Here is a 576,716-nt window from a genome sequence, read left to right on the forward strand (position 1 = left end):
GGATGGAATTGGAGAACATTATGCTAAGTGAAATAAGCCAGGCACAGAAGGACAAATATTCTCACTTATATGTGGAATCTAAAATAATTGAACTTGTAGAAGCAGAGAGTAGAATGGTAGTAGAGGCTGGGGAATGGGGAGGTGATGGTCCCAGTGCAGAAAATCTGTTATGCAGAAAGAATAGTTTTTAAGTTCTATTGCACAGTGTGTGGTGAATATTGTTAATAATAGAGTATTGTGCATTTCAAAATTGCGAAGAGTTGATTTCAAATGTTCTCACCACAGTGTTTACTGTGTGAGGTGATGGATATGTTAACTAGCTTTATTTAATTAATGCAAATTGTATTCATAAATTACAACATGACTTTGTACTCCATAAATGTATACAATTATAAATTGTCAATTGACAATTCAAAAAGAAAAAAGAAAAAACCCTGAGATTCAGAGACGTTTGCTGACTTTCCACAGTCTCTCAAAGCTCCATAGGAAACCATAATTTTGAATTAGTTTCCTTCACTGCAAGCCCAGAGTCTCTGCACAGCCTGAAGCCGTGTGCCGTGACGTGATGTGACGCTATTTCCTGTCACAGAGATGAGCAGAACCTCGCCACAGCAGACGTGCTTCTCCTGGCCTCTGGGCTACTGCTGTCACCTTTCACTTCTATTTATGTTATAAACCCCACAAAACGTTGTTATGTGTTTTAGCTTAAGTAGTCTATTATCCCTTAAAGAGCTTTTAAAAATCAGAAAAAAAGATCTTTTATGTTTACCCAGATATTTATCATTTCTGATGCTCTTCATTCCTTCGTGTAGGTACAGATTTCCATTTCTACTGTGATTCTGCTGGTGATGAATGCTTTGAAAGCTTTTTAATGTCTAAAAAAGTTTTTATTTGCTTTTATTTCTAAAAAATGTTTTCATTAGACATGCAATTCTATGAGGAGTATCTTTTTAAGACGTGGTTTCAATGTTTCTGGCTTGCATATTTCCGACACAACGTCTGCTGCTGTTCCGTGTATCTTGTCCAGGTTCTCAGTAGTTTCGTGTAGGAGGGTCAATCTGGTCCCCGTTATTCGGTCTCAGCAAGAAGCTGAAATCCCTTCCTCACTTTTGAGTCCTTATTAGGAGTGAACTTTGCCATAACCCCAGGCCTCTGTCAGTCCGTTGGTACTTTCGGCTTTTGCATCTTCTCTCACTCGCGTTCCCAGGAGCTTGTGGGTCACTTGTGTGCACCACATAGGTCGTATGTATCCAGGAAACACGCTATGAGCTCACCTGCTTAGACACCTTCTGCTGCCGTGTTCGTTGTGGCCACATGCAAGGTGTCCTCCGGAGATGTGCAGCCTTCTCTGGCCTACTTCCCCGCCAGTGTGTTCACTCCGGCACGCCAGTAGCACCAGTGTGGAGGGTTCCATGTGCCGGAGTATTCAGTCTCCATCATACTCTCCGCCCAGCCGTCATGCTGTCACCTGCACAGACAGCCTAAGTTCCCCAACTTTCCTGGTTCATATGAAGCAGCCAATTCACACCATGAGTGTGTGAGGCTTAGAGAAGGCAACAGGCACCAAAGCACTTGAAAATCTTAAAATACGTTGAAATAGAAGATACTATTTTGCACTTACATTTTATCTGGGTGTATCTAACAGCTTCAGATCATACTTTAGAACGTACAAATAAAAGTTGTGATTAGAATTAGGAGAAGGTAGTGATACTTAGGGCTTCAGACCACGAAATCCCACCTAATTCAGGGATTGGTATACGCCGCCCTTATGCAATTGTACCCCTTACACCCTCTACCTCTAAACACCTCATTCTCCACCCAATGCAGTAAACCACTTCAAATCACCTCTGACCCAGATCTTGGCCAGGGAAGTAAGAAAACCTTAAGTGTGAATCCAGGTATAAAAACTGTGGCCCTTGCAGAAGAATGTGGTCCCCAAGTAAGTACAGTTTGATGAGCACTGTGCTTGAAAAATGTCCGTGCAGTCTTCAGGCAGCGCTGTGTTCTTTAATGACAGTCAGCTTAAGTGCTCCCTTGTCCTTTACACATTGATCTGCCTGACTTCTGAAGACATCTGACCCTGGCCACTTAATCAGAAGCTGCTTTGTGGAGGGAAAGGGAATCTCTTTGCTTTCTATGTAGGCAAGGAAGGAAAGGTGCCTGCTCACATTTTTATTCAAGGGCTGTGGTTTTCATGTTGCCACTTAGTGCTTTGGAGTGTGATGCCTCCTCTCAGCCAGTAAGCACACTCGTAGAACACCGTCTGATTGGAGTGCTCATCTTCTCACTCATTACCTCCTACTCTGCCACTCTGGATTAGGTCTCTCTCCCACCCGACCCCTGCACCTTCCTAACCTCCTGCTGCTTCTTCAAGCGTCTCTCCTTGTGTTGGTCTTAAGTATATTTTGTGTCCTTACCTGATCTTTCATGAGCAAGGGAAATGAATTATAGTCTCACTCCTGATGTGTTTCTGTTTGTTCTCATAATAGCTCCTATGGTTAGTTGCTCTATGAATTTTGACTCTACGTTATTCAGTGCATACATATTTATCACAGTTAGAGCTTATCATGTAGTATACCCTTTATCATTGAAAAGTAACCTTCTTTGTCTCATTTAATATTTCTTTCCAAATTTTATGTATGTGTGAAAACTCTTATGATAAAAATAACCATTAAAACTAGTTGAAGGGTATTTAGGTGTTCATTGTTCTATTCTTTCAAGTTCTCTATTGGCTTGAAAATTTTCAAATTGAAAAGCTGGGATGTGGGAGGATAGTAATGTGAAAGCCACGTGTTCAACAAATGTGAATCCTCGTGGTTTTGGGGGTTTGGGAAAAGTACACCGCTTCAGGCTCAGAAGACTTGCATTCAAATCCTGGGTCTACTACTCACAATAGGTGCCTTCATCTCCCTGAGCCCCAGTTCCTTGCCTTGAAATAGGAGAGAGCAAACCCAGAGGGGTTGCTGCAGTCGTTGAGGCAACCTATGTGAAAATAGTAGGTACAGAGTAAGTGCTCAGTAAAAGGGACTTTTGAATCTTCGGAGGGGCAGTGCTGTAATGAAAGTGCAATCAGGGTTGTTAGATTCAAAAGGCCTGAATTCAGTCCTAGCTCTTGCCACCTGCCCTGTCACCCCTGGCAAACCACCTGACCTCTCGGATCTGCTTCTTCATCTGTAAAATCATATAATATATGCCTGGAAGAATTATGAGGATTAGGTGTAATAATGTCCATGACATGGCTGACTGAAAGTAGGTATTTAATACATAAAGGTTATTAATGTAGCAAGATACCAGTGACATATTTATCGAACACTTAATATAGCACCTACTATGTGCCATGCTCTATTCCGAGCACTTTTCAAATACTAATTCGATTAATTTGCATAACAATCCTATGTGCAGTGCTACAGTGATCCCAATTTTACTCATGAGGAAAATTTTTGACATATATCTTAGTTTTTCCAGAATATTCCATCAGTAACCCTAGCTTCTCTAGTAATTCTTGCAAATGAATAAATAAAATAAATAAACCCAAACCAAACAAAACACAGAAACAGACAACAGCAGCAAAGCCTTCCTGACGATGGAGATCTGCTCGTGGGACAACTGAAATATGTTCTCCTGAAACGCACCATTAGAGGGGAAATTTCAGGCAGTGTGGTCCAAAGCCGCTGACTGCTAAAGAACATCTTTATCTACAGATTCACCCGTTAACACCTTAGGACGGGTCTCTGTGAAGCAGAAGCAGACAAAGTGGACGGGCAATGAGGAGCATCCGGCTAAAGAATCTCCTCGGTGATTCAGCTCCTTTGGGCCCCAGGAACCACCTGGTCAGGTCGGGGACCTATGTGGAAGGCGGTGCCCCGCGTGTGCTCCGGGAAGGAGAAGGGAAGAGACCACATACAAACAGCAGTGCTGCTGCGCGCACACTGACAGACCGCAATGCGTGTTCTGCCCGAAGGATGTACAGGAGAGGGGACTGCCTGGAACAGCATCGCAGTCCTTTCAGGCTGCAGAGCATGAGTCATCTGGGGACACAAACCATTGTCTCACTTCCAGCTAGAGGAGAAAAACTCCTTTGGTTGCTCACAGGACACACTGTAGTTTTAGATGATGACAAACTATTTGACCAGCAAACACCAAAGAAGTATTTTGAGCTTATGGGAAGTTAGTATGAGATCATGCACTGTTAAAATATAAAAGGGCAGCTCAGATAATGCCTTTAGTGACAGGCACACAAATGACCGGTGTCATATATCGCCTGTATTTGCAGACAGGCTTGTCCTTCAGGCTGCTCGGGCTGGTGTCTGATATTAGCACTTGGGATTGGCTTTAGAAAAAGCTGGCCTGGGGAGGAATTTCATTGGTCATAACTACTGAGAAGAAGACAGAAAGATTCAGAATCTGTAATTTTCCCACCCACATTAAGTTACTTGGATTAAACTCCGCTGTCATAACCAGACTGAATTCACTAAAAATAGAGTATGTCTGAGAATATTTCCACAGGTTTTACCACTGGTTCCCTGTGAAATAGAGCAGAGAATACAGCCCAGTATCGGAATGTGTTGGCTTTGGTTGAAATTTATTGCAGGAGATTCTATCGACTCATGAGATAAATATTGACCAAGTCAAAGTCAAGGTTATTACTTATCTCTAGGAATAATAAATCTTGGTATTCTCCATGACACAAAGTCAATATGTACTTTGCTACATAAATTCCAAACGAAGAGTTTCATTGAAACATCTGTAAATCTCTCCATCATTACCACGAGAGTAGCTTTTTAAAATTTGCTATTAAAGAGAGATGGATGTCCAAGCTTGATGGGAACATCTACTGCTCACCCCTGTGAAGCTAACCAGGCACCCCCAGTTTCCATCGTGATGGGATCCCTGATGTGTTCGTTAGAAACCTGGTCTAACAAGGGTTAGTTGGTCTCTATGGTCACTGATTCCAAGTAAGAGAGTCAAGACTTTCTCATCCAAGAAAAAGACAGAATGACCCCACCTACTCCTGATAACTGCTGCATTTCAGGATAACATATAGTTACTTTTTAATATATGTGATCAATAAATTCTAGCAAAGTTTGAAGGGAAAAAAAAGAAAAAGAAAAAGAAAACAGAGTCTTGGTGTCATGTGACAAGTGATCTGTTTTTAGGATTTGGTGCTTCACATTTGCAGTCCCAACCCTTCCACAAGCATCATTGGCCATTTTCCAGAGTACACAGCAGAGTAACAAGTAACTGGAGCGCGCACTCAGCCCTCTGTAAGAATGAGTGGAGGCCGGGAGAGTGGAGAGCCCTCCAAGAAACCCTTCCCCAGGGACCCTTGTGAGCGAGCAGGCTGCAAGGACTCTGTCATGTCAGGACTAGCAATTGCGATCCTGGCCTTAATCTGGGTCCTATAATTTTGGGTCCCCAAGACTTTAGGTGGATACATCTCTGTGGGCTGTGTGTGATTACATTGTGCCTGGCATCTCGGCTATGGAATGGGAGCCCAGCCCCAGGCTGTGGTCACTGCCACCTCTCACCTGCAATACTACACATGCTCCTACATGTCCCCTCCCGTCCATTCTCAGCACAGCAGCCACAGCACCTGCCATGGGTTAAGACGCCTTTCTTCTGTTTAAACCCCTCTGGTGGCTTCCCATCTGTGTTAGTTGCTTAGGGCTCCATGATGAAGTACCACAAACTGGGCAGCTTAAAACAACAGAAATACATTCTTTCACAGTTTCAGAAGCTGGAAGTCCAAAATCAAGGTGTTAGTTGGGCCATGTTCCCTCCAAAGTCTCCAGGGGAGAACCTGCCCCTGCATCTTCCAGCCTCTGTTGGTTGTCGGCAATCTTTGGTGTCCCTTGGCTTAGAGCTGCATCTCTCCAGTCTCTGCTTGTATCTAGTGTGTCCACTTTCTTCTATAAGGACACTAGGCATTGGATATAGGGCCCATCTTATTCCAAAATGACTTCATCTAAACTTGATTATACTTGTAAAGATTCTATCTCCAAATAAGGTCACGTTCACAGGCACTGTAGGTTGGGACTTGAGCATATCTTTTTAGGACACAGTTCAAGCCACCAAACCACCTTCCCCAGTAGGAAATCTGACCTCCAGGCTCTGCCTTCAAGGTCTCACTTCTTACGGCTTCTCAGGCACTGTCCCCATCGACAACTCTTCCTTGTGTTGTTTCTGGTTCTTGAGTGGGCCTGACTCTCTCTCTCGTCTGAGCCTTTCTCTTACCTGTTCCCTCTTCCTGGGATGACTCTCCCTGGTCTTCAAATGGCTGACTTCTTGTCCTTCAGGGCTGTGCGCAGAAAGCCTTCCTTGGCCCCTCTGTCTAAGTGCACCTGCCACTTCATCTGTGTCATATCCGCTCGCTTGCTTCGTAGACTCACCACCACCCAAAATGAATGAACGGTGCGTGTCCTCTACGATGGCCCTGTGGGGCTGCTCTGAATCCATGACAGCTCTACCCTCAGGAGACTGGACTCCAGTCCTCACTGACATTTTCCCTGCTTTTCACGCCTTCCTTCATGCCTCTTACATACCTAGGCCTTGTGGTGACCACATGGAATACATTCTGTCCTTCCGGAGTGCTCTGAATTGGGAATTTTAAGGGAATTTTTGGAGTTCATACACACGCATTTTTGACATTAAATTTGTGTCTTAAATATTGGAGAGAAAATATATTGAGAATTTTTGTCACCTTTCACTTATTGAAAAGCTTTTAAGATTTTATTTCACTTGACACTTCTATGAGTTTAATGCCTTTCTGGAGTTTTGATTTTTCCAGTCATATTACAAAACAACCCAGGATCTGGAAAAACTCATTCAAACCAAAGGACTTTCCTGGACCTCATTTCTTGGGATGCTTCGTATTCACCCAGCAGGCGGGCTTTGCAGAGCTGGCTGCATTTGAGAAAAGTGCCTGCGCTTGCCGGCTCCAGCGCCTTGGGCGTCTGAAGAAGAGTAAAAACAGTTCCCGCTCACTGCGGAGTAGTCCTCGGCACCCAGGACAAAATGCCAAGGCCAAGCGTTCCCACTCGTGCCCGCTCCCCTGGCTCCCTGTAAACAAGCTCCTACACTCCAGGGGTTACCCGGCCAACACTGCCTCTATCCATACCACCGTGCAACAGGCTTTTTCTGCAAAGGGACAGTTAGCAAATATTTTGGGCTGTGCAAGCCGTGCAGTCACACTCAGCAGTGTGGAAGCAGTCTCAGACAAGGTGCAAACAAATAGTTTCAATAAAACTTTACTTAGGGATATGGAAATTTGAATTAGGTATAATTTTCATGTGTCACATAGTATTCTTCATTTGATTTGTTTTCTCAACTGTTTAAAAATGTGACAACCGTCCTTAGTTCATGGTCCTTTGAAAAGAGGGGGTGGAGAGGTGTGGCCAGGCCCCCGCCCTGGGACGAGAAGGCCCATGCTGTGCGCATTGCTGGGCACAGGCTGAGCGGCACCAACACACGAGGCCTGGCCCGCGAGAGCCAGTCAGTGCACGGTGTTCACTGACCCCTGTCGGAGCAGAAAACAGGTGCTTTTCGTGATACGAAGCAGGAGGCCGAAGGCCCACTGCACTTTTCTCGTGGATAATTCTGGGTCTGCGGCTCCGACACCCAAGGCATCAAGCAGTTTCTCCTCAGCCCCTGATTCGCTCTGGCGAGGCAGTGAAGTTTGCACTCCTCTCATGCTTTCCCTCCCTTCATTTTATCTGCTCTCCTGCCCTGTGCTTTATCGTTTCTAGGCTGCTTGCGTTTTGCTTCTGGAACCTGCCACTACTGCGGGGATCCAGGGAACCAGGGATTATGGCGATTCTCTCAGCAAGGCCGATGCAAAGGGGGCTACCTGGAGGGGGCGCACCTGTGCACTGTGGAGCAAGGAACAGGCTTCTCGCCCAAGGCAAGCCTGCTCAGAAGGAAAAATCATATCAGGATATTAACTCTTCCTTTGAATGTGAGATGTAGAGTTAAAGGTTGCAGATTACAGGCTTTGGCACCAAACTGTCTCAGTGCTCATCTCATTTCTTCCTGTGCCAGATCCCTGTGACCATAGATGGTCACTTAACCTCTCGGGTTTGACAGCCTCATCTGTAAAAGTAGGATGATAATCATAATAGAATATTTTCATAATGTTGTGAAGATTTAAAAGGTTAATGTATGCATTGCTCTTAAATCAGTGCCTATAATAACTGCTAGTTGATTTCTTAAATAACATTTTTATTTTGGAGTAATTTTAGATTTTTGGAAAAGTTATAAAGATAATACAGAGACTTCCCATATACCCTTCATGCAGTTTCCTATAATTGTTCACACCTTGCGTAACATAACGTGTGTTTGTTACAACCAGGGAATTAACACTGGTGTACTGTTAATTAAACTCCAGACTTTTTGTTTGTCTCTAATTTTTTGCTCATGTCTTTTTTCTGTTCCACAATCCTACCCAGAGTCCCATGGTGCAACTGGTCTCCATGTCTCCTTAATACCCGCCAATCTGTAGCAGTTTCTGACACTTTCTCTATTCTTCGAGACCATCTCCCTTTGGAGGAGAGCTGATCAGGAATTTTGCATGGTGTCCACCAGCTGGAGTCCGGCCGCTGTTTTCTCATGAATAGAGGGGGGCTCTGTTTTGGGGGCTGAAAAGCACAGAGCTAGGACACCCTTCCCACTGCATCACCTCAGGGGTGCATGATCTCACCATGACTCATCTCTGGTGATGTTAACCTTGGTCCCTTGGTTAGGGTGGTGTCTGCCAGATTACTCCACCGTAAACTTACTATTTTTCTGCTTCCATCCTCTCCTATAGGAAGTGAGTCACTAGGTCCAGTCCGTACTCATGGGGAGCAGAATTAAGCCCACCTCCCGGAGGGGAGGTAGTCACATAGATATCCCCTCTCCTGTTTGGAGTGCTTCTGTAAGGAGGACTTGTCTGTCTCCGCAAGCTACTTACTTATTCGCTCATGTGTCTATTAATATATTGGATTAGACACATGGATTGTTCCCGCTCCTACATCCTTTTAAGATATTCCTATTTTTTTGTTTAAAGCATGTTTTTACTTTGATGCTACAAGATGCTCCAGACTAAGCTGGAATTTCCCCTAATTTAATTATTAATACAATCATAAGATTGTAGGATGATGCATGACACAGGGACTTGAGCTGTTTGGTGTGCCCAAAGCCCCCATTCCCCCCTGAGACGACAGCACACCGCCTCCTGCTAGCCACAGGAGAGGATGCTGAGTGTGCGCCCCAGCCGGGCGGCAGGGCCTTTCTTGAGGTGTCGACACTGACGTTGAGAAGCACAGTTTCTCTTTTCCTGTGCCATTAAACTGGGGGTTCTGCTAGAGACCATCTCCCCCACCTCACGGGAGAACTCGTCTGCACAGGAAGCCAGTACGGGGGAGGCAGAGCTGACCTTGACAGAGAGTGAGCCTGCCAGTGTGGGGGGACCCTTCCTCCAGTTTGCCTGATGCTCTTCAGCTCCCTACCCACCCGAGCCAAGACACTCCCTCTTCATGGTTGCTGTACATGTGGAGTGGCCAGGGCCAGGCCACATCCCTCTGCTAATCCCTCCCCTCCTAGCATCGCACCCCATCTGATTGGCCAGGAACCACGACAGAGTTCTCATACTCCACCTGGACACAACCATTATACTGATAGAATCAAATCAAATTTTTAATGCACTTCAGGAGATTGCTATTTGAAACTTAGTAATTACCCTTGGCTTATGCCTTCTGAAAAAGGATGCAGATTTTTAATAAATTTTTGCACTAATTTAAGTATCAGGACAGACACTCCTCAGCTTATGATGAAATTATGTTCCAATAAACCCATCGTAACCTGAAAATGCTTTTAAGTAAAAAATGCATTTAATGCACCTAACCTAATGAACACAACAGCTTAGCCTAGCCTACCTTAAGTGTGCTCAGAACACTTTACATTAGCCTGCAGTTGGGAAAAATCATCTAGTACACAGCCTGTTTCATAATCAAGTGTCGAGTATTTCACGTAATTTCTTGAATACTGACTGACAGTGGAAACCAGAATGGTTGTATAGGTATGAGAAGTGCGGTTTTTACTGAATGTGTGTCACTTACACACCATCGTGAAGTGAAAAAATCGTAAGTCAAACCAGCACAAATTGGGGGCTGTCTGTATATCCCTTTAATAATTTAAAAACAGTAATACTACCCAATGCTTGTAGAGATATAGTGGAACAGGTACATTCACATATTACAGGTAACAAAGTAAAAGGTTATAGAAATCAGCATCCATAAAGTTATGGATGTTTTGATTCAGTAATCTCACTTGGGGAGATAACTTAAGCAACAAGTCGAAAAAAGATAGTCTTAAGTTTAAAAGTGGTCATTGCTGTCTGATTATTTAATAGAGAAATATGGGAAACAATCTAAATGTTCCACAATAGGGTCTTGTTCAAAAAAAAATAGTGAACCCTTAAGTCTCTTAAATGTTATGTGATTTTTAAAAATTATAAATATATATGAAGATACTTAAACAAGATAAAAATGCTTGTTATGGAGGCTGCATCAGTCAGGGTGGGCTAAGTTATTATGCCTGAGAAGGCGGAGGGCCCCCAGGAGTATGTAGACAGAGGAAAGGGCTGTGAGGACATAGGGAGAAGGCGGCCTTCTGTAAGGCAGGAAGAGAGCCCTCACCAGAAACCAACCCTGTCTGCACCTTGACCTTGCAATTCCAGCCTCCAGAACTGTGAGAAAATAAATTTCTGTTGTTTAAGGCACACACAGTCTGTGATATTCTGTTATTGAAGCCTGACTTGACTAATACAGGGGAAGAGAGGTATGAACCTAGCATATCCCCAGAAGTGAGAAGCACTGGAAATAACTGATGGCCAGCATTGATGTCTAGCAAAGAGGACAAAATACCCAGCTACTCAGGAGGCTGAGGCAGGAGGATCACTTGAGCCCAGGAGTTGGAGGTTACAGTGAGCTGTGATCGCACCACTGTACTCCAGCCTGGGCAACAGAGAGAGACCGTCTTTAAAAAAACAAACAAATAAATAAAGAGAACAAAATAAAAACCAGCAAAGAAACACAATAACATAATACATGTTTGGTGTAATAACCTTATGATAATATACTTTCACTTCTCTCTTCCTAGCCTTTATGTTATTATTTTTCCCCAAATTATTTTATTGAAATATAATTCACATGCTATAAAATTCACCCTTTTAGAGTGTACAAGTCAGATTTGTGTTTTTTTTTTTTTCAGTATATTCACAAGGTTGTGCAACCCATACCACTGTCTAGTTCTACCACATTTTTATCACTCCAAAAGGAGACCCCGTACCCATTAACAGGCGCGCCATGTTCCCCTTCTCCTGGTCCATGGAAACGACTTGTCTGCGTTCAGTCTGGATGGATTTGCCTGTTGCACTTCACGTAGATGGAACCATTCAGCCTCTCGGGTCTGTCTCCTCAGATTACGGCATCTTCTGGCACCTGGATTCCTCCCTCTGTGATGCCACCTGGAAACTCTTTCAAGACTGGGGCAATGTCAGGGCTCTCCTGGTATGTTCCCTGTCTCTTGGTGACCACTGTCCTCCATTAGGTAGTATCCAGTATCTTGAAAACCGATGTCTTAAAAATTTCGTTATTGTTGTTGTTGGTTCAGTCAAGAGGATAAATATGATACCTATTACTCTATGTTGGCCAAAAGTGGAACCCCCTGTATTATACTTGCATGTTTAACGTATTGTGCATTCACATAAGATTTTGTTTGAACAATTTTCCTCCCTACTGAAAGAGAGAGAAAACTGGCGTCTTTGCATAATGGCGCCAATTTGTGAATTAAAAGAGATGTGTATTCTGAAGGGCATTTTTGTCAGGAAAACAACAAAAAGAAGAAAATAAAATCATAAAGAAAACATGAATAAAATACATTTAGATTGTTTCCCATATTTCTCTATTAAATAATCAGACAGCAATGACCACTTTTAAACTTAAGACTATCTTTTTTCGACTTGTTGCTTAAGTTCTGCAGGTGGACAGCAAAGTTTGAAGCCTTCTAATGTAGAGCATTGATCACAGGGAAGAATGGGGCAGGAGAGAGGAGACCTAGAATTTATTGCCTGCCAGCCACATCAGAAAGCTTGGGTGTAATTTATTAAAACTCCAATTTATCTTCCAAATGCTCCCTTTTAGAAATACCTCCTACGTGGAATCTTCCTGCAAGTGCCTGCACTGGCCTCAGATTAATCATTCCGCCTTTGGATCACCATTTCCTTCTATTTCAGTATCTTGTGCATGCATATTTGTTATTGCCTGTGTTATACTTATTTTTCAGCTTCATCTTTCTCTTATCTGATTCCAAGGTCCTTAAGGCTAGGAGAATGTGTTAAGTCTTTGGTCTACAGAGTTACTATAATGCCTGGCTCATGGTAAGTGTTCTATAAATATTTGTTGCACTAAACTGATTGTATACATGTCTTTTTAAATTTTTATTCACGTTTTCTTTATGATTTTATTTTCTTCTTTTTGTTGTTTTCCTGACAAAAATGCCCTTCAGAATACACATCTCTTTTAATTCACAAATTGGCGCCATTATGCAAAGAAGCCAGTTTTCTCTCTCTTTCAGTAGGGAGGAAAAAAATGTGAAAAATATCAAATGTTTCGCCTGAGGTGAATGATCAGGAAATTGGAGAGGAGAAATTCGATCCCAGCCACGACTCTGGGTTTCATGTCTTTCTACTTCATTTGCTTTTCTTGAGCTACACAATACAATAGAACCTTCCGTGATAAGGAAAACGTCCTACATCTGGGCTGTCCAGTATGGCAGCCACTAGCCACATGTGGCTAGTGAGCACTCGGTCAGTGTGATTGAGGACTTTAATATTCAGTTTAAGTCTACTGAAATATTCAAATAGCCGCAGGTGGCCACTGGCTGCCACGCTGGGCAGCACAGCCCCAGACCACTGAACACAGAGCCCTTTTCTCTTCCAGCCCCTGAACCGCGCGTGCCAATCTGTAGATACGAAGTTCTAACCTGAGGTTTTTCGGTTGATTTCTGAACAAAGAAGGAATTCCACAAAAGTTTCCAATCAGTAGTCTTGCTGAAAAAGAAAGAAAACTGTTTAAAATAAAAAACCAAGACCTAAACTAAGAGGAAAAATAGATAAAAGGATCAACTAAAATGAACAAGTGAAAAAGTATTCCCCCAAAAGAAAAAGTTTCCTTAAAAGCAGCCCAGATTTTGAGCTTTGGTGAGGAGTAGTTTGGCCTTGAGGTGCTCTATTCCTACGTGATTTCCATGCTAGGGGTGTGTGTGTACTGATCTCTCTCTATATATGCGTCTATCTATCTATCTATCTATCTATATCTATATCTGTCTATGTTCTTAAAATTGCTTAACTCAACTACCTCGTCAGTCAAGGAGGGAAAAGATACCCCATTCAGGAACCATCCATGCTCAAGGTACGCTATGGCCTCAGTGAAGTGGTCACGTCATTCTCCCCTCCCTCAGTGTCAGGGGCACCAGAGGTCCCTTGGCACTGCCCAGCATGTCTGTCTCTTTCTTCTAGAAGGGTGGCATGTTGATTTCTGAGCTGCTGTGACAAACTACCACACGCTGTGGGACTCAAACAACAGAGACTCACTGTCACGCGGTCCTGAAGGCGAGAAGTCCACCATCAAGGTGTCAGCAGGGTTGGTCCCTGCTGAGGGCTTTGAGAGAGTCTATTTCATGCCTTCCTGTGGCTCCGGGTGGCCTGCTGCGGGCTCCGGTGTTCTTTGGCCGACCTCTGCCATCCGCGTGGTGTGGGGAGGGGAGGACGGTGCGGACGGCCCTCAGCCTTTGGGTATCTGTGCAGTCCGCACGCTTTCCCCTGCATACACTGGGGCTCTGTGTATACAGCGTGCACCCACCTTTCATGCCAACGTGGACTCCCAGGAGAAACTGACGGAATTTATTTGCACTGGGAATTCAGAAACAGAGTGGAGAGAAACTGGTCAGTCTCTGAATGAAGGACCACAAACCTGAGACTTCAGGGAAGGATTTATTTAACCGAAGTGGGCGATGGGTGAGAGCAAAATCCGCTTTTCATCTCCTGCTGTCCATTTCCTGCTTCCACTTCCCTCTGCAGTCTGACCGCGTGTCCTTTCCCTGGGTTTGCAGAGATCATCCAATGTCCTACCAAAAATCCCATTTTTCTTGCTAAAATTCATGTAAGGTAAATTTATCTCTTGCAACTGAAAGTCTGGCCTGAAACTTAGAGGGAGAAAGGGCGGGGAGCACAGGGAGGTTGGGGGGTGAAGTATCTGGGTAGTGACACCTGCTCAGAGCAGGGGTTGCACTAAAGTTGAGAGAATTGCCCCCGACTTCAACACCCCCGAATAAGCAGTGGGACCTTTCCAAAGAACAGGTATTTCTCCATGGTTTCCATGGATTGGCTCCAATGAGTAAGACGACGCTTTGTTTATCATCACTTCCCCACCCAAACCACACTCAAATAAGCAGTGAAAACCTCCAGACCTTAGTCATCAGTCGAGGTAAATTATAAACTTCTAAGAGTGTGGCTTCTCAGAGATACCACATTTTCCTCATATAATGAGCCTGCAGTTTGTGGCAAAGAATGACTTAAGAACAAGTGAACTCACTGTCTAAAAGGAGAATTTTTATCACTATCAATTGCTCTCTGACTGACAGGGCTGTCATTTCTTTGGGTAGCAGAGAGAGCTGAAGTACAGGGAGAAAACCTAGAAATAAACACAGCCTGCACAGTGGCAAGGTTCTGTGTTGCCAAAGTCAAAGAGTGAGTTCCTGGATAGGAGACCTCAGCCACTCCTGCCCCTTCACAGTGAGGTTGTAGCATCCCCATCTGTTAAAACAGCAGCCACAGCACCACTGCAGTCGAGGCTGTGCAGGCTGGTGGGCAGCGGTGGCTGAGACACTGTCCTTGCAGCAGAGAGCTCAGGGTGGGCTGGGAAGACTCCAGTGAGCAAAGCAATGGGCTTCCCCAGGGAAGTCCTCCAGTGGGAGCAGGCACATGCCACTTCATGCACACAAGGACCAAGGAATTCTTCCTGGGAGGGTCACATATGGCTCCCCAGAGGGGAGGACACTTCAAGTAGATGTTGCAGAACACATGTGAATTGCCATGCAGAGGAGAGGAGAATTGCTCTAGTCAGAGACAACGTGGAGGTGGGAGAGGGGACAGTGAGCCCAGGAGTGGCCAATCGCTTGGCCTGGCTGGGATGTGGGGTATGGGAAGGGCTGGTGGCAGGGGAGGCCACAGGGTGGGATGAGACAAGGTCACAGTGCTCTGGTTGGCAAGGCGGGGACAGCAAAGCCTCATCAGGTTTTTAAGTGGTGGTTGGTGTAGCCGCATCTAGGATTTAGAAAATCATCCTGGCAGGAATGTTGAAGATGTATCTGGGGGAGACCAGACGCCAAGAGATCTGGTAGCAAGTCACTGCAGGAGTCCACGTGAGGTGTCTGGACGTGACTGTGAGGGTGGTCTATACTTCTTTCCGGTTTCATAAAGCAAGGGGAAAAGGAGGAAGTTCAACAAGTTTCCATTTTTAAAATGTTTGCCCTACTGTTAATTTTGTATTGTTACTAGTAAAATTCTTAGAGGCAGCAGCAGAAGGCGCATTGCAGATGGCAGAGATATTTTTTCACAGCTTTTATGGTGGATAACAATATACTTGACATTTTTCTCATTAATGTGAGCTTTGCTGTATGATTAAACACGCTAGGCATCTGTGATCTAAAATTACAAATGTGAAGAGCAACAGCTCAAATGTTTCAGTCAATAAATATACCGGAGACAGTCAACATGGAACAACTCCTTCATATGCTCTCTTCCAGGAGGAGCCGAGCCGGCGTTGACAACACTTTTGGCACGAGCTTTGCCACCGTAGTAGGGAGAGTGAGGGAACTGAAGCCCCTGACTGCTAGCTACACCTGGGACTCCAACAGCAGAGAGTGCTTTCAGTTAGGAAATCTCAGGGCCGGGGCTCACAGAGCTGCAGAGGAAGGGAGGTTTTATTGAGGCAGAGAGAGAGAGGGTAGAATTTCACTCGACAGTCTAGACACAATGGAGGAGTGTGTGAGGCCAGTGGACAGTCCAATGACCAGCCGCAGGTTGCGTGTCTTTCTGCCTAGGCAAATGTCCCCAGTGGTGTGTGCACGTGTGTGCATGCGTGTGTAAGTGTGCTCTGCACTCCCAGCTGGAGGAGAAGATGGAGGTTCCTCAGTAGCAGCTCTGATCACAGAAGGTGCGAAGCTTTCACTTTTCTTAACTTCCCTGATCCATTGGCAGGGGCTGCCTGGACAGGCTACTCGGAGCAACTTTCATGCCCAAATCAGCTCAGTGGCCGGGGTTCCAGGCCACTCGGTGGTTGGTGTCTGGAATGGGTGCAGAGTCAGCAGGGGGTCAGGGCTGCCATCGTGCCCGTGCAGACATAGAAGACGGGAAGTGCGGTCCCAACAGGCTGAAGCGGATGCAAACATGAGTGATGGCAGAGCGGGGGCAGCCCTGGATCCGCAGTCAGGGACTAAGGGTGGGTGTTTTCCCACGCAGGGTGCATCTGCATGTTCCAGAGAGGACATGATGTGGTACGTTTCATGTACAGTGATGAGGGGACTGAGGGACTTCCACTCGAGTCACAGTGCTGAGGAGTGTGACATGGAGACCGAAAGGAGGAAACTGGGACTGCCAGAGTTAAACAATGGGACTGAGGCCACAGGGACAAAACTCTAGTAAGGGCACTAACAGCCCCCATCACAGATGCATCCCTCTGTGAAGTCACATTCTATGAGATTTCATCTCTTTTGGCCACTAGAGCCAGGCTGGGGCTTAGAAGCCCAAACTCCCCGTTGTCCAGGTGCCGTGGGCATTTGCCGAGGCTGCCCTAGCAAAGCACCACAGGCTGCGTGGCCTAAACATGGAAACTTACTGTCCCTCGTTCTGGGGGCTGGAAGTCCAAGACCAGGGTGTCGGCAGGGCTGGTTTCCCTGAGGCCTCTCTCCTTGGCTGGCAGACAGCCGTCTTCTTCCTGCGTCCTTACAGGACCATCCCTCTGTGTGTGTCTGTTTCCTCTGCTTATGACACCAGTTGTATTGGATTAGGGCCCACCCTAATGACCTTGTTTCACCATAATTACCTCTTTAGAGACCCCATCTCCAAATACAGTCACAGTCTCAGAACTTCAATGTATGAATTTTGGGGGACACAATTTAGCCCATAACAGGGACCTCGAGACCCTGTGGATGACCTGATGTGACATCTGCCAGTGCTTATCCAGGGGGCTCTGCCCTCATAATCCCCAGTTATCCTCTGACTCTTCCCTGTCTGGGACATCAGAGCCAAGAACCAAGACCCCTGATAAAGTCTCTATTTCTGAAAGCCTTCATTTGGGAATCAGCCTGTAGCTAGACACATGTTGTCCTGCCCGGAGGAGGAGGCTCCCTTCCTCCCCTCACAAGCGCATGGACATTTGCATATCTCGGAGGGAAGGGGCAGGCTCTGCCAGACAGGACGGGAGGTGAAGGTGACACGGGAATGTTCCCCCAACCTGACCTGACTCATTCCCACCCGGCCCCAGGTAATCCAGCCAGAGGTAAGTCTGGCTCCTTCTCATTGCTCTTGCTCGTACCTCCTGAGTAGGAAGAATAGTGGTGCCATCCTGAAGTCCTTCTGAGCGCATCTTTCATGGGTTAAAGTTTTTGCTTACGAGTGTCTCCACCCTTGTCATGTGGTTACCTCCCTGAGGTAGGGCTCAGCCTTTGACCAAGTGGGTGATCTTGGGACTGTATGCGAAGCCCCACTGTGTCCTCTAGTCTAGTGTTCAAGGGAGCCTGGACTTCCATGATCCAGTTAATCATGTGCTATGCTTCGTGTCAGGTCAGGGAGACCCAGGAGGAGAAGAGGGTAAGGGGTAGAATTTGCACACCCAAACCCACCCTGAATCATCACCTGTTCTGTTGTGATGATTTTATAAGTATTTGAGACAATGAAATAAAATAACATACGCCAAATGCCTGGAGTGTGTCTTGGCTGGCAGAAGGTAGATGATGTTCAAACGTTAGTTCCCTCTGTCCGATCCGAGCAGACCTGCCTGTGGTGCTCTAGGGACCCTGCTCACAGCTCTGTTTAGGGGCAGGTATGCCCAGCACCAGGTTCGAGCTGAGAGGAAGCAAAGGGACTTGCTTGGCCTTGAAATCCCAGCTGTGATGACAGGAGACCACCTGGTGGGGGGACTCCATTGTGGGTGCCACTCCCCAGGTGTCCCCAGAAGGCAGGGCAGCAGGAGCCCTCGGGTTGGGCAGCAATGGTGCCCTGACCCCAGCTCACGATCGGACTGTTGTCTACGCGGCATCCGGATGGGCCTGCTCAGATGGTGAGCTGCAGCGAGTCTCCTGCGCACTCAAAGCTCTCCCCGGGTGTCCCCTCACACGGCAGACGGCAAAGGCTTTACAGGGGTCCATGTGTCCCCCCCTTGATCTCACACCCCCGACCGCTCTGCCTCTGCCCCTCCTCCCTCTGCCCACAGCATCGCCAGGCCCCGGCTCTCCCGCACCCCCAACCTCCCCGCAGGGGAGAGCACGGCCGCTGCCTTCCGCCCTGGGCCTTCGCTCAGATGCCTCCTCTCTGCAGCCCTCCGTGCCCCCTTCCTGCCTTACGTTTCCTCACAGCACTTACCAACAGCCAACACACTCTCTACTTAGTTCGTATACCTTTCTCGTTTGGATTTTGTGATCTTTTTTCTGCCCTGATAATAAACTCCATGAGGGTTGGGATTTTTTTACTTTTTTGTCCGTTTTTATTGCTATAGTCCTAGCATTCCCGGCACACAGCCAACAATGAAAAACTGGATGCATTGAATGAATGAATGTGCTGAGGAGGGGCTGTCGCCTCCAGTCTGCCCCAGCCCTCCGACTGCAGGGGATGAGGAACCCAGGTCTGATGGCAGCCGAGGCCGGGAAGGTTACGCAAGCCACACCCGGGCTCAGTTGTCTCTGCTGTAGCAAGGTGCAGGCCCAGGCCACAGTGACAGGAGATATTTACTGGAAAACTCTAATGGTGACCATATTAACAAGGCATCAGGAAAGTGGCAATTCAGCGTGTGCTCAGGGACCAGGCTGGGAATAACGAAGGGAACTCAAGTCTTTCCAGAGCCCCGGAGCACATGTTTAAGGAAAAGAAACCTTGTAAAACTGAACGTGGCGACATCATAGAAGCAAGACCCTAAAATAAAAAAGGACATCACTGCGGACAAGAGATTTTTAGATACCATTTAAAGGAACCATGAAGGCGGAGCTCCTTGGGAGGGGTCCAGCGGGACCAGCACCAAAGCCGGGCCCTCTGCCTCGCCGTCTGTGGCCGGCGGTGGCCCCTCCGACCGGTGTGCATGTGGCGTGGGCAAGACAGCGTGTGAAGGAAATTCTGCGACAAGTTAACCAGCGTGCAGGGATTGCTCGGAGAAGGCAAGGCCTGGTCTGCCTTCCGACTGCTGTCTCCCGTTGTCAGCCCAGAGCCTGGCGTGTCCCAGACGCCCAGTGTCTGCAGAATGAGTTTGCGCTAAAAATCGGCCTTCAGGGCCGCTGCTGCTTTCTTTTTCGAAATCCTTCTCACGGACCTCAGCACGGAGAATCGTTACTGGATTTTATGTGATGTTCTAAGAAGTTGACATTCTAAGTCTGCACGTGCAAGAGTCTGGGGTTAGTTTTAGCGCCGAGAGCCTGATTTCCAGGCGTCCAGCCTGGTCTCTTGGCTGCTTGGCTGCGCCATGCCGCCACCGCTGCCTTTTGTCAGGGGGAGAATCCTGGCACGGGCCGGGCCGGGCCTTGAGCACGCCGGGGCAACAGTGCCCTGGGTCAAATTTCAGATCATGTGGCCTCAGGCAAGTTCCTACATTCCCTGAGCCACAGTTTCCTCACCCATAAAGGGGTGATGATGGTTCTTCTGTCCTAGGACTGAGCGTGGGACTAAGTGAGGCCACCCAGGTAAAGCACTTCGTGGGGAGGTGCTCAATGACGGTCCATCAGGGACTCGGAAGGGTGGAGGGCTGAGAAACTCCTTAACGGCTCAGTGTGCACTGTGCAGTGACGGTCACACTAAAGCCCAGACTTCACCACTATGCAAGATATACATGTAACAAAGCTGCACTGTGCCCCTTAAATTTATACAAATTAAAAAAATTAAAATTAACTTAAAAATTAAAAAAAGGAGTCCATTCTTATTGTGCCCTGTGAAGTACATAAAATGACTCCTTCACCTCTGCGTGGGCAGGACAGGGAGGAGGGAGACAGGGCTTGTCTTGCCAGGTGGAAGCTGGGAGGGGTCAGGCTTGATCTCTTCTGGGAATAGCGAAATGGTGTGAAGTCACTTCCAAAGACACTGGGCCCTGGTGGAATGAGCCATGACTGGGTCTGTCAGAGAGAGCCAGTTCCAAACATGGAAGGGTCTAGGTGATGGAGCTCGGAGTTCAGGGCAAATAAAGACAAGGAGATCCCGGTTTAGGAACAGAAAGGGGGTGGGTGGAGGGGCTGATCCTGAGCTGTTGCCTGAAATGCCGTCACCCACTGGCTCCTCGCGGGTTTGTGCTTGAGTCAGAATCTCTTAAAAGGTCAGGGACAGGGCACACCATGAAAGAAAATGGCAAGGCAGCCCAAGGAACTCTCTGGTGAGCTCAGATTTAAATAGCACATGAATAAATCATGGAAAATGGCATCATTTTCTACAGGGAATAGGAGAGAAGTGTGAGCTTATAACAATAGCATCACGGAGACTAAGGCCTAACGTGTGCTAAGGGTTATAGGAATTCCTGAAGGTAACAAAAATTGCTCAGAGAGGAGAAGAGTGATGAAGTGAGCTGTGGCTTGTGGCCCACAGGGCACTCATGGCAGATGGCAAAAACAGCCCAACAAAAACGGAATGATGACAACAGCAACAAAAGCAGTAAAACAAGCCTTGGGCCCTAAGTCGAGCAGAACACAGCCCCCCCACAGCGCAGGGACCAGTGAAGTCCGGTGGGGACAGGCCAGGGAGAATCTACCTCCCGAGCAGCTGCTCTCAGGACACGTCCCATGGACAGGATTTGCTGGACTTGCACAGAATTACAAATTTAAAGTGGAAACAAATATTTTAAAATCCACATGTTCCTCCTTTAAAACCCACATCTCTGGTGTTTCTTGCAATATTAGAAATATGATTTGGTGACTTTGGACATTTATTCCAAGAGGGCAAAGTCTGCAGGGTGCCCATAACTTTGGAAGGACACCCCCGATTTCTCACCCTCTCCCTCCCGCCTGCTTGGCTCCTGTGGACGTGTGAGTTAGGGACCCGGATATAAGCACTCTAAGTCCGTTCAAGTCTCCTGACTGGGTCCCAGGGGGAGGAGAGACTTTGTTAAATGACAACATTGAACTTCTGTGGGTGATCGGGAAGGGATCCTAGAAAAACTAATTAGTGCTACGAAATGGAAAATAAGCAGTAGCATTGCAATCCTCAAAATAAACAAAAAGAGAAAAAAATCTGTGGACTAGCTGGAGAGATGTACTGAGACAAAATACAATTAGGTGGATTTTCATCAGCAGCAAATGATAACACTCCTGGAGTGAAGTTTCTGGGACTATGGCAAGGGTTCTGTCCTCAAATCTGACCACCTTCTCAACTCTTTCCCCCCAAATTTGGATAAAGATAAGTAAATTACAAATATCAAAAAAGCACACGTAACACAAAGCTTGGAAGAACAGTCAAGCCGTTCAAAGTGAAGTCCTGTTATGAGGCTACAGTCCTTGCTGGGCTGCCCTTGTACAGTTGGGGTGGGTGGGATTCCAGAACGGCACATGTTGTGGAAAGCAAAGTTGGGGTTTAGATCAGAGTAGTCAGTAAGACTTAACGACATGGCTGCTGCAGACCGGCAAATCTGACCTGTAGCTGCTTGATTAAAATCACAGTATCTAGAATGAGGAAAAAAGTCCCAGTCTACTGGGGACATATGCCAACCACGGCACAATAATTCATTTCAGACATTTCCATTCTACTTTTTATCCCATCTTTTTATTATGCAACATTTCAAACATACAGAAAAGTTGAAATTATCCAGTAGTGAACACTTGAATACTCACCACCCAGAATCAACAAGTTTTAATAGGCTGGGCGCAGTGGCCCACGCCTATAATCTTAGCATTCTAGGAGGCTGAGGCAGGAGGACTGCTTGAGCTCAGGAGTTCGAGACCAGCCTGAGCAAGAGTGAGACCCCATCTCTACTAAAAATAGAAAAAATTAGCCGGGTGTGGTAGCATGCACCTGCATTCCCAGCTACTTGGGAGGCTGAGGCAGGAGGATCACTTGAGCCCAGGAGTTTGAGGTTGCTGTGAGCTAGGCTGATGCCACTGCACTCTAGCCGAGGTGACAGAATGATACTCTGTCTCAAAAAAAGAAAAAGAAAAGAAAAAAAATGTTTACAAAATTTGCTTTATTCATTCATATATGTGTATGTAAGACAATATGTCTATCTGCCTATGTGTGTAAGAATATGTACTGTACATGTATGTGTATGTGTGTACATTTTTTTTGAGCAATTTGAAAGTAGGCTGCAGACATCAAGGCACTTCATCTCTGAACACTTTAGCCTGCATTTTCCAAAAACAAGGCTGTCCTCTTCTGTAACCACTGCACTACCACCAACATAAGAAAATGGACCATAGTTCCTCAATATGATCCAACATCCAGTCCATATGAAATTTTCCCAGTTGTCTCTAAAACGTCTTTTGTAGCTCTTTTGGCTGGTTCTTCCATAAGTGAACTAAACCTGCTTTCTGGCTTTTTCTTTCCTACTACTCATTCTGGCGATGAATTGTGTAGGTCATGGCACAGTCCCTGAGAATGGTGACATAGGGTGAGGAGCAAGTGCATCCTACACTGGGGAGGACAACGATGGGTTCTGTCCTGTGAGTTTGGAGTGTAGGTCTGGAGCTTGGTGGAGAGGTCTGGGCTGAAGACACATACTTGGAAGCCATCACACCAGCATCTAGGGACATTGTTGCTGTCATCATCATCATCCTCTTCACCGTTTGTTGAGATATCACAATCTGCCTGGCATTACCCGAAGCACCTTTTATCATTATTTTCTCACCACAATCTTATGCAACAGGTATTATAATCTCCATTTTTCTGAGAAGGAAACAGTCTCAGAGTGCCCAAGTCCTCCCTGCCCCTGCGTTTGGAGCTGGGACTGGCCGGGCCTGTCTAGTGGCTAAGCCTCCCGCCGCGGTGCAGGCCTGGCTGGGAGGTCCCGCACAGACGCTTCCGCGTGGGCCGGAGGAGTTCGCTGAAGGAGCCTGAGAAGAAATGGCCAGAGAGGATCAGAAAGGAATGATGTTAGAGAAACCGAGGAGGAAGAGGTTCCAAGGAAGACACATTCGTTTATTCCCGGATTCGTTCGACAGCTATTTCGGGACCCACAGTTTCCCGGCCGGGTGAGTGGCCCCAGCAGGGGCTGGTGCGTGAGAGGGGCAGTCCCGCAGAGAGGGGGTGACGACTGCCTGTGAAAGCTCGAGGAGGATTTGGGGAGGACCAGCCGATGGGCACGTGGAGGCTGCAGCGACTCCGAGCAGCAGGAGGGCGCGGAGGGCGGCGCGGAGGCGGAGGCAGCCCCCGAAAGGCTGCGCTGGGCCCGCTGAGAGGGCAGGAGAGACGCAGACAAGAGGCAGGTGGGGAATTGGGGCCAAAGTACTGTTTCGTTTGTTTTTTAAAGAATAAGAGAGACTTCGGGGGGCTTCTAGTCAGACAAAAGGAAGTCAGTAGTCGGGAAGAGGTTAAATATAAAGATTAGAAACGAGAAGAAGGACAGGCGGACGTGAGAGAGCTGTTTCTGGGAGGGCCGGCTGCGGTCCTGGGGGCGCGGGGGCAGGCACGCCCGCCCCTCAGCCTGGGTGGGACTCTCTTCGGTGCCGGGGCAGGGCCAGGGTTGGCCCGCCACACCTTTGGTTCCTTGGGAAGCAGGGCGCACTTAGCAAGAGATGGGCAAGGGGATCGGATCGTGGTGAGAACAATGATTATTATGAGATTAATAATAACAGACTGAGCTTTTTGTACATGCGGGTGTTTAATATTTGATCTATAATAATGGTTTCGGGACAGAAAGTTTGGAGGAGGCCAAGTGGCTGTCACAAACTTGTGGTTTCCGTTCCCCGACAGTGACACCTGGGTATTCCTTCTACAAGGCCTGGAACACTGGCCCCCGGCAGCCGCCCCAGGCCTGCCTCCCACCCTCCTGAGCCAACACACCCGCGCTGCCCTCGCGCGGGACCCCAGCTTTCCCGGCTCCCCCAGACCTGGCACTTTAAGGACTCTCTGGGTTCGGACTCTTACTCCGGTTAGCCGGGCATCAAGACAACTTGGCGGAAAAGAGGTGCTCCCGTCGGCCGCAGGGAGGGCGCTGGGTGTGAGGGGTGGTGCAGGAGGTTAGGAGAGAAGGCAAGTGAGGGTTTGGTTGATGAAAGATAAGTAGCCTCTGATGACCTTGAATTTCAACAAAGGGGTGTGGGATTTTTCTGTAGGTGCTGGATCCCTGAAATCTTTGGAGAACCCGAGAACAAGATGAGCCCGTGAGAGCAAACTTCTCTAGGCTGGGGTGTATGGGGAGGATGTGGGAAATGGGGAAGGGAGTAGAAAACAGTGGTGTTGGCCCCAGTTATACGTGCTGGTGGGAAGGAGGCCATGTCCCCATGTGGCAGACACCCCAGGAGTCTCTGCTCTGCCCCTGTGCTGTGGGGGTGCACAGCTCCCCTCTCCAGCCTGGGAGATGATGTATCAGACACCCCACTGCTGCATCCTTTCTGGGCTCCTTTCCCCCAGACTGGCAGTGGCTTCTGCCGGGAGATACCTCTGAGGATGGGAAGGACAGCTTTGCTGCCTCTGTCCCCACTTCTGGCCAAGCTTCTCTAGGACAGCAGTCTTCATGTTTTTGCCCTCAAAATGAATTTTGAAAACTGTGTCTCTTCCTTGAGCATTTTTAAGTTGACATCTAAAATTTTTGATTAATTTAAGCAGTTGCAAAAAAAATCATTTATATTAATACGTGAACATCAACATTTTAAATTAAAATTGTGACATTACTCTTGAAAACTGTAACAATGGAATACAAACACATAAGTGATGTGATACCTATAATTACCTATTTAAAACCAAACAAATATAGCAAATTCTTCTTTAATATTCAGAAAGTTTACAATTGAAATTTAGTTTTAAAAGCTTTCGGTGACCATAAATATTAAAGTTTCTTCTGGATTGATTACTCTTAGTACACAGTTGGTCAAATCAGCAAACATTTCATATGTTGATCATTAGTTATTAAATGCAACGGTAAAGTTTCATCTCAGAGATAGCCCTTGTTTTGGATGCATTGGGGGGATTTTATTGTCTTGCTCAAAGCAGGATTTCTGCCATCAGAGATTTCTGCGTCTTAGCTGGTGTTCTGGAAGAGGCAACACCTTGAAGTCATGCATTTAATACTTCTCCTTTGGTGAGGTGGGGAATTTCAATAGTGAGAGGCTAGAGGGGAAGGAATGTGGGCCAAAGGCTTGGACTTTAGGCCCACTGTCAGGGAGATCAGTGTTAGGATTTGGGAATCCATTGGCTTAAATTGGTCGCCCAAAGGGCCTTGGAAAGTCCTCACATGGCCCCAGGGCGCACTCAGCCAAGAGAAGGGAAAGATCCATTGGGGAGGGAACGGAAACAATGGTTATTTTAAGGTTGGTAAGTGAATACAAAATTACGGCTGGGGGGGAGTAAGTTGTAGTGTTCTATAGCATTCTAGGGTGACTGGTTAACAACAATTTATTGCATATTTTCAAATATGCAATTTTGGATATTCTTGAAACAAAGAAATGATAAATACTTGAGGTGATGCATATGATAATTACCTTGATTTGATCATTACATAATGTATACATGTATCAAAATATCACACTGTACCCTATAAATATGTATAATTACAATGTGTCAATTAATAATAATAATAAAAGCTAAGAAAGGAATTATAGGTGGAGGAGTGGGAATTTGGAAGGAGCCTGGATCTCTGATGATATCACAGAGGTGCTGAAGGAACAATTAAATTCTTTCTTCTTGTTTAAAAAAAATAGACTGAATGTTACTTCCCACATGTGCACATTAGTGTTATTCGATCAGTACCAGTTTAATGGTGAGTACATGTGGTGCTTGTTTTTCCATTCTTGTGATACTTCAGTTAGTAGAATAGACTCCAGCTCTATCCAGGATAATACAAGACGTGCTAGATCACCATTGTTTTTTGTGGCTGAGTAGTACTCCATGGTATACATATACCACATTTTACTAATCCACTCACGTATTGATGGGCACTTGGGTCATTTCCACATCTTTGCAATTGTGAATTGTGCTGCTATAAACATTCGGGTGCAGGTGTCTTTAAATTCATAGGGTGTCAGGCAGGTGTGAGGGCGGAGGAGGAGGAGACGGGTAAATCCACACCTGTCACGAATGCAGGGTGCACTGTCTGGGGGATGGGCACACTTGTCAGGCTGTGCAAAGGCAATTTATATAACCAAAGTGTTTGTACCCCCATAATACTCTGAAATTATAAAAACAAAACAGGCTGAGCTGTTTGAACTTGTTGATGTTTGATGATATTAGATCTATAAAAACTTAATGTAGCTCAATCTAAGACTTCATCAATAGTTACCGTAGTCTTGCTGTGGGCCTAAGAACTTTACAAGTGCCTCAAAACAATGCTAGGAAGTATTTCCTTCCATTTTCTAGGTGAGGAGACAGGGCTTAGAGAAGCTCAGTAATGTGCTCCAAGTGAGCAGCCAGGAGGGCACAGAGCTCTAAATGAGTCTAAAGGGATTGTAGATATGCATCCAAAGGCATTTGTGATGTTAAGTTTCTAGAGAAAGCTCATCCAAATCAGAATATTGGGCCCTCATGCTGTGAATTTGTATTACAGGTAAAAAAAAAAAAAAAAGAAGAAGGAACCAAAAAACTCTTCCTTTTCTCTTTCCTCAGATAAACCAATTTGAAGAGCTTCAACTTGACATGGATTGAGATAATGTAGAGAACAGAGCCATGAAGCAGGCGCTGAAACAACAGCATCAAAGAGACCACACTGCCTGCAGTCACGCGGCGGAAACTGGCAAACCGTGCATGCCGCGTGTCTTGGCCATCCGGGCTGCTGTGACAGAGTAGTGTGGACTGGCTGGCTTAAGCAAGAAACACCTACTTCCTGCACTTTTGGAAGCTGCAAAGTCCAAGACCAAGCTGCTGGCAGATCCTGGGTCTGGGCAGGGCTCTCCTGCTTGTACATGGCCACTTTCTTGCTATGTCTCCTGTGGAGGGTGGGGGTCGTGGGGGCAGAGAGCAGGAGAGAGAGGGTGTGCGTGAGCATGTGCAGTCTGGTCTCTTCATCTTGTAAGATGTGCTGATCCCATAAAGGGGGCTCTACCTTCATGACCCCCTCCGCAGACCCCATCTCCAAATCACATTAAGGGTCCATCCAAAATAGGATGGACACAAACATTCAGTCCACAGCAACACACATTATCTCCTTTGAGCCTCACCAGCCCTGCTGTGCATAGGCCAAGAATGGACAATGTCCCCACTGGGGCTTAGACAAGAAATGACACCACAGAGAAGAAAGCGGGGGAAGAGAAACTGGGTGTATGGGGTGCTCACCTTGTTCCTGACTCTCTGTTGGGGGCTCCCTGGCCTTAGGTTACTAGTGACCACTGCCCACCTCAGCACCTTGGACACATCACTCACCTCTGCACACACAAATTAACCGTGGCCTGGCATTTCAGGAATCTGTGTCCTTGCACACATTCTTCCCTTTGCCTGCAACACTCCTCGCCTGGTTAACACCTTCTGATACTCGAAGACGCAGGCCAGACAGCCCCTCATGCCGAAAGCCCTCCCCCTCCCCAGAGGCTTGGCTCTGCAGGGCCGCTCCTCTGCACAGACACTCACCTGTGCCGGTGGGAGCAGAGCTTGGTGGCACACAAGCGTCCTGCTGCCTGGGAGAGCAGCCCTTGAGAAAGGACAGGGACCTGCAGGAAAGGACAGCCACTCAGTGGCCCCATGCCATCCGGAGTCAATGCTTTTCCTTCTTCCCTGAAGAGGTGATCAGGCCCAATCCCCCAGCCTCCCCTATCCTGTTCACCCCAGCCCCTGCCAGACACAGCCCTGCAGGGTGCCCAGCACCCCAGCCCTGCTCCCGTGTGTATCCTTGTTTCGGGGGGCCCAGGCCTCCTGCTGTGCACCTGGCACTCCAGGTCCAACAGTGATTCCCCCGTCTGCAGCCTCTTCTCTCATGTCTCCTCCTTGTCCTGACACAAACTCGTCTGTCCCCTGATGCCTTTGCCTTCCCTGAAGCCCACGAGTAAGGCCTTTTCTTGTCTTGCACCCAACATATTCCTATGTCTAGAGGTAGGTCTGTGTCCTCCTTGTCCCACGTCTGTCTCCCACCCATTTCTCCCCCTTCTCTTCCCAAATCCCCAGTTCTTTGCAGCCTGTGCACCTCCCACCTCGCTCCTCCTCCTTGTCATCCATCCTCCGTCCTCCTGGCTCTGCTGACTTCAGGGCCAGCTCACTATGCTCCTCTCTTTCCCTAACCCTGTTCCAGTCCTTGGTGATCATGGAATCCATGTGGATGATCCACTTACCACACTTCATACCTCCCAAAATCATGATGTCATTTTACCTCGGCCACCCACTCCCACCTTCAGTAGGTTTGGCTTTGGGGGCCCCTCCTCTCCTGTGTGGTCTGCGGCTGCTGCATGACCCAAGGCCACCATTCTTCTCTGTCCTCGTGGTCTGCCCAGGTGGTCTCCTCGAGTGGCATGGCCATAAATGTCATCTGTGCCAAGGGGTCCTGTCCCTCTTTCTCCAGCCTCGACTGCCCCAGGTCATTCCACATGCTCCTCCTCCTCCTCCCGATCCTTCTGCAACTCCTACTCACCTTTCAAAGCTCAGGCCACATTCTCTGGGAACTTCTGGGGTCCCTATGGAAGATGTATTTCCCCTCTCTCCTGGGCTCCACGGACACCTGTACCTCCCCTAGGTCATTCCTTCATGTGCTGGGTTGTCTTCCCGTGAGCCCCTCAAAGGCAGGAACCATGAGTTATTAATCTTTATACCAGCAAGTATAATGGAGCATCGTGTAATGACAACTGAATGCTGTAGGATGAGTCAGAAGAGGTCATGGGTGATGCAGTGTGCTGGGAATTTGGTTTTAAGGGCCTGTTGGTCAAGGGTGGTCCCTCTCCCACAACAGGGTCTTGAGGAGGAGTAGAGTTTGGTGTGCATGTGAAGCAACTGACCTTTCTATACTGATTCTGGATAACACTTGTCAAAACCTTACACGTGCAGTGCAACGTAGCACACTTCTACCCAAATTTGAAAAAAAGTGCAGCATGGAATAAGGAGGAAAAGAACAAATAAGTGAAAAACTTCACACCTTTATTAATAAATGCTTCCTAAGAAGAATTTAAATTCCCAAGCTTCCTTCTTGGTCATTTTCCTTCATGAATGGCTTCTCTAGTTACACTAATTGTCCCTGAGATCTGAAAGACAGCAGAACACAAGAAGATACCACTTAAGAAATTTTGTCCCTAAAAATCATCTCCAAAAATTCTTATTTGTTCTGTTAAGCAAGTTAAGTCCAATTCAAGAAAAGAAAAGAAAAGAAAAGAAAAGTAAAGAAAAGAAAAGATCAGCGGTGGATGCCTACACCACGCGAGCATATCCTCTTGCCTGTAACTCTTTGAAGGAGGAACAGAAATAGTGAATTAGAGGAACTGTGTTCTCCGACCATCCGGAGAAAAATTATTTGACATCCCTGGGCCTTGGTTTCCTCAAGTGTGAGCCTTCAGAAGTTTATTATAACAATTAATTTACATAACAGCTGCTAAGATTCCTAAGGTCTGGTCTACTGTAAGCTTAGAAAAGTTCATTTTCTATTCTATTTTAGCCAGAGGTTATGCCTAAAATCTGGCTTTGCCTCTTCCAAGCTCTAAGCTACATCTCCTGTTCCTAGAGCAGGCACTTTCCTTACGAAGCTGGGAAATTTCATGGTGGAGTTTTCCTGCCAACTCCTACACGTTCTTCAATGCGTAGGAGTTGTCTGGTAACTACACAGACGCTCCTTGTGAAAACCCGACTAGAGGCTTCCCTTTGAGGAGGGGGATGGAAAACAAAGCAGAAGGCGGTTTAGTCACATGCTTGCCACGTTCTGGTCTTCTGTGTGGCTCCATCTGCCTCCTCCCAGTGCCCCAGCCCCGAGGGAGGTGGCGTGGAAAGTATGACCACAGCGGGGGGATGAGGTCCCCGCCCCTGGACCTCACCCCACGGCTCTGCCACGGGCATGCATTTCACCAGCGCCAACTAATCGACTGACGTTAAAACTAAGCAATTAAAAGTACATAGCGGGGCCGGTCACGGTGGCTCACGCCTGTAATCCTAGCACTCTGGGAGGCCGAGGCGGGTGGATCGCTCGAGGTCAGGAGTTCGAGACCAGCCTGAGCAAGAGCGAGACCCCGTCTCTACTAAAAATAGAAAGAAATTATATGGACAGCTAAAAATATATATAGAAAAAATTAGCTGGGCATGGTGGTGCATGCCTGTAGTCCCAGCTACTCGGGAGGCTGAGGCAGTAGGATCAGCTTAAGCCCAGGAGTCTGAGGTTGCTGTGAGCTAGGCTGACGCCACGGCACTCGCTCTAGCCCGGGCAACACAGCGAGACTCTGTCTCAAAAAAAAAAAAAAAGTACATAGCGGACCATGAAGGTCCGTTCCTCTGTATTTACTGACGGGCACACTCAGCCCTCTCCTGGGTGCTCATGCACAAGGACAAATACAGTGAAATGTCTCCCTCAGAGGAAGGATGGTAGCCGAGGGTGGGTGGAAGTTGCATAAAGAAAGAAATTGCGTGTTGCGGGACCGTGGAGGTTTACCTGAAGTGTGTCGTGGTGTGAAGAGGTCACCTTGGCAGCCGTGTCAGGGAGAGCCTCATGGAGGAGGTCATATTCCAGCTGCGTGTCGTGGGAAACTAGAAGTTTTCCAAGTGGAAAATGGTGGACAGAAGATTCTAGATAGAATTCCTGAAGCCTGAAGATGGGATGACAAAGAAGAAGCATCCGAGGCTAGGAGGGTGAGGCAGCCGGGCTCCCAGGTCAGGAGGATGAGAAAGACAGCACGGGCCCGTGTGTGAGTGTGTGAGTGTGTGAGTGTGAGTGTGTCTGCAGGTCTGTCTCTGTGTACGGGTCTGCGTCTGTGTGTGTCTGTGTCTTTGTGTGTGTGCCTGTGTGTGACTGTGTGTGCCTGTGTGTGACTGTGTGTGTCTGTGTGTGACTGTGTGTGCCTATGTGTCTGTGTGTGACTGTGTGTGTGTCTGTGTGTCTGTGCGTGTGACTGTGTGTGTTATGTGTGTCTGTGAGCCTGTGTGTGACCGTGTGTGTATGTGTGTGTGTGACTGTGTGTGTGACTGTGTGTTTTGTGTGACTGTGTGTGACTGTGTGTGTGACTATGTGTTATGTGTGTGTTATGTGTGTGTGTGACTGTGTGTGTGTTATGTGTGTGTGTGACTGTGTGTGACTGTGTGTGTGTTATGTGTGACTGTGTGTGTGACTGTGTGTGACTGTGTGTGTGACTGTGTGTGTGTATGGGTGTCTGTGTGACTGTGTGTGACTGTGTGTGTTATGTGTGTGTGTGTGACTGTGTGTGACTGTGTGTGTGACTGTATGTGTGTGTGTGTGACTGTGGGGGGCGGGGGGGCCCACTTAACTCCCACCCTTTGGCCCGAGTGGCAGGAGTTCCGGACGGGACGGTGACGGCTCGCTGGGGTCAGGTTGGGAGCCGCACGCAGACTCCGGCTCCCCAGGGCAGCTCTGCCCGGCCCCGTGCCCTGGGCACCCTGTGCACGTGGTTGAGCTGCAGTGTTGCCTAGGACCTGCTGCCCTGGCTGGCTCCAGGTTAGGGCTGGCCAGGGGGAACTTCTGAGAGATTTGAAAGGCAGGAGTGATGTGCGGCCACCACTCTGACAAGGCCATCGCTTGGGCATGGTGACAGACAGACCCGGAATGGCCTCGGTTGCTCTAAGCTCTGCACCCACCCTTCCTCCCGACTGCAGGTGCTGCTGGCCAAGTGTGGCCCTCAGCTCTCCACCAGAAGCAGAGCGGAGTAGCCACCAGAGCCACCAACTTCTCCAGAACGCCTGCACTCCCTGTCTGTGGCCCCACTTGGTTGGGTGGACATGCTGTTGGATTTCCCTGCAAGCTCTGACTTGGCTACTCAACAGTGTCCAAGGCAGGCTGGTTAGTGACCCCCTTAGAACCCGTTCACCCTCCCACTTCTTGCACTGGGTGAGGCCTAATTCCAGCAAGGAATGCCCTGTTCCGTCGTGCGCATGGGGGCTCTGCTTCCCCGAGCGCCCTGGACGGCCACAGCGGCTGGGCAGTCTGGGCTTGCATCTTCCTCTCTGAGTCGAAGGGCCACTCTCCTTCTGCCCAGGGATCCTGGTCCACTGCCATGCCTTCCTGCCACCCTACCGCAAGGCCTTGTGGTATTTAAAAAGCTGCCACATGCTCCTAAGTTTTCCTCTAGAGATACCAAAGGATAGGAGCTGGGTGGGCCGAGGAATCTGAATTTCTTCAACCAGCCACCCTCCCTTGCTCCCGGGTGACTCTGCTGTAGTTGTGCCAGTGTGTTCTAGACTGGCCTGGCGCAGCCCGGGTACCGCACACACCTGCTGGCTCTCACGGCCGCACTGCACCGTGTCTAGTCCTTGTCAGGTCTCCCTTCTGAGTTTACACAGGGGCGGTTCACCTCTGCATCCTCAGAGAACAGTTGCTGCTCTATAGCTGTTGCTCAATAAATGTTTGAGAAAAGAAAAGGGACATAGAGGGACGGAGAGAGTGAAGAAGGAACGAAAGGCTGATCCTGGGATGGGGTCTGGCTTGGTGTGGGCCTCGAGGTAGGGGACGGGAGGACCTGCAAGACTGAGACACGTGTGTCAGCCCAGAGGCAGGTCCAGACAGGGACGTCCGCCCTCTTCGTGCACAGCCCAGGAGGCCTGCCTTGTCGTGGCTGGGGAAGGGGAGGATCTCACGGCTTCTTCTGCCCTGACTGGCCCCAGCAGCTACAGCTGGCCGGACAGCTGACTGGGGACCAGGCGCACCCCACCTGGCCGTGGAGGCAGCGAGGCCTGGGAGGACACGTGCAGGCTCTGGGGCAGACAGATGTGGGTTCAACTTCCGGCTGCCTCTCATTGTAGACGGGCCACAGAACTGGGCTCACTGTGGTTCCTACATCGCCAGGGTATAGTGAGGATTCCCAGGGCTGGCAGAGCCCCAAGCACCACACCTGCACACGGCAGGTGGCCAACAAGTGCCCGTCCTTCCACAGCACACACTCTCCTCTCGGGTCCCTCAGTCATGACAAAATACGCCCGGAGCTGCCCAGCACGGTGGTGAGTCATCTCTTTCTAAAACCTACCGCGTTTTCACCCCGGGAACTTACCCAGCTTGCCACTTCACGTTTCTGAGTCCTGAGCGAAGGGTTGGGAAATGGTTAGCTGCGGCCGGAGGAAGACCCCCGGCCTGAAGGACGATCGTGGAGAACCCGCTGTGCCGGGCTGACGTTACCCGCGTGGAGCAGCGGCCGTGCCGTGTTCCCCAGGCCGACACCCCTCCCTGGCCCTGCCTTTTGTGGTCTGACCCCTGCTGATGATCAGACAGGGCTGGCGATTCTTGGGACGCGTCGGGAAGCCCGGCCGACAGGCGGAAGCTCCTGAGTATCCTGCCTGTGTGGGTGGCTGAGGGACAGCATGAGAAACAGCCCCTCAAAACTGACGAGGCGACCGTGTCTGACGAGACCCGGGTGAGGTCTCCGGGCCTGCCCAGTGGCAGCAACTGGGAGTGGGAATCCATCCGGCGCCAAGGCCAGTGATTCCTGCAGCTGTCGGGCTGTCCTCGGGGCCACTGGGCCTTCTCGCTCTGCCCCACTTGCCCTCCTGTGGCAGTCCCCGCCTCACGCTCAGGACAGCGTTCTCCTTCCTCAGGGCCACGGCCCCAGATGGCCGTGAGCTTCCAGCTCCTGCGAGCACCGGGGGCCGGCCCGAGCCTCCTCCTTCCTGTCTGAGCTCCTCGTGGAGGAAGCGTCTGACCTGACTGCTCGGGCAGCTCGGCCCCACCCCCCGCCCCAGCCGGCAAGGTCTGGTGGCCGCCAGAGCGGGGTTCCCTCCAGAGGCTGCGTGGTTCGAGAGCGCTTGCCAAGCCAGCGACAGCGGGCACCCGCCGCATGTCCCTGGAGGTCTGCGCAGCCTCTCAGAGGGCAGGCTTGCGCTTGGAGGCTGGAGCCAGGACTCCTCGCAGGGAGCTTTCACAGCGTTGGGCTTCTGCTTATGCATGAGCAGCCGTGGCTGGGCGGGGCTGCGCCCATGCGGGGCTGCCCAACTGCAGAGCTGAGGCCCCGCGTTGTCCCACGGATGCAGCTGTGACCCACGGGACCAGGCGTGGTCTGGCCATGAATGCAAATGCAGCCTGATGAGCCAGTGACTTTAGGTCCCCTCTCTGGTTTACGGCAACAAGTCAGGTCTTTTAGAGATCCCTCTCCTGTTGTTTCTCACATCTCTGGGGTGCTTAAAATGCGTTCTAGTTAAACAGAGCTGGCCAGGGAGCTCTGGGCAGGAACAGAGCCAGACTAGGCGACTTGGAGACCCTACTGACCCACAGATGTGCTCGTCTGAATTAGAACTTGGCTCCCACCTCTCCTCTTGCCACCTCTGTTCTCGCCGGTGGCAGTGCTGACGCAGTTGGCTGCTCTGCGTGTGGTTGCCATGGATCCCTGCAGGCTCCGAGGCAGCGAGGGCTCCTCCCGGTGAGAAGCAGGACCATCCTCCTCCTTGGTGCCCCTAGACCCCAGAGCTCCGGTTCCCCCTGCAGGTCGTGCCATCAATGCCACCTGCTCATACCCCGCTGCCACCACAGGTGTCTGAACTCCGGGATGAGTTCCCGGTTCAGGCGCCCACACCCCGAACTCATTTCGGCCATGTAAAAGCATCCCAGAGAGAGCAGAAACAGCTGGGGACCTATTTGTTGCTGTGAAACAGAGAACGGACCCAGGTTCAAGTTGCTATTGCTCGACAGTAAACCACCTCAGACTTAGTGATGTAAAGTAATCACTTCGTTATGCTCACAAATTCATGGGTCAGAAATCAGGGCCCAGGGCAGGCCCTTCCCTGCTCCCTGGTGACTGGGGCCTCAGCTGGGAAGACTGGAATACCTGGGAAGGTGTAGACGGCCGGGACTGGGGCAGGACCCCTTCCCAGGTGGCTTCCTCACTCACAGTCTGCTGCCCGGGCTGGATGGCTGTGGTGGGCTCCTCCCCGCGGCCCCTCCACATAGCTCGGGCTTCTCAGAGCGTGGCGGCCTGGTTCTGAGTGGGAACAGCCAGAGAGGGACACTCCAGAGAGCAAAGATTCCCAGAGAGGCCCTGAAGGTCACACCCATCTCTTCTGCCTCACACTATTGGCTGAAGCAGCAACAAGCACCCCTAGACACAAGGGGCAGGGACACAGACCCACCCTCCCCGAGAGGAGTGCTCAGGTGACAAATGTTGTTATGGCTGTCCTTGGGAAATACAGCCTGCCAAACGCTGGCGCTAACGATTCCTCCTGAGCCTTCCCCTCCCGCGTTCAATGCGAGGGCAGCTGCAGCCAAGGGCGGCTGGTGGGGCCACGTCTCCCCGACTACTGCAGAGACAGGGCACGACGTAGGCTGTCTCCACCCACGCCAAGGACAGCTTAGCTGCTTTCCCATCCTCCAGTTCCAATCCATCCCTATGAATTCCCACAAATCTGCTGTGTCACCTTCCTGCTTAGGGAGACAGAAAAGGGCTAGAGCTTCAAAGGGTAGTTTGTTTGCGGGGGAGGGGTGATGTGTTATTTGAAGTTTTCAAAGATTTTTGAGTAATTTGTCTTGGGATTCAGGTCTCTTATGTCTCTGGCCAGCAGGTGTGTGTGTGGGTGCTGGTGGGGTCTTGAGGAATGGGGGTCACCCTGGAGAGGGCGTGGCAGAGCTGTCCCTTCCTCCTGCAGCAGCTACAGCCATCCCTGGGAGCTCAGGTGCTGGTCAGCTGGGGTGCCCACGAGGCTCAGTGGAGAGACTCTGGGAGCCGGTGTGCGTTTGGACACCTCAGCTTCTGAGGAAGACGAGGAGGTACTGCGTGTAGAGCAGAGGTGATGTCCCCCTTGGGAGATGTCAGTTCTAGGAGGGCAGGAGAGTTTGCTGTTCGCACTGAATTTCTTCCCTTGCCGCCTCCCTAGATCCACGGGCCTGCTTCTCCCCGCTCCGTGCTCCAGCAGGCTGGGCAGGAGGGGCCACATCCACAGACTGTCCTTTCCCTACATGACAATTTGGCTCACACCTGCTAGAGACCAGAGGAGGAAGGAGCGAGAATCAGGGGTTTATTTCCCAGCTTCCTCTCTGTGGCATCATCCTCACCTGGCCCGGGTGGAAGGTGGGCCAGTGCTGCTGGCTGCTGCTGGTGGATGAACAGGGACGACTGCTGCACTGCAGCCCCACCTCGGGTGACTTGGGACAGGATGAAAGAACATCCTCCCGGTGGGTGGAGCCACTGCAGAACTTGGTTATTCACTTCAAATGGCAAGATAAGAGGCCCGAGGTCCAGACATGCGTGGGCTCCTGGGCTTTGGAAAATGAATGAATTAGTTGGACAGGGCCTGGGAAGGGCCTCGACCGGGGGACAGGGATGAGGGAAGCTGGCAGGAGCGGTGAAGCGCACCCCAGGGTCTGGACACACCGCCTGCCTTCTGCACGCTCACGCAGAGGCCGGCCAGAGGAGGCCCACGACAGCAGCGGGACGGGGCGCTTCGTGCTGTGGATGTTGGCCCGTCTCTCTTGGCCTCCTGCTGGCTGCCTTGAGGCTCCCCGTGAATGGGGTTGCCATGACAGTGGCTTAGTAGTTTTGCACGAGCTCAAAAACATGAGCTCTCTCATAAAGGCTCCACCACTACAGCTGAACAGCCAAGCTGCCCGCAGTCAGGGCCAATGTGTGGCCCTCAAATGGCACTGTTCCTTGAGGAGACCTTAGTGAAAGGTTGATGACAGTGGACACTTCCTCCCTGGACGGAGCATCCACGTGTGTTTGCCACACCCAGTGCGAGTCTGGTGCCTTCCCTGTCTCTACCGTCTCTGCCGGCACCACCAGCCGAATCTGACAGTGTCTAATGTTCCACGACCAGAGGTGCAGGCTGAGCTGTGTCCTCCAAAAGACATGCTGAAAGCCTAACCCCTGGCATCTGTGAATGCCACCTTAGTCACATTGGATTAGGGTGGCCCCACTCCGATGTGACTGGAATGTGCATAAGAAGAGAAGATGCACAGACACACACAGCAGGCAGGCAGCTGTGGGAAGACGTGGCTGATCGCAGTGGCAGGTCTACCTGCCAAGAAACACCAAGCATTGCTGGAAACCACCAGAAGGTAGGAGAGAGAGTTTCTCCCTGAGAACCTACACAAGGAACCAACCCTGCTGACACCTGGATTTCAGATTTTTAGCCCCAGAGTTGTAAGAGAATCGATTTTGGTTGTTTTAAACCATCCAGTTTGTGGTAGTTTGTTCCGGCAGCCCCAGGAGATTAGTACAAGTGCTATAGACTGAATATTTCTGTCTGCCCACCCCACAGTCATATGCTGAAACCCTAATCCCAATGTGATGGTTCTGGAAGGTGACTGGGTCATGAGGTGGAGCCTTCCTAAATGAGATCGGCGCATAAAAGATGCCCCCACGAGCTCCCTCGCCTGTCCATGGTTAGGGTTAGGGTTAGCACCCGGAAACAGGCCCTCTCCTGACACTGAATCTGCCAGGGACTTGACCTTGGACTTCCAGCCTCCAGAACTGTGAGAAATAAATTCCTGTTGTTTATAAGCCACCTAGTATGTAGTAGCCTGAATGGACTAAGACAGCACTGAACCCACTGATAGCAAAATAAGTGCAGCAGTAGGCGTGTGACCGTGGGATCCACTGATCCCACCCTCCGCACAGGGGCGGCTGGCCAGACAGAACAGCAGAAGGGCCTGGGAAAAACTGAGCCGGAGGGCAATGCACTGTGTGGACGAGGTGCTTTCCTGCACGATTGGTCGGTGCCTGATACGTGGTGCTCTGACCCTGCAGCTGGAGTGAGCGTGCCTGAGAAGTGAGGGGGCAGGTAGGAGCGATGCTTCATACCACCAGTCCCAGGAGCCCCTCTGGGAGCCTGTGCTGCCTGTCGCCATAGCTCAGGCTCTGCTGGGGTAGGGAGCCTGGCCCCCACGGGGCAAATGTTCCACAAAGGGACAGGGCAAAGTAAGGGCTCCAGGAAAAGGAAAGGTCCACTACCATTTGGCCACAGAGGTCTAGTGAGCTCACCAGGAGCCGAAACCGGCTGTCCTGTGACTGCTGCCGGGAAGGAGGGGCGTGCACGCCACGTGGACAGGGAGGAGCGTGTCTGAAATGGGAACGACCTGATGACGACTTTGCCTAACGGGGACTGATCCTCCTGAGACCATGTGGTTCTGAGAGCCACTGTGAGGACGGCCTGTGGGACTGAGGGGGTGGCTGCCCTGGCACCGAGTAGTGGCCAGTTTGGGGGAGCCTCTCCTGTTTATCCTCCCTATCCCGCCTCACTCCGCCTATTTCCCCCACTTTATCTCCCGGGCTTGTGCTCTCGGATCAAGCATCACCTTGGGAGCATTGGCGTCAGCCTTGGCTCCCAGGGACCCAGGCCGATGCGCTGTGACGTGGGGACGGGGCGTGCCCGCTGGCAGAGGGATGCCAGGTAAGGGTTCAGTGCTGTGCCTGAGGAGGACTCAGCAATGCACACTGACATGGAATCTCGCTTTCTTCACCTCCGTATGGAACTCACATTTCAGGAGAGATGTTTTGAAGGGATATCATGTTCCTACGTCTTCCTCACTCCCCTGTCCCCACCCAGGCTTACAAGATGCTGTTTCCAGCACAAACACCAAGTCCTCATGTATCTGGAAGTTGGAATAATTTTCCTTCCACAAGAGGTGAGCCAGGTATGTCGTATGGCAATTGTTCTACCCTGGGGACGCTGAGGAGGGCAGAGCTGTGGTGCTGCACTAACTGTGCCAGTTGGGGCACAGGAGCCAGGGGTTCACCAGGCAGCACTGCAGACACCTGTCTGGGGCCCACAGGACAGCTGTCAGCCCAAACTGGAGGAGGACAAGTTGTAGGGCCATAAAGCCCCACACAACTGGGTTTGCCTTATGCCGACACTTAGGGTCTTGTCCCTGGAAAGAGCGTGGCTTTCTAGTCTAGCCCTTCTGGATTAGAGTCCAGCATCTGACCTTTATTATCTGTGTGACTCTAGGCAAGTTTCTTAGCCACTGTCATTTAAGCAACCTGCCCAGAGCTGATTTCACCCTCAGTGAGACAATGTATGAAAAGCATCTGGCACCCACAAACAAATTAATAGATATAAATGCCCTCTTCAAATAGGAGAGTGTGACAAGAAATAAAGACGAATCCTTGTACGTTAGACTAGATGATGTCTGCCTCCCAGCACTGTGAGGATGAGCACGTGACTCACAGAGCCCATTGCCTGGTGCTCACTAGCAAGTGCCCATTCGCTCTTAGCCAGTGGCAGCTTCTCTCGCCATGCTGCACAGAAGTGGCTCAGCAGCAAACATAAAAACATGCTCAGCATCTCTAATCATCAGGGAAATGCAAACCAAACCACAGTGAGATATCACCTCACTCCGGTAAGATTGGCCTTTATCAAAAAATCCCAAAACAACAAACGCTGGCGAGGATGTGGAGAGATAGGAACATTCACATACTGCTGGTGGGTCTGCAGATTAGTACAACCCCTGTAGAAAATAATTTGAAGATACCTTAAAGAGCTAGACATAGAAATACCATCTGATCCAGCAATCCCACTACTAGGCATCCCTCCAAAGGAAAAAAAAGACATTCTATAATAAAGACATCTGCACACAAATGTTTATAATAGCACAATTCACAATTGCAAAGATGTGGAAACAACCCAAGTGCCCATCAATACATCAGTGGATTAATAAAATGTAGTATATGTATACCATGGAGTACTACTCAACTACAAGGTGAACTAGTACCCCTTATATTATCTTGGGTAGAGATTGAGCCCATCCTTCAAAGTGAGGTATCACAAGAATGGAAAAACATGCACCACATGTACTCACCATCAAATTGGTACTAACTGGTCAACACTCAGGTGCTCACGTGGTAGTAATACTCACTGGGTGCTGGTCAGGTGGGGGTCGGGGGTAAACCCACAACTAATGGAAGCAGAGTGCACTGTATGGGGGAAGGACACACTTGTAGCCCTGGCTTGGGCGAGGCAAACGCATTACATGTAACCCAAATGTTTGCACCCGCATAATATCCTGAATTAAAAAAAAAAAAAGAAGTGACTCAGAGTGAGCAGGGCAGCCCTGTGGCTTGCTGAGCTGGTGCAGATCACCATGGAAACAGGCCGGAGCTCTCCCCTTCCACCATGGCCATGGTGCGCTGTAAGGAACCATGGAAAAGGGCTTGGGTGACGTCACCTCAGCTCCAGCACAGCCTTGTCGAATGAGGACAGACAGACTGACCCTGTGAAGGAGGAAGTTAGAGTCAGACAGTCTGGGACCCGTCCTGGCGCCACAGATTTTTACTTCAATTTCCTCATCTGTAAAATGCAGTAATTTCTACCTCATGGGTGTTTGTGAGGATTAAATGGAAGCAGCGCACGTAAAGTTCCTGGTAGAGTGGGCGGTCCACGTGGCCTTTCAGCAGGCAGAGGGTGCAGCGCCATTAATGGAGACGGAAATGAGGCTTTGGGAAATCTATTGGAAGGAAATGAAGACCTTTCCCAAATCCCCTCAAAATTTTCAAAATTGATGGTTGGGAGCTTTGGATATCCAAATTTCCTCTCCACGTCCTACTAGACTTAGCTGAAATAATACAGACTCATATCTCATACTTAGCTCCTCAAAATATTTGACGGGATCAGTTTTTCATGACACCACATACTTTTGTATCCACCAAGATGTCCAGAAGCTTTGGGGAGCTCTCTGACCCCCAGCTGTCCTGTGATTCAGGCAGGCCCTGCGCAGGGGTGTGACGCATGGGCCACACCGAGGACACCTGCCTTCTGTGCCGATCCGGCCTCTTTCTTTGCTGTATTTTTGGTGCTCTGACAGCGTGTTGCTGACTCTGGAGGGATGGCCCCTCCCACGGGAGTGACTTCACGCCTTGCATAGGCCACCAGCCGACCCAGAGCCCGTGTCTCCTCACACCCTGCTCCACTGCGCGCCTGTCTCAGCCCCCGGGTCCAGGTGCCACACAGCTGACAGCCCCTATGCCTCAGAATCTGCAGAAACATTTCAAACCGGCCGCTGACCTCGCCTCACCTGTTCCTTCCTGTGGAGACGCAACACAGGCTCCGGCCCATGTCTCTCCCTGCTCCCCGGCCTCCTGCCGCCCCGGTGCTGCCCCAGGTGGCCCTGCATGGTGCGCTGCTCTCCCTGCTTCTGGGGAACTGCGAGTGCAAATGTCCTCCTTCACTGCAGGCATTTCAGTGTCGACAGGTCTTGCCGTACCGGACTAAAACAAATTCTGGGTTCCCTTGTAACACCTTCATTAGCTTCTCTGCCCTTCAGGGACAGAAGGGCACATGTAGAATTAAACTGAAACCAAGAAAATCCTACTTCATGGAATGGCCAGACTTTTCAGCTGCAGTCTGCTTCTAAGGGCCAGACGTCCCAGCCGGGGCCCAGGTCTGCAGAGTCCTGCGTCCTTCAGCACCGCTCATTGTCACACCTACACCCGTGTATGGCCGCGGCATCCTTTGCTGGCTCTCCCACTGGCTTCTTGAGGACGGAGTTCCTACTTTTACTCAACTTCTGCCTTCCTAATGTTGTGCAGAGCCCAACATTGCCGAGGCCCAGGGTACGTGTTTATGGAATGAATGGTTGGATGGCCATGGCCCCGTCGCTCTGGCGCCTTGCCCACTCCAGGCCCAGATGAATGTGTGGTCACAACTCTAGATATGTGTATTAGTCTGCTCGGACCGTGTGGTATAAAAAGAAATATATTTGGTCTCTGTCCCCAGTTCCTGTCACAGAGCTCCTAAATCTTTCAGCATTCTCTGAGCAATAGGAGTGTCTTTTGTTATTCGTAATAAGCTCCTTTGTGTAACACTTGAGTTTATGCTAATGAAGTGACTAGGGGGTCACCATGGAGCCTCAGAGTGGGGCCATCACCACAAAGACCAAGTGATTAGGTAATTAGAGGGTTGGAACTCGCAGCCCCATCCACTAGCACCCAGGAAGTGTGGGGAGCTGGAGGTTAAGCTGTATTAAAAACTCTTGAACAATGAGATTTGATGAGCTTCCAGATTGGCGACTGCATCCATGCATCCTCGTGCCAGGAGGTGCCACATCCCAACTCCTTGGGGACAGGAGCTCCTGTGTGCTCCAGACCCTTCCAGACCTCACCCCTCTGTCCCGCTTCATCGCACTGTTTATCTTTATCCTTTGTAATAACCCAGTGAATGTGGGTGGTGTCTCCCTGAGTTCTATAAGCCATCCTAGTAAATTACTAAACTCAAGGAGGGAGGTCATGGGAACCCCGATTTATAACCAGTTGGTCAGAAGCACAGGTCATAGCCTGGGACTTGCAACTGGTGTCTGAAGCAGGGTGCAGTTTTGTGGGACTGAGCCCTTAACCTGTGGGATCTGACGCTGTCTCCAGATAGTGTCAGAATTGAATTGAATTATAGGGTGCCCATTTGGTTTCCTCTAGAGCTTCGGTCCCCAACCCTTGGGCCTTGGACCACTGCCAGCTCATGGTCCCGTGGCCTGTTAGGGACCAGGCAGCAGAGCTCTGCACCCCTACCACCCTCACCGTGCCCCACCCCCTCCCTGCGAGCAAACGAAGCTTCATCTGTGTTTACTGCCACTACTCATGGCTCACGGCACTGCCTGAGCTGCACCCCCTACCCCCAGTCTGTGGAAAAACTGTCTTCCATGAAACTGGTCCCTGGTGCCAGCAGCAGGTGTCTGGGGACAGCTGCTCTAGAGAAGTGCTTGGTGTGTGTACCACACAGCCCGAGCAGACTGATACCTGCCTCTAGAATCATGGCAAGGCGTCTGTCGGGGCGGGGGGGCTTGGGATGGCACCAGAGCAGTGGAGCCACAGCCATCCAGCCCTGCATTTCATAGACACGTCTGGTCACACAAGTGTTCCGTGTTCTGAGGGTTTAGGAGAAGTGTGCTTTCCTCAGAGGCTGCCGTGATAAAACGCCACAGGGTGGCGAAGCTTGAACGGCAGGCCTTTATTTCTCACAGCCCTGGTAGTCCGGGAAGTCCACGCTCAAGGTGCTGGCAAATTCAGTTCCGCTGGGTGAGGGTCCATTCCTGGCTTGCAGATGCCGCCTCAGTGCTCCTCACGTGGTCCTTCCTCTGTGCTTGTGTAGACAGCAAGTGTGTCTCTGGTGTCTATTCCTTTCCTGACGAGGACAGCAGCTCTGTCGGATTAGGGCCCCACCTTGATGACCTCATTTAATCATAATTTCTTCCCTAAACGCAGTTCCTTCCAAGTATAGCAGCACTGGGGCTTGGGGCTTCCACATCTGAACTGAGGGTGGGGTGTGGATACACTTCAGTCCGTAACAATGGGTTCGAGGAAACCGTTTTTAACCCCAGAGCTGGAATACACTGGTAGCTTGTACTCACTTGTCAGGTGGGTCAAAGCTTGATACCAGTAAGGTACCAAAGTTTGCAGATAAATTACTAAAAACTAGAATGGACTTAAGGTTAGTCCTGTCATTGCAGCCCATCATTTACCTGCATCTTGAGCTGTGGCTGCCGCCTCTGCAATGGTACATAACTTCATATTGCCCAAGGGAGGGTGTCCTAGGAGTAAGTGTCATCAGTCACATGTGTCACGGTGGATAAAATATTGAGAACCATTGGTGCAGGGGCCAGGAGTGCTGCGTGCTTCGTGACTGAGGCAGGTGCAGGCCTGAGGTGGCAGCACGGTGCGTGACTAAGTGTCTGTTTGTGCGTATGTGGAGTCAGCTGCCTGGACGCTGTTAACTTGCAGCAGAGTATTTCTCACCGGATGCTAATTATCATTATTATTCTAGTCAATGTTTTCTTGGCTAAGGAAATAACAAGGAAGTGAATTCTGAAATTGGCCAGAGCATTGGTACAAGCACTGTGCACATTGGCAGGTGCACTGATGGGGCTTTCCAAGAGCTCCTTCTACACACACTCACTTGCCAAGCCAGCCCTTCGAATAGGATGTATCCTGAGGGAACGTTTCCCAGATCCGCTGGGAGCCGCCCTGGTACATTCTGGTATAGAGTCTTCCCTTTAAAACAGTTGTTTTGAATCAGAAATAGCTTAACATGTCAAAATGATACTAATACCTTTGATTTCTCTGTATTTCTGTCACTGTTTTATTTCCAGAAACATAATTCAAATCTTTTACTTGTTTAGCTTTCCATTGCACTCTACTGATACTGTGTGCTGGCCAAATGGCTTTTGGTTTAGCTTTGACAGTGACTAACTTTTTAGCTCTTAAGAGCTTTGCTCCCATTGCAGAATTCTACAGCATGAAGGGCCTGAGCTTCCACAGGGAAACCTGGAGCAGGAATCTTCACTTCTCAAAATCATGCTGACTGCATGTGTGTTGTATAAATAATTATTCATTTTCTCATTCAACTCATACATGTATTTACTCATTCAAGGATTATTCACTGCATCTATAGATAACCCGCTGTCATCCATTGTCTTTGCTACCACTCATTTCTATAAGAGGAATAGCCACTGAGGTTTCCAAATTCTCTGTAATGAAAGATCAGCTTTTATTTTTATTTTTGATCCATTGCAGACTAATAATTTTATAAAGTACTATAGGCAGGAATTACTAAAAAAAGGACATACAAATGATAAATTCCAACTTCTTCTTATTAGATTCAACACTTCAATAAGTATAAGCCCAGTAAATGTAACATACTTGCTCTGAAAGTTTCTGAATACTCTCAGTACTCATCTCAGTCACAGGTTGGCAGCAGCTCCTGGACAGCGGTGGTCCGCAGCCACACTCTGCCCAGCCCTGGCGTAGAGGCCCTTCTGCAGACTTCCCATCAGGGCAAGGGGCACCTCTGTGCTCCAGCTAAAATTCATGGTGCCGTCTTTGGCAAATCTGGCTTTCTCTGTTGGTCCTCAGTTGGACATGGGGGCAGAAATTAGGCATGCTGTCAGTCATTAGTCAAGTCCTGGCCGTTTGGGCTAATGGTTTCACTGGTTGTTGTCTGGCTTCCTTGTCTGGTTGCTGGAGATAGTCGGTTGGCTTTCTGGGCGGTTGCTGCAGGGTGTGGGGTCAGCATTCTATTTTTACATATGATTTGGCCATTGTCTGTATATTTAGTCTCTCAGCAGAAATGAGGGTGGGGGCAGAGCCTACCTTAAACTCTCCCCCAGACCCCAGTTTTTCTCTTTTAAGTTATAGCACACACACCTACATCAGCTTCATATATAATGATAAAGAAAAAACATTATTAGATAGTAGCGTTTGCAGAAACGACACTAAAAACCCTGAACCGTTGTCTTGCTCTGCACTACTGTAACAACATACATGAGACTGGGTGATCTGTAAACAACAGACATTCAGTTTCTCACCATCCTGGGGGCTGCAGGGTGAAGGACCACGGCACTGGCAAGCGCAGCGTCTGGTGAAGGCTGCTTCCAAGATGGCACCTGTTGGCGTGTCACCGGCAGGAGGGACGCTGTGTGCTCACGTGGGGGAGGCAGAAGGGCAAACAAACGCTGTGGGGAGCCTCGCTGAGGAGGCCTTAATCCCATTCAAGGGAGGGAAGAGCCCTCATCACCCAGTCCCCTCTCCCAGGCCCCACCTGTTTATGCCACCACAATGGCGCTTGTGTTTTGACACGTGAGTTTTGGAGAACACCCAGGCGACAACACCACGGTTCACTGTATTTCCTGCTCGCTTCTTCACTTAAAATGAACCAATAAAGCTCAATATAGAGGCAGCACAAAGGAGAGGAGAGTGAATGTGGTGACAGAGACTCCAGGGACAGAGGGTTGGCCCAGGCTCTGTAACTCCTGGTAAGATGAGGCTATTTAGATGAACGTTCTAAGAGGTAAATGTTGAAGGAGCTCAGGAAATTTCACCCAAAATAGGACTCCTTAATAAAAAGAGTATTTTGAATTGAAGGTCCTTAGACATCAACAGGCCTTGGAAGGAGCTTTCCCTCTCTCTTAGTACAAAACCAGGCCCGTCAAAAAGAACAATCCACCTCCCTTCCCCTCTGTTATCTCAATATATTACAGAATGCGACCAGACCTGGCCCAAATCATTTTAAATATAATATGTCTCTCAGGTTCATGTAGTTTGCAAGAAGAATCATTGACAAGTCAATCTTTCCCCCCCATCCATTCATTCTCCCAAGTATCTGTTCATCCTCCCCGGTAACCATTTATTGCCTCTAAACAGAATTAGCTAAATTCCTCAACTCCCCTCTCCTCTAAAGTGAGGGTATATATGTTTCTGGACTCCACGGGGATGCCGGGTAATCTCTCTGTGATTCTCCCGGTGACACGGTGAATAAACCTCTTTGTCATATCAATCTACATTATTGTGAGTTGCTCTTCCAGCACATGTTCCAGGGCAAAGGGGAAGTTCCCCCTCACTCCTGCAGCGTCTATCTCTAAAGCCGTGGCCGAGCCCGAGAGCCACGGCATCTGCCCGTGTGAGGTGGCACGGGGAGGGGGTCCTCAGGGTGCGGTCCCGCGGAGCTGGCACCAGGCCCAGGGCGCAGGCGCAGGCGGCGGGGCTCGCGGGGTCTCCGCCCTGCGGCTCCGTAGCTGCTGCGGGACAGGCGGTCCCGCGGCTGCGCAGTGTGGGTCCACGGCCACTGTCTCCTCCAACGTGGGATTAAAAAGCCCCGTGTTTCCCGGTGGACCCGCATCATCTGGGAAGCAATGACCACCCTGTTGGGAAGTCACCGTGGTTGCCCTGGGCCTCCGTCCCGCTCCCCACACGTGGACGGTACATTTTTGCCGGAATCGACTGATCTGCCATTTCGCAGCCACTGCGGAGGGAGCGGAGGCGAGGCAGCGCGGGACGCCAGCCAGGCGGGGGACAGCCAGGGCGCGGGGGCGCGGGCAGCCTCTTGATGTCAGGGGACAGTAAAACGCCCGATGTGACTGCAGCCTGGAGTCTGGGAGCAGAAACGACCACGACCAAGGTGTCCATCCGGAACGAGACGCAAAATCGCGTCACAAAGGGCGAGAGTGGAAACACTGGGCCGAGCTGCTGGTTTCTCCGGCGCAGGATCTTGCCTTTGTCTGTCTCTGAATTACTAACGTCACTGCCGGTTCCTGGGAGCATTAAAGACACTTGCCACTCAAGTGCCCGGCACCTGCGAGGGCAGCCTCAAGCCCCCAGCATCCTGCCGTTAATCGGCTCACACCTCCGAGCAGGGGCGAAGGAAACGTGAGGCACAAGGAGGTTGCCCTTTTCCATAAAGCAACAGATGGGGCCAAGACAAGCTTTCCATAAAGTCAACTCTGGTCCTTTAAACAAAAAAAGGGGATTTCATTACTCAGCTGGTCAGCTGGCGACAGCCCGGGGCAGAATATGTAACCTATTAAAGAAACAAAAGCCCTTGTAAATACCCTGAAAGCCAACAGTTATGTTTGATTCAAATCAAGTTCTTCATATCTAAAAGGGCTTTGTAAAGACTTTAAGGTTATAATTTAATAAAATAAAGTCTAATCATACTACATGTAGAGAAATGCAATGGAATTTCATTGACGTGATATTTCCCATACTCCAGCCTTTTCTTTCTTTCCATCTTGCCGAGAGCAGGGACTCAGGAATCCTGTTTACCTGGGGCTCCTCCCGGTTCCTGACTTCGGTAGCCGGTCAAGTTAACGGCCTCCTGCAGCCCGGGGTTTCCCCTTCTGGACAAGGAGGACGATAAAGGACCTGTCCCATCGGGCTCTTGTGAGGTCACATGAGGTAATGTGCCTTCTGTGCCCGATGTGCCCCACACATTGGAGCCAGTGTTATTGTCAAGAACAAGCCATGAAGTGGGGTTTGCTCTGTTCTTAAGATTTTTTGATGGCGTCTTAGTTCCGAGGCCAGGTTTTTGTTTCCTTGCTAATATTCCCTTTACCATTTATAAAAGAGGTGTGTCTAAATCTTGCTGCATCATTATGAAAACACGGCTTGCAGCAGAGTCATGTGGGCGGTAGCCAGACACTGTGTCTTTGTTTGGTCATTTAGTGATGCAACCCTTGAAAAATCCTCTCTCAGATAATTCTGTTGGGAACAGTTTTCAAGCCACTAAAATGTTATTCTTCCAAGTCCTCCTGTGTCGGCAACAGGGGAGTGGAGACAAAATGTAGTGTTATCCGGCTTTGCCTAAAATGAATTGAACCCTCCCCTGTAGCGCACGGAGTGTGAAATTGATAATGAATTGCCCGAAATCAAAGCCGTGACTCGCTGATGATGTGTGTCAGGGAAGCAGGTAGAGGGATATCTCCTTAGCATGATTTTCACGGATTTGGGACTGGAGGTAATTGCAACAGGGAGCTAGAGGAGGAGCTTACGCTGCAGGGACGTGGGGGGAAAAATTTTCTAAGCAAATTAGTGACTACTGATATTAATATTTCAGAAGAAACATTTACCTAAGGGAGTGAAGTATTTTGGAGAGATTCATTTACATAGAGGTAATTGGAAATTAATTACAAATAATCCTTATTTATTTTTAAAGCAGTTCTGCTAGGGTGAAAACTTGAAAAAAAATTGTATGAGGTTATTCTATGGACAGAATTGAATTTTAGAGCCAGAAGAACAAATTAATCCATCCTCCTAATTTTGCAGATGGGTGGAGGCAGGAAATAGGAGACATACCTCAGATCATGGCAGTGAGGATGACAGACAGGGACAGCCAATGGGCTTATTCTCTGGCCCTGGCACAGTGGATTGGAAGAGGTTTCATGGACCACTGTGTGAAGGACCCTGATAGGACCATGGATATGATGGCACAAGGGCCACCACAGGGGGCCATTTCTGGACTATTGTCTAGACTACCTGTGTTAACCAATCAGCAGTTATTATACAGTGGCTATGTGCTTTATCTGGGACTTTTTTTCCAACCATGCATACACCCCCTGAAGGCTTGAAATCATGGTCTAGCATAATCATAGCATATCTTCCTACAGCTTCAATTTTATTTGGTGGTGGGTGACTTACAAGATCCATTTTTTTATGGATGGACTAGAAATGGCCTAGAAGGCCAAATTCATATGAAATCCTATAATAAAACATGAGAGTTAAGGACATTTTACGGTTATAGCGCTAGACTCTGCCCCTGGGTTTCCCTGTGTAATATACTCGGAGATATACTGATAACAACATTTGAGAAGTGGGTCCAGATGAAGTAGTTGAGTCAGAGTTTGTCACTGGAGTCAAAGATCCTGGAAGACAATGGGGCTGTGGAGGGTCTGTTCAAATGAGGGATGGTCCTGCCTCCTGAGACAGAGCCAGAGCACAGCAAGAGGGAGTCTTGAATTTAAAATCAAGGGTGCTGGAACAAGATCAGAGGGGGAGGGTGACGTTGTTCTCTGCCTGCTAGGGAGCAGATACAACAGAGATGGAGGGAATTCAACATCGCCAACTTCAAGGGGTCCCTGGACACGGAGCACCCTCTGGGCCACACAGCCTGGCAGCCTCTCCCACAGCCTGCGAAGGTCCTGCAAGTCCCAAGAATACGGGGTTTGTTGTGCTGGTGAATGGAGAAGACAGAAGCAGTGGGTGATGTATAAGTAGAATTTTTAAAATGTCATGTGAGATGTCAAATGCCTGGCTGAACCTAAGACATTCTAAGCATTTCTTTAAATTATTCTACTTTTCACACACATCTTGCCCCTCCCCTTTGACTGGCATGAACAAGGTAGGTGCCGCTGCACTGGGAGACAGCTAGCTAAATTCTCCAGGTCTCTGTGACAACTGGAGGGCAGCCTCAAAACTCCAGACCCCTCTGCTGTGCTGGAGATGTCGGCGGCCACCTCTCACCATGACACGTGACACATCAGGGCAAAGAGTTCAACAAAGAGAATCTATTATTGGCAGAGCTGAGATTCGGGCACCTGATTCCAAGCTCATGCTCTTCCCCAAAACTTATCTATCTCTATAAAGAGGTGTGCGGCGCAGGGAGTGTGCCAGCCGAGATCCTAAGGTCACTCGGGTAAGTAGCCGGAGAGATCGGATGGATACACATGGGAAGGATGTGGGTAGAAGAGATTGTACCAACTGTGAATGTCGATTTATGCAAGTGGTTCTCAGTCTTACCTGGACGTTAAAATTGCCCTGGCAGCTTTGAAAGAACTCACGTGTGGCCAGGGCCCTAGCCCTGGAAATTCTGATTGGAATGGTCCAGGGAGGCGCCTGTCACCAGCATTTTAGAAAAGTTTGAGAGGTGATTTGAATGTGCCGGATGGGTGAAAAACCGCTGATTTAGGGGCTTTGCTTCCACCTAAAGGCAGAAGGAAAGCTACTGAAATGCCACCCTCGCTTCCCAGGCCGAGGAGGTGGTAACTTCGGAAATGCTGGAAACCTTGCCAGACAGACTAGAGGAGGGATGCCCAGCAGGGGGCGTGGGAAGGGGCTTCAGTTACAATCACTCAGTGAACCACTGGTGCATGTGGGGAGGGGAACAACGTGATGTTTCCAAAGCAAAAGAGAAGAAAGACCAGAATTTGTCCAGAATAATTTGACCTGACCTGTCACTTAAGGCTCCACAGGGAAAGAGCCACTAGGATAGATGACAGAGCTAGACAATACAGATGGAGGATGGATAGGTCCTAGATGATGCAAAGTTGATAGATATAGATCAATGATGGACAGGCCACAGATGACTAGAGAGATGGTAGGTAGACTGATGGATTCATTGTGTGGCTTTTGGAATTACTGGGGCTGGTTAGGCAAGTCTGAAATCTTGCAGGGCAGGTCTTCAGGAAGGGTACTTTCTGGAAGGCCTCAGGCAGGGGTGGAAGCTGCAGTCCCCAGACGGAATTTCTTCTTCCTCAGGGGCCCTCAGGTCTGCTCATAAAGCCTTGCAACTGATTAGGTGAGGTCCACCCAGGCTACACACGCTAATCTTTACATAAAGTCCACGGATTGTACCTGCTAATCACATTTTTAAAATACCTGCACAGCAACACCTAGATTAGTGTTTGATTAAATAACTGGGTTCGTGAGCCTGGAGGAGTTGACACATAAAACTGACCCTCACACCTAGTTTAGCAAGAGAGTTCATCAAATCCTCTAAAATAACATTCCTACCCCAAACTTCCCATTCACATCAGTGGCACCACAGAATCCCAGTTTCCTGGACATATTTCTTCTGGTTCCTCAGCAACTACAATTTTCAAGTAGACAACAATTCCTGTGGATCTTTCTGAGAATTGTCACTCAGTTCCATGCTTTCTCCAAACCCACGCCAGCCAGCCAGCCGCACACAGACTCCCAGACCCCCACACCGCCGTCCTGCCCTGTCCTCCTAACTGGAGCCTCTGCCCTCGTCTCGTTAACTTTGTACCCAAAAGTAATGAAACACCTTTCTCCTGTGTTTCTTTCCTGTGTTAAAACAAAATCTGTGCATTCTAAATTGCTTGTTCCAGCATCTCGATTCTCCATTGTTCTCTATGCAGCGCCCCCACGCCCGTGGCAGACTCCTCTCCAGCAACTTCCTAGCTGGCATGTGCCCAGCACTTTGTTTCCGGTCCTGTGTTGAGTCCTGAGGAGTCACCAGCAGTGTACACACCTCACAGTAAAGTAAAATGTTAGCGCAGATGGAATATGCTGCTAACCCTGTGAGGAGCGTCTAATGAGAAGCGAGGAGAGGATGATGGAGTTTCTGTTAGGTTGAACCTTATGAAATTGTTGGGGTTTGGGATCAAAAAACAGCTGGACATCAGCAATTTCCTGTGGCACCCATGAGATTAGCGTTGGGTGCAGTCTCAGTGTCGTATTCTCCTTTGGCTGCCACAGAGGTGCCTCCTCTGAAAGTGTGGGCGAGAACGCGGTGGCTGACGGGGGAGTGGCAGCAAGCTGGCCACTGGACGTCTCTGAGCAGTGCTTCTGGTCCTGGTGCAGAGACAAACAGAAAAGTATCACCTGGATCGTCGGCAGAATTGAATTGGCAGTGTGGAAAAAAGTACCATGAGCATGGATGTTTAATCGTTTTCCTTTGGAGGGGGGCTTTAGATTATTCTATCTACTTGCTTACTTATTCATTTATTGCTATCAATAACAATTTGCAGTAGACATCCTGTTAGCTCAATATTTGTCCATATGTGCAATTATTTCTTTAATATGAAAGCCTAGAGATGGAATTACTTGGTCCAGCCATATGAAACATGCCAGCTGCCCTCCAGAGTGGCCTGGGACATTCACTTTCCCACTAGCCATGAGTGACAGGGCTTGTTTATCAGCCTGTTGCCAATAGTATTAGCATTTTGTCAATGTGATAAGCAAATCATAGTTTATTACTTTTTAAATGATCTTAAGTTACTAATATTGAACTTTTGGACATACATATTTGCTTTCTAATCCTATTTTTCAGTAAAGACAGTTTATTTAATACAAAAATGGGATGCCATTTTTATACTTTTTTGAAACTCTAAATCAGACCAGGTTCAGAAACTGAGATTGCTGCCATAAATATTCTGAGGTTGAATTCATTCGTAATGTTGATACCAGGTAACTTGTTAAATTCTAGGTATTTCCACCATCTCTTTGCACTTTTGTTTTCATTGTATAGAAAGCTTACCAGGACGTTAGGGTTCACCAGCTAATGTCTGAGAAATGCTTTAAAATCCTTATGAAAGTTTACAAGTTTACACAATTTTATCATAGCATAGCTGCTGATAAAATTCTCTATATAAAAATATACAGAGGGAGAGAAGATGAAAGAGACAGAGAAAGAAAGGCGGCGTGAGGAGGGAGGAAGAGAGAGAGAGAGAGAGAGAGAGAGAGAGAGAGAGAAAGAGAGAGATTGAGGCCCTGAGAAACAGAGCATTTCCTTAGACATAGAAAATCAAATCAAATCAATGGGCCCTTTGACAGGTGATGCTTATATAACAGTATTATTGCTACATAGATTCCTGGTTAGGTTTTCAAGGATGAATATTCATTATCCCATGAATTCTTTCCATCTGCACTGGCTTTTAAAGTACATCAAATGGGTCTGTAATGGCCCAGATATGAAAGTGAAAGTACAATAGAGACACTTGAGCTCACTTTACTTAGAGTGTTTTTTCCCCACTAGGGATTTGGTTATGTGAATTCCAATATTCCAGAATATTCAAAAAGAATATTCTGTCTGTTGATCCAAAGTTACAAACAGAGAACATCGACACTGCAACCTGCAGGAAAGGATGAATAGAGTTGACAGAAACTGGGTGAATCCTTTGCCAAATTATAAAAATATTTGCATAAAATCTTCTGAATTCTACACTTTTCTCTAAAGAAATAATGGATCTAGTGCATGATATTAGGCAAGAATAGACCATGAAAAGCCTCTGGGGACCTCCTGCTTATATTTTGGAACCCACAGTGTGAAAGATTTTATCAATTTGAAAGTCGAGGGAATGCTTGCTTCATTTTATTGAAATGTGACATTTTCCTAACCAGAAATTAAGTGATTGAATTGGTCTAGTTAAGAACCGACTTCTTAGTTCCAGAAGTGGAACTTCAGAGGATGGTGCGTCTTACAAAAAACAGAATCACGGGAATGAGCAAAATAGAAGTAAGGATATTACAATGTCTCCTCCCAGCTTCCTGAGAATGAGGAGAATCCCCAGAGAGGAGAATTAAGGGTGGTAGCATTGTTCAGACAGCCTACAGGTCCCTAAGAGGTAGGGGCTATTCCTTGTCTGGTCTGGGGAGGAACAGCCCGTCTATTGGTAATCTCGAGGGGTATTATCTTGTTGCCTCAGGACATCACAGAAAGACAGGATTATCAGACCCTGCCTGCTGTCTAGAATAGCTCGGCATTCCGAGGCCAGGGACATTGGCCTTCCACTTTTCACAGTTATAGAGCTAGTATGTCTGGAAAAGCCAAGGTCAGGGTGGCTGCCTAAACTAATCTTGCCATACATACTCCAAAAACAATATATATCAACAAGAATTTAACATCTCGCATGCTTTTCTCAACATAACAGGAAAACAGAAAACACTACAACTTCCTATCACTTAAATACTAAAGACAAGCACCATTTTCCAGTGGCGCTATTTTCTTGAGTTTGCACCCCAAGACCTTGCAAAGAACACGGTAGGGTCTCAAAAAAGATACACAGAAGACAGAAGAGGGAAATCGAGGCTGAATTAAAGCCATTCCCCCCAAAATGCCTCTTTAGGTATATTAAAAAAACAAAACAAAAACAATTTTTTTAAAAAGCTAAAATGGAGAACTGGTATTTCAGACCACTGACCTCAGAGAAGGGACCCAGAAGGGCATGTGTGACCTAAAGAGACAGTCTTAGAAAGGCAGCACTCCCGTGATAGGAGAGTAAAAAGAAAATGAGAAACGACCTTTGGAAAGTGAGTTTTGAAGGGCAAAAGAAGTAATAGGGAGAAAATTAGGATCCTGCATGACAAATACAATTTTTTAAAAAGTCAAAGGATACACAACCACTTCCACCTTGCTTCCTAAAAAAGTCACCTAGAAAAAGAAATCATACTTTGAGACACTGAGAAAAAAAGTTGTCTTGAGCTAGGACTGTCATAAATACCCTAACCATCAGCCCTGTCCATTGAATGGGAGAGGTGCAAGTAGTCACTGTCTAAACAATGCCACTAGAAGAAGAAGGTGTAAAGGAGAATTAAATACTTAAGCTGATGAATATACACTCCTCCCCAACAATTGGTCTTCAGATAGAAGAAAGTGCATTTCAATACTCCAAAGCAAAGTAAATGTCCCCCCAAAACATTTGATGTATGTGTATTCCTCAAAAATTATATGTCTACATATATTATACACACACACACAGAATCAGAAATTCAAAAGGTAAGAAAACAAATGGAGAGAAAATAGGAAGAAATAAAATGAAAGCTTCAGATGGTAAATGCACTTTAATTATAGATCTAAGCCTAAACCAAAGGTGGGGATGAGTAGATGCATAATATATTAATGTTATATGTTCTGACAAAGTAGAAACACTGCAACTTTAAAAATGGCATGAGAAGGGAGAGCAGAAGAGGAAAGTGTGATAAGCTCATGGATTGTCAAATAGATGAAGTCAAATGATTGATTAAAAACCGATAAACTAGATGGTAAAAGTTTAAGTACAAAGGTACAAATAATTTTCTTAAATAATTAAAAAAATCTAAAAACAAAAATACAAAGACAACATACCACATAAGAAAGAGAAAATAGAAAACACAGTGTAATTATAACAAAAATAGTATGGCAGAGTTGAGACCAAATATAAGTCATGTTAATATGAATGGGCTTAACTGACTTATTAAAAATATTTTAAACTTGGCTCACAAAACAAGACACAGCCCTGGCATAGAAGAAACACATCTTATGCCAAAACAATTAGTGTCTCAGAAAAGCTAAAAATAAAAGGACAGGAAAAGTTTTGCCAGAAAAAATGGAAATAAGAATGCAATCATGATGTCAGCAAAATATAATTCAAGCCAAAAAACATTGCACTTGACTAAAAAAGACACTTTTTATGCTAAAAGGCACAATGCACAAAGAAGATATAATAGTTATGAACATCTATGCACCAACTAATATAGTAACCACCAATATAAACCAGAAGCTACAGGAGATGCAAAGAGACATAAGAACACTCTAATAATGGGAGAATATAACACCCATTCTTAGTTCAAGGCAAACTAAATGTACAAAGTATTAATAAAGCCATTGAAGAGCTCAGTGACACAATCAATAAGGTAGACCTTATATTTATATCCTATAAAAAGAGAACACAGCTTTTCTTGAGCACACATGCAATGCTGACCAAATTTGATGATATGTCAGGTTATAAAGAAAGGATCAGAATTTTCTATAAAGTATAAATATTATAACACTGATCGCAAGGCAATAAAATTAGAAATTAATCAGAAAATAAAGTGTCTTCCCCTGTCCTCCTGGAAATTAAAAATAAAAACTCTCATTAAACACTGGTTGGGTGAAAGAGGAAATATAAACGGAAACCCAATAACTTCTAAAAATTAATGATAATGAAAATACTGCATATTAGAATCTATAGTATACATTTAAGATAGTTATCAGAAGATCCATTGCCTTAAACATGCCAATAAACATGAAAGAATAAAATAAATAAAATTTCAGCTTCAAAAGTAGAAAAAGAGCAACAAAGTAAACTAAATGAGAACAAAATGAAAAAAATGGTAAAAGCATAAATTAAATGAAATAGAGAATGGAAAAGTAGTATATCTAATTAATAAATCAAAATTCTGATTTTTATAATAAAAATGAACAAAATAGACAAAGCATTAGCTAGTTTAAACAAGAAACAGGTGGGAGAAAGGAAAAAATGTACAAAATATAAAATGAAAGGAGGAAATGACATTGAAACAGAAGTTTTTTAAAAACACAAAAGATTATTTGGCTGATCTCTATGAAAAAATGAAAAATGTGGATGAATTTGATAAACCCCCAACTGTAAAACTATGTATTTACGTACAGGACACGGGGAGGAACAGGTAGAAAGGGTGGTGCAGGGGTGCATCGGGCACAGCGTAGAATGGATGGGGCAGTGACACATTCTGAGTCTTCCTTTCTGTTTAATTCAGACTTTTGGAACTATATTAATGTTTCACATACACTGTGAATAAAATAAAATCAACAAAGATGTGGAAAGCAACCCTAAAGGGTGTACAAAGTAAAACAAAAGGACTTATCTATATTTAAGAACCACATTGAAGGAAAAAAAATAAACTAACCTAAGTAATTTTTGAATATAATATTTTGATTATATATGCAGACCAAAGACAAAAATTGTTAATAAAAATTGAACTCTAGGTAGGAAGTTTAGTGTGGGTTAGCAATTCTGAAATTACTTTCTGCATATTCTAGTGTATTCTCGGATTAAGAAGTAAGTGAATAGGTGGTGGGTAATGGAACTAAGTGTCCCACTGTTGGAGAAGACAATTATACATGTGAATGTAAGGAAAGGTGACATGAACCCTGTGTTATTGGAGTGTAATTGGATTTTGGGACAGAACTGGAAGAATCAGTAAACACGCATGGTCTGCATTACTGATCTCTTTACTGTGGTGCATATACTTTCCTAGCTCTGTCCACTAAAGGCTAAAGCAATTACACCACATCAACAATGAGCACATCTCGTGCCAAGATCTTGGTTTCTAAATATACTGTCCATCCAAAAGAAACAGGACTGCTTTAATATTAAAATAAGCTCCTTCCAGGACTGGAACTGGGAAAATACAAGGCAAGTCCAGAACATCTTATTGTTCTAGAAAGTAAGGAATAGTTCAAAGAACTATGGAAACGTTTCAAAAGGCTACATAGCCAGCTATAAGGGACTCTACTGGCAAAATCTGGAACAATTTTAACATCAAAATCAATATTGTTATCCATGGATTATAACGTATTGAAGAAAATAAGATTCTATAAGTCCATACTAATATAAATCAATGAATAAAGGAAGGAATAAATTAGAGAATGGAAAAATATTTATTACAGTAAAATATCAGGCAATAAATGATGATAAAATTAGAAAAATCACCATTTGGCAAAATTGTAGTAATAATTGATTCATTAATTATCAAGAATCATTAGTGACTAAAACTCATGGGTCACCAATATTGGGACAAATTGTGCCTTCTGATATAATGCACTGAGAATAATATAATATCACTTCTATGTTATTCCTGCTAAAAATAGATGATTTGAATTAAATCACAATGAAACATCAGATAAATGGATTCAAGGGACAGTCTACAAAATGATTTATTTAATTTCATTAAAAATGTCAGTGTGATGAAACATAAAGTATGAGAAACTAAGATTAAGGGAGATTAAAGAGACATGGTAACTAAATACAAGGCGTGATAATTCTGGATCGGATCCAGGAACAGAAACATTGTTTTTCTCACTGTAAAGAATATTATTATGACCATTGATGAAATTTGAATAAGATCTGTAGATTAGGTAGTAGTGTAGCATCCATGTAAATTTCCAGATTTTTCATTACACAATTGTACTATGGTTACATAAGGGATTATCCTTGTTTTTTAGAAAAGACACACTGAAATATTTAGAGGTTAAACAAATATGTATTATCAAGTAGTTCTGAAAAAATAGAAAAAGAGCAGATATGATAAAATGTTAACATTTGGAGGATCTAGATAAAGAGTATATGAGAATTCCTTGTACTATTGCAACTTTTCTGTAAATCTGAAATTATTCCCAAATGGAAAAGTTTTTAAAATGTCCAAAAATGATGGAAAAATATCATTAAGATAACACACAGTGGAAGAAGATATTTACAATGTATATAACTAATAAAGGGCTTGTATCTAAAATGTATAAATCTTTCACTTCAATAAGAAAAACAAAAATAATGTAATAGAAAAGTGGGCAAGGGACTTTAAGGCACTTCATAAAAGAGGCTAACCCAATGACATATACACACATATATGAAAGAGAACTCAATCTTATAGGTGATACAAGAAATGCAAATTAAAACCATGGTGAGATGCCACTAGACTTCCACTAAAACAGTCATGATTTGACATGCTGGCAAGCCCAAGTCTTGGTGAGAATGCAGAGCAACAGGAAGTCTCAGACATTGTTGGTGGGAGTGAATACTGATAAAATCACTTCTGAAAAACTGACATTATCTACTAAAGCTGCTTCTGGTCACATACCCTGTAGAAATGTATTAACATACTCAGCAAAAATGTACGATTCTTCAACCAAAGATTGTATATTTTATGATATATATACACAGTATAGTACTATATAGCAATAAAAACCACACAGCAATATGGGTAAATCTCACAAAAATGTGAAGTGAGAAAAGCCAGAAATAGAAGAATATATAGTATATAATTGCATATATATATATACATATATGTATACACGCTATATGATAGACAAAATTAAACTACAGTGATAGAAGTATTAACATTTGCAAACTTTTTGGAGGAAAGAGGAGCCACAAGAAGGTTTCTTGAGTTCTGACGTTGTTCTATTTCTTGAGCTGGTGGTAGTTACACAATTATGTTCACTTTGTGACAATTGAGTTGAAAAATTTTATCATCTGTCCTCTCATCTATATGTGTGACATGCAATAAAAAATTAAGAAACAGAGAAACTAAAGAGACATAACAATAACAAAAAATAGCATCAACAGTTTTCAAAAGTGATTTTGCCACAGAGTTGGGAGAGTGGGTAGTAGCTAAAAGATAGTCACAGTAGCAGTTCTAATATAATAACATCAATGCCTAAATTGAAACTGCAGACATTCTATAAATGAATTCCGTCATCCAGCTTTATAGTTAACTTCTACAGGCTTTAGTTGGAGATAATTTGGGAACCAGGGAAAAATGTCATCTTAATAATGACATTTGCCTGGGGTAGATGGAGTTAAGTCTATGGATTACACAGACCTTTACCAAGATGGGGATTTAGCACCAGCATTTCATATATTCATATGGCTTGGTCATATTTTATTTTTCACATGATGAAATTTGTTTTAGTGATCACCCTTATATTTGGTAACATGCCTCAGTATTAATTTTTCCAGCAGAGTCTAACATTCTGTATGCTGGCTTCATCCTTCTCTGGAACAGAAGCAGTTCCCACCCTCATTGATTATGGTAACTTTTATTTCAATGTTTTAAGCCATAGAATAGTCATTTTTCACAGTCAATGGCTAATTAAATTTAATGATCTGCTTCTGTGCTCACCTCATCCCAGTCTTTTCTTCTGGGCTTCCTTTCTCTTCCCAAAGAGAAGAATGTTCTTAATTTGTTCTTTTAGCAAGCTGTAGGTGGTAAACTCTTAGTCTTTGAACATCAGAGAATGTCTCTATTTAGCACTCTCATTTGAAGAACGATCCTCTTCAAAGTCTGAAGTTAACAATTACTTTTACTTGGCACCTTGAAGATAATTCTCCATTATTGCTCATTAGAAGTCGGCTACCGATCTGTTGTTCCTTTGTGCTAATCTATCTTTTTTATGTGTTAACTTGAAGACGGTCCCTTTATTCTTGATGCTCTGCCATTTCAGAGCCATGGAGTTGGGTGAGGTTTTGTTTTTATTTACCCTGATTAGAACTCAAAGCGACTTGTCAGGTAGAGCATGTAATTTCTACAATTCTAGAAAATTCTCAGCAATTATCTTGTGAAACATTTATTTCCTGTTATTCCCTTCACCCTTTTTCAGTGAGACTCCTAAAAAATATTAAATATATTATAGACTCTAAATCATCTACCTTTTATATCTCTTAACTGTACTTTAATTAAAATAAAATCCTTGTTTCTCTAGTCTGAGTTCTGGGTGTATTCTTCATTGCTAGCTCCCAGCTCTCCAATTCTCTTTTGGCATCCACTTTAGAATTTATTCTATTTTTTTATTTACTGAATTTTTAATGTCTATATTTTTCATTTATAAAAACCTTGAATTTTATATCTACTGTAATTTTTTTCACTGTCTGTGTTTTCCCAGTTTATTGAGGTATAATTTGCATCACTCATTTTAAGTGTATAGTTTGACACACTTTGGGCAATTATAAGTAGTCTTGTAACCACCACTGTGGTCAAGATATTGAGCACCTCTAATACTCCCAAAGTTCCCTCATGACCCTTTGCAGTCAATCCCCTTTCCAGACTCTTTGCTCCAGGCAACAACTATTCTGCTTTTGGTTACTACAGTTTGGGCTTTTGTAGGATTTCAGATAATAGGACTCATGCAGTATATAATCTTTTTCCTTTAACTTCTTTCACTTAGCATAATGTTTTTATAATTAATCCATGTTGTTGCGTGTATCAATGCTTTGTTTCTTTTTATTGCTGAATAGTATTCTACTGTGTGTGTGTATACTGTAGTTTTTTTTTTAATTTACTTTATGTCATAAGGACACAACATGAGATCTACCTTAACAAAATTTTAAGTGTATAACATAATATTGTTGACTATAGGCAAAGGGTTGTACAGCAGATCTCTAGAGCCTGTTCATCTTTCTTGACTGAAACTCTATGCCCGTTGATTAGTAACTTCCCATTTTCCCTTTCCCCAGTCTCTGGTAACCACCATCCCACTCATTGATTCTATAAATTTGACTCTTTTAGTTACCTCATATAAATGGAATCACACAGCATGTGTCTTTCTGTTCCTGGCTTATTTCATGTAGCATTATGTCCTCCAGGTTCATCCATGTTGTCACATATGGCAGGATTTCCTTCTTGTTTAAGACTGAATCATACTCTATTGTGCTTATATACCAAATTGTCTTTATTTGTTAATCTGTTGATGGACATTGAGGATGTTGCTTCATCTTGGCTATTGTGAATAGTGCTCTGATGAGCATGGGAATAATAGTATTTCTTTGAGGTCCTGATTTCAATTATTTTGAATAAATACTCAGAAGTGGGATTGCTGGATCATATGGTAGCTCTATTTTTTAGAGATATCTTCATACTGTTTTCCGTAGTGGTAGCATAATTTTGCATTCCCATCAACAGTGTGCAAGCGTTCTAATTTCTCCACATTCTTGTTGTCATTTTTAATTTTTAGTAATAGCCATACTGATGGTTATGAGGTGATATTTCATTGTGGTTTTTATTTGCATTTCTCTGGTGATTAATAATGTTGAGCATTTTTTTTATATAACTTTGGCCATTTGTGTGTCTTCTTTAGAGAAATGTCTATTCAAATCCTTAGCCCAATTTTAAATCAGGTTATTAGTTTTTTTCTGTTGTTGAGTCATAAGAGTTCCTTAATATTTAGGAGAGTAAACCATTATTACATAAATGGTTTGCAAATATTTTCTCCCTTTATGTACATTGCCTTTTCACTCTGTTGATTTTTTTCCTTTTCTGTGCAGAAGCTCCTTGGTTTGCAGGCAACATATGATATATAGAAAGCCACAAAGATTCCATTAAAAAAACTAATAGAACTATTGAACAAATTCAGTAAAGTTTCACGATACAAAATCAACATACAGAAATCAGTTGAATTTCTACATGCTAACAATAAATTACCTAAAAAGCAAGTTACAAAACAATTTCATTTATAATAGCACCAAAAAGAAAAAAAAATACTTAGGAATAAACTTAACTGAGTAGGTGAAACACTTGTATACTGAACAATAGAAACTGTTGATGAAAGAAATCAAAGAAGACACAAACAAATGGAAAGACATCTCATGTTCATGAGTTGGAAGACTTTTATAATTAGAACGTACATATTATCCCAAGTGATCTCCAGATTCAATGCAATCTTTATCAAAATCTCAATGATATTTTTTATAGAAATAGAAAAAACAAATCTATAACTCCTATGAAACCACAAAAGACTATGAATATCCAGATCAATCTTGAGAAGGAAGAACAAAGCTAGAGTTGAGAAGGAAGAACAAAGCTAGAGGTATCACACTTCTTTATTTCAAAATATATTACAAACTTACAGTAATTGATACAGTGTACAACTGGCATAAAGACAGACATATAGACCAATGGAAGAGAATACAGACACCAGAAATAAATCCATGCACATATGATCAACTAGTCTTTGACAAGAGTTCCAAAAACATAATGGGAAAGGATAGTCTTTTCAGCAAATGTTGGGACACTGAATATCTACATGTAAAAGAGTGAAATTGGACCCTTGTCTTACACTGTACACGTAAGTCAACTAAAAATGGATTAAAGACTTAAACATAAGATCTGACACTGTAAAACTCCTAGAAGAACACATAGGGAAGAGCTTCATGACATTGGTCTTAATTTTATGGATGTGACACCAAAAGCATAGGCAAAAAAAAAAAATTAAACAGGTGTAGTGTATATATTATATATGACATGTACTATAATTTTTTACTTATTAATTTATTGATAGACTCTTGGGTTATTCCCCTTTTTTGGCTACTATGAGTAATGCTACTATAAACATTCATGTACAAATGTTTGTGTGGGCATATTTTCATTTCTCTTGGGTAATTACCTAGAAGTGAAATTGTTGGATGATATGATGAGTGTATGTTTAGCTTTGTAAAACATTGCTAAACTGTTTTCCAAAGTTGATGCATCATTTTACTTTTCAAACAGAAGTGTGAGATTTCTATTAGCTCTATATCCTCATGAACACTTGATATTAGCAGTCTTTTAAATTTTAGTCACTCTAATTCATGTGCAATGATATCTTATTATGGTTTTTATATTTTCCTGATAACTAATTATGTAATATATATTTTAATGTATTTATTGACCATATGTATATGGATATAAATCCTTTGTCAAATATTTGCTTTTCAAATATTTTCCCACATTCTATGCCTTGTCTTTTCATTTTCTTAACTCTCTTTTGAAGCAAAATTTGTAATTTTGATGAAGTTTATTTTATTGGTATTTTGTTTCATGGTTTGACTTTTTGTGTCCTATTTAAATCATCATTGCCTAACCCAAGGTCACAATGATTTTCTCCTATGTATTCTTCCAGAAGTTTTATGGTTTAGCTGTTATATTTAGATTTAAGATCAATATTTGGTTATCTTTTTAATGTGGTATGAGGTAAATGTTAAGGTTAATTTATTTTCATACAGATATCCAGGTGTTTCAGTAATATTTTGTGTAAAGATTATCCTTATGATCAAAACGAATTCGTCATATAAGTGAAGCTCTATTTCTGGGCACTCTCAATTTGGTTCCATTGGTCTATATGCACGCAATACATCAGTGCAACACCATCTTGAATTCTGTATTAGGTCTTGAAATTAGATAACAAAAGTCCTCCACCTTTTCCTTCTTTTTTAAAATTAATAAGCATATGAAAAGATGCTCAATATCATATGTCATTAGGGAATTGCAAATTAAAGCAATAATGGCCAAAATACCAAACACTGACAACAGAAAATGCTGGTAAGGATGTGAAGCAACAAGAACTCTTATTTGTGGGTTGGGATGCAAAAGGGTACAGCCACTTTGGAAGACAGTTTGACAGTTTCTTATGAAACTAAACATATTCTACCATTCCATGCAGCAGTTGTACTTCTTGGTATTTACTCAAGTGAGTTGAAAACTTATGTCCACAAAAATCTGTACATGGATGTTTATAGCAGCTTTATTCATAATTGCCAAAACTTGGAAGCAAACAAGATATATTAGGAGAGTAAATGAACTATGGTACATTCAGAAAATGGAATATTATTTAGTGCTAAAAACAAATGAACTATTGAGCCATGAAAAGACATAGAGGAAACTTAAATGCATATTATTAAGTGAAAGAAGCCAATCAGAAAAGGTCACATACTGTATTATTCCACCTATATGATATCCTGGAAAAGACAAAACTGTGGAGCCAGTAAAGGGATCGGTGGTTGTAAGATGTTGGGGGGGGGGGGGGAAAGGGATAGGTAGGTGGAGCACATAGGGTTTTAGGGCAGTGGAACTATCCTATACGATAACATAATGGTGGATTCATGTCATTATACTCTATCAAAATCATGAAATGTACAACGCCAAGAGTAAACCCTAATATAAACTATGGACTCTGAGTGATAGTGATGTGTCAATGTAGGTCCATCCATTGTTACAAATGTTGCACTGTGGAGGGGGAAGTTGACAACAGGGACAGCTATGTGTGTGATGGCGGGTGGGCAGGTGGTATGTGGGGATTCTTTCTGTTTTCTGCTCAATTTTTCTGTGAATCTAAAACTGCTCTAAAAAATAAAGTATTTTAGAAAGCTGAATATGTTTTTAGAAGAGTTATGGAGTTTGAGCATGTTTTAATGGCTAATATAAGCCCATTAAAAATGCTAAAGCCATTTTCACAGTGTGTAATTTACTACACTATCTGGAGCAGAAACCATTAACAGTGTTCCCATGAATGTAAGGGACAAAGTGTTCACAAAAATTGGAGCCAAGATACGATCCTAGAGACCTCACGCTGTGTTTGTCAGTTATTCCTCCTGTGAGTATGCCGTTTATACCTGCTGATAATCCATATAACTGAATCATTTCCCAAGCCAGTCTATCAAATCTCGTCTACAGAGATATACTTGTTCCAATGTCTTACTGAAATCCAGGTACAGACTGTTTCCCAGTCTAAGAATTGTATCAAAAAGTCATGTGATTTCTCTGCTCTTTCTTAGTGAACCCTTATGGGCACCTAATAATGGCCACTTCATTTCCTACATTCAGGTTAGGTCAGCAAATGTTTATTGGGTGCCTGTGACATGTAAGTCATTGTGATAGTTGCCAAGAAGACAAAATAATACCTATCTTGAAAGGATTTCTGGTCTATTGATTATATAAATAATCCTTGCATAATTAATTTTGGGCTCTTGACAGGATGAACTTTACAATCACCAACCAATATTTGGAGAGTCACCTCTACTCCATTTCTGCTGTTAGAAATGTGTATTCCAGAGCTCCTCATCTGGCACTTTACACCCCGCGTCCTCAGACCACACCAACAGGTGCAAGGATCTCTTGGCTATACCATGGGCCAGATGACTTGCTCAATTTCCTTTCGTCTAATTGGTTTGGATTTCGGCTTATCCATTTCATTTCTACCCAGTTAAAGACTCTAAGTCATTGACTGAGAAGTTGGGCAGGGAAGAGTGGTAGAACACTTTTCTTCTCTATCATTTATTAACATCTTTAAATATAGACCATCAACTTGTCCATCGCTTTCATTTCCTTGTTTTAAAAATATGAAATAACTGAAAAACCCTACTCAGATATGCTAAATATATTTCTGAGCATCAGTTCCTCTTTGACATTAGAATTTCTGATAACATTTTTCTATGTCTTTGTCCTTTCGAGAAGAAAGCACACCAGAACAGAAGTGTGGATTCTGTTTTTGGCTATGCTGTTTATTTGCTGTGTGAATTTGTAAAAATTACTCAATGTTTTAGACCCTCAGCTTCCTTCTCTGTGACATGGGTATCATAATAATTATGTTGGCTACCTGGTGGCATTAGCTTGAGAGTCAAAACCAGGGACTACAAATGTTAAAATGTCCTTTGAAAACCGCAAGGTATTACCAAAAGTTTATGTTATTTTAACAAAATACTTAAATCATATAACAGAAATTGACATTCACAGCAGCATGTCACATAAATGAGTGTGACTCTAATTAAAAGGTAGTTTTCTGCTATCTGGATTCCTCTCCTTCTAAGGTCAGAAAGGCAGGTTTCTCCACCAGCATTCTTGGCTTGGCTTTCAGGGCCATGTTTATGTTACCAAACCTACAAAGAGGTTCAGCCTAAGTCCTCTCACTGGCTGCACAAAGAGCTAATTATTAATACAATGAGGATTGCCAAAGAAGAAAGGAATTTTAATGCGAAAGACATCTGTGGCAAGAATGGGAAAAATAGTCACAAATGTGTCTCCCCGACCAAGGGCAAGGGTGTTTATAGTGGGCTGTGTAAGGCCGGTCAGGTTGTACAGGGGTTGAAGTCAGAGGGTCTTCAGGTGGTTGGATTCAATAGTCAGCTGCTGGCGATGGATGGTGAGTCCTGTGGCGGGGCTGGCTACATCTGGTTGTTAGGCTTGACTGGTAAAGTCTGAAGGAACAAAAAGTAACTTAGGGAGGGGGTCATTTTTCAAGGCCAATTATAATCCCCCCTTCTGTTTATACTTGTTTAGACATTTGTGCACTGTTCCCCAGAGGGAATCTCCATGCAGCTTTCCTCTGGTCATTCATGAAAACAGTTTTAGGGAGCTAGTTAATGGGCAACTTCCAACCTATTATGGACTTAAAAGTGGGTAGTAAGAATTTCTTAGTTTTTTGTGGAAGAGTAGCTTTAGGTCCTCTAAAGACTCACAAGCCCACTGTTTTTCTGGCTTCTGAATTGGCAGGGAGTTTTCTGGTGGTCGGTTTGGCAGGCGTGTGAGGAACCCATGGTTTCAGTCCTGCTGGCCTGACTGAGTGTGTGGTCAGGAGCACCTCAAAAGGCTGATCCACTGCAGCTTTGGTTGATCCTCAGGATGCTGGTTCCACCAAGTTTTGAGCAGCACCTTATCTCCCAGCCTCAAGGGATGGAGGGTACATCTGTCAGAAACCGGAGCCTGTTGAAAACAAACTCAGAGATACTAGTTAGCACGTTACAGGGCTGTTTTACATATGACTGCACCTCCATTTCTGGGACAACAGATCATTGGGTAAACCCTGATTAGGGGCCTTTAGGAAGGGTCTCTCACAAAATTTCAAAGAGGCCAAGTGCCAACTTACTTTCAGGGGGCCACCCAAATTCTCAGCCAGGCAAGAGACAGTACTTTATCCCGGGTTAAGTTGGTTTCTTGGCAGATTCTAGAGTCTTTTTTAGAATTCTATTCATCCACTCAGTTTTTCCCCAAGGATTGGGACCTCCGTGACAAATGCAATTTCCAGTCAATCCCACAAATTCATGACATCTCTTGAGTAACCTTGGCAACAAAAGCAGCTCCATCATTGCTTTGGAGAGTTTGAGGAAGTCCAAACCTGGGAATTATTTCTTTTGAGAGAACTTTAGTGACTTGGAAGGCCCTTTCACTCCTAGTTGGGAGTGAAGTGGCCTTCTAGGACTTCACCCATCCTGAAGGCGTGTCAAAGACCAATAGGTATCAAAAGTTTCCAGGAACTCATGGCATCATGATAAAACCTACCTACCTTCTAAGGCAAGAGGGTCCCTTCTCTAAGGAGGTAACTGTAAACTACCCAAAGATTTGGGGTTGTTTCTCACACATATAGGGCAACTCTGGATTGCAGCTTGAATGGTCCTCTGCACGTTGGACCCAGCAAAATGAGGTTGTATCCAATGTACGGTGGCTTCTCACCCCAAATGGGTGCTCTGATGAGTTTGTTCAGGGGCAGGTCTGATGAGGGCCTCAGGAGGGAGGACTTTATTTATAAGCCATTTGTGGTCATTGTTTTTAGTAAATCCCCATTCTTTAGCTCTTTCAAAATCCATTTCAGAATATTTGGGGTCATGGTTACCCAATTGTAGGAAGGGTATGAAGGACAGTTGGTTAGTCAATTGCCAGGCTGCTCCTTTGGCCATCAAGTCTGCAGTGACATTTCCTTTAGTAATGTGAGCGCCTGTCCTCTGATGTCCCTGGCAGTGCATAATAGCTACCTCCCTGGGAAGCAAGACAGCTTTTGGTAACTCAAGAATTTGTGGCCTGCATTTAATTTCCTTACTTCCAGAGGTAAGGTACCCTTGTTTTTTCCAGATAGCTCCACAACCATGTACCATACTTCAAATTAGTGTAAATATTACTGTGCTTATTATTCCCATGGCATAGGGCTCTAGTGAGTGCAATTAATTCAGCCTTCTGGGAAGACATCTCAGGGGTTAGGGCTTGTGCCTCGGTTACCTGTTCTCTGGTAACCACAGCATATCCAGCTTTGTATACTGTCCCTGCTCCATAAAGCTGCTTCCATCCATAGAGAGGTCCTCATCTGGCTCCCGCAGGGGCTGGTCAGTCAAAGCTGGGTGATGGGAACACGATTGGTCAATGACTTGAATGCAATCACAACTGGGGAATGAGAGTCTACAGGCAGCAGGCTGGCTGGATTTAATGTGGACACAGCCTTTAAAGTTATATTAGGATGATCTAACGAAGCAGCCTGATATTTACGCAGCCAGCCTGCTGTTAGCAAAAAGCCTCACTTTTGTTCTAGTAGGGGTAATACATAATGCATGGTGTAAACAGTCACCATGCCTGAGGGTAAACTTTTCAGCTTCTCATAAAATATCACAAGTGGCAGCCACCGTTCTCAAACAAGTAGGCCATCCTTTTGTCGGTCTTCAGCATGAAAAACCTTATGGGCTACTTCAACCACACAAAATATTGGCAAGGTTGAGCTGCCTTCTAATTTTTGTAATTTTGCTGGGTATCAGGCATGCTTTGACCAATAAAAGTCAAGTTAATCAGCCTCAAGTTTTCAGGGTCCTCCAGGTATACATCTGTATGTTTCTAAAATTCTTCCTAAAAATGCCAATGGATTCTCATTTACCTCTTATTTCTATAAATCCATATTAGTCCAGTAGGCTGTCTGTTTTCATTTAATCCTTTTATGGGAATCTACCTTAAAGGCAATGCCCTGCTGGGAATGGAGGAGGACCCCAGTCAAATTGGGTTCCCTGGTGAGCGTAGGAAGCAGAGACCACGCCCCAGGTATCTCAGGACTGCCCTCAGAGGAGGAGGAGAGCTAAGTCAGAGACTGAATTTAGCCAAAGATGTTAAAAGGATTTGCTATTTTGAATAATGTCATCTCTTTTCTAAGTTCTGTAAATATAGTATTAGTTTTAGAACACATCCCGCATGAAGATGTTAACTAATTAGGTTTTTCTAAAATACCAACATCCCAAAGTAAAATTTACTGACATGACATCACCTGACTGTCATAAGTAAGTACTGAATAAACCTTCAACATCAATCCTTAGCATTTCAAATAATGATCAAGATCAAGCTATTTTAAAAACCATCTAAATGGTCTCAACACATCCAATCAACATAGAATCACAGGTCTTTATAAAATAGCAATCTGTTTAACTAAGAGTAACAAAAGACTTTAGAGGCAATGTAAAAACCTTAACTTTTGAAAGCTCAGTTTTCCCAAGTAATCAAAAACCTCATGAGGATAGCATAGAAATTATCTTGATAAAGGAAAATCTTTATTTCTTAGGCCAGTTATCAAAAGATGAAGAAAAACATTCTGCACTTGAATTAATCAGACATAAGAATGTGTCCAGGATTGTGAGTGAACATTATAAAGGAAAAAAGAAACTATAAAATTAGTACTTTGAACAGGGAAATATGTGACTCTAAACCACTTTATAATTTTTAGGAAAATTTTAATCATTTTCTCATTTGCATTTACCTAAATTATTTCAAAAGTTTGCTTAGATTACTTATGAAAACAAGATATTAGACAAAGCTATCATTTCAAGTTATTTTCCTGTTAACTATTTTTATAGCTTTGATACAGTCAATGTGATTAGTTGTGCCTTTAACAAAATCATTCAATGTCTAAAGAAATTCCATATGTAAACACATCTTCATAAACAAAGTTGGGGAAAAGAATTTCAAAACACAGACGAGGAAACAATCACTAAATATAGGTTTAATTACTATAAATTTAAAACCTACCAAGAAAACAAACATAAGGGTTCAAGTAAGATCAAAACATTTTCCAACTTATGTGTAACAAGACCAAAGGAACAACTGAAGCCTCCCGTTTGATGTAAGCTCTTATAACTATAGCTCCTACTGCAGCCTTAAATCTCCAATAGTATTATTAATATCAGGGGATATAGAGTCAGAAGCAGATTTGGGGTGTACCTTTCCACAGACATTGAAGTCAATGGAAGAAACTGCATCTACAGCTAGGATTAAGAGACTAAACCCAAACTGTCTTCATAAACTTTTGACTATAGCTTTCTGTTTTTGTGTTCTCATTTACTTGAAGTTTTATTTATTCTAATTTACTGACACTTATTTTTGTTTAGGCATGTCTACATTTTTACCTAAGTAAAAACCTTAAACACATGGGTATTTTTCCTGGTTTCAGAATTTCAGAAGATTCAGCTGTTTTAATTTAACCTTGCATCAGATGCCTTAAAACATCTAGTAGAGGAAAACATAAAAATAACCAGGAAGCCCAGGCAAGAATGTACGTTGACAATTTAAGATGTGTTTATTTTTATTATAGATTTTAAATAAAAGTTTATTTGCCAAAGATTACTAGATTCATGTGAACTTAATAAGCCCAAATGCTTTTATACTTAATTTTTTTCCCTAGAAAGTGTAATTATCTTTATTCATAGACAACACGGTTGAATATGTAGAAAATACTAATAAATATATAAAAATGCTAAAATAATTAAGTGAATTTAGCAAGATTATAGGATACAAGGTCAATATATTAAAATCAAATGTATTTATACTAGCAACAAAAAAGAAAGCTAAATATATATTTACTTAATTTATGAGTGCTCTTTTATAAGCCAAATTGGCACCATGTAGACACAATATATACCTTAATGCATATACATGCACAAAACACATCTAGCCATATACACATGCATACGAAGTTTTAATAGCTTTTGTCTCTGAACTCTAGCCATGAGACCCTCTGGAGTTCCATATAAATATGCATACATTATGTTTCCATTCCTCTCTGTCCCTTTCCAACAGTGGGCATCCCCACATCTCCGCCGGGTTGCCTTCCTGGATGGAGATGCCTTTCAACCTCCCAGACCTTGGACTGTGTTTATAATGCCATCAACAGAAAATTTAAAGTAGACAGAAAGAAAATAGAAATAGCTTAATGGATTCCACATTTACATGACAAACACTTAACATAAAGAGAGGTTTCAAACAAATGAACTGCAGTTCCACCCTGGGAGCGCCAAATCAAAACAGGTCAGTTTCCACTCGCACAAATGGTTGGGGGCTTCTCCAACCCAAACAGGAATTCCCAGACTGAGAGGGGCATCCCCAACTGTGCAGTACCTTTAAACAGCACTCACCCATCCAGACACAAAAGCCAAAATTCAAAGACTCGTTCCTCCAAGGCAATGGGGGTGCATACGAAGCTAGCCATGGCCCAGCTGCCGGGAGAAACTGAACCAACCTTCAGCAGAAACCTCGCCCAGTGGCTGCTCCGGAGGCCCTGGGGATTCTCCCCACTCTGCAGTCATTGAGCTGGGAGCTCACAGTCCCCAAGGAGCCCACAACTTGTTACCAAACCCGCAGAGGGATTCAGCCTAGGCCTTGTCACTCACTGCACAAAGAGCCAATTATGGAGACAACGAGGATCGCCAAGGAAGAAAGGAACTTTAGTTTAAAAGACGTCTGTGAAAAGGAGAAACAGTTTGAAATCCGTCTCCCCAGCCGGGGCAAGGGCGCTGATAGCGGCTGTGGAGGGCGGGCCAGGTTGTGTGGGGGTTGAGGTCATAGGGTCTTGTGGTCCGATTCAGGAATCAGCTGCTGGGAAGGACGGTGAGTCCCGCGGAAAGGCTGGTTACATCTGCTTGTGTGGCTTGACAGGAACAAAAAACAGGGTGGAGGGGAGGTCATCGAGCCAGCCCACCGACTGCATTTATGCTGCATTTCACTGGAGACAACCTCAAAGACACAGTATCACAGGAATCAAACTGAGCCACTGGAAACGCGATGTTAGGAGACATACGCAAGCCCATTTCCCGGTTTTATTTGCTCCACTTTTGCCCTTTGACAAAGTGAGTCAGATATTAGTAAGTATAAAGCTCATGTTCAGGCCACATGGCTTATTTAGAAATAGCATACCAAGTGACATCACGGGTCTCTCACGCGTGGCATTTCACAGCGTCGTCTTTGTTTTCTCTGCCAAAGTGAAGGCCGAGGGAAGTGTTTGCTGCTCAGGAGGGTGGCATCCCCAGGGAAGAGCAGCCACGTCCCCAAGCTAAACTGAGACCTAAAACAACACGCTCACTGTCCTTATGCTTTTGTCTCATTCTCCTGGCAAGTTCGGTTCTGAGCAGTCTCAGGCAATTCCTCTGGTGGGTGGATCTTCATTTTACCTGCGACAGGCATCCTTGTCAAGATGCCGCCACAGGCCTCCTGCTAGTTTACTCTTTCTGTTAATTCTCACCTGCATATCACTCCCACTGCATTTCTGGAGACGTGGCTTGTGTATTTGTTTTAATTATGTGTGCAGTAGTCCATCGCCAACAGCAAAAGTAAGTTAGTGAAAACCTGATGGGGAGAGAATTTGCAACTGATGGACTTAAACACCAGAGAAAATAGTTGGAGAGTCCTCATAAATATTAATTATGCTCATTAAAAAGACAGAATGCTGAAAAGAATGACAAATGATGCTTTGCATCTTAAGTGGATAACCAGCAGTTTTGTAAGATAACTTTCTCACCACTTCTCACTTGCTAGAAATGCCGGAAACCCATCCCAGGAATCCCAGAGAGGTGTTTGGACCAATTTTTGCTCTGACGCAGCATTGGCTCCCCGACTCTCTCCTGGCAGGGAAAGTGGAGCCACTCAAGAGTTGCCCCCTTTAAGTCTGGACACCCCTTTGAGCCCCAGAATTCGGGGATCTGGGGATGAGTTTGTATGATTTCTATGGAAGTGAGAATGATACAAGTAAACATTGAAACCTTAGCAAGCAGCAAACACATCAGTGCTCACCGGGCACATCCCCTGCTGCTGAGGAAGAATGATTGACAGAAGGAGAAAGGAAATCACTGGAACATCAGTGCCTGAGTGACAAGGAATCACTTTCTGGAACAACCTGGCAAAACAGATCCTTCTCTGCAGATGCCAGCGAGCTTCAGGATCCTTTCCTGTGGAAGAGAGAGCTGTGGGCCCTGCTGCAGAACACACCAACAAAGCAGCTCCCCCGACCGGTGACAAGTCCAGTGCTGTGTCTGCACCCACATGCGGGGCAGCAAAGACCGTCCAGAGCAGCTGAAGCCACCGCAGGTGATCTAGGGGCTGTGTCCTGCTGACTCAGGGGGGGCCCTCTGCTGCCAGAGCCTGAGCACTTCAGCCCCGATGGCACCCATGTGTCTCTGTGAGTCCCAGGGCCACCAATGCAGGGATGACGTGGGACCCAGTGGCCGTGAACCCAGAGCCAGGCACACTCCATGCTGCCCTGCTTGACAGGCAGGACCAAGAGGAGCCAAATAGTTGATGGCTGGGGTCATGTCTTCATTAGTGAAGAGTAGTCTCAGTCATTTCCAACAGTCTACTTTGTCTTATCATACTCAGAGGGGAAAGAAGCCCTTGACATGTGGCCATGGAGCAGAGCCTGTCCCAGAGGTGCTGAGGGATATTTGGATTGACTCTCCTGGGACCTGTGGGACAAGCAAAGAGCCTGCCCACTGCTGGATGGGGTCCTGCCCAAGCCACCTCTGTGGGTGACATCCTCATGGTGTCCACACCCTGCATGAGCCAATGCCCCCTTCTAGCACCCAGCTTTGAGGACAGGCCGCATATGGCACCCATTCATAAAGGAGATAACGTACCCCTCCATCTCTACCTGGGTACCACCAGGGCTGCTTTCCCAGTCCCCCCAGAAGACTCCCTGAGCCAGTGGGGGTGTTAGTTATGACAATCACAGGTGATGATGTCTGAGCTCTTACATTTGCAAGGCACTGTGTTTGAGCACTTTACACAATTACGCCACTTAATTTTTATTAATACAAGAACGCAATGAGATAAGCGCTGCTGTCATATCATTTTGTGATTTAGTAAACAGAGTCTATGGGGGCACAGGGGTCAGTAAATGGCTCAATGTTCTACAGGCAGTCAGATCAGCAAATATCATCCATCCACTTCAGTAGTTCTTAACCCTGGCTGCACATTCCAATTGGCTCTGGAGATTCTTTTAGAAACCTGTGCCCAAGTTCCTCCAGACTCTTGCAAGCTTGACCTTCGCATGGGGGTGGGCAGAGAGGGGTTGAGCTTCTGCTGTGTGGTATGGGGCGAGAAGCCCTGGCCTACGGGTGCCCTTCTCCTCCCCATGCTGGGCTTCTCTTGGCATTCTTACCTGTTGCTGGTCCCTTTGGCTCTGACCACGGTCAATGCCAAAGCCCCAGAAGAGGGTCACCTGCTTTGCTGACCTTTTCTTCAGATAGCACAGTCTTACCTAAGCTAAGGAAAATCAGCTAGAGGGACATGCAGGCACCCAGTGGGAAGTAAGACAGTTAGTGTTTTTCTAAATCATTTCTCATGCCTATTGCAAATGCTTTTCTGTTTTCTTCAGAAATGGCCTTTCTTCTTCTCTTACTTTATAGGATCACTGGTCCTTTCTCTAATCCAGCTGTGCTATGCCCTTCATTCTACATTCAGTGCTGACTATGCAGCAATTGGCTTGCTGTTTCATTAAACAAAGCACGTCTCATTTTCTATTGGATATTAATAGTGTAATCAAACTGAATCATCAGAGTTTTTAATAATCTCTCTTTCAATCATTAATTCCAATTTTGGGTCATTGATGATATCAGTAAGATGAAATATAAAAGTTACATTGCTGAAGTTCTAGTGTCACAAGAAAATTAGGTTCCACCATGATTTCACATGATTTCCCATGTTTGCTCATGCTATAGGTAAATATATCTGAGTATAAATTTTTGGACAAAATGCTATTATTATTGGAATATATGGAAACCCATCTTTGTAGGCTATCATCAATTACAAGTAGAAGATGTGAAGAGAGATGTCCAATATGGCTGACTATAGACATCGCTTGTCGTACTGTCCTGGCGGGAACACAGGATATTGGGCAGAGGAAACGGGAAAAGAGTTGCAGCTCAGGTGTGGATTATAAAGAGAGAAATCAGAGATGGCTGAGGACCCCATGGAGAAAACTACAAAGCCTAAAAGGAAGAAAATAAAGAGGAGAAGATATTGGTAAGAATCAAAGCCAGAGAGACTCAGAGCTCAGTAAAAGGGCAATTGGGGACCAGCACTCTTCTCCCAGGCATGGTCAGGGATTGATCTTCAGGGACCCAATTACAGGCCTGAAAGCCAGGCCCAGTACCCCAGGACTAGATTGAGAGGCCTGATGAGAAGGAATCAGTGAAAGAACTCGAGAGGTATGAAAAATCAGAATGATAGGTCATGCCCTAATGGAAAAAACAAGTCTTTACCAATGGCTCCCAACTAAAACAAAAACACTGAAATGACAGATAAAGAATTCCAAATTTGGATTATAAGAAAGCTCAACAAAATACAAGAGAAGAAGGAAAACAAACACAAAGAAACCACTAGAACTATATAGGAAATGAATGAAAAGTTGACTAAAGAAATCAAGTTATTTTAAAAAGTTAAATAGAAATTCTGGAGTTGAAAATCACATTCAAGGAAATACAAAACACAGTGAAAGTATTAAGAATAGACTAGACTAGCAGAAGAAACAATCTCAGAGTTTGAAGACAACACCTTTGAATTAAATAAATCAGTCAAAGATAACAGAGAAATAAAAGGAATGAACAAAGTCTACAAGAAATATGGGAGTATGTAAAGAGGCTAAACATAAGAATCATAGGCATCCCTGAGGGAGAAGAAGAAAACACACAAGGGATGGAAAACATGTTTCAAGGAATGATTGAGGAAAACTTCCCTAGTATTGCTAGAAATTTAGATATATAGGTATAAGAAGCTCAATGAACACCTGGGAGATTCATTGCAAAGAGGCAATCACCATGACACATAGTCATCAGACTGTCAGACTGGCCAAAATTAACATAAAGGAAGAACTCCTGCATGCCATAAGTGAATACATCAGGTAACTTACAAAGGAAAACCCATCAGGCTAACTATAGACTTCTCCACGGAGACCTTACAAGGCAGAAGGGATTGGGGGCACATCCTTGGTCTTCTTGAACATAATAATGGCCAGTCGAGAATTTCGTATCCTGAAAAATTAAGTTTCTTATGTGAAGGAGAAATAAAGACTTTTTCAGACAAGCAAACACTGAGGGAATTTGTCAAGACCAGACTGGTCCTGCAGGAAGTACTCAGATCTGCATTATACATCCATCCATAGACACCCACCAGTATAAAATCACCCAAAAGCTATAGCTCAGAGACCATATATAATAAGAGCTCAAGAGGTAAAATGAAGCAATAAGGGTCTACTCAATAGGATGAACAGAAATACATCCACTTATCAATTCTTTCAATAAATGTGAATGACTTAAATTCCCCACTCAAGAGACATAGGCTGGTCAAATGGATTAAAAATACAAGCCAAGTACCTTCTGTTTCAAGAAAACATATTTAAGCCACAAGGACTCATTCAGAATCAAGGTGAAGGGATGGAAAACAACATTCCATGCAAATGGAAATCAAAAGAAAGCAGGTATAGCCACTCTCATATAAGAAAACATAGACTTCAAATCAACAATAATGAAGAAAGACAAAGATGGTCATTATATAATGGTAAAGGGAGCAGTTGAACAAGAAGACAGCAATCCTAAGTATTTATACAACTAATACAGGTGTGCCTACATTCATAAAGCAAACCCTACTAGACCTAAACAAAGTAACAAAAACAGCATCGTAATAGCTGAGAAATTCAACACTGCACTGACAGAACCAGACAGTTCTTCCAAGCAGAAAATAAACAAAGAAACACTGGACTTAAATGGGACTCTAGAACAAGTGGGCCTAACACACTTTTACAGAACATTCTACTCAAAAACTAGTGAATATACATTCTTCTTGTTGGCACATGGAACATTATCTAAGATTGATCACATCTTAGGCCACAAAACATGTCTCAACAAACTCAAACAAATAAAAATTATACCATGTATCTTCTCAGACCATAGTGAAATAAAACTAGAAATCAACTCCAACAGAAACATTCAATCCTTCACAAAGTCATGGAAATTAGACAACCTACTGCTCATCAATTATTGTGTCAAAGAAGAAATTAAGATGGAAATCAAAAGATTCCTCAAACTAAATGACAACTTTAGACAATTTATCAAAATCTATGGGTTTCAGCAAAAGTGGTAATAAGGGGAACATTCATAGTCTTAAATGCTTACATCAAAAAGACAGAAAGATCACAAATCAACAATGTACTGAATTGTCTCAAGGAACTAGAAAAGGAAGAGCAAACCAAACCCAAACCCAGCAGAAGAAAAGAAATAATAAAAGTCAGGGCAGAACTAAATGAAACTGAAAATAAATAAACAACACAGAAGATTAATGAAACAAAAAGTTATTCTTTGAAAAGATGAACTAAATCAATAGACCTTTCATTTAGATTAACCAGAAATAGAAAAGAAAGGACCCAAATAAGCTCAATCAGAAATGAAAAGGGAGATATTACAACTGATACCACAGAAATACAAAATATCATCTGTGAATAACATAAAAATCTCTATGTACATAAGCTCAAAAACATTGAGGAAATAGACTAATTCCTGGAAACACACAACCTCCCTTCTTCAATCAGGAAGAAATAGAATTCCTGAACAGATCAATAATGAGCAACAAAATTGAAGCAGCAATAAAAAAATCTTCCAAGAAAAAAGTACTGAACCAGATAGTTTCATAGCAGAATTTTATCAGACCTACAAAGAAGAATTGGTACTCATACTAGAGAAATTATTTTATAACATTGAGAAGGAAGGGATCTTCCGTAAGTCATTCTACAGAGCCAGTATCACCTTGATACCAAAGCCAGGAAAGAACACAACAATAACAAAAAGAAAACTATACACTAATATCCTCTATTAATATAGATGTAATAATTCTAGCAAACCAAATTGAGCAGCACATCAAAAAAATAATTCACCATGACCAACTGGGCTTCATCCCAGTGGTGCAAGGATGGCTGAAGATTCACAAATCCATAAATGTGATTCCACATAAATAGAAGCAAAACCAAAGACCATATGATCATCTCAATAGATGCAGAAAAAGCATTTGACAAAATTCAACACCTTTTTATGATAAAAGCTCTTAACAAAATAGACATAGATAGAACTTATCTCAAAATTATAAAGCCACATCTGACAAACCCACAGTCAACATCATACTGAATGGAGAAAAGTTGAAGGCATTCCCACTAAGATCTGGAACAAGACAAGGATGCCCACTGTCACCACTTCTATTCAACATAGTGCTGGAAGTTCTAGCTAAAGCAATCAAGCAAGAGACGGAAATTAAGGCTTTTCAAATGGGGAAAGGGGGTCAAACTATTGCTCTTTGCCGCTGATAAGATCTTATATCTAGAAAACCCCAAAGATTCTGCCAAGAGACTCCTGGAATTGATACATAAATTCAGCAATGTATCAGGTTATAAAATCAATGTACATAAATCAGTAACATTCCTATCCACCAACAAGAGACAAGCTGAGAATCAAATCAAAGACTCAATAACTTTCACAATAGCTACAAAGAAAATAAAATACCTAAGAACATACTTAACCAAGAAGGTGAAATATATTTATAAAGAGAACTATGTATCACTGAGGAAGGAAATTACAGATGATGTAAACAAATGAAAAAAAATATCATGCTCATGGATTGGCAGAATCAACATTGTTAGAATGCCCATACTACCCAAAATGATTTATAGATTCAAAGCAATCCCCATCAAAATACCAATGTCATTTTTTTTGCAGCAGATCCAGAAAAAATAATTCTGTGCTTTGTTTGTAACCTGAAAAGAGCCTGAATAGCCAAAGCAACCTTAGGGAAAAGGAACAAATCTGGAAGAATCACTTTACCAGGCTTTATACTACAAGGCTATAACCAAAACACAATGGTCCTAGCACAAAAATAGAGACATAGACCAATGGAATGGAACAGAGAACCCAGATATAAAACCATCTACATATAGCCAACTGATCATTGACAAAGTAGACAACAACATACACTGTGGAAAAGAATCCCTATTCAATAAATGGTGCTGGGAAAATTGAATAGCCACATGTAGAAGGTTGAAACAAGATCCGTATCTCTCACCACTCACAAAAATTAATTCAATTTGGATAAAGGACTTAAATGTAAGGCATGAAGCCATAAGAATTCTAGAAGAAAATGTTGGAAAAACTCTTCTAGATATCGGCCTAGGCAAAGAATATATGAAGAAGACCCCAAAGGCAATCATAGCAACAACAAAAATAAATAAATGGGACTTGATTAAATTAAAAAGCTTCTGCACAGCCAAGGAAACAATCAACAGAGCAAATACACAGTCTACAGAACGGGAGAAAATATTTGCATGCTGTGCATCCTATAAAGTGATAATAACCAGAATCTACAAAAAACTCAAGCAAATGAGCAAGAAAAAAATAACAACCCCATTAAAAAGTGGGCAAAAGACATGAACAGAAGCTTTTCAAAAGTAGATACACTAATGGCCAATAAACATATGAAAAAATGCTCATCACTAATCATCAGAGAAATGCAAATCAAAACCACATTGAGATATCACCTAACCCCAGTGAGAATAGCTTTTATCAAAAAGTCCCAAAACAATAGATCCTGGCATGGATGCAGAAAGAAAGGAGTACTTATCTGCTGTTGGCGGGACTGCAAACTGGCACAACCTCTGTGGAAAACAGTATGGAGATTCCTCAAAGTACTAAAAGTAGACCTACCATTTGACCCAGAAGTCCCACTACTGTGTTTTTACTCAAAGGAAAAGAAGTCATTTTATCAAAAGAACACTTGTGCTTGAATGCTGCTAGCAGCACAATTCACAACTGCAAAGATGTGCAATCAACCCAAGTGCTCATCAATTCATGAGTGGATTAATAAAATGTGGTATTTACCATGGAGCTCTACTTGGCCATAAAAAAATGAATTAATTCCTTTTCTAACAATCTGGATGGAACTGGAGACCACTCTCCTTAGTGAGGTCTCCCAAGAATGGAAACACAAACACCACGTGTACTCACTATTAAATTGGAACTAACCGATCGGCACCCATGTGTACAGATAGAAGTAAAACTCAATGAAAATCAAGTAGGTCAGAGGAGGGAGGAGGGGAAGGGTGAAATCATACCTAATGGGTACAATGTACCTTATCTGGATGATGGACAGACTTATAACTTTGTCTCAAGCAGTCCAAAAACAATTCATGTAAGCAATACATTTGTACCCTTGCATATCCTGAAATTAAAAAAAAATAGAAGACGCGGGCTGTTTCTGCCTTTTGGAAACTAGCAGTCACATACTTATGTCAACCTAGAGTCATTTCCCTTATTAGTAGTACTGGAGTTGAGAAATCCTGAAGTTTTCATAATACAGAGTATGTGACAATAACAGAAAAAAAAATAATAAGAAGAATAATTTTGTGGTAAAATGGTGAAAAGACCCCAAAACTGTCTCTGACAAACCGTGATCCATGAGAAGCTTGTCTAGAAGTTTTAACAGTGACAATAGTTTTAACCCAATCTTGGATTAAAACTTATAATAAGACACTGGATTTATTCAGGTGCTACTTACATTAAAAAAAGAGTTTTGAGTTTTCAGGGGTCAAAGCAGAAGGACTGGATCGTTACAGAAATCTCTGGACAACAAGTAAACCACAACCCACAGATCTTACCAACAAATGACCTCAAATTCCAACTGCCTGGATAGTCCAACAGCCTGACCCAGGAACCTCCGATGGAAAGCTGCCATTTATGTGATGCACAGTGTGGGAATTTGAGATGTTAAAAAAATGTTAAAAATATCATAACTGATGCGATCCAAATAACGAGCACTCTGGTTGCTTCCAGATATTTTCTGTGAATAATACAGTGCCTCCAGCTCCTTCAAAACCAAACTGCTTCTCTGGGGGTACTCAGGGAGGGGATGAGGGAAAAGACAACGTAGCAACTGAATAACAAATTGATGTCACATTTTAAACTTGATGAAACTCACCTGTCAAAGGATAAGGAGACAGAAGAGAAAAATAGAGATAAGACATTTTTTAGCGATAAATCACCATGGATTTGCTATTCATGAATTTGCTCTCTAAATAGATGCCAGCTTTGTAACAGCCTGCCTGCCTTCCTTCTTTCTTTCCTTCCTTCCTTCCTCCCTCCCTCCCTTCCCTTATGGGCATATTCATTGAGTGCCAACTACATTCTGGGCACTCTGCAAGACATTAAAGATAAAATGCTGAATTAGACAAACATGGGGCCTGTCTCATGCCACTCTATTGGAGAGGTGGAGGTAGACCAAAACCAAGAATTGAGGGGAACTGAATTTTATTTTTACTTGTGTCACTACACAGGTAAATGTTTGATTTTAGCTGAGATCCTTAGCTGCCTTAGGCTTAAAATTTGTTATGGGGAAAATAGGAGTAAGGAGTTCCCAGTTTCTCACAGGGAATCACTGCTGGGCCAATACATATAAAACGACTTGGAATGCTATGAGTGAGTGTTGTTCTCTGTGGGTGGAACCTGATTTTGCAAGATTTGCTCACCTCCTGCACGTTACGTGTGGTGGGAGTGATGGGAAGCCAACTTTCATAGAGATCAATTTATCTCAAAGCTTGGAGGAGGGGGGTTATACAATGTAATTGATACCTTTTTTCCCCCCTCATGTATCTGTGGCACTTGGTTGTGATTTTACATGAAACTCTGTGCTTAGTTGAGATTCTTGACAGTTATGGGTAAACCTGCCTTTTAGTGTGGAGAATGGAACTAGTTTTTGGGCTAAATATAAAAAGAAGGTCCTGTCCATTCTTGGGAGAAACCAGATGGCAGTAAGATCACACAAATATCCCACGTCTCGGGCTCTAATAGCCAATTGTTAGGTTTAAATAAACTGTGGACATCTTTTATTGCACCCCTGAGATTGTCTCCCTTCAAACAGTGTTTGCCGAAGTGAGGTGCTGGTTCATCTGAGCATGAGTGACAGTACGGGAAAGGGGGTTTTGTTTTGATGACCATATGCATTAGGAAGAGAGAACCTTGCACACTGGCCCCAAGAACTCAATAACACATTAAGCAGAACAGAGCCGGTGGAACGTGAGTGCGGTAAGGAAACAGCGTGTGACTTACAGCGACTTCCAGGTCATGGGCACACTGCTAGGATGCCTCTTGCCACAAGTCACCAAAAATCCACTTCTAACTGGCTTATCTCATAAAATTTTTTGGCCCATGAAGCTGAAAAGTCTGGTAACAGCACAGGTGGCAGACGCAGGTGGGTCTGCAGGCAGCTTGGCCTGCCAGGGCGGCAGCTGTGCCTTTGGTGGCCTTCCCAGCCCTGCCTTCCTTTGGGCCCAGTTGCCTCAGGCTGATTCCTCAGCCCCACCCAGAGCGAAGACCTTCTTTCTTCACGTCCACTAGATAGAAAACAAACCCTCCCCTCCTGCAACCCCTCTGGCGGGGTACATCTGTCGGCTCCACCCGAGCTGCCAGCACCTCTGTCAAGTGGAGGCGGCACAGCGGGATTTCTTTCCTGGGGGCGGATCCATCGTGACCGCCCTGAAGTTGGGAGTGGGGCAGAGGTGACCGACACTGTGGCTGGGATTTCAGGACTGTGTAAGGTACGAGGAATGGAGAAGCCAGCATGTTCACCACAGTGGAACGGGAAACTGTGAGGTTCTGGCTTGAATGACTCATGTTGGTGAAATATTTCATTAAAACGTGCCCCTCACCCCTTCTAAGTCTGGATTTAGGCTCTTCTAAATTACAGTGTTCTCACAGAGATAGTTGGTGGTGTGCTACTGCAGTGTTGTTTGTTTGTTTGTTTTGTTCCTAAGAGATGAGGAATTTGCCTGGGCAGGATGGCCTGTGTCCTCTTTGTCACGTGGTGGACAGAAGCCCGTGGAGAGGATCTGTGCTGGCCTCGGCTGCCGGAGCACCCTGGGGCGGCACTCTGTGTTGGTGTCCTGCGCATGGCTATCCCGGTTTGGCCTGGACTCCAAAGCACAGGCTGCCTGGCAGTCCCCAGTGCTGGCTAGTAAGCTGAGGTCCCCAGCCTGGCATGAAGCCATTCTGGTCAGGGACTTCGCATTATGTTTTTCTGCCTGTACCACTAGCCGTAAGCAAGTCTCCTTCAAAGTTGCAGCCCAGGCAAGGGTGTGCTATGAGGAGCCAAGGGGAGAGCAGTGCCCCCTTCTTGGGTGCAGAGTAGGAAGCTTTTGTGGCAGCAGCCAGAAAAGGACAGCTGTGTTTGGAGACTCCACGACCTCGTAATAGTCTTTGACAACACAGCGGCAGAGATACTGCTTTCAGAGAGAAGCACAGAGCAGAGGATGTGAGCACCCGTTAAGGGTTGACCCTGCAGAGGGCGGGACTCTTCCCTGCCTGTCTGTGTGTCCCCTTTCCATTGGCCATCCCACTACCTCAGTAGAGTGTAAATCAGTGAGAGTAGGTATCTCTTCACTCTCACTCACCGTTGAATCCACGGTGCCTAGAATTGTGTGTGCACAATAAATATTTGTTGAATAAATGAATAGCAAAGAAAGAAGGGAAGGAGGAAGGAATGATCAATTCCTCTCTTAATATGAAATGAGAATGGCTCAGAAATAGAGGTGTGATGCCCCATCTCATAATCTGAATATAAAAATGAAAGGTGTAATTTTTTTGTAGTCTCGGTATGTGAGGTTTGGGACATAAAGATTAGGTCTATTAAAACACAAATATCATGGAGTGGAATTGGGCATAGCATTGAATTTTTAAGATAGAACTTCAAAGGAATTTCAAGCTATGTCAACCTATGTTGAGTTTGATTTCAGATGATTTCAGGTCCTGGAGGTTGTCATTCAATTTCTATTTTTTGTTTGCTGTTCATTTTTTATCTAGGTTGTGCATGCACATGGTTTAAAGGGTAAAATAGTTCCATGAGGCTTGCTATGAAAAACAATATAATATGCACACTCTCTCTACTGCTACCATTTCCTCCTCCACTGGAGGAACTAACTTCTTTATCAATGCTTTTGATATTTACATCTGCATCTCTAAATAACTGTCCTGTATTGCTAGCTGTTGACTTTTCAGTTTTAGGTGTTATCTATTAATTTCCCACTACAAAAGATGAGGATTTAGTCTTATTCGGGCCTCTACATGCATGCATGATTCTATGCCTCTATCCACCCAACAGTTATGTCATAATTTTGGTTGGATAAATATTTAGTGTTCCCACTGTTAATGATTTTATAAATATTATGGACAGATGTAGTATACTATAATTACTTTTCTGTTCTTTCAAAATCTTGTTTTCCTGGAGTTAATAATTTTCTTGTCTTGTTTGCATTTGGTTGCTCCAATATGGATTGGTTGATAGCTAGATTCTTTGCACAGATTCTGTCTTGGGATTTCCCAATCCCATTATCCTGAGTGTTCTCATTTCCTCTCTCCTGTCCCTCATGCCTTCTTCTTTCTTGACTTACTCCCAGGGTCAGAAAGCTATGGCCTCCTACCTGTTTTTGTAGATAAAGTTTTACTGAGGCACCACCATGCTCGCTTACTTGCATATTGTGTGTGGACGCTCTCAGTCTGCAGTGGTAGAGTTGAGCCACTGAGACAGAGACAGCATGGCCCACAACGTGTAACACATTTACCATCTGGTTGTTAACAGAAAAATTTTGCCATATCCTGATTCACTCTATCATTTTGCCAAGCGCATCTTCCCAAGTTGTCTAGAAAGGTACAGGGGTGAATATATAGAATTTTGAGACATTGCAAACCTCTATCTCTTTTCTACTTGTACCTGTAATTGATGGCTTTGCTGGATAGAGAATTCCAGGTTGGAAAATAATTTCTCTCAAAATCTTTGAATAAACATCTTATTGAAATGTTTATAGTAAAGTACACTGAATAGTAAGTGTAAAGCTTGATTTACCCAACATTCATGCTTGTGTAGCCATGGCCCAAATCAAGATCTAGAATAGTACCAAGACTTCAGAGGCCACCCTACTAATCCCTCAAGCCATTACCTTCCCTTAAAGGTTACCTTTATTCTGACCATATCACCATAATGTTTTACCTCATAGAAATTTTTATTAATAAAATCATGTAGTACAAAATTCTTTGCATCTGTCTTTATTCTCTCAATATAATATTTGTCATATTTGTCTTAGTTCATTTGGGATGCTATAACAAAATACCCTAGACTGGGCAATTTACTAACAATGTAAATTCATTGCTTAGAGTTCTGGAGGCTGGGAAGTCTAAGCTGGAGGCACCAGAGGATCAGTGGCTGGTGAGGGCCTGCTCTCTGCTTCAAAGACAATGCCTTCTTGCTGAATCCTACATGGCAAAGGGGAGAACAAGCTCCCTCGGCCTCTTTTATTAGGACACCAATCCCATTCATGAGGCTGCCACCTCCCCAATCACCTCCCAGAGGCTCCACCTTTTAATACCACCACATTACAAATTAGGTTTCAAATTTTGAATTTTAGATATACACAAACATTCAAATGATAGCAATATTCATCCATGATGTTGTGTTCTATGTATTCTTTTTCTGTGCTGTACAACAAACATTTCATTGCACAAGTATTTCAAACTATATTTATTCATTTTATTTTTTATGGACATTTGGGTTGCTTCCAATTTGGGGCTACAATAAGCAGTGTTGTGATAAGCATTCTTGCACATATATTTCCATGAATTCTAGGCATTTTTATTAGGTATATAGCAAACAGAGGAATTTCTGAGTGATTGGGTTGTAATTTCACAGCTTTAGTAGATGCAGCCAAATGGTTGTCCCAAGTAATTTTTCCAGTTTGTATTTCCATCAGCAATTTATGACCATTCCAGTTGATCTTCATTCTTCTAACACTAGACATAGTCCCAATTTTTAAAATTTTATTCATTCTGATGGTTGTGTTTTATATCTCATTGGTTTTATTTTGCATTTTCTTGCTAATCAATAGTGTATAGTCCCTTAGTATATGGTGGTCATTTGGATATCCTCTTGTGTGAAGGATCTAGGCAAACTTTTTGCCCATTTTTGATCGGGTTATACATCTTTTTGGTTGATTTGTAGTGGTGCATTGCAATGACATGTGGTAAATTAGATGGCCGTTTATGTGTGATCAGTTTCTGCACTCTATCTGTTCCACTGGTATAGTTTTGTATCCTTGCATTAATATCACAATGTTTCATTTAATGTAGCTTTATAAAAGTCTTGCTATCTGGTGGTGCAAGTGCTCCAGCTTTATTTTTCTTCTTCAAGGTTGTCTTTGCTTTTCCCAGCCCTTTACATTCCCATATGAACTTTGGAATCTTATGAATTTCCGCAAGAGTCCACTGGGATACCAGTTGAGATTTCATTGAATATTTGGATCAATTTGAGGATAATTGGCTTTTGTTTAGTCTTTGTGGTAGAGTCAATCCTCACTATTTATGAATTCTTTGTTTCTGAATTCATCTACTTGATAAAATTTATTTGCAACCCCAAAAACCAATACTTGTGGTACTTCTGTGGTAATGGTGAACACACATAGTGTGAAAAATTTGTTACCTGATGGGCATGTTCCCAGCTGAGGTAGAGCCAGGGAACACTCTGCCTTCTCGTTTTAGCTCTTGTGTTCGTTGTAAACAAGTGTTCTTTTCACAGCTTATGCTTTTTTTTCACTTTTGTGCTTTTTTCCATAATTATCCTGTTTAAAATGGCCTCCAAGTGTAGTGCTGAGATGATGTTTAGAACTCCTGAGTGCAAGAAGAGTTTGGTGCCTTATGGAGAAAATACATGTGCTAGATAAGCTTTGTTCAGGTGTGAGTTGTAATGCTCTGAGCTCAGTGTCAATGAATTCACAGAATATATTAACACATCTTTAAGCAGAAATACACATCAAATCAGGTTATATATTGATCAGTTGATAAAAATGCTCTGACCACAGGCTCATGGGAACCTAAGCCTATATTTCCTGTAGGAGCAATGGTCAGTATTGGTTAATTAAGAGTTCATGTTAACTTTATAGAACAACTACTCTGAATAACAAGTATCTACACACACACACACACATGCATACAAACATACAGACAGACAGACAAACAGACACACACACACACACACACACACATCTTATTGGTTCTGTCTGTTTCCCTGGAGAACCATAGTACTATGAATATCCTTGTCTCATTCCTGACGTTAGGGAGAAAGCTTTCAATAGTTCATGATTAAATATGATGTTTACTGTAGGGTTTTCTGTTTGAGTAGGTGTACTTTATCATATTTACAATGTTCTTTTTATTCCTAGTTTGCTGATTTTTTAAAACAGATTATTAATAGGTATTGAATATTAGCAAATACTTTTGTTTGTCATCAATTGTGGTGTCCATATGATTTTTCTCCTCTATTCTGTTAATGTGGTCAATTATGATTGGTTTTCAAATGTGAAACCAAGTTTTTATTCCTGGAAACTTATTCATGATATATTAGTCTTTTAAATATATTGGCAGCTTTGATATTTGCTTCTTCATTTAAGAGAGGGAATAGCCATTATTGTAATGTCCTTATCTGGAATTGCTATCAAGACTGCCCTTGGTCTCAGAAAATGAGTTGTTCTGTATTCACTCCTATTCTCTAGAACAGTTTGTGAAGGTGTTTGTTCATATTTCTTCTTATTTTTTTAACACCTGCAGAATCTTTATTTCAGCATGCCTTTTAAATAGAGATATTAATAATTTGTACTTTCATTTTTTCTTGATTAGTGTTGCTAGGGGGCTATCAATTCCATTAGTCTCTTTTGGGCAAGTATTTAGATTTTATTGATTTTCTCTGTTGGACGCTTCCCATGGCCCACCCCTAGTTTTCTTGCTACCTGCCCTTATTGGCACTGGCTCTTTCTACTTTCCTTGAGTTTAATTTGCACTTCTTTTTCTAGCATCTTCAGATAGAGGTTAGATCATTGATTTTCAATCTGACTTCTTTTTAGCACCTTCCTTTTTTCTTCTTTTAGCCTTTGAGATTTCAACGTCCTTTTAAATTTGCATTAGCAGCATCCCACGAAGTTTGGTACAGGATATTTTTGTTATTATTGGTTCAATATATTTTCTTTTTTTTTTTTTTTTCAGAATATTATGGAGGTAGTAACGTTTGGGTTACATATATTGCCTTTGCACCACCCAAGTCAGAGTTACAAGCACAGACCCCAGGCAGTGTGCACTGTACTCATTAGGCGTGATATACCCATCCCCCCTTCCCCTTTCCCACCTGCCTGACACATGGTGAATGTTATGTCCATATGTGCACATAAAGTTTGATCAATTAGTACCAATTTGATGGTGACTACATGTTGTGTTTGTTTATCCATTCTTGTGATATTTCACTTAGTAGAATGGGCTTCAGCTCCATCCAGGATAATACAAGAGGTGCTAGTTCACTATTGTTTTTGTGGTTGGGTAATACTCCATGGTATACATATACCACATTTTATTAATCCACTCATGTATTGATGGTCACTGGGTAATTTCCACATCTTTGCGATTGTGAATTGTGCTGCTATAAACATCCCAGTGCAGATGTCTTTTTTATACAATATCTTTTTTTTCCTTCGGGTAAATACCCAGTAGTGGAATTGCTGGATGAGATTGTAGCCTACTTTGAATTCCTTGAGATATCTCCATATTAATTTCCATAGAAGTTGTACTAGTTTGCAGTCCCATGAGCAGTGTAAGAGTGTTCCCATCTCTCCTCATCCACACCAACATTTGTTGTTTTGAGACTTTTTGATAAAAGCCATTTTTCACTACAGTTAACTGATATCTCAATGTGGGTTTGATTTGCATTTTTCTGATGATTAGTGATGAGCATTTTTTCATATGTTCCTTGGCCATATGTCTATCTTCTTCTGAAAAGTTTCTGTTCATGTCCTTTGCCCACTTTTTAATGGGGTTGTTTGATTTTTTTCTTACTGATTTTACTGACTAGTTGTTAGCCCTTTGTCAGATATACACCATGCAAATATTTTCTCCCATTCTGTAGGTTGTTTTTTCACTCTAGTGATAGTTTCTTTGGCTTTGCAGAAGCTTTTTAATTTGATCAAGTCCCATTTATTTATTTATTTTTGTTGTTGCTGTAATTGCTTTTGGGGTCTTCTTCACAAATTCTTTGCCTAGGCCAATGTCTATATGAGGTTTTACAACATTTCTTCTGGGATTCTTATGGTTTCATGCCTTAGGTTTAAATTTGTTATCCATCATGGGTTGATTTTTGTGAGAGGTGTGGATCCCATTTCAATCTTCTACATTTGCCTATCCAATTTTCCCAGCACCATTTATTGAATAGGGATTCTTTTCCCCAATGTATGTTTTTGTCTGCTTTGTCAAAGATCAGATGGCCATATGAAGACTGTTTTATGTCTGGGTTCTCAGTCCTGTTCCATTGGTCTATATCTTTATTCTTGTGCCAGTACCATGCTGTTTTGGTTATTATATCAATAGCCTTGTAGTATAGCTTGAAGTCTGGTAAGTTGATGCCTCCCAATTTATTCTTTTTGCTTAATGCTGCTTTGGCTATACGAGGTCTTCCCTGGTTCCATACAAAGGGTAGAATTATTTTTTCTAGATCTGTGAAAAATCATATTAGTATTTTAATAGGGATTGCATTGGATCTGTAGATCACTTTGTGTAGTATAGACATTTTAACAATGTTGATTCTGCCAACCCAGGAGCATGGTATGGTTTTCCAGTTGTTTGCATACTCTGCTGTTTCCTTCTTCAGTGTTTCATAGTTTTCCCTGTAGAAGTCCTTAACCTCCTTGGTTAAATATATTCCTAGGCATTTTGTTTTCTTTGTTGCTATTGTGAAAGGTATTGAGTCTTTGATTTTGTTCTCAGTTTGACTGTTGTTGGTGTATATGAATGCTACTGATTTGTGTACATTGATCTTATAACCTGAGACTTTGCTGGACTTATCAATTCCAGAAGTCTTGTGGCAGTCTTTTGGATTTTCTGTATATAAGATCATATCATCTGCAAAGAGCAAAAGTTTGACCTGTTCTGCCCCCATTTCAATGCTCTTTATTTCCTTCTCTTGTCTAATTGCTCTGGCTAGGACTTCCAGCACTATGTTGAGGAGAAGTGGTGATAGAGGGCAACCTTGTCTCAAACCAGTTCTAAGTGGGAATGCTTTCAATTTTTCCCCATTCAGTATGATGTTGGCTGTGAGTTTGTCATATATGGCTTTTATTATTCTGAGGTAAGTTCCATCTATCCCTATTTTGTTAGTGTTCTTATTATAAAAGGGTGCTGAATTTTGTCAAATACTTTTTCTGTGTCTATTGAGAGGATCCTATTGTCTCTGTTTTTACTTCTATTTATATGGTGAATTACATTTATAGATTTGCATATGTTGAACTATCCCTGCATCTCTGGGATGAAGTCCACTTGGTTGTGATGGATTATGTTTTCGATGAGCAGCTGAATTCGACTTGCTAGGATTTTATTGAGATTTTTTGCATCTATATTCGCAAGGGATATTGGTCTATAGTTTGCCTTTTTTTGTTGAGTCCTTTCCTGGCTTTGGTATCAGGGTGATGTTGGTTTCCTAAAACCTATTGGGGAGGATTCCTTCCTTCTTGATGTTGTGGAATATTTTCTGCAGGATAGGCACCAGTTTTTCCTTGTAAGTCTGGTAGAATTCGAGTGTCAAACCATCTGGTTTGGCACTTGTTTTTAGGTTGGATTTTTATTGCTGCTTCAATTTCAGTACTTGATATTGGTCTGTTCAGAAATTCAATATCTTCTTGATTGAACCTAGGGAGACTGTGTGTTTCTAAGAATTTGTCCATTTCTTCCAAGTTTTCAAGTTCATATGCATAGAGGTTTTATTGTTTTCAGAGATGATATTTTGTATTTCTGTAGTATCAGTTGTAGTTTCTCCTTTTTCATTCCTAATTGAGCTTATTAGAGTCCTTTCATTTCTGCTTCTGGTTAATCTAGCAAGAGGCATGTCAATTTTGTTTATCTTTTCAAAGAACCGTTTTTTTGTTTTATTAATCTTCTGTATAGTTTTTTATGATTGATTTAATTTAGTTCTACTATGATCTTTGTTATTTCTTTTCTTCTGCTGGTTTTGGGATTGGTTTGCTCATCCTTTTCCAGACCTTTGAGATGATTTGTTAGATTGTTGATTTGTGATCTTTCTGTCTTTTGGATGTAGATATTTCTGGCATGAATTTTCCTCTCAGGACTGCTTTAGCTGTTTCCCATAGATTTTGACAACTGGTGTCCCTGTTATCCTTTAGTTCAAAGAATCTTGATTTCTATCTTTATTTCCTCCTTGACCTGACAATCATTCAGCAGTAGGTTGTTTAGTTTCCATGACTTTGTATAGAGATGAGTGTGTCTGTTATAGTTGATTTCTAATTTTGTTCCACTGTGGTATGAGAAGATGCACGGTATAATTTCTATTTTTTAAATTTGTTGAGATATGTTTTGTGGCCTAGGATATGATCAATCTTAGAGAATGCCCCATGAGCTGATGAGAATAATGTATATTTGGTGGGTTTTGGGTAGAATGTTCTGTAAATGTCTGCTAGGCCCAGATGTTCTAGAGTTCTCTTTAAGTCCCTTGTTTCTTTATTTATTTTCTGTTTGGAGGATCTGTCCAGTTCTGACAGTGGGGTGTTGAAGTTCCTAGTATTATGGTGCTGCTCTATCATTTTGTTTAGATCAAGTAGGATTTGCTTTATGAATCTGGGTGCTCCCGTGTTAGGTGCATAAATATTTAAGTTTGTTACATATTCTTGTTGAATTGTTCCCTTTACCATTATGTAATGACCATCTTTGTCTTTCATTACTTTTGTTGATTTGAAGACTAAGTTATCTGACATGAGTACTGCTACACCAGCTTTCTTTTGGTTTCCATTAGCATGGAATATCATTTTCCATTCCTTCACCTTGAGCCTGGATGCATCCTTGTGTGTTAGATGTGTTTCCTGAACACAGCAGATACTTGGCTTGTGTATATTTATTCATTTGGCCAGCCTATGTCTCTTCAGTGGGCAGTTCAAGCCATTCACAGTTATTGAAAGAATTGATTAGTGGAGTGGATTTCAGTTCATCCTGTTGGGTTGAACTTTGTTGCTTTGTTTTATCTCTTGAGCCATTGTGATATCTGGCCTTCAACCTTCAGCTTTTGGGTAAGTTTATATTGGTAAGTGTTTATTGTGCTGACCCATGAATAATGCAGTTCTGAGTACTTGCTGCAGGGCAGATCTTGTCTTGATAAATTCCTTCAGTGTTTGATTGCCTAAGACTTTATTTCTCCCTTATATTTGAAACTTAGTTTTGCAGAATACAATATTCTATGCTGGAGATTATTCTGTTTGAGAAGACTGAGAGTGGGGCCCTAAATTCCTCTGGCTTGTAGGGTCTCAGTTGAGAAGGTTGCAATTAGTCTGATGGGTTTACCTTTGTAAGTTACCTGCTACTTTCATCTTAAAGGTCATAGGAGTGCCTGTTTCATGTTTATTTTGGGTAGTCTGATGACTATGTGTCATGGTGTATTACTCTTTGAGATGAATCTCCCAGAAATTCTATGACCTTTTTGTACCTGGATGTCTAGTTTTCTAAGAAGGCCAGGGAAATTTTCCTCAATTATTTCCTTGAATAAATTATCCAACCCTTGTGTATTTTCTTCTTCACCCTCAGGAATACCTATGTTTCTTATGTTAGGCCTCTTTATGTAATCCGATATTTCTTGTAGGCTTTGCTCATTTTTCTTATTTCTTTGCTCTATGTCTGTAACTGACTTGTTTAATTGAAAGGTGTTGTTTTCAAGCTCTGACATTCTTTCTTCTGCCTGATCTAACTTGTTCTTAAGGCTTTCTACTGTTTTGTAATCCCTTGAATGAATTTTTCATTTCCAGAAGTTCTGTTTGATTTTTATTTAATAATTCAATTTCTTTAGTGAATTTTCCATTCATTTCCTGCATTGTTTTCATGGTTTCTTTGTGTTGGGTTTCTATTTATCTTGTATTTCATTAAGCTTTCTTACAATCCATGTTCAAAATCCTTTATCTGTCATTTCAGTATTCTGCTTTTGGTTCGTATCCATTGCTAGGGAGCTGGTGTTCCCTTTTAGGGGTGAACTTTCACTTTGATTCTTCATACTCCCAGAGTTCTTTCACTGGTTCCTTCTCATCTGGAGCAGATACTGCTTCTTACTTTTGGATTTTCTTCTGTTTAGATAGTGACATGTGCAGTTTAATCTGTGAGTCAGTAGGTGCTGCTTGTGTGTGAGAATCAACCACACCGTCTGTGATTGAGTCAGTAAATGCGGTAATGGGCATGCAAATTGACCTCCCTGTCACTACCCTGGTGTTTGCTGGAGGGAACAAGCTTTACAGTTATTTTTGGATCTTGTGACCAGCTTTAGTTCCTCCAGAGAAACTCTCTAATGCCCCTGGTGGTGAGTGGGGTGCTAGTACTTCCCAGTGATTCCTTTATTCACTACCACAGCACAGCTGGGTGGGGGAATGAGGCTGGGTGGGGTTAGGTTGGGTGAGCCTGCCCTCTAGCTCCGCAAATGCTGGTGAGGGGTATGCAGGGATTAAAGGACCAGTTCCGTGCCTCTGGGCTGAACTGCTGGGAGGAGCTGAAGTCACCCCACTCAACCAGAGAGTCTGCTCTCTAATCCCAGAAAACTGTGCCAGGGGCTGCTCCCACCAGGGGAATAGTGGCAGCTCAAGGAACTCTTGGATCAAGCTGAACTCCCTATTAAAATGAGTGGTGGTGGGCAGAAGCTACTCCAAGTCAGCCTGATGCACCAGAGGCATTTGGTTGCCTTGGGAACCAGTACTAATGCAAATTGAGTCTCCCAGGTTCAGTAATGTCCAATATGGTGTTTCTTGGGCTGAGGAAGAGGTGTACTATGGACCCCATTCTCCTGTGCTCCTCCACACCCTGCTGATGGGCAGGGACTCTCACTCGCTGCCTGGTCCTGAAAACAGAACCTCTCCCACATGCCTCCCTGCCCTGCTGCCTGCGCCATCAGCAGGTGGATGTGCCAAACGCCTGTGGGTGGGAAGGTCACCAATTGAGGTTGCCCTGCTGACTCAGGGTGGAGGCACACCCCCAGTGCCGAAAGGGGGGGTCACTCAGTATGGAGAACTCCAGAAGCTTCTGTGGTGGGTGGAAGAAGGGGCCATGGTCTTCCTGTATTGCTCTGGAGCTGGAGATTAGGAGCACCAGTCTGCCCTCCTCTCTGAGCTGCAGTGGTAGCCACTCTGTACGAGACAGGCTCAGCTGGGAGTGTGCTCCTTTTTCCCCAGGTCAAACTCAGTCACTCTCTGCTTCCCCGTGGCACTACCCTATAGGATGAGAGCCCTATACCCTGTTGTAGGCCTAAGGCCCCCCAGGTGTGGGGGGAGGTGAAAAATTCCTTACCTTTACCCTTTTCCTGGGCTCTGGAACTCCTCTGATTTGGTTTGTGCCAATTTCTCCCTTTTATCCTCCTCTCTCTGGGCTGTTCAGTTCCTGCTGGTGGTGTCCTGGACTCCACTGGTGTCAGACCCTGTGGTCCACTCCCAATCAGCCATCACCCTCCACTCCCCTCAGTCCAAACCTCAACTTATCTACTGGGGAAGTGTGACAAGCCTTGACTGCAGTTGGCCATCTTGAATTCATTGTTTTCCAATTTTCATTTTAATTTCTTTTTTGATCTGTGGCTTATGAAATATTGCTTAATCATAAGTGTTTGGGGATTTTCCTGGTTATCTTTCTATTTTAGATTTCTAGCTTAATTCTACTCTGGTCAGAGAATCTATACTGCATAACTTTAGCCTTCTAAGGCCTGGTATATGGTTTATTTTAGTTAGTGTTCTATGTGCACATGAAAAGAATGTGTATTTTGCAATTTGGGGCTATAGTGCTCCATATACATCAAATAGATCAAGTGTTAAGACCTTCTGTGCCGTTATTGATTATTTGTGTTTTTTTCTATCAATCAGTTACAGAGGAGATGCATAAAAATCTTCAATTATGATTGTGAATTTGTTAATTTATCCTCTTTTAGTTATTTCATTTTATATATTTTGGTGCTATTAAAAGCATGTCATTTTAGGATTATTCTATATTTTTAGTGTACTTTTAAATTTCTTAATATATATGGATGTAACACCTACATTTTATGAAATTAGTATAGGCATACCATCTTTCTTTGGCTTGTGTTTGTACAATATATCTTGTTCATCATTCTACTTTGAACTTTCCTGTGTCCTTATTATTTAAGGTGTGTCTCCTGATACCACCATTAGACATTTAATAATCCAGTCTGACAATATTATTATTAACGAGTAGCATTTGTTCCATTTACACTTAATGTAATTAGTAATATATGTAGTTTTAAACTACCACTTACTATCTTTTTGTCTTATCTGTACTTTCTACCTTTTATTCTTTGCTCTCACCTTCTTTTGGAAATTATATATATTTTATTTATTTTTCTCCTCTCTTTTCTTGAATATTATTATGAATTCTATTACTCTTCTTTTAATTGTTTTCATAGAGATTATATAGAGATTCTTTTCATAGAGATTACAACATGCGTGTTTGATTCTACCTTAAGTTAGTAGTTTTAGCATTTCTTCTACAAATACAAGAATCTTACACTTCAATCCACTTACTCCTTTTACTTTTCTTTGATATTGTCAGATATTTGAATTTTACTTAATATGTTACTAGTATTTCTTAAAAATTCAATATTCACTTATATATACTGGCATAACTACCCTCTCTGCTGGTGGTGTTTTTTTCCTGTATCACCATGCTTCCATGGAGATCGTTTTCCATCTGCATGAAAAATCTCCATTTAGTAATTACTGGAGTGCACATAGTTTCACTAGATTTAGAATTGTTGGTGGGAAGTTTTCTTTCCAACACTTTAAAAAATTTTATTATTTTCTGGTTTTCATAGTTTCTACTAGAAACTTAGCTATAATTTTTTTTTGGTCATTTCTTTGAAGGCAATATATTCATTTTTTCTGGCCGCTTATAAGATTTGTTTTTGTCTTTTTAAGAGTTGTTTTGTCTTTGCAGGTTTTTCTCTTTAATCATGATGTACCTATGTGTGTGCATGTGTGTGTGTTTGTGTGTGTGTGTGTGCGTTTTGCATCTATCATGCTTTATGTTTTTTAAAATTCTCAATTCTGTAGCTTGATGTCCTCTGTCAGTTTTGGAAAATGTGGCCATTGGCTCTTTAACAAGTCTTCTGACCTAATGTTTCACTCCTTTTCTTATGGGATTTCAATTATACATGCATTAGACTTGTCATAATATGGTACAAATCTTGTATGCATTTTTGCCCTTTGTTTTTTCCATCTATGCCCCAATCTGGAATTTTCTATTGACCTATTTTACATTTTAATAATGTTCTCTTTTTTGTCTAGTATGATATTTAAACCTATGGATTGAATTGTTTACTTCATCTTTTGTAGTTTTTAATTTTAGAATTTTCATTTGATTCATTTTCGTTATTTTTCTGTTAAAATTGTCACTGTTCCATCTATTTTTGTAATTATTATCATTGCTATTTTAAATAATATATATGTTAGCTTTAATATTGGGGTTCACCTCAGGTACTTTTCTGCTAATTTTTGATTGAATATTGAACATTGTATACAAAATGTTGCTGAAGCTCTGGAAGCTCTTATCGTTTTCTAAGAACAATTTAAATTTCTCATGGCTGGCAGACAATGTATGAGCAGATCGCTTTGAAATAGGCTGGCCTATGTCCATATTACCCTCATTCCTAAAATGTAGCTCTTCTTGGGTCTTGTTGAAATCCTAGAGTGTTTAACTATGTTCTTTCTCCTAAGCAGGCTCTGAAATCTGGTGTTTTTCTCCCCAGCACTATTAGACCTTCCACTTCTCTGCATAGAATTAGAAGCCATTGTTCTGGTTTCGTCTCTTATCCCTTGAGTGCACAGCTCAGGAGCTGGCAAGTGCCTTTAGAGGAAATTGCATGCAAAATGCCAAACTCATTTTTTAAAAAAATTCCTCTTTGACTAGTAACTTGCCCCTAAAGTCTTGACTCCTTATAAGCCTTCCACTCCAATTTTTTTTCCCCTGTGCAGTGGGTCTGCAACAAGCTCTAAGACAGTTTTTGGCTTAGCCTCTACCTTGAGCTGCGAGGGAAAGGCCTAAATGAGTCTAACCTCAATCTTTTTCTCTTCTTACAAAGATCTTGGCTTTTTAAATGCTGATTCCTTCTGTTATTCTCAGTGCTTTCCACAGCTGATTTTTGTATTTGATAATTGTTCTTGGTGGGACCGTAGTTTTAATTCAGGTCTTATTCATTATAAATAGAGGTACAACTCTAATGAATTTTAAGGAATTTGATATATTAGTCTCTGGTGTTGCTGTTAGGAGGCCAATGTCATTTTGATTCTTTACTTTTTGTTAAAAACATGTTTCAGTTTATAGCATTTTCCATATTTTCTGTATCTTACTGATACTGCGTTTACTGGTTCTATCAATATTTAAGAGTTGAATGGTAAAATCTCCAGCACAACTGTGGATTTGTCTATTTCCCCCTTAAGTTCTGTTATTTTGGGGGTTATATATTTTGGAAGTGTGCTATTAGTGCATATATTTGAGATTTGTATGTGTTCTTGATGAATTGATCCCTCCTCATTATGTGATGTCCCTGTTTGGCTCCTTATACTGTATAGGTCTGCTGAGGAACAAATTCAGGTTTTGTTTATATGCAAAAGTCTTTATTGCACCTTCAATTTTGAAATATATTTTCACTGAGTATAATTTTCTAGATTGATAGATTTTTTTCCTTTAAATATTTTGAAGATGACACTTATCATCCTCTGACTTGCATAGTTTCTGACAAGAAATCTGTAATAATTCTTGTATTTTCTCTGACTATATGTTTCTTTTTTTCCTGGGTGCTTGTAAGGTTTTTATATTAATGGTTTCATCAATTTAATTATTGTATACTTCCTTTTTTTTTTTTGCGAGTGTGTTTTTATCTAGCTTTGAGTTGGTTGAGCTTCTTGGATCTGTGATGTATAGTTTTTATTAAATTTGGGAAATTTGGGCCATTATTTTTTCAGCTATTTTTTATGTTTCTGTTCTTTTCCTTCTCTTCTCTCTGGCAAACCAATGACACAGCTTTTAGACCATTTGCTATTGTTCCTCAGGTCACAGAAGATTTTTTTTCTCCTTCTTCCTTTTCTGTCTTCTTCCTTTTTTTTTCTTTTTTCCTTTTCACTCTTCACTTTAGTTCTAAGTTTCTATTGCCATGCCTTCAAGGTCATTGGTCTTTCTTTTCTTTTCTTTCTTTTTCACTTGTGTAATGTAGTCCATAAAATAGTACTAAATTACACTAAGTTGTCTAGGCCACTGTGGAGAGAATATTTCTTTATTCTCCCAAATAGCCCAAGCTGGTAAAGGTTATTTTAACAACCTCTCCCCCACCAAATTACCTTTTGGTAAATGTTTATTTTTTCAGTGTTTAATTTGCTTTTAATCTCATTTAGTGATTTATTTTACTCCATATTTTATATTATTTTCTCTCTGGATGTTCCATTTCATTCTTTCTTATATCTTCCATTTCTTTGCTAATTATGTTCATGTTTTCCTTTAAGTCTTTGAGCATATTTTTAAAATGTATAATAGCTGTTTTAGGGTTTTTTCTGCTAATCCTATCCTTTTTTTGTAGTCATTTCTTGTTATGTTTCTATTGACAGATCCTAGTATATATGTTTTTGCTACTTCATAAGTCTAGTAACTTTTTAAATTAAATTCTGAACTGTGAATTTTGGCATCACTTTTAAGTCATGAACCTTCCAGAGTGACTACTGAATGTCCATGTATCCATTAAGCCATCTCTAGTTTGGCTGATGGGAACTGAGCACTGTGTGAGTTCTGGGAATTGTTTGGCTTGTAGCACCCCAGTTGTTTCCCTAGTAGTTCTCCTTTGCCTGGCTGTCTGAGATTTCTCCTACGTATACCTGAGTTTTTATTGAGCCGACAAATCAGGAGAATGTCTTAACTCCATATCATTGGACTATTTCTCTGTTTAGCTCCCCTCTTTCTGGTACACTGACCTGCAATTTCCAGCTGTTCTGACTACCCAGAACTTTAATCTTTTTTTCTACTCAGCAAGATTGCCAGGCAGTTTTGGTTCTTCTTTCCTGTTATGCAGTCTGAAAATTCCCTACACACAGAAAAACAGGATTATCATAGAATTTGCCTTCTTTCTTCTTCTTCTCCCAGATACCATGGTTCTGTGCTACTTACTGTCCAATGTCCATAAAATTGTACATACATATTGTCCAGTTTTCTAGTTGTTTATAATGGGAATCTTTCCTGTGATGAAGTGGAAATCATACCACATTTGTACTAATGTTAATCATTGGATACTATTTGGTAACATTATTCAGATTTTGTAAAAAAAGATCTACCATCAATGCATTCTCAATTGACTTAAGAAAGAGAATGTGTTCTAGGCTCATATCCTTCTAGATTTAAATTTGCTGTCAGAGTTAAACTGAGTCTTTAACCCAGGATTTCTGGGAAAAGGTTCTGAGATTGGCTCTGATTATGTAGGCGCAGGTGATGCACTTATCTCTAAAGCCATCGCTGTGGCTACAGGACTGCAATGCTTTGATAGACTCAGGGTTGGCCATGTGCTCCCCTCCCTGTACAAGCTCAGAGTCCTTTCTTGAGTGCAGAGGTGGAAGCAGAGCAGAAGAAGATCATAAAATAAAATTAAAATTGTTGTTATTAGAAGGGGCAGGCATACCAGGGAGGCAAGCAGCAAATATCCACTGGCAGTGATGAAGGGGTAATCTAGGCATCTTGGCCAACTGAATGAGAATGAACACCCTGAGTCCCTTGTCTTCTGTAAGTCTCTGTTTTCTCATCTGCGAAATAATGGGAACAATATGCAGATTTGTGGACTCTCAAACTCTTTCATTTTTTATGGTTAGGATCCTTGTTCAGATCCCTCCTGGGGCTTTCTTTTGTGTTCTTGAGATTAAGACAGGACCCACAAGGACCTCACTATTAAAAACAAAACAAAAACAAAACTCTCTCAACTATTTGTTTCAAAGGCCAGCTTCTCCCTGCTCACTGCTCTTCCATCAGTATGGCTCTCTTGCAGGGTCTTCAGAGGCATGGCAGCCTCCCACTTCAGTGCTGTGGGTTTACTGCTCCTCTGTCCACAACACCCTTCCTCTACCTCTTTATCAGCCTAACAAGGGTTAGGTTTCAGCTTAAGTGTCACGTGTTTAGGAAACCTTTCTTCACACCCCAGTCCTGGCTATGAGACCCCCTTAAGCAGCTATAATGGCCTTCTAACTGTATTCATGTATTAATTTTTGCAGCTGTCACGTTTAACGTGGCATGTTTTCTAGACTGCGAGGTCCATGAGGGCAGGAATCTGTGTGTTTTGTTCACCAGTGTAACCAGGGCCTAGCAGAGTGCACTGTACACACTAGATGCTCAGTGAATGTTTAACTCCTGAATGGATGACCGAAGCAGCAAGCTTGCAGAATAGAATGGTGCAGTGGCTACATGCACGGGCCGCTGGCTCAAATTGCAGCAGCACTATTTAATAGCTGCATAACTTGTGTGAATTACTCAACCCCTCCATGCCTCAGTTTCCTCATCTATAAAAGAGGGAAAATAATGGTATCCAAGTGCTGTGGGTATTACATAGGTGTCTAAAGGTTGAGAACAGTGCCTGCCTCCCAAGTCCTCTAACCAGCTAGGTTAGGCCCTTGTAGGTGGTTGTCCAACATGAACAATGAGAGTAGAAAGAAGCTGGTGGCCTCTAGTGTCTCCCAGCTCTAGCTCTACACTGCACATCAGTGAGGACGCACATCACTGTGTTTCAGCAATGACATGTGGCATGGCCAGGTCCCTTGCTTCAAATGGTGGTCTATGTGGGTCTAAAACTTCAAACCTTGGACTTTTATCCTGCCCTTATGTTCATCTTTTCACGTACCATGTGTCTGACACTGAGCCAGGGCTGCACGCTGCAGTGAGTTAAGGTCTCACCTTCAGGTTGGGGAGGTGGACGGGTCTGAGACACTTCTCCATCCACTCGTGACCGGATTGGGCCAGTGGAGCCTAGTGTCCTCAGGGGTCCCTTGGGCCCTTGGGCCAGTGGCTACTTCACTTTAGCTCTGACAAAAAGCCTTCTCTACTAGTTTTTAAATATTTAAAATACTTGGATTTAGAGCCTTTTCCAATGTGCTCGATGGCAAGGGTATAATTAGACATTTCCTAGCTACACGTAGCTGCTTTAATTTTGACGGAGCCGTCATGCTCTGACACACACTCGATAACCTGAAAAATTCGGGCTTTCTCATCTCCTTTCCTAATTATTAGGGAGCATTATCGTGGTTTAACAGGAGTCTGATTTTATGCATCTTGTCTCTAAGAACTGCCAAAAGTTTCTAGTTCACATTCAATTGCACATTTCAAAGACAGATTTGGGATAATACAGTCATTTCACTGCATTTGCCTTAAGATTTGAGGCACAGCTTATGCCAGGATTTGGTTGTGACTGTTAAAATAAATCCACTCTGCAGATCGACATGAGTACAAATTACAAAATGTCAGGGTGCTGTTTGATTTTGAATGCTTTTTTTTTATTATAAATAATGAAAGATGCTTAAGATGGTTCAGCATCTTTGATTGGATATAATTAAAATCCCAAAGGTTGTGGGTTTTAAAAGCTGCCTCTGCCTGTTGCCTGCTGGGATTTAGAGGTGCCTGGAAGGTTTAAGGCTGTACTTTGTTTTAGTCTCTCCTAATTTGTATTTTGTATCCTGTTGTGTGTTTTAGGATAAAACACAAATCAGTTGTTTTAAAAGATAAGGTAACTTTTATTTAAAAAAAAAACCACATTCCTTTGAGCTTCAGTGTCTACAGAACCGAGCCCCATCGTGGTCCCCCTGGTAGCAATCCCCACCCTGAGCTGCAGCTCATGCTGTGTTCAGCCACGGCCACCACCTCAGCAGCCCCTGCCGGCCGAGGGTGGCCGGGCACGTCGGGATCCCATCGCCTGGAGTGCTCATCCGTTCGTGTCGTAAGAATTAGGTGTTTTAAGGCGTTCGTGCTCATGTGCAATTGAAAATAGTTTCCCCAGCTGCCGGGACCAGCTGCTTTCCCCGCTCGCAGACTTGAAATTCGACTCTGACGGGGACAAGTCGGCCAGTCACCAGCAGCTGTGGAGTGTCACGAAGCCATGTCTGACCCTAGCTGTGGTCAAGCCACGGGAGGCTGGCCCAGAAGCCGGCAAGGAAGAGCTGCCGACCTCGGCTCCCAGAGGGGGCCCTGGGTGCGAAGGCAGAGCTGAAAACGGGTGGAGGCCCAGGAGCACCAGAGGTCTCATAGATGTTGCCCATTCCATAGAATATGTTCCCGAAAAGTTGCACGCAAATCATACCATTATTCAGGAAACGTGTCTAATAATATTTGGTAAATGCGCCGTTTTGAAAGAAAACATTTTTTAAAATCACCCTGCATTTGCCCCTCATCAGTTTAGATGTGCTGTAGGATTTTGTCCCAGGGAACGGGCACCATAAGGATGATTGAGAGGGAGGTGAAGGTCCAGTCTCTGCATCCTTTGGTCCTCGACGTTCGCAGGGGCAGGTGGTTTCCCAGGCTCTGGGACCTCCCTCTCTTCCAGGTGGAAGTGTAGATTCGGCCGGGAGCAGGGCGTGCACAGAGGAAACAGACACAAACCCGGGTGAGGGAGGGGTGGCGGTGGGTGGGGGAGGCCTCATCCGCCCGGGACGCTGAAGGGCACAGCAGGGGCAGGGGCGCTGCAGCCCTCTTGCTCCCAGCGGCTTCCGCTGGGCTCTGTGTTCGGGAATCTTGTGTATGGAAAACCTGCAGATTCCCGCCAGTCCCGCCCGGCTTGCGTCAGGTTTCCTTGGCCGCTTTCCTCTTTTTGTTGTATGGACACTGTGCCTCCAGATGAGTGACTATTTCAGGGATGTCTGCCCCGTTTCTCGACAGAGAGAAGCCTTCAAGGCATTTGCAGCCTTCGAAATAGCAAAGGCACAAAAGCTTCTCCTGTTATTTTATCTTTGGAGTCAAGAATGTGGCCACGTGTTGGGCAGCTGTGAACTCTGGCACATGCTGGGGAGGAAGACGGCTGGAATTACGGGGACTCCAGCTGCCTGTCTTCAAGTAGGGGATGGTGGGGAGGCAGGCACATGGCAGAGCCTTCTGGCTCTGTTGTACCCAGTGTCTTGGGTTCTTATAAATTTCTGGGGCCTTTTGCTTTGACTTTAGTCATGGGTCCTCCACGTCTGTCTTTCTGGACTCAACGTGATGACAGGATCGTGTCAGGCCTTGGGAAGACATTCTGGGCGTCATGCCAGGAGCCCTCCACCTTACCCTCCTCTTCCCTCTCTTCATCGCTGATGCAGAGGCATCATTCTGAGCCTCTGTGGTCAGGAAAGGGGAGAGATGGGATGACCAGTGTGATGGGGGAGAGGCTGAGCCACTGGGGTGTGCCCACATGGCCCTGCTTCTGTAGGACGAAGCTTCCTCTTCAGCCGAGCAAGGCTGTCATGATGCCCAAATGGATCGTAGGCAGCTGCAGACTCTCCACCATGTGACTGGCCAGTGAGGTGCTGACTAGCTGTCGGCTCTGGCGCACGCTTTCATTCAGTAGGTATTACTCTGCGCTTGTTCCGTGTCAGGCACCAGGAAGAACGCAACAGACAAGACAAATTCCTGGCCATTGTGGAGGAAGATGGCTCATAAACAAATGGACCAGTGAAGCATTCCAGGTAGTGACAAGTAACACGACAAACACGGCGCAGGTAGAAAGGGTGAGAGTGGCTGGGGTGGGGTGTGGGGCCACCAGGTACCTTTAGGGAGGGCAGCGGAGAGAGGTCCTGAGAAGAAGTCCTGTCTGTGCTGGCACCGTCCTCATAGGAGGAGGCCAAGAAACTCCAGTACAGCCCCTGGGCTGAGTAGGAAACTGACCACAGAGCCGCAGGCAGAGCTGAGCTCCGGCTTCAGCACACGTCTCAGACCCCGCCCAGTGTGGGGTCCTGTGGGGATCTGGCCTCTGCCCACGCCGGGCCTCCCTCTGGTGTCCCCCCTGGCATGTCACTCTGCCCTTGCCTCCATGCACTTCGATCTGCCACATTTCAGACTCCCGTTCCTAGTTAAGATTTAATCAGACAATGAAAGCAAATTAAAAAGAATTTTAAGATTTAGACATTTGGGATTTAGAACACTTGCCTCCTAAGAATCCTCTGTGAAAGAAAGTTTTGGGGATATAATCCAGAGGAAAAATGTTAAAATTCTAGACTGCTAGCCAGAGTGTGGTCATGGACCGGGGACCGGCCAAGGTGCTCCTGATGGGAATTTGAACCTCCAGGGAGTGATGTGAGGACCCAGAAGCAGTCAAGAGGCTGTGTTTGGAAGAGGCAGCTGCCTGAGCCTCATTCTCCAGCCTTCCCAGATGGCGTGGGAGCCACCGAGAGCTTAGGCTCCAGCCAGAGCTGTACATGTCCATGGCGGGCAACACACGACGCTGGCTGATGAAAAAGTATTAATAAATTATTCTTATGGTGCAAAAAAGCATAATGTAGAAAAACGTGGGGACTAAAATTTTAGACAATTTCAACAAGACACTAGAGCCAAATGGGCAGGAAAAGGGTGATAAGATTCACATGCTGCTTGGAAGGCAGAGGAAATAATCAGCTACCACCAGTTCTCAATGTGGAGCAGAAAGCCTGGTCTTAGCCCGGCTGGTGAAATGTTATATGTAAACACAGAATAAGAGACAATACTCACAAATTGGGTTTGAAAATAATCTAATGATATGCTCTTTATAAGACACATACCAAAATTCCTGCATTTTTCAGGGTTAAAAAGAAACAAAGACAGATACCAAACTAAATAACACAAAAAGATTGAAAAATCAGTCTAGTCAAACATGTAACAGCAAATATTTTTAAAATAAAGCTTAAAAAAGTTATGTAACTATTAAATATAAAAATAGAATTTAAGTGAAAAGCATTACTGTGGATCAAAGAGGTCTTTCTGTTGATGAAAATGACATCCCACCAAATATGTACAACTTTAATCATCTAACACAATGGCATTGAACTCTATGTAACTCAAAAGCTGTTACACACACACAAAAGTAAAAATATAGAATGTAAAATATTATATTTACATCACATTTCAGAACATAATACAACAGAGAAAGAATACACCTATGGCATATTTATAAAAACTTACCATCTCACAAAGAAAAGCTCAATATAAACTCCAAAAAGCAGAAACCAAACATTTAAAAGAATGAAAACAAGTCAGCTAATTATTTAACTAAAGGGGTGGTTCATTTTAAATGAACAATGGAATAAAATCATAAGTATACATGTAATAAAATAGAACCGTAAAAATATAGTAGTCATGATCAAGAAAGCCCTAAGTAGTTTCTTTGAAAAGATCAATAAAATAGAAAACACTTGGCAAGTCTAATAATAAAACTGAAGGAAGGAGCGGAGAGAAAGCGAGGTGGAAAGAGGGAGAGAGACAGAGAGACAGAAAGAGAGAACCACAAATGATGAATATCAGGTGTAAGAAAAGAGTTTTAGGTCAGGGGACAGTAAGCCCTTTCTATAAAGAACCAGGCGGTAATTGTATCTGGCTTTGTGGGCCATACCATATGTGGGCTCTGTCTTAACTACTCAACTCTGCCAGCATAGCTCAAAAACTGCACCAAACAATAGTAAGTGCATGGGCATGACTGTATTCCAATAAAACTTTATTTACAAAAGCAGATGATCTGCTAGATTTGGTGTGTGGGCCACAGTTTGCTGACCCTTTTGGTGAGGAGGGGCATGCAGTCAACATGGCCCAGTAAATATATGCATGCACACAACTCGTTGTGTTCCAAGTACCTGGGAATGATGGAAGAAATATTAAAAGAGAAAACTAAGACATTCAAATTTAAAACAAGAGAAATATTTTCATGAAAAATGGAAAATCAGCAATAGCAAACCCCCAGATAGACCAGGTGGATCTGCGAAGCACCGCAGTGCTGAGCGGGGCTGTGGTGGCTGGCGAGCTGTCCCCTGAGTCTGAGCAGGCAGATGTGGCTGGAAATTCAGAGAATTCTTGTGGGGAGCTGGCTCACTCCCCCAGAGGTGGGCAGTCTAAAGTGAGCGCTCTTCTCGTTAAAGGAGAAAATTGTGAAAACTCTGCTGTGTGCTCGACTGTTGTTGCTTCTCAAAGATGTTGGCACATCCTGGTGGACCTTCTCGAAAATTGGGGCTATTTTTTGTTATGACTGGGGAGCCCTTCCGGTCTTTAAGTAGAGGGGGTAAGTGATACTAGACCTCCTGCCACTCACAAGTCAGCTATGCACCATGAAAAATTGACCTTTTCTGAATGTCCCAACAGACTATATTCATTATGCCTACCAATCAATGGTACATAGAAAAGTTTTTGTAAGATATATACAAAAGGTCCATCAATGTTGGAAAAGATAATTATGGAAAGAGAAGCTTATGTGGAACAAAAATATTGTCAATCTTTTTTTTGCTAAGTGGCTTACAACAATACACAGTTATTTTCTCTTAGTTTCCATGGGTCAAGAGTCCAGGCACCATGGCTGGGTCTTCTGCTCAGGACCTCATAAGAGAGCAATCTAGGTGTTGGTGACAATACATTCCTTTCTGGAGCCTGTGGTCCTCTTCCCAGCTCATGTGGTTGTTGGCAAAATTCAAGTTCAGTTCCATTGCAGTTGTAGAACTGCGGTCCCTGTTTTCTTGCTGGCTCTTAGAACCTTACTCACTCACAACTTACTGGCTCACTGACAGCTTACTTCTTCAACTTCTTCAAGACCAGAAAAGAATCTCTTCATCAATTGCTTTTCAAAAATAAATTTATTCTCTATTTACTTTCACCTCTGGAAGAAAGAGAACGTCTGTGCTCACCTTCATTCCTGTGACACGCCATGTATTCATGTAGAGAACGATTTTGACACTATTCTTATAATAAGGTCTAGCTCATTTGTAAGAATATCATGGTACTTCCTCTCTTTTCACTTCAACCACCTGTATTCTTGATGTGTTCACACTATCTCATCCTGCCCAAATAAATGTGATCTGTTATTATTCATGCAGTCAACTAATTTTATTCTGTGTCTATCATATCTCCACTGTTCTTTTTCTGTACTTCTTATGCAGAAATGGTTTATAGTTTGTCTATTTCTTCTCAAACATTTTTTTCTGCCCATTCTCTTGTTTCTGTCCTTCAGGACTCCAATTACATGCATGTTATAATTTTTTATATTATCCCAGAGGTCCCTAAGGCTGTATTCATTTTATTTTCAATCTTTTTTTCTCTAGTTTTGAGATTAATTTTTTAGTCTACCTAAAAGTTACATGACTCTTTCTTTTGTAACCTCTATTCTGCAATAACGCCCATCCAGTGTTTTTTTAATTTCAAATATTGTATTTTTGGCCGGGCGCGGTGGCTCACGCCTGTAATCCTAGCCCTCTGGGAGGCCGAGGCGGGTGGATCGCTCAAGGTCAGGAGTTCAAGACCAGCCTGAGCGAGACCCCGTCTCTACTAAAAATAGAAATAAACTATCTGGACAACTAAAAATATATATAGAAAAAATTAGCCGGGCATGGTGGCGCATGTCTGTAGTCCCAGCTACTCGGGAGGCTGAGGCAGTAGGATCGCTTAAGCCCAGGAGTTTGAGGTTGCTGTGAGCGAGGCTGATGCCACGGCACTCACTCTAGCCCGGGCAACAAAGTGACACTCTGTCTCAAAAAAAAAAAAAAAAAAAAAAATATTGTATTTTTTTCATTTAAGAATTTCTATTTTAACAAATACTTTCTATTTCCCTGCTGTAATTTCCTATCTGTTTATTAATTACAGTCATATTTTCATCCACTTATTCCAACATCTAGGTCAACTTAAGCTAGTCTCTGTTGATTTTCTTTTCTCTCCTAATTCTTTATGCATTGAGTATTTTTGTACTTTAGCCTGGGCATTGTGAATATTATATTATGAAGACCATGAGTTTTATTATATCCCTCCAGAGACTGTTGATTTTTTGTTTAGAAGGCAAATAACATGGTTAGACTCAACCTGCAAACCATCTCTTGGGAAGCAACTCAAAGCTCAGGTGGGTCTTTCTGCCCTGCAGGGTGTGCTGTAAGGGGCAGCCAGAAACTTGGTCTGAATTTATGTACAGGATTTGTGGCTCCCTTCCTCTGACTTTGTCCTTTCTGGGATACTCTCACTTTCCAAAGGCTGTGGTTGTCCCAAATTTTATCCTCTGGTTATTTATTCAAAAGCTGGTGTGTAGGTTTTCTACTGGAGTTGTGGCTATTCTGTACCAGGTAGACAGGGGCTGCCCTCAGGCTAGAAGTTGTGAAAAAAAGAAATTCTGATTATGAGAGCAAGATGGCCTATTAGAACCTTCTAGCACTCGTCCCCCCACCACAAAGACAGTCAAAACAATGAATAAACTACTACTTGTTGATGAGAACAGCTGAAGGAGAGCACCAGAGTACCTCAGAGCAGTAACAGAAATCCTGGTGAGCACAGAAACTCAGGATAGCCACATACAGAATGGGAGGAAACACCTGGCCTCCACCACTCCAACTCCAGCCAGGTTCCGCTGGGAACCAGGAGGAACCACTGCCTGTGGGGAAAAGGTAAGCAATAGGACCCCAGCAGCTCCCATCAACTCCTCAGACACCATAGTCCTTACCACTGGGACCTCTCCAGTACTCACAGACACTCAGCCTAGCTGTGGGAGCTGCTGAGAGTCCACACAGCTGTGCTCCCCTCATATGAGCCAACACTGTGCCCTATCCCCTGTGGCCTCTGCAGCTACTGTGCTACCCTGTCTTGGAACTGGAATTACTGCTGCAGTATGTCTTGCTGCGCAGGTGAGTGACCATGGCACCCTTCCATCCCTGAGGCTGAGCTGCCACCAAACCACCTCTGCTGGTGGCCTGACATCCCCAAGCCAAGAAGTGAGCAGCTGTTACATCTTTCCCTGTGCAGCCAAGCAGTGGTGGAGCTGCTCTCCCTACCCCTTCCCGTCATGGCTGTGCCTGAAACACTTGGGCTGGAGCTGAAGCTGTGCACTCCCTCCTGGGGAAATGGTGCTTTGGCAGAGCTGCTCTGAAAACCTCTCTCAGTTGCAGCTGTACTCTGCCCCATGGGAGTCAAGCTGAAGCTGCACACAGCCTTCCAGGGAAATGCTGCCTTGGCGCAGCCCCTCCATATACCCCTCCTAGTCACTGCTGTGCCCTGTCCCCTTGTGCTGGAGCTTAAGTAGCACCTGGCATCCTGGGTAAACTGCTTGGCTGCCCAGAGCAGTCATGTCCTGCTGTGCCTCAGTTGAGATGGTGCTCTGCCTCCTGGGAAAACAGTACCTTGCTCCCCACCCCCTTACCAGAGCAGCCACACTTCTGTGACTGTTGTAAATTGAAACAGCCCCTTTCATCTCAGGAAATTGAGTGTTGGCTGCCCAGAGCAGTCACATACCCTAGTACTAAAGCTGAATTGGCACACTGAACCCCCAGAAAATGGGGCCTTGGCAGCCCAGAGGAGATATGCCACCCTGATCCAAGTTGAATTGGTGCATCACCCCCTGGGGAATTGGTGCCATGTCTGAACGGAGTAGCTATGCTTCCCAGAGATGAGCAGACATAGTACCCTGCATTCCAGGGAAACAGAGCAGTGGTTGAGCTGAGACACTCTACCCTACAGGCCAAACAATTCTGGTACCTCCCTTTCCTGGAGCCGGATTAGCCCCCTAGCGTCCAAGCTGCTGAGATACTCCTCTCCCTGGGGAGTGAAGTCATCACTATGATGCTCCCTTCCCCCTAGGACTTAAATGACAGTGGTGTTCTCCCATTTTGGGGTCATTGCTGCCAGTGCACCTGACCTCAAAGAGTGTGAAATACTGCCACATGCCACCATCTCAGGGTCTAGAGTCACCACTATACCTTCATACCCTGGAACTCAAGTTCCCAAATTGCAGCTGTATCCTACTCCCCAGGGTCAAATCTCCAGAGCACCTCTTCTTTCCCAGGGCCAGGCCAGTGCTGTGTCCTGCCCTCCAGGGTCAGAATCATAATAAAAATCCAGCTTCTTGGGCCTGACCTGTTAGGGGGTTCCTCAGAGTCACAGATCCTGGGTGTTCTGCGGGAAATCTACATCGAACTTTTTCATAGAAAGTGAACCTGCAGTCCAAGACCCAGGTGTCACAATAGGTTCACAAAACCTTGAGCATAAGATCCTGATTCCACAGATGCTCTGAGCACCTGCACCTGGAACCCAGCACCACTGCAGCTATGTGTAGGCCAAGTCAGACCTGACACCAAGAGGAGTCCCCTCAGCTAAGTCCCCTCATTGTGGTGAAACAAGAATAGGAGGACAACAAAAGCCCTTGAAATCAAGGGCCTTGATAGCCTATGCCACTGTCACCACTGCCATAAACTTCTACAGCCTAGACCACTAAGGTGCCCACAGTTATTCTTGTTATTAAACACACCAACAAAGCTGCATGGAGACTATACCACTGTAACTACTTGGAAACAGAGTTGCCACACTCTTCCAACCAGCATGCTATATAAGTCACTCTGGAAAGTTTGGGAGAAGTGATTATTTTACCAGATATACCAGCATCAATGTAGGGACAAAAGAAACATGAAATAGAAAAATAAGACACCACCAAAGGGACATAATAATTCTCTAGTAATGGACCCCAATAAAAAGGAAATCAATGAATTTCCAGAAAAGAAATCCAAAATAATGATCTTAAAGAAACTCAATGAAATACAAGAAAATGCAGATAGACAATTCAATGAAATCAAGAATAAAATTCATGATATCAAAGAGAAATTTAACAAAGACATAGAAATCATAAAAAAGAAACAAACAGAAATCCTGCAGCTAAAAAGTTCAATGAATGAAATAAAAAATACAATAGAGAGCTTCAACAGCAAACCTGATAAAGTAGAAGAAAGAATCTTTGAACTTGAAGTAAGGTGATTTGGAATTACTCAGTCAGAAAAAAAACTAAGAATGAAAAAGACTTTAAAAAAGCCTACAAGACTTACAGGACACCATTAGATGAACAAATATTCATATAATGGGAGTTTCAGAAGAAGAGGAGAAGGAAAAAGCCATAGAAAACTTATTTAATAAAATAATAACTGAAAACTTTCCAACTCTTGGGAGAGATGTGGACATTCAGATCCAGAAAGCTCAAAAGTCTCCAATTAGATTAACCCAAAAATGTCCTTCCCAAGGCATGTTAAAGTCAAATTGTCAAAAGTCAAAGACAACAAGAGAATTCTAAAAACAGAAAGGGAAAAGTGTCCAGTCACATAAAAGGGAATATTTATTAAGCAAACAGAAGATTTCTCCACATAAAGCTTACAATTCAGGAGGGAATGGAATAATATATTCAAAGTGCTGAAAGAAAAAAAAATTGCAGCCAAGAATAATATATATCCAGCAAATCTATCCTTCAGAAATGAGAGAGAAATAAAGTCTTTCACAGACATGCAAAAACTGAGGGAATTCATCACCACTAAACTTGCCTCACAAGAAATGCTCAAGGGAGTCCTATATCTGGAAGTGAAAAGATGATAATCACTATCATGAAAATATGTAAAAGTATAAAATTCACTGGTAGAGTAGATTCACAGGAGAAAGAGAAAGAATCAAATCTTATCACTTCAGAAAATCACCAAACCACATATCCTTTGTTTCTTTCTTCCTATCTTATTGTCTTTCATTGTGATATAGACTGGCTGAATGGGAAAAAAAAAAAATCCAAACAACCAAGTATATGCTGCCTACAGGAAACTCACTTTACCTGAAAACACATATAGACTGAAAGTAAAGGGATGGAAAAGAATATTCTACACAATGGAAAGCCAAAAGCAAGCAGGAGCAGCTATACTTATATCAGATAAGATAGTCTTTAATTCAAAAATTACAAAAAGAAAGAAAGAGGGTCATTATATAATGATAAAGGGATCAATTCAGCAAGAGAATAAAACAATTACAAATATATATGCATCCAACACTGAGGCACCCAGATATTTGTTATTTCACCAAATATTATTGGCTCTAAAGGGAAAGATAGACTCCAGTACAATAATAGTTGGGGATTTAAACACCTTACTTGTAGCATCAGACAGATCATCTAGACAGAAAATCAACAAAGAAACATCAGTTTTAAATTGCACTTTCGATCAAATGGACCAGACATTTACAAATATCTCCTCCAACAGCTGCAGAATGCATGTTATTTTCATCAGCACATGGAACATTCTCCAGGATAGACCACATGGTAGGCCACAAAACAAGACTGAACAAATTTAAAAGAATTGAAATCATATCAAGTATCTTCTCTGATCACAATGGAATAAAACTAGAAATAAATAACAAGAGGAACTTTAGAAACTATACAAATACATGTAAATTAAACCACATGCTCTTGATCAACCAATGGGTCAATGTAGAAATTAAGAAGGAAATTAAAAAATTTCTTGTACCAAATGAGAACAGAAACACAATACATCAAAACCTATGAGACGCAGCAAAAGTAAAATTAAGAGGGAAGTTCATAGCAATCAAAAATGTAGAAATATTTCAAATGAACAACCTAACCATTCAAAGAATTAGAAAAGCAAGAACAAACCAAATTCAAAATTAGTGGAAGGAAAGAAATTGTAAATATCTGAGCAGAAATAAACAAAATTGAGACTAAATGAACAAATAGTTTTTTGAAGAGATATAAACAAAATTCAAAAATCATTGGTTAGACTGACCAAGAAAAAAAGAGAAAATACCCAAATAAATAAAATCAGAAATAAAAAAGGAAACATTAAAACTGATACCACAGCAAAATTTACAAAGGATTATTAGAGACCATTATGAACAACTATATGCCAACAAATTGGAAAAGCTAGAGGAATTGAAGATTTCCTAGACACATGCAGCCTACAAAATTGAATCAAGAAGAAATTTTAAAAACCCTGAAAAGACCAATTATGAGTAACCAGATTGAATCTGTAATTAAAAGTCTCCCATCAAAAAAAGAAGCCCAGGACCTGATGGCTTTACTGCTAAATTCTACCAAACACTTAAAGAATAACTAATACAAATTCTTCTCAAACTGTTCCAGAAAATTAAAGGGAGAATTCTTTCAAATTCATTCGATGAAACCATCATTACCCTGATACCAAAACTAGACAAAGATACAACAAAAAAAGAAAACTACAGGCCAATATTCCTGATAAACATATACGCAAAAGTTCTCAACAAAATACTAGCAAACTGAATCCAGAAGCATATTAAATAGATCTTTCACCATAAACAGGTGAGATTTATCCTAGTGATACAAGAATGGTTCAACATGTGTAAATCAATAAACATGATACATCACATCAACAGAATGAAGGACAGAAACCACATGATCATCTCGATACAGAAAAATCATTTGATGAAACATCCCTTCATAATAAAAACTCTCAACAATTAGATATAGAAAGAAGGTACCTTAACAAATAAAAGCCATTGTCTTAGTCCATTTGTGTTGCCATAAAATAATATGTGAGGCTGGATAATTTATAAAGAAAAGAGGTTTATTTGGCGCACAGTTCTGCAGAGTGTATAAGGAGTCAGCATCTGCTTCTGCTGAGGGCTTCAGGTTACTTGTACTCATGGTGGAAGGCAAGGGAAGCTGCTTGTATAGAAATTGCATAGTAAGACAGAAATCAAGAGAAAAAAGAAGAGATGCCATGCTCTTTTCAACAATCAGTTCTTACAAGGACTAAATGAGAACTCATTCACTCCCATGACAATGGCACCAAACCATTCATAAGGGATTCACTCCCATGATCCAGGCACCTCCCATCAGACCCCACCTCCAACACTGGGAATCAAATTTCAACATGAGACTTTGTGGTGCCAAAAAAACCATATCCAAATCATAGCAATCATATATGACAAATTCATAGCCAATATCATACTGAACAGGAAAAAATTGAAAGTTTTCCCCTAAGATCTAGAACAGGACAACATTGTCCACTTTTGCCACTTTTATTCAGCATAGTACTGGAAGTCCTAGCCAGAGCAATTAGGCAAGAGAAAGAAATAAAGGACATCCATATTAGAAAAGAGAAAGTCAAATTACCCCTGTTTGCAGATGACATGATTTTATATATAGAAAACCTTAAAAGCTCCACCAAAAATTCTCAGAAGTGATAAATTAATTCAGTAAAGTTACAGAATACAAAATCAACACACAAAAATCAGTATTGTTTCTATATACCAACAATGAACTAACAAAAATAAATCAAGAAAACAATACCATTTATAATAGCTCCAAAAATTACCTAGATATAAATTTAACCCAAAAGGTAGAAGACCTCTACATGGAAAACTATAAAACACTGATGAAAAATAATTGAAGAGAACACAAATAAATGCAAAGACACCCCATGTTCATGGAGTGGAAGAATTAATATTGTCAAAATGACTATACTACCCAAAGCAATCTATAGATTCAATGAAATACCTTTCAAAATATCAGTAACATTCTTCACAGAAATAGAAAAACAAATCCTAAAATATATATAGAATCACAAAGAAAACAGAATAGACAAAGTAATCCTGAACAAAAAGAACAAAGCTGGGGCATCACACTATCTGACTTCAAAATAAACTACAAAGCTTGAGTAAACAAAATAGCATGGTATAAAAACATAAACATAGCATGGCATAAAAACAGACACATAGACCAAAGAAACAGAATAGAGAATCCAAAAATAAATCCACATATTTATAGCCAACTGATTTTCCACAAAGGTGCCAAGAACATTTATTGAACCATGGACAGCCCTCTTCAATAAATGGTGCTGGGAAAACTGGATATTCACATGGAAAAGAATGAAACTAGACCGCTATCTCTCACCATACACAAAAATCAACTCAATATGGATTAAAGACTTGAATGTAAGCCCAAAAACCATAAAACCATTAGAAGAAAACAGGGGAAACATTTTGGGACGTTAGTCTTGGGCAAAGATTTTTATGAATAAAACTTCAAAAGCACAGGCAACAAAAGCAAAAATATACAAATGGGATTATATCAAACTAAAAACACTTTTGCACAGCAAGAAAGCAATCAGCAGAATGAAGAGACAACCCATAGAATGGGAGAAAATATTTGCAAGCTATTTATCTGATGAGGGATTAATATCTAGAATATACAAGGAACTCAAACAGCTCAATGACAAAAAATAAATAATTTGATTAAAAAATGGGCAAATGAGCTGAATAGACAATTCTCAAAAGAAGACACACAAATGTCCAACAGGTATTTAATATATGAAAAAATGTTCAATATCACTGATCATTAGGGAAATGAAAACCAAAACCACAATGACATACCATCTCACTTCAGTTAGAATGGCTGTCATCAAAAAGACAAAAATTAATAAATACTGGTGAGGATGTGGAGAAAAGGGAACTTTTATACACTGTTGGTGGAAGTATAAATTAGTGCAGCTATTATGGAAGAACAATATAAAGGTTCCTCAAAATATTAAAAATGGAACTACCATATGATCCAGCAGTTCCACTACTGGATAGATATCCAAAGGAATTAAAATCGGTATGTCAAAAAGATATCTGCACTCTCATGTTTATTGCAGCACTATTCACAATAGCCAAGATATGGAATCAACTTAAGTGTTTATCAGTGAAAGAATGGATAAAGAAAATATTTTATATAAACACAATGTAATGCTATTCAGCCATAAAAGAGAATGAAATTCTGGTCATTTGCAGCAACATGGATGGAACTGGAGATTATTATGATAAGTGAAATAAGCCAAGCGCAGAAAGATAATTACTATATGTTCTCACTCATACATGGAAGCTAAAAAATTTGATCTCATAGAAGTAGAGAGTAAAATAATGGTAATTAGAGGCTGGGAAAGGTAGGGATATTGAAGAATTTAAATTTTTCAGTATAATTTATATTATAAATGAAAATGTAATATAAGTTATAGATTTATTATAAAATTCCTTTTATTTTTTATATTATAGCTGTATCATACATATTTTTTAAAATTATATTTATTCATAGATTACATTATTGAGAAATATTTTAAGAAAATAGAATGTCAATTTAAAATAGCTACTTTATAAAAAGGGAGTGGATGCTGTGATGGGGCTGGGCAACACTGACTTGTGAGACTGCATGCTTACCAATGACGAATGGCACAACACACACACACAAACAGCAATAACCAAGCAGCTTATGCCCTGGCTCCTGAACCAGAGATTTCCCCATTATCAATAGCTGCAGAAGCCTCGAACAGTCAGTATGAGGTGTGGCCTTGGACTGGGACCATTGTGGGGCCAGATAAGGGCAATGACACAACTATTAAACAGGGAGAGAGAGAGAGACAGAGAGAGAGAGAGAGACAGAGACAGAGAGAAATAGAAAATCCTTCCAACTCAAAATGTATATAAAAATGCAAATTTAGAAATTCATAAAGAAACTTTATAATAGAAAGCTCTTCTAAGCACATCAACATGGTAAAATAAGTTTAGATGGAATAAAAATAATAGAATAGTCTGACAAAGACTTTAAAGTGAGTTTTTATAATTGTTTAGAGTAATAAATGTAGACCTACGTAATAACCCAAACTATGAATAAACCAGGTAGAAATGATAAAAATACTATTGCACGCAAAAAAGTATTAACTAGACATCTTGTAACTGAAAAATATGGTCACTGGAATGCCTGGGCTGACAAGAGTTACAAGACCTGAAAACATTTTCTGAACTGTTTCTGTAGCTTCTCACCTTTTGACCAAGTTCCACTTGGTAAGGGCAGACAGAGATTAAGAGAGCAAGGGAGAACACCCTCCTCAAAGACTACCCTGCTTAATTTTCCCAGAAAAATCTACTAAAAAGAGACTGTATATGAAACCCTAACCCTCATTATGAATTTATTCTTTCATATGAATATTTAGAATTTCTGGCATAGCAAACAATTTCCCCCAATTAGGAGATTGGTTCTAATGGCAAACAGTCCTTTTCTGCAGGGAGAAAGCTCAGCCTTCTGTGCAGGGGTGTGACTTCCAAACAGCGTCTTTCACAATTAAAAACATAGGCTTTGGAGTTGGACAGACCTGGGTTTGCTTCCAGCTTTGCTTTTCACTCCACGCATGGTTGTGGGCAGCACTTATGCACTCTGTGCTTCTCATCTATAAAATGGGAATGACAGCACCCACCATTTAACATGCAGAGACTGGGAATTACAGAAGCAATGCACACGAGGTATTGTTTCATGCATTTACTCTCAGTCCAGAGAGCAGCCCTCTTATTCAGGGGGTCGAGCTGGGATGACACTGCTACCTGCTTGAGCCTTCTGTGTGGCAAGACTTGAAGCCAGCATTGTTCATTTACCTCTTGTGCTTGCTACTTAATCCAGTCCTGCCAAGGACTCCCAGGTAGACGCAGCCAAACCTCCCTGGGAAGACGCCAGCTGAATAAAGCCCTTACCATTCCCTTCACTGTTTCCTATTGTTTGTACTTTGATAATCCCAAAAGCTCAGCACAGACTTTCACTATTTAAAAAGTGCTCTATTAAGCAATAAGAAGTCACATGCACGTCAGAGGGCTGATTTTCGAGACCGAGAGCTGGCTGTGGGTGTTGGCACTGGCAGTGCAGCCGTGGAGGCAGGTGCTTGCCGGGTGGCAGCAGGGCTGGCCCCGCTCCTCGCCGTGAGGCTTCGTGCGGTTCTGCAGGAAGGGTTGAGGAGTTCTCTGTGATAGGTGCCATCACATTTTAATTACCACCAAGCTTTCTTGGCAACACATCCTTTCTTGGCAGCATGTAAAAAAAAATATTTTTGAGAACTGGAAGGCAGACTGGTGGTTGGATTCTTCTTTGAAAAAGAAATTCTGCAGTGCCCAGAGGGAAATGACATTTCAAGCTTCCCACAGTGCACCATATTGCACAGACAGAGGCATTTCTCCATACTACTCTGTGCTCCACAGAGCACTAAGAACAGAGGGTTTTTTTCAAGTAGAATTAGGAAACTTTTGCAGGGGGAAGTAGTCTGAGGTTACATCCTTGGGCATGAAGGAAAACCTTGAGAAGACCTTCCACTGATTGTCTTTTCCCAGGCTTCTGTGCTGGTAACATGGAGAGGGGTTCTTCCCTCTTCTCCATCTGCCTCTGCCAAGCGCTTCTTGGCCGGACGCTGCCTCCCCACACCACCTGGGGCTGTCTGGACTCCTGGAGTGTGGGAGAGCTTTGCCACTTGCCTCGCAGAGATAACATAAATAAAATGTTTTCCAAAGCAGGCAGACACTTGGGTAATTCTTCGGGAACACTTAGTTCATGATGTTCCAGTAAATTGTTGCATCAGTGGAGAAGAACGACGCAGGGCATGAGTGAAAACTTAAAAAACAAGCAAACAACTGCACAAGAGTGAGTTTAGGCATATCAGCAAATGGCAGAACAGCCACGGCCAGGGGACAGCCTTGGACCAGCGCTGGCTTGCAGAGGGCTCCGCTGTGGGAGGAGGGAAGTGCTCTGTGCGTGTCACTGTCCTGCTGTGCATGCTCCTAGTGCTGCCCACACAGACAGGAGGGCAGCTCTTCTCACCGCATGATGCGTGGAGCGACTGGGAGGCTAGGACGTACACGAGTGGGACACCCAGTTTCTCTAAGGGCTGGAGAAAAGGACTGAGCTAGACGGTCTTTTAAAAATCAGTACTAAGCTGACATTGCTGCCCCTAATCATTGGCACAGGTGTGGGATGGAGCTTAGCGGGCAGTGCGGTGGGGACTTCCTCAGTCCCGTGTGTGCTGCAAGCTGGATGGAACGAACGCCCGGAAGGAGAGAGATGTGACTCTGGTAGGTCAGGAAACTGGGGCCCAGTCGCTTTGCCTTATTTTGCTTTTGCTGTCCCTGCAACAGGGACAGCAACCCCTGAGTGATGACAGAGTCGTCCCCAGACACTTTTTAGTAAGTTTGCTATTGGAGTTAAAGGAGTACTTTGGACTCTTTGAAGACTACCTTAGTGACTTTTTTTACTTTGACATTAGGCAGAAAACTTTGATTTCTTGCTCTCTGAATGGAAAGAAACAGGTGAATAAGGAAAGAACATTTCAATCTCAAAACCTCTGAAGCCTGTCCTGCAAGTACCCACGGTCCACCACAGGCCCATCTGGGGGTGCCACAGGTGGCTTCAGGGAGCAGGGATGCCCCGCGGAGCGGCGAGGGAGCGGTAAGGACAGGGCCGGGTCAGACACTTGGAGCTCCCCACTCCCTGCCTGGGCAACTGGGGGTTGTTACCTGACCCCTCCGAGTCTCCTTTTCCTCGTTTACAAAATGTGAAGTGTAACAATTGTACCTATTTCAAGGGGATACTGGGAGAGTCAACAGTGACGGAGCTGAGTCTAATTCTTGGTCCCTAGCCAGGGCCTGCGTGTGACCTCTATTATTAGTATTGGTAATCATATGAGTATTAATATTTGCATGGCTGGAGATATGTTAGGGCAGCAAATACCCAAGTCTGAGAATACGACCAGCCAGGAGCCCTCTGTGAGGGTCTGTCCAGTGATGGTGGTGGTGGGGAATGTCTGGCCCAGGGACAGGGCAGGATGCAACAAGGGAAGACCAAACGCCCTCACTGTGACCCACACCCAGCTACAGGCAAGCAGGACCTTCTGTGAATCTGCTTCCTACTGTCTGTCACAAGTGCTGTGAGCCCTGCTAAGAAGGCCAGGCAGATGAAGCAGCGTGCTCTGGGCTCTGTCAGCAAACCCGGCGGACAGACATGTGCATGGAGTCCAGGGCGAGCCCCGTCCCCGGCTCCTCTGGCCTGCACCCTGGGCTCCACTTGGGGCTGAGGCTGGAGCAGGGAGAGCTGCAGGGTACTCGAAGAAAAGGTTTCTGTAGGGAAAAGGGAGCAGTAAGCACATGTAGCTAGTGGTGTTCCTCTGTGGCGTATACACTTACATTATGGTTCACGTTTAAGACTGAAGGAAAGATTGCATGGTGTGTAACTCTAAAAGGACAAAAGAAATATTTACCCCGATCTCCACATGACTAAGGGAATTCAATGAAAAGCTGTAGAATGTGAGTAGAAAAAATATACTCTTTACTCTGTGAAAATATAAATGAAAAATTTAAATGCTTTCAACCTGTTGTTGATGAAAGTTGTCCTTTCCATATACACAGTGCTTGAAATGCACACAGCTTGTTAATATCCACACTCTCAGAATTCCGGCATATCCTTCCAAGTGTTCCAAATCCCGCTATTTTGGCAGACTCTGAAGAATGAGCAAAATTCCGACAAAAAATTAAGATATATTCTAACAGTAATCATGCAGAGGAAGAAATGTTTCTTAGCACAGAATAGTGTGAGTATTGGTATCAGCTCAGGTAAAGATTTTCACCACTCAGATGATTGCATGTGGGTTTTCATTCTGAGATTGATTTTCATCCAGAACTTTTATGGGTGTTCACGTGTGAGTGTGTGCGTACCTCTAGATACATACAGATAAATAAAGGCATTGCAGCAACGGCAAGGAATTCAGTAGAAGGTTGGCCAAGGAGAGTCTGCTGCCAGAAGGGGTCCCTTTGTATTGTGACTGGCCCTGACCATGCCTCGCTGTCGGGCATGAGGTCTGACCTTGCAGAAGTGTGTCATCTTGGTGACGATTCTTGGCTGCAAGCCATAGTGACAAACCTCAGGGCAGAAAAGGACCTGGTGCAGGGACACTAGTGGGAGAACCAGGCTCAGAAAGCAGATAGGAATGGAGGGTGTCCTGAGGCCCGAGAACAAGAGCAACCTCTTTCACCAAGGGATAGGACACAGAGGGACAGTGAGGACGTGCTGCTGGTGGCTGCAGGCGTGTGTGGGTGGCAGCTGCAAGGCAGTGGCAGGAAGCTGCTCCCACTGCTGCAAGACGCCCCTCCTCTCGGTACTCTGGGTCCCCAGTCCATTGGGCAGAGGGAGGGAATGTGTCCATCCGGTTGACCCAGGTCAGGCCTCTGTGCCCTGGTGGCGGGAGGTGGAGGACAACGGAAGGACCACTCTGCCTTAGCAGTCAAAGCATAAGACTCTACTGTGTCCATGGGAAAAAAGGAACTTCCCCAGTGAGGAAGATCAGAGGAGATCAGAGGAAAACAAATCAACAAATGGTCACTATATTCAAGGACTCTAGAAGCCACAGAAAAGTAAATGCCCAAGCTCTTTGCTGACAGCACCAGGGCATTGGTGCACCTTGTGGGTCTGTCCTTCTTAGTATTTTTCAACCTTGACTGTGCACAATTCAGCCTTTCTTCCTGACGAGTGAGAGAGAGCAGCACGGCCACTCCTCCCCCATCACGGTCGCACCCAGCATGTGCAGAGCTGAGCAACAGTTATTCCAGAAGTGGTGTTGAACTTTTTGCTTTAGGTAATATGGTAATGATTTTGCCCAGCCCTGTACTTTACAAATAAGAAGATGGAGACTCCGAATTTGCCCAAGGGCTCACGGGGTCAGAACTACCCTCCTCCCTGCTCTCCCAATTCAGGGCATTTTTTTTTTCACCTCAAAGCAGTGAAAAACTTGGTACCTTATAATTGGGTATTTTCGTTCATGCTTAACATGTCTGCAGAACTCACCCTTCGTTCGATGACTCTGACTTATTACTCTGACGGCTTCTGAAGCACTCAGTCTTTGGCTTTCTGCAGGTTCGCTGTGATTTGCCTAGGTATAGACTTTTAGTTTTCCTGCTGGGGACTCACTGGGCTTCCAAAATGGGTGGGTTGCTGTCTATGTTGGGTGGAATGGTGTGTCCCCACCAAAATACATGTCCACCTGGAACTTCAGTATATGACCTTGTTTAGTTAAGATGAGGTCATCTTACGGTGAGCTCTCAATCTTTTACGAAATGTATAACTTGTCTTTTATGAACATGGACATTTATCTGAGGAGATTTCTAAGCAAAGCGTTAAAGCCATGTCCTGGTTTCTCCCTGCTGCTTAGAATAAAATGTGAGAAGAAAGGGATAAATTGAGGAAGAACTGTTAAGCAAAAAGGAATGCCAAGGATCGCCAGAGGCTGTCAGAAGCCAGGAAGAGGCAAGGAAGGCTCTTCCCCAGAGCCTTCTGAGGGGGTAGAGTCCTGCTCACACCTCAGTTTTGGACCTCAGCTTCCAGAAATGTGAATGAATAAATTCTTGTTGTTTTAAGCCACCAAGTTTGTGATAATTTGTTATAAGTGTGTTTATTTTTCCCTAGAAAACTAACAAAATTTATTTCAGTGGTTCAGGAAAAATCTCTTTAAAAAATTTGTTCAGCTTCATCTTCTCTCTCCTTTCCGGTTGGAACTCTAATTAAATGTATGCTAGTTCTTTCATTCTATCTCAATGGTTTCTGCTCTCTCTTCCATATTGGTCATCTGTATAATCTCTTCCTCACTAGATTATAAATTCTATCTTTAGCTGTATCTAATCTGCCATTAAACCTACCCATTGAATTTAAAATTGTGGTTTGTGTTTTTTTATTCTGAAAGGGGCTATACTTCCCTAAGTCCTGGCCCTCTCCTGGCACACCACCACTCTCAGGGCCGACCCTCAGGCACCCCGCTCACTGTGGGGCATCTCCTGTTGGACGTCCTGCCCAGTAAGGGCCTAGGACTCTGATTTCTGTTCCTGTGCTCCACGAGGCCTTCAAAAACAAAAGTTCAAATCCCTGTTCAGTAAATGCCTTCAAGCTAAGAGCAGCACTCTTTAGGTTTGACAATTCTTTACTGTCCACCAGCTCTTCCCTGCTTCTAATAAGATTGACTCTTACATATTTCACCAGTTTAAAAACATTATTATTGCTATAAGCTGTAGGGTTAGTCCAAATAACCTGGGCTGCCACTATTGAGGCAGGACGAAGTAAACAATTCTGTAGAGCTTACTGCCAAGAGTACAAGCTTTGGAGTCAGATCAGCATTGGAATCCCTCCTAAACCTTACTCTCCTCATCTGTAAAATGGGAGGAGCTAACAGTACTAACTCATTACAGGGAAAGTGTTCAGCAGAATTTATGGTATATAGTAGTTACTAAAACTAATCTTTTAGATTTAAAAATAAAAAATGACATAAAATTCATCAAGCTTCGCAGGAGATAATCTGTATCTTCCCTGAAACTCAGAGGAGGAGCACGAGGTGGTAGAACGCCCATTTCTGTAAGCCAGCCTCCTCCATCAGCCGAGCCTGGCTTCTTGCAGACATGAAGACATTATATCAGAAGTCATCCAGGTATATGCAATGTGGCTTCACTCATTTGATACTTTAAAAAATTTCCAATAAGCAGATTATCTTTTAACTAGAACTCAGTCCTGTCAGGAACATGCATTGTTTCCTTTTGCCCCGTTATACATGTGGCTTCCAGAATATAAATTGTCACTCTGCCAAATTCTGCTCCTTCTTCAAGTGCAGTTTTAGTGAGAAAAGTCTCACTTCACAAGAACTCAGAGCACTTTGAAGCTTATCTGACTTTTGTAGCTCATGTGTGAATTTATCCCCCCAATAGGATTACCCTCTAAAACCATCCATCCATCCGTCCATCCACCTTCCATCCGTCTCAGAGCCTGTCCACACATGATTCACTAGGAAGGTCACATTTAGCTAAGAAGTCACGTTTTCAGGAGTGGGCATGTGTTGGATGAACAAGGGTGCATAGGCATTGCTTTATCCGTAGAAGTCTCTTACTATGGAGAGAAATATTTTCTGTTACCATCCTAAAAATAGCAGGTGCCTGAGTTTTGTGCTGGCATAAATTCCAAATTTAATCCTCACTGCATAAGACCATATTAGCACAAATTTAACCAAAACCAGAATCAGTTTGAATGGCCTATCCTATCACCTCATATTTAAAAGTGGCTAAAACCAAGCTAGAAACACTAAAGACGACAGCAGCATAAAGCAGTCAGTACGCAGCCTGGAGCTACGTATCTTCACAACACGTTTGCTCCAGCCGTGACTTCCCAAGCACGGGACACAGACACACAACAGGAGATGCGCTGTGCTTGGAACAGCCATCTCTGCCGCCAGATGAAACGGAAACCGCCTCCCAAGGGGACCCCTGAGTCACTCATCACTCAGGCAGCACCTGCCCCCGCGCTGCGCTCTGAGCCCACCTGGGAGTGAGACGCCGGCTCCTCACGGCTCCTCAGCCTTCAGGATGCTGGGCCACGGGGTATTCAACGGGGGAGCCCCAAGAGATGCAGACAGACATCGACCTTTAGGAAGGGGAGGAATATTCACATTTAATTAGTAAGTTGTGACTTTCCTGTCAGTGTTTTACGGCTGAATTCTTTCTGCAGAAGTGGAAGGCCCGACAGAAGTGATGTTTCCCCAGGTACATGAGCACTGAGCCCACCCTTGCACGCAGAAGCACCTGTCTCTGTGGCCCTGGGACACGGTGCTGGCGTCGGGGGTCTGGCAGGTGGTCTGTGTGCCCGAGGAGTGCCCTGCCCCCCTGGGCCCCCTGGAGGCTGCCCCCGGTGCTGCGTGGCGTGGCAGCCAGGCCATGGGCAGGGTCCGGAGTGACTCAGAAGAATGGCTGCAGAATCCTTCTGGAAGGAGCAGCTACTTCCTCAATCCCCCTCTGATTCCCCACGTACCCAGACATTCAAAGGAATGAGAACTCACAGCATGGGGCCTGTCCCTCTGTGTTTCAGTCACCGTCATCACAACAGCACGGCTACTGTCTCACATTGTCAGAGAGCCGACGTCACAGGCCTGAGCTCACGCCGCCCTGGGGTCCGGCCACAGAGTCCTGCTCCTGCCCCAAGGTTCGGGTCCCTGACAGTGTGTGCTGCACCTGCGGCCACGGCTGGGGGCCGTTCAAGTGCACTCCCAGGGTCTCCCTGCCCTTCCCGTCTGCTGGGCCACACGTGGAGCCCTCGGTATGTCAGGAGGGAGACTTCCTGTCCACTGGCCAGTCGTGAGCTCTACCGGGGCACTGTCTTAGGCCTGGAAAGTAAATGTTGAACAAGAAATGAAACTTCCTGCTTTTCAGGATCCTTGTCATGTGCGCAGGATACACGTGGCAAACAAATGGCCATAAACAGATGAGAGGATCAACAGTGACAAACGGTCTGACGATGGGACACGGGGACGCTGCTTAAGAGCAGGGGGCTGGGGGTTGAGAGGTGCAGGAGCAGAGCCTCTGTCCCGAGGTCATCAGGGAAGGACCCCTCTGTGCACAGGGACCAGGCGCGGGACAGCGGGCCGCTGCTTCCAGCAGAGCGAAGCTCCGGCGAAGGCCTTCAGAGGGCGGCCCGAGTGGCGTGCCCGAGCCAGCTTCTCAGAGCCACCCGCGTTCGTCTGCTCGGGCTGCCGAGGCAAAGGCCCAGACTGGGCTTAGCCAACAGGAGGCTATTCTCTGGCAGCCCTGGGGGTAGAAGCCTGAGACTAAGCTGTGGGCAGGGCTCGTTTCTCTCTCCGTGGCTCCCAGACAGGTGTCTTCTCCCTGTGTCCTCACGTGGCCTTCCCTTTGCGTGTGACTGTGTCCTCATCTCCTCTTCTTATAAGGACACTAGTGCTACCAGATCAGGATCCACCCAATGATACCGTTTAATTATCTCTTTAAAGGCCCTCTCTCAAAATGCCGTCAGCATCTGAATTGGGGGGATGACAGAATTCAGTCCCTAACAGACCCGGCGAGCTTGTTGCAGTTCACGTTGCCGCCCCCCAACCCCCAGCCTCTGGGGCAGTGAGTCTGAGATGGGGTCTGAGAGTCTGCATTTCTGGCAAGGTCCCAGGTGGTGTTCATCTGCTGGGCTGGGGATCCCACTTTGAGAAACATTTTAAAGTTACAGAGAAGGCCACCGAGGCAGCTGCAGAGACAGCCTGGGAGATGGAGGCACGTGGCTTAGAGAACAGGCAGGAGGCAGACGCAGCAAGGCTAAGAAGTCTGGCTGTTTCCTGAGTCGGGCGGGAGGCGGTGGAGGTGACGGATGGGGTGCATGTCACAAAGCTCTGGGCCACACTGCCCTGCAGGGAAGGGACTTCAGGACAAGGAGGCCTAGGTGCGAAGCTGCGACAAGTGGTCTAGCCTGTGAGGCCGGAGGTCACCCAGGTGGTGGAGAGGTGGTGGGAGAAGAGGTCAGAGTTGGGGCACGTTTGGAAGACAGAAGCCCAGGCCTACTGGGTCCCTAACTGGAGGTGGGAGTGATGACAAAGAGAACGAAGGGCACGTGGTAGGTGGGGCTTGGGCGTCCGAGCGAATGGTGATGCTTTTACCTGCAGTGGGAAACACTGGCCCCAGCAGCAGGAGCGGGGACGTGGAGACATCTGGTGGGGGCGCATTCGGTCTGAATGGCCACAAGACGTCCCGGCAGAGACGGCAAATGGGCAGATGATTCTGGAGTCGAGGCTGGAGGTGGCTGGGAGTCCCGGGGAGGGTCTGAGTGAGCGGGAGCACCGAGGCGGAGAGCAAGGGCGAGGTCAGAGGGAGCCCTGGGCATCTGGCCCCTGGGGGTGAGCGGAGGGGCGGAACCAGCCAGAGCAGCAGCCGGTCGGAAGGAGGCAAAGCCAGGAGTGCTGTGTCGACAGTGAAGCCTTTCGAGAAGACCGGGTGGCCCGAGGAGTCCCAGGCCACTCAGGGATGGAGTGGGACCTGACTGGGGCCTGGTCACCTGGGCTGCAGACTAGCAGGTGGTCTGGCTGGTGGCCAGAAGCATGGACTTTGGTATCAGATAGACGTGTGTGTGTGTGTGTGTGTGTGTGTGTGTGTGTGTGTGTGTGTGTGTGTGCACGCGCGCGCGCACTGGCTTCGGTTCCCGCCAGCCACCTGACTTGGGGAAATTACTGAAATGGCCTGCGCCTGGTTTTCAGCACAGGGGACATCACATTCCCTTAGCAGTAAGGTTGCCGGTAGAAGTGCCCCATAAATGTTAGCTTTTATTAGCAGAAGCAGAGATAATCCAAATTCAATGGCAGAGTAAACAACTCTTTCTACTTAGAGCTTTAAAACTAGTGAAATGTGTCAACGGCTGGGACTCTTCTCTAGGGGCTGCACAGCCCTGCAGGAAGAGCCGGGCCTGAGTGGTCTGTCCCGCCCCAGGCCGGCCTCCTTTCTCCCAGAGGGTCCCCACCTCTGCCCTGCATCCTGGCTGTGCTGAGTCACCTCCCCGCAGGCAGGAGGTGCTGGGAGGCGCTGCTCCCTGGGCCCCGGCCAAGCCCAGTTTTAATTGCTTCTCCTCCATTGTTCAGCTCCCGGGCTCCGCACTTCTGGAAGGGTTCCAGCCCTTGCTCCTGGGCTTTGGTCTCTGCAGGGAGCCTCCAGCTGCCGCTTTGTCATCAGGGAAGCCATTCAGCCCTGCTCTTCGCTCCCCTCCCCCTCCTCTTCTCTTTCTCCTCCTCCTCCTCGCTGCCAGGTTTTGAGGACCTCAGATTTTCCTTCTGAAGACAGAGGGGCTGTGCTGACCTCTGAAGGCGGAAGGCACCACACAGGCAGAGGTTTCGCCTCTCTGGGGCCACAGGGCAATTGAGCCCCGAATCATGGGGCTTTCTCAAAACCCTCAATGACTCATCTTTGAGGACCGACTACAGAGGCCACTCAAGGAGGTGGAAGGAATGTGGGCTTGGGGGTCACAGTTCAGACCCCAGCCTGTTCCAGTGGGACCTCTGGCAGGCACCTCCCCAGTCAGCCTCGGTTTCCCCGTCTGTGGAGTGGATGACGTCCACGAGCAGGGCCCAGAGAGCTGCAGGGGACACCCGAAGAGCACGGAGAACAAGGGTTGGCTCTAGTGGGATTCAAAACATGATCACTCCTTCTTAAAACTTTAATGTGCAAATAATGCTGAAGCTACAAAAGTTACAACAGTAAAAATCGTGCAAGGAACATAGGTGTCCCCTTTATGTTCCCCTTATTGTTGACATCGAAACATGCTAACTGCTGTAAATGCGTATTTTTAATGTTTAAGCGATTATGTTGCGAACTTGAAGGTCTGAATTGGGGCATGTCACTTAGTGTCTCTGAGCCTGTCTTTGCTCACCCGTAAAGTGAGAATGACACCGTAGCATTTACACTGCGGTGTCTGAGTGTGACTGGTAGCCATGACAGCACGGCTACCCCAACCCGGGGCCCCCCTGCCGGGATTCCAGGGCAGACCACTGTTTCTGCTCTGAAACTGAAGCATGTACTTAATGCTCCTAAATCAAGAAGTATGACTCAATTGGCTATGGGACAATTGTCTCCCCCGAAAACTCACAAGTACAAGTCCTAGTCGTCAGTGTGAAGGTATCTGGAGACAAGGCCTCTGGGAGGCGGTTCGGGTTAGATGAGGCCGTGAGGGTGGAGCCCTCGCGATGGGATTGGTGCCCTTGTATAACAGGAAGAGGGAGGGACACGAGAGCTTGCCCTCGTCCCCACCATGTGAGGATGTGGGGAGAGAGTGGCCGTCTGCCAGCCGGTAGGACAGCCGGGGCCCTGACCTCAGACTCGCAGCCACCAGGACTGTGAGAAAATAAACGCTTGCTGTTTGAGCCGCGCAGCTGTGTATTCAGCTGGAGCTCACCGACGCACAACCTCACTGCAGGCCACTCTCCCTTTTGCTCTCAAGGTGCCAGCAATACTGGGTGCCGGTCAATTCTAGAACTCACCAAGCTCTCCCTGCCTCTGAGCCTCCTGCTGAGAAGGCCTCCCCCAGTCTTCTCACGCTGCCTCTTTCTCCTCCTAAATGTCACCTAAATGTCACCTCCTCAAAGGGATTCCTTCCCAGACCACCCCGTGAAAATGCCCCGTCTCCTGTCCGTCCCTCATATTTCATTCCAGGCCCTTACTGACATCTGTGGTCCCTTCATTCATTTGCTGTTTTCTCCTGTGTTGGGGCCTCCCCCACAGATTTCTCAGGTATGAGGAGGGACGGGGTGGTGAGGGGCTTCCCAGACCTCACCTTGGGACAAGGAGATGGCTGGGTCGGGGAGCGCTTGGGGCTGGGGCTGGGGGAGAGTGTTGTTTGGGGCCAGATGGTGAAGGGCCTCCTCTCCTGGGAGGCTTGGGTCCAGCGCAGGTGACTCTACGATCCACCTCGTGGTTTCTGCCCCTGCGGTGTGCACGCCCTGGCACGGTTCTCTAGCTGGGCAGGGCGCGCGGACGGCAATGGTTAGGGCAGGAGGTCCCTGGGAGAGGCAAGTCAGGGCTCAGGCTGCGCTGGTGGCGGGCTGTGGTGGGGTGCGGTGGGGTGCAGGAGGCGCCGCGGGGGGTTCCGATGGGCCGTGCCCCTGTGCTGCTGAGCTGGCGCCTTTTCACAGCTCTGCCTCCCGGCTCTCCGCTTGCTGTGGGCACCCCCGCTGCCCCCCGCAGAAACCCACACGAGGAGCCAGCTCCGCAGCGCCCCCGCCCCCCAAGCTCCAGCAGCTTCTCTCAAAGCCGGGCTCAGGTTGTCTTCCGGAAGCCAAAGCTTTCCCAGGTTCTCAGCCTGGGAAAGGGACTGGGAAGTAGCCCTGTGGTTTAATGCAACCTGCCTGTCAGAGGCACAGGGGACATGAAACTGTGACTTTCTCCCCCCTTCCTTCATGTATAGGAAAAAGAACTAAAAGGAAACGCCCCAGATTTATAACATTATCCCTGATCACAGGGTGATGAGGGATTTTTTTTTCTCTATACATTTTGTATTTCCCAAGTTTTCCCCAATGTCCACGTGTACATTTTTTAATCATATCAAAATAAAGATTATTACTGTAGAAGTGCCCTGTAGTGGAAGCTGGTCTGGTAATAATATAAGCAAAGCATCTACACCCGCCTGAATTACGCACTGGTGTTGACCGGAGAAACAGAGCTTTTCGAGCGAGGTTGGCAAGGACGTCTGCGGCAGGAAGGGGCATCGCACACACCACGGGCTGCGACCCAGCGGGAGCCGGGTGCGTGGAGAGGCGCAGGTGGCTGGTGCTTCATTCCCAGGGCGAGGACACCTCTGTGGTTTGATGTGAACAAACCCAAGACGGGGCCTCTGTTGGAGAGTGAATCCCTTAGGATAACACATTTTTGCTTCGAAACATCCCCATGGAGTGTGGATGTCTGCATGGCATAATCCAAAGGGATTTCTCCAGCTATTCATGTCTTTGCATCAGTGAAATTATGGATTTTTTTTCTCGAACAAGGTGCAGCCACGGTGAGCTTGGGGGGATGGCCACAGGCACTGTTCAGCATCTGGGTCTTTTCCACAGTTGCACAAGCCCGGAGGGTGCCAGGAAGGGCTCGGGGCCCTTTCTGTTTCTAACATTCGCCATGACAATTGTTGGCAACTTATGTGACACACGTGTGTAGAAACTCTAACTCAGTCATCAAAGGGGGATGACTTTAGGAAGACAGGATAGAGAAAAAAAATCTTTAAAACTTATAGAAAATTTTCAAAAATTAAAATAGCTTATAGGACGCTTGCATACCTTTGCCTGCATTCCTGCTGTCACATTTATAGTAAACGCAGTACGTGTGAGGGACATGGCATGATGTGTAACGTAATAAATGTAATGCAAATAATAAATGTTCCCACTATCACATTTCCCCCTTTGCTTTGCTCTCTATTTGTTTTCTGAGCCAGCTGAGAGTACGTTACACACATCCTGGCCTCAGACACGTCAGTGTGTATTCCCTAGGAGTCGGGATATTCTCGCACACAGCCACAGTGCGGTCCCAGCTCCATGTGTTCAAGTTGACACAACACTTTTATCCACCCCTGTATTTCATTCCTGCCACTTAGCCCAGTGATGCCTGAGCACTTTCCCTCCAGTAGAGCCTAGGAGCGTTTTCCTATCATGTCTCTTTAGCCTTACCCACTCTGGAACATTCAGGTCTTCCCGCCTCTTCTGTAACTTTGACTTTTGTGAAGGACACGGTTCCCAACCTCTCCTTTCCTTTTGAATAGGATATTCCCCATTTTGGCTCCATCTGATGTTTCCTTGTGATCAGATTCAAATTATGCGTCTCTCCACCCTTACCTGTGGCCCTCAGCATTGTAGCAAGAGCCCTGTCTCCTCTTTCACTAACTATTAGTCAATATATTTATTATTGGAATGGACTCCTCTGCATTCTCATTCCCCCAGTGGTCTATACTTTATTACTTACCTGATTGCTTTGATAATCAAACCCGTGACCCAGATTTGGCCGGCAGGAGCCGCTTCCAGCTGGCTCCCACGTCCTCCGACATGCTTCCCCTTTCACTGGAGCATGTCCTTACTCTCTGGCATAACAAGCTGCTCCAGACTGAACCTACGTTTCCCCGAGCATGTTCCCAAGTAGCCCTGGCTCCCTCAGAGACCAGGATGGGCCCTAGGTGTGCTCAATGCTTCTTGACCTTTTTGTGGGCAGAGCCAGGGCCTCCAATTCCAGTCTGTCACTGGGGACCTCTCCCCATTTCATATTTGGGTGTCCCTTCTTTCTTGCACAGCGAGAACTCCAGCTCCTATCAACCCGGCACACTCGCTCACTTGTTCATGTCTGTTGCACATGTCATGTGGCCTCAGGCGTGGTTTGCCCACACCACTGCCGCAGCCAGCAGGCGCTCACGGTGTGTTTGCAAGGATCCACTCCTCCTCCCTGTCCACGCTGCCCTGCCCAGCCAGACAAGGAGAAGTTTAATAAGAAACCAAATAGTAATAGCAAGAAATAGGAGAAAAGTGAAACATGAACATTGTTCCACAGTTATTTCTAGTTTGATACCAATTTGCAGAGAAAGTAGACAACCAGGCTGGGCAATAGCGGGGCAAGTGGAGGGATGGTCTGATAATGAGTTGTGCCCTCACAGTGACAGACAGGGGCTTACAGTGCAGCTCTGATGGGTGAGCTCCTTAAGGAGACCACCTTGTTCTTTTTCACAAAAATAACTAGGCTTTGCTATGCAGTATAAAATGTGGTGCTCAAATGAAAAATTTGAGTTGATTTTGTCTGGAAACCTGTACAAGTTACAGGTCTCAGCTCTACTAATAAAATTTGCATGGGGACAAGGCCACGTGGAGACCGGTCTTGTGGAGCTTGTGCTGTGACACAGATTGTGTTTCCTTTTTCTCACTACCAGCACACGGTTCCCAAGGCTGTGAGCTGACTTGAGGTTTGCTGTTCTCGCAACGTGTCCCACCTCACTTGCCTCTCTGTGGGTCTATCAGACATGCAACAAAGCTGTTAGGTCCGGTTGTAGCAGCATAATCAGGGGTGCTCCGGGAGTCACTCCGGGTGTCAGCTGTGCAGTCATTTCCTGTAGAGAACAAAGCTCACATTGCACTCGTTCGTGGACCTGCTTTGTCTCAGTCAGGCCTGCTTTCCTTCTTGAGGCCTTGTGTTTCAGCTGAAAGCTGGGCTGTTATCAGCAGGTAAAGAGCAGTAGGATGAAATTTTACATCTAACCTGCAGGAGGGTTTTCAGCAGCATGGCTCGAGCAGTTTTTTCTATCAGAAAGCTTGGAATCCGGCATATTTGCCCCCCTCCCCCATGCATCTCGCCATCTATGTACTCATTCAGGGCACGTCTATTGAGGGTCTGCAAGGCCCGGGCCACATGCGAGGTGCTGAGGGGCAGGGGTTGAGTGTGCTAGGCCTGGAGGCTGGAGGGAAGGGTGGCTAGGAGACTAATGAGCTGCTATAAAGACTCTTGTTCAAATGGGGGCTGGGGGGAGACACGCAGCTGTCACTGGCCCGTAGCAGTTCTGAAATCCAGCTGGGCACAGATTGCCAGTTCCTTCCCTAGAGCCCAGTCCTGCTTCCTGGCAGGGACTCACTGTGGCTCTCGGCTCTGCCCTGGGAGGCATCCCTCCCTTTGGTGCTGTTGGCAGTGGATTAGTCCTTGCAGACAGCCTCCTCACTGTCCTACTCAGGATTCCAAAGCCCTCCTTCTGGTTTGTACTATCTCTGACCCTGTACATTTAAGATGATACAATTTCATCTTCTTTTTCCAGTCATGCCAAAGGAAGACTGCAAAAGCATAAAATGAAAAGTTCTAAGAGTGGGATCTTATCTAGAATCTCAGAGGGTACATGAGGTAAATGGTGAAATAAATAGACTCTCAGAAGGAGAGAAAAGGTATCACTATTAGTTAATTAGATTATATTAAAAATTAGAAAATCTTTTCATTAAAAACATCATGAAAGACTTTTTCAATTTTTTAAAAATAGGGTAAAATAAACGTAAAACATAAAATTTGCCATTTTAAGTATTTATAAGCACACAATGCAGTGGCATTAAGTACATTCATCTTGTTGTACAAACATCACCACCATCCATCTCCAGAACTTTTTCATCTTCCCAAACTGGACCCTCAGACCCATTAAACACCAACTCCTTATTCTCCCCTGCCCAGCCCCAGAAACCATTATACTTTCTGACTTTATGTATTTAACTACTTTAGATACCTCATATGAAGGGACTCATAGAGCACTTTTGACTGGCTTCTTTCACTTAAGGTAATGTCTTCAAGGTTTATCCATGTTGTAGAACGCGTCAGAATTTCCTCCTTTTTTAAGGCTGATTAATATTACATTACATATATACACATACCACATTTTGTTCATCCACTCATCCACAGATGGAAACTTGAATTGCCTCCACTTGTCAGCTCTTGTCAATAATATTGCTGTGAACATGGGTGTACAAATATCTGCTCAAGTTTTTGCTTTTAATTCTTTTGGATAAATACGCAGAAGTGGGGTTGCTGGTAATTCTAATCATCTAGTAATTCTATTTTTAGTTTTTTGAGGAACTATTTTCCATAGTAGCTGCACCATCTTACATTCCTGCTAGCAGTGTGTAAGGATTCCAATTTCTCCACATGAAAGACTTTTTAAAAAATACAAATAATTATCTCCATATCTCTCCAATAATTTTCTCCTATATCCTTTTTCAACAAGAGGCATATAAGGAAACATATATATTCACATTTGTCCTGACTTGCCATCCTAACATACCCATTTCTCTAATATATACAGTCAAAACTAAAAAACCTCAAATGATTCCTTTAGACCATTCTAATAAAAGTTGCGATGAAGCTGACAGTGAAGACAAGTTGTGGGCTGACGGCGTATGGCTGGGCGTTCTGGCTAACGCATCCACAGTGACCATACAGGGAGTACATGAGATGTTACATGTGACGGTACCCAACCCTGGGCTTGACCAGAGGAAACTCTCTAAATGTTACTCCTTCCCTCTCAGAACCTTGAACAAAAGTCAATTTATTAGTAACTCATATCATTTACAACCTTAAGTTATTGATTTTCAAAAATTTTATGAGCTAAAGAATGTTGTTTTTAAAAAATTTAAAATTGAAAATGGATCCCTAACAGAGGAAAGAGAGGCTGCTCTGATTCCCCAAGAGATAAAGTGAGGTAACCCCCTCCCCAACTCCTTCTCTTACCTGAGGAATCTCTTCAGAACATGGTTTCAAAACTAATACCCTAAAGACAGGGTTGCAGGCTGTGGCCCATGAGCCAAACCTGGCCCGCTGCCTGCATTTGGAAATAAAGTCTTGTGGAAGCTCAGCCATGCCCACGTGTTTGCCTATCGTCTGTGGCTTTCTCGGTCCAATGGCAGCATTGAGTCATCACAACAGACCACATGGCTCACAAAGCTGAAATATTTACTACCTGGCCCTTTACAGATAAAAAGTTTGGCAACCTCATTTCTAATAAGTGAGCTCAATGGACAGAGAGATTTATGAATAACCATAATAATCAGTGCTCCAGCTGCAGCCCGTCCAGGGACGTGGTTCTCTCACTGACCAGCGGGGCACTTGCAGTCTCCTGTGGATGGAGCAGGGTATTGGCAGCCCAGCCAGGAGCACCTGAAGACAGGAGGACTGTGGTCTCTTAAAGGAAAAAAGGATGCCATTAGCAGAAAGAAAAGGATATAGGGCAAAGAAGAACAAAATAGGAGCAGCACAATGTCTGCTTTTAAAATGATAGAAAACTAAATGAAAGAATAATCAGACAAATAAAGGACAGAAATGTATTCTTCATAGAGATATATACAATCAATATGACCAAGTCTTTAAAATGGAAGCAAACAGAAGGAACTTGTGTCTTCACGTTGGCAGTAAAAATAAATTTTTACTTATTTATTTTCTTTCTTCCTTTTTGTTTTTTTCGTGTTTTGAAACTTTATAGTAGAAAGAGGATGTACAAAATTCTCAACGATTACTCCAAGAACATATGGTACATAGTTCTAATCAATAAAATTAAAATGTCTTATCATCAGGTTGTTGAAAACAATATATCCTTACTCTTTGTGCTCCACTATAGTACCATTGAAAATTTTTACATAAGGATATTAATTTATCCAAGCTGCAGCATGTTTATTTGTTTATTTTTATATCAATTTGTGGGCTACAAGGTCAATTTTGTGGCATACAGGCCAAGTCAGGGCGTTAGGGTACACATCTCATTATATCCAATAAGTGACTTCTTATCACCCACCTCCCTCCCACCCGCTCACCCTTCTCCGCCTGTGTCCATCATGCCACCCTAGTTTTCAGTTGCCTGAGCTTTCAGACTTGCTGGTTCCATCTGCAATGACACTGCGGTCCCGTGGCGTTCTTTAAGCCTACTCAAAAGCAGGTGGAAAAATCAGAGGACTCTCGTACTTGTGACACTCCTCCAAACCACAGCACACGATGCCAAAATTTGAAGATATCATTACAAATCTGAAGTCCATTTCCATTTTGCCTTGAAATCAATAACATTGATCAGTATATAATTAATATGATTTGCCTAAGATTTCTGTACACTTCCAGTTAAAAAGAAGTAACCAGGGCTTCTCCACCTCCACAACTAGCTTTGTGTTTGCTGATGCTGACAAGACTTTTTTAAGCTTTCTGGCTCCAAACCCTGCTGAGATCAAAGAGCTTTCACAAGGAATCCAGGCACAACAGTGACACTTACGTGCATACTCACCCTCGCGCTTTGCACATGATAATAATCCAGGCACTCTGTGCTTTATTTCAGTGTCCCACAGAGTAATAAACATGCGCTTTGGAGACAAAGAGAAATTTGAAAAGTAATTTATTGTGATATCACTCCTTGATTGTGTTCATATTTTCTTCAGTACTATGTAATTAGTAGTTGCCAAATAGCTATTAGGAGGAGGGGACGTAAATGTTACACAGCTGACAGAATGAATTATTCTTTCCTCCTAGCGTGTATGTATGTTCAAATATTTGTGGGATTTCACCTGCAGTATTGTTATGGTGGTCCAATGCCATCATAAAATATGGCATTCTGTTTAATTACAATGCAGCCAGGTTTTAAAGAAAATTCAGCCAACTTTTGAAATAGATTGCTTTTAATGGGTTGGCTGGTGACTGGAATCTATTCCATGGCGTGGTCAGTAGCGCCAAAATGTTCCATTCCCACGGGCCCCTCCTGGGCCAGGAGTTCTGATGCAGTGCACTGGCCAATCAGTGTCACCAGCGCCCGTGTTCAACCTCCTCATCGTCAGACCTAAAGTGAGGAGCAAGTCAAGGGCGGGAAAGGCTTGGGGGTGGCTGAGTCTGTGTCTGGGCTCCAAGCCTACTTTGTCTCCTGGAGCCTGGAGGGCACAGCCGCAGCGCTTTCCTCACACTGACTTTTAAATGACCAGTGACCACGAAGGAGCTCCCAGCGTCACACACACGCAGATGCTGCCGGCCGAGCGTTGTCAGTGGACGTCCCTGTTCTGTTGAAGACCTAAAACTGTCGCAGAAGTTGTTGCCATCTTTGGTTATTGTTAATTGGTTCAAACAAACTTCCTGAGGAAAACATTTTGCTCAGCTAGATAGACCTGTAACATGATATACAAGGTTTCCTAATCTCCTTTTTCACTTAATACTTTATAATACCTTTCCATTTAAATATACATTTCACCCACACCATTTTCAATGACTATAGTTTTCTTTTGTATAACTAAACCATAATTTGTTTTACCAGTTCCCTGTTACTGAACATTTTCATGTATGTACATCTTCATGCTCTTATGTCTTCACTTGTACTGAATTCTGAAAATAAGAAATACTGAATCAAAGGTATGCCCATTTTAAGGTTGAACCAGATTTTCAAATTGTGTGATGGAAGCCTTGTAAAAATTTATATTTCTACCAGTAGCTACATGAGATAGGGCTTATCTCCTGAAACCCTGAACAGTATAATTTTTTTTTTTGCCTTAAGGAATTTTAAAGGTGACACTATTCCTTCACTGTTGTTTTAATTTGCATTTTCCATAAACACTAGCGAAACCGTTTTGCACTGTTAAAACCTGTAGTCACAGGATTTCCTCAAGCAGCTTGCAAGACCACGCAGGCTTTGACCTGCTTTCCTTCCATTGTCCTGCGCTCCTCATGCTGTGAGACTTTCGCCTCTGGGCAGCTTCAGCTGTCCCGGATTCCTGACTCAACCCCGAGGCCCCCAGTGTCCCCTGGGCATGGCATCGCCTTCATGGCGGTGCACTTGTCATGCCAAGGCTTGCAGGCTTGCCTGCACCTTCTTCCAGCGCCAGGTCCTGTGCCCCTTGCCTGACACCCTGTCCCCCTGACTGCTGCCTGCCCCAGAGGGTGTCCCCGAAAGAACATCATCACATCTCTGTCTTCACAGCTGTGGCTCCCAAACACTTGCTGTAAAGTGGCTCCATCCTTTGCTTGTGGAACAGTGTTACTTTAAGGTCCCACGAGCTCCCACAGTTCTGGAAACTCTCTATGAACTTAAATCCTAAGTTTGCTGAATTCTAAAGATTACATTCCCCTGTTCCAGCCCAGGCACCTGAACTCAGCCTAGACCTTCCGGAGAGTCCTGAGACTTCTCAGCGTCCAGTTCCCATGAGAGAGGGTAGGATCGGGAGTGTAGAAGGTAGGTCCCAATGTGTTCTGCCTCTACTCTTTACTGGCTGAGTCACTTAGCTTTCCATTGCCTCAGTTTCCTCATCTGTAAAAGGCAGGTAATAATGCCCAGTGCTTTGGGTTTTTGTGAGCATCGAATGCTGGAACTGAGTGACCACATCCTGTAGACTGTATAATATTGCCAACAATAGTTAGTAGCAATGTCGCAGTGGTCATCTGTTGCCTTCTTTATCTCCTGTTCTCATGACAAACTTTCCTCCGAACAGTCCTGGGGTGTACTTCCTCCCCAGGGGTAGGGGATGGGCTGAAGTTCTGAATGTGTATTTCCTACCTCCTCTTCCCTCCCCCAAAACTACTACTTGGACCAAGACCCTCTCTGGGGGTCTCTGGAGTTACCAGAGCAACACCCGGAGGACAAAGGCTCTGCCTTACAGAGCCCAAGGGGAGGATGGGGAGCGGGTGCCACATTGAGCCCAGCTCAAAGGACTTGGTCTGTGGTGAGGACAGGGAGCTCCACTTCCACTGCCCAACTCCTTCCCGTCCACCCCAGCTGCATCTGTCGGAACCTGCACTGCACAAGCAGCGGGTACTACGTGGAGACCAGGAAGAGGAAGCCTGCGACTGATGCCCCATGAAGAGATGCTGAATAACACAGACTCCATCTAGTGTCTGTGATGGTTTATTTTAGGTGTCAACTTGACGAGGTCACAGGGTACCCAGATATTTGGCTTGGCATTCTTTTGGAATGTGCCTGTGAGGGTGTTTCTCGGTGAGATCAGCGTGTGCATCTGTAGACTGAGCACAGCAGATTGCCGTCCCCAGTGTGAGGGGGCCCGTCCCATCCACTGAGGGCCTGAACGGAATAAACGGCTGAGGAAGACTCCTCTTTCTCTGCTGTCTTCCAGCTGGGACGTCAGTCTCCTGCCTTTGCACTCAGGCTTGAACTGGAACTCGACCATTGGTTCTCCTGGGTCTGCACTTCTCAGCCAGTATAACCATGTAAGCAATTCCTCATAACGAATCTCTTTATATCTGTGTCTATATCTGTATGCACATGTGTGAGTACATATATATATATACACACATGCACATATCCTATTGGCTCTGCTTCTCAGGAGAACCCCGACTAATACTTATCTCCTTGTAATGGGAATCTAGGGGACCCTGAGAAAATTATTTACCCTCCCTAATCTTCAGTTTCCTCTTCTGCACAATGGAAGTAATAATATTGACCTCATATGTAAAATCATTGAAGGATTAAGGGCCCACTAAACACTTTGCGTTGGGTTCGTGGTAAGGGTTCAGTAAAGCATGGCTTCTGACAGGAGGTTTACAAAGCACATTAGAATGTGCATTGTGTTTTTTAAGACATTACCTCATGGGATCCTTACTACAGCAAACCTGCATCCTTGTTACAAACTGGACAAGAGCTGCTTAGCTAAAGCTCTAACATGCAGATCTTTTCTGCCTTCAAATACTGTTTCTCTTTTTGTTAGATCACTGCTTCTCAAAGTGCTGTCCTCACACACTAGAATTACCTGTAGATTTATATGGAGAACAATATGTGGATTCTTGAAACCCACCCAGACCTTGGCAAGGAGCCAGGGAATTTGCATTTTTAACAAGCTCCCTGGGTGATTCTAATGCAATTAAAGTTTGAGAGCCTCTGCCTTATGCCCTGCTGAGTCCCCTTACTCTACACGGACATAATTAAGCCTCTTAATTACACTTTTTGCCAAGAATTAACAGAGTCTTAATTATCTGACAATAAGAGGCATGAGATGGTTTGGTTTTTATTCAAAATGAAGGCACGATTTGAACATCAGTAGTGGTAGCCATCGCTCTGTGACAATGCCGTGACCGTACTCCGCAGCTCTCTCCATTCCATGGGGGCGTCGGTGCTAGTGAAACAGGGTTCACAATGATGATTCTGCAGACCTCTAAGTGACGTCATAAGCATTAGTCCCAAATGAAAATGGGCAACCCATCCCTGAAATGATATGTATTGGGGTGCCTGTAGATGTAACTCAAGAATTCTGTTATCTTCTCACATTCCTACCCATACGCTAGTCTGACCACTAAATCTGTAAGAACCATCCCCAGGTGAGTAGGGCTAATTTTATAATTGTATTTGTCATTCATATAAAGCTCACAGCCATGGGCAATTGTTATCATCTTCAGGTTACTGGTGTGGAAATGAAGGCACAGAGAGGTAGAGTAGACCCTGGGGCAGTGTCAAGACTGAAATCTAAGTTTTTGGTTCTGACTACAGGGCCAGCTGAGCCTCTTCTCCTCAGTCTCCATTTTTGTCAAGTGTCTATTCATATTCACTCCAGTCTTTGAGGCCTGGCTTAGTAATAGGCCTGAGGCCAAAAGACTGGGCTCCCCGGGGCCTGCTCGGAAAGGTCCTGAGGCAGGGAGCTAGTCCTCTCCAGAAGTGAGATGACTGGGTGCTCTGAAGACTTGCCATTACCCACCAGCCCTATGCGACTACGCCACTATTATCTTCCTGTTGGGAGGCAGCTGCTCTGGACCTCAGGAAGGCAGCTGAGTTTCCTGGGAGGCAGAACACTACAAGCTATTGTGCCCTACAACTTGCTTTGCACGTTTTGGTTCATTATTTTGGTTGAATAAATAAATCACCAAGCAAGCGTCTTTAAGAATGAAACATACACAGATTCACTTAAATGAGAGCTGGGAGAGAGGGGAAGGCACTGAGCTTTCTGAGACATGGTTGTAGGCTGCCCACAGGCTAGAGCCAGGACAAAGTGGAACAGAACAGGATGAGAAAGGAAGCACAAGGGAAGAATGAAGTACATGCTCTAAATCTATTAATAGCTCTTCTGACGTCTGCCACCATTCTCAGTGCTTCTGATTCTCTTTCCCAAGGCTGAACATCTTTGGGGTCATTACGATGGCAGGAGTCACTGAACTTGGAAACTGAAACTTGTGTTTCCTTCCAAGATGAAGGGACTGGATTCATCTTCTTTTCTGAAGTTAACAAAAATGAGGCAAAATATATGAAACATTGGTTTTCAAGACACTGGACATTAGGCAATGAAGGATGGTGGTACCTGAAAGATGAGAAACAAACCAAGCTCCACGATTTCCTCATCTTCCTGCCTTGAGAGAGATTACAGGCTCCAGATTCTCTCTATTTCAGAGGATCTCAGAGCCTGGAACACACCCTGAGGTGAGGAGATGGAGAAGAGAGTGATGCAAGACCAAGAAGGAAAACTACAGGGACAGAGGCTTCCTATGGTCTGCAGAGGGTGCCCGTTGGATATTAAGCTGAGTACTGTGTGTGAGGAAGCTATCTAAGACTGGAGAAATAACCACACAGAAGGATTTGAGGAGCAGTACCCAGCACTCACACAAGTCAAGGAATAACACCCACCGACTAGACTGGAAAATCTCTATATTCATGGTGAAGTAAGTAAAACAAGCAGCATGGTCTTGACTAAGTAGGAAAAAAAAATTATTAGTGCTAGACTGAGAACTTTCAGTTCCATCTAACAAGTTTTAAGTAGCTTCTGTATCTTGTAATGACAATATAAATCCATCAGTGAAAACTTACCCAGAACTGACACAGATGCTTGAATTAGTAGGAAAAGATATTAAGACAGCAATATAACTTTTTCCCTATATGTTTAAGAAGTGAAGTAGAATCATGAAAATCTATTTTAAAAAACAAATTAAAATTATGGAGTTGAAAATTGGAAATGTGAGATGAAAAATACACTAGTTGGGATTAATGGCAGATTAGACATTGCAGAAGAACATTTTAGTGAACTTGAACAATAGAAATTATTCAAAATAAGATACAGAAGGAAATAGAGAGAGTAAAGATAATAAATAAATGTAGCAATAGTGAATTGTGGGACAACATCCGGAAGCATAATATATATGTAATTGGAGTCCTGAGAAATAGGAGAGAGAATAGGCATCTAAAAAACATTTGAAGAAATAATGGCTGAAAGTTTTCTAATTTATGATGAGCACCATAAATCCATAAAGTCAAAAAGTCAAAATACTGAACATGAGAAACTTGAAGAAAACTACCTCAAGCATTATCAAAACTAATGATAAACAGGAAACCTAAAAGTTAGAGAAAAAGGCATTTGTACAGAGGAACAAATATATGGATAACAAGCAGATTTCTCACCAGAAACTATGCAAACAAGAAGATAGTGCACATCAGTATGGAAATAAGAAAAAAAAAAACTGGCAACCTGGACTTCTATACCCATGAAAATGTCTCCAAAAACTAAAATAAAAGAAAGTCTTTTTCAAACATACAAAAGTTGAAAGAACTCATCACCAGGAGACCTGTATTATGAGAAATGTTAAAGTCTTCTAGGCAGAAGGAAGGTAATGTCAGAGGGAAATATAGATCTATTTAACACAAATGAGTGAAAAGTTCTAAATAAGGTTTTTTTCTTCTTACTATCTATCTGGAAAAGAGAATTGATCATTTAAACAAAAATAATAATGTAGTGTAGGGTTTACATCTTATGTATGTAAAATTAAAATGTATATCAAGAATAGGAAAAGAAAGTAAGGGGAAAATAGAAATATACTAATGTAAAATTATACTATATGTATAGTGGTGTAGTATCAATTAACTGTAGATTGCGGTAAGTAAATATATATACTATAGACCCTAAAGTAACCACTAAAACAATAAACTATCAGCAAAGAGCAATAGTTTGACTCTTCTGCCCCCTTTTAGATGCCCTTGATTGCCTTCTCTTGTCTGATTGCTCTGGCTAGGACTTCCAGCACTATACTATGTTGAATAGAAGTGGTGATAGAGGGTAACCTTGTCTGGTTCCAGGTCCAAGTGGGAATGCTTTCAATTTTTCCTCCTCAGTATGATGTTGGCTGTGGGTTTTTCATATATAGCTTTAATAATTTTTTGGTAAGTCCCTTCTATGCCTATTTTGTTAAGTGTTCTTATCATAAAAGAGTGCTGAATTTTGTTGAAGGCTTTTTCTGCATCTATTGAGAGGATCATATGTTCTTTGTTTTCACTTCTATTTATGTGGTGAATTACATTTACAGATTTGCATAAGTTAAACCATCCCTGCATCTCTGGGATGAAGCCCACTTTGTCATGATAGATTATTTTTTTGATAAGCACCTGAATTCAGTTTGCTAGGATTTTGTTGTGAATTTTTGCATCTATATTCATAAGGGTTATTGGTCTGTAGTTTTCCTTTTCTGTTGTGTCCTTTCCTGATTTGGGTATCAGGTTGATGTTGGATTCATAAAACATGTTGGGTAGAATTCCTTCCTTCTCGATGTTGTGGAATAATTTCTGCAGGATAGGCACCAGTTCTTCTTTGTAGGTCTGGTAAAATTCTGGTGTGAAATTATCTGGAGACTGTGTTTCTAAGAATTTGTCCATTTCTTCCACGTTTTCAAGTTTATGTGCATACAGGTTTTTGTAGTATTCATAGATGATATTTTGTATTTCCATGGTATCAATTGTAATTTCTCATTTTTCATTCCTTATTGAGCTTATTAGAGTCCTTTCTTTTCCACTTCTTGTTAATCTAGCAAGAGGCATGTCAATTGTGTTTATTTTTTCAAAGAACAAACTTTTTGTTTTATTAATCTTCTGTATAGTTTTTAATTGTCTATTTCTTTTAGTTCTTCTCTGATCTTTGTTATTTCTTTTCCTCTGCTAGTTTTGCGATTGGTTTGCTCATCCTTTTCCAGTTATTTGAGATGATTCATTAGATTGTTGATTTGTGATCTTTCTGTCTTTTGGATATAGGCATTTATGGATATAAATTTTCCTCTCAGGACTGCTTTAGCTTTGTCCCACAGATTTTGATAACTTGTGTCTCCTTTATCATTTAGTTCAAAGAATCTTTTAATTTCCATCTTAATTTCCTCCTTAACCCAATAATCATTCAGCAGAGGATTGTTTAGTTTCCATGACTTTGTGTAGAGATAAGAGTTTCTGTTGGAGTTGATTTCTAATTTTATCTCACTGTGGTCTAAGAAGATACATGGTATAATTTCTTTTTTTAAAATGTGTTGAGACATGCTTTGTGGCCTAGGATATGGTCAATCTTAGAGAATGTCCTGTGATCTGATGAGAAAAATGTATATTCAGTGGTTTTTGGGTAGAATGTTCTGTAAATGTCAGTCAGGCCATTTGTTCTAGAGTTGTGTTTAAATCCATTGTTTCCCTGTTATTATCTGTCCTGTGCTGTCCTAGGAATGTTGAAGTCTCTGGCCATTATGGTGTTGCTGTTTATCATTTTGTTTAGATCAAGTAGAATTTGCTTTATGAATTTAGGTGTACCTGAGTTAGGTGCATAAATATTTAGAATTATTATGTCTTCTTGTTGAATTGTACCATTCACCATTATAGCGACCATCTTTGTCTTTCATTACTTTTGTTGATTTGAAGACTAAGTTATCTGAAATCAGAACTACTATGCCAACTTTCTTTTGGCTTCCATTTGCATAGGATATTGTTTTACATTCCTTCACCTTGAGTCTGAATGCATCCTTGTGTGTTAGATGTGTTTCCTGAAGACAGTAGATACTTGGCTTGTGTATATTTATCCATTCAGCCAGCCTATGTCTCTTTAGTGGGTAGTTAAAGCCATTAACATTTATTGAAATAATTGATAAGTGGGGCAGATTTCTGTTCATCCTGTTGAGTTGAACTTTATGGCTTTGTTTTCTCTATTGAGCCATTGTGGTAACTGGCTTTTGACCTTCAGCTTTTGCATGATTTTACACTGGTGAGTGTTTATTGTGCTGATCTATGTGTACCACTGTTCTAAGTACTTCCTGGAGGGTAGGTCTTGACTTAATAAATTCCCTCAGTCTCTGCTTGCCTGAAAACCCCAAAGATTCTGCCATGAGACTACTGGAATTGATAAACAAATTCAGCAGAGTCTCGGGTTACAAAATAAATGTACAGAAATCAGTAGTATTCCTATATGCCAACAACAGTCAAACTGAGAACCAAATCAAAGACTCAATACAAATTGGGAGTCATCAATTTACCAGACTTCAAGCTATAGTACAAGGTTATAAAACTAAAACAGCATGATACTGGCACAAGAACAGAGACATAGACCAATGGAACAGAACTGAGAATCCAGATATAAAACCATCCTCATATAACCATCTAATCTTTGACAAAGCAGACAAAAACATACACCGGGGAAAAGAATCCTTACTCAATAAAGGGTGCTGGGAAAATTGGATAGCTACATGCAGAAGACTGTAACAGGATCCACACCTCTCATCTCTCACAAAAATCAACTCACGGTGGATAACAGACTTAAACCTAAGGCATGAAACTATAAGAATTCTAGAAGAAAATGTTGGAAAAACTCTTATGGACATTTGCCTAGGCAAAGAATTTATGAAGAAGACCCCAAAGGGAATCATAGCAACAACAAAAATAAATAAATGAGACTTGATCAAATTCTGCACATCCAAGGAAACTATCATTAGGACAACCTACAGAATAGGAGAAAATATTCACATGTTATACATCCAGTAAAGGGCTGATAACTAGAATCTATATAGAACTTAGGAACATTCACAAGAAGAAATCAAATAACCCCATTAAAAAGTGGGCAAAGGACATGAACAGAAACTTTTCAAAAGAAGATAGACTAATGGCCAACAAATATATGAAAAAATGCTCAACATCTCTAACTATCAGGGAAATTCAAATCAAAACCACAATGAGATATCATTTATCTCCAGTGAGAATGGCCTTTATCAAAAAGTCCCAAAACAATAAATGTTGCCATGGATGCAGAGAGATAAGAACACTCATACACTGCTGGCAGGACTGCAAACTATTACAGCTTCTGTAGAAAACAATACAGAGATACTTCAAAGAGCTAAAAGTATAACTACCATTTGATCCATCAATCCCACTACTGAGCATCTAATCAAAGGAAAAATACATTCTGTAAAAAAGATATCTGCACTAGAATGTTGATAGCAGCACAATTTACAATTGCAAAGGTGTGGAAACAACTCAAGTGTCCATCAATACATGAGTGGATTAATAAAATGAGGTATATGTATACCATGGAGTTCTACTCAGCCACAAAAAACAGTGGTGTTATAGCACCTCTTGTATTATCCTGAATAGAGCTGGAGCCCATTCTACTAAGTAAAGTATCACAAGAATGGCAAAACAAGCATCACATGTACTCACCATCAAATTGGTATTAATTGATCAACACTTAAGTGCACATATAGTAACAACATTCATCAGGTGTTGGGCAGGTGGGAGTACGAGAAAGGGATGGGTATATACACACCTAATGGGTGCAGTGTGCTCTGTATTGGGAATGAACATGCTTGGAGCTCTGACTTGGGTGGGGCAAAGGCAATATATATAACCTAAACATTGGTACCCCTGTAATAATAATAAAGTAAAATAAAAAAAAATACATACAGTTGTCCTTCAGTATTTAAGAGGGATTGCTTCCAGGACACCCTAGTGGACATCAAGTCATCTGTAGATTACTTATAATACCTAGTATAATATAAATCCTATGTAAATAGTTGTTAGACTGTATTGTTTAGGGAATAATGACCAAAATTTGTCTGTACATATTTAGTACAGACACAATCATCCTTTTCTTTCCTCCTGAATATTTTTAATCCATGGTTGGTTGAATCCATGTATATGAAACCCATGAATGTGGAGGGCTATGTTTGTCACTGTTCCCATTCCCTGGCAAAGAGCTCCTAAAACCCTTGGGATTTCCTGAATGAGGAGGTTGATAGAAGTACCTCTGTTCAAAATAAGCCCTTGTTGCCATGCCTGGCTTTATGCTAATGAGGACTATTGGAGGGCCCTTAGGTAGCTGCAGGGTGGGGGCTGTCATCAGAATGTCCCAGCCTTGATTATATAGTTAGAACTTTCGGCCCCACCTCCAACCTCTGGGGAGGGGGCAGGGGCTGAAGGTTGAGTCTATCACCAATGGCCAATGATTTAATCAATCATGCCTACATAATGAAACCTCCCTGAAAACTGTAAACAACAGGGTTCCAGGAGCTTCCAAGTTGGTGAACACATGCACATGCTGAGAGGATGCTCAGCCCAATTCCACAGGGACAAAGATGCCTGTGCTCCAGTCTTGCTCTACAGACCTTCTCACCTGACCATTCATCTGTGTCCTTTACAATAAACTGTAATAGCAAGTATAGCATTTTCCTGAGTTCTGTCAGTCTAGCAAATTATAAAACCTGCCAGGGTGTGGGGTGAGGGGGAGATTGTGGGGACTCCCAAACTTTCAGACAAGTCAGACTGAAGATCAAGTAAGCTAGAGACCTGGTAATTGTGAATGGCATCTGTGGTGAGGGCAATCTTGTGGGACTGAGCCCTTGAGCCTGCGGAGTTTGATGCTAACACTCCAGGTAGTCAGTGTCAGACAGGATTAAACTGTAGGACACCCAGTGGGTGTTGAGGAATCTGAAAATTGGAGAATTGGTGCTGGAAAAGACACAACCTATTTTGTGTCAGAAAGCACTTGAGAGTTGCCTGTAGCAAATCCACTTTAAATATAGATAGGGTAAAAGTCAAAAGATATTATAGAAAAGTTATATGATTCCTATATTAAAAAAAGAAGAAAACTAATCACACAAAAGATTGCAATGGCAATATTGATTTTGTCCAAAGCAGATTTCAGAGCAAAATACATTTGTAGGGATAAATAAAGTTATTTCACAACAATAACGGGGTTAGTTTATCAACAGGACATAACAGTCTTAAAAGTTTACGGAAACCTGATAACAGAGCTTCAAAATACCTGAAGCAAAAACTGATATAGCTACATGGAGAGACAGACAAATCTACAATTATAAAAAGAAACTTCAATATCCCTCTCTTAAAAATTGATAGAGAAAATAGAACATTGAGAAAGAATATAGAATATTTAACAGCACTATCAACTAAATTGGCCTAACTGACATTTGTAGGACATTACACACAACAGCAGCAGAATATACCTTCCTCTCAAATGCACATGGAACATTTACCAAGATAGAAAACAAACCTAAATAAGTTTAAAAGAATTTAAGTTATACAACTTATGTTCACTGACCATAATGGAATTAATTTAGAAATTATTGAAAAAACGTCTCCAAATATTTAAAAATGATGTTACACATTTCGAAGTAAAACCTGGTGCAAGAAGATATAAAAGTGAAATTAGAAAGTATTGTGAACTGAATGCAAATGAACACAAAATAAAATTTGTGAGATGTGTCAAGAGTGAAATTTATTAGTATTAAAAAACTATATTTTATAGTATTAAAAAACTATATTAAAAAGAAGAAAAGTCTCAAATCAATGACCTCAGCTTCCACTTTAGAAAAATAAACCCAAAGTAAAAGGAAGGGAGGAAATAATAAACATGTGAGTGGAAAAAAATACATGAAAAAAATAGAGGAAATCAAAGAACCCAAAGTTGGTTTTTGAGAATATCAATAAAATTGATAAACTTTTAGCCAGCTTGATCAAGAAAAAGAGAAAGAAAACACAAACTACAAATATCAGAAATGAGTATGGTGGCATTACCACAGATTCTACAGATAGGAAAAGAATAATAAGAGAATATCGTGGAACAACCAGATCACAGATTTCACACCAGAAGGATGGTACAATCCCATACAGCCCAATTCTTGGCCGAGAGACGGTGCTCAATAAACATGCACAGAATGAATGAGCGAAGGAAAGCTTTCAGTTGGTCTGTGATTCCTCTCAATAAACAATTTCCACAAATTCATTATCTCTAGTAGCAGAGAATTCATTGTAAGCGTAGATATCCAAACCAGAACAGCTGTATCAGGTACCTCTCATGTGCCCCTTTGCCAGGAGTGTGGGGCACAGAAATGACAATCTTGTCCACAAATAACTTGCCGTCTAAGGAGGAAGGAGACATATTCTTAAATAATGTTCTCAGTCCCGTGTCCTGCCGTCTCCTGCTGCACCCAAGGGAGGCGGGTTTGGGATGGCTCCCTGGTTCTCACCTCCCTGGGGCCACCTGCCCGATGGCGAGCTGAGCTCAGGCTTCCTTCTGCAGCCTCCTCCCTCCCTTCCATGGCCACAAACTGTCCTCAGCATCTTCCCGCAGAGGTTAGCTTCTCCTTTTACCAATAGAGGCCACTTTTTTTCTAGCATTGTTGACAGCCTCTTGGTCGCCTTTTTAAAATCATGAAGCCACAATTTGGGAATGGAAAATGAGACCAACCCAGAAAACATAAACTGATGACTTTGTCCTTGAAGCTCTCTGTGAGGCTGCTTCCAGTGGCATGTTGCTCTTGCTGGAGGAGGAGGGTGGTAAGGGTTCCTGAACAGGGAACAGAGCGTCCCTGGGCTGTCTGAACTCCGGGAGGGCTGGCACTGTGTCTGTCTTCTTCTTTGTTGCAGCAAAGCAAAACAGATGCTCAGTACATGGTTGTTGAGTAAACAGATGACATCATAAAGCATGGGCATTGCTGGGGAGAGCAGCCGTCCTTGGGTTTCAACACTTCTTAAGGTTTCTTCAACATTTTGTAGAATTATGACAGAGGCTTCTTGTCCATTTGCTCCTTTCCAACCTGAATAATAGGTGATGTGTTGTGTATTTTCATTATTACTCTCATGTTTTTATTTAGTGAGGATGAATAAGAGTTGACCATTTTCTATTCCATGGGGTTGATCAATAAGAAGTCTCTCTCCTGATAAGATTTTTATGATTTTTCTTACCAACTTTTCATGAAACAAAAGGATTTTATTGTTTTATTTTCTTTTTTAAAGGTATTTTCTTTATAGTGCACAGTAGGTGATGGGCAGAGAATGATCTTTGTGACAACAAGGCCCATGGCCCAACTAAAGCAGCATTCTCACCTCTAAAAACCAGGACACTCGTTTTATCTACTTAAAAATCTCTTGATTTTCAGCAGCTGCCATCACACTGTGTTTACTTTGTAATGCTGCACAGAAGAGGAAAATTTGCAAAAAAAAAAAAAAAAATCTAATTGTTTCCTTCAATGAGCAAAATGGAATGATGTGATGACAATATTTGAAGCAGATCTTAATTAATGAACAATCATACATTTCCATTATATTATAATTCTATTTCAGGCATTCTACTGATGCTTTCTCAGATTGGCAGTACATGTCATCCGTGAGTAAATTCTTGGTGGCAGTCAAGTGAAATGACATTTTTCATACAGGCAACATTTAGGTAATAAACATGGCCAGCTGTATGTACCCAGATAAATGACAACATAAAAATTCTAGCCACTTCATTAATTTCTACCAAGTATCAACTCTTTAATTTTCATATTCAGGATAAATTATCTGTCATTGTTAGTCTCTTAGTTCAATTATTTTTAGCTGAGGCAAAATATCTATAACTCTATTAAAGAAAGAGGAATTTTTCTCATATTCTTTTATTTGGAATCTATAGAAGTAATTACAGGATTCAAATAACATATATCATACAACATGATAATTTTTGCAAAAAGACCAAGAAAGGAAGTCTCCTGGTGAAATGAACATTTTCTGACATTTGTGAGCACAGGAGTTGTCTCATTTTGGTAGAGAATCTGATATTCAACGTGCTTCCATGAGAATTCAGATATATGCTCTCACTTCTTCTCCTTCTAATCAAATTATAGAGTTTGTAGACAAGGTCATTGATTGTGACTTATGAGCCGTTAGGCATCACTAACGCCTAATCAATGTAATACCTGATACATGATCAAGAGTGTGGGCACATGCATGTGTGCGTGTGTGTGCGTGTGTGTGTGTGTGTTGGGGTGGGAGATGCTAAAGTAAATCCCCACCTGCAGGGAATTTGCAACCTAACAGGAGATAAAATACACACATGTGAAAAGATTAGAAAATGCTTTCAGAGCCAGAGGTGAAAGTGAGGCAGCCCTCAACAAAACCACAGTCTTACGGGGGTGGGAGAATGTCTGAACCTTGTTCTTTTTCACTTTCTTATCTCTTGTGGGTGTCTCCCCCTTGGCTGGACCTAACTTAAGTCAGAGAGCAACGGGATCAGATGATGCTGCCTTCTGAGGTCAGATGTCCCACGTCATGAAAGCAGGGCAAAGAGGGCCCTGGAGGAGCAAGCGGGGAGTGTCTAGCACCCCAGCCACACTGTCTTTCTATTTTAAAGTCACTGGAAAACAGTGACAAACATTCGAGAGCTCAGGGAATATTGCTCCCATAGGCCACTCCTGAGGAATCAACTTGATGAGCTTCGGGTAATCAAGAAATTGTTGAAATATCAACGTAGGTTCTGGTGGAAAGCATTGACTTAACTGTAGGGCTAAGAATAATAGTGACAAAGGTGACAGAACAGTATTTAGATATTGCATGTTCTGATTTGATGGATGTGTCACAGTTAACAAAGATGGATCAAGAAGGGGAGAACTTATGGAAATAGAATAAGCTTTCTGATCACTTCATAGGGACAAACTGGGAATAAAACTCTATCACACACATTCAGTTAGATACTCAGAGGAAGGGAATGGGAAATACATGGATCAATTTAATTTTATTATTGCACATATTCAGGAACCAATAGATAATGTCAAAAGTGGGGAATATAAATGTATTATATAAAAGTATTAATATAAAGTAATCATTAAAATAAAAACAAACTTTGTTAAATACCAAAAATAGATTTTAAAAGAATTAGAAAACAAACCTATGAGAATAATAAAGATAACAACAGCAAGGACTGATGAGGATTTGGAGGAATTGGAACTCTCAAACACTGCTGGTAGGAATGTAAAATGGCATAAGCATTTTGGAACACAGTTTTAAGACAGTGTCTTAAGAAGTTAAATTATGCTTGCCTTATGATCCAGCCATTCTACTCCTGGGTATTAATCCAGGAGAGCTGAAAGTGTATGTCCGTCCAAGGACTTACACACAAATGTTCACAGCAGCTCTAAATGTAATAACCAACAACTGGAAGCAACCCAAATGACCATCAATACATGAAGGAACAAACTCGCTGGTATAACTATATAGTGGAATAGTATTTAGTGATAAAAAATAATGAACTATTTTTACATGCCAGATCACAGATGAATATCAAATTCATTATGCTGAAAGTCTTACATTTAGGCCAATGATCCATTTCAAGATGAGTTTGCAATTTCCAGATTAATTATTCCATGTGACTGAGGCAAGACCCTTTTGCATACTAAACCCAGTGTCCCATGAGATATAAGGTTTTACAGCCCAGCTCTTGGGGACAGGGTACTATTCTCAGCCTTGCACGGGGGTCCAGTAATGAGCTCTCTAATCCTTTAGGATGGTTCTTGTTCTAGCCTCAGATAATTTCCTGATGTGCTCTCACTGACTAGTGCTCATACTGAGCTGAATATTCAAGAGGGGGCTCTGCAGAGCTCTGGAGTTTTCTCTCTGGGCAGCTCTCCTTCCCTGCTGTGAGCACTGTGGCCTTGTTCTCCCTGGACTCTCAGTTCCACCTCCTCTACTCAAGGAGCCCCCAGGCTCTGTCTTGGTTCTTTCTCTTTGCTTCTGGTCCTGGAAACTCTCCCAAATCAAGAAGCTGGGCAACTGCAGGGCTCACTTATTTGTTTTCTCTCTGTCAGGGAATCACTTACGTGCCAGACATGCAGTCTCTAAAAAAACATTGTTTCATGTATTTTTGTCTGGTTTTATTTTGTTGTTGTTGCTTCTTTCATGTACGAGGACAAATCAATTTCCTATAACTCCATGTGAATTAGAAGTGGAACATCATAAATACATACTATTTAAATGTAAAATACATATTGAAATATAACAAATGATACCAAAGATCAAAAATATTGGTTGAATTAATAAATATAAATTGGCTTACCATGCATAATAATAGAAAAAGATTATTGGATGGACTAACAAAGCAAAACCCATCTCTCTGCAGTGTATAAGACACAGCTAAAATAAAGAGATTCAGAAAGTTCAAAATAAAAGTTATGGAAAATGATATGCTAGGTAAATATAAACAGTAAGAAAACATGATTTACCCTATTGATAGCTAGAGCTGACCTGTCAGGGCCCGGTTCACATCTTCTCATTCTTTCTACTTTGCTGCACACCAGCTCAAATTCCACCTCTCACATCTTTGCACAATGGCTTTCTCTGGCATCTAGAGTCTTCTTTGTTCTCCATGTGGCAGATCAGAAGTGCTAGAGAATTAATACCCTCTGGGAGCAGTTTGCTATCACTCAGTGTTGGGAGTTGGTATGTAAATTCTCCAGCTCCCTCTCCCCTTGGAACAAACAACTCTGAGGCATGTGCATTACACTGACAACCGAGGGTCCAGGCAGAGTAAAGCTCCAGTTGTCCGTAGAAACAAATGGCTTCATCATGCACCATTCACTGATTTCCCACCTTTTGCTGACTCACTTTCCCGTGTCCTTATCAGTGTTTTCTCCACTTTCCAAATACATCACTTGCATTCAAATTCTTGTCTCAGGGTCTCCTTCAAGGGAACCCAAATCAAGAGGATAACAGAAAAGGCAAAATTCAGGCCCTCCCAAACAAACCAAAACACAACAAATACAAACATCAATAATGCTAGAGATTAAAATTTGCAAAGAAGATATGTTATGAATGTCTATATATTCAGTGTCAGATCAATCACTTTTATGAAGCAGAAACTAGAGAAGATGTAAGGAGGAGAAATAGATTAAAACACATTCATAATAGAAAACTTCTCAATCTAAGACAGATCAAGTAGATAAAGCATTTAATAAAGATATAAAATACTTAAGCAACAAATTCAGTAGGTAAAGTTTTATAGATATACATGGGACCCTGAATCCAGGCTATGAAGAATATCTTCTTTCACGTACAAATGGAACTTTCTTAAAAATGGACCAGGTTTTAGGACATATGCAAAAAATCTTAAGTAGCATTAAAAAATAAAATAACATTTATAGCATTTATGATAATAATATGATAAAATAAAAAATACTAACAACTTTTAAAGGCCCTTCAACAATTTAACAACAAGCTTAAAGCAGTAAAACTCTCTCAAAACAGTAAGCCAGGACAATTGTAGAAATCACCTTATTTATTTTCTTTCTGCCAGGGATCATTTCATTAAGCACCTATTGGCTATTAAAGAATTCTAGGCTCAAAGGGGAAATACGAAACTAAATTTTAGAACATCTAGGCGTGATTGTGTCTCCCCTGCTCCTAAGAACCCTCGGTAGCCCTGGAGCATCCCTTGTTGCACTGAAACCTGCAGGTGAGAAAATTATACACAGGAGAACGGTGTACCAGCGCTGAGCAATGAAGACAGCTGACCAGAGACACCAGCTGCCAGAGTGCTCAGTAAGAAGAAGTTTTAGATGAAAGACAAACAAACAAACAAACGATCAAACATACAGCAGGTGTAACTCTGAGGGAAGAGTGCCAGAACCTACAAGATCCTCCGCAGAAAGAAGGGAAGAAGTTGCAGAGCAGGACAAGAAGGAGCAAAATACTGGTGGAGATCAATCCCCAAGAGACTTGGAGTCCAACAAAAAGGGGAGGTGGAGCAGTTTGTTTCTCCCTCCCTCATGTCTCTGAGAGTTGGAAGATTCCTGAGCTGCTGGAGAGACTTTATACCCTCATGAGCCCAAAAGCTGCTGCCACCAGTGAGCTGGGAGCTTCTTGTAGACAAAGCACGAGGCTCCCAGCCCCCGTGGGATGCTTCCCATCACCACAGACCCAAGCAGTGATGGCAGGCACCATATTGCTTTTCTTCCCACTATGCACCTTTGTCCTCCCATGGAGGCTTCAGCTCCTCATGTTTAGTCTTACTTGTTCCCACACAAACATTTCCCAACTCTGGCCTAGACTGCAGGAGACACAGGGGTCCAATAGGTCCTGGGTGATCTGTGTAACTGCAGAGCATGGACATTCTGGGTGGGCTGCCTCCCAGAGAGAGGGACAGAGACAACCAGAGTGCTAGCTTTCCTCCATCCAGACTCTTTTCCTCCCCTTCCCATCCCCCACCCATGGCTGCCAAGAGAAACAATTGAGCCACCACACCAAGGCTTCCACAGAGAGTGGGGCTCAAATCTTTCTCTTAAGGTCATGCAGAGGACTGAGGGGTGCATGGACTATGAGCTCCCAGATCACCAGCCCTCCCTGGTGCTGCTTGCCTGGTGGCTCCATCAGAGCAGGACACACCCTAAAGCAGAGGGACATCAAACCTGCTTGAACACCCCATAGGCAACTTGGAACCAGCATGCTTCTCCCTGGCATGGTTAGGGATTGATTTTTGGGGAACTGGGGACAGACCTACAGGCCAGATCCCATTCCCACAGGTCTCGATCATGGTGGTTGCAGGCACAGAGGGGAGATTTCTGAACTAGTCTCAGGGGGCAAGGAAGCCTACATGGGTAGATCTGAGAAGAGAGTGCAGTGTGGGCCCTAGCTGAAGCATACTCACAAGGCACCCTACCCCCACAGGAAGGTCTCACTCTCATCTCAGGCTGGAATCTTGGATGGGGAACCTCCCAGTCCACAGCACAATCATGGGGGAGCTCAACTAACTTGAGCTCTTGCCTGCTGGCAGATGCTGCAGAAATACCATGGAGCAGGAGGGCGGGGAGAAGAGCAAAACCTACTCCAGACAACCAGATTGTGAATCTCAGATGGCCCCACCTCCACAAGCAGACTTTCTGGTTGGGTGGGACAACTTCGGCCATTCCTTGGTGGCTTTACCCAGAAGCGGGGAGCAGACCTTTGACCCAAGCTGAAACAGCTACTTTACCAGGTATGTGGAGCCTGAGGGCAAGCTCACTGAACCCAGCCCGCCCAGCCTCACTCCCCAACCTGCCTCTGCTGTGGTGGAGAATAAGGACTCACCAGGAAGTTCCAGGGCCCCACTCAGCATCTGGGGCATTCAAGTATTTCTCCTGAGGGACTAGAGCTGGTAACAGGACCCAAAAACAACATTGCAGCTTGTTCCTTCTGACAAGTGCCACCTACTGACAGGGAGGTAAATTTGCATGTCCTTTATAGGATTTACTGACTCATCATACATGGTGTGGTTGATTCTCACCCACAAGCACCACCTACTGCCTCAGAGATTAAACTGGAGATACCATTACAATTCATGCTGTGAAGAAGACTACAGGGCTGGGGGAAGAGAAAGGATCTCAAAGACCGCCATCCTCCTTCATCAAAGAGAGACGAGGAATCTGTCCACTCCCATAGCTCACCACTGATATAGCCTACAAACAACTAGGAACTGACAAAACCACTACACTAAAGATATCCAAACCAAGGCATCCATCCAGAACAAAGATTGCAATCAAAGCACCCACAAGCAAAGCCAAAAGTTCTTACCCAACATGTGATACAAACACATGTACAAGTGTGGGAGGGGAAAACACCCTATCTAAACAACAGAAAATCCAAAAATAAAAAGCAGCAGCTTGTTCCAGATGAGAAGGAATCAGCAAAAGGACTCCAGAAGTATGAAAAATCAGAGTGAAAGGACACCCCCAAAAGGGAACACCAGCTCTCTAGCAATGGATACATACCAACCAAAATGAAAACGTTTAAATGACAGATAAAGAATTCCAAATATGGATTGTAAGGAAGCTCAATGAAATCCAAGAGAAAGTGGAAAACCAACTCAAAGAAATCAGGAAAACAATTCAGGAAATGAATAAAAAATTCAGTAAGGGGTTGCCATATTAAGAAAAACAAATAGAACTTCTGGAATGAAAAACTCGTTTAAGGAAATACAAAATGCAGTGGAAAGATTTAAGAATAGACTAGAGCAGGCAGAAGAAAAAATATCAGAGCTTGAAGACAACTGTTCTGAATTAACTCCATCAGTAAATAATAAAGAACAGATAATTAAAAGAAATGAACAAATCCTATAAGAAATGTGGGATTATGTAAAACAGCCAAATATAAGAATCATAGGTATCCCTGTGGGTGAGAAGAAAACACACAAGGGCTGGAAAACCTATGCGAGGGAATAATTGAAGAAAACTTCCCTGGTCTTGCCTCAGACCTTTTACCTTTAGACATCTAGGTACAAGAAGCTCAATGAACACCTGGGAGATTCATTGCAAAGAAGTAATCACCATGACACATAATCATCAGACTGGCCAAAGTCAACATGAAGGAGGAACTCCTGTGAGCCATAAGGTGAAAATCAAGTAACTTAGAAAGGAAAACCCCTCAGGCTAACTGCAGTCTTCTCAACTGAGACCTTACAAGCCAGAAGGGATTGGGGTCCAAACTTCAGTCTTCTTAAAGAGAACAACTGCTAGTCTAGAATTCTGTATCCTGTAAAACTAAGTTTCATATATGAAGGAGAAATACTTTCCCAGACAAGCACTCACTGAGGGGATTTGTCAAGACCAGACCTGCTCCACAGCAAATACTCAGAAAGAATTATATTAATACATGGATCACCACAATAGTCAGCCACCAGAGTAAAACCACACAAAAGCTAAAGCTCAGAGCTCATATAAAACAATAGTACAAGAGATAAAACAAAGAAATAAGGTACTACCCAAAAGGATGAACACAACAGCATCCCACATATCAATTCTATCAATCAACATGAATGGTTTGAATTTGCCACTCAAGAGACATAGGCAGGCCGAGTGGATAAAAAAATACAAGCCAAGTATCTGCTGTCTCCAGGAAACAATCTAACCCACAAGGACTCATACAGAATCAAGGCGAAGGGATGGAAAAAAATATTTCATGCAAATGGAAACAAACAAACAAACAAAAAGCAGTTGTAGCCATTCTCATATCAGATAAAGTTGACTTTAAATCAACAATGGTAAAGAAAGACAGAGATGGTCATTATATAATGGTCAAGGGACCAGTTCATAAAGAAGGCATAACAATCCTAAATATTTCTGCACCAAGCACAGGTGTGCCCAGATTCATGAAGCAAACCCTACTAGATCTAAGCAAAGAAATAAACAGCAACACTGTATTTTCCAGGGACTTCAACACCCTACTGACAGAATTGGACAGATCATCCAAGCAGAAAACAAGTAAAGAAACACTGGATTTAAATGGGACTCTAGAACAAATTGGCTTAACAGACATTTACAGAAAATTTTACGCCAAAACTACTGATTATACATTTTTCTCCTCAGCACAGGGAACATTCTCCAAGATTAATCATAATTTAGGCCACAAAACATGGCTCAACAAATTAAAAAAAACAGAAATCAAACCATGTACCTTCTCAGACCACAGTGGAATGAAAATAGAAATCAATTCCAAGAGAAATACTTGGATATTCGATTCTACACAAAGTCATGGAAATTAACCTGCTGCTTAATGATTATTGGATCAATAATGAAATTAAGATGGAAAGTAAAAGATTCCTCAAACTGAATGACAATGACAATATCAAAATCTATGGGATTGAGCAAAAGCATTCCTAAGGGGAAAATTCTTAGCCTTAAATGCCTACATCAAAAAGACAGAAAGATCACAAATTAACAATTTAATGACATGTCTTAAGGACCTAGAAAAGGAAGAGCAAACCAAACCCAAGCCAGTAGAAGGAAAGAAATAATCAAGGTCAGAGCAGAACTAAATGAAATTGAAAATAAGAAAGTTATGCAGAAGATCAACAAAATGAAAAGATGGTTCTTTGAAAAGATAAACAAAATTGGTAGACCTCCTGCTAGATTAGCCAGGAATAGAAGAGAAGGGATCCAAATAAGGTCCATCAGAAATAAAAAAGGAGATGTTACGACTGATACCACAGAAATACAAAATATCATCTGTGAATATTATGAAAACCTCTATGCACATAAACTCGAACACATAGAGGAAATAGACAAATTACTGGAATCACAAAACCTCCCAAGACTCAATCACGAAGAAATAGAACTCCTGAAAAGACCAATAACGAGCAAAAAGATTGAAACAACAATGAAAAACCTTCCAATAAAATAAAGCCCTGAACCAGATGGTTTGATAGCCAAATTTTACCAGACCAGAAAGAGGAGTTGGTACCCATTCTGCAGAAATTATTCCATAACAGTGGTCCCCAATCATTTTGGTACCAGGGACCTGTTTTACGGAAGACAATTTTTCCACATTCAGGAGTGGGTGGGGAGGCAGGGGCAGGAGGCGGAGCTCAGGCAGTGAGATGAACAATGGGGAGCAGCTATAAATACAGATGAAGCTTCACTCACCTGCCGCTCACCTCCTGCTGTGTGCCCCTCACCATTACTAAGTTCCATGAAAGACAATTTTTCCATGGGGAGGGTGGAGGGCAGCAGAAGAGCTCTGTAACCTGGTCCCTAACAGGCCACAGACTTGTACCAGTCCACAGACTAGGGGTTGGGGACCACAGTTCCACAACATTGAGAAGGAGGGAATCCTCCCCAACTCATTTTATGAAGCCAGTATTACCTTGATACCAAAGCCAAGAAAGGACACAGCAACAACAAAAAAAACACTCCAGACCAATATCCCTTATGAATACAGATGCAAAAATACTCAGTAGAATACTAGCAATTTGAATTCAACAACACATCAAACGACTAATCCACCATGACCAAGGGGGCTTCATCCTAGGGATGCAAGGATGGTTCAACATACGTAAATCCATAAATGTGACTCACCACATAAACAGAAGCAAAAACAAAGATCATGTCATCATCTTAATAGATGCAGGAAAAGCATTCAACAAAAAAATTCAGCACCCTGTCATGACAAAAATCCTCAACAAAATAGGCATAGGCCAGGTGCGGTGGCTCACGCCTATAATCCTAGCACTCTGGGAGGCCGAGGTGGGTGGATCGCTCGAGGTCAGGAGTTCGAGACCAGCCTGAGCAAGAGTGAGACCCCGTTTCTACTAAAAATAGAAAGAAATTATCTGGCCAACTAAAATATATATAGAAAAAATTAGCCAGGCATGGTGGCGCATGCCTGTAGTCCCAGCTACTTGGGAGGCTGAGGCAGTAGGATCACTTAAGCCCAGGAGTTTGAGGTTGCTGTGAGCTAGGCTGATGCCACAGCACTCACTCTAGCCAGGGCAACAAAATGACACTCTGTCTCAAAGAAAAAAAAAACAAAAAAAAAAACAAAATAGGCATGGAAGGAACATATCTCAAAATTATAAAAACCATATATGACAAACCCACAGCCAACATCATACTGAATGGAGAAAAGTTGAAAGCATTTCCACTAAGATCTGGAACAAGACAAGGATGCCCACTGTCACCACTTCTAGTCAACACAGTGATGGAAGTACTAGCCAGAGCAATCAAACAAGAGAAAGAAATTACGGGTTTTCCACTTGGGAAAGTGCAGGCCAAAGTATTGCTTTTTGCTAACAATGTGGTCTTATATCTAGAAAACCACAAAGATTCTGCCAAGAGACTCCTGGAATTGATAAATATATTCAGCAAAGTCTCAGGTTACAAAATCAATGTATACAAATCAGTAGCATTCCTATATACCAATAACAGTCAAGCTAAGAGTCAAATCAAAAACTCAATACACTCACAATTGCTACAAAGAAAATAAAATACCTAGGAATATACTTATCCAAGGAGGTGAAAGATCTTTACAAAGAGAACTACAACATCTCTTTGGTTCTCCTGGAGAGAGGTGGAACCCATTATATTAAGTGAAGTATCGAAAGAATGGAAAAACAAGCATCACATGTACTCACCAGAAAATTGGTTTCCCTGATCATCACCTAAATGCACATCGGGGAAGGATACCAATTGGATATCAGACTGAGACGAGGGGTGGGGGGAGGGGATGGATGTATGCCTACATGATGAGTGCGTTGCGCACCATCTGGGGAATGGTCATGCTTGAAGGTGCTGACTCAGGGAGATGGGGGGGAGGGGATGGAGGTATGACTACATGGTGAATGCCAGGCGCACTGTCTGGAGAATGGACACGCTTGAGGCTCTGACTCAGGGGGATGGGCGGGACATGGACAATGTGTAACCTGAGCTTTTGTACCCCCATGAAGAGCTGAAATAAAAAAAAAAAAGAGAGAGAACTACGAAATACTGAGGAAAGAAATTGCAGATGATACAAACAAGTGGAAAAACATATCATGCTTATAGATGGGTAGAATCAGCATTGTGAAAACATTCATACAAACCAAAGTGATTTACAGATTCAATGCCATCCCTGTCAAAATACCAATGTCATATTTTATGGATTTAGAAAAAAAAAAAAACTCTGTGCTTTGTGTGGAACCAGAAAAGGGCCCAAATACCCAAAGCAATCTTAAGCAAAAGGACCAAATCAGAAGGCATCACATTATGAGATTTCAAACTTTATTACAAGGCTATAGTAACCAAAACAGCATGGTATTGGCACAAAAATAGAGACATACACCAGTGGGACAGAATAGAGAACCCATTAAAACTATCCACATGTTGCCAACTGATCTTCGACAAAGCAGACAACAATATACACTGGGGAAAAGAAGCCATATTTGATAAATGTTGCTGGGAAAATTGGATAGCCACATGCAGAAGGTTGAAATAAGATCCATATCTCTCACCACTTGCAAAAATTAATTCAAGATGGATAAAGAACTTAAATATAAGGCATGAAACCATAAGAACTCTAGAAGAAAATGTTGGAAAAACTCTTCTAGATATCAGCCTAGGCAAAGAATTTATGAAGAAGATCTCAGTGGCAATCACAGAAATAACAAAAATAAATAAATGGGTCTTGATTAAATTAAAAAGCTTCTGCACAGCCAAGGAAATAATCAACAGAGCAAATAGGAAACCTACAGAATGGAAGAAAATATTATCAAGCTATATATATGATAAAGAACTAATAACCAGAATCTACAAAGAATTCAAGCAAATCAGCAAGAAAAAAGTTAAACAACCCCATTAAAATGTGGGTAAAAGGCATAAACGGAAGCTTCTCAAAAGAAGAGAGACAAATATCCAATAAACATATGAAAAAATGCTCTATGTCACTATTCATCTGGGAAATGCAAATTAAAACCACAGTGTTTTATCACCTTATCCCAGTCAGAATGGCTTTTATTAAAAAGTCCCAAAACAATAGATGCTGGCATGGATGCAGAGAGGAAGGAACACTTATATACTGTTGGTGGGACTACAAGTTCATACAACCTCTATGGAAAATAGCATGGAGATTCCTCAAAGAACTAAAAGTAGACCTACCATTTAATCCAGCAATCTCACTACTGGGTATTTACCCAAAGAAAAAGGAGTCATTTTATCAAAAAGACACCTGCAATAGAACGTTTATTGCAGCACAATTCACCATTTCAAAGATGAGGAATCAATCCAAAGGCTCACTAATTCATGAGTGGATTAACAAATGTGGTAGATTTCTATCATGGAATACTACTCAGCCATGAAGAAAGATGAATTAATGTCTTTTGCAACAATTTGGGTGGAAGTGGAGACCAGTATCCTAAGTGAAGTATCTAAAGAATGGAAAACAAACACCACATGTACTCATTATTAAATTGGAAATAACTGATGAGCACACATATGTAGAGGGAAGTAAATCTCAATGGAAATCAAGCTGGGGAGAGGGGAGAGGAGGAGATAGGTGAATACCCACCTAACAGGTACAGTGAACACTATCTAGAAGACAGGCACCCTTTTAACCCTGACTCAAGCATTACCAAAGTGATCCATGTAAACAAAAACATTTGTATCCCCATAATACTTTGAAATTAAAAAAACATTTAGAACATTTAGAAAATAGCAACAATGGAAACACTATATATCAAAATCTAAAATTCATAGCAGAAAATACTTATTACAATAAAAATGAAAATATGTGAATACTTGGCTAAGTCAAAAAGTTAGAAAAAAGACCAACATAGTAAACAGAAAAGAAAAAAAATCAATCACAATAAAATCAGATTTAAATGTAAAGAAAAAAACCCACAGCATAAATAATAAGAAAATATAAAGCTTGTTTTTAGAAAACAACAGCAACAAGGCTATTACTCAGATTAATAAAATAAATGAATGAGAGAAAGTGCAAGTACACAAAATAAGAGATAACAAGAAAATAACCTTCAAAAGAGAAGAAATAAAAAAGTTACATATTTAGCAGAATGTTCTGCAAATAAATTTGACAACATAAATATAATGGGTAATGTTTTAGGAAAATATAATTAACCAAAGCTGACTCCAATAGAGATAGAAAGTTTAATCAGGACCAATTCCCATAAAAGAAATAGAGAAAGCTATAAAAATGTTTCTTTGCAAATAAGCACCATGACCAGCTAATTTCATAGAAAAGTTTTATCAAATTATTAAAAATCAGAAAATTGCATTCTACTTAAAATATTTTAGAGCTTTAAAAAGGAACCACATTAAGTAAGTGTGATATGAATACTAAAACTTGGCAAATGTAATACAAAAATATTAATAACTATAGATCAATCTCATGTATTAGTATCAATACAAAAATATTAAATGAAATGGTGGTAAATAGAATCCTACATCTCATTTAAATATGAATTCATTTGACCACATGGTGTCAATTTCAGAAATGGAAAGGTGATTCAATACTGGAAATCTATTAATATAGTTTAGAATATTAAAAGTCTAAGGAGACAAATCTATTATCTTCTCAATAGATGTCAAAAAAGCATTTAAGAAATGTAACACTCATTCACAATTTTTAATAAAGCTTAATGAAATAGAATGGATAGATTCTTTCTTTAGAAAAATCATATAATTCATATCAAAAGCCCATTTCTTATAATGGGGAAAACTTAGAGGCAGTTCTAGGAAAAAACAAAAAAAAAGAGACTATTTAACATTGTATTCAAGGCATTAAAGCAATGCAATTAGATGCATACGAATTAGAAAGGAAGAATAAAACTATCTCTATTTATAAATGACAGCATTATATATCTGCAAAACCAAAAGAATAGATGGGAAATACTATTACAAACAATAGAATGATTTATAAGATAATAGTAATAATCTTTAAATACACAAACAAAACTCTTAGCAGATATATGGGAATCACAAATATGTATAATTACAACAGCAAATATTTAATACAATAAAATAACTAAGAATAAACCTAGCAAAATACTGTCCATATTGTCCAAGAAAATAGACTTGGACAAATGGATATCCATATACATACATATCTACATGTATATATATATCATGTGTATTTTCTCCAATTTAATTTATAATTTAGTGCTGTATCAATAAAAATACCATTTTTTAATGAAGTTAAGCAAGTCTATTTAAAAATTAATCTAGATTAGCCAGGAAATTCTGAAAATGAAGAGCTCTTTTGGTGGCTAGCCCTTCCATATATTAAAACGTAACAATAATTAGTAAGTATCTATAAATGAAATGGTGTGTTATTTATGTGTAGATGGACAGATGATAAAACGGAAGTGGAAACCCAGAAGTAAATATAATTGCACATGGACATGTAGAGAGTTGGCAGTTGAGGAGGAGAAAAATGGACAAATTGAAGTTATTCTTGGTTTTTATGAACAAAATGGAGCATTTTTGTGATGGATCGGCTGTGGGGACAGGAGGAAGGTATCAAGAGTGCCCCTTAGGTGCCTGTCTCGTGTCACAGGTGGTGTGGCAAGAGATGACACAGGCAGATGCACTACCTTGTGTCTGTTCCTAGTTATCTTTAGAGTATTGGGAACGCAGGAAAGCTCTCTCATAGTTACAAAAAAGAAAACACACGCCATCTACAATTACGTGAACTGTGTTGATTTCATAGGGACAAGCCAACTCTGCATGTCCACGTGCAATTGTATTTATTTCTGGGTTTCCACTTCCATTTTATCATCTGTCCATCTACACATAAATAACACACCATTTCATTTATAGATACTTTCTAATTATTATTATGTTTGAATATATGGAAGGGCTAGCCACCCAAAGAGCTCTTCATTTTCAGGATTTCCTGGCTAATCTAGATTAATTTTTAAATAGACTTGCTTAACTTCATTAAAAATGGTATTTTTATTGATACAGCACTAAATTATAAATTAAATTGGAGAAAATACACATAAGTGTTGACTTCATGATGGGAAGTCTTGTGGCTTCTTGGTTTATTAAGCTTTATCCACCTCATCTGTGGTCACTGACATTTGGTTTCTTTCTTTGTATGGGATATCTTGGTGACCTTGTGCCTATTTTGAGCTTCTAGCACTTTCCAGGAAGCTACTGCAAGAGCTGGGTCTTGTAGGTAGCAGTGAAAGCCCTCTCACCTTCACCCTAGACAAATTGCAACTTGGATTGAGAGTTTTCACTTCCTCGGTGGTTTCCTTTCCCAACTCTCGCTCCTCGGATCCATCACACATTTTGCAGAGTGATATTTCTAAATTAATCTGGTTATGCCTTCCTTGAAGACTTCAGTGATTCCCTGTGGCCTTCAGGATGAAGTCCAAGCTTGAGGCTTAGGAAGCCCCAAAGCATTCAACTGCCTTCTCTGAAGGCTCATTTGCTGACATTTTCTGCCTTGCCCTATTTTGCTCTGGCTTTGCTGAGCATTCTCTGCCTATAATGACAGAGCTTAACCCCAGCTTAACCCCTTTTCATTCTTTGGTTATCAACATAGATGTCACCTTCTCCAGAAGCTTTCTTGACACCCTAGCTGGGGTCTGGGACCTATACTCTGGTGTCACTAGCACTCTTTGCACTTACCATAACATCGCTTTCCACTCTTCTTCCCTCCCCGCAGGACTGAGCTCCTGAGGAGGGTGGTGCTCGGGCATGTCTGCTGCCCAGCAAGCAGCCTGTGCCTGGCACACAGTGGCCTCCAGGGTTGTTGAGTGTGTGGAGGAGGAAGGGTACGGCCCTGTTTATATCCCATTCCTGTCTGACCTTGCTTAAGACTTGTTCTCTTCTCCCTTCATTCTCAAAAATCTCCTAAGAGTTCCCAAGCTGATTTATTTGTCCCATGGCCATGAAATTACTAATTGGAAGTTGCTGGTGCCCAATTCATACTGCTGGCATCTTCCCGCCTGTCCCATTTCAGTCCCTGGAAATGCCACATTACTAGTGAACCACTACCCTTTGCAATAAATCTGCAATTCATCAATATTGTCTAAGTTTTTAATCATTTCCTTTTTTTGTTGGTGTTGGGTCATTTCAGGTCCTCCAGAGACAAGAACAAAGTAGCTTGCTGAAACAAAAGGATTAAAATATGAGACTCTGCCTTTTATCTTCACATGCAGACAAGCTTGCTAACTGCGAGGCAAAGGTGGGGCAGCCTTACTTCTTGGCCACATGCGGTATTTAGGCAGGGAAATGAGTGAAGGCTTATTTTAACTTTCGGTAAATGAGAGAAGTGGAGGCACATTTCCTCTGTTGTAATAAAGTGAGAGGAAAAAGGAAACTGCAAACCTCCAATTGGTATAAGGAAAGATTAAACCTGTTTTAATTGGAAGAATTACAAACTCAAATTGAACTCAGATATTCACTGATGTGAATTCAAAGTCATCCTTTCCATCTTAAAACACCGCTGCTGTGATGACATATTGAGATTTCATTTTCTCTGCCTTCTCTCATTAGGCACTGAGAAGAATATTCCATTAGACCTTCCAGAACTTCTTTCTATCTTCCCCACCTTGCTCTCTGCCCCAGGAGGCTGAGCACGCTGGGCCCCAGCACGTGCCCTGCCCTCGGAGCTCTGGTGGGGCTGGATCCGGGCAGCGCTGGAGGAGACGGGAGGCAGGAGAAGGGGGCGGTGGGGGTTGTCATCAGCCTGCCGTGGTGCTGGCTGTTCCCTCCCACAGGCTCATGCCCTGTCCAGCAGCCTCCTGTGCGGTAGAGCCATTGCCAGCCTGGCGACCGTGCCTTCCCGTGCCCTTCAGACGAGGAGTGGTGAAGACCCTCCTGGTTGCCAGCCCTGGCTGGTTTCCTTGGACCCTGCCCCCACCTTGGTAAGTAACCTTGGCGTGAAATTTTCCCGAAATCAGCATGTGACTGGCCGTTTGTTTCCTGGGACTGTGGCTGACATTTGTATCCAGGATCTTTCTGCCTGAAAAATACGATTCCAGAACACCGGGTGTTTAGAGATCCCTTCCTTCAAGTTCCTCACTTGACAACAAAAGTGGCTGAAGCTCCCAGAGAAGGGCGACCTCCCGATGCCACACAGCCATTTACAGCACAGCTCCTGTCTCTTCAGACCAGCGCTCTCACCCTGGGGCCAAACGGCATGAGTCAAATAACCGCACTTCCGTGTTAATGACAACCGTCCCCCTGCTGTAGCAGTGAGCTCTGGCAGAGGGAGTGCCAGTGGCAGGCGCTGTGCTCCGTGCGCCCCTGCATCATCTCCGTCCTCCCCGCCGAGTGGTGTGGCTGCTGCCCTTGGGCTGGCGTGGTGGACGGGAACTCAGCTGCAGCAACGTGTGACACAGCAGTGGTCCCACCTGGCTGTTTCCGACGAGAGTCAGGTGCAGACCCCTGCAGTGTGCCTTTGGCCAAGACCGATCATGTGGGCTGGGTCTGACACCAAATAATGACTAAGAGGCCACAGTAAGTGTCCAGTGAGACTGAAGCCAAGAGAGCCGCTGTGAGGAAGGAAAGGGCGTGGGATCGCTCAGTCAGTGGGCGGCTGTCCAGTTGTTCCCACCCTTGCTCGCCAGTGGACACGGCCATTCCGATGCCACGGATCATGCCAGGAAGCTCGCCCTTCTGAGGCAGGAGCCCAAAGCAGCAGGCGCCCAGGGCTGACGGGCCCAGCCACTCTCGGGAAGTCCCTGGGAGGTGCTCAGGGGTGGCCCAGGGTTGGGAGCCAGACACAGCCCAGAGTGAGAACCAGGAAACTGTCACAGTTGTGGGGACCTGGGATCTGGGAAGCAAGGAGCACTCGGACACGATTCCACCAACAGCCACCTCTCTCACCCACGGAGCTTAAGGAAATATACAGCAAAATGCATGGCTGTTTTTCACATGATAAATCAATACTTGCTTAATAAAGAAAGTCTGGTAGAAACAAGGAAGTGAAGAAAAGAAAATAAACTTTTCCAGCTTGGGAATGTCACATGTTTGCCACAAGAGCCTGTGGTCTAGGACATACATGTACTGTGGGATCCAGCAGAGAAGCCTCAGGGGTGCACTGCTGTGTCTCTGAGAACCCCAGAAGCGTCAGGGGACGGGTACCAGCCCCATGGCCGGCACACCTGGCTCTCAGGACCCTTGCCAGCCATGCCGTCTCCGGTGAGCCACGTCATTTTCTGAGCTTCCTTTTCCTTCTAAGGTTAGCTTTGCCTGAGCAGGTGTGGCCATCTCACCACGCCCATCTTACCGCTCACTTTCTGCTTGGGAACAAAGCTCAGCAAGGCTGTGACCAGAGTGGCACCGTGTTCGGGTCCCCTGTCACTGCTCTTCAGGCCTCCCTCTCATCTCATCCGCACCCCATGGAGTTTCCAATCAGAGAGGACTCTGGTGGCAGCTGCTTGGGCTTCAGATGACTCAGAGTCACAAGTTCTAGGGCTGGCACAGCCAGACTTCCCCTGGCCAGGAAACCCCGTGCCCCCTTGGGAAGCCACAGCCCCAAGAGGCCCTGTGGGGCTCCGGAGCTCCCGGGGCCACCTTCCCAAGTCAGACTCTGACGCTGCCTTCCTCGTGAGGCTTCTTGGTGCTGGTTCTCGGTGCCAGGGAATGTTTGGATTAGGCCATGGGATTGCTCACCAGGAAACCGCAGCTATCTCTGCTGGTTCTCTAGGCTGTATTTCCTACAAGTGAGGCCCTTAGTGCTCGGCTGCCCCAAAGACGCAGGAATGACAAGATCACTCACAGGCCCAGCAGTCCTCACTGGATGCTGACATGGTCCCAGGAGGTCCCGGGACAGGCTGCAGCTGTGGTCCTCAAGTGAAGAACTGAAGCCCCAGAGAGAGCCCTGGTCCTAGAGTTCCAGCAGCAAAGACTCCATTCCCCCCACCCAGACATGCCACTGACACACAGGCTCACTTTGGGTCCATAAAGACAATGCCAGGGGTGCCTTTACGGTCATGGGAACCCCTTGCAGCTGCCGATCCAGTGAGTGAGTCCAGAGGGAGCTGGACATTTCCTTTCTCCTGCAACATTAAAAATGCTTCATGCCTCAGTCTTCTGAGACAGGAACACTTTCTGGGTAGTTGTGAGGACAGAGTCAGATTTGGGGGTGAACCCCACTGTGTGATCATGGGCAAGTCAGTACCTGTCTTTGAGCCTCCATGGCTCAGCTGTAAAATGGGGAGAGCAGATATCATGAGCCCACGTGTCTGAGCACTCAGACCAGTGTCTTGGCATTTGAGAGGGCTCGGGAAATGCTCAGGAGCTCTACTAGGCTGTACCATCTAAACTTTTAGCGAGCCCCAAGTTACTTGGTCTATTGAGGTTAACTACTCATGTGGCTCTGGTTTGTAAGGAAGAAGGGAAAAATGGCAAAGCAAACTAGTGAAAGGAGGGGCCTGTGCCCTTGTATGGACAAGGATGCCACGTGGGCCTGGTAGACCCTCGGGGCAGGAAGGAGCCTTAAAAGCCCACCACTCTCATCACTTTGGAAAAATGAGCATGCAGTGAGTCTGCCTTTCGCCCTGCATTGCTCTAACATCCATGCTCTGACCCAGCTGCAGGGAGATCTTGGGTGGTAAATGTTGTGATACCCACATCCCGGTGTGGGGACAGGAGCTCTTGGAGGTGGGCTCATTGGCTGTAGGTCACACACTATTTTGGATGAAAACTCCAATCTGGTTTCCAGGTCAGAGCCTTTTTCACTCACCTGTGACTCTCCACTGTGCTTTGCAGGCAGAGGCCCAGTAGCCTCACTGTCCACGTGGCCTTATCTTGAGCTGCTGTCTGCCGCCTCGCCCCTCCCCACCTCTGAGCCCCACCTTGGCTGCTCCTGATCCTCTCTGACTGCCTTCAGCCTCCTTCCCAGGCCTGGGGTTTGGCCTGCTGTGCCCTGGCACTGGAAGCCTGACAGCAGCTCCATTCTCCCTCCCTCCACCCCCTGCACTGCAGTCTGGAGTCTTGCCAGGCCCTTCCTCTGAGATGCCTTGTAGGACAGCTCTGCTCCTCCCCACAATTGGGCATGTGCTCATTAATCTGGGGCTAAGCAGGGCCTTTGGCGTTCTCTCCCCAGGGGGTGATCCATTTCACCGCCTCAGGCCTTAGCAGGGCAGACCTAGAGTGCTCTGCCTGGACTTCAGTCGGTGCGGGGGAGCCTGCCTCCTGGGCACACGGCTGGTCCTGAGGTCCCACGTAGAGGCACGGGGCACAGCCGCGTGGGTACCCAGCCTCCTAGAGCAGACTTCGTAGTATTTAGGGTGCAGCTCCAGAGTAAGCATAGTCTGGGGCCACAGGGAGAACCAGCCCTGGCCTCTCAGCGATGATGCCACCAGAGGGGCGGAGTGAGCCTTGTTCCCAAAGCCCACCAGGGGGCTCTGGGACACAACTGGATCAGGACCACTGCCTTGGAGCCCTTCTCATAGATCCTCTGGGGACCCTTCTCTGCCTGCTGGAAGCCTAGGTATCAAGCTCTTGGCATTGTGGTTCTTCTAGTGAGTTCTGGCAGCCCAGGGCCATCTTTTCCCTGCTTCCCCTCAAGTCTGGTGCCGCAGATCCCTCCCCTCAGCTGAGCCTGGAACTCTCTGCCTTCTGCTCTGCCAGAATTTGCCTTGGGTCACACAGAATTCAACAGACGCCTATGGAATCAGTACTGCCTGCTCAGGCCTAAAAGTCCTGTGTGAGCAAGAAAGACATGGCCCCAGAGTTCCCAGTCACAGAAGCCCATGGACCCCAATGCGAAGTAGCCCCAGCAGCGGAAGCCCCTTCCATAGGGCTGCAGAGTGGTCATGGAGGGTTTCCCCTGGGATATGGCTGGGTTTTGGAAGATGAATAGGAGTTCTAAAGCAAAGCATGGAAGAGTGAGCCCACATGGTATGTTTGTGGAAATATGAGCAGTTCAGAGTTTTTGGAGTTGAGAGGAGAGGCCACCAATTGAGCCATGGTTTTGCCACATGTGCTGTGTGCCTTGGCCAGGCCCTCTGTTTTGCTGGGGGGTCCCTCCATCAGGACCAGCCCCATCCTGTGGTCTGTGGTGTGGGGCGCCCAGACGTCAGGGAAGAATTACAGGGACTCTGCGTGTGAGGATGGGATGGGGCAAGCCCAGGCTCAGGACATGGTGGGAGGGTGACGTGTGGACGTCAGTGGGCTGAAAACGCCACGTTCCTGGCTTGCCTCAGGCTCCTTAAAGTCTCTTCCTCTGCTTGCGGGTCTGGGATGTGAGTCCGGCAACTCCATCACATTTGTTTTTCCATTTGCAAAAAGAGTGGGCTCCAGTCAGGTCTGGGTGAGCTACTGCCACCTGCACTTCCTTAACTGGTGCCCAGTTGGGAACTTGGCCAAACCACTCATGAGCAGGTGGCACAATCGCTTCTTGTTCCTTCAGCTTTGGACACATTTGCATTTTTAGTCCAACACATGGACTAGAAGGTGGCAGTGTTGATCCCGGGACTCAGTGGAAATAACCCAGCGTAGAATCAGCCCCTGTCTCCCCAAGAGCACACCCAAACAGGCCCTGGCACGTGTGCCTGGTTCTGACCTCTCCACGTGCTGCCCCTGCTGCGCCGCTGGCTGTCCCTGCCCCTTCACCCTGCTGAGCGTGATGGGCCTTTCACATGCACCTCAGGGGCCTAGGCCACAGCCCTTCCCTTGGAAGAATTCACTCCTCTCCCCTGGGATGCCCGCCACACTCATTGAGATTGGCCATTTCCATGTGTTTCCTCTGAAGGCAGGGACCATACGGAATTCACACTGTTCCCCCAGCGCCTGTCACAGGGTCTGGCTTTGAGAAGGTATCTCAGTGACTGTTGGGAGAAAAGAAAAAAGGAAAGAAGGAAGGCAGGAAGGAGGGAAGGAGGGAAGGAAGGAAGGAGGGAAGGCAGGAAGGAGGGAAGGAGGGAAGGAAGGAAGGAAGGAGGGAAGGAGGGAAGGAAGGAAAGGGAGAAGGAGGGAAGGAGGGAAGGCGGGAAGGCGGGAAGGAGGGAAGGAGGGAAGGAGGGAAGGAGGGAAGGAGGGAAGGCGGGAAGGAGGGAAGGAGGGAAGGAAGGAAGGAAGGAGGGAAGGAGGGAAGGAGGGAAGGAAGGAAGGGGAGAAGGAGGGAAGGAGGGAAGGAGGGAAGGAGGGAAGGCAGGAAGGAGGGAAGGACGGAAGGAAGGAAGGAAGGAAGGAAGGAAGGAAGGAAGGAGGGAAAGAAGGACGGAAGGCCAGCCTTTGAGGAGTACAGAGAGGCAAGGCTGCTTCAGTCACTAGAGCACTTTACTCCGAGGCTGCAGGTGGCCCTTCCCTGGGACGTTCCCAAGGTCCACATCTCCTGCCTGGATGCTGCTGGCTCCTGGCAGGAGCTGACAGGCCAGGGCCCAGTTACTGCCTCTGGGTGCTGGACTCTAGAGAAGGGGGCGGTGACGTTGGCACTGGCCCCTGTTGTAGGACCTGGCGTCACAGACGTCGTCTGGAGAGCTCCATGGCACCTGCTGGGAGAGGGGCCTCCAGGGGGCTTTGCTATGTTGACTCTCAGCCCCTTGGGAGCTTTCCTGGGGTGGGTGCGCAAGAGGACACAGATGCAGGTCTCCCCCGCTTCTCTCTGAGGAACCCACATGCCCGTGGGAGTGCTGGTGGCGGGGGGGGGGTCTGCCTGAGGACAACACACCAAAGACACCCAAACTGAAGCTGCAGCCCCAGTCCCCGTCAGCGACAGCAGCGCACAGCCTGGTGCCCTGGGCTGCCGGAAACCTCCTTACCTGTCCTCCCTCCTTCCTTCCCAGTCAAGTGGGCACCGAGTCCTGCCAGGCCCAGGCACGGTTCAGCTTCCTCTCATCTCCAGTACTGCCGCTGCCTGAATCAGGTGTCACTATCCCAACTCTTTCCTCCTGCCTTCCGGCGTCCGGTCCAGTCCCCTCTCTGGTGACAGTATGTTTCTTTGTGGTAACAAAAAATTAAATTCTCAAGAATAAGAAAAGCATTCAGGGATCTCCACTCTCACGAAGCTCCTTAGGGCCAGTGCTGAGAGCAGGCAGCTCAGGATCCAGGTCTGCAGGAGCACACGCCCGTGCCCAGTGCCACGCCCCCACGACAGCACCAGCCACAAGCCAAATGAGGAACACCACGGTGGCCACCAAACTGCTCAGGCGTTTTGCCCCTGGACAGTTCCCTTAAATGGCACAGCAGTCAGGAAGATTGCAGGAGTCGAGCAGAGGAAGGGAGCCCTTCCCGACACCCTCTTTCCTCCCTGTCCTTGCCCTGCCCACCCTGGCCGAGCAGGGAGGCTCCTGATTTGTGGGATTTCAGAGCCCGCCTGGGCCACATCTTGCACTAGGCGATGTAGCTGTGCACCAAATGGCCCCTCTCTCTTTCTTGTTAGGAGGGAGCTGCTGTGGCCTGCCAGGCCTGGGTGTCTGGTCACTCTGTCTCCTTCCTTCGTCACCACGTGGGTGAGGTAAGAAGGGGAAACAGCCATTGCCTTCCGAACCTGGAGGAGGGCCCTGCCGGGCACTGGGGGCTGGAGGTGGCACTTGTCTTTCTCTTTGCCCTTGTTTTCTTTCTTGCTTTTTTGATGGATGACTGCACACCTTTTTGTTCTTTCAAGTTCCAAACCAGTTGGGAAACACAACAGAGCAGTCAGGATGATGACCTGTTTACAACATGGTAGCACGTGGGCTAAGCTTCCTCCCACTGAAGCGAACTTTCCACCCAGGCACAGTGAGCTGCCCTCACAGAGCTCATGGTCCATGAAAGTGCCTGTTGTGGGTTAACTTCGGGGTCAGTATAAGGAAGATGTTAATAGGTAAGAGGCTCAACTTTTACTTTTTAGACAAGTTTTCACTCTGTTGCCCAGACTGCAGACTCTAACACCTGGGCTCATGTGATCCTCCCACCTCAGCCTCCCAAGCATCTGTGACTACAGGCATGCACCACTATGCCTGGCTAATTCAATTTCTTGTTTTTTGGTAGGGATAGGGTCTTGCTATGTTGTCCAGGCTGGTCTCAAACTCCTGGCCTCATGTGGTCCTCCTGTCTTGGCCTCCCAAACTGTTGGGATTACAGGCATGAGCCACCATGTCCTATGAGGGTAAACTTTTAAGTTCTAACTTTCAAGGAGCTGGTATAATGTAAAGGTAATGAGAGATGCCATGGAAGTAGAAGCAACAGGTTTAAACACCTGATGGCTGTGGGAGGTGACAAAAAATAAGAATTTGGAGTTGGAGGAGTTTCAGTTGTCTTCCTCACTGGAGGACCACAGAGGTGGGCTGCCTCAGAAGGTGTGGGCAACAGGGGGGTCACGGCTGGATGCGGCAAGTTGGCAAGTGAGGGATTTTGCAGGTAACTAAAATTTCTGACCAGCTTAGGTGACACGCCACGCAGGGATCAATGTGGGTGCTGTCGGCACAGAAGGGGCAGTCTGAGACTATATGGAGATGCCCAGAGTGGGCCATTATGGTGCCAACATTGAAGAGGCCAGTGACATTTTCAGGCAGATTGCAAAGGGACCTGCCCTGTTTAGACTGAGGAGGGAGAGCCGGACGGGGTCCTGTGTTAGGGCCATAAGCAGGTCTCAGAAGCCAGAGTCCTCAGGGAAGGTTCTCGACGGCTTTCACTGGAAACCACCCCGGCAGGAGCCCTGACAAGACCCGCAGGGGCTCCTACTGGGTGCAACGTATGATACAGAGGCAGAGAGAAAACACGAGAAGCCCCAGGCTAGGCGCAAGGGAGCCCCTGCTCCAGCCACTGTCCTTGCTCCCGAGGGCGCCGTCCTTTTGCTGGAGCCACCTCGTCTGGACCAGGCAGTAAGGGACACCTCGGAACTCACCACCTGGGCCGCCCCCGGGGAGTGGGAGAGGATGGTCGTCATAGCGACGCTGGGCTAACGGGTGGGACCCTAGACCTGGGAAGTTCCGTCAGACCTGCTCCCGCCCCAGGCTCCTGTGAGCCCAGAGGGAAGTGCGCGGGGACAGAGGCGGGTGTGCGGGTGCGCGTGGAGGGAGGGCGGGGGTCGGGGCTGGACTGCGCAGGGCGCACACGCGGGCCGCGACTTGAGGACAGGGCTGGGTCCTGGTGGGGCTGGCATTTCAGGCAGGGCAAATGCCCGAGTGTGAGGGGCACACAGGAGCCCTCGGGTGCATTCGGCGAGGCTCAGGTAGGGGCGGCCCGGGTCCAGGCCCGAGGTGGGTGGGGGCGGGCGCGGGGGCACACGTAGGCCCCTTGGGGTCTTGCGAGCCGGGGGCTTCAGGTCGCCGCCACTGAATGCTCGGTGTCCTCGGCCTTCAGTTTGCTCATCTGGAAGACGGTGCCTCAGTACTACTTGGGTTTGCTGAGAAGAGAAACCGAGAATAATCACGAAAGACCTCTGCAAAAAGGCTAAAGCATAATCCAGGAGGCTGTGATTACCCCATATTCCCCATCTCAAAGCCTAGCTCTTTTGCACAGCTTTAGATGCAGAATGTAACACAATTTCAACCAAGAACAAATTCATCCTAAAGTCGGTCCCTTCCCTAGGAGCAAAATGAGCTAGGGGGAGTGGGGAGGGGGCACCCTGTCCCCCTGAGGCCCACTTAAGGGCCCTTCCTGTCTGCCACCCTCTTGGTCTGGCTAGGAGCAAGGCTGCTCTGAGAAGGGGGCCACCACGCCATCTGCGAAGACCAGGGGCGAAGCCAGGGGAAATGTCCTCTGCACGATCTCCCATTCTTCCACCACAGCCTCCTTCTTGTTCCTCCAACAAGCCAGGCAAAACTCTGCCCCAGGGCCTTTGCACTTGCTCTGCTCTGTGCCAGTGACGCATCCACCTAAGGTGTGCGCCCTCCCTCCCTGTGGGGTTTCAGTCAAATGTCACCTCATGGAAGCCTTTCCTCCTCACCCTGTTTGACTCTTCCGTGTCCTTTTCCTGATGAGTTTTCTCCTTTGCACTTAGCAGCATCTAAATATTCTCAACGTTTTGCTTACATGTCTTGTTTATGGTCTGTCTCCTCTGGGTAACGTAAATGCTGTGAGGGTGGAGATTCTGCTGTTTTGTTTTCTGTCGTGTGTGACCCGGTGAGGGAGTGTAGCAGGCAGCCCACGTGAGAGGTGGGGCATCCAAACAACTTGCAGTACGAAATTCACACAACAGCTAGGATTTGATTTCCTTTTATTTGTGGCACGAAGAGACAAATAACAGACCACTGTGATTAGGAGCGATTGGCTGGTAGCTCTTGCCTCACTGAGGGGGTTTAGCAACGTCTGTCAGAGAGCAGAACGGACTGTCCAGTCCACCGATGCCCGGATCCGAGACAGCTGTCACGGAAGATGATCCCGCTGTCTTTGGTTTACACTAAGAGATTTTACTCCACGAACTCCTCTTGATTTGTATTACTCTCTTCAAGAGTTTTTTCAATATAACAAAATGTTTTAGAGATATATATGAAAAATTAATGCCGTAGTTAAACTTCATCATAAATATTGGTGGCGGAGCACCACGTGCCGGGAGAGGGCAGGCTGATGAACTGTTGAGCAAAAGCGTCGCAACTGAACCGAACTGAACCGTTCGGCACAGCTTTGAGCGGAGCTCTGTGGTGTGTTGGGGCCCACAGCCCTGCTCCCGGGCCCCTGCGGGTGGCAGGAGGTTCCCAGAGATGTCAGCGGGCTCCGCACGCAGGTCCCTCGGGGAGGCCTGCCCTACTTCACAGCCCGCGGGGGAACAGCTGTCCAGGTGTCACCAGCGGCCACCAGCGTCATGCTGATCTCAGCCACCTGCCACCTTTGGAGGACTTAGAAATGCCCTGGCCACACAATTAGGTATGATTGTTTTATAGGTGGCAATAGTTGATTTTCAAATGCTTAGTTGGTCAGATCATGGTCCGCAACCTTCTGTGAGGTGTTAGCCCCAAATATTTAAGGAAGAAGAATCTAGTAGTTTTATTACCTGACAAAGTCACCTTTGAAAAGCCCCCGACTCTTTATCTTACTACCAAAACACATAGCATCATGTAGCATATAACATTCAGATTGTTTCAGTTGATTTATATATATTTTTTCTAGAATTCAAAGATTCTAAACCAGCAAATGGTTTTAACCATCTCTATGTGGTAAAAGTCTCAAAGGCCCCAGATCAGTCTAAGGCATGATTCTCTTTTCACTTTGCCCATAAATATAATTAAGTGCGAGTGCTGGGCTCCAGCATTTATTTTCCCATTAACCTGCCAACAATAATTTATTGGCAACCTAAAATATTCAGAGGCAAAACACATTTCCTTGGCACAGGAGCCGCGCAGCCAAGCAGCCTTTCCCCTCCCTTTGAACCATCGTACGTGAACATGCTGAAGATCAACTGCACGTGTTTTGGCCTGTAGACAAGAAACACCACATGTGATGTTCCTGGCCACGTGGGATCCTCGAGTGATGCTTGCGGGCGTCTCACAGGTGGGTTTCTGCCGACTCACACGAGCAAGGGCACCTGCGCGGAGAGAGACTCACAGTTACTCGGATCTGTGGACGAGCCAAGGGTGCGACCTCCAGGCACTAAGGAGCTCTGTGCACAGCCACCCTCGTAATAGTATTCCAGAAACACACAGACTTTTACACCGACACCCATCGCACTATAGCTCCAAGGAGTAATCTTTCTGAAACACAAATATGCTTAAAAGCTTTCAGTGACTTGTTACTGCATTAAGGAAAAAAAGTATGAACAATCGGAGCATCTACAGATACACCGGCAGGTCCCGCCACTCTCCCAGAGCCGTCCCGCCCTCCGGCTACCCTGGCTTGTGGCAGCGTCCCACAGGCTCGGCTCGCGCAGCTCAGTGGGGGTCCTCGAGGCAGGTATCCCGGGGGACTCACCACCACGTCCGGCACACAGAGCCTCCCGGACGCCGAGTGCGTGTGGCGGGAAGGGACAGTGCCAACTCCCAGTTCCTACTCTGTCGGGTGAGGAAGCGCGAGCCTCTACTGTTAGTTCAGACTTGCATCCTCCTCTGATAAACGGATTGTGGGATTTGGAAGGAAATATTCCGGTGCCTCTAAAGGCAAAAGTCAAACCACCTTTTTAAGAAAAGGGATAGATTCATGTGAAACGATGTAAAAAGAATGCTGGATTTCTCGCTGGTGTTTCGTTGAGTTCAACACATTCTAAATCGAGCTGTGCTGGGACTTGGGCATTGTGTCCACTTTTTCAGTGTGTGACCGAAGCCAATATCCATGGACACAAACAGATTTCTATGTGGACAGTACCCAGAATACTGCCTGCGTGCTCACCACGTGCCAGATGCCATCGCAAGCACGACACGAGTCTTAGCTCTTGAAACAGCAGCTCAACTGAGTAAGTGATGTATTATGGGTCTGCCTCTAATGTAAAGATGAAGAAACTGAGATTCAGGGAGGGTAACTTGCCCCAAACCAAATGCTAGTAAGTCTCAATCCCATGGGCCCACCCGAGCCTACAGCAGGGCCGCAGACCACGCGTCCAACATGCCTTCTGTGTTGACGAGGACCCCGGGCCCCCACCCCCCACCCCCAGCTCCCTCCATCTCCTTTTGATCCCAGGGGCCTCCGCATCTTGCTAGTCCTCCCTCCCTGGCAGCCTTTACAGTGACGCTTGAGAATGAGAGTCATGGTGACAGCCCTCATCACAGCTACGTCTCTGCGGCACTGTCTCTGTGCCGGGCAGTGCACACTGTCTCTCCGTGATCCCTGACAACAGTCCCGCAGGCAAGGGCATGAAGCCCCAAGCCCAGAGCAACGGGGAGGGGCCCGGCGCCCTTGGCCCTTTCTCCGATGCTGCCTGGGGGCCCCTCCCTCCGGGCTCCCCTCGTCCTGGGCTCCCCCGCCAGGGCCGCAGGACCACCGTGCAGACGCGGAGGCTCCGCTCTTGCTCGGTCCACTCAGCCGGTGTTCCCTTCAGGACCTGCTTTAACTTGCGGAGTGCTGTGGTCGGAATGTTTGTGTGCTCCCCAAACCCTGACGCTGAAACCCTAACCTGGTGTTAGGAGGTGGGGCCTTGGGAGGTGACTAGGTCATGAGGGCTCCGCCCCTGAGACGGGGTTAGTGCCCTATCGATGTGGCCCGGGGAGCTTGTCTGCCCTTCGGCCATGTGAGGACGCAGCGAGAAGATGCCGTCTACAGGGAGGCAGCCCTCACAGACACCGAGTCTGCCTGGTGACCGAGAAAGGCTCGGTCCCGGACTTCAGCCCCCAGGACTGTGAGAGGTGAGTGCTGTTTCTAAGCCCCAGTGGGATTCTGTTACAGCAGCCCGAGCGGGCCGGGGCCGGGGCCGGGGCCGGGGCCACCAGCTTGGCCTGCAGCCCAGCGCTTCCTCTCCTGCAGGCCCATCAGTTCGTGCGGAGGGACAGACTTCAGGGCTGGGGCACAGGACTCCGAATGAAGGCCAGGCGTGGTCCCTGCCCTCCTGAGTGGCACTGCAATGGGAGACGCGTGCAAGTCAGGAAGCCCGTGGGGACGGGGGCCATGGCCAGGCAGGCAGAGGCTGTGAGGGACGCTCAGTGGAGCCGATGTCCCACACTCGGGTTGGGAGAGCACTTCCTGGAGGAACGACACTTACTAGGGGGCCTGGGAGACAGACAAATGTGCACTGAGCTGGGAGCATTGCTGGCGAAAGAGAAAACGTGCAAAGGCCTGAGATGCAGAAGAATGGGGACATTTTGATCGAAAGATTGAGAATTCGCAGAACGTGCAACTTCGAGGAGGGGCAGGGTCGGAGAGGCAGAGGAGATCTGGCTGTGCCGGCCTCGCAGACCCTGCTGGGGAACCTGCACTCTGTTCTGGGGCCAGAGAGCCACTGGAGGTAGGGGAGGGGCTGGCCACGTTTGGCAGTGGCTGAGTGGGGACGTGGGGACAAGACGGGGCAGGGGCTCCCGCTGGGGAGCTGTGGCAGCAGCCCAGGCTGGGGGTGAATCGGCAGCACCAGTGGGAGCGGAGCAGACCAGGGGAGGGAGGTTTGGGGGCACCGTGACCAGCACTGACCCTGTGCCAGCAGAAGGAGGTGCTCGATGGGTGTGTGGCCCGAGGGAGGAGGACAGCAGTGGCCGTTACAGAGAAGTTAAGCACAGGTGAGAAGTGGGGCTTGAGGGGTTGAGGGAGACGCCTTTGCTCGGCATCCACCAAGCTCGAGCCTGTGGAGCTCCCATGACTGCTGGGCAGGCTGAAGACCTGCATCTGAAGCACAGGATGACGCGGGCAGAGGTGTGGCGCTTGGGGCCATAGGCATCTGGGTGGTGACAGAGCCACAGAGGAAGATGGGTCTGCCGGGAGAGGAGAGGCCACAGGACTAACCACAGAGGACCCAGCGAGGGGACAGGTGAGAGTCAGCGACCCAAAGGAGTGTGGGGACCTGGCCCCTCGGGGAGGCGGGGGGAGGCTCGTGCTCACCGGGAAGGCAGGGGGTGCAGGTCAGCGAGGCTGAGACCAAGGAGTGTCCCAAAAGTTGGGAAACAAATTTATCTCTAAGGAGTATGTTAGTTATATTTTCAAGTCAGTTTCCTCTAACTTCAAAACAATGGTTTTAATTGTTAATCCAACAAAAGCACAAAAAATTCATTAAAGAATGTCTAAAACATCAAGAAATAGGGAAAATCATGTATCTGTAGGTTGAACAAAAACACATTGTGCCTATCATTTGAAAATGCCACTAGCATACTACCAAAAATAAGTTTATCCTGTGTGTCCTGATATTTGAAAACCTGTAGAATAAAGGCTAAGAGGCCCAAGGAGGGTGTGGCCTGTGGGTGTGGGAGGAAGCAGCGGGCGGGGGACGTGGGGACAGCACGTGGGCACTGCAGCCGGAGGCTGATACCGTGGAGAGCGCAGTGCGGGTAGTTGTGGGCTTGGGGTATCCAGGAGGAGGGAGGGATTGCAAAAGAGTTAGAGCCACTGCTGTTGTTTTCAGTGTAGTTGACATATGATAAACTGTACATATGGTGTAAAATTTGATGTTTTTATATCTGTACACAGCCATGAAACCACCACCACCACCACAACCACGCTAATGAACATCTTATCACTCCCACGAGATTCTTCATCACGCTTTATAATCCCACCTTCCTCCTCCTCCAGTCCCCAGACAACCACTGATTATCTATCACTAGAGATCAGTTTGCATTTTCTAGAATTTTATATAAATGAACAATACAGTATATACTCTTGTTGGTCTGGCCTTTTTCACTCAGCATAATTATTTTAAAATTCATCTATGCTGTTGCACATATAAACATTCTTTTCCTTGTACGGGTATACTGCAATTTGTGTGTTCATTCTTCTGGTGATGAGCTTATGGTTGTTTTCAATTCAGGGGCAATTACAAATAAAACTGCTATGAACGTTGTATGTGAATACAAGTCTTTGCGTGGACATACAATTTCATTTCTCTTGGGTAAATACCAAAGACTGGAATGGCTGGATCACATGATGGTTGTAGTTCTAACTTTTTAGGAATCTGTTGAACTGTTTTCCAAAATGGTTGTGCCATTCTACATTCCCAGTTTAGGAGAGTTCCAGTTGCTCCAGATCCTTGTCAACACTCTGCATTGTCATTTTTAATACAACTTTAGCCATGTTAGTAGCTATGTAGTGATAGCTCATTGTGGCTTTAATTTCCTTTTCCACAGCGACTACAGATGTTGAGCATCTTCTCCTGTGCTTATTTGCATCTGTTTGTCTTCTTGGATGAAGTGTCTATGTGAATCTTTTTGCCTACTGTGTTGGGTTGTTTGTTTGCTTATTATGGAGTTTTGAGCGTTCTTTATGAATGGTGAATACAGGCCTTTTATCAGATATATGCTTTGTCAATATGTAGTTGTAGTGCTGATTTGAATAAACTCCGGTTTATTAACTTGTCTTTTTATGGATTGTGCTTTTGGTATTAAATCTAAGAAATTTTTGCCAGAGCCAAGGTCACAAGGATTTTCTCCTTTTCCTATTTTTTTCTTCTAGAAATTTTACAGTTTTAGGTTCTACATTTAGATCTATGATTAATTTTGGGCTATGTGGTATGACATATGGATCAAAGTTAATTATTGTTCATATGGATATACAATAGTTGTGGTGCCATTTATTGAAAAAAACTGACTCTCTTCTACTGAATTGCCTCTGTCCCTTTGTCAAAAGTCAGTTACCTGTATATGTGGGTCTATTTCTGGACTCTCTAACTTCTTCCACTGGTATATTTATCTGGCTTGATGTTAATACTACATTGTCTTAATTACCATAGTGTTATCATAAGTAATAAAATCAGGAAGCAATAGTTCACCAACTTAGCTCTTCTTTTTCAAAGTAGTTTCAGCTATCCTAGGCCCCTTGCATCGCTATATGAATTTTAGAAACAACTTGTCAATTTCTACAAAAAAGCCAGCTGCTATATTGATTGGGATTACACTGAGTTCATAGTTCAATTTGGGGAAAATAGACATCTTAACAATATCAAGTTTTTAAAACAAGTTGTATGGAGATATATATATATATATATCTCCATTTATTTAGGTCTTTTAAGAAATTATCTCAGCAATGCTTTGTGGTCTTGCATATCTTTGGTCAAATTTATTCTTAAGTAATTAATATTTTGATGCCCTTTAAAATTATATTAAAAATTAATTTGATTGTTTACTACTAGTAATTAGAAATACAACTGTATTTGTAATGCTGCTATATCCTGCAACCTTGCCAAAATCACTTATTAAATTTGGAATCTGTTTTGTAGATTGCAATGGGTTTTCCTCATGCACAAAATCATTATGGTCTGTAAATAGTTTTATTTAGTCTTTTTATCCAATCTGGATGCCCACCTACCTTCCCTCCCTCCCTCCCTCCTTCCTTCCTTCTTTTCCTCCCTCCCTCCCTTCCTTCCTTTTTTTTTTTTTGTTTGTTTTTTGACTGGTTGCAATGGCTAGAATTTACTGTACAGTGTTGAATAAAAGCAGTGACAACAGATATTCTTGCTTCATTTTTGATCTGGGGGAAAGTATTCACTTTTCCACACTAGTGATGATGTTAGCTGTCTGTTTTTCATTGATGCTTTTTATTGGTTTGAAGAAGTTTCTTTCTTTTCCTGCTTTACAGAGATTTTTTTGATCAGAGATGGATATTGGATATTGTCAAACATCTTTAATACGTCTATTGGGATGACCGTATGTTTTTTCTTTCTTAGTTTGTTAATATGGGGAATTAATTACTTTTAAATATTAACCCAACCTTGCATTGTTGGGATAAACCCCTCCTGGTCATATGTATTACCCTTTTCATATACTATTAGATTCAATTCACTAAATTTCTATTTCTATTTCCATATCTATGTTCATGAGGAATATCGGTTTATAGTTTTCTTTCCAGTAATGTCTTTGGCTTGAGTATCAGGGTCATGATGGCCCTGTGGAATGAGCTGGGAAGTCCTCTCCACTCCTCAATTCTCTGGGTGAGTTTAAGCAGCTGCTTGGTGAATATGACACATTTGGTAGGCTCCTCCTCAGTGACCCCACCAGGGTCTGGTCAAAGAAGAAGCTGTTGGGTTAATTGGTTTTTCCTTTTTTATTTCATTGATTTCTGCTCTCACATTTATTGTTTTCTCCTGTTTACTACAGATTTTATTTTTGCTCTTCTTATTTTAGTTTCTTAAGGTGGAAGTGAGGTAATTCATTTGAGACCTTTCTTCTTTTCTATGTGGTTCTACAGGGTTCTCCCCTAGGTATTGCTTTGGTGGTATCACACACATTTTATGTTGTATTAAAATATATATTCAGTTCAAAATGTTTTCTAATTTCCGTCTGATTTTTTCTTTGACCCATGTGTTATTTTGAACTATATCATTTCACTTTCCAATACTTGGGGATTTTTCCAGAGATCATTTTTTTACTGATTTCTAATTTGATCTAGTTGTGGTCATAGAATATACTTTGTATTATATGGATCCCTTAAATGTTATATTAATTGTTTTGATATCCTCAACTGGCAAGTTTAACATCTCTGTCCATTGTGGGGCAGTTTTGATTGATTTATTTTTAACCTATAATGTTTCATATTGTCCTCCCTCTTTGCTTCCTGATAATTTGATTGGATGTCAGATATTGTCAATTTTACCTTGTTGGGTGCTGGATATTTCTGTATTCCTATGCATATTCTCGAGCTTTGCCCTGGGATGCAGTTCTGTGGAAACAGTTTGATCCTTTCCGGTGCTGCTTTTAAGATGTGTTGGGCAGCCTGAGAGCCTTGTGTTAACCGAGACTACCTGTCGTCCACTGCTAAGGCCAGACCTGTCTGAATACTCTACCCAGTGCCCAGAAGGTAGGATGTTTTCTAGTCTGGCTGTGGAACAGCCACTGCTCTTGGCTTGTGTGAGCCCTAGCTGCTTCTCCACCCAACCCTACTGGGTGGTTCTATTCCCAGCCTGCCTGCCATGTGCTAGTCAGGACTCCACTGAATACTCCAGAGGATTCTCTTCAGTCTCTGGCATCCTGTCCCTGAGCTCCAACGTCTGCTCTGCAGACTTCAGCTGTCTTGGTCCCCCAGACTGTCTGCTCTGCTCCTCAGCCCAGGAGAGCTGCGGGCTCGGGGTTCCCTCTGCCTGCACCACGGCCTGGCAACGCTTCTGCCTGACCCTTTGCTTCCTCTCTCAGGGATCATTTTGGCCAGAAGCATAAGTTCACAGGGATTCTTTTTAAGCAGGTGAAAAGTGAACATATTTAAAAAGCTTTGATTTGTTCCTTCTTTTCCTTTTGCACTGTCAGTGGTGTCAATCGGTCCGTGTCCACTGCTCAGGGCTAGCGGAGTTTCTCCTAACTCTCCCTCTCTCCCCAGACTCTCCCTTCTCCAACCACCCCACCCGCAGCAGGGCCAGATAGTGCAGGCAGCCACAGATCAGCCCAGCACATGTGTGTGTACATACATGTATGTGTATGTACACATACCCCTATATCCTGAGGATTGGAAATTCTATATAATTATTTCTGTTTCCATTTTATTTTCCCCTAATACTTGTCCAAGAGCAAACTCAAGCTCATTGGGGGTGAGGCTTGTTAAAATGGGTTCTGAACTCATCAAATGGTATCTTTGGGATATATGAATCTCACTATATATAAATTTATCTCAAAAGCAACTATAAAAATTTTAAACTCTAGCAATATGTACACTAAATTGTTTAGGAGTGAAGTGCACCAGTGTCTGCAATTACTCCAAATGCGTAAGAAACAAAGCTGTGTGTGGGCGGGCAGATGTGTGGGCAGTCGGACGGACGTGCGATCAAACCCATGGAGCAGACGTTATTATACACTCTCGCTGCCTACCCTTTTCAATAACTTTGAAATTTTCCTAACAAAATGATGGAAAAAAAGTCCTTCATTAAACAATGACAAAATGGGTTTTATTGTTAAACTGAATTCATCCAAGTCAGAGCGAGAGAGGGCTGTGAGGCCCAGCTGGGCTTCCTAGCAAGCCCTTCCTCTGGCTTTGGATTTCTGACAAAAGGAACCACAAATCTCCCCGGATTTCAAACAAGGACGTGCAGAGCAGTTACGAGCACACGCTGTGGCATGTGGATCTGCCTCCTGGCTGGGTGGATCGTGGAGAGCTGCTTCCCCTCCCCCTACTTCCTTCTCTGGGAAATGGGCACAGCAGTGACCACACTGTTTCCAAGGGTGCAGCTGGGGACACCTCTGGGCGGGCTCAGCAGGGAGGGGGTGCGTGCAGGGCACCTCCCCACATGCCACGCGGTTTCACTGGGCTCAGCCAGTGGCTGGGCTTGACGACTGTGTGGGGCTATGACAGAGGCGTGGGGACGAAGGTTTGGGGACGGGCATCCCTAGCTCCCCGAAGGCTGCTATGCACGGCTGGGGCAAAGCCCTCGGGGCACTCGGGGATCAGCGGGAGTGTGGGCTGGCGGGGAGGTCAAAGGCTAGATGGCGAATAAGGGAGGGGCGGAGCATTCTCTGCCCTCACAGCAGTGACCCTGCTGAGGACTGGCCTGGCAACCGGGGGTCCCCCGTGCTGCCGCACATCTGGGTCAGCGCCTGTGCTGAACACCTGGAAGGCACGCTCACCACCACTAACACCCATGGGACGGCTGCATCCAGGTTGGGAAAGGTCTCGGTAAATTAAGAAAGAGGGGAAAGGAACACTCCTGAAATTGGGTATAAAAAAGGAAATTGCAAAAGGATAGCACTGGAAAGATCCGGCCAGGCAATGACTCAACAAAAAGAGCCTGGTGATATTGCCACTGCAGCACACTCCGATCCTGACAACCGGTGATGTCAAGCCCAGCTGAAGCCACACTGGGAATGCCTGATGTCTAGCCTGAGGAAAGGGACAGTCTGCTGCAAGTGCCTGCCTCCGTGACCGGTAGACCAGGACAGGTGTGACCCAGCAGGTTTTGCAAGGAGGAGGGAGGGTGGGTACCTGTCCACGGAGGACATGCTGCAGGACACAGCTCGGAAGGGCAGCATGAGGCTCCCTGGCATCCCAAAGGTTTCAGGCTTCCTAAAAGATCCTCTTTTTGTTTTGGTTGGACAAAAAGAAAAAGCAAAGAAGGAACAAGGCTTGCAGTTTAAGGCCAACACAGAAAGCTGTAAAAATGTTCAAGTTTTATTTTGCTTCCTTGCCTGCCAAGAAAAATAATCTTTATATGGATAAAGGTAAAATGTGCAGTGGTGATAGGGAAATGGTGTTGGGGGAAGTAAAGAAATTGTATGAAAGCAGCAGGATTCTCTATTTAAGTTCCCGTCTTCCAGCCTGGACGGATTTGATCCCCGGCACTGACGAACTCACAGGAGCCAGCTCGGCAGAATGGGCACAGGGCCCGTGGGGGAAGCCTGGAGAGCTACAGAATCCATCTTATTTTCCAAAAGGAAAACGGGGTGGGTTTTTCCCACGTGAAGTGGATTCCTGGCAAGATTTTATAACGACTGTGAAATAGATGCGGCACGTGCACGTGGACCCTGAGGCACCAAGGTGCGCCAGGCGGGCGGGGCGTGGGGCGCACAGGGCAGGGGTTTGCAGGCGCCCTGGCTCTTCCCCCATCTCTCTTCTTCCAATAAACAGCCACCGAGTGCCCACTCTGTGCCAGGAGCTACGTAAGGTGCTGGCGATGTGACGGGCAAGACCCGCGACCTTGAGGTGCGGCAGGGAGGCAGGCACGGAGCAAGGCCGCACCCCGCGCCGGAGGGATCAGAGCTGCAGTCTGCATGACCAAGGGAAAACTGCGTGACGCTGGAACAAGGGAAGCTAGTCTGGTGTGGGGACTGAGGGAGGCTTTCTGAGGACATGAGGCTAATACAGGAACGCGAAGGACACTGGGAACCAGCGGGTCAAATGTGGGCAGAGTGTCTGTGAAGGCCCTGGAGTGGTCATGGCAGTAGGTGGCCTGTCATGACAGGCTTCCCCGTCCCACTTGCAGAAAAGATAGGTGGCTTGGGAGGGCTGTAAGGGGCAGAACGGTCCCATGCCGAGAGTGAGGAAAGGCAGACGGACCCTGTGCCTGGAGACTGTTCCGGTTTACTCAGAGCACACCAAAGGGCTGTGCGTGAGCAACTGGAACCCGACTGATGCGATGGGACCTGTGACTAGTCCACAGCTGGGGACACTCGGCTTAGAAGGAAGGAGCTCTGTCGTGTCATTTCCTTTCCTGGCTTGGGGCATCCGCACACCATCATGTGTCTGACCTTTCCCAAGGCCGTGTGCCATGATGCCCACTGTCAGCACAGGTAACGCCCGGAAGGGCCCAGACGGGGCTGGAACTCGGCTTGATGGGTGGCCGGGGCAGTGGCAGTGCCTGGCAAGGGCGGGACAAGTCATGTATGATGTCTGTGCCCCACTTTCCCTCCAAGTGGGAGCTACAGCCTTTCCTCCCAGGATGCCGCTGGAGCAGACGCCTGCTCCGTTGCCCCCCTGGGAGAGAGCGACCTCACAGGGGGAAAGGGTCTCGGGGGTCATCACGGCCCTAACTTCTGGAAAGTTCCTGAGCTCAACAGCAAACTCTGTACTCTCCCCCGCCCCAGCCCTCTGGCCGAGAGCTCCTGAGGGCACAGAGGGGCTTCGTTCGTCCTTCTGTTGTGAGCAGCTCCTAAGCGCCGGACCGGGCCAGTTCTCTGGAAGTGCCGGTGGGAGGAAGCCCTGGGGATGGGAACGTCTTAAATGCAGACACAGATGAAGAGGGTGTTTGGTGCACATCCCAGGCCTTTCAAATCATGCATTTAAAGCAGATCAAGCAAGGCCGTCAGTGCACACAGCTCCACCTGCAATGTGACTGCAGGACGGAGGGGCAGGAAGAGCTGAGTGGGGCGTGAGTCTGATCACTGCCTCCAGGGAGAGCGGCGTTCACTGAAGCAGGGGGGGCGGACACAGCAGAGCTGCAAACGCTCTTTTGGAGATGAGGGAAAACACACAGAGCTAGAAGTTTCTCTGACAGCCACAAACACAGAGGCAGAGATGCTATTTGATTCACACTGTGAAGGTAAATGTAATTTGAATTGCCTTGAAAAATGGCAAAGTTGCTGTTAAGGTAATTATTCTTTCTACATCAAATGCACCCTTTTGTATTTCATCACAGGCAGCGTCACTGACAAGGTGACATGTGTGTGTCACAGGCCCCGGTCTGCCTGCGACTGTCCTGCTTGTCATCACTGGAACCCTACATCCTGGAAAACCTTCCCAGAATGGCTGGGCTGCTCAGGGAGGGGCGGCCTGCAGACCCCCGGCCGCAGCCCCCACGGCGCCCCCAGGACGTGTCCCCAGCTGTGTTTGCTCCTGGCCCTGCTACCACCAGAGAGACCAGGGAAACTTCACCTGCTGAGCGTCTGCACAGAATCCAGCCCGCACTGTGTGGATCCCGGAGCCCCTACATCTACCGCATTTTCCTCGAGGTTAGCATAGCTTTAAAAGTCCAAAAGGGGAAAGGAAGATAAAGAAATAATAAGAGGCAAAGTTCAAATAGATTGATGTTCAAATGCTATAAAATATGCCCACGTTTATTTGCCACAAAGACAACATAAACCTCCACGGTCCATGCATAGCAGAAAAGTGCCATCTAACTGTGCTGGTTAGAGAAATTATAATGTATTGCCTGAATTGCAAAGGTGTCCCCTGATGCCACAGGCACTGCTCAACCCAAATGAGCAGACCGGGAAAGCCACTAGGAAATGCCATCGGGTCAACACCTCCAAGAGAATGACTCGTCGGTCCCAGGTGAGGCCGCACTGGCCCAGCTGCACCTGGGCGTCCCTGAGAGGCTGCACAGAGGCTGCGTGGGCTCGGTGGACCATCGACCCCTGGCCTCCTGGTCTCGCCTCTCCAGTGGGTTTCACGTGCTCTGTGGCAAAGCACGCAGGCTGAGGAGAGGCTCCGGGGCCACCCGCCACAGCAGCAGTGAGGGTTACGGGAATGTCGGGCTCACCCTTGTAACTCGGGGCCCAGACTTTGGCCGAGGACCATCCTGTTAATGGTTTGGGGCACCAAACCCTCAGAAAGGCCACACAAATACTAGCTGCCTAGACCTTTCCAGGGTGGACAAGGCAGGTCACGATACTTACACTAATCCAAAAACCATCGAAACTTGGGCTTTTGAATGCCATTTGAAGTGGCTGGCAGAAAGCTGAGACTGTTAGAAACGAGCCCGGGCTCCTGCCCCAGCCGGCACCGTGTGGCCGTGGTGACCTTCGCTCCAAGCACGTGCAGGTCTCGGGCACGTCCTTCGCCGTCAGCACCGCGTGTGCTGCCCCGCCGGGCCCGGGCCCGTCTCCCTGCTACCCTGCACCTCTCTCCCCCTCCTTCCCCACAGCACAGCTTCCCCCCCCCCCCGGACCCTTCCCAGACGGATTTATTCCCTCCGGAAGGCAGAGGACGGCATTCCCAGAGGAAGCCTCAGTCTGAAGCGCGTAGCCACCACTTGCAGCTGCGTGGCCTGGAGCAGGCCCTCAGCCCCGCGAGGCGAAGCGGGGAGAAGACAAAGATCCACGAGATGACAAACATAAAGCAACGCGGACGGCGTGGGCGCAGCCTTCACGTGGCTGCACTCCGAGTCCGAAACACAGCAGCAGCTCAGCGAGAGGTAAGTATCTCAGACCCGCACGGGAAGCCGGTGAACATTTGAAAACCGCAGATGTGTAGGCCCAGACCCTGCAAACTCTGCGTCAGGACGTCCATGTCCCGGGAGAGTTTCAGAGACTCGGAAATGTGTGCCGGGGAGCCGCGCCGGAGCGTCCCCGCTGACCCCAGCCGCGCCGCCTCGGCTGCTCCAGGAAGGCTTCGGGCCAGCAGCCCTTGAAGCCCGCGGCTGCCCTGTGTGTGCGCGGAGGGGACGCCGGCTCTGGGCTCACACGTCCCTGCGCTCACTTCAGGACCCTTCGTCAGCCATGCACCCCGATTTCCCCATTCCCCTCACTCTGCCTCAGGACATACATTCATCAACACTTAAATTCCATATCAATAAAAAAGCATAAAGAAAGCCCAAAAGGCCTCAATGAATTTTAACTGTCTGCCCCCCTGGAGACAGCATGAAACTCGCAGCTTTCCCCTCCCCATGGTTAAGGACGGGCATTTCCCCATCGAGGCAGGGCTGGCACCCTCACCAGGTGACGTCCCAGGTCCCTGCTCAGGGCCACAAGTACACCGCTGTGCACACTTTTGCCCCACACCAAGACAAGTTCTGGGGGCTGACCCGAGAGCTGTCACAAATGGCCCTGGGGGAGCTTGGGAAGCCACCGAGTCAGTGGGCATTTGGGCTGTTCTCACACAGGGTAACGAACCTGGGACCCCTGGCTGCCCCAGGGACCCACTCACCGAGGGGCCGCCTTTCACAGCCGCTCTGCTGTGGGCGTGGGGCCGCCTCCCTCCCACAGGGGCCAGCAGCCCACATGACAGTGGCCCGGCACCACCTCCCGGGTTCCCCGCTCTCCACACAGCACGGGCTCACTAGCTGGCAATGGGTATTCCCTGTGCCCAAACTGAGTCCTGACCGTGTGTGACCAAAGCCAAGCGACTCAGCTCCTCAGAGCCTTGTTCGCTTTATGTATGACATGAGGATAATCGTTAGTACTGACCTCTTAGGTACAGGTGAAAACATACACTAGGATCCGGAAACAATCTCTCAGAAAACACAACTTATGCCCAGTCTCCCCGTTATTAGCACAAGTCCCCAAACCCACCAGGAACGTGCAGAGATAGAGGGTCAGTCACTCCACGGAGTCGCGCTGAGTTGACACAGGTCTCAGAAGCCACCTGGCCCCGGCATCCCTTCAATCTGGGGATCCCCCTGCAGGAGCCACAGAGCCCACACCTTCAGGGACCAGGTGGGCAACGTCGTGCAGACCCGCGGAGCACCACGCAGAGAGAAAGACCAGAGAGCCAGAAAGTGCCTGCTCTGTCCAAAGGACTCGAGGTTCAGTGTCGAACACCGTGCTGGTGTGCACGCTCGCACGCGTGGGCCATGCGTGAAAAAGAAACACGCAAGCCGCAGCTCCGTGCGGGCTGAGGGCCTTGAGTTTCCCGCGATGGACGGCTCCTCCACGCTGGCCCTGGGTTAGCCCACCGTGGGTTAGGGTGGGAATGCCCTGGGGGTCAGAAGTGCAGTGCACACTCTCCCTCTGTGACTCAGGAGCTGAGGACCGGGGAAGGCACCCACTGCGCAGGAGGCTGTCACCTGTGGACGGGAGCTTGCGCCTGCCCCTGTCCTCAGTACGTGGGAGGGACACAGTGACGTCAGCTCTCCCCCGACATCTGCCAGTGCCCTGCTCCTGCCCACAGGCGGGCGTGTTCCTGGATCTGAGCTCCGCAGTCTGGGGCACCCACACCCACCGGCACCCACCCAGACGCGCTCACGCAGTCCCCGTCACCTTTCTCAATCTCGCGGCCCCTGTGCCAGAGCGGATGGCATCCATCAAGGCTTGCCTCGCGTCCACCGGGTCGCCGAGGGTGCCCGTGCTGAGCCTGGAAGCCGTCCTTGGCGTGGAGAGAGCCTGGGAGGCCGGAGGGGGTGGGGGCGGCACGGCCGGTGGGGGCGGAAGGCCAAGGTCTTGCTGCTGAGGCCCTTCCGAGCCCCGTGCAGACAGCGTGGCATCTCGGAAACTCTGCAGCTCCTCAGAGGCAAAGGACGACACCTGGCAATGAGAGGATCAAGTGGCTGCCATAGTGTGAACACGCCCATCTCCCAAAACTCACCTCTGAAATCCTGACGCCCAAGGTGGTGGCATTAGGAGATGACCTCGGCAGGTGATTAGGTCATGAGGGTGGAGCCCTCGTGAGTGGGATTAGTGCCCTTACAAAAAATAAAATAAAATAAAGGCCCCAGAGAGCTCCCTTGTCCCGTCCACCATGTGAGGACACAGAGAGAAGGTACCGTCTATGAACCGGAATTGGGCTTTCATGAGATACCAGATCTGCTGGTGCCTTGATCTGCTTCCAGCCTCCAGAACGGTTAGGAATAAATCTATGTTCTTTATAAGCCACCCAGTGGATAGGATTCTGTCACAGCAGCCCAAAAGACTAAGACGGTGACAATGTCCCCAAAGGTTCTCTCTGCCAAGGCAGCACACAGCCCATTATCTTACCCTTGGACAGGAAACTGTTCTTTTGCAACAAGCCGGGGAAGTTAGTCTGCTCCGTGGCTGAGAGATCTGCCCCTGCACTCTGTCGGCAGCCAAGCCCCGATCACGGGGACCAGAATTTGGCAGCCCCGCCTTACTGAGAAACTCTCTGATCTTGTAACTTTTCTAGGCATGTGAAGATAGAAATAGAACCTGGACGCACAAATTTGACCAACTGCTGAGGAACGTACAAGCCATGTTCCTCCATTTCTGTGCATGGAAGCTACAGATGACACCATTCTGCCTCTAAGCTCAGTCCATGTTGGCTCCTGGGGTTGTGCGGAAACCAGGACGGCACCCCGGCAGGAACTTTACTCCAGGAAGTGTGCAGTGGCTAACGTCCCCTCGCCGGCCACCCGAGCCTGGAACCGCGCTGGTGTCTGAGGGAATCTGGAGGGGCTCTCAGTTCCAGGTGCAGGAAGGAGTGACACCTTCCGCACAGCACGGAAGAGGGACTGGCACTCTCACTTCTCCCTGGCAGGGGCTGCCCCAGCCTCTCGGAGTGAGGCACCTGCCCCGCAGTGCCAACGTTCCGGGCGGGTTGGACGGCCACGCCGAAGACGGTTCACCATCCACTCAGAGTAACAGAACTACCCACCCAGGTCCCCGGGGAGAAGAGGCTGGGGACTGACCGCCTGGTGCCATGGGGGAATTCCTCTTCTTACCTTCTTCAGGCTGCAGGCCCCACTGTGGCCGCGGATGGCCGCGAGCAGCGCGGATCGCTCACTCTCTGCCTCCGTGTGGGACGGTGTCCGCGGCCCTCCCTCCACGGCCTGGTCTGCAGTCTAGAATAGGAGTAGCGCCAAGACATTCCACTCAGAGGACGGAAGGGCTAACTGTAAGGCAGCTCAGAAGAAAAGCAGCTCGTGCCAGTCGAGGCCTACAGGATCAGCTTTACAGTCCCTGCCCAGGGTCAGAGGTGTGCGTGAGACCCAAGGCGCGTGTGGGGTAGTGTCAGACAACTGCCTCTCAGTGCCGGACCTTTCCTACTATTCGTCTTCGCTACCCAGGGCTGACATGTGCACTTAAGTCTTTCACACTTGGACGGGAATCTGGGGTCCCCATTAACTAGTGTGTGACCTTGGACAAAGTTGCTTAGCCTCCTGTGCCTCAGTTTCCCCACCTGCAAAATGGAGGATCTGCTCATTATCAGCATTGGTGTAGCAATTTAAATGAGATAATGTTTATGATGTGTTAAATGGGCAAGAAGTTGTCATAAAATTGTTCTTGTGTTACTGAGGAATGACAGGATACTGCTGCCACGAATGCTCACACCTAGGGGAGTGGCCCTGCCTGTACTTTTCACTTGCCCACCCTTTCTCCGGGACCAGCTCACGGGCGGGCCCACACCCTGGCCTCTCCACTCCTCCGGCCCAGTGGATGGGCGGTATTGGCTGACATCTTTCCCACGGGGCTGTCAGGGGCCTGAGTTCAGCGTGGATAACCCTAAAACCCATCACATTTTGTCTCTTTAGTGATTCTAGTCAAATATTCTGGAGGGAGAGAGACAGAAGTTCTAGGTAAAATGAGACCTGTGTTAAACCTTGTTATCCTGCCCTGTCTCTCTGCAGCAATCCTGTTCTGAGACCAGAGCGCCGGAGTGGACGAGTGTGCAAGGTCTGATCAGACCCCCTGTAACCGTGCCCTAAAGGCACGGTACTCACCTTGCGAAGCTTGCCCTTCCCTCCCGCGGAGTGGATGGCTTCCATCAGCGCGCTGTGCAGGGACGTGTCCTTTGGGACTGGCCTCTGGACAACAGGTCTGAATTTTTTCTTTGGCCCAAAAATGCTGGATGGCAAAGCACTATCTGTTTCATGCACATCTGTAGAGGACAAACTGGGCTTTTCCTCTCTCTCTAGGATAATGAAGCTGCTAGTGCCGGGCCCTCCGGGAGCACGCGGAGGCTTGCCGCTGGCCGGGGCCCACGCGGAGCCATTCACCAGCGCCCCGCCAGGGCTCCGAGCATCTGCTAAGTGCGAGGGGGGCGGGTCTGTCCTGTCCAGGGTGCATCTGGGGTCAGAGGCTGAGCTGGGCTCCTGGTTCCTCGCGCTGTGCTTTCCACGGAAACCACAGCTCTGTCCCACAGAAACATGATCCCGCTGGGAAGCCTGGACTAGTGGGAAACTGGAGCTTTTGTGGACACCAGCGGGACAGTCCTGAGTAGAGAGCTTTCCACACGGGCCACCGACCTCCCCTCTAGGACGGGCGCCCACTGCCGACTCTTCCCCATGGTTGCTGGGAAGGGTGACGTGGGGCCGCTGAGCTCCGTCTGCATGTCTGCGCGTCTCCGAGCGTAGGCTGGGGGTCGCGCCACCTTCCCCAGGGAGAGGCTGTCCGGTCGGCGCTGGCGTTCTGCCCGTATAACCCTTCCCAGCATGACCGTGCTGCCCCGCCGCGGTGGCGTGGACTTTTGGGGGTCCTATCCTCTTGGCAATGGCAGAGGCCACATACTGGCTGGACGTCCTTCTATGAGGCTTGAGAAATGAGACTTCTGTGGCGAGCGCTGCGGGCGCTTTCACGGGACCAGTGACAGCCGCGGGCGGCCGGCTTCTCCCCTCTTCTGGGAGACTCCCGTCCTCTTGGCGGGCAGGCTGCCGCGGGGGCGACATTGGTCTGGGGTCTGCATGGGGTCTGCTCTCTGGACGCTGTGCCTTGGCTGGCGCGGCCGCGGCGGCCCTGCTGGCTGGGTGTCTTCCCACAGAGTTGCATCTCCAGAACTCTTTGACTTTTCCGATGGGCTGAGTTTCTCCCTCCAGAAGGGACGGCTGCAGGGCTATGGTCCTGCTGCTGCCGGCATGGGGACTCACCAGGTTCCCCAGCTCGTCAATCTTGATGGCGCCCATGGAGAGGGACACGTTCCTGTCGTAACACCTCATCTCTGACTTTGGAGGAACAATTTTGTATGTCGTGAGGCCGTACTTAAGGCCGTAACTGCCCCCTGGGTTCTGGCCTCGCTGATGCCATGACGGTGGTGCCGCGACAGCACTTCTGTCCCTGTCCCCCTTCTCACTCACTGGCCCGGCACCGGCCTTCTCCACGGCCCGCGTCTTCTCCCTGTAAGCACAGCCGCCACAGGTCTCGTCTTCCTCCTTGGCACGTGGGTCATCGGCGCGAAGACTCGAAGCAAAAGAAGTCACCTTGGGCCCCACTTCAATTGAGTCCCCAACTTTCTGGGAGTTGGATGAGGCCGAATGGATTCCTCTCCCGGCGTCCCGGGCAGGAGGGTGCCGGGTGGGCACTTCCTCCCTCACCGTCCCGCGGCGCTCGCTGTGCGCAGCCTGAAGTGGCGCCAGGAAGGCTGTCTTGCCGGCAGCGTCCTCCATGTCAAAGGAGCCAGCATTGTTGTTTCTGTTGGAAAACGACCCCAAATCCACAGGATCGTCTGAAACCTCCCCTATGAACGTCACCGGGATGGCGTCCGCATCGCTTGGGGGGAGCACGGCGTCCGGCGGGCAGCGGCTGGATGAGCCAGGCGTGGAGCTGGTGAGAGAGCTGGTGTCTGTGTCGTAGCTCTCGTCCATGCCTGCAAGAAGGACAAACGCGAGTCACAGACTGGCACCGCTTGTGCGGCTCTCACGCCAGTTACTCAGAGCAATCGCAGCCATGGCTTGGATTTCCCTGAGGGCGCTCTGGAGTAAGTGATTTACAGACATTCTGGAATGCTGTTTTGGTTTGTAATCTACACAGCATGCCTGGGGCCAGGATCTCAACTGCCATTACTCGGCACAAGAACTCTCTGCAGATCCGTGATGTGGCAAGGTAAAGCATTCAGTTATGACATTTTGCCAACGTCTTCCACTTATGAAATGGATTTCTGGATCCTGGCCTCTGGAAAACTGTCTCCACACAGGAACACGACAGTGAATGTTGGGGTCTGACCTGGGGATTGTTGTGTCCACCAGAAGCACAACAAAACACGCAGCACCCCTTCCCTAGCTCTGACACCTGTGGGGACACACGGCGGAGTCTGGAGCAGCTCGGAACTGCCGGGGCCCTGCCAGCCCGACTGCGGGACGGGCCTGTGCTCAGGGCTGGGGGACGCAGGACGGCTGAGCCAGATTTCTCAGGTCTGTCAACTGCGTACTCTGAGGACAGGAAACTGAGAAGTGGTCAGATAAAACCATCGATCACTTTTGTAGTCTGTTTGCCTCTTCTTTTTGTTTTGTTTTAGGCCATGACAAATATCTAATTTCTAGTTTACTTTTAATATGTGCCTTGGAGAAAATAACATAGCTCCTTTGTTTGAAACATTCCCTGGTTTACTGAAACTTTTTGCACGTGCTTTGGCCTTATAGTACTATTTCCTCGGCATGTATCAACAGACTAGCAGTGCCGCCAGGTGCTCCACTACACGTGAGCTCACTGTGGTTACAGCTGTGTATTTCCCACGGAGAGAGAGGCCACATGTTAGCAAGTGGAGTGAACAGTCTCAGCAAGGGAACCTGTTTCTCTTTGTGCCATCCTTTCTCTTTCTTTAATGAGTATGGAGTGCTTTGTAATGTGCAAACTTAGGGTCACTCAGAGCACACGGTCAGCAGCCATTTGCGTGTTTCCAGACGAAAAGCCGCAGGGAACAGTGCTCACCTGGGCGCTCGGCCCGCAAATCCAGGCCTCCAAACCGAGCTGCGTTTCCCTCTGAGACCGTTCCTCACGTGCTCACACACACACGGACGCTTCGGCATCTACCGTCAGGCAGCACAACCACCAAGCAGTGGATCGGGTGGTCCTTACCTCCCAGGTCTTCATCCAGTCCTGCCAGGGTTTCATGGAACTGTCCAGCAATGACCAGGTCTTCGTCATCCTTTGGGACTGTGGAAGTCTTTTCAGTTCTAGGGAAAACCAAAGAGAAAGGAAGAACACTCATTTCTCTTATCATTGATTTAATGCTCTCACTTCCAGAAACATCTGAGGGTGGGAAGGCTCATATTCGAATTCAAGCCGTCACACACTCACCGGACTACTGCTGTCCTCAGAACTACTGAGACAGCGTGTGTGTGTGTGTGTGTGTCCACGTGTGTGCATGTATGTGGGGGTATGTATGTGTGGTATGTGCATGCATATAGTGTGTGTGGCCCCAAAGTGTTAGTAACACCCAACCACACAGCTCTCATTCACTCTGAAGATCGAAGTTTTAATTCCACTGTACAAAGACAAGTTTATGAGAAAACAGGAGCTGCTTGCAAGTCTGTGCCGCACTACAGCAGTCACCTGTACCGGCACCTGGCAAGAAGGAGCGAGGCCACGCAGAGGCCAAGCCCACAGGCGTGCACGCGGCCAGAGCCTGGCGCACCCCACCCCAGACAGTGCACAGCCAGCTGCTCCTGAGCACGTGGGGCGTTGTCATGCAGGCATGCAGGGCTGCCTGGGGGAGTGTCCCCAGAAGTTTTGCCAGCTTTATAAGCTCAGGCTTCCTTCTGTGCCCACCCTAGTGGCGACCCACCCTGCTAGATTCAGGAAAGGAGAGACATTTCACTCTCCTACAAAAAGGGCTTTTATAGATTCTCTAATATGTCCCTTTTCTATACCCTTACTTTGGCTTAATTCCTTCCCTAGGTGGGTGATGGAGGGGACAGGGCCTTGGGGGCCTGGTCGTGCCACCTGCAGAGCTGTGCTCCTGGGCTCCTTAACTGGGAACATAAAGACAGTGGGGATGGTGATGGCAAATGCTACGGCGACAGTGGCAGCGGTAACCGCCCCCATCTTAGCCTGCACACCGTGCCCAAGGCCACCTCTCGGACCCCACAGGAGGAAGCTCCTAGCAGCAGGGGCTCGCATGCCTTCCTGCCAGGCTCTGAACAGAGCTCTTTTGCACAAATGATCTTAATGTAACCCTCACAAGCAGTTTATCAGGTGGGTCGTGTTGCTATGGCCCTGTACAGAGAGGGAGCTGTGCACAGAGAGACTAACAGCTGCCTGGGGCGCACTGGCATCTGAACTCAGGTCTGCCGCTCCCAACCCAGGAAGGACCCACCACATCCGGGCCGAGGGGCACACGTGGCCCTTGAGCACAGGGCGTCCAGGAAGATGCCGACCCGCCTGGCCGGGAGAGCCGGATCTTGCCTAATTTGAGTCACAGGAACAATGGCATCTGTGAGACAACTGCTGCCAAAACAATTTGAAAATTGTCTTTGCAAGGGCTCTTGCCTCTATTTTCCTATTATGCAGAAAACACAGAGACATGTCTATGGCAATTGTCTATCTTCAGTGAAAGCTGAAGGTTTGTTTTCCACTGATTGTTAAAATTGAGGACCAATCTTCATCATTGCTAATCAGGCCCAGATAATGATGCATGAAATAAGCTTTGTACAATCCTCACGTAGCAAAGTTTTTATTCTGATAAATGAGTCTTTCTTACTTGGTGACTATGTCCATTTGGGAGCCAGGAAGTGGATTCCCGATTAGTGCCAGCTAATGTCCTCTGACAAGCCAGACAAAGGGGGCTGGCTGGAGATGTGTGTGCATGTGGACCAGTTAATAAGGACCACAAGAGGTGCACGACTGTCTTCTCTACTGCTTTTGCCACGGACTTTAATTATCTGAATGCACTTTGCTAAAGCTGTGCTTTCTCTTTCATGGAATGTGATGGTTTAAATAAATTTAAATTTAAATATTTAATAAAACAAATGGCAGAGAAAAAATGGAAGCTGCTATATAAAGTAACAATTTGAATTGGGAAACAGAGCACCCTTTAAATGCTTGCTCTTGTTTAGGGTGCTTAAAGCCCAAAGAAAATTACAAGCATACTTTTACTTCAAAGTATTTGCCTTTACTTCAAAGTACGCATGATCACATCACTCTATGAGACACTGAACAGAGCATCAATAAAAATTGAAAAAAAATTTAAGAGAAAATTTCCACTGATCCTACCATTTTGTAAATGTTAAAATAGCAAACAAGTAATTGCCCCAAGTTGATGAAGAGGAAATGAATTTGTGAATTTCCTGCTGGTTTTACCTGTAAAACAATGTGGAAACGTACATCAAGAAACAAACAAATAAAAGCCATTTTACTTTTGTAAGAGCTTTGGTCCATTAATCTCTCTTTTAATAATTTTCGTTTAGGAAATAGTCCAAAGGAAGGAAAAATATAAACACAACCATATGTTCATTATATTCATGGAAGGACTCTACAATGTCCAGAAGTAGGCAGAGTTACCTAAATTACCACATATAAATGTCAAAGAGCATTAAAATCAGTAAATATGATGCTCATGAAGTCTATGCAGAAACACAGATCGACGTTTAAGCCAGTGGGTTAGGTGAAGAAATCAACACACACACAGGGTGGCTATGGTGACATAAAAACAGCATGTGCCTGTGGACAAGGGAGCCAGAAATCCAAATAGGACGGTATGACTTACTGAGAAGAGTGAATCAGGGTGAATATTTTATCCTTTTTCTTTAGAATTGTGCTTGTTTTAGCATAAAACATCCTGGATAATAAAGTACCTTTTTAATGAGCACAATTTAAAAGAATATTTTTGTCATCTAGTTAGTAAGAATTCTTTTTTACAAAGGAGTTTGCATTTGTTTTACCCTGAGCACAGTATATGCTTCATGTTGTTACTGAGCGCCCCGTGCTCCGGTGTGTGGCCGTCAGCCAGGGAAACACAACCCAGAGCCCTTCACCACCTTCCTCCCACCCAAGCTGGGACCTCAGCTGCCCTGTGAAAGACTGCAGAGCCCAGCTCGCTTCGCCCTGCCCTCCAGCCCAAGCCGTCTTTCTGAGGTCTGGGACCCCACGTGTGGTCCCAGTCCCTCACACCTGTGTCCTCTTCTGTCCCCCAACCTCCGTTCCAGGCTCTGCTGGAACATCCCTTTCCCACATCTGCCCTGGCTTTGCTCCTGGCACTGCAGAGTGGGGCTGACTCCTTGGGGCTCTGCTTGCCCAGGAGGAAAGAGTGGACACGAGCTAGGAGCCCCCAGCCTTGGGCACACTGAGGAGTGACGGAGGGTCGGACCGTGGCAGCCCAGGTCCCTGTTTGGCATGGTGCATGAGGCCGCCAAGCCAAGCAGGCATCTCTGAGGGCAGGAAGAGGTGGGGCCTGTCAACCACTTCTGCAGCTTGTTCTTCTTTGATGGAACACGGGGGCTATTGTGTTCTGGGTCCTGAACGCCTGCATGAATGGATTATCTAGCAAAAGCCAAAGCCCATGGCAATGCATCGATTTTACTTTGCAATGTAAGCTACCAGCCAGGAGAGGGTTAGCGATACTTGCTTTCTTCCTCCCTAGCTTCCACCTGCTTCCCTCCAAAGGGTTGCTAATGGGTTATAGACATTCCTCTTTCTTTGCAAAACCACCAGATTTATGCACTTAGTCACTGGGCTGGGAGGACAGCTCCTTGTGGGCTTAGCAGGAGAGCCCTAGGTATGCGTCCCAGAAGAGTCAGCCGTGGGTAAGAAGCATCTGGCTCTGTGGGTTTAAAGTAAACGTGCACAGATGTCTTCCTGCAGGGCTTCGTTCCCCACGTTCCCCAACATATACCCCCATCTTTAGACGTGTTTTTTATTGACAACTGACAGTTTGTTTGGGCCTAAGATCAAGAAAATGAAAAGCAGACAAACGCAGGGCAGACATTGTATCTCAGGCTGCAGGAGGTGCTTCCCAGGGTCCAGCCTGGCACCCCTTGTTGGGGTTGGGGGCGGCAGGGGAGTGCGCACCCTGCTGAGTGTGCACAGTGTGCGGGGCTTCACTCCCACTCCCCAGCTTCTAGCAAAAACAAGAACTGGGAGCAGGCAAGTCCAAGGGGCACCAGAAGAAACAAGGCTTTTTGATTGTTGTTTTTGTTTCCTATGAGAAAGAAAGGGCTGATTCTGACCCATCTGAAATTTACAAGATGAGTTCATTGCATATTAGGTCATTTTTTCGTTTTGATGAAGCTAGAAGAGTTTCTTTAAGTAATTTGTACAATGGCAGAATAAATGAAAAAAAGTCTGGGAGGAAAAAAATGTTGCTTTTAGGTAGCAATTCAATGCTAATAACAACCTAATTGGCCCCTGCAACTTCAAAATGATTACTTGATAAACTAAAGCTAGTAGCCTGGGAAAATATGTAGTTGATGACAGTCATACATGCTCAGCCTCCCATTTGATTTGTAAATGTTACTGTACTAGCGAAGATTCAGAGTTCTAGAACAATGGTGCCCAATGTAATATGAGACACACATATAATTTAAAATCTTCTTATAGTCACACTAAAAAAGTAAAGAGAAATGGGGAAAATTAATATAAATTAAATAATTTTGTTCAACTTTAGCTATTTCCATGTATAATTGATATAAAAATTATTTCTTTATGTACCAGATTTGGTGCATATTTTACACTGAAAACACGTCTCATTTTGGACCAGCCACTTGCCAAGTGCTCAGTAACCAAACATGTACTGGATGACATGGCTCTCCAAGGTCTTATATGTGTCTTCAATGCTCCTTTGTAAATGTAGTTACAAAGTTTTAGAACTCTAGAAGGAGCCTAGAGCATATAACATGTTTCTAGATGCTCCTGCAGCCACACAGTGCTTACGCAGTCGTCTCCTGGTGACTGAGGGAGGAGGATGGGTTCCAGGACTCCACAGGGATACCAAATCCATGGATGCTCAAGTTCTCTCTGTAAGTGGTGTATTATTTGCACATAACCTAGGCATGTGCTCCCATGTGCGGTCATGCGCTAAATAATGACGTTTCGGCCAAAAAGGACCACATACACAGCACTGGTCCCAGAAGAGCAACAGGTGTGTAGCCGGCTACGACTTCTAGGTTTGTGTAAGTACACGCTGCTTGCACAACAAAATTACCTGACTCATTTCTCAGAATGTATTCCTGTCGTTAAGTGAGGCATGACTATAATTTAAGTCATCTCAAGATTACTTATACCCAATACTATGTAAATAGCTGTTACATTATATTTTTATTTGTATTATTTTTATTATTGTATTGTTATTTTTCATACAGTTTTTTTCAAATATTTTCAATCCATAATTGGTTGAATCTGTAGACACAGAATCAGTGGATGTAGAACCTGCGTGTAAAGAGGCCCCTCTGTAGTTGTAAAGTTTCAGGGTTCTAGACAGTGCTAAATGTTTCCAAATGTTCCTGTGAGCACGAAGTTCCTGTAGTTACAAGGGCCCCAGAGATTGGCTGCTGTGATGTGAGTTTCTTCTGAGCCTCTCTGCTGAAGCCCTCAGTTCCATCAGCAACCTGAGACCACGAGCCTGCAGGTGACAGCACAGCCTCTTGCAGAGCACTTCCATGGCCACACTTCCCACCACTCACTGACAAGCGGGGGCTGAGAAGGAACTTTACGGGTTGCCAGGCAGAGGGTTGGGGCAGCGGGGACTTCAGGACAGCTCCCTTTGCCTGGAGAAGCTACCTCTGGTGGCTCTGCATGCGAGTTCAGTTTGGTCCTATTGTCAAAAAGGAAAAACAAAGCCTGAAACCCACTTATTCAATCTCTCTCATTTACTCCTTACAGCAGTAGTCCCCAGCATGTTTGGCATCAGGGACCAGTCTCACGGAAGACAATTTTTCCATGGGGGATGGGGAGGAGGCAGAGCTCAGGCAGCGATGCCAGCGGTGGGGTGTGGCTGTAAGCACAGATGAAGCTTCACTAGCTCGCATGCTGCTCACTGCCTGCTGCGTGGCCCAGTTCCTAAGTTTCATGGAAGACAAGTTTTCCATGGAACGGGGGTGAACTCAAGTGGTGATGCTGGCCCAGTTCCTGACAGGCCACACACAGGTACCGGGCTGTGGCCCAGGGGCTGGGGACCGCAGCCTTACAATATTCCTGCAGAACTGATGTTCCCAAAAGAAACTTCAGAACTCAGAGTTCCACAGTATTTATGCACAGATAGATAAATGGCCTGATTACAGCGCAACTGCTTTCAGAATTCAAGGGTTTAGAAACAGTGCTAGTTCCACTATTATTTCCCCAAGTAGGAGGCAGCAGTTCTTCTGCCTCCTCCCATCCATCCATCCATCCATCCACCCGTCCATCAACCATCTATCATTTCTTTTCAAATAAAGATGTTATAAAAAAGAGGAATATTATCAGAGATAGATAGATTATAAAGAATACCCAGCAAATCAAATTTCTTCCTTTTCTCAGTCAGTTGTAAATAACAACATCAATAACAATAATAATTCCAGTTACCTTTTTAAAGTGTGGTGGTGTGCCAGCACTATTCTAAGGGGGAAGTATTGCATATCTCAATTTTACCTACAAGGAAATTGAATGAGAGGTGAAGTCACTGGGCACACTGTTGCCAGCATGGGTAATTCTGACCCTAGGTGATTTTCACATTCAGTTGTTCTTTATTAGGAATGTTTGCCAGGGTCAAACACAGAGAAGATGCCTCTGGAAAGAAATCTGTGAGTCAGTGCAGGCACAGTGGGAACCTGCCCAGGGCAGAGCTGTGCCTGAGGCACGCGGGACGCTCCATGAGGCCCACCTGGGTGTTCCTAGAATGAGGGGCAATCATCACATGCAATTTCTGCTGTTCCTGTTTGGCCCCTGGGCTGAATTCCTCCTTAAAGAGTTTATTTACTGGCTGTACTAAGTTTAGAGGAGGACTCTGGGAGTTTAATGCTCCACTTACAAGGTCAAGTTTGAATTGAAGGCACAGACATACTTTGCAGTGAAAAATTATAATTGGATCCCGTCGAATGGCTTGCTGGACAACGTATCCTTTTCAAATTACAGCACACACAATAGATTTCAATTACTACTAACCACTCATACTTGCTCTTTTTAGAAGATTGCTATGTATTCTTGGGACTCTCCAACTTAAAGCCTCGTCTCTAAGGGAATGGGATGGAGCCACCAATGCTGCCCTTGGTGAAGCAGGGGCCGCCGCAGCAGTGGCCAAGCTCCTACGTACAACTGTTTAAAACCAGAGCAGTGAACTTCCACTTGGCCGGATAGTACAGGGCAGGTTTTGGCTGAGACCAACCCAACACAGTGCTCCTTGGACAGGTGGCAGAGCTCTTGAGGAAAGGGCAGTACCTCCAATTTGTCAGTGTGTGAACCCAGGCCATCCTAGCCAAGAAGCCTAGATGGCTTTGACCTTCGTAGGGTACAGAGAAAGGAGAAATAGCTAAGAAAACCAGAACTTAACTCTGTAGGCCTCACACACTTGGGTCTTCTCAGGTGACGGAGGGTCTTAACGCTGTTCCCAGTGGTGTCCACTGAGTACTCAAGCAACAGGGGTGGCAGCAGAACGCACCACTCGGCAACGTGGAAAACCATGAGCAATCCTTACGTTAGTGGTGAGTGGCTCCCTCGTGGAGACTTTCTGCAAGCTGAGGGTGTCTGTGACTGCTGGGACAGCTCCACCACCTGTCAGGATCCACTCCCAGCCTGGAGGCTTGGCCTTGCCAGTCACGGCGAAGGGAGACTTCTGCTGTGTCTGAGGCCCTGAGGTCTGGCATTCAAAGGGGATGAACGGGGCACACCTCACAGCCCCGCCCTGGATCACCACGGTCTGCCACCCAGGATGAACACTGGTTCTGGGAGCACAACTGGCTACCTCAGGATGAGCTGCAGGAACTAGGTACCGGAATTATTCAGGGTGGAGCCAGGGGGCTAGACTCAGGGACCAGGCATTGGGTACCAGGAACAACAGCAATGCCCTGTCGTGTGGGCCACTTTACCAAGGTGCTACAGGGGCACACGTCTCAGGAGCACAGGGGAGCTCTAGGTGCTGAGTGAGGACACGCTGCGGCCTTTGTTCACACTGGCCGTCCTCCCTGGGCGTGTGGGTTGTCAGAAACCTCCTCTTTTCCACTGGTTCTCTCGATCACTGGTCTCTGAACATGGGTGCTACTGTTAGTGTTCTGATACAGCTTTTCTGCATGGGTGGCCCAGGTTAAGCCACGCTCCTGTGAACAGCAGTGGGTTCTTGGCTGTCAGGGCCCTGGCACAGGTTCTTATCCCACCGAGCATGGCCACCCGAGGGGCTGGACATCGGCAGTGGGTCAAACCCAAGTTCTGCTGCCTGGCGGCCCCTGCAGTCCATCTAAACCCCAGTCCTGCCGCGTCCAGCCCGCACTGCCCTCATGCTGCTCAGGCTCGACCTGACTCACTGCAGACATGCACACAGAGCTTGGCCCTGGAATGCTCCGTGATCATCAAAAGAGGCAGATTCTCACTATGTCCATGTAACAGATGTGTGTATCTGTACATGCTCTGAGTGTGCCAAGGCGATGACACACGATAATATTTCCCGAGGAGTGCTGACAGGAGCTCATTCTGGAGAACATGAAGAGGCATCTCACAGAAGAAAAATTTAAACCAGTTTCTCTGCTGCAGAATTTTAAGGGCCTTTATGATCTCACTGAGCCTAAGAGGAGCCTGTGATGGCCTCCCGAGTGTACAAGCGAATAGCTCCTTTTCTGGCAATGAAGCACAGCGACTACCTGAGTAGCTGCAACTGTATTCCACAGGGGGGAAATAGGCAAGTGGGGCAACATTGTTTTCTCTGAAGCAGAAGCGGAATGAGGCACGTATCCTTCAATCCTCGGAACTGGACGTCTGGGAACGGCCACACTCAGTGTGCATCTGTGTTTAGTTTCACCTCGAATGCTTTAACTGGTTGCCAACATTTAAAATTTGGGAGACTTCACATAAAAATTTAGATTTCTGGCTTCTTTTCAAAAACTGGCCTACACTGGGTCTGTAATCCACATGGCACTGGACGGAGGCGCAGGGCTGCTCTCTTTAGAGAAAGCAGGAGCTTCCACCACCTGGTGGCCTCTCACCTGCAGCCCCCCTCAGGCCTGCCTGGCCACTGAGCATCCAAGTTGCCAGCCCCTCCTTTGCACTGTAGGCATTGCTTTTAAGTAATCCTGAAATTTACTAAAAATTATGTATTTGGAAATAGATATGTGATATATCTTGCTGAAATCTAAGTGTGCCTAATTTGTCAGTTGAGATAATTCCTGTAAAAAAAAAAAATCCCCCCAAAACTATTCATTCCATGAAAACGAAAAAAAAAAAAAAGAAAATAAAAAAAATACTGTAGTCACTACGTGAAAGGGTAGAGTTGATCCCCACTCTTGGGCAAGCAAGTGAGTGTGCAGACAGAGCTGAGGGCTCAGGGGCATCTTCACTCTCGTTGGACTGACAGACTGGCCCAAGCCCAGGAAAGGAAAGTGATCTGCCATGGGAATTAATCGCCCCCGGTCCCAAACTAGCATCTCTGACAATGGATACTACACAACAGACCTGAAACATGTCCACATCCTCCTGTGCTGGGCATTTCGTAGACTCATGACAGCTCGGATAGGTAGGTGGCATTACCTGTACTGTGCATAATCAAAATGCAAAGGTTGGCAAAATTAAATGGATTCTCAAAGGCCAAACGACTAGCTAGTGGAGGTAGGATTCCGCTGTAGGTCTGCCAGGTTCCAACACTTCCTGCCTCCCCACCAGACTACTCTCAAATTCAGTGGCACCCCAGAGATGAGGGCAGAAAAACATGCCCTGTTCCTTGTTTGGATAAAGCATCAGGTTCCAAAGACTCAATAATTATCCTGGCTGTGGCCACAGTCAACATTAGCTCCCATATTTGGACAGAAATCAGCAAGATTTTATATCAAGGGTCAGCACCAGCAAAGCAAACTACGAGTCTCGTGTGCAGCATCCCCAGGGACAGAGTTAAATGTGCCTGATTAGTTTCAGATGTGGAGCTCGAACGTGTGCGATCCCCGTGCAAACTAGCAGAACAGAACTGGAGATTACAGTAGAAAGCTATTTTTCTTTATGTTAAATGATAACAAGGAACTGCCATAATTTTTCTCTGCTCTCACAGATGCAAACAGCACAGGCCAACCCCAGCTAAACGCATCTTATGTGGGGTGGAGGCACAAAGGGACCAATTGCTGCCTTCTAATTTCCTTTCTGATTAAATATAAACTTGGCCTTGGAGTTGTCCTTAGAATTGAAGAGCTATACTTTAAAATTATTAGGGAGTATACATACAACATGGGGAAGTGCTCAGGATAACATGTTAGATACAAAGAAATCTAAATAAAATATTCTTGACAATGCATTCACCAGATAAAGAGTTGTATATTCATACGGACAGGGTTGGAACAAAACATGAAAAATATAAAAGTATTCATTTTAGTGACTGACCTGTGAATTAATTCTTTAATCATTTTACCGTATTTCGATTAATATTTCCATAATGTCATTTGATTAGTTCTTAGAGTTATCTAAAAGGTACAAATAGTTAATGGCTAAAGAGAACGAACACGCCTTTCCATGTAAGAGTGAATGACAGGAATCACGACAGTGTGGCCTGGACTGAGACGGACGAGTAACCAGCGCTCTGGAAAGAACGCTTAAACGGACCAGCGCACATAAAGAAACTGGATATATGACCACAGGGGAAGTAGGAATCAGTGGGAAAAAAATAGATTCCTTCTTCACACAACACCCAAAATAAACCCCAGGTAGAGCAGAGTCCAAATGTGAGAAAGCAACACTAAAAGTTGCACGGGACATTCAGACTATCTTTAGTCCCTTAGAGTATGGGAAGGATCTCTTAAATATGCATCATATACACTTAGGAGAAAAAGGACACATTCAATGATATTAAATTAAAAGACAATCATTGTACAATAAAAGAAAACAAAGTTAAATTCAAGCCACAGACTAAGAGACTCTCTATACGCAAATGACAGCAAAGGCTATGAAGAGGCAATGCATAAAAGAGAAGATACAAGTTGCTGATAAACATAAGACAAGATGCTCATCCTTATTATCAGAGGACTGTAAATTAAAGCCATGGGAGATGCCATTTGATGCCTACAAACTGGCAAAGCTTAAGAGGCCTACTAATCTTCAACACGGGCACAGACGTGGAACGAAAGGACGTTGCAGACGCCAGCCAGGGGGCCTGTCAACTGGACAAGCATTTTGTGGAGCAATTTGTCAATATTCCACAAAGTTGAAGATGCATCTTTCTGACGTCTAATAATTTCTCTTCTAGAAAGCTCTCTACATGTAAATAGAGACATGTACAACCTGCTCATCGTTTCTAGTCCCAAAAAACTGGAACAGCTTAAGTGTCCATTAAGAGGAAAATGGATAAATAAATGAATGAACAACACATGTGTCGTCATGGATCAACCTTAGAAACGTAATGTTGAGTAGAAAAGGATACTAAGAGTATGGCACCATTCATATAAAGTGTCAAAACAAGTAAGACGCTATTACTCGTACATAGTTTCTATAAGTCCCCGCCCATCTGAAAACAGTGTGCAGACAGGACTGTGGATGACAACCCCCCCAGCAGAGTGTGGTGACGTCTGTGGGGGCTCGTGGTGCACAGGGGACCCTGAGAGACGGGTGTGGCTGCGAGTGACTTCCCTAACCCCCAGCCCCACGACTCACCTCAGATGCGAGTTCCCGCAGCCATTCCTCTCCCAGGAAGGGCTCTTTTGGGGACCCAGTTCTGGGGTTCCAGCAAGGTCCTGGTCACTGCAGTCCTCCTGGTCGGTGGCCCACTTGTCTTTGGACTTCACGCTGTCATGCTGCGAATCCAGAGAGACGATGTCGGAGGGCGAGCTCATCACCCCCGAGTCCTCGGTTGTGTCTTCTGACGCGAAGCAGCTGCCGACAGACACTGTCTCCTCCGCCTCGGACAGCACCTGGGGGGCTGCGTCCGCGCTGCGGGGACTGCCGGGCCCCAGGGGCAGGCTCACTGGACAAAACACGGCAAGGACAGGTCAGCCCAGACCACTCGGTTCCACGCTGGCCAACAAGCGCAACATTGGTGCGTCTGACTCCTCTGAAACTTGGGGTTCAGGGTGACCCTCGTTCGAACACAGCTGCTTCCTCCCGGGACCTTGTCACCCAGAAGGAGCTGTAAGTGTCTGTGTGACTGGGAGCGAAACTTTCCCTCAATCATTGGTGTTTGATTCTTTGGCCTTTAAAAGTTGCATCCTCTCTATCCATGACTATGGGCAAACACATTTGAAAATTCAGACTAATGATAAATGTACGTGTTTTAGTCTGACTTTTGGTTTAATTGAACTTGTTTTAAAATGAGATCTTTTAAAAAAACATTAAGAACAGAGTTTTTAGACAAATAAATAAACTTAGAAATAAATAATCCTGGTTTGGAAAACTCTGACAAAACTTTTGGTTCCATTTGAAATCAAAGCTTCCTCTTCAGCTTCTGACTCCCCTTAACTTCCACCCGGGAGAAGAGAGCCCTGGCTGGGGTCATCGGGCTGCTGAGCACTGAACACGGGTTGCTGCAGCAGGACAGTGAGGTGCCCGGAGCCGCGACTCACCGTCAAAGCCAACTCTGCCAAACATCAGCACCCATGCCGGGGAAGGCTGCAGCCACCCTGCTCGTCCCGGGCTACCGGGAGGTGTGTTGAGTAAGTAGTGTGCAGCCATAGGTATTTTTTTACTGAGCTTCCAGGTTCTAAAATTACAGAAAGCTCTATGCATAGAGCTGGAGTTTAAAGGACAAAAATACACAACTCTAGACCAGATGTACACCAGAGTTGTTGTTTTTTAATGTAGAAATAGATTTTAAACTTCAAGACACTTGAAGACATATGATCTATGCACTGTTTATGACAGCCTAGAAAGCAAGGACTGTGTTTTGTTGTCGTTCCAGTGTATTTTGTTTTAGAGTCACTCCTCTGCGGAGTAGTCATTGGATGCCTAAAGTAAATAAAGGCCCATAGACATCTCCATGTGCACACTCCACATAATCACGCCCTGATTGTGAAGTGACATCATAACTGCACTCAACATCACCAAAATTCTAACTGGACAGCAGACTAACAATAAACAGTTAACAAAACCAAAAGAAAATCCCTTCTTTCTTCAGTTTTGGTTTAGTTGAGATCCTGAACAATAAAACAAACAAAAGAACAAAAGTTTTAAAGAATGCACGTTTCACAAGAGAGCTCACAGTAAAGAACAGAAGGAAAAGAGGAGTTGTTTAGACAAGCACAGATGCACAGGTGACATACTGAATGCAGCGACTCTCGTCAACAGTAGCCTCTTTCTCCCTAGTTTTTGCTGGGAGACTCTAATTAACGGACAAATACGGAGAAGAAACACTGCCTATACAGCCCGATCCTTCTGCCAAGGGTTTGCTGATAAGCTGTCACACGCGGGATGGCCGCCGACTGCTCTCACTCTGCAGCCTGCACATCGCTGTGCCATCTCCCGCAGCCAGGCCCACCGCAGACAGCCGCTCACGCACGGCCGCTACTGCGGCAGCCTCAGGCCACTCCCTGCTCCTGCCGTTCCTCTCTCGCCTTCCCTTGTGCCACCATCACTGAACAATAAAACCAACATCTATTTTTGTCTGTGTTGTAGATAAACAGCATGACGCAGTGAAAAAGAGCACACAGTGTTCAGGTCACAGAGACCTGGATCTGAAGCCCGGCACGGTGCTCTATTGGCTGTGCCCTGGCAGGTGGTGGAACGTGCCACCCACAGGCGGTGTGTGTCCGGATGGAAAGGGCCCAGCACTGGACCTGGGGACACAGACTTCCAATCCAAGTGTGTGGGCCCTAAGGTGACTCACAGTTTTTGAGGTGACAAACATGTACACAAAGAATGACAGTGGCTTACAGCACTGCCAACTCTAGGTGTGCTGCCAGAGGTAGAGTGGGGCAGGTGATCCGAGGGAGGTGTTGGCACAGGTACCAAATATATGCTTGGTCCAGCCTGGCTCTCGAGCTCACCTCTCTGGTAGGCATTACTCAAGTGTGAGGCAGCCTTAAGAACTCTGGCCCCAGCCATCCTCTCACCCGCCCCGTAAAGGCCTTGGGACCACCGGGCCAGGACGCTAGCCTGGCACAACCCCCTGGAGGCACGGAGTGCATCAGTGATGTGGGGACTCCAACCCCACCTCTATGCCTTTTCTATCCAGTTGTAAGATTGGGGATGCTTATCTCGGCTTTTTAAATATCCCTCAGAAGTTTTGAGGCAGAAAAAGGTTGAGAGCTAGTGGTCTAAATTAAGGCAACTACAAAACCTTAAATCGACATGGTGCAAGAAGTCATATATTCAGCACATACGTTGCACCATCTAAAAAACGCCTAATGGCGAGTGCTGTTAGCAGAGCTCCCACCCTGCCCAGGCGAGCCCCCAGTTCTTGTGGGTAACCTTCCCAGGGGTCTGTGTGGCCTGGGCACGGCCCATGACCCCATCTGCGCCTGCACTGGGAGCTGAGCAGATAGGTGAGGGGTTGAGGCAGGGGAGTCACCCAGGAATGGAAAGGGCAAGCGCATAAATGCCGCAGCAGAGAGGGAACATGGGTGCAAGGCCATCCTGCAACAGGGGTGGGACCTGAACAGGGAAGACAGGGCAGACCTTTTGCAAGTGATGCCTGAACCAAGCTCAGAATACAGGGTGGGGGATGCTGCAGCCGACCAGAGACAGCCCAGGGGTGCAGGGCTGGGTGAGCAGCTTTCTGGAGAGGGTCTGGGTGAGCTGTCAAAGACAGCGCAGATTTGAAGAGAGGAACAGATATCTAAGGGGCCCCAACCTGGGTTAGCCTCAGATTTCTGGCGATTTCTGGTAACTCCTTGCTGCAGTCAGCTCTGTCTGAGCATCTTTTGTTTGGAATCAGACACGCCCGTCTAATTCATCCTGCCCCCACCCCAAGCCTGTTCTTCTGGTGGTCCCAGTGACTAACCCCATGACCTGTTACATGTTTTGACAATTTCTGAATGAGATAATGGTGCAGAAGATGTTTTTTCCTCATCAATTCTAAATAGAAACCCAGAACATGAAAGAAAAACTTGGAGCTGCTTTGCTGCGACAAGGGTGGGGGCCCAGGTCCTGTCCCATTTCCCACCTTCTACACAGCCCCTCGGTGGCTCCACGGAGCAGCCTGACACCCAGCAGGAGGACTGAATGAGGGCCCCAGTCCCACCTCTGAACTCGGACCAGTGCTCTCCCCTTTCTGCAAAGTGAGCGAGTTGGTTCCAGTAAGCTCTAAAACCCCTTCTTAAGAATCCTAGGAGAAAATGTAGGGAAGACTCTTTCAGACATTGGCCTAGGAAAAGAATTTATGAAGAAGATCCCTGAAGCAATCACAGAAGCTACAAAAATAAATAAATGGGACCTGATCAAATTAAAAAGCTTTAGTACAGCCATGGAAACTATCATTAGAGCAAATAGACAACCTACAGAATGGGAGAAAATATTTGCCCTCTCCACATCAGATAAAGGGTTTATAACAAGAATGTATCTAGAACTCAAAAAAATCAACAAGAAAAAAATCAAACAACCCCATCAATAAATGGGCAAAGGAGATGAACAGGAACTTTTCAAAAGAAGACAGAATAATGGCCAGCAAACATACCAAAAAAAGTTCAACATCTCTAATCATTAGAGAAATGCAAATCAAAACCACCATGAGATATTACCTAACTCCAGTAAGATTGGCCTTTATCAAAAAATCCCAAAGCAACAAATGCTGGCGAGGATGTGGAGAGATAGGAACACTCTTACACTGCTGGTGGGACTGCAGATTGGTGCAACCTCTGTGGAAAAGAATCTGGAGACACCTCAAAGAGCTACCATTTGATCCAGCAATAGCACTGTTAGGCATCTGCCCAAAGGGAAAAAAACGTCATTCTATAACAAAGACATCTGCACTTGAATGTTTATGGCAGCACAATTCACTATAGCAAGGATGTGGAAACAACCCAAGTGCTGGTAAATCCATGAGTGGATTAATAAAATATGGTATATGTATACAATGGAATACTACTGAATTATAAAAAATGATGCTGATCTAGCACCTCTGATATTATCCATGATAGAGCTTGAGCCCATCCTCGGAAGAATGGAAGAATAGGCTCCACATGTACTCGCCATCAAACTGGCACTGACTGATCAACACTAAGGTGCTCACACAGTAGTAATATTCTTTGAGGGTAGGGGGCTTGGGGATGGGTAAACTCACAACTAATGGATGCAGTGAGCATTGTAGGGGGGAAGGGCACATCTCAATTCATGGTTGGGATGTGGCAAAGTCATAACATGTAACCAAAATGTTTGTACCTCCATAATTTCCTGAAATTAAAACAAAACAAAAAAATCCCTTCTAGACCTAGGACCATATCAGCCTTTGAAATTCCAAATAAAAATGTAGGATATAAACACTTTGTTTGACAGCTGCCTGGTGACTAATTAGGAATCTTAAAAGGAATACATTGCCTTTATCCTTCCTGCTATTTTGTCTTCCCTAAGAGTGTAAGTCATTATTTTTGAGTTAATTGATGCACTGGCAACTTTGCTATTCTTTTAAGGCATGAACAATATTTTCAACTAAAAATTGTTGCAGAATTTTTGCAAATGTGAAAAAACACACTTACGCTATCTTCAGCAGAAGCCTAGTATAAATTCATGATTAAACGCTCTTACAAATGAACAGCCACAGAACCTAAGCATAGAATATTAACCCTTCCATTGACCTCCACCTAAATTATATAATCCCATGGTCCAAATGCCATTATGTTCATCTAAATGAGAGCTTTGGAAAATTCTCCAGCCCAAGTATAAAGGAGAAAATGCTAACTTAGGGCTACTAGTTTCTCAAGTTGAACACAACCATTCTCAGTTTGGTGTAAGTTTGTTGGAATTTTACTCTTACAAAGTCAGCAAAGAAAATTTCATCACTAAAAATAAATATTTTCCAAGTACTTTTGTAATGGATTCATTTTTATTGTTGTTTTACTAAATATAAATTAAGATCTTGTATCCTATAATATTGCTTTTCTGTGGTTAAGAAAGGAGATTTGTCGAAAGTCAGTTTCACCAAGTGTATATGGCCTAGAGAAAATGTTTCACAGGAAGACAAAACATCTCCCCACCCCACCCTGATCCTGCGGTTTCCAAACACTGCTCACGGCCAACAAGCAACGTTCATCCTTCATTGTGAACCTGCATTGATTTAGTTCTCTATGTTCCAAGGCCCTTGGAACAAAGGGAAAAATAAGGTAAAGTGATTTTGAACTAGTGACACAAACTGACATGATGCATTTCACTAAATTTTTTATATAAACCCTCAGATAACTTCGAACAACCATGCACCTCCTGCCCTTTTAACTGACATCTGAAAATTTTCATCACAAGTTCAGCTGGTTGCAACAGATTTAAATTTTAGTTGTTTTGCTGTCTTGTAACTATTAACATTTTAAAAATAAATGTTTCATTATCTTAAAAATATAAGCAAAGTAACACGGATATAATAGTATTTCCATGTCCCACACCCTCCATGTAAGAAGGGGTGAACGAGTTCTTCCTTTAACAGGCAGCGTCCAGATCTCATCTCTTCTTCCTTGAACTTACTCCCACTCTACTACTCAACACAATCTCATCCTAATGGAAAGTACTTTATGTTTGAGATATTTTTTTTTTATTGATCAAGCCTCTTTGTAAAATCTGTATATAAATTAAAATTTAATTTTTATTTCTTCTCACCATAAGGCAGTCATGATAAATTCTTTTTTTATACTCTTATCATTGTGATAATTAATAGGAAACAGCCAACAAAAACTTAATAAATATTCTAGAAACTCTGACATTTGTTAAACAAAAAGTCAAAATGTCATTGGAAATGCATTTCATAATGAGATAATTGAGGCTTTTTCAATTATTATAGTAATTCCTTAAAAATGACTAGATTACTTATTGCTAGAATGAGGCAGGGTTTGGCAGAAATTCAATTCATATTTTTCATTCTAATAGATATAAGCACTAGAAAATTTTGTTCACATAAGTAAAAAGAGGCAAATTAAGGGAATTTTGTTATAGTTACATTATTCCATTTGGTTTTAAAAACTTTTCCTCTGATTTATGTCAAAAATCACTTAATTGATCTGTCACAAAAGTTATGCTTAATGGTCTATAATCTGACAACTCAATTAGGTCCTTTGTCACTTGGTTGGAAAGAAGCATTGGAAAACCACCGATGTTCAAAAGAATTTGCTACCAAGTCAGTACAGTTATTTACTGCTCAACCTATACCAATATTTCCATTTATCCTTTTGTTTGATACTGAGAATAAGGTTTGTCCACCTCAGGAAACTGCACCCGACTCAGGTGCCTGATGGGTAAGGGGCATGTCCATCGTTGTGAGGGAGGAGAAGGGTGTCTGTAAGACTGGTGCTGGGGAAGCAGACCTGGAATGACGCTGGCGGGCCTGCCCGGACACTGGCACAGCAGTCTAGGCAAGCACACACGCAGAGGCAGAACATCTGGAAACAGATTCCCTTGCAAAGTCCCAGTGTTCTCCCAGGGGAATGCATGCTCAGTTTAGTCCCACTGACGCACACAATTGATGTCGGTCAGTTGAAGAGTTGAGGTGGTGGGGGATGTGGAGGATGCCACAGGAATACAGAAGCAGGGCCACTCATTCTAATTAGAGGAGACAGGAAGGTCACCATTGAATCAAGTCTTAAAACAAGCATGACTTTGGCAGATAGAGGAGGACATCTGGATAGAAAATGGGCAAAAGAACAGAAACACAAGGCTGCACGAGAAATGCCAAACCCTGCTGAGTGGCTGGAATGCCTAGCATCCCTTGTTGTGTCTGTGGTGGTGTCTCCGTGCGTGCGTACGGATGCAATGTGTGTGCAGGGCGGATGTTCCGGAGGTAGGGGTTAGGATTAGCTTCGAGAGATCCTTTGCCACCAGCATTATATGGATTCTGTCCCAACTAGCGGCCCCAAACTTTGCTTCCCTCTTTTTCTCTACTTAGTTTCTTAGGCATAGTTTCCTCAAAGTTCATTCCTCTTCAAAATCGTAGCCTCTTTAGTTTGATGGGCCTTATTTAACCATTTATATTAATGTGCTTGTCGAAAACCTCCATAGACCTGGGCCCCTCAAAGACATTGCATGATGTAGGTAACAGTACTGCTAGCTAACTCTAGAGATCTACTAGACACATATATACATACAACTTTTCAACAAGGCAAGATAAGGAAGATCTGAAAAGCATTTATGGATCTAAAAACAGACCTGCATTCTCTTAAGAGTCAAGTAATATATTCTTGGTATCAATCAACCCCCATTTCTTTGCAGCCTGAATCATAACTCTAGTCCTAGAATCCTTATGTGTCCATTAGAGTCTCTGGGCAGAGAAAAATCTCAATTTATTCCATTGTTAAGACAGAGCTGTGTTTCAATTGCTGTTCTTTTAAAAACATATAGGAAATAGCGGCCAGCACTTTTGCCTGGCCAGCACTTTCTCTCCCCGTTTGTGGTAAATGAATTCTGCCCTTTTGTAGGTAATGCCTATTTCTCATTATCTGGGTGAGTCTATGTGCTCCTAACAATCCCAGGCCACAGGGACAGGCCTAAGGTGAAACCAAATCTGGCCAATTGGAGCCCATGGGCACGAAGATATGTCCAAAGGTGAGCACGTGTCTTAAAGTGGACCAACCAAAGCCCTTCTCAAGACCTTTCGCCAGAGCTGTTGGAGAAGATGGTCTTACTGGGCTGGAATAAATGGATTGGGTGGTTTTGGATAAATAGCAGCCATTTGAACCAGCACATGGAAGAGCTTATCCACTGGTTGGAGAGGAACGCGGCTACAAGACAATGTTTCTGCTCCTGGACCCAACCATGCCCATGATGAAGATTCATCTCTTGGAATTGCTAGTTATGTGAGCTTAAAAAATCCACAAAAACCCATTTTTGCCTAACTGGATCAAGCAATATTTCTGTTTCTTGGAACTAAAGAAGCTTGTCTAATAAATGTCTAAATTTCCCTGATTTTTCACATATATTTTACATTATGGTGTTTCTATTACAGGAACCTCTATTTTAAAACTGTATTAAATTCAAAAACTACTCGTTCTATGTCTTTCCCTTCCTTAGACTTATTTTCCATTATTTGGATTACACTCTTGAGTATAATTGAATTTAAGATGGTATATTCTTAAAGCTCCTCTGTGTCTGAAGGTTGGTTCCATATAATCTTCATCCTTGACTATCAGTATGAATAAATCAGAGTAAGATTCAGATGAAAATCCTCCTTCCTCAAGACTGTATTCTTGGCTCCTCTGTTTTCTAGCATGTTGCCCCATAGATAAGAACCTGTATGTTAGCATGAGTTGTTTCCAACTATATGCAACCTACCTCTAGATGCTAGTAAGATTTTCTTCTTAATTTGTGTATATCAAAAATTCTACATATGTCTAAGTGTGTATGTTTCTAAGGATATGCATTTAATTTCCAAGAACATTTTGATATGTTTATTTTTCAATAATAGTCTACTCTTGTTTTATGTATGTGATAATCTATTGAAATTTTCTGAAGCAATGACTAAAAACATTTATTTTAAAGTTCTGTGCTCTTTCCTAAGTTAACCCTACTTCCTTTGTAGTAAAATCTTCCGATTAATTTGTTGTCTCTCTTTCATGCATTAAAAAAAATTGTCCAATGATTCTTGGGCTTTTTTCCAAGCATTTAAACAAGAGCGCCAGCAATGGTAGTGAGTAGATTTCCTTGGCACACATGAACATCATCATTTTCTTGCCATGGAACAGAAAGGGAAATGACAGCAGCCCTGGGTGCAGCACACACACCAGGACTGGGCTAAGCAGAGAGCCATGGGGATGAAGATGGAAGTTTGCCTTCTGGGGCTGGGACTCCATTTGCATCGGGAAGCTAGTTTTTTTCAGTAGCGACAATGCTGACTTTGGTTGATGCTGCTTAGATTCAGTTTAGCCACCTTAAAATTTTGTTTTTAATGCGCCTTTTTTAGCAAATAGGTAACTAGGAATCTTCCCCTACATGTCATAAATTTAGGAGTAGTCTAAATATTATATTAGATACTGGCTAATTACTATCAGAGAGTACATTATTTAAAAACCACAAAATGGTAGTTGGGTTTTGAATTCTGCAGTGTTAAAATGGATAATATTTACCTATCTCTTTATTTAATCCACATGTCCCCTGCAGTATAGATATCATTATTCCTATTTTGCATATTATAGAAGAAGCCCCAGCCAACACATTATCTCACCTATCCCTGAGGGTGTGTGCTGCAGAAACATACCCTGCCAGGCTCATAAAAGGGACAAGTCCATTCAAAATCACAAAAAATCACGTGTTAGGCAAGAGTCAAATTAAGGTTCTTTAACTAAAAAAATGCTATATAAATCTTACTGAGACTATCTGCATTGAGACTTTTCTAAGCCAAAAGATTTTCTTCTGTGTTCTACGGAACAAATCTTGGTTCCATTTGTTTGGACATTTCAACATATTTGAAACTACTTCTTGAGAAAATATCTTTAGTCCTTTCTTACACATTTCAGGGACTTCACCTTTGAAAGGAGCAGGAAGTGTGGGGGATGCTGGATGACAGCCCCTCTGGCAAGAACAAAGCTGAAGTGTTGGTTTTTATCATCAAAATAGAGATCCTGTCTCCAGGTTGCCCAGTACATTAGAGCACAAGAATTGTATTTAATCAACACCTCAGAAGATCTGACATTTAGGGGCTTGCCAAAGGACTCAATCTCAAATTGACGATGCTGTGGGCCTGGCGTGAGGCAGGAGTGAGTCATATGCCATGTGAGACAGCAATCTAAGAAAAACAGTGCCCATTTCCTCTGCTGGCTTCTTACAAGTTCCATTCTTTTATCATCAGAACTCTAGAGCAGCAGTCCCCAATCTTTTTGGCACCAGGGACCAGTTCCCTGGAAGACAATTTTTCCATGGACTGGGGTGGGGTGGGGCAGAGCTCAGGAGGTGATGTGAGCGATGGGGAGTGGCTGTAAACACAGATGAAACTTCGCTTGCCCACCGCTCACCTTCTGCTGTGCAGCCCAGCTCCTAAGTTTCACGGAAGGGAAGACAGTTCTTCCACGGACCGGGCATGGCGGCTGCGTGGGGAGGCAGGGGGGTGGCAGAGCTCTGTGGCCCAGTTCCTAACAGGCCATGGACTGATACCAGTCTGTGCCTGGGTTGGGGACTGCAGCTCTAGAGAACAAAGTATGTGGCCTACTTTTACTTATCTTCCTATAATGTACTATTCAGCCATTACTCTTGATCAAAATTTGATATAAAATGACCAGGCTTATTGAATAAATGAGGCCCTCTGATCCAGTGTGCTCCGACCTCTTTTTGCCTTGGTTCCCAAGGTCAGGATCAAGTTGTGTCTTTATTTCTACTTTTGCATGGACCTCCCCTCCACCTTCTTCCCCCTTTCCATCACATATATATCTGAGCTCTCCTAGTGTTCATTCTTAACCATTTAAGGAAAATGTGGGTTTTTAAAATAGCATTCATCAATATACTTTTATTTCCCATCACTTAAAATAAAAATTATCCCCTTTTCTAGATTTTTCTAGTTTGAATAATACCAATACTCACAAAAGCTGCCTGGCATCTCTTTTGAAACTCACTGTGATTTAAATTAGAACTAAAATGGATCTTTTATGGATTATAAGAAAGAAAAAGGGGTTAGGCCATGCTCTCGCCCAACCCTTGGCAGACAGCATGCACCAGGCGAGTCTGGGCCCCTCCCCCATGACCACACGGGTGTCTGGGGTCCAGGACACCCAGTCAGGGAGGCCTCCTCAAGCAGGTACACTATGTGAGCTTACGTTCTTGACAAAATCATCAACATTTTTAGTGTTCAATAACAGAAAAGAGCATTCTTTGACAAAATCTATGAACCTAGGCATCAGAGTCTCACCTCTGTCTTCATGCAGACAGACAACATTACAGATCTGTTTCTGTATCTCAGAGAAGACAAGTGACCTGTGACGCCACTCTGTCATGCAAGACATCCCAGGTGCCTATCCCTGCGCCACGCCCACCCCAATTCCTCCACCCCACCCAGACAACCTCAGCGTCTCATCTTCGTCTCTGCCCCTCCAAACCTTGCTCCAAACAGTGGAAGCCAGTGGTGGCAAATTGTCATTGTTCTTGTGCAATACGACATTTTATTCGGTGTTTTTAAGAAATATTAAAACGATAAAAAATAAATTTTTGCTTTTTGTTTTAACATAGATTACAAAGTTTTTTCTTGGCCCATTCTGCGCTTTTACTGCCTTACTGATAGCTTAGGTTTCCCATCCAGAAAGCTACCGAGCATGTGCAGTTGATTAGCCCAGGGTTGCCGTCCTGGCACTCACGCGTGTGTCCTTCCCACAGGGGTGTCTGGACTCGTCAACACGCCGCAGTGCTTCAGCTGAACTGAGGCTGAACTTTTCTCTCTTATGAACGACGGGCCCGGAGATGTGTGACTGTCTGATTATTTTCCCCCATGGCGCCTCCCTGCGTCGGGGGCTGCTGCTTCCCGAGAGTTCTGTGCACCCTGCCACAGTGGCGAGCCCGGTGCTTGGCCTGCCACCCCCGACACAGGCCCTGCAGACACACCAGCCCCACTCTCCTCAGAAGCCCCAGGGTATCAGCTCTCCCTCACGCTTCCATTTCATGATTTCCTCCTTATTTTCTGTGCATCACAATTTCATTTACTCTCTTGTAAGCTCAGCTATGCATTTAAAATTATGTCCATTATATAAAATCCAGAATTTCTAGATGCTTGGTAGCAAAAGGGGTTTCATGGCATATAGCCAATAATTTGGCTGTACATATAAGGAAAGGGACCTTACTTTTAACTTACAGCATCTGTTTCCCTTCCACAGCCTTCCCCGTTCAACTGTGGAAGAAGGGGGTCTCGGGCTATCCAAGCTCAAAACCTTCCCTCCCTTAAGTGCTCATCTTCCTGCGGGGGCAGCAGGAGCCCTCCCTCTGCCTGCTGAGGCCCCTCCTGCCAGCGGCCTGGTCGCACCCCGCCCGGACTCACGATGCCCACACCGGCCTTCTGCCACCCTGTCCTCTGCCTTCCAGCTCAGCACGAAGCCCTTGGGGCCGAGTGAACACACACCTGTTAACCCCTCAGCCATAAAACTGGATTCCTCTCTCCCAGGTCTCAGTGAAGATTAAATGAGATGGCCCTTGTGGAGGAGCTAGCAGGGCACAGGGTTGACATCAGTAATAGTAACTATAATATCTCTGTTAGGCACAGGGCCTGGCTGGTTAGCTGGCCATAAGCATCCTAAGTTCTCTGAGAATCATGGTTCTTGCACTTGCCTGCATCGGAATCCCCCGGAGGGCTTGATAAATAGACATTGTCCAGCCCCCCCAGCCCCCCCAGGTTTCTGGTGCTGTGGGCTGGGTGGGGCCCCGGTGACGCTGGTGCCCCCACTCTGGACCACACCAGGAGGGCGTCCTTCAGCACCTCCCCGGGGGCCCTGGCTGGCTGGCTCTTTCTCTCCTCGCCCAGAGTCATCTCCACCTAAGCTCTGCATCCTCATGTGGTTTTCTTTCTTCATCTTACTAAACCTGCTTCCCGCCATATTCCAAAGCCAGTGATGTCTCCAACAACAGGCGCCGGAGGTAACGAACAGACCAGTTTTAAACTCTCATCCAGTTCCGGCTCTCAAAAAGCAGGGGTATTTTCCTCTTTTTTAAATGATCAGATTCCATTTCCCATCTCAATGCTTTTCACATGTCTCTCATTTCATGGGAAGTTGCCTCAAAATGCCCTCAAAGTTAAAAGTGACATTTTCCTTCAGATAAAAGTAGAGCTGAAGTAATTACTTGCAGAAACTACCATAGAAATTGTTTCAAAAGACAGAATGAGGAAATGACTTATAAAAATAAAACACATTCCAAATGGGTGTAAAATATGCCAAAAACAAGAAGAAAAAAAAATAATACGGGGGGCAGGAAAAGCTGGGGGAAGGAGAGCCGAGCAGGGCAGGGGCCCGGGGGTCTGGGTGGCGGCAGGAGGTAGCACATCTGTAGAGTGGACGCAAGACCGATCCCAAGATGCTGCAGAAAATGGGTGAGAGACAGCAAAGAGACTCCAAAGTCCCAGTGTCAAAAAGGCCATCTAAAGCCATGGACAGATGCTTCTACAGTCACCTGGGGAAATGAGCCCTCGTCAATGAATGAGTTTGAGTCTCCAAGAATGATCCGTCTCAGATTTCTGCATTAGTGACTCCACCTGCAACCTCAGCCCTGTCAGTTTAGGTGGCCAATTTGATTATTTTTGCCTTATTAATTACTTGTATTAATTGCCTGAAGTTTGGGACAGATTGAATAGCACAGATTGTGAAGATGACTTATTCAAGCTGTCACCTGGTTTAGGACTAATGAATAAAACATATATTTTTTTTTAATATTGAAAAGATTCTCTAATAGGTTCTTGTTTCAAGATAAGTTCCCTTCCAAATAATGTTAGAAATCACAAAATGGTAACATACCATAAAGCGACTGGAGAGAAGTTTAGTGACTCATCACTGTGCCTGTGTATTGCGCTCTCCTGAGACACACACAGCAGAATCGTCACAGTGGTCCCCTTCATCCCAGGTCGTGCCCTCCTCTGCTACCCATTACCAATCACAGGCTGAAAACATCAACTGGAGAACTCCAGAAATAACAATTCATCAGTTTTAAACTGTGCACCCTTCTGAGTAGTCTGATGAACCCGTGTGCCATCCTGCTAGGGACAGGCATCCGCCCTTTGTCAGCAGATCCAAGCTGTCTACACTCTCACCTGCGAGTCACTCGGCAGCAGTCTTGGTTGCCAGACCGACCGTGGCAGCACCACAGTGCCTGTGTTCCAGTCACCCTCCCTGTGCTCAATAATGTCCCCACAGGGCGTGAGCAACGATGCCGGCACGTTGTTACCCTTATTCTATCTTATTACTGGTGTTGTTAATCTCTTACTGTACCTAATTCATAAATTAAATTTCAACATAGGCATGTGTATATAGGCAAACACATAGTATATACAGGTTCCAGGCATCCCCTGGGTGTCCTGGAGTGTATCCCCCCTGAATAAGGGGGCTACTATATCTAGAAGTTACTCAAATACTGCAGAATGGTTAGCATAAAAACAACGAAAAGCAATACCCTGGGTTTTCCCTAGAGCCTTCTTTGCCGAAGTCCAGCCTGCCCTGGTAATGTGCATCTGCCTGTGACAATGACAAGATCAGCATCAGGGCCCATCATTTTGAGAAACTTGTATGGAATTGTCTCTAGCCTCATCCAAAGTCAACAGACTACACAGCCAGTAAATTAAATGTTTCACACACAAACCACCTGTTAACTCACAATTATGGTGGCCCAAAATAACTTGGCTTTGTTGGCCAGAAAACACTCACCTCAGCAAAACCCACCAATCCCCAAAATAACCTGCGTGAGATGCCGAGGCCCAGCCTCGGGTTCTCAGCGTCAGTCCCGGGGCTGCGGGGGTGGGCACTGCCCCCCGGGGAGTGAGAATCGTTTTCCCCTCTGCCTCCTGGAAGGACAGACAGCCACGCCCACCTGTCAGCGCCACTTGGGTTACAGACGCCCTCACTGCCACCACTCCGTACCAGGGCTTCCTATTAGGGTTATTTTGGATTTTAAAATAAAGTTCATTTTCTTTTCCTTTAGTATAGAAAGTCAGGGAAACACAAACAATCGGAATGAAAATAATCACTCATCTTCAAGATAACCATGGTTTACATTTGGTTGCTTTTTTGGGTAGTCTTTCTTTTTTTAGGAGCTTTTAGGAGAAATGTATAACAAAATTTCTTAAATGTGTGAAGAATTTCAGATATGTCACCCCACTATGTTTATGTACTCACTTTATACTCAACAGATTCAAGGCACAATTTTTCATCTTTTGTGTCAATTTAAATAATTACGTAACACTGTGCTGAATCAGCTGTGGCCTCCAGCAAACAGCGTCTGCAGGTCAGACTTCCTCGTCTGTGAAACAGGGACAAGAACAAGGCGCTGGCTCGTTCAGGGCGCTGCCCCGCGCCTGCCCTGAGAGCGGCACTGGGGCAGACGGAGACCAGTGAGTGTGGGCCGCCTCGGGGACTTTGCCTATCACTACTGTCCCCTGCCAGCAGAGCACAGGCAAACCAGCAGGTCCTCGGATAAGGCTGTTGAGTTCAGCGCCATTTCCCTGTGACACTGATGAGGAAACACAACTGGCCCTGGGCAGGACAGTGCACGTTCCTGAGAAGCCAGGTCCCCCCGGAGCCCCGCTTCCTCCCACAGCCCAGAGCTGTGCACATGAGGTTCGCGGAGTCTGGACTGTGCCGGTGTGTGTGTGAGGGAGTGTGCCCGCGACGCGACGGTGCCCTGGGCAGGGCTGGCTCCCCGGGCCGTACTGGGACAGGCTCCAGCCACCCTCGACCCTGGACCAGAGTCACTGGGCAAAGCATTATCTGGTTCTAGTGATCTTTCTTAAATGTATGTATAGCTCACATTTATTCCCATGTTTATTACTAAAAATGTTTTGGTCTTTATTTAGAAGTTGGGGATGTCTTTGTGACCAGAAATCTGCCATAGGAACTTAGCTCTTGTTCATACCGATTAGCCTGTGGTCAGATCGGTTTCAATAGCTGTCGTTTTGCTTAAAGTTAACAGTTTCCAAGAACCCATCAAGGACATTAACTGAGGACTTACTGTATAATTATGAGTGGTCATGATCTTTTGAAAATCTGGAAATTGAAGAACGAACGTGATTACGTGGGGGCTGTAGAAACTGCAATCTTAAGGCTTTGGGGAACCTTCCCCAAGGAAGGTGTATCTCTGTGCTGCGAGAGTCCAAGAGTGGGGAGGCCAGGGGAGGAGGAGTGAGGCCTGGGGACTGCAGGGGGTGGGGGGTAATCTGTGGATACAACGAGCCTGGCGGGCAGGGTGGGGCGAGGCTGGCCTGGCTCCCCGCCCAGTGTGCAAGCGAGTCCCAGCCAGGCCCCAAGGCCTGGTGACAGGGCTGCTCTGTTCTGTGTGTGCTTTGTCCCTCTCCCAGCTACCTGGCCACCTGTTCTCTCCCCTCATTGTTAGCACCAACTCCATCTAGAAATACAGCCCAAGATTATTGTCTTCTACTGCTGAATTTTTCCTAGTGCCTGTGAGATCTGGAATTTTTCTACTGCTTCTTTGCATTACCCACCGTGGCCCGTTCTTGGCTCACTGCTCACGCGTGCATTTCGCCCCTCATCAGGGAGGTCACTGGGTCCTGGCGCCCGTGCAGGACTGCAGCAGAGCCGCTTTCTCCCAGGCTGTCCTGTGCAGAGCCCCGCAGGCCCTCACCTGTGTGCTGGAGCCCACCCTGAGCTCTGCTGGACGCCGCCACGAGCCGGCCTGATCTTGCCTTCAGTGCACACGTTCCCTCCAGCCTGCCCGACAGCCAGCGCTGCCCGGGGGGTGCTCCAAGGCCCCCACCACTGGACACACAAACACCAGCCCAGTGCTCACAGTCAAATGTCTTAATAGGCCACGTTTTCTGCACGGTTATCAAAACCCAGGCTCCCATCTGCAGAAAACTAGTTCATGGGAAGATAAGGTTGCCACTTGCTTTTTCATTCCCAAATATGTATACACACACACACACAGTATACATATATACATGTATGTGCTTCTGCCAAAGCTACCATCCGTGGACTTGCAGAATGCCTTATCCACTGACGTGGTATCCCACCCAGCATTGCTTCTGATCAAGGAACTCAGTTTACAGCCAAAGATGTGTGGCAACGGGCCTGTGCTCGTGCAACTCACAGGCCTCGCCGTGTTCCCTGGCATCTGAGGCAGCTGGCTACCAGAATGGTGAAACGGCCCCTTGAAGACTCAGTTACAGAGCCAGCTGGGTGGCAGCACCTCATGGGGCCAGGCCAGGTTCCCCACAAGGCTGTACATACTGAGTCCACTTCCAGCCTACAGACGGTCTGCTCCTCTGACGGCAGACTCACAGGTCCAGGAATCAAGGGATGGAAACAGCAGTGGCACCACCATTATCCCCAGCAACCCACTAGCAACACGTTTGCTTCCTGTTCTCATGATGTTTATGTTCTGCTGCCTGGAGGTCTTAGTTCCAGAGAAACAAATGACACCACCAGGAGACAATGATTCCACCGGCCTGGAGGTTAAGAATGCCATGGCCATTTTGGGCTCCTCATGCCTCAGCATCCACAGGCTAAGAAGGGAGTCACTGTGGGGCTGGGGACACTGATCCTGAACCCCCAGGGGACACCGGATCCCTTAGGGGGGTAACATTGCCATGCCCTGTGATGAAGGTCAACGGAAAGCCACAGCAACCCCATCCAGGCAAGACCAAGAATGGGCCAGACCCTTCAGGAAGGAAGGTCTGGCTCACCCCGACAGGTGAAGAACTGTGACCAGCTGCGGTGCTGGCTGGAGGCAAAGGGAACACCGGATGGCAGCAAACGAGATGCCATAAACACCTGCCGTGATGGTGCGATTAGTCACAGAAACGAGAGCTGTAACTGTCATGGACATTTCCTCCTCATTTTGTTAAGAATAAGTTCAGGTGTGTATACACATATACTAAGTAAATATTTTTCCTTCTCTTATCCCTTAACATATAACATAATTCACTTTATATCTGTATTTAATTGTAAACATCATAGCATTTTAAATCACAGGATATCAGGAGAAAACATACATCACTGACAGACTTCACATTCTCTTGCGGGGAAGGGATTCGTGCATTTTCAATTGTATACAGGATAGTTGTATCATTTTAGTTAGAATTATGACTTTGTTTTTGTTTTCATTTGTGGATTAGGTATGATTTAAAGACATGCAAGCAGGTAGCAAATTGATTTCATGTGTTACTTTGGGCTAAGTAAGGGCTGCCCACAGAGGAGGCTAAACATTTCTGTGTGTCTGTGAGCTGTTCACAGGGGAGCCCAGCATGTGAGTCGGTGGCCTGAGTACAGAAGACCCCTCCCCAGTGTGTAGGCACCACCCGGTCTGCTCAGGGTCTCAACAGGACAAAAAGGCAGAGGAAGGGTGACTTTGTTCTCTGTCTGAGCTGGAACATCCATCTTCTCCTGCCGTTGGACATTGGAGTTCCTGATTCTTGAGCCTCCTGACTTGGACACTCGGACTGAATCACATCACCAGCTTGTCTGGGTCTCCAGCTCGCGGACGGCAGATGGTCAGACTTCTTGGTTTCTGTAATCATGTGAGCCAATCCCTACGATAAATCTCTCCCCCTCGCTCTCTCTCCACACACACACACACACACACACACACACACACACACACACACACACACACACACAACCTCTTGGTTCTGTTTCCAATAATAGATTTTGGTACATATATTCCATTAGGACTAATCAGTAGAGAGGACTAACTAAAATAGTCCTAATTTTAAGAAGACCTGCATTGCCTTTCTCATGCTTTGAGACTGTTCAGAAAATAAAATATATTTATCAATGGTCTAATTTTCATTACTTTACATCTACAAAATTAGCTTCCCCAGTACGCAGCCCTGACGGCAGACCGAGTGTGGATGCTTGGTGCAGCACAACACCGCGGTTCACTTCTCTCTCCTTCTTCCACTTCGATTTGTGCCTCTGAGAGGTGGCAGGAGACACAGCCAAGGAAACGTGCTTGAAGGTGCAGCTGCTGCTCTGAAGCCTCCATAATCCTGGGCTCTGGGTCAGACCTGAGTCGCGGCACAACTGCAGGGCAAAGGCTTAAGGCAGGGCCTTGGTGTCCCAGCTAGTGGCCGGTCCACTGAGACTCGGAGAGAGGCTTCCAGTTAGCGCTGGTGGTTTCTCTGAAGTGGCCAACGCGCGGCTGCTCCAAGTGTCTCGACACAACTGGACCAGTTGAAGACCAGCCACGCCGGCCGAAGCATTCCCAGACAACACCACGGCTTATTTACTTCTGTGTTTCATCACCACATGGGAACGTGGGCACCTGCTGATCTGCAGGGGCTGGAGGAGAAAATGATCCTTCCCTTGTCAGCCAGGGACATGGCTCTACGTGTCATCTGAGGCAGCTCTGCGGCCGCCCGTCACAGGAGTCCTGCCTGGCCGGCACCAGGGACTGCACCCTGAGGGGACGGTGGAGGGCTCTGGGGCACCCACAGAAGTGACCACGGTGAAGTTCTGACTCCTAGACCTGCATGTGCTGAGGAGCTGCCACCCAGCAGCCACCAAAACAGCAAGAGGACACATCACTGTCAGAGAACCCCGAGCAGGGAAGGCGCTCCAAATTGGAGGTCACTCCATTTTATAAGCTGTGCTAGGGCACATTTCTCAAAGCCAATATGAACAGTTATTTAATATCCTAAGAAAAGGGAGAAGACAGAAATAGCTCTGCATCACTTGTGTGAGTATCTGAAGTAGAAAATTGAGTGTTTTATTTAAGGCTTATTTGACAACAGAATCTTAACTTTTTTCTGACTTTTTAAAAATGAAGGTGTGAGTTACTTTCTCTCTCCAGTTTGACTTAATCAGGGATCCCAAGGTGACACATCTACAGAGGTCTGGGGACATTAGCAAGAGAGAGGCTGAGGACCAGGCGTGGCCCAACAGGGGTCCAGAGGGACCCGGTGTGCCCAGGCCTGTCTACAAGCAGCAGCTCCTACTGCACCCCACACTTCCTTTTTTCCAGAAAAACTAATGTTGCCATATTTCTCCAACATTTTTGAAAAAGCATAAATCAATATTTTAATGCACAATCTCCTGCATTTTAAATTTTTGCCATTTTTATAATAATTAAGATTTGTTGAGTGCCAATCATTGTTCTAAATGCTTTATATGTATTTGCACGTGTAACTCTCAAAACCACTTTTCCTTTCAATGTAAAGAAATTCAGGCACAGAGAGGTTAAGCAAGGTTGCTGAAATCACCCAGCAACAGAGCCAAGTCCTGAGTCCAAGCAGCCTGGCTCCAGCCCTTGCTACACACTTCCTCAGCATCCTTTCTGGCCCCTCCCATTCATTCGTGGAGCAGCTGGTTGTCTGGGAGACGGACCTTGATCATTCACTCCAACGTGGTAATCCCGTCCTCCCTGCTGACAACTGGTCCGGGCACTCTGGACTAAGCCAACAGGTGTGTGGCACTCCCTCAGCCACGGTGATTGGTTCAGGAGCTCACATGTACATGTGACTGATTTTGGGTAAGGGAGCCAGACCAGCCTCTAGAGTTGCAGTTACAGAAGCCTATACATGTCCTTGTGAATTAACTCAGCTTGAGGTGCCTTTGTTTTTAAAAAATTTTTGCAGGTAAAGACATATTAACTGATTCACTGGCAATACAACTTCTACCTATATATCTCCAAAGAGAGAGAGATACCTTCTGAGAAGGATCTCAAAGAGATGTTTGCACACTCGTGTTCACTGCATCATTATTCACAACAGCCAAGAGGTAGGAACAACTTAAATGTCCCTGGAGAGATGAATGGGTAGAAGAAGTGTGATATATACACATAACAGAATGTTACCCAGCCTTGACAAGGAGAGGAATTGTCATATGTTACAATATGGCTGAATCTTGAGGAATTATGCTAAGGGAAATAAGCCAGTCACGAAAAGACAAGCAGGGGGAGAGGGCAGCGGGAGGTGTGTGATGAGCACAGAGTCAGACTTTCAGGATGATGAAGTCCTGGAGATCTTTTGCACTACAGTGTGAATATACTTTACTGAACTGTACATTTGAAAATGGTTAGAATGGTACACTTTATGTTATTTTTAAAAAGTCACAATTTTTAAAAAGCATACTAACTGATAAAGCAACTTATTCAAACAATTTAAAAAGTCTAACACGGGTTGAGCAAAATGAGTCTAAGCAAAACACAGAGGCTGCCAGGCCATGGAGCAGAGTCTCCTGGGCCCTTCTGCCTGGAAAGTATGCAACACGATCTGCGGTTAATGGTTAATCTTTGGTCTCAGTTTCCTCAGAAGCCCTATTAGCAGGGAGAAAGCAGTGACAACATGGCAAGCTTTAAGATAGATAGAACTCATTATATTAGAACGGCATGAATAACTGATTTCAGGAGAAACATTTAGAAAAAAAAAAAAAACAAGGGTTTATTAGGGAAAAAAAAAAAGCTTATTATGAATTATCTCCAAAGCCCCAACATTTCAGAGGTAGCTAAGACACAAGACAGGCTTCATTCATGTGTGTGTGCGTGTGTGCGTGTGTATAAGCACGCACATGCAGGCATAAATGCTTAAAAGATCTAAGTGAAGGCTGAGAGGTACCTGGGGAAATGGGGTTGGGGAAGAGAAATGGGAACACCGGATTTCAGGACTAAAACTGCAGTGTGGCCGGGCGTGGTGGCTCACGCCTGTAATCCTAGCACTCTTGGAGGCTGAGGAGGGAGGATCGTTTGAGCTCAGGAGTTCGAGACCAGCCTGAGCAAAAGCGAGACCCTGTCTCTACCAAAAAAAAAAAAAAAAAGAAAGAAATTAGCTGGACAATTTCAAATATCTATATAAAAATTAGCCTGGCATGGTGGCGCATGCCTGTAGTCTCAGCTACTTGGGAGGCTGAGGCAGGAGGATCGCTTGAGCCCAGGAGTTTGAGGTTGCTGTGAGCTAGGCTGACGCCACAGCACTCTAGCCTGGGCAACAAAGAAGTGAGACTCTGTCTCAAAAAAACAAAAAACAAAAAAACAAAAAAACAAACTGCAGTGTGAGAAACCGCAGCCCTTGTTCGTCCACAGTGGAAGCGCATCTCACAGGGATTCTCAGCTTGGCCCTGCTTCGGAGGCAAGCCCGGAAATTTTGTCAAAGCTGTAGCGGTTCCATAAATTGTGGGGGCAAAATGAAATTCAAAGTCAGGCAGACAGAACCCACGCAGGAAAGGTGGTCACACGCGGTGTTGGGGGAGCATGGGCCACAGCCAGCTCTGGGCAAAGCCAGCACGGCTGGCCAGAGAGCTGGCAGGGCCTGGGCCCCCAGCAGGCACGGGGCCCGGCGTCAGGGCCTGGGCGCCACCCTGTGCTTCTACTCTGGCCTGGCAGAAACTCTCCGGCTGTTGTCCCACCAGCAGACTGGGGCAGTGCACACCAGTTGCTGTGGGCAGAACTGTGTTCCCTGAAATCCATACAAGGAAGCCTGAACCTCCAGTACTTCAGAATCTAATGCTGTTTGGATGAGGTCTGTAAAGGGGTTACTAACTTAAAACGAGATTGTTAGGGTAGAGGCACGTCCATTCTGACCGGTGTCCTTAGGAGATGAGGAGCTGGGGACACAGGAGAAGACAGCCGTCCGCAAGCCAAGGAGAGGGGCCTCGGGGGAAACCAGCCCTGCGACACAACACCTGAGCCTGGCGTCCAGCCTCCAGCACTGTGAGAGAATAAATTCCAGGTGTTTGAACCCCCCGTCTGTGGTGCTTTGTCAGGGCAGCCTTAGCAAGCATCAGTGCATCGTGTTGCTGGGAGGAAAAGAAAAGTAATGCAAGCCTGGTACAGCCTCTGAGGCTGGAGAGGCAGTGACACACGGTGACTGTCCGAGTCTGCCTTTGGGGTTCTCTGGGCCCCCTTCTCCTGGAGTTGAGCCCTTCCTTCCTGGCATTCTTGTGCCGCCCACACTTGCTGCCGGCTGTGGACACACAGGGGGGCTTCCACACAGGAGGAGATTGCCCCCAAAGTTGGAACAGGACCCCCTGCTGTCCTCCCCTTCGCCCCTCTGTGGACACAAGGATGGCTGCCTGGGAGGTGGAGGCAGGGCTGGGCGCACCTTGCGGCACCCACCCGCAGGCTGAGCAGCACACGGGAAAGCAGGGGGCGGACTGGGAGTCCCACGCGCGCTTGGGACCAGGCTGGCAAGGCTAAGTCCTGGCTTAGGTGTTAACTTGCTTTTGGTCTCAGATGTTTCTTAACGTCCCTCTGCTGCTGGATTCTTATTTGTACAATGAGGATGATAACAACAGCAGTGACCTCACAGGCCGCTCCATAGCAAGTGTGTGGGGTGCACCTTTGGCCATTATCGCCTCCTGCTCCCACCCCGCCCCGCCAGGGTGAGTCCGTGAAGACTCAGGCCTGTGCCCCTCTCTGGGCCGGGGCTTCCTGTGACGCCACTGTGCAGCCGGCGCCTGCGGCAGAGGCTGGTGGCTCTGTGGCAAGCTGCTTCCTGGCTAATCAACAGCGGGTGGATGCAGACCCAAGTGCAAGGCAAAGACAAAAATGAAGCTGGAGTTTACAAATGTGGTTGATTGGATTCCACCCTACCTAACGGTGGACAACCATCCATTTCGACGATTAACTGACCACATTCTCCATCGCTAAATCTCTTCCCAGTTGCAAATCAGGCACCCAGGAAGGGGCCCGACAATGATTCCTGAGAGGGCAAAGTGGACAAGTTCACAGTCTGTGCAAAGCCTGACATCGACCAAGCACCAGGCTCAGGAATATACATTGTGTGGGGGAAGGAACTGGCAGCAACAAACTGGTATCATCACATGCTGAGCTGACTTTACACCTTCACACGTGTGCACACACAGTGTACATGTTATGCATGTATATATGCAGTGTGTACACATGCATGTATGCCGATGTGTATGCATGCACGAGTATGTCTACACAACACACATGTGCACACATATATGTGCTTGTGTATATATGTACAGTTCATGCACACATGTGTATGTGCATATACATGTTTACAGGCATGCTAGGTGTGCACATGTATGTGTGTACTCATGCATGTACTGCACACATGCATATAGATATGCGGGCACTGTGGGTATACACACATGCATGTGTAGGTGTATGTATATATGTACACACATCCCTTTCTAGACCCACTAGTCACACCAGCAACAGTGAGTGGGGAGTCTGCCATCTGAGCACAGACCTACGTAGCTGTGTGATCTTAGGCAAGTCACCAGACTCTTCCTGACTCACTTTCCTCTATTTGTAAACAGGGCTTACCCCTGTAATTGTTGTCACTGAAGCCTGCTCTTTTTGTGTGACTTGCTGCAACATAATACTAGCATAATTGCAATGCTTTGAGGTTTATTTTTTGTATCTTTGTTTCTGTTCCCCTCAACTCTGTCATCAGTGGGATAATCTGGGTTCCCCCTGGTGGCTAAAATGGGCTTGGGTAAGCCACTTCTTACCCCAGACGTTCCCACCTCTTAAATAAGCAGCCCCTCTGTGGCCTGCTCACCTAGCAGAGGGGTAAGGGCCAGTGAGCGCCGCACTGCTGCTGCCCTGCTGGCCCCAGTGGGTGGCTGGGCTCCCGGTCAGCCGTGCTGGGCCTCCGCTCCCCTTACTCACTCACAGCAAACTCGCTAATGAAGAGAGCCTTCGGTAGGAGAAAGTTCTGCAGTGGAGAACAAGCTTTTGTTTCTTCATGAAAACTTGGACAGAGGAGAAATGGTTCCATGGTTTGTGTGTGTACTCACATACCCACGTTTTCATTTCAAAAATAATTCATTCAGATTGCTGCTCTGAGTATAAAAATGCTGTGACCAGCTTTCCTTCTCCTCAGATCAATACGCAACTTTATTGCTAAAGTCATCAATTTTAACACTTAATGTTCTCCGTCTAATTTCTTGATTAGCTATAATGAAGCTTTACTTCTCAATTTACAATTTGTTATTAAAAACTACATCTTGCTAACTTCTCCCATTAGATTTACAGTACTGCCGTAAGGTGACATATGCAATTGTGCAAGTATTTTATTGCCTGTGTACACACACACACACACACACACACACACACAGATTAAATACAATTGGGAGGGATGTGAGGAGAGCTGAAGGTGATGGATGTGCTTCCCGTCTCGATCATGGGCGATGAGTTTATGGTGCATACAATTGTCAAAATGGTCATGCTATGTACTCTCTGTGTATGTATGCAGTATTTTGGTGTGTGAGTTATACTTCTGTAAAGCTGTTACAGATAAAACATAAGGTAAAACCCGCTAATTCTCATCGATGTTCTTCCTACACTTCACCTTGTAATACTAAATGGAGACTTATAATTCCCCTAATAGAGACTAAACATCTCAATTTAAAACCATTTACTATTATTTTATATTCCTTGAACTTAATTAACTCACTCTTCACACATAATGTTTTTGTCCTGGAGCCCGAAGACTCCAACTGTCGGCCGTTAGTGCAGCGAGTGACAGCTCCGGCCCGTGACAGCTCCGGCCCTCGGCGCGACACACGGTCCTCACTCGCAGACTGCTGCGGCGTGCGGGGCGGAGCAGGGCAGCAGACGCCAGAGCGACCTGCCTTCCAGGGCGTGCCCAGCCGTGGTGCGGATGGGGCTCTGTCTGTGCGAGGGAGGCCGGGGAGGGAGAGAGCAGGGACCGGGCGTGCCAGGTGACCGCTGCGGGGAGCAGGCACAAACAGGCCAGAAGCACAACTGTTCCTCACTCCCGCCACCAACTCTACCTTCTCCCGCAGAAACCGAAGCTCTGAAGGTTTGCGCACCATTTGCCTCTGTTGTCGCGACTCGCAGTCACGAGCCTGACCATAACACACAGTCACTTTCCCTCTAATTCTCTTATTGGAAAAAAACAAACCCAGGAATAATGGGTCCCCAGCGGGAGTGGAGGACGTGGGACGGGTGGGCTCCACGGTGTGCGGCGAGCGCCAGTCTGTGCCAGGGAGCCCCTGCTGCCAGCTGCACTCAGGCCTTCCTTGAAGGAAACCGAGCCCACACAGAAGCTGCTTCCACGTTCCAGAGGGAGCAGAATTCCACGTCAAATCTGACTTTTAATATTGGCAAGAGGACACGTGTGTGGGCCAGATATGGCAATCTGCCTCCCGCTTCGTCCTTTGGGTGAGGGTTTGTGCGATTCAGGAAGTCTTCCTCCTCATCACCACCTGTCATCTGCACAAAACACACGAAGGGAAGATGCCTTTGCTCTTTAACCCTTGGCCCTTCCACACCCAAGAAAAAAGGACGACAGATAGTGGCCATTCCATTTGCAGTCAGGTGGTATGTTCTGGATATTTTTTCTCCTCGCTTTCTTTCCTTAAGCCCTATAGCAGATTTATCAGCCTGGAATCAATATGTCCAATCTAATCTCAGTATCTCTAATGTCCTTTTAAGGTTTGTTTCTTTTCCTTTTATTTTTTCTTTACTGAATGGGCAGATACAAGCTTCTGACTTTTAGAAAGCTTCATCTGTAGTAATAAAAATTTATTATTTTCTTAAGAAGAAGGGGAAAGAAGGGTTATATAACATTTAAGAGTAGAATAAAGGAAGAAGTAGTGATAAATTTAAACCGTGTAACTTCCACGAAAAGAGTTATTCAGTATAAGGGTTACCAATTACACGTTGCTATTGGTGACAAAGAAAACACAGGAACCAAAAATACACAGATAACTCCAAGCTTCCTTTTATTTAATACTTGAACCTTCATCTTCACCAAAGTGTTTGAAGTTTGCTTGTTGTTGTTTTACCATGGTGACTAGTAAGGTGCAAAACTATTTTGAGTTTTTCTCCTACTCTACATTCCTTGGGTACGAATGATGAAACAGTTAAATCACTCACACACACACCCACATACACACCCACTCACATACACGCTCACACTCACACACACACACTCACACAGAGTTCAGAGGGGAAAGAGGAAGCAAGTGCTCTGTAAGTATATCAGTTCCTGGACTTGGACTATTTGTAATTGGTTATGATGATTCCTGACATTTCAATACCTGTTCGGAAGGCCCTCACTTCTCTTGTAATTTTTGGAAGATACAATCTTATCCCTACAGCAAAAAAGTTTGTTTTGTTATGGGAAATGTTGTCTGCATGTGGAAATATTTTGAATCAGATTATACGAGCTATGAAAGTTGTGAACAAATTGTATCATATTATGGATCCAAATGAACATGAAAACTGTGAAAATTAGCAGTTGATAAGCATCCCAAACACAGATGCAATGTGTGATTGACTATAATGGGTGCTAAAATAAAATATCAGTGAGTAAACAGTTTTGAGATTTTTCCAAATTGTTTCATCTATAGAACTAAGAACATTTACTTACAATGAAAATTAGAATCTTCAGATGAAAGGGTCAAAGTATTGGTGAAGTGAGATGGCAATCATTTTCATACAAACTGAATTGCAGTTTAGAAATCACAGTGTGTCCCATTGTCCACTGCTGACATGGTATCTAGGGTGAATCTCTAAGAATTTAAGCCAATTATAGTTGAAAAATAATACACAGTTAATTTTTCTTTTACCTTAGCATTTGCTATACAATTGGTATTCCCCAAGGGACTCTTCACTCTATGAACTTGCATGGCTACGGGCCAGCCGTTAGGTTTGTTTGATCCGTGCATCTAGTCAGAGAACATGAACTGCCATCTTCTGTGGACAGCATGGGTTACATTACAGAGGAAAGAAACAGACATGGCTTATTGGGAGAAGAAAAGAACCATAAGGAGGGATGGATTCTGAGCTGAGTCAGAAATGAGAACCTTTCTGAAATGCAAGAGCTTTGGGAAAAAATGTTTCTCTTAATTAATTTGTCTGATTCCTAGAAGACTCTAATGCCTGTTAGTTCAGTGTCAAGTCATATGCAAATCTGTAAAACTTGCTCATCAAATTGCCCTGAATTTTACCTAACCTTGCATCAGGTCATCTTAGGATCTGTCACAGAATTCACTAAGGTATCGTGTCAAAGATCGGCCACCCATGTTTTTGGCTAACTTTCTGATCAAGTAAATTGGGATGCCATGCTCAAATTCTATTTGCCATGTAAACTACTGAATTTGTTTTTCCCCCACCATATAACTACATCCTCTATTATTTAATAGAGTTTGACAGATTTTTTTGCATATTTTCTGCCTCTCTAACCAATAATCCTATGCACAGTGTCGCTTTTCCCTGTTCTGCTTAGGTTTTGCCTAGAGATTTTCTGCGGCCATCTTGCTTTAGCATAATAGCTACTTCTCACACAAATGCTTATTGCTGTAATTACAGACAATCTTCTACAATCTTTAATGTCTGGGTCATAAATCCTGATGCTTTCCCCAGCATTTAGGTAATCAGTACCTTTTCTTGTTTAGACCTTCCCCACTTAATGATTTGAGGTCGAATGACTGCTACTTATCAGACAAAAGTCCTTTATTTCAACGCAAAAAAAGAAAAAAGAGGCACTTTCTAACTTATTCTGTGTTTCATTATGAGTGATTTCTGGTGACTTTCTGTTTTTCTCACCAACACATGGCACTAAATTGGCTATATGTGGCTTTGGCTTATAGTTCTTTATCATTAATACTAATATAAGCTGTGATAATTCCCTCATCGGTCATAGCTAACATTTTCATTGTGACCAATCAGAAAACCATGCTACATGTCAGAAATACTAATTCTTTTTTCTTACTTTGAGCAGTAACATTTAAAAAACTCTTTTGGAGAGAAACATGATAAGCCTATCCAGTTCAAATGTATCTGCACAATAATAAAAGTTAATCAAAGCAAGAGCTCGTCTTTTTATCTAAACCCTGAATCTTAACATATGACTTTCTGCCTTCTGTCTGTCTTGGGACAGACACTGCTAAGGTGACTAGTTCTCAGGAACAGGATGAGTTTCCTCAAGATTGCAGAGGGATCTTACCCTCAAGGAGGAGCTGGCAGCACCCCCAGACACAGCTGCTACACCGTGGGCATCTGACCACTTGCACAGCCCTCCAGACTAGGACTTCTCAGATGGAACCATCGTCACTTTTCATGTGCATGGGAGCCATGAGTGAGAAAAACCCAAGGGCAGAAGGCACGTGTTTGTTGTTTACTCTTACAGTCCCAAAAGTTGGCACCATGCCGAGCACCAAGGAAGTACTCAATCAATGTTTGGTGAATAAATGCATGAATAATGGCTGAATGAAGTGAGACACATCCTTCTTCTCCCTCTTTTTTCTTTCTATAAATGATCTAGATGGCAGAGTACACAGGAAAACCTTAAAAACACAAAACAGTTGTGTTCTATGTATCCCTCAATGGATGGTATATACTGTAAGTTGTGAGTTCCCAGACTGTATTTATAGTTCATGTGTTTAGCCACTTCGTTTTACCAGATAGACAGAATGTTTCAGTTCTATCCAAATTGATTACACTGCTCAAGTTACGGACACAATCTAATTTTAAGGAAAATAGAGAATAAATTCTGGAATAGAATGTCCAATAAGAAAAATGTGAATTAATAATGAATTAAAATAAAGCAAGGGTCTTCACAGGAACATATCCATGTATCATTGAATTTCAGACAGGTCAATATTACCAACCTGGAATTTGCATATAAAAGTCTTTACCTCCTACAAAAAAAATATAAACCCCAGTCAAACAAATCTCTGTTATTTATGATTTATATGTAAATTCTAAAGAAAGTAAATTGTGGGTGTACAAATGAACCCTTTTATCCCAAAAGGAGGAAGAGCAACAGGAAAAGCAGAGCGAGTACAGAAGAGACACCAGGACAGGTCAGAGGTCAGGAAGAGGTCCGTCCATCAGAAGCGCTTGGCCTGGGCAGGGAACGACGCACAGCAGTACACTGTGGGGAATAAACGGGGAAATATGAACGCAGACTCACGGAGAAATAAACGCCCACCATCACCATTCATCTTCAAGCCCCTGGAGATTTAACACTGCACAGCAAGTGATATATCGGCCAAATCATATGACTATTGTTTCTTCCATCTCCTTTTAGTCTTTTCCTAGGCCAGTTGTTATAAGGGTCTATTGATCCAACAGATATAATTCTGTCTCCTGCAAGAACTATATCATAAGCATCACTTCACTCACTGCTGGTCCTTCGGGTTGTCCAATAGTAACTTGGATTTCATATAAAACTTTAAAGTCCTTACAAGCAGACACACTAAGCAGCTAGTAGGGAAAAGCCATTCCTTACTCTTTTTCAAAAAATGTCTTAAGTCACTTGTAGAACTCCAGGGAAAAACAGATACTATTGCTCTGTGATGCCCTCAATTTCAGATCAGTCCATGCTGCCCTGATAATGGCGACACTGGGCAGGGATCACGCATAAACTCAGAAAACACGGATTGATTTACTGAGTTGGAGACAGACATCGACTGCCAGAGCACGTGGAGAAGCACCGGTTTTAAGGAGCAAACGCCTCCTGGGTCCTCTGATCTCTCTAGTGAGAGACTGACCCGTGGCCTGATGGGCCATTACATGAGAGTGGCTTGAAGTCCCTGAAGGCCCTGGGGGATGGGGATTAAAACAAGGAGGGGCTGTGCCTGAATTCACAGAATCACATGAAAACCCTGAAAGCAAACAGTTTACAAGACTATTGACAGTAAGGGAATGCTTGGTTCATAATTCCTATTTACGTTTTTTTATGAATTTACTTATTTATTTTTAGGTTTTTTTCCGTTACAGTAGTCCCCTCAACTGAGGTTTCAGTCATCCGTAGGTCAGCCAAGGTCTGAAGTAGGTGAGTACAGTACAATAAGATATTTAGAGAGAGAGAGAGAGGGACCACATTCACATAACTTTTATTTATAGAATATTGTTATAATTGTTCTATTTTATTATTAGGGTTTTTTTGGCTTTTTAAAAATTGATTTTACAAGTGGCATTTTTTTCTTTCTTTTACTTTTTAATGGGTAAAACATAGTAATAATATTTAATGAAAATTTTGAACCATTCTTGAAAAATCAAGATGGCAATGCTTTATTTCTGGGAAAAACTTAAATTTACATGAACCCAGAAAGAAGTTCTTAAAAATGGTTTTTATGCCTAACCTGACTTCATGTTGCAAATTAAAGCTTCAAGAGACATAGATACCAGTTTTGATTATTTGTGCTTAGTGCTTGAGCACTGACTTATGAAAATCAAAGAAATTGGTCCTTAGTTTTCTTAATTAAATCATTTTATTTCTTTTTAGTATTCCTATTTACATCTGTTACTCCTTTACAGTGTTATGCTGGTAAATGGTTAGTAACTAGCTCTCTGGAGAGAAAAGGTATAAAGGAAGGGTGGCACAAAATTTATAAGTAATAATAAAATATACAATACTATTTTTTGTAAATCCTATGTAACCAATTGATTCTCACAGAATTTTTTCATTAATTTTGCCAGATTCTTTCATCCATAGCCAGCCTATTATTACTACTGATAAATAAGCACAGTTTCAACATGAATATAGATTGATATTTTTATGTTAAACAGTAAGATGAAAATGAAACCAGGAAGATGTATGCTGGAATTTTACTCATTTGTCAATTGCATGAATGGCTTTGCTGAATGGTTAATGGCTTCTGAAAAATGCAGGAACAACTCAAAATTTTTTTGCTATTCGCAATGCACTGGCTACAGATATGACATGTCTTGATATTTAGTCTGCATTAGTAACCTTCCTCAATCACTGTCTTATATCTAGACATTTGATAAATCAAGACCTGGTTTGTAACCTTTGCCAGTTTCCATGGTGTAAATACTTCCTCCATGGTTGATTTCCTGCTATGGGCAACTGTCACTGAACATGGCGCTATGAAGGGATGTGTAGCAGCACACTATTATACAGCACTTTTGCTATTCTATAGCATTGAATCACACAGATCCAATGTACGTAAATAATTTCAAGAATGAAGGAAATAGTAAAATGTGGCAAAATAACTAGAAAATGGGGAGGTTTTGGTATTTTTTACCTTTGTTTTTAATATACATTTATTTAATTGTAAGCTTATATAATACACTTTTTAATAATGGTTTTGTTTAGCAATTGCTTTGCAAAATTCCTGAAATTTTAAAAATCTGCTTTTATGAGCTGGCATAGTGCAGTCTTGCTTCCCTGAATTGTCACTAAGTTATTTGATTCTTTCTCAAGTCAGAGACATAGTACCTTGTAAATAAAGGGCTAAGAAGTAATTAGCAAGAAGAAATAAGTTCCTAAGGATTTTTAAAAATGCTATATGTAGACAGATTGTGATTCTCACTGCTTTACTTCTAAGTAGCATCCAACTTTTAGTCCATATTGGGTGGATTTAATGGTTTTCAAGGTAAAATAATAATACGCTAAGAGTTCAGTTCCATTTTTTTCTAATGTACTTTTGCATAGGGATAGACTCTGCTCCCACAGTCAACAATTTCCTTCCATTTATGCAAAGGCCCATCTGCTCAGGATCCACTTCCTGTTTTCCTGGATCCTGTGCCTTTTCCTGTGGCAGCAGGAGCAGCTGTGTGGCTGGCTCTCTGGCCAGGGAAGTGAAGTGGCAAATAAACATCAGCTTAGGGCAAGAATGCTTCCCTGGGCTTGCTCTGAGTGCCACACACCTGCAGGGTTTCAGGGGTGCTTCCCATGACAAATAGGACTCATAGGATTGTGTGTGTGTCACAAGCTTTAGAGTTAACTGCTTTGCTTTGAAACAGGGAAAGTGTTTAGTTTGGGTTCAAATTTTAGAGCAAGGCATTAGGTGACTCTACAGACAACTGGTCCCACCCTAAGGGGCTTGAGCCAAATTCCTGTGCTATTCTCTCTAGTTCTGGGCTCTCTGTTCAGGCAGCACACGGCTGTTCACTGAGCCAGTAGCCCTTAGTGAATATATCTGGTCCCTGAAGGTAGGGACTGGATTACAGACCCAAATATTTCGAGCTGCTCCCCTAATGTTGCTAGATTCTCAGTTCCTCTGCTGGGTCACTTGCCTAAAATGTAAATTATTGTTATTAATTTTGCATTGATCAAACTCAAATTACTAACTTCTAATTCAAAATTAGTTCATTTCTCCCATTTTATTTCTTTATTTTAGAATTTCCTTAAAGTTTTTTAGAAGGGGACACTTGTTCACAAATTTAATAATAAAATCAATCAGCTAGAAATAAAATGATAGTTGTTACCAATGGTGCTTAGAACAGGATAAAATGACCTATCTTCCCTTTATGCCTTTACAATCCTTTGTCAATTATTCTACAAGTGTATACCCACGAAAAGATTTATTTGCTCAAACCTGGTGCAGGAAAATGTATAAGAAAATGACAGTCATTGGATATTTTCATTTCACAAATTTAAAGCAAATTGAGGATCCATACTGTGAGCTCTATATGCATTGATATTTAAATTTCCAGGGTCTTCTAATTGGAATAAGTAATTAATAACTTGTTAATTGCCTAATTAGAAACAGTATGGCAAATCTTGTAAATAAACAATTCAAACAACTAATGGGATAGGCTCTGTTATTGCAATTCATAACGAAGGTTCAGCTGAAATCAGAATGTCAGTGGAAACAAGCTGATTAGAAAGTTATGGAAAGTTACAGGGAAAATGCGTATGACACAAATATATTGGTTTAGACATGCACATAACACATCTATGGACATGATTAGATATCTAAGATTAATAGGAAAGCTTATTAATAAGAATCAAAATGTTTAAAGAACATAAACCAGAGAGCCATCATTCCATTGTTTTTACAACTGTGCTAGGAAACCTCCAACACATGCCAAAGCCCCACTGGCAATGACTGTTGTGACATCAGGCTTTGAGAAGTCACGCAGTTTAATCACTCTTCTCTCACACACATCATAACTATTCATCAACTCAGACTCTGCAAGCTGACCTGACTCTGACAGACAGGAGGAAGCTGACAGCGTGTATCAGGCAATAGGAATCTCAGTTCTACTCAAGGTGATGGCAGAGAGCTCCTTGTTCTCTGGCCACACACAGCTTCGCACGGGCTCTAGGCTGGGTTTAAAAATGCTGCATTTTGATGGTGAGTACATGTGGTGCTTATTTTTCCATTCTTGGGATACTTCAGTTAGTAGAATGGGTTCCAGCTCTATCCAGGAAAATACAAGGGGTGCTATATCACCATTATTTCTTATAGCTGAGTAATACTCCATGGTATACATATACCACATTTTATTAATCCACTCATGTGTTGATGGGCATTTGGGTTGTTTCCACATCTTTGCAATTGTGAATTGTGCTGCTATAAACATTTGAGTGCAGATGTCTTTATTATACAATGTACTCACCATCAAATTGGTTTCACTGATCATCATGTAAGAAAACATTTAGGAATAACATTAATCAGGTGTCTGGCAGATGTGGGGGGGAGGGATGGGTGTATACATACATAATGAGTGCGATGCGCACCGTCTAGGGGATGGACACGCTTGAAGCTCTGATTGGGGGAGGGGCAAGGGCAATATACATAACCTAAACTTTTGTACCCCCATAATATGCTGAAATAAAAAAAAAAACGCTGCATTTTGTCTACTGTAAACTCATGCTTTCTACAGAGGAAGTAATTTTAAGTGAGATCCACGATGCTTAAGATTCATAAGGTGAACATACAGCTTCACACCAACACTATTCTGTTTCCCTCTTACTACTAACATTATCAAGAAACCAGACCCTTTGGTGTCTGGATACTAAATGGGCATATTCCAATCCTAGGAGCATTTTTAATAGCTCCCCCGGTCTGTAGAAGCAGAAAAGGAGAAGTATAGGTTGGGGTCAGGCCTGAAATTGTCCCTCAAGGAGAACAGTTTCTGACTTTCAGATGCTTGGCTGTACTGTCTTTGAGCCGAACCAGCCACTGGATCTTCACCGGCAGCACACCATCCCCTCCCCACACCTACTCATGACACGTCTTACGTCCTCCAGACTACCACCAAGCTGAGGGCTGCAACTCGGTGCAGTGGACCCTGCCAGCTCCTCATGCAGCAGGCACTGCCCACACCCCCCAACTGACAGAACCCCAGCACTGGCCAGGAGTCAGAGATGTGCATGTACCTCAGGGCATTCTGGCCCCATCCCCATCGCCATTCCCATTCCAGTCTGTTGGACAGGCCTGGGTCATCTCAGGTGATCCCTCTTGCCAGAGATCGGGCCAGGATATTGCTCAACTGTCATCAATGAAACATAGAGAAACTCTTCAGTGGGGCTTTCTGGGAAAAGTTCCCTTTCTCCTACAAAACTATTAGAAGAGATGGTCTCTCTTCCTCTGCTGAAAGTTCCACGACAGACTTCTTGCTACCAGCCTGAGGAGGAGGCCAAGCCCAAAGAAAGATGATACAGAGAAAAGGTGGAAAGAACCAAGACCCTTGATGACAACTTTAGGCTTCAGATTCAACTAACACTGAAGTTCACGCCACTCTGAGATTCTTGTTCCTTGAGATAAGACATTCCCTAACTGTTGAAGTAGGCTTGAGATGGGTTTCTCTTACTCGCAACTTGTATAAGTTATCTCTTGCAGGAGAATAAATTACCCCAAAACTTAGAGGCTTAAAACAATAAGCTTTTAATATCCCACAATTTCTGTGGGTGTACAATCTAGGCACGGCTTAGCTGGGCGCCTCTGACTCAAGCCCTCTCACAAGGCTGTGCTCAAGGTGTTGACCAGGGCTGGGGTCTCATCTGAAGGCTCCACTGGGGGAGGAAGGGCTTCCCGCCTCAGTCAAGTGGCTGAGGGCAGAACTCCACACACGGGGTCAGTGGATTAAGGGCCTCAGTTCCTCACTGGCTGTTGGCTGGAGGACCTCACAGTGCCTGGCCTTGCGGGTCTACAAAGAGCAGCTCAGGGCAGTGCAGCTGGCTGACTTTGGCATGAAAAGAGAGAGACGGTGCCCATGATGGAAGCTACAGTGTTTTTTCTACCCTAATCTTGGAAGTGAGAAGTGACATTCCACTACTTCTGCCATATTTTATTCATTAGATATGAGTTGCTAAGTCTAGTCCACGTTCAAGGGGAGAGGGGTACACCAGGGGGTGAACTTGGGAGACGGGGATCACTGGGACACGTCAGAGGTGCCCCCTACACAAACCGGCACATCCCACCCTACAGGCCAGACTAGGAAACCACTCAGGAAGAAGTAGGAAGCAAAGGTTGGGATGCTGAATCCCAATGAGAACTTCACATCTTTCTCAAGTATAACTGCAACAGGTCTTTGATGCAATATCAGCTCTTTCAAGAGTATCCTACAGACAGACTTAAAGCGCTGGTACTAGATATTCTTTAGCTTAGAAAACATCTCAGTTTGATGAAGCTGAGTGGAATGGCATAGTCCACCGTAATTTGGTACTTACAATTCACAGTGAGACATATTCTGGTATATTTCTTTAATGAATACATTTGAGATGTCAGGCACCAATTTGAAGGATGGATATTAATATGAATGAGAATGTTAAGGCCTCTGAGTAAACTAGTGGAGGATGGTACAGGTGCATGCAATGCAGTGTGGTGAGTACAGGAAAGGACGAATGCCTAGAGTACAATGGGGGAAGTCACACTGCAGGGAGGGGTGTTGGGCTTGCCAGGGACGGGCTCCGAGACAGCTGCAGGGTATGCACAGGGAGCTTCCTGCTTGGCTGTGGCTGAGCATGCAGAGAGCTCCCAAGCTGGGCCCACGCAGGGCCATCCAGAGAACGGGCTGTGTACAGGGGACCCCTTAGAGCCACACACACATGAGTGGATGCTAACTCTACTCTTGGGAACTCCTGGCTACTGTAAATTTGTTCAAAAAGTGTCCACAAGTCCCAGACATACGTGGCACTGAACACATGAACACACAATCTTTTCCATTTTGCCTTTGTTTCAGGTAAATGTGGTCTTCATGACCATGATCGAGCACTGATGACAGTTTCAGCATTAAGATGGGAGTGAGGGCTTGTCCTTGGGCTAAGTTCTCAGGCTGGCAGCCTCAAAGGGGAATGCCAGAGAAGCCGTCAGGACTGGGGCTGGTCAGGGTCCTACAGAGGCTGGGGGGGACAGGGGAATGCCGGGGACAGAGACCCAGAGTGGGAACGATCAAAGTCAAGGCTGGAGTTGCATAGGACCGATTTATGCCTTCTCATCACGTCTCACACTTGCGTGCAAATTTGTTATCTCTTAGCTTTTTGAATCTTATCTTCCGAAGGTTAGCTGCGCTTACTCGTTTTCAAGAAAGCGTATTTTCTCCTTTTTAGCAACCTAAGTGGAACATACCATCTGCCGTATGGATCACAGTGATGTGTGAAAGCCGCAGGTGTCCCCGGGAGGCTTCTGCGTGGCTGGAGAGAAGTGCAGGGTGACAAATGGAGCCAAGATCCCATCCGCAGGAACCCCGCTGCGCTGCCGTGGCGGGAAGGCCTCTGGCTCGTTTTCCCCACGGTGATGGCGCCTGCCCCACAGAGCTGTGGTGCGGGCAGCACGAGACCTCCCGTGAGATGCCTGGGGCTCTGCCCGGCCCTGGTAGGTGCTCAGGCGAAGTTCCCACCATAAACACAGCATTTCTTGTACAAGGAACACAGTTTTAAAACTGGACTCAGGAGGAGATATGCAAGAACTATACTGGGCAGAAAAATGTGCCTCCTGAACTTCCACACAGCCAATAATAGCCAGAAGTTTGACTGGGAGTGCAGGGGAGAAGTGTGCACCAGGGGGACACACACTGCCACCCAACACTGATGCGCCAGCAACCTATGCCTCCCCGGAGGAAGGTGAAAGGAGCACCGGGATTTCAACAATATGTAAAAATGTGACATGAATGAAAACAAGAGATTCATTTTCCTTAACATTTTTTAAGTCCTGAAGGCAAGTTGCATGCTGCATCCTAGTTTTTCCAGCCACAAACAACAGGCAGGCCAGTTCTGCTGAGCAGGACGCATGAGTGTGGCAGAGGCAGTGGGAGAGGGGCTGGAGGCAGAGGGGCCGCAGCATCTGCTGAGCTCTGGGACCCGCAAGGCGCTCGGCTGCTTCTGAGAGAGGGAGGCTGAAATCAGGCCATCTGACACCTCCCAGGGTCCCCTCTGCCCCTGTCCTGCTTCACTCTATTGCTGGCATCTCTGCAGGTGGGAGAGGGACGGAGGAGTGGCAAGGTGAACCACACTGCTGAGGGCAGAGGAAGTCCCAGGCGACGGCAGAGAGAGTTAGTTGGCAGAAGGCACAAGGGACAATGGAGCCACAGGCAGGAAGAAAGCGAGTCTGGTCTTCAGCCTGTGGCTTCACCCGCTCTCTGCTCAGTCTTGTGGGGAGCCTGTGGCAGCACGGGACACGTCTTCCCAGCGCCGCAGAGACAGCAGGAGGCACGAGCTCTCCACCTGACACAGGCCTTGGTGAGCGCCCCTCCCAACGTCTCATGCGGCAGTCGCCCCCCCGGCCAACGCTGCGCCTGGGCAGTGAGGGCCCCAAACACAAGGAGGCCAGGGACGCGAGGGCCTGGGAGTCTGCATGAAGTCGGGTGTGGGAAAGTGCATGGGGCCTTTCGCCTGGCTCTTCCACCCCATGTAGGCTGCCACAGAGCCACTGGTAGGGTGTCCATTGTCCCCCGATTGCCGATGGCCTGTGTGCAGCTTCACCCTTTCCGTCCAGCGATTCCTCCCTCCCCTCTTCCCTGGGGGGCAGGTTCTGTGGGCAATGACAACAGCCACAGGAGTGGTCGCCGAAGCTAATGGCCTTGGTGTGTGGGGCTTAAAACGCACCCCCTTCAGCGATGACTTGGCTCCACAACCATCCACGCCACAGCCAGCACCTTTCTGACTGGTAACGCTAACCCTTAATTTTTGAACACCCCCTAGAAATTCATTTGCATTCAGAGGCATGTCTAATGTCAAGATGATCAAATGTATTTTAAGGGTGGAAAAGAAGTATTTGTGAAGACAGATAAAATAAATTGGGTTTAGCTTGTCTAGAGAAAGTCAGTAAGTCATCCAACAATTAACTAACTTTATCCAGAAACTGGCAGGCAGCTTGTCATCATCCCAAAGAAGACAGAAAAAGATAAGGTGGCCCAGTGGCAGGAAGTCTGCATTTCCTAACCAGCGGGCACCGCAGGGCACTGGCTGAACAGAGTGGACTACACTGCCACGCACACGCAGCCCAGGCGGGGCTCGCTTTATTGGGAGGTGTCACTGCACAGCACAGACCTACGGAGGGGGTCGAGCACAGGCCTGGCACGCACACGATGCCATCTGAATACACAGAGTTAAATACATGGAACTAGTACCCGTCCAGAGGAGGGCATGTTATGTATAGTGCTCACTATAGTCCAAAGAAATCCCGGGGAACAGCAAGGGAAGCCCCATCTCAGACCGCACGTGCTGAGAAACGGAAGCAAAGCAGGACTTCAGTTCTGGCTGTCGCTCCCCTCCAGCCAAGCTGAGCCCCCTCAAGTGCTTCGGTTTCTCTTTCCGCAGAGCAGCAGGACCAACGCGTGGCCACTGGCGACACGGCTCGCAGACTCACTTACACATGGAGTCTCCCCGGCTTTGGACACAGCCCGCAGGGCGCGTTCGCGGCCCGCCTGAGCGAGCGGCAGCGGCCGGCTGCTCGCACCTTAGTTCCAATGTGAGGAACACCAGCTCCTCGCTGACTGTCTCCGCCCCCTAGGGACAACTTCAGCTGAAGTCTGACCACAGATAGGAGTGCTGAACTGGGTAAATCACTCAGAGTGCGCTCTGTGACATCGGACACGCTGCATTCAGCATTGAGGAAGAAAGCCGAGAAGGAGAAGCACGAACACCGAAAGGCAAGAACGGACAGTCTGGAAACCCAGCGCTGACACCGGCAGACCAGAGAGAGGGGCGGGCAGCACGCAGCTGCAACGGGACGAGAGGCACGTACGTCTGGGTCTCGGGTCTGGGGCCCTGGAACCAGCGCCTTCCCCAGGAAAGCCGAGGGGCTCCGCCTCGCCCGGGCCTGTGTCGGGAGGCGGGTAGGGCGGGGGCGGGGGCAGCACCAACTGGGGCGGGCCCCGGGCGGCGCCTCTGGGGGGCTTCTGCGGCACCTGCCGTCCGCCACCTACATGGGACAACAGGGGTTACTTCAGACGGTGAGGCCCGCAGGCTTCCTGCCCTCCCCCCGAGGACACGCCGCCCTCTCTCCCCAGGCTCCACATCAGCCACACCCAGGCCACATCCGACCTTCTCGGGCACCCAACCCAACCCGGCCTCGCCTGGCGGCAGCGCTGCCCGTGCACGTGCCCTGCGGGCGGCCGGTTTGCCAACGCCGGGCGGGCTGCGCGCGTTCCTGGCAGGCACCGCTGCACACGCTCTGGGCTGGACTGTTCTTAAAAGCCCCTGAACAGCTTTGTCAAGTTACAGGAGCTCTTTTTATTCACGTCAGTCTTTCTCGGGTTCACAGATTTGTTTTTTAGCTTCCTCCTGTTGCTCTTCTGTATCCACTGACCTACTGTGGACAGACGGAGGACTGACTGAGCTTATCTCTTGGCAGCCCATTTATACTTGCAGCCTCTTTGCCTGTTTAGCATAATAGTTTTCAAAGGTTTCTCCGAGGAGAGTCCTGAGCTGCAGGAAGAGGCAGGGTGGCGTGCCCGGCTGCCGCGCCCGTCTCAGGCAGGCAGGGAGCCCTGGCTCTGCACGTCACCTCCTCCCTCGGAGGGCGAATGAGCCAGAATCGTCTGGGCTGTGCTGTTGGCCTGGAGGTGCTGTCACCTGGGGAGCCCGAGGGCGCAGGCACGCAGGAAGGACAGACCCCACTCCAGGACATTTAGGTCAGGACCCAAATCCAACTACCTATGATACTATTTAGAGCAAGTTATAAAATAAACTTTTCTTTTTACATTTAATAGCTAAATACAAAAGTCACTCAACATTTTTTTGTGAGTAGGGGCTACTTTTGTTTTTTTCCAACCTAAAGGCTAAACTTCAGTTAAAAGTTATGTTGTGGTGCTATTTGTGTACTTTTAATTCATGGGGATTCCTGACAGATGGCAGTCTGACACGAAATTGCCACCAAGGCCTCTCCACCATCACCTGGCCCCCAAAATATTCAAATGAGTAGGAAGGGAGCTCCTGGACTTCTCACCGCTCACAAACACTTATCTATGGATGAGAGAGAAACCTTTGTAGTGAATTATTATTATTCATACTCTTCTAATGTTTCCTGGCAAGGGAATTGTTCCTATGGTTTTCAGTTTTAAAACATCCACCCCCATTTCCACTGCCACCTGTGGGCACCAGCTGACCCCACATGCCCAGCTGGGTTCTCCAAGCACCCCAGACACGAGGACAGTCCTCCAGGGCTGAATCGGGGAGTCCTGCCCTGGGCTGAAATGGGTTGTCCGGCCTGAAGGGTGGCAAGACTCAACGACGTCCATACGGCCACTTAAGTTGGTGCTTAGAATGTCAAACAAGGGTTTCTGCCCCTTTACAAAGTTGGGGGAGAGAGCTTGGAAGGGAGAATGGGGGTCTCTTCATGAAATAGGAGAAAACTGGGTTTATTTTAATGATTCACTGGTAATGTTTCCTTTAAATCCGATAGTATTTTCCTTTGGGAAAGAGGATGAACTGGCAGCAATACAGGCTATTGCTCCTCAGCGTAACTGATCACAGGCTGTGAAACGCTGCGGCATTGGAAGTGAAGTACTGCCTGGGGGAAGTGCTGAGCAACAGCCGCATAGCTCTCACTACAGTTTAGATCCTGACAGTGCAGCCGCTCATCCTCGGAGTCCTCTCCCTCCTGGGGCTGCAGGCATTAGGCCAAAGGCAGAATGTGGGGGCGCTGGGTGGACTGAAGGCACCGTCCGTGGCCGTCTGGGGGCTTCAGCAGGAGCCCTGACGCACGGTGTTTGGGGGCGTCAGGCTTAGGAGGTGTGAATCCCAGACGGCCATTCTCCAAAGCCTTCTCTGCGGGAGCCATTTCTCTTCCGATTCAAGTGAAGTAACAGATGCTGAATGATTTTAAAATAGCCGTAACCACCCCCAGCTCGTGGGCCCGGAGACCTCCACCGTCTAGCCTCTGCCCACCGCGCCTATCGCACGGGGGCTGGGTCTGACCGGCTAACAGGTCTCTTTCTGTCCACAGACACTATGATTCCGTCCTCTGTCCTCTGGGTTCTCTTTTTCTCAAAGAATATCAGGGGCTTTGCTAAATACATGCCAGGTCTATAAGGGGAGAGCAACTGCAAACAGGATGGTCAAAAGTGAACTGATGTCAACTCATCACACATCGCACGGGGCCTGCGCTGCCATTCCAGTGCCAGATGTCCTTCAAAGCAGCTTCCCCTGATGGCATCCCGAGAACGACTCTTTCTGCCATCAGAGATGCATGTCGCACCCTCACATGCACTCGCTCACGCTCACACTCACAGGCTCTCCCCAGCTTCAGCCATTCCCCCACCATCCCGCCTTCTCAATGCTAACAGGATTTCCACCAGATATTGCCAGTAGGATAGGAAGCGACTCACAGCTGTTTATTTCCACACTGTCTTTCTTTAGCATTAATAGTTTCTGGGTTAATGCCATCACAGACAGGGCCACTGCAAGCGTTAACAGCAGGGCTGACATTCCAGGCCCAGGCAAGCATCCCAGCGCCGCCGCGCCCCACTCACCCACTGTGCTCTTCCTGTTCTCCTCCTTGTCCTCCGTGCGGGTGGGGACCAGGGGACTTGGCGGAGGTGGCTGTGGCGGAGGAGGAGCTGGCGCCCGTCGCTTCTTCTTCTGTAAATCTACCTGTGACCCCAGAGATACCTGTGAAGCGCAAAGGAAAGAGGCAGCATCAGGGGCGCTGTGCTGGGGTGACGGGCACGTGGGTAGCGAGCTTGGCGGGAGGCGGTGCTGTAAGAGGGTGGCCGGCTCCCTCCCTGAGGCAGGCAGGGGAAGCGGTGAAGTGGGGGCCGCGGTGTTTCCCAACAGTGGCTCACAGACAACACCAGGAGCCCGTGGGCAAGGGAGCTCATGCTTCCCTAGGACTCCAGGCAAGTCTGGCGAGCTGCGGAACTTCCCTGTGCCACAAACGAGGGCGGCATCCCTTGCCCTTAACTAAACGCAGGACAACTATTCCTCTGCAACAGCGTGGGGTGCCATGATTTGTGATCACGCCAAAGAAGAACGGCTGGAGCAGCTCGGACCTCACCCTCGCTTCCCTGCCTCCGCGCGAGGCGAGGACTGCTAATCGCTGCAGGCCGACCACCTGAACCCAGAACCGCAACTACGTTCCTCAGTGTACAGGACGTGGGATCAGTACACGGGACATGGGTCTCCCACCTAGAGCAGAAATCCAGCTTCTGCTCAAAGACTTTAATGGTGAAAAATTCATAGCTTCTAAAGTCCACACCTTGTCAGTACTGGGCAGTTCTAAGTGCTGAAGATGACATTTGTTTTGCTTGTAAAATTGAATCCATTGATTCCAGTCCTTTATCTCTGAAGAACTGCACAATTCTCTTCTTTTATTCATTACACCAAAGTTTTTATTTGTTCACTCTCATTGATTAAAATTCATTTAAAGAGTGCTGAATTACATGCAGAGTAGTGCAGAGTATGTTCAAAGGATGGAAATGATGGCTGTTCCCTGTTCCTGCCTTTACGGAGCTCACGGCCAAGTCTTGCACCCCAGTCCAAAGACTCCCTGATCTCTCAAGGGCCCGCCATGGGGAGGGTGCCCACCAACACCAGCACCCACCTCCTCACTTCTGCCCTTGGTACTAGGTGATCTATTAACTCATACTTGCACCATGTATGCCAGAACTGAACATACAGCTCCACCACCCAAGGAGGGCAACTTCCTTTTCTGGGCTGGACTTGGTATTTCATACACACATGCGTACGGGGGGGGTGTATGTGTCTGGTCTCTTTTTAATTTTTATCAGTAATTGCCATGGCACTCAGGGCAATAGAGTGAGATTCTGTCTCAAAAAAGTAATTTTTATCAGTAATATATATTTATTGCAAAATAGTTTAAAATATACAAGAAAAAGGAAGAAAATAATCATTTTTTAACACTCAGAGTAAACTAACAGTTGGCATATACTGTATTTTTCCAGTCTTTATTTTTTCTTTTAAAAGCGATTTTTTTTCTTTCCTTCTACTACAGTATATTATAACCACCTCCTATACCTTTAAAATTCTATAATATATTTTATGTAAAACATAGACATAAAGTCAAACAGTCCTACAAAGCTCACCGTCAAAACCAGCAAATCCCTGTCTACCACCCACCCCAGCAACAACCACTTCAAACTTTTTTTCTTTTGGCATCTACTCTATTTTTCTAAATAATAAGTTTATTCTGCTATTGCTTCATTTTTCCATGTTAGATATGGGCTTTCTGCTCCAGAAGATGAGGATTTAGTTCTTTGAGATACACACATAGATACAGATACACACACACTTTTCTTCTTCACTTTCCCAAAAATTATAGCACAAGATTTAGTTAAATTAATATCTGCTGTTTAGTTATACGCATGTAGTTATTATAATAGGTATTGTACTTATGAAAAACAGAAGTATTCCTCAGCAGAAACTTTCTCCTTCTGAGACGCACAATGCGTATGATAATTACGCTTTCTCTTTAGCTTACCTTTGTGTTTTCCCTGAACTTGGTAACTTATTTGATTTCTAACTTTTTTCTTCACTGAATTTCCTGGAAATTCCCTTTTCCTCCACTCAGTTCTGGTCCCTTGTTTCCTAGATCCTCGGCCTTTTTTAACATTCACTCCTTCATTTCAGTGGTAGACAGTCTCCAGCAGCTTTCTGAGACAAGATGTGTACGAGGGAGATTTTTGAGACCTTGAAACTCTAAACATTTTTTTCTGTTACGCTGAACAGTCGGTATGGATGCATATGGAAACCTAGCATGGAAGCAGTTGTCTCTCAAAGCGCTGAGCCGCCTCCTGGCTTGCAAAGGTGCAGGAGGACACCCAGCACCACAGGGATGCTGCTCTTCCCCGTGGGGTCTGCTTGCCCTCTGCAGGCCTGGAGGCTCCTCCCTTCCTCCTTCCTGCCCTGAAATGTCATGATGGCGAGCCCTGGGGCGGGGCACTTTTCATCCACTGTCTGGGGGATTCACTGGCCCCTGCAATCTGCATGTGCTTTAATTCTGCAGAATTTTCTAGTGTTTTTCCTTTCAGCTTTTGCTTTCCTCTGTTTTCTCTTGTTTTCTTTCTCTGGGATTTCAATTAGTTGTGTTTGGGCATTCTAAACCAACTATCTCATGTTTCTTGAATACTTGCCTAATTTTGTTCCCTCTTTCTTGGAAACTTTCTTTACTTTACTGTAAAACTCCTATGAATTTTAAAATTTCTATTACTGTTCTTTTAATTTGTAAGAGCCCTTTTATACATGTTTTAAATAGCTCATGGTCTTGTTTCCCAGATACAATATCTTTTCTTTCCTCATTGAAGCTATTATTAATATTTAAATCTTTAAAAAATATTTTTATATTCACTTTCTTCAGCTTTATGCATTGTATTTTCCTCCAAGATTCCCCCCACCGCCCCTCTCTGTCTTGGCCTCTGTCTAGCAACTGGGACTTTCCTTCAAGTTTCCGGCAATCCCTGGCTGACAGTTTATGACCTGTGTTTTGGGGGAGAGGTTCTGTTCACATGCTAGTGGGATCCCGCCAGGTGTCCGGGCAGAAACCTGGTCAGCTCACGGGGGTTCCCCAGGTATCCGTGTCTGCAGGGCTCCCTCCAAAGTCGGCACCTTACACACGGGGAATCCTCAGCCTCCTGCCTGAAGGCGGAAGCTGGTCTTTCAGAGTCTAGGGAGCAGGTGCTGAGGCTCTCGTGTAACATGTGAATTTTCGCTTATCCCTATGTTGGTACAGACTCGGCTGTGTCTGACATGCTGGAGTCCGAGACCGTGGTTCTACCACACCTGGGGCTGGGAGTGTGGACCCCTGGCTGTGGCGGGCAGGGGGATCTGGTGGTCTCGCTGCTTCAGATGCAGAAGTTCAGCCATCCTCTGTCATCAGCTCCTCCTACACTCTGGTGTGCAGAGGAACGCGTACCCCAGATTCCTGAGCACTATGAGGGCTGATCTGATGGCCTCTCCCACCCAGCAGTCAGGTTTCAGCCGCTTCTGCATTGCTAGGTATTTACCACAATGAAAACACGTGCCAGCCCCCACAGTGTCTACCGACAACAGTTGTCACCTGCCATTACTGCTTCTCTTCTCTCGGTCACAGTGGACTAATATTTTTATTTATTTTAGTGAGGTTTCAGAGGAGAAACATAAATTTGTTTTACTAGCTGTATTTTCCTATGTTTCTTTCAGCTTTACTGAGGAATAATTGATAAGTAAACATTGTGTGCATATATAAAAATTTATTATATGTGGTGTATAATCGATGATGTGATACAAATACACTGTGAAATAATCACTCCAATCAAGCTAATTAACGTATCTATCACTTTACATAATTACCATCTTCTTTTCTTTTTCCCTCCATTTTTTTTTCTTTCTTTGGATTTGGCGAGAACAATTAAATCCTACCCTCTTAGCAAAATTTCAAATAATTTTGTAATGGTTGCCTAGTGCTCCATTGCACCGAGAAGCCATAATTACATAAATTAACCCTGTTTGCATTTAGCAAAATATTAAGGTTATTTGGCTTTAGCTTTTATAAATTAAACTTCTTAAAACTCTCTGCAACTTTATCTTTTCTCCACATTTCTTTTTTTCTCCTTCATTTATTTTTTCTATTTGAGTTGTCAATAAATCCATTTGCTGTAACTCCTCAGGTAAAGAGCATGTACAATCCAGAGTGAAGATGCCAGATTCTAAACTTGTTATCTGCATTTTAAGAATCCTTGTCATGAAGGAGTGATACCAGCAAGATAGCAGAATAGGAAGCCCTAGACTTCGTTTCCCTACGAAGATGTTAACTTAACAACAATCTATAGTTTAAAAAGCTTTTACGAGGATGCTAGAAACAAGTCAAGAAGTTACAGAACCCCAGGCAAGCTTAAAGCCAAGAACAGCTGCATTGAAATGGACAAGAAAAGTCATTTCACGTCAGCGATGGCCGCCCTTCCCCTGAGCTGGTACAGCTCAGCATGATCAGGAACAAAAGCCTGATGCGTGGCTTCTCCCTGGGGAAGGAAAGAACAGTTGAATGTATATCCAGTATTCCAGATTTTCAGGGGGGCTGCCTGAAGGACTGGATTCTGTTTTGACTGACTGGGAGCACTGGTGGGGAACTAGCACACTTTGAATGCCCTGGGGCCACAGAGAAAAAATGATCTCAGAAGCCAGTGGCAACACAATAGATCTGGCAGTGCCACAGACAGAGGCCAGCACAGCTTGGTGCAGTCAGAAGAAAGCACACCAGCACAGCTCCGTGCAGTCAGGAGAACAGACATACCTCGGATGTCTGGGGACTGTGGAGAACAAAAAAGAGCCCAGAGGCTGGCCGCAGTGCCAAAAACCTGCAGACCCATAGACAGACACAAAAGAGAGGAAGTATTTATAAGCTCCTGAATAAGGAATCAGGAAACCTTTCAAACTGGAAATTATACCAACAAGCTCACAGAAGACGCATTTCCAGAAAAGGTTTGGGAGGCCCCAAGAATCTGTAGCTGGGCTGACTAGTGGTTGATAATTGTGGTCTTACACTTTAAGAAGCCAGTCTGTAAAGGCCGGGAGAGGTAGCTGTTTTTACAAATGCACAAGTTATAGTAAAAAATGACAAGGTACACAAAGAAACAGGGAAATATGGCCCAACTAGAGGAACAAAATAAATCTCTAGAAGGTAATCCAAAGAAATGCAAGTCTGTGACCAGAAAAAAGTTAAAAATAATTGTCTCAAAGAAGTATGATACACTACATGAGAATACACAGTTAGACAACTAAACAAAATCAGAGAAACTAGGCATGAACAGAATGATAATAAAGAGAAATATATAAAAATAAGTCAAACGGAAATTCTGGAGCTCGAGAAAAAAATAACTGAATTGCAAAATTCACTAGAGGGGTTCACTGGCAGACTTGGTCAATCAGAAGAAAAGATCAGCTAATTCAATAACAGATCACTTGAAATTATAGAGTCAAGGAATTTTTTAAAAATAATGAGAAAAGGTGAACAGAGCCTAAGGGACTTATGGGACAATGCCACAGAGATCAAAATATGCATTATGGGAATGTGAGAAGTAGAAGAGAGAGAGGGTGGAGGGCAGAGAACTGATATGAAGAAATAATGGCTGACAACTCCCCAAACTGGAAGAAGAAAATAAACACGCAAAGTCAAGAAGCTTACACCCAACTAGAATGAACCCAAAGGGAACCATACCAACACTCATTATAATCAAACTGTCAAAAGTCAAGGAGAGAAATTTAAAAGCAGCAAGAGAAAACTGATGCATTGGGTACAAAGTAATCTTATAATATTATTGGCAAATTTCTCAGCAGAAACTTTGCAGGTCAGAAGTGGGTGGGATGATATATTCAAACGGATAAAAGAAAAAAAAAAGCCTGTCAACCAAGAATACTATTATAATATCTAGCAAAACTATCCTTCAAAAGTAAAAGGACCTTATCCAAGAAATCACTGCCCAGGCCAATGTCATGAAGCATTTCTGCTATGTTTTCTTCTAGTAGATTTATAGTTTCAGGTCTTACATTTAAGTTGTTTATCCATCGTGAGTAGATTTTTATATATGGCATGAGATAAGCCTCCAATTTCATTCTTCTGCATGTGAGTATCCACCTTTCCCAACACCATTTATTGAAGAGACTCTCCTTTCCCCACTGTGTGTTCTTGGCACCACTGTTGAAAATCAATTGAATATAAATACCTAAACTTATTTCTAGGCTTTCTATTCTGTTCCATTGGTTAATGTGTCTGTTTTTATAACAATACCATGCTGTTTTGACTACAATAGCTTTATATTTTGAAAGCATGGAGTGTGATGCCTTCAGATTTGTTCTTTTTGCTCAAGATTGCTTTGGCTATTTTGAGTCTTTTCTGGTTCCTCAGGAATTTAAGGATTGTTTTTTTCTATTTCTGTGAAAAATGACACTCAAAATTTAATAATAATTGCACTAAATCTGTAGATAACTTTGGGTAGTATGGACGTATTAAAAACATGAATTCTTCCAATCCATGAACATGGAATATCTTTCCAATTTTTTGTGCCTTCTTTGATTTCTTTCATCAATGTTTTATAGTTTTCAGTGCACAGATCTTTCACCTTCTTAGGTTAAATTTGTTAAAGAAAAAATGCACAAATAGGATTGTATCAAACTAAATAGCTTCTGTACAGCAAAGAAAACAATTGAGTAAAGAGACAATTCATGGATTTGCAGAAAACACTGGCAAACCATATATCTGATAAGGGGCTAATATTGAAAATATATAAGAAACACAAACAGTTCAATAGCAGGAAAACAAATAACTTGATTAAAAAATAAGCAAATGGACAGGCATGTCACAAAAGAAAAGATACAAATGGCCAAAAGATTTATGAAAAAATGCTCAATATCTCTAATTGTCTTGGAAATGCAAATTAAAACCACAATGAGATGTCCCTTCACACTTGTTACTATGGCTACTATCAAACAGATGAAGGATAACAAGTGTTGGTGAGAATATGGAGAAAAGGATGGAGAAAATGTTGGTGGAAATGGATATTAGTATAGCCATTTTGGAAAATAGCATGGATGTCTCTGAACAAACTGAATATATAATTACCATACGATCCAGCCATCCCACTTCTGTGTTTTACACAAAAGAACTGAAATCAGTATGTCAAAGAGATATCTGCACTCCCATGTTCATTTCACCGTTATTCGCAATAGCCAAGATATGGAATTACCCTAAGTGTCAATCAACTATAAATAGGTAAACAAAATGTGCTATGTATATACAATAGAATACTATACAGCCTTTAAGAAAGGAAATTCTGTCATGTGTGACAACATGGATGGAACTGCAGGACATTATGCTAAGTGAAATAAGTTAGGTACAAAAAGACAAATGCTTTATGATCTCACTTATATGTGAAATCTATTAGATTGGTGCAAAATTAATTGCAGTTTCAGACCATGAATTTTAAATCATTATATAACTAAGCTCGAATACATCTTTATTAATCAAAATAGGAACCATTAGAATCAACACATTTTTGCCAATGAAAAATGTTTGTTTATTCCTGTGGTGTGTAAAAATCTGTGCTTTGGGGTTCCATTAACTCTTAGAAAGCATTTTCTGCATCCTGCTGGTTGTAGAAGCATTTTCCCTGCAAAAAGTTGTCGAGATGTTCGGTTGCCGAGAGGTCAGAAGAATGTGGCAGATAAGGCAAAACTTCATAGCCCAATTTGTTCAACTTTTGAAGTATTGGTTGTGAGATGTGAGATCGGACATTGTCATGAAGAATAATTGGACCCTTTCTGTTGACTTATGCTGGCTGCAGTCATTGCAGTTTTTGATGCATCTCATTGATTTGCTGAGCAGACTTCTCAGATGTAACAGTTTCAGAAGGATTCAGAAAGCTGTAGTGGATCAGATGGGCAGCAGACCACCAAACAGTGACCATGACCCTTTTTTTGGTACAAGTTTGGCTCTAGGAAGTGCGTTAGAGCTTATTCTCAGTCCAACCACTGAGTTGGTCATCACCTGTTGTCATTTAAATCCACTTTTTATCTCAAATCACAATCTGATTGAGAAATGGCTCATTGTTATTATGTACAGTAAGAGAAGATGACACTTCAAAATGACAATTTTTTTGATTTTCAGTCAGCTCATGAGGCATCCACTGATCGAGCTTTTTCACCTTTCCAGATTGCTTCAAATACTGAACAACTAAGGAATGGTCAATAATGAGTTCTTTGGCAACTTCTCGTGTGGTTGTGAGAGGATCAGCTTCAATGAGTGCTCTCAATTTGTAGTTGTCAACTTTCTGTGGGCGGCCACTGTGCTCCTCATCCTCAAGGCTCTCGTCTCCTTTGCAAAACTTCTTGCACCACCACTGAAGTGTACATTCATTAGCAGTTCTTGGGCCAAATGCATGGTTGATGTTGCGAGTTGTCTCCCGCTGCTTCATGGCCCATTTTGAACTTGAATAAGAAAATCGCTGGAATTTGCTTTTTGTCTAACAATATTTCCATAGTCTAAAATAAATATAAAATAAACAGCATGTAGTAAGTTCTTAGCAAAAAAATACAAAGTGAGAAATGGACATTAAAATGATGTGTAACATAACCACGTTTATTTAAAAACATATTCCAATATCAAATGGCAAATTTCAACAATGCTAAAACCGCAATTACTATTGCACCAACCTAAATAAAACAGTTGATCTCGCAGGAGTAGAAAGTAGATTACCAGAAGCTAAGGGTGCAGGAGGGGGGACAGGGAAAGGGGAGATGTTGACCAAAGGCCGCCAAGTTTCAGTCAGACTGGAGGAATAAATCTTACTGCACAGCATGATGACCACAGTTGATGAAATTATTAATACAGTGTTGCACAGTATTATATATTCCAAAATTGCTAAAAGAATATATTTTTAACATTCTTACCACAAAAAATGATACGAAGGTGAGGTGACAGATATGTTAATTAGCTTGACTGAATATTTCCACAATGTATGCATAGATCAAAACATTACATTGTACCCCATAAATATATGATTCCTATTTATAAATTAATAAATAATTTTTAAATGAATATGAAATAAAGACCGTGAAGATAAAAAAAATTAATCATTACTAGACTTGTATTACACAAACTGGTAAAGAGGAGTCTTCCAAGTTGAAATGAAAGGATACTAGTTAGCAACACGAAAACATGTAAATATAGAAAGATCTCTGGTGTAGTAACTATATAGACAAATACAGAATCCTCTAATGCTGTAATCATAGTGTGTAAATCACTTTTAATACTGTATAGAATTTGAAAGACTATAGCATAAAAATTACTATAAATACAAAATTATGTTAATGAATACAAAATATAAAAAGATATAATTTGTAATATCAATAATATAAAGTGTGGGGGTGAGATGCAAACGAATAGAGCATTTATATGCTATTGAAGTTAAATTTTTATCAATTTAAAATAGATTGTTATAAGATATTTTATGTAAGCCCCATGATAAGCACAAAGAAAGTACCTAGAGAAGACACATAAAAGAAAGTGGGAGAAGAATCAAAGTGTGTAATTGCGAAAGTCAGCGAAGTACAAATAGGACAGCAAGAGAAGAAAAGAACAAAACTATAAGACATACAGAAAACATAACAAAATAGCAACAGTGAGTCCTTTTCTATTAATAATTACTTAATTGTAAATGGATTAAACTCTTCAATCAAAAGATAGAGAGAGGCTTAAATGGATAAAAAAAAAAACCGACAACAAGATGCAACTATACACTGTCTGCAAGACACTCACTTCTGATACAAGGATATGAACACGCTGAAAGTGAAAGGACAGAAAAAGATAATTCATGAAAATAGTAACCAAAAGAGAGTGGATATGGCTACAATTGTATCAGATAAAATAGACTTTAAGTCAAAATCTGTCATGAGACAAAGAAGGACATTATATGATAAAAGGTCAATTCACCAGGAAGGTATCAATTAGTATATAGACCTATCAGCAGAGTACTCAAATATATGAAGCAAATATATGAAGCAAACATTGATAAAATTGAAAGTAGAAATAGGCAGAAACACAATTAAAGTAGGATATATCAATACTCCACTTTCAATAGCAGATAGATTAAGCAGAGAGATCAATAAGTACCAGAGGACTTGATCACCACTATGGGACCCAACAGATGTCTATACACATATCCATCTCTATCTCTCTATACGTGTTTGTTACACATCATGTTTTCCAGGATAGAACACGTTTTAGGTCACAAAAGAAATCTTAACAAAATTAAAAAGACTGAAATCATACCAAGTATCTTTTCTGACTATAACAGGATGAAACTAGAAATTAATAGTAAAAGGAAAACTAGAAAAGTCACAAATATGTGGACATTAAATAATATATTCATGAACAACCAATGGTTCACAGAAGAAATCACAAGGGATGTCAGAAAATATCCTCAGACAAATGAAAATGAAAACCTAACACACCAAAACTTATGGGATATAGCAAAAGCAATTCTAAGAGGATAGTTTATAATAATAAATGCCTACATTAAAAGTGAAGAAAGATCTTATCAACAACCTAACTTTACACCTCAAGGAACTAAAAGAAGAACAAACTAAACCAAAATTTAGTAGAAAGAAAGATTAGAACAAAAATAAACAAAATAGAAAAATAGAAAATTAAGAAAGCCAAAAGTTTTTTTAAAAGATTAACAAAATTGACAAACCCTTAGCTAGACTAAGAAAAAATGAGAGAAGACTCAAATAACAAAAATCAAAAATGAAAGCAGGAGACATTACAACTGATGACATAGAAACTAAAAGAATCAAAGGCAAGTATTATAAACCATTATGCATCAACAAATTGTATAACCTATAAGAAATGGATAAATTTCCATAAATATACATCCTATAAAACTGAATCATAAAGAAATTAAAAATGTGAAAAGACCTATATAATCTGTAAGGAAACTGCATCAGTGATCAAAAACCTCCCAACAAAGTAAAGCCCACTAGATGGCTGCAATGGAGAATTCTACCAAACATTTAGAGAAGAACTAATACAAATTCTTCTCAAACTCTTCCAAAAACTGATGAGAAAGGAAGACTTCCCAACTCATTTTATGATGCCAGAAATACCCTAATAACAAAATAAGACAAACATACTACAAGAAAATTACAGACCAACATCCCTGATGAACATTGACATAACAATCGTCAACCACATACTAGCAAACAGAATTCAGCAACACAATAAAAGGATTATAGACCAAGACTAAGCAGGATTTATTCCTGGAATGTAAGGATGCTTCAATGTACAAAAATCAATCAGTGCAATATACCACAGTGAAGGGTAAAAACCACATGATCATCTCAGTTGATGCAGAAAAAGCATCTGACAAAATTAAACACCGTTTTATGACTAAAAACACTCAATAAACTAGGAATAGAAGAAAATTGTGTCAACAAAATAAAATCCACATATAAAAAAAATCCCATAGCTAACATCATACTCAATAGTGAAAAACTGAAACCTTTCCCTCTAAGATGAGGAACAAGATAAGGATATCTCTCATCACTTCTATTCAAGATAGTACTGGAAGTCCTAGCCATAACAATCAGGCAAGAAAAAAATATATAAGGCATCTACATTGAAAACGAAGAAATGGAATAATTTCTTTTGCATACGATATGATCCTAAAGATTCCACACAAATACATAATACTGTTAGAACTAATACATAAATTCAGCAAAGTTTCAGGGTAAAAAATTAATACCAAGAGATCAGTAATGTTCCTATACACTAAACAATGAATTATCTAAAAAGGAAATTAAGAAAATAATCTCATTTACAATAGCATCAAAAATAATAAAATACTTAGAAATAAACTTAACCAAGGAGATGAAATATTTGCACACCAAAAACTATAAAATGTTGCTGAAAGAAATTTAAAAAGGTACAGTAAATGAAAAGATATCCCATTTTCATGATTACAAGATTTAATATTGTTAAAATGGACATACTATCTGAAGCAATCTACAGATTCAATGCAGCCCCTTATCAAAATCCCAATGGTAGGTTTTTTTTTCTCAGAAACAGAAAAAAAAAATCTAAATTTCCTATGGAATCTCAAAGCACTCTAAATAGCCAAAGCAATCTTGAGGATTTTGAAGAGGTATGTGCACACCCACGTTCCCTGCAGCATTGCTCCCCAAAGCCAAGAGGTGGAAGCAACATAAAAGTCCACTGATAAATGAACGAATAAAGAAAATGTGGTATATACATACAATGGAATATTATTCAGCCTTAAAGTAGAAGGAAATTCTGAAACATGCTATAACTTGGGTGAGCTTTGAAAGATTATGCTAGGTGAAACAAGCCAGTCACAAAAAAACAAATAAAGCATGATTCAGTTCACATGTGCTATCTAAAGTAGTCAAACTCTAAGAAACAGAAAGTAGATGGTGGCTGCCAGGAGCTTGGGGGAGGGGAAAAGAGGAATTATTGTTCAATGGGTACAGAGTTTCAGTTATGCAACATGAGAAAGTTCTAGAGATCTCTTGTGAAACAAGGTGCATATATAAAATACTACTGTACTCTACAATTAAAAGTGGTTAAGATTGTAAATTTTATGCTATGTGGGATTTTTACCACAATAATAATAAGAGTCCTTGTCATGTGGTTAACTCACCAAGTTTGTGATAAAATCACTAGGATTCTTTCAAATAAAATCGATATCAAATTTTTCAATTTTTTCTGTTAATGCCTACTTATCAGCTTGGTTCATACTTATCACTTTCGTTCTAACTTATAAGACTTTTCTGGGCCTAGGTGTGGGTGTGGTATGGTGACGGGGACACTCAGGAGCCTTCACGCAGCCTTTTACCTATCAGAGTGTTCTTAGGTAAGAGATGGGATGCTTGGCCTTGCCATTACCTGCATCGTGACAAGCCTGCCTCCACTTTCCATTCTAGTTGTTGATGAAACATTGAAAGCTATCACACCTTGGGTCTGGTTCCTGGATTTCTTTTAGGGCTGACATCAATCTATTAATTAATTCTGGTTATTCAAGTGCTATGTGTTTGCCTACTTTCATTAATTTCTAGTCCACATTTCTTAATCTCTTCATAAGATTTTAAGAGACTTTCTTAAATGTCATTATGTCACTTATTCTTTCAATTAACCAGCAAGCAGTTCTGTGACACAAACTGCAATAGAATCAAAAATGTGTGGTGCTCTTGACCTTCAGTTGTTCACAGTCTAATGGAGGCAGATAATTCCATAACACCTGCACAATCTTCTAGGCTGGAAACAGTGCCCCAAATTGTAATTTTCAGCTTATTTGGGGACCTGGTTTGTTCTATGAATCCACACTGGTTAATTGAAGCCATCTGAGCTCATTTCTCTCTGTACAATAACAACATACTCCAGAATTCTGTTGAGTGTCCACATTAAGTTGGAGATAATTAGGGAACATGGAAGTAGTTCTGGTTTAGTCGATTTGAAAAAGCAATTTCACCTGTTGAAAGACAGTTCTGGCTCACTCCTTGTTACAAGATTTGGAGAAGAATTAAACTCCTTGAGCCTTTGCCAACATGGCCCAGCTTTGCCACTGGTAGTTCTTTTCCCAGAGTTAATAACATCCATTTGACAAACATTGATTGAACACCATGTATCTTCCAGTCATGGTGCCACTCCTGATAAATTAATTAAGATAACTCGCTTGAAAAGTGTTTGGCAAATTATGAGGCCCTCTGCTACAGATAAGATCTAATGGGAGCTTGTTTTGGTTTAAGGTGCTTAAACAAAGGAGTTCTAGTAGATGCATTTACAGACGTTGAGAAAATATTATTAACATTGGAAGCAACAAAGATTTCGAAAACATTTACTGAGGGTGCCAATCATATCTCATGAGACTATCTCAAACTCCCCAAAAGAAAGGTAATTTTACTATTTCTATTTTATGAAGGAAGAATCTGAAGATTATGAAAGATAACTTGTCCCAGGTCATACGGCTAACAAGTGAGCAGAGTTAGGATTAACCCTAGTTTGCCTCCAGCCCACTCTCCTTGTACTGCCTTCCAGCCTCAAGCCAATAGGTCAGGAAGAAATACCCTTTGCACTTGTGATACTGCAAGTGATTAAAGTCCATGGAGTTCCATTGTCCCTCGTGGTAAAACATTCACCTGCTGGAATGTTTTACCGGTTTGTGCTTGGAAGTATTGCTTTAGAAAACATTTTTTAAATCAGCACAATTCTTTGAGGAATACTTAAAATCTAGTTCTGCTTGCTTCAGAGAACTATTTCCCATTTCCCTCACCTCTCAGCCCCTGGCAAACACCATTCTGCTCTTTGATTCTGTGAATTGATTATTTTAGAAAGAAATCTACCCAGTTTTCTTTAGCTCACTTGTATGTGCCCATTGCCTTGTATGGAGCTTGGCACCGAGTACACCTGTGTTTGAATGAATGAATGAGTGAATGAATGAATGAACACATAAGTGGACACAGCGTGCTGAACCCTGCTCATCTTCACAACACGTGCTGATGGAGGCACTATTGCTGTCCTTCTGCTTCAGCCGAATGCACGAGACCGTGAACATATCTACTTCCCTAAGAGTAATGTGAACATGATGTGTGTGTACAGATAAAAAGTGTAAAGGGATGTGGAAGATAAACACACTCACGGTCATTAGGCACTTTTTATTAAGTCCCCACAAAATGCCACACCCAGAGTAGCTATGGGGTCAAAGAGGGACCCAGGAACGTGGGCTGCATGTCTCGTAGTGAGAATCATATCTGTCCTCTTTAAATTAGACTGACTTCCCAATTAAACACTTTCTGACCTCAAGTCTGGTGTTACACATAATTGGCACAATGAGATTAAGAGACCAAAGAGGTCAAAGTGGAATGAATGTTTTCAAAAAAGAGTGAGAAATCTACTGCTCTGTCTCTGCTACTGGGGAAAGCTTCCTTGCTACGACACACCAGATGGAGAGGGTTGTAAGATCAGCCCTGACCAACCCAAGAGGTATCCTAGTCAGCTTGGGCTGCTATAGCAACTACAACACAGACTGGGTGGCTTGAAGCACAAACATTTATCTCTCACAGTCCTGGGGACTGAGAAGTCCAAGATCAAGGTGCCAGCAGATTTGGTGACTGATGAGGTTTTCAGGCAACTGTCTTTTTGTTGTGTCCTCACATGGCAGACAGAGAGCTAGAGAGCTTTGGGATGGGGGGTTCCTTTTACAAGGGCACTTAATTCCATTCACAAGGGCTCCACCCTCATAAGTGAATCACCTCCCAAGGCCCTACCTTCTAACACCATCACCTTGTAGGTTAGGCTTTCAACATCTGAGTTTTAGGGGACAAAAACATTTGATCCATAACAAGAAGGCACTCCATTTCCTGGTTCTAGGGTGGAAAAAATGATAGGAACAAGCTCTCTGAAGCAAGCAGGACTAGATTTTAAGTATTCCTCAAAGAATTGTGCTAACTGATTTAAAAAATGTTTTCTAGGGCTGGGTGCGGTGGCTCATGCCTGTAATTCTAGCACTCTGGAAGGCTGAGGCGGGAGTATCGCTCGAGGTCAGGAGTTCGAGACCAGCCTGAGCAAGAGCAAGACCCCATCTCTACTAAAAATAGAAAGAAATGATCTGGACAGCTAAAAATATATATAGAAAAAAATTAGCTGGACATGGTGGCATGTGCCTGTAGTCCCAGCTGCTCGGGAGGCTGAGGAAGAAGGATTGCTTGAGCTCAGGAGTTTGAGGTTGCTGTGAGCTAGGCTGATGCCACGGCACTATAGCCCAGGCAACAGTGTAAGACTCTGTCTCAAAAAAAAAAAAAATGTTTTCTAAAGAAACACAATAAAATAAAATTTTAAAAAATGTGACCCATGTTGTCAACAGGATTTCAGAATGGTTGAATTTAAGCCCCTCATCAACAGCCTCTTCCCCTCAATCAACAAGAGTGTCAATAACCATTCTTGTTTTTTATCAAAGTGAAAAGTGTTCTAAATACTTTTAAAAGGTACGTTTTTGAGTATTAGGGTTAGCAATTTTAATGATTATTATGTGTGTGAGTGAGACAGAAAGAAAGAATTGGTTGTTCACGTCCATTAAAGCTTTTTTTTCCTACTGTGGTGTTGATCTGTCTTAGCAATATCCTATAAATTACATGTATATTGTCAATATTTTCCCTAGTTTGTCATGGCCTTTAATTTTCTGCATTTTACTTTTTTAGAAGGTAAAATTTTATGTAATTCAATCTGTCATGGTTTTCTCTCACTTTTTTGGTGTCTAACCCTGTGGCATACTAAGAAAAGACCTCTTGATTCAAAATTTAAAAATTTATATTGTTTCAAAATAACTTTATTGTTTAATTTTTTTTACATTTTTACTTTAAATCAATTTGGACTTAATTTTGTTATGTGCCTTGCATTTCCTCTAAATGTTTAGTTTACAAGGAAGATGACATTTACTTTATAAATCTGCAGGTATCTATGTAAGCACAAAATATAATATTATGAACAGAATGAGGTGTGAAAAACTGGTGTTATAACTGATGTTTCCTTTACTAACTAAAATATAAAGTTGCATCTCATCCACAGAGAATCTAGCTTGCTGGAAATCCTGCCTGTTCAGAACACAGACCCAAAGCACGGGGAGCCGGACTACCTGAACTCATGTCAGAGTGGCCTCCTGCAAGATGCACCTGTCCCAGCCCCCGCCCTGCATCCTGGCAGCCCTTAGCGGCTCCTGTCACCACAGTTATCTGATTCTGTCTCCACTAATTAATAAACCCAGAATTTCCTGGGAAGAATCAGGGTCAAGTCTGAAAATCAGAAAAGTTCATGATTCATTCTATAAAGGGAAACTTAAATAATTTCTTTTAAAAAAAAGGTTCATGCTTAAAGGGATAAATCCTCAGTCATCTAACATAGTTATTTCTCTGTTGTGTTCTCACTCTCCAGGATCACCAGGGGCCAATAGTCTAGTATAATGAGGCTGCTCTGGATTAAACTTTACATTTTAACCTATTAATCTTTTACATGATGATTATTACATGCAATTTCCTTTAAATACACTTGTATTATTAAGGTTATGACCACAAAGATCATAAGCCAGAACAGCCTAGAAAAGCATATCAAGAAATAAGAACGCAGTGTTGGTAACACTTGGATCAGATGAGTTGCTTGTCCTCTCTGTGCCTCAATTTCCCCATGTGTAAAACAGGGACAGAAATAGTACTTGCTGCTTTTTTAGTTACTATGAGTAGTATCATGAGAAGTAAAGAGACCAGTACCCTTACTGGTGGACAGGTTATTCTTACCATCATCCCATTCACTCCCCTAACCAATAATAGACAGCCTAACAGGAACCTGCATACCCAGACGTCAGCCCCAGAATCAGAACTGTACTGACATAAATCTTGGTTTCAACTCTTATAGAGAACAGCATGGTCCTCAGGGAATTTAGCCAATCTTTGCCTCTCTCATTAGATTTCCAAGGTTAAATACATTCATAATATCACTCTGCCGAAAAATGAGGCAGCACAGATTCTGAACCAGCCTGCTAGCCCTGGTCCCTACCAGCTGCACAAACTTGCTCAAATACTTAACCTCTCTGTGCCTGGGTTTCCTCGTTTCAAATGGGAGAATGATAGCACCTACCTACTGGCACAAGAACAAAGACATAGAACAATGGATCAGAACTGAGAACCCAGATACAAAACCACCCTCATATAGCCATCTGATCTTTGACAAAGGAGACAAAAACATACAATGGGGAAAAGAATCCCTATTCAATAAAAGGTGCTGGGAAAATTAGATAGCCACGTGTAGAAGACTGAAACAGGATCCGCACCTCTCACCACTCACAAAAATTAATTCACAATGGATAACAGACTTAAACCTAAGGCATGAAACTATAAGAATTCTGGAGAGAAGTTTGGAAAAACTGTTATAGATATTGGCCTAGGCAAAGAATTTGTGAAGAAAAGCCCAAAGGTAATCATAGCAACAACAAAAATAAATGGGACCTGATTAAACTTAAAAGCTTCTGCACAGCCAAGGAAACAATCAATAGAGTGAATTGACAACATACAGAATGGGAGAAAATCTTCGGATGCTATATATCCAGTAAAGGGCTAATAACCAAAATCTACAAAGAATTCAAACAAATCAGCAAGAAAACATCAAACATCAAACAACCCCACTAAAACCTGGGCAAAAGACATGAACAGAAGCTTTTCAAAATATGAAAAAATGCTCAATGTCTCTAATCATCAGGGAAATGCAAATCAAAACCACAATGAGATATCACCTAATTCCAGTGAGAATGGCTTCTATCAACAACTCCCACAACAACAGATGTTGGCACGGATGCAGAGAGAAAAGAACATTTATATCCTGTTGGTGGGACTGCAAACTAGGACAACCTCTATGGAAAGCAGTATGGAGATACCTTGAAGAATTAAGTAGAACTACCACTCAATCCAGCAATCCTACTAGTGGGTATTTACCCAAAGGAAAAAAAGACATTTTATAAAAAAGACACTTGCATTCAAATGTTTATAGCAGCACAATTCACAATTGCAAAGATGTGGAAACAACCCAAGTCCCCATCAATACATGAGAGGATTAATAAAATCTGGTATATGTATACCATGGAGCACTACTCAGCCATAAAAAAATGGTGACTTAATATCTTTCATAACAACCTGGATGGAACTGGAGACCATCCTTCTAGGTGAAGTATTGCAAGAATGGAAAAACAAACATCACATGTACTCACTATTAAATTGGAACTAATTGATCAACACTCATGTGCACATATGGTAGTAAAATTCAATGGAATTCAAGCAGGTGGGAGGGGGAAGGAAAGGATGGGTAATGTTTGTACCCGCATAATATTCTGAAATGAAAAAATAAAAGAATAGTAATAGTTACTTAAAAAATGATAGCACCTACCTCACAGAGTTCATGTAAGAATTAAATGAGTGCTGAGAAATGTCCCCAGCTGCCAACCAATATTGTTTAAAAATGTTATATATGTGTTATAAGTAAATAGAAAACAAGCTCAATGACATAAAAGAGACACAACTTCTTAAAGCCAGAATTCCAACTCCTTTATTTTGTAGATGAGAAAACAAAAGGCCAGGAGTTAAATGACATTTTTAAGACCAACTCTACATTACCCACCTTCACTGACAGGAGAGAGAATAATAATGGCCACGCTACTGTTTGGTGACATTTGTCACATGCTAAGGGTAAGATCTGTGCCAAGGGGTTCATGGGCATCATTACGGTCTTGTTTGCTTGTTTCTGTTCCTTCATTCAGGTTGGGTTTCTCAGGAGGCTTCCCTCCCGATGCGCCCTTCGCCCTTCGGGACACAGCCCTCAGCTGCAGCCTGCAGCTGACCCACCTCTGTGCTCTAGGGATTCCTGCCCAGGTTAAAGCGACAGGCTGCATGGAAATAAGGCTCAAGTACTAACATGAAAGAACGACTTTAATCCCTGGGAATTTAAGGAGGGGTCGAAGGGGATGGTAACATCTTATCCTGATCTTAGAGGAACGATTTGGGAGCACCCAGCACCTTGCAGGGTTCCCTAAATCACACCACAAAGAACATATCCAACCACCAGTGAAATATAAAATGTGGAGGCTCTGAATCTTTGATTTCCCTGTGTAGTCTTAATTTCAAAAGTGAATCTTGCTGTCAGAGGATATGCCACCATCTTATTGTAGTCACTATAAATAAAGTAGTATTGATCCATGTGCACAAATGCCATACTTTATGACAGCAGAATCCCGGCTGATGTCATGCAGGCAGAGGACGGGTAAATTCTAACTTAACTGACACTTGCCATTTCAATCCAAAATACCCCCCCCCACGAGTCCTCCCAGGAACTGCACCAACCACGCATCATAGACCTACACCCAAGATGCGGGAAATTTTTATCACTATTTGCTACTGTTAGATAAGTACAAAATCACCACATTTTCTGCCACAAATTCTATTTTACTATTTAGACTCCTAAGAAAGGTTGAAAAGACTCCCATCAAATGCCTAAGGTCAAACTAAATGATGCCCTCTGGTTGTTTATATTTCATTTGCTAAAATTCAAGCCCTCTTCACAGGTGGGCACAGGCACGCTGGCAGGGAACATAATTTCTGTCATCGTAATCCTTGTTAATTACAGAAAGAAAAACACTGGGCATGCTTCATAGAAAGTTAGGAGAAAACACAAAAGTTACTGCTTAAGCACTTTCTACCTGACTTATAAGAAAATGCCTTAAACAGAATACTAATGTATGAATATAATGTGGAATAATTAAGCCAAGCTAATTAACATATCCATCACCTCAAATACTTGGCATATTTTGTGGCCCTAATTTTTAACAGAGCTTTTAACAGAGAAGACTCATCTGATTTCCCTCATATTCCTCGATGCTTGTTATTTCAGCAAAAATTTGTTAAGGGTTAATTTTTCGGTTTAAATTGTTTTAGCTATAAACATATGTAGACATTTACAATCTTTTTACATGTCAAAATAATGGGGGGAAATCCTTCTTCTTTTCAAGTTTTACACCGATGCACATAGAAAAGATGCCTGTTGCTGGTGCTGATGCTCGGTGGGCAGACCCCCCACCTGCGGATGCCGGCTGAGCCCAGGCTTGGAGGGGTCAGAGCCCCAGAAGGCCCTTAGAGGCGAGACAGGATTCCATCTCATCCCCCACACACACAATGTGGGAGAAGCCTAAGATTTAAAAAGCAGCCCCCTGGAATGGAGGATGCAGAAGCAGCAATAATAAACAGAAGTGGTGGTATGTAAACTGAGCCAGGATATTTAATAGCATCCCCCGGTTCTGAGAGAATGGACTTCCTGCTAGGAGACAGTGAAGCATCTCTCCGTCCTCCTGCAGAGTCCTGCCTGCCAGGCCCACGATTCCACTGTGCCCCCTGCCCCCAGCGGAAAGCTGGAGGACACCTTCATAGGAGCAGTGAGAATCCTCCCTTGCCGGTGCCTCTAATCAGATCAGTCTCACCTGAGCCCCTGTGCCTCCAGCCTCAGGCACTCCTGGCTTTGTTCTCCTCCTTTCCTGGCCCAGTGGCCAATCACTGCAAGGATCCTCTGGCCAGCATCCTAATTCCCCACTGTCGACTGAGAGCAACCACTCTCCCAGTGGCAAGAGCTCAGAGTCGTTTTGTCTGTTTTTGTGCTACATATAATGATGTCTGGCTTCCTCTGCTCTGCGAGCTGCATCTGTTGCTGGGCATAGCTGCAGACAGCTCACCCTCCCTGCAGTGCAGCAGCTGCGTGAAGAAACCACCCTTTATCTGCCCATTCGTGGAGAGGTCTTTGGTTGGTGTCCAGTTTGGGGGTGGTGTGAACAGCGCTGCCGTGCACACCCGCGTGCATGGTTTGGCGCCTTGCTGGGGGTGCCCGGGTCATGGGGTACGTGCATGGCCTGCTGTAGTAGCCTCGGGCAAACAGTTTTCCAAAGTGACTGGAAATCCTCGCTCTCATTCCTCTGTTTGCTTTCCCCACCTGTGGCCCCCTCGGTCACCCTGACTTCGCTCCCTTCCCTGTGAGCAATCTGATCTTACCCGCATCCCAGAAAAAGCAGTGGTCCCCACGTAGGAGCCGGCTCCCCAAACATGGAGTCTGCTCTCTGAATGAAAGCTGCTTCCCCAAGTTCACCCTTCCCGGGGGTGCGGCCAGCCTCGGGGAGCCCCCCTAGCTCCTGTGTGGATGGATCTCCAGCACCTTTTTATCCACAGACGCCCCTTCCCCCCCTCCCATCGCGGAGCCAGCTCTCTCTCACACCCTCGCCTTGAGTCTACTGGGGGAACGGTTTCCCCCAGCCTTCCCTCTCCCCGCCCGTCACCCCGCCCTCCCCAGCGCGGGATGCCCCAGGGCAGACGCCTCTGACAAGGCCTTTGAGTCCCCACTGGCGGCCTCCTGCCTGCAGATTCTCCCTCTGCTCTCAGTCTGCTCCTCACGGCAGCCTCTTTCCTCCTCTCTGTTTCTCACACGCTCGTGTGTCCCGGCTACTGCCGTGTGCAGTAATTCTCACCCAGTGCACGTGGCCAACCCACGAGCTCCAGGCACAAGGGCCAGCGTCTTCTTCGCCCACTCTTCCTGCACACGTCTCAGCCCCACGGGGCTCACATCCTAATCTGCACCTATGGGGCCCTTTTGCATATTCTTTACATCTGTGGTCCCCGATCCCCGGGCCGCAGACTGGTACTGCTCTGTGGCCTATTAGGAACCGGGCTGCACAATGGGAGGTGAGCAGTGGGCGAGCAAACAAAGCTTCATCTGTGTTTACAGCTGCTCCCCATCACTCACATCACCGTCTGAGCTCCGCCTCCTGCCACATCAGTGGCATTAGATTCTCACAGGAGCGTGAACCCTACTGTAAACTGTACATGGAGGGATGTAGGTTGTGGCTCCTTACGAGAATCTAATGCCTGATGACCTGAGGTGCAGCTGAGGCGGTGATGCCAGCCCTGGGGATTGGCTGCAAATACAGATTGTCATTAGCAGAGAGGTTTGACTGCTCAATAAATATAATGCACTTGAATCATCCTGAAACCATCCCTCCAGCCCCCATCCATGGAAAAATTGTCTTGCATGAAACCAGTTCCTGGTGCCAAAAGGTTGGGGACCACTGCTTTAAATGCTGGATTCTTTGTAGCTGCCACCAGGCCTTGCCCCTCTGTTCTTACCATGAAAGTCTCAAAACCACATCTCCCCTCTGGCCCCTCAACTACTCCCGCCTTTGTTCCAGCCCTCGCATTTCCTGCCCGAGTCACTTTGGATGCCTCTCACCTCACTGTCTTGCTCAGTCTCCTTCTCTGAGTCAGTTTCCCCCATGCTACTAGGTCTGAGCACTCATTTGTTTATTGAGAACCGTACTAAATGCCAACCATATGCCAGGCACTGCTCTCCACAAGGAGGGAGGCCTCAGAAAGAGAGCAAGCTCCTTCCCCTGCTCAGAGAGCTTGCATCTCGGCAAGGAAGACAGAGATAAACAACTGCATAATGTTAGGTAGTGCCACGTTCTGTTAGACATGAAACAAGGTAGTGACATGTTCCCGTGGGGCTGAGGACAGCGATGATGGGTGACGGAAACAGCAGGGTCACGAAAGGCCCCTGAGCAGGGGACAGTGGATTTGAATGGTGCCAAGGAAGCACCGGGGTGAAAGTACAGGGAGGCTCTTCCAGGAGAGAACGAGAAGGGGGGGACTGCTTGGGCTTTTCTTTTTTTATTAAACTGATATAGAATAATTGTACATATTTATGGGGAATAGAGCGATACTTTGACGCACATGTACAATGTGTAATGATCAAATGAAGGTAACTGGGACACCCATCACCCGAAACATTTATCATTTCTTTGTACTGGAAATATCTCAAATCTCTTCTAATTATTTTGAAATATATCATTAATATTGTTTACTATAGTCACCCTACTGTGCTGTCAAACAAAGAACTTATTCCCTCTAACTGGATGTACTTTTCCCCACTGTTCTGCGCTCCACCACCGTCAGATCAAACATTCTAGCTCCCACATATGAGTGAGAACATAGAAAATTTTCTGTGTCTAGCTTATTTCATGTAACATAATGGCCCCCAGTTCCATCCATGTTGTTGCAAATGACTGGATTTCATTCTTTTTATGGCTAAATAGTATTCCACTGTGTGTATGTACCACATTTTCTCCCCCATTTAGATAATAGTCATGCACTGATGCACACTTAGGTTGATTCCATATCTTGGCTATTGTGAATAGTGCGGCAATGAATGAGGGAGTGCGGATATTTCTTCCACCTACTGACTTCAATTCCTTTGGGCATATAGTCAGCAACGGGATTACTGGATGGTACAATATTTCTGCTTTTGTAGTTTTTTGAGAAACCTCCACAATGTTTTCCACAATGGCTATCCTAATATACATTCCCATCAATAGTGTACAGGGTTCCCTTTCTCCACATCCCCACCAGCATTTATTATTTTTTTTCATTTTGATAACAGCCATTCTAAGTTGTCCTTTTACATTCCATAGGAGGAACAGGTGCTAAGGCCAGTATGGTATTTTTGAGGCTGGAAAGGAGCTGAGTTTTTAATCAGTCACTCCCTGTTTATAACTGCAAGCACGATCAAACCCAAACGCTGTGTGCAGCATGGCATCCCACCCCTCCACGCAGCTGTGGCTCTCCTGCCAGCCTCACACACCTCGGCCTCGACACACAGTGTCCCCTCTCGCTAAGCTGTCCTGTCCTCATGCTCAGCAAGCTCTGACCCATTCCCCAATACGTGGTATCAATATCACATCTCACAGAAAACAAACGGCCCCCCTCCCTGCTCCTGGGCACCTGGAGCCCTGCTCACGGGCGTCATGGTAACACGGGTGCACCTCTCTGATGCCGGGCCTCCTCTACACCAGGGGAACACGTTGCTTAGCACCAAGCGCGGCACCCGCCAGGGCACACGGCGGGCCCCAGCAAGTGCTCGCAAGCTGGAAATTCAGCGAGTGCACTTCTGAGTGGCAAGACCAGGCAGAAACCGCCTGCCTGCGAAACGTGATTTATTTATGTTACTCTCCAATGCGTGTTTCACAGGGATATAGAGTAAAGTGTATTCCTAGGAAGATGTGAAGACTGGGTAATATTCCCAGCAAAACAATCAAAGAAATCAGTTCATTTGCACAGGGAACACTGAGCTGTCAGGCGATCAGTCTGGATCCCACACAGATTCTCAGATGGGGGTCTACTTCCATTTTTACTGAAAACTGCGGCGCACCTAACATTCAGCTGCACAGGGCTTGGGAACAACGTAACGACTGCGAAAGCATGGGGAGGAAAAGAAAAAGATTACAAGGTGGATTCTGTCGGTGGAATAATTAATTGTCCTTGCTATGCATGAGTTTTCCTACTATAGCTTGTCACTGATGGAAACTGGACTGCTTTCCTCAGTGTTCTCTGGATCATTTTTTTGTTTTGTCACTAAAACAAGTTGGAAGCAAAGACTACAAAGAATTTCTAAGATATGGACCATTTAAATATATACAGTTTGTTATTAACATGTAACTTGAAAACTACTTATTAATGTGGGATTATCTCCAGAGGCAAGCAGAACTTCACACTCAGTGAGCACGGTTTCCTCCCCAAACTAACTATTAATCCTGGGGTCTCCCTTGGGACATATAAATTACAGTATTCATTTCTGCACACAGAACTTCCAGAGAGTTTCCATGTGTTGCTGCCCTGAGCAGCAGAGTTTGACAAAGGGCCGAAATCCCTCCCTAGCTTAGTCCTTGCATAGGGACTGCTTTCCTTTGCACCTGTAGGTGTCACGTGACATAAAACTATTCAGGCGTTGGTTTGCAGCCCACATGGAACGGGGCTTGGAGCCTTGCATAAGAACGTCTGTGCCCAGGGCTTAGGCAAACACCACAGGCATTAAGGCACGTTCAGGCTTGTCCTGAACAAGTTCCTCATTGGCTTCAGTTGCCCTTCTCCAGATCTGTTTTGCACATAATAATAGAGCATGCAGTCTCAATGCCAAGAGCTTCAGACACTCCCAGACAAGCACCCCCAGCATTACATTCCTCACATATGCAGCGACCACAATCAAAATATAAAAACTCCTGTAAGTCAAAAATTAGTTTATTACTGTTACAGCTCTTCCATGAGATGTGGGAGATGCAGGCATCTTAAACTGCTCCTGGAAATGATGACGCTCCTTTGGCACGGGTCTAGGGTGTGAAATGCATTCGCTCTGCACAGTAATTGCCCCCAGGGAGGTGTGGGTTCCCACGCATCCAGGGACTAGACTCCCACTGAGGATGGCAGCTTCTTTGGAGCCCTATGCTTCATCACAAGTTTATTAATTTTAGGGACTCGATTCTAGCAATATTCTTAAGAGAATGACAAAAGCAGATGTGTCATGTGAAACTATCACTCAGAATAGATGAAGAAAATAAAACACAAGCCACAGAAATAATGAAGACTTAATCAAGCTTATTATTCTACCAACTAGTACAACTATGTAATGAAAAGTAAAGGCTTTTATGAGCTACCATTGCTATTGTTTATAAAGTTTCCATTAAGAAATCAGACTCTTAATTTTGTCTAGTCTCTCTCCAATAATCTTCAGTCCTCTCTTACAAAACATTCTTTGTTAAGAAATTTTTTAGTTACTGCAAGCTTTTACTGTCACCCAATGCCATGGATTAAAATTACTAAATTGGTTCCTTAACATTTTGTTCTTTGGCAAATACAGAAGGCTAAACAGAAAAACACAAAGAATATTGTGCTTTTGTTATATCTACCAAAACAATAGATTTTGAAAAAAATTTCTATGGTTGAATGAGTACTTTAAAAGAAATTAGTCCTTTTTCAATATTATTTGGAAGCAATTTCTCTTCCATATCAGAAATGTGTTATTTGCTGTTCTCAGCACTTAATGTTTTACAGTTTGCTAGAAAAATGAAACAAACTTGAATTTGATGGAATTAACTGCGGTTCTCTTCACATAAGATTTGCTATTTTATGTTCATTGTCTAAAACTAATCAAGGGCTCAGGATTGGGCTGAAAGTTCCGCCTGACCAGATGCACACACACAAATCACCCTGTGGCTTCTGTAGCTGCAGCCAGACGAGAGGCAAAGGGCGGCCTCGGCAAACGTGTGTGTCTTCTAGGTTATTCCCGCTCATCCTCCCAGTGCTGCCAATTGATACTTTTAAAATGTGGCCAACACTCTACCTATTGTGAAAGATCCCAGACCTGGACTCTGGGTCTGCATAAGGGATGTCCACCTTCCCACCTACAGGGAGCTCGCTGGAACGCAGTCTGACACAGGCGTGCATTTGCCACGAGGCTGGAACCAGGGCTGGCCTGTCAAAGCAGCCAGGGGAGGGTGACCCCTTATGCAACAGCAAAACCTGCCAGGCCGGCTCCTCTTGGCTCTACTCACCAAAGGCCGGTCAGTGTGAGCAGGCCCGGCGCCCTGTCCTGCTGCCCCTTCCTCTCCGCTATATGCGGATCTTACGTATTCCACATTCAGAGATATAAAATGCTTTGAATTGAGTATTTAACACCAGGAACATTTTCCAAAACAAAAAATCTCACACTTTGAAGGAAACTTCAAATAATCAAAGAAATCACAGTTAGCCAGAGCCCCACGCTGATACCGTTTCTGGAAGATGGTGAATCCAGAGAGGTTTGGACAAGGCAGGTGCTGAGAAAGGACCCATACGCCGTCTGCACTGACACGGGGCCCTCACGTTCAGACGTTCTTCTGCAGGGACCGAGAACATACTCCACAAGGCTTCAGTCAAGTTTTAATGAATTTTCCAATTTGAGGACATACACATTGCAGAGAGGGCAATGGGCCAGTTCATAAAGTGCCCTATCCCCTAAAGAACAATTTCCATAACCTAGTGTACAGCAGTGGCATCTACAACCATTAAAGATTGACAGATGATATTTCAAGGCAGTTCTCTTGCTACAGAAGCAGCGTGTGAAGTTCATTTTTATTAGAGATGTCGAAGAAAAGAATGCCAATAAAGTACAAACAGGATCACCTTGGTTTGTGTCTTTCATCTAACACATGAAAAAAAATTAGACTAATGAGAAGACTTAACTGAAGATGTTCATACAAATGATATATCCACTGTCTTCCATCCTGGATCGCCAGTTTGTCCTGACTTCAAGCCTTGGCAATAGGGGTCCCTTTGCTTGGAAGTTCTTCCCCCAGATTGTCACATGGTGAGTTCCTTCTAAGCATTTAGTTCTTGGCACAAAGAGGAGTTCCTCAACCTCAGAATCTAAACTAGTCACCCTGTTACATCACCCTTAATCATGTCCCCAATTTATTTTTCCTCATTATACTGACTTTTTTCTGAAAATATTCTCTGTATTTGTTTACTTGTTTATTTTCTATATTCCAACACCAGCACCACTGGAGCTTTTAACTGTCTCCTGTAGTACACAGCACTTAAATTATTTGGCTGAATGAATGAATGCATATACTAATGACAAATATTCACTGCAATTGCCATCAACACAATTCAGATTTTTTTTCAGTTTGTGTCAGTTTTGGTAAGTTGTATTTTTCAAGGACTTTGTCCATTCCATTTAAGTGTTTAAAATTGTTGGTATGAAGTTCACAACATTTTCTTATTATATCAATGTCTACAGACTCATATTAATAAACCATCTTTTATTCTTGATATTTGTAATTTATGTTCTCTCTCTTTTTTCCCTAGGTCAGTCTAGATATAAATTGATCATTTGGTTGATCATTTCAAAGACAGAGCTTTGGTTTTACTGATTTTCTCTATTTTCTTTCTCCTTTTGGTTTCATTGATTTCTGCTCTTTATTATGTCTCTCCTTTGGATTTACTTTGTTCTAATTTTTTTTTAGCATCTTAAGGTGGAAACTTAAGTCTTTGATTCTTAACCTTTATTCTTTTCTAATATGGAATTTAAAGTTATAAATTTCCTTGTAAGCATTGCTGTAGCTGGATCCTACAAATTTTGATATGTTGTATTTTCATTTTCTTTTTTTTCTTTCTATTTTTGAGACTAAGTCCCATTCTGTCACCGAGGCTGGAGTAAAGTGACCTGATCATTGCTCACTGTAACCTCTTGGGCTCAAGTGATCCTTCTACTTCAGCCTTCTGAGTAGCCCAGCTAATTTTTTTTCCTCTTTTTTTTTTTTGTGGTAGAGATGGGGTCTTGATATGTTGCCCAGGCTAGTCTTGAACTCCTGGTTTCAAGTGATCCTCATGCCTCAGCTTCCCAAAGTGTTGGGATTACAGGCTTTGTGGATTTGTCTATCTCCCTCTAATTCTGTCAATACTTGCTTCGCGTATTTTGAAGCTCTGTTATTAGGTACATACACAAATAACATTATTTAATCTTTCTGATGTATTGATACCTTTATCATTATGAAATGTTCATCTGTAATTCTGGTGATACTTAAGTGTATTTTATCTGCTACCAATATAGCCATTCCAGTTTTCTTATGCTTACTGTTTACATGGTATCTTTTCTATCCATTCACTTTTAATCAATTTATGTCTTTTTATTTGAAACAGGTTCTCGTAGACAGCATTTTTATCCATTCCGCCAATCTCTACCTTTTAACAGGAGTGTTTAGTCCATTAACATTTAATGTAATTATCAATATGACTGAACTTAGGTATATCAGTTTATTTATTTATTTGTTTTGTCTGTCCCTTGTATTTTGTGTTCCTTTGTTTCTACTTTACTTTGGATTTTCAAAATTTATCCACTGGTTTTTTAGCTGTATTTCTTGGGTTATTTGGTTTAATGGCTGCTCTAAGGATTATAATATGTATGCTTAACTTTTACAGTAATTTAGATTAAGTATTATAAAATTTCACATAAAATGTGGATACCTTACGATCACGTAGGTCCATTTACCCTGTCCCTCCAACCTTTATGCAACAGTTGTCATATGTATCACATTTACATGTGATAAACCCCCAAAACATTTTCATTTTTATTTTAAACAATCACATATATTTGAAAGACATTAAGAGAATAGCTAGTCTTTTATATTTATCTATGTTTATGCCATTCCTGATGCTCTTCATTCCTTTCCAAGAATCCAGGTTTCCATCTTGTATCACTTATGTTCAGTCTGAAGAATTTCCTTCAGTGTTTCTTTCGTGGTGGTCTAATGGCAACAGATTCTTTATCTTTTCTATGAAAATGTCTTTATTTGCCTTATCCCTGAAGGACATTTTTGCTGGATATAGAATTCTGAATTGACAGTTTGTCTTTATCAGCACTTTAAAGATGTTCTTCCAATATTACCTGGCTTCCACTGTTTCTGATGACAAAGTCATTCATATTCAAAATGTTGTTGCCCTGCATAAAATATGGTATTTTTCTCTAGTTGTTTATAATATTTTCTCCATAAATCTGTTTTTAAGTAATTTCACTAGAATGTGCCTATGCATAGTTTTCTTTCTTTTTTTTTTTATTTCAGCTTATTATGGGGGTACAAAAGTTCAGGTTATATATATTGCCCATTCCCCTTCATCCCCCCAAGTCTGAGCTTCAAGTGTGTCCACTCCCCAGACAGTGCGCATTGCACTCATCATGTAGGTATATACCCATCCCCTCCTCCTACCCCCCACCTCTGTCTGATACCTAATTGGTGTTATTTGCAAATGTGCACTTAGGTGATGATCAGGGAAACCAATTTGCTGGGAAGTACATGTGGTGCTTATTTTTCCATTCTTGGGATACTTCACTTAATAGAATGGGTTCTAACTCTCTCCAGGAGAACAAAAGAGATGCCATATCACCGTTATTTCTTATAGCTGAGTAATACTCCATGGCATACATATACCACATTTTACTAATCCATTCATGAATTGATGGGCATTTGGGTTGTTTCCACATCTTTGCAATTGTGAATTGTGCTGCTATAAACATTCGGGTCCAGGAGTCTTTTTTATAGAATGACTTTTGTTCTTCTGGGTAGACGCCCAATAATGGGATTGCTGGATCTAATGGTAGGTCTACTTGAATCTGTTTAAGGTATCTCCATATTGCTTTCCACAGGGGTTGCACTAGTTTACAGTCCCACCAGCAGTGTATGAGTGTTCCTGTGTCTCCGCATCTACGCCAACATGTATTGTTTTGGGACTTTTTGATAAAGGCCATTCTCACTGGAGTTAAGTGATATCTCATTGTGGTTTTGATTTGCATTTCCCTGATGATTAGGGATGTTGAGCATTTATGATAAGAATGCTTAACAAAATAGGCATAGACAGGACCTACCTAAAAATGATACAAGCCATATATGACAAACCCACAGCCAACATCATAAAGAATGGGGAAAAATTCAAAGCATTCCCACTTAGAACTGGAACCAGACAAGGCTGCCCACTGTCCCCATTACTTTTCAACATAGTACTGGAAGTCCTTGCGAGAGCTATCAGGCAGGAGAGCAGAATCAAGGGAGTCCAAATAGGGAAAGAAGAGATCAAACTCTCACTCTTTGCTGATGATATGATGTTATATCTGGAAAACCCCAAGGATTCAACCAAGAGACTCCTGGAATTGATCAATGAATTCAGTAAAGTCTCAGGTTACAAAATCAATACACACAAATTAGAGGCATTCATATATGCCAATAACAGTCAAACAGAGAACCAAATTAAGGACTCAATACCCTTCAAAATAGCAACAAAGAAAATAAAATATTTAGGAATATATTTAACTGAAGAGGTAAAGGACCTCTATAGGGAGAACTACGAAACACTGAGGAAGGAAATCGCAGAACATGTAAATAGGTGGAAAACCATACCATGCTCGTGGATCAGAAGAATCAACATTGTTAAAATGTCTATACTGCCCAAAGTGATCTACAGATTCAATGCAATCCTTATTAAATTACCAACATCATTTTTCACAGATATAGAAAAAATAATTTTACGCTTTGTATGGAACCAGAGAAGACCCCGTGTAGCAAAAGCAATTTTAAGTAATAAAAACAAAATGGGAGGTATTAATTTTCCAGACTTCAAACTATACTACAAGGCTGTGGTTCTTAAAACTGCTTGGTATTGGCACAAGTGCAGGGACACAGACCAGTGGAACAGAAGAGAAAATCCAAATATAAAACCATCCTCATATAGCCACCTAATCTTTGACACAGCATAGTTTTCTTTTTATTCATTTGGATCTAGATTAATTGAGCTCTTTGAGTTTATAAATATATATCTTTCATAAAATTTGAGATGTTTGGTCCTTTTTTTTTCAAATTTTTTTTCTCTTTTCTTCTGGGACTCTGGTGCCAAATACATCAGACCTTTGGGTATTGTTCCATAAGTTTTTAGGGATCTTTTTTATTTTTCAACATTTTTCTCTCTCTTCTTGAAACTGCATATTTTCAATTGACCTATTTGCAAGTTCATTTCCTTTTTCTTTTGGTACCTCCAGCCTATTGTTAAGCCCATCCAGTGAAATTTTTATATCAGCTACGGTGTGCCTCCATTTTAGAATGTATACTTGGTCCTGTTATATAGTTCTTATTAATATTATGAGAATTTTTTCATTTTATTCACTCATTATAAGCATATTTCCCATTCTGTCATTAAGCATAGTTACAAGTAGCAGTAAAATTCTGGACTAATTTCCAACATCTAGGTCATGTAAAGATTGGTTTCTGTTGGCTTTTTCCTTGAGAATAGGCCACATTTTCCTATTCTTTATATGTTAAATAATGTTGGCTTATGTCCTTGCCATTGTGAACTTATGCTTAGGAGATTCTGGATTCTCTCATATTTCTCCAGAGAGTGTTAATTCTTGTTTTAGCAGGCAATAAGCTGACTGCACTGACACTTAAAATCCTGTTTCTTGGGCAGCAATCAAGTCTTAGTTCAGTTCTTTAATTTGTAGCTAGGCCACTTGGTGCCTGTCTCTTTCATGCGTGGTTCAGGGTGACTAGAGGCTTGGGCAGAATTTATCCACAGGATTTACGGCTACCGCCTTTGGCTTCTGCCTTCCTGGTTTCTTCCCTCACCTTCAGAGGCTGTGGCTGTCCTGAATTCTGGGTCTGGTGTTTCAGGCCAGAATGACTGGGGACCACAGATTACTTTCTTCAGTTTACATATAATCTATTGAGTACTATATTAATTTTCTATTGCTGCATATCAAATTACCATCACTTGGTAGTTTAAACACACACGCATTTGTTATCTTATAGCTTCCATGGGTCGGGAGTCCAGGCCCAGCTTAGCTGAGTCCTCTGCTCAGGGTCCCAAGACTGCAATCAGGGTGTTGGCCAGGCTGTGCTCCTATCTGAAGGTGCAACTGGGAAGGCTCAGTGAGGTTGCTGGGAGAGTTCCTTTCCTGGCAGGTGTATGACTGAGGGGCCTGGCCTCTTACTGTGTCGAGGCCATCCTCAGATCCTAGAGGCCACCCCTATCTCCCTGTCACATGGTATTCTTCAAAGTAGAGCTGCAGCACAACTGCTTGCTTTTTTGCGGTCAGCAAAAGGAGACTCTATAGTCTGCTAAGACAGACTCATAATCTTTTATAACCAAGGGAGTGACATCACCTCACCCTGGCCATATTCTACAGGTCAGAAGTCACAAGTCCCAATTCACTTAAGGAGAGGGGCTCATGTGAGGATATGAATCACTGGGAGTCACATTAGGGCATATGGCCACAGAGACCACAGTCCTCTGCTCTGAGGCCTTGGAGGTTCAATGGCTTCCCCAGGGCTGTGCAGGTTAGTGTTGGCGGAGCTGGGACTCAAACCAAGGCGAAGCCTGTGTCTTCCTAGCATCCCTCCTACATCCAACAAGCGCACTGTGCTCTACACTGTTGGAGCAGGCTTGATTCAGCTACAAAGAGGTACACAACATCTGCAAATTGACGCTGCCCAACCTTGCTGTACCATGTGGGATGTCAGACTGATGTCTGCAGCTCAGAATAACCAAATATAAAATTAGTTTCCTGAGTTCTAGAGTTGCTTGAAAACATCTTATTTCCTAATATATAATTAAAGTCACCAGAGATTACATCACATAGGAAAGTTCTACAAATGACACAGTTGAATTCAGAGAAATAAAAATATTAAAGTATACCTACCAAAGTTACAGGGACATTATCTGGCAAATAAAGATTCTCTCATTTGATTATAAATTAAGTTTCCCTGGTGATTTTATTATCTCTTTTAAGTTGCCATAGTACTCAGGCTACACAATCTAGGATCTAATCACCACATATATCCTAGCAGTAAATATAGTGACAATTTTTAATAGTTTATATCAAGAAGCAGTTCAATACTAAGGGAAATGTTAGTTTCATAAATAACAGTTGTAAAAGCATCATTGTAAGAACCAAGAGAACCAGCTTCTTTTCAAGAAACTGCAACTCACAGCTGGCTTATGGGGGAAGTCCATTTACCTTGGGCCCTTGTTTTGTCAAGTAAGAGAAGGAGAGAGCTAAACCACGGTCTTAATCTCCAAGGTCCTTTTTCCTCTAAAATTAGAAACTGCACAGTAAGCCTCTATCATATGAAAACTTGGAAGTAAAGAAAGTTTCTAAGGGGAAAAAAGATTTCGTATCACAAATATAGGTCTACTGCCTGCCGTCCTCAAGTCTCTGCAGCACGCCAGTGAGGCCCTCTAGGTTGACAGCGGAATGGGCACGGTCAGGGAATACTTAGATGTTCACCAAATTATTCCCAGGATAAGATCACTCACTTAAAAAGAATATTCATCTACATATATTTGCCTTTTTGTGACAAGCTTAGCTTGCGATTTCACTTAGCATAATGTCCTCAAGGTTCATCCATGTTGATGCATGTGTTAAAATATCCTCCCTTTTTAAGGCTGAATAATATTCCATTGTACGTATAGACCACATTTTCTTTATCCATTCATCTATCAACGGGCATTTGTGTTGCTTCCATGTTTCAGCTACTGTGAATAATGAACATGGATATACAAATATTTCTTTGACTCTTTTCTTTCAATCTTTTGAGTATATACCCAGAAGTAAAATTGCTGGATCATATGGTAATTCTATTTTTTCAATTTTTTGAAGAACTGTCATACTGTTTTCCATAGCAGCTGCACCATTTTATATTCCCACCAACAGTGCATAAAGGTTCCCGTATCTCCACATCCTTGCCAACTTTCTTTTTCTTTTCCTCTCTTTTCTTTTTCTTGATAGTAGCCACCCAAATAGGTATGAAATGATAGCTCACTGTGGTTTTGATTTACACTTCCCTTATGATTAGGGATATTGAGCATATTTTCACGTGCTCATTGACCCTTTATTTTCTTTGGAAAAATGTCTGTTCAAATCTTCTGTCCATTTTTTAATTGGGTTGTTTATTTTTTGTTGCTAAGTTGTAGGAGTTCTCCAAATATTCTGGATATTAACCGCTTATCAGATGTATGATTTGCAAATATCTTCTTCCATTCTGTAGGTTGCCTCTTCAATCTGCTGACTGTGTCCTTTGATGTACAGAAGTAAAAGCGTCAGAGAAACTAAAAAAATGTGTGAACTTGGTTGAAGAGCAAACCAAATGTCTCTAAAAATGAAAGTCATTTAGCCACACCACCCCAGAGCACTCACGGCAGAGTCCAGATGGACATTCAACATGCGATCGCCCCTCATAAGCTCTGCACTTGCCTGAACGTGTCTCAAAGGAAGGAATTGGGATCTCTAACACTGTACGTTTAAGATACTGATTTGTACCCTAAAATCTACTTTTCTGATTGTTGATTATCAAAGTGGCTGGACAAAATCATGAAAATACTGGAATATAAAGAAGCAAAATGCAAAGGTAAATTTCATCAATTTCTCTTTATAAAGAGAAACATACAAACTGTTGATGTGATTGATAGGCAAAACCAAAGTGACAAAAATGACAAAGTACGGGGATAACAACAACATATTTAAAGGGCGAATATTTAAACTCCGTAACACAAAGTCCAGCTTACCATTTCCTCTGTGTCATTAAAATGTCAACATGCAGGGAAGAGGCAAGCTCACCTTTCATTTTGCTTTTATCAAAGAGAGCCTCCAGAAAATGCCACACTCTAATGACAGCTAAAAATACATAAGAATCTAATCTCCTCCAAACAACACTTTGCTTCTTTAGCCACAGTGTCAGAGAGGAAACGTCCATAAACAAAAGGTAGATGTTAAGCAACTGAAATAGCTCCCGTTTCCCTGCTCTGCCCACTGTCCTTGTGAGCGGCCCGCTGTTTGCAAAGGAAGTTCCTGCGCAGCGCGGCTGCTTTCCAGGTTCTGCAGTGGGAGAGGCCACACATTCCCATGGCTGTTTGTGCTGGAGAGGAACCCAGCTTCCTCTGCGCCTCCTAACACAATGCCGGCCTCTTCCTCACCACCTCCAGGCCAGGAGGAAACGTCCGGAACACCAGAGACGACCCCCTCAGCACCTCCACCCCATGGTGTTTGTGAAAAGACTTCTCTGTGCTGTCATAAATGCTGTGTTCTCAAACACGCTGTAGAATATAAACAAAACCTATCGCCGGCTGTTTATCACAAGAGGAATTAGCACAAATCCAGCTCCTTAGCTTTGCGCTAGTTTTGTTTACTTACTAAAAAGGCAGATATTCTTTATATCTGGAACATTTAAAGTTTAAATGACACAATTGTTTTTATAAAATGTAGATTCAAAGACAATTTTTGTTAGGTCCAAAAGAACCCTATTTGTTTGAGTCTTCATTCCCACTGAGACTTTGAAAGTCTCATAACATACTGTTGAGCAGATGAACAGACTTTTGGATATTAAGTAGAAACAAAAAATAAAGGAAGATCTCAAAAAATAGGCAGACACCCACGTGAGCTGCATTGATAGATATATTTACGATGGATTTGGCTATGCCTACAGTGATGGTGTGGTACTTCATGCCTTTTAATATGAATTCAATATGGCTCTAGACTTCTCAAGTTTATATACCTTTGGACCTGGCAAGCCAAATGGAATCAACTCCATCTCCAGAGTAGCTCCATCAATCAAAGAGTGTCATACAAAACAGGAGCCTAGGATCCCTTGTCATTATCTCACCAGTTTTGCTTAATTTTTTTGACAAAAGCCCACATATGGAGGTGAACCACTTCTATCCCGATTCTGGCAGATGTTTCACCCACAGTGTTGCTTCTAGGAAAAGAATAGGCTGTTGGGAAAGGGCTCCATGAACAGGCTTCATGGAGAAACAGCTCCCGTGAAAAACCCAAGGATGCTGTGAATGACAGAGCATAGATACATGCTGCCTCCCAGATCTGCAGAACTGTCTTTCATCTTTGAGTTTTGATTCTCAAGCAGCGAATACACTGATGAGTAAATAAGTGAGCTCTTCCATTTCAGAGTCTTGATGTCAAACAAGATCACAGAGAAGTTACTCACTGCCGCTGCCTCTGCGTCACCCCTGCTGGATTCACCCCTGCACGCCTCCCCCTGTGCCGACCGAGGGCCACACATCTCTCTGACGGAAGCAGCGTCAATGCAGGATGACTCCAAGCAGCAAAGACATCAGGCCCGTACTCTGTTGCTTACTAGTAGTAGTAGTAGCCTGTGACCTCACTTCCCCTGTGTAAACCTCAGTGTTCTTGCTGGTAAAATGAAGATAATAACAGCACCCACTGTATAAGGATGTCGGAAAGATCAAGTTACATGAGATGATGTACGTAAAGGTCCTGGCGCAGTATCTGGAACACGACCTGAACTGCCGCTGGGTCACTCCAATTGTCATTGTGCTGCCTTCCTGCCCGGCAGCCTGGAAATGTCTTCTGCATTCTACACGGATTCGGCTGGCACGACAGCCTTTCACTGACTCAGCTTCTCCAACTGATCCAGCAGGTAGAATATGACCAGCCAAGATGAATAACCTTTCTCTGCTAGGACTTTTTCATGAGTTGCATGCTACCTACTGGAGGTGACACCTTTACCCAGTGTCTCTCTGGCCCCTGACTGGATCAAAGATGGCCTTTCCAATACTGATGGTTTCCCTGGCGTGGGGTTAGGGTGGAATCATAAAAACTAATGTTGCAAGGGAGAATTTCCCAGGCAGTTGGCTGCTGCCACTGCACTGAGTCCACATGCCACAGTCCACCTAGGAGAGGGCCATTCTCTGTATTTTGGGGGTATAAATTGCTCCAACTAAATATTGAGAGTTTTTAAAGGATCAAGCCTTATACATCCTGGAATTCCTCATGACCAGGAAAACTGCTTTGTATATAGACAGAAACCCGGTTTCTCTTGCTTATGGTCTGAATTCGTGTCCTCCCCTGCAAAATTCTCATGTTGAAGCCCTAACCCCTAATGTGACTGTATTTGGAGATAGGGCCTTTATAGAAGTAATTAAGTTAAAATGAGGTCATTAAGGTCGCTCTAATCCAGTATGACCGTCCGTGTAAGAAGAGGAAGAGACACCAGGGATGCACATGCACCAAAAAGGCCCTGTGAGGACACAGGAGAAGACAGCCGTCTGCAAGCCAAGGAGAGAGGCCTCAGGAGAAACCAGCCCTGCAGACACCTTAGCCCTGGACTTCCCGCCTCCAGAACTGTGAGAAATAAATTTCAATTGTTTAAACGGCCCTGTCTGTGCTACTTTGTCAATGGCAAACTTATACAGCCGTTAACTTAGATGACAAAGCAGTTAACTATGTTTGGTAAAAAGTCGGACTATGAAGGATCCTACAGAGGTTTTCCTTGAGACTGTCTGAGCCTTGCTCTTTAGTTTTGCTAAGAGTCGTGGCCTTGGGCACTTCGCTTAGCCTCTCCCTGCCCTCTGGCCTGTAAAATGGAGATGACAGCCTCTATCTTGGGAAGAATTAAACAAGACCATGTAAGTAAACACTGCGTAGAACTGCCACATGCTCTTTTCCCACATACTCATAGCTCTCTCACCCCAATTCTGCCTGACCGAAAATTCTTTCCTATATTCAGTTAAAACAAGTGTTTTCATAATGTCCACACACTGTTCAAGTTCTGTCCTCCGGGACAATGTGATGTTGCCCCAGTGTCTCAGAATTTAAACATCTGAATGTAACTATCATGTCCCAGTGAATCTTTTTTCAGCTAAAATATTCTAATTTCTGCTATTTTAAAAAAATAAATGATGGCAAATTCCAGACTCTTCAACTCCAAGAATGTTTTCTTCTGGGTACTGTTTAGTTTTTTCTTTTAAAATATGATGTTCAGATACCTCCTCACTCCATGCACAAACTTAACTGCCCCCCGCCCCCCAGTCCTGAGCATCACACTTCTGCTGGGACAGGCTGAGGCCACTGGACCCCTTCCACGGCAGTAACCGGCTGCTGGCACCACCAAAGTGCCTGGGCCTCTTTCTTCAGTGTGGCCCTTGCACTGGGCATCCCTAACCTTGCATTTGAAATCCAAGGGACCCCAGGGTCAGCCTTGGACTGAGGTGCATTGAGGAGCCTGGGGATGGAGTTACTCTTGTCCAGGGTTTACAGCACACTGAGCAGAGGAGTGACTGACCCGGAAGCCACTAGAGACCCTAAATCACCCACCCCCACCAAATTTCCTCTCACTGAGGATCTGCCCAGGGTATGAACCACTCTGGTCCCGACTCTGCCCATCTGTTTGGCCTCCAGCCACCTGTGCCTGAGGTTGGCACGTCCTGCCAGTCACTCGTTAACACAGGGTGCTCCCTCCCTGGAAGTGGCACCAGACACCTCTGTCCAGAAAGACAAGGGTGCATTCATCACGACTGCAGATACGGTTTTAGCCTCCCGTGCGTCTCCTGAGCTGTCTCTGCATCGAGCCCGCGTTCATCTGGTCACCACGTGCTGCTGCGTCCCGCTGTGCGCCAGGCACGTGCTTGCAGCTGGGACATGATGGGGAACAAGTCACGGTCTGAGTCAGAGAGTCAGCCAAGCTGATGGCAGTTACAGGCTGTGTGCTCGAGCCTGTGCACGGGGATGGGTCACGAACCTGTCCGAACTCTGTCTCAAGTGGCCCTGCTACATACTGGTGTATCACTGCCTCTGCTAAGCAGTCCTCCGAGACAAGCTAACAACATGAGCAGTTGCGACAAAGACACCGAAATGGAAAATCACAAATGCTGGAAAATACAGAGTCAGGAATTCTTGCAATAGCTCACCATGCCAACAGGGAGGGACAGGGGCCATGCAGGGGATGTGGGTTCCAGCCCAAGCTCACTGGGCTGCTGTCCACAACTGAAAAGCAGAGGGTGACCTGTGCCTAAGAGAATAATTCTGTTTTTATCTTGAGGGGACCCAAAGTAACAGGGAGCGAATCAAGAACAGCGTGTCCTCTGCTGAAGGGGCAGCTGCGGCTGGGGAGAGTACATCTTCTTTCAACGGGGGGTCACCTGCTGCACCTTGCTTTGGACCGAAGAGCAGGAGGGGGAGGGGCAAGGCTGCGGGGAGAGGTGCTTGGCGACCTTGTGTTCCCAAAGAAAGAAACATTCACAACAGGCCCCAAAGGCACAGAAACAAACATACAAAAGAAGCCAAAAGGTCTGCGGGGCAAGATGCTTGACAGGAAAGCACCGGTCCTGTCTAAAGGTGGGTTGGTGAAGGCTGGGTAGGTTTTACTTCATTCCAACCTGGGAGAGCAAAGGGCTGATCTCGCCACTGGGCGCTGCCAGGGACAGCACGGTGTGCTGTTGAGTTCCTCCTCTGGCAAAAGACGAAACGCCAACCCCCTGCATGGCTCCTGACCCCCCAGGGCACGGCGCTGTGACACAGGGGTGGGGGGGGAATGGCAGTGCCCACATCCCCCTGCTGCGGAGTCTCTGACAGGCAGCTCAGCCAGGTCTGAGCCTCAGTTTCCTCAAGTCAACTGATGAAGGGACACCTTGGTTAGCAAACGTGCCAGGATGGCCAGGAGGGTTCAATGGAACAAGGCATCAAGCATTTTACAAATGGCAGAATGAGTGGGATACGCGCGCGCGCTGCGCGCGCGCGCGCGCGCGCGCGTGTGTGTGTGTGTGTGTGTGTGTGTGTGTGTGTGTGTGTGTGTGGTTATTTTGGAAAAACATGGTTAGGAGACATTGGAAGACCAAACTGAGTGAAGGTAATTTAACAGGATGTCCAGATAGCTGAAGAAAACATCTCAGTTGCAGAAAAGCACCACACATGTAGAGAGGAGAGAGGAACTGGGAGAGAGAAGAGCAAATAGAGAGAGAGACAGGGAGAGGAGGAGCATGGCAGGGAGAGGAGGACACGGCAGGGGGAGAAGGACACGGCAGGGAGAGGAGGAGGACACGGCAGGGGGAGGAGGACACGGCGGGGGAGGAGGACACGGCAGGGGGAGGAGGACACGGCAGGGGGAGGAGGAGGACGGCAGGGGGAGGAGGAGGACGGCAGGGGGAGGAGGACACGGCAGGGGGAGGAGGACACGGCAGGGAGAGGAGGAGGACACGGCAGGGGGAGGAGGACACGGCAGGGAGAGGAGGAGGACACGGCAGGGGGAGGAGGAGGACACGGCAGGGGGAGGAGGACACGGCAGGGAGAGGAGGAGGACACGGCAGGGGGAGGAGGACACGGCGGGGGAGGAGGACACGGCAGGGGGAGGAGGAGGACGGCAGGGGGAGGAGGACACGGCAGGGGGAGGAGGACACGGCAGGGGGAGGAGGAGGACGGCAGGGGGAGGAGGACACGGCAGGGGGAGGAGGAGGACACGGCAGGGGGAGGAGGACACGGCGGGGGAGGAGGACACGGCAGGGGGAGGAGGAGGACACGGCAGGGAGAGAGGAACAGAGCTTACACTTCACTCGTGCTTCCGTGAGGATCTTCCCATCTCACCTGCACACAGGGTGGGCCGGCTGCGCCCGTTCTACAGATGCGAGAGCGGGAGCTTGCTCTGCACTGTGCTACACGGTGGCAGTGTCCACCTTCAGCCCACACAGGCTGCTCCTCCCTCTATCCCTCTGCTGTCGGGCCTGCGCCCCTCCCGGGGCTGGAGAAGACAGCGAGCCTGTGACGCCTGGCCGTCCCTCTCCTGCCTCCCTAAGGGACAGTGAAGTAGTGACATTCGCTCGGCATCATCGGAGGCTGCTGCTCCCCGGGAGCCTGTCTTGGCCACAGCAGGTCTAGTCTGTGCGGCGTGCAATGCGCCCCGCCATCCCCGCGCACGCTGTCCCCGCGCAGACTGTCCCCGCGCACGCTGTCCCCGCGCAGACTGTCCCCGCGCACACTGTTCCCGCGCAGACTGTCCCCGCGCACACATTCCCCACGCACACTGTCCCCGCGCACGCTGTCCCCGCGCACACATTCCCCGCGCAGGCTGTCCCCGCGCACGCTGTCCCCCGCGCACACATTCCCCGCGCAGGCTGTCCCCGCGCACGCTGTCCCCCGCACACACATTCCCCGCGCACGCTGTCCCCGCGCACACATTCCCCGCGCAGGCTGTCCCTGCGCACGCTGTCCCCGCACACACATTCCCCGCAAACACTGTCCCCGCGCAGGCTGTCCCCGCGCACACTGTCCCGCGCAGGCTGTCCCCGCCCGCCTCCCGTCCAGGCCGGTGAGGTCATTCTCTAGTTCTGGCACCTGCCCTTTTTGTGGCTCGTTTTCAGCTTTTTCCTTAGTAAGGAGTAAATATTCCACGTGCTGGCCAAAGTTACAGCCATTTATTCCTTAATTACTAAGTTGGCTCCTTCAACAAAGTGATTTCTTAGTTATTTGCATATACTTCTGAAATTAATTGTTTTTTACTTGGAAATTGTCTTAGTCTGTTTGGGCTGCTATAACAAAATACTGTGGACGGAGTGGCTTATAAACGACAGAAATTTCTCTCTCACACTTCTGGAGGCTGGAAGTCTCCGATCAGGGGCCTGTGGACTCAGTGTCCGCTGAGAGCCTGCTCCTGGTTCACAGATGGCGCCTTATCACTGTGGCCTCACCTGGCGGGAGGGGGAGCTGGCTCTCTGGGGTCTCTTTTGTAAGAGAACTGCTAATCTCATGTGTGAAGGCTCTGCCTGCGTGACCTAATTACCTCCCAAAGGCCCCACTTCCAAATGCTAGCACCTTTAGGGGTAGGGTTTCAACACTAACTTGGGGGCAGGGACACAAACATTCAGACCGCAGTAGAAATGGTCCGTAAATATACGCTTGAGAGCCAGGTACAGTGGCACGTGCCTACAGTCTCTGCTACCGGGGAGGCTGAGGCAGGAGGGTCACGTGAGCACAGGAGTTGGAGGCCAGTCTGAGCAACATAGCAAGACTCCATCTCTTTTTTTTTTTTTTTTTTGAGACAGAGTCTTACTCTGTTGCCCAGGCTGGAGTGAGTGCCGTGGCGTCAGCCTTGCTCACAGCAACCTCAGACTCCTAGGCTCAGGCAATCCTCCTGCCTCAGCCTCCCAAGTAGCTGGGACTACAGGCATGCACCACCATGCCTGGCTAATTTTTCTATATATATTTTTAGCTGTTCGTATAATTTCTTTCTATGTTTAGTAGAGACGGGGTCTCGCTCTTGCTCAGGCTGGTCTCAAACTCCTGAGCTCAAATGATCCGCCCGCCTCAGCCTCCCAGAGTGCTAGGATTACAGGCGTGAGCCACCGCGCCCGGCCAAGACTCCATCTCTTAAGAAATTTTTTAAAAATATTGCTTGATAAATAAATCAAGGATATATAAAGTAAATTAATATAAATATTTACTGATTTAATACATTGACTGCCACACTAGGAAAAAAAATTTTTCCTTGGGGCCATGGGGTTTTATTAGGAAAATGGAATAAAAACTTCAAAAACAAAATGGTCATTTCTAATTTAATGAAAAATTCAATGAAAAACAAAATTTATTGACTTCTATTCATTTAATCCATGTTTTTAGAATTAATTTGTCAATGTTAATTATAACAATAAGAACATCAACAAGTAAGATTTTCACGAACCAACTGCAGGGTTTTGGGCAGGTTTTGCTTCACATGCCCCAGACTTAAAACGAGCATGAGTTAAATACAACTCACAGTGCAGTTAATGTGCTCGTGTGCACAGTGTTCGACACTGGAGGTACGTCAGTGAACAGAGAGACAAAACTCCCTGGCTCCTGAGCGTGGCCTGCTGGGGCTAGAAGAAACGCAAAACCAGGGAAGGGCCAGAGAGGGGCCAGAGGGTGGAGGTGGTCAGCAAGACCTTGCTGATGCAGGGACCTCCAAGTAGGGTCTGAGTGCAGTGAGGGCCGCGAACAGGGCCACAGGGCGAAGGCAGGTTAAAGGCTCTGCCAGGCCAGGCAATGGGGCGCGGGGACAGGGGTCCGGGGACGGGGGAGAAGAAGGAAGATCAGAGATGCAGCCGGGCCCATAGCATGCAGGCCTCGGGGGCTCGGGTAAGAGCTCGGGTTGTACACAAGTGCGGCGTGAAGCCCGGGAGTGATGTGGTGCCACACAACCCCGTGTCTGCTTGCGTGCGTAGCAGATTCTGCTGGGGAGGGGAGCAAGAACAGACGCAGGGACCGTCAGGAGCCCTACACCAGGAGTCGCCCCAGTGGGACTCGGGCGTGTGGGTGGGGCAGCGGGACAAGCTGGATTCTGGATATGCTTCCCAGGGAAACGGGAGTCCCGACAGGTGGAACGTGGCGCCAGAGTGGCCAGAGTGGGCCGATGCCCTCATCACCCCCTGCTCTGGGTGGGCCCAGCTGGTCCCCTCCTGAGTCTGGGGCTCGGCGGGCCGCTCTTTCCTGCTGAGCCCCAGCCTACCTCGGAGTCCTCCCTTCTCAACAAAGCACTCCAGGAGGCCAGCTGCCCAGCAGTGGTCATGACATACAACTGACAAAGACGAGAGATCTCTAATTAGTAGGAAAAGTAATTTTCAAAAAGCTTCCAAGCATCATCCACTTCATCAGACACAAATTAGCCGCCCCCAGAAGGCATATGACAAGAAACACAAAGCAGGCTCGGCTCCGGGAGGACACGCAGAATGACTGCAAAGACGAGAAGCACGTTGACCTCAACACCCTGCTCAGAGGGATGAGGAAATGTTCGTGTTCATTTTAATAAACAAAACACATCAGTCCTAAAAGGAGAGAGGACACTTCACTCTGGACTCCTACTGACCAAGTGGTCCATGGTCTGGCTCAGGGACCACACAGGCCCCCAGCCCGGGGGCCGCCAAGCCTGTCTCCTCAAGTGTCCTCTGCCGAGCATGGTCAAGAACACACCAGAATGACCAGATACGGCGTGTTCAGAAACTTTAAGTTTGACGACGATCAAGAGGACATTTCACTTCTTGATGGAACATATATTTGGGAATCTGGTCAGCACAGTTTTATGACTTCCTATAAGATTCTAGTTACCAGACCCAGGAAATGGAACTTCAAGTGGCAATGCTTTGCATTACATTTCTAACAAACACAGATCATCCTAAGTCTTCACACAGCATGAAGTACTGTATTTTTATGTATACTCTGTTCTGAGCTATTAGAGCAATGAATATCAATTCATGCTTGCAAGTACAGGGCCCTGTGCATAGCAGCTATTCAACAAATATTTATTGAATATATAAGCACATCTTTCATAGAAAAATCTATTTTGGGTTATACTAATAACTGATCATAACACAGCCTCCACCATCTCTCATTTTGAAAGCCAACATCACTAGTGATTCCAGTCCCGGTGCAATAAACTTGAGAGAACACAGAAATGTACTTGTCATGTTGGAATTTTATGGTGTTGAACATAATGAATGCAATAATTCACATAATACAGAATAAAGCAAAGCTTGAATAACTTTAAAATATTTTTGAATTACTTTTTAATTACAAGAAAAATGGATTTATAGTTGGTATCAGCACAAAAGTAGGTATATAATAACTGTATATTGACGGAATAAATAGCTGTTTATTATATGTTTGTGGGTAATGATAACTAAAATTAGACAACACAGTTTTGTCTGGTAAACTTCCACAATTTACTAATGTTTAGTCTCTTGATAGACATAAAAAAGTGAAAAAAGCTGCTCTGTCACATGCAACGTGCTGTACAAAGACAGATGTCAGCATGGATGATTCAGAGTACTGTTTCAATCTTTAACAGGTAAACTGAGTCGCCTAAGTAAGGATGACTTGATGGTATCCTACTCTCCTTCTTAAACAGAGGATCTCAGGATTTAAAGGAATGAAGAATTATCTTCTTCTCTGAAGGTGTGGAACAGTGAGTGGGGTGTTCATGGTTTGTGGCCACGAAGGGAAAATGCCACCAAGAGAAGAGAGGGTGCTGGTATTGTTGAACAGAATGAGCCTGTTCCTGGGGCTTAGTGATTTTTTTATGGCACATTTGGTGTTTGCAGCAATAGTGAATTAGATTTTTAAATGTAATCTGCTACTTGGTTAATGCAGGACCCTGGCCAGATCCATAGGGCCTCAGCCCTCCTACCCAGCACCCCCTGCATCAACGCACACTGGCTACCCCAAGCCCCCACTGCACTGTGGCCGACTCTGCCTCCCCCCTCGTGCAGGGCACACACCCAAGGACACAAAGCACAGGAGGATGAGCTCATCTCCAGTAAGGGCGGAGCTGGGATCTGAGCCCAGGAAAGCACTGCCAGGCCCACCCTCTGACCACTACAACATGCACCTGCCAGTGCGGTTGCTACTGCTCCCATTCTGCAGAGGAGGAAACTAAGCCCGGGGCATGAGTGGAGGGATGCACAGCCGGGGTCTACTCCCTGGCCCCACCTGTAATCTCAGTGCTGCTCCAAGACCCAACAGGAGGGGCTCTGACCTCAATGCCACAGCAGCAAGGACAAAGGGAGAGGTCATCTCTGCACAGGGCAAGGTGGGGAAAGGAAAATCCTGTCCTGACTGACAATTCCTTTGTGCCTCCACATGAGTATTCCCTGGGTCCCAGGTAGAAGAAGGGAGGGCAATTTGCCAGTTTTAACAGATAACTTTAGGCCTCAGCTAACTTTATGGGAAACTGTATATAATTATTATTCCACAGCATAGATTCATTCATTTTTAGGTAATCTTTCAGCAGATCTGTTACATGTGAGTCTCCAAAATTCCGAGTGGGCAGCTGAGGGAGGCGGTGTGCCACAGAGCGGTGGTTCTCCAAGTGGGGTCTGCTTGAGCAGCAGAGGCTGCTGAAATGCAAATTCTCAGGTCCTACCCCAGCCCTGCTGTATCAGAACCCTGGGGTGGGACCCAGCAAAAAGTGTTTTAACAAGCCCTTTTGGGTAACTCTGAGACCTGCTCAAATTTGAGAAATACTGACTCAGTTTATGGTGCCTTTACATATGTAATGTATCACTCCTGCCCGAACGTTCTCCATGATAAAAATTACATTCATGGTGCTTCACAAAGAATGATGGAGGGTGGAAGGCAGAGTCCTGTCACCCTCCTGAAAGATGGCATGTCCCTCTACCCATCTTCCCCACTGCTTTGCTGGCACAAGGGCAACAGTCATTTATTTCCCAGGCTTTAATATCTTTGGGAAAATCTCTTTGAAAAATACTTTTGGGAATAAGAAACAGAAATGATCGAATTATGAGTACAAAATCAGGTAACAAATACTGATGTAACGATTATATTGTTTTTAAAAAGTTTCAGATAAACTGGAAGATGGCTAAAATTTTCCCACCTTTAAGACCTGAAGAAGTAAATATTGAATTTTTTAAATTAGTTGATATGAAAAAAATATCTTTTAAAATATGAAAACCTAAGCATTCTCATTTTCTTATAAACTAGTCATATCCTTGAAAATAAACCTTTCCCCTTTATTCAGGATATTGGTGTTAATAACAGTTGCATCTAAATCAGGTTTCCCAAACAACATCTTATCTTCATATGGAAGGAAATTCATGAAGAAGGAACTGACGTTCTTCCCCAACAACGATGACAATACATTTTTGGGTTCCTTTCCCAGAAATTAGTAAATAACAAAATACCTTTCATTGTACAAAAAAGCATGTTCATAGCAAATGCTTAAATCTAATCCATATGCCACTCATATGCTTAAAAAAGGAGATGGTTTCCATGAGCCAATTTCTCCACTCATTCTGTGCCAAAAAAAACAGATTTCAGCAAAAAGCTTTTACTGCCTCCGAGGGAACTCTGTTCATTCTATAGGGTATAAAGTACTATTTATTTTTCATTCAGAATTCCCAATTCTCTACTTACTGTACATTTTCCCACTCAAGCGGGCTTTATCCACTGTGGGTAAGCACAGTAAAGGCAGAAAAATACAGTATCTCTGGCTGGAAGAAATTTTTAAAATGCTGGTGCAATTCAGCATCTACATTCTATTGTATTAAGAAAATGCAATTCTTATTGAACAAAAAAAGCTTACATAATATTAAGCCTAGAATTCATACTTTTCACTGCTAAAGAAATACCTACCCTGACCAAAAGCAAAAAGACATCCCCAGGGACATGTACTTGAAAATTTATGGTCTACATGTTATGAAAAGGTTCAGAATCTACAGCCAAGCAAATTAAAGAGATACTCTGTAGACAATCACAGGAAATAGCTTCACGCTCCATTTGCATCATTTAATCATGCAAGTATATGACAAAATGACCTACCATTTGTGCCAAAATTTCTTTTTATCAAAACACAGCTAAAATATCATGGAGAACTCAAAAAATAAGTGAGTGGCACTAGAAAATACTTGAGAGATAAAAAACATTTTCTTCTGAAATGTGGTGCATTGCAGACTTTTCAGACAGATTGCTATGGATACGAACGGAAAGGCCTATCGAGGCGGACATGGTGGCCTCTGCGATCAAGGGACAAGGAACGCCCCTTAAGGAACAGAGGCGGATGACCAGAGGACCACCTTGCAGACACAGGGACAGGCAGACAGACAAACAGGCTGATGAGAAAATTAAGTGAGATTTTTTTAGCCACAGAGATCCACTACTGTAACTTCTAATCAAGATCCAGAGGCCACGCCTCAGATCCGGGAGGTACAGACTTAGTTTCTACAATATTTTAAGGAAAAGCCACTTCATGAATGAGCAAAAAAAGGTTTGAACCTGCAGACTAGTAGAGATGTGATGCTCTCAGACATTATGCAACTGGGACAGGTCACGTGGCACCAAGGAGCAGCAAGACTCAGGGAATGAAGTCCTGGGAGAGAACGAAGGGGCCCTGAACCTGCTTTATGTAATCGATCATCAGCGGGGTCTCCCCAGGGAGCCGGGATGCAGGTCAGTCGGACACATCTCAGCCTGGGGAAGGATAAGCATCCTTACCCTATACCGGCAAGGTGGGCCTGACACCTCAGGGAGTGGGAGGAGCAGCACCCTGGCCTGCCTTTCCTGACTGTCGCGGGGAGCTCGGCCTCTCGCAGTCCAAAGCATGAGCCCATCCTGGCAGCCCAGCCCTGTCCCTGCCACGCCCCCTGCCTCAGGTGGGGATAGGTTTAGAAAAATAAAAACTTCACAAAGAAGTTGCTGAAAAGAGGAGTTACTGTCAAAAAGTGCCCTAACCCTGGAAAGGGAGGATTTGATATTCCAAATAATGTAGCAAAGGATCAGCAGGTAGCTGAAGGGAAGAGGCCCAAATAAAAAACACCAAGGAAGCAACTCAGCTGCTAAGGACAAAAGTCTCTTCCTAGTGAACACCTACGATTTGGTCACTTTCAAAGGCATTAAGTTGCTCTGAAGATGACAATAAAAAAGGAGGCTTCTGAAATGCAGGGCCTCATGAAATAAATGTTTTAACCTATTGAAAGCAAGTTAATACGCAAAATTATTGTCAGCTGTCCTGTGAAACTGGGTTATTTCAAGCATCTGTATTATATGTTAAGTGCCACTCCTCCCATCCTACGAATTTCCAGATCTCTGAAGGCACCTTTACCACTGCACATTTCTCATTAAGTAATCACAATGATGCCCAGAATTTCAGTGCTAAAATAAAACACATGTTAATCAACAAGCATTGGTCTTTAAATACTAAAAGTCCAAAAATAGTTCCCTTCTTCAGTAATTGAAGCAGAATGGCATCTCACCTTTACTTCTAAATAAATCTTAAATAATAGTCACCCTAAACACTCTGGTTGCTAAAGTACCAGCATGAAGGATTCTAGTGTTCCCAGAGTTTCTGAAGAGTCAACTGGGTCATGTAAAAGCTGCTCAGGACAGTGGCCTGATGCCCTACCTTTTCCGATGCCTTGTCTTGCACAGGTGGCCCTGGGCTTGGAGGAGGAGGGGCTCGGCGTTTCTTCATGTCCGACTTCACAGACACCCCAGAGATGCTGCCCAGCGACAGGGATGGACCCAGCGTAATGGAACGGGAGTGCAGGGACGGGGAGTTGGGTGTTGTTAAGCAGCCCTGCTGGGGAAGAGACAGACAGGAAATCCCATCAATATGACACGAACGCTCAAACGTGTAGACAAAGCGCCAACTCCTCCGTCCAAACTTTTAATGGCATCTATTTCTGCTGACAGGCTTGAATTATCCGAGCAAAACCTCTACTTCTACTTTCCTGGGAAAGCTATGCAAGACATCACCTGGCAGACTCATGCTGTAAGGCTCATTTTCTTAATCATGAAGGAAAGGACAGACGTTTTCAGCCTCAAAGAAGAACACTTAGCAGTTAGAATCATTCGATATTCTTTACCAACCTGCAGGTATGAATTAGCCTCCGTAAAACTTTAACCTGTCATCAGAGTGAGCTCTTAGACACTGAAGAGAAGAAGGAACAGATCAGGAGATGTGTTTTTATGGGCAGGAGACACACTGTGCCGTCTTGAGGAGCATGTCACCTGTTGCCAGGAAGGGGCTTAAGTTTCTTTTAATTTTCAGAAGTTATGAACAAATGACTGTGCAGTATAAGCAATATATGTGAAGACTCTGTGATCACTCGTGTAGCATTTAGTAATAAATATCTAATTAGCTGAAAGAAATGCAACCCAACATACTAATTAATTGCTCCCAAGGAGCAATTTCTATACCAGGGGGACAGACTAAAGGACACAAACTTTTTTCAATCTTTTCCCCCTTAGGGTCTGCTTAATAGAATCACGTGTGTGTTACTGCAGAAAGAGCATTTAGGGAACCAGCACTCTAATTTCAGACTGAAGACCAGATGGCACCAGGCTCAGTCCCGGGCTTGGTCTCTCCTCGCTCTGGCAGGTCATCTAACAGAGCAGGCGCTACCCCGGACACGTCCTCACCACGCTGAGGGCCAGTGTGGTGAAGAGTTCAGCCCACAGACCTAAAGACACTGCCTGGTTTGATTCCTGCCTTTGTCCCTTATGAGCTGCATGACCTTGGGCAAGTTTTTAACTTTTCTCTGCCTCAGTTCATCTCCTATAAAACCAGCATAAGTAACACCTGCCTCACAACATCACTACGTGAATTACATGGGTGGCTACCTGTGGAGGAGCTTTAAAGAGCTCTTGGCACAAAGCAAGCACCCAGCAGGCGTGAGCTATCACGGTCACTGTGTATTTGCTCACTGATATCTTTGTCCACCGTTACAATGTGAGCTCCACGGGACAGAGGTTATCGCCCATTTTCACCCACAGCTGTGATCCCAGTTCCCGTGCGTGGTGGCCAAGAGTCTACACGTGTGGGGATGGGAGGACGGGGGGTGGCCGGGGGACACTCTGCTTTCATGTTTCACATAATGGGCAACTGGTTTTCCATATTTAAAATAAATATACTTTTAAAAACCTATCATATTAAGCAACAATCCAGTATTATTCTTGCTCAGATACAAGTTCTATTATGTTCTGCCAGTGAATACTGACATTTGGTTTCCCGAGAAAATTTTCAAGACACAGATTTTCTTGGGCTTAATTATTAAAGCCAAAGGACAAAACACTCCACGAAGGCTGCTTTTTATGCCAGTTCCTCCTTCCTCGTGAGATGCTAACCTCCAAAGACATCAAATACAGAGTTCCCATAAGAAACAGGTGGGGGATGGTATAGGAGATGGCTTGACACCCAAGAAACTTGTCAATGCCTATTTAGGCCCACAGAAAAATGTAAATCACTCCTCCAGTCCTTGAGTTCTGCAGCCACTACACTCACTGCTGCACAAATCAGCCAATGCAAAATAAACCGTTGCGTATTTTCCTCTGCCTTCCATCCACCTCCATGGCAACCGTGAGGGCTCATAGAGACAGAACTCAGATTTACTTAACGATGCAGGGTCTAGATGACTAAGTACTTGAAGCAAACCAGAAAAGAGGCTTTATTAATCCAAGGACCAGAGCTGAGAAGGCGTTTCCTGGATGGCTGCTTTGTTCAAATACCCCCAGATTCAGGAGGAATGCAAACCCCATCTTTCCTCATCAGCAGGGCCAGAAGCATAGACACTGGGGTCTTCCGAGTTGCCCAAATTCCTTATCCATAACATCTGCTGACAGTGATTGTATACACACACACACACACACACACTCGTGCACACACACATCATAGAGGCTGATTAAAGGTGTGGCGTTCAGTGGAGAACTATACAGCTATACCCATGCCGCAGTTATCTCTGAAGCAAACACAACGTTCATGACATTCCACAACCCTGCACCCAATTGCTTCTCATCACTCCACCCTGTCTAGACACGGAACCTCCAGTTCCTCTTGCCCTCAGCCCTCACCACAACTATGCATGTCTGGCTGATCGCTCTTGACACTGCTGTGAGTTCACCTCTGTCCTTTTAATGCCCTGATCTTTCACGAAGCTGTGCAGAATACTCCCTTAAAAGTACTGTATGGACCCCTCCCCATTAAATATTGATTTTACGTTTTAATTCTGTAATTTTTTTTGCCCTCATAAGCTTCCTGACATCTTGGATTATCTACTCCTTAAGGTAAGGGATGGGTACAGATCTTATAGGAGGGACATCCTCATCTTTAAAATGGGGAAAATTCCATTTACTTCAAAGTTGTTACAAGCACTAAATGAGGAAACATAGATAAAGCTAGATAAAGCACCTAGCATATTTCTGTCACATTAGCAATGTCCAACATGTGCTTTCCTTCTTCCCTGACAAGGATTTTTGGTAAGAATGACCTCTTCAAGGCCACAACGAGATGACCTTGGACAGCGGGAAGCCAGAAACCCGAAGCACACCCCATCGCATGCCCCCTGCCAGTTCTGGCATCCCTCATCTCCAGACAGTGGGCTTCTCACAGTCCCAGCATCCGTGTCTCTGGACCTTGACTGAGTTTTGACACATGGGTGTTGTTCACCCATAATCTGTTAAACAAAGTCAGCAAACATCCATTCCCACCTCACCCCACACTCCCGAGGACACCAACGGGTTCAGTAGACGTGGCCCACCAAACCCTCTTCGTGATTCCGCTGCTCAACCTTCAACCCATGGGCAGCCAAAAAAGTTCTGCTGCCCAGAGAATATTTGTGGCTTAACTCTTATATTCCTTCTTTCCTTACTTTTGGAATTTGTGCACAGAATTAGAAAACAATCCACAGAATAATGTGGGAGGGAAATAACACTGGTTAAGTATTGGGTCCTTTAAAATACTGACTCACGTCAATATTAAAATGGAAAACCAAAAGCTTACTCCATATGGTCTGGAGTAAAAAAGGCTTGGCCCCTGTCCTATCGTTCCAGTTTCCTTGACTGTCTCGTGCCACAGAGCGGCACAGTTCACATGTAACAGGTCGCTGCTTGCCTGCGAGAGGGGTTTGCTCTCCTGTTCCTTGACCAAACGTGTCAATCTCTCTCTTTTATTTTAAATATCAAGTCCTTTTCTTGTAGGGAAGTGAGTCATACTGTTCTCCAAAGGTTGGCACCAAAATTCACAGATTTTGGCTATTAGAATCTCACCAGATTTGCTCAGGAGTTAGGAGGACACCCACATAAATCACTAAGAAAAAACAAAGGATAACAGAAAAGGGAACAAAGCATCCGAACCTTCCCTCTCAGCTCCATGGGCTGTTGGTCAGTGGAGTGCAAACTTCCACCAGGGAAGCCGCGGCCGGCTGGACAGAAAGTCCAATGAGATGCCACTCACCAGAGACAATACAAAACTCTGTGTCCAGGCTACCACACCCTTCAGAGCCAATTAATTCTTTTATTGTATCCAATAAGAACATTATTGATTTGGGCCAGGCACAGTAGCTCATGCCTGCAGCCCCAGCTACTCAGAAGGCTGGGGAAGGAGGATCACTTGAGCCCAGGATTTTGAGGTTACAGTGAGCTACGATGATACAACTGAACTTCAGCCTGGGTAACAGAGAGAGACCCTGTCTCTAAGAAAAAAAAAAAGAAAAAAAGAAAAAAAAAATCACTGGTTTGATCCTATCATACACACATGTGGGGAGAGGGGACAGGAAGAAGAGGAAACTAACAATATCCAGGTCTGAGCATTAGCTCAAAATGAAATCAACATCATCTGCAACAACTGTTTTTGCCACAGGTTCTAATTTATGTATCTGAGCTCCCAGCTGGCTGGGGGATAGACTTCCACAGGCTTGGCCTGCAGAATCAGGCTCCGCCCCTAAACCGCGGAACCTTCCGCAGGCACAAGCTTGGGCAGAGCCAGCACCCAGCAGCAGGGGCGTTGCTCTGACAGCTCAAGTGCCCCAGAAAACTTGATGTGGCACTAGGAGTGCTGGGTATAATCAGGATAATTTGGGGATTCACAGGTACTGCAGGGAACAGGTTTTCTCCCCCATTCACTGACTTGTAATTGATAGAGATCAGTACGGGACAGAGAGCTGTGTCCAAGGTAAACCTTACTATTTTACAGTCAGCATAACTGCGATGCTTCAGTCCCCTTTGCCTGAATGCTCCGCCTGCATCTTCACAGAGCTGCTCCCCACGCACACCCCATCACACGTGCGAGGGTGGACCCGCCCGGCCATGCCACCAGCAAGGGGCTCGGTAGGCTCGACTGTGACACGCTGCTGGAGACGAAGGGAAGATGCTGTACTGGAAACCTTTCTGTTTAAGATAAACTGATTTTTATAATAGGATGAATAGCTATTTCATTTTCATTTCTCAAAACTGACCATTCTGACAAATAAAACTGTACCTTGTGAGAACAAATCATTAAACTAAGTCTAGCCAAAGTCTAGCAGAGGCTTGGACAGGGCCGTTGACGAATTCAGATACAGAATTTTGTTTAAAGGTTATGGGAAATATTTTGGTTGCAATAAATACATTCTGAACAAGCCTTCAACAATCCTACCAGTATAGAATCTTCTCGGTTAGATCAGATACTTTAAGGATGGCATGATGTTTAGAGTTTTAATAGTGAGAAAAACTGAGGCCCAAGGGGACTGACGTAGCTGCTTAGGATGGCTCAGCTCCCTGGTGATGGAACAAACCAGAAACATGCTCCTGGGCCTGGCTGCTGCAGCCCTCCTCTCCTAACACAATGCTGCCCCCTTTCGAAAGACTTTACAACTTTTTTTTTTTTTTTTTTTTTTAATTCTTTGTCAGAGCCCAGTGGGAGAGAAGATGGAGTTCAGAGCCTATTTTCCCATCGCCCTTTCTTCGGACGCAGGTTTTGGCAGGACCCAAGGCAGGACCACGTGACACCACTGTCCTTGCCGCCCTCCCCGGGAACTGCTGGGCAGAGCAGGCCGTATCTGCCACAGCTCCTGACACTGGTGAGAGGGGAGCACTGCCTCTCCTCCAGGTTGCCAGCAGGGTCTTGGGCTGGGGTCGGGCAAAGTTTCCTTCCCCCGCGCGTGTTCTCTGTCTCCGTAGGCATTTCTTTACCTCGGAGCACAGCCTTCCTGACAGACACGCCCTGGGCTGCTTCCCTCAGCCCAGTCCCTTGCTGTCTTCTGGTACCCCAAACCCTCATCAATTCAGAGTAAACGGCAAACCAAGAGGCACAACGCACTCGAGCTTCACTAGATCCACTAGTCACCGTGGATGTGCAGGAAGTGGGACTGCCGGCTGTCGTTTCTGTTAAGTGAGGTGGGTGGGGAACGGTGCTGCTCTTTTGGCCAGGTTCTCTGCGGAACTCCCGAGGGTGACATCTTAAGTCTTTAGACGACGAAAAGTTGCAGAAGCTATTTGGTCTGGATATATATTGCAGCCAACGAAACACTGTCACATAAACTCTTGATGGTTATAAGCATCAGAATAGCTTTGGATCAGTTTCTCTACTGGCAGGATCTTTTCTTAAAATGAGCAAAGAGTACCCAACGGGTATTTGATTTTTTTCTCACAAAACTCAGTGAGTTGTAACACTGTATTCAAGGCTTATGAAGTAGGACCATCTGAAAGGCAAGGCCTGTCGGCAGGCAAATGAATGTCTAGAATGCTTAACAATGACAATTTTAGGAAGCCAAAAATTTCTGAAAAGCTTGTGAGTTAAAAAGAAACACGTTCCCGGGTGATTCAAAGATGTGTGACACGCGATGCCTGTCCCTAGGCGGGCAGGATCCTGCCAGAGGGCCACGGGCCACAGGGAGTCACCGCCAGCCCAGCAGGCCTGGGGACAGAGCGGACACAGTCCATGGTGCAGAGCTGATGGGGGGACAGAGGAGGAAAACAGGAGGGAGGGCACTAACGGGGAAGCTGAGGTAAGAGTGAGTTACGAAAGGCTAAGTGGCAACGTGCAGTGCAGCCAGGCACGGGGAGGAGAGCGCGGAGGAAGGGCTGGGGCTGGGGCGCGCACAGGCGGCAGCAGCAGGGAAGAGCGTGAGCAAGAGCACGCATGTGGGAAACCCTCCATCGCGTGCGCATGTGTGCGTGACTGCACACGTGTGTGGAATGGCTTGTGGCTGGAGGTGAGATTCCAGCTGAGGCAAACTCCATTAGGTACAATTTTGAGGAAAAACGTTCTAGTTTATATAAATAATAAAGCCCTAATAACAAAGAAAGTGAAGATTTCCCCCTTTCAAATGTAGGTGTCAAATTTCCTGTCATTTACATGGTGACATGTTTCGAATAATTGACAGGTAAATTTAGTTTCTATAACTCATAAGAAGAGAGGTTTCACACGGGGCCTTCCTGAACGGAAACAGGTTTCTCCAAACGAGACTGGGCATCTCGTGCCGAGAGGTTCGTGAGCACCGTCCGTGCGACCAGCCCGGGAAGCGGGGAGGGCGCTCGCCGTGCACCCGCGCCGGGCAGGCCCCGTGCCGACCGAAAGACAACCTGCATCAGCGGTCCCCGACCTTTCTGGCACCAGGGACCGGTTTCATGGAAGACAATTTTTCCACGGTTGGGGCGGGAGGTCGTAGTTGCGGGGAGGCAGAGCTCAGGCCGTGATGCAAGGCCCGGTTCCTAGCAGGCCACAGCCCAGGGGTTGGGGACCACAGCTGTACATGACACAGAAACAACGAAAATGGGAACACAGGCCTCTAATACTTGTATCAAATCGGGAAGGGCTCTCTCTAATTCCAGGTAACTGAGTCATTAGGTGGAGAAAATAAGCTGATTAGATTGCTGCCTTTTGAAAATTTATTTTCAAGAAAAGTAGGATGGGTTTTTTTTAAAGAAGCAGGAAAAGGAGTGTGGTTCAAGAGTTTCTTTTGGTTGAGTAGACAAATTCTCCAAAGCATTATTCAAAATGTTTCTCTCTTACCTGCTAAGACATTTATCGTTCATCACTATCTACATGACTAGTGCTACAGAAGAGGGTGAGAGAGTAACCACATAATTTGTTGTCCAAAATGGGACTATTTTCCAAATGCCCACGCCCCCCAAAAAAAAAGCCAAATTGGAAAGAACACAGTGACAATGGCATTTTGAGGACTGTCCTGGCAAACAGAGACGTGTGGTCTCCTAACCTGGCAAGTGCAAACAGAACAAATACTAACCAGGTTAAGGAGAAAATCTAAACTCCAGGCTTAGAAAATAATAATGCACTCATGTGGAGGCATATGGCTTACACATCTTAACCCATTTGACCCTTGTAACAACTCTATGACATGACCCCATTTCACAGCTAAGGAAACCGAGGCACAGAGAGTTAGTGGCTTGCTTGAGGCCACATACCAGGAAGTGGCAGCGCCTAGAGGTTCTCCCAGCGCGGCTGCACACCAGAACTCCCGGAGCTTTTAAAGATGGGCACATCCAGGCTGCGCCCTAAGCCAAGCACATCAGAAACCCTGAAGTGGGACCAGGCATTGGCTGGTTTCTTTTTCGTAAATTACAGTTGCAAAATACATGTAAAATAAAACTTACCATTTTAGTTATTTTAAGGCATTAAGTACACTTACGTTCTTGTCCAGCCATCACCACCATCTAGCTCCAGAACTTTCTCCTCATCCCAGAAGGAAACCTGGCGCCCATTAAGCAGCCACTTCCCCCTCCCCCTTCCTCATCCCGGCCCTGACAGCCACCAACTTGCTTTCTGACTCTAGAGATTTACCTATTCTAGATATTTCACGTGAACGAGATCAAAAAACATATGGTCTTTTGTGTCTGGCTCTTTTGCATAGCATAATGTTTTCAAGGTTGGCTGCGTGGCCGCGCCTCCCCTCTGTTCCTGCCGGATGGTACCTTCGCACGGACCCACCACGCTCCTATCTGCTCATCTGCTGCGGGCTTCTGGGTGGTTTCCACCTTTTGGCTATTGTGAACAGAGCTGCTAGAACATTTCTGTACAAGTTTTTACTTGAACACCTGTTTTCAGTTCTTTTGGGCACATATTTAGGAGTGGAATTGTGGGTCACATGACATTTCTATGTTTAACTTACTGAGGAACAGCCAAAATGCTTTCCATGGCAGCTGCAGCATTTTAGGGTCCCACCAGCAATGAAAAAGGCTTCCAGTTTCTCCATATCTTCACCAAGATTTATTTTCCAATTTTTTTAAAAATTGTAGCCATCTTTAGTGGGTGTGGAGTGGCATCCCACTGTGGTTTGCCTTGCACTTCCCTGGTTATCAACGGCGGTGAGCATCCTCACACAGGGTGGCCGTCCCCTAGGCATCCGCTGTGGAAAGTCAAGGCTGAGAACCACTGCCCTACCTGCTGTCACCTTTGCCCCCAGCCACCACGCCACATTGCCCAGGTGGGAGGGCTCATCGTTCGTGCTCTCTGTAGGGACAGTGCCTGCAGCAGTAGCTGCCCGCGTTAGTCTGGCTCCCACCTGCACGATGTCACGTGCAAGGCACCACCTCCAGGAGCAGTGCGGTGCACCAGCTGCAACCCCACCGCTCAGTCTTCCCCTCTGAAAAGCCTATCAGGGAAGCACTGATGACATTTTTCCAGAGGAAACTGTGAACAGCTTCCATCTGTTTAAGTAAATCATTCACAAACTTGGGTACTTTACTACTAATTACAAATTACAAGTGACCCCACCACGACCCCTCCTTTTGGATCTGCTGCAAAGCACACGCAGCTGGTCTGTGTAGGTCCCACGGCTGCAGGCAGAGGCTGCCAGGCACACACATCTCAAGGTCACCCACGAAGTTCACCTTCAAGGCACCTGACAGATTTTTTAGGTTCTCCTGATAGTCTTGACATTTAGCGCAGCTCTTTCCTGTTTTCTAGCCTGACCTGTTGGGCTCAGATTCTATAGTTCTTCTGAACGCATCCTCCATTCTCCCAGTAAGATGTTATCTCTTGTTGGAAATAAAGAGGGGGCAGAGGAAATGCCTGCAGTGTGGCTGAGGGCCCAGCCCGGGGGTGGGATGGCCCAGGGGGCCGGGAGCCGAGAGAGCTAGAAAGCAGGCCCTGGGAACGAGACCTGGACTTGCTCACTGCAGCAGGTAAGACAGAGGGAAATCGAGGCAGATAAACGGTATTCCCTTAAATCTGTCCAGTTCAGTGTGAACAAGTGAGAGCAATCAGGAAGAAAACCAGTCACAGAAGTTACCGAATATGGGAAGCAGACAGTTCTGCTGTGAGTCTGCAAGCCCAGGAGGGAGCCTGCGCGACACACTGGCAGGACGCACTCGTCCAGGCCGGGTCCCTGCACAGCACGGGCAGCAGCGGTGCTTCAGCCGGGAGGAGGAAGGCCTTGCCACCACTCAAGAGTCTAGTCACGACTCGCCAGCCTCAGGGCAGCTGCAGGCCTCTGGCTGTGTCAGCCCCAGTGCGGGCAGACAGCGCCGGCTTCCCCACCCGGACTGGACCCTCCCCAGGGGCTGCCAAGTGGCCATCCCCAAGCCCTTCCTTGTCCTGCCTCAGAAGAAAGTCCCTCACCCTCACTGACATGGGCCATTTGGGCAAAGGCCGGGCGGGAGGGCGGCTGGAGTGATGGGGGAGCAGAAGGGAGGGAGAGTCCCTTTTCTCTCTTCTCTGCTTCCTGCTCTGGCTCTCGCAGGACATAAGCCCCACTTCAGCTCCTGTTAGAATCAGATTCTCTCTTATTTGGATTCTAAGGTGCAACTCCACTAGCTTTTAAGCCGAAATGTAGGTGCTTTAGGATGCCCCACACTCACCAGGGTGGGGATACGGCCTGAGCTGCCCACAGGGCCCGTCCCCTTCATCTTCCCTCTGGCGCAGCTGCCCCCAAGGCCTGGGTCCAGGGACGCTGCCAACATATCTGAGCTTTTGTTCTGGCCTTTCTCCTGTTTGGCCAACACAAATGCCCTCTGGCTTTCCATGACTCCCTCTCCAGTCTCCTCAGACCCCAGCCCTGGGAACCTTGCCAACTGGAGATTCTTATCCCTCTGTAACCGCTGCTCACATTTTCCTGGCCCAACCTGTCTGGGACCCAGTCCCCCCTCGGACCCAGGCCCAGGTGTGTGAAGGGAGGCAGGGGCAGGTGGGCCCATGAGGAAGCACTGGAGAACAATGTCCCCAAGCCCCTTATTCACGTACTCTGCATGTGCACGTGTAAACATGCATATATGCACACACGATAATCTGCTTCTGCCACAGAAAGATCTCTTATTATTGTAAATACTTAAGTCTCCAAGTCCCTGAGACAAACCTCACATTCCCTATGCCAAGGTCTGCTATAAACATGAAGCCTGAGTGGAGTTTATCTTTCCCCAAATGGCTCCTTGCAGTCCCGTTATTCTGCTGTCGGGCTTGATTTTGTCCCCCGTTTTCTGAGAGACAATGTGAAATACGCGGTCTGCCAGTCCCCATGAATACGGTCATCACTTGACGATTGCCGGAGAGGCCACAGATAGCCGCGTGCTGAATACCACGGAGGCCCGTGGATTCTCCAGGAAGAGCGGAACGGGCAGCTGCAAGGTGCCTTCTCCACCTGCGGTCACAGAAAGGCCTGCCTGGGCTCTGGGCTTCCTCCCAAATCACACTTTCTTCAAGACCATGTGTTCCTGCATGAATCTCTACATCACAAGCAAGACACCATTCCCACTCGGGCTACGATTTTCTCTCTCACTTTCTGAGCATTTTTTTTTATTCTTTATTTCAGCTCTTCATGGGGGTACAAAAGCTCAGGTTATATACATTGTCCATGTCCCGCCCATCCCCCTGAGTCAGAGCCTCAGGCGTGTCCATTTTCCAGACAGTGTGCCTGGCACTCACCATGCAGTCATACCTCCATCCCCTCCCCCTGCTTTCTGAGCATTTTTTAAACTGGCTGATATACTTGCAGAAAAGAACAAACAAACTGCTTTTCTTGTTGCTTCTAGAATGTTTGGTGGACTTGCTATTACATGGATCTGAGTCACTGCCAAATTTATTATTTCACTATTTTCCTAAGAATGTCTAGGATAGGGATACAAAAATGATCACTTCCTTTAGAACTGCTCACATTTTCTTTACCTGCATTAAAACCCTGGCAGCTGGCATCCTCTAGGGAGACACTTCTATGCATGTGTGCACATTCTCACACAGAAAACAAAGCACGTAGCACTTCCATACAAACCACAGGCGCTGGCTGAGGGACACGGGGGAGCCAAGCCCTGCAGGGCGGAACGACAGGCATGCCTTGGGCTGCCATCGGTCAATGGCCCGTGCACCCCTGAAGCATCTCAGCCGAGTAGCCCACCCTTCTGGTCAACCACAAACAGCTGACGTGCCAGGTCTGCTTTCACTCAGCAGGCCCGCAGCCTGGACAGCTTTCTACGTTTCTAGTAAAGAGTGCAGTGGAACGCAGGCATTAGGGAAAGAAAGGAAGGTACGCAGCATGTCTCTCATGCTCATCCCACACCGAGACAGGCATCACCAGTCAACCCCAGAAGCCTTCTCCAGTCAGTGTTCCCAGAAGCTACGTCAACACATGGAGCTGCCACAGATTATCACAATTAATTTAAAATGGTCACATTCCTCTTGCTATATTTTGATGGACCTCAGCACAAACGTTAACATTTCCCTTGGTTTCCTAGACAGACTGCAGTAGACAGGGGATTTTCCATCCTCCAGGAGAAAGCAGAAACTCTAACTGGCCTTCTTTCCACTGGACAATGGGGTGACGGTGACAGAGCCATGCGGCTACTTCCAGATGACTCTGGTTGGTTTCACTGTCCAGAGGAAGACCACCTATGGCTACTCCAGACTGGACACAAACTCAAGCTCCACAACTCAAGGTTGAAGTGTCCACTCCTGTCCAAGGGGCACTGGCTTTTGGGGAGAGTGTTCTACTTTTCCCAGCACAAAATGACAGGGTCTTGAGGCTGGGATGTCACGTTCTCACCAGATACGAGCCCATCTGTAAATGCCTTTCAGATGCTCAGTCGGTTCTTTCTGGTGGCAAAGGAAGCCCCTTCCTCAGGGACAAGAGTCATCGCCTCCCCCCGCAGTCAGCACTGGTGACCCCTCTCAGGGGGGACGTGCCCACGGCTCACCTCGGGGTGAAACAGCATGAGACCAGTCAGGCCCCCGTGCTTACACCGAGCAGACGAAACACGCGGACGTCTCAGATGTTGATCTTTCAGCCCACCGAAATCCCTGGCTGCCTCCACACAAACTATTGTAAAATCTGGTCTCCTCTCAGCTGCTGTGCATACGTAAGCTTTTTCAACCTTCATGCGTTGGTTTCTGTCCAAGTCCTCGGCCTTGCAGTACGGACAGCTAACATCCATATAGTTTGGTGTCAGCTGGTATCCCACCCAGTTCTGTGTTCCCCACAGTCTGCGGCCGCAAGAGTGTCAGGTGTCTGCACCCCGAGACGCGCACGACTCCTCTCCTCCAGGCTCCAACAGACCAGAAGAAAACAAGTGCCGCCAGGAGAAGCCCGTCGCCCCCTGGGGTTGCTCCTGCCCCTCTCAGTCTCCACAGGATCCTGGTAAGCGGATCGTAAGTGTAGGAAGTGGTGGGAGAATAAATGTTCTCATTTTTTCAAGAGATTTAAGCCTTGTTAACAGCTCAGAGTGTATCCTCCATGTTATGGCATGCTTCATGAAACCATACAGAGAGGGCAAGAGTAAACATTCAGTGTAAGCTATGGCTGACCTGCAGCAAAGTCCAGCCAGTCCCATAATCTCTCAGTCAAGAGGAAGCTACAAGGGTTAAGACAAACTGAACAATTATACCAGCAAAAAACTAAAGGGAAGATTTCCTGGCTGACTTGGTCAGGACAGGACGCTGAATCATTTCTTCAAGAGCAGAAGGGGCCTGAGGGCCAGGCTTAGGCTGGACGTAGTCTCACACCAGGAGACCCCGGTGGACATGCCCGGGGTCCCTTCCTGCTCACCAATGGCCAGCACTTTCAGTGGCCTGTGGCTGTTCCTTAACTCCGATTATTAGCAAAATATTTCTTTAATGTCTGAGGTTGGTTTAATAGCTATCCCCTACTCACATAACATATGATCTCAGGACAAGCTATATTCTTATCAAAAAAGTCATACTTTTTAACACACACACTCTGCAACAATGCCTTAAAGATTTAAATACCGGAGTATTAAAGGAAACTGCTAAGATATAAGACTCCAAGGCTAGAAGATGAAACTCCAAGGGCTGGCCAGGCACAAGACAAATGAGTGGACATGACAAGTGCTCTAGAGATAGCTGTTATCTTCTGATTTAAGGTAAGACAAAATTTAAAAGGTAAGACAAAATTTTAACTATAAGTAAAAAAAAAATCAATTACTTTGCAATACAAGGAAAAGTCCTTGTATCTGTAGCTTGTTTATTGGCTACCCTGACTCCCAGCCCTCAGGTTATCAGGTATGTAATGCCACTCAAATGTAGTTGGTGCCACAGGTCACTTTTCTCCCATTCCTCTGGCCTCAGGAATCTCCTGGTCTACCTACTCCAAAATTTATGTTTGCAGGGATGACTGATTTTTATAGAAACCATCTCTGCCCAGCATCTCTTGTTAGTATATCTGCCAGACCAAAAGCAAAAATAAATAAATAAATTAATTAAATAAAATAAATTTGGCAATAAACCACTAATTAATATTTTCAAGGTTTCCCAGGTAGTCCTCTTCTTTAGTTAAAGCCGTTGCTGGTAGCTTTCTCACGGGACTCTCCTTTGCTTCCTATGGCCCTAACTATGTTTTCTGTTGTTAAGGAGGACTTGGCAAAGGCACAAAATAATTCTGCAATTGAAGGTGGTTTTATATACAAACTAACTGACAGTACAAATAGGCTTGGGGCAGCATCTTTTCTTATCCTTGTCATGTGATCTGCCTGATGGATTCAGGGGCACCATAGGGCCAGAGGCTGGTGACGGTCTTAGGGACATTTCTACTTCTCGTGGTTTCAGCCCAGGCGTTCTCTAAGCCAGATGTTTCATCCTATGGCCGGAGCTCAAGAATCCTTGGAAGGGGCAACCAACAAACCAAACTCAAACCTCAATCCTTCTCTGTTACGGAGACTTTTGTTTTCATACATGGCTAAGAATTACTTATCACTAGCCTAATATTTTGTATTCATAAGATTAAATTCAAACATCGTTAGAGTTTACTCTGGATTCTAACTTTGCCCTCTTCTATGGCTCTTGGCTGCCACAGAGGGCTGTAAAGATCTTATCAAACATGTGCCCACTCTGGTGAGATGCTTCCCAAGCACAAAGAAATGATGCTTGTTATTAGCACATCACTGACCTCATACACAAGTTGGCCGAGGCTTTGAAGTGCTGTGACTCCTATTTCTTGATAATATATTACTATTAATTTTGCTTTATTGCTACTAATTATTATTGCTAATAATTAAAGATGTCTAATATGTTTAGCAAATAATTTTAAAATTACTAGAATAAAGTAAAAATAAGATGAAATCATCCATACTCTTATGCTAAAGCAACCATAAACATAATCTGTAAATTTACTTGTATAATAATATTTCATTACTGACATGGTACCTGCAAATATATGTTATTTAAATAAAATTGCTAAGATTTTCTTGTTGCTGTTGCTTTTGGTTAACAGCATGCTCAGTTACCTGAAATCTCACAGATAAGCCCATATTCTCTTACAAAGTAAGGAGCAACAAGACTTCAAACAGGCAGTGAACGCACAGTGCCGCCCTGGGTCCTCCCCTTCCCTGTCATCAAGGAGAGGAGGATAAAGTGGAAACAGCAGTCGTGAGAAGGCCACAGGGTTTCTGCCCTCACTTAAGGGGCAATGTTGGGAATGCCACCCAGTCTCTCTTTGATTCCAGCATCAGTGCTGTGGCACAGTGGCCAGGTGAATGCTTTTATTTCCCGGGCTCTTCTGCAGCTATATGTAGCCACGTCCTTAAGTTCTCGCCAATAGAACAGGAGAGGTAACATGCATGCACCTTCCACACTGGCCTGAAGAAACCTCACGGTCGTGTCCTTCTGTGGACCTCCCCTCCAGCCAGTAGAGAGGCAGATGGCCATGGTCGCCTCGGGAGCTTGGGCTGCTGAAAGGCGAGAGCCTCTATCCCTGATGGCTGCAAACTCGCAAGTTCTCTGAGTGGAATCAAGAGCTTCTGATACAAGCCTCTGACTTTGAAGGATTCCTTGTTATCGCACCGTAGCCCACCCTTACTAATACGGCAGCCCAGTCAAAGGAGCTTGAGTTCCATGTATATTAGCCCCAAGTAGGAAGAAAGCTGGAGGAGGAACAGCAACGACGGCGTTAGGACGTCTGAGAGGCTGGTTGCTGGATTTGACAAGAGCAGGAACAGACCAACGCACTGTGAACCCAAACTGGCACAGACCACCTGGGTAGCAGCAGGGAGAGCCTCAGAGGAAAAGTGCCACACAGCTGACGTTGCTCACAGTTCCAGGGGAGAAGGTGGTACCTAAAGTAGGCAGGAAAACCTGATTCGAGGGATGACTGAATTTGAAGAAAACAACATCACTGTGACTCAATAAAAGCATTAAAATGAAGCTTCTCCCTCATCTGCCTCTGCCCCAACAACTTTCAGTGGGCCGTGGAACACTCCTGCTCCTGTCACAGTGAGTGTCCTCATCATGAAGCCTGTCCTTACAGGCTGGGGTCACTGGCACATGCGCAGGTTGTCCTAATCCCAAGCCACAGGTGTGGACCCAGCAGCTCAAGGAGGTGAATATGCACTGACAATTTTCCTAAAACACTCAATGGAACTGAGTATACTACTCTCTCCTTTCTAATGAGGGAATGAGTCATCATTCAAAATCTCTATATCAAAATTTAGTCATACATGGCTTGTGGGACTGCAAACTAGTGCAACCTCTGTGAAAAGCAATATGGAGATACCTTAAACAGATACAAGTAGACCTACCATTTGATCCAGCAATCCCATTACTGGGCATCTACTCAAAAGAACAAAAGACATTCTATTAAAAAAGACATCTGCACTCGAATGTTTATAGCAGCACAATTCACAACTGCAAAGATGTGGAAACAACCCAAGTGCCCATCAATACATGAGTGGATTAATGAAATGTGGTATATGTATACCATGGAGTTCTACTCAGCTATAAAAAACAATGGTGATCTAGCACCTCTTGTATTTTCCTGGATAGAGCTGGAACCCATTCTACTAAGTGAAGTATCCCAAGAATGGAAAAATAAGCACCACATGTACTCAACATCAAATTGGTGTCACTGATCAACACCTAAGAGTACATATAGGAATAACATTAATTGGGTGTCGGGCAGATGGTGGGGGAGGGGATGGGTGTATACATACATAATGAGTGCGATGCACACTCTCTGGGGGATGGACACACTTGAAGCTCTGACTCGGGAGGGGAGGGGGGTCAAGGGCAATATACGTAACCTAAAATTTTGTACCCCTGTAATAAGGAAAAAATAAAATAAAACAATAAATAAATAAAAACAAAATAAAAATGGAAAAAATATTTAGAGTGTTGAGCAACTGAGCTATATGCTTCAGCGTTAATCGATCTTTTTTTTTCTCTGTGTACCCTTACTTTGCTTATACTACAGGGAACTGTCTGTCTTTGGTATGGGATATAAAGTATTAAAATATTGAACCAGAAATCAATTCTCATCGGCTGTTCTGAACACAGCAAGCATGCATCCTCATAAGGCAAGGAATACTTACAAGCTCCCTACTCTCATTTCCAGGTACTGTACTAGTTGATACAATTAGGAATAATAATGATAATATTAGTAAATGGCTCTGCCCTCATGAAGCTTAATGCCATTTCCCCTCTCTGCTACCAATTAACTCCAATGTTTCAACAAAACCAGGCTGCAAATGGTGTTGAGATCAGAAAATAACCTCTAAAAGAAGTGGCAGAGGTGGTTTTTGACACAGCCAAAACAATTTAGATGCCGGGAAAGAGTGTTAGAAACCACTCTTTGCCAGTGTCATACGCTACACAACATTTAGAAAAATAACAAGTTTTATTTGGTAATAAAAAAAAAAAGTCTGCACAGTGCATAGTATGTAGGTCATGTACCCTTTGCTTTATTTCACACATTTCAACCCCGCTCACCATAAATTAAGGACAACTCAGAAGCTGGATACCTATGGGGTAGTATATATCAAACAGAGTTGGATCCAAATCAGTAAACCTTTGGCTTAATGGAATCTAAATTGAGGAACATTATCTTCTTAGTAATATTTAAGTCATACTATCTGAATTGTTTAGAATTGACCTGAAGCATCTATTCTAGGTCTCATTATAATGATTTCTATGGACGAGAGCCTCCATCCTCAGTAATGAAAATGCCAACATTCACTGCTGCCAATCTCCATGAAAACAGATTCACAGCACACCAAGAGAGAGATCAAGGAAATTCAAATGCAAATTAAATCATTTTTTTCTGTAAACGATTGTATTTTCAAAGAAATAAGCTTCACAACCATCTGCATTTATAATTTGCTTTTTTTTACTATAAGCTAGAAAATCATTTAGATACTATAGATTATAAATCTATTGTGCTAAAAGAAAATAAATATCAAACACAATCCACTTAGGAAATATCACTAAAGAGGTACTTCTGTAATTCAACCATATATATATATATACACACACACACACACACACACACACACACCACATAAATATTATTTTAAAGCCAGGAAGGCAAAATAATTCCTTTCTTACCCTTTGATTTTTCTTGGTTTTTCTTCCTTTTTTATTTTCCCATAATGTACAGGCAGTAGTTACTGTCCAAGTTTATCAAATTTTCTCAATCTGAAGCTCAGTGCCAACACTTCTGAAATGTCCCTTCCTGAAAGCTCACCTGAGTTTCACCTCCAGGATGAGACATCAGATTCCCGGGAGGAGGGGGTCACCCAGCAGGAAATGTCACCCAGAAGTATTTGGCTTTATTGGAGGCTGTGGTTTAAAGGAATTACACTCACTGTGTAATTACAGATCCAGAATATATCATCTGGGGCAGCAAACATTCCTAGCCAAGCAAATAAAAGAATTCTCCGATCCTTCTCACCCCAGATTGAGGGTCAAATATTGGGAAGTAGTAAGTCATTTGTTTGGTCTGTTTGTAGATAGACATGGTTCCAGTGTAGATCCATAAAAACTGCCCTGCACACACACGCACACACACATGTGCACACACACCACAGACAATAGTTAAAGGTGCACTTGGAAATCACAAAATAGGGCTGCTGAAGAACTGGAGCTTTTAATTCTTAACCCTTCTCCTCCCTCTCCTCTTTAAATTATTTTGTAATTAAATGAGAAGCACAGACACCCCTCCAGCCAGAGTCCCTCTCAGAGAGAGACCCACCAGTGTCTGACTCTTACCTGAGGCTTAACCTTCCCTGCAGAGACTTTCCTCATCCTTTATCACAAGGACAGTCACCCGCTCCTCTGACTCAGGTCTCACCTGCCCTGGATCCCCTGAGTCAGGATTTTCACAAGGCCCCTGGCAATGCCTGTGCACTTGGGGCTGAGCAGCTGGGCAAGGGGCTCCTTGGTATGTGTCTCTCCTGAGGGCAGGAGCTTGGCCTGGCTCCTCTGTGTCCCCAGGGTCATCCCCTACAGAACAGACTCACTTTACCCAGTGAGGTGCACAGGGTTGGGGCAGGGGGCAGGAAGGGGAGGAGGGAGTCACTGTGTGACTCCTTATTTTAGAGGAGACACTCTGCTCTTTTCTTTCTTTTCTTCTTTTTCCTTCTTCCCTCTTTTTTTCCTTGTCTACTTATTTCCTTCAACATTAACTATTCTTATTCTATGATTCAAGATTCAGGCCTTATAAAATAAATCATCATTTCATGAGATCTATTTATTGTACAACACGGTGACTATTGTTAATAACAATGGAAATTGCTAAGACAGTAGATTCTAAATGTTGTTGCCACAAAAAAATAAGTGAGCAAATGGATGTGTTAATTAGCTTGATTTACCCATTTCACAATGTGTATCACATCATGCTGTATACCATAAATATATAGAATATTTTCCAATTAAATAAAATAAACCATTACATACATTGTAAAAACATACAAAAATAATGTGTATTGTTTGTAGACATACACCCTTTCACTATATTTCTTAAAATATAAAACCTTTGAAAGAGTTGCTACTCCTGAGGAAGGAAGGAAAGAATGGGTTACATTGGGTTAGAGATGCAGCATCACCTGTGCTTGCTATGTTTCTTAGGAAATTAACAAAAATATATGAAAGCAAATTTGGCTAAACATTAACATTTGTTACTTGCAGGTAACTGATAGGTGACTTTATTTTATTCTGCAATGTACTAGGAATTGCAACTATGCAAAAATTTTGAAAAGGAGAAGGGACCCTCCTTTTTGAAATAGGTGCAGTCTGTGTGCAGCTCGTGGCTGGGGGGGAGGGGTGGTGAGCCAGGGTAGAGACCAGCAGCCCCCTCGCTCATGCAGAGCCCAGCCTGTGACCACTGCTGGACAGGAAGGAAAAGGAAGAACTACAGTTCTACGTGGGACATATTTAAGATGGAGAAATCAAGAAAGTTTGAATTGGGCTGGGAAAAGGGGGCAAAGGCCATGTGTGCAAGGAGACAATAAGGGAGCACCAGAGGCTTCAGGAGGGTTCCAGTCCCCAGGGTGGGGCCAGGCTGGGCACGGGCCACTGTGAGTCCCAGGCCCAGGGCCCAGAGAGCACTACATTCAAGCCCAGCCCCAGACGCATCCCCCGGCCCTACCCTGCCCCACGAGGCCAGGAGAAACTGGAAAAACAAGCCAGCATAAGAGCCAAAAGGCGGAAAAAGCTCATTCTAAATGAAATGTGTTATTTTTTATCTGTTACCATGGAGAGATCACTGGAACATCAGGGATGCAGATGGTGGCCTCATGCGTGTGTCTCTGGACATCCTGGGGGTAGGATGTGGAAATGGGGCCAGAGGCTGGCACAAGGCAGCCAGGGGCTTGGGCGATCGGCGAATGTGGCGAGACAGTGTGGAGCGAGGATGCCATAAAAACGTGAAAGGACGCATCCAGGGGACAGCCACAGTGCAGGGACGCCCCGCCTCACCATCCATTTCCTTTTTTAACAATCTGGACCAAGACACAAGAAAGCCTGTCTAGAAGTACGGAGGAGGCCGCACGGGGAGAGGTAGGGTCGCAGGGGCCGCCCCCTGGAGCTGTCGCAGCGCACACGGAGCCAGGCGGCCACACGAGCGGGGCGCCAGCTCGGGCACAGGACGCGGCTCCTGCCAGCCCCACCCGCGGCCAAGGGAACCGGCAGGACCAGAGCAGATCCGGAGGCTGCTGCAGATGCATCCCCAAGGTGGCGGACGCTATGTGATGAGTGCGGATGGAGTGGGAGGGAGCCGACCCCTGGGTCTCAGCCTCTGCAGCTGGCCGCAGAGCTGCCGTTTCTCAGACAGGAAAGACGCCAGGAGCCGAGAGCTCTGTTTCTTGTCCCCCCACTATGCCCTCTGCCTCTGCAACAACTTAGAACAATCCACGTGCAGGCAAGTGGAAGTTTAGTTTCATACTTGCCTGTCAAAGGGCAGGGAGAAGGCCATGGAGGAAATTTAGACATTAGCAATAACAGATACTCATGTTTTAAATGAAAATCAAAAAATCAGTATTTGAAAGAAGCATATTCTACTCCCAATATCCCTACAAACATCACATTTTCAGGCAAGAGATTAAAAATCTGTATTTCTTATTTTCAGTCTGAGAACTAGTATTGGCACTAGGCACTGCTGATCAACTTGTCAGGCTCTACTTATATTATTTCCATTATAAGAATCAAGTGCTTTGGGGAAAAAAAATCACCAAAGCTTTAAAAACAAAACCCTCCTCTGATATTTTCCAGGTTTGCATTATAGAGCATATGCTATGAATATTTTAAAAACTACTTTTAATGACCAAACATGTATGCAAGGAAACTTAGGATAATTTTTCTAAATTACATATTAAATTCAACTTACTTTCCACTATATGATAGGAGTTTTATATACAAGGCACTGGATCAGAAATGGAAAATGGAGTGGCCACAACAAGGTGCTGTTGTTTGTTGCTTCCTGGCAGTTACTCGGGGAAACGGTGTGGTAATGCCATAAAACTGTCACACCTTTTGATTCACTAATACCTTTTCAGGTCTCTTTCATAAAGAAAAACCTCCCAAATGATAATAGGCTTTTGGGATAAAGGTAATCCTCACATCATTGGTATCAGAAAAAAGAAGCAACATGTAATAGGGCAGAGATACAACCCTTACCAAGTGCTGTGAGCCTCTCCCTGTGCCTGGCACTCATCCCATTTCACTGCACCCCCACGAGAACCCTGGCCGGGTGATAACAAGCCCCCTGTACACACAGGGGGGACAAGGCTCTAGGAAGTCACAGAACTGTACAGGATTAGGTCAGAATCCAAATTCGAGCAAACAAAAACAAGGCCACACTTTCCCCTTTTCATGGAAAATCATGCAGTCTTTAAAAGAACTATGAAGAGACCAAGGCAAATTGTAAATGACATGATGCTAAATAAAAAAGAAAGAAAGAAAGAAAGAAAAACACGCAAAACTCTCTGCTTATCTCAGCTGTCATTCTGTAAAGTGCGGATGCACATACTGATAAAGGCTCAAGAGCACATGCAAAGTGACAAGAAACACCATTAGCCTGTAAGTATTCTAGGTGATTCTCCTCTACTCTTTAAACTTGCCATATGCTATTTATTTTATAATTTCAAATATAAAACACTTATAAGTCTCTACAAAATTGATTTATAACAAAAATTAGTTCTACATCACAAGCGCGTGGCTTAGCCCTTGGGATATATTTTCCTGTTCTCCATTTGTGAACATTCCAAAAAGAACGGATTTGAGCTTGTCCAGGCCAGGACGATCAAGGCACAGTTGGGATTCACTGTGCTTGTGACAACACTGACACCCTGTGGTGGAGCCAGCGCCACACACACTTCTCCACAGCATTTTCTCATTCTTTGTGTCTCCCAGAGACCTGTGCCAGCTCAGTAGAAATGCCAGCTCTGCTTTTCTGGTAAGCATGGGGCCCTGTGCAGCTAAAATTATGGAATTTCCTTTACAGTGTAGTGTTTAATAACTTTTTATGAAAGTGTCATTATACTGGTGAGCTTTCCTGTAAGTTTCTGGGCTCCTGAATGCCTGACCCCAGGACTGCAGCAGCCTTCCCCAGAGCCCGATACCCTGTGGGGAACACTTCAGCCTGGATTCCAGAAATTTTATTAGGGTTTTTGATATGGAAATCAGTTCAAAACACAGTGAGGGACTCCTTCCATCCCTGAGAAGCCCATACTATGGTGACAAACTATTTCCCTCACTGCCTGAACAGGGCAGATGGACAAAATGTCTCCAGACAATTTTTTGGTTTTTTTTTTTGAGGCGGTTATTTAAAAAAAAAAAAAAATTCACCAAAAGACTTTAATTTTATGGTAGCAGGCAATGCAATGGTATCTGATAAAGCACATATTAATAAACTTTAGATTGATCAAACATACAGAATTTGCCTTTTTTCTTTTTGTAACTGACGGTTAGGGCCCATAAAAAGTTAGTTTGAGCAGTTCATTCTACAGAGAAAGGCGTACTATGACTTGCCCAAAGTTCCACAGTGAATAACAGAACCAGGATTAGAACTTGGGTCACGTCATGGATACATCAGAACATTCTACTTTATCAGACTGATACATACATATTTTTGGTTGGTTGGTTGGTTTTTTGCATCTTTGGGTGCTGAATGACAAATTAACTCTGATACCTCATTGCATCAATGTGCACACCTTATAACTCCTGTTCCTGTGACTGAGGAGACAGACACTAATCAAGCAGCCCTGACAGACCACACGACCTCCGAGTCTCTGGGTCCAGACGTGTGGGATGAGGCGACTGTAGTGTCATCTGCTCCACGCTGTGACAGTCCACAAGCTGAGTCTGAGGAACACAAACACTGACCATGGGCTCCACTAAGCCAGAGCCCCAGAGGATGGCCAAGGCAGCCCAGCTCACAACCCCGAGGCACACTGCCCTTCATGGATAAATAAATAAGAGTTTTCTGGAAAATGTAATTCTAAGAAAACTACTTGAAATTATTTGAAAGGTAAGTATATACACAATGATTCAAGCATCTTTTGATTAAGAAAATGAAGACATATCTCGGAATAGAGTCAACTTCAGTTTCCATGAAATTAACTCCCCTAGGATAGGTCAAATTATGTTGACCAGCTACATTAGGAAACATTTTTTAAAAATATAAATCTATGCTCACAGACTCTTTAGGTTATAGACATGGTGAACCACTTAAATTTTCTCAAGAAAAAATAATAATATCTGCAAACATCCTTGCAAAGTTCTGGCCAAGTTTGCTCAGTTTCAGAACGCTTGCTCTGGGCGCAAGGTGAGCTATGTCATTGTAACCCTTACAATGCACCGACCAGGTGGACCCTGTTCAGATGAGGAAAGTGCAGACAGGTTCCACGTGCTGGGTGGGAGCGGGAAGCTCGGCCTTCACACCGCAGCGGCTCAGACCTGTGCCCGGCCTCCCCGGGCTCACACTCCTGCCTCTGCGCTCCTAGAGATTCCACCGGCTCGGCCCGGAGGCACAGACGCGGCCGGCAGGGGGAGCGCCAGGGCGGCACACACTCGTCCTCGCAGCTGTTTCCTTGTAAAGCAACACCCAGCACTAAGGGACCTAAGGAAGAAATTCCCAAGGAGACTGAGCTGGGTTACATGTTATCACTGGATGTGCCACACAAAAGGAGTGCCCTCGCAGCCCGCCCAGTGCGGCCACGGCAGGGAATACCCGCCAACTCCCTCAAAGTAGAGGACATTCAAAGCAACAGGAGGACAGCGTGACTCAGGCCTGCTAAAGCGTTCCCATCGACCTTCTGGTACGATTAAGGAAGCACAGGCATCAAAACGTGCAGACCAGAAGTCAAAGGCTTGCAGAAATATTTAAAAACAGTGTCAGAGTGCTCTTAAGAAACATTGTGTCACCAACACGGCTTGATGGAAGAGAGGATCGTATCAAATATAAATAAACGGACATCAACAAATGTGATCTAGCAATTGACCTCTGGAGGTTGGAAATTTTCTATGTCTATATAAGGAAGATAACATGAGAGCACATAACTCAGCACAGTGCCTGGAACGGACAGGACCGGAGCAGCAGCCATCATTATTTTACTAAGCCCCGCCCCGCCTAGGGCTGGAAACCCAGTCGTCCTTATTTCTAAGCCAGTTATAAACCTATCATATTGAAGTTTCATTTATTGGCTTTGGTTTATAGGAAAAGTCACTATTAATTTTTAAAAATGGAAAAAAATACATCCTAGCAAACACTCCATAACAGTATATAACAAACTTCTTCCTTCCCTTTCACAGCCTTACAGCATTCAATCATGTGGATGTACCATAGTTTAATCTGTCAGTCTCCTACTGATGGGTATGTGGGTTGCTTTCATTGCTTGCTGTTACAAATAATGCTGCAATAAATCAGTTTTATTGCACATGAATCATTTTATATTTTTGCCAGTGAGACTTTGGCACAGACTTCTAAAAGTAAGATTTCTGGGTCAAAGAGCAAATTCATGTATAATTTGGGTAGATATTGTCAGATGCCCCACCATAAATGTAGCATTTTGCATTTTGCTTAGCAACACAAAGGGCACCACAGCTTAGTGAACAGGGTGTACTGACAAACTTTTGGGTTTTTGCCAATCTAACAGATGCTAAATAGAAGCTTATTATAGGTTTAACTTACATTTCTCATTATGAGTAAGTTCTTTCTTTCCTTCCTTTCAAGACGGATTTTTATTTTTCCTAAAGTAAAATTTTTCACTGTTTTCCCTAAAGTCAATTTATCAATGTTCCCTTATCGTATGTGGATTCTGAGTCACAGGAAAGTATCCCCACTCTCAGTTTATAGATGAATTCATTCCTATTTTCCACTAGTACTTGCATGGTTTCAATTTGTGCCTTTAGATTTCTGATCCATGTTATTGTTTTCCTACTGTACACTGTGAAAATATACACAATTTTATCTTTTTCTTTAGGGCTATTCAGTGACTCCAACTCCACTTACAAGTTTATTTCCCTCCACTGGTTGGACATGTTGACTATACTGTATACCATATTTCCATATGCAATTAGCTCTAGATGTTCTATTCTCCTTGATTAAGCTACCTATTTGTTTTAATTATACAGGTGTTAAAATCTATTTTAAAAACTAGCAATGCTTACCCATCCCTCATGCTTATCAGAGTTTTCCTGGCTAGTCTTGCTTATTTTTCCAAGTAAATTTTATAATCAACTTACTTAACCCTAAAACAAAACGTGATTGACATTGTGGTATATATACACAACAGAATATTATTCAGCCTTTAAAAGAGAAAGAAATCCTGTCATTTGTGACAACATGGATGAACCTGGAGGGCATGACCTTCAGTGAAATAAGCAAGACATAGACAAATACTGCATGATCTCATATGTGAAATCTAAAAAAGCTGACCTCACAAAAGTAAAGAGTAGAAGAGCAGTTACCAGAGGCTGGGAGTGGGAAGAGGCTGGTCAATGGGTACAACGTTACAGATAGATAGAAGGAAAAGATCTGCTGTTCATTGCACAGTAGGGTGCCCATAGCTAACAATAATGTGTTGTACATTTCAGCATAGCTAGAAGAGAGAATTCTAAATGTTTTCACTACAAAGAAATGACAATGTTTGAGGTGATGGATTTTCTAATTACCCTGATTTGGGTATATGTATATATGTATTCAAACATCACATTGTACCCCATAAATATATACAATTAAGTATTAATTAAAAACAAAACTTGAACTTTTTAAAAAAGTCATTGCCAAATCCCCTACAAGCAAAAGAGTAACATTAATAATTGTCATTTGATAAATCTTAATACAGCATTTATTTCTTATACCTCCCAGAAGTCAATAACCTCAATGTGACTAAGTAACAAATCATTTGCGGTCAGATGGCTCCCAAATTTTGGCCACTGACAAATCTGAAAGATAATCTAATTAGGTCAGATCCTTTATCTGTATAAAAGATCATTCAAAATAATTTTTGATGATAGATCACTGTGATTTTTGACATGTTATCCTGAAAAACTACAAATAATTTTCCATCCTCATATACTATTCATGTAAAATATTTCCTGGAAGCTTACTTTAATAACAATGGCAATAGGCAGAGAGTGAATGTCAAAGATTTTCTGGTTTTATTAATGTGTCATGTTCATCAATGAATAGATGGAATAAATGAAAAAAATTGCCTTTCATCTTATTAAAAATGTCTTTTCAACAAAAATTTATTTTTCATATTTAACAATTATATGTCAACAGTTGTAATATATTTATACTGTTTTGATTTATTTTGCAACTGTTATGACAATTCAGCCTGGAAGAATATTTTCCTACTCACAGCTTTATAATCACATGAAATTAAAAAATGTAATTTGGAGAGATTTTTATTTTATATCATATTTTATTTCAAGTCTTTATTAAAGACTTTCAAACATAAAATATATATTGAATTGAATAAAATTTTACATGGGGACTGGCATGGAAATGTGAGATCGAGAAAAAGAGTGATAATGCAAAACTTCTTACTGATATCAAAGAGTTTGCCTGTCTAATTTTCAAAAAGTGATGGTAAATATTCAACATTAGATACATTTAAAATGTCAATATTTATAAGACGTCATGAATTACATGCTTTTCAGTATTTAAAACTATAGAGAAACTATACATGCCCACTGTGAAATGTAAGAGCATAGGTCATTTACTAGTAAAGAGAAAAGTATTAATAGAAACTAACGTATTCCACATATTGCAGAATTAGTATGGTCATCTGAAAGAGAAGCTATATGCAGCTTTTGAATCTATCTGGACTACAACAAACTAAACTAATCTGTAATTTCATGACGCGGAAGGTCGTACAAAGCAGAGAGAAGTTCCAGTCAGTTAGCAGAAGCACCTGCTGGGGTGTTAGTACTCACGTTCAAACCCCTTCCTGACACCGACTCTGAAGTGTCCTCATCGCTGTCTGCACCCGACAGCCCAAGCTGCTCAGCCTGGAACACAAGCACGCAAGCCACTATCAACTCCAGGTGAAAGCATGCTCAAACAGAAAAAGTTGTCCTTAGCAATCATTAACGCAAAAAAAATGCCAATGTGGTCATATTTCAGGGCAGCAAACTCTTCACTAAGTAGTAATCCATGCCCCTCCCCGAGCTTATGAACAGCCCCTAACTAAAGTGATCTCTGATTTAAAAATCACAATTTTGAAATCCATTCTCAAGGGAATGAGGTTTCTCTGGTTTTTCTTTTTCCCAAAAGCATCTCTTTAGCTTAGAAAGTTTGCAATTTTAAAACAGTAGTAGGCCTGTAATCCCAGAGAGGCAGGAGGATCCCCTGAGCCCAAGAGTTTGAGGTAACAGTGAGCTATGATTGTAGCACTATACTCCAGCCTGGGTGACACAGCAAGACCCTGTCTCTATAAAAAATAAATAAATAAAAACCCAAATAGTAGTGGCCTGAACTGATGGAGTTAGGTCAGCAAACCAACTGATTAACCAGGTTTTAAGGATTTCTAAGTTTTAATCACTGCATAGCTAAGTGATTGGGTGTACACAGAACTAATTCACCAAATATCTCACTGCCTACCCATAAAAGAAAAACAGTAACATACTGCTAGACACAGGATCACCTGGGTGTAATTCGCAAATTCAATTTTTGGGCCCCAATGTGGCCTCCCAAATGAGAATCTTTGGGGACATGACCCAAGAATCCCATTTTTAAGCTAAGCCTTAAGGTGATTCTTAGGTACTTTTGTTAGAAGAATAAACAATGCCAAGATGATACAAAACTATAATGAAGGCTTTAAAAGCATTAAAACACAAAAGCTTTAAAACAAAGAAATTTTCTGCCATTTACTTCAGCTTAAATTATATCCCTTTAAGTATATTCTTTATTGAGATTTTGTATACACATATTCACACATACTTTTTTTACCTTTAAAGTGATACAGTCAACAGTCACTTTAGTTTTATATGCCTCAATAATTTTCCATTCTTAGTGTCTATTCACTGAGGTATTTGAAGACTATCTGGCATCAAAGGATTTAAGAAATCATTTTAAAAATTATCTGCTCCATTGATCTGCTCTTATTGATGAAGAAACTGAAACCCACACTTGTTAATCATTGTACAGCGTAAATCAGTGATTAACAGCAAGGACACTGCAAAGATAGGCCAGGGTTTGAATTCTGGTGTTTGAATTCTGACATTTACTTGCACTGTGATTAGCTCAGAGTTGCTTTGCCTTAGTTTCTTCATCTGTAAAACAGAGTTGATAATACCTCTCTCACCAGATTTCTAGATAGATTAAATGAGGTTGCCTTTAGCACAATATCTCAATCAAAAATGGAGAGAAAAAAGGAGTTAATAAGTTAATACAAAAACAACAAATCCAATAAAGTGTGAACTTAAAATCTTAACTTCCCCTACCACTCCATGCCCCATAGACCACTTCTTGGCCCAGGGGATTTCAGAAAAACCTTAACACTGAGTTTCTGGCCAAGAAGGGAAGGGAGGTAGAACACACCTTGGACAGTAAGATACTAAATTATTAACAGAACATAGGGCCATGCATAAGGCCATTCAAAGGTTAAATCACCTGCAGGCCATCAATTTGCTTAACAGATCACCTGAGTCTGTATATCATGACTTGTTTCTGATCAACAGACTTCTTTATCTTAATTGAAAACATTACAAGCCCTTTTTTTTTCTTTTTTTTTGAGACAGAGTCTAGCTCTGTTGCCAGGGCTAGAGTGCCATGGTGTCAGCCTAGCTCAAAAACCTCAAACTCCTGGGCTCAAGCAATCCTGCCTCGGCCTCCCAGAGTGCTAGGATTACAGGTGTGAGCCACCACAACTGGCCCATTCCAAGCCTTTAGACAAAGCTTTATTTCTTTATCCAATTACAAATCAAAAAATCTATAAACCCACCTATGACTTGTAAATCCCTGCTCCTAGACATCCCACCTTTTGGGGCCAAGCCAATATACAACCATCATGTATCTGTAACAGAGGGAAACAGCCTAGAGAGGGGTAACAATGTTTTATGAGCTGTCTCTTTAAAACCTCCCCCACTCTTTTTGGGATTTGAAACCTATATTCCTGCCCAAGGGCAGTAATTAGAGGGGTAGGGGGTGTCCTTTTGTTCTTTGTACCACAGGAGAGGGCTCAAGGAAATTGTCCAGGCAGAAGTCATGAGATTGTCTTCGCTGGAGATGGAATGCATCAGAACCATCAACTATAGTTGAACAGCAGTCACCTGAAGCTGAAAACTCCCCTTTTAAAAGCTCTGTATTTCTGCTTGTAGATGGGAAAATGGTACTTAAGATGCCAGTCTGCCATTCTCATTTGCCGGCAAATTAACAAACTCCCCTTTCCTTCTCCTCAAACCACTTGTCCTCATTCATGCGGCCATGGGGACAAGTGCTGAACTTTCAGTAACATATTGATGTATGATTTTTACCTGCAATTCCTTTCTCTCTAAAATGTATAAAAACAAACTGTAACCTGACCACCTTAAGACCACTTGCTCAAGACTTCTTGGGCGTGGCTCTCCTGGCCATGGTAACACTTGTTGGGCTCAGAATAAATCTCTTTTAATTGTTTTACAGAGTTCTGGGTTTTTTTTTCCCATTAACAAAAGATAAGACTGAAAAAGAGATGTCTAGAGAGAAATACAACAAAATAAATGAGAAGAAAAGTTATACATGAAAAATGAGGTATACAGGAAATGAAGAATAATTCTAGCAAATATAAGACAGTGAGAAAGAAACTTTTAATCTAAGGAATGCAAACTCACTTTAATTATCAAACCCAGAGAGGTACTGAAAATAGCAGCAGTCACATATCACTCCCTTTTGAGCCAATTACCTCTTAAAGACACTTGCTGTGTGGGTTCTAGGCTAACTAATGCCACATAGCTATAAAGCGCCATACACCCTAGAGTTCAGTGTATAGCTAATCACTGATCAATGTTATTTCTGTAATCCAGTGAGAATTCCTGCCAAACAATTTTGTATCAGTCCACTACTTGTCCCTTTTTGCCCTTAAAACCTTTCCAGTAATAAAGAGCAAACAGAGCACTCCCCAAGGCAACCTGGAAATTTGTTCTGGGCTGTAGTCCTCAACCCTAGCCCAAATAAACTCTATAAATTAATTTTGCCTCAGTTTTGTAAACTAAAATAAAATCTTAAGTCTCCCAGCTGACTGACCAGACCCCCTCTTTGCTGTGAGGACCCTAGAAATACCCTAAAGCTGCATTGCTGGCCTTGAGAAGGGAGGTCAGAAATGCCTTATCAAGTCCCCCTGCCTTCTTGGAGGTGTCCTTTGTAACTCATTAACAGGCCTGAGGCTGTGCAAGACAAAGCTTCAACCACACCTGCAGGTCATCAGTTTACCTAAAAGATTCACTTGAGTCCGGGTATATGTCTGATATCTGTTGGGTGGCTTGTCTCTGATTAATAGACTTTTTTTATCTTAACTTAAAACATTCCAAGCCTTTAGACAAAGCTTCATGTCTTTAACCAATTACAAATCAAAGAATCTTTAAACCCACCTATAACCTGTAATGCCCCACTTTGAGATGTCCTGCCTCTTTGGGCCAAACAATATATGCCTTAAATGTGTTGATTTATGACTTTATGTGTAATTCATGTCTCCTTGAAGTGTATAAAACCAAACTGTAACCCAACCACGGCAAGACCACCAGCTCAAGGCTTCCTGGGCATGGCTCTCTGGGCCATGGTCGCACCTATTCGGCTCAGAATAAATCTTTTTAAATTATTTTACAGAGTTTGGGTTCTTTTCCATTGACAGTTTCTTTCTTTAGGTTGACACGTGCTGTGAGTCAGCAGGATTCAGAGTGACTCAGGACCACCCAGCGTCTTCTCTCACACCCAGCTCTAGATAACAGCACTGACCCGCTGGGTTCCTCTAACACAGGAGATCACCAGGTGCAAAGGGTGCGATGTCTTGATCTGTACCCACTCTTTCCTTTTGAGTGAGGTCTAAACTTTATTGGCCTGTTCTTTCCAACCTTCCCTTTCTTGAACGGAGGTTTTGTCTTTGCCTTGCAGGCCAGAGATTGGAGTTTCAGGGGAAAGGATGGAAAACTGCCTTTTCCGCCTGAGCCTCTTGGCAGAGGGCGCAGATCCAGGTTCTGGCAGTTTGGCAGCGGAGGTTTCACTTTGTGTGGCATGTTTCTAAAGCTGCAGCTGCTTTCTACTGTTTGTAATTCAGACATTTTTAAATTTGTGAACAATTCCTGTTACTTTTAAAATTGAAAGATGAATGAGGGTGAGTTTTCTAGCTCTGAAGTTGAGAAATTTGAATTTTTTTAATAGAGAGAGCTCTCCTTTAACCCCCTAGAGAAACCCTTGAAGTGCCCAAACTGCCTGCAGGCCTTTCTCAGTGCCATGGAGATGTAAATCTTACCACATCTTTGAAATGTTAACAAGGAAAAATTAGCTAAGCAGCATTCCAGCTGAGATCAGATTTGAAAGACAATTAGGTTTCTTTAGACACAACACAAAATTCCTTTCCTCAACGGATACCTTTAGCTCAGGAGAGAAACATTTATAAGAAATTAATCTGAATTATTTGTTTTGAGCTTTTGGGGTACCCATCTGTAATCCTTTCTACTAAAGAAAACCAAAATATTCCTCTCCATAGTACTGGGGATTGTCACACTGAAGGTTAGCATTCTGGGGACAATCTGCCACTCCCCCTGCTGGTCTGATGGCAGGACGGCTACTTGCAAAGACGGTTTCCTGCCTGCCTGTCCCACCTAAGCACAGGCCCCTTTACAAAGCTCCCATCTGCGCAGAGACAGCAGTGCCAGGGAATCTAGGAGCAGATTTCACTCTTCCCATAAATCTACTTTCCCACATTTTCCTGCCTTTTGGCCCTACCCCCCTGGGCAGCTTTTGTTTTTCTGTTTTACCGTCTCTCTAAATCTTCTCTTTGGACTGTGTGTGGATGGTCAGCTGAGAAGCTGAGACCCCAGAGAGCACGGCCGGACAGCGGGTCACAGTCCATTCAGGGCTAGCAAAGCTTGCTTTTAGCTGCCTGTGACATGCTTCCGGATCTTGTCAGGACTATGTGGCATCTCTCTGGAGATGGCTAGTGAGTCCTTGGTAGGTCGTAACCTGGGTTAAGGCTTATTGGCTTTAGTGAGTCACTTGGAAAGTGACTTTGGTTTAAAAGAGGAAAAAATAAAAAGTATAAAAGCAGGAATATTGGCTGTGTGTCCTGGCTGAAATCTGACAAGAGATCTGAAAAGATTTTTTTAAAGAGCCCTACAGTCAAACACAGTTGAAACACAGTTAACTTTCTTTAGACACACCAAAAAATTCCCTCCCTCAATGGATACCTAATTAAAAGCTGATATTTAGGATATATATGTACACATATGTATGTTTTTCGAGGCCTCTGTTCTCTATAAAATCTTCTCAGTTAACTGAATTCCTCTCTTCTTAAACCCTTGCTAACTATATACATTCCCTTGGTCTGCTTCTCTTTTGATGACATGATTTTTGTCAAGGATAATGTAAAACTTCAATGGCCTTTTGGAAAGCTTAAACCCTCTCCACTTTGAAATGTAAATTTGCTACCTTTTCCCCTAAAACTCAGTAAGGTCTTTGGCATGTGAGACAGATAAATTTTAACTTGTTCTACTTAAAAAGGCACAGTTTGAATCCAAATGTCCTTTTGAACTATTGAAATTTATCTGATTCATGGCTAAAATTTTAAAATTAAAGCTATAAAATCTTTATGCTTGTCTGTATTTTTATGTATAGATGTGCACGTCTGTGTTTGTATATTGTCTACATGGTACCAAATTGACTTATAATTAAATGTACACTCATAAATTAAGTAAATAAATACAAATGCTTTTCAAGTTCACATGACTTTAGCAATCTTTGGTAAATAAAGCTAGTTTTAAAATTGTTGGTGAAATAAAAATGCTTTTCAGAATTTAATTCGTACATTTTTGCCTGGGTCTACTAGTCAGATAGCTTTAGGCTATCTCTGTTAGACGTGTAAAGGTCACAAAACTGTTGTTTCTGTGACATTTTTGATACTTGCTTGTCTGTGAGCTCATGTCCTAGGTTTCAAGCCATTAGATGCTGGGGTCTAGACACATGGCCACAGTAAGGCCTGGGGACACGTGTGTGCACAGCACCTGGCCCAACAGCTACAGGGGAGAGCCAAGCCCGTGTGCCTCCCTGGCCCAGCTGCAACTCCTGGCCTTGCTGGGAAGGACCCAGCCCTCCAGGTATTGTATTCACAGCTCTACCCTTTGTCCTGGGCTCCGCATCTGGGATGTGACAATTAAAATTGCTTATGTCCTACAATTTTCACTAAATATCAGGGTTACTAAGAGTTTACATTGTATTTAATATATTGAATTAAACCCACTAGATAGAAGAGAAACAATTCTGTATGCAAAGTGTATAAGAAAAGTATGATGTGTTTTTGGTTAAAAAAAGATTGTAAAAGACATAAAAATGTGGATTTTTGTTAAAGGGAAAGTAACGCTGCCAAGTTTAAAGGTTATTTAAAGGTTGTTTTAAATGGAAGGAATCAAACAAATGATAGATAAAACTAAATCGGTAGAGAAAGCTAGAAAAAAATGTGTAAAAGGTTATAAAAGGCTTATAGGAATCTTATCTTCTGCAGTCAAAGCTTAGATTGGATGGATCTGTTTATAAGGTTTTATTAAAATTAGGTTTAATATTAATAATACACATACAAGGGAAAAATTTGGTTTTCTCTTTTGAACAAAATTTTCAGATAGTATTAAGAAGAGAAAGTAAAGGTTTTCATTTACCCTTTGAGTAAACAAAAGGAAAAAAAGGGGAAAGATAAAGAGACAGACTCCTCTCAAACAGAGTAAAAGCTTCTGCTTTTTGAAATCTTTGGATTATTACTTTTGCTAAATGAATATTATTTTACAGTGACCTATGATCCTATTTTGAAATCAAATGTTTTAAACTTTTCATATTTGACAAAATTCCCAAAACTAAATTTCAAATTCTAAATTAAATCTTTTTTATCTTGAACTAACTTTTGGACATTAGGGCCCAGGAAATCAAAATAGAGCCCTTGGAAGTTCAAGAGAAGCATATTAGGCTTATCTGGTATGTTAAAATCATACAGGAAGCACTGTCAAATAAGAAATGGTGTTTAACTTTCTTTGGGTTATATTTGCATGGATATGTTAGTAGTATGTGTTCCAAAATTGTATGAGATTCCTAAAAATCTGGTATGTATTGGTATCAGCAATAAATTGCTGTATTCTGATGCTTTTTTTCCTAAAAGCTCTCTGTAAATCCTGAAGTGTTGTGTCTTTAAGGAAATTCATGGAGAAGACCATGACAAGTATTCTTGAATACAGGTTTTTGATAATTTTGGAGATCCTACCATTGGATGAGGTAAAAACTTCCAGAACTCTAATACAAAGCTGATGGGTTCATGAACATTGCTAACCCAACCTCAAGGATTAGTAGAAGAAAAGTTAATTACAAGGCAATGAACTGACAGAGAGGACCGAAATAAATTTTTAGAACTTCTTTTTGTTTCAAACATTGCTGATTTGTTTTCTTTTGTTTTCTAAAACATAAAAGTTTTCAGAGTCAAGAAAACTTTTTTTTATCTTTTGAGCTATTTGTAGCTTGCAGCAATTGGGTAAAGTATACTTTTGTAAGCAAATTGAGACTTTACTTTATCTCTGATTTCTCCACAATTCAGAAACTATTCATTAAGTATTCTCATTTTATGGCAATACAGTTACTGTATTCTTTTTGTAACAGGACACACCGGAAACACATTATTTTACCAAGGCTTTGACTGGAATAGCATATTCTCACATATGACCAGACTGCTTTGAGGGACTGCAGTTGACTTTATAATGCCAAGAAAATTGGGAAAAAAATTGCCTGGTACTTTGTCTATATGGAACCCTACAAGGTTCCTGACTTATGTTAAGTAAAATGTCCCTTTTCGACAGGCCCAGGAACTTCAAGATATTTTGGGGCCTTGAGAAGAGAGAAATTCACTCCGTTGAGACAGATATTGCAGGTATAGTCTGATAGTCTATCTTGGACTTGGCTTCCTAGCCTTGAGAGGATTTTAAAGCTCTAATCTGAAATTTCTTATGGAAAAGTTTCAGCAAAGCCACTACTTTTACGGCCACAACTCTTGCTGCAATTTATGTGAATAACCAGGACAAGTACAGGAAGTCTAAAACTCATTTTACAAATAAATCAGTTCTACTATGATGTAACTTTGGCAAAATTGGATGGACTGGAGAGAGAAAAAGTCTGTTTCAATAGCACACCTGTTACTAGATTCTAGCCCTCACCACTGTTTTTTAGTTTTTATTATTTACCTACAGTTTGGACTGAATCCTGAATTATTTCCTGGCTACAAGTCTCTAAAGAAGAACCAGGATGAAATTTTCTTCATGATGTTCTTACTTGGCTCCATGATGTTCTGGCATGCAAATTCCCTTTGTGATCATAATCATTGTGTGCATTGTATTTCAACTATTTGAATTATTGAGGATATTGATGTCTATTGTTTTGCTTCTTCCATGAAAAATAACATCATGGTATTCTGAGGACTAGAGATGATTAAACAAGCAACAGCAGCTAAGTAAATAAATCAGTGACTTGACTCAGGTCTCATTTGGTGCCACTCTGTGGTGCCATCCCGACTCAGCTTTTAGGCACTCTTAAAATCCCTCACTGAGGCACCTTCTCCTTCCCCCAGACACGGGACAGGGCTATCCAGGAATGAGCCTTCCCAGTGACGAGGGACAGCTCCACAACACTCAGGCTTTGAACATCAATGCCTTCAAGAGAAAAGATTTCTTGCAGGCTGGGCACGGTGGCCCATGCCTGCAATCCCATCACTTTGGGAGGCCAAAGTGGGAGGATCACTTGAGCTCAGGAGTTTCAGGCTGCAGTGAGCTATGATTGTGCCACTGCACTCCAGCCTGGGTGACAGAGTGAGACACTGTCTCAAAAAGAAAGGAAAGAAGTAAAAAAGACAGACAGACAAGAGAAAATATTTTTGATCAGAAGGGGGAAATGAAAAAGAAAATAAACATTTTATCTGAGGACTGCAAACCCCCTTTTATTATCAGGCCCAGAGAGGCACTGAAACGCAACAGCAGTCAGATCTCACTCTCCCTTGAGTTAAATAATTACCGCTTGAAGCTACTTGCTATGTGTGCTCTAGACTAACTAGGCTAAATAGCTATAAAACGCCATGCACTAGACACCGTAACCCATACCCTAGAGTCCAGGGATCCCTACCCTATGGTGCTTATATAATTATTTAATTATATATTACAATGTAATAATAATAGAAATAAGATGCCAATAAATGTAATGCATTTGAATCATCCTGAAGCCATACCCTCCTTCCCCAGTCCATGGAAAAATTGTCTTCCATGAAAATGGTCCCTGGTGCCAAAAAGGCTGGGGACTGCTGCTAGACTTCAACAAAGTACCGCCAATCACTAACCGGTGTTGTTTCTGTAAACCTGGGAGAAGTCCCAGCAAACAACTTCGTGCCAGCCCATTCCTTGTCCCACGCCCTCAAAACCCACGTGGCAAAGGCCACGCAGAGCACTCCCCCGGCAGCTGTCCTCAGCCTCGGCCCAGATAAACTTTCTGTGTTAATTCTGCCTCAGTTTCTTTCCTTAGGTTGACAACAGTGGAGAGACAGGAAGAGAAGTCCCTCATAATCCGCAGCGAGACGCGGGGCCTGGCTGCGTTTTCACTGTGCCACGGGTGTGCGGTGTCTGCCTGCCCTCCGAACCGCGGGAGCCAAGTAAGAGCCCCTGCAAATCCCAGCTCTGCGGCCTGTCTCGTTTTGCTTAAAAGAAAAGCACTGCTAGATGTTTTGCTTGTTTTGCCGGCAGTTTCAGCCTCAGAAGGAAGAAGACACAAGAACGGCTACGTGAGGTCTCAGCGTGAGGCAGGAGGAACGGCGCCTGCGGAGCAAGGGGGACAGAGGTGAACACGGTCCCGGCAGACTCATCTCAACACCTCCAGGACAGCAACGACAACGTTCACAGAGGGGTGGAAAATCCAGACACAACATTCTGACCCTGTGATCTCAAGTAATCCTGACAGGAAAGGAAAAGAAAGGACAGGAGGTCAGGAGAGGAGGGGAAGGGAGGGAAAGGTCGGAGCCCAGAAGGTCTTTCACAGGGACGTGTGTCGAGGGCAGACCTTTGACAGGACACGCACGTGCACGGGGAAAGCACACACGGTCAGTAAGAAACGTAAGAGAACCACAAAACCACTATCAAGGTAAAGAAACAATGAGCTGAGATTCGTGCAGAACCCTGACAGGCAGGACGTCTGTGCCAGGTCCCCCTGCTGAGCCCCACCGCACGGCACCTCCCAACCCTCGGGCCCTGCTGCCGCCCTGTCCCCTTCCCGGCGGTGTCAGACACACCTGGGTCTAAGCCTGGGACCGGGCGGGTTTCTGTGTCTCTCTTGAGCTCTGGTATCCTCATCAGCAAGCCTGGGGCGAACCACTTCCAGCAGCACAGCCCCCACCACAGGCTCCCGCAGCTCGGGAAATGGGACGTCCGGCCTTGGGCACAGACGCGTGGAGTAGGCAGTGGTGCCAGAAGGTTCCTGAACAAACGGGAGTTCCCGTTCCTCACGCCTCTTCTGAGACTACACAGATGGAGAACACTTCCCAATCTAATGGTATTAAAGCCTAACATTTATTGGAATAATTTTGTCTTTTTTTAGTGTCATTTATTAGGAGGGAAAAAATACTATATATTAGTAAAACATACTTGTTAAACAAATATATTAGGGATACAGAGCATTGTACTTTCTTGGTAGTTAGAAGGCACTTGTGGTTTTGATAATCTCATGACTAATTATAAAAATCATCATTTTTATTCTGTGTACTGTGACTTTAAATTACTCTGCAACATTGTATCCAAAACATGACTTTGAGATATGTTTAATAAAGACCAAAATGATCAATAAAATTAATTTACTACGTGGTATATTCCCTGGTCATAGTGGAAGGACCAAAGAACATCTAAAAATTACTAGTAAATGGGCCAGTTTGCCAACTTATCCCCTCAAAGCAGCCTTATGTCTACCTCCTCAAGGCTTGATATGTTTAGTAAGTTTTGCAACTGCAGTTCATTTATAGTGAGACTGGCTGTTTTATTCAAACTTTAACGTGCATTCCTGCTTCCATCCATCCAAATGACACATGCTGAGTGTCAGTCACGTGCGCAGTTCTGGGTAAGCACCAGGCAGAAGGGCTCACAGCCCTGCCTGCCAGGAGCCCACGGGCTTTGTGTTCTGCAGGTCAGCCAAACACTGTCACACCCTGCCCGTGAATAACTGATTCGGGGGTCAGGCACACGGAAGCACAGCCAGTCACTGAGGGATGCTGAGAAGCTCCCTTTTGAACTGAAGGAATCAATATTCCTGAATATAATTATTTAGAAAAATTCCAAGAGAGGTTGAATACAAATATCTCATGAAATTATTTTTACATGATACCAAAACATATGTGTATTTAATCCATTACCTTACTGGTGCTTCTTTTATTCACTTTGAAAAATCCCAGAAATTTTTTCTTCTCTTTATCTGTCTCGTCATTGCCAAGTGATGATTTTCTGAAGGTTTCTGGGGAATAAAAGTATTAAGTTATTTTTCAGCATTTGAAACAAGAGATTAAGTACTTTACTTTAAAAATCTTAGTAAAAGAATCTTCTGCTCTTAAACTTCTAGTTCTTATGAGAGAGGAAAACCATCAACTATTTCTTTTAAAGCTTTTGAGCCACCTGAAACCCCTCAGACCCATCTGGGAAGTCACTGCAGTTCTCACACGGACTTTCAGTGACGATGGCGGCATTTTCTCTGGGTGTGGCTGTGCCCTTTTGGGAAATGAAAAAACAAATAAGTCAGTTAAAGTGTCAGAGCATCACTGTGCAATAGAAAGTTAGAGAGAATCGCAGATGCAACTGTACATTCTCTAGCAGTGGCATTAGAAAGAACCAAGTGAAATTAATTTTAATGATAATTTCATTTAATCCAATATATCTAAAATGTTATTGTATCATGTAATCAACATGAAAGCTATTGAGGAGATGTTCTACGCTGGTTTTGGTGCTAAGCCTTCAAATCCAGCAAATCCAGCGTTCACCTTTTAGGCTCACAGCACATCTCGGCTTGGACTGGCCACATGTGCCCCGTGGCTGCTGGATCGGACAGCACAGCTCTGAGGCCTGTGACATCAGGGCAAAACAGCTCCATTAAGACTAATGAGTAATGTGCAAACACTAACTAAACAACATGAATCAGCAGCCTTCCTGCTCATTTCCAGAGCACAGAATGACAGTGATGACTGACTACCCAGCGGAATCTGGAATAATCAAATCCCATCTCCCAGGAACAACATTCCAGATTGTCACTCCTCTACTGCACCCAGACTGCTTTCCTTTTTAATTACATCTCTAGTGGGGCACGTTTTCTTTTCTTTTTCTTTATTTTTTTTCTAAATCCTCAACCTCCCTTTTTGGTGTTTCCTTCTTCAGGATTTTAGAGCCAAGATGGGCCCTCTCAGGCTGGAACAAGGACACTGAACCCAGACTGGTCCGGCAGATGGCAAGGCAGCCAGGGCAGTGGCTCCCAAACCTCGGCGGGCGTCAGCATCACTGAACTTGAGAGATGCGGATCCTTGGGCCCCTCCAACCAGAAGCCCTAGAGGCAGGCCCCGCGCTGTGCGGGCTTACAAGCCCCCAGGGATGCCCAGGCTGAGGGTCTGGCGAATGTACTCGGGAAGCGGTGGTGGGCGGTCACGAGCACACGTGTGTGGGGCATCCCTGGGCAAGTGCTTGGCCTCGCTGAGCCTCAGTACCTTCACTGCAGACCGAGTGACTGTGCCAGCACCAGGGACAGTGCTCGGAGCCCGTGCACACGGCTGCAGCACAGCTACTATGTCATGCATTTACTGGCTCTCGAAGGCCTCCCCAGGCCTTTACCAGTAATTCACTCAATTCTTCTCTTCCAAGGCAGACGGATATGACAAAAGGGAGAAAATATGAGTGTTCCCGGAGGATAGAAAAATGAATTTTCCCATGTCACTGCCAACTGCTAGAGAGCCAGGCCTCCATTCAATTGGTGGGAAACTCCCAGGCTGGGATTTTACAAACTGTGCCATCAGAATATCAACCCAAACGAGGTGAGCATCCATTAACTTCTTTATCTGCTGATATCATTTCATATTTGAGTTATAGAACAGACATAAAAGTCAGTCATTGGTAACATGTGCATGAACACTAATAGTGTCCATCCAGCAAAGCAAAAACCCAGCACACATGTTCCCAAACCATTCTGCAGGGCAAAGGCTCGTGTTGCAGTCACAGGGCCCGGCTCCCAATTACATGCAAGAGGCTCCAGCCAAGGAGGTCAGAGAGCCCCACCTCACACGACATCCAAACCAGAGGACACACCTCAAAATGATGCAGCTACAGACACATGTGCACATGCATTTCAAAGTTAGTCGGATCAAAACCCTCTATTAGGTATGGAGCTATAAAGAGAAAAATATGCCATACCACAGAATAAAATTTTAAACTATAGTACACAGTCATATGTACACTTACAACCTATAATGTTTTTAGAATTGAGTGGCATGTGACATGGCTATAACAAGAGACAGAGCATATTTATTGGTACACAAGCTATATTACATTGACCACAAAAAGGATAAACTGAGACTCTTATTCCGGTCGCCACCTCTACAGGACTGAGGCTGGCCCCAGCAATGAAGCCCTGGCACCAGAACGGACCCCCAACAGCAGGAGAGACATTTCCCACGCAGCTACAGCCTGCAGGTGTCTGCAGACGGCAGGGGCCCACAACACACAGCTCTGAGCTGGGGACTAAACAGAAGGCCTATTTTTAGACATAAGCCTTTGCCACTGACTGATAGAGGCCCCTGAGGTTTGGCAGAAGAATTGGTTTGAGAACAAAGTATTAATAAGGTGACAATGTTGGCATCAGCCAAAACCTCCCCAGGACACCTGGCTATGCAGTCAGAGCAGCAATAAGCAACTGCCACACAGCCAGGCCTGCAGGACACGGGCAGCTGAGATCTAGAATCTGCAGTTCCGGGTGTATGGTGGGGGCTGAGCATGACATTTATGTTGTTTGAATTTACTCTGATTTGCAAGAAGTCAAACATCAATAAAACTTGGGGGTTCATACTCCATTAGTAAGGGAGCACTGTTTCGAAGCAGGATAAAGGTGAACCGAGGGGGTGCGCAGGGTGCAGAAGGATGGGGGACCCTTACAGGTCCACTAGTTCAAACTCATTTGCCCAGAAGAGGAAACTGAAAACAAGAGCAATTCAGCGACCAGAACAAGGTCACCAAGCAAGGAAACGGAAGAAGAGGACCAGGTCAGTGCTTGCAAATGCACGACGGAGACATTCTCACGATAGGCAGGTTTTTAAGTTCCAGTCCCATCACGAGACTGCAAGAGCACAGGGGCATAACAGAATGACTCTAGTTCACCTTCTCCGCCATTCTCAGCCACACCCCAAATAAAATCATCCAGAACTGACAAAGCCTTCATTTATGTGTGTTTTCTGCTCAAAATGACTACCGTTCCACGCTGTTTCTCAAAAGAGAATGCTTATCTTTTCACTGCTTGTCCGCACTGTGGGACGGGGCAGATCAACAGCAGACAAGGACAACTGAGGGTGGCCCAGGTCACGGCACTCCCAGAAACCCCACCCGCAGACTGTCCAGACCAATGCTGAGGTTTCTTTCACTAAATATTTTTTTCTGGAAATAAAATCTATTGTTAAATATTTAACAAACATGGACAAAACTTTCTGAAGTCTAAAACCAATCCCAGTGAGTCTAAAGTACATAGACTCATAGGGATTTTAATGAACCTTTTAAGTATATATTTATTTCTGTGTGTGTATATGTATGTATGTAATGCACGTGTGTATGTATAAGTATATATGTATATGTGTCTTACATGTCTATAAATATACACATATAGAGATATTGAGAGAGAGAAAACTTCTAAGAAATAGATGTCAGACATTTGCATACTTATCTATGACACAAAAAGTTAAATTTCAAAATCCATACTGCCCAAAATTCTGCAGCATGCAGGATGACCTCAGACAGGTAAGTACAGGTAAGTAAGTACAGGTAAGTAAATACAGGCAAACAGAGGTAGCAAGGAAATGGTATCTTTTCTGCATGTACCACTTTCAGCCTGTTGTGAAATTCTGGGCAACAGAATTTGTTTTCTATAACAGTCTCCCTCATTTTTTACCAATTAAAATCACACAGCAAATTCTCACACAAGCAGCATTCTCTGAACCAACCAAGCAGGAACCAGGAGACCAAACCATAGCCTCTGTCATCCCGGCAAGCCCCCCGGGCTCCAAGCCACACTAGCATTCCCTCAGGTCTGGCACACGGACGCCAGCTCCACGCAGCTCCCAGCCCAGAGCCATGCGAAGGGCAGCCCCCCAGGGGAGCGAGAAGCCCTGGACACACGGTACCTTGACAGCTCAGGGAAGGCTCGGACTGAGTTTTGGTCAGAAGAACTGGAAAAGGCAGGCAATGAGAGCATGAGGACACGCGTGGAGATCTGCAGAGCCCCTGACCCAGGCCTAGGCCCCTCACAAGCCTCAGATGGGATGCTGGCATGCCAGAAGGCCTCCTGCAGAGCAGGCCTGCATCTCGGCTTGCCCTCGCAGGGCCTCAGTTGCACAGCCTGCTAAGTGCCACCCTGGACGTAGGTGGCAGCAAAGCCTTGGGTTTGTCAGGCTACCGCAGCAGCCAGGGATCCCAGAGGAAGGTGGGCCCCTGCCTAGCGATGCCTCTCCCCTGCCAGCCGTCCCCTGCTCTCCAGCAGCTTCAGGGCTCAGGAGGGGCTGCCTTTTCCTTCCGAGTATAAACCAAGAAAGCAAACGAAGGGGCTCCTTCTGCAGCACCCAGCAGGCCTGCCCAGGTCAGCTGCGGAGAGGAAGCATCCTCAGGGATGCACTCTGGACGAGCCTCCTTGCTTCTCCCACGTCTGACGGAGAGTAGGATGGGATGAAGGCATCTGGCGGGGATGTGAGCAAACATGTCATGCCTGGCACTGCACAGGCGTGGTCCAGATGAAAGGGGTGCTGGCCATGGGGCTGGAGCAGACCCCCATAGCAGGAAGACGCGTAGGGTCTGGGGGTGGGGAGGTGAGGGCCAGGATGCCCAAGGCAGTGGAGAGGGGGACTGTGGGGCTTGGGAGCAGCTAGTTTCCACCAAGGGCAGAAGTGCTGCAAATCTGAAAGGCCAAGCTGGCCACAGCAGTGTGTCTGGGGGCTCCGTCCTGCTGTGGGTCAGAAGAGGTGCACTGGCCCAGGACCCCACTGAACACTCCACTCCTGTGTTCCAGACAACCACGGGCTTGCCTGGGGCCTTTCCTTAACAGAGACCAGGTTTTACGTGACTTCTCCCAGGTAGCAGGTTCAATCTACCTTTGAAGATGTATCCAAGGGTTGGCATATAACAGAAACACTTGTTTGTGTAAGCTTTTTTCTTTTAGATACCTAAATGTGGGACAGTTTTTTTTCTTTTTCTTTCTTTCTTTTTCTTATCTTACCAAATGAAAGCTGTTTCCAAAAAGTACCATAAACCAAATGTAAATAGGGCCGATACACCCAGGCAGACACACCCACAGCAACCCAGCCTGCTGTCTGCGGTGATGCTCAGAATATTTTTGTCTGTGTCTCACAAGGATACTGGATAAAACACAAGATGCTTTATTCTCAAATGTCAGTGTACCTTTTTTTTGAAGGGACAAATAGTCCACGTATCTGAAAGTCAATGGAGCTAAACCCTCTCTTGAATGTCAAATCAGATCTAGGGCCCAGACTGCCAGGAGGAAATGGGCTGACGAGGGGAGAGGGGCAGACTGCACAGTGATTCCACTGTGGTCATGGATTCATGATAAATTTGGGACAAAAGAATACATTTTTTATTGGAAGAAGTTAGAAAAAAAGCTATAGAAAAACACGAAAAACTTGAGTATGTATACATTTTAAAAGCCCAACCTATTTAATATTTGTGGAATAAATAAAACAGAGACAAGATATCAACTGGGGCTCATTAGAATAGAAATGCTTATGAAGTCCGTTTTAATAATTGTAAGTTCAAGGAACATAAAATTTTCTTTTGCCGGACAATCATTTAAATATACAGTCAGCCCTTTGTATCAGTCAGAAGAATCTGCTGACACAACATGTCAGTCTCTGTAGCAACACGGCCTCTGGGGCCACCACTCTCACCAGTGACTCTAACTGTGACCTCAAGCCAAGCCCCAGATTCACAGCATGGGCAAGCTGTCCCTAGCAGCAATGGTCAGGAAGCCCAAGGTGGTGCTAAAGTTGTCTTCAGGGCTCGATTTCATGGAGTGCAGTTGTTCGGTTGTAGGGGGCAGCTAAATGCCCCTTGCCACTGGGTTTGGTTATAAGCAATGTCTAAAACCTAGAGCAGCTAATGGCAACAAAAAAGGAAAGTCAATGGAATATTACACATGGTTTTTCAGTAGTTATTTTAGAGCATCAATTCTAATCTCTCCTTAATTCATCCCCTTCCTCCTTTCACTTATCTCATGACAGTGTACAGGGAGACAAAGAGGGAAGGACATATTCAGGACCTGGACAAAGAGGCAGAATGACAATTGAGAGGAAAGAAAATGAATTTCTTTTTTGCTTATGTCAACACTGGTTCGGACAAAATTGGAGTTACCTGGAAATTCATGTACCCATCTCTCCCCAGTGCTAACCAGGGCTGCAAGGACAACTACCAGGTCACCCGTGCGTGCTGCGTGTGTGTGCACACGCGTGTGTGCAGGGAAGAGTGTGTAAGACACAGCAGGCCTCACCTCTCCTGTTGTCCCAGGCGTAGAGCTCCTTGATCCCGAGCTCGCTCAGGGACTTGGACAGCTCCAGCTCCTCCCCGGCAACGTTGTCCCGCAGGAGAACCACGTGCTCTGGGCTGACCTCACACTTGGCGCAAATGACCGGGAGAATGTTCTGGAGAGGCACATCAGGGCTCACGCGCACAACAGCTTTTTGTGTCCGCAGGTAATTCACTACCAAACGCACAGATTTCTAGAACAATGCAGATAAAGAAAATTCTATAAGCATATCTTCCCACAATGGCTTCAACTTCTGTGTTAATTCTAGAACTAAGTGTGGCAGGATTTTGTGTAGCCTGAATCTTTCTGAAACAAATTTAGTGAGTCAGGAGGGAAAATGGCATAATGAATAGTGAAAATAAATGTCTGGAACGATAAATTTATCTTAGACCCCCGTACTAATGAACAAGCTGCTAACAACGTAGGGAAATGAGCATCAGTGAGGGCTCTAAATTTAAAATCCAGTACACATACCATCTTCCAAGGATTCTGGCCAGACATGAACACAAGGCACTTACATACATTTTCTAAAGGAAAATAGCTTGGAAGTAGTATGAATAATTTGATTTAAAGAAAAAGCCTCAAAAAACATGATATCAAATGTTTGTTTAAGCTGTTAAAATAGCCACATAAATCTATGAATATCTATATACATATGTGTCTATATATACTTGTGTATGTACTATATATACACATTTATATATAAGCACCTGCAGTGTGTACACAAACTTACACGTATTTATATATACACACTATACAAAACATATTTTATGCTAGAAATATATTTTATTTTTTTAAAAAATACCAGACATATAATAATGAGAAAGAAAAACAATCAGTGTGACTAATGGTGATTCTAAATGACTACAGATAAAGCAGCCCATCAAAACTTTACCATGTGAAGTTTCAACAGCCGACTTTTATCCAGCCTTTATTGATCACCTGAATTGTGCAAGACGCTGCTCGTTGGTCACAGCAAACCCAGACTGAACAAAAGCACAGCCGAGAAAGGCCGCGTGCTCCCTCCCAGCCTGAGTGCCAGGGCTTGGTGGCCGTGATAATGATGCATTATAGGAGGAAAGAGGGAAGCTACGGCTCCTTTACCTGCCTCTCCAGGTGGAATCATGAATACACCTGGGCTCACCTGCCACTGGGCACCCGGAAGTCAAGAGAAGCCACAGGGTGTACACAGGGTTCCTTGTCCTTGAACATTGATTACACTTGAAGAATAAGGGAAAATCTCCTCTGGACATTGCATAGACGGGCAACAAATAGAATTTATTAACCAGCTAAACCTAGCAATTCACAGGAGATGGACAGTTGGTCAGATTACCATTTTTAAACAGAAAAATTTATTGGATCTTTAGGAATCCAAAGGAATGAAGTAGCGGCACTGCTTTTAATTGGAGCTGAAAGATCCAACCAACGCCTTACTAAAAAGTACAAAAAACTACTGGAATTAATTTTAGTCAATAATCAAAAGCCTGCAATAAAGCCATGTCTGTAAGATATTCTCCAAATGCAATGAGTAAATATTTCTGATATCAATTTTTCAAAAGGAAAATTCCTCCTCCTCTCTCTCTCTCTCTCTCTCTCTCTCTCTCTCTCTCTCTCTCTCTCTCTCTCTCGATGTCCAAATCCTCTATAGATCCTCACTGCCTCCTCGGGTAGGAAGAACTCTGTAACTGCACTGTCCAGTAGGGTAGCCACTAGCTACTTGCAGCTATTTAAATTTAAATTAATTAAAATTGAATAAAACCAAAATCTCCATTTCTCAATCACACTAGCCACATTTTATGTGTTCAAAAGCCACATGTGTCAATTAAAAATAAAGATTAAAAAAGAGCTGGGTTTGGTGGCATGAGACTATAGTTCTGGCTGAGCCGGGAGGCTGAGGCAGGGGGATCACCGGAGCACAGGAGTTCAAGTCCAGCCAGGACAACACAAGGAGACCCCATCTCAAAAAAAAAAAAAAAAAGAGAGAGAAGAAAAGAAAAACCAGCCTGGTGTAGTGGCTCACGCCTGTAATCCTGGTTCTCTGGAAGGCCGAGGCAGGAGGATTGCTTGAGCTAAGGAGTTGGAGAGCAGCCTGAGCAAGAGTGAGACCCTCTCTCTACTAAAAAAATAGAAAAATTAGCCAGGCATCGTGGTGTGCACCTGTAGTCCCAGCTCCTCGGGAGGCTGAGGCAGGAGGATCGTTTGAGCCCAGGAGTTTGAGGTTGCTGTGAGCTATGATGACATCACAGCACTCTACTCAGGGGAACAGAGTAAGACTCTGCCCCCCCCCCAAAAAAAAAGAAAAGAAAAGAAAAACCAAAATTAATTTAAATATTTAAGTTACAATAAATAGCCAAAAAAGCTACATGTGGCCAGAGACTATCATATTGGAAAGTACAGAATTATAGACAATGTCCACCTCTGAAGAAAGTTTTAATGGGTAGCTCTGCTCTAGAGCAATTCCCATTCTCTAATATATTATATAAAGGAACAATGTTACAACAATAAATATCATTAAATTGTCTCCTAAAATAAACTCAGTTAGTGCCTAGCTTTGCCTAGCATAGCAGTAGCAACCTCAGCCCCAGCTCTCTGTGCGTGGTACTTATTAACAGTGAAGAAGAGCACCCCTGTCCGCTACTCAGTATCTCCCACACGCACAGACACAGGCACCTACGGACCTCAGGCATCTTAGGTGGGCCGGGCTTAACCTTCTCTTCAGGAACTTTTTCTTTCAGAAACACAGTGTGCACATTCAGTGTCCCAACCAAGGTATTTGGCTTAAAACTCAAAGGCTGTTGGGTTTCCGAAGATCGGATCTCAAGGGCATGGTGAGATGGATTCAGGTGATTCTGAAGGCAAAGATCAACAAGTAGGTCCATCATTGCATGGCTGGAAAAAAGAAAACAAATCACCATTATTAGGAAGGTCTGCGCTCTCCCTTCTGCCTCGCTGAACAAATGGAAGAATGAGCACATTAGATGTGCTTATGAAGAAAGACAACAGCAGCTCATTAATTCCTTATGCATGATTGTATAGCAATATGTTAACATTCTCCACACTAATAAACAATACTACTGAAAGAGCAAAATCATAACAGCTGATCAAAATCATAATAGCTTGGGAAATAGTTGTATTTCTAGTTAAATCCATGAGAATGTTCAATCATCTAAGGTTTGTTAGCACAAATGATATTTCTTATGGGTGTAAGACACTAAATTTTCAGTTATTCACTGAAATTTATGTTAAATACTAAGTTTTCAGTTGAAGAAGTCAACAGCTTTCTTTTAGAAAAAAAAAAAAAAAGCCTCATTTTCCAAGACAAAAAAATACAAGATAATTATATTTTTCAAATGTCAAAAATTTTCATAACATCCCCCATCACACATAATTATTGTTGCTATGGGAGGGGAGTGACAATTCAGATTATCCCAAAGAACAGAAAATTTCATTTCCATCTGCTATATTTTCATGGCAGAAAGTTTTTATATTTAAAGCTGACCTTTCTTTTTCCTACAAATTTCCCAAGAAGTTAAGCACAGGTTTTTTTCCCCATCATCTATTTCTTAATAAGCAACTTGCATGGAAATTATTACAGAACATAATTATGGTTTCTAGGTGTCACCAAATGTATATCTAAAGATCGGGAACTTACAGGCATGTGTAAACACACAAATGCGAGTGACATCAACAAGATGGTAGAATAGAAGTCTCCAGCTCAACCATCCCCACAGAAAAAAATGATTTGTCAGTGATCCATGAACAAAAGTGCCTTTGTAGGAGCTTTAGGATCCAAATAGAAGGTGGTCAAACCCAGGAGCTCGAATGAGGAGGGATGCCTTGAGAAGTCAGGCCCATATCCTGGTGGCAGGCTCATAGACTTTGGTCCCAGCTGTGGACTGAAAGCAGCCCCATAGTCCTGTGGACCCAGCTCAGCATGGCATAGCTCTCTTCCTGCCAACAGTCCCATCTGCCATTTCCTGAGAGGAGTTACACCCACCTGTGCCCCCAGTAACACGCCTGCTGACCTGAGCCCAACTGTGGATACTGAAGTAGCCATGTGACCTGGCTCCAGTCTCCTCTACTGTGGCCTGGAGTCAGTATTGCCTGTCCAGGGACCTGGTAGGAGACATATCTCTCCATGATCCTGGTGGTAGATCCCCCAAGCTCAGTCCCAACTGTGGATCCTTAAGCAGCCATGTTACTTGGCTTTCACTCCACTCGACTGAGATCCCAGAGGCAATAACATCAGTCTAGAGACCTGTCAGGAGTAGACTGTAATGACTGGAAGAGATGTTTGCCCCTTCAAATGCACAGATACCAACACAAGGCTATATGGATCACAAAGAATAAGACAAACATGACACCACCAAAAGAAACTAATAAAACTCTAGTAACCAACCCCAAAGAAGTGGAGAGTCATAAATTTCTTTAAAAAGCATCCAAAATAGTGATCTTTAAAAAAGCTAAATGAGCTTCAAGGGAACACAGATTAAAAAACTAAACAAAATCATGAAAACAATGCATAAAGAAAATGAGAAATTTAATAAAGAAATATAAGCAATAAGAAAGAACCAAATAGAAATCCTGGAGCTGAAGGATATAATGACTGAACTAAAAATTTCAAATAGAGAGCTTGAAGCAGCATGAGTGAACTCAAAGACCAATCCATTTGCAATTAACCAGTTAGAAAACAAGAATGAAAAAGAGTGAAAACTTATGGAACACCATCAAACAAAGGGGCAGAAAGCCTATTTAAACAAATAATGGCAAAAATCTTCCCAAATCAACAGAAAGAAACAAATATGGAGCCTCAAATATATTAAACCCAAAGAGGGCTACATCAAGACACATGATAGTTTCTCTCAAACATTAGAGTTTGTCAGAAGGAACAGACTAAGAGAGAATTTAGAAAGTCGGAAGAGAAAGGCAACTTGTCACATACAAGGGAACCTTCATAAGACCATGCATGGATTTATCAGCAGAAACACTTGCAGGCTGGGAGAAAATGGGATGATATAGTCAAAGTACTGGACAAAAAATGCCAACCCATAATACTTTATCCAGAAAAACTATAGTTTAAAGATGGAGAGATAAAAGTCTTTCCCAGGCAAAAACTAGGAAGTCTTTCACACTAGACCTGCTTTACAAGAAATGTTAAAGTAAGTCAGGTTGAAATGAAAAGACATTAAAAAAACATAATGAAAGCATATGAAAGCATAAATCTCATTGCTAAAGCTAAACAGAGAATATTGTAATACTGTAATGGTGCACACAAATCACTTTAAACACTAATATATAAGTCATAAAACAAAAGTAGTCAGAATAAATATAGCTACAGGACTTTGCTAATGTAAATACAATATAGAAAAGTGAAATCTGACATCAGTTACATAAAGTGTACGTGGGGAAAGAAATGTGTAGAGTATCTGCATGTGATTGAAGTTAAGTTATCAGCTTCAAATAGACTGCTATAACTCTAAAATATCCTATATGAACTCCATGATAACCCCCCATGCAAAAAATGTACAGTAGATACCAAAAAGACAAAGAAAAAAGAATCAAAGCACACCCCTAAAATCATCAAACCACAAAGGAAGATAAGAGAAGAAATGACCGAACACGAGAACTATAATAAAGACAGAAAACAGTTAACAAAATGGCAAGCACAAGTCCTTAACTATCTATAATTACTTGAAATTTAAATGGACTAAACTTTCCAATAAAGAGACACACAGTTAATGCATAAATAAGAAAACAATAATCAACTATATGCTGTCTACAAAAGACTCACTTTAGATTTAAGGACATAATGGCCAGGCGTGGTGGCTCACGCCTGTAATCCTAGCACTCTGGGAGGCCGAGGCGGGAGGATCGCTCTAGGTCAGGTCAGGAGTTCAAGATTTACGGACATATATAAGCTGAAAATAAAGGGATGAAGAAGGATATTCCATCCAAATGTTAAAGAAAAGAGAGCAGGAGTAGCTATATTTATGTCAGAAAAAATAGACTCTAAGTAAAAAACTGTCACAAGAGACAAAAAAGGTCATTATAATATGATAAAAGGGTTAATTCAACAGGAAGATCCAACAGTTATAAATACATATACACCCAAGACAAAACCACCTAAGTATATAAAGCAGACATTGATAAATCTGAAGGGAGAAATAGACAGCAATACAATAACAGGTGGGAGCTTCCATACTCTATTCCGTATAATGAACATATCATCTAGACAGAAAATCAATAGGGAAACAGAAGAACTGAGCAATGCTATAGATCAAATGAACTTAACAGATATGTAATATATCCAGAACTTCGCACCCAACATCAGAAAAATACACATTCTTCTCAAAAGCGATGGAATGTTCTTCAGGATATATGACATATTAGTTGTTTAAAAAGTCTTAAAAATTTTAATAAGATTAAAATCATTCCAAGTATCTTTTCCAAACACAATGGAATGACACTAGCAATCAATAACAGTAACAAAATGAAAACAATTACAAATACAGAATTTGCCTTTCATAGTATCAGGTACCCACGGTTAGAAAATATTAAATGGAAATTTTCAGAAATGACTGATTCATAAATTTAAGCAGCATGATGAAATCTCGTGCTGTCCCGCCTCATCCTGCCTGGGACATGAATCATCCCTTTATGCTGTATACTCTACACGCCCATTAGTCACTTAGTAGCCATCACAGTTATCGTACTGACTGTCATGGCATTGCACTCCTTATGTTCAAGTCACCTTTATTTTACTTGATAATCACCCCACAGTGCAAGAGTAGTGATGTTGGTGATTCAGATATGCCAAAAAGAAGCCACAAAGTGCATCCTTTAAGTGCAAAGGTAAAAAGTTCTTGACTTAATAAGAAACAAGAGAAATTGCATGCTCAGATTACTAACATCTACAGAAAATTGAAACTTCTACCCATAAAATTGTGAAAGAAAAAGAAATTCATATTAGTTTTGCTGTTGCACCTCAAACTTCAAAAGTTACAGCCACAGTATGAGATAACTTTTATTATAATATATTGTTATAATTATTCTATTTTGTTATTAGTCATCGATGTTCATCTTTTACTATGCTTAATTTATAAATTAAATTTTATCATAGCTATGTATGCATAGGGGAAAAAACATAGTTTATATAGAGTTTGGTACTGCCTGTGGCTTAAGGCATCCACTAGGGGTCTTAAAACATATCCCCCTTAGATAAAGCAGGACTACTGTACATGGAAACTAAACAATACATTCTTGAATAAACACTGAGTCAAAAAGGAAACCAAAAAGGAATTTAAATAATATCTTGAGACAAATGAAAATGAAAATACAACTTACCAAAACTGATGGGATGCAGCAAAACTAATACTCTGAGGGAACTTTGTAGCAATAAGTTCCTACATTAAAAAAGAAGAAATATCTCAAACAACCTAACTTTATACTTCAAGGAGCTAGATTAACTGAGCCCAAAATTAGTATAAGGAAGGAAATAATAAAGATTATTGTAAGAAAAATAGCTGAAATAGAGAATAGATAAATAAAATCAGCAATCTCTTGCCTAGACTAAGAAAAAAGAAAGAAGACAAATAAAATAAAAAATGAAAGAGGAGACATTATGATAGATATCTCAGAAATAAAAAGGATCACTAAGCAGTATAATAAACAATAATAACAATAATACACAAATTGGATAATCTATAAAAAAATGAATAAATTCCTAGACACATATAACTTACCAAAACTGAATCAAGGAAAAACTGAAATACTGAACAGACAAATAACAAATAAGAAGAGTGAATTGGTAACTAAACCTCACCACAAACGAAAGCTCAGGACCAAATGGATTCATGAAAAATTCTACCAAATAGTCAAGGAATAATTAATTCCTTGCTCCTTGATTCTAAGAAGCAGTAATTCAATGCTTCTTAAACTCTTCCAAAATACAGAAAAAGAAGGAATACTTCCAAACTAATTTTATGAGGCTAGCGTTGCTTTGACACCAAAGTCAGACAAAGATCCCAAAAGAAAAGAATAGTACAGGCCAATATCCCTGATGACATGGATGCAAAAATTCTCAATAAAATACTAGCAAACAAAATTCAACAGCACATTAAAAGGATTTTACACCATGGCCAAGTGGAATCTATGCCCCCAATGGCCCAAAAGAAGTAAATAAATCAATGTGATACAACTCATTAACAGAATGAATCATAAAAATCATATAATCATCTCAACTGATGCAGAAAAAGCACTTGACAAAATTCAAAATACATACATGATAAAACTCTCAACAAAATAGGTAGAGAAGGAACTTACCTCAACACAATAAAAACCACACATGAAAAGCTCACAAATAACATTATAATCAATAAAAAAAAAATACTGAAAGCTTTTCCTTTAAGATCCATACAAGGCAAAGATGTCCAGTCTCGCCACTTGTATTCAATATAGTACTGAAAGTAAGTCCTAGCCAGAGGAATTAGACAAGAAAAATAAATAAAAGGCATGTGAATCAGAAAAGAAGAAGTAAAATAATCTCTGTTTGCAGCTGACATGATCATACACATAGAAACCCCTGAAGACTCAATGACAACAAAAAACTTAGAAGTAATAAATACTTTCAGTAAAGTTGCTGGATATAAAATCAATATGAACAATCAGTGGCATTTCTATACACAAACAATGACCTATCTAAAAAGAAAATTAAGAAAATTATCCCATTTACAATAGCAACAAAAGGAATACTTAGTAATAAACTTAACCAAACTGGTGAAAGACTGGTACACTGAATATTATAATACATTGATGAAAAAAATCAAAGAAGACACAGATAATGGAAAGACATCTAAAGACATCTTGTGTTCAAGGACTGGAAGAATTAGTATTGTTTAAATGTACATACCACACGAATAGACCTACAGAGTCAATATAATCCCTATCAAAATCCCAATGACATTCTTTACAGAAACAGAAAAGAAACAATCCTAAAATTAATACAGAACAATAAAAAAAATTGGAATACTCAAAGCAATGTTAAAAACAAAGTTGGAGAGGTATCACACATCCTCATTTAAAAATATTTTACAAAGCTACATTGATCAAAGCAGTATGGCACCTGAATAAAACCAGGCACACAGACCAATGGAACAAAACAGAGTGCCCAAAAATAAATCTACGCATTTACAGTCAACTGATCTTTACCTAGGATGCCAAGAACACAATGAGGAAAGCAGCTCTTCAATAAATGGTGCTGCAAAAACTGGATATCCACATGCAGAAAAATGAAATTGGACCCTATCTCACTCCATATACAAAAATCATCTAGAAATAAATTAAAAGACTTAAATTTAAGACCTGAAACCATAAACCTATGAGAAGAAAACATAGGGAAAGAGCTTCATGACATTGGTCTGGGCAATGACTTTTTGAGAATGACACCAAAAGCTTGGGGAATGAAAGCACGAGTGAACTACTGGGGCTGCATCAGACTGAAAAGCTTCTGTGCAGCAATGAGAACAATCAATAGAGAGGAAAGGCAACCTACAGAATGGGAGAAAATATCTGCAAACCATGTATGTGATAAGCGGTTAATATCCAAAGTAGATAAGGAACTCAAACAACTCAAGAGTAAATGACCAAATTCAAAAATGGGCTAAAGACCTGAACAGATATTTCTCAAAATATGACATACAACTGGCCAAGAGGTGTATGAAAAAGAGTTCAACATCACTATCAGGAAAATACAACTCAACACCATGATATCACCTCACGGCTGTTAGAATGGCAATTATAAAAGAGACAAACAAGGGGGTGAAAAATGGCAGAGTAGACGTGACCTCCTGGCTCGCTGCTCCCAGAAAAAGAGGTGAAGAACTTGGTCTGCTATGCACAAGTAGATTGCTCCGCTGCAAGAACAGTGTTGTGAAACTGCAGAGAAGCAGTGTGGGACACACAATCCAGGAAAAAAAAAAGGTGAATGGGAGATGCGATCGTAAAGTCTGGAGTGTGCAAGATAAACAATAGAGAATAGAGCATGGGATGGCTGTGCTTGCCCGGCCAGCGAGTACAGTGGGATCTGATCCACAGGAGGATGGCCTGCCTCCCCAATGACCTCCACACCTACTCAGACAGGGACATGCCTGAAGTCGGTGCAAAAATCACAGCAGGAGACTGCGGGCTCTGTGGAGAGGGGACAATAGCGGGAAACATCTTAAACTCCCCGATGCTCTGTGCTAGGACTATACTGGGTGGGAGAGGGACTGGTCTGAGCCACTGCTCAAGGGAGTTAGGAGCCAGGCATCTCGCCTCTGGTGGTCAGCAGGTCCAGAACACTGAAAAGAGAGCTCTACCCTGGAAACCACTGACTAATAGACTGTCTCTGGGCAAGTCAGAAAGAGCAAGACCTCTTGCCAGACAGGCACAAGATTGTAGGAGGGTGACACATAAGGAATGCCCCTTGGGAGCTTGAAGTTAAAAGCACAAACTAGTCCTAGCACTCCCAGTTCTCATTCAAGTACCCTGATAAGAAAAGACCAGAGAAAGAACATAGGGAATATGAAAGAGCAGAGAGAAAAGTCACCCCCAAAAGAAATCATAAGACCCCCAAAATCAGATACTAATTTAAATGAAATGATTAAATTGAAGGAGGAAGAATTCCGAATATGGATTATAAGGAAACTCAATGGAATTAAAGGGAAAATAGAAACCCAACACAAAGAAGCCACAAGAACAATACAGGAAATGAATGAAAAATTCTCTAAAGAAATTGAAGTATTATAAAAGAAGCAAACAGAAATACTGGAAATGAAAGAGGTATTCAAGGAACTCCAAAACACCGTGGAAAGCCTTAAGAATAGGTTGGATCACACAGAGGAAAGAATCTCAGGGCTTGAAGATAGTGCCTATGTGCTAAACAAATCAGATGAAGAAAAAGAACACAGAAGCAAGAGACAAGAACAGAACATACAAGAAATGTGGGATTATGTAAAGAAACCAAATATAAGAATTACAGACATCCGAGAGAGGAAGAAGAAAATACACAAGGGCTGGAAAATCTATTTCTTGGAAGACTGGAGGAAAATATGCCTGGTCAGGCCAGAAACCTAGATATCCAGATACAAGAAGCACACAGAACTCCTGGGAGACTCAACATGAAGAGGCAATCACCACATCACATACTTATCAGAAGGGTCAAAGTAAACACGAAAGAGGCAATCCTTCAAGCAGTAAGACAAAAACAACAGACAACCTACAAAGGAAAACCTATCAGACTAACTGTAGACTTCTCAACTGAAACCCTACAAGCCAGAATGGACTGGGGACCCATCCTCAATCTTCTAAAACAGAATAATTGCCAACCTAGAATTCTTTACCCAGGAAAACTAAGGTTCATCTACGAGGGCGAAATAAAGACTGTCCCAGACAAGCAATCACTAATGGAATTTGCAAAGACTGGACCTGCTCTGCAGGACATACTCAGACCTGCGTTATACACTGAACAGCGCAATAGACACCCCAAATTAAAATCATTCAAGAGTTAAAGTCCAAAACTCGGATTCCACAATGGCTTGAGAGGTAAAATAAAATAATATAAATATACTTAACAATATGAACAGAAGTCTACCCCAAATATGAATCCTCTCAATAAATGTGAATGGCTTGAATTGTCCTTTGAAGAAACACAGACAGGCTGAGTGGATAAAAAATTATAAGCCAAGTATCTGCTGTCTCCAGGAAGCACATATAACCCACAAAGACGCTTTCAGACTCAAGATCAAGGGTTGGAAAACAAACTTTCAGGCAAATGGAAACCAAAAGAGAGCGGGGGTAGCGATTTTGCTTTCAGACAGCATAAATTGTAAAACAGTAAAAGTAAAGAAAAGCAAAGAAAGCAAAAGTAAAGAAAGTCACTATATAATGGTGAAAGGAAATTCCAACAAGAAGATATAACAATTCTTAATATTTATGCACCCCACACAGGAGCACCCAGATATATAAAGCAAACCCTGTTTGATCAAAATAGCATGATAAACAGTAATGCCATAGTATCAGGGGATTTGAATACCCCACTGTCTGAATTGGACAGATCCTCCAAACAAAAAATAAGCAAAGAAATAATGGACTTAAACAGAGCTCTAGAACAAATGGGTCAAATAGACATCTACAGAACATTTCACCCAAATGAAGCCAAATATACATTCTTCTCATCGGCTCATGGAACTTTCTCCAAAATCGGCCACATCCTAGGCCACAAATCAGACCTCAACAAATTTAAAAAATAGAAATTGTACCATGTATCTTCTCAAACCATAGTGGTATAAAACTAGAGATCAATTCCAACAGAAGTGCTCACCACAATGTCATGGAAATTAAACAATCTATTGCTGAATGACTATTAGGTCAAGGAGGAAATACAGAGGGAAGTCAAAGGACTCTTAAACTAAATGATAACAGGAACACAAGTTATCAAAATCTGTGGGATACAGCAAAAGCATTCCTGAGAGGAAAACTAATAGCATTAAATATTCACATCCAAAAGATAGAAAGCTCACAAATCAACAAACCAATAAACCATCTCAAGGAACTGAAAAAGGAAGAGCAAATTAGTTCTAAACCTAGCAGAAGAAAGGAAATAACTAAGATCAGAGCAGAATTAAATGAAATTGAGAATAAAAGAACTATACAGAAGACCAATAAAACCAAAAGCTGGTTTTTCAAAAAGATAAACAAAATGGATAGCCCTCTTGCTAGATTGACAGGAACTAGCAAGGAAAGGACTTTAACAACCTCAGTCAAAAATAAAGAAGGAGAGGCCACTACAGACATCATGGAAATACAAAACATCATCTTTGAATACTATTAAAATCTATATGACCAAAAACTAAAAAATGTGGAGGAAATGACAAATTCTTGGAAATACACAACCTGCCTAAGCTCAATCAGGAGGAAATAGAATTCTTGAACAGACCAATATCAAGCACAGAAAGTGGAGCACCAATAAAAAATCTTCCAAAAAAAAAAAAAGTCCCGGACCAGATGGTTTCTCACCTGAATTTTACCAAACCTATAAAGAACTCATACCTATACCACAGAAATTATTCCAAAACATTGAGAAGGGTGGTATCCTCCCTAACTCATTCTACGAACCCAATATCACCTTGATACCAAAGCCAGGAAAGGTTATAACAAAAAAAGAAAACTACAGACCAATTTCCCTCATGAATATAGATGCAAAAATCTTCAACAAAACCTTAGCAAACCGAATCCAACAGCACATCAAAAAAATAATTCATTAGAACCAAGTAGGCTTTCTCCCAGAGACACAAGGCTGGTTCAACAAACACAAATCTATAAATGTAATTCACCACATAAATAAAAGCAAGAACAAAGACCATATGATTCTCTCAATAGACACAGAAAAAGCATTTCATAAAATCCAGCACACTTTTATGATAAAAACCCTTAATAAAATAGGCATAGATGGGACATTCCTTAAAATTATTAAGGCCATATATGATAAACCCACAGCCAATATCATATTGAATGGGGAAAAATTGAAAGCATTCCCACTTAGAACTGCAATCAGACAAGGTTGCCCACTATCTCCACTTCTATTCCACATAGTGCTGGAAGTCTTTGCCAGAGTAATCAGAGGAGCAGGGAATTAAGGGTACCTGAAGGAGGGAAGAATAGGTCAAACTCTCTTTGTTGATAATTTGCTATTATATCTAGAAAATCCCAAGGATTCAACTAAGAGACTCCTGGAATTGATAAACGAATTCAATAAAGTCTCAGGATACAAAATTAATGCACAAAAATCAGTGGCATTCATATATGCAACAACAGTCAAGCCAAAAATCAAATCAAAGACACAACATCTTTCACAATAGCATCAAAGAAAATTAAATATTTAGGAATATATTTAACGTAGGAGAGGAGAGATATTTATAAGGAGAAGTATGAAACATCGAGAAAAGAAATTGTAAAAGATGTAAACAGATGGAAATTCCTACCATGTTCATGGATTGGTAGAATCAATATTGTTAAAATGTCCATTCTACCTCAAGTGATCTACAGAATTAATGCAACCCCTATCAAAATCCCACCATCATTCTTTACAGATTTAGAAAAAATAATTCTACGCTTCATATAGAACCAGAGAAGACCTCATATAGCCAAAGCAATCTAAAGCAAAAAGAACAAATTGGGAGGCATCAGTCTGCCAGACTTGAAACTTTACTACAAAGCTATAGTAACCAAAACAACATGGTACTGACACAAGAACAGAGATATAAACCTTTGGAATAGGACGGAGATCCCAGATATAAAACCATCCTCATATTGTCATCTAATCAAAACTACAATGAGATATCAGCTAACTCCAGTGAGAATGGCCTTTATCAAAAAGTCCCAAAATAACAAATGCTGATGTGGATGTGGAGAGATTGGAACACTCTTACACTGCTGGTGGGACTGCAAATTAGCACAACCCCTGCAGAAAATAATTTGGAGATACCTCAAAGAGCTAAAAATAGAAATATCATTTTATACAGCAATCCCAGTACTAGGCATCTATCCAAAGGAAAAAAAGACATTCTATAAAAAAGACATATGCACTAGAATGTTATTAGCAGCACAATTCACAACTGCAAAGATGTGGAAACAACCCAAGTGCCCATCAATACATGAGTGGATTAATAAAATGTGGTATATGTATACCATGGAGTTCTACTCAGCCACAAAAAACAATGGTGATCTAGCACCTCTTGTATTATCCTGGATAGAAATGGAGCCCATTCTTTGAAATGAGGTATCACAAGGGTGGAAAAACATGCACCACATGTACTTGCCATCAAATTGGTACCAACTGATCAACACTAAGGTGCTCACATGGTAGTAGTATTCACTGGGTGCTGGTCAGGTTGGGGGGTGGGGGGTGGGGGTGGAGAGGGTGCGGGGGTAAGCCCACAGCTAATGGAAACAGGGCACAGTGTATGGGGGCACGCTTGTAGCCCTGGCTTGGGCGAGGCAAACACATTTCATATAACCAAAATGTTTGTACCCTCATAATATCCTGAATTTAAAAAAAATAATAAAATAAAAAAGACAATAACAAGCGTCGGTGAGGATGTGGAGAAAATAAAAACCTTGCACACTGTTAGTAGGACTATCAATCGGTACAGCCATTATGGAAAACAGTATGGAGGTTCTTCAAAAAATTAAAAATAGAATTACCATATGATCCAGTAATCCTACTTCTGGGTATATTATGTCCAAAGAAAATGAAATCAGAATCCTTAAAAGATACCTGCATTCCCATATTTACTGCAGTATTATTCACAATAGCCGGGGCATGGAAGTAACCTAAATGTGCATTAATAGGTGAATGGATAAAGAAACCATGGTATGCACAGACAATGGAGTACTACTCAACCTTATAAAAGAAGGGGACCCTGGCTGGGTGCAGTGGCTCATGCCTGTAATCCCAGCACTTTGGGAGGCTCAGGCAGGAAGCTCACTTGAGCCCAGGAGTTCCTGACTGCAGTGAGCTATGATGATGCCACTGCACTCTAACCTGGGCAACAGAGTGAGACCTTGACTCAAAAAAACAAAAAACAACAAAAAAGAAGGAAATCCTACCACATGCAACAATATGGATGAACCTGGAGGATGTTATGCTAAGTGAAACAAGCCAGACAGAAAGACAAACTCTGCATGATCTCACTCATATGTGGAATCTAAAATAGTTGAACTCATGTAAGCAGAGAGTAGAACGGTGGTTTCCAGGTTGGGGGATGGGGAGGTGGTCAAAGCACAAGGTTTCCCTTTCGCAGGATGAGCAAGTTCTGGGGACTAACGCACAGCGTGGAGACTACAGTGGCAACACCTGCTGTGTACCTGACACGTGCTGAGAGGGTGGATCATCGGAGTTCCCACCACACACGGTATCTGTGAGGTGACGGGGATGTTAACTACTTTGATCGTGGTGACCATTTCACAAATATATATGTATATCAACATCAAGTTGTACACCTTAAATATATACAATTTCTATTTGTCCATTACACCCCCAATAAAGCTGAAAAAAAGAAGAAAGAAAAAGAAAATCACTTTTCCCAATAGGCACTTGGTACAGCGGATATTCATTTTTTTGGTTAATGAAATGGAAGGAAAATGGCACAAAAGTACGTATTTAATTCAACAAATGATAACACATTGCCTCCTGGGTGTAGCGCATTACCGGGTCATCTAGAATGCTCTAAACTAAATAAAACCTTGTCTCCGAACTCAAACCAAGCAAAGCCCTAGGTGCTGGCCCTGCTTCGGCCACTCATTCACTCCTCTCTGACCCTGAGCATGAGTTGCTGCCGGAGCCCTAACACTGACCCATAAACCCACAGGCAAACTCAACCCTCAAAGACTACCTGAAATGTCCTATTTCTCATTCCACTGCTGCAAGAAAAGAGTATCAATAATGTTCTGACTGATACAATGTTCGAAGCTATCTCCATGACGATGTCCAGGAAATGACTATGGAGCAGCATGTGCCAACCAGGGGACATGGGGACGCCCCGGGAAGCAGAGGCCCTACGCCACTGGTAAGGCCACGCACCACAGCTGGCGCACTGGCCAGGAGCTGCTTCTTCCAGCTCCTGGTTAGAAATCTTTATCTCAAAGAGGCTAATGAAACAAAACGGAGCAATATCACCACACACTCGAAGACACAATATTCCACTGAAAAGCCTCAGCACAGAAATCAGACTTCTTAAAAATGCCAAAATGACACCATACGATTGATTCCCATTTACTGTCTGCCTGCGACAGGCCCAGGGCCACGTGGAGCCCTTCTCGTTACCCCCTCTAGCCAGTGTGACATCTGTGGAGGGGGGGGGGGTCCTTGGGTTCCCACCCCGTCCGTCTGATGCCCTCCTGCCCTCCCTCGCTCATCCTTGCCCAGTCTGTGTCCAGCCAATTGGCAGATAAAAATCAAAGTCAAAGAACACAAAAAAGTACACAAAGGCTACCAATGCTCTCTTCTGTTCTTTTAGTGCAGTCATCTGTCTAATTAGAGAGATGCGTGTTGGGAACGGTGGCAGCGGGCCCTGCGGCTCCATTGCTTCTCCCCATGACAGAGAAGGAACCGGCCGCCACAGCGGAAGCCAGCACTGGTCACTCGGCGCGCTGCAGAGTCTGCGACGCGGACCTTCCCGCGCGGCCCCGACACGGGACGCAGCTGTTCCAGGGAGTGTGCCGTGTGCCGCAGCCACGGTCCCGTCTCAAATCCACCCCCGGGTGGCTGGAGCACAGTGCCCGGTATGTGTTTGCTAAATCAATGATGCATTTGTTCCTATCTTTTCTGTTTGGGATTCCATGCAGAATTAGCCCAGCGCAGGGTGAAAGTAATAGTTTATCAACAACCCACATGCTCAAACTTACTACTCAATTTGGAGGAGGGGAGAGAAGGAGGCAAAAATCCCTCACCCCACGACACCATAGGATCATGATGATAAACCCAGTCAACCATACATGCTTACAGTACTTGAGGAGCACAGAACCCATCGCCCTCCCACCCTGGAGGAGCACGTCGGACACCGTCCCTCCCTGGGTGGCACCTGCCCCCAGGACGGGGGCTTCACTGCGCCAGGCGGCGTGGGGCCGGGGCTCGGGCTGCGACCGTGGTGCTGCTCTCCCACAGGCTGTCCCTGCCGCCAGTGCCAGGTGGACGCAGCTTTCTAACGCAGACCTGACCTGGCCACCCTGCAGGACCCAGATACGCACAGGTTGGAACACTGGGGACACGGGTCCAAAAGCATGAGCTCATCGTAGTGTTTCCTGCAGCGTCTGACACTTCGTGTGACCCTTCCCAGGCTCATTTAAAGTACGACTTGATTTACTGCTTTTCCACTGCACTTTCCTGGAACGTGTCCTTGCGCGGCGAGGCGAGGGGGCAGCATTTCTGCACTCTGCACCGCACCCTTGAAGCTGCTACTGGCTGATATTTTCAAACGCCAAACTCCAGCTGGCCAGCCGCTGTTGCAGGCTCCTTTGATGCTACTGGAGAAATTCACCCAGAGAGAGAGAGAGGCCCCCCCTGGTGCAGTGGCAGCACCTGACAATGGACAGAGCAGTGCTGAGCTGCTGCCTACTCCCTGTGGGCTCCCTTTACACATTCATTAGATCCCAGCCTGCCTCCATCTCCTGTGCACAAAGGATTAATGATTCTCTAGCTGGCTACGTGTACATCCTCCACAGGATCTCAGTAGGTCACTAAGAGGCACCACCTCCTGGACTGGCCTCCCCTCCTCGCCTCCCACCCACCCTCTGAGGGAGCAGCCCCACCCTGATCTGCAGCTCTGCACACACTGGCCCTTTGGTTAAGGGCCGGGCGTCTTCTCCCACAGCAGCGTGTGAATCAGGGCAGGCGGTGGGATGGGATCCTGGTGCCACGGCTCACTGCTCTGCCGCCCTGGGCGGGTGACCACACTCCCTGTGCCCGGTTTCCTCACCAGCGAGGGCAGAATGACTGTGCCCACCTCCCAGGGTGGCTGGCGCACAGTGCCTGGCATGTGCTTGCCAAATCAAGGATTAACTTGTTCCTACCTTTTCTATTTTTGTATTTTATGTAGAATTAGCCTAGCTTAGGGCAGAGGATTCGCCTGTCTATATGTGGCTGAACGCCACCCGGCTCTCAGCAAATATCAGGATATTAGATGCTTTTAAAACAACATCCCTCAGGCATAGCAAAATAAAGTTTTCCCAGTCTTACAAAGAATGAAACTAAGACATTAGAGGCTGTCAGAATGCCAAATGAAGGTAGGTGTGCTAAGGAAGGTGACGAGGGCTAGGGATCCCCCAGCCTCAGAGATGATCCCACATGAACACTATTTTCAGTGACCTCAAGGGCATGTCAGCCTCAGTCTCTCCCTCTCTCATCACCGATCTATACTCGGGTTCATCCCAGGTCCACTGGAAGAACCGAAGACAGTGGCACGGGGACTGACTGCCACACCGGTGGGCTTCCCAGCCTGCTCTCCCATTCCTCCTCCACGGCCTTTTGCTTCCAACTTCTTTAACCCTCTGTCCCCCAGATGTTTTTTAAGTGCTCATAATATAGAGGTAAAATTTATTTGTTTGTATTTGTTATAGTCTTCATTTTTAAATTTAAAAAGTGTAGAATATTTATACTTCTTTCTTTCAAAATATTATTTTCCAATTGCGTATGGACTTCAAACAATTTTTGCAGGAGTCAGTGGCTTCAATAAGAGAAGAACTGGTCTTCTTTCACACATGTTCTTTTTAAACCCTAGCAGAGCAGCAGACCAAGAAATGAGCGGTCTGTGGCAATGACGCCCGTCCCCATGAAGAGGGGCCACTGAGACGCCAGATGGCGGCTGCAGGCTCTTTGGGGAGCACACGTTTGGGGCGTGAAAGTCAGAGAGGCCAAGGCCTATTTCCATCAAGCTGGGGCCAGTTAATAAAGTGCCCTCCTCTAACTGAGGGGACTTCTACCTAAATCACAGGTGGCTGTCCTGCCAGATCATGAGAACCGCCTCAGTGTGGAAATGCTCTGACAAATGCTCCGGTTTGTGATGAGAAGGCTGCTGAGGATCGTTCTTCAGCCACCTGCACCCCTCTTTCCTACAGCCCCTGTTCATGCCGTCACATCAGTGAGACCCTGAGCTCTTTCTCTGACCACGTGCTCATCCAGGTACCCCTGACATGTAGCACAGCCAGTGACGTGCACCACAGCAGGGCACCTCCAGTGTAACAAGCCCGAACTGCTAGGGCTCGTTGAAACCAGATCGCCGGGCCCTGCCTCCGGGTTTCTTATCTAGCAGGTCTGGGAATCTGCATTTCTGACACGTTCCCAAGTGATGCCAAAGCTGCTGGTCCAACGACCCCAAGTGGAGGGGGTCTACTTACTAGATGCTAAGTACTCAAAACATATACCATATGTATTGTCCGAGTAAGTGGGTCACTCAGTTTCAAGTTTACAAATTAAGGTAGTTACTTCCTGACACAATGTTAAAGCAAACAATTTGCATGAACTGTCAAATCTTAAACTGGTTCAACATGGCCTCATTTCTTGTACGGGGCCAAGGCCAGCATGTGGCCCTAAGCTCTAGTGAGGCAAACTCTAGCGTAACAGAGTCAGAGCAAGTCCTGGGAGAAAGTGCAGTCTGGCCGCTTGACATGGCATCAGCGAGGCCCAGCAAGATGTGGGCAGGGCCCTCCACAGGCAGTTCATACTGTCAAGGTCCCACACAAAGGGCAGAACAAATAAAGGTCAGTGGAGAGTCAGGTGACCCAAAGGAGCCCAGAGCCAGGGGAGCCTGCTGGTCAGAGGCAGGGCTCCAGGTACAGGGCTGGGGGCTCCAGCAAGAGGCCTGGGCCTGGGGCTTGTGGGCTGAGGCACGAGGAGACAGGGCAGCAGCTAAATGGCCTCACAGGTAGAAGGCAGAAGCCCAGTCACAGAAGCGGGACCCACAGCCAGCGCCAGAGCCACGGTTGGGAAGATGGTGTCGGACCTGAGTGTCAGCCAGACCCTCGCCAAACCCAGCTGCCTCTGGGGCCAGGGAGCTGCCGCAGCCTGGAAAGGGTCTGAAGGTGTGGATTTAGGGAGCTGGGGGTTGTGGCTAACTGGACAGGGTGCACCTTCTCTAAAGGCATTCAAACTGTAAAACTGTTTAAAGGGCAATGCTAGTTAGAGTCCCCTGACCTGGGGAGAGGAGATGTATGGAGGCTGGGAACCCAGGAGAACCCGAGTCATCCTGCCCAGAAGGGATGCCACAAGATGGGCTACTGGACAAGTGTGAGCAGGTGATCTCACACACGCGGTGTATTTTGGTTGGGTTCAGCCCTAAAGGTTTCCCTTTGCTGACCACAGTAACTTGTGCTTTCTTAACTCTGGCCTCTCCATCCTTTGACCTGTATCTTGGCAGTCACCTAACTTCAGAATCTAAATCCTTCTGTGTCCAGGTTGTAAGCAAGCTGGGTGTTTTTCATGTGATTCTCACTTGGTGGATGATTCAAAAAGAACCCTTGGGAAACCTGGACACAGCCCAATGACCCTTAAAGTCCCCTGTTAGTGTTTGTCTTAAAAAGTTCATGTTTTGTATGCTACTTCAGCTTTTTGAGACAGGGTCCTGCTCTGTCCCCTAGGCTAGAGTGTAGTGGCATTATCATAGCTCACTGCAACCTCAAACTCCTGGGCTCAAGCCATCCTTCTGCCTCAGCCTCCCAGGTAGCTGGGACTACAGGCACACGCCACTACACCCAGCTAATTTTTCTATGTTTTTGTAGAGATGGGGTCTTACTAGGTTGCCCAAGCTGGTCTCAAACACCTGGCCTCAAGTGATCCTCTCCTGCCTCGGCCTCCCAAAGTGCTGGGATTACAGGCGTGAGCCACTGCACAGGACTTGCATGCTACTTTTAATATAAAACTATTTCCCCTATGTTTGAAGAAAATTAATGCTCTCAATGCACCAGTTTTCTCATGACTTGCCTGGCTCTAGAACAGAGCCTCGCGTCCCCAGTGGCACTGCAGTCTCTCTGGGATCTGACCACCCAGGGGTCCAGGCCTACAACCACCCTCCTTCTCAGTCTAGGTTCAAGCAATATTCAACTACCTGCTTCTTACACAAACCAGTCATTCTGTAAATGCTGTTTATTTCCTCTGCTTGCTTTTCCCAGTGCCTCATATAGTAATTCAATATATATTTTGAACCATGAATAAATATTTTCATGTTTTCATCCATCAAGATTTCACAGTATGAGACCTCCCCTATTTATGATTGGTATAATATCAGTATCAAAACCAACAGCACCTTCTGTGAAGTATTAAACAGGAGACTTAATAAGAACATCCCCACTTTACTGAGGACAAAGAGTTTATAATTTATAGCTGACCCTTAGCCTTGTCACTCCTCATAAGAAAGACCTCGTGAAGGAAATATCAGTCATTGGATGCTGATGATCCCATTCTGCAAATCAGTAGGTTTTTTGTTCGCTATTGTTTTGTTTTTACCTTCTCTTGCATGGAGCCCAAACAAAGCCTTAAGGAAGCAGCAACATCGCTGGGAGGCGTGGGGAGCCCACTGGGAATGGCCAGGACGACCAAACACACCACACGCTGACATGCAAGTTGCTCAGTGAGAGTCGCCTCTGGCTCCGATTACCAAGACAGGCTCTGTGCCCCAGGAATTTATGCTATTTAAAGGGTATTCTTCAAACAGAAACATAACTACACCTGACTGTTAACTCTGTTACTTAGAGAACAGCCTTGCTCTGAGCCTACAGGCCAGCACATGGCATCGCAGATGCCTGTTCTAACTCCCTCCCTGCAGCCCCCTGGGCAGGAGCTCGCTGTGGGAGCAAGGCTGAGGCCACAAGCCCTTCAGGAACTGCCAGCAGATAACACACATGCTCCATCAACACCCTGAGGGACGGACCAGGGCTGGGGCCCCTCCTAGCCTCCCTCCCCCAACGTGGGGGCAGGTGAGCTTGCAACAGGAGCGTGGAGCCCAATGCCTGACGCTGTGAGAGTCCTGTGCTGTCATACAAGGCCTGAGACCTGAAACTCCCTGCACAGAAGTAAGTCTGTCTGCTGCAAAGGGGGTGCAGTGGCCCAGAGAGGTAGAATCCCAGGACTGAATATCGAGGGCGATTTCCTCTGTTCTGCAGAGGACAGGCATCCCTTCTCCTGCCCCAGTCCCTTGGCTGTGTGCCAACAAGGCCGTGACGGAGGGGCCACAGCAAAATGACATAGCCCCAACACTCTACATGCCTGCCTTCTGCCTTCTGTCCAGTTGCTGTCTGGCTCAGGGCATTGTCTCTTCAAAGATCTTCCCTTTACTTGTGCCCCAGTTGATGCCCCAAGTGACGGGACGGCGGCCTCTACCCGGCAGCTGTGAGGGCGCTGGTAGCTCTGTCCTTAAGGTGGCCAGAACGAGTTCCTTAAGAGCAGCCCAGAGCACCGGTTCTCAAGTCTTAACCTGTAAGAAAAGTCTTGGAGTATTATTTATCTTTCTAAATTCAAGGGAAGCTAAAAAGAAAAAGTCACTGTGACTTGCAGAAGTGGATCTTCAGCACATAATTACTGATGTGTCCTCGTCATGAGAATCTTTCACGTCAGGAAATAACACAGGTAAGGGCTGGCGATAAATTATAAACTCCTTGTTTATCCTACAGAGAGAGAAACCACACTGACAACAAAATGAATAGATCTATTTTAAGCAAGTGTTAGGAATTTAGCTTCAGCCCACTCTTACATTATTAAAGAGCACACCCCATAAAACCAATTCCCAAAGAAAGACGGCTGCATCTGCAACAGTTCCCACCCCAGAGGCCCACTTGAGGCAGCTCACAGGCTGCTGCTCTGACGCACTAATCCTTTCACTACTTAGAAAAGATAAAGTTATTTTAATCCTCAATCTCTAAGGTTGTACCTATTCTTAGTAACTACACTGCAAAACTGCATGGTGGTAACTTCTACTTTATAAGGAAAAAAAAAACCCTATAGATACATTAGAAGAATGTGTTCTATTTGAAGGCAAATTTCAAAATAATATTTTTACTTTTCATCATTTGTAAAACTGGACCCAGGCATTACAGTCTTAATACATGATCCACAATGCCATTCTATTAAAAAAAAAAAAAGTACCTAGAAATTGGGCCAAAATATAAGCATAGTGAGTAAACCATGATACATTCGCTGATAAAATTTCATGCATATTCTAAAATTGTTTTTAAAACCATAATAATATAACATACTTCTTAAGTTATAAAGTTCCACAGGAAGAATATACTTTGGCCAACAACTACCCTGTAGAACAGAGAAGCATGCAGAAACTCTTCCAACTCCACTGTTGTAGGCGTGCACCCTGGAGGAGGCCCAGGGAGCTGCCACAGGGGACAGTGGCTTCCGTGGCCAAGGCTTCCAGCCTGGGCACCTCCCACACTGAGCCAGTGTGGACAACTGATTGCTGAGCCCTCCTGCTGCGACAGGAGGACCCCACTGAGGAGCAGCCCTGAGGCCTGGTGGCACCACACTGGACAGCAGTTTGTCCCCTTGGACAGTAGAGAGTGTTGTCTCCCAGGACTCAACAGTCCCCGTCCCACACAGTAATTTTCAAAGCTTATGTACCCCTTTGCCCATTAAACTATCACCTAGAATGTTCATTATAAATTAATTAATAATAATTAATAAAATAGTTACAAAGGATTAGGTGGATTTCAGGTATAATTTAAGTGCTGGTATTTTAATAAAACTCTTGCATTACTTTTTAAAATGTATCCGTGAGGATAAAAGTACCCAGAGTGATGTGATTTCTACCACTATCCATTTTAAAATTAGTCAGGCAAACTCCTTTATGAGAGTTAAAAGAGGTAAGTATTTTATATCATTTCTTATGCTCCTTGTTTTCTTATAAATGCTATTTCCATTCACTACTGCATCAGAATTATACGAATATATGTTTACACATAATTTTATAATTGAGCATTCTATCATACTTCTCTACAGTAAAAACATGTATAAACATTTACATTTAATTTTTCTTCCTGAGACTTCTTTGAAACTTTCTATTATAGATTGAGTTATCAGTAAAAACATCAGTAATAGTAGCATAAAACCGATCAAACAACATAATAGTGATATATTTAGATCAGTATCAAACATATTTGAAGCTGTACGGGTAACAAAACTCACAGTACTGTGATTGACGGAGGCACTGCCCACGTTGTGGTTGTACCTTTCGTGAGAGACGTGGCCGTGACACGGGCCCGAGGCCTGCACAGGCAGCAGCCCCAAGAACAGTGGGTGTGGGAAGGAAGGGTCTGGAAGTTGATTCCCTTAAATTAGAAATCCATGCATTGAATTTTATTCTTTAATCTAAACTTAAATTGTTTTCACTTGAAAAAGTTGATTGCCAATCATATCTACCCCTCTACAGGGCAGCTTGCAAGTGGACGGCGGGCAGTTGATTCCAGAGACTGCCCTCCTGGCTGTTCCAGCCCTGGGGCCGCTGGTCACCTCCGCACCTGCCCTTCTTTCTGAGAATCCCTCTACCAGCAGTGAGCCATGCGGCCCTGGCCCTCCTAAGCCCCAAGGAGAGCCATGGCTGGGCCGCTGGCATAAACTCATTCCAGGTGAGAGTTCAAGCTGTCCTCAGTTGCCACCTAGGCCTGGATCTACGTCTGTGAGGCCCTGGGGTCAGACCTGGCGTGGGGAAGGTGCAATACCTCTACATCCACCCCCGACTCTGCTCCGCATCACTGCACGCGGGGGCACAGGGACCCTCCCGGAGCCCAGCTCTCACCTCCCGTTGAGCACACTCCTCTTCTCCAGCCCACTGGGCAGGACCACAGTGACGTCCACGGTGCTGTCCCTCAGCGCTTCCTTCGTGTGGATCAGGTTCCGCTGCAGGCCGAGGGCCATATCCCGGGGAGGCTTCTGCTCACTGTCCCCGCCTGGAGTGGCAGGCTTGCCAGGGGGCGGGGGAGCACGGGCCTTCATCCTCCTCCTTAAAAAATGACAACACAGAAGCACAGAATGAAGTGGCAGTTTTCATACTTCCCTCATAATACGCACTCTTATATGCCTTTATGTCCATCTTCAGAAATGCTTTCAGAGTTGCACGGCCTTTTTAAAATCAGTGTGTCGGCACTCTTCAATGCTAAGGGAGGCAATATCCTCCCGAAACAAGTAAAAACTAAACAAGTTAAAAATGACAGAGGGCGCGTTTCTGAAAGGAAGCACCGGGAAGAAACGCGCCAAAAACGCGTTCGCCATCTGAGGGCAGCACAGCCTGTTCCTCCCAGGTCCCCAGCAAGGCGACGGAGGGTGCAGCACAGTTTGCGTGGCCCGGTCGAGTGGAGGATACGTCACAACGCGTCAGTCAAGTCACAGTGAACCAGGGGACTCCACTGAGGGTCTGACCCGCTCTGGTTTCAATCCCGCCCCGGCTCTGAGGACCTGGATGCCACGCGTCCTTGATCTCAACGAAGTGCTGTCACCAAGTGCACCAGGCCAACACCCACCCACACAGCCACTGTGACGGATGCGGCTGTTTGGCAGGGAAAGGACACAGTGATGGCAAAGGGTAACGCACGACCCTTTTACCTTTGTTTGCACGTTATTTCAGACTGGCTTGGAATGTCCAATTCACCTTGTGGGAGACTTCTAAATACCTGACAATGAGTTGCCTACTCTGACGGACATGTTTACATTCTTGTTTCCTCCAGATCCGTCCAGGAACACAACTTTATATAGCTATTTTATTTTATATGTAGGATATATATGCATGCATGTATATATGTACTTATTTACTTAGAAGGACCTTATTTTATACAGGCCCTGGGTGTTTTATTATAATGACAGTATTTACTCAGCACTTGACACTCACTAGGACCTACGCTAATAATAACCTTATCAAGTTTTCTTCATCCAGTAGTCAAAATATTTTGCAGCTGAGAAACTGAGTCTCAGAGCTCTGCAGCTCACCCAAAGGCATACAATTATTCAGTGTCTGGGCGGAGATGCAAACCAGACCCGCTGAGTCCGGAGGGCTTGCTCCTGTCCCCCTGCCTCCCTGACCTACAACCACACTCCAGTCAGAGGATCCAAAAAGAGGCAACGTGAGCCCTCAACGCACTTTAAACTCTGCTGCAGAGCAATCTTCTTGGAGGCATTTTGGCATGAGGTATCTGAGACACAGGAACTCTATCTCTAGAATTTTATCCTGAAGAAATAATCCCACAAGACTGCATTGTGAGAGGTTCAAAGACACTCATCGCAACATAATTTCTCATGGAAAATAAACAAATAAATAACCTAACTATACATCAATAAAGACAGTGTCAATAAATTATGGTACAAGTTATATGGGCACTAGTTAAATATGCTTTAAAAACATATAATTTTATGTGCAAAAATGCTCAATACAGACTTTTTTAAAAAACAAACTTCAAAACATTATTTGTTTAGGAAAATTCCATTTTAAAAAGAGGTCTACATTATAGAAATAGATCATAAAACGGTCTAGAGAGATACAGGAAAGAATTAACAACAGTGACCTCCTGGTGATAAGTGGCATGACATATGTTTTGCTATTTTTATTTCTACACATTTCATAATTTTTCTGTAATATCACCTATATGTGTATTACTTAAAAAATGAAAAAGGTCATTTAAAAATGGAAAAAAAAAAGAACAAATGTCATTCAGATGGGGCTGTAAACCTACTGATGTTCATGTCACTGGTTAATACAAGACCTGGGAATAACATTCAGGTCCTATCCTCTACTATGGCAAGTAGGTATAAATTCTTGGCTGTTAAAAGCTTTATATTTATATGATAATAATTTTATGCTATATTCTTATCCATTATATACTTCCTTCCTTTCAATTTATAGAATTAAAAAATAGTCAACATACATGGCACTATTTTAAGGACTAGTAATCCATTTATTCCTCGCTATACCTCTCTGAGGGGTACTATTATTATTCCTGTGTCACAGAGAAGGAATGTGGGCACCCCTTCCAATATTACAGACAGGAAGAGCCAACATAGAACTCAGGACAACTTGGTTCCAGAGCCTGAAAAAATTAAAAGAACCACATTATTCAGCCTCTTTAGGAAGAACAGGTGTCACCCCATTTTAGAGATGGAAAAACCAAGACAGAGAGAAACAGGCTACGGAGTTTTTTTATTAACCGACCTTTGGTCTAGGGCTAAAAGCTTAGTCTCTGAGCAGCCCACGTGCTATTAGCATTACCTCCCAAAGGTGCTTTCAAAATAAAACAAAATGTTTATTTTACAAGTTTTTAGAAAATAAACACATTTTCCAACCGAGCTGGCTTGAACTCCTCCAGAACACACGAGTCCAACAGGACGCAGCTACTGATACATTTACTTGCTCAGCCAGCCCACGACAGGAGCAAGAGGCTGGAGAGGGGCAGAAGGGGTTCCGACTGCCCCTACCTTATCCCGAATAAACCACCTGTCCCCAATGACCAGAGCCATCTTTGTGATATCATTTCATCCAACCTTCTCTCCCCATGTCACTGTCACTACCCTGGTCCAAACCCTCATCGCCATGGTAGACACAAACAGAGCCACATAACAATGCTCTGTTCCCACCAGCTAGCACCATCTCCATCACTTATGTTGCCTACTTGGATTCCTTCTCCCGCAGTGTTGCTGAGAGGGGCCTGGGAGGGTGTTCAGCGGCTCATAGGCCTGGCAGAGCCCGCTGGCTGTGGCCTTAGCTGCAACCCAGCAGGCTGAAGGGCACCAGGGAAGTTTGTTTGCCCAGCACAGTGCTGTGTGCACGTGTGCATATGTGTGTGTTAACTCAGGCAACGTTTAAAACACTGGAATATGTTGCACTAAGAAAAGAAATTTTTAACTCATTTTGGAAAAAAAAAAAAGATTTGATAAGGCCCTGACCACCTTCACAGGGAAAAATAGCTGTGTACTTCCCTCTGGATTCATTGACCACTGGACCTGTTGGCTCAACGACATCACATGTCTGTCCCCTGTGGGGCTGTAATTGACATCCAAACCTCAAAAGAGCATGAAAGTCTCCCCTGACCCTTGGTCTTGAAGTACTCTTCAATCTCCTCCCTCCTCTGGCTACGGATGATAGTTCCTGTTTCTGGAGAACCTACGCACCCCCACCCGCTTGCCTCATGGCACTCTCTGGCTTACGTGCTTAGCTCTGGAAGACACAGCTCAAAACAATGTCTTCTGAGAGCCCATCTCTGGGGGCTCCGGTCCTGAGCACACGTGTGGCCAAGATCAGTGCCATCTACAGCGGCTGCACCGCGTCAGGAAGCCCGTGGGGGCTTAAAAAATGCCCATGTCCCACCACAGACCAGTTAAATCTGAATATTTGAGAGTCACTTTATGTTAATAGATTGTAACATTTCATTAAAACAAAAACCCCTTTTAAACATTAAAAGAGTCTAGGACTGTAGATATAATTTTGTATCATTTGATGAAAGCAATTGATATATTATCTAAACATATATTTAATATACGTTGATAAATTTGAGTCTGTGTTTTTGCCTCACAGAATGACAACTGTATATCTGGGGAAATGCACATGACATATTTTCATGCCAAAACAACGCCTGAGGCAGTGGATTCCAGCACCCTCTTTGGTAGCTCTGTGTCCGTCTGTGAGCGCAGGGATTCCAGGTTGAGCACACCGCCCATCACCACGCTCTGGACACTGGACACGTGCCCACCTCAACCTCCCATTATTATTAAGCTCTTTATGTGGCAAGGTAGGTGCCTCACTTCCTCAAATGCTATTTACCATCTCCGGAAGGCAGCAAATACTATATTACAGCTGTGTGTTCTCAAGTATGTAGCACCATGCAGTTCATGTTAATAGGTCAGTCATCCACAGCATTAACGATGTTTCAGTCAAGGATAGACCACATACATGACAGTGGTCTGCTCAGATCAAAATGCCATATTTTTACTGTACCTTTTCTATGTTTAGATATGTTCAGAGACACAAATACTTACATTGTGTCACAGTTGCCAACAGTACTCACTCAGTACAGTCACGCGTGTGCAGGTGTGTAGCCTGGGAGCAATAGGCTGCACCACACAGCCTAGGTGTGCAGTAGGCTCTACCACCTAGGTTTGTGTAAGTGCACTCTGTGATGTTCACACAACCACAAAATCACCTAATCATGCCTTTCTTAGAAATATCCGCATCATTAAGCGATGCATGACTACTTACAAATGCTGATTGATGATGGTATTGACACAGTTGAAAATTACACACATTTTCTGCCTACAAGATACACTGTGGACTTATAAAAGCTTGAGACAGGAATGAAAGAGAGACAGCAGAATAAAAATGTGTCAAATGAGCAAAACTTTCAGAGGGAGAAGAAATATGAGTAGACCTCAGGGGCAGGGCGTCCACGCCAGGAGGTGGCCTTGAGCAGTCTAAAGAATGAGCAGAAATCAAGATATTAGAGAAAGAAACAAAGGGATGGGAGGAAGGAGGAGAAGCCCCAGATGGAAAAAAGCAAAACATGTTGTAACATACACCACGGGAGCAGAGGCTAAAACAGCATGCGTGAGCTGAGCACCCCTGCCGGACACAAACCCGGTGCTGGGGGTTTCCCAAACACACTGCCTCCTTTGAACCTCGAAACCTAGCGGAGAGGAACGCCTACTTTCATTTCACAGGTGAGGGAACTGTGCTCGGGTGGGTTCTAAATAAATGGGTATCTCGCAAATATTTGGAAAGTGATTTTTCACCAAGGTCACCGAGGAAGGGGTGGGGCTGGGTGGGCCCAGCCACTGGGGCAGCGTGGCCGTTGCGGGGACGTGAGGCCAGGCGGGGCAATGCCCGGCCAAGGAATCACCACATCCTACAGCCAACAGGGCCCCTCGATGACTCGTGAGAACGAGCGCAAGAATAATGTGACGGGAGCAGCACCTAGGGACGTTCCAGGGTGGCGAGAGAAGGCGGGGCAGCGAGAGGCAGGGGAAACAGCGCAGGCTCCGCCCAGCCCCACGGTCTGGGTTAAAGGTGTGGGGGGTGTGCCGGGGTGTAGAAGGACGTGAAGACAGAGAGACGTCGTAAAGAACCAACACAGCTCAGGATGGGGGGGCCTGGGGAACAGGGAAAGGGCCTCCTGGTGGCACTGTGGTTTTCTGTCTCTGAGTCTAGCACAAGGCTCAAAACAGGCAGCGGACCTGTTCCAGGAGAAAATGACCAGCTGGCTCCAGATGGGTTGAGTCTCAGATGATGGGGATACCTTCAAGCGGAGGTGAGCGTGGGCAGGAGGAAATGAGACTGCAAAGCATCTCCTCTCAGAATACCCTGAGCTCTCCCCCTCAGAGCAGACCCAGCCACTGACGAGCCCCGGACGTGGTCCTACTGTGTGGACTCTGCATGGAGCCCTACGGTTCTGCAGGGGTGAGGATCAGTGCCCCAGGTCGCGGTCCTACTGCATGGGGTCCTACGGTTCTGCGGGGGTGAGGATCAGTGCCCCAGGTCGCGGTCCTACTGCATGGAGCCCTACGGTTCTGCAGGGGTGAGGATCAGTTCCCCTGGTCGTGGTCCTACTGCATGGGGTCCTACGGTTCTGCAGGGGTGAGGATCAGTGCTCCTGGTCACGGTCCTACTGCATGGGGTCCTACGGTTCTGCAGGGGTGAGGATCAGTGCCCCAGGTCGCGGTCCTACTGCATGGGGTCCTACGGTTCTGCGGGGGTGAGGATCAGTGCCCCAGGTCGCGGTCCTACTGCATGGAGCCCTACGGTTCTGCAGGGGTGAGGATCAGTTCCCCTGGTCGTGGTCCTACTGCATGGGGTCCTACGGTTCTGCAGGGGTGAGGATCAGTGCTCCTGGTCACGGTCCTACTGCATGGGGTCCTACGGTTCTGCAGGGGTGAGGATCAGTGCCCCAGGTCGCGGTCCTACTGCATGGGGTCCTACGGTTCTGCGGGGGTGAGGATCAGTGCCCCAGGTCGCGGTCCTACTGCATGGAGCCCTACGGTTCTGCAGGGGTGAGGATCAGTTCCCCTGGTCGTGGTCCTACTGCATGGGGTCCTACGGTTCTGCAGGGGTGAGGATCAGTGCTCCTGGTCACGGTCCTACTGCATGGGGTCCTACGGTTCTGCAGGGGTGAGGATCAGTGCCCCAGGTCACGGTCCTACTGCATGGGGTCCTACGGTTCTGCGGGGGTGAGGATCAGTGCCCCAGGTCACGGTCCTACTGCATGGAGCCCTACGGGTCTGCAGGGGTGAGGATCAGTGCCCCAGGTCGCTGTCCTGCCCTCAGTGTGGCTTCTGACTAGTCTCAGGTTGGCAAGCTGATCTTGTCCCTCAATTCCATCTCTGTCCATATGACTGGCCATTACATCTGGATCATGGTGTTAACATGAGCTCGGAGGCCACATCGGGACTCAGCAGACAGGAACATCCCCTGTGTCACCTTCATGGTTTCAGGTGAGTTTCTTCTTTCTGGGTCTCAGTTTCCACATCAATGAGATCAGGGGCTGGACTGCAGGGTCCTTAAGTCTCTTCTAGCTCTAATATTCTAAATCACAGAAATATGTAAGACCAAAACCACCACCATCATATTAAGGCAAAGTGTAGTTAACATTAGGATGGCCACTATCCACAACAACAAAAGAACATAACAAGTGCTGGCGAGCACGTGGGGAAGTTATAACCGGTGTACACTGTTGGTGGGAATATAAAATGGTACCACTGCTATGGAAAATACTATCGCAGTTCCTAAAAAAATTAAAAATATAACTATCGCATGATCTAGCATCGACTTCTGTGTATATACCCAAAAGCCATGAAAGCAGGGGCTTGAAAAGATACCTGTGCACTATGCTCACAGCAGCCCTATTCACAACAGCCAAAGGTAGAAATGACCAAAGTGTCCATCAGTGGCTGAATGGATAAACAAAATGTGGTAAATACGAAACATGGAACATCATTCAGCCTTAAAAAGGAAGGAAGTTCTGACATATGCTACAACAGAATGAACCTTGAGGACATCATGCTAACTGAAACAAGCCAGTCGGGAACCGTGTGATTCCACATATACAAGGTGCTTGAGTTGCCAAGTTCATAGGGACAGAAAGTAGAGAAGCTGTTGCCAGGGGCTCTTGGGGAGGAGTTGTTCGGTGGGGACAGCATTTCGGTTTGAAAGGCAAGAGAGTTCTGGAAATCACTTGCACACCAATGTGAATGTACTTAACATTACTGAACTGTATGCTTGAAAATGATCAACATGGTAAATTTTATGGGTATTTCACCACAATTTTTAAAAATCTTACTAGGATTATTACATTGTCATCCTAACAACTCCATCGGCTGCCATGCGCATGTACGTCTGATCGTCAGGTGTGGCCCACGCCTCGGCAGTCCCCTTCTCAGGGCACCCCAGCCTCTGCCTCCCCTGCCCCCACACCCAGGTGAGGCTGAAGATGCTCAGCCCCAGGAGGGGGAGGCAGAGATGCTGCGGAGCTGCCCCTCACAGGAGAGGGAGTGCGAGTGGGCCCACCAGGAGAGGGAGCCCCGCCAGTGCCAGCAGGGGCAGGTGGCGCTCAGTGGCTGAGAGTGTGGCTGTGGTGAGCGGAGTGTGATGGAGCCTCTCCCTGGCTCCACCTTGAACCCTCCTCCTTGCAAGGGGACCCACCCATACCGCTGAAGCCAGACTATTTGCCGAGGAGACACACCAGTAACGCAGCAGAGGCTGCGTGTGGCTGGGCCTCACGGGCGGAGACCAGGCTGGGTCCTCCTTCCCTGTTTCGTGTCTGCAGGTATCACTTCTATGAGCCTCACCACTATCCTCCACGTAACACGGTCACAGTGAGAAACCGGAAATTCCCAGCTTCCTCTACCGTGAGTGGCTCAGTCTGGGAAAGAACTGCTGTCATTCACGTGGGGACCCCAAGCATCTTCCTCAGCTGTGAAAGTCCTCAGTGTTGCCAGGCAGCTGATGCCTTCCTTGAAGATGTGTGTAGGTGCTGTGCAGCTGAATCTAACCGAGACTCAGAGGCGTGTGGGAGGTTTGAAAAGAGCAGGACTCCTGCACGAGTCTAAGGAAGCCACTGGAGCTGGGACCTCACCTGGCTCCTGGCAGGTGCTCCAGCTGGTGGCACGCAGGCCGGGTGATTGGCTTTCCTTCCTCTCACCCCCTCCAGCAGGAAACAGACAGGTTCTTAGAGCTCAGCAGGGTATGAATCACCATGCACACAACTCAAATTCCCTTTGCTCCCTCCAGGTTAAAAAAGCTGGGTGTGTCCTGGCAAGAACTATTTATAAAATGAAAAATACATATCAAAACATTTCTGACATTTCAAAGGTCACTAGTCATAGCTCCAAATGGTTTTAGCTTAAAACCATCACACATTTTCTATGGTTCAGGGTGATGCTTGCTAATTCCCCCGTCAACTAGGAAGCTCCTAGCTGGGCTATTATTCTGAGAGCTCTTCAACACGCAGCAAAATGCTCAGAATCTGCTCTCTGAAAGTCAGAGGATCTGAGATGACAGGGACTGCCCAGCATAGTGAAAGCAAATCTCAGGTTCAGGGTCTGGGCAGCTGAATCCGAACCTAACTGCACAGGTGATGGCAGGTGCCCAGCCAGGCTGGACAGGCCTGGGGCAGATGGGTCCTGCAGACCAAAAAGGGAAAATCCACACGCCCCTGTATTTTCCCAGACCCAGCGTCCAAGAGCACCCTGCTGTGTGTTTCTTCTGTCTCTGAGTGTGCACCCTTCATCTGTGGACATGAGGGTACAATGTTTCCTTACTGTCCAAGAACAGTGGATTCCGAAGTCCATGGTTGTGCTGAGGCCAGCTCACCCGAAGGCCATGCCTACGTGGGCTGTATCCACTTACTGTGTGGGTATCCTGGCCGGCTGCAGCCAACAACATCTGCTGAAAGGTAATTTCAGGGAGAAGCCAGGCACACCAGAGTCTCTTGGTTACAGATCCAACCATGAAGCTAAGTGGGTCTGTTTACGCTCCAGGCAGAAGGGAGTTGCCGTTCCCTCCCCGTGAGATTCCCCGGCAGCAGGACGTGTGCTTGGCCCCAGAAGGGAGTCAGTCTGCAAGCTGTAAATAAGCTGCCTGTGGTACTTGTCTGGCTATTTATTACCAGTCGCAGCTCTAGACAAATCCCAAAGAACAGGAACCGGGACTTTCTTGCTCAGCACTGGGTGAAGTGCTCAGGGAAGGCGACACGGTAACCACCTACATGAATGAGCGAGTGAGTCAGTGAATCCACTGGCTCCGACTCAGCTGTCATGTCGGGGCTCAACTTTCTTAGCAACGAAATGACAGGAGGACAACCAGAAACCCAAACACCCAGAAGACCGCCAGCCGCTACCAAGGCAAGCAGGGCTAGTTGGCAAAGAGGCTGAAGAGGCAGCCTCACATCCTGCACCAAGTCCCACATCTCTGAGCCCAACATTAAGCCGGTTTATTTTTTAGCTCTCACTCTCTAAACACCTCTGAGCCAGCTGCTATGCCACATTGTATATGTTCAATTCTAAGCACAACTTCATATGATAAGTTTACTATCCCCATTTTACAGACGGGATGACCAAGGATCCAGCAGGTTAAGTTAACTTTCTCAGGATGACACAGCTGGAAAGACGAGAGTTCCAGCCGAGGTCTTTCTGAGCCTAGGACGCCACCTTAGCCAATATGCACTGAACGAAAGCCCCAAGTACCTGGCAAACTGACACGGAATGGGCAGACCAGGTGCTGCACGCTGAATGCTGGCACCCTGCAGGGCAGCTGGGGTGGGGGGGCACCCTCTGCCCAGACATGGGGTCTGGACAAGCCTTGTTCATAAACAAAGTTGGGCCCCTGTGAACTTTACTCAGTGCTCAAGGTTCCACGTGGCTCAGTGGGATGATGGGGAGTGTGTTCAACTGCCGCAGAGAACAGGGGAAGGAGTGGAGTCACAGGGGCACAGAAGGACGTGCCCAGGGCTGCTGTCAGGCCAGTGGCTCAGATGGGACAGGCCCCAGGTCAGTCTTGAGGGTCCCTAAATACCTTCAGGGTCAGGGACTCCTTGAGCATCTGATGAGGGCTATGGATCTTCTTTTCAGGCAAGATGTACCAAGGCTCCTCCACGCACACAAGATTTCTGCAAACCCCTGTGAGTGGCCGGGGGCCCCAGGGAAGGACCCCTGCAGTACATTCTCTCAGAGCCCAGCGCCTCCCAAGCTCATGGCAATGTGCCTTCTAAGACAAGAATTCCTTCTCATAGAGGAGAAAAGAAATCAGGGAAGTCCTGTCAAAGCTTTCCCTACTATCTTTGCCCCATAAGAACAAAACATAAAACTAGAGAAATAGTCAACAAAACATCCAAATAAGTAAGGGCTGAAATATTATCTACGAAACAAACTAAGAAGCCATATTCACACTGCAGCTGTGTCATAAAGACATTCAACAATATACTGGTCCAATAAACCAGGGAGGAATGGCTTCACCCACAGAACACTGCATTCAGGCCACACAGAGGCACTGTCTTTTGGAAGTCTGCCCAGGACACCTTCCCATGGCTGCAAACCAACCACTAGGCCCTGGTCACATGCTCCAGAGGCAGAAGGAGGTGAGGTCAAACCCAGCTAAGGGATGGCCATGTGTGTATCCTCCAACACATGACTGCATTTGGCTAAGCTGCTGTAATTCGCAAGCCTCAGTTTCCCCAAGAGCTGAAGAGAAAGGGATCTCAGCATTTATCAGGCTTACGTGAGGATTAGATGAGATGACTCCTGTAAACTTTCTAGGGTGGTGCTGGGACACAGGCCGCATGCAATGACTGGTAGCTAATTACATTCATTCTGCTGTTACTGGCATTGTTATTGCTCTTGGGGATTAAAAACAGCTCCCTGTGTCCACAAGAGTAGAACAAAAGCTAGCTCTTGAAGGTGCCCAGTAAAAGCTCATTTATGCAGCAAATGCATTCAAAATTGACTAAGAAATCCTACTCACAATAGAATTTCACAGTTTTGACCTGGGGGTGGGGGAAGCTTTCAGTAACTCAACATAAAGAGATTAGTTTTCAAGATAGGATTCTCTAAGACATAATAACAAAAGATATCCATAACACTCACCAAACTCCAAACTCTGGGGCCTGTATATATGGGAACGCTGATATCTCACAATACATCAAGTAAATATTCAAAGAGGAACATTTGAGAGCTGAGTCCCACAGCCATTACCCAAGTCCCAGTACGTTAAGAAAGCCTCCTGGTGTGGATCACTTAACTATCGGCACACACTCCATGCTTGAGCAGAGCAGAGCAGCCCCTGCTCCAAATATCAGATAAAAACAAGAGTTACTGCATTGTTGAATATTACAGAAAAAGGATAGCTCCCTCCAAAAAATAAGCAGTGGTAGTTTACTGAGGTTTGAACATTCTTAACAAATGAAATGGAATAGATCAGAGGAGAAAACTTACTGATTGCCAAACGACCAGGCAATGTTTGCATACAACCCCAGCTGTCCCCTGCCCTCGCCCGGAGCAGGCTGGCTTTGCCCCCAAAAGGAGAGCAAGGGGGCTTTCTCCTGCACAGCCAACACCGCCCTAGGAGCTAAGGACAGAGCCCGCTCCTGTGCTTACCTGGGTGAGGAGCTCAGAGGCGAAGCAGGGCCCTGAAAACCAGCAGAGGCATCTGATCCAGCCCAGCTAGTGACTTATTCATAAAGATGCCACCTGATGCAGCGCCTCCCCAGCAAGCCCGCAGCGCCGGCCCCTGCACTCCCAACAAAGGCAACCTGAAGTCATTTTGCATAAGGAAAGTGAACTGTCTTGGTTCACTTGTTCAAACTCACAAACCCTCCAAACCTACAAAATGAGAATAAGAACTCCAGAGTTATGAGGAAGGGCAGAACTTGTCTTTAAGGACGACGCCTGGCAGCAACCCTGCTTCCTTCTCCCAAGGGACATGCATGCACCACCTTCTTGGATTTTGCCAGAGTGGGCAGTGCAGTTTGTTCCCTTGGGGAGAAAGTCCAATTATTCCTGGAGAGACAAGTCAGCTCTTTACCTTAGCTAACCAACTGTGCGCCGAAGCATTTGTAGAATTTGTAAAAAGCAATTCTTTTTGCTACCTCACAGCCATGATTTAGCACTTTCTGTTCCTGAAGGAGTTTTGATTTTTTTTTCTTTCCTTCCCCTCAAAAACTATGCACAACCAGAGCTCACTGTTTTCTTGCAGCCAGTCTCTATGTGGCAGTGGAGTGTTCCAAGCTTGAAAGCTGTATTTGCTTTCTACCAAACAGCACTGTCCCAGGCTACAAAAGACACTGCCAAACCAATCAGTGCATGCAGACAGACGTGCCCATGAGCCTGACATGCCCTCAGCTCTCGTCCCAAGAAGGGCCCAGGGGTCCCAGTGAGGGCAGGGCACAAGAGGTTTGGGGATAGAGGGATCTGGCCACTCCCCAACCCCCACAACTTTGCTCCTGCAGTTTCCTCTGTGTGGGCTGCAGTGTCACCTGGATTTAACCACACCCCTGGCTGGCAGTCCCCAGCGTTCTGGTCAACCTCCCTTTCCCACTGGAGGAAGCAAAGCGTGTGCCCTGAGATGTCCCCCATGGACACATGCCTCACGGCAAGCTTCTTTACTGCACGAGACCACAACCACACCACGCTACCACCTTGCTCCCACCACCTCAGGGGACTGCACAAGTCTGCTGGTTCCTAGGCCCTAACAATACTCAAGCGAAGAGCTCTTCTGTGCAACACGCTGCTCCTGCCTCTCCACTCCAGCCAACAACTTCGCATTCGCAGAGGTCTCTACCCCACTGTCCCCTCCCTCTCTTCCTCCTCCCCGGAGCCCAGAGGCTGCCGGGGTGGATTCCCACTCTGCAAGGCTCAGACCCCTCTCCTCTCCCTTTCCGCTGCTCTGATGCTGCTCCACTGCTGTCTCTTCCCTCCCAAACTCCAAAGAATCTCTTCCACCACCTCCCTCGCCCTCTCGAGCCCCATCTCCACAGGCTGAAGACAGATGTTCCTCCAGGACACCTCCGCCCCGCCACCATTCTCCCTGGTGCGAATCCCCACTGGGTCAGGCCCACACTCCTCCACCCGACGGACCTCAGATCCCACCGCTGTTTCCCCACGTCCACATCCCCACACCATGTCCCTGGAGCCCCGGTGTTCTGCACACAGGGTGTCTCCTGCCCTTCTGTCGCACCTGTCACCCCTCTCTAGCCTTCAGTGAGTGAATGAAGGAGTGAAGTCATGGGCGAGAAAGCCATGTGACTCTTGTGGAAGTGTCCCATGGGAGGTAGGAGTCAAGGGGAACTGGGCGAGAGGACCCTAGGGAGGAACCGGGAGAGAGGTCAACGCTGCCTGGTTCACATCCCAGCATCACCACCAGCTGGCCCGTGACCCAGCACGATGCATTTAACTTCCTCTGACCCCAGTTCCTCATCTGTGCCCTGGGGGCAATAACCACACCTTCCCCACAGGGTGAGGTACAGACGAAGTGACTTCATTCTGTCAAACCCAGCCACAGTGTCCGGGACCCAAGCCTTCGGTTAGCGTAACTGTTAATACACAGTGTGGAATCAGACATTCGGTCCCTGCACACGTGCTGAGGCCTCAGGGCTGGCCAGGATCCTGTCGCCTAGACGCTAAAGGTAGCCCTGCAGGCACTGGTGCAGAGGAGACCCCGATCTGCCGCCCAGCCTCTCTCTAGTGGAGGTCAGCAAGGACAGGAGGCGCCTCCATGGCCGGCACGTCTATGTGGTAAGGACATCACAGGGCTTCTCTACACCCTCCCCCAAATTAGGGGCCCCCAGAGGACCAAGCCACGCAGGGCTGGGGTGTGTGGAGGCTACAGCCCGGGAGCAGCGTGGCCAAGCCTGGGGTTGGGGAAGTGCGGGCGCTGTAACTGACGCCCAGGCAGCACTGGGAGTGGCTGGCCGGGGCTGCCGCGGCAGCAGGTGGCAGAAGGTAGCACCCTGGGCGAGTGGATGCTGCACGGCTCAGAGGACTCTAGAGGCCTTTGCAGGGACCTGGACGAGAGGGCCGTGTGCAGGGCGGGGCTGAGAGGCTGCAGGGGCACGTGACAGGGGTGGAGGCGGGCAGGAGCCCCACAGCACAGACAAACCCCACAGGAACGGCGGGCACCTGCAGCACCAGGAGGCAGGCTGACCAGCAGCAAGAAGACCACAGAGACCCCCAGCAAAGGACAGTCCCCACCCCTCATCCCCACCCAGGCCATGGAGGCAGCGTCCCAAGGAGAGAGAAACCCACATGAGCAGCTGGACAGCGGCTCCCCGGCATGGGCTCCTGCACGTGGTCAGGCCAGCGTGGGTGACCCGCACTTGAAAGGGAGAGCTTGACTGGACATGGGGTGGAAGCTGTGATTTAGACTGGGCTGGACTTCTTGACATCTGAGCAACGGGACCGTTCTGGTAGATGATACAGAACTGAAGGCCCTGGGGCCTTCTGAGACCTCTTGCAGGATAAGAGAATTGGGAGAGACGTGACTGTGCCCCTCTGCGTCCAGCCATTCCCTAAATGGGCTGACATCATGGCTTTCGTCTTCACCATCATTTTCTTAGCCAAAAATGGAAGCCCCTCCCCCGCCCCCAAGAAAGAGAGGAAGAAGAGAACAGTAAACAAAGTAAAGAACCGTTATCCAAGGTCTAGCTTCTCCCCTCTTGCCTCTGCTGGGGGACGACCAGGGAGGGCAGAGTTGAGACTTCCCAGGACCCCCTGGCTGTGGGCTCTGCGAGGGGTCGGAACGGGCCTCAGCGAGGACGGCAGAGCCGGGGAGCAGCCTGCCCCGCTGCACCCCTGCACTGAGATCCGGGCAGCACGGGCCATTCTTACTTCCTTAAGACACAGCAACCAGATGCTGTGACTTTCTCATGAATGTCTATCTGGTTCCTCCCTGGGCTGTCTGGCCATTAGTAGCCACGTCCCATGAAAGTACCAGAGAACTTGTGAGTTCACTGACTGAGGCGTTAAATAATAGATAATTACGGAAGTGACCAGGAGTAAATTACGCAACACATAACCATGGAAATGACAAATAGTCCATGAGACGTATGAGAGAAAATAAATATAAACAACAATTAAGTTCTTGAATGTGACAGAATGAAATTCTACAAGCATTAATGAAAAGGAAATTCTTTAATGGTTTCATCACATTTTGGGCATGTAACAGGCATCTATTTATAGTGATGGCAAGCACTTCGGTTTGGCGTCAGCACCCGAGGAGGCAGGCTGGCTGAAGGAGCACTGATTTCAGCTCACAGGACCTGTGGCAAAACCTCTGGTTTTCCTCTGGATTCACTATCAGAACTGCCAAGGGGCAAGAAAAGTCAATAGAACAAAAATGCCAAACCAGGCAAGAAAATATTAAGCAAAGTGATTTGCTTTCAACAAGCCACATGATATGTTTCCCGCCCCCCTCAGTGGGAAGAAAAGGAGCGGAGCTATATTAAGTTCCTCCAGCAAAGTGTGAAAAGAGACTCAAACTGAGTGGGAATCCTAAGATAAAAAGGGCAGAGCACGGAGTTAGATAGGGACGCCATGCACTCTGAAATGCATCGCCTGGCTCGCTGATAAGCCTGTTCTATTTCTATTTGCTTTTGTAAATAACTGAAAAGCAGTGAAATCTGACTAGCCAGCTTTCCACACCGCGAGTAACTGATTGGAACACAACAGAGCTCTGAGAATTTCCCAGGAAAATGAACCCAACTCCCTTCACTGGGGGCAATGGCTCACAGGACCACGGTTCAGAGAAAAGCCCGCGCACTCATTGCCCTGCAGCAGAGCTTACAGAGAACGCCGGTTTCCAGCTGCATTCTGACTGCCCGGCTGCAAGCCTGCTAGCACACGCATGCACACCTGCTGTGAAAACAACTACGCCTCACGTTTAATCATGCACAATCTTATTTCTGCCTCTGTTAATAATCAGAAGTTTCACTGCCTAAAATAAATGGAAATGGCACTTTATTTAGGATGACATTATCCTATAATCAAAGATACCTTCAGCAAAAATAGTGGAGAGGAGTGGGGACATGAAAGTGGACAGACACGCGGCCCAGAGCCAGCCTGTTTGGATGTGGCCATTTTCTGGGCTGAGAGCTGAGTGTTGGGTGCCTTTAATTCGCCCCTGAAAATATGACACTTGATAACCTCATCATGAACTGTTTCTCAAAATAGAGACTGGGCCTCCCAGAGGATCCCTGGACTGGCGAAACCTGAGCCACGCGGCAGGGACAGGCCCTGCTGGAGCAGCCGGCGGCCCCCCCAGCCCTTCCCGTCCACTCAGACCTGCCACCGCCCAGCCACAGGGCACAGCCAGGCCAGGGACCTGGGCTCAGCCCACTGCCAGACACCACATTCAGAGTTCTAATGGAGAACAGGCTGGAGGGCCACTGGGAGACACCATGCTGATTAGACCAAGGGCACGTCACCTGGATGTGCTGATCCATCCCACGGGCACTGGACATGGGGCTTTGTGAGGGACAATGGGCCTCCAGGCCTCAGCTACCTGTGGAAGCGAAGGGGGAGCAAGGGGAAAAGAGACAAAGAAAACCTGACCTTATCTCCAAGGCTGTTCCCCTCTGAAACCTCTGTACCCTCCCCAGCCCATCTCTGGCAGTCCCAAGGGACTGTTCACAGACCTCAGGAAGTCCCTGACTATTCCCACGGATGTCTCCAACCTCAGCATGGCATTTGTCTCCTCCTCTGACCTGCATTTCCAATCTTCATCATTCTCTTAAGTCAATTAGTCCAATCCATTTACAAGCCACCAAGAAACATACCAGCTAACACTGCATTTATGTGTCCTTAAGCTACATTTCTCTAAGTTAATTCCTCCAAGTTTCACATCCTGGCCCCCAGCATTAGTGGACTGTTCCTGGTCGTATCTGTGCTAGTCCTGATGTGACTGAGGCAATCCGGTGTCAGATTGGCCATTCTTCTGCAGATGACAGGGCAGGATCTGAAGAAAGCGCTGTATGATGCCACTAAATAAGTCCAGCAGCCTCGAGTCCCTTCCTGCCTCCAAGGGCCTCTACCCTCAGCCCTTCCTTTAGCCCCACCGACCTGCCTCAAATAACCATATATAAATGCCGTGGTGGGAGTTTTTATTGCAGACCTTTTACACCCAGAACTTTTATTGCAAGCCTGGGATTTCCAAGGAGCAATCACATCACCTCGACCTAAAGCCAAACACTTGAAACAGAGCCTTTGACAACGCTGACCTTGAGAAGCCTTCCCTTCACCACTGGCTGCACCAAACCAACTACCCCCAGGAGCAGATTCTTCTTTGGAGGGGCTGGAAGTTTATATAGTCTGGGGGGCCTCTTTAAGAGGAAGAACACAAAAGCACAATACATTAGAAGTCCAGCCACAGACTTGGCCCAACATGGGAGGCCCTGGCTTTTTAACCTTGGCAAAGGCATGTACCACCTTGCCCACACAGCTGCCTCTACTTCCCCCTTGCATTCTTCCTGGCCCACAGCAGCCCCCACCCAGCCTCATATTCTACCTCGTACTGCCCCAAAGGCAGGGCACTTCAGTTTGGGCAAACAATAAAGCCATTTAGTTCCTATGCCTCACAAGAAAAACTTAGCAGAAACTCTGACATTCCCTTTAAAAGGAAATATAATAACGTTTCCAAATAAACTCCTCCCCTCTTGTGTACGCACAGGCCTAACTTCACTCCGCGTGCCCTCCATCGGCAAGGAAACTCACGCTTAACGAGACTCAAACATGACAACGCACCAGGCCTTTGACAGCAACCCAGCCAGGAACTGTCATCCCACTTCACGGATGAGAAAACTGAGGCTCAGAGCCCTCACGATGAGTGGTGGAAAGATCTAAAAATCTGAAAACCCAGTTCCTGTTTGCAAATGACTTACAAAGCGACATGGGGGAATCAGAGGTAGAGAAATTATGGGGTAACAGGTGTCAGGCAGAGAAATGAGAGCTCTTAAGAGACACGCAAAGGAAGAGCCAATTCTTCCAGTGGTGGCACAGGAAAGCCACCCAGAAGGAGGCCCTAGGAGTGGCTGGGGTCAGCAGCCATGGAAGGGGGACAGCCCCCAGGGAGGGACGGGGGTCGTGTCCTGGTGCTCGGCAGGGGGTGTTCCTCTTCCCTCCTGGAATGAGGTTTGAAAGAACTTAGGGATTTGTCCCCTTAAGAAGGAAACAGCTCATGAGGAGCAGCTCACCCGTCCTATTGCTTAGCGTTCACACAGGCCAGAGCCAACACGGAGTCCTTGACTTGAGCTTAAATTCAGGGGGGTGCCTTGGGAAAGAGCGTGGAGGTGAAAGGGGGTGACTTGGGCTGAGATCCTGGGCCTGCCACTTACCAGCTGTGCCCTACAGCTCAGATCCTCACCTGTAAAGGGGAATCAGAACACCTACTGCCCAGGTGCGGAGCGCAGTATACACAATGACGCGGCCACGGCATCTGGCACACGGATGCTCGCAGGAAACAAGGCGCGTCTGCGGTGAATGCAGCAGCAGTCAGCTCCCCCAAACCTCTCCCCTGTCTCCGTCCTCCCTCTCCGCACCCCCTCTCTCAGGGACTCAGGGTGGCAAGGGTCTCGCCCGTCAAGGCTGAGCTTGCTAGGACCCTGCTGGGAACCGCCTGCCTTGGTCCTGGGAGCTCAGCCTGTGCCCGGCTGGTCCAAGCAAAGCCCAGGGAGTTCTCCCTTCCTGGAAGTTTCTTTCTGACAGTCCCTCGATGGGTGTGGGCTCCGCGGAGCTCCCCTGGCCCCGGGACTCCAGATCTGCCGTCCCATCCCTGGTGGCCTCATTTGCTTTGAGCACTCAGCAAAGAAACTTGTAACTCTTTAACAACTCTTAAAAGTTAAAACTTAATTTTTTATAGCTAAATTCTAACAAGAAAAACAAAGATTTTAAGCAAATAAAGCAGTATACTTCTCTACATCCTCATAATTTGTCCACAGACAGTATTTTTGCTTCGTATGTTCAACAGAAAGTTATTCTGGAACAAAAATCATTTTAAAATACAAATGGCAATAATGTTGAAAAATAAATTCAACTAAGATGTAACAGCTGAACTTACTTTTAGGTTTTGCTGATCTTAATACATGTAAACCCTACTGACGTCAATTAAGTCCCCTGAACCAACATTTTAAAAAAACTTACAAAACAGGAGAGGCTTATATACAGTAATAAATTATGCCACATTTATACAATTTTGTCACTAGCTTTTGAAATCAATGTAGTATTACTTAAAAATATAGAATTATTATTGTATTTTCTCCATTCTAGGATTCCTCAGACCATATGATCTATACTTATTGAAAAAGGAAAATAAAAACTTCCAAGAAAGGTATTCTAAGAGCCATCTCTGTTTCAGAAACATGACCATGTTAATAAGGAAAACAAAAGACATGTCAGAATAGAGCGACACGACAGCCGTATTTACATGGTATTTTACATACGGTGACCGGTCCCCACAAAGGCATCACAGGGTTTCCGCTCCCGAAGCCTGGGGCTCACCTCTCTGGAGGCTGGGACTGTCCACTGACCCCTCCAAGCCCAGCCAGTAGGTGACGGCTGATGTCACAGGTGGCTTTGTTGACATCCTTACATCCTGTCAGGCCCATACCCCTCCGTGGCCTTCCCTTCGAGTACCAAGGGGGAATAAGGAAGGAAATGCCACCCCGCCCCGCCTGCCAGGGCCGGCCACCATGCTGACAGCCCACAGTGACCCGTGGAGGAGCGCCGGACCATGCGGCTTTGAGGGTCTCTCTTGGCCGCCTCCAAGCCCTCCACGGTAATGGTTGGGTCTTACATGGTGGATTTGGTCATCTCACATTGATGTATCTTAAAACAAGGAAGCTACGTGACTTTCACAACTGGGCACATTAGTAGGGGACTGAGGGCCAAGGTCGCTGGGCCTGAGTAGGGTCCTTTACCTCCAGCTCCCTCCACGTGCTGGTCCCGGGAGGCCCAGCCCCCTGCGCTGGACGGCGCTTTCCATGGGAGCCCTCAGCAGACGACAGCAGGGGTTAGAGTGCTCGTTTTCCCTGTGAAATCCCTTTTCAGAGTTTCCAGGCAGTCTCCAGGGCAGGAGAGCTGTCCCCTGCACTGGGGTGTTCTGACCCGTCTGCCAGCTCTGACAAAAGCACCTCCATCCAACTCAGCTTTCCGGGAGCCTTTCTTATCCTGGAAAAAATGATTTTCTTTTTCTTCTAATTTTCAGGAGAGTAGGCTATGCCCAAACGCTGGCGCCCAGCTGCCAGGCCTGGGCGCAGATGTGGATCCTCAGGTGGCCTCTGTCTCCGCGGCCCCGGGTATCGCCGGGGCAGGGGACAGGGGGCACCCACCCCGCGTCCTCGTGCTCACACAGCACACGTTCAGAAAATGGCAGTGTGCTATCTTTTCTTAAGTTAAAAAAGCAAAGGAAAAAAAATATGTTGGTTTTGAATAGCCACAGCCTTTTCTGCATTTTTTATTCAAGCTTTGGTTTAGGATGTACCCAGCCTCCCTGGCCGTGTGGCAATGCTCCGGGCCAGGGAACTGTGCTACCCTTGCTCACCACCACCCTGAGACCCGCTCTCTCCTCTGCAGAAGCCTCACCTGGAATTTCCCTGGCAGCTCTGCCTCACCCCTAAAGACGCGGGTTGGGAGACCCTTCTCCCAAGGCCCCTCCAGGCCTGCCCTCCAGCCTGGTGCCCACCACGGGGGCCCTGAGACTATCTCATACTGGCTTCTGAGAGACAACTGTTAAGCTTTCTGGAATGTTAGTAGCATAATCATTATTAAAAATTATATCAATTTATGATTAAATAAACTATTTCAAAAACAACGGTAGTAAATACTCAGCACTTATCACTTTCTAGTTGTTTGCTGGGATCAATGCCCTTGGGCTTTCACGCCGATCCCACCCGTGGGGCGGGAATCCCACACCATGGGCGCTGCAGCCTCCTCCCAGCTCCGCATCCGCGCTCACTCCAGTGGCTACATAGCAGTCACGGCATCCTCACCGTGGAAATGAGCAATGCTCATTTCAGGGCACCCTTTACTGTCTTATTGATCGTATAGATCAGAGATCAGCAAACATTTTCCATAAATGCCTAGAAGGAAATATTTTAGGCTTTGTGGGCCATACGGTCTCTGTCGTAATTACTCAAGCTAGCCGTCGTGGCACAAAAGCAACACACACGTGAGTGAACTTGGTTGTGTTCCAATACAATTTCATTTACAGACACTGAACTTTGAACTTCATGTAATTTTTATGTCACAAAATACTGTTCTTTTTTATTTAAAAAAATACCTTTAAAAATGTAAACACCCTTCTTAGATCGCAGGCTGTACCAAAACGGGACCGGTCTACAATTAAAGTGATGAGGAAATCTTCACAATGCAAATCAAACTTACGAGCTGTCATGGCTGGAGCCACCACACTGGGAATAGCATAAAAATGTAAAGAAACGCTGTGCCAGTGTCCCTCACTGATGAAAAGATGATGCTCCAACACTGTTTCACTTTTGCTTTACTCGACATGAATGAAAACTTCCACCGAGGCAGCTGTCGGACGCACTTGCTCATCAGTGCACCCAGTGGGCCGTGGGCTCGAGGGTGCAGCTCGAACTCACAAGAGCATCTGTGACCATCAACTGGCCCTATGAAATTTGCATCAGAGAGCACTGAATATTTTATTGTGATTTTAAAGGCTATATACACATCCTTAATGTAAGTAAAATTTATATTAAAACTGCCGCTTCTTCAGAGAGTTGGTTTTGGACATTTACCAGCCCCCTGCCCTGCCCTGGGGAGGGGTGGAGATGCTGGCCCGTGAAAATAAGTGGGCCTCGGGGCTCCCCGGCTTCCAGGCAGCGAGCTCCTCACAGGCAGGGCTGCATCTCGCCTCTCACCCCCAGAACAGGACCTGGGAACCCCCTGCCGCTGTTCAGGCGGACCGATGAGCAAACGCGGGAGCAAAGCGCCCCGTCCTCCACCACCTCCTGTCTTCTAGGGATTACTGCAGAGAACTAAACCCAGTCTGGAACACGCACTGAAAACACCGCATTGAATTCTCAACGCATCCCTTCAATAACGGAAGAAGAAGATTAAATGTAAACTTTTAAACATCATTCTATTGGTACTTAGCATATATTTATTTGCAGCCTAATAATATCTTGTACTCATCGTGCAGGACAGCAATTCCATGTCTAACTCATTTTAGAACAGAAATGAACTCCAGGTGGAGTCAGCGCCCCCAGAAGCCCCAGGAGCCCCCCCGGTGGGCGCAGATCCCATAGGAAACGCACGCCCCTCGCGGCACCCGCAGTCACCGCGGCACGTCCGTGTGGGTGAACGGCTCCTGCTCAGGAGGCAGAGAAATAAGCTAATCTTCTAAAAACAATAAAAGTCACTGTGATTAGAAGAGCAGTTCTATGAAACGGAAGTCTGTATATTTAACAAACTAGAACATATGGCAAGGAGAGAAAGAGGTTCAATACCCTCACAGCAAGGTGTCCTCAGGCCACACATTTTTCTAAAGGTAACAGAGTACTCTGAAGACTGGCTGTCCTCACTCCTCAGGTTCTCACAAGATCCACCCTGTAAATAAGTCCCTTGGGTTCTTCAGAGACTATTTTATTGCTGTCCCCTGCTGGACTCATCTCCAAGCTGAATATTGTAAAAAAGGCACCAGGAAGTTCCAGAGTGACCCTATGATCTCTGAGGTCACCTGCTTGATGCTATTTAATGTTGCATCTTCAGAGTCATAAGATCCACAAACAAAAAGTGTTAACTTGGGGTTTGAACACAGCTGGGAACCCCTTCCAGGAACGCTTATAGGTGTGGTGACTGGATTTCATGCCACTGTGCCCTGGGCTGACATCCCCGGCACCTGCTCTGTCCTCAGAGCCAGGCCCCCTTGGCAGCGCAGGGGACAGAGCTGCACCTTGACCCTGGGCCCAGAGCAGTGTCTTCTACTGTGGCGTTGGCAGGTGCTTCCTACCGAGAAGTCCTTGCCGGATGCCGACACTAACACCTCCACGGCATCAGCACAGAGGAAAGCCCTGGGTCACCACCACCAAGGGAGGTCCAGGCCCAAAGCAGCAGGGTCGCGTGCTCCCTGGGGGGCTGCCCCGGTTCACCAGGCACCTGGGGGGAAAGGCCCCATATGGAAGGACACAGGCCTGGGCTGGATCAACCTTCCACGCTTGGCAAGGTATCCCGAGTGGCACTGCTGGGATGAGGGCACTGTCCCCACTGGCCTCACTCAGGGCGGATGGGAAGAACACAGCATGGACTGACAACAAAGGCCAAGAGAGAAGGGTCAAAACAATGGCAGAGACAGGGGAGCTACTCTGGCCGCTGCTCTGCGAAGCTGAAAGGGTTGGGTGGCTTTGTGCTTTGCTGCACTGACTCTGAGAGGCAGCGGTGGGACACAAGCGGGATGCGACCCTGTCCCCCCACTGTGCATGTCCCTCACTTCTCTGTGCCTCGGGTTCCAGGGCTGAGTGGGGTGACAGTGACGACACCTCCCACCCGGGTGCTGAGCAATACAGATGCCAACACCGCAGAGCACTCAGCGTGATCACCAGCTGCCACTGTGGGATCCACCGGAAATTTAAAATTATATGATTACATGCCCACCATACAGACGTAAACAACACAGAAGTGAATAAAGCAAAAAAAAAAAAAAAAATGATGTCGCCAATCCATTTCTTCAGAAATAACCAGTTGTGGGGAGCGCGGACGCCATTACAAGATGGCGCCGATTTCCGGTGGCTTGGCTGAGGTAAACAAGTGTGGCGCATGCGTAGTACATCTGTAGGTCTGTTACATAAGTATGCATATGAGGTTTTCTGACTCGGCCTATTGGTGACCGCTTGTGATTGACTTTGACCTATCTCTGTTACTTCCTGTTTCCCTGAGGGTATATTACTGTGTGAAAGCTTGTGCTCAGGGTCTTCCGCATCTTGAAGCTTAGAGGGATCCCCAATAAAGCACTGTAGAAGAACTCCTGTTGCCGCGTCTTCCTTGCTGGCGAGGCGGGCGCGACAACCAGTGTTGTTTGTTATCCCTGCAGACTCTGCCCTGCCATTATGCAAGTATGCGTGCGTGCATGTCTGTGTTCCTTCATGCAGTGCAGCGTGCAATAAAACATGCCAAACGGGAGGCTGTGAGCACAGGGCTGGGCACAGACGGTCAGCAAAGGAGAGGAGGTGCCAGGGAGGGACGCTCACTGGACCCCCCACACCTCTCCCCAGCCTCCTGCCCGGGAGAAGCTGGGCGCTTGGCCGCTAGAGAAGCCCAAAGACACTATGTTTTTTGTGAGAATGTGATTCACTAGCTTTGTCCAGAAGCAAAATGCAGTTTTCACAGTTAGTGTTTTCTGGTTTCCCAACAGGAAAGCTGGTTTCTTGGGGCATCATCTCATCCCTGCACAGCAACAAAGGGCCGACCCTCTCTCCGCTGCAACGGCCGGCCCAGCTCGCTGCCTGCGGGACCCCGTGCCCCAGTCCCGTGCCACCTTCTCCGCCCTCCCGTGTCCTGACGAAGGCACAGCCATGCCCGACGCACACCCAGGCCCTGGAGGACGAGTTCCTGTCTGCGCCAGTGCGGCCTGGCTTCGGCTCCCCTCGTCCTGGCGGTCCTGGGCCTCGGGCCCCACACTCCAGGCGCAGAGAACTGGGTAGGTCAGCACGATGTCCTCAAAACCAGGGAAGGCAGACTTTTCTTCAAATCACACTCCCCACATACGAGCATATCACCAACACCGAGTGAAAGAAGACGCCACCATTGTTCCCGATGTCTTGGATTGATAATACCAATTGCATATTTGATGAAAAGAGTAAAATGCAACTCATTTTTACAAAATTTACAAGAAAGCTGAAGAAGTTATGTACCACACGTGAACCTATTTGCTAAGTAAACTGGAAAAAAAAAATAAAGTCACTTGGGCTTTGACACAGTCTGTAGCCCAGTATAAAGGCCGTCCTCCTATGGAGCAGGGGACCATGCTGTCACATGTCATAACCCACACTCAAAGGCGTGGAGCCGGCAGACCCTCACCGATTCTATTTCCTTCCCATTCTTTCATTATATTTCCTGGATGGACTAGGACGCAAACAGTAACACTGACTTGTTCAAACGCGTCATGCTTTCTTGACCCGTTCAAATCACGTGGCCTTCTTCGCCAAGTTGCTGCAAGACCCATGGCCATGGCCACTCACATGTCCCAGACCTTCACTTGCAAGTCTGCATTCTGGCTACAGACTGCCGTGTGTGACAGTGTCCCCAGAACTCACTCCTCCCACCCCTGACGTTTGACGACATGGAGGTGCTTCCTCCCTTTCACACCCAGTTGATCAGGCTCCTAAAGCCACCGGCCTCCACCGCCGTGTGGTCAAGTCCTACACTCTGGGTCCCTCTGCTCTCTCCTGGCCGCAGGCTGGAGGAAACTGGCTCCCCAGAGTCAGGCGTGCTGACCCCAGCAGGGCCCCCAGGTGCTCCTGCTCATCGCTGCCACCCCTACCACATGGGTCACTGCAGCCCTTCCAGGTCCTGACAGAGCTCCTGACACGCTGCTGTCCTGAGCTCTCACGTCCCCGTCCTACCCACAGAGCCCGAGGAATCCACACAAGAGAACGTGGCCCCTGGAAAAGGACAAGCTCACATCTCCGCAGGGGCTTTGCCAGTTTCCTCTCTTCTCTCCTACCTTCCGTGCCCCCCGCCTCCCTGGCTGGGACTGCTCCTTCCTGTCCTCTTCCACAGCTCCACCAAAGGGGAAACTTTGCCAGAGGACAGCCCTACACTCGCTGCCCCAGTTTCCTGGTAACTTCCCAAAACCACGGCCTTCAAATCCAGGCTGCCCCTCCCTGCCCTAGCTGACCCCATCGGCGGCCCCTGTTTTTGCCCACTGGGGTCTTGTGAAGCTGCTCCTCTGCCGTCGCGGTCCCACACAACACCAGCTCCTCCTACACACCACCCGGACCGTCTCGCCCTCACTCTCCTGACCCCAACCCACTCCTGTCAAAATCAGAAGTATTTTCTGCAGCCTCCAAATTACGATTCCAATCCTGTGGTTCTAAACTGTCTCCACAGCTCTCTCCCTCGGAGTAGAAGGTTTTGTCCTCCCACCAAGCGCGTTAGCCACCAGAGTAGCCAACACAGCATGCTGAAAACGTGAGCTCAATACGTGTATGTCACATGAGTGAATGACACTCACAGAAGAAATGACATACAAAGAAAATAAAAGTCCAATTACAACTTCATGCATTCTGTGAACATGTATCAGGACCTTACAAATTACAGGGTATTTCGGAAGGAGTCTATGACATAAATGATCCTACTATGTACGGTCCCAGATCTCACGAAGCTAAGTCCCTCAGAGGTGATAAGATATACATTTAACTATTTACACTAAAAGAAAGCATGTTACTAAGGTGAAATATGGAAAAGGCACCTTGCAAACCATAAGCCACTATTAGAAAATGTGAATAGATTTAAACTGTTATTATTGGCCTTATTAAGTTATCCAAAACGAAGTTAGGTAAGAGACTAATCCTGCCTGGAGAGTAACTTGCAATTTTGTGAGGAAATAATTTTACCAAAAATAATATATTATCCAAAGACTTCATTTTCAACATGGCAAAGATCTCTGCAAATATAAAATATTATAAGATATCTATGAATTATACCATGTGGTATGTATGTGTCCATTTATTTTTAAGCAGAAAGGACTAAAAATATCTAGTAGCATTTAGAAAATATTTCACACATCTTCTAATCACTCCATGAATTTTAAACTAAAATAAATAAATAATTAAATATCCTAGCCTTAATGCAGAAAAGCAAGTTAAGTACCTGAATTCCCTACTTGAAATAAAGAAGCCTGTACTGAGAAGGCAGCATTTTACCATGTAACTGGGACCAGGGGACAAATGGCTGCAGTACCTCTGTCCAGGCAGCAGCCCCGCCAGCAGGCGCCTGCTCTGTCCCTGACACCCCGGGAACACCTGCAGAGGCTGCCTGCTGCCGACAGGGCACACGCACCACAGTTCCCTCCCCAGGCCTGCTCGTCTCTCCTCCCCCTCCCAGCAGGGCTCACTCCCCAAAGCTCCACAGGTGACACTGCCCCGGCACGCAGCCCAGCATGCCCTCCCCACCCAAGCCTGGGCCCGGCGTCCCTGCTGCCCCCGCTCTCAGCCTCGGTGCGGCTGCACACTGCAAGGTGTGGCATTAGAGCAGGGCCATATGACCTCAATCTCATCCCAATAAAATGCAGTGAATGCTGATTAATGAAGCATTAAAATGCTTATGAAGGAAGAGTTACTGTGGCTGCCATTCTGTGATGTCCCTGACTTGATTATAGATCCTATCGCCTACACACAGAGTGTCATCTTGCAGACATCTTCCAAAGTTAGGCAACAACAAATGGGCTTTTTTGCGCAAATGACTCATTTACATTCTTAATTATTTTTAAACTACATGAAGAAATAAATGACTACATTGGTAAATTGTTAAAAGAAAAAATTGGGTGTGCTCCCTAAAGAGCCCAGAGAGGACCCTCTCAACTGAGTCCCAAACATCCGGGCCCCGTGTGCCCCAGTAACTGATCACAGCCAGCTCAGATGCAGCCCCTGCAAACAGGGCCTTACGGGACCAGTGGAAGAGATGGTGGCTACTTTTTTTTCTTTTAAGGAAAGTGTACAAAGGTGGACAACTGGCCAGGGAGAGGCGAGGTGGCCACGGAAGCATCCAGAATCATCGCACAGATGAAGCCACTCCTGTCTCCTATCACCTGAAGGCATTCCTGGGTGTGTGTGTCTTTCTCCTCCACCTATTCAAGGCGGATCTCCAGATGGTCTGTGTCATTCCAGAAAATAACCTCCAAGTTGGTTCTTGCCGTACTTGACCTTACTGAAATTATTCTAAGGCAGATTGGTCTTGAATTACTTTCAAGACCAACTGAATTATTTCAAGACCCACAAGGATTATTTTACTTAGTTTTTTTTTTTTAAAGAAAGAAAGAAAAAAAAGCTTCGCACACAGAATTTTAACTGTCTTCCTACTGTGCACTCTTGATTATGAAATGTCTTGTGTCTCAAAACTTCCTTGTAAAGCAACGTTGCTCTGCGCCCTTGATTTAGAACGTGAAGCACGGGATGTGGCCGTACGGGAGGAACTACACTTGATCAGAAGGGAACGTAGGAACAACGGCGCACTGTGACCGTGGGCTCTGCCATTCCTCAAGGAGACACCAGCAAGCACGTCAGGAGACCTAGCTGGGCACAGCCACCCTCAGACGCACTGCCAGTCTGCCATGCTGGCTCACTGCCACCCTCACGTCCATCTGGATGGCACAAGATGGAGGGCAGGGCTCTGAAAATGTGTGTTTAGAATGTACATAATTACACACACGGTAAACTGCTCTCCATGTTACAAATGGGAAACAAGTGATTCTTTGAAGATTATTTTCTTTTTCTTTCTTTCTTCTTTCTTTCTTTCTTTCTTTCTTTCTTTCTTTCTTTCTTTCTTTCTTTCTTTCTTTCTTTCCTTCCTTCCTTCCTTCCTTCCTTCCTTCCTTCCTTCCTTCCTTCCTTCCTTCCCTCCCTCCCTCCCTCCCTTCCTTCCTTTCTTTCTTTCTTTCTTTCTTTTTTGAGACAGGATCTCACTCTGCTGCCCAGGCTAGGGCAGTGGTGTCCTCATAGCTCACTGCAGCCTCAAACTCTTGGGCTCCAGTGATCCTCCTGCCTCAGCCTCCCAAGCAGCTAGGACTGTAGGCACACGCCACCACGCCCAGCTTGTTTTATTATTTTTTGTAAAGATGAGGTCTAACTATGTTACCCAGGCTGGTCTTGAACTAACTCCTGGCCTTAAGCGATCCTCCTGCCTTGGCCTCCCAAATGTTGGATTATGGGTGCCACACCTGGCCTTAAGATTATTTTCTAATGACACAAAATGTCTTCAGTTTATGTCGCTTTTAATACTTCTTAACTTACCTAGTCTGTGTAAATATCTAAATATCAGTAGTTTAAACTTAGAAGAGCTAGGAAAAATATCTTTAATGACAAAAAATATTTTAAGACAAATAAAAGAAGCCCCAGACAGAATAACTGCTACAGACACAGAAACACTGACTAGTGATTAGACTAGATTTTTAAGGAGAAAATTATTCAGTCATCTCCAAAGCTACAGAAATACCTCAAATATAAGTTTAATTAGGGGGAGAACTTTACAACCTTTATCTCCTGGACAGTAATTTACTTTTTCCAAGCCCATTGTGGTAATATCCCTGTGACCTAATTTAAGATATACTGGAATAAACTGGGTCAAGGCTCATTCTGAACATATCCTTTGCTAAAATAGATACAGGATAATTTATCCATGTCTGCTTTTATAACTATCCAGTAAGTTTAAGTGTTAGAACTTTTGAACCCGTTGTGCATCTCTTATCTCTGAGGACTGCTGAGTATCAAGTCCAGGCACACGGTGCTCAAGGTAAGGCTGTCTGTGAGCCCTGGTGCATGAGGGAGGCCCGGCCAGGGAGCCACCCAGGGAGCCCCCAGGACATGCAACACCAAAACCGAATCCGTGAAAGGCAAGGAAAGGAGGCAAACACAACACACACACACACACACACACACACACACACACACACACACACAGAAATATGCAGCTTCTCCTTGAACACAAGGCTTCCTGGAAATTCTCTCCCATCCTCCTCCCACGGGACGTACGACTGGGGAGATGCGCGTGAGCCCGCTGCCACACAGTGAATCCCCTTCCCACGGAGGACAGAGTGAGGAATCTGGAAATCAGTGTTTCTTAATTCCTGCAACGATAGATCCTCTGAATTCCGTAAGAAAAGATTCCAATGCCACTCCCTCTAATTACGTTTTTATGAATGTAATAAGTTTTGTACTTTTTCTCCAAGCAGAGCACACCCACATTCCTTTGTAACCTCTTCTGTTCCCTTTGACACTTTCTTTTTATTTTACTTTTGCTCTTCAATAAATGCTTCATTTTTCCACTTTCACCTCCTACAATGCTTTCATACATGAGAGTGACCATGAGGTTCCCAGACAGTGCTGCCAGGAGCCTCCGGGCCTGAACAGGAGAAGAGGCTCCCACTCCGGCCCCTACAGGGTTGGCTCTATGAAGACTTCCTCAAGGGCGAACTTGGAGACGAAAACCAAATCCACCACATGAAATGCAGAGTAGACGCTCCCGTGACAAAGCCCGCTGACGGGCCCGCCTGTCCAGCACAGCTCTTGCCTGTCTGCGGGCAGCGGCCTGTGCTCGGCCCACGCTCAGCGGCCCTGCAGCCAGAAGGTGACTGGGACACACTCAGGGAACTTCTCCCACAAGTTGGCATTTACGGATTCCCAAAGCAAAGCAGTTTTTGCTAGCAAATTTATCACTGCCCGTTGCCCATGCTACTGTAATTATATGATTTAATTAAATATTAAATATTACGTGAACAATGAAATTTAAGTGTGCCAACAAAAATAGTTGATGGTTTGAAAACTTTGTAAGCTGCTGTGGACAAATTTTATAAAGGTTATTATTTTTATTAAAAAATATATTCTTTAATTGGTTGTGGGCAAGAAAACTATAAATGACAGAATGGGAGGAATTGTAAAATGTACAGCCACTTACTGCTCAGACTTTTGTGCAAGTATCTTTTATTGTCCCTGTAATTTAAAGAAACTGAAACTTCTAGTTCATATATTAATGAAATGGTTTACAAAGTTGCTCTTGAAGCTTAAACAGTGGACCCATGTGGCCAGGCCACACACGCCCGGGAGTAAGCTGCCAAAAGCACGACACATGGCTTGTGAGCAGGGACAGGCTGGACTGCGGCCCCCACGCTCCCCCCCTCGTGCTGGGAACTCACCCACAGTTCTGCCCACTCGCAAAGAAGGGGCTTTACCCCTACGTCAAAGAATTGGCCAATAAACGTACTCTACACATTTTCATTAAAATAAAGTAATTAAAGTATGTATGTATCATATTTTATTATTTCCTGCTTTAAATTTTTAAAATATCTGACCATCTACTACAAAAACCCTACTTGCAATGATTTTTATACTGCTGTTAAATCTACTTAATGATAGTCACATTCTAATAACAGATTGTGAGGCCGGGCGCGGTGGCTCACGCCTGTAATCCTAGCACTCTGGGAGGCCGAGGCGGGTGGATCGTTTGAGCTCAGGAGTTCGAGACCAGCCTGAGCAAGAGCGAGACCCCATCTCTACTAAAAATAGAAAAGAAATTATATGGACAACTAAAAATATATATAGAAAAAATTAGCCAGGCATGGTGGCGCCTGCCTGTAGTCCCAGCTACTCGGGAGGCTGAGGCGGTAGGATTGCTTGAGCCCAGGAGTTTGAGGTTGCTGTGAGCTAGGCTGACGCCACGGCACTCACTCTAGCCCGGACAACAGAGTGAGACTCTGTCTCAAAGAAAAAAAAAATAGATTGTAGTATACATTCTAAATTTTAAATGACCCATAACATCTTCAGCAGTGACTGGTAAAGGTCACCTGAGTGGCGGAACACCAGGGTCACACCCGCAAATTATGACACATAAAATACACTAAGGGGAGGACACCAGGAGAATGTACATGATCAGGTATCTTGTTTCCCGTAAACGACATAGCTACTAACTCCAGAAGTTCAGAGAACAAAATGTATCCAACACCATGTTAGCTCATAATATCCATGGGTGAAGGCTGAATGTTAACAACTTTGTGTTACTCACAGGACACCCTGGTGACGGGATTGTGTGCACTCCTTTCAGGATGCCGCCAGCTACATAAAGGTGTGCTGACTTAACCCAAGTTTGATCATTAGCAAATGACCTACACCAAAGGATTCAAGCCAAGCTACTACTGCCTTATTAGTTTAGATTCACTTAGAATTTGTTTTTGCTAGTTATCAAGATTTAGATATATCTATAATATATCAAGATCCTTGAAGGTAGGAATTGTATCTCTAAATGATGTTGAATTCTCCATACTTCATAAGGTATTGCATGGCATGGCTATCACTAACTGTACTTCCCTCACTACATACCCAGATCACAGTACGAGACACACGGTAAGTACCTCTCAAATATCTGTTGGATTGAATAGAAAGAGTGATACAAAGCAGTTGAAATTTTCAAGCCTACAAAAATGTTGAAAGATTACTATAATGAATTATCCTCAAACTACCCTAAGATTCGTTTTCTTGATCCGTGTGTATGTGTGTGTCTATGTGCATGCACACACCCATACTGTTGTTTTCTGAATCATCTGAAAGTAAGTTGCTGAGAAAATGATATTGTGCCCTGAAGTACTTCAGTAAGTATCCACTAAGATAAGGACAGTCTCCTACATAACCTCAATGCCTTTGTCACACTGAAAAAAAATGTGACTTAACATCTAACATAACTTCAAATTTCCTCAGTTGTCCCTAAATTATCTTTTATAGCTTGTTCTTTACTCCAGGATACAATCACGGTTCATGCATAGCATTTCATTATTATTTCCCTTTAGAACACTCTCCCCTGTATTTTCATTCTGTTTTGTTTTCATGACATTGACTTTTTACAAACAGCTTTACTCAGATATAATATACGTATATACAATTTGCCCATTTACATTGTACAATTCAATGATTTTTCATATATTCACAGTTTGGGGTCCATAACCACAATCAGTGTCATAATATTTTTATTGTTCCAAAAAGAAACCCCAAACCTGTTAGTAGTCACTCCGCTTTTTCTCTCCAATCTCCTCAGTCCTGGGCAACCACTGACCTGTTTTCCATCTCCATGGATTTTCTCATTCTGGACATTGCATATAAACGGATTCACACAGTATGTGGTGTTCTGCAACTCACTTCCTTCACTCGGTATGATATTTGGAAGGTCCATCCACGCTGTAGCATGTGTCCGTGCCTCACCCCCTTATCACTATAGAATCTATTCAATTGTATGAATGTACCACACACTGCAACTAGTATTTGTGCAGAAGTTTCTGTGTGGACACGTTTTCACGTGTTTTCAGCTAGGAGTGAAACTGCTGGGCCACCCGGTCAAACACGTGTAACAGCTCGAGGAGCTGCCAAAGTGTTTTTCTAAGTGACTGCACCATTTTACAGTTCCATGAGCAATGTTGAGTGTTTAAATTTCTCCACATCTTTGCTAGCACTTGTTACTGTCTTTCTTTTTTATCAGGGCTGTTCTCGTGGATTCGAAGTGGTATCTCACCGTGGTTTTGACTTGGATTTCCCTAATGATACTGAACATCTTTTCAGGTGCTTAACTGGCTATCTGGCTATCTTCTTTGTTGAAATGCCTGCAGAAATCTCTTGGCCATTTTCCAACTGTGTTTTTTTTTTTTTTTAAGTTGAGTTACAAGAATTCTTTATATATTCTGGATATAAGCCTTCATCAGATATTCAATTGGAAAATATTTTACCCCAATATGTAGGTTGTCTTCACTTTCCTAATGCTGTTCTTTGAAGCATGAAAATTTTTAATTTTATCTGTATCCATGTTTTCTTTTATCCCACGTTTTTGGTATCATTTCTTGAAAGGCCTTGCCTAACCCAAGATCACAAGGATTTATTCATATATTTTCTTTTAATAGTTCTATAATTTCAGCTTTTATGTTTTGGTCTATGACCCATTTAAAGTTACTATTTGTGCATGATACAAATAAGGGGTCCAATGTTATTCTTTTGCACATGGATGTCCAGTTGTCCCAGCACCATTTGTTAAAATGGCTATACTTTCCCCATTGAACGGACTTGGCACCCTTGATGAAAATCAACTGACCACACATGTAAGGGCTACTTCTAGACTCCCAATTCCGTTCCACTGTCCCTAATTACTTGTACCACACGTTCCTAATTACTGTAGCTTTGTAGTAAGTTCTGAAATCAGGAAGCATGATTCCTCCAACTTTGTTCTTTTTCAAGATTGTTTTAGTTTTAGTTATTCCAGGTCTCTTGTATTTCCACATGACTTCTAGGATCATGAAACTGAGTTTTGTGGTGACTTCAATGTGGTTGTTTTAAGGAACATTCTCAATTTGTTCAATTGTTTCTTCATCATTCAATTCAGATTAAAAGTTTTTCCTGGCAAAAAATACCACCAAGTAGTATAGATGATTGCTCATAGCATTACACAAAGAGGCACACATCATCGAGCTGTTTCAAAGCGAGAGGGGATGAGTTAAGAAGCTGTCCTGAAGACTGCTACACTGGAATGTTACGTTTTTTTCCTTCTGTAAGTATTACAATCTCTGGGATGATCCTTGAGAAAGCATAAGTACTCATTCTCCGACAACCTTTCACCCAGTGATTTTAGCATCCAAACATGCTTCTTGCCTAGGTTAAGGTTGCAAAATGGTGATTTTTAAGATTCATTATTTCTTCTGAATTTATTAAGCTGACATCCCCACTTTCTCTCTCCTCTTTATCTATTTGAGAACACTACACACTCCTAAATCTTTTAATACATTATAATTTATGACTATGATTCTTCTTGCCAGTGGGAGGCCCTTCAAGCCAAACCCCTAGGTCTTTTTCACATGCTCCACAGGTCTTTCAATGCTTGCTTACTTTCTGGAACAACATGCCCAGGCACACCGTCCTCAAGACCTGGAATCTGCCATTTCTCCAAGGGTCCACGTGGGAACTATATTAGTAGCTAGAAAGGTGTCATTGCTCTGTGTGTGGGGGGGGGAGAGAGAGAATTCACACCGCTTGCAGCCCATCTTCCACAGTTAAACCTTCACTTCCCAATAACATCAACATATTTTACTCCTTTGTACTATCCTACAATACTCGAAAAATAATTTAACAATTACAACACCAACACCACTATTAACTGTAATTGTACCAGGTAAACCTCAACAGTTTTTTGCCATTTCTTTTGTTTTTAAAATATGCTCCGCTATTTAGATGTTAAATGTGTTAAAATGTGTTTCACTAAAGATGTTTGTGATCAGAATTAACAGAATTAAGTCTTTATTCAGGGTGGTTATGTTACCACCTTTAGGCAGTTAGAGTTATTTGTTTCTATTTGATATCAACTTTATGATTTCTTTTTTTCAATTTTGATACTATTTTGTTTTCTGAATATGTAAAACAATGAGTGGTTCAAAATCAAAATTATATGACAAGGCATATTCAAAGAAGTCTCACTCCTGTTTTTACATTAGACACCTTATTCCCATACCCCCATCCTTGTAGTTTTGTTTTTATTTTTGTTTTTGCAAAAGAAAGCAAATATGTGTTTACTCTTATTTTCTCTTATTTCTTACAGAAAAGGTAACACACCACAAAGGACTTCCAAGTGCTTTTCATGTGACAATGATTACTAGAAATCACACCATGTGGGCTCATAATGATTGTTCCCTTTCACTTTTATGGCTGATGCCAAGTAATATTAGTAGATGAGGCGAGACTGTGACCAAATTTTTTTTGAAGAAAAAGAAAGCATGGGAGGCGTATGACTTCCGGTGCTTACACTGGAGTTCGTCCAGTGCACAATTAGGTACTATCTGTGCTAAACTGGGTATGACAAGCAAACTTGTATATGAGGGAAAATACATTATTCACTTGCAACAAAAAACCAAAAAATACCTTCAACATCTAATCTTGAACTTTAACTAAACCAAGCTTCCAATGACATGGTTGTATCACCGACACCCCCCTCCACCCCCACATCTACCTTTCATCCTCTCTCTGTTCCCCATGTCGCCCCCTTGTTTGAAGTATTCGTGTGGCCTCCCCAGCCCTCGCCACCACTCCCCTAGATCTGAGTCTAGGATTGCTCACTGTTAGGAATTCTCTAGAATGTGGCCTATTGGGTGGGTCCTTGTGAGTCCGTCAGCCAAAATGGTGTGACCTCTGTGACCCCTTCCTGAAACCCCATGGCCACCACCCGGCCTTCCAGAGGGGACTGCACACGGTGAAAGAGCCAGCCCTCGGGAGGCTGAGCTCAACTTGCTTTATGGTCCTCATGATCCTCCTCAGACCTCAGTACAGGGCTCCACAAATGTGCTGGATTTACTGGGTTCTCAGTCCTTGGGTAATATTAATATTTAAAAGCACTGACAGTATTTAAAAAGTTACCTCCTATACCACACTCCAATCTCTGGTTCTCCCTCCCCACTGAAGTAAACAGTACTCTGCGGCTAGTTCAAGCCGTTCGCCAAACAGACCCTCCCGAACACCACTGAGAATTAAATCACAGGACCAGTGGGAAGCTGAATCAATCTGAATGTTTGATTCTGTTTTTGACTCTGCTATTTGGACTATGCCAGATTCCTTTGCCTAAAAGCAAACATTTAAAATACATAATGTAATTAAAAGAGGGATAATTCTAGCTACCTCACTCAGCTGTTATGAGGAAAAATGAGAAAACATTGCGGGCACACTGCTGGCTGTACTGTAACATTCAGCTAATCTGGGTGGACTTTCTCATACCGTTCGTGCTCTGGGAAGAGTCAACAGCCACCGTGCGGCCTTTGCTGTACCTCCCCTTTACAAAATCATCAGTGACCAGGCTAAAGAAATCGTACGAAGTAACACGTCCAGGGTCTTCGTCAATTGCTGGGAGACCACCGCCTTTCACTCTCAGGGCGTGTCTACGCACACGGAGCGACGTCTTCTCTTCTGCGAGGCTGGAGTACCACGGCCAGGAGTCTGGCCGGACAGGGGGTCGCCCGTGGAAGAGAACAAACAAGACTGAGCGTGTGCTAAGGATGACCATGGCTTGACCAGGGAGATCCTCCCGCCAAGATCTACTTCCTCCTGGCAAGGACAGGGGTGCACAGGCCTGCTGGTGGAGAGAAGGACTCGCATGGATCACAGCCCGCTGTGCACCAGGCTAGCTGCGAGTCACCTCTGACGTCCTGAAGACCCCACATCAAGGCGGGCAGAATTATCCCCGTGCGGGTATGGGAGCAATGAGGGCCCTGGGGTTGCCTCCTCTGGCCACGGTCACTCAGCTGACCAGCCATGATGCCAGCCCTGCAGAGTGCAGGAAGCCCACCTCGTGAGCATGTGGCTGCATCTCCACGCCCAGCGGCCTGGCTCAGGGCCAGCACACAGCCGTCTCTCCACCAAAGGTCTGGTGGCTATTTTTACTCCTTGCTCGGGAGACCCCGGGATCTCATGTCGCACTGTCATGGCAGCTGCACAGCCAGTCCCAAGCACAAAGACGGGTTGTTCCCAGGCACGCCCAAAACTCCAGTCCTTTAAATTGGCTCCGTGTCATATTGCCCTGGGTACTTTATCTGACAAAGAACAAACTAGCCTTCTCAATCTATATATACTTTAGAGCACTAAATAAAGGGCTGAAGTCAAGGCACAAAAGCTCTGGCCACAAAACTCCCTGCAGGAGCCCCACTCCAGCCATTCTGTTCTCAGGATCTTTTGAAAGCTCACTCTCAGGGCCACAAGCGGGTCTTTGTGTGTCAGAAAAGCCCACTGTTGGGGCCTTTCCATATACACAATAACTCACAGGCAGTGTCCAACCTCAGAACGCAGAGGACAGGCAATGACCACACCAGCGTGGGTCTGTGCTTTTACTCAGAAGTTAGGATCTCGTGGAAAGGCTCCGTGGACGACGGCTGTGAGCAGCACCACTGCTGGGGTCAGCATCATGACTCACAGGGCGACACCTCCCGTGTGCACCACTCCCAGCCTCAGGGGGCTGCGTCTCCTCACTCACAGCGCTCCCAGGAGGAGGCGGGGCCAGGTCGCCATCACCATCATCTAGAGGGATGGAAGCCTGGAGCGGCGAGGAGACCTGGTGGAGACCACCAGCTGGTTAAATGACAGCTGCTCTAACGAGCAGTATTATTACCTTGCTACACTGTTTAACTCAAGAGTATTTCCCACCTGACATGTGGTTTTACATGCAGCACCAGAGCAGAGTCAAAGTTTCCTTTACTAATTTTACTTATTCATTCATTACATTGTAGATAATACAGACAAGATTTTAACAGGGAGTGAGGAAGGCCAGAAGAGCAGAAACTAAACCAGTCCAGGATAAGTGCATGATGCCGAATAGTCGTCGGCTCTCCAGAGTCGCAAGACAAGACTCTGAGCTTCCTAGCAGTCCTGCCAAAGATGAGAAGCAGTGCCAGATTCAAAGGTCAGGTGTCCCAAGATAAAAGAAGTCAGTGCCCTGGAGGACCAGCGTCCGACAGGCCCTCATGATAAGGACATGGTGTGAAATAGCGGATTATGTCCCTAAGCACATGCTGAAAAAAAAATTACTATAACAGTTTTCCAACAGCTGCTTCTCCCCTCAGTAAAACTGATACTACATCAAGGGTCAACTCAGTAGAAGCTAGTACATACAGAGACCGAACAATGCAGGCAAATATGCAGCTCTCCTCTGGTTTAGTTTGATTGAGGATGAAAGATAGAATATCTACAGAAAATGGAGAAATATGACACGGTACATGCATTGAACTGTACAAAGCACCACCACAATTTTATAAATTATGGAATTAACTTGATATGTGCAGAATACCAAATATTGTTAAGCAATACACAAAGGTTCATTCTTCATAGGGAAGGTAGACTTACAAGCCTAATGTTTAAGTTGAATATGCTATAATTTGAGAACAAGTTATTTATTGGGGATATTATAGATAAATCTATAAAATATACACATACCTACAAGATGTATAGATAAAATACACTTCAGTTGAGATTATGTTTTTAAAAAACATTGCTAATATTTGGCATTAATCACACAAAATATGTAAGAAAAGAAACTAAAGCCATTTTAATGTTTAGTAAAATAATCTGATCTAAAGAAAAAGAGATACATTACCAAAAGCACTAAAAATTCACTCAGATTTTATGAAATCTCCCCTCTCTATTCCTATAAGGAAAGATCTACAATGAGGTATCTATACTCAGCGACAAAATGTTCTGACTGATGAAATTAAATTTTAAGGCTAAGCTTTCAGGACACCACATTTGTCATAACAAAGGGCATACCTTATTTATATACCTGTAATATAATGTACTTATTTGCTAATTTAAAATTAATTTTCTGGAAATATTAATAAGATGGCTCTTTCTGAAATATATTTTTATAACTAGAAGTAACACTTTACTTAATGAAGATAGTTATAATTTACTACCCTAAATAAATTAATAAACATATTATTTAAAAGCATACACTTCTTCAACTAACATTTAAAACTATATAGTATTTTTAAGCACCTGAAAAAATTATGAAATGGATCTTGCATATCTTATTTATAGAACTATATTATACTATAATTTGCACTGAAAAGGCAGAAAGACTACACGACTTTTACTCATTCATTCAATCACTCAAAGAGACATTTACTGCTTATCTTCTGTAGGTTGGTCTCTGGGACAGGGGCTGAATACCACAAATGCGCATGGCTTTCCTGGGGCAAGTCCATGCTGGCAGGAAACACAGACAGGGTAAGAGGATGGAGGGGCAGCTCGGAGGACAACTGAGAGCCCAGTTGGACACTTCAATTGCCAGCTCCTACCTCTACCATCGTCAGGCCCCTGTGCAGAGAAAGCACCCCAGGAACCAACCGCCCTATGCACTATGCCAAGTTCACTAAGTCGCTCTGCCGTCTGGGCTCCAAAACAGGGAGGCAGAGTTGGTCTCCAAGGGCCCTGCAAATGCAGGCTTGGGTTGTGGTCTGCTCAAGGCCCAGGGCTGCTGCAGCACCCACAGGCCACAGTGGAGCCCGGCCCCCCACGAGGGAGGATCTCCAACTAGCCACAGTCAAGACTCCTGCATGACCACAGTCTAATTGGAGGTTGACGGATTAAGGCCAAAAGGGCCAATGACAGAGACATGCTGAGAAAATATGTTCACGATGGCATTTACAACTTCTTCATGGGCAAGACAAAAGATCTATCTGTTTTTTCATGCAGTAGGTGGAGGTCCCCACTTTGGTGGTAAATTGTGGAGCCCACACCTCAGTGCTTTTGGCTGAAACTTCAGTACCTGTAAGGATAGGGAGCTCCCGGGAGTGGCTGCCTGGCCCACTGGTCTCAGCACCAGCCAGCCTGCCTGCAAGTTCAAGGGCTGCCCAACAAGGTCTGGGAGAGAAAACCGGCCAGACTGGTTTTGTTGGGTGGTATTGCTGATGGTGACACAATCCTAATGTCACTGAACACCTTCCTGGCAACTATCAAACATCTTGTTATGATTCCTGTACACAAGCAGTTGACAAGGGAGTATTATCCTCATTTCAAATGAGGAGAGGAGGTGACCAATATTGATGGAACGCTAGCTATGAGCTGGCACTGCGGTAGGCACTTGAACACAGTGTCTCAACCAGTTTTTGTGGCAGCCCACAAGGGAGGTGCCATTACCCCACTTCCACAGAAGATGAAACTAACTTAGATTAAGTAACTGTTCAAAGACACCATAACTGGGAGGGGAGGAGCCTGGACTCCAGCCTGGGTCTGAGCCTGAGCCCCTCCTATGGCCAAATCACAGCCCCCAGACTCAGAATCACTGATCAAAACTGCAGGTGCGTGCAGGAGGCCACGCGCCGGCGGCCTGCTCCTCCCAGCAGCAGAGCGGCTGCAACCGGAATGCCCATCGCGGGCACCAGGACGCACCGCACAGCGGACGGGGGAGTGAGGGGGCACCGTGTCGGCGTTAGATGCTCCACGTAATTGCAAAACAGAATACAGCATAATAAAAATAGCAGTCCTTAACATTTGAAGCAAAATGAACCAAATGTTTTTAACTGTGCATTAAGTTGGTGACACGGAAACACAGCAGTTGGGTGGGGGCGAGGGGAGCGCAGGCCGGAACGCAGCGCGCTGTGCGGAGGGTGCGCGAGCGCTCACAGCGCCGCCTCTCACACAGGTGTGCGAGGGCCTGAATTTCATGCCCATATGAAAGGCTCCATGAATAGGTGCTATTTTTTAATTGTGGGACTTGAAGAGGTCTCAGATGTCAAGCCTCAGCTCCCACTCCCAGAACGTCCAGAAGGCACTCTTGGTCCCTCAGCCGGCCGGTCACAACGGTGTTTCCAATTTGAAGTCCCCCTGAAGAAGCATGTGGCAGTGGCCCACGCCTGACAACCCGCAGCAGCACTTCGGGTGCCCCACTGGAGAAAATCCACACAGCAGAACCTCGGGGGCATTGCCTCTCTTTTTCCTTTAACAGCCAGGTGCCCACCATTCCAGCTCCATGGCAGTTGCCCAAGGCTAGTGTGGCATTTGTAGCCCCACACCTACCTGCCCCAGAGACCTGGGAAAGAAGGGTCGGGGTCAAGCCCAGCAAACGGCGGGGAGAACCAGAAGAACAGGGTCCCAGAGAAGCCCAAAGGAGGGACAGGTGCCCAGAGGGACAGGTGCCCAGCTGCTGCCAGCACACCAGGCAAACCACCAAGGTGGTTTAGGGCAGAAGCCTCCCCTGTTGGGGGCTGGATGGCGACAGGCCTCTTTGCTCCAGGAAGGACACAGGTGGACATGAGGCAGGTTACTTGCAGCCTTGGGAACGGAACTTACCTCAGTCCAAAGATCCAAAGCACAGGCGCGCAGAGAGCGAAAGGGAGAGAACGCAACTCAGCCAGAGCCACCTCGGACCCCCAATGGCGATGGTGGCTTAGAGAGCCTGGTAGGGATGGATGCCTGACGTGCCCAGAGGGCGGAAGGGGAGGGCAGGCCCCGCCTCCCCCACGGGGCTGTGCCAGGGTGGTTTGTGTACATTTCTTCTGCGGCCCTCCCTCCTGCCCTGGCTCCCGTGGACTTCCAAACAGGTTCAAAGTCCATGTGGATCAACTATCTATGTGGAATGGCAGATTTTTTTACCATATAAGAAAGTGTACACCCAGTAATAGCTTAAAGAAACAGCCAATGTGAGATTTCATCACACCTCTGAACTTATAACAAAAGCGAGGGCCGGAAGCAATTCAGTGGACCAGGGTATCCCTCGCTGGACTTTGTTTTGTTTTGTTTTTGACTCACCATTCCAGTCACAGTAATATATAACCTTATAAGCTCTCTGGGGTTAATGTAAGATTTAATAACATTCATCAGAAAGAAAGACAAATTTTGACATTTTTAAGTAATAGTCACACATGTTGATAAAATATTTTAACTTTGTGAGAAACAATTTTCCATGTGGTCAAATTAATTACAAAATGATAAATTATTTCATTATCTGTATGGAAACTAAATGTATAGTAAAATATACATGGAAATTTAACAATGTATTATAGGCAAAAGCTTCTTTTATGAACTGAATTTTTTACTTTTTTTTTTTTTTTCCTTTAAAGATCAATTGGCTCTTATTTTAAATGAGAACTGGCTTTTCCGGCTGCCACTTGCAAGTACTTCTGAATAAATAACAGGGGACAGTAAGGACAGGCTCTGATCCCCAGAAATGGAAAGAAGGAAAAGACTTTAGGACATAAGCATTCATGCAGAGGTAATGTTTTTACTTGGTTTTTGAGTGCTATGGACACCTAAGACCAAGAAACGTAATATTTTTTTATTCAGATAAGACAGCTTAGTTGCCTCAGGAAGAACACTGGAAGGCAAATTTGCAAAATGAGTCCCATTTTTATATTCCCTATTAGCTTACATTTCAATATCAATGCCCCTCCTTCTTCCTAATTTCAATCAGTGGTTTATTATGGAGCTAAATTGAATACTATATGATTACAAATGAAAAGCCTATAAAATCATATCATGGTCAAGAATTCCAGAGGGGTTTGCAATGAGCCAAAAGGTGTCAAAGGCACCCTCTCAACTTTTGGAAATCTCCAATCTTCTTCCACATGAATATGGAGGCCACACACGGGCCAATGTTAGAAGAGAAACCTCTAACAAAAATAATACTTTAAGTTTGATTTTTCAGTACATAAAAATTTGAAAACATTGTTGTCTCCACTTTTTAAATGACGTCAATCCTCACACACTTTTGCAACCCCCTGTTCTAAAATGCTGCGTGAAAGATTTCCACCTACCCCCGAGGGGCCAGGCCCTCTTGGGCACAGACAGGTGGGAGACCAGACCACCACGTGGCCAAGTCTAACGACGATGGCCTTGCATGCCGGTGAGTGGCACTTCTGCAGCAAGGCCCCATCCGGACAGACTTTAGGCTTCTACCTCCATTTTTGTGTATTTATTTATAAACTATATATACATTACTAGTATACTGGGAACGTTACAGAAACTACACAGAAATGGAATTTTGCAAAGAATACGATAAAAATAAATATTCTCTGCTCAAACCGGCTGGATCACGAGGCACACGCACAGGGCCCACGCCTCCACTCTGGAGACCCCTGTGCTAACAAAGTAGCCGTGAAAACTCCCTGCTCTGGTATTGCGGGTGGAAGGACGAGGATGGACGGCCTTGCCCCCTCCCCTGCGGGCAGGTGCCCCCTGCTGGTCCTCGGCTCCCTGTCGTCTGGGGCATCATTCCTGCCCACGCTCGACGAAGAGACTTTTTCCTCATCACTCCAGGAGGGCAAGTGATATGTGACCAGGAACCTTACTCTGAACGAGTGTTGCAGAGCCAGGGCTAGAAGAAAGCAGCAGCAACATCCCTAGTCATTTTTCTAAAAGAAAAATACAGAAAACATAGGAAAATATACTCTATGGTGTGATAACCGTCCACCACTGGGAAGTCGCCCCTGCTCTGCCCTCTGAACCCGCAAGCTCCTGTACCCTCTGTCCCACTGTCAACCCAGAAGGGCAGAGAGCACAGGACACTTCACTGCTCCTCAGAAGGCCTTTCCCACCTTCGCACGACGAGGAACACTGATCAGAGGGGCCCACGTTATTAAGTGTTTGCTTATGCAAGATGGTGTCATATATGTTAAATCGTTTGATCTTCACAGCTCTACCTACAAAGCAAGTGGATTATAATTCCCTTTCACAGACGAGGAACTAAGAATGCAGGTGTCCTCATCAGGTTCCGCAGGAAACAGAGCTGCAGTGAGGACTGGCCCCAGCGGCAGGGAGAGCACCCGGGAAGCGAGATGCAGCGGAGGGAGGGCAGACAGAAGGAGTCCCGGTGGCTGCCGAAGGCTCCGTGGAGCTGCTATAGCTCCAAGCATCACTGAAGCAGGTTCACATCACAGCAGTTGTGTCCTAAGTCACATCGCCCATCAGTGGCCCCAGGAAAGGAGGAGAGAAATGGGGGCCGGCGCCTCTCACGTTGTGCTGCTCCTAGTGGCACAGCCATCACTCGGGGTCCCCTTGCCCATGCAGTCAGGCCAGAATGCAGGTCTGGGGGCACCTCAGCAGGCCATGGTGGGGCGGGCTGTCACCCAGGAGCGCTGGCTCCACGCCACAGCCTGCCAGCTCCACTCGCTGCTCCCTCCCCACGGCTGTTTCTGGGTAAACACACAGACTCCACGGCTTAACCCAGGGAGCACAAACGCCACTGCGGGGTCCTGCCAGGAAGATCCTTTGCGAAGGCAGAGTCAGGAAAGGGAGAGGGCTTTTCTGTATTTCTTTTTAATTAAAGTGTTTACTAAAACTGACAAGCAGGCAAAATAAATGCAAATGAAGTAGCAAATCTATAGAAATGGCCTGAGAATCGCCATGTCCACACGGACTGACTGATAGGAGGCCCCGAATGTTAAGTAACAGGTCCCCGCAGGTCAGGGAGGCCACCGGTCCAGACGTGGGGGTCACCACACTCAGTGTGCAATTTCTGCTTCATTCCTGCCTAAATTGCAGATTTCCAGCAGAACCTTTTGGCCTCCCTCTGTCATTAAGAAAGACAGGAGAACAGTGAGGGAGAGAGAAAAATAAAAATGAATGTATAGAGTGAACAGTTGTTGTATCCTTGCTCTATTCCATTTCTAGCTTCTTCCTTCTCTCTCTCTCTCATGTTTCTAAGGGGCTCACAGAGGACCCCGGGAAAGGCAGGGTACCGTGGGACTGACTGCCCAGGTCTCGTCTCTCTCCTTTTTCAGAGACCCTAGAGCCAGGATGATGGCAGGCGGTGCTATATAAACAGAGTCTGCCTTCTCTTCTCTGTAGGTTCTGTATAGACCCTTTCTATCGGTTTGCTTAGAGTTTCAATCAGAAGCTAATGTTCACAGTTACACCAGCACTCCCCATCCAAGAAGCTTTGGTCGAGAGACAGTGCGAGCTCTGTCTCCCTGATGGAAGAGGTGGCAGGAAAAGCACCCAGGAAAACGCTGAGCTGGCCGGCAGTGGCACCTCCACAGGGCCGGTGCCCCCTGACGTGCGGCTTCTCTTCCCTCTGGCTGAACGTAGTCACGCCAGCAAATTAAGAAAATAGAGGCTCCCACAACTGTCCAACAGATGTGTTTGCATCTGAAGGCTGTTCACACACCCTCTGAAAGGGACTCCGGTCGCACGGCACCTGTGCTGTCGCGCATTTTTGCCAGGCACGACCTGTGATAGTAGCTGAATCTGGGCACCTGTCTGAGCACACAGAGCTTGGCTGGAGCAAAACAAAAAGCATCCTTTTAAGAGAGGAACAGAAGAGGTGTGCTCTAGAAAGGGTTCTTTATGTAGCCCAAATATAACCAAACTCAAAGCCAGGACTTGCTCTGAGGTGGGAAACAGCAGTAGCTCCTTCCGTTCAAGAAAGAATTCAAAACAAGATCGTCTTCAAAGACGCGCATTCTTGGTTAGAGTCCTGGACTTCCTCAATATGCTCATTCATTCACAGATTTGTTACGTGCCTACTGTGTGCCAGGCACTGTTCTCAGGAGTCTGGCGAGGAAGAGAGGGTGAGGAACACAGGGTGAATTTTGGCAGAAGACAGAAACATCTGGCTTTCTTACACGTCAATCATTTTTAAAAGAGACAATGCTTTTCACTGGGTAGAGATAATCCAAATACAAATACTCCCACAAGAGACAACATACTAGCATCATTTAATAACCACTGTCAGATCCTATCTTGAGACTGGAGTTTAACAGGAGACTATTTCCAGAGAAAACACAGGTACCAAAAGGAGAACGAACAAATACAGAGACTGAAGTTATACAAAAAGAGGCCTGAGGCACCTGAAGGTCTTTCTCCTCAATAATGACTTGGTGGCAATTTACTCAATAATTACTATGTGCCCAAAACACATTTTGTTACTCAAATTAATCAAAAAAACCAAGAATATAAGATTTTAGAAATCGGCAAATATGTATGTTTGTTCCCAATACATGACACTGAATGAAATCTTATTTTAGTTTGTTTTTGTTCATTTTTTTTAAGAGACAGGGTCTTGCTCTGTTGCCCAGGCTAGAGTGCAGCAGTGTGATCACAGCTCACTACAGCCATCAACTCCTAGGCACAAGTAATCCTCCTGCCTCAGCCCCCAAGTAGCTGGGACTACAGGTGTGCACCACCACATACTCATGGCTAATTTTTTTTTTAATTTTATAGAGAAGGGGTCTTGCTATGTTGCCCAGGCTGGTCTCAAGTACCTGGCTTCAAGCAATCCTCCCACCTCAGCATCCCAAAGTACTGAGATTACAAGCATGAGCCACCATGCCCAGCTGATTTAATTATTTTTATAGAGACAGTATGGGGCTCATTAACGAAGGAATATGGACAGGCCAATTTTCCTCCTCACTATCAGTCTAAACCCTACTCATCCTGTAGGGTCCTTGCAGGTCCAGGAATCCTTATTAGGGGCACTCAGATCTGATTCGTCTCCATAAGTGTTAGTGCACTGGTTCACGAGCTTTGGTGCACTTTATTTTGCACTTAGAAAGCTTCTCATAAATGAAGATTCCCTCCTATATTCTGATTCCTGAACATTTAAAAAAGCATCCTGGGTGATGCTGAGCATTGGTTTGAGACAACAGGAAACAGGTGCCAAGAACAGCTCTTTATTATAGGTCTGGTCTACTTAATGAACTTCAACCTTTCTGTACTACTTAAATCCAGGTACTTAAAAGGACTGGAATAGACATTTCTCCAAGGAACACATACAAATGCCCAGGACGTACATGAATAAATGCTCAACATCAGCAATCATCAGGGAAATGCAAATCAAAACCACAAGTTATCACCCCACACCTGTTGGGATGGCTACTTGCACTCCCATTTTCACTGCCGCATTATTCGTGACAGCCAAGAGGTAGAAATAACTTAATGATCATCAGGGGATAAATAAATAAACAATACGTGGCACAGTCACGCGTCACCTACTGCCGGGATCCATTCCGTGCGATGCACTGTGTGTAACACAATGGTGAGTATTTGTGTCTCTGAACCTATCTAAACATAGAAAAGGTACACTAAAAATACAGTATTAAAATCTTATGGGACCCCTGTCACGTATGTGGTCTGCCCTTGACCGAAATGCTGTTGTGGGGAGCATGACTGTACACACACAATAAAATATTATTCAGCCTCTAAAAAGAAGGAAATCCTGTCATATGTGACAACATACAGGAAGCTGGAGGACATTATACTAAGTGAAATAAGCCATTCATAGAAGGACAAATTACTGCATGGTTCCATTTATATGAGGTATCTGAACAGTCAAACTTGTAGAAGCAGAGAGTAAAACGGTGGCGGCCAGCAGCTGGGGAAGGTGTCACCAGCGCGTGGCTCAGACAGGCACGGGGCTTCAGTCACACAGGACGGGGGGGTTGCAGAGACCTGCTGGGCAGCCGCGTGCCCACAGTCAACAATCCTGCACTATACGCTCAAAAGGTAAGAGCACAGATCTCATTTTAAGTGTTCTCACCACAGTAAAACTAAAAGGATGAACTGACATTAAGATGTCAAAGAATACATTCACTAACCCTAGGTGGATGTGACTTTGAGTTCCTGACTCAATGGCACGCTCTGGAAGGCAGGGACACGTCTGTCACAGGCGCTGCCAAATTCCTGCCCGGTATGTTTCTGTACGTCCAAGCTAAGACTGTTTTTCACGATTTTAAAATGGTTGGCAGAGGGAAGGGAAGAAGAAGAACATTTAACTACATGTGAAATTTCATGAAGTCCATAAAAAAGCCTCATTCACTCAGGTGCTGCCCAGGGCTGATTTCTGCGAACAACGGCGGCGCTGAGGAGGCAGCAGGCCTGTGGCCGGCAGAGCCGAAAGCTCCTGTGACCCAGCCCTTCCACAGAGTCTGCCGACGGCCCACCTGCAGGGCAGGGCACAGGAGCCTTGAGGGATCTGCACGGTGCCGTCCCCCCTCGGTGCACCCCTTCATCCACACCTGGCGCAGTTCTGTCTAACACGCTGCCCGGTCCTGGGAGCCCGAAGGCCACTCGCTAGTAGGCCAGACCCCTCTGTCCCCACCAGTTTGGGGATATCCTCAATAGGATGCAACTCCATGGTCCCCAAACTGCTTATGCCATTAGTGCTTAACTGCTTTGATCCCGACAGGTCAATAAAATTTTACAGAAGGTAACGGGTATAAAGAGAAGCACAGTATTAATCTCATGATACCTAAGTTAAATGTTTTAGAAAAACAAAGGTGAGTTGCTAAAAATAAATAAATATATCAATAAAAGTTTACTTAGGTGGTGGAGAGACAATTGAAAAAGACTGAGGAGGAAAAAAACTGTCACTACCAGACGGATTTTGCACTCAGATTTCATCAAAATTGTTTGTTAAGTTCTTAGCTAACTTTAAAGAAAATAAATCTAGAAACCACAATGAATTCTGGGTGTGGCTCTCTGTCAAAAGATTGGCAAAGACATGTAGATGCATATCTTTTAAGCATTTAAAATTTTGAACTAACTGATTTAATTAAGTGGGCCATCATTATAATGTCCAGGGTTCCTACGATCACGAGCTCCCAGTTGTTTTGTGTGTGATGCCCCCTCAAGCCAGGGCATTTCCAGCAGGGGCACTTCATCCTCACCACACCCGTGGTGGACTGAGCCCGGGTTGAAGAAGCCCGGCCAGGCCTCACAGCTTGTCCCAGGCTACGCAATGCTGGGGCAGCATTTTCATCCTCAACTACTGTTACTCTCACCCCAGAGAAGCCAGAACTATGAAATATTTTAAATTATAAGAATTATAAATATTTTTGCCTATTTCTCTATCATGGGCTATAGAAGAAAAAAATCATTTAAATTTGGAACTTTAAAAAAGGAAAAATCAGATTATTGGGAATAAACACACTCAGGAAAAGAGACTAACCCAAGGATCCCCGAGCTCCATTCCAGATTCAAAAACGTCAGTGTGCAGACATCCAAAATGCTCAGACACACAAAGGGCTGCGATACTGGACAAACAGGGCCTGAGGCATCTACTCAAATGATGCTTTTCTGACATTTTCACACCAGAGCTTGTACTTTGGGAGTCTCCACGTGTCTGAATTAAAGCCCAAGACAAGCTGTGGGCCAGGACCTGTCATTCACAACGCTAGGGTCACTATTCTGCCTCTCTCTGCAGGTGCAGAGGAAGAAACCTGACAACTTAATAGTGCAGAGATCCAGTCAGTCACCTCTCCCCCTCTTTATGTCTGTGTTTTTATCTATGGAAGATGACACAAACAATGACATTTTTTAGGAATGAACGTCAAATAATAAGCAATTGAAAAGTCACCTCAAAATACAAAGCTGTATGCTTCGTGAATTTTTAATATATATTCTAGCTTGTTACCAAGGTATTTAGGGCAATACAACAGGCCCCACGATCTAAAATTCCCCATTTACTGAAGTATGACACCCCCACCTGCAGTGGCACTCCTGAGGACGTTCTCACAGACATCAGGCACGGAGAGACTGAAGCTGACTTACCTTCCGACGCTTGCTTGTGCTTTCGGACCGAAAATCACCCCCCAGGAGTCAGCACTCGCCTATCTGAGTGACAGGGCGGCCACGTCTGCAACACATTTATACTGTCTAGATCTATCTGGCGCTTACAAATCAACACTCTAAAAATGAGTATGTCTCATCAGACAGACAAACTAATTTTACCTATTTGAAAATGCTTAACTTGCCTAAATAGTTTAATAGTCAAATACAATTCCCAAAATACATCAACACTTCAGTGGTTTTGGAATGCCAACACCTCATCAAACCTATTTTAGGTATTTATTTTTAAAAGTGTCACTGACCCGTCCCAATTCATGCATCCAGTACTGTTTGCTCCGATGCTGCCACCCGGATGCAGCTGGGCCTCCACCGCTGCTAAGCGCAGTCTGCCTCCGTCCTGCCTCCTGGTCTCCAGCCTTCGCCAACTTGTGAGCCTCCCCCATACCACACGGCATGATGCTGTGGCCTCAGACACCGCCTCCTTCACAGTCACCCCCAGTCTGTGCCTAGAGCGGGGCGCCGCCCGCCCATGGAAGGAGCCCCACTGCTCCCCTACAGCCACCGGGCTGCCTCCCTCCCTTCCTGCCCCCCCCAACACCAGGACTTCAAACTCACACCCAACCTCACTGCACACCCTGCCCCCATCTCCCAGGCAAAGAACACCACTCACTGTCCCTTCTCGTCCCCACATCCAAAAGCCCGTCAAGGCCTGCCAACTGCACCCGCTGCAGGGAGCTCAGTGTGCCCTTCCTGCCCGTGGTTCCTGCCGCCACTCTGGTGAGTTGCTCTTCATAGACAGCCTCACTGTCACAGTGGGCTCCAAACTGGGTTCCACCTTTTAGTTTTTTGCTTTCAAACAAAGCAGCCAAGTCCGGGCCATTAATTACCTATGAAAGAAGAAACGAATTGCACCACACAGAGTGGATGTCTGGTGTTGGGCAGGGAAGACAACTTTTACATACGTGCAGTGACTTTACTCTGGAAAGCTCAACCTCGGCAGCTCAGTTGAAATACTGCTGCCCATGATTAAGCACACTTCTGTGCAGAGAGGCTCAAAACGTTCTTTCACATTTGCACAGTAGAGAACTTTCATAAAGCAAATGACTTTGATATAAAAACTCCAAGTTCATGGATGCCATGTCTTCTACAGCAGACTTATTCTAGAAAGCATGAGTATGTAAGTCTTAATTTGTGCAAACCAGTCATGTTTTAGAATACAAGACAGAAAATCAGCATTTTAAGGGACTTCTGAGATACTTTCTGTTAAAGAAAATTCTTCTCTGATGCAAATCATTTAACTTGATGTTTAGGTCTGCATTTTTATGCAAGTGATTTTGTCTGACGTGGGAAAACTGATATTAACAAATCAAAATGTGAATATCCTGGCTGTGCACATAAACTCTTGCTGCCTGAATCCCGGCTTCCTGAGGGCAGAGGGGTGAGGAGCGGTGCAGGCGGCTGACAGTAAGGGGACAGCATCCTGGACAGCAGGTGAGGCAAGGGACGTTCACAGGAGAGCACAGTGCCACTGCAGACTGGGGAGGAGCCGAGGGTGGTGGAGGAGGGCAGGGCTCTGGGACACTAGAGAGAAACAAGGACCTGGCCAAATTTGTAACCAAATTTTGAGGTGCAAATCACCCTGAACCTCCTGTGCTTTTTCCCTCTCTGCCAGTAATGCTGTGCAAAGCTGAGGAAAGGTCTCAGTGTCAAGATTCAGAATTCCCTTTTTACAATTAGAATTTTCTTCTTCTGATTATCAGGGAACCTGGCTGCTCCGGTGTCCTGGCCGCAGCCCAGGTGCCTGGTGCCGGAGCCCGAGCACAGCAGATCTGGGGTGCAAAAGTGAGAGGCCGCCTCAGAATGGAACAGAGTAGCACCCCTCCTCCCATAGACATGGACGGGAAATACTGACAGTGGGGAATATGTAACAGAGGGAATGGCCTGAAAAAATGGCAAAAATATATTCTGTCTCTTTAAAATATCTTCCACTTATTTTTGACAATTAAAGCCTGCATCCCTGCCTCAGACCAGCAGTGGGGAGAGGTAGGGGAATGTCTTTCCTTCTTTGTGCTCAGCCCTGACCTGGAGGAGGGAGGTCCTGGATGGAGGTCACGGGATTGTCTTCAGAGGAGACAGGACAGAGATGGGACGATCAGGATCAACTGTAGCTGGACAGCAATTGCCTGAAGCTGAGAACCCTCCCTTTAAAAGCTCTGTATTTCTGCTTATTATGAGGACGATGGCATTCCAGACAGGAGTCTCCATCCACCTCATTTACTGACAAACTAATAAAATTCCTCTTTCCTTCTCAAACCACTTGTCCCTGTTCTTCTTGCAGCCTCGGGGACAAGCGCTGAGCTTACGGTAACAGCGAGGCAGAGGCGGGTGTGCCCACCCCGCAGGAGTAGACGGGCCTGGGGGACCCCATGGCTCAGACTCAGACGTCCGCGACCACCGGCTGCCCAGCAGGGCCTCTCGGGAAACACGGAGACAGTACAGACCCCATCAGCGTCCAGTGTCGAGAGCCCAGGGCTCCCTGGAGGTGCCCTCCGGCCGCAGGGCAGCCCCGTCCAGCCCGCGGGGGACATGGACACGGGCATGGGCTCCACCCACCTCTGTCCCCAGAAAGGAGAAAACACAGATTCCTCCAGAAGGCTGGCGATTCCAGCTTGCTCCTCACAGTGGGAAATAAAAAGCACTCGTCTCCACGCGCTCCGCTGAGAATGGTTTCAAAGCCTTGTTCCTTGTAGGCCCCTCCCTCCCCTCCTCCTGTTTTCTTTTTCTCTGATCTGCTCGGCTAGGGTTTGTGCAGTTGTCTGTTTTAATTTTTAAAAAGCCCTTATCTTCCTTTTATTTACTCTTCGATGGAAATGAACCCCATTCTTTTTCCTATGAACGAACATCCTCTGGGTTCTCCAAATAAAAGACGCTGCGATAAATGCAGGGGAAGAGCTCTATGAAGAAACAACTATGAAGCAACATCATGAAGCTCATAAATGAAGATGTGCACTGAGGCTCCGAAGCCATGCATCCTTTCGGTTGCAATAAAGCAGGAATTCTAAGGAATCCATTCTAATTAGTGCCCATGGATCTGGGCTGGGTGACCAGCACTCACACACATACATGTGCAACTGTGCTAAGACGTCCCTTTACTCCACTGAAAGTGATTGCTACGGAGAGGCTGGGGTCTCCCGTGGCAGTGAGAGGCAGTAGCACCGGAGCCCTGGTGTCACTTCCTGGGAGCCTCCTGCCCCGGGGCTCATTCTGGGAAAGGGGAGCGTGGTCCGAGCATCCGGGAAAGGAGTCACCTGTGGAGGCCTCTTCAGGGAGGGGCGGCCCACCCCCAGTGATGCCACACAGGTGGCTGCAGGTGGAGAGAGCCTCTGGCCCTGCCCCCAGGCCCTATCCACTCTGCGCTTTCTTGCTTTTTAGGCTTTTTCTCTCCTCTTACCAACGCCAGCCTCCTCACTTGTTCACTCAGAACCGCAGCATCAACGAATGCCTCCAGCATGCCAGGGACTGCACAGGGTGGAGGGGACGAGTAGAGAGGACACGCAAGCCTCTCCCGCAGCGCCCACTGGCCAGGGGGAGGTGGCATGCCCTGGGGGCTCCGGCTGTGGGGGGAGGAGGTGGGGTGTGACTGGGCTGTGCAGAGCAAGCAGGTGGGCAGGAAGGAAGACACGCCAGGAAACAGGAGGAAACCCAAATGCACTTTGTAATGCTGGACACGGTGTCGGCCAGGCAGGGACGGGGTTCCCAGTCCAGAAAGGGTCTGGCCTTCACAAGTGAAAGAGTAAGACTCACCAGATAAGAGTTGTAAAATGTAGCAAAGGGCTCCAAAGTCAAGGAATCCGTCTGGAAGCAAGACCACCCCAGACGGACACTCGGACAGCGAGGGCCCGAGCAGAAAATGCACGGGGCCCTCCCACCATCGACCTCCGTGAAGGCAGCAGCTGGGGCTGGAGCACTGGCCGAGCAGCCTGCCCAGAGCCAGGCCGGGATGCCCACTGCCAAGGCCCGGGATGAGGCCTTCTCTGCTCCCATAATGGCCCCACACGCTCTGAGATCCAAGCCAACATCAGACTGAGGCAAAGAGTGTTCTGCGCTTACGATGGGATGGGTCAGTTACACGCCCAGAGGTGCCCCTTGACACCTGCCCTCGGTCTGAAGGATGCAGCCTGCTTTAAGTGAACAGCGCTGAGCCTGGACTCCAAGCGTCCCAGACAGGGAGCAGCTGCACACCTGCCCCCGCCCAGGCAGCAGCACCACACAGCCAGCCCAGCCCCTTCACCACCGATCCCCCGCCAGGGGAAGTCTCCAGTGAGACCCCTGGGAGAAGGTGGATGAAACTCTCCCCACCCCTAAGCACGCTGATACAGGAGGGAAGTTGACCAGTAACTGCGCTGATAATGATGTGCCTCTAGCCTGAAGTTACTTGGATGCTTTTTGCATCTTAAAATTCAGGAAATAAATAGTGGGTTGTATGGTATGGGAAATACATATCAACAAAACAGTTCATTTATTTGTAATTATGGAAACAGAAGGTTTATTTCAACATAAATTTTTCCACCTACTAAGAACTCTAAAGTTCCAACATGAATTTCTAAAATCTCTGGAACCTTCATTTGTCGGTGCAATCTTCATTGTTCCAGTGGGAAGATAGACCTTTCTTTAAAAGGTACTATTCCCTCCCTTGCTTTTCTTTTCTGTAAAAGCATTGATCTAGGAGGCCAGGGAGGCGCTGGCCTGGCTGAGGGCTGGCTACCTACATGGGCCTGGGCAGCAAATAAACATCGAGGATGTGGCGGGTCGGGCCTCCCCATGACAGGGGACGGGTTACAAACACGGACACTGGGAGTGGCCGGGCAGGGATGAAGCACTGATGCCAGACTGGGAGAGAGAGCTGTGCCCGCTGAGCATGCACAAGTGAGTGTGAATACATGCACGTGACAAGGCGGGAAAGAATGACAGAGCGCATGTACATGTTAACAACTGGGGTACCTGCATGAAGACTAGATGGGAACCTTTCGTATTAATCTTTTAAATTTCTGAAAATGTGACATTATTTCAAAATAAAAAGTTGAAAAATATTTTTTAAAAAATAAAGACATAGTCCTCTGTTGATCCACATAACAATAATGGGGGTGATTTCTGCCTGGGACTTCAACCCACACACCACAGGAGCCTGCACCCCCCACCCCAACCCACCTCCCTTCTGTGAGCCCCTCCCCGCCTGTGGGCCTCTGGCTGTTCTGTCTCTGACTGTGGCTGTTCTTCCTCCTTCCACAGACCGACCCTCTTTCCTTCTTCCTTTCTGTTCGCCGGCCCTCTCTGCACCTACGCAACACAGAATTCAATTTCCAAATGAAGCTGGAGTGTATCTACAATTAGTTATTTAGGATGTATAAGCTACAAACAACTAAGAAGAATTTGAGAACTTTTATTTGAAATTTACTTATTTCCAAATAAAAGTTATAGCCACATTTTTCAGTTTTAGAAATATGAGTTTTCATTTTTCTCTCTGGATAAAATAATACTTATTATTCCATTATTTTGTATGTGTCCTTTTTTTGTCCTGTGGGTCAGTTGTCCTTAACTAAAAAAAAAGAAGGGCCGGGCACGGTGGCTCACGCCTGTAATCCTAGCCCTCTGGGAGGCCGAGGCGGGTGGATCGTTTGAGCTCAGGAGTTCGAGACCAGCCTGAGCAAGAGTGAGACCCTGTCTCTACTAAGAATAGAAAGAAATTATCTGGGCAACTAAAAGTATATAGAAAATATTAGCCGGGCATGGTGGCGCATGCCTGTAGTCCCAGCTACTCGGGAGGCTGAGGCAGGAGGATGGCTTGAGCCCAGGAGTTTGAGGTTGCTGTGAGCTAGGCTGACGCCACGGCACTCACTCTAGCCCAGCAACAGAGCAAGACTCTGTCACAAAAAAAAAAAAAAAAAGAAGAAGAAGAAGAAGAAGATTCTGTGGCCCTGGCTAATGCACCTCAGTGACCCCTGTGTATGTAACCACTAACACTCCAGGACGGATGGTGGCCGGATGGAGGGATGGGCAGGCCGTGGTAGACACGTTCTCCGTCACAGTTTCTGCACCGTCAAATGGAGGGTAAGCACCCCACCCTCACAGGGCTGCCACAGGCTTCAGCAGAGTGAGGCCTGGTGGGAGCCCACCTGGTAAGAGCACTCAGTGAATGACGGCAGATGGGTGGACAAGTAACATCACTGGCTGAGGCTCTCAAAACACTTTTTGAACGCCCAGCAATACCAACGCTGCCTCTGAGGAACTTAGGAAGTGGGAGAGGATGTTTTTGTCAACATCACAGGGCAGATCCATTTCACATTATTTACCTATCTCTGTGCCTCCACGAGTTGCAACAGAGACAATCACGTAAGCAGCTGGCCCCTGGGGACTTCTCCACGACAATCCTATCTCTGTACTAAAAACATCGTGGCCAACCTTGAGTGCCAGCGCCACCAGTCCTAGAACGTAATACCCCTATCAAATGATAAATAAATTTAGAAGCTCCACATTCACAGATACTCCCACACACACTCGCACCAAACAGGGCGAATCCGATCCGGAGATTAAGCGCACGGAGCAGCCGGCTGCGCCCCGGCGGGCGCGCTCGTCCAGCCCGGGAGCCCCGGCGCCGGCTCCAGCCCGCGCCGCCTCCGTGCGCCACTCCTCCAAAAGCAACAGCAACAACAAACATGTTCACAATACGAAAACGACAGCTATAATTCAGACAACAGGGAAACAAAATCCCTCAACGTGCGCGGTCTGCTTTTCTAGATGATTTCAATTTGGAGGTGATTGGCAATTACCGCGACAGCAGAACTGGCGCGCCGGGTGACTAAGCACAGAGGCCCTGCGCAGGCGGCGGGAAAGGCTCTCCTGGAGACACTTGGTCCTGCAGGGAAAGATACAGCTGTCGTCATTCTCGAATTACCCGCAGGCCCCGCCCCGTGTGCCAGCCCGGCAGGAGAGGTGAAGAATCCTACAGAGCCAAGCTTTTTAAAAGCCCAATGACATACCGAGAGGCCATGACAAATGTATGCGAAAGGCGATGTACACATTTCAAATTCCTCGCAGTTTCAGCATCTTGAAAATTATCTACTAAATCCCTGATAATTCTAGTAAAAGATATAGCCCCGAAAATGTATGGAAGAAGCCCATTAAGAGCCATGTCCTAACTACTAAAGGGTGAAGGAAATGGGTGGCATTTGCATGTACTTAGTGCATTATACTCTGATAATTTTATTTCCTTTCTGCTTTTAAATAAATCGTCTGAAATTTTCAACTACATTCACCAGGCCCTCCAGTTATTTTAATGGGAAATCTTTAGCATTTGCTTTTTTCTGTTTTTCCAGACAGGGTCTCCCTCTGTTGTGCCAGCTTAAAGTGCAGTGACATCACAGCCCACTGCGACCTCAAACTCCTGGGCTCAAGTGACCCTCCTGCCTCAGCCTCCTGAGTAGGTGGGACTACAGGCACACACCACCATGCCTGGCTGATTTTTCTAGAGACAGCGTCTGCCTCTGTTGCCCAAACTGGTCTTGAACTCTTTGCCTCAGATGATCCTTCTGCCTCAGCCTCCCAAAGTGCTGGAATTACAGGCATGAGCCACCGCCCACAGCCAACATGCATGTTTTTTTAATACACTTTTTTTTTTTTTAGCACTTTTAGGTTCGCAGCAAAGTTAAGAGGGAGGTACAGAGACTTATCCTTACCCCCTGACCTTACACATGCGGAGACTCCCCAGGATCTACACCCCCACCAGAGTGGCACATCTGTCACACCTGATGAACGTGCACTAACACATTATCACTCAGTGTCCACAGTTTCGTTAGGGTTTACTCTGGGTCTTGTGCATCCTGTGGGTTTGCACAAATGTGTAACAGCACATATCTACCATTACCATATCATACAGAGTATTGTCACTTCCCTAAAAATTTCCATGCTCTGGCTATTCAGCTCTCTCTCTCTCCTAACCCCTGGAAACGACAAACACGGATCTTTTACTTTTTTTTTTTTTTTTTTTTGCCTTTTCCAGAATGTCATATAGCTGGAATCATACATCATGTAGCCTTTTCAGATTGTTTTATTTCACACCATAATATACATTTAAGGTTCCTCCATGTTTTTTCATGGCTTAATAGCTCATTTCTTTTTAGGGCTGAATAATATTCCTTTGTCTCAATATATGAGGTACATGCATTTTAAAAGGAAAACAGTTCAGATGGAGTAAACAAAGCCTGCCCTGCCTCTCCTACACAGAACAGCTGTAAACTGGCCAGAGTGGATGGAGCTGCTATCCGAGGGCTCTGAGAAGCACACAGTAGCCAGTGATTTGGAAATGCAGACCAGCCTGAGCAAGAATACAAAATATACAAATAGTGTAAAAATCAGCCGGGCATGGTGGCGCATGCCTGTAGTTCCAGCTACTTGGGAGGCTGAGGCAGGAGGATCACTGGAGCCCAGGAGTTTGAGGCTTCAGTGAGCTATGATAAGGCCACTACACTCTACCCAGGTTGACAGAGTAGGACCCTCTCTCAAAAAAAAAAAAAAAAAACTCAAAATGTCTAGAAAACAATTAGAATTTACTTATCATATGAAGAACCAGGAAAATCTCAATTCACATGGGAAAGACAACCAACTGATGCCATGACAAGATGACCCACATATTGGAATTGTCTGAGAAAGGGTTTAAAGCAACTGTTATAAATATGCTCTAAGAAGTAAGAGCATGAGCTCTTGAAATGAATGAAAGCACAACATATCTCAGCAAACAAACAGAAGCTATAAAGAAGAACCAAAAGGAAATCTTTAGATTTGAAAATCTAAAAACTTAAATAAAAAACGGGATGGGCTCAGCAGCAGACTCCCCAAACCGGAATACCGTCAACAGAAATTATGCAATCTGAACATAAGAAAAATGACTGAAAAAAATGAACAGGCTCTAGGGACCCAGGGGCAACACTAAGAGGTCTAGTTTTCATATCCTACAAAGAAAAGAATAAAGAACGCAGTAGATAAAAATATTTCAAGAAGGGCCGGGCACAGTGGCTCACGCCTGTAATCCTAGCCCTCTGGGAGGCCGAGGCGGGTGGATCGCTCGAGGTCAGGAGTTTGAGACCAGCCTGAGCAAGAGCGAGACCCCGTCTCTACTAGAAATAGAAATAAATTATCTGGACAACTAAAAATATATACAGAAAAAATTAGCCGGGCATGATGGCGCATGCCTGTAGTCCCAGCTACTGGGGAGGCTGAGGCAGGAGGATCGCTTCAGTCCTGGAGTCTGAGGTTGCTGTGAGCTAGGCTGACGCCACAGCACTCTAGCCCGGGCAACAGAGCGAGACTCTGTCTCAAAAAAAATAAAATAAAATAAAATAAAAATTTCAAGAATTAATGACAGGAAACTCCCCAAATTTGATAAAATTTCACAAGTGAAATAAACCTGCAGCTTCAAGGAGTTCAGTAAACCCCATACAGGATGAATACAAAAAAAGCCACACTCTCATAAATCATAATCAAAGTGCTTAAAACTAAAGCCAAGGAAAAAAATCTTGAAAGCAACCAGGGAAAAACCATATTTCTTACATGGAAACAATTTGAATAACTACAGAAACTACAGCGGCTAGAATGAAGTGCAAATATTTTTAAAGTACTGAAAGAAAAACTCAAAAACGCAGATTTCTATATCCAGTAAATATACCCTTCATGTATAAAGGTGAAACAAAGACATTCTCAAATGAAGGCAAAGAGAATTCATTGCCAGTGGGACTGTTCCAAGAGAATTGCTAAGGTAAGTTCTTCAGGTAGAAGAGAAACGATCTGGAAAGAAAACTTCGAACCCAAGGAGGAACTGACATGGTAAAAGCATCCAGGCCAACAGACTATTCTCTTCTTGAGGTCTTTAAAACGTAGATGCAACACAAACGCCCATCTCCTAGATCATAAAACAAACCTTACCAAATATAAAAAGAATTGAAGACATACAAGTATGTTTTCTAACCATACTGGAATTAAACTAGAAATCGATAACAGAAACATAATCATAAAATTTGAAAGCACTTAGAAGTTAAACAATATACTTCTATATAATCCATGGGAAAAAGGAAATTCTGAAGGATTCGAACGTGAATTTTTAAACAATCATAATTGGTGGGATTATAATAAACAAGTGCTTAAGAGGAAATGCATGGCATCAAATGCTTACATTACAAAAGAAAGCTCTCAAACCAATAGTTTAAGCCTCCACTTAATCAAATTTGAAAAAGTAGAGCAAAACCAACCCAAATCATGCAGAAAGCAGCCACAATAAAGGTGACAGCAGAAATTAATGAAATAGAAAACATAAAAAGCAATAGAGAAAACCATGACTACAAAAATTGTTTTTTTATAATAAAATTGATAAACCTATGAGAAGAATGAGAGACACCAATTACTAAATAAAGAAGATATCGGCTGGGCGCAGTGGCTCAGGCCTATAATCCTAGCACTCTGGGAGGCCGAGGCAGGTGGATCACTCAAGGTCAGGAGTTCAAGACCAGCCTGAGCAAGAGTGAGACCCCGTCTCTACTAAAAATAGAAAGAAATTATCTGGCCAACTAAAAATATATATATATAGAAAAAATTATCGGGGCATGGTGGCGCATGCCTGTAGTCCCAGCTACTCGGGAGGCTGAGGCAGAAGGATCGCTGGAGCCCAGGAGTTTGAGGTTGCTGTGAGCTAGGCTGATGCCACGGCACTCACTCTAGCCCGGGCAACAGAGCAAGACTCTGTCTCAAAAAAAAAAAAAAAAGAAGATATCACTACAGAGACCACAGACAATAAAAGAATAAAAAGGGAATGCTATGAACATATCAATGTATATAAATTTAATAAATTACATGAAATGGACAAATTTCTCAAAAATCGCTAACTACCAAAACTCACTGAAGATGAAATAGATAACCCAAATATATCTATTTAAAAATTTGAATTTGTAGTTGAGAACATTATGAAAAAAGAATCTTCAGGCCCATGTGGTTTTACTGGCAAATTTCACTAAGCATTGAAGATTTAAAACAAACAAATAAAAAAAACCCACCACCAATTCTACACAATCTCTTCTAGAAAACAGAAGAGGAAGGAATACTTCTCAAATCATTATATGAGGCCAATATTATCCTGATGCCAAAACCAGACAAATACATCATGAGAAAACTATATGCCAATATCCCTCATGAGCACAGGGATAAACATCCTCAAAAAAATTAGGAAATAGAATCTAGCAATATATAAAAGAATAGTACCAAGTTGGTTAATCTCAGGAATGCAAAGCTGGTTCAATATTTGAAAATAAATTAATGCAATTCACCGTACCGATAGTCTAAAGAAGAAAAACCACATGAGCATATCAACTGAAGCAAATAAAAGCATTTAACATAATTCTATATTAACAACTCTCAGAAAATTAGGAATAAAAGAAAACTTCCTCAACCTCTTAAAAGGCCTGTACATAAAACCTATAGCCAATATCAAACTTAATAGTGAAACTCTGAATGTTTTCCCCCTAACACTGGGAACAAGGCAAGAATGTATATCCTCACTACTCCTATTGAACTTCTTATGGAAGTCTGTACTGTACAATAAGAAGAGAAAAAGAAATAAAAGGCATAAAGTTTTGACAGAGAGAAACAAAACCATACCTGTTTTCTAGACATACACAGAAAATTCCAAATGATCTGCAAACAAAACAAAACAAAGCAAAAATCCTCACAGAATTAATGACTTTAGCAAGGACATAGGATACAAGGTGAACAAACAAAAATCAATTATATTTCTACACTAACAATCAACAATTGGAAATGAAAATTTTATAGTACCACTCACAAATGTCTACCAAAAAAGTAAGATATTTAGGCATAAATCTGGTTGACTTGGATAGAATTTGTATCCTGAAAACAACAAAACTGGTGAATGAAATCAAAGATGATATAGATAAATGAACAGACATATATTTACAGGTTGGAAGGCTCAAATTGATTTACAGATTTAATAAAAATCTCAAATTCCCAGCATGATATTTTTTTGTAGGTATAAACAAATTATTTCAAAATGTATATGGAAAGGCAAAGAAACAAAAATAGCCAAAACAATTTTGAAAAATAAGAATGTTGGAGGAATTACACTACACTGCTTTACTTACTATAAACTACAATAATCAAGACAGAATGGTACTGCTGAAGCAACAGTTACAAAATCAATGGACAGTCAAGAAATACTAATATATCCACTCAAATATGACCAAGTGATTTTTGATGAACATGCAAAGGGAATTAAATAGATAAATGATAGTCTTTTCAACAAATGGTATTAGAACAATTGGATGCCTGTGCCAAAAATAAAAAAAAGAAGAGGAAGAGGAACAAGAAAACTTTGACTTCACTTGAACACCTAGACAAAATTAACTTAAAATGTACCATAGATCTAAGTGGAAAAGTAAAGCTGTAAACCCTTTAGCAGAAAATACTGAGGAAAATCTTCAAGGCCTGGGTTAGGCAATAGTTCCTAGACATGGAACTCTTGTCTAAAGCACGAAGTTCAAAACAAAAACTGAAATTCCTCACAATTAAAAACTTCTCTTTTAAAGACACTGCTAATGAACAGAAACACAAGCTACAGACTGGGAAAAATATTTAAAAATTACATATATGACTTAGGAGTTGTACCCACATTATATTATATAAAGAATCTTCAAGACACAATAGAAGAAAATAAATAATCCAATTAAAAAGTAGGCAACAGACTTAAACAGAGATTTCATGAGAAAATAAATATAAATGGCAAATAAACACATAAAAAATGTTCACCATCGTTAGACATTAGGCAAATGCAAGTTAAAACCATAATGTAATGATACCACACACTTGTAAGAATGGCTAAAATAAAAAATCTTAAAAATACCAAGTGCTGGTGAGGATATAAAGCAATTGGAAATTTCATGCATTGCCAGTGGGAATACAAAATGGAACAGCACTTTGGAAAACAGTTGGGCATTTTCCTATAAAGTTAAACTCTCATTTACCATCTGACCCAACAATCCTACTCCTGGGTATTTACCCCAAAGAAATGAAACTTTGAAGTTCACACAAACGCCTGTACAGGAATGTTTATGGCAGCTTCAGCCACACTCACAAAACACTGGAAACCACCCAGATGTCCTTCAGTGGGTGGATGGGTGAACAAACTGTGCTGGCCCCACAGGACGGAGGAGTTCTCAGCAACAGAAATGAACACACTCCCAATACATGCAAGGAGTTGAACGGCAAAGGCAGTATGCTGAGTGAGTGAAGTTAGGCTGCAAAGGAGACACACTGTATGATTCCATTCACGTGGCATTCTCAAAAAGAATTACAGTGATGAAGAACAAATCAGTGGTTGCCAGGAAGACTACTGACAGGGAGCATGAGGAGCCTTGGGGACCCATTCTGAATGCTGACTGTGGTGGTGGTGACACAGAACCATACACCTATTAAAATTTACAGACCATACACAGAAGAGGTCAACTAGACTCCATGTTGGCTTAAAAAACAAAATTTAAAAACTGCAAACAGACAATAAGAACTGGATTCAAGAACCAGTCTTCAAGATGGGTGTCTGTGAAAAACTCTTCCCGGCTTCATTGTACGCAACTATCCATTTACTCAACCTGTCCTGGCTAAATAAGAACAATACAAAGTAGTCAAGGGGGATGAGGGTCAAAACGCACTGTTTCCGCGTGTGCACGATGCTGGCGTACAGACCCAGCACCTGCAGAGACCCGTGCGTGGTCTGGGAAACCGCCCTCCTCCCAGCGCGTCCACCGCGTGGGCTTCCGGGTCTGCCGAGCAATGGAGAGCAGCCGGTTGGCTCACGACGGCAGTCTGTCTTTTTATTATGCTGTCCCAAATAAAGAAAGAGTATATCATTTGACATTTCTGTAAACTATCCTGCTCTGCTTTCTGCATGCCTCTCCGTCCCCTCCTTACCTGCTCTCCTAAACCACCTTCCCCGTGATTCCGGCTCCCTGAAGTCACAGACCTCACAGTCCCTCCTGTGGCACCTCCTCTTGGCGCTGCCTGGACCGGATGTCCCTGCACTCTCTGGTGCGCCCCTTGCACAGGTGCCAGAGCCAGTCTTCTAAAACAGGAGCTAATGGTCTTCCCGGCTCCTCTGCTGCCTTCGGCCGGCTGGGGCTCCCAAGGGCAGCAGGGCCCTGAGGATTTTCAGGGGCCCACTCTACCGATCCGTTCTCTCTCCCCTCCTGCCTCCTTTCCTGGACTGCCAACTCCTTCCAGAAACAAGACTCATTCTCACACACCTCTGGCCTTGCTCCTGCTGTCCCTTCCATGGAAGCGCTGGTCACTCATTCCCAGCCCCAGCCACTCCCAGCCTCTCCCAGGCAGGCAGACCCGGCTCTCACCTGGAAGCCCAGCCTGCACTCTGTGTCCATGGGAACCCACTACTACTCCCCGGCTGCTCAGGCCCCACTCCACACACAGTAGGTGCGCTGACAACACCTGCAAATTATACATGAGCACTTGCATCAAGCCACAGAACACACACGAGCAGCAGTGACTGGAACAAACAACTGCAAATAATTACCTTTTAGTGCCAGGAAAAATGATGCCTCCTTTGAGGAACTGGAACTTGCCCTACTTTCAATAATGAGAACTATGGAAATTATTGTTTCCCTCCTGCCCAGCTTGTCAGAAACATAAAGACAGAACCAGTGCTCAGTCACAGCACACAGATTTGCTTTCATAGCTAATCTCTCTCCTCCCTCTGTCTTTTTGCAGCCTGGTTTCTTATTTCTATTTTTATTTATCTTCCTGCATACAGGCCCTATACCAACATCTTGGGAAAACAGATGCAGAGAAAAACGGCAGCGCAGGAACGTGGACAGAGATACCCCTAAGAAGGTTCTGGGAAATCAATGCTCCATGTGAGCAGCAGCACCCATTGGGCGCTCAAATTTCCAACCTGAGATGAAGGCAACGATGGTTCAATTTTGACAGACACCTGTGCTTGGGAAAACACAATCAGACGTGGGCACCCATCATGGAGACACGGCAGAAAGGCCAGGTCACGGGCCAGTAGCACCAATTATGTGCTATTGGTCACCAGAGGACAATACGTGCCACCAGCACATCTAATTTACCTTACTTCGAAAGCTGATTGTTAATCACTGGGGAACGTGGGTTCTGAAGGGACAGGCAAACTAGAAGGTCTGGCCCGGCGATCACTGGGGTTCTTCCCAGCAGAGACAATGTGAAACCCGAAATGTCATAGCTCAGGTCACCGGCTTGGGAGAAGTTTGTTGATGTTGTAAAATGATTTGTGCTCAGCCTTCCTTTAAATCTTGTTCTGTTGTACATGTAAGTTAGTTTACCCCTCAAATAAACACAGATACAAAGACAAAGGACTCAAGAAGGCGTGCACTATGTTTCTAAACTCAAATTAAATCCCGTCCCCGCCCTGTTTGGACCCTCCTGGGGCTTCCCACTGCCCTGACCACCTCCCCAGCTTCCTCCCACACAACCTCAGCCTCCTCGCCTCTTTGTAGGCTTTAGGAAGACTAAATTGCTAATATGATAACCCTAAATATGAATATGCTAAATTGCACTTCCCCCAGACACCTGGGCCCACTCCTTTCTGCCCTCACATGCCCCTCCCCCACCCCAGCACGAGCACCCTGATGGCAGGTGGGAGCCTGGCAGGCACCTGTCCTCCAGCAGGGCCTCCCTAGGGCTGTGTGTGCCCATCCCCCCAGGCTGTGTCTACCGCAGCCACTTCACACGGCTCTGCGTGGCATCACCTCTCTGCCCCATCTCTCCTCCCACGGGACAGCGGCCACATCTTTAGGTCTCCAGCACCTAGCACAGCGTCTGCCTCCTGCCAGGGGCTCAGTAACAGTTGGGGCACAAAGAAGTGACAGATGAGTGACCAGCTGCACAGAGTGGTAGAGGCCCCAGAGTAACATGAGACGCATCACACACAGGCACCTCCCAGTGAGGGCAGCACTGGGGGTGGACAGGGTAAAACAGGCATCTCGGGGGCCCCCAGCAAGGCCGAGACATGCTGTACACACGGGCAGGTGTGAGTGAGGAGAGCACACAGACAGAAGCAGGAGGACACATTCAGAGTAACCAGAAAGGCAATCGCTGAGGCCAATCTCTGTCTTTCATAGTCCCAGCCTGAAGTTCCAGCAGAAGGATCATATTACATGTTACCTTTAACACAATCTGGGAAATCTAACTATGGACAAGGACTTAAATACCATTAAGGAATTACTGTCAGGCAGCATGAGGAGGTGATGGCCATAAAAAAGACAATCCTTATCAGCCAGCTGCACTCAGAAGGACTCAGGAACGAAACCACAGCACATGAGGCTTCGCATCAAAATGCTCAAACCAGAAAACGAACAAACAACAACAACAAAAAAAAAAAATGTGGGAGCATACAGGAAACAAAATTGGCAAAATGTGAAAAATTGTCAGAGCTCAGTAATGGGTGCGTGGGGTTCTGTTACCATGTTCTCTATTATGTACATTTGAAATTTTCTGTGATCCATTTTGCCATTTAAAGGCACTCACTGAATAGAATTAAATGAATCTTCATATCAATGGCTGTTTGTTATCAGATTTGGGGAAGTCCCCTAAAAAGTGATTTATTCAAACATTATTATTTTTAAGACTCTGATCATTTAGAATGAGTACTATTTAAACATGAGTGATAATAATGTAAAAAAAATTGCTAAAGCAGAAGCTGGAAAAATATAATTCTGCCAACCTAACCCAATCGTATTCTCTAGATGGTCTTTTTACTTCCTTAAGCCAGGAATTACAAAGTACAACACTGTATCTGCTGCAGCAAACAGCGTTCTCACATGTTTCCAGGTAGCTGTTTTCCAGGCCACCTGCCGCCAGCCCTGACAGAGATCTAGCCCAGCCTCGCCCTGTGGGGTGGGACCCTTCAGGCCTGGGACCTCCTCTGTCGCTCCTCCTTCCACACTCCAGAGCATGCACAGGGAAGCTCCTCCTGGGCTCACGGCTTGCTTCAAGGCCAACTCTTACAACCCCTGCAGGCCCCGAGTAAAGGGGACCTGGAGCCTCCAGGAACACCCACACATCCCAGGCCTGGGCACACAGGTGCGATACACCCCACAGCTAAGGCTGCTGCCCTGGGTGCTGGGATTCCACTTCCTCTTGTGTAAGACAATGACGGATTGAAGGAGTAAGTTACCAAACATTTGTGATGCCCCAGATCACAAAGCTTACACTTACATTTCAATAAACTTCACACACACTAGAATGGCAAAAATTAAAGACTGATCCAGCAACTGTCATTCTTATCCACTGCTAGTGGAATGAGAAACAGTACAACCACTTTGGAAAACAGTCTGGCGGTTTCTTAAAACATTAAACATACACTGACCATGTGACTCAGTCATTTCACTACTCAGCATTTATTCAGAAGAAAGGGAATATATGTCCATACGAAGACTAAAAGTGAATATTCATATTATAGTAGGTTTTTCTATAATAGCCAAAAACGTAGAAACAACCCAAATGTCCATCCATGGGTGAACGAACAAACTGTTGTAAATTAATGAGTGGAACACTGCTCATCAATAAAGGAGTGAACGGTAGAAACATCACAATATGAGTGAATGTCAAAATCATCAAGCTGAGTGAAAGGACTAGACCCCAAAAAATAGTACTACTGCATAGTCCCACTTAAATTTAAAAAAAAAAAAAACAAGATTAATGGTCTGTGCAGCAAAAGAGAAACTTCTGTATCTGAATTCTGGTGATAGTTTCAAGGGTGCAAACATATGTCAAAACTCATCAAACTGTATGCTTTAAATATGTGCAGTTTATTGTATATAAATATACCTCAATAAAGAAGCTTTAAAAATTCAGTATACTTTCTCAATCACAGAGGGAAAAAATGAAGAAATTCATTTTTTAAATTTTTTTTTTAGTGTTTTAGTTTTTTTTGTTTTTGTTTTTTGTTTGTTTGCTTTTTAGAGACAGAGTCTCACTCTGTAGCTCAGGCTGAAATGCAGTGGCACAATCATAGCTCACTGCAGCCTCGAATACTCCTGCCCCAGCCTCCTGAGTATCTAGGACTACAGGCACATGCCACGAAGTCTGGATAATTTTTTTTCTTTTTGGGGGTAGAGATGGAGTTTAGCTATTTTGCCCAGGTTAGTCTCAAACACCTGGCCTCAAGGGATCCTCCTACCTCAGCCTCCCAAAGTGCTGGGATTACAGGCATGAACCACCACACTCAGCCAGAAGAAATTCCTTTAAAAAAAGTAATCTTCAAAATACAAGGATAGCATGAGCAAGATAGTGCATAAGTAAGAACCAACAGAAACTCTGGCTAGTTATTCCATGCCCAGTAAGAGGTGCTGGATCACACACAGTGTTCTCAGCACATAAACTATAATTTCTCAGTCTATACCAATCTGCCTAAGTTTTTTATCAGTCAGGAACTACTTTAGTCCTAACTATCTAAATAAAGGTTAATATTTTTCTGTATTTGATCTTACTAGCTTCTAACTAAATACTGACATCCTTGGGGTCCAGGAATATATGCATATCTTTATACCCCCTGTAGATCTGGTATTATCCCTGCACATGGTCTATACTCGATCTCTGTAGAATTAAAAAAATTATCACTATCAACCCAGGTTGGAGCGCAGTGGCATCATCACTCAGTGCAACTTCCAATTCCTGGGCTCAAGCGATCCTCCTGCCTCAGCCTTCAGAGTAGCTGGGACTACAGGTGCAGCCACCCCACCATGCCAGGCTAATTTTTCTATTTTTAGTAGAGATGCGTTCTCCCTCTTGCTTAGGCTGGTCTCAAACTCCTGACCGCAAGTGATCCTCCTGCCTTGGCCTCCCAAAGTGCTAGGATTACAGGCATGAGCCACTGCACCCAGTCATTTTTTTTTAACACAACATTTTTAAATTAAATGGAACTAAAGAAATAACCCTGTGAATGCCTAGACATGCATCCAGTCAGTGGTGAGAACTGTCCTTTCAGACTGTCACTGACGGGAACTACTTTGCAAGGGTCAGGACCCACCCAGCAAAGCAAACAGGGCATCCTGGGGACAAGATATGACACCCTCCTGGGGCCATCAGCTCACATTCTCTGTTAAGTGTCCTGTGCCTCTAGCCTTCTTTGGGTGCCTATACAGGATGGATCCAAGAACTGCCACCCAAATCTGAGTACTTGTTGGCAACCTAATCTCAACTTTCTTGTTAACCTTTCTGAAAAGCTTCCAATCCTGTCAATCTAACAGGTGTCTGCACTTCTCCACACCTTTTTACTCTCCTAATTGATCAAATTTGTTTAAATCCCTATTGAATAAACCCCCATGTGTCTAATTACATGAGCTAACTTTGGTGGGATATTTACAGCTCCTCTGGCCTGGCTGTGGCTGGGTCTGGAAGAAGTCTTATATTTAAGAACTGCTTCAGTGAAATCATTTTCTGAGAAGGCATTTCATAAAAATAAACCTGACTTAGCCCCACCCTATGAAAAGAACTAATTGCTCCTTGTTTTCTGGGTGTTCCTGAGGTGCTTTGTACATATCTCTATGATTATTCTTGCAATAATTACGTGTTTAGAGATCCATCCTCCTTCTATACAAGGTATTGTGTGGGCTCGGGCAGGGCAGACACCCAAGATACCAGCATATAGATGAATTTTAATTAATGTTTTTTTTAAAACTCATGAGCCAATTAAATAAATTTTAAAATGGTCCTACATCAGTAAAAATGGATTTCATTTTGAACCTCCATAATAAATAGGGAAACATGACAAAAACTTAACACAGAGACAACCATACATATTTAATTTAAAGTTTATCCTAGATGGAAGATATATTTGATTAAATGAAGGCAACAAAAATTTTTTTAAAAAATTAAGCTTGGACTCACTTTCTTTCTTTGTCTTTTTTTTTTTTTTTTTGGTTTGGTTTTGGTTTTACTTTTTAACCAAAGCATTATTTTATGCAATTTAAAGATTTCATGTCTTTTATGATCAGAAACTTAGAATAACTTTTTTTTCAGACAAACAATTCTGCAGGAAAACAATTAGATAAATGACCCCGAAAGTATTTTACAGAATAGTTTTGTTTCACGGTAGAGGTTTGCTTGAGAGGATTTATAGCCGTTCTAATGTTGCTGATTACTCATAGTGAGGTGCTAAGTATAGCACAAGAGCTTGCTCGCAATCTGGACTTGACAGCCTTTTCCCAAAGCAACTTGGTTAAACCATGTGAAGTGTATTAAAAACCTACATTTTTTGGAGAGAAAATTTTTGCGCAGAGAACAACTGGACTCTACGTATACAGGTTTTTCAGATTAAACAGAACTCCCACCTGAGAGCTGGAACAACATCTTGATCAATTTAGGTGGCTGAATGATGGAAGAATGAATGGATAAATCTTTAGCCAGGACTGGATGTTTGAATCATCAGGAACTCCTTCGAACACTCCGCTGGGTCCCACCCCAGCTGGCTCAGTCAGGACCTCCCAGAGAGGAGCTCAGGCTGCCTTTACCCCAAAGCTGCCAGGCGATTCGGACACACACCCCAGGTCAACAATCACCAGGACAGAATCAAGTCTTCTTGTTTATTGAGGCACGCTCAGTATTCAGGCAGAGTGATCACCACATTTACAGTCCAAGCAGGGAACCAGGTGCTGACATGGGCATTATTAGGAATTATACCAGGATAAGGTGTAAATAGGACTGTCTCAAACTGAGACATGTGGTCACTTTTCAGTACCTGACGTTTATTTGAAAAAGTGGCAAAAGTTTTCATTATTTTAGGAATGTTTATGTAAACAAGCATACATACTTGTGTAAAGAAAATTGCCATGTGCAGCCCTTGGTACATGAAAAACCCAACCATTAGAAAGGTTTGTACCAGTCCCACCTCCAGTGGAACAGTCTCCTCTTCGGAGGCCCCAGTGTGTGTTTTATGTGCCGTCCCCAGGGGTTTAACCAAGTTGCTTGGGGAAAGGACGTCAAGCCCCGGTTGCCCAAAATATGACCACAGATGTTTTATACTGATCTCTTCACATGGCGGGCCCTAATTTTCCTCCCCTGAGCATGGGCTGGACTTAGTGACTTGCTCCGGACAAGTAGATTATGAAGCCAATGACAATGTGTGACTTCTAAGGCGAGGTCACAAAAGGCCTTGCAACTTGCTCCTTGGGCTCCCTCCTGAAACACTTGCTCTGCAGGAAGTCGGCCACCATGCTGTGAGGATACTCAAGCAGACATAGGAAGAGGTCCACATGGCAACGCACTAAAGCATCCTGACAAAACTTGGCAAAAACTAAGCAGCTTCCAACTATTTTATATAACTCTGAACACAGCTGTGAGGCCTCAACCTCATGTCAGAACCACCCAGCAAAGCCACTCCCACTGTAAACTGCTAAGTTTTAGGGTGATTTGTTATGTAGCCACAGATAACTACTCTACTTACAGTCTTCAACCCGGTGACCTGTGACCAGGCCATACTTTAATGAGATCACCTGCTACTTGGGACTAACTGTGCAACCTGTTGCCTGTGCATGCTTCTGTAAAAATATTCTCCATCACTTCTGAGCTCTGACCACCTACACACATGGACTCTGGCCACACAGGGTCCCCTGGAAGTGCCATGGGACCCAACACCAAAGCTGATGTGAGCAGCTGGACCACTTCACTGCTCTCCTTTCACATGGACCATTCTCCATCCAGAAGGCGGGGAAAGAAATACATGCCCTGCAGTGAATATGCACACGCTGGGACTCTGTGTAAATGACCATTAAGCAGACCCTGTCTCTTCACATGCTGTGTGCAGGCTGAGCCTATTCTAGTAGGCAATGGCAACAACCGCACCAGCAATGAGGAGGGACCACGTTCTGCGCAGCAAGCACGACATTGCAACATCCAAAACTGCCAGCAAGCCTGCAGTGGCCTTGGTTGAGGACAGACAACACCGAGACCCTGGGATCAAATCCATTTGTCCTGGCAGGTAACTCCTTTCTCTCATCTCAGCTCTGCTCTCCCGCCCACCCTCCCCCCTCAACAGTCCACATTAGTGAAGTCAAGGAAGCACCATCTGAACAGCATTCCCTAATCTAAAAGTGGCCTGAGCCAGGGAAGCCAAGGGCAGGTGTGGCACCTCGCATCCTTCCACCCCGCCCTGAGGCCAGGCAGGTTGCACAGCCAACGGCCCAAAGAGGAGCCGGCAGGACCTTCCACAGAGCGCACGTGCGCAAGGCGCATGCGCATGCTCCTCAGGGCCGGGCACGCTTACAACCTGGAGGAACGCAGTGAGGCTGCAAGCAAAGCCACGCGCAGCCTCGTCTGCTGCCCGGGAGGTGAGGAGCTGGCTGCTAAGAAAGTATTATATTCCAGAGAACTTGTGCAAATCCTTTGCTTCCACACTGCTGTGGAACAGAAAAGAAGTTAAATCAGTGGCGACGCTAGAAATCCAGACCTTGCTTATCTTCTGTTGTTTTTCCTCTCTCTTTCTAAAGTCACGAGTTTCAAACAAGCTGCAGGATTAATAATCCCCAGTGTGTCAGCCCAAGTTTCAGGGGACTCTGAACTTCCTCGGATCTAGTCGGGGTGTTCTAATGAGGGTGGGTGTGGCAGCCCTGGGCCCAGCTTCTGCTCAGAGGAGGACAGAACATTTAAGAACTGAAATGGTGCCCAGGGAGGGGGCATCGCATGGCTTCGTGGCCACAGGTGTGGGCTCTGTGACCCTGAGCAACCTGCTTCACCTCTCTGAGATTCAGTGTCCTCATCTCCAAGACAGCGACGACAGCGGTGCCTGTGCACAGGTGGCCATGGACACCCGTTCAGGGAGCATGTTCCTGACTGTGCACTCGGACAGATGTCGCAACAACTTCAAATGCTACGGAAGTGTCTGGAAGCTCACTCTCAACCACCTGCCCACAGGTGCACGGACCGCACCGGGGCTAGCACTGGCCTTCAGCACTGCTGCCAACACGGGCCCCGCGTCTCTGCCTCCAAAGCCGTGCTGGCCTTGCTCCTTTCCTGCTTTATCATTACACATGTTCAAGCCTTAGATTCCAGACTCAAAATTAAGATCATTAAAGTACGGAGGGCTCTCTCACCTGGCCAGGGTCGCTGACAATTCTTACTGAGCGTGTCACATGCTGTGGTAGAAGAGCAGTGTGCACCCACAGGCCCGGGTCTGCGTCCTGGCAGCACCGCCTGTGGGACACAGGAATGCTGTCTGAGGCTCACTGTCCTGTGGGTAAAACAGGTGATGCCTGCTCACGGCGAGCTCTGGAAACGAACTGATGAACTGCGACCCCAGCCCACTGAGTACCTGAGCCCCACCCACAGCTCACACTCACTTTTCTCTCACGACACCCACATCTTTGCAAGGACCTTGCTTTTTGCTCTTGCTGCTCATATTTCCTAGAAAACACTCACCTCCCAACACAGTTTAGACTCAGAACTTTCATCAGGGACCCAGGATCCTCCCCATAAATACTGGAGTAGCACATGGCCGGGTTAAGAGCCTGTGCCGAGTCGTGTGACTACGGGGTCCAGGTCCCGGGTTAACCACTGCACCAGCTGCCTCTGGTCACACTGGTTAACCTCTCTGTGTCCCACATGCCTCACTTTTAAAATGGGAGGAAGGCAGCCCCGACTCCATGGGTCACTGTCAGGAGTGAAGGAGGTGACATCTCCTGGCAACACTGGCTGCTGCTGCCAAGTGGGACCTGGGCAAAGGGCAGGAGAGTGAGCCGACACCGCTGTGTCCTCCAGAGAAGGCCTCCCCTCCTCTCGCCTGCCCTGCCCCGCACCACTCTCCCCTCCTCTGCACTTCCCTGGCCAAGCCCATCTCCTCCAGGGACGGAAGCATCTGGAGGACAGCGTCCGTTTGGTTCATCTTTTACCCTCTTCTCCACATGCATCACACTCAATATTCAAGGAAACAAATAAAGGAAGAAATTTCTTCAAACTCCCACCTCCCCTCCACGCAAGCCCCCACCTTCCTATCTGGCCAGGGTGCCAACCCCGCCGTCACCCAGGCCAGGCGCATGGGCCACACTCTCTGCTCCTGGCTGGGCACCCTGTGACTCAGGGCAAGCTTCACGATGTAGCAGCTGCCCCTTCCTTCCCACCTTGCTGCTGGCAGTGAGGCCAAGCCCTTGGCCCTGAGGCCTGAGCCAGTCATGCCAGCTCTCCCAGCAGGTCCCCACTCTCTCTTCTTCCCTCCCAGGCTTCTCCACAGCCTGGCATCAGTCTAATAGTCTAAGAACTACCTTTGTCTACAAGCCTGGTGCTCTCCCGCTCAAAAACCTGACTGATCCGCCAGTTCTCTAAGAGAAAATCCAAACCCCCCCACTGCCGGCCCACTGCAACATGGTCCAGGCCCCCTGCCATCCTGAGTGCCCCTCTGGCAGACCACAGGTCTGTCCGCCCCACTGGTGGCTCGGCAGCCGGAACAGCCTGTGCGAGCTCTGCCCTCGGGCTTCCGTGCGTGGCGGTCATCCACTCCTGCCTCTCCACCTTACCATGTTTTACCCAACTTTCAACCCCCAGCCCAAAACCTGACAAGCTTCTCTCATCGCCCAGTTTCAAAGTGGCTCCACTCCGCCAGTCAGAGCCAGAAGCCTTTCCTCCCTGTTGGTGTTGACTGGTCTTCAGTGCCATGGCCTCCCTGGCCTCCTCCCCAGGGCAGACACCCACTGTCCCCGGGCTGCACGTCTCGCCCTTCCTAGGAGGTGCTAGGCGATCACTGAGTACTGCGGCCCCAGCATGACGCATTTGGAGGGATCGCACAAATAAAGCATCGATGGCATCTTTCCTAGCAGCTACGTCTGATAAGAAATTCTAATCCAAGACATTCTACTGCTAAAGTAAATTGGTAAGACCATTAATTTTCTTTCTAAAGAGTCACAATTATGGTAATAAATATGCTTTCCAAATATCGGAACTCAACTTGAGTTTATTTTCACTCTTTGATAATAAGCTACTGCAGCTTTCAAAGACGACCTTACACAGGGCACAAGGCAGAGTTATCAGAGAGTGTTAGAGGCATCATTCCCCCCACCCCCAACCAACGGTCCTGGTGACTCACTTTTTGGCATGTGCTAAATCACTGGCTCAATCTTCCCAATGCAATACTGAAACTATGACAACAAGGCACCGCTCACAGGGCTGCATTCTTATACACAAGCTACTGTTTTTATCGCTGCAATATAAACTTGCACTTCACAAATCAGAATGTTTTAAAATACAACAATACATGACGTTTTCCCAAGCTTCACAATAAAGTTAATACAACAGACCATAATTTCAGGTTTAAGATTTTACATTCATATGCAGAGTGCAGAGACATATATAAATGTTTTGTGCCCTTAAAACCTGGGGCTGCAAAACCTAGTGGAACTTGGAATGGAAATTCCGTCACCCCAGACCAGCCACCTGTCACCGTGCGCATCTGACTTGAGTGTGCGTGCTGAGGCGGCACTGCCGGGGGTGAGCAGGGGTGAGGTGGCATCCCCGAAGCCCCCAGACAGGGGGAAGCAAACAAACAGAGGCAGCTTCAGCCTCTTACTTGCCATTAACTTTCCTTTAGCAAAAATGACTCATTCCAGAGGAAGTTGCCAAAGCAACAGATATTCACTGAGCACCTACGTACACGCAGTTAGTGTCCTTGGTGTGGGGATCTTACCAAGCTCTGGGATGTTACATGTGACAAACACGGACACACTTACCCAGCTTTAGCTTATCTACCCATCCAACTCCAAACACAGCACATACCAGTGTCCTCTGATCCACCCTGTTTGGATCCTTCCCTTACGCTTCTCCCAGGGGGTCTACAGACTTGCTCAGTGTTTTATCTAATATTCAAACATCATTAACATCATTGTTTAAGGCAATCATCCTGTGTCATTATTCCTCTCAGTCATCTGCAGAGCTGCTGACAGAACATGTGGGACAGACTGCAGACTGAGCTCACGCCAACGCCGAACTCAGACATTTATTTTCATGCTCCTTTTAGTGGATAAAGGAAATCATGCAATGATGCTGGGGACAGCCTGGATGGAATTCAGAGGGAAGTCCCCAGACACTGGCCCACTGGTCAGGGGACTGGAATCCAGTCCCAGGTTGTCACCAACGCCAAGTCAGCTGGGAAAGTGACTTGGTAAGAGGGGCAGGCACACCTGCCTCATGGAGGGATGGTGTTCTCACCCGCACAGCATCCAAGAACTGCCAGGAGAGCAAACACAAGGCGCACACCATGATGTCTGTTAGAAGCAGTGAGGCAGAGGTCATCGGGATGGGGTAGGGGTCCTGGGCTGAGGTGAGGTGCCACCTGCACCCAGCTTTCTAGCCAAGCTCCTCAAGAGGGCACAGGGTCCCCATCAGTTCTCCTGGTAGCCCCCAATCCTCCCTGCCCAACCTGTTACATCCTCGTTCCTGTGACCCGCCTGGTCCTGGTACAAGCTTGTGTTTACAACACCTCAAATGTGACTTATGAATACAAGCTGAGTCTTATTTTATTTGTTTTAAACTAACAGATTCCTTCTGTAATTACAATTGTTAATTTCCTATCAAGGCAGCACTGGCTGCATTGCTACCATAAGAAAACATAATGGTAACAGTAGTATTTCCAGCTGGAAATGCAGTGCAAGTTTCCACAAAAGCGGGTCTCAGGAGAGTGTTTCCTGTCTATTATATGTTCTTTGTCGAGATTGACGGATTATTAATAGAAAAACAATAATAGAAAAATAAGAGGAACTACTACTGTGTGGCAGGCAACCCAATAGGTCCTTTTACTCCTCTGCCTCACAAAAACCGGTAATCCAGGTATCTCCATCTCTAAACAATCCCTCTACGTTAGGAAGCTCCCTGTGGCAGAGAAGGGAGGTGAAGGTCTTTGCATCCCACTGTTCTGAAGACTAAAACCCTCCGCACAGCAGTGGGGAGAGAGCTGCAAACGGTCACGCCCCTGGGAGAACATTCTCACCCCTCTTGTGACAAAACCAAGGGGGATGCAAGCAGAGCCTGTGGAAAATCTTTCTCCACTTTCACTTGTGTAAAATACATGCAAACACATTGATACTTTCATGTCAAAGAATATTTAGCATTATATTAATAAAAGCATTGTCTACCTACCTAAAAATGTTATGCAAATGAAGTGCACACCCCTGGGGCACAGTGTCACCAAAGCCAGCTCAGTTTACAAAGGGGCCAGCTGGTCCTTCCCAGTAGACTCCTTGGCTGGTCTTAGCAGGAGTATAAGGATACTGTATAATTTTGAATTCAGAAAATGAAAAGTAAACATCAGGAAAACATTTCAAACATATAATTTTCCTCTGAGGTTGCTGTTCAGAGGCCTTGTCTAAAAATCAGTGTTTTCCACAGATCAATAGTTAAAGAGACAAAAGGTATATTCTTCCAACTTTGCACGTCATTTATGACAATAAGTTATAACCAACAGGAGAGGATTCTGCACTGGTGAGTAAAACATAAGAGGAGTAAATTATTTTTGTAATAGTGATTAAAACCAATTTTTTTAAAAAAAATAAAATAGATTGAGTGATGTTCCACTTGCATAAGCCCTGGGAGAGCTAAGAACACATGTGGGACATTCGCAACACTCAACAGCCCACAAACTGGTGGGTGCTTAATACACTGAATACATCGTACTTGATGCATGGACACAGCGCTGCCTCCACCACGCGTAACACTGACAAGGGGCCCTAGGAACACAGCAACACCAGGCACATGAACCTCGGGGCAGCTCTCAAGGGCCATACACCTTCTCCCCGTGCTCAGCTCGTCCCTGCTATGGACAAGCGCCTGTGATAGCCCATGAATGAGAGTGCCCAGCACATCCCAGCCAGCAGAGCCCACTAGCCTGCAGGGAAGAGGCAGTTAAAGAATCCCCCAGCTCATTAGACAGGCTCTCACAGCTGCGAGCAGGGCTGCCTAAGGTTACCAGGAGAAAACACAATTAGCAAATCTGTAGGTCTGGATTCCTTGTAGCTCCTACTTTGAAGGAAGCTAATTTATTGGCCAAAGCAGAGCTCTGTACTTTCATTAAATTTATCAGCCAAAGACACAGTGAGCTGAGTCAACATGCAATACAAAAGGAAGCCTTAATTTAAACATTTATGAATTCATAAGCCAGTGTCAAGGCAGAACATCTTGCTTTGGGGAGGGAAGAATCTGGATTTGACTCCTTATATTAATTCATAAATGCTTTAACTATGCTCAACAACAGCTGAGTTTGGTCTTCTCCTATCACACACCATGTATTTCTTTCAAAAAATAAAATCCCCCCTGAGAGTCTCAGGAGGTATGCATCCTGGCAATGCATGAGTACTGCTGCAATGAAACAGGTAACTTAAGGAGCATCCAATATGAGGATTAAGTTGTGCAGATGTTTGCAAGTGGACTATTTTTTAGCAAAATTCTGATGAGACATTCAGGCCGTTTAGAAATCCAGTGGAGCAACATCATCCACCACCCTGCAAGAAGCCAGAAAGGTGGCTTGGCAAAGGAGGCTTTGGAAGCTGAGCTCCACACTTCCACGTGGTATAGCAGGACGACCACAGCATGAGGAGCTGGACGCTGGACAAGAGGCCTTCATGTGACAATCTCACCTATGAAATGGGGAGGACAGTTGCTGTCCTGCCAACTTCAGGGGGCCTCGATGGGAGTTCAAACCTCCTAATGTGCAACAGGCAGCTAGAAAATGGCATCAGACAAGTGACTAAAATGCTGAAGTAAGGCACGTCCTTGTGGAGAACAATTGTGTTCCTTCTTTTTAGAAAAATTTATAACCAAAAAAATCATCATCCCCAAAATGTGAAACATTATGGTAAGTAAAAAGTTTACAAGTAATAAGGAAATATTCCAAATTAAAACATTTTTTCAGGTTTTTTTTTCAATTTCAATTAGTCTAATTTCCAAACTAGTTTTCATTACTTTCCTGAATGCTGTGAAATTCACACACTAACCTCATTCAGGACAGTCTTTGACTGTGCCTTGCTCCATTAAAACCAATCAAATATATCTGAGCAGTGGTAAACGCTAGCAATTTAAGGTGTTTTTAAACCATGAGAAACACTCAGACTTCAGCACCCCAAATAACATTTTTAAATCCACTTGGGTGATTTGGCTCTTGTAGGAGATCCACAATTCACTCCTCCCATGTGTGATATTGTTGAAACACTGTTAGCCATTATGATCCAATAAGTGGTTTGGGAGCAGAGTAGGAGGGAGAAAGTTTTCAATTCCACCCAAAACCAATTCTCCGTGGTAACTGTAGACAGCAGGATGGATGGGCTGGCAGAGGTATGGGGAATCCCAGGAGGGGCTGCCCTGAGTGGCCAGTGTTGAGACCCTGGCGGCAGTCAGTCAGTCTCCCCTCTAATGGTTTGTGCATTGAATATTAGTGGGTTTTGCTCTTAATTAAGGGGTTATAGCTAACGAAACTGTATTTAGACTAAAAAATTAGCCACATGAACAAAAGTATACATATCGGCTGTATTATCACTCTCACCCAAGACTATTTTTATATACAACTGCCAAGGCATTAAGTTTGTAAAAGAAAAAACCAGCCAGAACTGATTTGGGGATGTGCAGCTTCGCCAGGTGTTGGAAGATAGCTTTAACTTCATGCCCACTCCCACATGCATGCACACACTATCCACTCACGCACAGCGGGTTTTCCCTTCATGTTCCTTAGCCTTAATTTGCTACTTAGGTGTAACTACTCAGGCTATTTGCACGTGATTGTAAAGTCAATACATTGGGTATTTCTCCTCTTCCAGGTCTCTGACTCCTCAGGCCACACAGAGCCCTTAAGATGAGGCTTCCTCATCATCCTAAGCAAGCTCCCTCCCACCCACCCACTCCCCCCAGCCAGCAGGAAGGGAGGGAGCTCCGGCATTCCCAGGGGCTACTCTGAGGGCCTGGGCCAGGGATCCCCCTCCCACCTCTGCAGGAGGGCGCCTGCTATGAATAAGCTGAAGTGGCCACCCCACCGTGGGCAAGGAGAACAGACACAGTGAAAGCAAAGAACACGGCACCCTGTTTGTAACAGCGTGTTACAAACAAAGCCCTGGTTATGGCCTGCCTTTGGGATTACAGTTGACATGTTGCTTCCTCCCCTTGGATTTCGGAACGCTGGCTCTGGAGGTCAGAGCTCTCCTGGACACACACAGGCCTCTGGGGCCTGCCCCTTTCTCCGTGCCCAGGACTGCCCGGAGACTGCGCTCTGCAACCCGGCCTCCAGACCCGCCCGCACCACGTCCACCCACGGCCACTCTGTGGAACCTCAGACAACTGTCTGTGAGTTATGCTCAGAAGCAAACTCAGGACATGTTTTCCAGAGATCCAGGAACTGCCAGGGACAGCCCTTCCCAGGACCCTGGTGGTAGAGAGGGGAGCCACGTGCCCATCTTCCCGTCTGCCCACTTATGCCGACGCCCCACCTGGCCCTCCCCAGTCAGAAATGCAATCATGTTGGGGAAGGTCTCTGTCCCTCTGCCTCCATGCCACTCTTAATGGTCATGTGATCGTGGCTGGGCCGAGGGGACACGAGCAAGGGATCTGTGTGTCCGTGGGTCGGGCCTCAGGCAGGGCTGGAGCAGACGGAGGCCACACGCCTGCCACGGCAGAGCTACAGACAGAAAGAAGCTGGTCCCTGATAACGTGGCGCCTCGGTGCCAGCCCTAAATACCAGCGTGGACTTTTAGCTACGAGAGAGAGACAACTATCTCCTCTTTAAGCCACTAACACTTTATGTTCCTCAAAATAATACCACTTAACACTTCCCAAATCTGCAAAGAACTGGGCTGCAAGGCTGGCAAGCCAAGTCAAAGCATATCAGTTCCAAATATTTTAGTGCCAGTTGATCTGTCTGTTCTCATAGAGTCTGGCAAAAACAAGATCAAACAGCAATTTAAGAAACAGTTGATTTTTTTGAAGGAAGGATCTATAATATTGTGGGAATACTTTGAATCATATGATGTTTGAGCTCACAAGTCTTAGGATCATCTTATCCAACTCCCTGCACTAACCAACCAGAAGCAGAGGTTGTTCTAACTGTAGCACAGGCCACAAACCTATGACACAGAAACCTACAAAGTAACATCCCTATCTCCAAGGAGCTCAGAATTCAGTGGGTCAGAAGGACAAGCAAATGGAAAATCCTAATCCTGTGTGAGGATTTCTTACAGGGGAAAGCGCAGGGCCACCAGGGAGCTAGTCCCAGAAGGCAGCCTTGGAGGGGAAGCCCCACCACAGCTGGAAGAACGGGCAGGCGTCCTTCTGGGAGAGGAGGAGAAAAGCCTGCCAGGCCAAGGTGAGAGAGAAGGCCTGAGACCTGGGCGAGGTCAAACGGAGAGGGACAAAGCCAGAGACTGGAGCCTCCCATCCACTGCCACCAGCCACACACAGGTATTTAAATTTAAGTGGATGAAAATTAAATAAAATGAAAGATTCAGTTCCTCCTTTAACCAGTCACCTGTCTCCTGCTGGGGCAGCACTGACAGAGAACGCTGTGCCCTGCAGAGGGTGTTACCACACAGCCCCGGCTGGGTGAACATGGAGGGCCCTGTCGGGATGGGCCTGCAGATGCTGAGAAGCGTAAAGTTAATCTTGCACAACTGGCCCCGGGGCCCAAATCTTCTTATCCCTGAGCCAATGTTCTTTCCACTAACTCTCCCTGTCTGCCTTTGATAGGAGAAAGTCAAATAGGATTAACAAAGGAGCAGAAGGCATTCTGAACCAGGGAAAGATACCCTGCTGGGCCCAGAAGGCCACTTACCCTCATCTGCACCCAGGGGTGGGTGTGGGCAGGTCCACATGCATCCACAGAGGAAGGACAGCGGGTGCCCTGGCGGCCCCTGTGGGGGGGGGGGAGTGAGAGCGTCCCTCGGGCAAGGGCTCCTCATGGGGGCTCTTGGGCAGTGAACACTGGATGGCGCCCAGGAGAGAAAAGGGGGCGGGGGGAGGTGGGAATTTGTGTCATTTTCTTGAGGGAAAAGGACTTCAAAATTTCTTGAAATCAATCGGTGTCTTCTTAAATGGCTTGGTTTGGTGGAGGTGGGAATCTACAAAAGTATTTGTGCAAAAGCATTTGGGAATCTGTCTAATCAAATGTATCTAAGTAAAATATATTCTGACAGTTGCTTAAAAAGCTTTTTCTCTTTTTTTCTTTTTTAATAGAAATGCTTTTAGCTGGGGGATTATTCTAACTGGACTTGGCCTGTAGAAAACATGACCCTGGCAAGCAGCGGCTCTCCACCTGCTGAGGGAGACCACGTTAAAACCTGAAAGGCCACGGAGATCGCCTGGCTGGGAAGAGCCACCTTTCTCTAGAGGCACTTGCTCAGAAGCACAGGGACAAGTCCCTGAGACAGGCAGTAGGGACTGCATGTGATCCAACTGGAGACCACACCAGGGCCCACCGCAAACTCTAGAATAAATAGCACTACGTCTTGAAAGCAATTACCATCATTAGCTTTGCTAGCAACTGAAATCATATCAGGTACACATAAGAAAAAAAGTGTAATACTACTCCAGCAAGAGACAGGTGAAAAAGAATTATGGAAACATGAAGGAAAAGTGATATATGCTACCCATCAATTCAGGTACAAAAAGCCAAATACGATGTTTCAATATAGAAACACTCAACAGATGAGGAGGAATTGAGAAAGCAAATGTATTAAATGGGGATGTGTGGGAACTAAAATTTACAACTCAATACATGAAAATCATAAAACCACAAAAAGGTATATTATCAATATTTCAATACTGGCTGGGCGTGGCGGCTCATACCTGTAATCCTAGCACTCTGGGAGGCCAAGGTGGGAGGATCACTCAAGGTCAGGAGTTCAAGACCAGCCTGAGCAAGAGCGACACCCCTGTCTCTACTAAAAATAGAAAGAAATTATATGGACAACTAAAAATATATATAGAAAAATTAGCTGGGCATGGTGGCACATGCCTGTAGTCCCAGCTACTTGGGAGGCTGAAGCAGGAGGATCGCTTGAGCCCAGGAGTTTGAGGTTGCTGTGAGCTAGGCTGACGCCATGGCACTCTAGCCCAGGTGACAGAGCAAGACTCTGTCTCAAAATATATATCAATACATATCAATAATATAAATTGATATTAAATATTGTATTTTAAGTAGAAAAAAGTACAAAGATAAAGATATGTAAAAGCCTTCAGGGGGTCATGAAATATCAACTATATGATTCTGCTACAGTATATGGTAACTGGAAAAAAAGATATAACTAAAATTAACCAACAAATAAAATCCACAGACTTCATAACTGTGGATGGGGAGAGAATGAAGGGATGCAGGGAAACACTACGTAATAAATGGACTCTCTGTTAAATGTTTTTAACTGAGCTCAAGCCTAAATCAGAACCAAGTGTTACTATATTTCAGATCTGCATGTCTTTGACCTAAACATTACTTTCGTATCAAATATTTCTGCTCACTTTTTTAAAACTGTTGATCAACTGCAACATTAAATTTAATCATGAATTTAATAACAAAGCACAAAAAGGCCTAGAAACCTAAACTGCTTATTATGGCGTATATCCTATAATCATTGTTTTCTCAATAATTATGGGAGCACTCTTGGATATGCACAAATTATGACTTCATTTCCCAGGTTCCAAATTACAAAGAGTTCATAGAATTCAGGCCTGCATATACGTGGGGCCTGTCACTCATTGCCTGGGTCACAGTCCTGCCCAGTAATGATCCTCTCTACCTGTGCAATGGAGATCATGAGAGAACACAGGAGGGACTGCAGGCTGGAGTCCGGGAGGTAGGGGAGACTCAATATTTACAAAAACCTTTAAACCAGATTGTAATCATACTTCAGTTCCATCATCCTCACACAAGCACTGAGAAATAATAAAAATGCTTTGAGATTATGTGATATTGTGACAAAGAAATATACAACTCCTCTAATTTATTAGTAAAAATTATAATTACAAGAGAATAAAATTCCTAGGTCTACTCTCCACTTTACACTGACCCCTAACTTTGACATTCTTAAATGAATTGCCAAGATAAAGAGTGCTGAGAGGTAACATCTTTTAAAAATATTGCTCAAATTAAATGAAGAAACTTTTATGTAACAGATAATTATACGTGCTCTCACTTGAAAGAATGTAAACACATTCTCTAACACATTAGCCAAAAGCAAAAAGCCCTAAAAACCTAAGCTTCTTATTATGGTGTACTGTTGTTAATAGTTCCTTAATATTTGTATGTGTATGAGGGTTTAATACAGAATGTCACTGCAGCCGGCCCATGTTACTACCAAGGGTAGCAGCCTTCTATACTTAACATTACGTTGGGTGTTGACAGGACTAGAGTAGCTCAAGTTACCCACCTCGATTAATTTTTTAAAATTTCTTCTTATTCTAGTACCTTGACTAAATAAATACAAATTTGTACAGAGAAATGAATAACAGCTACGGCTACAGGAAGTCTACTTTTTGATGAAACTAATCAGCAAACTTCCACTGAGTTTTACATAAGCAAACTGCTTGAATGCAGCCATTGATCAAATCTACCAGCTGTTTTGACATTTCATGTCATTGGAGATTACTCTATTCCACAGAAATATGTCTTTCCTCCATAGGAAAAAAAAATTAGGCACTATCCGGCTGAATACCCAGCCTTCTGTCCCTTATCGATATAAAGTCCAACAGAAATTAAGTCCTGTAGTCCGTAACAACCGACTACTGGGATGGATCCCACAAATGTTCAAACAAACGAAAAATAAACATGTCAAGTATGGCCTTAAATACATTTTAAAACTTCACCAAAAGGCAATTTGCCACTGTGTTCTAGAATATTTTGTCAATTATTACACTTCAATTGAGCTCTAAAACTCCCTAAAAGTCACATCAAGTCTGACTCGTTATTTTTTGCACACAACCTCTTTCCTAAAAGAATACTTTTCCCAGACAGTTAAGTTAGTCATAAATGTTTTAATGAAACTAATAAAAACATATCATTTCAACCCAAGCAAAAATGTATATCTGTGTTTTAACAAAGATAACTAATAACTATCAATAATTTAGTCAAATATACCATTAGTGAACATACATTCACCAGCCTACCTTTCCCTTCGGTAATCCTCAGTAAGGGTGTCGGTAGGCCGTATTTTATAATGTGAAACGTCCTTAATTAATTGTACCCAGTCTAACCTGTTTCTACACAAGAAGGAGCTGTAGTTTCAGTCAACAACAACAACAACAAATTCGTCACACCAATTGTTCATTACTAAGTGGGGAAATGATAGCCCACTGAAAATTTGATTTTATAACCAACCGGTGTAGTATCAGATAAAAAACATACTTCCCTCAAGCACGGTGCAAACACAGCCTTATTCTCACACAACAGAGGAGACGGTATGGAGAAGAAATGGTAATTTCAGTGAAGAGCCAACAAAATCCGGTGCCGCCAATAAGGTACTAAAGCCAGAACTTTCACAGTGATATCTATCCTTTATGATGGGCAAGCAATACAGGGAAATTATATAAAACATTCAAAATCCTGATGCCATTTCTTTCCTCAGATTTTAACGCAAAATAGCTTACTAACATGTAATTCTTGTCTGAAAAATATAAACATACTGATATTTTCTCGATGCCTCTTCACTAAAATCATTAACAAACAGCAAATGATAAAATAATTGAGAATAATAGAAGTTAAAAATAATATGCCTACATGTCTTGGACAAGGAAGTCCAAGCAACTCAGATGCTGTAGATACGAAAGAATAAAACACATCAGCAGTAACAATTTCATGATTACTTGTCATGCCCACAGCAAAAGTGCTCAGTTTTCGACTGCAGCTCAAATGTGCAGGCCCCTCAGAGCTCTAGCGTGCATTAAGAAGGCACCCCTGCCTTATCTCCTGCTACTTAGTATGGGGCTGGAAAGAGTGCCCCACTCTCAGGATTCCTCTCTCCACTTCTATAATCAGACTCTCTTGAAGGATTTTACGGAGGCCGGTTTTGCCGGCCTTTTAAATGTTCTTTTCTTCGTATTTACTTACAAGGTGACGGTGACGAAATAATTCAGTCTCCTTAAACAGGTTCGTTTAATAGGCTAGGAAAGCCACAGATTTAAAGGTACTTCTGTTTCACATTCTCCTATGTTATTTTGGGACACCCATTACCATGAAAAAGGATTTCCCACATTTATTTTCTTTTTGGGGGATTTGTTTGTTCAAAGGGAATTATATAACCACCACTAAGTGCACTGCAAAAAAAGTTCTTTTTAACATTCCTCGGCTCCAGGATTATTTGATTTGCTAACCTGTCTCACTTTTTCCTGGCATTAAAGTGAGGGTTCCAAAAAAAAAAAAAAAACAGCCAGTTTGAAAAGCTTTCACACACTTGGGCAGCGCAACTGCCTATGGCACATGGGCAGGGTGAGTCAGTGGGACACAACTGTTGTCCCCAAAGCTGCCTCTTTCAAGTCCAGTTGCTATAGCGGAAAGTGGGCCCCGTTCGGTCAGCAGGTGCAGGGCCCACCCCAACCGCTCATTCCATTCGCAAGACTCATAACACATTTCTCCAGGCGAGAAAGGTCGAAGGTCTGCGGTGCGGGGCGCTGAAACCTCCAATGTCCACTGGGCCGCGCGACCCCGCCATGCAGCGGACGCGAGCGGGTGGGATGGGCACGATTCAACCCGGCTCAGGATGCGGTAACGGGCGGGACTCTTTGTCCTGTATTAGGGAAATTACTCTTTCTGCAAGTGAAATCCTGAATGTGACATGTAGTCCCTACACGCAAGGTGTGAGCATGGCAAACAGAAACGGGAAAGGTTTGGGCAGAAGCAGGACAGGGAGCCAAGGACGGCAGCTCTGACGTGCGGCTCGCGGCGGGGTCCCACCCCCGTGCCCTCACACTGCGGGAAACCGGGAACAAAGGCAGGGAGGGGGCAGCTGTCAGGAAAACCTCCGGGCAAGCCCTCTCCACGCACCGCGAGAGCGCGGGGCCCAGGCCACTTCGAAGTCCGGAGCCCCCCGCTTCGTGCTGCGGGACGAGCGGACTCGGGCGGCTGCGTGGCCGCGGGGGGAGACCTGACTAGGACCCCCGCCAGAGCCAAGCCCGTGACACGCCCGAGCCAGAGGCCCAGTGTCCCCCAGCCTTCCCCCGACCCTGGGGCAGACACTCGCAGGGGACAGAAGACAGCTCGGAGCCGGGCGGGGGCTCTGCCGGCAGGGACCGCAAAAGAGCTCGCGACACAAACACACCCTGCGCGAAAGTGCGCTCCGGCCTGGGCCCGACACGTTACCTGGGCAACGACCCCGGCGCCCAAAGCACAAGACACTCCCCGCCGCCGCCACCCCCCGGGCTGGGCCGGCGAGCCGCAGAGGGGCGCCCTGTCCCGGGCGCTCGGTGCGGGCGCGGCCGTCCCCGCCGAGCGCAGCCCGGCCCCAGCCCCGCGCGCCCGCTTACCCGGTCGGGGGCTTGGCCGCCGAGGCGCGCGGCGCGTCCATGCTGCGGCGGGCCGGGGCGCGGGCGGTGCTCGGGCCGGGCCGAGTCAGGCGCTGGCTGCGGCCGCCGCCGCTGCCGCCCTCATTCACTTTTTCCGCGCTGACCCATCGTCCTCCCACGCGGGCCGGCGGAGGACAGCGGCGGAGCGGAGCGGACGGAAGGGGCCGGAACCGTCCCGGGCGGGCGGGGGCGCGAGCCGCGCGGGGAGGGGCCGGCGGCGGCGCGGGGCGGGGGCGCCGGGAGCAAGGTGCGCCGCGCCCCGCCCGGTGGCTCCGCCGCGCCCGCCCCGCGCCGCCCCGCCCGCCCGCTCCGAGCCCCCGCCACCGCCGCGCGGTCCCGGGAGGGGGTCGGCGGCGCCTGGGCCCGGCGGACGCTCGCAGCCGCGGCGGAGGGCTTCTTCCCGGGCTCCTCCACCCCGGGACGGACTGCGCCCCTCTCGGGGCGGGCCGGGGGGCCCGGAAGCCGCCGCTCCGGGGCGGGGAGGCGCCGGGGGAGGGGAACCACCTGGCGGCTGGAGGCCGAGCGAGGGCGAGGTGGGCGGACCGGTGGGGGAGGATGAGAAGTGAGTGTCCGGTGCGGCTCTCTGCCCTTGATTTGTGCGGCAGATGTCTAGTGCGTGGGCCTCAAAGTGCGGTTCTTGACCCGCAGCTTTGGCAGCACCTGGGAACTTGTTAGAAATGCAGATTTGGGGGCCTCACCAGTCCTACGGAATCGGAAACAATGGGGGCTGGAGCGCGGCATGGCAGTGCTGACAAGAACTCCACTCCGGTTGGACGCACGCTCAAGTTTGCCTCCTGTTCTACCGGTCGCTGCCTTGGCACAACCTGCGACTCCAGGGCGGACTGGAGGGCAGGAGCGCCCGCCGAGCCCGTCCGCGCTGGGGCCCAGACCAAGTCCGCCCGAAGTCCCTGATCTGCCCGAAATTCACCTCCCCTGTCTTCCTAAGTCACCCCAAAGCAAGAAAGGCAAGATCCTGGTTGGTATGAAAGTCTGACCTATAAAAACGGCAAATTCCATAGGGTTCCAACGACTACTATAAAAGGCCAATAAGACGTAACACCCAGCGCGCCTGCAGAGTTATCAGCCTTGGGGTGGTGCTCCCCTTAGATAGGTATCCCCAGGAGGCCTGAGCCATTCTCCCTCTGACCCCCAGCTTTCTCTCTAACAAAACAGGGAGGGAGACCAGTCCAGATAGAAAGTGTAAGTCCTTGCAATGGCTCTGAGGCCTGGGGTGCTCCGGGCCTGGCCCCCAGGCAGAACCTTCCCACGTCTCCACCTGGCCTTGAAGCTCACCAGCTGCAGCCCAGTGTCCCACCTCCTCCTCCAGGCCTCCAGCTGGGATGCTCCTCCAGGTGCTCGCCTCCCCCTGCGTCTCACGCTGTGGTCTCTGCTCAGACACCAGCTCCCCAGTCCCGACCCCTCTGTATAAAAGCAGCCTCACTCCAGCCCCTGCCTGCTCCCCTGGGCCTGCCTTATTTCTTCTGACAATTTATCACTGTATGTGTGTATAAATATATATATATATATGTTGTTCATCTGTAATTAAATGTAAGTTTATTTGTATTATATTTGTAAAGAAATGTTTACATGTACAATGTTTCTATGTATAACTGAACAGTATGTTATGTGTATGTATACATTTTATTGATATTTGTGTAAATATGTAAGTAAAGATGAATGTACACATTAGATGTAGATGGAATAGAAAGACATAAATACATATCATATTCGATACACATTTTGTTCATGTGTTTGTCATCGGTGTCCCCCCTGGATGTGCTCTTAGCAGCGTTGGTTGGACCTTTGCTTGATTCTTCACTCCCGGCATCCAGGACAGCACCTGGGAGGGTGGAGTCAGTGCACTGCGTGAATGCATCTCTACAACGCTCTCCACCCTGGGTGTGGGCATCAGAGAGTCCCTCCCCGATCTGCTGAGCCTTTGCCTGCTCTGGACATGGCTGTGGGAAGGGCAGCCTGGGAGGGGCCAGAGCTGAGAACTAGACCAGGCAGAGTGGGCTGGACCCAGCTGAGGTCCCCAAGAAGAAGCCCAGCTCACAGGTGACACGTAAGCCAAAGGCCTGGCAAAGGCAGCAGGAGGAAGTCTTGTGGGGACATGGGCAAAAGAAGCACAGGATGACCCGCGTCTCCAATGGTGAGCAGACACCATCGGGAAGGCAGAGGCAGGTGAAGAGTTTCTCAGACAGATAGTCAATGTCTCAGAAAAAAGACTGGAAAGGGGTGATGTTCCACCTCTAGGCTGAGGTTCAACTTGCTGTCATAGGAGGAAGGCCCAAGGGGCATCAGGCCTGGATGACCTCAGATTCTAGGAAAGCCACCAAACATCTCAGACTCAGAAACCCACAGGGACAGTTTCCAGAAATGAAGTGGAGGGTTAACACTGAGAAGAATTGTCACAATGCATGGGTATGGGTCAGACTTGCCACCAGACGGAGGGGCTGAGTCCTGGTGGCCTGAGGCCTGGAGTCTAGATGGGCTAGGGCTCCCAACAACTTGAGTCAGCTGTGGGGGAGGGGCACAGCCTGAGAGGCAGGTGGGGTGGGGGACCCAGCTTCTCTGTATTTTGCAACCCAAACTTCCCTGACTGAAAGTTCCCAAGAGACCCACCTGTGTAGAGTTGTTTTCCAAAACTGTGTAGTTAACAAATATTTCGGAGCATCTACTATATGTCAGCCATTGTGTGCAGTGTGGAGACGGCCACCTAATAGGTGGGGCTAGACAAGGAAATCAGAAATAGCAGGCAGGGGCTTATGAAAAACAAAGGGCTGAGGGGAGCCATCTAAAATGTTGATCACCAAGATTGACCTGACCTTTGTGGTCACTGAGCAAGACGTCCTTTGTGTGCTTACTGACTTTTAGTAGAGTAAATGGCACAAGTCCATGTAAGGGCATTAATTCAAGGGGTAAAGTGTTCTTTACTGACTCTTCCCTACACACACTTTTAAATGTCCTGGATAAAGCCAGCAAATTTTCAGATATTAACCATCACTAAATGATCTGTCTTATGGTGTTGCAAGCACCCAGGGATGTGCTGATAAGCATTTAGAAATAGCTCTTTAAAAGGGGTGGGGGAGGGGGAAGGTGGGAGTGGTGGCTCACGCCTGTAATCCTAACGCTTTGCAAGACCAAGGCAGAAGGATCACTTAAGGCCAGGAGTTCGAGACCAGCCTGAGCAAGAGTGAGACCCTATCTCTACAAAAAAAAAAAAAAAAAATAGACAAATTAGCTGGGCGTGGTGGTGAGTACCTATAGTTCCAGCTACTCGGGAGACTGAGGCAGGAGGATCACTCGAGACCAGGAGTTTGAGGTTGCTGTGAGCTATGATGACACCACTGCATTCTAGCCCTGGTGACAGAGCTAGACTCTGTCAAAAGAAAGAAAGGAAGGAAGGAAAGAAGAAAAACAAAGGAAGGAAGGAAGCAAAGAAAGAAACAAAGAAAAAAGAAAGAAAGAAAAAAAAAAGAAAAGAAAGCCTCAATTTGTAGTGTTTGCCAATTTTCATAGTGTAAATACTATACCTTGGTGAATTTCAAGCTGGCATTGTGAAGTCACTGAACAGGGAGTTACAAAGGATGCACCTGGCTGCAGTTCTCGATCTCCAGGACTCACTTTCCTACAGGTTGCATGAAAGTAGCACCTTTGCCCCATTCAGCCACGGAGCATGGCTGAGCACTGCTCTGGCTCCACGGCACCATGCCTGTATCCTTGTACCTGCTGTCCCTGGGTACAGATCTGGGCTGCAATCATCAGCTCTCGACCCAAGGAGCAGGAGCTGTCACTGGTGCTGAGGACCAGAGTATGAGGCCACTTGAGGGACATTCTGTCCTTGCTCTAACCTCATCTCCCACCTTTGCTCCTACCTGTCCTCCCAGGCCTCACCTTTCCTCTAGGCGAACACACTCAGCCCTCCATGCAACGGGTCAGGGTGGCTTCAATGGCCCTAGAGTCACTCCAGCTGCCCTTTTGGGACAGAAACTGAAAGAAAATATGCATATCAATGTCACAGGTGGAAGCAGCTAGCTTAGAGCAGCGCTTCCTAAACTCGGTCTGCACCAGATACTACTTGGGGTCTTATTAAAATGCAGTGAGTCTGGGGTATGACCTGAGAGTGTACGTTTTTAACAAGCGTCCAGGTGTGCAGAGGCTGCTGGTGCAGGGACCACACGTGGAATAGCGAGGGTGTAGGGTCAAACGCACTGGCTTCTTCAGGCCTGATCCTCCACTTACGGTTGTATTGCCAAGAGCACATTACCTCGCTCTAAGCTTTAGTTTCCTTCTCTCTAAAGTGAGGATAACTGGGGTGGATTCATGTTCTGTAGGGCCTGAATCTTATACATTTGTAAGGACCTTTTAAATGAATAAATAAAGAAAGCATATCATATGATTAATACAAATTTAGTTACCAAAGTGGGTCTTTATTTTGAACGTGTTATAGACTGAATTCATAGGTTGAAGCCCTAACCCCTAATGTGACTATATTTGGCGATAGAGACGCTGGGGAGAGACTTAAAGCTAAATGAGGTCATGGGGGCCCTAATCCCATAGGGCTGATGTTGTTATCTGGAGAAGAAAAGACGCCAGAGCTTTCTCTCTAGCCCGAGTGCCCAGAGGAGAACCCACGCGAGGACTCGGTGGGAAGGCAGCTGCGTGCACCCCAGGGAGAGAGCCCTCACCAGACACCAACGCCAGGCACCTTGATGCCCGGCTTCTAGCCTCCAGAACTGTGAGGAAATGAATTTCTGTGGTTTAAGTCGCCTAGTCTGTGGTATTTTGTTATGTCAGCTCGAGCAGACTAACAAAGATTTAGAAAGTAAATCATTACAGGTTATAATTGTCAAAGCCGACATACCAGGACAAGCGAGCAAGTAAGCGGCCCAACAATAATTGTGCCTCCCGGCGTAAGAACAGTACCTACTCACCAGCCCCAGCCTGAGAATTCGGGGAGCAGGTGCTCACCTGCCTGGGGTGCTGCCTGGCACTTGCAGGCAATCAGTCCATTTCAGCTCTCACTATGCAGACTTTATTTCACTTGCTTCTGGTGCACAGTTCCCTTGGTCACCATGTGGCTAGAGCCCTGGCTCCTTGGGAAGTCCTCAAACCAGAAACAAAAGCCAAACACCCACAACTGTGCTCTGGCAGGTGTACGTGTCCCCTGAGCTGGGGCACAGCCAGGGGTTCCTGGGAGTGGGAGACCCGTCAGCACACAGGATGCCTTTGTCCATGTGTCAGTGAAGGGACAGAAGCGGTCATGTGTCAAGGCCACCTTCCCAGGCCAGGGAGCCGCAGTGCTCTGCTTCAGAGCCCTTCCCTCGGCACGGAGGCTCTGCGTTCCTGCAGCTCCTGAGCAAATGTGAATCCTCCAGCCCAGGCCCCTGCTGGGCACGTCCTGGAGCCCTTGGCTGCGGCAGGTGCATGGGGGTGGGGGGGACCTGCAGTGAGCAGTGGCTGAACTTAGGCCCAGGAGACTCTTGAGAAAGGCCCTGGGGACCCACACATCCTGCCTTCTGCTCCCTCCGTCTCATTCTCACATTTGAGATAAGCCAAGGATTGAGTTGCTTTCTCTTTAGGACGGTAGGTTATTTAAACAGGACGTATTTTATGTGGGGTCATTAACTAACAATAGTAACTCAAAGAAATATTTATGTCAAGTGACTTATTTGTATCAAGATATAATTCACATAACATCAAATTTACCTCTTTGGAGTGCACAATTCAGTGGTTTTTAGTATAGACACAGAGCTATGCGACCATCACTGGTGTCTGATTTCAGAACATTTTCATCACCCCAAAAATAAAACCTGTATTGGTTAGCATTCACTCGGCATTCCTCTCGCCCCACGCCCTGGAAACCGCTGATCTACTCCATGTCTCTCCGGATTCACCTATTCTGGACATTTCATGTAAATGGAATCACACAATACGTGGCCTTTTTGACTGGCTTCCTTTACTTAGAATAATGTGTTCAAGGTTCATCCATATTGTAGCATGTGTCAGTACGTCATCCCTTTTAATAGCCGAATCGTGCTTCATCGCATGGGTAGATCACATTGTGTTTATCCATTCATCATCGGCTGATGAACATTTAGGTGGTTTCCACTTTTTGGCTGTTATGAAGAATACTGCAATGAACATTCATACACAAGTTTTTGTGTGCACATATGTTTTTGTTTGTTTTTCCAAAGTGGCTGCACCATTTTACCCCACTAGCAATGTATGAGGATTCCAGTTTCTCCACGTCAGTGACACCACCTTTTATTGCCTGTCTTTGATTACGGCCGTCCTAATGGGTACGAGGTGGTATCTCACTGTGGTTTTGATTTGCATTTCCCTAACAACTAATGATATTAAGCATCTTTTCATGTGCTTATGGGCCATTAATAACCATTTTTCTTCTTTGGAGAAATATTATTCAAGTCCTTTACCCATTTTTAAAATTAGGTTATTTGTCTTTTGATTTTTGAGTTGTAAGAATTCTTTATATACTGTGCATACGAGTCCCTTATTTGTGTACAATTCGCAACATCGCATTTGGTGGATCATCTTTTTACGCTCTCGGCGTCCTTTGAAGCATAAAAATTTTTACTTTTGATAAAGTTCAATTAGTCTGTTCTTCCTTTTGTTGCTTACATTTTTGGCGTCACATCTAAAATACCATTGCCCAATCAAAGGTCTGTTACATAGAATATTACAGAGTATTAATCCTCTTTCTAAAAATTACAGTATATTTTATCCAAAGTGGTAATTTATGGGTAGGACCACGCGCAGGGAAGTTTGGAAAGCAGGGGCAGCTCATCTCAGAGACTCTGTTCTCTCATTCTTCACTCTGCTCTTGGATTCTTTTTTTTTTTCCTTTTTGAGGCAGAGTCTCACTCTGTTGCCCTGGCTACAGTGCCGTGGCGTCATCATAGCTCACTGCTACCTCCAACTCCTGGGCTCAGGGAATTCTCCTGCCTCAGCCTCCCAAGTAGCTGGGACTACAGGCACACACCATGATACCCGGCTACTTTTTCTTTTAGCAGAGATGGGGTTTCACTCTTGCTCAGGCTGATCTCAAATTCCTGAGCTCAAGTGATCCTCCCACCTCAGCCTCCCAGAGTGCTAGGCTTACAGATGTGAGCCACCACGCCTGGCCAGGAACTCTTCAAAATAACTGGTTGTAGGTTAATCTGTTGCCCCTTGTCACGGCTAATTGCATTTGAATAGCCATCCCACATTGATCCAAAGGATGGACTCCACAAGGCAGTGTCAAGTATTAGCAACTGAGGAGGAAATGCAAGGGAGAGGTTCTGATTTCCAGAAATCCTGAAACCTGTGTCAGGGACTGGAGGAGTTTTGGAGCCACACTGCTTCTAAGCCGTAGGGTTCCTCAATGGAATTGGAACTGAGAGAGATCAGCCAGGATGATGATAGAGTTAGGTGGAGGTGGTTGGTTCTGGGCTTTTCCTAGTCGAGGCTCCTGAGAGGAGTTCGTACATGCTGGGTCCCAAACTCCCCAGTCTGTAAACCGAATCAGCACCCATTTCTCAGTTTCCTCCCCCTTCCCCTGCCATCATGTAGGTAGCAGTGGACATATATGCACCTTGTTGTCTCTCCCTCTCTTTTAATAATAATTATAATGACCAACTTAGTGTAGCTAATAGGCAATAAGTATATGTTGGCTAAATTATTAACTATATTAATAGTTAACATTTAAGGACAGTTACTAGCTGTCAAACACTATGCTAAACTCATTAATAACTTTAATCATTTCATATTTAAAGTGACCCAAAAGATAGGTACTATTTTTGTCCCTATTTTACAAATGAAAAAAAGCAAGAGTTAGGGAACTTAATGAAGTCCCCCATAGTTACACAGAGCAAGGATTTGTGCCTGGGCCACCTTACCCAAGGTCTTATATTCTGTGCCATTATGCAAACACGTCACTTTAATGTGTGCCCATCACTCAACTCTCCTATGAACGGTTCAATGCAGAAGCAGTCCCAGCACTTGGTGTTTGTCAGCAAGTGTGTGCTGCACTCACTGCCAAGTGGCAAACAGGGAGAATGTGTAGGTTTGGCTATCCTGCCACTTTGTCATGAAGCCTTTATTTAGCCACCAGCTGTCACAGTCCTCCTGGTGCACGCACAAGAGAGCTGTGCTTCCCTCCTGCGCTGGCAGGGGAGGCGTCTCTTCATCCCTTTGCAGGAATGCACAGTCCGGGATCTTATGTAACGTCGCACCTACACCCTCTACCCACGCAAGGGTTATGCAATTGAGTGTAGGATTCCTTGCCGTGTTTTCTGGAAACATGAGCTTCTTCAGAAAATTCGAAATAGGATTTTCTGACCGGAGCCGATGTTTGCCCTCTTTATATATGATTTTGCCTTGGTGAACTTGCCTGGTTCTAAGTCGACTGAAGGTTAAGGGCATATTACTCTACAAATAAGAGACTATACCCTTCGTGTTTATTCCGTCTTATTCAATTCTGATGTCATTCTGCAATCCAAAGCTAGATTTAGCAGCATGCCATAGTCTCTTTCACACTGTCCTATATATTACAAACTCTGTTTTCTAACATGGTTTAAAAGTGGAGGGATTGGCTGATGGAATATAACCACAGTTCTAAATTTTTAATTTATGCTTTTAAATATGGTACCTTTTTGTGCCAACCCATGGCTCCTTCCCAGAGTGATAATTGGATCTTTTTAGTGATTCTAAGGGTGGCGTTTACCAAAGAGAAGAAAGAGGAGAAAATAGGTTCTGTATTCCTGCCTTCCCAAATATGTAGTATTTAGGAGGGCTCCCAGCTGCCCCCTACACTATGTTTACGGCACCAGCTGACCCAGGCATGCCAGGTGGACGGAGGAGGAAGGCCGCCAGGACCCGCACCTCATGAGGTGTGTGGAGCCTGCTAGAAGGAGCCGCTCCTGGGGGTTGAAGGCGGAGATGCACAGAAGCTCGAGGACCCGCGGGTCTGTCAGCAGCAGGGGTGGGGACGTGAAGCCTCGCATAGCGTCATGCAGACTGTGACCTGCTCCAGAACTCCAGGGATGCTTGTGGCTCTGGCAAGTCCAAGGAAGAGCAGCCTGTGAGCCACATCGCCCTGGGGCACCGTCATGCAGAGAGGCCTGGCGGCACAGTGGCCAGAGCAGTGTCAGCCGGTGGCAACGGGGACAGAGGCTGAATCAGACGGATCTAGAGATGCCTCAGGTGTGACGGGCACTGATCCGTGCAGCACAGAAAGAACGTCCTGGGGAGTCCCAGAGCCATCGCTGGCTTGGAGTTCCTTAAGGACGGTGGGACAGAGGCAGAAACATTCTCACTGGCTACTAAAGTTGGACACTGTTTTCACCTCCAGGCTACTGTAGCCTAGGAAACCTCATTTATGTAACAAATATATTCCCCAGGAATGTTTTCTGAGACCTTCAAGAATCTGCAGATTGATAATGGTGGAAATGCTAGTCCAGGCTTCCCGTCCAGGCTTGCTCTAGAACCGTATTTCGGGAGAGAAACCTCTGCTACCGCGCGAGCCTCTGCCATGAAGGCCCACTGTCTGTTGAGCTGGTAAACCTTCACACACAAACAACAGACACTAGCACAACCTCTTCTTACTCCTAAAAGCAACTGCCTACTTACTGCCTGAGCCAGAAACACCACGGCTGAGTGGAGACGGGCCTGCCCGGACGGGACAGGTGTTCTTCTCGGCCAGGGGCTTCCCCCCTTGTGCCTCTCGCCTGTGCTCCTTGAAGCACACCTTCCCCTTTGACGAGGTCTTCTGGGATACTTTTGAAATAAAAAAGCAGAACAACATATCACATCAGTGAATGCCACAGGGCTACTGTGTTCAATTTTCTAATCCCATTTTTCTTTTGTTTTACTCATTGAAATAAAATCAAGGATGGGGAGGGTCTCAGAGAGTACACGCCAACTAAGCAGGAATGCTGGAACCATGCAGAAACAGCACCTTCCCACACTCCCAGTTTAAAAATTCACCTGAGGGAACAGCTCTCTCAAATGCAGGCACCTCTGGAATGTTTATTCCTCTGTAGGTGTTGCTTTTGCTTTTGCAATTAATCACTTGAGCATCACATGCCTTTTGGCAGAAGTCAACTCTCTCCATCTTGAGCCCCCACCCTGTTGAATGACCCAAGAATCCCCCAGTAAACGGGATGGGTGGTCAGACCTTGCCCAGCACCGGCCTCAGAGGGAGCTGGAGCCCATGAACGCTGTGACGATGGCTGCCTGAGGCAGGCTGATCCCACTGGCCACTGGGCTCTCTGAGGATGAGGATGCTTGCATTTACACTTCCCAGGTTACAGCTTTTTAAAGTAACCTGCAGGACCTATTCCCAGGGCACATACCAGACCCCAGGGCACCAGAGGACAGGGGCGGGTGTGGGAGGGACAAGGTGGATTCTTGGATTCTAGAGGAGAGGGGCCCAAGACCTCCTCTCACCCCATCTCCAGCTCCACTCCAACCAGGGCAAAGCAGTAGATTTGAGGCACACAGAGCACAGCCATTCTTGTTGTGGTCACCTCTCCAGGGCTAAAGCCACCTGCCTGTCCCCCATGTGTACAAGTCATGAAAGCACTGGAGTAGTTCTGGAAAGAATGGGGCGAATCCCATTGCCGGTGACTCCGTGTCTCTGCCAGAACCTTGCTGCAGCCATCCCCTTCTCTAAGGAAAAGGGAATAGCAAACATGCTCACCGGCAGAGGGTGGGAGCAGGACTGAACCACTCTCACCTGAGGGTGGGAGCAGGGCAGGGCTGGGGGTCATGGTCAGGACCCCTGCAGCTGCAGCATAAGGCGTGGGAAGGAAGCCAGGCCGCTGGGCTCCAGAGCCTGAGAAGGAGAGGAGGTGGTAGTCAGAGTTTGTGAACTTAGTCTATTTGTACCTTTGTTTCCAGTCGGTGATGAGCAGTAACACACTCTCTAAAAGGAGCCTTCCTGTGTCATGTCCTCAGTTCCTCAATGTCCACCGGAGGTCATGGTCCAACTCACAGGAAGCCCATGGCAGCCATCCCTGAAATCCAGCAGGGGGAGGGGAGACTGCATTCAAGGTTCTAAAATATATAGCTTTTTCCTTTTTTCTATGATTTCTATCTCAACTTGTCATCGTGTTTTTTACTTGCTACTTACTGTCATTCTATGCAAAGAAAAATTATAATTTTAAATCATTAGCATGAATTTTACCATTCATATTTTTATTGTGTAATGCCAGTTTTAAAAGCAAATAGAAAAGAATTTAACTCATTTGTGGAATCACAGAATGACACAATTTGCATTTGGTAGCTCATACATGTTTGTGTATTTCGTTCATACCAGAACAGTGGAAACTCACAAAACCAACCCAACTGTTTCTATTTCACTTACTGACACGCACACATTCTACCAACGCAGGACGAGTGCGGTGAGCAAGGAGAGCCTGGGTGGAGGAACTCTGGGTTGGCCTGTTTTCCCCTTTCCTTCTATGTTGTTATTTTCAGTGTTAAGTGGCTGGCTAATACGTAACTACCTTGACAGTGTAAATCAGTAGATGTTTCAAAAGAAGATAAAGCTAATGGCTTCTACACTTGTCAGTGGGGAGTGGGTCTTGTGGGTCAGCCCAGTTACTTAACTAGCAAGGGATTGTGTGTGTGTGTGTGTGTGTGTGTGTGTGTTGGTCCCATAAAAGCAGGTACTTGGAAGGGGGAGTGATTTGAGTGGATGTTGGTTAAGGTCAGTTTGATAAAAAGAGCACAGTGACACTAAAGTTCAGCACAGGTCTGTTAGTCGGGGATGTGACTATAAACATTGTTTATAATCAATCTATCTAGAGTTACACCTGGTAGGGGTGTGTGTGTGTGTGTGTGTGTGTGTGTTGCACAATAGTGCGAAGAATTGAGTAGAGAGGCGAGTGAGAGATGGATTGCCTTTTGCAAAATACAGTCTCCATGTAGCATTTGAACAGACCACAGAGAAAGCTGGCCAGGCGGTGTCCTGGTTGCTGGACCTAGGGGAATGGAAGCTCACTTGCCAGGTGCAGACGCAGCTTCTCTGCACTGTAGGCAGTGAGTGCTACCCCCTGGCTGGGAACTAAACAAAGTATCTGTGGACTGTACTGACCATGGAGACTATAAAATGACTGGTCTCAGACTCACAACCAATACACACACAAAGGCTGGTATGTTCAAACGTTTATCATCTCAAACTACAGGATGTCCCAAAAGTCTCCATAAAAAGAAAATTTTTTTGTAAAATTTTGTAATGAATAATTTGTAAATAAAGGTCCAGTTAGCTACAATTTCCCACTTCCCTATGTATAGCAACTTTTAGGACACCCTGTATTTTGAAATGTGCTAAAGAAGTATACTGGCGTATTTCACTGTGGTTACTGTATACAGGAAAGAGAACAGATAATCAGGAAGTTTGCACTCCCAAGCAGGGAGTGATCAGTTCTGGACACCTTTCCCGCAGGGCCACATTCTTGCTTGGTCCCATGAATTAAAAACGTAGTGTTAAGTGTAGTAAGCTCCAAAGTGTGGACTCGAATATTTATTCCCTCTGCATTGTTCTGCTCATTTGGCAGCTGCAATTGGTGAGAGTAAACAGAAGAATGATGTTTTTAGACTCAAGAAAAAAACCCAGAGGCCACTTGAATCAACCTTGCTTAACCTGACTTACCTGCCTCATACCTGAGAAGCCCCTGGAACAATGACTCTGTGGCCACAGAACAAAGCATTCTCTCCTGTTCCTTGAGCCAGGCCAAAAGGGAGCCAGCGACTTCCTGACGTTCAGACCAATACCGTGGGCACTCCGCATGTGGGCACTCCGCATTTCTCAAGTGGATGGCAGCAGCAGCCTCTGATGGCCTCTCTGCCCCTGTGTCCCCACCCCCACTGCCGCAGCGCACACTTACTGAACACGAGTCCACCCTCAAGTTACCAACCAGCATCACTCTCCTCATACACTTAGGATTCTTCAGTGGTTCCCACTGCCTGAAAAAGTCAAGTGTGTAACATCCTAGGCCCTTTATACACTTGGCTTTCACTTTACCCCTCTGTTTTTCAGTAGGATTGCATAGCACAGACAGGGGTTCCAGCTAACTTGGTCATTCAGGGTTGGGGTTTATTTGGGTCTCGAGAGCTAGAATTTTGGCCACTCCAATTTTTACATATTGGAATTATGTTGATATTTTAAATGTCAATGAGAACTAAACCAAACCTATCTGCAGGTCAAATGTACAGAGGCTGCCAGTTTTCAACTTGCAACTGAAGAGGAGAACGCTGAAGACTAAAATTTCCTTGTTAAGAGTTTATTGTTCTTCTAAACACAAGTCAAAGAGCATTTTATCCCCCAAATAGCAGGATGCATGTTCTCAAGTGGGCATACAACTTTTATCAAGATAGGAAATATTATGGGACATAAAAGAAGTCTCAAAAAACATACAAAGACTCAGGTCATACGAAGTATGTTCTCTGGCCACAGTATAATTAAATTAGAAATAATAACAAAATCAATGTCTGGAAAATCCCAAATATTTAGAAACAGAATATCACACATCTAAATGACCCAAGGATGAAATAAGCAGTAAAAAGGGAAATGGGAAGCTATTTTAGATCGAATGAGAATGGAAACACACTCTGTACACTCTGTGGGATGCTGTTAAGGCAGTGTTTGAGGGAAACACATAGCACTAAAGACCTCTATTAGAAAAGAAGTAACATCTCAAACCAATGACCTCAGTTTCCACCTTAAGGAACTAGAAAAAGGAAAGGCAAATTCAATCCAAATCAAGCAGATAAGATAATAAAGATCAGAGAAGAAATTTAAAAAATAGAAAATAGGCAAAGCTTTAGAAAAAACTCAGTGAAACCGTTGTTTTTCTATTTTGAGAAGATCAATGAAATTAGCAAACCTCTAGACAGACTAACTAGGCAAAAAAATAAAAAGAAAGATACAAATTGCCAATATTAGGAATAAGAGTTATCACATCACTACAGATTCTACAGATATTGAGATAAAAAATAAACATTATGAATAACATTCTTCTAATAGTGTTGACAACTTAGAAAAAGTAGACAAATTTCATGAAAGACATGAACTGTCAAAGCACAGTCTGGAAGAAATAACTCCTTAAATAGATTAAAGACATCAATATGAAGCTAAAATCCTTGCCACAAGGAAAATTGCAGGACCAGATTGTTTTACTGGTGAATTCCATAAAACCCTTTAAGGAAGAAATAATATCAGTTCTCCAAAAACTCTTCTGGAAAGATGAAGAGGAAGGAATAGCTTGTAACTTATTCAATGAAGTGAGCATTACACTGATACCAAAACCAAAGAAAGATATTACAAAAGGGAAAGAGAAACTACCATCAGTGCCCTAAGTGAACATAAATGTAAAAAGTCTATGTTAGTCAGGGTTCTCCAGAGAGAGAGAATCAGTAGGATATACAGAGATTTATAGAAAGAGCTTTATAATGAGGAATTGGTTCACACTCTAATGGAGGCTGAGAAGTCCCAACTCTGCCATCTGTCCATCTCCTAGCTAGAGGCCCTGGACAGCCAGTGGTGTCATTTTAGTATAAGCCCAAAAAGCCTGAGACCCAGAGGAGCCAATATTTTAAGTCCTAGTCTGAGTCCGAAGGCCTGAGAGCAGGAGCATCTGTGTACAAGGGCAGAAGATGCTGTCCCAGCTTAAACAGAGAGAGGAATTCGCCCTTCCTCCTTTTTGGCTGTTGTTGTTCTATCCAGGCCCCAAATGGATGGGGCGCTCCCCATTCACACTGGTGAGAGCAATCTTGATTATCCTGGACATGCTGCCCCGTCAGGGGCTGCACATCAGCTGCTGGCAGACTGTGCACTCAGAAGTGGCCACAGCCAGGCTGGCCTTGGTGAGGGGAGCCCACACTGCTGAGCCGTGCATGGCTCCCATTCCTGCCAACACAGCCACTGTTTTGTGACCCCACTGGGAGATGATGTGGGAATCTGGGAAGCAGGCTGAGTTATCCACAGAGTAGGTCATCCTTTCTAGATGGTTATAGAAATTGTCCTTAGCTGAGATAACCCTTGGGTGAGCATTCATGTGGGACACAAATATCTTCATGTTCTTCCTATAAAGGGAGGTCCATCCATTATATATCTTCTCCAGACGTTCTTGCCACCAATTTTCCAATCATGTTCCTTCCAAGTCCCTGACCATCCAGCCAAACCACTGGCTACTGCCTATGGATTGGTATATAATCCCATGTCTGTCCATTCTCCTTCCAAATAAAGTAAACAACCAGGTGTACTGCCCAAAATTCTTCTGCCTGGGGGGATTTCCCCTCACCACTGTCCTTTAGGCTGATCCAGGAGGTCAGGTGGTGCCTGCACACTGCACAGACCCATTTGTAAACCAGGCCTGAGTCGTCCCTTCCTTTGTCAGTGGATTGCAGGGCCCTGCCCATGGGGCCATAGGAGCAGGCTGGGTGAGAGCAGGCAGTGTAGCAGGAGTGGGGACACAGGCATTCGGGTCACTTCTTCCTGTAACTTACATGTGCCTTCAGGGCCTGATCGTGTGCACCACTTCCATTTGATGACACAGTGCTGCTTGGCATGCTCAACTTTATGGCTTCATGGGTCAGATAACACCCAGTTCATGATGGGCAGCTCAAGTTGCATGATAACTTGGTGGTCCACAGTCAAGCATTCAGTTTCTAAGAATGCCCAGTAACAGGGCAAGTACTGTCTTTCAAAAGGAGAGTAGTTACCTGTAGACAATGGCAGGGCCTTGCTCCAAAATCCTAAGGGCCTGTGCTACAGTTCACCTGCTGGCACCTGCCAAAGGTTCCAAACAGTATCCCTACCTGCCACTGAGACCTCGAGCACCGTTGGATCTGATGGGTCTTATGGCCCTAGGGACAGAGCAGCTGCACAGCAGCATGAACTTGTTGCAGAGCCTTTTCCTGTTATGGGCCCCACTCAAACCCAGCAGTTTTTCAGGTCACTCTGTACACAGACCAGAGTAACACACCCTAATGAGCAATGTGTTGCCTTCAAAATCGAAAGAGGCCCACTAGGCATTGTGCTTCTTTCTTGGTTATAGGATGGGCCAGATGCAACAATATATTTTTCACTTTAGAAAAAATATCTTGGCCTGCTTCATACTGCTGGACCCCAAGGAATTTCACTGAGATAGAAAGCCCCTGAATTTTGGTCGGATTTATCTCCCATCCTCTGACATGTAAATGTCTTACCAATAAGTCTAGACTTGCTACTTCTTGCTCCTTAGGTCCAAACAGCATAGTGTCATCAAGGTACCGAACTTGTTACATTTTGTGGAAGAGAAAAGCAAAGTTACCTATGACATAGAGAGCTGCCATAGAACAGGGCTGAGAAGCAGCTGCTTCTGGCACTCTGCAGTACCAGGTGATGAGAAAAAGCATCTGCCAGATCAGTAGCCCATACCAGGACCAGGGGATGTGGCAATTCGCTTGAGCATTGAAACCACATCTGGTACGGCAGCTGTGATTGGAGTCACCACCTGGTTAAGCTTATGATTAATCCACTGTCATTCTACAGGTTCCATCTGCCTTCTGCACAAGCCAAATGGAAGAGTGGAATGGGCATATGGTGGGAATCACCACCGCTGCATCTTTCAAGTCCTTGATGGTGGCACTAATCTCTGCAATCCTTGCAGGAATGTGTTTTTGTTTCTGATTTACTATTTTCCTAGGATGAGGCAGTTCTAGTGGATTCCTGTTGGCCTTTCTGACCATAAGAGCCCTTGCTCCAAAGGTCTTAAGACCAATGCAGGAATTGTGCCAGCTGCCCAGTATGTCTATTTCAATTATGCATTTTGGACCTAGGAGAATGACCATGGGATGAGTGTGAGAACCCACTGAGCCCACTGTGAGATGGAACTGAGCTATTAATAAAACTCACGGATCACCTGACCTCCGTAAGCTCTTACTCTGCCAGGTGGGCCACGGTGACATTTTGGGTCTCCTGACATTAATGTCAGCTCAGAGCCAGTGTCCAGCAGTCCCTGAATTCTCTATTTCCTTTTCCCCAATGTATAACTACTTTCGTAAAAGATCGTAGGTCCCTTTGGGTAAGACTGAGAGAAAGATTAACGATATAAATTTTCAGTAGTGTACCAGAGTTCTTCCTCAAGGGGATGTGGCCCCCTTCATTCAGGGAGTTCTGAGTCTATAAGTTGGATTTGTTGCTGGCTTTGCAACAAAATTGGATCAAGTCTAGCAATTGACAGAAGGGAACCAGATTTATCCTATGAATGAAATGAAATGAAAATGAAAGGTTGATTTAACACTCAATAATTAATACATTTCACTATATAATAAAAACTTTAAAAAATTATGATAAATAATAAATAATAAAATTTTCAAAAACCATCTCAATGCAGAAAAAACGTGATAAAATTCAAACATCCATTTATAATTAAAAAAAACACTCATAAAATCAGGAATAGAAGCCAACTTACTCAAGTTGATAAAGGACATCTATGAAAAACCTTCAGCTAACACCATACTTTATGTTGAAAGAATAAATACTTTCTCCCTAGAATTATGAACAAAGCAAGGACATTTGCTATAACACCTTCTACTTAACAAAGTAGTGGAGGTTATAGCCACTCCAATAAGGTAGTAAGAAGACAAAGATTTCTTAGATATGATGACAAAAATCCCATACATAGAAGAAAAAAGTTATACATTGGACTTTACCAAAATTTTAAAAATCTGCTCATTGAAAGACCCTGGCGGATGAAAAGACAAGCCACAGACTGGGAGAAAATATTGGCAATGGATATATCTGATCCCAAAACTCTTTAATAAGAGAAAAGGCAACCCAGTGAAAACGTAGGCAGAAGATTTGAAAAGATAGTTCAAAAAAGAAGATATATGGATTGACAATAAGCAATGAAAAGATGTTCAAAATCTTTGTTAGTCATTAGGGTAATACAAATTAGAGACACAATAAAATGCTATGACACACCTCTTAGAACAGCAAAAAATAGAGAGGATAACCACAGTAAGTGTTGGAGAGGATGTGGAGAAATAGAACTCTCGTTCACTTCTTATGGGAATGTCAAATGATGCTACTTGGAAGTTTGGAAAACAGTTTGGAAGGAATATTAAATATATACCTATAATACAATACAGCCATTCCACTTTCAGGTATTTATTCATGAGAAATGAAAGTATATATTTGTACAAAAACTTTTAGACCAATGTTCAAAGCAGTCTTATTTGTCATAATTCCAAACTGGAAACAACTCAAATGTCCAATAGGTAAATGGAAAACTAACTGTAGTATGTCCATACAATGAAATACTACTTATCAATAAAAAAGTAGCTATTTGTACATGCAACAACGTGGAAGAATCTGCAAATACTTGCACCGAGTGAAGGTAACCAGACAAAAGAGAGTACACGCTGGATGATTCCACATATGGAATCTAGAATCTCTAGAAAATGCCGATTCCTCTCCAGGGGCAGAAAGCAGATGAGTGGTGGCCTGGACTTGGAGATGGGGGCAGGGAGGGGAGCAATTAAAAGGGGGCAATGGACTGGATCATGATCTTGATTGCAGCAGTGGTTTCATGGGTGTGTGCGTATGTATATATATCTCAAAACTTATCAAAGTGTACAATTGAAATATGTGCAGTTTATTGCATGTCAATTATGCTAAGGAAAAGCTGTTTAAAAAATACTCTGGACTAAACTAAATGTACCTGTGAGCTAAATAGATCCTAAGCTGCCAGTTTTCAATCTCTGGAGACAAAGACGTCCCACTTTAGCAGTTATTGTTCCTCTAAGTCACATCATGTCACCCCCAAGTGAAAGCACACGCGGGAGGCTGACTCCCAACGCATGACTCTAACCCATTTCTCTGACTTCTGTCATATGCTTGGACTTACTTCAACAATTATTTCCTATAAAGGGCTGATAGCCCAGATAACTATAAATATTAGGTTTTTGCTACTAAAAAATCTACTGTTTACTGAGGAAAGAGAAGGAAGGTTCTTACCAATGTCCAGGTAGCCCTCTGTGATTTTACGCTGCCTGTGAGCTCAGAGACCTCCATGCCTTATCTCTTAGTTGGCACCACGTTCACCCTTGATTTTTCATGTATGCTTTGCTTGCTATTTATCACATTATTCTTTTCATGCTATTTGCTGAGGACAGGCAGGTCTGGGACTAGATCCAGGTGAGCTCCTTAGTGGCCCTGAGCTACAGCCTCCTCAGTGTGAGACGAGGACAAGGATACTCGAGCTACCACAAAAATGCAAGGTGCAAGGCAGAGAGCTCCAGGCAGGGCACAGGCATTCTTTAGTATTATTTGGACAAGTAGAACGCCTGCTGATTTTTGAATTCTGCTATGTTTAAAATTTTCATATGAATTTAAGAAAAAATGAGAATCAAGTTCATGCATCTTAAATGACATGGAAGAAAACAACTCAGTGGTTTTGCATTAGCGAAGCCCTAGGTGAGGCTCACACTACATCCTGGCCCACATTTCTTACCTGTGTTGTCAGGGCTTCACCCCTTAGAGGGTCTAGTCTGTACAGGCAGGCCACAGTGCCCCATACCTCAGGGTTCCCGTGCTCTGCCTGGATGGGGCCCGGGTTCGTTTCACGAGGATGTGCAGCCAGCCATTCCCCGCAGGCTGCCCGGGGCCCAGCACACAGCGTGCACTTGAAAACCACTTGCCACTTGAGCCAGCGAGAGGGTTAGCTGCTGGTGCCACCCTGGGCACTCCATGGCCCCCTTAGTGACCTCTTCCAAGCACACACCCCAGTGTGTGGCTCCATCACGAGGAGGTGGACAGCAGCAGTTCACATGTTCTCAGAGGCAAGCCTATTTAGGTTTTTCTTTGTAAGGGTTTGTAAGACATGTCCGTTTGTATAGTTTCACAAGGGTGTTTCTGCTGGTGACACCCACGGCTGAAACGCCCATCTGAGATCTCCTTCCATGCTCTTATGACTGGCACACAGCCTTGGCTTGACATCAGTGCCGTGCTCACTAGAGGGAGATGTCAGAGCCCTTCCCTCTTCCTTAACGTTCAGATGAGGGGGCTCTGTTAGCACAGGCCCCGAGGGAAGGCTGCTGTACACATCTGCTTAGAATCCGGGCACCCCAGGACTCTCCCTCTGGAGGGACCAACAGGCCTTGCAGAAGATGGGTGAAGACACATTGGAGGGGGTCAGGTCTAGAGATACCAGGATTAAGGTCCTAGTTACAAGGACCAAGGGATCACCTCTGGCTTCTTTTTTTTTTTTTTTTTTTTGAGACAGAGTCTCGTTCTGTTGCCCGGGCTAGAGTGAGTGCCGTGGCGTCAGCCTAGCTCACAGCAACCTCAAACTCCTGGGCTTAAATGATCCTACTGCCTCAGCCTCCCGAGTAGCTGGGACTACAGGCGTGTGCCACCATGCCCGGCTAATTTTTTATATATATATATTTTTAGTTGGCTAGATAATTTTCCTATTTTTTTTTTAGTAGAGATGGGGTCTCGCTCTTGCTCACGCTCGTCTCGAACTCCTGAGCTCAAGCAATCCACCCGCCTCGGCCTCCCAGAGTGCTAGGATTACAGGCGTGAGCCACCGCGCCCGGCCACCTCTGGCTTCTTGATGGCTTCCCACATGAAGGAGAGCGGAGTGTGTGCTTTTGTGGGGGACAGCTGCTGTTGCCTCTGAGAATTCACCCCGAGTGGCTCTAGGGAGTAGGGTGTAAGAAACTGTCAAGGGAGAGCAGCTTCGAGGCACGTCCTTGGGTCATTGTGGCTTGAGTCTGATGTTGCAGCCCACATCAGTGTCTCCACACGGTGACTTTGGGAGCAACAAACAGAAGCAAATGCCGAGAACAAAGAAAACTTGCGTGGTTGCCCATGAGAACACACGCCGTTAGAACACTGCCAAGGGAGCTTGCGGTCTCGGGGATGACTCTGGGTGGCATGGTGAAACCAGTGGTCATTTTCTCTGCCCTGTGATTGTCCTATGCAAGCCTGACGGGACCTGGTGGAGGAAGAGTACACCCTGGGGGACAGCGTGTCCATGACGCTCCGTCAGCCTTTCCCACTGCCTCTCTCTGCAGTCCCCTGACGCAGTGTCTGTGCTGCTGGTCCTCTTTCTCACCTCCTTGGCAGATGCGTCAGGTTTCCTCCTGGACGGGGCTGCTGGAGGTATCCCCTGTCCACCTCTCCCCCGTTTGTCAAAGCCAGCAACCTGGGTTTCCTGGCCATTTGCTCAATGTCGCCTTGTTGAACTCTGTTCCAGCAGCTTCTCTGTTCTTTCAGCAAAAATATACTCAAAATGCCTGTCATCGGTCAGGGAATATAGTAAGGAAGGGAGACAAGGAACTGGAAATTACCTGTGCCCTACACTAGCGAAGCTGGTTTCTGAAGGGAGCAAGGCCCAAGTCATGTCACCTGCTTTGAGCATGGAGTTGTGAAGCCACGGTTAGCTGAGAAGTAGAATAACCCAATCCACTGGGGGTCTGACTAGAACAGAAAAGCAGTGGAGGAAAATCGATTCTCTGTCTGAGCTGGGATACCCAGCTTCTCCTGTCCGTGGACATCAGAGCTTCTGGTTCTCGGGGGCTTCAGACCCCACCTGTGACTTACACCAGGGCGCCTCCCCTCGCCTTTCTCAAGCGTTTGGGCTTGGTCTGCATTACATCGCCCACTTTCCTGGGTCTCAGCTTGCAGACAGCAGATCATGGGACTTCTCTGCCTCCTGACCACATGAACCAGTTCCCATAGTAAATTAATCTCTCCCTTTCAATCTCTCCCTGTCTCTCTGTATGTGTATCTCTCTATCTCCTATAGGTTCTGTTTCTCTGAAGACCTCTAACTAATACAGCTGGTGATGACCTTGGTCATCATTTCATGAGGAAACATAAACAATTAGAAAAACCTTTTTCCTCACCCCTCCCAGTCCCTCAATGGAGCTGCCTCTGCATCTGCGAATCTGCCTTCCATCTTGTTAGAAAGGATGATGGGTTTCTGCTCCTAAGGCCCCTCTCTTCCCACCCAGGGCTTTGCTCTGCCCTATTTCCGCCCCCACCATCACATTTCCTCTTTGCACCGGATCCCGCCCATCTACAGACCAACACGCCAGGATAGGCACCCATCCTCCACTTCTCCTGCGCCCTCCGCCCTCCCCTCTGGCAAAGCAGGTGGTGGCCCAGCACTTGGTCCTGTCCTCCCCACGGCCCTTTCTAAACTGCATGTGTTTAAAATGATATGAACGTAAAACAAGGCGTCAAGGACAATGAGAAGTAATACACTACACTCTACAAATGCAGATTAAAAAAAACTAAATAGAACTTAAAGATTTTCTTTTACATTAAAAAAACATTTTGACATGTTTTCAAATTATTTTAGGCTTACAGAGAAGTTGCAAAAATAGCACAGAGAGTTCTTGTGTGGCCCACACCCAACCGTCTCTCATGTTAATATCCTACATAACAATGGCACCGCTATCAAAACCCAGAAATTGACGTGGTTACAACCACCAGTAATGAAACTACAGAACTTATTTAAAAGTCACTGGTGTTCCCACTGGTGTTCTTTTTCTGTTCCGAGATCCAATCCAGGGTCCCATACTGCACCCCCACATGTCACCATCGCCTCTTCTAATCTGTTATAGCTGTCCAGGTTTGGGGTTTTTTTTTGGTAGAATGTCCATCAATTCAGGTTTATCTGATGTTTTCTCATAATTAGATGAAAGCATTTTTGGCAAAAACATCAAAGACTTGTAGAATTTTTTAAGCTGACTTTACTACGTGACAAACAATATTCTGTGTTTTAAAAAATATATTGACTTATTTAACCCCCTAAAAATTGTTACACAAAGTCATGATTCCCCCCACCTGCATTTTACAGATGAAGAAACTGGGAAGTTCAATAACTGTCCAAGTTCACAGTTAGTAAGGGCACAGTCAGGACGTGAGCCCAGCCCACCTCCTCGGCAGCTCACGTATGTATTCCAAGTGGCAGGAACGGGTGTGCCAGGGACCTCAGGGAGGCAGCTCTCGGTGAAGGAAGGAAAATTGATGAAGCTCTTCCAAGAGGGGCCAGAGTATCTCTAGAGTTTATGAATTCCCCAGCAGGGGGTCTTTAAGAATGCATGAAATAACCACTTGGCAGATCTCGTCCCACTGTGCAAGCTGACTAAAGTAAAAATAAACTCTAGATGATATTGTTTAGGCTACATTCATCCTTAGGACCTAACTTTTCATTTAACCTTGAGTTTCATTTGTATCTAGATTTATTTTAAAGTAGGAGTTTTAACAAAAAAAAATGCTGTTGAATCAGAAATGTTTGAATTATGAGCAGCTAGATAGAAAGTAATATCAAATATGAAAAACTAGCTTACAGAAAAGTGAGAAGAGTCCACTAGTGAAAGCCATCAAGTCCACACCACCCTTGCGAGTTAATCGTACTGTGCATGTCACAAATATTCTGTTAATAAGCCTTGGGCCTTGTTAATAAGTGGAGAGTAAAGACTGCGTTATTCAACACTGCTCACTGATGCAACAATTAATTGCTTTATTTTCTTTTACCTGCAAGGCACATTGAGTCCTCATAATCCTTTTTTATAGGTAGCAAATGACAGCAATTCATTAAATATTGGTCCATAATTATAACTGTGCTTATATCTCGGTTGTGAAACACCTTTGAACAAGTAATTATTTCCAGATAGATCCATTAAGTTTTCAGGGGAAAAATGCATTGCAAGCATTACAGTGCACCTGGCCGGAGGTCTGTGCCGAGAGTAGCTATCTAGGGATCTATGATACCTAGAGTACGAGAACAGGTGTTGTTCAGTGGTTGGGCTGGGGCCCAGTATTGTTTAACAGCTTTATCAATGACCTGGGTGAGAGGGAATGGAAAGCATGCCTTGTGCATGTGCAGCTGACGCAGAGCCAGGCGGGGACAGATAGGGCTCTAGGGTAGGGATAATTCAAACTGACCTTGGCAAACGTGGCCTCCACCATTCAGCAACGTGCATTGCTAGACTCTTAGGTAGAGAACAGTCTTATGGGAAAGAGAGAATTATAAAGAAACTAGAAAACATTTCCTGTTCTTTAGCAGTTTGCCAACAGGGTAGGAATATAGGCAGATAGCCCAGGAGAGCAAGCGATGTCTGTATGAGCAGAGCCGACAGTGCTGGTGACCCACAGCTTTGTAGGGGCGGGGATTCCACAGAGGGAGGTGGGGCAAGGCCTGGGTAGTTGGCAGTGGAAATGGAGCATCTCAGGGTTAGTCTGGGAGGAGTGATGGTCATGCAGCAGAGGGGTCCTCAACAAAGGGGCATGATCTTGTCAATAGCATGGAAAATAAATCAATTCTTTAAGGTCATGTTAAGTAAATGCCAATATATTAATAGATAAAAAGTAAAATTATAAATATCAGAAATGCTGAGCTAAGAGTGAGTAAGAAAAAGCTATCGACAGGAGTTATGACACGTAGGAGAATCCGAAGTTCTGCACTCAGAGATGGAAGAGAGGTGAAAGCCTCGTCATTGCTGTGAGACCATCTTTATTTTACATGCATTGTATGTCCTTTGAAAACTAAACAAACAGGAAGATGATGTAGATAAATACATAATACATAAATAGGGTGTATGCGTAGAGTGAGATCCCCTTCCATACTTTTTAAATTGAAATATGATTCACATATTTTAAAAGACCTTCTTAGCCTATGTATGAGGTAGCGGAAAACCACCAGAAATAATTAACGCACTAGATTTGCTTAGCTTGGAGAACAGAAAAGCTTTCACCCAAAACATGGTGGAGAGTGTCAATTTCCAGAGTGGAACAATGGATTTCCTGACTGTAAAGGCTGCTAAAAGAGGTGGAGACATTTACCCCCATAAAGACCTTTGAAATGATCAATTCTGACCTTTCTGATAAGGTGTAAATGTAGTGCTATATGGCAGTAAGACTATACCGTAAGATCTTAGGCCTCTGTGCATGTGTCATGTGGTTCTGGTGTTCGTCAGTTCTCTGATGGTGTTATGTTGAAACTTGTAAACTCAGAGAGAGGAACAATCTAGGAGCAGGAAAACAAATAATCATTATCCATTTGTGCCAGTGTGAAATGTAAATATTTTCTCAGATTTCAACAAAATAGCCAAATAGGCAGCTGTGTATCTTTCCCTATTTTTTTTATCATTGAACAGCAATGCTCCACGTCTGAGTTTTTAATCAGTTGTCATCATTAAAGCAGATGGCATAAATGGTGCAAGGCTAAGCATCAGTTCTCCTGCCAACAGGGTGAGAAGTGAGCTGCTGTCAATCTCAGGTAAACCAGATGGATAAAAGAAACTTCGTGATGATCTCCTGCACCTGCTGTGATGGGCTTGTGATCCTGGTGACCCTCCTGCCATGTCTAACTATGAAGATGCTGCCTTCTCACCTTGAAAAGAAAGACCTTTTGCTTACTTATATGATAACCATCTGAGCATTCCCTTTTCTCCCACTTTTCATGGGGGGAACAAAATAGGATGTGGACAGCAGCTGCGAGGAGCATTTCACAGATGGTGCCAACCGGCCCACAAAAGCCCTTTGTTTCCAGGTGCTCTGCCATCTGACAGGTGTTCATGGTCCAATGGACTCGATGGTCTGCTGGTTGCCATCCTCTGTGTGGTTACGAGAAGGATATTGCACTGTCTCAAGGGAGAAGACTGCTCATTTGAGGGCAGTGGGGCTCCAACCAGGGGGATTGAGCAGCTCCTCAGTGCGATCGCCACCTCAGGTGATCAGAGTGCACAGTTCCCTTTATCTGTCTCATATGTCAGGTGAATCCCAAATTCTATCTATTTAGATGGATCATACAAAAATGTCCCACCATGCATTAGGCCAACATGGGAGCCTTGCAGAATTTGCAACTCTCTCGCTACATTTGCAATCATCAACCTTTCAGTCGCCCTCTCCCAACATTGCTCTGTGCACCCACTGAGTTGAAAGAATGCAAGCACTCACCTAGCAAAAACATACCAAATTTCCTCTCCAGTGCAGATGCCACCGAAATCAGCTAAAATGAATACAAATAAAAACAATTCTTCTTCTATCCCTCAAAAAGGAGAGAACAACTGGAAAAAGGGGTGAGGAGGCAATGCTATAGGATTTAGGCTGCACTCACTTCTGAAAGAAAGCTGTCTGCAAAATATCGGCACTGAGCTTTGGGGCCTGGTGCAGACCTTTCATCTACAGCTAAAGTGCGAGTATTTTTAACACATTAATACTGGTCAATTATATCGACATTTCCAAGGAGTATTAAGTTCTTCCTCCTCAGGTTAACATCTATACTTTGATACACCATTATATACATAATATAATATTTATGTGTATATATATATATAATATTATTATATTATGTACATAATATAATATTTAAACAACTTCTACAAATAACCAAACAACCGCAATTGGGAATGAGTATATTATAGGGATATTTTCAAATGATCAATTGTGGAAACAGGCATGGTTCATTTATTCACCCAAACTCCCGTTGTCTAGAAGTCCATTCGCCTGGTCATTTGGACGGTGTACCGCTGCGTGTTGGAAAATGTGACTGTAGCTGGGGATACTCAGTCAATTACACAGAATCCCCAAATTCATTGTTTTCTTTCAAAACACTAATCTTAAAATGATTTCACGGCGGGCATACCGGCCTAGGCTGGCGTGATCACCCAGTGAACCAGCCCTCGGTGCAGGCGGCGAGCTCCATGGCAAAGGCCCCCGTTGGAGCACAGTCCCCGTCTATGAAAGAGGTTAATATAAACATTGGTCTCGTGGATCCACAATCGGAGAACAATTCGTGGGTTGCATGAATTGTTCATATTGGCGAGTGTGTTGGTATATGAAAGAATCAGCAATTAAAAATGCAAAAAATAAAAAAATTCTGTTTTATGCTAAGTATACCTCAGACAGGTACTGTGGCTTACTTCTCACAGCCTGTCAAGCAGAGGCAAAGACTCTGAATGGCCACGCTATTTTGAAAAATAAAATTATAATAACAACTTAGATGTAATATGTTCTATTTATATTCCTTTATGTGAATTAGCTTGTCATGTAAATAAAACATTTGCCTGAGAATGTTAACAAATGAAAAAGTAGGCAAATCTTTTTACTTTGAAAACAAAAGGAAAAAAGAAAAAAAAATTCCTGCAAATGATCGTCTTTGAGCTTGGTCTCTTTTCTGCAGCTGCTGTCCTTAGCTCCTCACGTTAGACGAGAAGGCTTTCCCATCCCAGACCTCACTAATCTGAGGCCAGTCCTGATTCAGGGAATAATCTCCTGTTATGTGGCAAAAAGTTGCATGCTGGTATTGTTGCCTATGGGGTGCTTTGCTCGCCAGTTCTTTTCAAATGCAGAACCTTAAGGAAACCTTCTGATATTACACCACTGGTGGTCATATCACTATAAAATATTCTCCATTGTCAATTATTAAATCCAGTTTTTATTTTACATGTGTATTTGTAAATGGGCACATGTTACACATTCTCTCTGTTCCTTTTAGTGGAAGGAACTGGAGAAGATAACAGAGCATAGATAACTCTGGCTTCTCTGGTCCAAGATACAGTAATTAAACTCCATTCCTCTTTCTCATGTGCAATCTAGGCACATTTCCAAATAAAAGAGAAATAAATTTGATTGGATGGAAGCAGTTAGTAATTAACCAATCAGTTTACATTGATGATATGTAAAAAAGAGAAAAACATTCACTGTCATGTGTCTTGCTTCAGCCATACCTGCCGGGTAATACTCCGGTTTAGCTCTTCTCTGCCCACAAGTGTGCCACCCTCAGACCAGTGGTCTCCAAGTCAGAGATTTGCTGTTTGGCCTCCCAGAATATGGAGCACATAAGCATTGCGAGCGTCTCGGAGCCGGTGCTCCCATGACACACAATACAGTCTGTCCAGGAGCAGGGCTGCTCGCGTTTCAAGCCTGAGCTATGATAGCGCCTTCCAAATAAGGCGAGGACCAGCGAGCTGTGCCTTGTGAAGGCAGGAGTTGAGTTTCAGTCCATGAGGAGGGACGTATGGGATCCCTAGTGTCAAGTTTGCCTTGGCACCCTTCCCTTCCGGGAACTCCAGATCCTCAGGGCCTGGGCAGCAGCTCCTCGTTCTGTGAGCAAATTTCCCCACCACAGAGCAGCGCCACTGCCGGTTACCTGTGTGGGATGGACACTGAGCTCTGTTTTACATGCTTTTGTGCTTAAATCTTGCCAGCTGTATATGCTGGCCATACTGATTTGAAGCAGAGTGTTACTCATTCAAATTGGGCTGCAGTTGCCCATAAATTGTGAAAAGCCAAATTGAACTGAAGGGCATGCACTTTGTTTACTGCCAAAAACAATGGATTTGAAGTCAGAATTCTCCTGGTTTGACACACAGCTTGTAATTATCAGGGATAGAAACTAGGGCACATCATTAAAACTTCTGATGTGTCTTTTTTATCTATAAAATAGGGGTAAATAATAATGAGTATCTTATTTAATTATTACGAAGCAGGAAAGTTTTGCAGACTATAAATTGCCAAAGTAATCTAAGAACCATCCTATGACAAGACGTGTATCTCCCCACGTGCAATGGTATGACTGACTGCTAACGACTGTCTGAGCAGAAGACTCAGGGACTTGTTCCGAGAAGGGGCTCAGCCACAATTCTAGCAGCCTCTGTGCAAATCCCAGCTCTACTGTTTGTGAATGTCAGAGCTTTAGGCTCATTTACCCTGGAAATCACTGATCTCAGGTTGGAAGTAATCTTGAGAAGGGATTTTGTCTAAGTCCTTCCCTGTATGCTGAAATTTTATAGATTCCATAGCTTGGGTCCCAAGAGGCGAATTGACTGCCCAATGTCACAGAGCCAGTTAGTGTCATTATAGCTGAAATTGTGGGCACCCCATTGTGAGGTACCCCTAGGAACTTGCAAGTTATGTCCTGATAGTTCAGCAAGTAAAATCAGCACATAATGGATGGGACTGAGTGTCTACAGAAATTGCCCTAAAGGACGGACATGTCTGAGTGTACAAAACTCTGGGGCCCTTAAGTTCTGTCTATAAAAGGGATGCCATGGGGTTGGACTTGGACACATTTCTCCAGCGCTGTGCAGAAGACCCAGTGTCCCCACCAGCACCCTCTGGATCTCCACGTCACTGCCATGGCCTTTGCCTTCAGACTGATCAACTGCCTGTGATTCCGTTTTTCTGGTTACAATTTGCTTTCCATGTAGACTGTGCAGCAAGAGCAAAGACACCTCTTGATGGATATGATTAATATCTCTTCTTGATATTGATACATCACATCATAATTTAAGGAGTTGATATCTGCTTTTCACATTGGTCTCTTGTGAACTTGATAAATAGGAATCATTTTCCTTAAACAAATCAGTGTTGGGCACGCGTGCACATGCACGGAAACTTCCACTTGAAGGCTGCTGCTAAGGTCCTGAACTAAGAGGACTCTGCAATGGCAAAGGAACCTTGAGAGGCCACACACCACTGGCCATCCACCTCCTCTGCTGGTGCTCCTGCCCCACTCCTCTCTCCCATTTCTCTTGCAGGCAGGGCTAACGTGTCACGTGCTACTTTCCCACTGGGCCTGGATGAGGCCGACTTTGGGGACGCTGCCAAGGGGAGGTGCTGAGAGCCATTTGGCAGCCCTGTTTCCCTGCTGTATGAGACCATGTCCCCGACATCCCTGAGCTGATTGTGGAGGGGGTTGCTGGGTTTCTGCAGCTCCAGTGCTGGAGCCTGAGAAGCTAGAATGCCAAACAAAGATGAAATGCAGAAGTGGCTTTTGCGTATGACCGTGCAATGGTTCCGTTCACGAAGCTGCATTTCATAGCCTCTCGGTGACATTGCGCCGTTAGTTGAGGTGCTGTTTCTCCAAGCAGCAGCGTGTGGGAAACTTCCTGTGTGTTTCATTCCACCTGTCCTGTGTTAAATAACCATTTTCTGTAACAGACTAAAACTGGCAAATTGGGAGGATTTGCCATCCAAGTTTCTACACTTTTCCTGCTAGGCAGGTTTCACCAAGTTGCAGCTTGACAAAGACGGCCTTTCTCCATCACAGACAGTAGTTTCAGTTTACTGTTGTTCATTTTGGTATTGCCAATTTTTGGCAAAAACCCAGGATTTTCTAATTGAATTAAAACTAGTGTGCAAGTTTTCCCAAATGTATCAGATTTGTGCAAATTGAAACAAATTGTATTTGAGGCACAAATATTAGCCTCAATTCCATCACAAACGATAGTCATTAAACAAAATAAAGAAATACCTAAAAAGAGAGAGGGAGAGAGAGAGCACACCAGAAAGAACCCCACCAAAGTTCTATTTTGCTGTTGTTTCTACAATTGGCTTACACAAATGTCTTCATCTCAGAATGCTGCTCCTTTGAGATATTCCTTTAGATCAGCTTTGGTTTATTAATCCTGCTTATTAATTACCAACACACTTATTGACTGCTTAGCATGTTCCAAAGCTCTTCTAGGCACAGGGACCGCTGCCTTAGATTAAAAATAGCATCTGCCAGGAAGGGCTCCTGATCTAGCTGGAAGATTCCATGGTTCATTTCTTTGGAGTTCTGTTACTCTCTTTTGAAAGAAAACAGGCCTCTGTCATCTAATAAAATCTTTGTTTCACTCTACAACTTCCACTTATCTAATTAAGTCTTTTTCTTTTAGTTTTTGTTATATTTTATATATATTAAAGTGAACAGTTCTTGTAGGTATATAGTTTCCTGAATCTTAGGAATGCATATACTTGTGCTATCACACAGTAGGTCTAGACACAAACCAGAGAATGTTTCCAGGGCTCTGCAAGCCTCCTGCCACCCCTTCCCCATCTCTGTGTTCTTTGTGCATGGCTGCTTCTTGCTGTGAGATTCCTCCATGTGGTTGCTGGTTGTGGTTGTTTGTTTTTTGTATTGGTCCACAGTGTTCCACTGTGCAAATACATCATGATTCATCTAGTCTATTCTTGCTGCTATGCCCATTTTAGTATTTGTGCTTTGATGGGCATGAATGTTTGTTTCTTTTAGTGTTGTATGAGAACTGATTCAACTGCTGAATCATAGAGTAGGCACGCATTTTGCTTTAGAAGTTGATGAGAGTTTTCCAACATGGATGTGCCAATTTACATTCCCACCAGCAGAGTATGAGATCAAATTGATCCACATTCTTGCCAGCACTTGGTATTGTCAGTCTTTTAAATTTTAACCATTTTGATGTGTTTATAGAGGAATTTCACTGTAGCTTTAATTGCACTTTCCTGATGACTCATGTTATCCTAATTGAATAAATGGATATTGTGGTTTCTACATCTGGTTCTTGTGAATATAGTTAATGTGAATCATTGCCTGTGATCAAATCAGTGCCATGTTTACAGAACAAGTTGAATTTCTACTTGAAAAGCTGAGGATAAGACCCTGAACTGAGATGATGCTACAATGGTAAGGTAACCTCAAGAGGCCACACACAAATGACCATGCACTTCCATTGCAGATATAATTTTCTATCCTTCCCAGAACTACACTTAATCAATTGGATATCTGTCTTTTCAGTCTCTTCCTTTTGTTTCACAACTTCTTCAATAGGTGGTCTCTAGATACTGACTCATATTTCTGTGTATCTGTCTCTTCTCAAAGCCCTACACACAGGCCCCTCTATTCTACTGCAAGGACTTCAGGTATGAAAACTTGAATGCAACGAGGCCCAGTGGCCTCTTGTTTAAATCCTCAGTGTCCTTCATTTGTCTGTAAACTGGTCACCGCGGACACTCTGCTCACTGAACTGTGCCCCTGCATCTCCTTCTATGACACTGGGTTCTGCTCATCTTCCCACCCTCTGACCCCTTCTTTATTTCCTGTATTTGATTCACTACTGGTTCTTTACCACGGAACTCCCATCAGCGTCCTCAGCCCTGTTTGTACCCCGTCTGCATGGACTTACATGCGAGTGAAGCCCTGAGTCCAGTTCTCACCTTTAGGATTATGATCCCTAAATCTGTATCTCCAACATAGTCCAGGCACGTTCTGAAATACCCCACCTAGTTACACAGAATTTCACTTCTTTTCAAAAGCAAGAATGCGATGTATTTCACGTGCAGTGTGCCCCATGCGGGACATTCCCCCTGGGGAGAGGGCTACGCTGGGTGTGGCTCCATCAAGGCTGTAGGGTTTTAATTGGGTCTGGATTTGGAGGTGGGCCGCGGAGAGGCTGGTAAGAGGGCAGGGCCCAAGGCTGGGGAGCAGCAGAGCCAGCTGCAGGGTGAGCGGGCACCGGGTGCTGAGACAGCCTCGCCCACCGTCTGCGGAGAGCACCTTCTTCCCGGGGCTTGGAGGTGGCACTGCTGCCCCTGCCGCACAGCCCTTGGTGGTCTCCAGCACCTCCCTGCAGTGCAGGCAGAGCTTCCAGCTCTCCTGTCACAGGTCTTTCCGGATCACACCTGTCCCCCACAGTGGCTGGATTCTCTATTCAGTTCCTCCTTTCTGTTTGTAGACCCGGCCTGCCACACACGCTTGGAGGTGTCACTCCGTCCCGGGCCTGTCCCTTCCACGTCCCCCCACCCCGACTCTCCGGCCTCTGCCATCACTCCCCCTTCTGTTTTCATCCCACCCCTTGGCCTTGGCCCCTGCGGAACCGTGCAGAGATTCATGTCCCCTCTTGCAGCCCCAGATGGCTGAGGCAGCCATCCTCCTGGGTCAGCCCAGCCTCGGGTCGCCTTGCTCTGGCTCTGTCCCCATAGATGGCTTTCCATTAGCGCAGCCGTGGCTAGGTAAGTAGGACAGCCGCCTGGGGGACCGTGGAGTGGCCGACCACACCGCCAGAAGCTGGCCTGTGATGGAGCCGGGACCTCCTAGGGAGGGTGGGAACAGGTCCAAGCAAGGGAGTGAGGTGACAGAGACCATGTTTCGAGGTCAATCACGAAGCACAGGATGGATAGCGCCAGGGCAGTCCTCACGCTGCCACGTGGGATTAGAAGGACAGGGTCAGTGGGAAGTGCAAGGATTGGAGACACGGGAAAGAAGAGCGAGCCGCCCGTTTATAACCTTCGTGACTGGTACAGAGACAGAAATGAGGAGCCCAGATAGAATTCCTGGCCGTGCTTTTAGGTGCAAATTTGTGCCTGTGTTGGCAGAGCCTGGGCTGTGGAGCAGGTTTGCAATCTGTCTCCTTGCGGAAATGAAATGCTTCCTTAATCCCAGGTTCTGAGCTTTGGATTATGAAATAATGTTCGTTTTTCAAAATTAGACTTGATTTTCAAAAATTACCTTGGACATTAAACAGATTTGGGTTTTAGCCAAAACATACATTTTGTGGCCAAGGGAAGAAACAAGTTTGCAAGCCGGAGCCCTGGTGACGGCCCCGAAGCGGCTTCCTGAACACTAGGGTCGGGCCCCTCCCTGCGTCGGGGCAGACAGCAGCACCTTTGTGCATGAAGACATTGGGGTTCCAGGTAAGATTTCACTTGAAAACGTACATTTCTACTTCTAAAAAAAGTTTAAAACAAATTGGCTAGTTTGTTATTACATATATTAAGTTTTAAACTCTAGAATAGTGATCAAACACTTTTCAGCTTCCCCGGATTTGTTGTGTATTCTCTGCCATAGGTACCGTATCACTACTTTGAAAATGTTTTACCTCGTTCGCTGCAATCTGTTCCTCTTTCTGTACAGAGAAAAAATATTCAAGCACACACTGAAGAGTTTCTTTTTTCTGGAGCACAAGGAAGTGTCAGTCGTTTTGATTCTGCCAGTAAAAAGCAAGCCAACAAATACAGTTTTTGTCTTATACTCTTGCTGGGACCTTTCAAGTATTTGAAATAAACAAAGTTAATTTTACCAATAGAGCTTCTGCTTTCTGCACCTCTTATCGTTGTGTCAGCACAGGCATTGTGTCCCGAGCTCACAGCCACGTGCAGACAGAATGCTGCATTGCACGGTTCTCTTCCTGCTCGTGAAGGTTACTGAGAGAAGGGTGTTGGTGTCTGGGCAGGCTCTGAGCTGGCGTTTGCCCTTTCTCCCTCGTTACAAAAGTACATGAGGGTGTGGTGGTCCTGAGGCCTCGGCGGGACATGTTGATGGTTACAGAGACAGGTGAGCAGGGCTGAGGGGGCTGCTACTCACAGCTGGAGGGCAGCGGCCCAGGTGCAGAGTGGCCAGGCTGTGGGAGAGTCTCCATTCTCAGGAAGTTGTCTTGTACAAGTCAATCTCATCCTTCCCTCCCCACCAATGCAGAAGGATCACACTGCGGTTATGAGGCTTCTCCCTCAGTGCCTGCTTTCCCAGCTCAGGGTTAACCTGCCTGTTAACATGTCACTCTAGGTTACTCATTCCCTGCATGTCAGCGGGCAACTCTTTGGAAACATGTTCCCTGTCCTCCATGCCACACATTTTCTCTAGCAAACTGTAGCCAGGCAAAGAGAGGACCAAAGGGAGTCCAGGGCCCTTAGGAACGCTGTGGCCTTGCTCTGCCTTGTCTCAAGGACAAAAGGGCCACCCTTTACTGTGTTCCCTTAGTATTTGCTGATATGCACATTTACTCACGTGGAAATGAGAAGGTGTATTTTACTTACCATTTGGGCAAACACAGTAAGTAAATAGTGGTCTTGATGGAAGTAAAGAACGACCTTTTCACTCATTTTGAACAGGTCAGCTTTCAAATCTCCTATGTGTAGTGGCCTGACATAAACGTTCGTTCCTGTGGTCGGGGACGCCTGCCCCACCCCTAATGGTAAGTAACATTCGGAGTTAGAGTGTCTGCCTCTTTAGCATGATATTCTCCGTTATTTTATCAGACTTGCTTTAATCCCTCTTTTGAGACTGTTAAATAGGAGAAAATGAATTAATGTTTATTGCCCTCTAGTGATTAATGATTGCAGACACTTAACCACCACAGCTTTTATTGATATTCAATTGTGTTAAAACTCCTATTGGTTTCTTCTGCTCATTAAAGTAATGTATACTTGTGTTAGAAATATAGAACTTGTCTGGACCTCTCTTCTGAAATTCGGATGCATTTGTCCAAATGTCTACCCTGCAAGTCCTCGAGTCTCCATGAGGCATCTGAAGCGTCCAATTGCCCCACGAACCTGCTACAGCTGTACCGCCCCACCGTCCCCTCCTGTTAATGGCTCAAGCCAAAGTCCCTGATGTCATCTTCGAGTCCTCCCTGCCTCTCACGCCCTCCCAACTATGCCAGCATTGCTACTTTCAAATAAACCTACTAGAATATGGGCTCTTGTCAACAGCACAGATTCTATACTGTTGATCCGCACACTGTCATCTCTCACTGGAATTCTGCCCACAGCCTCGTTGCTGGGCATCCTGTTCCAGCCGTATGTACCACAAGCCTGTGGCCACACGACTGCCAGGGAGCCATTTAAAACATAAGTCCAGCAGTGTCTCCTTCCTCCTCAAAGCTTTCCAAGGACTCTTCCTCCCACTCAGAATAAAAGCTAATGTCCTTGCAATGGATGTTGAGAGACAGAGAGAGAGAGAATGCAAGTCTGCCGGGTTCCTGCTGAGTGAATGAGTGTGCTTCCTCTCTGAACAAGTCTAGCTTTTCAGCAGAACAAGAATGGAGACCATGAAAGGTGTTTGTGAAATTGTGGACGGGCCGGAGGAGTGGGCTCCAGGCACAGGGAGCACCCCACGCAGTCCTGCAGAGCTGGACCACGACCTGGGCCCACACGAGGGCATCGCATTGACGTGGCCTGAGTCCACCATGAAATCCCACTGCAGGGCAGGCCGAGGGCATCGCATTGACACGGCCTGAGTCCACCATGAAATCCCACTGCAGGGCAGGCCGAGGGCATCGCATTGACGCGGCCTGAGTCCATCATGAAATCCCACTGCAGGGCAGGCCAGGAAGTGTAGCTTTTCGCCATTCCAGCCTCTTTAGTACAGAAAGGTGTTGCTATGGTCTGAATGTTTGTCCACCCCAAATTCATATGTTGAAACCTAATCCTCAATGTGAGGATATTGGAGGTGTGATCTTTGAGAGGTGACTAAGTTATGAGGGTGGAGCCTTCAAGAATGGGAGTAGTGCCCTTATAAAACAGACCCCAGAGAAACCCTCATCCCTTCAACCACGTGAGGACACAGTGAGAAGCTATCTATGAACCAGGAAGCAGGCTTTCATTAGACATTGCCGGCACCTTGATCTTGGACTTCTCAGCCTCCAGAACTGTGAGAGAGAGAGAAATTTCTCTTGGTGATAAGCTTCCCCATATATGGTGTTTTGTTACAGCAGCCCAAACAGACTAAGACAGAGATGTTGGGGGACTTGGGGATGTGTACTAACCAGGGATAAGGTCAGGGTCTGGGGCAAAGGCTTCAACAAACTCTTAGCTACATGTTCACTTCACCTTGTACAGAGTTGTGCTTATGACGAAGGATGTCTCACCTTATCAGGATTATTACAACCTCAAGTTTGTGCTCACTGGCTGAGACTGGCTGGTTCAGTTCCCCAATTCTCGCACCATCTTTTTAGTATGCATGCATTTACTTAGGAAGCGCCTCCAGCCTTCCTTATGTCTGCAGCACTGATGAGCATAGGAGAGTCCCTCTGGGCGTGCCCTGCATGACATTAGTCTGTCCTGGTGCTCTGGCCACACTCTGCCAGGGCCATCTCCAGCATTTGACTAACCAGCAACTCTGCAACCTCCTGGACCAAGGGCCCAGAGTCCACTTGGACTTCATCCTGACCTGACACCTCATGTGCCCCTTTCTCATGATATCCTAGAGTTGCCTGGATTTAATCTCCTTTCCACAATAACTGTCTTAAATACCAACCTCCTTAAAAGTGAGAGAATAATTGCCAGGCCCCAGGACATCCCGGAGCATTTTGACAGCTGATCAATGAACGAACGCCGTCTGTGCCTTTTGCAGTGAGGAGTGACCCTGCAGCCCAGAGGAGCACACTGCCGTCTGGGTAGGGGCCTCCCCTGCTGTGCTTATTTCTTGGGGTCTCCATCACGGTAGAAGTCTGTTAACCTACCTTATTGGGAATAGGAATTGTTCATCAGCAGAGGCCGATAACACACTGAGAGGCTGCTCTGACCCAAGTCCAGGGAATCTGCAGCAAACCCTGAAACTCAGTGCACAACAGGGCAGGTAAAAGCTCTTTTTGAAACTTTGTGGCAGGCAACCATGTTGTCTGGGTGACATCCTTTCCCGGAAGTCTTTCTACCCAACACTGGGAAATGCTGTGTCCGTCAGTCCCATTGCAGCTGAGCGCAGTGGTTTCCGTGGGCACCAAACCCTCTCCGCTGGAGCTGTCTGAGGGTGCCTTTGGGGCGAGGCAGCCAGAGGGCCCTGCTATGCGAGGTGGGCAGTGCGCCGTGAGTCTGCTCGGAGGCCTGTGCCACAGAGTAGCACCCGGCTCACCTGATCACGGCGCTGAATCTTCTCCACGGGGCTTTCCACTGCTCCGTGGGGGAGTATGTTCTTGGCTCATGCTTCCATTTGCGACATGTGTGTTCTGGGTGAGGATGGCTGGGGGGCCATGGGATTGTTGCATCTGCTCAAGTGCCCCTAGGTTTCATCCCTGGTCTCTGCCTTTGTCATGGACCCTACAGCAAGAGGGTGCCCTTCAACAGCGGTTCGGCCTGTTGTCTCCCCAGCACCCCCCGGTCATTGCATGCTCGGACAACAACGTTACCTTCACGTGCAGGCACCACAGCCTAGAACATGGACCGCCTCCTTGGGATGTTTGAGCGTTGGATGTGATTATCGCTCCTGCTGAGGGCTGGCCTGGGCTTGGTGGGGAGGGGCAATAAGGTTTTATCCAGGCTCCCAGCCTGACTTGTGGATTCCTCACTTTGGTCTCTGTGCGTTACTCTTACCTCAACGGATTTCTGAAAATACAAACACCTTTTCTAGAAGAAATGAGGCTTATTAAACCAAATCCTGTTGAACACAACATGAATGTGATGTTAAGAGTGTCCATGTTTTGGGGAGGTCTTGTCCCCCCTCCGGGAGTGCGGGCTGCCTGGGAGGCTGCCAGGGCGAATGTCTCCATGGGTGCCGGCGCTCACCGAAGCCCGCACTCTCCTGAGAGAGTCGGAGACTGTTGAGTGATACAGTTTCCAGCACAGCAAACGTTTCGTAGCCCACCTGTGTGGCCCTCAGCAAGTCTCCTCGTCTTCAAGAATGGTGATGGGGCTTTCCGAAAGTCTGTTGGCTTGTCGACCACACCCCGAGCGTGGGCAGAATGTCACATGGAGCATGTCCACTGGCGTTTGGAAAGCACCCGCGGCTCTATCCTGCTTCTCACAGTGACACCATCAGAACGCCTCACCCAGCAGCCCACCTTCTTGTTTCACTAGTCGTAACACTAGTGGTGACGGCTTATTCCATAGCAACGACAGCTTCAACAGCCCTGTCACTTTTCTGTGTCTCCTGATCTTCACCGGATCTTGCTCTGATGAATGAGCTCACAGGAGCTCACAGGACACTCACCGGGCAGGGAACGGTTCAAAAGTGAGTTACTGTGAGGTTTAAGTGACTGAGATAGTTAAAGCACTTAAAACAGTTCCTGATACATGGTAACTGCTCAGTAGGTATCAACACCAACTCCACCACCACCACCGTCATCGTCACCTCCACCACCACCACTGTCATTGTCACCTCCACCACCACCACTGTCATCATCACCTCCACCACCTCCACCACCACTGCCATCACTGTCACCTCCACCTCCACCACCACCACCGTCATTGTCACCTCCACCACCGCCACCGTCATCATCACCTCCGCCATCACCACCACTGTCATCGTCACCTCCACCACCACCACCACTATCACCACCACTGTCATCATCACCTCCATCACCACCACCACTGTCACCACCATCACCATCATAACTGCCACCATCATCACCACCATCATCATTCTAGTTAGCCTTAAGCCACAGGACAACTCCTTTCTTTGGGAGTCGGCGCGGGTATCTACCTAGCACTTGCTGGAGGCAGAAGCTGAAGGACCATTCCCCCAGGTCCTTCAGAGTTGTAGGCCACCAACTCTGCAATCTTTTATTTGCAGTTACTTCCCTTTACAAAAATCTACCTGCCTTTTGCTCTTCTATGCTTTATCTGACCTACTGAGCTTGTATAATCTAATCAGGCTTCAGTGGCCTGCCCTGATCACACTTGGAGTGTATATATAAATACATTAACACAATTACAGTCTTAATTTTTAATATTTAAGAATTAAGAAAAAGTAGTGCTCCATCTGATAGCTAATAGTCTTTAATGGCTATTAATGTCCTAGAAGGAAAGGCGATCAGGCACGATGGACCTCTGCATGGAAACGCAGAAAACCATCCATGTATTTTTACCAAAATACTCTGACTCAGATTAGGCTTCAGATCCAATAACTGAGTCACAGAAAACACAAGGCCAGAGGATCCTGTTTGATGCACGGCAGATATGTGCTCCCAGCAATGTGCAGAAACTCAGAAACTGCAGGGGAAATGACCCCATTCCTTCGACAAATCCATTCTCAGGAAGACAAGAGTGATGGGAGGGAAATTTGCACATTAAAAGAGACCTTGAGGAACCATATCAACCAGCTGTCATGTGTAGACATTTTTTGGAGATTATTCAAAAAAGAAGCTAAGAAAAAAAGAAACATTCAGAGACATTTGAACACTGCCTGGATATGGGCTGGTATTAAGAAACAATTTTTAATCCTGAGTTTTTCTTAAAGAGCACTTATCTTTTAGGAAGATGTGCTAAAACTAGTATATTTACAGATGAGATGACTGATGTGGGGGAATGGCTTCAGCACAGTCTGGAGCAAGATGGGCAGGGGTGGGAAAGACTCTACTTGCAGTGAGTTGCTGAAGTTGGATGGCAGCACATGGAAGTTCATTTTACAATTTTCTCTCTTTTTCTGTTCAAAAATGCCCATATTAAAAGTAAACAAGCAAAAAAGAAAGAAAGAGGGGCTAGATAAAGAGTACAGCCCCAGCCTGTAATCTTGGAACAGGGACTGTTACTTGAGGACTAAACACAAATCAAAATAAATAAGAGAAGAGTTTAGATAAAAATCAAAACAATGACATGTGACATCAATGTCATTTATGCCCAATGGTACTGCCATAACTTTTACATTGACAAATAATAGGGTTTATAAGATTATAAGCTTGGGAGCAAGAGAAGGAAGCAGCAACACTCCCCAGGTCTCAGCTGCCCAGGGTGTCCCGCGAGGCAGAAGCACTTGGCGGTGTCCCACCCCTGGTCAATTAAAACGAGCTAATGTCCTAGCAGGAGGCGCTGAGAATGGGACCTTCCACTAGGCTTTCCTGGTGGAGGGATGCTTGCCTGTGTTTCAAGATGAAGGTATTATTAGGAGCATATTTTATAAAAGTAGCATTTTCTAAGAGGCAATTAAATGGATTTCAGATCATGGACACATGGAAAAAGGACTGTTCTTCTGGGGTTGAGCAGAAGTGGCCTAGGTCTAGGGATGACCAGGTGCTGTGGTGTCATGCCAAGTCCCGGGCATCGAGGGGCCCGCAGGGGCCTGGCGTGCCCGCAGGCAGAGCGGAGAGCAAACGTGGGGAGCAACTGCTCACGTCCGCTGTGGGCGCAGGAGCTGCCCCTGCTTCCAACTGATGAGAAATTTTTCTACAGATGCGCTGGAGTGGCGTTTTCAGGAGTGGACAGAATAGGAGAGGAATGGGTGGTGTGTGAGAGGGTGTGAGAGCGGGAGTTCGAGGCCACGAGTCAGAATCTCGCCCCGCCTTACTGATTGCCGGGGGTGGGCGCAGCCGCCCCAGGGTGCCCTTCCCTCCCCGAGCTGCGCGGGGGTGGAGGGGGAGCCAGGCCCGGGACAGGGCGCTTGGTCAAGCCAGAGCGCGGGGATGATGGAAAGTCTGGGGGGAGGATTCGCGAGGCGGGAAGGCACCTTGGCAGCCAGGAGGGGGAGTTGGCGGCGGGAGGCTGGAGGGGGAGGTAAAAAAGGCCCCGCAGCAAGCCTGAAGCTGCGGCAGCGGGCAGGGCCCGCGTGGGAGGAGGGTCTTTGCAGACAAGTCTTGCCTGCATCGGCTTAGGCGGCCCTTGTCCCGGGGCCCTACTGCAGCCAGGCGCGGGTCCCGAGCGCTGCCAGGCAGTTGCTGCCCGCAAAGGGCGATGCCAGCCAGCCAGCGCCGGAGGGTTTGGGCGCCGGCAGGACGCACCGGGCCGGGCGCGTTCACCGCCGCGCTCTGCTCGGCCCGCGCTTAGCGTCGCAGGGCCGGTGCCGCCGGCCGGAAGGCAGCAGGGCAGCTGTTCTGCAAGAATGCAGGTACGCGGACAGGCACATTCCCCGCCGCGCCCCTGCCCGGGCACCCGCGGGTCGCGCTGTTAATAAAGCGCTCGCTTCCCAAGGCCCGGGAGTACATCCGCGGACGCCACCGCCACCTAGCGGTCGCCGCGTGCAATGCAGGCTGTCGTAAAGAGGACCCGACCGGGCCCCGCAGGTCTTAAATGTCCTCCTGACCCACGGCCTTGGCCCCCGAGCAAAGTCACCTGCCATCTTCAGCATGAAAAACCTTAAGGGCAATGCGGATTCTGGGGCTTCCTGACTGGAAAGAGGAGTGGGCGCTTTCTGGACCGAACGGGAGGCTTTGTGTAATGTTTCCCCAGGATCATGAAGCCGCAGTAATTACGGCGAGATCGACAGATAAGCAACAGACAAATAACTGCACAAGCCTGAGTGGACTTAGCTATTTTGGGTTGAGCAATAAATGGATCATAAATAAAACAATCAAATCTATTTAGTAATATGACTGTTTGTCTTAGCTGCTTGTCCTGTCACGATCCTGCAAACATAAACTTCCCATGTTTGTTTGGTCAGGAGGATGTTTGAGTAATTTTATTAATTAACTTATTCACTGCGGTATTGAGCAGGGCGAAGTCCCACGTGCAGCGGCACAATTTCTCCCCGCCCCGCCCGGTCTCACCCGCGCACGGCGAACCCCGCCACGGCGCAGGGAGTCCCCGCTTGCCTTTGCCTCTTCTCCCAAGACCGTCCATTCTTTGCCATTGCTTTTCTGCTTTTCTTAGCTTTTTAATTTTCTTATTGCCAAACAACATACACACACAGTAACTATCAGGGAGTCACTGAATCCTGGAAGCTACAGAGACTTCTGGGGACATCTGGGTCCCTACTCTTAACACAACAATAAATCACATTTGCAAATTCAGCCCAAGAGAGCTGAACTGGACAAGGGGTTTTAATTACTATAACATTATTTTATATAGACACAATTTATCCTGGACTGTCCATCTCCTGGATCTCGCGTGTATGTGAAATGTCTTCTCCTGCTCAGCTCTTCCTTGCCATTCAAGTGTCAGGGTGGTGAAGCCTTCCTTGACTGATTGATATAAAATTAGGAGAATTCCTCTAGTCACTCCCAACTACAATTCCCTGTTTCTGTCCTATTTCATTGTAGCACTTAGCTATGCCCCAAAACTTAATTTAGTTTTGAAGAACCAAAACTTCATTAACTCTCTAACCCAATACCCAAAAGTCAAAATTTTTTTTCTATCTTATTCTGTTCCTGCATATAACAAAATGTATGTTGATTATACAGGCTATGACAAAATGCCTTGGCCTGGGTAATTTATAAACATAGAACTTCATCTCTCACAGTTCTGGAGGCTGGGATATCCCAGATCAAGGCACCAGCAGGTTTGGTGTCTGGTGAGAGCACAATCTCTCTGCTCCACAGATGGGGCCTTTTTGCTGTGTATCGCAGAGGGACCACTGCTGTGTCCTCACGTGGGTGGTGGGAGGGACAGAGCGCAAGTAAGGTCTCCAGAGTCTCTTTTATGAGGACACCATCCCATTCACATGGGCAGAGCCCACCTGGCTTGATCGCCTCCTGAAGGGCCCACAGTCTGATACCGTCATCTCAGGGATTAGGTTTCTGGATCAGAGTTTTGCAGGGACACATATATTCAGACCCTAGCACCTTCTTCCAAATGAAATTTCTTTAAAAATCTGAAAAATGGTCACAAGGAAGCTCTACATATCTTATTCTATATTTTAAATAGCTGATGTTTCTTCTGTGCCTCTTTATAACGTGCCCCTTCATGCACACTTGCATAGGACTGATACAGACCTCTGCTGCAGCGTGGTAGAAAGGAAGTTTACAGTATTCACTGGCATGTTCTTTTCCACAGTGTGGTGGACAATTTTACCTCCCGTGGAATGTCCACGGGCTGCCCCACGTTCCCCAGCTTCCCTGCAGGCAGGCACGGTTATGTGGCTAGTTCTGGCCAGTGGGCTGTTATTAGACTTAATGTTTCTTTTTCCAGGTCCAATCCTTAGGAGTCGGTCCCTTAAACTCGAGATCTGTCTTCCTCTGTGTTGGTGACTTCGGAGGCTGTGTGTTGAGATAAATCAGTAGTGGTGTGCTGGTAAATGTTTAAAAACCCGCAGCTCTCTGGGGGAAAAAAATCAATAGGATTTGTGGTATTTGCCAATTTCATGGTGTAAAGACCAAGGCCAATATCAAGCTACCCATGTGTTGTCACTGAATGTGGAGTTGGGAGCAGACGCTGACACATGGCTATTGCAGGCTGGTGGAAGCTGCCACTAGAGGTGGTGGAGTCACGGAATGAAAGGTGCCTGGATACTGAGTCACTGCACGGAGCAACCAGGACAGTTGTCTTACTAACAGCAGACAGTGCATGGATGAAAGAAACTTTCCTGTATTAAGCCACCAAAACTGTGCTTGTTACTGAAGAACAAACTGAGCCCACTGATCAGTATGTCAGCGCTGGGTGACATATTCTCAGCCTCCAGTTTCCCAGAAGTTGGTGAACCAGAGAGTGTATGCATCAATTTTTTTGTTCTTCAAGTGAAATGTTATGGTCCAGTATAAAGCAAAAGATTAAACAAACAACCAACCCCAAAAACTTCTTGAATAAGATATCCCTCCAACCCCTGATATTAACCATGGTATTAAAACTACTCTTTTGATGGGAGAAGACAGGAAACTTGACGAGGAAGGGAAAGGACTTTACCTCCTACTCACACAGGCATTTGTTTCCCGAAAGGAAGCCTGGTGTGCCTGGGCACAGTGGGCCTGCGGCAGCGCTCTGGATCACAGGTGGCCTCAGACGAGGGTCACCGTTTTCACACACGTGACCCTCAGAGCAGCGATTCAGGGACACCGTGGAGAGGCCGTGTGGGTAGCATGCCTGGGGGCCCAGGGACACAAGGGCTCCCCCGTGATGTCAGCATGGAGGGGCCGACACAGCCAGGTCCACGGGGACCCCTCCTCTGCCTGTCCCCACCTCTGATGCTACCTAAGTCCCTGGGAATTAGCTCGTACTCTGGAGGAAAACTGGGGAATCTAGAGTGTCTGAGTTTTAATTTGAAAATGAGAGAACCCATAAATTAATCATTTTCTTTATCAGGTGAAATGTGCTTGGAATAGAGGTTATTAAAGATGCACTTTGCCACCTGAGTTTTGTGGCGTGAAAATATTGTTCCCCCCATAATGACACCATACTGCTCACCTCTTGTGTTAGTTTCCTGTTGCCATGCAACACATTATTATAATTTGGTAGCTTAAACAGCAGGCATACATTTATTATCTCATAGTTTCTGTGGGCCAGAAATCTAAGAATGGCTTAGCTATGTCCTCAGCTCAGGGTCTCACAAGGCTGCAACTGAGGTGTTGGCTAGGGCTGGGGGTCTCAGCAAGGCCTGCATCATTGTTGACAGAATTCATTTCCTTGCTAATCTGTTAGTGTAAAATGTAAGTGAACGATGCAAAGGTGTCCCTGGGGGTTATTGGTTGGGATAGGAAAGGGGTGGAAAGTAGATAGAAATTTGAACAATAATTTGAATTAAAATTTGTCCTGGAATCTTTGAATCCCAATGGAGAGATGAGAGATCAGAAAAGTAACCTGCAACTTCAAAATTTTATGTAGTTCTTCATGTCGCAAAAATGAGAAATTAAATCCCCAATTCATTCCTTTGAAAATTACCATATTCATTTACTTGTTTGTTCATTCACTGATTCATTGTTATATAATATTTGTTGAGTGACTGCTGTATGCAGGGCACTGCTCTAGGTATGTGAATTTAAGATAGCTGGGATGCCTCATCTCATGGACCTTCCAGGGGAGGAGAATGAAAATTAGCAAGTAAATTAACAAAGAAGACACTGCCAAGTGCTAAAAGGAAATGAAACAGGAAACTGCTGTGGCAGGTGGTTGGCAGGTGTCTGAGATCAAAGAGGGAGTGTGCGAAGAGCCAGGGGAGGGAGGAGGGAGGCACTGAGCTGCTGGCCTGGCATCTGTCTCACAGCGGGAAGGTGCCCGGCTCTCCCGAGGTTAGAAGAAAGGCCTGTCGGGCTGGGGCTGTCGGGCTGGGGCTCAATGAACGAGGATAGTGAGGTGGGAAATGGGCCAGAGGAGTCTCAGAGATTGGATTATGAGGGCTTTAGAGATACAGGTAAGGCACTTGGATTAAAAACCAAATTTCAAGGACACTATGCAAAGTTCCATGTGTGATCGGAACCGTTGGCAGGTTTGAGCCAAGGAAGTGACAAGTTTGTGTGGCTCCACGGGTTGGAGGGGGTCAGACGGTGCAGTCAGGCTGACCCTTGACATATCAATAGCTCAAATGAATAAGGTGATATAAGTAGCACAGGTGTGCAGTACAGGATAAAGACTTGGAAACTCAATACCTCAACAGAGTGCAGGAGAGGAATGGGGTATTTGGGGCCTGTGTGTGGGGTGGGCTGGTCGGTGGGGGTGGGAGTTGGGCTGAGCAGGGAGGGGAAGGAGCCGTCAGTCGCACAGCCGTGTGTGGTAGCTCTGGAGGTTTAAAGTGGGCTTGAGCCCATCAGCCCCTCATTTTCTGCACTCCTAAGTTGTAGAGTAGTCTGCTATGACCAGGTGTGCTTTTTTGTTATTCAGCGGTTTGTTTTTGTTATTGTTCCTGCTGCCGCTAAGTCTTCAGTGTGAGTTCAGGAAGCTGTGCATCTGCTACGGAAAGAGCAGCTACACTTCCACAGAAAAAGAAACCAAAGACTTTTTTAAGGCTGGGGCAAAGGTGGACAACTACGTATGGATGCCTTTATTCAGCAACTTTTGTCCCAAGAGAAATTCATAGAAATTCACCGCCACCCGCAGAAATAAAACCAGAACTGCTCTTTCTGAGATCAGTCTTCTACTCTCTGGTGTGTGTTCTTACCCGCTGTGGAGAGAAAGGCAATATCCCATCAAGGCTGCCTTTAGGATTAGGTGCTATGGCCTCATATACAATGTCTGATTCTACACATTCAGATCCATTCATGGACTGGATGTCGGTAGGTCCAGAAGGCAGAACAGCAGACTACAGGGAATGAGCAGGAAGGGCCAGAGGTTATGGCACACACGGTTGGTTGTGGAGAGGGTGCTGTCAATGGCAATACCAAGTACAGCACGCCTGGGATCAAGTGACTGTGGTGGTGGAGGACAAGCTTACAGAAGAGGAGGTCTCAGAGTTGAGAGACAAGGGCACTAAAAGACCATTTATGTGGATGTTGAAATCACCAAGAACTTTCCCAGCAAGCATCACGATGAGCTGGGAACTAAATCAACATGCTGAGATGCTCCTTGATGAGCTAAGATTCTGAGCTACAGATGTGGTGGGAAAGCAGCTTAGAAGGAGTGGAGAATCCAGTCACTGGATTGGTTTTTTCCTTATAATCATCTGCCTCTTTCAAACCTTGTGTCATTTGCCCATATTGTCTATTCAAAAATACTATACAAGCAATGAAAGACATTAATAAATCATTGAGGAATGGAACAAAACAACCACCCCTGCAGTTATGGGTTATACAGGAAAACATTAATAAAATTATGTTTTGTCTTACTTACCTTTCTTCTTGGAATATACTTGTCCTTATTTACCTTTGACTTGTTTTCTATCTCTTATGGAGAATTAAATATTTTCTAACTTTAAAAAAATTTTAATTGTAAAATACCCATAACATAGAACTTAACATCTGTGGTGTCCATTTTAATGGGTCAACTTGATTGGGCTACAAGGTGCCCAGATGTTTGGTCAAACATCATTCTGTGTGTTTCTGTGAGGTTTTTAGATGAGATTAATATTTAAATCAGTAGACTGAGTGAAGCAGATTGCCTCCCTAATGTGTGTGGGCCTCATCTAATGCATCGAAGGCCTGAATAGAACAAAAAAGATGACCTCCCCAGGGCAGGAGAGAATTCCTCCTGCCTGACTGCCCTCAAATTGAAACATTGGCTTTTCCTGAGTGTGGAGCCTGCTGGCCTTTGGACTGAACTTACAGCATCAGCTGTCCTGGTTTTTAGGCCGTTGGACAGCACCGCTCTCCGGGGTCTCCAGCTTGCTGACTCCAGATCTCAGGACTTGTCAATGTTTATAATCACATGAGCCAATTTCTTATTTTATAAATCTATCTCTATCTCTATCTTTATATCTATAGATACATCTCTTTCTCCCCTATTGGTTCCATTTTTCTGGAGAGTTCCGACTAACATACATCTTCTCAGTGTTTAGGTGTGTAGCTCAGTGGCACATTAACTGCATTCATGTGGTTGTGCAACTGTCACCATCATCCATCGCTGTATCTCTTTTCATCTTACAAAGCTGAACCTCTGTCCCCATTAACACGAACTCTCCATTCCTCCCTCCCCCCAGCCTCTTGAAACCACCATTTTACTTTCTATCTCTACCAATGTGACTATTCTAGGCATCTTATATACATGGAAATTGTGCAGTATTTGTCTCTTTGTGACTGGCTTTTTCATTTAGCATAGTGTCCTCAAGGTTATCCATGTTGTAGCACATGTCAGAATTTCTTTCCCTTTTAAGGTTGAATAATATTCCAGTAGATGGATGCACCGTGTCTTGTTTATCCACCATCTGTTGATGGACACTTGGATTGTTTCCACCTTTTGGCTCTTGTGAATAATGTTGCTATGAATGTGAGTACACATGCATCTTTCCAAGTCATCACTTTCAATTCTTTGGGGTGTATACCCAGAAGTAGGATTGCTGGATCATACAGTAATTTTATTTTTAATTTTTGAGGGACTGCCATACTGTTTTTAATAGTGGCTACACCATTTTATATTCTCACCGATAGTACACAAGGGTTCCAATGTCTCCACATCCTCACCTAATGCATCTGTTAATTAATTAATTGCTTAATTTCATAGTGGCCATCCTAAGTGATGTGAGGTGATGGAGGCATCAAATATTTAACTTACAAATAAACTTTCGCAGGAATTTTGTGATGAATCTTTTCATTCTGTTGAAGCCCCAGGTATCTCAATTATCTAATTTTGTCACAAAGGATGTGATGAAATCCTTGGTTTAGGTCTTTAAAAAAGTTTTAAAATGAGAAGCGTGTGAGACTTCTCAGCGTGCTGCTCTCCCACCGTGGCAGCGTCATTCTTCCACGAAGTGACACTACCTTTCTTTGCAGGTTCTGGTCTCGTGGAGGTGCCAGCCAGCTCGTTGGTCGAAGGATCCTCTGGAACATGGATATCGTGTCTGGCACTGCAGTAAAGAGGATCCCATGGTCTCTGACTCTGTGGCCTTTACTGTCCAAGGGAAGGCGGATGTTCAACATGTTTCCTGGATGGCAGTGTGGGGTCACTGGCGTTTCCCATCCATCTGCAGCCAGGCCTGGCTGCACTCAGTGCCACCTGCTTCCCACTGCAGCTGCTTCTCTCCCTGATAGGCTGGACCAGGTGAGAGCATAATCCCTTACCTTCATTCCCTTAAACATCATCGCACAGGCATTTTTGTGACTCTACTGGAGGCTTGTGCAGTTGGGAAGGGAGGTTTTCATCCGGCACCCAGTGACAAGGAACTTGGTCTTTAATGTTCTCTCCTCCTGCCTCCACTGCTGGGAATTTCTGGCAGGCTGACTTCTCTCTCCTCCAGTCCTCCCCACAACCCTTAACTCCCAAACTCCTTCCTTCTCCCACTGCCAACCACTGCCTTTCCTGTCACTCCGTGAAATCCGCACTTACTTTTATGCATGTCATCTTAGCTTTCTCACTATTTCCAAACCATGTGTTAAGGAATTATCTTTGTGTACCCTCAAAAATCTGTAAAGACACCATTTCCTTAAAAAAAAGTCCATCTTTCTAAATCCTGAAAGTAATCATTCAGAGTCAAAGAAGCTGCAGTCAATTGTGATTTTAAATAGAAATTTTTAATGCTGTAAATAAGTATTTACAAATGTGAGAGCTATTTTGTAGAAGTATAGGGTTTCCAAAGAATGTATAACTTAACTTGCGGTTCCATCAGGGAATGCCTCCCCCGGGAGGGGATGTGAAAGCGAAGCCCTAAGAGCACTGCTGGGAGTGAGCCAAGCAAGGCGGATGGGGATGAGCCTTTCTGCTCCCCCACGAGCTGCTGCAGGGGCTCTGGGGCCCGGAGACGCGTGCACGGGCGGGGCGGCGCCCAGGGAAGCTGAGCACCACCAGGATGGAGAGGCCGGTGCTGGGGGAGGCCCAGGTGATTCGGAAGTCACCGAAGCTGGTGTAACCTTGTCCTGTGGGCAGGGGGTTATTTCCTATGTCTGTCCTCCCCGAGGGCAAACCGCCCCCTCTTTGGCAGGAGCAGGGAGCCATCAGTGTGGTTGGGGCGGCGCACTGCTAAAACTGCAGCACCTCACGCCAGCTGCCAGAATCACCAGGAAAGGCGCTCTGTGTCCCCGAGGGTAGAGCAGGGGCGGGCAGAGGGAGTCACACCTCCTTAGTTTGCGCGTGGACCACGCCCTACCTGGGGTGAGACGGGAGCACAGGCCCCGTACCCAAGGCGGCCGCAGCCAGCCGAGTCCTTTCCTGCAGTCCCATACTTTGTCCCCAACACAGACTCTTCTCAAACCCCAAGGTGGAAACAGCGAGAAAAGTTGTCACTTTCCCCCAGTTACTCTTAACGTCATCCACACAGCACTTCTGTCCTCGTACAGTATCACTGACAGGGAGAGCGGGCCGCCGGGCGGGCCTTCCCCCGACCTCGGGCACGGGCTGAGCCCTGAGACTCTCGCTTTGTGGTCGGGACAAGGCAGCCTCTTCCTCGTGACCTCATGCGTTTTCCTCCTGCCTCTCTGCGCCCTTTTTGGTCCCCAGAAATGTCGGAGTGAACACATTTTGTTTTCTACTAACTGAACATGAAACATCAAATATTCTCAAACTCACTTAACCACTTTCAGAACCGGTTAAATGACACATTCACTGTACATGTTATTTAACCTAATGGGTTATTTGCATTTCATTGCAATGAATGTCTCTCTGATTAGTATAACGCATTGGCAGTGGGAAATCATTAAAAGCATTTAGGCAAGGAAACAGGTCTGTGTCACACAGAGCCCTCTCTGGCCACAGTGTGGAGGATGGGTTGGAGGGAGGGTGTCAGGGTGGGTGTGAGAGGCTGGTCAGATGGCTAAGGTGGAGGATTACGGTGACATATAGTGGTATCCCTGGGACAGAAGGGAACACTATTTAGGAGGCAGACTTCCCAGGGCCTGGTTCTGGAGTGGAGACGGTGGTGAGGGTTAAGGAGATGCTTCTGGCACCCAAGGCAGTATCTGCCTTCACCTGGTGCTCCTGGGTCCCTGTGCGCAGAGCTCTGGCCCTCCCCTGTGTGTGCTGCCCCCACCGCGGGGCCAGGGGTGCACAGGAGCCACAGGGGTGTGCACGTTTGGAACCCACATTCTCCTTCTATACCACACTCTGTGCGTCTAGGACCCATCTTTCCCTCCCCAAATGTCTGAGTGCCTCTCCAGGGCCCGTGGAGGTCCGTGCAGGTCCTCTGTCCTGGTGTGTTCTGTTGAGGGCAGATCGTGTCACCTGTGTGAGGATCCCCGGGCCTCAGGGTTGTCCAAAGAATGGTTGATTTCAGGGGCTGTAGAAAGAGCTTGGACTTCCAAACCATAGCGTCCACACACAGGTACTCGAGGCCCCTCACGGTACGGGATGGAGCCAGGGGTGGGAAGAGATGGGAGATGGTCCAGCCAAAGGCCAAGGCATCTGATAAGCCCCAGCACCTTCCAGGTTATTATGAAGGTGCGTCTATCAAAGTCAGAGAATAGAACATACATTTTATGCAACAATTGTTTAGCCTGATCTACAACCATCAATATTTTAGACATATGGTATGTGGGCCTCCCTGTGTACACTTGCTTGGCGCCCTGCAGCTGTTAGGTTTTCTGATCTAGGCATTTGAATGATGTCAGTGACTGGGTTGGAGCTGTCTACCAAGATAAGGAAAGGAAGAGGAGAAGGGGCAGGTTGGTTCCAAGCTTTTTTGGCTGTATTTGGACACCCTGCCATTGGTGGCATTGCTGTGACATAAGATTTATGGTGGGCTGGGGTTGTGGGGGCTGACAGGAATCAGTTTCTTGCTGCAGCATATTGGGCATTAGTGTCTGGAGGGTGCCAGTGTAGAGAAATGCCCTCCTCCTGGCATGCACTGGCTTCTTGTCTTCAGGCAGACTCCTATTCATCCTCCAAGACCCAGCCAGTTTTACCATTTCCTCACCAACCTTCCCCTAATTATCCAGACAAAGTTAATTACTTTTCTATGTAATCTCCAAACACATTTTTCAAACTGTGTCATAGTACTTCTTAGTCCATGTGGTTTTACTTCTACCTTAGATTGGAAGCTTTTTAAAAGCAAACACACTATTATTTAAAACCTTGTACTTGCAACATCTAAAGTAGATCCTGGCATATATTAAGAAGCAATAGATATTTTCCCACAGAATAAATCATTAAGATTGTTTTTACTAGAATGCCAACACAGCAGGATAACGTAGATTCCCAGGAAGACATGCATTACCAACACTGATATGAGAAGAATTAGAAATTCTGAATATACTTCTGGTAAGTAAAGAGATTAAATTAGTAAAGACTCTCTCTCTCTCATACACACACACACACACACACACACACACACACAGCACAGGCACACACAGATGGCTTCATTGGTGAATTCTATCAAACATTTAAAGAATAATTTATATCAATCATTCACAAACCCTTCCAAAACACAAAAGAGGAGCAAACACTTCCCAACCCATCATGTGGGGCAGTAGTACTCTGATGTCAAAACCAGGCAACTACATCACAAGAAAGGAAAATTACAGAGCAATGTCCCTTATGAATACAGACACAAAAATCTTCAACAAATTATTAGCTAATCCAGCAATATATGACAAAAAGAGATCAAGCATGCTAAGTGAGATTTATGCCAGGGTGCTAGGCGAGTTCAGCGTGTGAAAATCAATGTTATATGCCACATTTATGGGGTACATGATAAAACACATGGTCACCTCAATAGATGAAGAAAGAGCATCTGACACCCCACAGCACCTTTTCCTGACAAAAATACTCAAGAGACTAAGACTAGAAGGGAATGTCCTCAAACTGATAAAGGATATTTGTGAAAAACCTTCAGCTAACATTACACAAAGTGGAAGAAAACTGAATTTCCTCTCCCTAAGAGCAGGAGGGTAGCAAGGGTCTCCACACTCATCATTTCTGTTTAACATTGTACTTGAGGGTCTAGCCAGGCCAATTAGGCAAGAAAAATAAATGGAAAGAGTCCAAAATGGGAAGAAACAAGTAAAACAATTTTTATTTGCAGATGATATCTTCAAATTTTTATTTATATATAGAAAAATCCTATGGGAATGAAATCAAAATAATCAAAACAATAAACAGGTTAGGCAAGGTGGCAGGATACAAGGTCAAGATAAAAAAATCAATAATATTTCTATATGTTAGCAATGAACAATCTGAAAATGAAATTAATATAAGAATTGTACACTAAAAGCTACAAAACACTGTTTAAAGAAATTAAAGATCTGAATTAATGAGGAATATCCCATGTTCGTGAATCAGAAGAATTAATATTTTTAAAATGACAGTGCTCCCCAAATTGATCTATAGATTCAAAGTGATCCATATCAAAATTCCAGCTGGGTTTTCTGTAGAAATTGATGAGCTGACCCCAAAATTCACATGAAAATGCAAGGGACCAAAAATATCTGAAGCAATCTTGAAAGATAGAAGTAAAACTCTCAGGCATCTCCATTTCAAAGCTTACTGTAAAACTACAGTAATCAAAGCTGTGTGGTACTGACAGAAGGCTAGGAATATAGACCAATAGAATAGAACCAAGAGTCCAGAAATAAACCTTTGCATTTATGGTCAACTGATTTTTATCATGGTGCAAAGAGAATTCATCAGGGGAAAGGATGTTTGGTTTAACAAATGGGGTTATGACAACTGATATCCACATGCAAAAGAATGAAATTCAACTCTCTCCTTATACCATATGCCAACATTAACTCTAAATGGATCATATACCAAAATGTGAGAGCTTTTCTTTTTACATTTAAAACTCCTAAAAGAAATTTGGGAATAAATCTTTGTGCTGGGGTTAGACAATGGTTTCTTAGATACTACATAAAAAGCACAGCAACAAAAGAAAAATAGAGAAATTGGACTTCTTCATAAAAATAAAAGATTTTTGTGCTTCAAAGAATGCCATTAAGAATGTGAAAAGACAACCCACAGATGATGAGAAAATATTTGTAAATTATACATCTGATAAAGCACCTGTGTCAAGAATATATAAAGAATCTTTATAACTCAATAATAAAATGGCAAGTAACCCACTTAAAAATTGGGCAAAGGATTTGAATAGACATTTTTCCAGAGAAAAAATTCAAATGAACAATAAGCACATGAAAAGGTGATTAACATCATTAGTTGTTGGGGAAATGCAAATCAGAACTGCAACAAGATATCATCACACACACTAGGATGGCTAAAAATACAAAGGACAATAACAAGGGTGGACAAAGAATGTGGAGAAATTGGAACCCTGTGGCATTGCTGGTGGGAAATGTTAGCTGGTGCAACAGCTCTGGAAAGTAGTTTGGCAGTTCCTCAAAAGGTGAGAGTTACAGCGTGAGCCAGCAATTCTACTCCTAGGTATATACTAGAGAGAAATGAAAACATTTATGCCCACATAAAAACTTGAGGACTTTTTCATCTCACAGTCCTGGAGGATAGAAGTCCATGATCAAGATGTCTGAAGGATGGTTCCTTTTGAGGGCTTGAGGAAGCAGCATCTCTGTGCTTCTCCCAAGTGGTTTGCTGGCACTCCCTGGGGTTCATGGGCTTGTGGAAGCATCACCTGGATCCCGGGTCTCATCTTCACGCGGTGTCCTCCTTGTGTGTGCCTGTGTCCAAATTTCCTCCTTGCACAAGGACACCAGTCATGTTGGACTGGGGCCCACCTTAGTGACCTCATCTTAACTAATTATGACTACAAAGACCCTATTTCCAAATAAGATCACATTCCAAAGTACTGGGGGTTAGGACTTCCACATATACACTTGTGGAGGACTCAATTCAATCATAACAGGGAGTGAATGCTAATGGGTTTGGGAACCTCATTTTGGGGGTGAATGAAATGTTCTAAAATTAGATTGTGGTGATGGCTGTACAACTTTGAATATATTGAAGACCACTGAACTGTCTGCTTTAAGTGGGGAAGTTAATGGTACATGAATTATATAGCAATAAAGCAGTCCCTAATTATTTTCATTAATGCCTCTTGGAGCATTTACTTCTTTTGTGTGATAAACTTAGGTATGTAGGTTTTTTAAAATTTATTTTTCAATTGACAAATAAAAATTGTATATATTTATGTTGTACAGCATTCTGTTTTGAAATATGCATACATTGTGGAATAGCTAAACCAAGCTAATTACGATATGCATTAACTCACATATATATATATTGTGGTAAGAGCACTTAAAATGTACTCATAGTACATTTAGAAAATCTTAGTGATTTTCTAGTATACATTTTTATTAACTGTAGTCATCAAGTTCTACAATAGATCTCTTGAAGTGATTCCTCTTGTCTAACTGCAATGTTGAATCCTTTGACCAACATCTCTCCAATACTCCCTCAACTCCTTTAGCACCTAGTAACCACCATTCTACTCTCTGCTTCTGTAAGTGTGGCTTCTTAGATTCCACATATAAATGAAATCATGCAGCATTTGTCTTTCTGTGCCTGGCCCATTTCACTTAACACAGTGTCCCCCAGGTTCATCCATGTTGTCACAAATGACAGGCTTTCATTTTGTAAGGCTGAATAGTATTCCATTATGTATATATACACATTTTCTTTGTCTATTAATCAGCTAGTGGACAGGTGGGTTGATTCCATACACTGGTCATTGTGAATAATGCTGCAATGAACATGTTAGTGCAGATATCTGTCCAACATACTGATTTCATTTCCTTTGGATCTTCAGTAGTGGGATTGCTGGTCATATGGTAGTTCTACTTTTAGTTTTTTACTTCTATTCAATATAGTACTGAAAGACTGAGCAATTAGGCAAGGAAAAAAAGGCATCAAAATTAGAGAGGAAGAAGTTCAATTGTCTCTATTTGCAGATGACATGATTTTACATATATATATATATATATATATATACATATATATATATATATATAAAACCCTAAAATTCTACCGAAAATTATTAAAACTAATAAACTAATTTAGTAAAGTTGCAGAATACACAATCAACATGTAAAAATTACTAGTGTTTCTATACACTAGCAACAAACTATCCAAAAAAGAAATCAAGGAAATTACATTCATGATAGCTACAAAAATATGTAGAAATAAATTTAAGGCGGTAAAAGACCTGTACACTAATAATTTCTATAAAACATTGAGGAAAGAAATTAAAGAGAACACAAGTAAGTAGAAAGATATCCTGTGTTCATGGATTGAAAAAATTAACAGATTCAATGCAATCCCTATCAAAATCCCAATGATATTTTTCACAGAAATAGGGAAAAAAAAAAACACTCTAAAATCTGTGTGGAATCACAAAAGACCTTGTATAGCCAGAGCAATGTTGAGTAAGAAGAACAAAGCTGGAGGCATCACATTTCCTGATGTCAAGATATGCTACAAATCCATAGTAATCAAAACAGCATGGCACTGACATAAAAACAGACACATTGACCAATGAAACAGACTAGAGAGCCCAGAAATAAATCCATACATTTATGGTCAATTGATTTTTGACAAAGATACCAAGAATGCACATCAGGAAAATGACAATCTCTTCAATAAATAGTGTTCAGAAAACTGGATATCCACAGGCAGAAGAATGAACTTGTACCCTTTTCTCATACCATATACAAAAATCAAGTCAAAATGGATTGAAGGCTTGAACATAAGACTTGAAGCTATAAAACTACTGGAAGAAAATATAGGAAAAAATCTCTGTGACATTGGTCTGGGAAATAAGTTTTTGGATATGACCCCTAAAACGTGGGCAACACAAGCAAAAATAGACAAGTGGAATTATCTCAAACTAAAAATGTATCTGCAAAACAAAGAAAACAATCAACAAAATTTAAGAGATAACCTGTGGAATGTGAGGAAATATTTGCAAATCATACAACTGATAAGGGATTCATATCCAAAATATATAAGGAGCTCAACACAATAGCAAGAAAAAAATAAACTGATTAAAAATGGGCAAAGGATCTGAATTGAAATTTCTAAAAAGAAGACACACAGATGGCTAATAGTATGTGAGAAAATGCTCAACATTACTAATCATTAGGGAACTGCAAATCAAAACCACAATGAGATGTCACCTCATACCTGTTAGAATGGCCATTACCAAAAAGGAGAAAAATATGTGTTGGCGAGGATGTGGAGAAAGGAGAAGCCTTGCACACTGTTGGCAGGAATGTAGGTTAGCACAGCCATTGCGGAAAACAGTATGGGGGTTCCTCAAAAAATTGGAAGTGTTTTAAAAATTATCAAGTTCTCCTTCAGTAAAGAGTATTGACATTTATAGGAAATTTACACAATTTTATTCATAATAAAACACTCCTATATGTCAAATTTGGAGATTTGATAAACAGGAAACTTGGACCTTAGAAGCAGTCATTTCTCCTTCCAGAATTGGCTTTTAGAAAAGAAACTAAGAATTCACAATGCTGTCTTAACTCCAAGAGTGTACTATGAGCCGGAACAAGATATCAAGGCTGTCCATTCAGTCAGTGGTTTAAACATGGGGCTATAGCTCTGTCTAAGGAACACAACTTACAAATCCTGAATTGAAATGATAATATCGTTAACTTTAGACCATTTATACAAGAAGATAATGTTTATTAAAAATATATTTATTGCAAGAGGTTGAAAATAAGCTCCCTCCTGGGCTCTGAGGTTCATAGCTGAGCTATGTGCTGTTTTTGAAACGCTCATTTAACCTCTCCTATCTGTGAATTCCACCGTCTGCTGACATGCGGGTTTACAGACACTGTCCAGGGTTTTAGGAGCTGGGTGGTGTGCAGGGCGGCCCAGAGCAAGGAGGATTAGAGAGGGGAGGTCTGCCAGGAATTTGCCTGGTCTGTGAGAAACTTTGCTCCTCAGGGGTCCTTTCACTCTCCACTTTGGCTGACTCAACTGGTCACACCAGAAGCTGCTTACTGTGGGTGATTCCTGCCTTCCTGTGAGTTCAGCAAATATTTACTGCGCACTCATGGCAGTGAAATTTGTGTGGGGTATAGAGACGCAAATGGGACGAATGAGCGGGAAATTAAGTTTGATACACTTGCCCTCTCTGTGCATTGTGCTTGTTTTCTCATTTAAGCCTCATACGTATTCCCGTATCTTTCTCAGTCTGCAGGTGGGGAAGCAGAGGCTTGGAGAATTTAAGTAACTTGCTTGAGGTTAAACATATCCTAGTGGACTCAGGACTCGAACCTTGTATGTTTGGAATCAAAGCTGGAACTGATGGAGAAGGGAGAGAAGGGAGCAGGGAGGAAGAGGACGAAGAGCCAGTGAAGTCTGAAAAGTCTCCCGCATTTCAGGGGAGGGTTGGTCAGCACTGTCCATTGTCTGACGAGCTGGACAGGCCAAGGAGGGTCAGAATTTGGGATGCTCTTGGCTCACTGAAAACCTTTGAAAGTGCTGTTGTGGGGTTTCTATCGGGGGAGGATGGGAGTCAGACAGCGAAGGGTTAAGGAAGGAATGTATGGAAGCAAGCATTGTAGAGGTTCCTTTCCAACAAATCTCTCACTGTAGCAACGGAGAAAACGGGTCAGAAACTTGGGAGAAAAATGAGGATCCAGAGCAGATATTTTCCACTTAGGATGAAAAAGGTGCTGATAAGTGTGTATGGCGTAAGAAAAGAGCCAATGTGGAGGGGAAGGAGAAGGAAGATACAGAGGCTGGTCTGCTACTCAGGGTCTGCCAGTGGGCGGAATCACCCCTGCCTGGGGGTCCTTGCCTCAAAGTTCTGCTGCATGGCGGGGTGGGGGGCTGGCAGTGCAGCCCCGGAGAGAGAGGGGAGGGCTGGGTGGGCACAGCCACTCTTCACGGCCAAGTCCTGAGGGGACACAGCATTCTGCTCCTGGACAACCGGGCACAGGGCCCCCTGACCGCCACCAAGGTGCAAGGGCATGCGGAATGCGGGATGGCCACGTGTCCAGGAACAGGGGTCGGGCTTGGTGGCCCCCTGCCACGGCGGAGCTGCACAGAGGCCCGGAGAGGGGAGCAGAAGAACAGAGACAACGGGGTGACGGGGCCAGCGGTGCGGCAGAGGCCGAAATTCCGGAAGCGGGGCCGGGGCGAGGCGCGGAGCGCGGGCTCTGGCTGATGAGGCCGCTTCTGGGGCTGAAGAGAGTAGAGCGTGGCTGCAGTTATCCAGAAACCTCGAGCAGGAAGGAAGGGAGCTGGGCATTTATGACAAATGACTAATGAGATCGGTTCACCACAGCGTTAGCAGTAGAATGTTTTGTACATAAGAAATGAGACATAAAAAGGAGGAGGTGGAGATGTACATTTACAGATGCCGAGAACCTGGTGGAAATGTGAGTTGGGATCTGAAGCCAAGCCTGTGTTCCGGTCTCAGCACTTCCCTGACTGTGATTTCAGGAGCCTCGTTTTCCTTCTAAGCCTGTATTTTCTTACCTGAGAAGAGGGGGAGAGAGGATGACGTATGTCACACACCTGTGCCATGGCTGTCATAGGCGGCTGGCAGGCTGAGCAGCCCTGGGAGAGTCACCAGCCTTCTGAGGGGGCACATCCTCACCCGCACCCCCCTCCCTGGTAAGCTGGGTCGTGGGGGTGGCATTGGATCAAGTGACACCTTGCAGTGTGAATGAGCCCTCAGCTCATGTCACATCCCCTGCCTAGGAGAGGACGGTAAATCTAGTCAACTTTTCTGAGCAATGATCACTGTGCTGCCATGGGAATCATGGTGAGAGTATTTTCCACAATATTTTACTTTAGCCAAAGTAAACACACACTCGCACTCTCACAAAGATTTCTGATCTAAACCTGATAAATTGGTTTGTCTACCCTCCAGTCGTGTTGTTCACTGTCTTTATGAATGAACCGCCTGAGCTGAAAGTGTTTGATGAATGCAAATGGGTCCTTTAAGTGCTCTCTGTTCATTTAAATTATTATTTAAGGACTTGACATATGTTTAATCACAGAGACTTTTTAATATGTGCTCCTTGTTCAGCCTAAGGAACTAAAGTAGTTTTAACATTATGGAATATGCTAAGGTAAGTGTAACTCTTGGTGCAAATGATTAATACTTTTATACATCAGTGAAAGAGGACTCTTGTGCTGAGATGTACAGCATATTACCCAAGGCACACTGGTACAACTGCTGATGAATAACATAATTCTTTTTTTTTTTTCTTCAAAGAAACAGTCTTATTATGATGCCCAGGCTGGTCTCCAACTCCTGAGCTCAAAAGATCTTCCAGCCTCAGTGTCCTAAGTAGCTGGGACTACAGGCATGTGGCACCATACCTAGCCTTGGATGACATAATTTCAGTGCACTTCAGTTTCAGTGGGTTCACGATGGGTTCATCGCTAAAGAGAGCCTGGGCGGGAGATGGCTCCCATATATAATACTTCATCATGTGATGGATTTTGTAAGTAGAAAAAAAAATCTTGTGGTTTTTCAAAAAAAGAGTGAAGAAATCAATAATAAGTGAATTGATTTAAAATAGAAACTGATGAGAATAGTCCTAGGTTATAATTATGTTTTATTTCTTAAAATATGGACCACGTATTTTTGAAAACTAATTGAAGAGAGCTCATTTAATTCAGTATTTCTTCAATTTTCTGTCATTCATATATTCCCTTCATGTTTCTGCCATATTTGAAAGTCACTTATGTTACTTTTCATTAATTTTTTAAATTGATTCATACTTTTTTACTTAAATACATTTGTTTGATAAGAAAAAATTTTAGCACTACTGTGAATATAAATCTGTCCTCACTTGACAGAAATATAGACACTCTGTGAACCTACATGCTTTAGAAACCACGTGTTGCTTATGCGTTGACCTAGGCATGGTTGCTGCCCTGGGGAGAGGGAAGGCTTCTCCCAGCCAGGGCTTTCTCCTTGGCACCATCGAAGTCTGACACAGAAGAGCCAGGGGCCTTGTGGGTCCCACCGAGGGAAAGCCACCAGGGCTGGCTGTGCTCACCCGGGGTGATTCACGGTGCTGCTACAAGGAGCACCCTGCAGGCACAGCTACAAGGTCTCCCCCTGGGGAAGCTGGGGGTGCTTAGCTCCTGTGGGTGCTTTAGGTGGGGAAATGCTTAGGTAGGTTGAGAGGTGGGGAATGCATTAACAGCACGAAATGTTCCCTTTGTAATTGCAAAGAATCTTTCTCTTGGGCTGTGGGTGGCAACTGTGGTATAAGAATCAAGATCTCACAACTGTCAACTGGTTTCTCAGAATTAAATGTGTTACCATGTGTTATTGTTATTTAAAGCATATCTAAGCACTTCCTAGTATCATCTCTTTTTCTGCCTAAATCGTGGTGTATTCCACAGTGGTATAAGCCCCACAGTTTTCCAAGCCCTGATCTGTCCTAACCATGAATTTTCCTCCTTAACGCCCCCTACGTGTGGTTGTTTGCCTTGCCCTGAGGTTCTCAGTGGGAGGGAACCTGGCGCTGACACAGAGGCGCACGGTGCCACCGCTGAGTGTCTCTAAGCATCGGAGGCTGTTTTACAGCCAGGCTTCGCCTCCTGCAGACGGTTCATTCTTGTTCTTCTAGTTCTTTCCTCTGCAGTCATGTAGTGGGTTCCTAACACAAGCTTTTCTCAGCCCCCAGGACATCAAAAACTTTATTAAAAAGTATTAATAGTAGTGAGTAGCAGGTTGTCCCTTAGGACCTTCCCCTACCTTCTCTGACTGCTTTGAAGGTTCTTCAGGGTTTGTGGACCCTGCTGTTCCTGACCTGCCAGTCCAGATGCAGTTTTCCACCCCTTTCCCATTCTTCTGTGAATTCAGTCAGAGTCTGAGAGACAGGATGGACACGTGGTGAGCAAGCCACCATCTCACGGTTAGTTTTGAAGTTTAGGGAGAGTCTTTTCTTTCAACCGTGTTAAACATCACCAACGTCTGGGAACTGGTTCTGCAGTCGGCGCAGTGTCACCAGCCCGCAGACGTGTCACTGTGCATATCTGCTGCCCTGGCTGCAGCCAACCAAAGAGACACAGAACAAGTAACTGGAGTCGCTCGTGTATCGGTCGGCCCCCTTGGTGGATTTCTCCACTATCCAATTAATTTCCCTGTTTGGAAATTCTATTCCTAAATCTAAGCAGGCTTGATGATTGTTTGTGTATTTGTTTCTAATGCAAGTGTAGCTTTGTGAGTATGGAATAGACGGCTAATACAGATGCCCCTCGACTTGCCCTGGGCTTACATCTGATAAATTCACCTTACACTGAGAATATTGTGATTTGAAAATGTGTTTTTGAGTTACAATATTTTCAACTCAAGGTGGGTTTATCCAGATGTATTTCCATCCTAAGTCGAGGGGCGTGCTGTGCAGAATGTGTATGCTTTCCCACCATCCTAAAGTTGAAAAATGTTAAGTTGAACCATCATAAGCTGGGAACAGCCTGCAATGATAAAGCTGGTGGATCCCAGAAGGCGTCCGGCACCACGATGGGCTCTTAGTGCATCTGCTGGTAGAACTTTCCATAGTCGATGCAAAACTGATGACTGGTTGATGGTGACATTCTCAATCTCAAGCGGGGTGTGGATTGAACATGGGAATGCATTTGTCATCTTATAGACACAACACTTCTTAGAAACCAAGGTACAACCAGTAACGAAGTATGCACCTATTGGGGGTGCATTTGTTTGGTTCTAGATTTGATTGACTTGTTGATTAATACACAAGAATCTCCTTGAAGTGAGATCTCCAGGGAGGTGGTGTAGTTTCTGGGTTTTTCTGGGTCAGATTTAGTGGGAGCAAAACTAATGTATGACAAAAGGAATCAAAAGAGCCATTGCATCTTAAATGTGGGTCAGGAATTTAGTAGAAGGGGTCATGAGAGAAATTTCTGGGGGTTACAGTCATGTCTGTATCATAACAGGGGCTTGGGTTGTAGCACTTACCACAACCGTCTAATAGCTTACTTAAGATTTGTACATTTCTTTGTATGTGAACCTCAAAAATAAAAAAAGAATTATAAACAAATATTGGACTCTAGTTAGTGACATGAAATGAACTGATGTCTGCATCTTTGAAATGTATCAGACAGTATAAATGCAACAGTTGATGACTGGGTATCAGAATGATAGCTGGAAAGGCAAGTGACAAAGTAAATACAGGGAAATCTTAAATGTAGACTTGACATTGTGGACATATGAATGTTCACTGGGAAATGCTTTCAACTTTTCTACATGTTTGAAACATTTTGTAATAAAATGTCAGAAAACAAATAATTTCATATTAAATGCTAGGCACTTTGACCTTGCTTACATCATTAGTTTTTAGCAATCATTCCTTGAGGTAAGTAGTATTATTGTTTTAAAATATGTTAGGGAACTGGGTTTCAGATTGTTTAAGGAGGTTGGTTGAACTTACACAGTTATTAGGAAATAGAACTAACATTGACAACCATTTTTTCTAGGTCTAAGTTTAATGGTGTTTCCATTGCAAGGCCTTGCTTTTTACCAATTAAAAAACAAAGCATCTTTTGAGAGTTAAGGAGAGGTGTGGGGGCACAGATACGTCCTGCTCATGGAAAAGCAGCTTTAAGTTTCTGACTGAGTCAGGAGTGAGATCTGCCTTTAGAAAGAGCAGTTTATCATTGAACAAGGTTCCAGCATCTGGAAATTTCCAGAACATCTCTAGATTTGCCCTATATCCACAGCGTCCATCCTCATTTTAGTATGGGAACAAACCATCCCTATCACTTGATTTTATCTCCTACTTGTTTCGACACATTAATACATATGGAACTACATTGATTCTCAAAGTTAAGAATTTTAGTGTTAGTTTAAAATCCTATAGAGATCAGAAGCATACTCTTACTTGTTTCCATACATTTCTCTATACTTCCTCAAAATGTATCACCAGGTATTTTGATGTCATGGAAAAAAATGATGTCCTGGGGGTAAGTGCCCACATTTCTGTGCAAGCTACGGAAGCATTGGCTGAAGTTGTGTGTGTGCCGTGCAATCTGTCCTTGGTTTTGGTTGCACCTGCAAAGTAAAGAGGTGACTTGGTGATCTTCGAGGTCTGGTCCAGCATGAGCAACCTGTCACCTGTCTGATTTGCCCTCCAGTTCGCAAGCATCCTTCCGTGGGGGCCCATGCTCACTGGATCCAGCTGGAGTAGTTGTCCTGGGATAGGCCTCTCTGTAGCACTGGTATCTCTCTCTCCTCTGTTACCAACGCTCTGGTATCGGAAAGACCCTGGGATAGGCCAACAAAGTGGTGGCGTTGGGACAGAATGTCCCTGCACCACCCGCACACACTCCCATCATCCCGCACCAGCACCTTCCTTTTCAGTCTTTCCCAACACCTGGGTTCCCAAGATTCTTTTTCCTGCAGCTTCCTTCACTAATGCAGGGAGATGGAGAGGTTTCTGTACCTGCAGGTGCCTCCAGCCACTGGGTGTCACTGCTGGACCACAGAAATCTTGGAAAGGTGGCAGGCAGAACACATCATTGTTATGTTTTCAAAAGTGTTTTGCTTGGAAATACTTAATCACTTGTTCAACAAAAATATCTTTCCCTAAACCACAAGGATTGAGAGTCTGACTGTATGAAGATGCTCTAGTGGACGCGTGTGTTCCACCAGAGCAGGGCTGGCAGCTCACATGGGCTGTGGGTCTTCACAAGGAGGTCACTAATCTGACGTGACTTTAACAAAGGATTAGTATGGGCTTTTTTTTTTTTTTTTTTGAGTGGGTAAATGCAATGAGAATTAAAGTGATTTTTCACCCTTAGTGAGCACTGTGCTGAATCTACTTAACTCTGAAGGCTAAAAAATTAATGGATTTGAGCAATGAAGAATAAAATAAAATTATTCTAAATGATAAATACTAACAATCCTTAAATAAAAAAATACTTAAATTATTCATTATCTGTCTCCTGTAACCTGCAGTGAGCAATACCACCCCACTCCAGGCATCGATAGTGCATATATTTTACAAACCTTGGGCGCCCAAAGGAAGTGACAGAAGGAATTTGAGAGAGAGGGTCACATGATGTTTTGGAAATGGCAGCATTCTGAAAGAATCCACTTTAAAAAAGATCAAAATGTGCACAGATTCAAATTGAGTATTCAGATTCTTAGACACATATTTTATTTCATTGGTTCCATTATTTTCTCTTTATAATGTATTTTACTGAAATGATGTATGAGAAAAATGCATGAATTAAAAATAAAAGAATATCTTGCTTATACAGAATAAATCCTGAAACCTTCTAATCAAAAGCCCATACATTTGCTCTCTAGATTGAATGTGGACAATCTTAGCAGAAGTACAAAAAGAACACTTAACCTGGAAAAAAAAACATGGCCCAGGAAGTACATGTCAAAAAATGCACTTTCGGGTTAAAGCCTTTCATCACGTAAAGGAGCTGCGGAGGCTCACGCGGAGATGGCGGCAAGGAAATCCGCTTGTTTTATTAGTCCCGGTTCATTACTTTCAGACAAGAAAATGAAAGCCTGTAAATCAACCAACCTGTAATGAATACGTGATAACAGGCAGGAATCGTCGTCATTTTGCACAGTGTCCTCTCACCAGGCCCCAAGAAGAAACTCTCCCAGGCCTACGTGTCAGCATCAGGCCTGCTGCTCCTCCCGGGGACCCTGAAACGCTGTGGCTGTGTCCCTCCTCCCCGCAAAGGAGAACCACCCGCTGTGTGCGGCGAGATGCGAACAAGTATCTGCCGCCCACCTACCTACCGCAGCAGTAGCAGCTAAAGCACTAAATTCTATTGTCCTCCTCTGTTTGCTTCAATCCTACTTTTCACACCTAATTTTTAATCTATTTTATCTTGCTTATTAAAGAAATCATTGCAAACTGTGCCAAGTAACAACTGTATATGTCTGTAATTCCTTTCTGAACTAAGGCGAGGTACAGGAGTAAAAACAACAAGAGTAAAGGTGCCCACTGGTCCGCGGTCAGCGGGGGTCCCGCAGTCGCAGTCTCAGGCCCAGAGCGGGCGGCGGCTCTGCGAGGTGGGCGCGGCCGTTTCCTCTGTGGCCCGGGAGGAAGCGCGTGGACTGGAGCGAACAGAGCAGAGCTGTGTGTGGTGGGGACAGCGTCCCCTCTGACTGGGAGATGTCACTTGGCACCCTGCAGGGAGGGGGGGGATGAGAATCTGCACGGCGTCCGCACCAGGAGATGCAGCTGGCGAGGGTGGCAGGTGACTTCATTTGCCCCCTGCCCCGCTCAGGCGACCACACAGGGGCACTTTTGTAGCGCTTCGAGCTTTCCCGAGGAAGCACGCAGCTAGTTGTGATGACACCGCTCGTTTACACAGCGTGGCACACAGAGTCCTCAGCGCTCTTTCTTCCCAGAGTGCCAGAGAGGTCAAGAAGCTCGTGTGTCGCCTGTGGTCAGCCAGCGACGCGGTGCAGGAGCCAGCTCAGGAGGGAGGAGGCGGCCTTCCCGCTCTGTGCCCTTTGTCCCCATGCCAGACGCCGCTGGAAGGGACAACACTGTGCGCGGGGGGCGGGAAGGAGCCCGGCCGCCAAGCCGAGCCCGGCGGAGGAGGACGGGCACATTCTCCGCGGCTTGAGGGCCCCGATCCGCTGCGGAGCACCCGGCTGAGCGTGGGCGCAGTCCAGTCCCCCTGAACACGCTCCTTCTGGCCGGCCTCGCCGTGGCGCTGGGGACGCGGGAAGAACGAGACGCCGTCGCTGCCCTGGGAACGCAGGCAGAGTGGGTAACAGAAGAGAAAACAGAGAACGCAGCCGACCGGGTCCCAGATATCTGGAGATGATTATTATGCAATCACAGGAGCAAACCCTTGTTAAGTCAGGAATAGATACTAAGTAAATTCAGGAGGGTTTTGTAAACCCGTTGCAAGACATGCTAAAAAGAAAAAGAAAGAAACTCTAAGTATTCCAAAGGGCGCTCCTGGGTTCACGTGTGTGGAGAAGACTGCAAAGTATCGCTCCCGCCGGGCGGCGGCGGGCGAGGACTGGCGAGTGACCTCCCGGACGCTCTCCCCGGTGCCCGGCCCTTGGCCTAAGTGCTGGTGGGACGCGCGAAGTCCGACGTAAGCGGTCTGTGAAAAGGGCGGCTCTCGAGGTATAAGAAGGTGTTAAGAAGCCCTGAAGAGGCAGAGACTGATTTCTCTGAGTGTCAAGAGGGTGGCGAGGTCCAGAGGCCTCACCCAAACAGCCGGGATGGAACAGACCTGGAAGGAAACTGCGGTGTTGCAGGTGACAACGGGGAAGTCGCGTGAGACCTGCAGTTCTCAGACCTGGGCCTGGAGCCTCAGCATGTTGCGAGGACTTGTTCCAAGACTTCTGGGCCTGGCCAGGGCTTCTGATTCAGGAGGGCGTGTTGGGACCCAAGAATTTGCATTTCCAACAAGTTTCCTGGTGGTGGGATGCCGATGTTGAGAAGCAGAGTTTTAGATGCAGGGGTGGGGGCGGGGGCTCTGCACTGAGGACTTTATCCCTCACAGTTTTCCCAGTGCCCCACTGGTGTGCACCTTCCCCCTGGGGGATCCACAGTGCACGTGCGTGGGGCAGCCCAGCCAGGCATGGCCCACGGAGGCGGCTGAGCTTTTAGGCCTTGTATCTAGGACAACAGTGCTTCACAGCCAGGTGGGCAGGTGGGGTGGCCCGGCAGGGGGCTGGCTAATTGCTGAGCCGGCTCACTGCAGGGTCCCTGCTGACTGGCGCAATGGACTCAAGCCAGGCTGTGAGAGAACAGAGACCTGTGCTATGCCCTGGCAGCTGCAGAACATAGCAGGGGTGTGGATAGAATCCCTAACCTTGGCAAAGGGGCTGACTGCGTTGATTATATATCAAATTGGGACCAAGGATCAGAGTAGCAGAAGTAATTCCATCACATCTTATCTCTGGGCTGCAGGGGCACGCTGCTGAAACTGCTGGAAATTGCAAAGCTCAGGAGCCTGGAGAGCGCAGCAGTGAGGCCTGCCTAACGCCCGGATGGCTCCGCGGAGCGGGCAGAGGACCCGCCATTTATGGAGGTCCTGGTGGTCCTGACCTTGGGCTGGGGCCTTTGCACACATTATCTCATTAAATTTTCACAGTGTTCTCTGCCTGCAATGTGTGTTAATATTCCCACCCTGCCGATGGGGAAAGAGCCTGAGAGCGAATCTAACTTTCCACAACCACAGGCAGCAGAAACATCTTGAGCAGTCGGAATATTCCTGAGGATAACTTGGCTTTGAAAGTTGTAGCAACCTCCTGTCACTGGCTCTCTCCACCCTCAACTGAGTCAGTTGAGATTTATTAGGGCTCAAGGTCATCCTTTATGTTATGTGTGGAAAATGCACAGCCCGATGCCCGGCATATCACTGGTATTCAGTAAATATTTGATTCTATAAAAATGCCCATGTGCTCATACATACACAAGGCATTGAACAAAAACATCTGGGGTCCTCACACTCTCTGCAGCTCTTCGGTAGAGCCCCCCATAGGTCTGTGTGCTGTAGGGTATACACTCAGGATTTAAATGGCTATACCTGTAATGACAGGGTCACTGTGGGATTTTTCCTTTTCTTTCTTTTTCTTCTTCTCCTATTTTTTGTTTGTTTTGTAGTACTTGAATTCAGTTTTTGAACAGTGGTGAGTCAGTCTCAACTGTAGATAATGAAAGTGAAGACAGCTAGAGACCTGCCCCCAGGCCCCAGCCCAGGATTGCTGTGTACTTATGTTTGGCTCCGTGGACGGAACTCATGAAAGATACAGAGGAAATAAATATAATTCTCTGAACACAGAGAATATAGTACAGGGGAGTTCTGGATGAAATCAACTCTAATCACCCCAAATTCCTTAAAATAGCCCTCTCACACCCTCATGAAAGTGTGTCATTAGCAGACTCCTGAGGGTTTCATGTGGAATCAAGGTTTATTGTGACTCACGTTGAGAGTTGTCCATTTTAGTGACTTGGAACTTGCACTCTGAAAGGGAGGCAGCCCCAGACACAGTATGAGTCTGAGTCTGGCCCGACTGCAAGCTCCCTCCTCCCGCAGTCTCCCCTGCAGTCCTCTCTCCGGCCTCCTGGTTCTCAGGGTGGTGCGATTTTGCTGATCAGCGCAGAGAATGCCCCAAGTGGGGCAGGAAGGGGCGGAGGTATTACTGCTCCCAGAGCTTGCCAGGGGCCTTCTGAGGTTAGACCGACAGAAGCACGAAGGGAGCCTGCACTTAAAATGGCCTTGAGGAAGGCTGGACTCTCCAGGCAGCATGATGTAAATTAAAGTCAGCAGCCGGCACAGTCCAAAGGTTGCAGCTTGCGTTTGCGAAGGGAGAGATACCTTCTTTTTGACAGCCTTCGCTGGAGCAGACTGAAGTCACAGGCAATTTCTGCAGGTGGGACCAGCTACCTAATTTGTGAGGTCCAGCACAAAATGCAAATATGGGGCCTCCATTGAAAGGGAAGGGAGAAAGTGCTGTTAAAGATTGTGACATCATATGAAATATACATTTGGTCTCTGCTCCCGGTTGCTGACACAGAGCTTCTGAAACCCTTGGAATTCCCTGAGTGATAGGGGCTAGAGGAATGTCTTCTTTAAACTCATAATAAGCCCCTTCCAACCATCCCTGATCTTATGCTAATGAGGTGACTCCTGGAGGATGGGGTGCTTGCTGGGGGAACCATCCCTGTGATTAGAGACTTGGAACTTCCAGCCCCATCCCCCAACCTCCAGGGAGGAGAGAAGGGCTAGAGACTGAGTTCAATGACTGATGGTCAGTGCTTTGTCTACATAATGGAACGTCCATAAAAACCCTGAGCAGGGGCTCATAGTTGTTCACCTGGCTGGTGAACAACACATCAAGGTGCTGGGAGGGTGGCACATCTAGAGGGGGCATGGAAGCCCCCTCAGAGGTGGGTGGAGCCACACCTGGTGGGCCATTGGCAGAACTGGACCTCAGAGGGTGGTCTATTCTGAGTGCAAGCTGAACAGATGAGAGTCTGTGACTGCTGTCCTCTGCTTGGCAACAGGAAGCAGAACATTCTTGTAGGTTGGGTTGCCATGGTACCATCTAGCTGTAGACACTCTTGCTTCCTGTTGGAGTTCCATACCTTTTGCATTTCTGTAGTTGAAGCATCATGAGTGTGGTGTAGAGTTTGTAGTGCACCGCTGTGCTGGAGATAGCTTGGCCCTAGCTACAGGGGGCCTACCTAAAGCCACAGGGAAAGGAAGCATATTTATTCTGAATGACAGAGGTGCCTTGTTAGGATGGTTCTTTCACCCTCAACAGCAGGGGGCAGAGCCAACCGAGGAAACTGTGACACTGATGGGAATCCAGGTGATGCGACAGGTGTAAACAGCCCAGCCTTGCCGTGGGGCCGATGACTGGGACTCGCCAGTTCTATCTCTGTTCAAGTTCGTCCCAGAGCCAAACAGGCCACGTGAGAGTGAGCCAACATCTCCCTTCCCCAGCATATGATTCTTAGAACAAAACTGCTGCCACCACCACCAAGAATCAGAGACTGTTAGAGTCGGAGAATTGATCTAACCCAGAGTTTGCAAACTAGAGCCTATGAGATCCGGCCTCTAGACATGTTTGGTTTGGCCCACATGGTGAACTGAAAAAGAACTGATATAGTTGACAGCATTTAAAAAGAGATTACACATAATAATCCTAACATCCTGCTTCTCCTGAAAAATCAGCAGATCTGACCCCACCCGGATCTGAGGGTGTAGGTTCATTTCATGGCGAGGAGCCCGGATGGCAGAGATGCAGCTCGCCTAGCGTCACTCTGGCTGTCGTAGCCTGGGACCAGGACCCGGGTGCTGCTGCCTCCTGGCAGAGAGGTCTTTCTGTCTCCTGTCATCACGGTGCCTCTGTTCATACAGCCCAGGGTCCTGTCTCCTGGCTTCCTGCCGAATAAGGTGTCAATGAAAATAATTGCTTTTTAAATTGGGAACCTAATTCTTTCAAACATATCACAACCAATTTTTCATGATGGCGTTTGAATATCACTTCAGGAAAATTCTTAGATGTGGATGAGAACTGTGATTGATAAGAAAATAAAAGTACTTTAAATATAAATAATTACCTTGGTAGAAAGATAACATAAATGTTCTTTATAGAGGGCTACTGAAAGGTTGGCTCCAAACTGAAGAACCGTTTCATTTTCTTTTTGTTTTTCATTTGAAATCCCATGGTAGCAGACATTTATGTCTAGCAGAAGCTGTGTTGCTGAGGAATTATATGACCTTGAACAATACCAACACTTTTGCATTATGCCTTCACCATCTGAAAAACAGACTTTAAACATCCACTCCTGCCTTATTATACTGATAAATTAGACCATGTGTGTAAACGCTTTAAGCTTCTGGGAAGAGAGACAGGGTACACATTTGTGATCTTGATATTATGAATAGGAGCATGAACTGAAATGTTATTTATTCTGAAAATCTCAGGTTATTATTCCCTTGCAATTGAATGCCCCTTTTAACCAAATCCATCTTTTTTTTTTACGAGGCAAGGAAAGAATGAAATGACTTCCTTTCATTTGGTACAAATGCAAATATTTCAATGTTTGTAATGCTTGGCAATCTTAATGCCCTCATCACTTTGAATAGTCCTGGTCGGAAGGTAGCAGGACTGACTTGTTGTCTTCTGTTGCAAAAAATTTGAAAAAGGAAAAGGAATGCCACGTAAGTGGGTGGCTAGTAAGACAGAAAGAAGATTAGGTTGTCTTTTGAAATGTCAAATATTTGCTGTTCTTGTTTTCTTTCTCTCTATTTTCTCTGCTGGCACCTATTTGAAATGTGTCCAGAGATAGTTTACATTCACTGCCGTGGATTTGAATGTGCTTTTTGTTTCTTTAGAGTAAAAACGCCTGTGAGATCACGGAGAGGCACAAGCCTTGTTCTCCCTCTTCCACACAGGCCAGTGGGTCCGGGCTGCAGGCTCCTCCTCCAGTGGCTTCTGCCATTTGCTCTGTTGCTTCACGCCCCCTTTACCCCCCTGCCATCATGTGTACGCCCTCACTGCATGGCCTCACTCCTCATTTTGCTGAGGAAATATAAGTGATTGGGAGAGGCCGTCTTCATTTCTGCACCATCCTGCCACTGACTCATTTCTGCGTTCCCTCTGGTTAGCAAAAGTTGCTCCCCGTTTAATGCCAACCGTTCCCTTATGCTCTGGATCCCAAATTCTTTACCTAATAGTGAATTTAACTGTGCTAATGTCCCTCTTTCACCCCAGCATTAACAATTTCTGCCCTTTCACAGAGGCATACAAAGAAGCTGCAATCCTCCACCCCCCACTTTTTTTGGCCTCCCCTTAGTTTCTATAATTCCCAGAAAAAGCTTTTCTGTATTTCCTTTCTTAACTCCATTTCTCTCTTGAATACACTCCACTATTGCTTTGTCCCCATCACATTATTGCCAAGGGCACCAACAAACTCTGTCATCCAAATTACCACCAGGATAGATAAATAGTAGAAAGGAGAGCTTTATTGGCAATTCAGTTTGCAAACCGGGAAGATTGTCTCTGTTGTCGACTGGAGGTGCTCTCTTTTTGCAGAGGGGAGGGGCAGGCTGGGTTTTTTGCCTCAAGGGTCTGTATTACACAGTAGAGTCATATGCAAATTCATCAAGCTTTGGGAAAAATCTATACACATTTATGAGGGCAGTCGAGTGCATGCACAATGGGTAAGCATATATGTAACATACATCCATGTCCACATTGGGGTGGGATTTTAACAATAAAATGAAGTGGAATTTGGCTTTTTAGATCACAAGGTGAAATACAGAAACAGACAGTATGTGCACAGCCTCTATAAGCTGGATAAGACTGGCTTAATGTCTGCAGTTGCTTTTCCCAAAAGAATGTTTGTAAGGCTAGTCCTCTGTCCAATCAGAGTTGCAGTGGCCCGGGCTGTAAATCAGCCTGATAGCTCCTACTGTTAGGGAGTTTAGCAAGGGTGTGGTTTTTCTTGTAGTCATAGGTATTTAGAAAATTGCTATGTCTGCCAGGTAAGCCCTGAACCCTTCCTTGATACCTAAGTAAATTTTGTTTCTGTAGCTTAGGGTCTGTCTTAGTTGATAAAAGGGTGTCTGTTTTGGTCTCTCAGATCACAACTCCATGAGCCCCAATCCAAGGATCCATTCACAGTTACCCTCAGCCACTCAGTGTAGTTCACTTTCTTGCTTCTGGTTAGCGTTCTTCCTGCTTCTCTGAGCACTCAGTCTCTGCCTCCGTGACTGGTCCCTTATATTCCAGTCCCTCTTTAAATACAGAGAAAGTTGAATGTCTCAGGGCCCATTTCTCAGTTCTCTTCTTAATATTCAATCACTCTTATGTGCTCTTATGCAATCCCCATCCCATCTTTCACTGGCAGCCTCCAAGTTTTACCTCTATCCCAGACTCCTATCCGACCCCATATCTATAAACTCCACCTTTCCTCTTGGGTGTCCGCCAGGCCTATGGGGTTCAGGACATGCTATCCCCAAACATGCTACCTTGGCATATTGAGTATTTTAAGCTGAAGGAATTTGAAAAACAGTAGAGGCAGGAAGGTCATCCTTACCTTCCCCCACCCTTCTCCCCTGAAGAGGTAATAAAACCTAGGGAGGGTTCTCTGACCTCCCCCTGAAGCAGGTCACAAGACCCTGACCCAAGAGGTGCCCTCCTTATACACGGAGCAAAGGAACATGCTTATCTGTGAAGACACAGGGAAGAATCTGAACAAACAGGACTCGCAAACCCTCCTTCTCTCCGGTTTATTACTATTAGCTCATACTTTTCAATCCAATCATACTCCTTCAGGACTATCTACTTCTTCCTCAGACTTAGCAGAAGAAATACACAGGTTCATCTGTTTCTTTGGGTCTTCATTTATGAAGGCTCCATGCCATGTAAAGCTTATATTAAATCCATGGGTATGCTCTTCTCTTGTTACTGTCTTCTGGTAGAGGGGCCTCAGCCCTGAACCGAGGATGAGTGAGCAGAGACACTTCTCCTCCCCTACCGGCCCCCACTTTCACCATGTCCATGTCTAAGCTCCTGGTTTCCCCACTCAGGCTGCACTTTCCCAGGGTCCAAGCCTGGCAGCATCATGTGTCTGTCCATCCGTTTGCATTGGTAAGTCCTGACTTCAGTACCTGAAGATTTTTCAGGTAAATGAACAACTATTTCTGGGTGCTATGTGCTTAATTCACCAAAAAAGTGATTAGATTTTTAACAGGCACTGGCTTTGTGTTCTCAGGTGAGTCAAGAAATGAGGAAACAGGTAATCCCAGAGGAAGTAGGAAAACATGTTTAGCTGAAGAGTGTAGCAGTGAAAAACACAGGACTAGCAGGCAAGCAATTGGTCTTTTAAATCCTTGAGCCAATGATGGTTGGCTCAGCAGAGAGGTAGAAAATGGCTGAAGGTTCCTAGAGGTGGGAAGAAACTGGCAGGCCATTGGCATAGGGAGTCCTCAAAGGTGTGAACTGTGTCCAGTTCTAATGCTTGGGCAAGAGTGAAGCAGTGCCTCTCTGCAGAAATGTCTAGGGGATCTGGATAGGGCATTAGTGCAGGGGTCTAAGACTAGAGCTGCAAGAGACTAAGAGTCACCAGGACCAGTTTTAGGAATATGGCAGAAGACCAGTTGTCACAATGGGGAAACAAGTCCAAGGCCCAGCCAACAGCCCTGGTAACTTTATGTTGAATCTCAGAGTATGATGCCAGCCATTCCTCCATTCACTCATCTATTTTAGGATGAGTCCTAAAGAATCAACCAAGGTTGAGCCTGCCATCTTGGGTGGCTATCAAGTGACTCCAGTATTGTGAGTGGAAGGATTAAAGTCTTTGTGAGTGGAAGGTTTCAGGGGGAAGGGACCAGGCATGGCTTGGTAGTGTGTGGTTTTGAGGAAAGTGCTCATGTATAAAGAAATTTGCAAAAGGGAGGCATAGACAGTGAAAATACCATGTTATAGAAGAGAGAGGATTTTTTTTTTAATTTCAAAGTATTATGGGAGTACAAATATTTTTGGTTACATGGATCACTTTTATAAGGCTTGATTCATAGTTATAAGTGTGCCCGTCACCAACATAGTGTTCACTGTACTGGTTAGGTAGGTTTTAACCTATCTCCTTCATCTCCCTCCCCACTGCTTGATTTCCATTAAATTTTACTTCATTCTACACACATATGTGCTCATTAGTCAGTTCCAATTTAATAGTGAGTACCTGCAGTGTTTCTTTTTCCACTGTTTCCTAGATACTTCACTTAGGATAATGGTTTCTAGTTCCATCCAAATGTTGCAAAAAGCCTTAATTCATTCTTATTCATGGCTGAGTAGTATTCCACAGTATACATATACCACATTTTGTTAATTCACTCATGAATTGATGGGAACTTGGGTTGATTCCATATCTTTTCAGTTGTGAATTGTGCTGCAATAAACATTTGAGTGTAGGCATCTTTTTGATAAAATGACTTTCTTTCCTTTGGGTAAATACCCAGTAGTAGGATTGCTGGATCAAATGTTAGGTCTACTTTTAGTTCTTTGAGGAATCCTTATAGTGTTTTCCATAGAGGTTGTACTAATTTACAGTCCCACCAACAGTGTATGAACATTCCTTTCTCTCTGCATCCATGTCAGCATCAATTGTCTTTTTAATATAAGACATTCTAACAGGAGGAAGGTGATATCTTATTGTGTTTTTTTTTCATTTGCATTTCCCTGAAGATTAGTGATATTGAGCATTTTTTCATATGTTTATTGGCCATTTGCCTATCTTCTTTTGAAAGGCTTCTATTCATGTCTTTTGCCCACTTTTTGATGGGGCTGTGTGATAGTTTCTTGCTGATTCACTTCAGTTCTTTGTAGATTCTGATTATTAGCCCTTTATCAGATGTATAGCATGCAAATATATTCTCCTATTCTGTAAGTTGTCTATTTGTTCTGTTGATATTTCCTTGGCTGGGCAGAAGCCTTTTAAGTTAATCAAGTCCCATTTATTTTTGTTGTTGCTATGATTGCCATTTAGGGTCTGCTTCATAAATTCTTTGCCTAGGCTCATATCTAGAAGAGTTTTGCAACATTTATTCTAGAATTCTCATGGTTTCATGCCTCACATTTAAATCATTTATTCATCTTGAATTAATTTTTGTGAGTGGTGAGAGATATGGATCCTGTTTCATTCTTCTGCATGTGGCTATCCAATTTTCCCATCACCATTTATTAAATAGGGATTCTTTTCCCCAGTGTATGTTGTCTGCTTTGTAAAAGATCAGTTGGCTATATGTGGATGGTTTTATACTGAGTTTCCTGTTTTGTTCCATTGGTGTATGTCTCTGCTCTTGTGCCAGTACCACACTGTTCCAGTTACTCTAGCCTTGTAGTACAGCTTGCATCTGGTAAATTGATGCCTCCCAATTTGTTCTTTTTGCTTAAGATTGCTTTGCCTATTTGGGCTCTTTTCTGGTTCCACATGAAACATAGAGTTATTTTTTCTATATCTATGAAATACTATGTTTGTAATTTGATGGATATTGCATTGAATCTGCAAATCACTTTGGATAGTATGGACATGATAACAATGTTGATTCTACAGATCCATGAGCATGATAAGTTTTCCCATTTGTTTGTATCACCTGCAATTTCTATTCTCAGTGTTTCATAGTTCTCTTTGTAGAGTTCTTTCACCTGCTTTGTTAAGTATATTCCTAGATATTTTATTTTCTTTGTAGCTGTTGTGAATGGTATTGAGTCTTTGATTTGACTCTCAGCTTGACTGTTATTGGTGTATGGTAATGCTACTCATTTGTGTACACTGATTTTGTAACCTGAGACTTTGTTGAATTTGTTTATAAATTCCAGGAGTCTCTTGGTAGAATCTTTGGGGATTTCTAGATATAAGATAATATCTTCTGCAAAAAGCAGTAATTTGACCTCCTTTTTCCTGATTTAGGTACCCATACCCTTAATTTCTTTCTCTTGCCTTATTGTTCTGGCTAGGACTTCCAGCACCATGTTTAATAGAAGTGGTGACAGTGAGCATCCTTGTCTTGTTCCAGTCCTTAGTGGGAATGCTTTCAGTTTTTCCCCATTCTTATGATGTTGGCTGTGGGTTTGTCATATATGGCTTTCATAACTTTGAGATATGTTCCTTCTGGGCCTAGTTTGTTGAGTTTTTCTTTTTATCATGAGAGGGTGCTGAATTTTGTTGAATGCTTTTCTGCATCTATTCAGGTGATCATATGATCTTCTTTTTTGCTTCTGTTTATGTGGTGAACATTTATCTATTTACATATGTTGAAGCATCCTTGCATCCCTGGGATGAAGCCCATGTGGTTATGATGGATTATTTTTTTCATGTGTTGGTGGATTTTCTTTGCTAGTATATTATTGAATATTTTTCCATCTGTATTCATAAGGGATATTGGTCTATAGTTTTCTTTTTTTGTTGTGTCCTTTCCTGGCTTTGGTATCAAGGTGATACTAGCTTTGTAGAATGAGTCAGAGATAATTTCCTCCTTTTTGATGTTATGGAATAATTTCTACAGTATGGGTACTGACTCTTCTATGTAGGTCTGATAAAATTTGGCTATGAATCTATCCAGTCTGGGGTTTTTTTGTTGGAAGGTGTTTTATTGCTGCTTTAATCTCATTGCTCATTGTTGGTCTGTTCAGAAATTCTATTTCTTGCTGATTGAATCTCAGGATGTTGGGTGATTCCAGGAATTTGTCCATTTCCTCTATGTTTTCAGGTTTATGTACATAGGGATTTTCATAGTATTCACGCATGATATTTTGTATTTCTGTGGTATCAGTTGTAATGTCTCCCTTTTCATTTCTGATTGAGCTTGTTAGGGTCCTTTCTCTTCTGTTTTTGGTTAATCTCACAAGAGGTCTGTTGATTTTGTTTCTCTTTTCAAAGAACAAACTTTTTGTTTTGTTGATCTCCTGTATTATTTTCTTGTTTTTGATTTCATTTAGTTTTGCCCTGACCTTAGTTATTTTTTTCTTTCTGTTGGTTTTGGGTGTGGTTTGGTCTTGCTTTTCTAGTTCCTTGAGATGTGTCATTAGATTGTTAATTTGTAATCTTTCTGTCTTTTTGTTGTGGGCATTTAAGGCTATGGATTTTCCCCATAGGACTGCTTTTGCTGAATCCCATATGTTTTGATAGCTTTTGTCTGCTTTGTCATTCACTTTGAGGAATCTTTTGATTTCCATATTAATTTCATCATTGACTCAATAGTCATTCAGCAGGAGGTTTTTTAATTTTCATGACTTTATGTAAAATTGGGTATTTCTCTTGGTGCTGATTTCTAGTTTTATTCCACTGTGATCTGAGAAGACATATGGTATTATTTTAGTTTTTTTGAATTTATTGAGCCATGATTTGTGGCCTAAAGTATGATCAGTCTTGGAGAATGTTCCCTATCCTGTATAATCTGTTTTTGAGTAAAATCTTCATAAATGTCTGTTAGGCCTGTTGTTCTAGAATCCTGTTAAAGCCCAGCGTTTCTTTATTTTCTGCTTGGATGATCTGTCCAATTCTGTCAGTGGAATGTTGAAGCCCCTGGCAATTATAACACTACTGATCATCTCTTTGCTTAGATCTTGTAGGGTTTGCTTTAGGAATATGGATGCTCCTGTGTTAGGTGCCTAAATATTTAGGCCTATTATGTCTTCATGTCAAATTGCTCCTTTACCATTAGATAATGATCATCTTTGTTTTTCTTTAGTATTATTGATTTAAAGTCAACTTTATCTGATATAAGAATGGCTATACCTGCTTTCTTTTAGTTACCATTTGCATGAAATGTTTTTTCTGTCCCTAAGCTTAAGCCTGTAAGAGTCCTTGTGGGTTAATGTGTTTCCTAGAGACAGCAGATACTTGGATTTTATTTTTTTATTCATTTAGCCAGCCGATTTGTCTTGAGTGGGGAACTTAAACCATTCATGTTGATTGATAGTATTGATATGTGTGATACTGTTCTGTTCATCCAGTTGGGTTAGTAGTTTGTTCCTTTGTCTTACCTCTTGTGATATTGTTTTATATGAGCTCTGAGCTTTAGCTTTTGGGTGGTTTTATACTGGGGGGTGACCATTGTGCTGATCCATGTAGAATGCAGTTCTGAGTATTTCCTGCAGGGCACATCTGGTCTTGACAAATTCCCTCCATGTTTCCTTGTCTGGAAAGGTCTTTATTTCTCCTTTATTTATGAAACTTAGTTTTGCAGGATGTACCATTCTAGGCTGAAAGTTGTTCTGTTTAAGAAGACTGAAGTTGGGGGCCCAGTCCTTTCTGGATTATAAGGTCTCTGTTGAGAAGTCTGCAGTTAGCCTGATGGGTTTTCCTTTTAAAGTTACTTGTTGTTTTCTCCGTATGGCCCATAGGAGTTCCTCTTTCATGCTGATGTTGGCCAGTCTGAGGACTATGTGTCTTGGTGATTGCCTCTTTGTGATGAGTCTCCCAGTTATTCATTGAGCTCCTTGTATCTGGAAGACTAAATCTCTAATAAGACCAGGGAAATTATTCTTGATTATTTCTTCAAATAGGCTTTCTAGCCCTTGTGCGTTTTCTTCTTCATCCTTAGGGATGCCTATAATTCCTGTATTTGGCTATTTTATATAATCTCATATTTCTTGTAGGCTTCATTCATTCCTTTTAATTCTCTCCTTTATTTTGACTGACTGAGTTAATTCAAAAGAGTTTTCTTCAAGCTCTGATATTCTTTCTTCTGCCTGGTCTAGTTTATTCTTAAAACTTTTCACTGTGTTTTGTATTTCCTTAAATGCATTTTTCATTTTCAGAAGTTCTATATGGTCTTTCTTTAATATGTCTATCTCTTTAGTGAAATTTTCACTCATTTCATGAATTATTTTTCAGGTTTCTTTGAGCTGATTTTCCATTTTCTCTTGAATTTCATTGCATTTCCTTACAATCCATATCTGGAATTCTTTATCTGTCATTTCAGTATTTTCATTTTGGTTGGTATCCATTATTAGTCAGCTGATTTTCCCTTTTTGAGGTGTCCTTCTGCTCTGATTTTTCATACTTCTGGAGTTCTTTGCTGATTCCTTCTCAGGAATGAAGCAGCTATTACTTTTTATTTTGGGATTTTATTGTGTTTAGATAGGGCTTTTCCCACCCCCTACTCCTACATATATATTTGTATCATATGTTGAGCAAGAATCTTTGGCTTTGTTTGTGGGTGCTTTAATGGTGATCTAGGTTTTAGGTCGAAGCCTTGGTTATAGCTTTCCTTAGTTTGGTGTTTTTCTCAATTGCTAGTTGTTTGTAGGCTGTAGCAGTGGTGAGCTATGTGTGTGGGCAGATTCCCTGTTTCTCTTTATGAGGGAGGATGCAGGTCTTTGAAATTCTTTCTCTTTCCCCAGCCCTGTGGACTTCTTAGCCATGTGAATTGTATTGGCCCACCCTGTTTAATCTCTGAGACAATAAATGGCACTTGTGGGGAAGAATTGACCTGTATGATTGAGTCAGCAAATGTTGTAAAGGGCTGTGCAGATTGACCTCCCTGTCAGTAGGTGGTGCTTTCCAGAAGGCACAAGCTGCAGTGTTGTTTTTGAAACTGGCTCTAGCCCCTCAGGTGGAGCACTTGAATGCCCCAGGTGGCAGGTGGGGCCCTGGAACTTCCAGGTGAGTCTTTATTCTCTGCCACAGCAGAGGTGGGTTGGGGAGTGAGGCTGGGTGGGGCTGAGTTCGGCAAGCTTGTCCTTTGGCTCCACAACAGCTGGTAAGGTAGTTGTTTTGGCAGGATTCAAATGTCTGCTCCCAGTTTCTGAGGAAAGTTGCCAGGGAGGGACTGAAGTGAGACCACCCACCCAGAAAGTCTGCTTGTGGAGATGGGGCCATCTGAAATTCACAATCTGACTGTCCAGCTCTCACATCTCCCAGGGCCTGCATGTGTGTCCTGCTATTATGTATCTCCTTGAAATGCCAGTGGGTAGGGAGCTCCCAAATTGGGCACCCTGGGTCCACTATAAGTCCTCTAGGGAAGAGGCATGGGCCCCATTCTCTGTGGAGACAGCAGTCTGGAGAACACACCTGCTGGACGGAGGTGGTTGATTGCCAAAATCTCAGCTCACACTTCTCTCCTGTATAAAATGGGTAGGGAGGGACCACTGCTCCCAGTCAGCCTGAGCACCTGAATGCTCTGCACCTGGTTTCTGTGGATCCCTGAGGTGGGCTCTTTCTCAACAGAGGACCCACCCCAATCCAACAGGATTGTTTTCCTGCAGGTGTATGTGTGTGTGTGTGTGTGTGTGTGTGTGTGTGTGCAGGGATGGGTGCTCTCCCAGCTCACTGCATCTCAGGACCCCACAATTTTCTCCATCAGTTCTGTCCACATGGGCTTCCTTTCCATCTGAATCCAGCTCCCAGACCTCTGGCCTGTGTCTCCAGTAGCCCACTCAAGTCTTGGTGGGAACAGGGTCTGGCTTGCTTGCCTAACCTGCTGGTATGTGGCTCTGAGAAATACTGGTGGGCAGGGAGCTCCCAAATCAGGCACCCCGGGTCCACTACAGTCCCTCTGGGGGAAAGGTGTGGGACCCTCTCTCAGTGGGAGCCTCAGCCTGCAGCACCCACCCGCTGGCGAGAGATGGCTGCTCTCCGAATTCTTGGCTCAAACTGCACTCCCAGTTGCAGTGGTTGGGGGAGGGGCAGGGAAGGAAAAACAGTGTGAATGGGAGAAAGCTGGCTCTCCAGTCTCTTGTGACACTCTTCTCGGAGGGGAACCTCACACAGAATGTCCAAGCTCTGGGATCATGCAAGTTCTCCCCACTGTTTTGTGTTTCTGCAGTGCCTGGGCTCATGGGGTGGAAAAGCCTCCAAGAAACTTGGTAGCCTCCTGGTCACCAAAGACTTGTGGGAGGGAGAGAGGGGTCCCCTCTTACCCCTTCACTGGGCTTCGAGTCTCTGGGTTTGATCCTTGTCGATATCTTTTTTTCCTTTATCTTCTTCCTTCTCTGCTTCATAATTTTCCTCCATGAGGTCCCCAGCAGGCTCTAGCACCTCTCTCTATGAGCCACACCTGCTATGCATCTCTTCTCCCCTCGCCTTTATCTGAAATCCAATCCTCCCTCCAGGACGGTCTGGCAAGTGATGCCACTAGTCAGCTGTCTTGGCACCCCTACCAAGGAGAGAGGATTTTGAATTCAGAAATTCTGAGTTCAAGTCTTTGTGCCAAGCTGCCTTTATTGGGTGACATCGAGTTTGGTCATATGGCTTGTTTGAACCCCAATTTTCTCATCTGTAAAATGGAGATGATAATGCCTCAATTTCCTCCCTTGCAGGGTAGTATTTCTGATGTTCTGTGAAACAATGGCCTGCTGGTTGCTAATGTGTTGTGTGAAAAATGAATTTGATAATTGAAGAGGCCTAGGAAAGTCTGGGTGAGGTGCAGGTGAAGAGGCTTATGTCTAATACATCCCTCCCTGCTTTGGCTTCTCAGAAACTGTGATCGGTGAACACGCTCTTTGAATTTGCATGAGGGGATTTCGTATGTGGCATTTCTCAAACCTTTTTAACTGCAAACCTCTCCTTCCTTTTTTTTTTTTTTCCTGCCACATTTATTAACCTCTCCTGGGAGAGCCTTTCAAGGAACGCAGTTTGGGAAATGCAGCCATAGAGTGATAAAGCAGTGAGCTCACTAATGTGTACTGCGTGTGCCTGCAAGTTTTCTTTCAACCCCGAACACCGTGTGTTTATAATACTAACACTGTAGAAGGCATATATGGTGTGCTTGTTTCCAAAGGAGATTTTAAGCCAGCTGGCAGGCAGCGCTGGTGAAATAAAAAGATAAGCCCTCAATAAAAAGATGTATGCAGAAAAGTGTTATTATCGGGGCCTTGAGACCTAGCATGCTGTCTCAAGAGCTGACCTCTAAAATATGACAGCTGCTCCCGGAGCCTCAGAGCAACATGAGCAGCAAGGGGAGAAGATGTGAGGCTGTAGTTCCTGGCACAGGCAAAGCCCAGATTTCCTGAGACACATGATAGAGCTTGAATTTGAAACTGATGGTCTCTTGGTGAAAAGAATCTGAGACTCAAACCAGGTTGCTATATTTTTAACAAATATTAAAATAAACAGTTGTGGCTGGGTGTGGTGGTTCATGCCTGTGATCCCAGCACTTTGAGAGGCCAAGGTGGGAGCACCTCTTGAGGCCAGGAATTTGAGACAAGCCTGGGCAACATAGGGAGATCTCATCGCTACAAAAATTAACAACAAATTAGCTGGGTGTGGTGGCTGCACTTGCAGTCCCAGCTACTTGGGAGGCTGAGGCAGGAGGATCGCTTGAGCCCAGGAGTTCAAGTCTAGGTGACAGAGTGAGACTCTATCTCTAAAAAGAAAATAAATAAATAAGTAAATAAATAAAATCAATAGTTGTACAAAGCTATTTTATCCTAGATAACAATGGCATTGATTTGATTTGGGAGAGGCATTAGAGCTGATGTATCCCTTTCTCCTATGTGGAGTGGGGTTTGGGAGGCTGCATTTTACAGCGGGGGCAGCCGCCCCTCAGCTGCATGTCAACTCCAGAATTTACTAGCTATGAAACCCTGGATGAATTAAATAATGTCCTTGAGTCTTAGTTCCTTTATCTGTGAAATGGGGATGACTTTATTAAGGTAGAGCTGTCCTTCCTTCAGTTTATGTAGGTCTTAAGCCAAGAAGGGAATTTAGGCTTAAGAACAGGGTCTGCACTACCAACATTTTGGCGCCAGATGTTGCTTTGTTGCGGAGGGCTGCTCTGTGCACAGCAGGGTGTTTGGCAGCATCTCTGGCCCCCAGATGCCAGGAGCACCTACTCGCCGTTGTGACAACCAAAAACGTCTCCAGACACTGTCAGTGTCCTCAGGTGGGAGCAAAACAGCCTGTGGTTGAGAACCACTGCTCTGCGTAAATATTGGATCAAAGTGCTTATCAGAACTCATATTTCAAAAACAGCAGGTTCAAGGGGAAAAGATGATTCAGGGGAAAAGATGATTCAGGGCTAAAGCTTTCAAGAATACAAGGACAGACATTTCTACTGTGATCATGCTCTCTGGTTTTACGGTGAGCTTGGCTTGACATTTTGTACCTATAGCCTGAGAGTAAAGCTAACAGTAGCAACACGACTTGTACAGAAGACGGAGACATGCAAGGGAGGGGAAACATCAACCCCAACTACAGATATGAGTAAATGCGTGACCAAGCAAGAGCTAGGATGAGGTAGACACACTCATCCTTGCTTCTGCACCTGGCATAGATTTCTTTATAAGGATACTTTCAGTTGTCATAAGCATATCAACAGAAACAGGATGTCCTTGAATAAATAGCATTTGATTCCACCGAGCTTTTGAGCAAGGGAACGGCTTCTCTTTTCCTGACACCACAAGCACCGTCACCATCAGCAGAGGCTTCCTACTCACGCTCATCAGGGCAAAGGAATAATAAAGCCACTCAAAGAAAGCTGCCGTGTGGCTGTGCTGAAGCTTTTTTTCCTATAGTGTTGCCTGTAATTTCTGTAGTGTTACCTCCTGTTGTTTGATGCTGTAACTGACAGGTACCCACATAACACTAACTGTGTTCTCTAATTCATCAGTCATATTATCGCTGATTCAAGGAATGAACACTTGTGTGTTATAAAATGTTCCTGTGGTTCCATTCTGTTGCTGCATCTTCCTTGAGCAAATCCCAGCCACCATCACCTTCTGTCTAGATTACCAGCACGGGCCTCCACGCCGGGCTCTGTGCCTCGGTCTTTAACCCAGGCGGTTGTTCCCCATAGTTCAGCGAGAGTGATCTTTCCAAAGTCCAATCCTTTGCCATTGCCCTGCTAACAGACTTTCTTTGACCGTCTATTGCCCTCTCTGTGACACCCACATGCTGAGGGAAAGGCGTGGCAAACCCTTCATGGTTTGTATTTGACTTCATCTTTTATTATCTCCTAGCTCAACACAGACTGCACTGTCTGTAATATCCTGAGTATGCTCCTTCTTCTTCTCTGCCTGTCACCATCAGGAAAGCTGCTTTTTCTGTATGGAGAGGGGAACGTCCTTCTCTCTCCTCTTCACCTCGTTCCTTTCCAGATTAACTCCTACTCCTCCTTTAGGTATTAGCTTATACAACACTTCTTGCATAAAGCTTCCTCTCACTTCCCAGCAATATAGCGTAGGTCCAATAAATATTTCCTAAATGAAGAAATTAACAAAGTACAAAGAGAACCAGAAAAGAGCAGGTTACCATTGTTCATGAACACAAGTGAACGGAGTTGAAAGTTTTAAGGTGGAGAATAAGCACCAGTGTTAGATATATCAGAAATTCTGAGCCAAAGGACAGGTCCAGGAACATCTCTACTGTTGTGAACCAGAGTGAGAGTCATTTCAGTAGAATGATCTAGATGAGGGAACTCTAATTACAGAGGACTGGTGTGGCATTAATATCAGGACTTAAGGAATCATCATTAGCAAGGACAAACAGATTGCCTTTATCTGTTAGGGCTGCTGTCAAAACATACCTTAGACTGGGCAATTTGTGAATAATAGAAGTTTATCACTCACAGTTCTGGAGGTGGGAAGGCCAAGCTTAGGGCACCGGCAGATGTGGCGTCTGGTGAGGGCTGGTCTGCTTGCACGCGGCCTCACGTGACCAAAGGGGCGAGGCAGGTGTCCTCAACCACTTTCATGAGGACACCAATCACCTCCTGAAGGTCCCACCTCTCAATGCTATTGTCTTGGGGTCTAGATTTCAACATTCAAATTTGGGGGCGGGCATCAAAATTCAGACTATAGGACTGATTTTCATGAATTTTGGATCAAAAAGTGAGGAGAGACACTGTGAATACCTAAAGATGCAAATCCAAGAAAGTGTCGTAAGAAGGTCAAGGAGGGAGAGCTGAGCATGCATAAAACAAGGGGAGGGGGATCAGGAGAGGTGGGTGACAGTGGAAACTCAGTGAGGATCATTCTCTCTGGTTTTACCATGAACTTGGCTTGATGTTTTGTATATATAGACTAATGAGTAAGGCTGACAGCAGCAACACAATTTATATAAAAGATAGAGACATGGGAGGGGGGGAAACCAAGCCCATTTACAGACATGAGCAAGTGTCTGGTCAAGCAAGAGGTAGGATGAGGTTGGCACGATGCTTCTGCACCTGCCACAGGCCTTGGTTACCCTGATGACCTCTTTCTGACCCAGCCCGTGTTTCCCCTGCTCTCAACACCATCTGGAGTGGTTGGAGATCGTTACGTTTCCTTCTGAGGGGTTTGATGCTTTGCTGGATCTGGAAGCATAGGATTGCGGTAGTTTTCTTTGAACATTGCTGCTGGACATCCCCTGCAGTGCTAGGAAACTGCCCAGGACTTCTGAGATACAGATGTACTCCCCCCACTCCACTTTGCATAGCCACGGTTTCCCCTTAGTAATCAAGCCCAGGCATCCCAGCCAACACTGTAACCCTCTGTTGAGCCTTTTAATCTAGTGTGGCAACTGACCTAAAATGGCCACAGTGGTCTCGGCCTCCAATTCAGTGGGATCATTTCTGCATCACCTGGTTGAAACATTCCTTCCCCGAGTACCAAGATTTCTCCGCCAGCAGAGCTTGGAGCTTGGAGCCAGGGATCATTGGAAGGAGAGTGCTAAACCCACTGCCGTCTTCACCTCCGAATGGCTAGACACACGTTCCCTGGTTGTGAGAGGAATGGCAATTGCCACCCCTCTGTGACGAGCAAGGCCAGGATGACGGCCTGTTTCCGCAGCAGCCCCGTTCGAATGGACGGACCACAGGCTCCCTGCGTCCCAGTGGTAGCGTCAGCCACAGCCAGCTTCCCACAGCACCTGGTCAGTCCAGTTGTTTCCCTTCTCCCAGCACTTAGGTACTTTGGAAAACAGACGAGATTCCTCTGTGAAAGGGTAGGGGGAAGATTTACAGGGCGTGTTTTATAGTAAGGACTCCACATGCTTCCTCAGCCATACCAGGCCTCCCTTCCAAGGGCTGTGGTCTTTCTGACAGAGACGGGGGGCTGGTGACAACATTTTTTCTCCCCTTACATTGGTTACAGTGCTAGCAGGAAGTGGCTGGCCAGCTAGGGAATATGTTTTCCAGCTATCTGGGCAGGCCGTGTGGCTATTTCTACTGATGTCGTGTACTAATTCCAAGCCAAGGCTTCCAAGAAGCCCGGTCCCTCCCCTGGGTGCTCTTTCTCCTTCTGCCAGTTGGGTGCAGATGATAACAAGGTCGCAGGGAGTGGTGGAGGCAAAGGATGGAAAAGTTCTGAATTATGATGTGAGGCAGAGCTGCCCACCAACCGGGGCACTCTTGTTTGATGTTATATGAGTGAAGGAATACAAATGTTGGGGAGATGGAGATGCTAGAGTGGATTTATCATATGCAAACATTCATCCACTCCTGATTTTGTTAAAGCTCTGAAATTGGGAGGTTTATGGTGCTACCGCAGCCTAACCTCCTACAAATGAGACAGTCCATGATCTGAATAAGATGGAGGAATTGAGCAGAAGGCTATGGTCTTTGTTTAACATGCTTGCCACATACAGCAAGGAAGACCTTAGGTTTAGACTTAGGTTGTTCATCCGTTTCAGTTCTAGGGACCCTGTTCAATTAAGCCTTCTCGCCCAGCCCCCCTGACTCTCCTGGTGAGTCCATTCTGAGTCCCATCCCAGCTCTGCTGCCTCTCTGGGAACAGTGCCTCTTGTCTAGTTTCTAAGCACATGCCACCCAAAGAACCTGTAATTGCCACTGAGACCAGACAGTCCACTAACGGGGTGTCTACCACTGTCATCTCTGGCTGCTGGAGGACTGTCATCACCGTCTCTCGGCCACGCTGATGCTTCCTCTCTGATGCTTTTCTTCATGGTGCAGAGTTAGGGAAGAATAAATGTTCAGATATGGTAAAAAACACCCCATCATTTCTGTCTTCCAAAGGCTAGGGTGCTGCCTTTTATATTATACCAAAGAATCTCTTGTGTCTCATCTTATTTAGTGTGACTATTTTTCAGTTCAAATTTTAGTAGACCAACGTCAACCAATTAGCACCTTGCCTGCCCCAGCTCAGACTTGGAACTCAAACTATCAAGCAAGTGCATTCATATAAATCAATTTATCTCAATCCAAAATTGCATAGCTCATTCCCTAGTCTAACACCTTCAGAGTCCAGTTTCACATCTAGGTAATGGGTTTGTATAGGTCCTCAATGCCCAAATCATATTCTCTTGGGGTATAAGTCATTTCTGGGGTTTTCCTTTGATCTCTGGAGCAAATGGGATCTGAGTAGAGGCCTTAGGGCAACAAGAACTTGAGTTTTCCCCTTCAAGTTAAAGAGGCAGGAGAGGCAACTGCAGGGCCCTCCGCCAACTCAGGAGGAGCTACACCCACCAGGGAGGAAGGGCTGCCTCTCCTGGCATGGTGGCCCAGCAGGTTTGGGGTTAAGTTTTAGGGGCTGTCTCAGTATGGCTTGTGTATATATTTACCCGAGGGCCCTATGGCAGACAAGACCTTGGCTTCATTCTATAAAGCTTATACCATGGAACAATGTATTGTGAACTTTTGTCTTTATGATGCTAATGTTGGGGCAGTGGGTCTGGCGTCCCTGAGCGTGCAGGAGCCAGGCTTTCTGTGCACCAGGCTGTCCTGAAGAGGAGCATGACCCCATGGAGCGCTGGATCTGATAGTGGAATAAGAAGAACCCTTTGGGCACCTTTATGTGGAGCATTCCAAACCGAAGTGGACCTGCCTCTCTAAGCAGGAGCATCAGATGCTGGGAGCCCACACTTCAGGGGAAAAGGAAAAAAGAAAGAAAGGACCTACACCTGTTTTTTCTGATAAGGTGCTCTGGGGATTCATAGAGACTTCCCTTTCATTTCAAGGCAGGCACTGTGAGATGTGCTTGAATATCCTCTCTGTTGCTGAGATTGTCCTTGACCTTGTTTCTCAGGCTCTTGGGTCTCCTGCTCTGTGTTGCCTCCACCTCCCACACACATGCCTGCCCCAGAAACCTCCATCAGAACAAGCCTGTCCTGACTTTCTGAGTTTACCTGCTGTCTAGGCCATTTGGGCTGGTATAAAAAACACTGCAGACCAGGTACTTTACAAACAATAGCAATGTGTGGCTTGCAGTTGTGGCAGCAGAGAAGACCCAAGACGAAAATGCCAGCAGGTTCAGTGTCTGTGAGAGCCTGTTCCTCAGAGACAGCACCTTCTCCCTGTGTCTTCATGCGGTGGAAGGGGCGGACATGCTCCCCTGGGCCTCTTTGATAAGGGCCCTGTCCCATCATGGGGTCCTCATCATCTGCTCACCCCCAAAGGCCCCACCTCCTAATACTGCCAGATTGGGGATTAGGTTTCAACATACAAATTTTGGGGAGATGCAAATGTCAAGACCATAACACACACCAAGTTCCCTGACATCCGTGCTGGGTTCCCACCACAGGCAGTGCCTGAGTCTGCCCTAAGTGTGTCTTGCTCCCCGAGTTCTGTCTGTGCCCTTTCTGTCTATTCCGGTCAGCCCCAGATGTCCACCTGCCCCATCTTCTGCTCAGGCCACTGTTCTTATTCAGTGCGCCAAGTGCTCCAAAGGTATTTGCAGAACAGCAACCTGCCCCATATCACCAACGGGCACCTTCCTAACGTCAGAGATGCCAAGCCAGGTGCTCATTCGGTTCACCTGCCCTAACCTCCAGCCAGAGGGAATGTCAGAGAGAGACCTGGTCCCCTCTGAGACTTCCCCTTCAGTTCTTTTGGTTTAATTTTTATTTTGGAAATTTTCTATCATATCCAGCCATAATCAGTGCCAACCATTTGTCACTTTTGTTTCAGATGCCCCCTATTATTTTTGTTAGAATGCTAGATACCATTATCACCTCTGATGGTATTGATAACAATTTCCTAATTTCATTTTACACCTACCCTGTGCTCAGTTTGCTCTCATTGCCACACACAAGTCTTTCCACATGTGGTTTGTTTGAATCAGGATCCAAACTAGGGCCACTCATTGCAGTTCCTGTGCTTTTTGGGCCCCTTGGTTTCTTGTGATTGGGTGGTGCGTGGGGTCTAGAGGTTGCTCAGATGCTGATTTTTTTTTTTTTGTCCCCCGGTGGGGGACACACGGTCAGCTTGTCTGCTCTGCTGCTGGTGACCCAGGTCAGAGGGCTCAGATGGTGTCAATCTGATTACCAGGAATGAGTTTCCCACCAGCCTGCACGTGGTGGTGTGACCAGCCATGGGTGGCACGGCCACAAACGCTGTGTGGGTAAGAGATTTCAAAATGGTGATCTTTCAAATTCCAAATTTCACTCTGCATTTCTGATGTGGAATTCTTTTCTACTATAATTTCCCTAAATATTTGTTGGGTTTCCATGAAATACAGTTTGTCCAGGATGGGCAAGATAGTTGCTTGATTTCCTTTATGTATTAATAATAATGAACCAATGCCCTAGCAACCTTCAATCAGACACAAGTGTTTTTGTTTGTTTTTATATTTGTTTTTTGATGTGTTTTTATTTTTTTGGGTGTAATTTTTATATAATTGATGTGTTTCAATACATTGTGGTTATTTTCCTTTTGGAAGGCTCCTGTCTCTTTTGAGCCCCTTCGAGATGACTTCTCATCTCTCCTGATATGACTCCAATAGCGTTTACCAACCTCCTTGCTTTCTGGCACAACAGTCTCTCAGGTGCTTCTGTACACGTCCTGCACTGGCCATTCCTCCAGGTCCCTGGTTTCTATGGGCAGGAAATATATTTGTAGACAAAAATCTGTGCTTCAGGGGCTGCTCATGAACGCTGGATCATTGCTGCTTCCAGGTCTTTCCATAGACAAAGCTAAAAAATAAGCAGAGAAAGAGAAAGGTAAACCAGGAGTTCTTCCTAATATTTGCAAGTCAAACCTAGCATCACAAAGATTTTACCTGACTTATTTGATTTTATGCTTGCATCTGTTCCTATCTGAATATTGGTTTCTAATGATAATGCATATGCTTAGCTATATTAACTGTCCTACTATATTTATGCATTTACTAGTATAAATATTAACATACCACCATTACTATAACAATAAAGCAGGTGAATTCTTTTGAGATTTTTTGTACTTCTTATTCCTGTGCTATATTTCACTGAGGTTGCATAGTCAAAATACCATGCTTTCAAGTCACTCGAGATGATTCTGCTTAGTATGGTCATGCCATCAACCTACATGACAGTTAGATTCCGTTTGTTTTGGTTTATTTTCCAATTTTTAGAAATTGAATTTTTGAAAAATATATTTAGTTTTGTTTTTGCAAAATATTTTTATGATTCTACAGTCAAAACTAAAGAAGACACACTCAGAACTCTGGCTCCTTTCCCTGCCCTCTCCCACCATTTTCCCATTACCCTTAAAGATAGTCTCCATTCGATTTGCTTTTCATTTATCTTTAAGTCATTTCTAAGTATAGAAAGTGTGTGCATATTATAGTATATGTGGTACACATTACACAGTATATGCAGACACATACATGTGGATATTTACACCCCTTACACGAAAGACAGCACGCCATACACATCTTTCCACACACTTATTTTCCTTTACAACACATGCTGGAAAACCACCCTCCAAACGCACATGACGATGGTCCTCTTCCTCTTTAAGACTGCACAGTGCTGCCTGCGGGTGGACATGGGCCCCCACCCCACCCTCCAGCAGTTTGCTGTCCCTCTGTCACTCACCATGCAATGATGCTCAGTTCTTACTCTGCTCCTGTGTATTTGAGATAACTCCCTAGAAGGAGGACTGTGGGGTCAAAGGGCAGATGCACATGTGACTGTGCTGGACTGAGGCCCCTTCACCTGTGGGCTGCCTCCTTCTGTCAGGGGAGCTCTTTCCTGGGAGGCCTCTCAGGCTGTAGGTTTATCCTTCCATCAGTTTTAAGCAAACACATGTTATATATTATATGTATGTGTATCTGTATATAATATATACATAGATACTATGCATGCACATCCATCTCCTTTCTATGTGTGTGTGTGTTTTATATATAAAATCTCCCTGTAAATAGCCTCATGGTTTTGCCCAGACATGGCTGAATCCTAATGAGACAATTTAGGCTTAATGTGAAAACCAGTGACACTTGTTTTATTAAATGGTGAAGCTCAAGAACATGACAATCTAATTCTGTAAGAACATTTCCTCCTTTTTTTATTTTGAGAGATTTGTAAGCCAGGGACACAATACCCAGGTGACGTGAAGACCAGACAAGCAGTAACCTGGCAACAGACCCGCGCAGGCCCGCAGAGGAGTCCCCTCCTCCCAACTCCTGCCCCGCTCCTCCCTGCTCACAGGCCGAGATGTGGGGACGCTCGCCGGCCCTGAGTGCAGGTACCTGTGCACACAGCTGGGCCTGAGTGTCCTTGCCGCACGGCCTTCCACTGCCCCGGCTGCCACGGCAGGACATGGGCTCTCCCTGCCGTGTGTTTAAGGAGAGCCACCAGGCGCCCTTCTCATGGTAGAGTGACTGCTGCATTGGCATCCACGGTGTTGGCCAGTCACCCTGGGCTGATGGGCTTTCCTCATCCCTGATGTGTCCCTTGGGGAAGGGGTACACAGAGCCTTGGCCTGCAGCTGCCAGAGAATCACCTGCTTCACAAACGAAGACGCTACGCCTTTTTATACTAGCTAGAAACCAATGACTTGTGAAGTCTATATAACGACAGCAACAAAAGTCTCTTTGGGGGAGTTGTGGCCACATGTCTTGTTTTGGACCGCACAGCACTGTATCCACTGGAGTTGAATGCGTTTTTATTGGGCCCTCAATGAGTCTCATGTCCTGTGCGTGGTGAAGGACATACTGCTTCTTAGGAAGCTCAGTGCTATCATTTGGAGGCAGATGTGTGACTCAGTACCTATAAAATGGAACGGGGCTATAGTGGAGTCCAAAACATTGCATGGAAACATAGGGAGGGCCCTAAGGAAAGACGGTGCATTTAAATGGGAGGAAAAAAGATTCATCGAGGAATGAAGTTACTGGTGTTAGCCACAAGGTCTGGAGGCGCGGCAGGGGCTGGACCGCTGGGACGAGTGCCTGGACAGGCAGGGGAGGATGTGCCCAGCTGCCTGGGGTGCTCACGGGCCTGACCGTGGCTGCTCTACTGCACGGGGGCCTAGGGTCCTAGCATGACATCCTTCTGAGGCCGCAGAGCAGTGAGGGCTCTCTGATTTTCCGCTGTGTGTATTTTAAGCCCTGACCCCTGAGGAGCCCTTGCTAAAGTGCTTCCCCGCAAGCCCAGATTGACATTCACGCTGCGCTCGGGTCCATTAGCGCCCGGCCCAAGCTCCTTCTGGAGATGAAATCAGATCATGGAATTCGGCAGAACTGGCACAGGGGCTGAGTGAGAAGTGTCCTTAGTGAACTAGGTTCTCCTCTGAAAATCAGTTAATAAAACTTTCCAGCCCAGTGCCTTGGCTGCAAAGTGGGCCCTCTGCAAATTCCCATTCGCTGCCAGGCGAGAGCCGCCAGCCGGGATGGTCCCACACGCAGAGAAGGGGCCGTCTCCGTGGGTACCACCGTAATCACCTGCTGCTTTGCTAAGGACCTCCTGGAAGAACTCTCAGCTTGTCAAGAGAACCTTTTAAAGAAAGAACGGGCTTTTTAAAAGATCGTGAGTATTTACACCATACCCTATTTGAACAAAAGACTTGAGGCAAATCGTAACAGAGAAGGCATTACCTCAGGAAGAAAAGAGGTGCGAAGTGCTTTGCCAGGAGGGACGGGGTGCGGCCCCGGGGCCCAGGCGGGCAGCGGCTGCTCCAGCCTGGACAGCATTTAACTCTGCACACCCGGCCGTGTCTGGGAGGCTGGAGGCAGGAAGGGGCTTGCAACTTGTGTGTTTTACTAAAAGAAGTTATAAAGGATTGTGCGAGGAATCACTGTTTTCTCAGCACAAGCTCAGCTTGTTAGACTTTAGATAAGCCACAGAAAATTTAAAAAATAAGAGAATCCTTTCATATAGGTGTTTACCTTAAAAAAAGTGCTGGGAGCTCCATGCTACCTACATCATAGTACTACCAAGATCATCAGGTGTGTGAGTGTGTGTGACCGTGTGAGCGTGCGGGAGGGTGTGAGAGTGGGTAAGAATGTGTGTGTATGGTGTGTGTGGGAGTGCGGGTGGGAGTGTGTGAGTGTACAAGTGTATGTGTGCACGGAGTGTATGGGTGTGTGAGTGCGTAGCGCGTGCCGTGTGTATCGGTGTGAGCACGTGAGCATGCGCAGTGTGTGGCGGGTGTGTGGGTGCGGGCACTTTGAGGCCAATGGACAGAACACGCAGACTGTGCAGCTCTCTGTGCCCAGCCACCCGGGCACAGGCCACATGGATTTTCAGAGCAGAAGGGCCGGTGAGCGTCGCCTCTGCCGGCCTCTCCCTCTCAGCGTCACCTGTCCCTATTAGGTGGGCTTTTTTTCTTAGCCGTGGTTAAGATTTGATGGTTGAAATGGAGCTTGTTGGCTTGAACTGAGGGCATAAAATGATAGAAAAGCGTGTGTTCGACCGTTGCAGGCCGCAGGCCGCAGGGGACAGCTGTGCCTGACAACCACGCACCGGCCGGCCGGGTTCTGCAGCGGGCGGTGAGGGGCTGAAGCTGCGTGGCTGGACGGCCGTTCCCACCCCGCTGGCTGCTCCTCCGCATGCACTCGGCGTGGCCCAGGTTAGCGCGGACAAAGTCAGGTCTTGTCGCGTTTTCTCCAGGCCGTGGAGTGGGGACTCAAAGTTCTTAGTTTCCAAACTCTTCACCTTGAAGGAGGGTTACCAGATAAAATATCAGTGTGAGATGGTGCTACTTATGTTTGTACTTAGCTCCATGAATATTTGAGCCACACTTATACTGCAAAATTACTTGTTGTTTACTGAAATTAAAATTTACCTGTGTCCTGTGTTTTAATTTCAGAAGTCTGATAATTCTACCTTGGAGCCACCCTAACTCTGATTCTCTGGGAAACTCACGGGTCTCTTCCCATCACTTTCACGGCTTAGACTCCAGGCAGTGGTGGACCCGGCTCACTCTCCCCCGAGAGCAGCGGGGTCATGACCACATCACCACAGCACATGACCACAGCAGCAGCTGGGCGGTAATCTCAGTGGGTGGATCGACTAGGTCAGAGCTAAGAGCACACCTTTCCCCAATTAGAGTTTGCAATCAAAATGGATTTCTTTGTTACTGAATGAGGCCAAGTATAAACACAGCAATCACTGTAGCTATTCAGATAGTACAATAGAAAGATTTAAATAAAACAATCTTTGCTCAGAGTCAGAACTGATTCCTCAGTGGATATGTGGCACGTAGGAAGTGACCACGTGAGGAATGGGGACAAGGCAGTTGTATTGTGGAGGGACAAGGTGAAGGGATGGACAGTTCTATGTTTCAATCCTGTTCTCATCACCTTGGGATCACACTGAGAACACTCCCACCTATGGGCACCCCAGTACTCCCTTGGGTTTCCAAACGCTCAGTTCTCCACAGCTCCGCCTCCTCCCTCCCCATCACCTGCAGCCTCTCCAGGGCCTTGTGTGACACAGGTTTCACATCTGCATGTTCAGTTTCCAACTCAGTGAGGCATTTGAAATTGCAATTCTATTGCTCCATCTCTCAGCTGCAATGAAGTAATACTAACTGCACATATGATGGTGGTAGAAGTTTCTAGTATCTTTACTGGCATTTTATGTCTGTGTTAGGAACAAAGCTTTTGACTACAAAGAGGATCCTGTCCGGACATTGCTTTATAATCCCCGACTAAATACTGCAGAGCACCAGAACAGTGGTCTCTCTCAGGGGCACTGTCCGGGTGGCACTGTGGTCTTACTTGTCCTGGGTATGAGAAGTGTCTGACAGCCTCAGAAGTTGCAGGATCCAGGGTTCTTTGGCAAAAACTCACAATCCCTCTTGATTTGAGATTTTTAAGATCATCTGTACTTTGATATAAAGAAACTGAGAAGAATTCCTGTTTTCTCTCCCAGTCATAGGAAGAAGTGGGTATTTTCTTGACGACATTTCTGTTTCACCAGCTAAAAGTTTGTAAAATTCTCATGCTATGAAGTATACAAAATGTCAAAGCAAGGCTGTGGCTCAGTGGCAATCTATTATTAATATGATTGTTCCAACTGTGAGTCATTACCTTCAAGAACAGGCAAATGCAGTGATCCTGGCCCACATTTATTTTATGTGATGATGTGAAATTGTCTCCCAAACAGACGACCAGCTGCTTCAGATTATTCTGTGAATTACAGTAATTTTGGTAATAAGGAAAAAAATACTCTAATTTTTTTCCTGGCAAAACCTCTAAACAGTTGATACCCTCTGACCTCGGAGGAAAGTTCTGTTCTCCCATCTGCGGATAACCCAGAGGATGATTAATTAAGGCCAATTAATACAGTCATTTCTAAGATGGCTGCTCAGACAGATCATTACTGAGCCTGTTGGAAGGACAGTGCTGTTTCTCCTTCCTGTTTCCCCATCAGCTCTGGAAGCCGAGTGCGGTGGAGGATGTGTCCCCCCGGGGTTTCAGTGCTGCGGAAGGGGCAGGTTTGCTGTCACATGCATGCGTTTCTAGACTTGAGAGCTCTCCGGGGAGGTTTCCTGCACGCAGCCATTTCCATCTGTGGAGCAAGGCTGTTGAATTCAACTTCAGTTGCAAAGAGCCCGGCCTTGGACTTTTTATTCGCATCTTGCTATTTAGCCTTGGTCAACTCTTTATTCAAATATCAGGATTCACCTTGCCACAGGCCTGTAGTTCTTTGTTCCCTGCTTCTGTTGACCTTGGAGAAGCCCTTGAACTTCCTAGAAGCCAGTTTGCCCCTGTGTGCACTAACCACAACCGGCCAACTCCAGCAGACATGGAGACGCACGTGTGCTTTGTGCACTTCATGACATCAGACGTACTGTGGCAGTCGGGTGACCTGACTCACCGTCCAGCGCCAGCATTTGAAGCAGCAGCCCTTCAGTTGTGGCTCTGTGTCTTCTCCTTGGTGATGGAAAATACATGCAGCTAGAGCTGTGAGAAAAAGATGTAAATCTGAATTATTTGTATGCTAGAGGAGGCAGCAGCCATGGGTTTCTAAATTCAGACTTCTCAAGATGAATTGAAGCTAATGGATGTGAACCTTATAGCTATATCTCAATTTAAATTCAGTCATCAAGTGCCTAATTTCTAAAAGTTTATTTGCACATTTCCAATAGAATGCTATTTGGAAAGGCAGGAGGCAGAACTGAATATATTTCCTTTGTGATAAAACCTTCGACTGTGGGATTTCAGGTGGACTCATTTATTATCGGAATGGTGGACCATTCCCCATGTGCTGTGGGCATAGCAATTCCAACAATTTTACCCTGGGGTCTTTGATTTATGGCTTCACCTTTCTGACGTGTGGCAGTCACGTCCTCCTGCATTCGGACTGGCGCTTGGTGGCAGCTGCAGTGTGTGCAGCGCAGAGCACCCTGGAGCCACGGAGGCCGCTGTGTCGCCAGCGCATTCGCACGTCTGGCTTGGATGTACACCACAGCATGGCCAGGGAAAAACCAGGAGGTGTGGAGATGGCCACAGAGAGGTCTGAAAATAAACCTTTTACAGATAGTGAAATTCATTGCATTGTTCTTGAGAGTGCCAGATTGAGAGTTATAAAGAGACTTTTAAAAAATATACCTCATTTCATAAAACAATTTCTATGAATTGGTTTCTCCAGATTGTTTAGCTAAGATCCCTGACCCAGCTAATATAAAAAATAATAACTCTTACTATTTTTGAGATACTTGACATGTGTTACAACTAATTTTCCTAAGACCACTCTGGAGTAGATATTATTATTCCCGTTGTGTATACATGGGTAAACTGAGTCTGGCATACATTAAGTAAAATTCCCAAAGTTAAAATTAGTTCATCTATGAGAAAGGAGTCAAGTCAAGGAGTGTCTGACTTCAAAGCCGTGTGCCAGTCCCCAAACCTCTCACCAAAGCCTGCTGGACTTGTGATCTTCCTCGAGCCTCAGGCAATGCACTGAAAAGGACAGGAGAAGTCATTGACCTTACAACACCCAAAAGCAGCAAAAGGTGAAGTTATGAACACCTCAAGGCCAGTCTATAGGAGAAAAAACTATACAAAAGTTTATCCAGTTTAATCACCTTTCCCTCACCTTACCCTAGTATCCTGACTCTCGGTTTCAGTTCAGCAACTCTCCATTACTCTAAGTGCCCACAGTCCCTTGTGAGCAGCAGGACACTTGCATGAAAAATGGGAGTTTGGGACCACAAACGCTATCTTGCTTTCACTGGGAATTTATACATCCTCAGGGATCATAGCTGGTTTTCTTTTCCCCTTGTGGATCCTTCACTTCTTGTGATACATAACAATTGCCCGCTAGCACTGGGAATACCTGACGTATCTAGGCATCCTGCAAGGCTTCCTGTGATCAGACTGGATTCCTGATCAGTAGAACACATCAGACTCTCTAGATTTCACAAGGGAAATACCCATAAACATGTTTCTGTGAATATCCAGCACATTTTCAAGATGATAGCAATCTTAACTGTCCTATTGTGAATTTATTAGAGCTCAATCACAAATAGAAAATGGGAAAAGCATGCAGCACATTCAGAAACAAAATTAAAGGAGCCAGGAGACTCAAAGGCAAGAATATGGGTCAACAATGGATGACCTAAGTGACCTTAAGTGAGCTGACCAGACCAGATCCCCTTAATTGTGTTTAAGTCCCTCAGTTCTTTAAAATTTCCCAACACTTCCCACCACCTTGCCACCTCCTTGCAGGAGTCTGAGCAGTTCTCAGGGGCCCATTCCCAGAGCTGCTCCTCAGCACCCACTATTGGCTCCTATCTCTGAATAGAAAAGACCATTGTTCATTACCAAGATGCAAATGCACTTCTGAAACATCCTCACCCTAGGTCAGGTTGACCTAAACAGTAATCTGGTGAGTGATTCCGTAAGAAACTACAAACAATTCACTAGTTCACTGAGGATAAAAGTAAATTGCATAAGAAAAAGTTTGTTTTGATTCTTTATCACTTAACATGCTGAATGGCATCTTTAAAAGGCCAATGGTCCCTTTTCACTGAGTTGGAAATTGTCATTTGAATATACAGTTGTCCCCCTTTATCCCTCCTTATCCATGCATGGATACATTTTAAGACCCCCAGTGAGTGCCAGAAACTGCAGATAGTACCAAACCCTGTATATACTGTTTTTCCCTATTCAGACCTGTGATAAACTTTAATTTATAGATTAGGCACAGGAAGAGATTAACAACAATAACTAATAATAGGACGATTATAACAATATATTGTAATAAGAGTTACCTGAGTATGGTTTTTCTCTCAAAATACCTTATTGTATTGTAGACATACTTTTTCTTCCTGTGTTGCTATGAGATGACACAGTGCCTGTTCCCCAAAACTTGGCACTTGTCATTGAGGCCACATCAGAAGAATAAGAACAAGTGGTTTGAAGAGAAGGAAAGAGAAGTTTATTATTTTGCCGGCAAAGGAGGAAAAATGGCAGACCTTTTCTGCTCAAAATCCAAATTTCCTATACATTAGCAGAAATACAGAACTTTTAAAGGGAGTGCCCCTCAGTTTTAGCCTATTGTGGTTAACTGTTCTAATAGTCCCACCTGGGTCCACCTGGGGGCTGGCTTCGGCCCTTATCTCTTATAACAAAGGACTTAACCTGCTTCAGGGGTGCAGGCCAAGCCACAGTTCCCAAAAAGAGTGGGGGAAATTTTAAGGAGACAGAAAATATTTTTGCAGTTTTTTTTAGGCTGTTCTCTCTGTTACATATTCCCCACTCTCAATTTTATGCTTCCGTATCTGTGAGAGCATAGCTCTGTTATGGGACCACTCTGTTACTTGCCTCCGTGGTGAGATGAAGAGAGGTGAATGACATAGGCATTGTGATTGTAGCATTAGGCTACTATTGACCTTCCGTACCCCTGAATCTGTGTAACATCTCTTACTCGCAGTACATGGCTTGGTGTCAGTGGTTTCAGGAGATCTCTTTTTGAAGTCTTCCTACAGGCTCAATGCTTTCTGGCACAACATGTGGCCATCAATCGGAACACATTTCTGTTCATGTCTTCCACCCACAAATCGAAGGCCTTTTCCATCTTAACCAAGCACTTACACACACTGCAGCTGTAGCTTTTCCAGTTGCAATGCGACAGAAAGACTAGCACAAAACTTTTTATTCTTCACAACTTCATGAAGGGAAGATTTGTTCTTATAGTAGATCTTAGCAATCTCAGCATACAATTTTTTCTTTACTTATTAAGTTGGAACTTGCACCTTTTCACTTAAAGGAAGTACTTCTCTTTGGCATATCCAAATTGCCTTTGCACTACTCTCCTGCTTTGAGGCCATTCATAAGTAAAATAAGGGTGACTTTGATGCAGGCAGTGTCCCGATGAAGGGAGGAAAGCCCCCTAAACTCACCAAGTGGATTCTTGGCTTCACACAGGAAAAGAATTCAGGAGTGAACCAATTAGCTACGGGAAGTTTTACTGAGAGAGACAGACAACAGATCCTACTCCACAAATAGAGTAGGGGTCCTCTCCCAAGCAGGAGGGGGACCCCTTATGGGCAATACTAACATTTTTAAATGTTTAAAAACCCTATTGGGAAATAGCTGTATATTGTCTTGAGATCAGACCATGAATGTTAATCCTAAACTGCTGACACATAAAGGTAAGCACAAGCAGTGTGTAAGGCACACAGCTTAGTAGTCATCCATCTCTGGGGAGGTCCCAGGCCAGTGACTTGCTGGTGACTTCCTTGTGCAGGGTGGTGAAGGTCTGGCATTGGTCAAAATGGCTGCACTCAGGTTCTCTCCACCTTCCTTTTCTGCCTCACCCCTACGTTAACTTGGACACAAGCTCTGCAATACCAATACTTGGACAGTCGATCTGATAACTGAGATGTTAGTAAGTGATCAAGGTGCCTGTAACATCTACAGCATGGATCCACTGGATAAGGGGAGGATTCACGTCCTGGGCAGGGTGGAAGCTGAAGATATGAGATTTCATTATGCTACCCAAAACAACACACAATTTAAAAAAAACTTGTGAATTGTTTATTTCTGGAATTTTTCATTGAATATTTTTGGACTTAGTTTGACCACAGGTAACTAAAACTTCAGAAAGTAAAACTGTGGACGAAGGGGGACTAGTGCAGTCTTCATGTGGTGCCAGCAAAATGAGCCAGACCACTGGGACTGGGGGTTTGGGGTGGTCCCTCTGCTTCTCTCATCCATCATAGGTTCCTTCCGGGTCATTCCCTCACTGTGAAGTTTCCAGGTTCCCTGGTCAGGAGGCCGCTTCTCTGTCCCCTGCTTCAATCAATCCTTCATTAAAGAGCAGACATATTTGAATAACACTAAGGTAAAATATTGACTTAAAAATCATCACTATCTCAAATCTTCTTAAGTTTTAAGGAACTTAATGGCATAAAGTCCCTGGAAAGACGTAGCCCAAACCCACCTTTCCCACCACGTCTTGCTCTGCTTCCTGACACATGTCCTGTGCTCTCCAGGGTTCTCAGAGGGCACTGTTTCTCAAGGTCACTTGCATCTCCTTTTTGTATAACGTCCTTACCTCCCATCTTCACCTGGAAGAAGCCATCACCTCTTAGGACCCAGTTTGAATGTCATTTTCTTTGTGAGACTTTTTCTAACCACTTCACTCCATAAAATGAAGTTATTTTTATATTGTTTTGTATCCTCTACTAGATCACACCCTCTAAGATGCATCTAAATGCTTAGCCCACTGCTTGGCATTTAGTGGACACTTAATCAATTTTTTAAAAAAATTAATGGAGGTTGGATTAAAGGGTTAGATGAAGTACGGCCTGACCATGGCTTCTCCAGCCTGAATCACTGCTGACGGCGAGCTGAGCTCGGAGCAGGAGCCTTCACAGGCTTTATTCTCTGGCGAGTCTTTGAGTCCACAGGAATTGCTGTCGGTAGCTCAGACTTTACGAGGGTCTTATGAAACCCTGCTTCAGCCACTACTGCTCAGCCACCTGGGAGCCACTCCTCGGTCAGGGCGACTCCACCCCTGTGATGGCCAAGCAGCCGGTCGGAGCTCTGCTTCGGGCTCTTACCTGAAGTGACTGAGAATGGGAATTCCCTGCATGCACGGGACCTAAATCCCAGCATTGGGAACAGCACCATGTGTGACATCACCACTAACTATTTGTGCCAGGAAACCAATCACTCATTCAGTGCTGCCTTAGGAATTTCCTATAAACCAATTTCTATGGGAAGGGAATTTGCTCCTCTGGGCAATAGCTGTTCTCTCAGGACTAGTCAGCAGTTACTCATTAAGCAATAGTTTAGCTTACAAGATAGCTTAAAATGCTCACCTCACTGTTCCCCAGTCCTACATCATGACAACACCCATTTACAATCCGTTCTTTACCCACTTTAACCACTCGAGGCCAGACACCCAGACACCATCAATACTCTCTCCCGACGGCTTCCTTCTGAGTCACCTCTGAGACTCTGGCAAGCCGAGTTTTCTTGACTGCAGTAGGTATAATCAACTCACACTTGCTTCATGAAAAACTCATTCTGTTGGTCTTTCTGGAGAGTCAGCAGTGGACATGGCTTTGATAAAGCCAGCAGTATAGAGAATGAAAGATTTCGTCCAGGACCCTGGAGTCTGAAGCTCTGAAGCTCTGCTGGTTTTCCTCTGTGACCTTGGGCAAGTCACTTCCTCTATTAGAACTTCAGTTGCATTATTTGAATGACAAGGGAGGTTGGAATAAACTACCTACCCTTCAGCTGTGCATATGTTCTCACGTGTGTATGGACCCTCTCTTATGCTCTAGCTATTTCTGGAGGGTAAAAGTAATAGTCAGTACAGAGAGAAAGAAAAGTTATCTATTGGCTGTTACTAATTGCATCTATATTAGACACTGTCCAGTGAAAGCTTTCTCATATTCCTTGATGTTTTTGGGGAATGAGAGAGTTCATTTAAGTGACATTTCTAAGTTAATGAATAAAGCTTACTGCTATGGTTTGAATGTGTCCCCCAAAGTTCATGTGTGGGAAACTTAATCCGTAATGCAACAGTGTTGAGAGGTGGGACCTTCAAGAGTCGATTACATCATGAGAGCTCTGCCCTCCTGAATGGATTGCTGCCATTATTGTAAGAGTGGCTTCCATAAAAGAGGGTGAGCTGAGCCCCTTTCCCACTCTAACCCATGTGATGCCTTCTGCCATGTGGTGACACAGCAAGAAGGCCCTCACCAGGTGGGGCCCCTTGAACTCAGACTTACCAGCCTCAGAATCATGAGCCAAATAAATTCCTGTTTATGACACATTACCCAGTCTGTGGTGCTCTGTTATAGCCACACAACATGTACTAAGACACTTACCCTACTTCAAACATCTTTAAAAACATTAGCCATTTAAAATAACAGCCTTTCTAAATTCTTTCATAAAAATATTTTTAACAGTACAATTCTCTGCCTTCCAAAGCAGAGGATATTGACTCTTTTTTAAAGTACTGTGACGTAGAGTGTTGAGTAAGCCTAGGGAGACATTGTTTATGTTGAAGGAGACAATGGAATATTTCCGGCATTATTTGTAATGGCGAAATGTCTGAAAGACACTAAATTCCCATGAAGAGGGACTCATTAAGTACATCTTAGTCATATATAAAAAAGTTAGAATCCATAATGGTCAATAGAAGCTCTGTGGTAGAAGAAGAGCGAGAACAGGGAAGTGTTTATGATATATGAAGGGCACATAGCATGAGCCCATTTTTATAAAAATACATACAAAAAATTACTGGAAAGTTAGATAATAGTAACTGTGGCTTTCTCTGGAGGTAATTTAAGCAGTTCTTCTTTGTGCTTCTCCACACTTTGCAGATTTCCAACAATGAGACTGTATTACTTTTATAACAAGAAATAAGCAAAATGTTAAAATGAATCCACCAGCTTGAAACATGACCGAGTCAGCACCTTCTGCACCCTGGTGCAGGAAGCAATGGGGAACTGGAAACCAAGGGGTTAACAAGACGCTAGCCCTGGGCCACAGGAGGAGGAGCTGGTCTCAGAAACCACTTTGCAACTAGGAGAGTGAGCATCCGGAGGCAGAAATAGGCACACAAAGTTTTACTATTTTAGTGGAGAAAAACATAAATTATGGAAAATTTAGTCAACTGAGTGATGACTTCATGTGACAAGAATGTTGCTATTGCATTCTAGTGAAGGGACACTTCTGAGCAGCTCAGACAACACTGTGCCCTCGGAGCAGACTTTGACCACCACTGTTGTAACTGGCTGTTTTCTGAATTTTTGTCATTGTGCCATGTGTTCTTCACATATTCCTCCTTAATCTCTTGGCCTCGTTTTTCACCATTAGGCTCATGGATTTCTCCTGGTATCTCTGAGTCCAAATACCTTTGGGAATCTTACTTAACCATGCAGTTGTCTACCTGCTTGTCCAACTTTCTAAACTTACTGCTATGATAAAGGAAAACTTAGAAACAGTTCCCAAGTCCCACCAGCCCTGCCACAATCTCGTTCAGCCCAGAGTTTGCAATGGGAGCTTCACATTCATCACTGTCAACCTCCTTCACCGCCACCTTTGACCACTGGGCAGGCCGAGAGCAAACATTTTTCTCTACTGAAAATGCTGTATTCCCTCCTGGATGAGGAAATAGCCACCTGAGTTATATTCCTGCAGCTTTGCTTGTGACATGTGAACTTTCTAGAGAAGACATGCTTAAGAAAATCAAGATTTTGAGTGAAAGTTATACAAGCTTTTAGAAATATGTCTATAGTCACTAAAATGACACTACAGCTTAATTGTTACTGAGAGCTTCCCGAGCACTAAGCTCTAAGTAGTTTGCAGATGATCTCATGTAACCCTCCCAAGACTCACTGAGGGAGGGGCTGTTGTGTTCTCTGCTCCACACGTGGAGACGTGAAGGCAGGGACAGGTGACAAACTTACCCAAACTCACTCAGCTAGTAAAGAGTGGGATCAAGGTTGGAAGCCAGGGTGTATGCCATCAAAATCATGCTCTTGAATTTCACACTGTGCCACTGCTAAATAACGAGGCCCATGTGACGTAAAACACGGGCTAAATATGCAGTCGTGTGTGTGGCACTGTTAACTTGCACTGGCTGATCCTCGATCTCTGGAAGCACCAGGACAGCCACACACATTGGAAAGAGAAAGTAAGTCTTCAGTTGCAGATAATATGCAGAAAAACTGGGAGTTTTTCTGCACTGATTTCTCTATTTAAATGCACATGCTTCTGAACTTTCACAATTTAAAAAATTTGGAAGCTTCTTTCTCCGAAGAAGCAGAGGGACTTTTATTCTTGAAACGAAAATGTTTTAGGAAATTTTTCTTTAAGCATGTGGTGTGACTTGGGCTTTACCCTCACGTATGCCGTAATAACTGGGGTTACGGAAGATTCTGTTTAAGCCCTTCATAGATATTATCTACCTAATCCTCAAAACAGCTTTGCACAGCTAGATACTATTATTACGCCCATTTTCAAAATAAGGAAACTGAGTCACAGGGAGGTAATGACTTGACATTCGGTAAGTGGCTCCTGAACAGTGAGTGAAACCAGTTTCCTCCCGAAACTTCACCACAGTGATGATAAATTAATTTTTAAAGGCTATATACTCATGTGGCCAAAGAGAATGGGCAAGAAGGCAACAGCAGGAACATTTGTAAGGCAGTACGGCATGTGAGGAAACCACCTTAGCAGTCTGTGGACGCTGGAATCGGAGTCAGTGAGGGGGCCTGGTGACAAGCCAACTCATCGTTACAATCCGGCTTTCCCGACTTGGAGGAAACAAGCACTTGAAAAACTAGGAACTAGAGGTGGAGGCTGAAATAATTTTCACAAGTGATGTATAATAAACATTTAGACTCCTGGAACCCATCTCCTGCCTCTCCCCAGCCTTGGCAGAACACTGGACGTGACTCTCCATAAGGGATACACAAGAGGATGCAGGAGCCCGGCAGCCGAGGCAGAGGGGCTGCTCTGGAGTGGGAGGCTGTCAGGGGATCTGCAGGGAACAGCGTGTCCCCGACTGTGGAAAGCATCAGCACCCAGGTATACAAAGAAGCAAATTGTAGGAGATCGGAGACGAGCTTTTGTGAAAAACTGACCAACAGATGAGAAAATCCTGCAGATACCGACATACGAAGTTCACTCACCCAAGGGGTCAAGTCAGGTCTTTCTTTGGTGGATAAAGTGCATCCACACAGAGGGTGCGTCTTATATTTATAGTTTTGCCCTCACTTCTGCCATAATTACTTTATATTCAGAAGGAACTTTTTACGCTCAGCCATAAATATAAGCAGATAGCCCAAGATACCAAGATATTTTCAGAAAATGTCTAACTTGAAAGACAGCTTTAAAAAGCAGACAAATAGCAAACATAACAAAACGAATGAACTGAATCTGGAGTATATGGAAAACATGGAGGGAATACAAAACTTGAAAAAATTTCTAAAATCTTCAGAGAGATAAGAGAAAATAGGACGTCTGTGATACATGAACAGGAGGTTATTAAAAAAAAACAGAGAATCAAAAAATCTCTTGGAAATTAAACTGTATCAGCAATGAAAAATTAAATACAGGAGTTGGAAAATAGCATTGAGGATAGACTTTTGTCCCCCAAAGTAGAACTAAAAGACAAAGAGATATAAAATAGGGAAGAAAAGATAAAAACAACTAGTGCATCATTCCTGGAGATCCAACATCCAAATAATAAAAGTTCCAAAAAACGAAGGGCAGAGAAAAGAGGAAGCAACTCATTTTAAAGAAATCATTCAACAAAGGCCCCCAACTGAAACATATGGGTATCCAGGTTGAACGCCCTGCCCGAAAGCCCAGCCAAATGGATAAAAATAGCTCCACACCAAGGAACAAACAGTGAAATTTCAGCATAATGGAGACAAAAAGATTATAAGAACACACACACATTAACATTTTCACTAGCTTACACAGGTTACTTTTACACAATCAAGATAGAAATGGGGCCAGACGCCTTAAGAATGGCACTGGAAACTAGTGACAATATGTACTGGAAATAGTGAGAAATGCCATGGACAATCTGAGGGAAAATGACTTCCAAATTAGAATCTTACACCCCTTCTGATGTTCAGCTGAGTGTGGCAGCAGATTAAAGGTATATCCAGGTATATGAATCTCAAAAGCTTCAGCTTTCCCGTCTTCTCAAGGAGTCTCTAGAGAGCGTGTCCCGCCCGCCGCACAGACACGGAGTAGTCACGGGGAGGCTGCAGGCTCCAGAGAAACACATCCGTGTGGGCAGCTCGGGCTGCCAGAACAAAATGCCATGGCTGGGTGGCTTGAACAACAGAAACTTGCTTTTTCCCAGTTCTGGAGGCTATGAATTCCAGATCACTGTCAAGGAGGGTCCGTTTCTGGTGAGGGCAATTCCAGGGGGAGAGGGAGGGAGAAAGAGAGGGAGATTGCAAGTGAGTGTTCTCTGTGTCCCCTACTTATGAGGACACTGTACGTATGGGACCAGGGCCCTGCCCTCATGATCTCACTGAACGGTAATTGTGTCCTACTCCAAATACAGCCAAACTGGGGGTCATCCTTGACATATGGATTTTAGGGGGTGGTACAAACATTCACTCCATAACAGACGTCCCGCAGACAGAGGTGCAGGGAATCGGCAACACGATGGTGAAGGAGGCCAAGGACGGAAGCCTTGTCACATACAGGGGGCCTTGGTGTGTCTACACATCCTGAGATGGGTCTCGTCCTGATGTGTGAGATTTGGAGGATGCCTAATGGTAGATAAAAATTTAGAAAATTTAGAAATTTCCCTCTCCACTGAGAGAGAAGCAGAGAAATAGGCAGGGAGCAGGTTGGGAGAAGGGGTTATTTATCCTAGGGAAAACACAAAGTCGTATCAGAGAGTAAATCTAATTGTACTGCATGGGTCAGCTGAGGCTAAAGATGCATTCATAGAAAAGTAAACAGCAGATGCAGCTAACCACAATTTTGGGTATAACTATGGGAGGACAGTGGAAGGTATACTATGTCAGTGTTTCTGAGGTGGAATATTAGAGATTTAAATTCTCTTCTTCTCAGTAGCATCTCAGTAGTATAATAATATCTGAAACAGAAATCTCAAAAAATAGCAGTTACATGCATGCATTGAGAAAAACTTCATAAATATGGTTATAACAACACCAGAAAATATAAATATCAGAAGGATCAGTTAAAGGCATTGAAATATTTCCCTCTGGTCTTTGATTATGATGGGCAGGAACCTGTTTGAAACATACATACACATGTGCACGTTTACACATACATGTGGGCACAAGTGTGAATGTGTGTACATGTATATGTAGTTGTGTGTATGTATGCATATGCCTTTGCTAAAAATAAATGACCAAAAGCACAAAGCAGGTAGCCCGAGCCTCCCTGGCTACTGAAAGACAAGGCAGGAACTGCACCTGAAGTTGGCTTTTTTCCTATTGATGTTGTCTTTGCTCTTAACTGCTTGCCCACATTGCCTTCCAAGGCACCACCTCCCCCTTGGGGGTGGCGATGGTCATGGTGGGGGCTAGCGTTGAATTTCGAGTAACCCCATACTTTAATTTCTAATTGTCTTCCCATAGTAACTGTTATTTCACATTGACTGGAATAGAAATCCTTGCAGATGCCAAAAGTTTACATACCATTACAGCATTTTACACTAGGGACAACCTGTGGTTGACTCCCCATCTATTCAAGTTCCTAAGTAAAACATGAGGCATATCCAGTGGGCATCCCATTTCCCACTGAGCTCATAGTTTTCTATGAAGTGCATGCTGGCTTTTTGCTTGTCTGGTTTGGACCCCAGAGGCTGGACGGCTACCCTTGGTGGTTGGCATTGCACCAGCAGATTATAAATGTGCAGCCCTGACTCATTTTTTCTGAAACAAATCTACGGTTAATATGTGACTGTGCTTTGCCTTCCTTGTTCATTTAATTCCCTCTGGCTTGGGATGAGTCATCTTGGAAGAGGAGTTTGATAAAGTACCTCTAATTAAAAATTACCTTGCGGGCTCCTGCCCTTTCCCTGGGTTTGGTTAATAGAAGGTTTCCATCAAACTAACATGAAGGTTTTGTCATCAGTATTTCAAACCTACTGGCGTATTTGTGTATCTGCTGAATTGTGAATTCTTCAGAGATCTTGACTATTTTCAGTTTGCCTTTCTTGTTACCATTTCATGAGCAAGGTGAAAGGAGAGGACGCGCGGAGCTCAGAAGGGAGCAGGGACGGAAGGCCGTGAGCCAGGCAGAGGAGGAGAAAGCAGAGGGAGGCGGATGCGGTGCACAGGGAGGTGAGCCCCACGCGGAGGAGAAGAGCAGGGAAAGGAAGGGAAGAGGGAGGGGTCAGAGGAAGTGTACAAGGAAAAGCGATAAAACCAAGAAAGAAGAGAACTAATTTAAACCCAGGGAGATGGAGATAAATGAAGAGCCTCATAGCTTTTAGGTGCATGAAATACCACTCTCTCCACTGTAGAATCCAGAATGGCTGAGGTCTGTGGCCAAAAAAGAGAGCTGGCTTCCTTCGGATCTGATGACCCGAGCAGCTCTGCGCTGCGGTGCGGTGCGCTCTGCCTCCCGCGCCCGCTATGGGGGACACGGAATCCTTGTCATTCCCACTCTCCCGTTTGCTGTCGCGGCGCTGGCGCCTTCCTGTGCCACAGCTCCTTTTCTCGCCACGATGGTGCCCTTTGACTGGGCTCAGTCACCGAAGGGTCAGGGACATGGAGAGGTAGTCAGTGCTACAGAACACGCTCCTTTTGAAAATTTAGCCACAAGTGTGCACGATGCTTAAAACACAGGGGAGATGTTCTGTAGTGAAGCTGCTTTTCCCTCTCCTGTGGCAAGGGACACCCTGCGACTCCTCCGGAAAATCTCGACAATACTGCAAAGGCACTTTTGCTTCTTGCCGTCCTCATTTTTGTAGTCAGGAGAGTGTAAGTTTGTCCCTATTTCTCTCATTGCTTTATTTTCAAGATTGTATTAGAAAGATATTCAAACATACAGAAAAGTTGAAAGAATTGTACAGAGCACGTTCATGCGTCTAGCGCCTGTTTTCTTTAAGTAATATTTCGCTCCAATGGCTTTATTGTGTATTCGTCCTCTACCCATGCATCAACTTCTTGTTTTTTATTTCTCCCTCTTTATATAGAATTCTGGCTGGCATGTAACTTCTTTCTCCTTAATCTACTAATAACTCATTTACTGTCATCATGCACATTTTCTTTCTTCCAGCGTAGATTCTCCCTTTAGTTAGGACTCGCCATCCATCACTTTCCTACTTGTTCTTGTATCTTCCTCGACTCTATCTTTTTTCAATAAACAGAGACATTTGTGTTTTGTTTCATCCTTTACTATTTGTCTTGAGTGTCTATTAGTTTTTCATTTACCCTATAGTACCAGAAAAAGAACTAAGAGACCCTAATTATTATATTCTCTATAGAAACCACTTATAGGATCAGATTTGCTTTGGATTTTGTTACCAATACAGTCTAAGCCCTCATTGTATCCACCCTTTGTTGCTATTATCAAAACTTGAAGGAAATTGTTCCACTCTCTTCTGACTCTCCTTATTTTCCCAAGGAGAAGTCAGCAGCCATTCAAATAGTTGTTGCCCTGTATGCAACATTTTGCCATTTTTCTTGGACAGCCTTGAAGATTTCCCCATATCTTTGGTCTACAGTTTGACTAGAATATGCCCGGGTGTAGTTTTCTTTGTATTGATCCTGCTTGGGGTTGATGACCCTTTTCAACCTGTAAATTTTTGTCTTCACTAACATTAGGCAGTTCAGGGTGATTATTTCTTCTAATACTTTTTCTACCATATGCTCTTTCCCCTCTCTTCTTCTTCCTTCTCCTCCTCTCCAAATACATGTATTTTAGACATTTAGAGATTTTTTTTTCCCATTGGCCCCCGAGGCTCTGCTTATGTCTTCTAGTCTCTGTTCCTTAGGTTGGAGTGCTTCCCCAGTGGATCAATGGGCGACAAGTGCACTGACTCTCTCCTCTGTCTTCTTCATTCTGGGGCTAAGAGCATCTGGCAGTACATATTTTTTTGACTCCAGATATTGTATTTTCAGTTCTAGTATTTCTGTTTGTTCTTTCTTATAGTGTCCCCTTCTCTGCTGAAAACTCCTATCTTTCTATTCATTGTGAGCATGCTTTTCTTTTTGTTTTTAGGGCACAGTTTTAACATGCCCAAAACTCTATGTTTGCTAATTCCATCGTCTGATTCATTTTGGGATTGGTCTCTGTTGCTTTTTCTTTTGAGAATGAATTATGTTTTACTTCGGCACATGTAAAGTAATTTGGGATTCTATCTTAGAACTTGTGATTGGTACGTTGTAGAAAGTCAGATTTCTGTTATGTTCTTCTGAAAAAAATCATTCTTTTAAAGCAGCTAGGAAGTTGGCTGAAACTCTAAAACATTTTCTTCCCTGAGGTGGTGGCAACTCACACTTTAGTTTCATTGTTTTAAGTTTAGTTGGGCTGCTTAGTATCTGCCCCATGAGCACTGCACGGAGGGTTCAAGGGTCAGCACAGATTTGGGCAGTTTGTACGTATGACACAGGGCCCTCCCTCTCTGGGTCTCTGACTTTTGAGATTTCCTCCTCCATTTTTCCCCATCAGTTATAGTTGCCAGAAACCACGCCCTGTGGTGGATTTGGCTATAGCAAGACTGGGGCTCTTCCTTCCACTGGAGATCTAGCCACCTTGCAGGGCACAGACCCAGGCCTCCCTTCAGGCCGAAAACTCTAAACGAAGAAGGAAGTTTACCCTCTACTCCTCTCTAGTTCCTGCCTGCTTTAAAGTCCCTTCAGTTAGTTGTTTTTTAAAAAGATTTTTTCCAAAGATTATATAAGTGTTATCATCAGAATGTTTTTCTCCAGTAGGAACTAATTGGTTATAGCAGAAGGAGAACTATCCTCTGCACAAAAATATTGTGTTGCTTCATATGTATGTATCCATAAACAATATATATTATGGTTTTGCATATTTTTAGGTTTTGCATATTTTTATGTTGAATAAGATATTGTTCATATGCTTCTTCAACTTGTTCCTTTTTGCTCCTTATGTTTTTGTGATTTATGCATGTTGGTACACATAGCTCTGTTTCATTCAATTTATATAGTGTTTCATTGTATGAATGGACCAAAATTTATTCATTCAGTCCTATATTGAGGGATATTTGAATTCTTTATATTTTTTCCTTAAATATCATTCTTCTTTATACTGTCTTGTGCCTAAGGTGAAAGTTAGTTTAGGATAAGTACTAGAAGTGGAATTATAAAATAATAGGCATATACATATTCAACTTTGTTATGTCACTTCAACTTGGCTCCAGAATGGTCACAAAAATTTACTCTTCCACCAAAATTCCTTCTCCACGTTCTCTCCAACATGTGACCAGATTTGTTGAATCTTTGCCAAATTTATTGAATGTTAAATGGTATCTTATTATTTTAATTTATATTTCCTGAATTTGAGTGTCTTTTCATATTTATTGGCTATTTAACTTTCCTTTTTTGTTGATTATCTGTTAATATGATTTGTTCAATTTAATATTGGGGTGTGTTTCTTTTTCATATATTTTTATATAGCGATTTATGTGTTATTCATACTATTTTGCATATATATGTTTAAACTTTTTTTTACTTGTTTATGGCTTATTTTTTACACTTCTGCTCATATTTTTCTTTTGCTAAACAGAAGCTTTAAAATTTAATATAGTCATATTTACTTATCTTTTCTTTTTGGTTTGTGGTTTTTGTGTCTTGGTGTTAAGAATTCTTTGTCTACTTGAAGTCATAAAGATAATTTTCATTTTTTTCTCCTCAGAGTTTGAAGGTTTTGTTTTCATGTGTAGGACTTCATTCTTTGTTAATTTTTTAAACTCTATGTTATTAGTTACTATACACATATTTTTTCCCATCTGGATAACCAGCTTCCCCAGCATTATTTCTTGATAATTTACCTTCATCCTATTGACTTGTAGTGCTACCTTTGTCATATCAATGTATTATTTCTATGATGCTTCTATTTGTTTTTTTTCTATTGATTTTTACCCACACTTTAATAATAAAATTTGATATCTGCTGGTGGTTTGAAGGTTTGTGTCCTCTCCAAAATTCACGTTGAAACTTAATCCCCAATGCAACAGTAGTAACAGGTGGGGCCTAGGAGGTGATTAGGTCGTGAGGGCTCCACTCTCTTGTGTGGTATTAGTGCCTTTTTAAAGGGCTAGAGGGACTAGGTAGGTCCATTTCCCTCTGCCTTCTGCCATGTGAGGACACAGCAGCAAGGCACCATCTTTGAAGGTGAACCAGACACTGAACTTACTAGCTCCTTGATCTTGTACTTCTCAGCTTCCAGAACTGTGAGAATATAAATTTCTGTTTATAAATTACATAGTCTAAGGCTGCGGTCCCCAGCAGGTACCAGTCTGTGGCCTGTTAGGAAGTGGGATGCACAGTAGGAGGTGAACAGCAGGTGAGTGAATGAAGCTTCATCTGTATTTATAGCTGCTTTTGCCTCCCTGCATAAGCTCCGCCTCCTGTCCAATCAGCAGCGGCATGAGATTTTCACAGGAGCTGGAACCCTACTGTAAACTGTGCATGTGAGGGATCTAGGTTGTACACTCCTTATGAGAATCTAATGCCTGAGGATCTGAGGTGGAGCTGAGGCAGTGATGCTAGCGTTGGGGAGCAGCTGCAAATACAGATTATCATTAGCAGAGAGGTTTGACTGCACCATAAATGTAAAGTGCTTGAATCATCCCGAAACCATCCCCCCAACCCTCAGTCCATGGAAAAATTGCCTTCCATGAAAGCTGTCCCTGGTGACAAAAAGGATGGAGACCGCTGGTCTAAGGTATTTTGTTATAGCAGTACAAGTGGACTATGACAATAACTTATAAGGAAAGTCCTACATCCTCATGCTTTTTTCTTCAAATTGTCTTAGTATTCCTGGCTCTTTACTCCTCATAAATTTCAGCTGGTCAAGTTGCAAAATTATGTCACTGAATTTTGGTCACAATTGTAATTAATTTATAGATAAATTGGGGGAATATTCGATATCTTCATTGTATTTAGTGTTCTCATTAATTATATGTGTCTATATCTATAATTTATATTTATCTATATTTGTATCCACCTTTATTTCATGTCTGTGTCTACATTTATGTCCATGTCTATATCAACATCTATAATTATATTCATAGGTATTAAGGCATATCTACATTTATACAAATTTTTATTTTTTATTCAGAAGTTATTTGAAATTTTAAAATTAAATATCTAAACATCTTTAAAAATATTTAGTCCAAATGCTTATGCTTCCTGTTGCTATTGTGAAAAGATTGACATTTTAGAATTTCATTGAATTTAATTTTTGCTTTGTGTACAGGGATACTACTGATGTTTATATGTTCACCTTATATCCAGGTATCTTGCAGTATTTTTAAATCTCATTTCTAATTGACACAGTAATTGTACATATTTATGGGGTACAGTGTGAGGTTTTGATGCATGTATACATTATGTAATGATCAAATCGTGGCATTTAACATATCCATCACCTTAAAATTTATCATTTCTTTGTGGTGTGAACATTCAGAATCCTCTCTTCTAGACACTTTAAAATAAACACTATAATATTGTTTACTATAATATAATCACCCTACTGTGCTATAGAACAACAGAATTTATTCTTCCTACCTGATTGTAATTTTGTACCTGTTAATCAATTTCTCCCCGTCATCTCCTTCCCCCTACACTTTCCAGCCTCTGATAACCAGTATTGGAAATTTTGGATCCTGTGGTAGTTCTATTTTTAATTTTAATTTTTTAAGCAAACTTTGTACTGTTTTCCATAATAGCAATACTAATTTACATTCCCAAGAAGAGTGTGTAAGGGTTCTAGTTTCTCCACATTCACATCAATGTTCGTTATTTTTGTCTTTTTAATCATTCTAATTGGGGTGTGGTGATATTTCATTGTGGTTTTTATTTGCATTTCCCTGATGATTAGTGATGTTAAGCATTTTTTTATGCACCTGTTGATCATTTGTATGTCTTCTTTTTAGAAATGTTCATTAAAGTCCTTTGCCCATTTTCTGATTGCATTATTTTCTTTTTCATGATTGAGTTGTTTGCATTATATATATATATTTTCTGGATATTAAACCCATATCAGATGTATAGTTTGCAAGTATTTTCTCCCATTCTATATGTTGTCTCTTCAAGTTGTTGATTAATGAGAAGAAACTTTTTAGTTTGATGTAATCCATTTGTCTGTTTTTGCTTTTGTTGCCTATGTTTTTGAATTCTTATAAATTTGTACCCAGACCAATGTCATGAAGTGTTTCCCTTATTTTCTTCTAGTAGTTTAAAATTTTGGGGCCTTATGTTTAATCAATTTCAAGTTGATTTTGGTATATGGTATCTGTATGTGGATATCCATTTTTTTCAGCACCATTTATGGAAGAAATTATCTTTCACCAATATGTGTTCTTGGTGCCTTTGTCAGAAATCGATTGGTTGTAAATGTGAGGATTTATTTCTTTGTTCTCTATTCTGTACCATTGGGTCTATGTGTTTATTTTTATGCCAATTTCATGCTGTTTTGTTAAGAATTTTGCTTTGTAGTGCTGTTTGAAGTCAGATAGTATGATGCCTCCAGCTTTGCTCTTTTTGCTCAGTATTGTTTTGGAACTTAATTAATTTACATTCAAGGTTATTACTGATAGGTAAGGACTTCTGCCATTTTGTTAATTGTTTTCTGGTTGTTTTGTATATCCTTTGTTCTTTTCTTTCTCTCTTAATTCTTATCTTTGTGGTTTGATGATTTTCTGTAGTGATGACCTTTGATTTCATTATCTTTCTCATTTGTATATCTGCTGTCATTGTTTTTCTTTGTGGTTAATATGGGGCTTACATAAAAAATCTTATATTTATAATAGACTATTTTAAGCTGATAATTTAACTTTGATCACATATAAATACTCTAGACTTTTAGCCTCTATCCTACAATTTATAATTTTGTTGTTTAATTTATATCTTTTTATATTGTGTGCTTCTTAGCATCTTATTGTAGCTATAGTTATCATTGACTATTTCAACTTTTAACCTTTATGCTAGAGATTTCAACAATTATATACCACCATTACATTATTGGAGTATTCTGAATTTCATGGTGAATTTACTTTTATCGGTTCTGAATTTAATTTTGAATTTATCTATACCAGTGAGTTTTATACTTTCAAAATGTTTTCATGTTGGGTATCATCCTTTCACTTCCAGTTATAGAGCTCCCCTAAATATTTCTTGTAAGGCTAATCAAGTGATGATGAATTCCCTCAGCTTTTGCTTGTCTAGGATATATCTTATTTCTCCTTCATTTCTGAAGGATAGTTTCTGCTAGTATGGTATTCTTGGCTGGAAGTTTCTTCTTTCAGCACTTTAAATATATCATTCCACTTTCTTGGCTTGTAAGCTTTCTGCCAAGAATCCTACTGATAGTTTAATGAAAATTCCCTATATGCGACTTGATGATTTCCTCTTGCTGTTTTTATAATTCTCTCTTTGCCTCTGATTTTGACAGATTGACTATAATGTCCCTTGGAGAGGACCTTTTTGGGTTGGATCTGTTTGGGGACTTTTAAGCTTTCTGTATCTGAATGTCTATATTACTTTTAATACTTGGGAATTTTTCAACTATTATTTCTTTAAATAGGTGTTCTATGCCTTTTCTCATCTTTTCTCCCATAATGCAAAAATTTATTTGCTTAATAGTGTCTCATAAGTACCATAGGCTTTCTTCATTCTTTTAAATTATTTTTTCACCTGAGTTATTTCAAAAGACTT

General features: G+C 45.0%; 1 protein-coding gene, 1 long non-coding RNA gene and 1 other non-coding gene across 15 annotated transcripts; 1 reads left to right on the forward strand and 2 right to left on the reverse strand.

Annotated features, from left to right (window-relative positions):
* Nucleotides 1-99,050: 99,050 nt before the first annotated feature.
* LOC123647880 lies at nt 99,051-99,191 on the reverse strand. The gene has a single exon (XR_006738409.1). It is a non-coding gene; the product is annotated as a small nucleolar RNA SNORA4 (small nucleolar RNA).
* Nucleotides 99,192-176,755: 77,564 nt separating this feature from the next.
* On the reverse strand, nt 176,756-460,434 carry COBL (cordon-bleu WH2 repeat protein). 13 transcript variants are annotated; one of them, XM_045564741.1, is made up of 17 exons: nt 446,090-447,454; nt 445,844-445,943; nt 372,719-372,922; nt 350,072-350,282; nt 347,358-347,586; nt 344,989-345,033; nt 340,984-341,081; nt 329,321-329,395; nt 301,862-302,035; nt 252,233-252,371; nt 249,505-249,681; nt 209,585-209,894; nt 197,921-198,018; nt 194,854-196,712; nt 193,855-193,974; nt 192,440-192,703; nt 176,756-178,077 (listed from the first exon to the last, which is right to left on the reverse strand). In XM_045564741.1, exons 3-17 carry the CDS (start codon nt 372,913-372,915, stop codon nt 178,060-178,062), a joined length of 4,014 nt encoding a protein of 1,337 aa, XP_045420697.1. In that variant the 5' UTR covers nt 372,916-372,922; nt 445,844-445,943; nt 446,090-447,454; the 3' UTR covers nt 176,756-178,059. The 13 variants fall into 13 exon arrangements, with proteins under 13 accessions (XP_045420697.1, XP_045420696.1, XP_045420693.1 ...); XM_045564740.1 differs by having other exon boundaries at nt 445,844-445,980; XM_045564737.1 differs by lacking the exons at nt 445,844-445,943; nt 446,090-447,454 and adding an exon at nt 460,215-460,434.
* Nucleotides 460,435-493,677: 33,243 nt separating this feature from the next.
* LOC123647356 lies at nt 493,678-495,271 on the forward strand. Its single transcript, XR_006738208.1, has 3 exons — nt 493,678-493,703; nt 494,898-494,980; nt 495,222-495,271. It is a non-coding gene; the product is annotated as an uncharacterized LOC123647356 (long non-coding RNA).
* The last annotated feature ends 81,445 nt before the right edge of the window (nt 495,272-576,716 follow it).

Source organism: Lemur catta, chromosome 11 (genome assembly GCF_020740605.2).
Source record: "Lemur catta isolate mLemCat1 chromosome 11, mLemCat1.pri, whole genome shotgun sequence".
NCBI lineage: Eukaryota > Metazoa > Chordata > Mammalia > Primates > Lemuridae > Lemur > Lemur catta.

What these genes read in the sequence shown, in the direction of transcription:
- COBL (XM_045564737.1), bottom strand. Translation starts at nt 460,255, where the DNA reads ATGGACGCGCCGCGCGCCTCGGCGGCCAAGCCCCCGACCGG. An exon ending in GCCCACCTAAGATGCCTGAG is followed by an intron (nt 347,587 to 350,071) that starts GTCCGTAGGTGC and finishes GCATTGTTCTAG; the next exon opens with AAATCTGTGCGTTTGGTAGT. An exon ending in ACTGGATGAAGACCTGGGAG is followed by an intron (nt 196,713 to 197,920) that starts GTAAGGACCACC and finishes TCCTTCTTGCAG; the next exon opens with GCATGGACGAGAGCTACGAC.